Here is a 576,716-nt window from a genome sequence, read left to right on the forward strand (position 1 = left end):
TTCCCCAAAGTATCAAAGAATAGACAACTAATATTTATAAATAAAAATAAAAGATGATTTCAAAAAACGGATCATGCCAAATCTTATAGACAATAGAAAAAGAAGAAACATTTCAAAATCATTCTACTTAAATTTTCTATATAAAAATCATTCTACTATAAACTTTTTATAATAGATTTGTGTCTATTTTATGGAAACTGATAAAATAGACTAATATCTACATATATTTATATATCATAGCATCCCTAAATTTTTCTTAATTATTTTGATATTTCTAGGCTATCGGTTTTGTCTATGGGTTTTTTCAAATTGTGGCAAATCAGGGAAAAATGTTCCAATGTATTGATTGAAAAAGATACACATGTAAGTGGATCTGCAGAGTTCAAATCCCTTCTGTTCAAGGATCAATGGCATTGCTTGTGGCTCAAGGAGTAGGGCGCCGGTCCCATATGCCGGAGGTGGCGGGTTCAAACCCAGCCCCAGCCAAAAATCACACACACACACACACACAAAAAAAAATAATAATAATATATTTTATCAAACACCTTCTTTCTGTGCTCCATGTTACCACGCATTTTGATATAATGCACATGTATGTGCAAAATTGTCTAGATTTTTATTTTTATTTTTATTTATTAGGAAAGAGATTGAAATAATTTTTTTTTTATTGAATCATGAACACATAGATTATGTATATGTATATTTATGGGCTACAATGTGCTGATTTCATATAGAATTAGGAATGCTTACATAACACTGGTTAATATATACCTCATATCATTTACTTAATTATTGTGTTAAGACATTTATATATAATGTCTTAACTTAATAGATCTGACATGTACCCTTGCATTATGCATCATAGGTGTGATCCCATCATTCACCTTCCTTTGATATGACCTCCCGTACCCCCCTCCTCCCTCCTTTATCCTGGCCCATAGTTGTGATCTATTTTCATATGAAGTGTGAGTTATTGAAAATTGGTTTCATAATAGTACTGAGTATATTGAATATTTTTTTTTTATTCTTGAGATGCTTTACTAAGTAGGGTATGTTCCAGCTCTATCCATGTAAACATAAAAGAGGTAAAGTCTCCATCTTTTTTAAAGCTGCATAACATTCCATGGTGTACACATACCACAATTTATTAATCCATTCATAGGTTGATGGGCACTTGGGCTTCTTCCATGACTTAGCTATTATGAATTGAGTTGCAATGAACATATAGCCGAGCATTGTGGCGGGCGCCTGTAGTCCCAGCTACTCGGGAGGCTGAGGCAAGAGAATCGCTTAAGCCCAGGAGTTGGAGGTTGCTGTGAGCTGTGTGAGGCCACCACACTCTACCGAGGGCCATAAAGTGAGACTCTGTCTCTACAAAAAAAAAAAAAAAAGAAGAGTTGCAATGAACAATCTGGTGCAAATATCTTTGTTATAAAGTGATTTTTGGTCTTTTGGATATACATCTAGTAGAGTAATTGCAGGATCAAACGGCAGGTCTACTTTTAGATCCCTGAGTATTCTCCGTACTTCTTTTCAAAGGGGACATATTAGCTTGCACTCCCACCAGCAGTGCAGAAGCGTTCGCTTTTCTCCACATCCATGCCAACATCTGTAGTTTTGAGATTTTGTTCTGTGAGCCACTCTTACTAGAGTTAGATGATATTGCCCATGGCTAATATATATTTTTTTTTTTTTGTAGAGACAGAGTCTCACTTTATGGCCCTCGGTAGAGTACCGTGGCCTCACACAGCTCGCAGCAACCTCCAACTCCTGGGTCTAAGCGATTCTCTTGCCTCACCCTCCCAAGTAGCTGGGACCATAGGCGCCCGCCACAATGCCCAGCTATTTTTTGGTTGCCAGGTTTGAACCCGCCACCCTCGGTATATGGGGCCGGCACCTTACCGACTGAGCCACAGGCGCTGCCCGGCTAATATTTTTAAAGAGAATTTTTTTCTCAGCTAGAACCTCTTTCTCCTTGGAGTTTAAACCATCATTTTCCTCAGTGTCTTTGAAGTTTTTCAGCTTTTCTTTGTGAAGCTCTCATAGCATTTTAAAGTTTGATTTGGGAGTCTTTAATTAATGGCTAGATTAGGTCTACCCATTGCTATAAAAGCTACATAAATTTTTAAAAAATTCCTTAAATGACATATGAGAAGAAGAAAGCTTGAATTAACCATAAAGAAAATGTAGGTAATTTTATTCTTGCATTAATTGCAAGCATCTGACTACAGCTACCTGACAAAGGTAATCCATCCACACTGCCAGACATTCTCCTAAATAGTCTAAATGTACTTGGTTTTTTTAAAAAAAGCAGTATTGAAAATCATCAAGCTAAACAGACAGCAAAATGAATCTGCAACTTAATGGATTCCATAATTGAACAAAACTATTTTCTAAGAGACAAAAAGAGAAAATCATTTAACCAGATTGACATTGTGCATACAGAACAATGTTAGGAATTTAGTTTTAAAAATTAACTTCTAGTGTAGGTGGATTTTTTTTGTGCAATGGAAACTCTTCAAAGCAATCACACAACTTTATTTTATTGCCTCCTTGACATTATCCTAGTACATTACAAAATTCATGGAAGAAACTCTTTTTCTGGACTGATAAAATACTTAGTTAAGAAAAGTGATCCCCAGATTTGTTATTTGTATCATTATTGTTATCAATAAAAAATGCCCATCTATACTTTGCTATAATTTATTCATAATACATTTTAAATATTAGCCAACCACCATCATCTTTATCATAGAAAGCAACTCATCAGTAGACTCAAAGATGTTCACCTAATAACAAAAAGTTATAAATACAAATTTGTAACTTATAAATAAACATAACTTAAAAAGTTATAAATAAAATTTTAACAGAAGGACAAGGTAAAAATAACTGATGCACTAGAATATTATAAAACCATTCAATTCAATTATGCAACTTTAATGACAGTGGGAAAAAGTTTATCATACAATAGTGACAGTAAAATGCAGAGGGAAGGAATTGACATTATAAAACCAAACTTATAGGAGGTGATGAGAAAAAATAATGTCAAGAATTAACATTAGGAAATATTTTATTAAGAGAAATCTAATCACTATTAGATTCTGAAATTTACATTCAGTGTTAGGCTTTATCAAGGGAGGCTCTTCTTGATAGTTTCACATAGGCTTCAGATATCAAAAAATGAAATATTACATATAAATTTTATTTTTCTTTTCTTTCTTTCTTTTTTTTTTTTTTTTTTTTTTTAGAGACAGAGTCTCACACTATCACCCTTAGTAGAGTGCCGTGGTATCACACCTCACAGCCTCCTCCAACTCCTGGGCTTAGGCAATTCTCTTGCCTCAGCCTCCCAGGTAGCTGGGAATACAGGCACCTGCTACCACACCTGGCTATTTTTTTGTTTCAATTTGGCCCAGGGCTGGGTTTGAACCCACCACCCTCGGTATATGGGGCTGGCACCCCACCCACTTGGCCACAGGCACCACCCATAAATTTTATTTTTCAATGGTTTGAAAGAGGTGTCTACTTTGTGAAACAAACCAAATTCTAAGTAGAAAAAAATCTCATATTAGGGACCTAATTATTAAGGAATTGGAAACCCATGGTGGTCATGTTCCAGGCAAGAATACTCTTCCTACGTTATCCTGTCTAAATCAGGAGTGCCAGAGCCCTATGTTTCTTTCTCTGTGCACGTGGTGACATTTGCTCTTTAAGGGCACTGGGGAGGGGAGAGTCTGAAAATCTGAACATGTGAAAATGAGGTGGTCACAATGTTGGAAAAGGGAGTACAAAATTGACCAGAAGTTAATGTGCTTAAGCTTTTGTTGCACTGTCTGTCATCTCTCCCATAATTTCACCAAAGAAATTTCTGTTTTCTTTCTTAGTAATTATCACTGACATGCATCTGGCAACCTAATCCGTGAGAATCTTCCTGTAGTTCCGCAAGGAAGTCAAATTCACCTTGCGGTAGGTTGGTGCACTGAAGCAGCCATAAACTCTAAGGTTTAAATGTCTTTAGGCTGCTAGACTGATTTCCACAGACACTTATTTGCAGGGTCTGCATTCTCTATGACTGAAAGACAACCTAACAGTGTCATGTTGATAAAAGAGATAATCTCTCAGTGAGACACACTGCTTCCTGCTGTATGGCCTCCTTTCAACAGATGCAGTCTACTGGGTACTATAATCACAGAATCAAGCTTATTTCTATCACTATTCATCAGAAATTTAGAATTTCAGAAGTTGTTAACACCCAGGCTTCTAGCTTCCTTTATTTAGTACATCACTGATTCATAACTTGGATCAAAAAGCTCTTTGAGGATGTTAGAATAATACCCATTCGTCCATGGCACAATGTTTATATACAACATCATGAAGTTCACAGATAGTTTCAAGTACATCGATGGGCCTCAGTCTAAGAGCCCTTGCTCTAGGTACTAAAATACATAAACAGATTTCTGTAGTAGAATTGTAGAATAGGGAAACACTCCACTTGAAAACTAAGCTTTCAGAATCCAGTTTTGTTACTGATTTCCATTGTGATTGCTAAGATTCATATCTAAAAAACTTCCTTCATGGAAGGATATAATACAGTGATACTCAGACACAAGAACCCCCCAAAAAACCAGTCACTTTCCAACAGTACATTATCAATAATCAAAATTTTAAATCTGAAGGAAATACTAAACAAATCTGTTGAGATAGAAGATGGGGGAAATTTATTTTAATGAAAAAGTCCTCTATGATTGTTTTCCCAAAGCCAAAATTGAATTTATTCTTCACTTTTATGGTAACTTCGGAATCTGCCTCAAAATACATCTCCTCAAAATACGTCTCTGGCAGCTGACTTGGCAATAAGGCTGAATTAGCTTGCAATTTAAACAGCAAGAGATTAAACAGATTACTCTGAAAAGTACATTTATAGAAAGAATGACAGCAGGCCAGGTACCCAGAAACCCAGGTGAGAGCATCTTCTTGACTAAAATGTCTGTATATGAGTACACCGAATATGGGCAATGGACAAAATGTGGGTTGGGATGGTGAAGGATTGTAAGACACATTTGTATGACTATGACAAAAATGAGGACAATGAGACTGAGGAGAAGAGCACGGAAATGCAGGAATATCCTCTCTCAAAGGAGGCAAAAAGAAGGAATGTATTTGCATAAAGAAAAATTGATAATAACACTTTATAATCCACACACAATGTCCTGTTGGGTAGATGTCCTCTGATCTCTGCTTTAGGCAGGAGCAATGTGAGACATCCAAAGAGATTAGTGAGTGGCCAGAGGTCATGTGGTCAGTGCCAGAACTGAGAGCTGACTCCAAAGCTCCTGCAAAACAGAACAAAGTACCTGCTGTACAAGGCAACCTATGACATATAGCCTTAGGAACATTAAAAAAATGTGACAGCATTGCAAAGGAAGTGACATCTGAGCTGGGTCTGGAAGGATACATGGGTTTCTACAGTACAAGAAAAGGGGAAGGCATTGAAGGCAGAATAAACAGAACCTCTGAAGCGGTGGGGCAGAAGTAATTCGTGGTGATGACATGACCCAGGCGCAGGTTTAGTAAAGTGTGACGATCCAGAGAGAGCTTTCCTACTGCATGTGTGATCTAGTGGATTTTGAGGAAGGGAGGGATCTGTATTCTACATGAATTTTTGCAGCAGTAGATAGTCTTTTGTGTGTTTGGTGGGAGAAAAGTACTCCAGAGGGGAAAGAGGCAGTGCAGGGAGAGTAATCATGGGCAAGAAGAAAGATCATTTAAGAAATGAGGCTGGGTGCCCATAGCACAATGGTTATGGCATCAGCCACATACACCGAAGCTGGTGGGTTTGAACCCAGCCAGGGCCAGCTAAACAACAATGATAACTGCAACAAAAAACAGCCAGGCGTTGTGGCAAGTGCCTGTAGTCCCAGCTACATGGGAGGCTGAGGCAAGAGAATCGCTTAAGTCCAAGAGTAGGCAGTGGCTGGGAGCTGTGATGCCATGGCACTCTACCAAGGGTGACAAAGTGAGACTCTGTCTCAAAAAAAAAAAAAAGAAAAGAAAAGAAAGAAAGCAAGCAAAAGAAAAGAAAAGAGAAAAAGGAAATGTAATCGATGACCTGAGGTGAAGCAAAGGAAGTGGGTAAAAAAAAGGGCCAATTCAACAGTGACATTGACACTGGTAGGTGGTTGACCAGATGCACCAGGGGAAGAGAAGGAGATATTTTCGAGTGCTTTCCAAGTTGATAAGTAGGAGACAAGGTGAACACCAGTAACTCAGTACCCGGACAGGAGCAGGTACGAAAAAGGGAATGAGTAAGCAAGAACTCGAGAGAACATTCAGGTATTGGTTCCAGTGAAGTGAGCTGGAGCTCAAAAGCAAGAGCCACAGTGGGGTACAGAGGATGAAATGGCCAGCGTACGGCTGGTAGATGAAGTCATGGGAGGGCAGGGAGTGAGTCAGCACATAGAGAAGCCGGGGTGAATAGATGGTGGTCAGCACTAGAGACCTAACTGCAGTGGCCTAGATAGGAAAAAGAACCACAAATCCTGATTTACTAGGAAACAAGAAAAGAGTGTTTCTAGAAAGGGGGTGGTTCATAGTATCACATATATTACTGACAGTCTTAGGGCTGTGCTCAGAGCAGGCAGCTAGAGAATGGTTCCTTTGTTTATAACACACCCATCAAGTGTCTGGGGTCACTGTGATGAGGCACATAAAACTTGTGGTCTCCTTATGAACAAATTCCGTCCACATGAAGAAGAAAAAAATTATAAAACGTATGTGGTGGGTATATGGGTGGTCGCTGTATGATTCTTTTAACTGTACTGGCATATTTGAAAAATTGCCTAATAAAATATCATAAAATTAAAAAGGATATTCCTGAAAGCCTTACCATATAAAATCATATATTTCTGGTTTAGAAATCAGTTTTATCAACATAGGATTTAAGAGTTCTAACTTGTAAAACAAGTGGTGGTTGTCATCAACTACAAGCTCAAAGAATACCAATATTTTGATAGCTCTATGAGATCAGTGCTTCTCAAACTTCAATGTAGATGTAAATCATTGGAGGGCTTGTTAAAATTTCAATTTACTACATCTGTATTGGGGTTCAAAATTCTGCATTTTGGACAAACTCTGGGTAGTGTTGACACTACTCACTCTTGAACTCCACTTTTAGTAATGGAGTGCTAGATCAGCTAATGCAAACAGAGACTACTTTAATGGGCACACCACATCCCCAAAGTTCTAGTAATTTGCAATACAATTTTAAGACAAGTGGTGAAGTCACAAAACACAATAATCAAGGCAAGATGTACAAAGTTTGGTTATGAGCACCAGTCAGCTCTGCTTGTAGGAAGAATGTGGAAGCTGTTTATTTGAAGGAAATAGTCTTAACTGTTAGAAAAGTTAGAACCTGGACTAATTCATAAAAGTTCCTGGAAGGCAGCTATGTTATTTGAATCTCCAACATACTTCTGACACAATGAGCAGTATCTTCCCTCTCCACAAACAAAGCCTTAAATTTAAGTGCTGGATGAAATCTTGTAGATTATCTAGTTCAAACTACTCATGATCTTACAGATGAAGAATAGAGCTAGAAGGAGAACTATGTAGCCCTCAGATTATGTTGTAAAACTAGTTACTACGTTGAAAGGCTGAAGACCTCAAAGCCACTTAAATGCTTTCTCTGACATTTTAGAGCAATTATGTACATTTCTTCATACCACAGACCAATCCTATGGTTAACTCATTAAGCAGGCAAAAAAGAAAATTTTAGTGATTTTTGGGAAAAGGGGACTGAATTTCTGAGAAATATCAGGAATTGGCCTCCATAATGATATCAGGATGTTATTCAGGTATTTAACTATGGGTTACACATGATTAAACAGCTATAAATTACATCATTGTCCAACTAAGAGATCTGAGAAAAGTAATCTGGATATTGATTTCTTCATTTTCTTATTCAAAATTAACTGAGCAGTTACTAGATGTGAAAACTTAGGTTGTTTTGGGGGGTAGTGTGATGATTTTATGTCTGTGGAATGATTATGGGACTGAGGACTGCCCAGGCTGGTTGGGAGAGGAGCTGGGCTGGAAGGGTCAAGCCAGTCCTCTTCAAAGTAGTTAAGTGTCTGAACCAACAGGTGGTCAGCTGTAACTGCAGGATTACGAGGTGGCATGTTAGTAACTTCATGCCTCTCCCATTATGCCTGATGAAAATAGCAATAGTGTGTGGAGAGAGAGTGGAGGGTTTCATGACCTGTTTTGATCTCAGGATTTGGCTGGGCACCTAGGGTATAGGTTTTCCTAAATGGATATTGGGAAACACCTTTGATGCAGCTAAAAACTAAAAATACAGCTTGCTTTATGTTTATGGAAAAGAGAGCATGGGCTTTGTTTAATCAGGAATTTTTATAGCTAAATTTAAAAGCAGATGCATGTACATGCAAAATAGCTTGCTTTCGCTCATGAATGGAAACCAAATATGAACTTGTAATTTTCTCCAAATGTTTTTACACGTCTGTGATGTGGAGCACTTATGCAGTCCTGTCACACTTTCACTTCCTGATTTCACTTCCAGCTGCAAAAATTAAGACGAAAAACTTTCCACACAAGTAATCATTACAAGTATTTAGGTATCTTTGGATAAAAGACAGTTTAAAAACAAATCACAATGATTTATCACTATGCCGGTTAAGATGGCAACAAGGTTTATGTCTTGTTAACAATAATTTGCATGCCTTTGTTCTACAATGATGACAAAACATAGTGTCAGAACAGATAAGCTTTATGGAATAGAGAAGATTTTGATTTAGCAAATCATTCATATTAAGCCACCAAAATATAAGATTATAATCAAAATTCATTGGTTGAATAATCATGTCTTCCGGTAAACTACTAAAGACACTCTACATGAAAGTGGTCAATTTAAATCTCGTCCTTTTGTATTTTTTGTTTAAGGTCAGTTCCTTACTTGTCACAGTGGTAGTCCTTGGGCTGTGATGAGCTAAGCTAGATGAAGCACATTCGACTCCTTCTCTTATACTTCTGTTCAAATTCTGGCAAAGCCAAGTTTTCAGATTATACTTTAGGACTGAAAACAAAGCAAATCAAGCTGTAGTCAATGAATTATTCATATAATTTCTACTCTCCTTATAATAAATTGTTTTCCCTCTACATATGTGTTAGACAGTTGCTGATCTATGAACACATTTGAAATTAAGATTGCTAATCTAGAAATTTGAAAGATAACAACTACCATAGTTATTGTCTTTTAAAAAGTTAGTATCCTCGGTGGCGCCTGTGGCTCAGTTGGTAGGGCGCCGGCCCCATATGCCGAGGGTGGCGGGGTCAAACCCAGCCCCAGCTGAACTGCAAACCAAAAAATAGCTGGGCGTTGTGGCGAGTGCCTGTAGTCCCAGCTACTCGGGAGAGGCTGAAGCGATTCTCTTGCTTCAGCCCAGGAGTTGGAGGTTGCTGTGAGCTGTGTGATGCCATGGCACTCTATAGAGGGCGATAAAGTGAGAACTCTGTCTCTACAAAAAAAAAAAGTTAGTGTCTAGATTAGGATATAATAATTATATTCTTTGCTAAATTACTCATAAGAAAATAGGAATTCATCTTCTTTTCCTGATTTAAAGGGATTCCTTGTCGAAATTTGTCTATTTCTTACTATTATTAAATGTATAGATATTTTAGTTATGCTAGAAATAAGGTAATTTTTATACAAAAATTATTTCATATAAATGTCTCTTTCTTGTAGCTGGTCCATCAGTAATTCCAGCAGGATATTTCTTTGAATAACTGCATGAAAACTGATTTCCCCCCAGCCCCAGGATCTTTTGAGTCTCAGGAAGTGTACTTACTGGGCTGTCATGAAGTTGACTATTTCACAGATGTCACTTAATAATACATACTAAGCTCCTTAATTAGAGTTGAAATTTGAACCTCTCAGTAAAATAGTCACTAATAAAGTGGATTTAAGATTATTACAAAATTTATGTTAATGTTATTTTTTTCTTAGATGATGAAAAACACGTATAGAGAATTGTTTTAAATTAGACTAGAAAATTATCATACTTTCTATCTAAGTTCTATTGGAAGACCTTACCTCACAAAGGAGATTAGGGTGGGATGTCAGTGGGCAAACTGCTCATAGCCCTCCTACTACTAAAAAAATTAATCAAATCATTAATTTAATCTGTAACAAGATTGAAGTAGAGAATACATATGCTTTGTAGGACCATGTACTGTTTAGTTTGTAAGAATAAAATGGCAATACTGAAATTAGCTATTTCCAACAGAAAGTCAATTTACTGATAGCACTCAATGAAAGAGAGAGACTTCATGCGATAAACTTCAGAGCATGAGAGTTTAGAAATGAAAGGGTAGTTTACAGTAAGGCTCTTTCCAAAAGTGGTTCTGACTTAAAATTCTAAGCACATTCATTAATACAACTAACTTTGAAGAGAGCAACCAAGGAGGTAGCATCACCTTCTCTGTATTGTGACTATAAGAAAAGGGAAAATGATTTCTGGGGAGATTCAGATGAAACATGGAAATTGAGAAATTAGGATTGATGCCCTCAGATGAAAGTACTGCCCCAAGGTCTTCACACCGAGTTATGAATAAAATGTGAAACTTCTGTTGTCTGCCCCCTGGGTCTACTCTATGAGTAGAGTACAAGCCTCCTCCAGAGTTAATCATAGGGAAACTACTGGACAAAGGGTGCTGAGCAGAATTCCTTCATGAACCTTGTATGTTCCTCCAATTGTTCCCAAGCTCCTTCCTCCTAAAGAAGTAAGACACTAAGTAAAATATTTTCAATCATTAAATTATAGTTCAATTTGGCAAATTTTGGAAAAGTAAAAATAAAATCAAGCATTCATCTTTCCCCTATGAGAGTAGATAACAGTCTGGACATAGACTATGGACTATACACATGATAAGGAAAAACAATTTAAGGCGTGAAAATTAAGCAAACATGTTTTTAAAAAGGAGGAAGGAAAAGGGAGGTAGGAGAAAGAGGAAGGAAGAGGAGAGAGAGACAGACAGACATACACATGTACAGAGACAAAATCATGTTCAGAAAGAAATGTAACCCAAAGAACCGAGGAAATTTTCTCAAAGAGCTTCAAATTATAAGATTGTTTATTAAAAACATAACCATTAAAACATTTTTATTAAATGGTTACTAAATGTTTTTACTTTTTTCAAGAAACTAAATGTATATTAACTGTTATTCAATGTTTATTAAATCTTAAAGTAAGCAATATAATTAAAAAATGCAGATGTGTTGCAGAGATGGGTTGACAGAGAGCTGATACTATCTTTGTAAAAGTGAATGTCAGATACAGCAAATGATTCCATGCTTTTAGTCTATCAGTCTTTTCAAAAACATTTTATCTCATCGTTAATGGGATTGTTTTGAAATTTATATCTTTGGTTTATAAGCGCCAGGTGAAGATACATGTATATGTCTATATACACACACACATAATAGTTTCACTAAAAACAGTATGTAAGATATGACTCCATTTGAAATAAAATAATATCTATCTATTTGTCAATCATTACCTGATCATGTTACGTTACACCTTCAACATTTAGTAACTTCCAATAAGAGGCATTAATTTCTTAACCAAGAATCTGTGGATTGCCCGATGTCAGTTGTATTTGACTCCATGGCATGGACTGGATTCAAATCTGCCCAGGAGCCTTCTGGGACCAGTAAGCTCTTGGGAACATATTCTTCTCATGGTGATGACAGGGTCAAAGAGAGCAAGCAACCCCCCCCCCCCCACCCGCCCCGTGCAAGCACGTTTGTAGCCTTAGCTCACATTACAGAGACACAGACACATCACTTGGCACACAGCACTTTTCCACCTTTGGTTAAAAAACAAGACACACAGCAAAGACCAAAGTCAACAAGAGGGGGATAGAGCCCATATCCATTAGGCCATGGCACAGTGTAGATGTCAAATAATACTACAGGGGACAGAATTAAGAATGGTAATTCTGTTCTCCATCATCTATTTATTCATCTATATGCATAGAGAGTAGAGAGGGATGATCTACACTAGGGTGATAGGATTTTATATGATTTTCTTTTACTTTATTCCTTGCTTGGGGAGGAGGAGGAAGAAGAGGTTTGATTTCTTAAAAATTGCATTATATACAACTATTACTTTTTTAAAGCTTTATTGAGGCACAATTTATATACCAAAAAATTCATCCTTTCAATGAGAATGTTTCATTGTCCTTCAGTATTCAGTTTTGCAAACATCACCTTTATTTAATTTCATAATATTTTCATGACTCCAGAAAGAAAACTACTAATAGTAATTACCCATTTATCCCCTTCCCCAAGTCCCTGGTAAACAATTTAGATTGTGTGTTTATTGTTTTGTTTATCCTGAATATTTCATATAAATGAAATCATACACTGTGTGAGATATTTTTTTAGACAGGATCTCGCTCTATCACCCAGACAGGGTATGATTTCATTTATATGAAATATTCACTAGAAAGATAATAAACATCATTAGTCATTAGTGAAAAAAAAATGAAAATTACAGTGAGATACACACTCACTGAAATGGCTAATTAAAAATGCTAGTGAGGATATGAAGAGACAGGGACCCATACAGTGAGTTAAAATGTAGAGTTAAACAGGACTCAGTGATTTCATTCCCAGATACACGTTGGGTTACACACACACATACACACACACACACACACAGAAAACCCTCCACACATATGTTCTTAACTACATTTTTCACAATAACAAAAAAAATGAAAACCACTCAAATGTTTTTCAACTGATAAATAGATAAACACTATGGCATATCTATACAACGGAATGTTTTTAGGCAGTAAAAAGCAATGAAGTACGGATGCATGCTGCAGCATGGATGACCCCAAGAAACATTATGCTAGGTGAAAGAAGACATTCGAAAAAAGCCACATATTTCCCAAGAACTTTGACAGGTTGAGGTGGAGGGATTACCTGAGGCCTGGAGCTCAAGAATAGACTGGGCAACATGATGAGACCTCATTTTTACAAAAGAATTAGCCAGGCATGGTGACATACACCTGGAGTCCCAGCGACTTGGGAGGATCACTTGAGCCCAGGAGTTCAAGGTTGCTATGAGCTATGACTGGGCCACTGTACTCACTAATGACTAATGATGTTGATTATCTTTTTATGTGATTATTGACCATTGTATGCCTTTCTTGAAAAATGTCTAGTCAGCCCTTTGCTCCTTTTTCAATTATTGTCCTTTTCATTGTGGAGTTGTAAGAGTTCTTCATATATTCTGATACAAGACTCTAACCTGACATATGATCTGCATACCGTGGGTTATTATTTCATTTTATTATGGTGTCTTTTGAAGTATAAACATTTTTATTTTCGATGATATCCAGTTTACTTTTTTTTATTTTGTAGCTTATGCTTTTGGCATCATATCTAAGCACCACTGCTTAATCCAAACTTATGAAAAGTTTCTATGCATTTTGTTTATAATTTTATAAATTTATCTCTTACATTTAGGTCTTTGATTCATTTTGGGTTACTCTTTGAATATGATATGAAGAAGGAATCCAAGCTCATTTATTCCTCATGTAGATAGCCAGTTGTTTTACCACCATTTGTCTGAAAGGCTGTTCTTTCACCCTGGGGTTTTCTTGTAACCCTTGTCAAACATCAATTGACTGTAAAATTTAATTGTTTATTTTTGGACTCTCAAATCTATTCCACTGATCATATGTCTAACATTATTGACCCTCCCACACTACTTCTGCAAGTGCATAGTAAGTTTTGAAATTAAAGTATGAGTTTTCTAAATTTTTACTTTAAGATTTTCTATGTGGAGTCTCTTGAATTTCCATATGAATATTAAGATCAACTTATCAGCTTATGTAATAAAGTCAGATGGGATTGCATACATCATTTTTAAAATGACAGTTATTAACCTTAAACACATACATTCCAAAAATATTATATTTCTTCTTTAAATTTTATAAATATTTAAATTGGATAAGATTGACTATAATGACTTACCAACTACAAAAGAAAATGTATCTGGCACAGATGATGTGCAAATACTTTCTGAGGCAAAGTACAAAAGACGTAATTAACCTTTTAGTAAACTCAAGAGGAACTTGAGCTAGATGAGTGCTGGAAAGTGCTTTAAAAGAAGAACACAATGCGTGCTACCAAAGACAGGTGGGGAGATATGGGTGTTTTCAGGTAACTATGGGTATTCAGTGGAACCATCTGAAAGGACTAATGATGGGAAATTACTCAAAAAAAGTAAACAAAGACATTATGAATAATCAATCATACATATGTTTATATGTTCACATTTTAAAGAGCTTTTAAAATTACGACAAAAAAGTAATCATACAGTAGGATAAGTATCAAAGATATGAATAACACACAAATGTGATCAGCATATTCTAACTCTGAAAAGAAGTGATACCTGAGATAGGGTTGGCAGGAAAATCATTAATTGGAAAGTCAAATATATAGTCTTAAAGCATTGTTCAGGAAAAAATTTATCTCATCACCTTGCACCATAAGGAATAGAAATGTTTGTCAACATGCTCTAGTCATTTGGGCAGATGCCCAACAGAACTAGTGGACTGGATTGCTTAGAACTAAGAAGTACTCTGCTCCTGTCTGCTAACTCCTTCATTTTATAGATTAGGTAGCTGCAGTTCAGAGATATTTGGAAACTTCAGTGTTCCTGTCATATTCAGTTCTGTATTTTTTTTTAAACGTATTCATTTGTATATTCCCCTCATTTACTCATTGATACAAATTGTTACTAACCCCCAACTGGGCGCTCAGGAAAGAATAGTGAGATAATTCCCACTAGCAGTCCTGTTAGACTGGGAGTCTAATGATAAATCAAAATGAAGACAGCTAGTTATGACAGAATATGACAATATTTATAATTGAAATATTCCTGAGAGCATATGATGAGTGGTGCCCCTGGGAAAGAATGAAGAGCAAGTGAGACTTCAGACGGAAGTTGCTGAGGTAGAGGAGTGTAGGGCTGGAGCTCCAAAGAGAGCACAACATGTGCCAGCACAGAAATTTGAGACAATTTTGGTATTTTCAAGAAGCCACAGGTACACACTTTTTGTCTGATGGTACAAAAAGTGCAGAAAGTGGTAAAATATGAAATTATGAAGAATTGTTGTCTGCTAAACAAATATTAAACTGTGATCTTGTGGCGTTCCATTAGAAAATTCCTGCACAAATGACATAATCCAATTGGTCTGAAAGATCCTTCTGCTGGTGGTGTGGAGGATGGTCTGAGTGACAGCAGAGGCAAGGAGACTGGGAAAGTGGCGGCCGTTGCCAACACAATGGTTGATGAACCTGCCGAGGGGCCACACTGGAGCAGCAGCTGCAGAAACGGAAGGTAGACACAACTGTGAGAGACACGGGCTCAGTGAATCTTGCTGATGGTGTACATACGCAGCACACAGAGAAAACGATGCAAAGCAATTAACATATGGTAACGGACTGCACGCTGCCAAAAGTCCTATGTTGAAACCCTTAGTCCCAAACGTGATATTGGAAGGTGGAACCTTTAGGAGAGGTCCTGAGAATAACGTCATCATGATGGGATGGTGTCCTTACAAATGGGTTCCTGAAAATTCTCTCACCCTTTTTTCCACCATGTGTGGATGTAATGAGAAGTTGGCATCCTGCAACCTCGAAGGTTCCTCATCACAATTGCACCTTGCTAGCACCCTGACCTCAGACTTCCAGCCTTCAGAATAGTGAAAAATAAATGTGTAGTTTTTAAGCTTCCCAGCCTATAATATTTTAATAAAGCAGCCTGAACTGCTAAAACACTAAGACGTCTACTATATTTTTAATTTTTCTACTCCTTCCTATTAAAGTAAAGGGTGATGGTACCTATAATTTTTAACCATATTTATAATATGTGTACGTAATTAAAGCCGACTAAAGTATCAGAGGGGATATGAATATTACACTTTGGTTTTGGAAATAAGGACATTACATTAAGTATAAAACTTGTATTTTCTGCCTTTCCTTAAACCAAATCATAAGCAGAAGCTCAGGAACCTGCAGGGAGTGACATACTGGGGCTGACCAATTTGTGCCAGGAGGTTTCTCACAGTGCATTCTTATTATTCTGCTCTTTGTACTTTTCAAAGTGCATACAAGGATTATTATGTGAAGAAGGGGGTACAGAAATGAGATGTAGAAATGAAACATGTAGTCAGGAACATCTGCATTATGACAATTAAGACTGCTTCTTTTATTTCAATACATATTACTAAGCAAAACAGTCCATTGCTCAGGAACAAAGGCATGACACACAGATCCCATATACAAACAGTGTGTGGTCAATAGTCAATATTTTCTGGACTTCTGAGAAATCAGGGTCACGTGTACTTTTACTGCATGAATTTTTGTAGTGTAATATACACTACGATCTATGAGTGAGTGGTTGTAGAGGTTAGTCCTCATGCTGTTTCCATGAATGGACTGGCAACAGTGTGGAGACTGTTACCTTTATAGAATAATTTCTTCTGGCTGTCAACATTTTATAAGTAAACAAAAAAATAAATATTAAAAGATAAAAGGGAAAGGAAGTATTCTATTCAAAAAATGAAACTGCTAGATTAAATATATTTAAACAGGTCATTTACTGTAAGACTTAATAGTGTCTTTACTAATGGATGTTGTAAATTGCCAACTGCTTTGCATTTTCCATGCAGCTATATCTAATAGGTAACTAGGAAAAGACAAAAAAATGAAATAGAACACATATGCCCATGTTGTTTTTCATGTGGTTGGGGGCAAAGTAGGTGAACTGCAAAATATAAAAGCATGGTAAAAAGTACTGTGTGGAAGAGTAGTCAGTGACAAATGGCTCTGGGCACTAATTGTCTTCCAACAAGTCAAAAGGCTGAGGAAATGAAAGCGTATTGAAGATCCTAATTCTGATTAGAAATCTATGTGGGGAATTTTGGAAGCACACCTCAAAGTGTGCTATTTTAGTAAAATACTTCAATCCACACACAAAAACAATTTATGCTCACCTCCTTTAGCAATTCTCACTGAAAACAAAGACATGGGTAAAAAATTCTGAGGTTTTTTTTTTCTCCAGTTTCACACTATCATATCATCTATCACTAAGCATTTCATCCATCACACAACAACTCTCAAGTCAGGTGAAATTTACTTTACCAGAAACCAGCATTAAGACTAGTGAGAAAAAGAAAACCATTGCTCAAAGGCCTTGGAAATAAGAGGCAGGGAACAAAACTGTTCCCTTTTCTGTCTTTTGTACTGACTTATACTTTTGCATAGTGAGAAAATCATGGTAACACAGACCTTACCATTTTCATTTTCTCTGAGTCCAAGGGAGAAATCTTGGACACACACCACACACACATACACACACTGAGTGTCTCCCGAAAATAGCTGCATTCTTTTATTTGATGATTCAATACATTTTTAATTCAAATAGTCACCACATAACCTACGCAAAATATTAAGCATTTTACAAGCAAAGAATTTTACTGATTTCCTTTTCAATTGCCAAAGAGTACAATGAGTGAACTGGTTCAAAGATATACTTCTGTACATAAAAATATCCATGTATTTATACAAGCGTATGGAACAGAGTTTAAAGATAATAAAACCATAACATTGCAATAAATAGGATGTGTTCCTACAGCACAGCGTAGCACGCTTTGTCAGGAAGCTGCCAAGTCTCTTTTTTCAAGGTGCTTTATGAACTTCTGAGCTAGGCTCATATTTCCCCAAAAGAGAATTAGTTAGTAATGACTGGATCTGAACGTCTCCTTTACTATGTTGCTTTTTATTTGCTTCTCCAATAACAGAGGTGGAAGATATAATTTAATTAGTTTCAAAAAGTCCTTGCAACTTACCAATTTTATTGATTTCCCATTTCAGTATTTTAAAATTCAGATTAGTCTAAGCTCTAGCACCATACGAGAATAAAATACATGTATTTTTGTCAGAGCAACAATATTTTATGTCAACCCTTGTTCCTCTGGCTATAGCAATTCTGTTTAGAAAAATTTACCAAGCTAAAAATAGTTGATCTAGGTTGGCATAAAAAAGAATATTAAATACCTTTGGTAAAAATAGATATATTTAACAGGATTAGAAAAGCCAATAGTTATAATGTCAGAAGGAGAATATAAAAATGTACACAATAAAACAAATAAACCAACTTATAAAGTGAAGATAAGGCCACTCTTCTTTTCAGGTCTGTCTCTTCTAAAACATGAATGTGGTTTTCTTCTTCTCAATAGCAGAACTTTTAACAAGAAATATGGAAAATCCAGTCTTTCCTATCAGTATGACGCAAGTTTAATTCATAGCAACATAGTTCCTTTTTCAAAACCAAGTTTGCAGAACATAGGACATTCTGGCTTATATATGGGAATATAAGGGAAAAATTCCAGATTTTCTGTGATTTTAGACCCAGAACATGGAGCTTTTTTTAGTTAAGCAAAGCAACAGAATCGGGTGCTCACTTGCACAAGGTTTTGTTCCTGTACTGACACTAATCCAAGCCACAGTAAGACAACTGAAATACAGAACGCAGCTAGTGGCACAGGTACACAAAACGTCGTACTAGATAGTGATTCACCAGATTTTCTTTTCTTGCCACGACTGAAGGCCTTTTCTCCTGTCCTTTGGGCCCCTCTCCAAAGAGCAGTTGCATGTCTTCCGCCTCTGCTGGGTGTCTCCTCTTTTAGAACGCACTGTGAATCTTGAAGGTGAAAAATCCTCGAAGCAACGACCGAGAGTAAGGCTGCAGATAATGCATAAGTCCTCTAACAGAATCAGCTGCTGTGCTGTGTGCAGCCCTGAGCTGGGGCTGCTGGTGGTGATTACCCTCCTGTGTTCCCTCTGCACACACAGTCACACTCCTCGTGGTGCTCCAGGGCTACGTCTGTGAGGGATTTGTGCAATCCCCGGACACCATTCTTTGGTCTCAACTGAAGGACCTGAAAGGGAACAAAGGAAGCCACCTTTAAAATTCAACCAACATCTGTAACTTTTGATTTCCTGGGCAAGTAACATTTCAGGAACAAATCTTAAGGCCCACGAAAGATCGACAGGTTTGACATTTCTCCTAGGGGAGGGCATTAGAAAAACATCCCCCTCACCAAAAATTACTTACAGAATATCATTCTCATTTCATGAAAGACGGGACCCTTCAAATACCAACAATTTGGAAGCATCTGCCACAGAATAAAGAACAGTCCTCCACTGAAAGTCTCACCATGCTCTTCTTACTCCACTACCTCTCTGTCTACAGAAGACAATGTCACCTTCAGTGTTTTGGAACCACTGATGCACAATTCGTTTTTCTGTTTGTTGGTTTCTTTCATTCATTCATTTATTCACACATTTAACGCATATTTATACTTGAAGCAGTACACCCAAGGACAGTAATAGTGGAAAGAAACATGATCAGTCCACAGCTGAGTTCGCTTAATTATGCCACTCATTAATTTTCTTGGCTACACTTCAAGTCCTCTATAAACTTGATGAGATGGATTAGATGTACTTCATAGACATCAGCCTAAGTCACAGCTAACTTTCTACAGCTGGATCCTACTGTGCAGTGTAAGGAGGTTTGGCAATAATAACAATAACGCCTTTATTAAATGAAGTTATTTGCAGTTTAGACTGTTGGGATTTTTAATTAAAAACCAGCAAAATTGACACCAATACTAAACATTATATCCCTCTAATGTTGTGACAATGAGCGATAGCTTTGTATTCTATAAAAGGTCATCTGAAATACTCGGTGGTAGCTACCTATTCAAGAGTATTACATTTTATTTCTTCTAATACAAAAGATGATAAAGTTTCAGAAGTTGTATTCTGGTTGGATTATGAACAAAAACCAGAGCACAAAATAAAATGAAGCCGTCTAGCTTCTCTGCTTTCTCGGTATGACACAGATAATTTTGTAGAACAATTTCTAAATGCTGCCATTCTTTGGAAATTCTCATTAATCCAAAAAGGCACAATTAAGTCTTATGATTGCTCTGTTTGAAGATGTAAAAAGAAAAATTGAGAATGCATACCTCATTGGAGTATGTGGTTATATCAGAGGTTAATTATCTAACATTTTTTGAATACTTACTGCCAGGCAGAATAATAATGTTTTACATACCTTAACTCACAAGAATTCTATGAAGTAATTTACCTTTATTACCCTTATTTTACACAAGAGTGAACAGAGGTTTGGAATAAGGACACAGTCTTTATTAATACATAGGCCAAAGATGAATTAATTACAGTGATAGATAACGATTTTATAAAGATTCAGAATATTACTTCTCATACATACTATTATTAAGTAACTTTCTTCCTAGGGAGATAAACATTAAAGGCTTGTAACCTGTACTAAAAGTAGTAAACTCTTTAAAGTTTTCCTATCTATTCCATTTCATAATTCTAAAATAAAATTTCCTCAGACTGGTTTGGCACCCGTGGCACAGTGGTTACGGCGCCAGCCACATACGCTGAGGCTGGCAGGTTCAAACCTGGCCCAGGATGAGTGAACAACAAAGACAACTGCAACAACAACCAAAAAATAGTCAGGCACTGTGGCCGGCGCCTGTAGTCCCAGATACTTGGGAGGCTGAGGCAAGAGAATCGCTTGAGCCCAAGAGCTCGAAGTTGCTGTGAGCTGTGACGCCACAGCACTCTACCAAGGGCAGCAAAGTGAGACTCTGTCTCAAAAAAAAAAAAAAATTTACTCAGACTGTAATATTGTCTTAATAATTTAAAATGTGTCATTAGTAATAAATAATGTGAAAATTAGTCCAGTGGCTGCTGAATATTACTTTACTCAACACTGACTGGCTGTTTTTGAATGAGTTAGAATGGCATCAGAACTAAATACTTTTAAGATACCGTCACTGTTCCTTATCAGACTCCTGCTATGAACTGATTCTGGAATGAGGATGGATGGGTAAGACAAGCTTCAACACTGGCATAGCTGAGGTCTTCAACTTTTATCTTCACTTGTGTTCATTTTCCCATTCAAAAAGGAAAGAAAAGTAGTAGGAAAAGTAAAAGTTGGAGAGGCCACCACATCCAATCTGAACAGGCCAGGCTACACCCCACGCTGCCTCTCGCATGCTTATGCCAAGATGCAGTTGCAGAGTAAAGGCCCTGTGTCTTCATCTGCCAATGCTCACGGAGATTTACAAATAGCAGAAGAATGTCATCATGTTTGAGTAATTTTAAAATTTTGGCGAAGAAAACCTCGTATACGATAAGAAATAATTAATGTTTTCCTTTTTAATTCCTTTTGAAAGTTTGAATTTTGTTTTTTTTTTTTTTTTTTTTGGCCGGGGCTAGGTTTGAACCCGCCACCTCCGGCATATGGGACCGGCGCCCTACTCCTTGAGCCACAGGTGCCGCCGAAAGTTTGAATTTTGGAACAGAAAAGTAGACTTGGAAAATGGTCAGCGGGCCTCAGATAATATTAAACAAACAAAAAAAATTTGGTTTTTAGGACATCTATTATGACAGCAGAAAAGAAACTAAGCAGCAATACTTCTCGCCAGAAAAGCGGCCTGCAGGACAGAGTGTGAGACGCTAAGCAGCAGGTCTGACCCTGTCTGTTCAGCCATCTTTCCACACCTTCCACGATTATCTAATTAAGGTTTCTCCATGACTGTGAGGATGTTTACCTCAGGAGACTTGAGGAAGGAGTCGCAAGAATTAGCAAGAAACAAATGCTCCCATACCACAGCTCAACAAGGACAAACAACATGATCATTTGACAATAGCAGTGTTGAAAGAAGGGATTCGTTACTAGAATGAGGCAACTTAATGGTATATTCTTTTCCCAATCAAACAGATCTCATGTAAGAAAATTAAGACTATGTGTTATGAAGAAAGAAATTAAATATATAAAGATATAAACAAGATGAAAATCATTAAGCTCATTAAGAACAGAGAAAAAGGAGAAAAATATGTGAATATTGTCAGAGAATCCCACATAGATCTCTCATCTAGAAGAACAGCCTTCCTTCCTCTGGTCAAAGTTCACTGAATCTTTTCTGATTATTTACTATAATTGAAGAATAAGGCTAGGTATAAGGACATAAAATAAAAATTAGTAAGAGAACAGCTAAGCTATGATGAGGGTCTGAAGTGTGCCAGCTCTTGCTCTAAGTGTTTTGAAAATATCAACTCCCTGAATCCACACTGGTGAGTTTGTAAACTTACTTTATAGATGAGGAAATTGAGGCACAGGGGTTATGCGATTTGCTCAAAATCACATAGCTAACAAATGTTAGATTAAAACTTGAGACATCAGGCTTTGAAGTCTGTATTCTCAACTGTAATGTGACCTTTGCTGTTCCCTTAGCTCTCAATTTGGTAAAGTGAAGAAAAACAATGCATAATTTTTAAATAGCAAAAGTTCTCTAGTAGAGTTATCTGTAAAGGTTCACACATGCATTGAGAATATACATAATGATAGTCGGGCGCTGTGGCGGGCACCTGTTGTCCCAGCTACTTGGGAGGCTGAGGCAAGAGAATCGCTTAAGCCCAAAGTTTGAGGTTCCTGAGTTGTGACTCTCCAGCACTCTACCTACGGTGACATAGTAAGCCTCTGTCTAAAAAAAAAAAAAAAAAGAATGTACAAAATTAGTTATGCTGGGACTGGTAGATACTAACAAGTGTTTCAAGAAAAGGGGACATCTATGTTTATATAATTCATATACAAAGTTTCTGACCTGATTCTATGAAGATTCCTGTTTGGGGTACAGAAAAATTAAAAAAAAAAAAAGAAAAAAAAATATTTCTTTGGCTAAAATGTCTTCCTACTAGGACATCCCGTGATTGATGGATAAACAGTAAGAATCTTATTAATAACATTATTAGCTTATAGTATCTTTTAGTTTTCTAACCTTACTTTTGATACACACAATGGATGAACAAAACCCAATAAAAATGCTACAGGACACCAAAAAATAATTCAGTTTATATTTGTAGTAACACATTAACATGATTTAAACCTAATATTTATGGAAGCAGGTATAGAAATAAGATGAAGGGGAGAAAAGGGAGAACTTCTAAGCTCTCTGTCTGTGCTTCTGCCTCTGAGGTAGAATAATCCTCAAATTGAAAACTGGACAATTGTCGTCCAGAAGAATTAAAGTCCAAGATAAGCTTCTCTTTGAATGAGACAGTCTCTGGGTCCACATTAATGGTATTCAATTCTTTAATGCTTTTAGAATAATCTTCAGTTATGTTTAGAAAACAATTTCATATATTTTGGAGTAGTAATAGACTTATCACTGATTTCCAAAATATAAGAATGAGAAACATTTATTTTCAGTAATTATAAACTCTGTTCTTAGAAATGATGCCTTATGCCACATCAACAGTCCCCTTCCCAGACAGGAAGTTAATAAAAATGTTACTAAACAATTACTAATGATTCCTACAAGGCATTTAAAAAGTTAGGACATTGGGCGGCACCTGTGGCTCAGTGAGTAGGGCGCCGGCCCCATATGCCGAGGGTGGCGGGTTCAAACCCAGCCCCGGCCAAACTGCAACAACAACAACAAAAAAAAATAGTCGGGCGTTGTGGCGGGCGCCTGTAGTCCCAGCTGCTTGGGAGGCTGAGGCAAGAGAATCGCGTAAGCCCAAGAGATAGAGGTTGCTGTGAGCCGTGTGACGCCACGGCTCTCTACCGGAGGGCGATACAGTGAGACTCTGTCTCTACAAAAAAAAAAAAAAAAAAAAAAAAAAAAAGTTAGGACATTATTGTTATTAGAAATACTTGTGGAAATATTTGTGAATAATGGGAGACTAGGCAACTGTACAATTACATTTCTAGATACCTATGCCTTACAGATAATTGTGAGAAACAAATGAATGTAATCATCATAAAATTAGATCAACATCCAGAATTGTGTGTGTAGGTTTCCATAGTGTAGTGGTTATCACATTCGCCTGACAAAATTGTGTGTGTGTGTCTGCAATGTTTATATAATTAAGCCCACCTCAACTGGAAAATAATGGGTTAATGTCATTGTGCTAGAAGGGCGCTGGATCTGTAGGTGCTGCACCAAGCCTTCCCCCAAACAAGCCTTAGATGCGTATTGCATAATCTGAGGCAAACTTTCTGGATAACCCCAAAACTACTACTATTTGAAAAGAAATTTGCAGGTGTAGGATGGAGGAGCATGTGGCTTGATGTCCAGACTGATTTAGGAGACCACTGCACGATAACCAACTCGGCATCTAACCAACTTATTTTTAAAAATGAACACAGTAAGTCTGGCTTGTATAGTTCTTAGAGTAGTAGTTTTAAATGGAAGACTTGTTGGCTAAATCATTTCCCCAACTGCACCGAGTTTGCTAAGTGTGGGCTTTACAGACTTCATAACTGAGTGGTTTTAGGTGGGAAAAGATCCCTGCAGTTCTAAAAACCTTTTATGGAATGCTGGATGACTCTAATATCTGCCTAGCCTTTAAGGCGTTTTCATTCTAATGCTGTTGCTCTTAACTAGTTTCCTAGTTCATGGAGGAACAGTGGGGCACAGCCTGCCCGGGGTTCTGTGAGCTGCCTCGTCATCACTACATACTTCTTGAAATAGAAGAGAGGACTCTATTCCCAGCACGGGGATCTTTAAAGCAGATGGGGTGTGGAAATGAAAGTAGAATGTGAGTACTGGCATTCCTGTTTTCTGTATGACAGACTGCTGGTTTGGGATGCAACCTTATAAAGGACTACTAGCCGTAACTGTCATGAAATAACACAGCTAGGAGGAGAAATCTGAGTGATCATCGTACTTCACACTCACTTCCCAGAGGTCACAGATCTGGCTGGCGGTCGGCTGCTGAGTTGTGCACTCAACAATTTTGCCAGTGATGGAGCATCCTCAATTTCCTCACCTTCTCCTGCAGCATTGCTTGGCGTACATCAGCAAGCAGTCCTTCAAGACGAATCGACTTTAATTTCTACAGAACCTTTACATTAGACCAAGGCCAAATTTGGCCTTCTGATTTCCCGTCAGTATAAATTCATTTCATGATCTGTACATTTTTTTCTACTGCACAAAGCAATAATATGGACTAAATAGCTATTAATAACCAATATGATCTTTCCTATGCAAAAAAGACTTCAGTGAAACCCTCATCTTTTAGGTAATCTAAAAACGAATGGTTTCATTCATGTCCTTCACATGACATATTTTCCTGCCTTTCTCTAATATTGTGTTGACAGCTGATAGACTGGGAGGAGAAAAAGCACAGCCTTCAGAAGACAAGGGACTCTATATATAGTCTACATCCGTGTGCTTTAATGAATATGAAAAACCACCCTACTTATTAAGTAGATATTTATGCTGTATTAGTATTAAATTTAGTGGAAAAAATTAAAAGTAATGAAAGGGAGTAAAACTGAACCGAAGTCAGAAGAACAGATATCGTTTTGATCTAATCCAAATGTAACGATCAAAGTTGAATCATCAAGAAGGGATTCTTCTTACTACACACGTTACATGATGCTGCTAGAGGAAAAGGTGGGATACAACTAAGGATAACTCCAGTGTTATAAAGACGTGGTGTACAAGTGTACAAGATCTAAGGTTCCCAGGCTCTCAAAAGACAGTAACACTAACATTTCAGTTCATACAGGATGTCCATAAAGTTTGTGTGCAATTTATTACGTTAAACTATTTTAAATTGCAGATGAACTGTATGTCTATCCTGTAGCTACCTTCATGCCTTTTTATGGTTAAAAAAATGCATACAAAGTTAAACATGATGATTTGGAGCAGCATGAATAAAGATTGATATAATTATGAATATGTTCCTTGGGAGTTATGTGTCCATATTGGCCTAAATGGAAAAATAAATACCAAAGATTTCCTTTCTCCAAAGTAGACAATGATTTATCTCCAAGCTTTGTCTTTAAAATATTTTCCCTTCCTAATTTGGAGAGCTGGAAATCTTCACTCATTTTTGTTTTTTCCCTCTCGGAGAACACATTTTCTTTTTTGTATAAGAGGCACAAACCTTCATCGACCACCCAGGATGGACTATCAGAGAATAAGCCGTCTAAATTCCCAATATCCAGTTTTTCAATTAAAGATAATAACTTAAAAAATGAAAACATAAACTGTTTGTAAACCTTATCTTTTTTCCATTAATGCTACATCTCTTTTCCAAACATATTCATTTTGGATTCACTGTTTTGCTGTAAGAAACAAAATACTCAAAGGAAACTGAAAATAAAATGGTGTACCTACCTCGTGGTATTTTTTAGTTACTTTGCTTGGGACACACTGACATTCATTGCAATTGTGGAGACAACAGGCACAGTTTCCACCACAGCGTTTAACCAGGAGACAACCTGGCCAGAAAATGGTATCGGTTCTCCTTAGTTCTTCCCTTATGGACACCGAGAAGTTACGAGGTGTGCAGCTGTATAATCTTACCTCCTCTTTTAGAAGGTTCAGATCCACCACTACATGTCATAAAAGAAAGCAAAGAAAAATAGATGTTCATGCTTTGAGCTTGAATGTTTCATTAAGCTCTTTTAGTAAAGCAATCTTATGCTATTTCATGAACAATACCCCTAACAATACCCCGTCTAATTTTAACTAGCTTTTAGGGCTATATAACTCACAGATTGGACATTCCATTTCTTAGTAAACAAAGCTTCATTATGACTTAGTGTCCAGTAAAGGGCAGCCATTGTGCAATATAAGAACAGAGCCAACGAAACAGTTGAGAGCTATAAATGGGAAACTATAGAGAAAAAAAGGTCTACACTTTTTGACCTTAGTTAAAAAAAAAAAAAAAAAAGACAAGGAGAACATGGGGGGGTGGAGAGAACAGAATGCAAAATGATGAAGGTTTAAACTAAAAAAAACCCTGCAATTCCTCAAAGGATTATAGGCTCGTACAGTTAATGAAGGACACCTTATTGAAATTTGTCAGTAGAACTTTCTCTAATCTGTATGGCAATAAGAATCACAAAATACAAAAAGAGAATAAAGATAATATATTTCTGAAAACAGCTTGATTGCTGTGAGAGAAAAAATGGATATATTTCATTAAGAACAGAAGTTGTTGGAAAACACTGCTTCAAATGCACTGAATAATTTATCATCCTGGAAATTTAAAATAACTAGGCTCCTTCAGATTTCTACCCTTCCTCTCCTAAAAGACAGAAGAAATGTCTAACATATAACTATTGTCTCTCTTCTTTTAGCAAGTTGTTTAACTATGTTGTGCTTTATTCTTTGAAAGAATATGTTCTTGTGAAGACCAAACAAAATATTCTTTCATCAGATTATTGCTGCAAATCCTCAAAGAACCATTGTTTTCTCACTACAAAATGATACTGCCTCCGAAAAACTATATCAAAATGTATGTCAGTTCTGTATGAATTTATACATAACACACTATTGGGACAAGCACTTCTAATATAATTGTAATTTATGATTATAAGCTTTACCTATTCAAATAATGCAATTCCAATACAACTGAACACTTCCTGGTATATATGTTCCTTTAGGGTTTTGTTTTTTTCAGAAATATAAGTGCTTTTTTAAAACTTAGGAATGTTAGAAAAAATACAATAAGTATAGTTAAATACTTTTTCACTAACACTGAAGACACTATAAACATGAATTAGAAGAAAAGAAATTATTTTCTGGTTAAAGCTGGCTTCAAATAGCAATAATCACTATACATGTATAATTCTGTTTTAAAAATAAGTGCTAATTGTTAAAATAAGTTTAAAATGACAAGGTAATTAATTAAATGCTTAGTATCTTGAATTTATTTTACTTATATATGTGATCAAGTTTTTCTAATTGTCGAAGGGAGCTTATTTTAATAAAGTTATATATAAGCAGTTTTAAACTGAAACATAAAAATAAGATGATTGACTTAGGTCACATGTAGTAAAGCATCAAGAAACACTAATTCTATGGGTCCATTTCAATAACTTATTCGGCTAAAAAATATTTTTAGAAATCAACTGAAAATCATTGTTTTATTTGAGTATTTAAAGTTTTTTAATCTGAAAATTATGCTATTTAAGAATATATGTGTCCATTCTTTTACTTTTTGAAAAGATCAACTTATCACTAATCAAGTTAATGAGATCGTTGGGTTAAAGGATGTCTCATATTAGACCTGAATTCATTTGGCTGATCTAATAGTATAGGTACACATTTCTCTTTTGTTGTTAAAGCTTTATATGAATTTATTTGTATCTTTTCTTTATGACTGCATATATGGCAAGGAAGGAGAATACTTAGAAATAGGTACAAACACAAAAGCTAGTTGCCAAAATTCAATGCTTATGTTAAGATTTGTACTACATTAGAATGGAAATAATATGTTCTTAGCTGTCAAAACATATTGATCTACTTCAAATAGTTTTAAACACACTATTTTATGATAGTAGTAATGAGACTGTATATGTTCCTTTTAAAATATTTCCTTGACCAGAATACAAGCTTAGACAGATTTCCCAAGTGAACTAAGTTATGATACCTGCTACAATGTGAAAATTTAAACATTCTTTCAACTTTGCTGCTACTCATTTATCATGTTTGGCACAAAAGGCAAAAGTCCTTTATAAGTACCAGCTAAATCTGACTTGGAAAATACAGTGTGCTTTGTTTTGTTTTTTTGCAGAAACAAGGAATGAATGAAAATCCTGAACCAAAGGAAGAAAGGAAAAGAAAATAAACAGAAAAACATTAATGCAGTGAAAGGTGGGCAAAAAATATAATTAAGGATTTTAAATTTGGCATGTCGTATTTGAGATTTATGCTTCCTACTCCTAAAGCTTCAAACTCACACAAGCTTCATTAAAATAAGTCATGGGACTACATATCTTGTGACATATATTCTCCACACACTGCAGAACTTTTAGGCAGGGAAAGCAAAGAAAATAAAGAAGAGGAAAAAAGAAGAAGAAGAAGAAGAAGAAAGGCCCCAAAGCATATTTTTTTTATAGCTTTACTATAATATTAAAGATGTTTCCCTGTGCAAAATAACTGTAAAGTAAAACCTGGCCTTCAGATTATTTTCCTTGTCATAGTTACCAACTAAGACATTACATGCACTACTTTGTTTTTCTAAGGAATGGAGATTTTGAGCACATTACCAAACAAAAATCATTATTTCTAAATGTAAATTTCGTCAATATTTTAGTTTTACTAAAAAGGATAATATTGACAAAAAAAATTACAGTCACATTTAACTTTGTTAGTTGTTCACTCTTTTAAGATATTCAGTCTAAAGATATCATATTACCATAATGCAATCTGGGGGTGGTCTTTCTAAGATGAATGTGGCAACACTGTGATATGTTTATTCTGTGGAAAAATCTATTTAGGGGTCTAATTAGAAGCTTTTAAAAGTTTTATTCCTGGCTCTTTTGTGGAGAGACCCTGAGAAAGAATTTGGTTTGTCTATATAGATGTTATCCCACGCCTGCATTTTAGTTTATGTAAAGTTCCAAAAATATACACTGCTTTTTTCACACTTTCTGTATGCTTAAAAAGTTAATAGCTTTGGCAAACTGTGAAGGGCTTCAATTTTGAAAGTGTTAAACGAATATTTGAAAAGTCCTGTTCAGGGTTGGATGTTTTTAAATACATGCTAGTCTCTGGCCAAACCTTTGAGCACAAGGCATGGAGATTCAGGCAGAAAGGCACGGCGGGATGGGAGGTTTCGGCTTACATCCAGAAACCAGCTGTCAAAAAACTAGATCTGAACTTAGAACCTGTTTGGCTCCTCCTGCCCCTTACAGATCGACATGATAATCTACTTGGAACTCACTAACAAGGGCTCTATTCATGGTGTTTCGGCTATTCTTGCAGATCTTCATCTTCCTTCCTAATGGGAGGGGAGGGAAGTGTTGTTTGTAAGTTATTCATCAAGATCAAATCTTATAAATATGTAACAGTTTTCAGCATCTGGACAGGATTTGGCTGCCCATGCATTTGAGCACTGATTTCAAATGCCACCGAAAGGAAACCACGTCTCTTGGCACAGCACAGCACTAGGGTGGGACAGATCCGAACATGACCTGCGGAGACGAAAGCTCAGACCCAAAAAGGCTGCAACTCTCGGCGTGGGAAAGGGCAGGAATCAGGTTTCTTTCTGACAAGATGAGAAGAACACGGCTGGTGCAATCTGCCCTGTGAGTGGCTCAAATTAACCAAACGTCGTTCCTTCTACATAAATTCTCTAGACTGTTATTCCATTCTCTAAAGTGACCCTAGTAGATTTCAATGTTTCTGACAGATCGAACACATTTTTCAATGAATTATACTTATTCAGTAATTTCTGTTACATCTTCATTTGTGTCTGATAGAAACATTTTACAATTCTAATGTTACTCAAGATAACTATCTCAACTAACACGTAATTTTCAATTTCTTGACTAGGTGAAATTAGGTTTAATTATCATCACTTTACTCTTGAAGGGAGATGTGCCCATGTGATCAACAGTAATCATTTCAAAAGCAAATCTATACTGAGGAAACTTACTACACGTTAGGTTCCTTCAGCTCACTGTTTCCTTGCCATGAATCCTACCTTCGAAACCATTAATTCTATTTTACGTTGGTTCATTGCTATTTGTCATCTTATTTAGAAACTTCTAGACTTAGAAAATGAAAGTTAATATAGCCCTAACTTATGGAGACATTAAAGATAAGGCTTTTTATATAGGGTTCCCCTTTTGTAGCCCAAGTCTGGTTTTGTAGCTACAATGCTTTCTCTTGAATCTCAAAATGAGTATACTCCAAATATAGGTTTGAATAAGCAAAGGTTCTTGTAAAATGCAGTAGAGGACTTCATCCCTCCTGAGTTATAATAATTAGGTGCCTGCTTTTGTATATATTCTGACCGAATATGTGAATATGCCCAAATAGTAAGGAAAGCTATTATTTAGATGTGTCACTAAAGAATTTTAAACTCTCCCTTTTGGAAGCTGTGGTATAAGAATCTGGAATACTAGCTGGAAATAAAATTAAATGAGGTTCTAATCTAAGGAGGAAGCTTACCTCTGGATTTTCTCCCAAAAACAAAAGCCTTGCCAAGAAGTTGCCAAGTCGGCCTATATAGATCTTCTAAGTCCAACTGCCATCTATCTGGTTCAAGATACCGAATAAGATCTTCCAAGGTACTGAAGGCGGTCACAGCATTATTAAGCAGGTCCAGTGGCAAAGCTGAAGGGGGTAACACTGAGGGACTCACAGCTTCTGTGAATTGCTGAAAGTAAAAGGAACCCTACATTAACTGTTGTAAAAATGACAATGTAGTCCTTTTGGACTTATGCAGGAAGTTACAAAGACAAGGATGAAATAAAGGTAAGTGGCACTGTACTCAACCCAATTAGAAGTAGTTACCTTGCCAAGACTTCATGTGGACCCAGGGGTGTCCAACCTGCAGCCCCAGGGCGACATGCAGATTACTTGAGGACTGCTTTGCTTATCTGTGGTGTTGGATATGCAAAAGCATGCAAAGACCTTTCTCTTGCTTATCAGCTTTCATTAATGTTTGTGTATTTACTACGTGTCTTAAGACAACTTTTATTCTTTTAATGTGCAAAAGAAAAGAAAAATAGTTGGACCCTCCCTCCAAGAACGCTGGTAGATTTTCACCAAAATCACGGGAAAGACACTATTTTTCATGACCATAATCATGGCGGATATGGAAAGCTTTTTCTCAAATATACAGCTGGAAATACTTTCAATTATAGACTTACAACGAAAATTATAATACAATTTACCAAATTTTTCTATTTGTTTCCCAATTTTCATTTTCTTCAATCTGGAAAATCACTTGACTTACGTGAGTTAATGTGACACGACTTAAAAATTTATAAGAAATAAGATCTAGAACAAAACATAAGTTAAAAATCCTTTGATGCTGGGGAAGAACTTGTTAATCTAGATAGAAAATACTTAAACCATAAAACGTCAAATTGATGAATTTGCCTATAATATATTTTTAATATAAACTACCTATTAAGAGTAAGAGGGAGGGAGGACACTTTGACCAACTATAGAACTATCAGAAAATTAGTATCTAGAACAGGCATCCTCAAACTTTTTCAACAGGGGGCCAATTCACTGTCCCTCATACCATTGGAGGGCCAGACTATAGTTTAAAAAAAAAACAACTATGAACAAATTCCTGTGCACACTGCACATATCTTATTTTGAAGTAAAAAACAAAACGGGAACAAATACAATTCACACCACTTCATGTGGCCCGCGGGCTGCAATTTGAGGACACCTGATCTAGAATATACGGGGAAAATAAAAAAGACAACACGATAGAAAAAAATGGGCAAATTTCAGTCAAGAAGTTTGAATGGTTAATAACATATGATCATAAGTTAAAATTTGTCATTATTAGAAAACTGTAAAAGATAATGAGAAATTATTTCCCATCTAAAAAAGGAGCTACTATATTTCATATAGATGGGATTGACAGGAATGGAAAAAAGGATTCTGGAGGGTGTGAGTAAATGGGAACTCCTCTTCTCCCCTTCTGGGGTGTGTGTACATGGGCAAAGCCACTTTAAGGATGTAACTCATGTGTATTGGCATTAGAGAGCAACACGTTCTTATATCCCTTTGAAGTCTTCATCATTTAACTGTGCACTTGCGAATACATCCAATGCTATTCATTGCACCATTGTTTTCAATAGAGAAAGACTAGAAGCAACTTAAATACTCATGTAGTGAGGAACAGATTAAAATACATGATAAACTTGAATGGCAAGCAACAAAATAAGATGGTAATTTTAATGAAACTGAAAGCGTTAATACATATAAAGAAGTCTTTTTAAACTCGGTAAGAATCTCTCTTCCCGGACATTTCTTAAATGGATAGAGGCCATCTACAGCAAACCCACAGCCAATATCATATTGAATGAAGTTAAATGGAAATCATTTCTACTCAGATCAGGAACCAGGCAAGTTTACCTTTGTCTCCACTGCTTTTCAGAAGTTTTAGCCATTGCTATTAAGCAAGAAAAGGAGATCAAGGGTATCCATATAGGGTCAGAGGAGATCAAACTTTCACTCTTTGCAGATGATATGATTGTATACCTGGAAAACACCAGGGATTCTACTACAAAACTCTTAAAAGTGATCAAGGAATACAGCAGCATCTCAGGTTACAAAATCAACATCCATAAATCAGTAGCACATATATATATATATATATATATATGTATGTATTTATACCAACAATAGTCAAGCTGAGAAAACAGCCAAGACCAAGAACTCTATTCCATTCACAGTAGTGCCAAAGAAGATGAAATATTTGGGAGTTTACCTAATAAAGGACATGAAAGATCCTATAAAGAGAACTATGAAACTCTAAGAAAAGAAATAGCTGAAGATGTTAACAAATGGAAAAACATGCCGTGCTCATGGCTGGGAAGAGTCAACATAGTTAAAATGTCCATATTACCCAAAGCAATATATAATTTTAATGTAATCCCTATTAAAGTCCACTGTCATACTTTAAAGATCTCATAAAAATAATACTTCATTTTATATGGAATCAGAAAAAAACGTTGAATAGCCAAGACATTACTCAGAAATAAAACAAAGCAGGAGGAATCACGCTACCCAGACCTCAGATTATACTATAAATCGATAGTGATCAAAACTGCATGGTACTGGCACAAAAACAGAGAGGTAGATGTCTGGAACAGAATAGACAACCAAGAGATGAACCCAGCTACTTACCATTATTTGATCTTCGATAAGCCAATTAAAAACATTCAGTGAGGAAAAGATTCCCTATTTAACAAATGGCGCTGAATAAACGGGCTGGCAACCTATAGAAGACTAAAACTGGACCCACAACTTTTACCATTAACTAAGATAGACTCTCACTGGATTAAAGATTTAAACTTAAGACATGAAACTATAAAAATACTAGAAGAAAGTACAGGAAAAACACTTGAAGAATTTGCTCTGGGGGAATATTTTATGAGGAAGATCCCCCGGGCTATTGAAGCAACACCAAAAATACATTACTGGGATCTGATCAAACTAAAAAGCTTTTGCACAGCCAAAAACACAGTAAGTAAAGCAACCGGACAGTCCTCAGAATGGGACAAGATATTATGTTTTCAACAAAGGTTTAATAACCAGAACCCACAGAGAGCTCAAACATATTAGCAAGGCAAGAACTAGTGATCCCATCTCAGGGTGGGAAGGGACTTGACAGGAAACTTCTGTGAAGAAGACAGGTGCACAGCCTACAGACACATGAAAAAAATGCTCATCATCTTTCATCATCAGAGAAATGCAAATCAAAACTGCTTTGAGATATCATCTAACTCCAGTAAGATTAGCCCACATAACAAAATCCTCAAACTGGAGATATTGGCGTGGATGTGGAGAAAAGGGAACACTTCTGCACTGCTGTGGGAATGCAAACTAATACGTTCCTTTTGGAAAGATGTTTGGAGATCACTTAGGGTTCTAAAAATAGACCTGCCATTCGATCCTTCAATTCCTCTACTAGGTAGATAGCCAGAAGACCAAAAATCACTTTATAACAAAGATATATATACCAGAATGTTTATTGCAGCCCAATTCATAATTGCTAAGTCTTGGAAGAAGCCCAAGTGCCCACTGACCCATGAATGGATTAATAAATTGTGGTATATGTACACCATGGAATATTATACAGCCTTAAAAAAGATGGAGACTTTATCTCTTTCGTGTTTACATGGATGGAGCTGGAACATATTCTTAGCAAAGTATCTCAAGAATGGAAGAAAAAGTATCCAATGTACTCAAATTTCCTACTATGAAACCAATTTATACCTTTCATGTGAAAGCTATACCCCAACTACAGCCCAAGAAGGGAAAAGAGAAGAGGGAGGGGAGGGGAAGGTAGAAGATGGGTGAAAGGAGGGTAATTGGTGGGACCACATCTACGGCAGATTTTACAAGGGTCCATGTTACATTTATTAAGTGTAGACTATAAATGTCTTAACACAATAACTAAGAAAATGCAGTGAAGGCTAAGTTAACCAGATAGATGAAAATATTTCAAATGGTATATAAAACCAGCACACTGTACCCCATGATTGCATTAATGTACAGAGCTATGATTTAATTAGGAAAAAAAGAATCTTCCTTCCCCAGTTTGAAATGTGGACTCAGGGTAGGGAATGGCAGATCAGAGGTGAAAGTGACATAAGCAAAATAAATACATGAATAGATGTATATATTTAAATAAAAAACATTTATTCAAATAAGAAAAGGAAGAGTACAAAAGAAAAGAGTTACATTATTTGATGTTCCTTACAGCAATGTTTTAATAACAAAAAGCTGGGGGAAAATCTAAATTTACAATGGTGGAACAGTTAACTATATTGTACTAAAAAATGAAGTAGTATATAGTCATTAAACATGAAGTCCTCCAGGAGCCTTTATTAACAAGAGAAATGACAGACAACAAGCTATATAAATAAAGCTTTATTGTACCACCATTCCCATATGCATATGTTGAAACAAAGCAAAAAATTCAAAAGTGCTTAAAATGTCCAGAGTTGCTTATCTATGGTTTAAATGAGAATGAGTGATTTTTAATAGTCCCCCTTACATGTATTCATATTTTCAACATTTTCTGTAATAAACATGGATCCCCTTTGAAAATGAGATAAAAACATATACTTTTATTTAAATGATGACACTGTCATACCTCTCTCCCTTTCATTCTCATTACTTGGATCCTGGACTGGATACTAAAACTACACACTATATATAGCAGCTTCTAACCTTATCTCCTTGCCTTCAATCACTCCGTTCTTTTTTACTGTATGCTGCATAACCCTGGGTTAATCTACCTAAAATAAGATATCATTGATGCTGTGATGAATTTGGACAAATGCCTATGTGGTTTCTCATCTGGAGGATAAAATCTAAATGCCTTACCCAGTATTCAGTCCCTTTGCAATTTGACCTCTGTTCACCTTTCCATCTGATCCCCTTCTCATCAAAGACATACACATTTTGTTCCAATCAATCTAGTCTCTTCACTAACCACAGCACAAGTCATCCTCATCTCAGACTTTGCGTCTTTACCCATGTTAAAAGTGACCCCCACCCCAATATGAAAAACTTCCTCCCTAAATCTATACTACTTATAACAACCTTAAAAAAAAAATCAGTTCATTCACAAAAACTTGCGCAAAACAGAACCATGTTTGCTTCACATATTCCAGTTGTGCCAATTTGAAAAAAACTTTGTGGGTACCTGTCTCGAGGAGCAGAAGCTGCCCTTTTTTATAGGCAGGCACCGCTTTTTGGGGGGGTTCAGAGCTTTGTGGGTGCACAGCCCCCTTGCCTATGGGGAGTATTGGTACAGACCATAACCAGCAAAGATGAATGTGTCAGTCATGAGCCAAAAATAATTTCATCTTTTAAAATATACCAAAAATGTATGAAGTAATTACACTGTTCTGGGGTGTGTGTGGGCATCATGAGAGAAAGTCCATAGAATGACCAGGTCAGGCCGTCAGGTCACTTATGTGCTCTTCCAGAACTTCCACTCAGCTGCTCTTCCCTTTATCTTTTTATTTTTAAAGTAAATTTTTTTGTGGATATTTGAAGTTTACAACATGATGGTATGGGATAGATAGACACATATGGAGTACAATGGTTACTCTTAAAGGCTTCATTCAGTAATGTCAAAGATCTGACTAAAATACTAGGACTAACATGTTTCCCAATTATCTTATGATGCTTTTGCTCTACCAATTAAATTGTTAATGTTTGCAAGTAGAAACTAAATATTTTTACTTACTCTGTGTTTTTACTTACTTCTACTTGCAAGTAGAAACTAAATATTTTTACTTACTCCTGATTGTCCAAGAAACACAAAATTGCTGCAATGGAGGATGTAATTATGGTTCATAACTCCATTATAAGTATAACTAAACCTTGGTCTAATAAAGATGTTCATATTTAATTTAACCTATTTGATTAATAATGATTAAATTTATAATGTGAAAAGTTTAATGCAAATATTTGCAAACTTTAAAAACATAAGCCTATATAGTGAAACCTCAGTCAGGTATTGTTATAATCTGGTCAACTTACGGCGGTGGTCAACATAAGGAACGCAGCCTACATACTGATACGCACATGCGGTGCAGATCTGGTCTGTGAAAATTAGGTCGACATAAGGAGGTAGTCAATGTAGGGAGCTGGTCAACTATAGAGGCTCCAGTGTATTTAGATAGATTGTATAAAGTAAAAATTAAGGGGTCTTACACTTATAAAATAACTGAACGTTACCAATAAATATGATGATATAAAACAAATTAGAAGTTTCGAAATCCACATACAGAAAAATACATGATTGCTAGAACATTAATATGGAAGTATAAATTATTTATTAAAATGTCATAGTGCAGATGAATATTTTGGGCATGATATAAAAATTATTAATTAGGGTATTTTTAATTAGACCATAATCCAAGAATGAGTTGGTTTATTTTGCTTCTATGGAGTCTCATGGAGACTCCCTGAATAAAGCATTCCTTTTAAAGGAATAAAAAGTTCCAACTGAAACTAATATAGCTGAGATAAAGTACAAAATATTAATACAAAAGAAAGCAAAACAAATTCAGCTTGTAATATTGGACAAACAATGTATGTACACCTTGGGCCCAGGGAAAAACTTGCATATCAATCCTCTCAAAAGATTGGAAGCCATACATCCTGCCATGTTACTTCACGTATAGATTGGTAGATGTTACAAAACTCCTTACTTTTAAGTATTTAAATTAAATTAAGATAAATTTAAAAATAAACAAACCAAAAAAGATAACTGCATACACATGCCAGTCTCCACCCAGGCAACAGGAAGGGAGAATCAACACACTCTCTGTTCCTTGGATTCAAAGAATCAATCCCTGGACAGAACAGAGGAAGTGGTGGTTCTATTTAAGGGCCTTGTCATGACTGTTACCCACCCACTAGTTCAAGGAACAGCCCAGTTGTTCACTTCAAAGTTCTGCTTTTCTAAGTTGGCTAAAGGGATTCTCAGAGAGCAAGGGGGGAGCAATGGAAAAAAGAAGTTAGAGGAAACAAAAGTTCTCTAATTTTTTCACTTTTTTTTTTTTTGGCCGGGGCTGGGTTTGAACCCACCACCTCAGGCATATGGGACCGGCGCCCTACTCCTTGAGCCACAGGCACCACCCAAATTTTTTCACTTTTAATTTTGTTCCAACAAAATACTACTGTTCGGTACAGACTAACAGCATTTTCTCCTATATTTAGTACCTAGAAAATTCTAACAATATCTTTGATATGTAAAAATACATAATGATTGGACTGTTATACTAAGCAGAATATGCAAAACGTGCCTCGATTTGAATTGGATTTTCATATTCCCAACTTCGTAATTCTTTCATTTTTCATAAAATATATATAGTCGAACCTCTGTAAGTTGACCACCAAAGGGACTGTTACAAACTGGTCAACACACAGAGGTGGTCAACATAAGGAACTAAGCCTATGGTATTTATGGGTACATGAGGGGCATGCCCAGTCTATGAAAATCAGGTCAACTTAAGGAAGGGATCAATATAAGGAGGTGGCCAGCTTTGACGGTTCTACTGTGTATGTACTTTTAAAAATATCCCCCCCTTTGTATGTAGTTTAAAGTTATGGGCTACCCTACAATAATTTAGTGGATGATGATGGGCAGTTATGGAAGGCAAAGTTCTTATTAGTGTTCTGTGATGTAAACTACTAAAGCAAAAGCCTAACTTCAGGAACTCAGAGAAAAGCTTTGCTGAGAATCACCTGTTGGCTAGGAGTGACAACCTAGTGATGGTCTAGCTCCAGCCTAGACCCATTTCAGGTATATCACCTGTAAGGAATGATTGTGAAAGAGCACAAAAAAAAACAATTAGTTCCCTTGAGAGCTTCAAAAATATAGCTCCTGATAAGTCTACAATGGGGCTGCTTTCTTTGCCCCCTTTGAAATATTCCCTGTTGCTTTAGATTATCAATGAGTTTTGGGAAACACTTTCTTATGGTACAGCTAACATAATTCTACATTGACATGTATATTTTTGAAGCTAGAAAAGCAGCCTGCAAGATAATCTGAGAAGCTAAGCTGAAGCAGGACAGTGAACCTAGTCTGCCGTGGTCACGTTTCTCTCTACAGCCCCATTCCCCATGATTATCCAGTTCGAGTTTCTCCATGACTGTGAAGATGTTTACCCCAGGAGACTCGGGGAAGTGGTCACACATAGACAATACGTGTCGTGGCATCGGTAAAGGTTACTTTGATTATATAACGTTTTCTTTAAGAATTCTTTTAGATATTTTGTTAAGTGAAAATTACCTCTCTGTTGTTTAAACATTTTACATTGTCAGAATGACTCTGATGTTACTTCCCAGCAAATAAAGGAAGTAAAATTTTCTAGGTTTGTTTCTTTGTTTTTCATTATAAAAATTATTCAAATTATACCTGATGCAGAACAGAATGGAGAGGTCACTCTCACTGTTCTCCAGAATTGCTGGCCTTCTGATAATAAAGCTAGTTGGAGCCAATCCCTGTGTCTGCATTTTGGCTGCCAGTGACAGGTGGCCGGATCCTTTTTGTCCCATAACATATTTTTTTTGTTTGTTTTTTTGTTCTGAGAGTACATAAAACTTTAGTCTGCCCTATAAGAAAGCAAATATCCTAGAAAAGCCTATCTAGCTTATGAATAGAAGCTGTAACTTCCTAAAAATCAGAAGAAACCAGCTCCTTGATTAGAAAAGTGATATTAAGAATGTTCAAATAAAGGGAGGGCAAGGTTAGGTTTATGCCTGTAATCCTAGTACTCTGGGAGGCTGAGGTAGGTAGATCGCCTGAGCTCAAGAGTTTGAAATTAGCTTGAGCAAGAGCAAGACCCCATCTCTAAAATAAGCCAGGCATTGCGGTGGGAGCCTATAGTTCCAGCTATTTGGGAGGCTGAGCAAGAGGATCACTTGAGCCCAAGAGTTTGAGGTTGCTGTGAGGCTATGACGCCACCACACTCTACCAAGGGTAACAAAGTGAGATTCTGTCTCAAAAAAATAAAAAAAAAAAAAAAGAAAGGAAAAAAAAAGAAAAGAAAAAAATGTTTAAATAAATGGAGATACATGCTGTGTTATGGGCTGAACTGTGTGTACCCCCAATTCTAAGTGTAAGTCCTACCCCCTGCACTTTAGAATGTGCCTGAATTTGGAGATAGGTCTTCCAAGAAATAGTTAAAATACTGTCAGTAAGATGCATTGTAATCCAGTGTGACTGGAGTCCGTAATGAGAAGGGGACATTTAGACACAGGCACAGTACAGTGGGAAGACCCTATGAAGACTCAGGAAGAGGACGGCCACTTACAAGCCAAGGAGACAGGTCAAAAAGAGGCCTATGCAGCTAACACCTTGACTTTCCACAACAGTGAGAAAGCAAGTTTTCCTTATTTAATCCACCCAGCCTGTGGTACTTTGTTACAAATAGTTTTCTAGGCAGCCCTACAAAACTAATACATGTACATGACACCATCAACTTCTCAACTCATTATCTACTATAGAAGCAAACCAAGGATAATATTATATATGCCCCTTAGATAATTTAGCAAACATTTACTTAAAAACCTGTGAGGTGGGCACTGCAAACAGGACAGACCAAAATTCTTGCCCTTCGTGAAGCTCCTCCATGATAATCCAAGTATCCTACATCATAGGAGAGAATTTTCTTTGGCCAAGACAAAGCCCAACTGAGAATGGGCTATTACTAATCACGTAAGTAACCAAACAAGTATCACATAAATCCGGGTGAATGCAGACCATAAAAAGTGGACTTAGTATGAAATAATAACTGAAAAACAAATATTTTCCTGTTTTTGTTGTTGAAAAATAACTGAGTGAACTGAGTTCAATCAAAATAATATGCGTAGGAATCAGAGTTACAAGCTCAAGACAGGAAGTCTGACTGTAAAAGTTATTTCCTTTTTGACTTCTTGAGTGTAACTTTTGAAAATCAGTATTTTACTTTTTTATTTTATTATGGCTGCCTTAAATATTTTATGCATTTATGACATCTTGTTTTTCTTTTCCAAAAAAGAAAAGCTGGCTTCCTGTTTGGAATAGTATTCTCTGATCTGCTTATAATATCACAATAAATAGTTACTTATCTCTAAAAAAAAAAAAAAAAAAAAAAAGCTTTTCATTTTATTAGGATTTTTGTGGGCAGTTAAATTTTAAAAATGTAACATTTACCATGAATGGTCCTTGGACAAATACACACATACAAATGTTTACCTTCAGTATCATAGCAACTGTTGCAAAACTTTTAGAGACTACAAAGACTTATGTTGCAGCGTTCTTAATAAACTACATAGAGTACATTTCAAACAGATAAGAAGGCCTTTGCTTCATTCATACCTAACAGATGATTAGAATGCAAATGAAGTTTTATTGTTGTAGTTAAAAAGAAAACAAGGGACAAAATTATCAGGTGTTGTCGGAGAAAGAAGAAACAAACGACCTGTCTGATGTGACATCACTTTTTAAAGGCATCATCCATCTCATTCATATAATCTCAAACTGATATACTGTACATAGGTCTGACTTTTAAAGAGCTTAAGAAGCAGACAGAGCCTGCAGATGAAAATGCCTGCCAGGAACAACTGACGGCAGATTCTGTAAAGACACAGGAATGCCCTGGAACAATTTACTTAAACATGCTTCTTCGTCTTTCCCTCTGTTCTAATCTGAATTCATCCAAAACGTTATCTGGGTTATGTTTTTAAATTATTTTTAAGCCAGCAAAGAAAAGCAAATACTTGCATTCCTGCTCAAGAACAGATGTTTTAATCCTGTGTGGGTTATGCAGATTATATGTTGAAGTGAGAAATCCCAGGGAAGGTGGCCAACTGCATTCACACCAAGTCTGAACATTGAGAGCCTCTTAGTAAAAGAGCGTGGCAAGGGAAGCAAACTTGACCTACCTGTAGAACCAATCACAGTGACAGTCCAGTGTGAAATGGGAACCTAGTGTATTAGCCCTCACTTAAAAGCAATGATTTCAAGGCTCAAAGATGAAACTGACTTTTGAAGGCCATGGGTTTCACGGATTCAGAAAAATCCTGAAGAGCTGTAGTATTTTGCCCAGGCAGGATCAATATGGAAAAAGATGAATAGTTTTAGTAAAGCTGCTGTCTTAAAGAAAAGTGATGTGATGTCCCTAAGTATAGCTTGACACCAACCTGACGCATGAAATAACTACTAGTGACTCCGTTTTCCTCTCTTCATGAAACTTGAGAACTACCACAACGTAATCAAATGCACAAACTAAGGCCTTGTTTCCCTCAAATCCTCCTCACCTAAAGCGTTAGTGGTCTCCACGCTAAGAAAGAATTTCACCCTGGTGCCAGCGCCCTAGGTTTGAAGCTCTCCATCGAAGTCAACTCTACCACACGGCAGCTCATTGTTGGCCAATGAGTCAGGATCAACTCACAGACTTTTCCGCTTCTTAGGTAGAACTGTGGATTTTAAGTAATAATCTATATTGAAAACTAGAAATCCATCCCATGACTTAAATAACAGAGTCCCGAGAACATTTTCCACAATGGCATTTGTGGGAAGCCAAAATTAAGGGTTTTTTTCCTCTAAGATTTTAAAAATTATTTCTCTGAATCAAAAAATATGACAGGCCATAAAAAGCTGAAATAACACGCAGCAGCTGCAAAGCGTTTGACAACAAAGTATCACATGACCGTCTTCCTAATCTTATTACAGGGGAGGGCTGGGGGATTTGCTTTGTGAGAGAGAATAGTCAAGAAGTGACCGGTAGCAAGCAACTTCAAAGGAAAGGAATGTAAACTAAAAACCGTTCGAAGAAAAACACACCATCTCTCTAAAACTTGAGATGTGTGTTCACACACCAGAATCCCCGAAGACACTTCCTTGTAGAAAATTCTCCTATAGGTAAATATTTACTCCATGTGTCTCTCAACAGTCATAGAGGGAAGTCTGTGCAGTATTATTGAGAGAATTTATCACAGAAATGGTGCCCATACTAGTAGAAATTTTCAATTACACGTTGGGTAAAATTAACAGTGAGATGAGACACTAAACTTTGATCTAATTTTGTACAGGGCTTGGGTGGAAGACCTTATTTGGGGTAACAAACAAACAAACAACCACCCCCCCCACCCCCAGAAATAATAGTTCAGAGTTATAAGTGGCTAGACAATATAAAAAGAGTGAAACAGATGGGTCTTGAAAAATCCCTCAGGGAACTGCGGTGAGGGGAAAATGAGACAGTCAGCAGAAGCAGCCTGGGTGCATGTAAAGGTCGCCCATGACCCCACAGGGTGAATGCGGTGGTCTGTTTGTTTAGTGGTTCCTAGCTGACCTATCCACAGCGAGTGGCTTTCAACACAGTGAGCTGTGCAGTTTCCTCCCCCCTGGCTCCACGCTTCTCCTTAGCTCAGCTCACTAGTTCCTCCTGACTCCCTTCTATCTACATGCTGGAGTGGCCCAGGACTTTCTGCTTGGACCTCTTCTGGTTTCCGTCTGTGTTCTTTCCTTGGGCAATCGCCTATAGTTTCAAAGCAAGGCATGTGATTTGTACGCTGACCACCCGCAAACTCCTTTTTCTAACCTGCATGTTTTCACGATTTCAGTCAACGGCAACTCTATGATTTGCAGTGGTTCTTTGCTCCTCTCCTTTGCTTACACCTCCGCGTCCCACAGTCAGGGTACCTTGGCTCTACCTTTCAGACGACATCTAGAACCTGACCACTTGCCAGCACTTCCAGTGCTAGCAGGGGCACTTCCTAATCCAAGCCACCGTCTGAGATAGTCTTGCACGGGGTCTGTTTTTGCCTATGCTGTTGTTGCCTGAATTAATTAACAGAACTTTATACTATATATTCTACCACAAATGGTAGTTGGGGTATTGGTAAAAATATCAGTTACATTAAGTTTCCTAGATATATGTATCTGCTTTTAAACAGTAAGCTTTTAAAAAATGGTGTTTATTTTAAATAGTCTATGGATTCTTCACAGTGAACCTCATGGAAGGGGTTACTATAAACCTCAGTCAGTCCAGCATGCCTTCTGAAACGTCTCATCCGTCCTCCTCTGGGGTACGTGTTATGTGGTCAGAACATGCTCACCGGCCCTCTTACAGATGCTGGTGATGTGAGCAAGACTGTCTTCTTGGCTCTGTGCTTGTAGCACAGTGGTTACAGCGCCAGCCACATACACAAAGGATAACGGTTTCGAACCTGGCCCGGGCCAGGTAAACAACAATAGCAACTGCAACAAAAAATAGCTTGGCATTATGGCAGGTGCCTGTAGTCCCAGCTACTTGGGAGGCTGAGCAAGAGAATCACTTAAGCCCAAAAGTTTGAGGTTGCTGTGAGCTGTGACGTCACCGCACTCTACAGAGGGCAACATAGTGAGATTCTGTCTCAAAAACAACAACAAAAAGAAAAGGCTGTCTTCTTCAGGGCAGATGAGCCGTGCCAGCAGCCCTAGAAAATGGGATGTCTTCCACAGCACATGGTGACACCATGCCTAGGACAACTGCTGTAAAGATTAAGAAAAATAGCCTAACTGAAAAACTTAATAAACAATTAAGTATCATAGATACTTAGGAATTGTCATACACATTATTGTTATTGCACATTTATTTATTCAAATTGTACCAATTTTAGCCAAGATAAACAATTACTCTTAAAAATTTAGTTCCTGGTTGAGGTTCCTTTGGTTCAGAATGGCGTTACCTATTTAGTCAGTGCTCCAGGATAACTCCGCCCAGCATTCTTAACACACCGACATGGCAAATCGGAGCTTGTTCTGCCCTACAGGGCTAATCCTTGAACAAACTTCTTTCTCCATTAAAACAGATTTATATTCAGTAGCTGCTGTGGAGGGAGAAATGAGCATTTCACAACCACAAGTTCAGTAAATGTAAGTCGATGTATGCTATGGCTGTGAATAGCTCTATGCTGAGGAACTTGAAAAATATAACAATATCCTTAGTTCATTATCTCCTATGTCCATGTTCTGAAGTCAAATTCTTTGTCTATAAAGTTTTTATATGAAATGAGATAAGCAAGGAAATGCCACCAAAAATGCAGGATTTCACTGGTCAGGCCTACTCTGTAACTATCACAGTGAGCTGCATTGTATTAAAATCAGCTTCTACAAATTAACTAGGCAACATGTCATTCTTATTTCAACCATGGAGAAAAATAACTGTAACAAGTGTTTCATCAAATGCTGAGTCGTTGCTTTTCACAATTTAAAATCACTTCATGACACTCTTAATATCCTACTATGTGTAAAGTCTTTAATGCTCATCCACAGATCTGAACAGCTCCAAAAAAAAAAAAAAAAAGTGTAAACAATTACATGTCCCCATAGTGTAGTTGGTCACTACGTTAAAATTAAATCATGTCATACGTTCAGAATTCTCAGTAGGTCAAAAATGATCAACAAGGAAACAAAGAACCTAGAATATTTTAGTGAAAACCTGTTGTCATCATCATCCCAAGAACACCTGAGAAGTCTTCGCCTTCAATTGATGTTAATAAGATAGCACTTGGAAAGCAGAGTCAGATAAAACTTTAATTATTCAAGAGGCTACGTTAGACCCTAACATGTGTTCACACTGAGGTGACAGTGGTGAAGAATCTAGCCACTGTGTTGTTCTTATCTCTTGATAGAGACACTTGTATCCCTTAGGTCACAACTACCACAGAGTGAAACCCTAAGTGCTGAGATGATTAATTCTCTCTGAAGAATTAAGGAGGGGAAAGCTGACCTAGAGCTTAGAGCAGGGGTCCTCAAACTGTGGCCCGCGGGCCACATGAGGCTGTGTGATTGTATTTGTTCCTGTTTTGTTTTTTTACTTCAAAATAAGATATGCGCAGTGTGCATAGGAATTTGTTCATAGTTTTTTTCCTTTTTTTTAAAACTATAGTCCAACCCTCAAATGGTCTGAATTGGCCCCCTGTTTAAAAAGTTTGGGGACGCCTGGCTTAGAGAGTAAGTGCACAGATCAGAAGGGAGAAGCACTTCAGATACTTACAAAGAAGTTGAGTTGGGAAGGAAAATGGTGTTGGGCGAAGAGTAGGACTAAGGGTGTGACAAAAGCCTGGCTATTTGGGGGATAGCAGAGGATGGCAGGTGAGGCGATAGGAATGAACTGGGGTCTCCCTGGGAAGTCTTTGCATGTGCCAAGCTATAGTATTTGGACTTAATCACAGCATGGCAGGTAAGCCAAAAGAGTTTAAGCAAAGTGGGTTGCATGTAAGTTTATTTATTGGCTTTCCACTTCTATTTGATGTGAGGAGGTGTTCTAGCGCAGGGAAAAGCAGGTGTGTAGACTCTGGGGAGAGCTCATAGACAAGGTTTGGGAATTTGAACCTTTGCTCCTGCTGTTGCCCATGATCAGTAATTACCTTTCTCTTCTGTATATGGCCAATTACCAGGCACCACAGAGACTCAAGTCCTCCTCGTGCGACCTCCTTCTCCCTCCAGGCCACTATCTCTAAGCTAGTTACTCTTTCTGAGCCTGTTTTATTCTGTCCATCTCTCTAGTGCTACACTCAGTTGAAATCATTACGCATCTCTGTCCTGCTTTCATGCAAATTATTTCATGGCAGAAGCCAAATCTTACGTCTTCTGGATAAGTTTAGATCCCTCATAGTTTTTGCAATCTGGCAGAAAAATATTAATGGAATGCTGAAAAAAAGTCTTCTTGGTAAACTGGCTAATTGTCATCATTGAGAAAAAAATGGAAAGAAGGTTGTTCATATCCTTGACTGTGGTAGAGTCCATCAAGAGGGATTGGCAGGTAATGGGATGGGGGATTAAGGGAGGGAAGAGATATGCTTGATATTAAATGATTTCAGCTTGAGAGAATAGGTTGACAGTGACATAGGTATCAGCAGATACAAAATTGGTAAGAAATAAGGATGAAGTTCAGGTCGGGTCATTGTGCAGTGAAGGTATGTTGACAGTGACACATCCAATGCACCCCTGCAAACATCTCTGTGGCATTAAAGACAGATGACTGGCTCAGGATAGAGATTGTCATTAACATACACAATTTTTTATTTTTTGAGAGAAAGTCTCAACTGTGTCACTCTCAGTAGAGTGCTGTGGCTGCACAACTCACAGTAACCTCAAACTCTTAGGCATAAGCGATTCTCTTGCCTCAGCATCCCAAGTAGCTGGGACTACAGGTGCCCACCACAGTGCTCGGCTATTTTTTGTAGCCGTTGTCATTGTTGTTTAGGTGGCCTGGGCTGGGTTCGAGCCTTGGTGCATGTGGCTGGTGCCGACCACTGTGCTACAGGCACCAAGCCAGCATATACCAATGTTAAATGTTCAAGTCACGGGGCAACATTACAAATGAAATGAAAAAAAGAAGATAATCAAGGATAGGAAACAGGGTTTTCTCCATCTGGATTGTAGGTCATGGCAGAGGAACCATCAGTACTGGTGCCTGAAACTGATCACTCTAATGGGCTGGAAGAGAAGAGGAAGGTGATGGTGACTTTGCAGACAAAGGAGAAGAGAGTTTTAAGGAGTAGAGACAGAGGACTACATCAAAGTGGGGGAGAGAACAAGGAGGAGGAGGAGGAACAGGTCACTGTAGCCATTCAGCAGAAGGTCTTCCGAGACTTTAGGGATAGCCAAGTGTCATCAAAGCAAGAAAGAAAGAGGCTTGTTCAGAAAAAGGAGTGTAAAAGGAGACGATAAGTAACACTTTTTCATTAATATTGACAGAAACAAGAAAGAATAATGGATTTATCAGAAGAAGGATTACAAAAAAGATTAGTATAATAAAGTTATCTGTGCAAATTTATAATCAGAAAAGAAGGGGCCCAGTGAAGAAAAGAAATTTGAAGACAGAGGAGAGTTAATATCCACTGTAGGGAAAGATAGCACAAGACTAACTTTCTCATCGACTGTAAAGAAGGGCAAAATGTCACAGCATTTCTATAGGATAATTCAACAATATTTCCCACAAACTTTAAAAATGTACATTTTTTTTTAGAACTTATAATTCCATATTCAGAATTTTTGTCCTAAGGAGATAATCAGGGATATAATCTGAGGATATTCATCGAAGCATTATTAATAGAGATGCGTAAAAATAAAACAAAAAGCTTCAATGTTCGTAATTGGAAGGTTACTAAATAAATGACCATGCTGTGTGCAAGTACAACGGTGCATTATACTCTCAGGAGAACAATGTGGAAATGGGCCCCCCAGACCTCAGGAAACTGAGTGCCTCTGTGGGCCAGATTAGAAAGCGCACAAGATGGTTTATAGTGAGCACAGCGGAGAATAAAAAATAACCAGGCTGAGATCTTGTTCTACGTCAACAGACTTCTAAAAATAGAGACCATTGGTCCTCAATCCAATCCGCAGGGCATCTTCGGGACGCATGGAAGTCTTGAAGCAGTTGGCATCAGATAAAAGAGTGACTGGATGGATTTGACAGCACAAGGGACAGGCTCTGAGCAACTACTCTAAAAAGTGTAACACTCAGTATTTATAGAAGTTAGGATTCTATCAATCAGAATCAACTATTTGGATTATTAAAATAATGAGTCTTCTGATGTAAAAGTTAATGCTTAGCTTCGGAGGGGCTAGAACACTCGGGAGAGGCAAAGTCTTAATAACGTTCAAGGTCAATTGATAAGTATCTCCCCAAATTCCTTTCTTGCTCTTTACCCTGTCCCTCTGTTCTGTCACACTTTCTCTCAGTGTCCAGTGCTCTGGGATTATCTTTATTTCTCTTCCCTGCTTTGATTTCTGAAAGTCTTCTTCCTGCTTCAGCTGATTTCAGATAGCGTGTTGTGAAACTATTAAATGTTCCCCTATAGAGAAGTAGGTACCTTCATAACTACACTAATAGACTCTTGATTAGCCAAGGGCCATGAACAACAGGATATGTATTCATTTTATTACTCAACAAATACATCCTGGGCGTCTACTATGGGCCAGACACGGTTCTAGGTGCTGAGGATGAAGCAGTGATCTGCAGAAATAAGGATTTGTGCCTTTGTGGAACACACAGCCTCATGGGGAGAAATGCATCCTAAGCAAAATAAATACAACACACAAAGTGTTAGATGGTGACACGTATCAGAATATACACACAAAAAGGAAAGCAGGGAGGGGAAAAGAAAGGCAGGAATGGCCTGATTCAGAAGCTAACATTCAAGGCAAGTTAAACAAGCTGAAGATGCATGTCATAAGATTCACTAAGGAAGAACTTCCCAGGTGTTCAGGACAGCAGCAAAAATAATCTGAGACAGGATGTACGTTTGGTGAATTAAATTCAAGTTATAGCAAGAATGACACACTTTCTGGATTGCAGTCGGAGCCAGCAGTATCCCAGATTACGTGGAGGCACTGGAGGCCACTGGAAAGATTCAGAACTTAACTCTAGGTGACTTGGGAGTGCAGTTACCCTATAAAATACAGTTTATGCCCAGTTTCCTTTGAATTTCTCATAAATAGGAATGATCTTTTAGTGTGCATATGGTCCCAAATTTATAAAATCACTCAGGGTTTAACTGAAATTCACACATAAACCTGGATGACCTGTATTTCTGATCACTCTGGCAATACTAGTTGGGAGCTACCAGAGAGGTCCAAGGTGGGAAATCACCAGCCTCATGTCTGAAGAGGACGTCACTCACTGCTGTGCTGAACACATATGACAGGAAGGCAAAGGCAGACACAGGGAGACCACTGAGGAAGTAGTTCCGATAATCCAAATGGGAAGACTGAAGAGGGGGGTTGCTATTCAAGAGAGAGGATTGTACCTTCGATGTATGGGCTGGATGCATAAATATGGGAGCCAGGGGCTTATGATACTGCAAAAGGCCGTGAGGTTGGGGGAGGCTGCCCAGTGAGCTTTCATCTGGGAAGGTGAGGGGCTGGGTTACAAACAATCTTGATTAAAGGAGCAACAGGCTTTGGAAATACCCTCATAATTCCAGGTCAGAGAAAGGAAGAGGGAGTAGAAAGGGAACTGAGAAGGAGCAGCCCGAGAGGTAGGGGGAAGGCGAGGAGAGTCTGAAGATCCGGGAGCCAAGGGAAAAGTGTTCAGCGGGAAGAAATGGTGGGTTGGTGTTGCCAACTGCAGCTGACAGGCCCCATCAGAGGAGAATTGAGAACTTTCCTCTGGATTTAGCATTATGCGGTCACGGGAGGCCTCAGCAAGTGCGATTATGGTGGGGCCCACGGGTGAGTAAGTCCAGTTTGAGTTGAGGAGAGAGTGAGGAAGGTGACTGGTGCCAGCCACACAGCAACTCTCCTGGGCAGCTGCTGACAAGCTGGGTAAGATGTGGGCTCAAGACAAGCACATTGTTCTTAAAATGGGAAAATATAATAGCTTTGTGTATATCTTGAGGGCAAGGATCCAATACAATAACCAACAATAAAAAAGAAGGTGGTGGTGCAGGACAGAGGAGCGAGTTAGGGGAGCTCCCCTGAGTACACAGAGCTGGAGGAGGAGGAGTGAGGAAGGCCCCGGAGCCGACCAGCCACGCGGGACAGGCAGCTGCCCAGGTACCCGCGAGGCAGGAGGTCCAGAGCACGGCCAGAGCTGGTTGAAGGCTCTTCCCTCACTGCTTGTGTTCTCCCTGTGCCACAGAAAGCAACATTATCATTGAAGAGTGAGGAGGGGGAGAAATGATACCAGATATTTGAAGAAAGAGGAGAAAATGTAAAATAATAGTCTCCACAAGAAGACAGGATACACACTACCGATGGGTGCCTGCCCAGCAGTGCAGCAGAGCGTCTGAATCTAAAGCAAATCTCCTTTCACAGAATGACAACAGATTTCATTCACAGACACCACTCATAGTGGTGGTGGTGGGGAAGGGGGTGGGGGGGCAGACCGGTTGAATATTTCCAGAACTTTCTTAAATCAAGTATGCTAGCCAATAATCTCAGACAAGGAGTCTCACAGACAAGGGGTCAAAGTAGGCAAACGCATTCATGATGGGAGCAAAGAAAAAGGAACACTTAACAAATCCAGGGAAGAGCTGAGGGAAGAAGGCCCAGGGTCCACCCAGAACCTCTCAGAATGGTGTTGCTCAGGCCCTTTACACACTTGACAAAGAGATTTAAATAATAGACTATGCCAAGTTGTATTAGAAATCTTTGAAGATAAGTTGATACAAAAAGTTTGTTATAATTAAATAGTTAAAATTCAACCACAGGAAACTCGGCAGGGCCAAAGTCTTTACCTGAATTGAGCGCGATCCTAACTATCTTCATAGTGTATTCAATGTTACTTCTTCCTAATTCAGTGTGAAAAACTGCTGATACTAAAATCTTAACCAATTACCCTCAAAAAGAGAATATCATTAAAAGTCCTACCTTCAGGAAGAATGTGTAACTCTCCTTATAGCAGAGTAGTTTCAGAGAAATCACAGTTTTTCAGAAGACTATTTATGTTTGACAATATTAATGTTCACATAATAAATATAATGCCATCTTTCAAACCATTTTCCAGAAATGGTTATGTTAAAATAATTTATCAATCTCACATATTTCTTTTTCACTGATGCAAAAATACTTTCTGATATATGTTATGCAGAATATTATTTCCATCTAACATATAGATGATTTTATGATGATTCTGATGATTTTATGCAGAATATTATGGAAATAATTATATACCAGTACCAGGAAAAGTGTGGTTTTACATGTGCTGATCAATTGTGGTTTCATCTTTTGCTACTGCTCTTGATAGTTTAGGAAGTGGTTAGTTTTTCTCTTGAGTTTAGGGTATAGAATTATATAATTGTTGACACTGGGTTAACCTCTATTTTGATATTCAGGGCATGGCATAATCTCGTATCCACAAGGCAAAGCAGTTCTAAGCAAACTTTGGAAATAGTTTAGTGTTACTGAATTCTCTTCTACATCCCAAAAGCATTTATTGCTTGTGCTAGCCAGACTGAATGAAATTGGTAAGCTGTGAGATTTTCCTTTAACCAAATACAGAGTGCAGACAGAAAAATTTATGATTCTCCAACAACTGTCTAGAAAAAAGTACATTTATCTTATGTCATTAAACAGTTATGTACGAAAATAAGGGTAAAGCCTATAATTCTTGGCTTGAAAACTCTGTACTCTGAAATGGTAAATGCTATACATATTTTTTTGAACATGTTTACATAAAATTTTATATAAGACCCAAATAAACCAAAACTATGTCTACAGGGAGTTGTGGATTCAAAGATGGGCTCTAAGTACAAAATGTTTTATGAATATCAGGCTAGAGGATTATGAACTTTGTCTAAGACCTGAATGTGGATGTATGTAGTATACGCTCACACATATACACAAACCATCTATCATCACCAAGAAAGCTAAAAATTAGGTCACTTGAGGAATGCCTGACAGAGCTGAAGGAGCTAGGGGCATAAAGTTTGAGGAAGTCAAGAATTCATGGTCCATTACTAAAGATCAGAAAGGATGTTCTGAGACAATCCTGTATTATATAGAAAGAACATGGAATTAAGTGTCCGAAGACCTGTGCATGGATTCACTATATATCATTTGTGGGTGTGACCACTGACAAACTACATATTTCTCTCTATTTTACAGTATTAATCTGTAAGACAAAAATAATAATGCACAAGCTATCTAATTTACTGGATTGTTTTAAAACTCAAATAAGATAAGGTGCGTATATTTATCTTGTAAGGTAATAAGCAAGTTTGCATTATTCCTAATGGGGAAGGTTGTAATATTACTACTGCATGTTTCAAATGAAAATGAAAAGTTTCAAATGAAAGAATAGCATCAGTAAGAGGGAATTAAGAGAAGAGAGATGTTTGCTTAACAGAGGAAAGAAATTTCTAAAAAATAATGCTGGTTAAAAATCAACTGGTCTCAGGAGCTAAGAAACAAGGAATGAATTCACAAATTTTGCCATAGTGGCAAAGTCATTCTGTTTGTGAAAAAAAGAGAATGTAAATCATATAAAAGATATGCAAAAATAATTTCAAGGTTTCTTCCTACTTTGAAACTTTATACATTTGGACATAATAATAATATTTCAATATTAAAAAAGAAAGACAACTTCCCTCTAAATTAGCCACCAAAACCCATTGCTATGCCTATTGCAAATTATATCTACCTTAGATTTACTAAATAAAAATATTAACTTCAAGATGTAGATACCAATTTATACCAATTATTTATCGAAAAATTTTCATCATAAGTATCCAGTATATGTTAATGCATGTGAAAATATGCTGTAATTGGACGGCGCCTGTGGCTCAGTCGGTAAGGCACCAGCCCCATATACCGAGGGTGGCGGGTTCAAACCCGACCCCGGCTGAACTGCAACTAAAAAAAAAAAAAATAGCCGGGCGTTGTTACGGGCGCCTGTAGTCCCAGCTACTCGGGAGGCTGAGGCAAGAGAATCGCTTAAGTCCAGGAGTTGGAGGTTGCTGTGAGCTGTATGATGCCATGGCACTCTACCAAGGGCTATAAAGTGAAACTCTGTCTCTACAAAAAAAAAAAAAAAGAAAATATGCTGTAATTTGAAAGGCATGATATAAACTTAGATGTAGCTATTTTGATGCCATACTGAAAATTGGGTAATCCAATAAATTAACTTCCTCCTGAGGCACAGGGTGGGAAGTTGGACATTTTTTTATTACTTCATATGAACTAAATCTTTTTTGGTGTCTCACTTTAAAATTTTACATCCTATATAAGCAACACTTGTGCATCTTGAAAGTGCCAATGGTTTTTCAGACAAACCACCAAGCATTTTTCCTAGGATCAACACAGACTGATCTCAGGGCTGCTGCTCACAGGCTTTGGGCTTTAAAAGGAATTTAGTTTTACCACAATGTAATGCAAAGGCTGGCATTTTCCCAGCCAGGGCTATTTAAGGACCGTATGCTGCTGGCAGTTGGAGCAACATCTGTCTCCGCAACCAGAGTACCCATAAAAGATGGGTCTAGCACTCATTCATTCCCCCAAAATTTTGGCGTACTTCCTGTGTACTAGGTACTCTGCTATGAAGTGAAAATACAAGACTGAGTAAAACAGTCTCTGAACTCAAGACATTTTATTTATTTATTTTTTTATTGTTAAATCATAGCTGTGTACATTTGTGCAATCAAGGGGTACAATGTGCTGTTTTCATATATAATGGGAAATATTCTCATCAAACTGTTCAACGTAGCCTTCATGGCATTTTCTTTGTATTCTGCATTTAGTAGGTTTCGCCTGTACCCATTCTAAGATGCACCGTAGGCGTGGCCCCACCCGTTCGTTACCCTCCCTCCACGCTGACTCCCCCCCTCCCTTCCCATCCCTTGGCCCTTTTCCCATATTCTTGTGTTATAGTTGGGTTATAGCCTTCATGTGAAAGCTATAAATTAGCTTCATAGTAGGGCTGAGTACATTGGATACTTTTTCTTCCATTCTTGAGATACTTTGCTAAGAAGAATATGTTCCAGCTCCATCCATGTAAGCATGAAAGAGGTAAAGTCTTCATCTTTCTTTAAGGCTGCATAATATTCCATGGTATACATGTACCACAATTTGCTAGGCCATTCATGGGTCGATGGGCACTTGGGCTTCTTCCATGACTTAGCAATTACGAATTGGGCTGCAATAAACATTCTGGTACAGATGTCTTTGTTATATTGTGATTTTTGGTCTTCCAGATATATACCTAATAAAGGAATTATAAGATCGAATGGCAAGTCTATTTTTAGATCTCTAAGTATTCTCCAAACATCCTTCTAAAAGGAACATATTAGTGTGCATTCCCACCATCAGTGTAGAATCCACGCATCCACGCCAACATCTCTGGTTTGGGGATTTTGTTATGTGGCCTACTCTTACTGGGGTTAGGTGATATCTCGAAGTAGTTTTGATTTGCATTTCTCTGATGATTAAGGATGATGAGCTTTTTTTCATGTGTCTGTAGATCATGCATCTGTCTTATTTAGAGAAGTTTCTCTTCAAGTCCTTTGCCCACCTTGAGATGGGATCACTTGTTCTTTTCTTGCTAATACGTTTGAGTTCTCTGTGGATTCTGGTTATGAAACCTTTATCGGAGGTATAACCTGCAAATATTTTCTCCCATTCTGAGGGCTGTCTGCTTGTTTTACTTACTATGTTCTTGGCTGTGCAGAAGCTTTTTAGTTTGATTGGTCTCCCAGTAATGTATTTCTGATACTGCTTCAATTGCCTGGGGCTCCCCAGGCAATTGATCTCAAGACATTCAGATGGATTGCCATCATTCTCGCAGGAGTACAATTCCTATTACTTACATTCAATTTATCATGCATTTATTAGCAAAGCTGGAAATTCAGAAATGACTGGCTTGAGTTTTAACACATGCCTTCAAGCATTCAGGCAAAGAGGCCTCACAAATTAATTATCTTTTAGTCCAGCATACAGTCATAACAGCTTTAGGAAATGAAGAGGCAAAACAGAGGAAATACTGTAAAGAACGTACCAAAATGACCTAATAATGAATGGCTATTTAAAATAAAGCTTGGATTCCAAAGAATTGATTCACAATTTAACTGGGGGAAAATCAGATAGATGCAAAGCAGAGCAAACACAGATTTTATACAGGGTATAAACAAAAGTCTTAAAGCAAAATTCCACATATGCGTTTAGCTTTTTAGATGGAAATTATTGAGCGTTAATTAGTTAGCATTATGTATATTCCAAGGGAATTACTGTAAAAGGAATAAAATATGTTAGTAGTTGTAGCCTTACACAGATGCAATACTAGTTAAGTTTTAAAGCATATTAATGACATGACTTTACTGAGTAACACACAAGGGTGTGATAGCAATGATGTAAACACCCTACTTCGAATGGGTCTGGAAGCCTAATCTCTATTTGGCCATGAACTTTCAAATATATTTTGGGGAAACCTGGAAACTTTGATAAACCTAATGAAATCTTCCTGTTTATTATTCATAGAGATCAAAAGAGGTATATGAAATGCACTGTCACCATGGTTAACATGTATAAAAATTTTCTCTCAGTCCCTAGGGTCCAAGGAAAAGGCCTTGAATCTTTGTGCTTAAAACAAATATGACCAAGAAACTAAAATTCTTAATGTTCCCCAAAGTACATCTTTCAGATGGGTAAGTAGGCAAATATTAGATAGATACTCATATCTTTATGATTCACAAGTCAGATAAAAGATTAAAAATATAGGTATCACAGGAGCTACCATCCAAATATAGGAAGGCAAATACAACGGTATCAACATTCCTCATGCATAGCATGAATCCAACCAGCAATGCATTCGTGGCACGTGGGAGCCAAATTGAGATTGAGTTGAAATCTAAAAGTCACATTCCATGAAAAATCAGAGGGCATGTTTTTAAAAACAAAAACAAACGTGTCAAGACTGGAAAAGAAAAGAGCAGGGATACAGGTGAACACACATGAGCAGAAAAATGTTTGAAACTCCAGCATCTCACAGGCAAAATATTTCAAATGTTAGTTCCACCAAGAATGCATTATCTTCAGGCTGAAATGCCTTTAATACACAAAGAGTAAATACCGCTAAAGGCCAAACCCACGTAGTGTGCATAGTTCAGGATTTCTACAGACCTGCCTAAACAATGAGTAACTGTCGTTTCCAAAACCTTTAATTTGCGTTTCCATTTATAGTAGGTGAGAGCACAGAAGACAAATGTCAAATTCCCCCATTTTATAAGCACTTCCATGTGACAGCTCTCCAGAAGTCACAGCTCTCACCTTTTCTTTGGTTTCCCTGAAAACTTAAAGATAGCCAGAAGGCACGCAGGGAACCCTCTCTTTCATCTCTGCTTATCACCACTGGCACCCAACAGTTATGGGGGACAGATGGACCATCTGGATTGTTGACTCAGAAACCACTAATTGAACCCTAAGTTATTGTACTTGAAATGGTAAGTGGTAAAGCAGCCCAAACCCACAGTGTATCACAGTGACAAGCTATTTTCATATCATAGTGTACAAGCAAACATTCAGTAAATAGCTCCTATCATCACAGAAGCAACAGTGCAATGCAGAAGAGCAATCATTGAAGAAAAGTTCTCCAAAGGAAGGTAAGTTTGAAAAGGTGTTAATGGAAGTTTGTGAATCTAGATTTTCTAAAATCCATGTTAGGTTTAGCAGGTTATAATGGAAAGTATTTTTTAATATAAATTTTGAGGACTGTAAAAATAAATCTTTACATATTTTAATATAATGTGATATTTTTCTAGAAAGGCAAGTAAAGCAGCCAAGAGCATACTCTTTCACATAAAAAATGATACATCTTTTACGATCTAAGTCAGACTTTTGAAACTCAAGTTGTGACATATTAAGTGGGGCTGTGAAATTAAACAATGTAAAAAAAACCCACAATGATTTCATATATTAAATAATACTATCACATTTAAAATGTTATCATATGTGTGTGTAAACATGATCATACTTTAAAATATTTCCTTATGGTAGGGTTTTGGTCAAAAAAAAAAATAAAATTTAAATACTAATAAAAGGGGTATAGTGGGTTGGAATCAGAACATGTTAGTAAGCCTGATTTTAAAATAAAGGTAACACATACTTGTTGACTATTGCATGCCAAACACTGAGCTCAGCATTTGATATTTAATCCTCATAATAATGTATGGAAGATATTTTTGTTCTGCACATTTTGTGGGTAGGAAAGTTCGCCCAGGGTTATACAGGCAGGTTTGTGGTAGGGTGGGAATTCAAGCCAGATCTTGAAGCACTCAAGGCCACTCAATACACAACCCCTTTGCAGTGAGGACTCAGTAAAGAATCTTAGTCAAGGTCAGTAACTGTGTAACCAGCACCCAAGGACTTAGAGGAGTAAATACTATTGTTAGTATGGATGATATAATTTGTACATAAAACTGTTTTATCCAAGCAGCCATTACTGTGCCTTATGTGAGGATTACGGTAGCTTGTAAGGAAAATAATGCTGAGCTTACTTTAAATTGTGTTTCTTCAGCTTGATCTGTTCATAGCCCTGGGGTTGCTGACACATGGGGAAGGCTGGAGCAGCTCAGCTGCTCTCAGCTTCCACACCCAGCGCCCTTCCTCCTTACCTCAGAGCTTACCCTGCATTAAAAGAGCTGGTGCAAACCTGCCTATCGGAAAGCAGAACATGTGATTTGAGCTGAGGAGTTGTTTTAACTTAGAGAAGAGCTAAAAAACAAGATAGCTTCACTGCTTCCTAAAGAGCACTCAAGGTCATGAAGTATAGACAACATTTTGAAATGCTAATTTTCAGAATAATACAAGCCAGAAGTAGCTTAAGACAAAGGAGCATTTTGGGAAAGGAAAGAAAAGGAAGAAAGGAAAAAAGGGAGGGAGGGAAGGCGGGAAAGATGGGGGGGGAAGGCGGGAAAGATAGGGGGGGAAGGCGGGAAAGAGGAAAGGAAAGTCTGCTTCTTCTTTACTTTGGTGAATATCTAGTATTTTTCATAAGCTCTTTGCCTTTTATTAATAATATAAAAATATCTATACATCTTCATCTGGAATTCTATATATAGGGTATCACAATAGTAGAAAACTCATTCCGTCAAGCTTCAAATAGCCTCCAGTACTCACCCATGCTATAATCTGCAGCTTGAAAAATAATGAAGCTTAATCACACAAAAAATTACGGAAAAGAGCAAAACTATACTAAATCTTTATATTTTGCCAGGCATATTATTATACATGCCATCACACAGTTACCGTCACAGAGTTACCAATTACTTTTCTATTGACAACATGCGTTTATAATTTTCCAAAGATACATCATGCAGTTATCTGGATGGAAAATGAACCAAGGACAAAGGGCAGCAGTCCTTATCTTAACTTTCTTGGCTTAACCACCTTCCCTGCTCTCAAAGAATCCTGATGGATGATGCCCATAACTCACGGAGTGCTACCAGCTATCAACAGCCCCTCCGCTCCCACCAGATGAATGTTAGCATACCAAGAGACAGTTGTATTTGCTCCCCCAAGTATTTAAATCAGTAGTACTTGTTATTGTAATCGTTATTTAATTATTATGTAACCCGATCAAATATGAGTTGCTGCCTCTTAGAAAATTTAAGATGAATGCTTTGGAAAGACTCATGTAAAATGCAAGGTTATAAAAAATTACTGTTAAATCAGGTGTAAGAGAGATAACTTTGAAATACAGAAGCGAAAACCTCACAAAATCTCAGCTGAATTCTGCACTTATACTGCTCTAAAAATATCTTTGAATTCTCATTTTTATCTAAAGAAACCCAAACTGAAAGTCACAATAAAGATATTATGGCTATGATTTTTTGGAAGAGATACAACAAAACTCCAGGCAGAAAAACCCCATGTAGAAGAAAAAAAAAATGTTTTGGTCCTAAATAAAAAGTGGTGAAATCAATATTAAATGTTTACAAATGTGTACATCATTTTTGTGCTTCTGCAACTTAACTGTTCAAGTTAACTATTGGAACAGCAACAAACCCTAGAAGTACTCATGAACAGGTTTCCACTCAACACCAAAATTAAGAAATTATTTGAAAATATCACACATTGGGTGGTGCCTGTGGCTCAAGGAGTAGGGCGCCGGTCCCATATGCCGGAGGTGGCGGGTTCAAACCTAGCCCCGGCCAAAAGCCACAAAAAAAAAAAAAAGAAAATATCACACATTACTGTACTTTATTTTGAAAATAGTTTAACATTTATATATTGCAAAGCTAAATTTAATCTATAATTACTACCACATAAGATACCTGTTGGAGCTGAATCATATAAATTTTGCAGGAGAAAGGATTTAGTGGCACTAAAATTCTTAATCTCTCCTACAGATATGAAGGTCTTTTTAAGCCATCAGTTCTGAATCTTGATGTTGGTTTAAAACTAAAGGTTATTATCTTTAGCTCTTAGTATACTAAAACTTCATTAATCTTTGTCTTGGAGGCAGCAAAGCCTTATTCATGGATTTATTTATAGTGACTATTTATGTTTCACACATTTACTTTGAATCCCACATCAAGATGAGTGGTTTGTGGCAGGATTTTTGATTTTGTAATCTTTAATCTCTAGTAGATGTTTTACTCTAAGCTGCAATAACGGTTCTGCACCACACTACAATTTTATTTTTTAATTGGGGATTCATTGAGGGTACAATAAACCAGGTTACACTGATAGCATTTGTTAGGCTAAGTCCCTTTTGCAATTGTGTCTAGCCCCCAAAAGGTGTGGCACACACCAAGGCCCCACCTCCCTCCCTCCTTCCCTCTCTCTGCTCTTCCTTTCTCCACCCCTCCCAAAATTTTAGATGAAGATTATGAGATCACCTACCTCAGAATCGACCTTTCTCCTGACCTAAGTGAGTATTCTAAAGCTATTGTGTCATACAAAAACATACTCTCACTTGGTTATTCTTGATTTAGCCCTTTACAAAACCATGCACTAATCAAACTTCTTTTAAACTCCTATTGATGAAAATATTTTATATAATACTTTTACTTAATACTTCTTGTGGTGTCTTTTTATTTTTATTCATTCCACATTTCTTATGGAGATAGAAACTGACTTTGATGCAATCCACCTAAGTGGTGGTAATACACTGTATACACTGATTCAAGATGTCAGCATTGGGAACAATTTGGTAAAGAGTAGACAGGATCTCTCTGTATCATTTCTTAGAAATGTGAGTCAACATACAATTATCTCAAAATAGAACGTTTAAAAAGTTCTTTCTTGTTGAGCACAGATATTAGGAGGTATTATACTATGGTGAAAAGATGGGTTTTGATATAATGTTTCCATCTATGTGGTGTGAACCTTTGTCCAGCCACATTGCCTTCTCTGAGCATGCTGACTTCTTCCTACCTAAAATGGGGGTGATTGTTTACGGAGTTATTGTAAAGATCAAACATGGCTTGGTGTATGCTGTATACTGTCATTATTTTTATGGATATCCTGTTTTTTTTTAATCAGTTTAATGCAATCTTATAAAATTACTGTTAAAAATACAGTATCTCTGTGTCAAAAATCACATCTTACCATAGCCTCACAAGATAAGTAAGGAAGTATTAAGATAAAAACTTCCAGGCAGGGTGCAGTGGTGTAAGCTTATAAATCGTAGCACACTGGGAGGCCCAGGTGGGAGGATCCCTTGAGCTTAGGAGTCCCCAGACCAGCCTAAGCAAGAGGGAGACCCATCTTTACTAAAAATAGAAAAATTAGCCAGGTGTCATGGTAGGTGCCTATAGTCGCACCTGCTTAGGAGGCTGAGGCAGGAGGATCACTTGCACCCAGGAGTTCAAGGTTGCAGTGAGTTAGGCTGAGAACATCGTACTCCAGCCTAGGCTCTAAAATGAGACTCTGTCTTAAGTAAACAAACAAACGAATACTTTCAACAAATTAAATTTAACAGAGTTTAATCAAGCAAAGAACAATTCCCAAGTTGGACAGCCTGTCAAAGCAGAATAGGTTTAGAGCAGCTCTGGAGAAACTCATGGTCAAAGGGGATTTATAGACAGAAAAAGTGAAGCGACAAACAGAAAGTGTAAATGAGGTACAGAAATAGCCGGACTGGCTACAGCTCCACGCTTGCCTTATTTGAACACAGTCTGAACAGGTGGCCACCAGTGAGTGACTGAAGTGCAGCCGCGAGACTCCACTACTTGCTATTTTATAAACGTAGGTTACAACAGTTCACTATGTAAGTAGAACCCTTTAGGCTAAACTTAAAATATTTAAGAAGGCGGGTTTAGGCTAAACTTATTTTAACAGGCATGAAAATCAGGTACACAACAAAAAGGTCTAAGATCACATCAAAAGGTCCTAACCTGTTCAGTGATATGAAATTATGGCATCATGTATGACATCATGTAAAGAAGGACTGTGGCAAGCCAGAGGAAAGAGTGAATGGTAAGTGAACCCTTTTTATGAAATTCAGAATTCTATCAGAAGGGAAAGCATACGCTGGGTGTAAAGGAAAAGCACGATACTGAGATTGGTAACCAACTTAAATATACGTTTATAATGGGCTGTGTCCCAAATAGTGTTGTTACAACTGCAAACTTGAGTTGAATGTATCCCTCTTGACCTTTAGTCATAAAACATTAAACTTTAATTGGAGTTCCAAAAGGGACTAAGTGACATGTAAACACAACACTCAGATGAGCCAGTAACCTGCAGAAGATGGGGTCTGAAAGGCATCCCCCCCGGACTTCAAAAGAGAACACCACACTGTATGCCTGGATAAACTTGGGAGTTTTTTCTATTACCTTTATCAGTAATGGGATTAGGATACCACAAAACATCCCTCATCCTATTCCAAAAGGAAAGGAAAATATTTGCGTCAGATATTTGCGATGACTTCTAAAGAATCTCATCCAAAGCATGTGTCTTACGCTTTCGTACTTCCTCACTCAGGCATCGAAGTCAAGTTTTGGCATGCAGTGTCTGCCCGCCTCTCTCACACTTGAGTATCTTGCATATTTCTTTCTCTAAAACAATTCTTACACTCAATGCTATTTTATTAACTTATACCCAGCAGAAAAGTGTCCTAAATTTAACTCTATCAGAATGTTTTTCCACTGAGAAAGGCATTTACTCGTTAGCAATGTTATAAACATTTTAAAGCCCAATTTAGAGGAGGTGTTAGAGGCTTCACAAGCTGATTTGGAACCTTCTGCATTTATTTCTAATTCCTATCTCAGATTTTATTTTAGAATCCTTCAATAATAGTCGGTTCAATGCTTTCCTACTTATTCTTCCACTAAAAAGAAGTTTTTAAGTATAAACCTTGGCTTTCTTAAGCAACCTACCTTGGAAGTACTTAAGATAATTCTTGAATAAAGACTTACAGTGAGGAAGGGAAGGTCCAAGCCAGGTATTTCCATAATGGCTTTTATTCACCCTTAAACAAAACCTGACTTAACTAGAGAGGTAACACCTAGGCAGAGACAGGACCTTTGCCCTGGGGCCAAGACTCAAAGACAACCTGGAATTTCCCCTTTAGTTTTCTGAGGCTTTGGGTTTCCTACAGGTAGCTCCCAGCCCCCACCCAACAGCTGCAAAATGGGATTTCACACATACATTAGTCCTCACATTGTTGTTTCTCTTCCATTCATTCTAAATATTTATTGAGAACCTATTCTGTTTCAAACACTGCAGCACAGCCAGCCTAATTTCAAAGTAAAAAAGCAGAGTCTTTTGCATTCCAGAGTGACAGGCACATTCAGTAGGTGTTTAATAAGAGACTCTCTATTCACTAGGTCTACTTGCTTTCCAATTCCACTTTCCTATTTCTTTGTACAAATTCTAACATTCCATGTTTCCTTAATAACACAATTCCGAAAAATAGGCACTGTATTAGATGCAAATAAGATTGCTAGGATGTATCAAGGAACTGGGCAATTTTTTTTTAAAGTGATAACATTTGACTGATAAGGAAAATATTGACTGCATCTGCACATTTTGTCTTTTTTGCACTAAAGGGAACCTAAAAAAAAAAAAGCTTATGTTTCCTTTGCATTTTAAAGGTGATTTTTTGGAGAAAGTACAATGTAACTCTCAATATTTATCACCACTGTCATTTTCTAAACAAACAAAAAAACTTTTGATAAATTCCAATTTAGTTCACAATCTTAAAGTTTTCTTTTTTTTTTTTTTTTTTTTTTTTTTATTTTTGGCCGGGGCTGGGCTTGAACCCGCCACCTCCGGCATATGGGACCGGCGCCCTACCCGTTGAGCCACAGGCACCGCCCTCTTAAAGTTTTCAATGTTGAAACTTGATTACATAATAATCAATAGAAATAGTAGGTCAGTGTTTTAACAGGAAAATAAAGGTAGTGAATTGGGGAGGGGGTCTTAAATTTGCTATTCTTCTTTCAATGATCTTTCTTGTATTTCTCAAACCCATCTAGAGGCAGCCTGGCTTTCAAGGGATTAGGAAACCCCAATTAATACCTTCCTCAGTATTAATCTACAAGGTGGTATCAATATTGCATCGTGGAGATTAAATGAAATAAAAACACCCATTATAAGGCTCAACACTTATTTCAATCTATGTTCATTCTCTCTGTATGACTCAACTATTTTCAAATGAATACCATTAAACACTTCCTTTCCAAGAGCTTAGAATAAACATGCCTTTCAAAATTATCCCCTTCAAAAGTATACAACACTATCACATTTATTTTTTAGTTTTGTTCTCTAAGCCTACCAGAAGATGTACAAATGGTCAGTTACGATCAGATTTGTGTATTTCAAAGTAATCCTAAATAAATAACAGGTATGTCATCCTAATTAAAGAGCCAGGTAAAATGTTAATAGCTCCAGTTTTATTGTTAAAAGCATTGAAATACACTAAAAGCATGACTCTAATATAGTGATCCCTAACCTTTCTTGGTCCCAGGGATTGGTTTATGGAAGACAATTTTTCCAGGGCTGGGGTGGGGGTGGAATTAGATTCTCACACAACCCAGCTCCCTGGCATGCACGCACTGTTTAGGGAGGGGTTCACACTCCTATGAATGTCTAATTCATCCGCTATCTGACAGGAGGCGGAGCTTAGGCAGTGATCACAGCAATGAGGAGTGACTGTAAATGTAGAAGGTTAGCTTGATTGCTGCAGCTCACCTTCTGCTGTGGGGCCTGGCTGCTAAGGGGCCACTGACTTGTACGAGTCCAAATATAAATCATATTCTGCTTCCTTTGGTGACACCTACCGCATATTATGAATGAATCCTGGCTTGTATTCACTAGACTTGATACTTAGGCTAAAACAGAGTTCAAGATATGTGAAACAGCTAATTCGTATCAATCTTTATCTATGCTTTCTAACAATAAAAAAGTAAACATAATATAGTATAATCATGTAAACATCTTCTCTGGGGGTTTTATAGGCATGGGAGGCAAATGCAGTCCTGGTGTGTACTTCTCGGCTCACCTGTAAGCAATGAGCGTGGCGGCCATACGGTGCACCCTGCATTTGTATCTGACATAATTAGGATACAGTAGAGGATGTGGTGACGGGACCCCTGTGTGTGTGTGTGTGTGTGTGTGTGTGTGTGTGTGTGTTTCAAAGGCAGGATGGTGAAAGAAAGTAGTGACAGGTTCATCTTCCAAAGTAGATAATCCCTAAGCACTGGATATTTCTGAAACCAAAGAATCAAGAAATAGCAACCAAAGCATATTATATATACTTGTGGAAGTAAATCCTAACAATTAGTTAAAAGATTTGGAAGTGTTTGCCTATAGGAGTAGGGAAAGGGCACGTGGTGTGGCAGGGGAAGTGGTGTGAACTGATATTTTTGCACCAAGTGTGTATGTGCATAATTAATGCTGACAAAAGTTAGTAGTTTTTTTTGGCCAGGGCTGGGTTTGAACCCACCACCTCTGGCATATGGGGCTGGTGCCCTACTCCTTGAGCCACAGGTGCCACCCACATCACTGGAATTCTATGGGAAAGTTTCATTCTTGTTTTTTTTTTTGGCTGGGTCTGGGTTTGAACCCGCCACCTCCGGCCTATGGGGCCGGTGCGTTATCCCCTTGAGCCACAGGTGCCACCCTAGTTTCACCTTTTTTGCAACCCAGAAAAATAAACAAGAGAACATAGGTAACATAGGTTATATTAGTTATTAAGTATCTATCTAGAGTTATCAATCTGCTTCATAAAATATTCATGTTTTAATATAAAAAATGATTCCCCCAAATCGTGTAGCAATAATGACTGCATTCTGATCAAATTATAGTTTAGAACAATTTCCACTTCAAAATTCAATGTAGCTAACTTCTTGTATTAGAATCTCCATGCCTGAAAATGCAGGTAACCGGGCATTGCCTCAGACGAAGAGGATCAAGATCTCTGATATGTGATAACAAGCATTCTTAATAAGCTCTTGAAAAATTTTTATAGTATATTGAAGATCAAATTTATACTAGATAACTCCTACGATTTTTTTTTTTCTTCTGTAAGAGTTATGACTTGTCTCTGCTCTGACAAGCCGGTCTTTCTTCTCAACATCCTTCCAAACTAGTCATATGATACTTATATAGGTGCATATACATTTTTTCACCCAAATAACATAAGTTATCCGAGACCAAGGACAATATTACAGTCATCTTTCAATTTTCTCTCATCAGATATCCCTTAATAAGAGTTTATTGGAAGAATTATAGAAAAAGTGGATGGAGATACTGAAGAAAAATCATTTAACTTATAATTTTAACTTGCACCAAACTTACTTCTAGAGAACATTCTCTTCATCGGCCACATTAACTCATAGCTTTTTCATTTTTTTTTTTTTTATTGTTGGGGATTCATTGAGGGTACAAGAAACCAGGTTACACTGATTGCATTTGTTAGGTAAAGTCCCTCTTACAATTGCGTCTTGCCCCCATTGTTTGTGGATTTTCAATTAGTCTAAATTTTTATTTACAGCCCCCTTATAAAACAACTTAACAATGGTCTGTCTGCCTTTTACCATCCTTACAGACGTGCTTTTTCATTCTTTCCTTTCTCTTCCTTCCTTCCCTTCCTTTCCTTTCTTTTCTTTCTCAGTGAATTTATTTCTTAGCAAAGGATCAATTGAAACAAAAGGAATCAGCAGAAATGGAACAGTGACACTTGATGTTCATATGAAAGAGAGCACTGTGCCCATGGGGTAGAAATTGGACTGAAAAATATATTAAACAGCTCTTAGCCAAGTAAGAGTTTAGTCTCTGTAGCAATTGCATAATTTCCTTGATGCAAAACAATACTGTCAGCACAGGACTCCTTGCATAAATACACAAGTACATTGTATATTTTATTAAAAATCTAATCATTCAACAAGTGCTTCAGACTACAGTAGAGATACACAGTGCTTGAAATAAAAAAAAAAATCTAAGAGCAAAATTTTCTCTTAATTCTTTCTTGATATACAAAAACTTATTTTGAAATAAGTTTTCAAATGAATGTGTTTGCTTATTAACATAAGTTTAATATAATACTAGGGGAATGCAGCACATTACATGAAGATTTAACACTTCTAAAAATCTTGAGTACTTTCTACCTTTAATGTGATTTTTATTTTTTTCCTGTAGGATTGGTGTTATGATACTGCTCTAAGTATTTTTATTCTAGGCATGCTGCTTTTATTTCTAAGAAAATGAACCAACCAATTTGAAGCCTCACTTGAAAGTTGGTTGGAATTTTTCTTAACCCGAATATAAAAGTAAATTTGGCCTTCACTTAAGGATTTTCTTCACATGATATTAACAGTGAAATAACCTACTGGCATATGTCAAAAGGGATAAAAAAAAAAATCCTCTCTCCTGCTTTCTCCGTCTCTCTCCAATATTCACTGGTCTCTCTCCAATATTCACTGAGCCTCTTTGTTCTCCATATCCTGCATAATTAATAACTACTTTGGCAAACAGTCATGCATTCCTTAATAGAACCCCAGGCATCAAGAGTCCTTCTAACCCCTCCCTTGAGAAACCCTACACCCTTCCAGGGGCACACTGGCCCATACACTGACTGAACTCCGGGTAAGTCATTTACAAAATCACTATTAAGGAAAACAGATTTGGGGTGATAATGTGGCTACAATAGTTACATGCAATCTACATTATTACCTAATCTATGAATGTCATTTTACTAACAAAAACAACAAAAAAAAAATCGATATCCAAAAACGTGTTGTGGACTATATTTTTTAAAATCATAAAAACAACAGAAGAAATGTAGAAGCAACTTAAAATATGACATATAAATTTCACTGGGTGGTTATGAATTAAAGTGCTTTTCATTTAATTCATCACTCCTCACCTGCCCATCTTTTCAGGTAGTAAAAAGGAAAAAAATTAAAAATAGGAAGTCAATTGGTATGGTAGTTACAATATCTATGTCTCTTAAACTGAACTTACACATTCATTAAGTGGAAAAAGAGCAAATAAATTAATGTACATATTAATTATTCCTTTGATTACAAATCTTAGTTAAAACACTCTTAAAATATAATATTCAACAAAACCATGTAAGAAAAATCAACGGGAATTTAGACATTTTTCATAATGTCAACCAGAGTAGAAGAAAATCTTCAAATCTTGTAATCAAATAATTTACAAAAAGTATTATATTCAAGAAAAATAGTTCCATATATTAAGACTAAAATCAACTAAAAAAATCTAAAAAAATCAGATCTTGATTTATTTATTTGATTTTAAAGCGTAGTTTTTAAAACAATCTTCTGACAAAAACATGGCATTTTTATATTTTTTACTGAGAAATAAAACTAGCAATCAGGTCTTTTGGTACTGGAGGAAAAGATTATTATTTTCAGCCTTTGCAGTTTTCTCAACATTTTAAATAATGGTGATTATGCTACGGTACACAGAGAAAAACATTATATAATCTATTATAAATTACCAAAATTAAACAAGAAATTTTCCTTTCTTTCTCAGAGGGCTGAAATGTGTTCTGGGCTCTCACTGTGTGTGGCCTCCGAATGAAACAAGCTTGCACTGTTTTATTTCAGTTTTGCTTCATTTCTTCCCAAACAATCTCTCACTGCCAATCTACCAGGTCTTTTTTTTCTCCTCTCTTATCCATGAGAAAAAAAAAAAAAATCAAAGACATTATTAACTCCTTAGCCACAGTCATAAAAGCCAAATACTGTATCTACATTTGGCATCAATCAATCTGCATGAATTTGTTTTTTGTTATTTATTAATGGGGCAAGACTGGGAAATAATGTTTCCAGAAATAATTCTCTGCAACATTATTAACATGGTAAAATTTTAAATCTTTGTAGCAAATCTGCTATCATCTTTTTAAGAAACTAAAAATAGCTATAGCTCTAGATCATATAGCTCCAGCTTATGCTAAAGTTATTTTTTAAACTAAACCTACCTATAACACCAACTTAAAATAGTAAAATGGAGAGAAAACTTTTAGTTGTGTATTTATGTCTTATTGTAAGGGACTGGAGAATAGAGAAAACGGAGGTGATATCGTAACACAGTAGAACCTCTGTAAGTTGACCACCCTAAGGACAATAAACTGGTCAATATGCAGAGGTGGTCAACATAAGGAACTAGGCCTTCTACATGTGGTATATGTCTGGTCTGTGAATATTAGGTCAACTTGATGTGGTCAGCTATGGTGATTCTACTCTATAACAAAGGAAAACTATACATATATTTACAAAACACATATAAAATCTAAATTAGATCAGCATCAGTATGTTCAAAGTAAGAAGTCATCTTTTATTTAACTATATGCTCTATTATTCATAAGAGAGCTGGTAAATCATGTCACAAAAGTGAACATCATTTTTAACTGTAACCTATGTGGCAAAACTGTTTATGAGAAGATTAGCTACTGTATCATCTATCAAAACATTACCTCTAAGAGACATCAAGAATTTTTTTCTTTTTTTTTTTGAGACAGAGTCCCACTATGTCAACCTCGGGAGGGTGCTGGGGCGTCACAGCTCACAGCAACTTCAAACTTTTGAGCTTAAGCAATACTCTTGCCTCAGCCTCCCAAGTAGCTGGGACCACAGGTGCCCACCACAACGCCCATCTATTTTTTTTGTGCAGTTGTCATTGCTGTTTTAGCCGGGCTGGGCCAGGTTCGAACCCTCCAACTTCAGTGTATGTGGCTGGTGCCGTAACCTCTGTGCTATGGGTGACAAGCCCAGAATCAAGGGATCTTAAAGGATGACCAGAATCCAATAACCATCTGTGCTCCCCCCAAAAGCTGCAGTGTTACATCTCTACTTGTAAAATACGAAGCATCTCAAAATAAATTTTCTCTATATTCTGTGCTAGAGGAAACGTTATTTAACTCTTTGAAATTTTTTTTCTGGGTATGAATAATAAAAATATTCATTGGATTGACTATAAAAAGCAGGAAAGACTGTTTATACATGCAAATGTTTATGAAATCACTATTATGCACTGATTTCTTTAATTTCAGGGAATGTTCTAGTACAGCCAAAAAAAAAAAAAAACAGAGTAACCAGGGCAACTCTTTAAGTAAGACAAGAATGTATCTTTGGCGGCTGGGCACAGTAGCTCATGCCTGTAATTCTTTTTTTTTTTTTTTATTGTTGGGGATTCATTGAGGGTACAATAAGCCAGGTTACACTGATTGCAATTTTTGGGTAAGGTCCGTCTTGCAATCATGTCTTGCCCCCATAAAGTGTGACACACACCAAGGCCCCACCCCCCTCCCTCCTTCCCTCTTTCTGTTTCCCCCCCATAACCATAATTGTCATTAATTGTCCTCATATCAAAATTGAGTACATAGGATTCATGCTTCTCTATTCTCGTGATGCTTTACTAAGAATAATGTCTTCCACGTCCATCCAGGTTAATACGAAGGATGTAAAGTCTCCATTTTTTTTAATGGCTGAATAGTATTCCATGGTATACATATACCACAGCTTGTTAATCCATTCCTGGGTTGGTGGCGTGGATGTGGAGAGAAGGGAACACTTTTACACTGCTGGTGGGACTGCAAATTAGTACAACTTTTCTGGAAGGAAGTATGGAGAAACCTCAAAGCACTCAAGCTAGACCTCCCATTTGATCCTGCAATCCCATTACTGGGCATCTACCCAGAAGGAAAGAAATCCTTTTATCATAAGGACACTTGTACTAGACTGTTTATTGCAGCTCAATTTACAATCGCCAAAATGTGGAAACAGCCTAAATGCCCACCAACTCATGCCTGTAATTCTAACACTCTGGGAGGCCCAGGCGAGTGGATCGCCTGAGGTCAGGTGTTTAAGACTAGCCCGAGCAAGAGCAAGACCTCAGCTCTACTAAAAATAGAAATCTAGCCTGGCATTGTGGTGGGTGCCTTTAGTCCCAGCTACTCAGGAGGCTGAGGCAGGACGACTGCTCTTTGAGGTTGCTGTGAGCTATGACACCATGCACTCTACCCAGGATGACAGAGTGTAATTCTGTTCAAAAAAAAAAAAAAAGAGGAAATGGCTGAATTTCTACAAACTCTTACTGAGGAGCTGTGATGTGTTTGGCACTGTGCTGGGCAATCCTAACAAATCTCAGTGCAGGAAGATAACAGTCTAGTGAGAACTAGTGGTTAACACTATTTTCATCATTAGAAAGTTAAGAAATCATTGTGACCAAGTGGCTCCTGAGGTCTTATTTTGCCGTAGTACATTTGCCTTCAGCTAAGACCACTCACTACCTTTGGGGAACTGGGTATGCTGACATGAAGTTTATCCAGGGCAAAAAGAAAAAAAAAGAAGGATCAGAGATGATGCAAGGGCTCCGAAGAGCACTTGCACCTCAGCAAATGCCACTTTTGCATCTGCAGTCCAGGAGCACACTTTCTTCCTTACGGCTTTTATTCATCCGATGTGCAGATAAGATTGATGGATTGCTGCCCTGCCAGTAAGTGTTGGAGGCGAGAGGGGAGCATGAAGGAAGGGATGCCATTTGGCAGCATGCAATGATAATTCAAAACATTCTGCAAGGCTTAGAAGCATAATCGCTTGTCAAATTTTCACTCTTCAAATCCTGCCCTTCAGCAGGTAGTTATTAAGAGTAGGGTGAATGTGGCTGTAAGGAGTGATGGTTACGTGGAACTGAGACCGAAGACGGGTGAAGAAATGACAGGCAAATTGTCATAGAAAATTGAAACACAGAAGAACCAGGGTATGGGAGATGGTAAAATTCATATATCAATAATTTCCCCAGAAAGCAATATTAAAAATTAAAGCCACCGATTTGTACTTAGGCAAAGCAGGAGCCTACCTTCATGTTCTCTCGGTTCTCCCAGCCCAAGCCTTACTGCTTTCCTAAACAGAGCCATTTCCTCTGCCTTTCTGCCACAGATCTTTGTTATCCACAGCCCAGCACAGGCCAATTTTAGTGGCCACACAAAACATGGCTCAGCAGAGGCCGGGAGAGTAAATAACAACCATTAATGCCCATATTTACAACGTATCAAATGATGTCCATACCCATTTGAAAATGAACTGAATTTAATTTCAATGACAAAACCAGTGATATGCACTTGCCTTCAAGTCTCTCAGATGTAGCCTCTGGTCTCAGACACAGTAAGCGTCCGAAAAAAGGTCAAACGCAGGTGGCAGGGCCTTTCTCAGCCAAGAGGATGGGTGTCACTTTCAATAAATGTTGCAGTTTACCTCATCACAAGACTTGTGAATCTGACACACATTCACAGGTATAAGTGTCCCTATAGATTTCATTTAATCCACATAAGTCCTTGGGTACACAACCAGATAATCCATGTGGTCATAAAATCAGAAAAAGACCATCTTTAGTGGTGGCAAGTACATACTTTAGCTGTCACGTTTTATTCTGTGGGAAGATAGAAGATTGCTCCTCTATTGAAATTGATATGATATGAGCAGAGTGGTTCATTTAAAATACAAATACCCTCCTTAGTTTAAAGTTTATTATCAACATGAGTTTGGGATGAATAAAACCTTTCTTCTCAGAAGGACCTACTACTATGTTTTGTTCTGTATTTAAATATTTAAGAACCTTAGATGTATTAAAAACCCCAAAATGAGAGTATGGATTGCATCACTATGAATTAAGTGTGCCTACTAACTTAGCACATCTTATGTCAGAATCATCAAAATATCAACTTTTTATAGCTTTAAAATTTGTAATTTTGATCATATTTAAAAGCTGTATTTTAAAATATGACATATTTGTGTAAGAACTTCTGAAGTCCTACTATAAGAAGAACATGATATAATAACAAAAATGTAATCCTAGCACTCTGGGAGGCCGAGGTGGGGTGGAGGGATCTCTTGAGCTCAGGATTTTGAGACCAGCCTGAGCACAAGTGTGATCCAGTCCGTATAGCTGCTTGCCAGGTGTTGTTGCTGGTGTCTACAATCCCAGCTACTTGGGAGGCTAAGGCAGGAAGATCCCTTCAACTGGGAGTTTGAGGTTGCTGTGAGCTAAGCTGATCCCAAGTCACTCTACCCCAGGGCAACAGAGTGAGGCTCTGTCTCAAAAAGGAAAAAAATAACAAAAGGATTCCCAATGTTTTTGTTGTAGTTCAACACGTTTGGAATAACGCACAAAATACAACTCACAATTATAATTAAAGTAGATTTCTTAAATTCCAGTGTGGATTTCAAAAAAATCTCCTTTTCGGGGGGGGGGGGCACAAAGAGCCATTAATATTGAAACAGGAGAAATATTAAGATAAGTAGGAAAATAGAGATAATTAAATTCACCAATATATTGATTTGAAAAGAATTAATACTTAATACATTTTCTTTACTTCAAGCAAGGAAAAAAAGAAAAATGTTAGCAACATTTTTAAACCATACAAAAAAAATCATTGGTGGGTGGGTACAGAAAGGAATGATGCCACATTAATGGGAAAAAAATAGAAAAAGATAAGACTAAGGACATTGACATAGAATGTGGACTTTTAAGGCAATGCAAACATGAATTTAGTTAAAATGGTATTAATCGCAAATAGTATTGGCTTTCTAGGTCTGCAATGTATTCATTAAAAAAAATCTATATGTGAATTTGAAAATAAGAACAACAAAGGCTCCGAAACATTCAAAATTTACATCTTTAAGAGTAATATTTAATGAAATGCAAAACAGCATCCTATAAGAAAGGGTCACCAAATCCATTTGAAAAATAAAATGGTATTTTATTGAATATAGTTCAAACCAGACATTAATTCAGAAAGACATTATAGAATCCATATTTTGGAGGTGATCCCCAAATGATTAAAGAGTAATAATGGTTTATTTTGAAAGCTGTAACATTACTGCATTTTATTACAAAGTTCTATTAAACACAGCCTCAAAAGAAAAGTCATAAATAATGCAAATTTTCTGATTTTTCTCAAGAAAAATCCCTATATAATTTCTCATAATTACTGAAACATAAATCAGTGAGTTGGTGGTAGGAAACATAACCTTATAAATGGTGATTGATTTCATTCCACTGATAAGGTATTTAATATTGCTAATAGTCTACAGGGAGGACACAGTTACTTGTGATAAATACAGTGACATTTATGGTGGAAAACACCATTCAAGCTAGGAAAATGTTTTGCTTTGTTTTCTGATTCTCTTGTTTACAAAAGAAGAAAAACAGCTGACTCAATTAGACAAGGGGATGTCAAAGCAGTACTTACTGGCATGACAATGTCGTAGTGGATGCAGAACCCTGGTTCAGAAGGGAAATATTCATCAGAGACAAATCTTATTCTTATTTGATTTCCTTTGGAAATCTGTTTTCCTGGAACAGCACCAGAACCACACCAGCGCCCTAATATCGCTCCATCATTGGGGTCCTCAACTTCTACAAAATCATACCTGTAGAAAAGGCAAAGGGAAAAGAGATACCAGGTCATGTTCCAATTATTTCGATAATTCTAAATTCTATGTCTCCATGTGTTACCAATCCATGAACAGCAGCAATGCGTTAATGACCAATTTAACTGGGTACATATGATGAAATTGTCCAGAGGAGAGACCCAACTGAAGATGAACTCCCAGCTGAGGAAACATGAGTATTCTATTTGCAGCCCTCCAGTTTTGCTGTTTACAAATTCTACACTCAGTAAATAGCCATATTAAAACTCAAATATTTTGTAAGGAGCAACCATATTTGACTTTCAATTCATGAATAATTCAATTTAATTTCTGCTTGGAAGAGAAAGTCTCAGTGCACTCTTAATTGCTGTCATTACTGTCCCCCATCCCCCCCCCCATGTTCTGAGAGTTACGCTCTCATGCTTCCCAGGCTCTCTCTGCTCACTCCTGAGGCAGCTTTCCTAGAGCCACACCCTGCACCCCCTCAGGTCCTACTCTTCTGCCTCTGTGGGGCTTTCCTGGGTGTCCTGGCTCACTGTCATCTTTGGGAATAAATACATACATGTTTTTAGCATTAACCGAATATACACCTATGTAAGTGACTCCTCTTCATAGCTAGGTTGTCAGTCTTTGAAAAAAGGAATCAGTTATTATATATAGTAAAACCTCCGTACGTTGGCCACCCCAGGGACTGTAACAAACTAGTCAACACATGGAGCTGGTCAACATGAGGAATGAGCCTGCTATACTGATACGTACATGGTGCATGTCTGGTCTAGGAAAATTAGGTCAACTTAAGCAGGTGGTCAGTGCAGGGAGGTGGTCGACTGTGGACGTTCTACTGTATTTCTGTTTTGCATTTCACTACACACTATGTCTTTCATATAAGGAATAAATCATGATTTGTTTTAAACAAATGCCAACTTTTGTTTGGAAGGTTTAGACGAGAGGTGCTCATGGAGAGCAGCAGTGCCTCGTGAGAGAATGTTTCCAGAAATCTGTAGAAACAATTTTGGGTTGTCTCAATGACTGATGTGGGTGGGTACTACTGAAATGCCCAGGAGTGCTCAACATTGAAAAGTCCTGAAAATGAGTATTTGCCTCCTGTCCATTATACCTTTCAAACAGTCCAGCGGATATTTCATGGAGGTGAAATTTATGTTCTCATTTATCAGAGTCTAGATCCTAACATTATCTCATGTGGAAGCACGTAACACCAAGTTCTACATTGTTTTAGTTTGAGGTAAATTTTCAAGAAATTCAACTATCAAATGAAGCCGAGTTTCTGTATCTTGTTTAGAACTTTGCTAAGAGCTACTCTTCTGGAGAAACATGTCGCCAACACAGGCATACTAGTTATACTATTGGCAGCAATAAAACAATTAAACACATTCATATTAGTCTATATTTATAGCTGTCACAATCACAATGAATCTACCTAAAAGACGCAAACATCTGACTTCCTTTTATTTTTCTGGCATATTTGCTATTTATTTATACATTGAAATACATCATTTTCATCTAAATTGGTCTGCTATTATTTCATCTTCAAATAATATACAGGCCATCATCTTTATTTCCTAAATAATTTCACATATAAATAGAAGATCGTGTCCATGACCTGCACTTCAGCACACTAAACAGGGCACTGCAAAACTTCTGTTAAAAGGCAAGTCTCAAGTGGTCGAAAACTACTGATAGAAAAATACGTAGTCTAATCTCAGTAGCTACTAGACAAACAAATAAAATACATTTTTATGTAGTATTTAATTTATAGAAGAAAAAATTGTTGAAAAGGGCTGGGCACAGTTGCTCATACCTGTAATCCTAGCACTATGGGAGGCCAAGGTGGGTGGATCACCTGAGCTCAGAATTCCAGACCAACCCTAGCAAAGTGAGATACCTGTCTCTACCAAAAACAGAAAAACTAGCCGGAAGTTGAGACAGGCTCCTGTAATCCCGGCTACTCGGATGGCTGAAACAAGAGGATCACTTGAGCCTGTCAGTTTGAGGTTGCTGTTAGCTATGACGCCATGGGTGGACGGAGTGAGGTTCTGTCTCAAAAAAAAAAAAAAAATTGTTGAAAAAAAGATAAAATACATAATGAAACAATTAAACTTAAAAATCCTCCTCCTAAGTTAGTATCCAAGTATCTCTCCAAGAGATATCCAAGTATCTCTCTTATGCCACGTAACTTAAATTGTTTTAGCCTCATTTTCCTCATTGGTAAATGGAGGAGAATGCTACCTAACTCACAGAGATATTTTAAGGAAGGTGGGATCGCCCATCATGTGCAGGGCCTGAAATACTGCCAGCACAGAGCTGCCACTCCAGTCTGTCCCCCACCTCTGCCCTGCATACCTCCCCCGCTACACACACCTAACTTTGAGCATGACCGTGGGAGTTTCAAAGCAATAAATAAGAAAAGCTAAATACAAAGCGGAAATGAGATATTTTTGCTATACCATATGACAAGTTCAGGGTTATGAGTTACAAGGGCATCAGCCCACTGTATAACCTTGCCAGGAGTTTTAGTGTATGTGTGTGTTGGGGTAAGAGATGGGGGGTGTGAGGGAGGAGTTGAGTAGAGCAGACCGAAGTGGGTATTTCAGCCATATCTGGTATAAAAGTTGATAATGAACATTTTTGTCAAGTAGTCATTTTTCTGTCAAGATTGTCTACATGTGAAACAAAGCTTCCATTCATGAAGTACCTGTTTGTCTTCTGCTTGAGAGGGAAGTTTTACCTGATGTGAGTTACCACCCTGATTTCTGCAAGTGTTTGTGAAGCACTGACTTGGTGCAAACTCCTGGGCCAAAAACTCAACGGACAAATATTAAACTAATGTTTCTTTGGGTTCTGGGTTCATAAAACACACTGGTAAGTGCTCTAAAAAAAGTATGTAAGAAATCACTGTGGCATACTGGAAAATAAAGAGTAATTCTGCACAGTAAGATAAAGGCTGGCTTCCGAGGCTTGACATTGGGATGTCAGTGAGTATTGACTGGCCCAGGGGGAAAGGAGGGGGAGTGGAAATGCGTTCCGGCCAGATGCACAAAGTGCCTGATGTAACAGAACGGAAGGGGCCTGGGCATGCTGAATTGTGAATAGATGGGAGAAACCACAAGAAAAGATAGAGTGCAGGTGGAAAACCTGACCCAGGAGAGAAGGTATCGGCATTTCCAAGTAAGAAGTTAGACTATTATTTTCTAGGCCAGCATTGCACCTAAGTGGGCATAGTTTTAATGGGCTCTATGTCTCTTGAAAAATTTTAAGTCAACATTTTAAAAAATGACATTTCATAGGAAACCTGGGTTTATGGCTTAAAAAACAAAAACAAAAACAAAACTAAAGACCGGTAAATACGAAACATCATTAGCTTTAGTGTGACTTCCTGAGGGCTCATCTCCAAAACTGGTCTCAGCTCCGGGAGGCAAGGTGTCTTCGGTAAATTTACTGTTTTATCCTTAGCACAAACAAACATCCCAGACATATAGTAAAATTCAGCATCGGTGCTGGATGAGTGAAGGGATGAACACTTGGTCTTAATACCAGCTGAGGCTGGGGCGAAGTGGAAATCATGTTAGATGAGATATGTTCTTTCTCGTCTTTTAAAAAATCCCTGTTACCCTCTGTGCTTTTAAAGGTACCCAGGTCTCTTCATTTATTTACATTCTTTGCTCCAGAAAGCAGCTGAGGCTGCCATCCTCGTGCTTAGGAAGCAGAGCTTCTGGAGGTTTCATTGAGGGGAGCGACACATCCATAGAATCATCTCATATCGAGAAATGCCAGGAAACAATAATATTTCAAGTGTAGGTCAAAAGAAAAGAGCCTTTAATAACAAAAGCACACTGAGAAGTATCAGTCAGAGGAACTGGAAAGCCATTGGGAGTGAAGACACAGAAGCTAAGGTAAGAGGGAAGGGAAGATTTCCAGCAGAGACAACAGTGCCCAACAGTACCACATGCTTAAGAAGGATCCAAAGACGTACCCACTGGATCCGGCCATTATGAAGTCATTTTCAATAAGCTGACTAGGCAGTTAAAATTTTTCTTGCAATATTTCAAAATAACTATTAACATCTTTCTAATATAACAGCATCCTAAGAGAAAAAAATATTCTATTCGGTAAGCCTAAAATTAACAATGCATATAACTATTTTATCCTAGATAATTTTTTTTTTTTTAGTTTCTGTTGAAAAAGAAATTCCAATATGGGTTTATCTAATCTCCAAGTTCTTTAAAGGTATTTCAAGAGGATTTTGAACCACATATAGAAATATGTGGATTATAAATGCTGAGTGCATTAAGGAATAAGTCGGTTTTAACTTTGGGCTTATCTAATTTATATCCTGATACAAAAATCACTGTCCTGTAAATAGGAGAAGGGTGATGACTGCGTTATTATGTATTTCATGAATATTTCCTACAGAATTTGATGCCATTTATGAACTAAACTTAATCTCTATAATATTTTTCTTTATTTGCAGCCAGACAGCTGGCAATTCATCCTACATGCTCATGCAAGTCTGGTGCACACATTTATCATAGTGCTTAAAAAAAATCTATAGTTTTTGCATTCCTTGAAGGTTAAATAAAATGAACATCTAAAAAATTCCCATGCTGTTTGCCTATAAAGCAGGAGAACTTAGTATATACTACTAATTGTTTCACAGTCAATTAGTCATTTCAAGATGTTCTTCAGAACAGGTGTCATAAAAGAATATAATTCAACAATTCATCCAGTTATTCTACTATTATTTTAAAGGTCATACCCAGTAACCATTAAGATGTCTATGGAACTTAAAGGCATTAATGAATTTCTTCTTAATCAAAACAGCAAATCCCATTAGTTAAAAAACCTGGTTACATGAATAGTATTTTTTTTTTTTTTTTTTACTTAAAGAATATTCAAGTTCTTGTAAAACAGACCAACTGAAAATCGACCTGTAAAGTATGCCCAGGTCTCATCTTCAAATAGCAAAACAAAAACAAAAATAAACAAAAAAACCCCCAAACCCACATATAGCTATATATCTATATAGTCACTCGATTCCATGTTTTCTTTCAACTTGTTTGAGAAGGTAGGGTAAGACTGGGAAAATAATAACGCATTCCATCCAGCCATTTTCTCTAATAATTTGAGATTTCCTGACACAAAGCCATTTGCAGAATACGGGATTCATGGCAGAAGTTTATGGGCTGATATAGTTTAACGTAGCTCAAACACCAAAAAGAAAATGAAGGGAGAAAACAATGATGAAAAACGTATCTATAGTTCATAGCCAAATAAAAGGGAGAAAATAAAAATAAGCAATACCGACACATAAAAATGAAATTACAAAACACAACCATCCCTAAAATTCAAAAATCTATACACGCCCAGGTGACGGCTCTGGAGACACGGTAATCCTTCCACTATGCTCTTAGGTATTAATTTCCATCATGCACAATTGCCCACATCAGTATTTAAAGGATTTGCTAAGCCTATTTTATGAGCCAATCGAACATCACTTTCTCATGGCAACATGATACAGAACACACAGCCACTAAGTGGTTTATAATGATCACTCCCTTTCTCCACCGTACCCCCGGGGACCCGGGGAGGATTTATGTTCTTTTATGGTTAACAAACAAGTCTGGTGTTGTAGACAAAATTTTCAGTCTCATGTGAGAATTTAAAAACGCTGAGGACAAGAGGTCTTCTTTCTTACTCCTAAGGACTGTAAGGAGTACACCGAAGAAATAAATTCACCGTAATTGTCAGACACCCGGCTTCTTTCAACAGAAATAAACCAACCCTGCAAAACAGGCTGTTTCTAGTTCCTACTGACTAAAACCCTGTCAATTAAATCTGCCCCATGAATTCTCAAAGTTGACGGTACTGTGAAAGCCTGCCAACAAATGAACGTGGACTTTAAAAAGGCCCAGTTCTGCAAGTGTCAACTGGAGTCTGAGCTCGTTGGGAAAGGTAATAAAATTAAAAAATGACAACTATTCTACAGTGCTTATGGGCTGATACTTTAGCAAAATGCGATTCATACACTAAAATAGAAATTTTAGGCTCCTATTTGGAGACAAAAATATTTATCTGTGTTTTAACTTACATATCATTTTAAAATAATAAAAATTACATTTATTAAGCGAATCCTAAATGCCATGCACTTTTCTTAGGTGATTTTTATACATTAACTCATTTACTCTTCAGAACAATCATAAAAAGTTAACACTGTCACTGTGCCCATTTTATAGGCTACAAAAAAAGGAAAAGCTAAGTAATTTGGCCAAGGTCACACAGTGACTAAATATAAAGCCAAGGCTTCAATTATAGCAGCCAAATTCCAGAGCTCATGCTCTTAAGTGCTAAAGCCACACTGTTTACTATTTAAAAATGTCTACGTAATTACATTTGCTTTATTCTGAGCCTAATTGCAGATAATTTGTGTATCTTTATCCAAATTGGCCAACTGGCCTGGGCTAGAGAAATATTATGACCATTACAAATAAAACTAATCAATCAGCTTGATAATTTGGTCATATACATTCTACAGATATTTATTTCAAGTAATTTGGCAATATTTATTAGTAGCCACTTTAAATTCTTCATGCGGAGTTTTAAATCTACCTGGGAAATGTGTAAATCAAACCAATAAGCATGGTTTACAGAACTAACTGCACATGAGGGAGTAATTCTCATAAAAACATGAGCGTTCTATCAGGGAGAAATGGTTAAAATTGTGCATGGTGGGAAACTAATAGTTTAAAATTATCTTATTACTAAATAAAAATAATCCCAATACATACATCATGAGTTCAACTTACAAAGCTTGTGACATTAAGCAAATCAAAAGAAATGTAAGTTGAAAACTAATGGTGATAAAAGCTGTAAGAGATATAATCAAAACAAAATGAAAATTCAAAATTCAAATCAAAAGCTGGTTCTTGATAAGGAGATGGAGGGCTAGAGTCCGAGGGGAGAGTTGGAGGCGGGGGAGGGAGGGAGGGTGAGCAAATGAATCAAGAATTTTCAAAGTTACCAATGAGCAAAAAGATAAAATCACAGATAAGAACATACTGAAAATTTATAAGTGGGTTTTATGTAACTTTTTATGTAACCTGAAAACTAGATGAGATGGATAACTAGGAAAATGTAAATTATCAGTATTTCCTGAAAAAGTAGGAAAAGTTAAAAGACTAAAAACTAAAAGACATTGAAGAGACAACGCCGCGACCCTTTAATACAGTTCCTCATGTTGTGTTGACCCCTAACCATAAAATTATTTTCGTTGCTACTTCATAACTGTAATTTTGCTACTGTTATGAATCGTAATGTAAATATCTGATATGCAGGATGTATTTTCATAGTTACAAAGGGGTCGCGAACCACAGGTTGAGAACTGTTGCTCTAAAAGAATTTATAATTGGAAAAATAATTGAAGATGGCAGATAACTTCTTAAACAAAAATTTAAAAAGCTGGCCTAAATCTGGCATGAAAGTTCTGTGAAATGGCATTACTAAACATTAAAATGAAGACTAATTTTAGGAAAAAACAGAAGGAAATGCAAACTTTCCCAAGTAAAAGTTAATCCAGTATCATTCATCTGTGGCTTAAAGAATATACAAGCATACCTTGTTTTACTGTACTCTGCTTTAATGCTTATTCCATTTTTTATATATTGAAGTCCAGTAAGTCTATCTGGGCCAGTTTCTAACAGCATGTATGTGTGTGTGAGAGAGAGAGAGAAAGAGTCACGTTCAAGTAATTCTTGCAATATTTCAAACTTTTCCATTACTATTAGGCCTGTCATGGTGATCTGTGATGAGTGATGTTTTATGTTACTATTGTTATTAATTTGGGCCACTATGAACCTCACCCAAATAAGACGGCAAAGTTAATTGGTAAATGTGGTGTGTGTTCTGACTGCTCCACATTCCTGAAGCTCCTCTGTCTCTCTTCCTCTTCTCGAGCTTCCCTGTACTCTGAGACATAGAATATTGAAGTTAGGCCAATTAATAACCCCACGATGGCCTCTAAGTGTTCAAGTAAAAAGAAGAGTTGTATGTCTCTCACTTTAAATCCAAAGCTAGAAATGAGTAAGTTTAGTAAGGAAGGCATGTGGAAAGATTTTCATAGCTAAAGAGGGGAGGTCATTACCTGGCTTTGAAGCTTCAAGGGACAGTCTAAGTCTCCTTTAAGGCTAATGGAGCTGGTGACTTTAAGTTGAAAACAGTGTTCAGTTATCATTCTGAAAATTCTAGGGCTTTAAAAAGCTATGGTAAATCTATTCTTTCTATACTCCATAAGTGGGACAACAAAGCCCATAGCTTATCTGTTTACATCATGATTTACTTGAATATTTTAAGCCCATCACTGAGACCTTCTGCTCCGAAAAAAAATATTCCTTTCAAATTACCACTGCTCACTGACAATGGTCACCTCGATGCTCTAAAGAAGATTTCTGTACAAGGAGATTCATGTTGTTACCATGCCTGATAATACAACATCCATTTTGCAACCCATGAATCAAGGAGGAATTTAAACTTCCAAGTCTTATTATTCAAGAAATAATTGTATGGGCAGCGCCTGTGGCTCAAGGAGTAGGGCGCCGGTCCCATATGCCGGAGGTGGCAGGTTCAAACCCAGCCCCGGCCAAAAACCAAAAAAAAGAAAGAATTGTATAAGGAATTAGTTGCCATAGATAGTAAGTCTTCCAATGGATCTAAGCCAAGTGAATTAAAAACCTTCTGAGAAGGATTCCCCAGGATAGAAACCATGAAATACATTCATAATTCCTTGAGGAAGTCAATATACCAACGTAGGTAGGAGTATAGAAGAACTTGATTCCACCCACATGGATAAAAACATCCATGGAGGAAGTAACTACAGATGTGATAGAAACTGCAAGACAACTAGAATTAGAAGGAAAGCCTGAAGATGTGACTTCATTGCTGCAATCTCTTGACGAAACTTGAATGGGTAAGAAGTTGCATTTTATGGAAGAGCAAAGCAAATAGTTTCTTGAGATGGAATCTACACTTGATGAAGCGTGAAAGCTGTTGAAATGACAACAGAGGATTTAGAATATCACATAAAAACTTCGTTAATAAAGCAGCAATAGGGTCTGAGAGGACTAATTTCAATTTGGAAAGAAGTTGTACAATGAATAAAATGCTATCCAATAGAATCACAAGCCACAGAGAAATTGCTTGTAAAAGGAACAGTTAACCAATAATGTTGTCTTATTTTTAAAAATTGTCACAGCACCTCAACCTTCAGCAACCACCACCTTGATCAGTCAGCAATCATCAACATCAAGGTAAGAGTCTCTACCAGAAAAAAGATTATGACTTGCTGAAGACTTCATGACTGTTTGCATTTTTTAGTAGCAAAGTATTTTTAATAAAAGCATATACATTTTTTAGAGGTAATGCTATCTCATGGTTTAAAAGACCATGGTATAGTGTAAACATAAGTATTATGAGCACTGGGAAATCAAATATTCATGTGACGTTGCACTGGTGTGAGACCTAACCAGCAATACCTTTGAAGTTTGCTTGTAATAATTTATGACCAAGTAAGTATGCATCTAGTTCATCAATATGAAGATTATAAGAATAACTCTTTGGAGTGCTAAAAGGACAAAACTGTATGATCATACTAAAAAATGATGAAACAATAAAAATGCAAATATGTAGATAAAAAACTATGAATAGCATAACATTTTCAAATTAAAGTAAAAAATTATTCAACAGAAAGTAACTGCAAACATATTACATAATTAAAGTCCTTCTCATTAAACTTAGAACAAAGCTAGGGATGGCTATTTACACCACTAATTTTCAATATTTTGCAGAAAGACTATAGTTGATTTAGTAATAGAAGCAAGAAAAAAAGTGGTAATAGAAATAGAGGAGACAAATGATTCTTAGTCGGTAATAGATTCTCTGGAGAACAGATTGTGGTTTGCTAAGCAAAGAGGCTAAATGAGCTTGACAATTCATGTGTGGCATGAGACGGCTTGGAGCATGGTATGGAACGTTGGACATACCCCCAAAGAATGGTTACAGGCTATATATATTTTTAAGGAATTGGTATTAGTCAGAAGTCAAAAATGATCCCAAAGCTTCTAGCTTTTAAAACCACTCAGATATTAATAAGATAATTCAATAACATAAGTAAATATAAGTAAGATCAATATAAATATCAGTAATTTTTCTTTTCCACGGGGGGGAGGGAGGGGGAGGGCAAAGAGAAACTAAATAGGAAAAAATACCTTTCACGAAATTTTTAAAATGCATTGCAAAAAAGTATAGTAATAAAATTAACCAATAAAATATGAATACTATATGAGTAATACACACAATATTACTGAATGACAAAAAGCATGAATTAATTAATTTCAGAATATTATAGGGGCACAGACACTTTGGTTACATGAGTTGCCTTTATATAGTGTGAGTCAAAGTTATGAACGTGCCTATCACCTAAATAGTGTGCCTTGTAACTGCTTGGTGTGAACTAAACATCCCCTCCTACCCCCTCCACCTGTTTGATTTCCATTGATTTTTGCTACCCTATGAATACACATAAGTGTCGATTGATTAGTTCCAATTTAATAGTGAATACATGTACTGTTTGTTTTTCCATTCTTGGCATACTTCCCTTACAAGAATGGTCTCCAATTCCATCCAAGTTGTTATAAACATTATCAGTTCACCATTTATTTTTACAGCCGAGTAGTACTCCATGGTGTACATATACCACATTTTATTAGTCCACTCATGCATTGCTGGGCATTTGGGTTGATTCCACATGTTTGTGATTGTGAACTCTGCTACAGTAAACATTTGAGTGCAAGTGTCTTTTTTGATAAAATGACTTTTTTCTTTTGGGTAAATACCCACTAGTGGGATTGTTCTGTCAAATGGTAGGTCTACTTTTAGTTCTCTGAGGATCTCCATAGGACGTTTTTCTTTTTTTAATTATTATTTTTTATTAAATAATAACTTTGTACATTGATGCATTTATGGCATTCAGGGTACTGCTTCAATATACAATGTGAAATGTTTACATTGAACTAACACATCCATCACAATTATACTCCTTTCTTAATAGTTTTGAAATGTACCATTGCATCATGCACATTAGGTGAGGTCCCCCAAATACCCTCCCTCCTCCCATATCCCCTCTCCCCTCCCCTCTCTGTCCTCTTCCCTTCTACTTTCTGGACTATAGTTAGTTTTGCCGTTCATATGAGTGTGTAGGTGATTGTATATTGATTTCATAGTAGTATTGAGTACACTGGATACTTTTTGCTCCATTCTTGAGATACTTTACTAAGAATAATATGTTCCAGCTCCATCCAGGTAAACATAAAAGATGTGAAGTCTCCATCTTTTTATGGCTGCATAGTATTCCACAGTGTACATGTACCACAATTTGTTAATCCATTCATGGGTTGATGGGCACTTGGGCTGTTTCCATGTCTTGGCTATTATGAATTGGGCTGCAATAAACATTCTGGTGCAAATGTCTTTGTTGTAAAATAATTTTTGATCAACTGGGTATATACCTAGTAGAGGAATTGCAGGATCAAACAGTATGTCTACTATTAGTTCCTTGAGTGTTCTCCAAACTTTTTTCCAAAAAGGTCCTATTAGCTTGCATTCCCACCAGCAGTGTAGAAGCGTTCCCTTCTATCCGCATCCATGCCAACATCTGTAGTTTTGGGATTTTGTGATGTGGGCTAATCTGACTGGAGTTAGATGATATCTCAAAGTGGTTTTGATTTTTATTTCTCCGATGATTAAGGATGATAAGCATTTTTTCATGTGTTTGTAGGCCATGCGCCTGTCTTCATCAGAGAAGTTTCTGTTTAAGTCTCTTGCCTACATAGAAATGGGGTCATTTATTCTTTTCTTATTGATTAGTTTGAGTTATCTGTAGATTCTAGTTATCAGACCTTTGTCAGAAACATAACCTGCAAAAATATTCTCCCATTCTGATGGTTGTCTACTTGCTTTACTTACTGTGTTCTTGGCTGTGCAAAAACTTTTTAGTTTGATCAGATCCCAGTAATGTATTTTTGGTGTTGCTTCAATTGCCTGGGAAGTCTTCCTCACAAAATATTCTCCCAGGCCAATTTCTTCAAGTGTTTTCCCTGTACTTTCTTTTCGTACTATTATAGTCTCGTGTCTTAAGTTTAAATCTTTTATCCAGTGAGAATCAATTTTTGTTAATGGTGAAAGGTAGAGGTCCAGTTTCAGTCTTCTACAGGTCACCAGTCAGTTCACCCAGCATCATTTTTTAAATAGGAAGTCCTTCCCCCACTGAATATTTTTGACAGGCTTATTGAACATCAAATGATGATAAGTAGCTGGGTTCATCACTTGGTTCTCTATTCTGTTCCATAAATCTACCGCTCTGTTTTTGTGTCGGTACCATGCTGTTTTGATCACTATAGATTTATAGTATAGCCTGAAGTCTGGTAATGTGATACCTCCTGATTTGTTCTTATTTCTGAGTAGTTTATTTGCTATTCAAGGTTTTTTTTTTTTTTTTCTGATTCCATATAAAACAAATTTTTTCAAGTTCTTTAAAATATGACAATGTGCTTTAATAGGGATTGCATTAAATCTGTAGATTGCTTTGGGTAGTATGGACATTTTAACAATGTTGATTCTTCCCAGCCATGAGCATGTTTTTCCATTTGTTAACATCTTCAGCTATTACTTTTCTCAGAGTGTCATAGTTCTCTTTATAGAGATCTTTCATGTCCTTTGTTAGCTAAATTCCCAGATATTTCATTTTCTTTGGCACTATTGTAAAAGGAATAGAGTCCTTGACTATATTTTCACCTTGACTATTGTTGGCATATATAAAAGCTACTGACTTGTAAGCATTGATTTTGTATCCTGAGACACTGCTGTATTCCTTGATCACTTTAAAGAGTTTTGAAGTTGAGTCCCTGGGATTTTCCAGGGATAAGATGATATCATCAGTGAAGAGTGAGAGTTTGATCTCCTCTGACCCTATTTGGATACTCTTGTTTGCCTTCTCTTGCCTGATTGTGATGGCTAAGACTTCCATTACTATGTTGAATAGCAGTGAAGACAGTGGGCATCCTTGCCTCATTCCTGATCTGAGTGGAAATGTTTTCAATTTTATACCATTCAATATGATATTGGCTGTGGGTTTACTGTAGATGGCCTCTATCAGTTTAAGAATGTCCCTTCTGTGCCTATTTTCTTAAGTGTTCTGATCATGCTGGGCATTATCAAAGGCTTTTTCTGTGTCAATTGAGAGAATCATATGGTCTTTATTTTTTATTTTATTGATGTGATGTATTATATTTATAGATTTGCACATGTTGAACCAACCCTGTAACCCAGGAATAAAACCAACTTGATCATGGTGTATAATTTTTTTTGATGTGTTGTTGAATTCTGTTTGCTAAGATCTTATTGAATATTTTTGCATTGATATTCATTTATGATATTGGTCTATAATTTTCTTTCTTTATTGAATCCTTTCTTAATTTAAGTATCAGGGTGATATTTGCTTCATAGAATGTTGGGAAGTATTCCTTCTTTTTCTTTTTTTTTTTTGTAGAGACAGAGTTTCACTTTATGGCCCTCGGTAGAGTGCCATGGCATCACACAGCTCACAGCAACCTCCAACTCCTGGGCTTAAGCGATTCTCTTGCCTCAGCCTCCTGAGTAGCTGGGACTACAGGCGCCCGCCACAACACCTGGCTATTTTTTTGTTGTTGTTGTTGCAGTTAGGCCGGGGCCGGGTTTGAACCCGCCACCCTCAGTATATGGGGCCGGTGCCCTACCGACTGAGCCACAGGTGCCGCCCTATTCCTTCTTTTTCTATGATTTGGAAAAGGTTGTATAATATAAGTACTAGTTCTTCTTGAAAGGTTTGATAGAATTCAGATGTGAAGCCATCAGGTCCCGGACTTTTCTTTTTTGGGAGATTTCATATTGTTGATGCTATTTCAGTGGTTGATATAGGTCTATTCAAGATTTCTAATTCTTTCTGGTTGAATCTAGGAAGGTGGTGTGCTTTTGGGTATTGGTCCATTTCCTTCAGATTTTCATATTTCTGGGAACAGAGATTTTTATAGTAATCATTGAGGATTTTTTGAATTTCTGAAGTGGCTGTTGTTATTTCTCCTTTATCGTTTCTGATAGACAACATTAGAGATTTTACTTTTCTATTTCTGGTTAGGTTGGCCAAAGGTTTATCAATTTTGTTAATTTTTTCAAAAAACCAACTTTTTACTGCATTGATCTTCTGAATGATTCTTTTGTTTTCACTTTCATTTAATTCTGCCCTAATTTTGATTATTTCTTTTCTTCTGCTGAGTTTGGGGTTGGAATGTTCTTCCTTTTCCAGTTGCCTGAGATGATCCATTAAGTTGTTGGCTTCCTCTCTTTCTGTTTTCTTGATGAAGGCTTCCAATGCTATAAATTTCCCTCTTAGGACTGCCTTTGCAGTATCCCACAGGTTTTGATACTTTATATCTTCATTGTCATTTTGTTCCAAAAATTTGGTGATTTCCTTCTGAATCTTGTTTTTGACCCAGTTATCATTCAGGCTAAGGTTAGTTTCCATGATTTTGTTTAAGTATGAAGATTCCTGTTGCTGTTGAGTTCAACTTTTATTCCATGGTGGTCCGAGAAGATACAAGGAATAATTTCTACACTTTTAAATTTGCTGAGGTTAGATTTCTGTCCTAGAATATGATCTGTTTTGTAGCATGACCCATGGGCTGATGAGAAGCATGTATATTTAGTTTTATTTGGGTGAAATGTTCTGTAGAGGCCTATAAAGTCCATTTGTTCTAGGGTCAGGTTTAAGTCTAGTATTTCTTTGTTTAGTTTCTTCTTGGAATATCTATCCAACACTGTCAAAGGGGTGTTAAAATCTCCAACTATTATAGTGCAGGAAGTTATCAAGTTGTTCGTATCCATTAGGGTCTGTTTTATGAATTGAGGAGCATTCCGGTAGGGTGCATAAATGTTAATTATCAAAATCTCTTCATTTTGGGTGTTTCCCTTAACAAATATGTAGTGACCTTCCTTATCTTTCTTTATCTTTGTTGGTTTAGAGCTAATTGTATCTGCTACTAAAATTGCAACCCCTGCTTTTTTCTGGTTTCCATTTGCCTGTATTATACAAGTCCATTCCTTCACCCTGAGTCTATTTTTATCCTTTAAGGTAAGGTGAGATTCTTGTATACAGCAGATCTCCAGTCTACGTTTATGTATCCAGTTAGCCAGCCTGTGCCTCTTTAGGGGACAATTTAAAACATTCACATTAATTGAGAGAATTGAAAAGTCTGGTAGTATTTTGGGTGTCATGATTTTTGGACGCCAGTGGACATTGTTAATCCTTTCACCACTGTGGAAGTTGGGTTTTGTTCAAAAGTTTCTGGCTGAGTTTACTTTGGAGGTAGAGCACTGCACTGGTTATTATGGAGGATGGTTCTGAGAATATCTTGGAGAGTTGGTTTAATTATGAAAAATTTCTTCAACATGTCTATGTCATTAAAGTATTTGATTTTTCCATCACAAATGAAACTCTGTTTAGCTGGATACAGGATCCTAGGCTGGAAGTTGTTTTGTTTTAGGAGATTGAAGGTCAATGACCATCTTCTTTTGGCTTGAAACATTTCAACTAAGAGATCTGCAGTCATTCTGATACTTCTCCCTTTTTAGGTGATGCTTTTCTTAAATCTGGCAGCTTACAGAATTTTCTCCTTCGTCTTAACTTTGGCAATGTTAATCAAAATGTGTATAGGAGATGCTTTATTTGGATTGATTCTTGCTGGGGTTCTGAAACTGTCTGCTATCTGAAGTTCTGTATCTTTTACAATGCTTGGGAAATTCTCCTCCAAAATCTCTTGGAGTAGAGCATCTGTACCTTTAGGACCATCCTCTTCTCCTTTGGGAATTCCTATAAGACGAATGTCTGGATCTTCTGGAGTGATCCCACAGCTCTCTCAAAGAATGATCAGTTTTTGCTCTTCATTTGTCTGCCTCTTTGAGTGTTTGGGAATGTTCAAAAGATTTGTCTTCAGTTTCAGAGCTCCTTTCTTCTGCCTGGTCAACTCTGTTACTGTATTTTGGAGCTCCTCAACTAACTTTTTTGTTTCCTTGAGTTCTGCTGTCTCTTTTCTCATGTCCATATTTGGTGACTTGGGCTTTGAATTCATTAATTTATTGAGACAACTTTAGAACTACTCTTTGGAATTCAATTTCTATCTTTCCTTCCATTCTATTTATCTTATTTGCTATCCATTCTGAATTCAGTTTCTAACATTGCTGCCATTTGTCTATGCATGGCATCTTCAGTTGTATCTCCTTTGTCATTTTTTGTGGCGGGGGGTTGATCTAGTCTGGTTACTCATGTTTTCAGAGTTCTTCTGTTGGGTCCACACCATGTTTATTTTCCACCGTTTGGTTATTAGAACTGGTAGGGTGAGATTGAATTGGGGTTCTCAGGTAATAGAGATAGCCCCTTACCAAAGTGCTAGGCTTTGTAATTGTGACTTATCTCCTACAACCTTACAAAGGCCCCTTTCAGAGTTTTGGCTGGAGACTCTGAGGACCTACTTGGTAAGATAGCATAAGCTAGCTCTGTTTTGATATTAGCCAACTTCTACCCTATCCTAAGAAACCACAGTTTTAGGTTTAAATCTCAACTGTGAAGAGACACAAACAGCTGTGGTGCCCAGCCCCCAACCTTCAGTTCTTTTCTGCTAGAGAACTTAGAAGGTCAACCTCAGAATGTCCCCGAGTGGACAGCCCCAGACACAGGTTCCAATTAAATTGTCTCAGGCAGTGCAAACCCTGCTCAACAAAGAGGGATTCAAGGGTCTCCAACAGCACAATTGGAGCCAAGGATAAACACTCCCAGCCATTAGACTCAATTCACATTGTTGTCTGGTTCTCTACTCACAGGCCCATTTGGAGCCAGGGGCCACACCCCCACCCACTGGTCTCAGTCCACACCCAGCTAGCCTCTGCTTGCTAGACCAGTTGGAGTCAGGGGATCATGTCCCCGCCTGCTAGTCTCAGTCCACTGCCTAGTAAGCCTCTGTTTGCAGACTCTGTTGGAATCAGGGTACTGGGCCCTACGCTCCGTTCTCAGTTCACACCCACCTAGCCTCTGCTTGCCAGACCACTTGCAGTTAGAAGACCACACCCCTGCCTGCCAATCTTAGTCCACTGCCTGGAAAGCCTCTGTTCACAAGCTCTGTTAGAGTCAGGCACTGCACTCTGCCTGTAGGTCTCAGTCCTCACCTGGTAAGCCTCTGCTAAGCCCTGCTGGAGACAGGGGACCAGGCCCTAGCCCTCAGGTCTTGGTTCACACCCAGTAAGCCACTGCTCAAGGATTCTATTGGAATCAGGAGACCACACCCTTGCTCTCTGGTCTCAGTCTATGCCTAGCAAGCCTCAGCCCTGTCTACTGAATTCAGTCCACAAAGGGCAACCACTGTTCCGCTGTAGGTGCCATCAGAGCTGGTGGTTCTGCACCCTGTCCCACCAGACACAGCCCAAACTGAGGGTCAATACCACCACTGGCTGGGCATAGTCATAACCAGGGAACTTGCTCCTCCTCCTCCCGAGTTTCCCTTTCTTCCCACACCCACTTTCTTCCTTGTTAGTCACAGATTCCATCCTGATGATTGGCAGTCCACACTATGCCCAGATCTCACAGGAGAAGACCAAACACTCTGTGCTCTGCAGGGGGCAGAACTTCATACTGCCATGCGAGGGGGAAATGGTGGACTGGGAGTTTGGACTTCTGGGGGAAAGTATCTGTTCAATTTTTATGCTTGGCAGGGTGGTGTCTAGGTTTAGAAGTAGGACCTCCCTGGAGAAAGAGACCTGGAGTTTAGCAGCAATCTCCAGCGAGGTAAAATGAGAGTTCTTTTGTTCCCTGCTTGTTCGCAGATAGCCTGTGGCAGGCCTCCTGCTCTGGGAAGGGTCTCCTGTCCTCTAGTCAATAGGTTTTGAACCCGTAATTTGTTTTCTTAAATGCTCTTCCTTGGAGTTACTTCTTTTTTTGGCTCAGCTCCCCACCTTTGGCTTCATAGAGTCCGATTCCATCCAGTTTTTCTTCCTCTGCTCAGAAGCCTCTGCCTAGGGTTGCTACCAGTTGGCCATCTTCCCAGAGTTCCCCTGGACATTTTTCATAGAGGTTATACTAGTTTGCAGTCCTACTTAGAGTGTATAGGTGTCCCTTTGTCTCCACATTCATGCCAGCATCTGTTGTTTGGGACTTTTTGATAAAAGTCATTTTTACTGGAGTTTGGTAATGTCTTATTGTAGCTTTGAATGAATTTATTTTTATCAGTCCCAAAAGGCCTCTAAAATATTCGCATAAAATAATAATCATAATAAAGTAAAAGTAATGTAATGCATAATGAGAGCCAGATGCTTCGTAAATATCAACTCACCCAATCTTCAAACACAACCCCATCTGGCAACTATGATATGCATTTTAGAAATCCAGAGAGGTTACAAAACAAGGCAAAGGTTGTACAGGTAAGATTAACAGAATGGGGCAGAAAGCTAGCTGTAGGCTTTAAAGCTCACATTTTTAACCATCATGTTACTGGCTCTGGTTAAACAGGACACAACAATCATTCAGCCTAAATGTCACTATTCATAACCCATTTGTTGAGAATTCTAAACTCTCTAGATTCTCTTTAACAGAATGGGGTAATGTTCATTAACTCTCAAAGATGTGAGGAATAAATGAGAGACATGATGTATGCAGAAGTCTTCAGCATTGTGGCTAACAATAGTTGCTCAGTAAGTGGAAGTTTCGTATTATTTTTACAATTGCTATTCCTGCAACAATATATGTGAACCATGGAAAACTTCACTCCATGGAAAAGTAGACCTCAAAGCTCCTCATCTAGTGACAAACTTCCCAGATCACCACTTTTTTAACAATTAAATTTTTTATTTGACTAATAATGATTATATGAATTTATGGGATGAAATGTGATGTTTTGAACATTGTTGGTAAAAATGTCAATTAGTACAGCTATTCTGGAAAACAGTATGAAATTTCCTCCAAACACTAAAAACAGAACTACCATCTGGCCCAGTGGTGCCACTGAAATCAGTATGTCAAGGAGGTGTGTGCAGTCACAGTTTCATCCCAGCAATGCACACAGTAGCCACACTGTGGAAGCCACCTATGTTTACTAATAAATGAACAGATAAGGACAATATGGTAGATATACATAAGGAAGTACCATGTAGACTTTTTTAAAAAAGGAAGTTTTATCATTTGCAAAAAGCACAGATGGTACTGGAAGATGTTTTGCAGAATGAAATAAGCCAGGCACAAAAAGACAATATTGCATGAGCTCACATGTGGAATCTAAAAAAAGTCAACCTCATAAAAACAGAGATTAGAAACGTAGTTAGCCAGAGGCGGGGTGGTGGGGTGCGGGATGGGAAAAGGGAAGAAGTGGATCAAAGGGGACACTGTTTCAGTTACCCTGAGGAGTAAGTTTTTGTGGTGTGTCGTACTGCACAGCAAGTGATGATTATTACTTTTGACTCAAGACAGACCTGAGAACAAGCCCCTTTGGCCTTCTTACTTGTGGGAGTAACTGTCAGCTGTCTTGAATCTCACCTGCCTAGAACAACGTAAGCGTGTATGTGTGTGTTTGTTTGTGTGTGCGTGTGTATAGAAATACACACATATACAGAGTTTGCAAAAAATATATACACATTTTAAGAAAAAAAAACTGTATTACAATTGTAATACTCGCTTTATTCTGATAACAAAAGATGAATGCAAGTCACATAGGGACACCTCTTATAATTGCAGAAGTAAAACACGACACGTTTATAAGAGGTGCTCAATGGCAATCTGTATTCATCTTTTGTTATCAGATTATTTCATTACAATTTTAATACATTTTTTTCCTTTCTTAAAATGTGTATACATTTCTTGCATCCTCTGTATACATGTTCATTAGTACTAACACTGCTTCTTTCACTTCAGTAGAACTATCCATAAATCAATTCCAAAAGCATGGAGTATTAAATTTTTGTGCCTGCACTTTGTAACTTATAAAACAGGCAAAGTAACAGTGCCATGGGGATTCAATCTATGAATGTATGAAATGCACCCCACTACCTGCTCAGCATTTCTCTCCTATGACCCATCAGTTCCTGAAATGCATGACCGCCCATCCTCAGTGAGCTACGCTATCTGGGTAAGTATGGACAACTTACAGAACCATCACCTCATACGATTGTACTATGCCTGAAAGAATGCCAAGGTTTAGGCAGCTAATATTACTATGTCAACGGAGAGACTGTTTCCCATGACAAGGCACGGTATTTATGTTGCTCTCTAGACCACTTGTTATCCTCTTTTTTATCATCTATCTTGTAATTAGTTTTATATATAAAAAAATCTCGTTAACATTTAGGCCACCCAGGTGTGATACTTTAAATGTCCCAGGTGAATGTTTGTAAAATGTGTATTGAGTAGATTGCTATTAAATAACTGTTCATGGGCAGCGCCTATGGCTCGGTGGGTAGGGCGCTGGCCCCATATACCAAGGGTGGAAGGTTCAAACCCGGCCTTGGCCAAACTGCAACAAAAAATAGCCGAGCATTGTGGCGGGTGCCTGTAGTCCCAGCTACTCGGGAGGCTGAGGCAAGAGAATCGCCTAAGCCCAGGGGTTGGAGGTTGCTGTGAGCTGTGAGGCCACGGCACTCTATTGAGGGCAACAAAGTGAAACTCTGTCTCAAAAAATAAAAATAAATAAAATAAAATAAAATAACAGTTCATATAAATGATAAAATTCCTTCATTACATGTGCCAATAACAGAGTCACTGCATTCAAGCAATCTGAGAAACTAGATTTAAGAAATAAAATTAATATTATGCAGGTTAAAGCAACATTTTTCTCTCATGGATGAGCATCTCCTCTTCTACTTTCAACAATACACACAAAGAGTGTGAATGAATGGACAGCATTCTAGCAGAGGTAGGAAAAGAAAGGGAAAAGGTAGGCCCTCCCTCAGTGCACTCCAGCTACTCATTTTGGGACATCTAGGAATATTGAAGTGGGAATGTACAACTTAAAGAGAATAAAATTTAAGATAAGGAGGCAGGCCTGGAATGTACTCTCACTTGCCCAACATCACGACCGTTCTAGGCATAGGAAACCCACACTTCACCACCTGCTGGAAGACACCTTCCAGGCTGCTGCTTCTGCGCACTGTCTCCGTACTGAAAATTATGTCCTTTGAATAGCTGAATTCTGTAACCTAAACATGTCTATAAAAGGCCAGGGTCATGCTGTTCATTAAGCAATTGTCGGTGACTATAAAGGAAATTATTTTCTGTTTAAGGTGAAGATGAATCAAAATTTTATCACTTTATCATTAATCAAGAAATTTTTAAAGGATTTACTGTCAGGTTCTTACACTTTTCTTATCTACACTATAAAAGTTGCTACATTTGCAAAAGGCAAGGTACTTGAGACATGGATTTATATGAAGCTGAGGGAAATATTTAAGTTAGCATGATTATAAAATTTGGACACAATGCATGTAATGCTTATCAAAGCCTTGTCATGACTTTAAGCCAGATTTCAAAGGAAAACATTTAAATAAGCTGATAAGCAGCATAAGATATTTAAAAAGGCACCAGACACAAAAATTTACCATTTGGTGATGTCTGTGAAAATTATAAAATGAATTTGTTTTAAACACCAAAGTGAGATCAAAACATTTCTCCCTTTTAAGATTATACAGAATTTCATGTATGGTTCCTGAATATGAGCATTAAAAAAAAAAATAAAACTCTTTAGAATCCATTATGAGCATTTACAATTTGTGACTATGTATTTCATAATAAAATGATTTCTCATACATGCATCTGAAAAAATACTCTGAGGTTTCAAAAAAATTACAGATCTTCCAGCATAATTCATTAGTCAAAATTGGAATTCAGTCCAGAGCAGATCCATAAGCTTGTACTTTGACAACTGTAAACATGAGCATTTGAATCCTAATTGATGACTGATTATTTTTTAAAAAATAAGTGTTCAAGATAAAATGGCTCTTGGCTTCAGGTTCCTCTTTGGTAAAACAAATAGTTGAATTCAATGGTCTATCAATTTTTAAATCTTAGCCTTTTTTTTTTTTTTTACCCTGATTTAAGAACCAGGTCATACTACCTTTGATGTATGTTAGCTATGTCAAAAATACATGCAACTAGGCCCAGTGTGGTGGGTCACGCCTGTAATCTTACCACTTTGAGAGGCCAAGGTGGGAGGATCTCTTGAGTTCAGGAGTTCAAGACCAGCCTCAGCAAGAGCAAGACCCTGTTTCTACTACAAATAGAAACAGTAGGCAGGCAGTGTGGCAGACAACTGCAGGCTTGGCTACTCTGGAGGCTGAGGCAGGAGGATTGCTTGAATCCAGGAATTAGAGGTGATGATACCACTGCACTCTAACCCATAGAGAAACCCAGTCTCAAAAAACCCTGCAACTTAGACTACACGCTTGCATGATACCCACATATGCACACCAATTACTCTATTTTTCAGAAAAATTCATTATTTTCCAAGGTCTATATTGCAGCACTTTATCAGCAAATACCATGATTTTCTACATGTAATATCCACGGACAGCAACTTTATAAGTGCAAGTGTATTACGAGGACCTTAAAGATTGGTTACTACAGAGTGAGAGCCCACACACTCAGGGCAGTGCTGAGATGCACAGCAGAGTCACCACACAGCCGAGTCCCTTGCTTTGCAGTCTGCCTCGTGAACATGCAGGCCCACGACCAGAAGTACCGAGTCCTTCCAGGCACGCAAAGCTGCCTCCACTGGAAACACTACAATATCTTTTCCTTACTCTGTTACTTTCACTGAAGTCTGCCCAACTGCTGACTGCCAAAGGGAGGAGATCTCTGGTTTACCACAGACCACACGTGCCCCTCACAGGACAAAATCCCTTTTCTTATATATTGTGTAGCACAAATCATACTTCAAAAGGTCATCCTTTAGAACATAAAAGAACACTTTGGAATATATATGCTCCATCTCACTGTTCTGACAAGAAGTATATCCCTTTCCCCTTACCAGACATAAGGTAAATCAGAGAAGTTCTAAGAAGTAACGGGGGGAAGGGGTCTGGTATAAAGATGATGTTTAGTAAATGGAGGACGTTTTTATAATCTAAGGAAAATTCTATTACTTTTATAGATTTCTTTTTCTTTTTTTTTTTTTTTTTATTGTTGGGGATTCATTGAGGGTACAATAAGCCAGTTACACTGATTGCAATTGTTAGGTAAAGTCCCTCTTGCAATCGTGTCTTGCCCCCATAAAGTGTGACACACACTAAAGCCCCATCCCCCTCCCTCCATCCCTCTTTCTGCTTCCCCCCCCATAACCTTAATTGTCATTAATTGTCCTCATATCAAGATTGAGTACATAGGATTCAGTATGGAGAAACCTCAAAGCACTCAAGCTAGACCTCCCATTTGATCCTGCAATCCCATTATTTTTATAGATTTCTAAAAAGAAAACTTCTCCTCTGCTGTTTACTTTCTATGGTAAAAATGTTCAAAGAGCTAATAGGATTTTGATGGCTTATTTGATTTTCCTACCTTTTCTTTAGTGATCACTATAAAAATATGTGTATATACGTATGTGTTTACATGTGAGTACATATGTACAGACATATGTACACATATATGCACTTGTGAAGGCCTAGATATTTAGGGTACAGGTAGAATAGGTAACATTCTGCATCACTGTCATTTTTATATCCCAAGTAAGCCAGTATCTACTTTAACATGTCCATCATCAAGCTATGAATTTAAGCTCTCAGAATACTTTAAACAACATACAAAATATGCAGACTCTAGTGGTGGAATCAGATAAATCTGGTATGAAAAAGCTTTTTAATGTAATTTACTTAGCAGTTTTAAGATACTCAATTTTCACCAGGAAATGAGATTCTATGGAGACTAAAATAAACTAGTGAATGAAAATTTGCTGAAGTACGGACATTAACAACATGTTCGGAGACTTCAAATCTTGACAAGAGAGAAGTAATTTAACCTCCTTAGGGGGAAATTAAGAATTTGTGAATTTAGAGAAACAACTCGTCCTATTTGTACCACATTTTGAAATAGAAGAGCAATTTTTACACTTATACTTTTTCCAGGATCACCGTTTACTTGTATTTCCAACAACAAAGGATTTATGGGATATGTGGGATTATATTTTCTACAGAAATCGATTACTGAATTAGGAAATAAAAAAAAAAGACTACCATTTATTAAGAAACAAAACAAAAATCTTCACATAAAGGGAAAACAATTGAGATTGTTAGGTGATTGGATCACTGTAATAAGTCTTATTAATGCGATTACTTCATATTTCGCGGCATGAAAAGGGAAATAAGAAATACTAGGCTTAGCGCCACTTGGCTAAATCCACCTTCCTGGGCTATATCCCTAGGCAGAGATTATTTGGCCTTAGGTTTATTTTATTTTCCCCTTCTCACTTTTAAAATTTTCCTTTTATTCTCTATTCCTTTCATTCTTATCCTGATAAAATTGCCCCTTCAAGGTGCTTTAATATCCAGTATTTCTCCCATATCTTTTAATAGATTCCTGTGTTACCAGAAAATTGTAGTTTTTAACACTTTCAAATATATCATAACTCACTTCATTTCCTGATTTGCTCCAGATGTTTTCTCTTAGATTTCTAGCTCCTTGACAGAAGAGGAAGACAGGTTTTAAATACAAGCTAGTACTACAAATTATCTCTTTACTTGTATTCATATATTCAGAAATTTGCAGCTACCCACTGATTCCACAGAGGCTCCTTGTCCCTGTCTGCAAATACCAACAATCATGTATTTCACTTCCAAATTTCTCTGATGGCCAAGAAAATAATAAAAAAAAAAAGTTTCAAAACTTTGGGTAGTGTGAGAACCTTCCCATTAGTGTAACCTTCGGCCCTTTGGGCAAATTTTCTGAACAGCCCTGTTAATGATCACAGAGATTGGAGAAATCAAGATCCAACAACAAGTGGTCATTTGTACCAATGTACATACTCTAATCTCAATTACTAAGCAATATACATTTAAATGTGCTAAAGTATACAGCAAAGGCAATTCTAAAAATCAACTTAGAACGTAATCTCCCTGAGGGCAAGACCTGCATTTTTCTTCTCATCCTCAAGTCTCTACACCCCACCAACCATGTGGCACTCTGGCTAGATGACCCTTCCGACTTTATGACCCTGAACTCCAAGCTGCTCCAGCTGATTGCTATGAGAACTGAAGTACTTCAGACTACAAAGGATAATAAAGATAGAGCAACAGGCGTCCTCTCCCTGCCCTCACCACAGACTTTACTTAGGGGATCTGATGAAACCCAGACAACTTTCCATTCTACTTGTGGGCCTCTGGGCAACTGAGTAATTGTGGGCTACTAAGAGGTTTAGTCATTTGACAACCTCAACCTGGGCGAGACAGCAAATTGCACCAGATGGCAAATATGATCACATTTTTTGGTACAGCAACTGTAGCAGTAATAGTCCTGTCATAGGTCAAGAACGCACTTTATATCACCAAGTTATGACTAATGGGCTCCAAGCACATACAGGGGTACGTTTCATCCGGTATACTTAGAAACTGGCTAATGGCAACTTTTAAAACTTTGAGTATGCAGTTCTTTAAGATAAAGGATTTCATGCTCAATATTTAAAAAGTTGACCAATTAAATCTCTTATTACCCATAGTATTACCTTCACCACTTCACTTGGCACAATTTCACTTCTTCAGATTTCAATGAAATATGACTTGCTTAGAGATGTCATCTGTGAGCCCCACAGGCGGAGATCGCAATGTCTTTGCAGCATGGTCCTGACCACATCCATGACTATTTTGAACTATATATTTTGCAAGGCTGTCTCTTTAGTAGTCAGTGCTTTCTGGTGAAGAGAAGGCCATCTAACAATCTTTGTATCCTCAATATTTAGCATGGTCTTTGGTGCACATATAGCAGGAACTAAAAAAATGTTGAGTGATGATGAGTGGATGAATGGAGTGAATTCACACATATGTCATATGGCAACATATTATTTATGTGCAAGTAGATGTAGACAGAGTTAACCAAACGGTCATGAAATATCCCTATCTAACCAATATTTGCAATCTTGAACATTTTGTCCTTTTTCCTCTAATTCTGGGCATTCATATCAATAGAAGAATAACTAATTTTCTCAAAAATAATTACAAGTGGCTTTTTAAAAACAAAGACACTAGACTTTATTGGGAGTAATCAACTAGACACAATGTTTTAGAAATTTATTACAATGTTAATTATCCTTCATTTCCTCACATGCTTACCATTCCCATGGTGAGCACTTTAATTTGTTGTATGCATTTAATACTGGTTAAGCCACTTGCTGTGTTTTAATTCTATGGTCGAGGTAGCACACTGTTTCTCTTTCAAACCTATCTCCAACTATGGACATTATCAGATCCCGCTGGAAACTCAGCTAATTGAGGACACATTTCTCATCCTCAGTAGTGGTTACCGTACCAAATAAAGAAATGAAAAGGCAGTATTTAATTACATAGGCCCAAGGAAATTCAAACCTTATGTTTCTTATGAATTATTCTCTTCGACTAAATATTTTACCCTTTTCAAGGAAGTAACAAGAAGAAATGAAGAAGTTCTCCTGACTCTTCTCATCTGGTTTCTCAGCAGGAGATTAAGGAATTCTGATGTAGTAGAATCCTTCTCCTGCATCACATATATTCCATCCTATAAATTACTACTTCACGTGTTTTTGTCTATTTGAAAATATGTTTATTTATTCTCTGTATACTTAAATTCCATTATTCTTGGCCCTCGTTAACTTAATACTACCGTACAGTCTATACCAATCGCCTCCCACAACACATCTATGCACATATAATTCCTGCTTCCTCCGGCTCCCTCTGTGAGCCATTTCTCTACACCACCTCCATGCTCACGTTCCTTAAAAACAGGCCCTGACTTTACTATGCTGCTTTCTTAAAACACAGACTGGTATACAAACCACATATACCATATACAAAATCATCAAAAGTTACTTATTTTTTCCTCTGTCACATCAGGACTTGTAATAGTATACAGTTGACTCTCGGGCAATATGGGTTTGAATTGGGTAGTCCACTTATACGTGGATTTTTTTTCCCGAAAAAACTGCAGGTGGAAAATGTAATAATCCAGGATCCGAAACCAGCCCAGGAGGAGGACACACTTCTCCTACAAGCAGTATTGGCAGGGCCCATTGTGCGACTTGACTATGAGAATTTGTGTGTATGCAGCTGGTTGTGTAACTGAGGCTGGTCGTGTAACCACTCCCCAGAGTTCACATACTTCTCATTCAAATTTAATTCTGGTTTATAGGTTAGTATTTTGAGACTTCGGTTCCCATCAACCTGTAATCGAGTAACTGATCACAGTTTAACGTGCTGTTCAAATCAGATTCCAAGTCATCTCAGCTAAAGGCCGTATTCTAGTGGTGAATTCATGAAGGTAAATAGCAACTTTGGAAGTCTCTTGGCAGCCAGCCTCCTAATGCCCTTCTATAAGGCTGAGCACTTCTGTTTAGACTTCTATACTTCTGCAAGTATATTCTATTCTCCACAACAGAATTTCATTTCATAGGATTTTGTTTCTTTTTTTTGTTTCACAAGCATAGGTATCTCTGCTGGTTAAGAAGTTCCCTGGCAAGGATTATGTCCGTGCTTCTCTGTAACTCAGGCTTTATAATGCTGACTGGATGTTCAACAAGCACATATTAAGTCTCTAATTACGGGAAAGTGAACTCTTATTAACCTAACCACAGCAAGTAAACCAGAGGACAATTGAACCTTCTTTGCACCCATTTTAAGAGATTTGGGGATCATAAATTCTTATTAGCAAACAGTGTGGGATGAGGTTATATGCCATATAGTAGTGACTTCTCCAGTGTCAAAATCATCAGATTAAGGATGAAACTGTTCATGTGATTGTGACCACTCACATTCCGTAACAATTTACCCTATTTAACAAGGTGTTAATTTGATTTAGGTTTATGATGAACAGGAAAGCCAATGATGTTTTTTTTTCTTTCTTTCTTTCTTTTTTTTTTTTTTTTTGCCCAGTAAATAATATAACTGCTAACAGGAACAGTGATAATTCTATTCTTATATAATACTATACCCTAGAACAAAGGTGTGAATACCATCTCTACTATTTATTGGGTCTTTAAACTTAAGATAATCTTTAAATCCTCTTTCAGACCGCATGTTTCTTTATAAATAGGGAACATGCCTCTTAGTACCTTGAAGGACCACTGAAAGATGAGAGTTACCATGGGTACCCAAACTAGTTCAAGGCTTAGCAAGTAGTAGGAGCTTGGTAAGTGGTGACATTTGTGACATGGCACCTGTTTGCTTGTCTTGTTTACCCAGATCTTGATAGCTCGAGAGCATTGTTAAGTGAATGCAGGCTGCAAATGGCCTGAAACACGTGGAGGTCACCTTCTTCGCTCCCTTCTTTCTTCCTCCCTCACTCCTTCCTCTCTTCCTTTCTAATCTTCTCTTTTACTTTCTTTGCATGCTTGCTTTCCATGCTATAAAACACAGAATATATTTTTGGACCTTCCTTTTTATCTCCCAGGAAATGCCTCATATTACAGATCTTGAGATACACAAACAAGTTTCTGAATTTCACCAAGCTTAAAAGAAGGAGTGTCAGAATTTGCAGCATGATGTCAAACTATTATAGTCACTTTTTTGGATGTTCTTAATCCAGATGAATAGGAGGCAAACCATGATTACAGAGATTTTTTTCTTTCTCAAAATACGCCAGGATAACATAACAGGGCAGGCCTCATTTCCACTGAGATTAACCTAAGTGCCTCAGACAAAACAGTGCCTACCACAATCCCATGAAATAATTTTAGAAGCAATAAATTATGACCGGTTCCATTTACACAAATATTTTGATATCATGAACTGGCTTGCTTATTCTAACTGACAGACTGAGATGGGGAGCTACAGATAGAAAGGTCAAGAAGTAGATGATGTTTTTGAAGTTAGCGTGTGGGGTTTCTGGTGAGAAAGGAGTAGGGGGTTAAATCAGCTGCCGTACGGGAACGCGATCCACGTCTCTCAGCACACAGGGAGTAAAGCTTGCTTCTGATTTGAAAATTTATTCAAACATTTCCAAGTGTTTGAATCATCTAAGAAGAATAATTTGGGGGGAGAAAAAAAGTCTTTAGGTACTGAAGTTTCAAAATGTATTATGGGTAATAGATTTGTCCTTCATTACTTCATAACCACAAAGCAGGCATGTTGAATCAAAAGAATTCTTGGTTCCATTCAATTTGGAACTTTTCATGGTTTCCAGTCAAATGGTTAAGAGTTTGAAAATGACAAAGGAAAGAGCTAAGCACCTTGATATATTTTTCTAAGCAGTAAAATTTTTATCGTATTCTAAAAGAAGATGGTTCTCAAAGATCAAAATCTGTCAAGAAGGAATGAGCTTGGGTAAAATGTCCCAAGGCTCACTTTGAAATGGTGTGAGTCGACCAAAGAAGGGGGGGGGGAAGGATGGGAAGTGGCACTTCCAGAAAATTGTTTTTATTGAACTGATTACAATTTGGGGTTTGTTATGGCTTTAAGCAATTAGCATTTAAAACTAATGTCAAATTAAACAGGGATCTAAGGGATCGTGTATAAGTCAACACTTTAATAAATCTGAGTAATATTACTTTAAACTTTAATATTTCCAAAATTATAAAGCATCATCTGTTTAGGTGGATGAAGGCAAAAAATAATGTTAATGTCCCTGTATTTTGTTAACATTCCAGGGAAACAGATCTTCAAGTGTTGGAAGGAATTCGGATCTTCATCTGGAACCCAGTCCCCTTATTTTATTTTAAGACTGTAATGATAAAACAGGTAAAGTAGTTTAACCAAGCTCAAATTGCTGCCTGTAAAAGATAGAACTGAACATGAAACAAGTCAAAAGCCAGTGTTTTTGCTATTAAGTTAAACTAGCATGTAAATAAGTTGCTGAGTCATCTTACCAACAAATCCAAGTAATCAATATGGTACCTGGAACAAATTTCTTTATTTTTCAAACCAGTCATCCCAGCACTTTGTGCACTAAAAAATGCATTCAGAATTTTACTTTGATTCGTGAGGAACAACCTCCTGTCTTCAGGAAATCCTCTGGGGTTTTAATAGCTGGAAGCAGGAATGTAAATCTCTGAGTACGGATAACTCAAACAACTTCAAAAATTAAAGGTATATTCTGGTCAAGAGCATATTTTGATATCTACCTAAGAAGGAGCTTAATACCAGATCACATACTACTATCTTAATGCTCTAAATCAGAGCTCAGGAAAGTTTAACCCACTGGGTAGGGACCTGTGGGGTCTCGCCCTTCTTCGAGGCCCACCCCTGAGTAAATAAATACCTGTGAATACGAGGAAGTCTTGCTAATTTTTCCTAAGCAAGGGGATGGCTTATATAAGCATACACCATTACCCTCACTCAATTTCAGTGAATTTGTAACAAGTGTTACCCTAGACCCTTGCTTTCAGCAGAAGTATCTAACTTTATTTTTTCCTCTATTGCACATTGGAAGAATAAGAGCTGTCTTGGGCCTCGTGTTAAATATACAAACACTAAGGAAAGCTGACTGGTAAAAAAAAAAAAAGAAAAAAGTCCGCGGATAATTTTTGTGAGTACCATAGATAAGCAGAACAATTCTTACAAAATCAGCCTATAGCCCTAGGTGGCAGGGTGGACCCCGCTGCTTTAGAGCACTGCATTACACTAGGGCTCTCCCCTTGAACTGACTTAATGAAATTCTACATTTAAATGATAGTCTTCCCATGATATTTTTCTTTTTGTATTTTAACCTAATAAAGAACTTTCGCTTTGATTTTTATGAGATAGTTGATAGACAAGAGAATCAATTCTGTCTCCCAGAATCAGTCGATTGGGACTTACAAACACACTTGCTGCCTTGCCAGCAGCCAACGCTGGCTCAGAGATCATATTTATACCGTTTCTTCTGCTGAAAATGGAAGTGTAAATAGGACCTACATTGTTAATGAAGTAGGGAAGGTGGCCATTACCTCCGTTCTTTTCCTTCACAAGTGGATCAAATGTACTGAAATCACATTATGCTTAATTTGGAAGGGTTCCCTTAAATGTGACTTCAACCCGCATTCATTACATAGAGAAACAATAATTTTTTTTGTACAATTATATTTGTTTTTAGTCATTCTAGAAAAAAAAAACCTTATAGAGTAAAGAAAGCAAGTATTAATTAGATAAAAAAATCATAAATTAGAAATAAATTCTAAGTCAGCATCTGCCTGTATTAAAAAAGCCAGAGGTGGCAACCTATTTAAAGACTGGTTTCTTTAGGAGATGGCTATTCCATAAAGAGAGCTGGGACCTGAACAAATCTGTCCTCCAAGTGACAGGAATTAATGTGGTCAAGTGAATTCAAGAAAGTGTGTTATCTGAAAGCTTACCTAGCAAAATTAGATTAGTATTTTAATATTGGAAATATAATTACACAAGAAAGTGAGGAAATGGAGATAGGAAAGGCTAACAGAGTTATGACAGTGTATTTTAAAATTTGTCCCTTAAAAGTCCTTTATTCTTAATGATTAGTGTTCGATTGCCACTGCTTGTTTCTGGCGGTATTGTGCGTGTGTGTGGTCAATGGTATAAACAGACAACTATCTAGCAAGCCAGATAGACAGTAATAGGAGTATTTCTTTGGTCCCTAAAGTTGTACGTATTTAAGCCATTGTGCCAGTTAGGCAACCCAAACTAGAGACCCCATCATTATCCCAGAGACAGCAAGGCAACTATGGAGAGGAGGGGCATGGCACAAAGAAGGCCCTCTCGGTATCCCCAAGGTCTTCATGACATGCAGACTGTCAACCCTGGAACGGACACAGGGAAGTGATCCTTGTGCAATAATCAAACAGAGAAGGTGGAGAAAGAAAGGCAGAGAAGAGAGGGGGCTGCTGGGAGCAGGAGAGGAGAGGCTAAGATGTAGGGGCAAAGGCAGAGGGCCGGTGAGGGAGCCAGATAGGAGTTAGGGAAGTCACAGGACACATTTTTTTCTCTGCTTAGAATGTTGATTTTGAACATTTCAAAACATAAGGCCAGAACATCTCATTAGCCAAGAGCAAAGTCCCTTGATCTCAGACTTCGTCAGATCCCCACCCTTCATTTTAAATCCTCTTGGGATTTTTTTTTTTTAAGTTACAAAAGTAATTGCTACAGAGGTCAAAGGATAACAAAACTACAAATTATGCCATTGCGTTAACTACACTCTAAAGAGTTGCTGGAAAGGACATTGGCAAAATCTGCACTCTATCGTGAATTTTATTCCTTGGCCTGAAGTGCAGGTAGGAAAAACAGTAACTGTAAATTTGAAAGCTGCTCTTAAAGACCTATCAGTCATAAGCACCAACAATAAAAGATGGTTATTTTTGCACTACCAACACCTTCTTCTCCTTCTCATAGAAAAAAAAAGTTCTTCTTTCAGAGGCTATTTTTCCACTAATCACGGGACATCACTTGGCTCCTTGGATGGGGATATAATCGGAATCTTGCCAATCACAGGGACACAAGTTCCTAGTTCCCACTATAGCAATGGCATTAGGTATGAGTACGTCGTTCAAACCAAGACAATCAAAATTCTTCCCAGACCTTTCGCCAGAAAATTTCCATTCTCCCTCAAAGGTTGCAGGTGCTAAAATCCTGGCACTTCCATTGCTTTCTCTGCCATCTAATGAGGACAGCCTGGTAGAGAATGAAGTTGAGTTAGCAGGAAGCAAACCTGCAGAGGCCGGAGGAGGCAGCAGGCTTCACGGCATCACTGCAGAAACTGGAGAGTCTGCCCCCGAAACTTTAAATCTCATAATACAAACATTTCCTTTTAAACTAGTTAGAGCCAACAGCTAGCTAACTATTCCTTCTATGACTCCTTCTAGCTTAAGTTGAAAGCCTATACCTAGTGGGGAAACCCACTTTGTTGTGGCCCATCTCGAGCAGAACTGTAAGATTAGGGGTGACTCAGGGGACTGTCACTCTCTCCTCTTCTCGCCGCCCAGGTAAAATGGCCTTACTAACTTTAGGAAAAAAGACTCTAGGAAGAAAGAGGAAGGCCTATTTTTCTCCATGGTAACAGATAGAATGCGTATTTCACATGCTAAGTTATTCCTTGATTACACTTTAATATAAATGTTTCTAACGTAAGAAATGCTTAAATTGATGATTTTGTTCCTCCCCAAACGTGTATGCTGGGGAAAAAGAGAATTTAGCTTTGGAATAAAAAGCATTAGGACTATCCTATAGGTTTTCTTGCCAGCACCCCGCACCCCCTGGCTCACCCCACCACCACCACTACCACCACAAAGAAGGGAGTAGTGATAAGAGAGCTTTCTGTTACTGCATTAATCACAAAAGAATTAAACAATGTGTAAGTCTGAAGTCCGAGTGAGCGGGTTCCTGTAAAGTTTTGTGTTTCAGCTCTTCACCCCGGGGGCATGCTGAACAGCTCTACTACAACTTGAACTTTACCTTGGAAGTGAGAACTTAATGTAACCTAAAAAATGGTACACTCATATTAATTTGAAATTAAAAAACAAAAACAAAAACTTCTGTGTTTCAGAATAACAAAATTCCTTCAGCAAGTCCAATTGTCTTCAATGGCTCCTCTAACCGATTCTGTTTGCTTCTGCCAGAATTCTTTCCCTGCATTACAGACTAGCAGAGGACCCTATTCTGCAACAAAACTCTTAGCTTCTCACAGCATAAGAAAGGAAGTTCAAATTTATCGCCTTCGTCTTCAGTTCCTACAGTTTGATTCTATCCACCATTATAAACTCACCACTTTACTGGGCCGAAAGGCATCTCCTGTGCCAAAGAAACTCACTTTGCAATTATTCCCCACATCCTCTATTTCCAGTTTAACTCTGTTGGTTATTCTCATTCCTCTATAATCCAATGGTTATTTTATTTTAACTAATCTTCCTTGAGTATCTTATTAGGTAGCAATCAGCTATGGAAGTCTCACGTTATTCTTCAAGGCCCAACACACAGTGCATTTCCATAGTTCTCTTCATTATAGTCTGATTTGTCTATAATTCAATACTCACATCACTCTGCCAAGTGTGGTGGCTCACACCTGTAATCCCAGCACTCCAGGAGGCTCAGGCGGGTGGATTGCTTGAACTCAGGAGTTTGAGACCAGCCTGAGTAAGAGTGAGACCCCATCTCTACTAAAAATAGAAAAAAAATAAAAAATAAAACTAGCCAGGCATTGTGGTGGGGGCCTGTAGCACCAGCTCCTTGGGAGGCTAAGGTAATAGGATCATTTGAGCCTCAGGGTTCTAGGTTATTATGAGGTATGACACCATGTCACTCTATCCAGGGCAACAGAGTGAGACTCTGTGTCAAAAAAAAAGAAAAGAAAGAAAAAAGAAAAAGAAATCACTTCTTTTTTTTTTTTTTTTTTTACGGTTTTTCTTAGTTTTTAATAATAATAATCACTTCTTATTTATGCCACAGCACTGCAGCAGAAACCGCTTTTTGCCTACGCAACTACAATGTACTATCTCCTCTTCCTTAAAACAGCAGTAATGTGTTTAGGTGTTTGCTGTGGTATGAATATTTGTATCCCTTAAAGTTCATATGATTAATCCTAACACCCAAGGTGATGATATTTACAAGTAGGGCCTTTGGGAAGTGATTGGGTCATGAAGAGGATTAGTGCCCTTATGAGAGAGGCCCAAGAGAGATCCCTGGGCTCTTCACCAAGTGAGGACACAGCTGGAAGGCAGCCGTCTATGAATCAGGAGGCCATCTTCCACATCTGTTGGCACCGTCACTGACTGATCTTGGACTTCCCAGCCTCCAGAGAATGATGAGAAATAAAATTTTGTCGTTTTTCCACCCAGATGAGGGTATCTTGGGCTGCAGCATCTGGTTCCCCGCCCCCTTGCTGTGTGTGAGGGAGGTAAACCATAGAAAGTGGCCGTCATCCACAACAACATTCTTCTCTGGTGTACAGCAGGGTTCCCACAGCATACCTTAAGGAGGTGTTGATATCTTTGTACATTGAACCTATCTTCTTCTTGCCATCATGAATGAGACTAAAATCTGGGTGATATTTCAAAACCCATTAACTTATTCTCAGATCCAGTTTTGCAGGTTCAGGATGGGGAGAGAGGGTGGAAATTATGTACATAAAGGGCTTCAGGAGATGCCTTTGGATCTCTCAATGTTAAAATTTAAGAACACTTATGCCAAATGTGGACTAGTAACTACTTTTCTTTCCCTCAGTCCTTTAGGGGACCCAGAAAAACATTTTATTAGGCAAATAAATTCTTATGATGTCTTCATGAGTCTCTATGGTTATTATTAGCTAAATAAACAACAATATTGCCTTTCTTTTCATTGTATGACCATACAACTAAAGAGTATTTTTAATTGTTACATAAAATAATGCTTACTTAAAATTTTGTCAGGCACAGCTTGTAAAGTTTATATGCAAAATCTATACTATCCTTGGAAGATGTATCTACCAGAGCAAAATAAACAAAAGGAGTATTTGAGTTTTTGAGGTCTACATGGCAGCATTAATCTGTCTACCTCCCTTTCTTCATAATAAATTAATAACAATTATTTAAAGACAGTTGATGGTTAAAAATACACAGTTATGGTATAAATTAGAAATTGGGGCACTATTTAACAATAGCCAGCTGCAGTCATAAGTACACTCGTATTCTAGGTTGGTGGTATTTTATTTTAATGTCTATTTATTTATCTGCCTGTTGACCCAGAATATGAGCTACTTGAAGTCATGAGCTATCTCTTATCCACTGACGTCTTTTCTGACCTACCGCAGTGTTCTATAAATGTTTGAATGTAAGAGTAAATAAACGAGTAAATAATAAGTCTGCAATAATTCTATTATAAACAGGAAGAAGGAAGAAAAGGTCTAAAAAGGGTTTTTATTTTAAAGAAAAATCAAATTTTTTTTGATCATCTTAAATGCTAAATACTAAAAAATTCTATTTATTTCACTTAGCAGAGTTAGCATTCTTATAACCCATTAAACTTCTTCCTCATTGGGCCAGTGATAGTAATTCCAACAAAGACACTCAGGTGTTTTGATGAGGACACGGCACTGTTTTTAAATGGACAGATGGATTAACCCTTCCTTTTCCAAATGCTCTCAAAACATACCATGTTTCTCAATGTAAAAATCTTATATATAATGTCCAGATTATTTACTTTAGAAGAGAGAAAAACAGGGAAAAATAAAAAAAAAAATAGGCTTTATACTGTCAATGTGTCCTCCTAGGGATACCACATCTCACTAATATCAGAAGCCTCGAAAGAGACACAATTAATTAATAATAAAAGTATGACGGGGTAAAGCAGAGGACTAGAAGCCCACTGATAACTCGTTCCTGCCAACGTTCTATGTTTGTTCACCTGTTCCGCCCCACCCCCACCCCCATTACACGCATGATTGAAAAGCAAGACAAATTTTGGTACTTCTTACACCAACGTGGTGCTGGCAATGTGCATATACACACGTAACATTCACCTCTCCCCTTCTTCTCTGTCTAAAACCTAACTTGCATCCAACTGTTTTACTTTTATATAACATACGTTTTAAATGCATAAACACACAACTCATTTTCTATCTTTTTCTGTACAAGAGACTATTTAGGAAGGACATTAGGGCAATGGGGAAATAAGTCCAACATCTCCCCCTAAGTCTATCCTCTCTTAAAGACAAAGCTCAAATACAAATTCAGCCTTTCAGTTTAGGGCTTGAAAAACTGTGGCAATGTAAATTATTACAATACGTTTTAGGAGGACACATTTATATTTTAGTCCCATATCACTATGATGGAAAAGGGTGGAAGTTACAATTTTGTTTTTGATGTTACAATTTTTTATAAACCAACTTTAAACTTGAACTTAATTATACTAGGCCTTGTCAGGAAAAACTTTATTTTGCTTGACAATAATTTACATTCTGGTCATATAATGGACAAAGTTAAACAGAATATCTTCTTGGTACATTACAACTAAAATGATAGGATGAGGGACCAAAAGAAAAATCAATGTTTTTTAATGCCATATTGGATTATTAGGAAAATTATGGAATTCTTTAGAGGACAAATAAGCACCGGAAATCAATATTAAATGAGGAAAATATATTCTGGAACACCGAGCCCCACCTGGTGTAGAAGAGGCAGAGTTTAATGAACCACAGGTGGGAGCCTGGGTTGGCTGTAACCCTGTCCCTTCCCGTCCCCCTACACATCACCCTCTGTAAAGGTACCACTCAGAGGGAGACTTTAGGGATATGGCAAGAATTAATCTGATGATTAAATTCTCAATAGTCATATGATAGTAGAATAGTATCTGAGAGACACTGAGAAAAAATAAACAAGCAACCTAAATTTTTACATTCATTCTAACTTCTGAGAATAAAGGTGAAATGAAATTTCCAAATACACAATAACTGAGTCATTTATTACCAATAGGCTCTCACTCAATAAACTTTCAAAGACTATATTTAAGGAAGAAAGAAGGAAGGAAGAAGTAAAATAAACTTATAAAAAAATTCTAAAGGGCAGCACGAAATAATTAGCACTAAAAGTAGACACAGCAATAAAATGAATTACACAAAATAATTTTTGAACAAAAAAAGTTCATCTGAAGAAAATGAATTACACAAAATAATTTTAAAATGTCTAATTTGTGACATTTTGTGTTTATGAAAACACAAAACTAAAATCCTTAGTACCCACCGCATACGACTCAGTGGTAGGGGTAACAGTCATGAGAACCCAAACCTGAACAACAAGGACTCAAATCCCCCACCCTCCCCACTTCACTGTTCACAGAAATAGGATTTAACTATTTTGTGTTCAGTAGTGTCCAGGAGACTCTTGCCAAGGAAAAAAAAAACTTCCCTGTTTACTACAGAAACTGCCGAAAGAACTCCTTCAACTGAAAATACTAACAGTTCACTCCCTAATGGTCCCGAACTCTTATACTCAAAATCTTTGCTTTGCTATTTCCACCAATTCTAAACTAGTATATCCTGATTCTTACCTAATCCCAATCAAATCAAAAACCCATTCAGCCAACTTCAAGTTAACAACATCTGGTTTTGCTCTTTTCTCTGATAAACTACTGCAGTTGTCAAAGGGGAATGCTGCTCGACACCACGGTGGGCAGTAAACACAGCCCTGTTCTGTCCAGGGTGAGGCTTTCTGGGAAGCCAGCATTTGGGCTGTTGTTACAATGTTCTCGGGCAATTTTACATTTGGGGAAAGGACAAACACTGATTAGCTTTAGATATTGTTAAGTCAAATATGCTTTTCTAAGGTAGTCATCAAAAGCACAAATAGACATTTACTTTTTACATTAGTAGAAAAGAAAAATGAAATGAGAAGATCTATTGAATGCAAGGAATGAAACTGAAGAAAACAGGAAAATGAGTAGAAATAAAAGGTAAAAAATAAATAGTAGAGCAGAACTCAAAATACTCATTAAAACAATGAGTATTTTATGACTTTAATTCACTGAAAGTCTTCTTTAATTGAAATTTTCTTTCTCATCCAGTCTGAGTGACAGTCGTAACACACACACACATACTAACACGAAAGCACACACATAACACAAACGTAAGAAAGCTGAAAAGGAAAAAAAAAATGGAAGGTATGCCAGGCAAACAATAACCAAAATCATTGGATATAGCTATATCAATATTAGGTATGATAAACTCTGCGGCAAAATAAAGCACTACTAAAGAAAGAGAATCTTTGGGTGGCGCCTGTGGCTCAAAGGAGTAGGGCACTGGCCCCATATACCGGAGGTAGTGGGTTCGAACCTGGCACCGGCTGGGGGCGAAAAAAAAGAGAGAATGTCACACCATCAATTTGTTTGCATCAACTAACATAATTTAAAAAGATTTAAGCAAAAATTGACAGACCTACAAGGTGAAAGTGAATCTATTTATTCTCAATTAGGAGAATTTAAAACAACTCTTTCGGTAATTGATATAGTGAGGAAAAAAATCAGGAAAAATACAGATGCTGTGATCAACACAATGGCTAAAATCGATGGAATGGACATAAACAGACTACTGTGCCCCACAACTCAAGAGTGCACATTCATTTTCAGCACATTTCAGCAAATAAATATCTGAATCAAATGAAGCACTTCTTTAATTCCAAACAATTACAGACAGGCAACATTCTTTAAAACACGATTAATTTAAAAATCCATAATAATGTGTATTTTTAAAACTCACACATGCAGGTTCGGTGCCTGTGGCTCAAGCGGCTAAGGCACCAGCCACATACACTGGAGCTGGCGGGTTCGAATACATCGGGCCAGCCAGACAACAATGACATCTGCAACCAAAAAATAGCCGGGCATTGTGGCGGGCACCTGTAGTCCCAGCTACTTGGGAGGCGGAGGCAGGAGAATCGCTTAACCCCAGGAGTTGGAGGATGCTTTGTTAAATTGGACAAAAAATTAAAATACCACATTATCAAAATTGGCAGAGTGCATCTAAAATAGAATATCTACGAAAAGTTAATTTGTTCATATTAGTATTTTTGGAACATTCAACTTCAGAAGTTAGAAAGTAATCCATAAGAGAGGAAAATAAGAGATAATAAATATAAGGAAATACATTTTAAAAATTTATATAGAGGCTAGCTATGTAGAGAAAAACTGCTTTGTGGAAAATTATTCCTAATTTATCCTATAAACAATTTCCTGCAGGGCTATTTAATTCCAATTTGGGGGGATTTGCACCTTTCATTGACTTTGAACTATTTTGCAACTCAGCAAGGTACAGGTGACCTAGTCATCTAAAAAATAATTCTTGTCTATAGACATAAACTAGGTCCAATGGAGGTTTAATCAAATTCCCTTCCCTGCTGCAGAAGCAGCCAGTTTTGCCTTCATTTCAACATTTATTTCAATATTTCAGATCTGTAAATGTGTCTGTTCCTCAAACTGTTATAATATCAGACTGACTCCCTCATTAATAAGTAAAATAGGATCTTTAATACATGTTCATTTAGTATCTATATGCATGTCATGATTCTGCCTGTTAAAGACATTATTCTTCACCACAATAAAAGAGCTAAAATTTGTTTCTTTGAAAAAACAATGAATAAATCAAACCATAGGCAAGACTAACAAAACAAAGAAGAGGGAGCACTAAGCCAATACTAAGAACAGAACACAGGACATAATTAGAAATGTAGCAGAAATTAAAATATATTAAGGACATATTGTGAAAGCGCTAATGCACTAAAATCTGAAAACTTACAATGGAATGGAAAAACGCCGAAAAGATATAAATGCATAACTTACTTTAAAGGCAGGAATCATAAATGGATACTAAAACAATTGGTTGACAGGCTGTCACACACCAAGATTCACAGGCTTTTAAAGTACATTACAACTAAATGCAATGAGTTTATCCTGGAAAAGATGCTGAAACAGAAAAAGGTCATAATGTGGAAAAACTGCTTATATCCAAATAACATCTGTAGGTGAATTGACGAACAGCATGTGAATGTTAATTTCCTAGTTATGGACATTTACCATAGTTATATGGCATGTTAATACTGGAGGACCCTGAGTGAAGAGTATACAGATATTTCTGTACTATGTTTTTAACATTCTGTAAATCTAAAGGATACTAAATCTTAAACTTTATTTACAAAAAGCAAACCCTCCCACATACTAACAATATAATATTAGGAAAGGTAATTTCCCAAAGAGATTTTAGCAGCCGTATATGAGAAATAGAGAAATAAATCCAAATAATTGACCAGCAACATATTTATGAAGAAAACTTTAAAACTGTGTAGACATTAAAGAGGACCCTAATAAAAAAGAGAAAGTTTTCAAGGACAGGAAGAGGCACTATTAAAATGAGGTCAATTTTCTTCAAAATGATCTATACACTAAGCACTAAAAATGACAGCAGCGGTTTTCAAGGAACCTTTTGGCCTAAAGAATATATTTAAAGAGTAAAATAGCTAGGATGCTCCCAAAAGAGAAGAAAATAAAGTGAGACTTCCTATGACAAAGCTTCTATGGTGCTACAGTAATTAAGACAGTGCCGTTCAATTAAGATAGACAAAATTGACCAAAGTAACAGAAAAGGATCCAGAAACACAGCAGAGTATATAAGGAAACCTGATCTTCAAGTTAGTTGGAAAAGGGAGTGGCTCTACAATAAAAGATGTTGGAACACTGTTGGACGCCTGAAAAACCTCACACCACAGGGCGGCGCCTGTGGCTCAAAGGAGTAGGGTGCCGGCCCCATATGCCGGAGGTGGCGGGTTCAAACCCAGCCCCAGCCAAACATTGCCAAAAAACAAACAAACAAAAAAAAAACCTCACACCACAGACACAAATAAATTCCAGAAGAATCAAGGAAAATGAGAGGTGAAATTCAAATAGCTATATAGATCAATAAAAAGGAGGCAAAAATGATGACACCTCTGCATTTTATCTGCATTTTAACAGATGGAGACTATGCCCCCCCAAATAAAAACAAAAACATAGGCAAAAAAATAACAGCATGCCGGGGGCAAAGGAAAAGCAGAGAGAGGGAAGGAGGGAGGGGGTGGGGCCTTGGTGTGTGTCATACTTTATGGGAGCAAGACATAATTGCAAGAGGGACTTTACCTAACAAAAGCAATCAGTGTAACCTGGCTTATTGTACCCTCAATGAATCCCAACAATAAAAAAAAAAAAAAGAGGGCGGCGCCTGTGGCTCAGTGAGTAGGGCACCGACCCCATATGCCGAGGGTGGTGGGTTCAAACCCAGCCCTGGCCAAACTGCAACAGAAAAATAGCCGGGCATTGTGGTGGGTGCCTGTAGTCCCAGCTGCTCAGGAGGCTGAGGCAAGAGAATCACTGAAGCCCAAGAGCTGGAGGTTGCTGTGAGCTGTGTGATGCCACGGCACTCTACCCAAGGGCCATAAAGTGAGACTCTGTCTCTACAAAAAAAAAAAGAAAAAAAAAAAGAAGAGCAATCATTGCACAGGAAGGGAAGTATCAATGACCAATAATAAACATGATACTCAATTCAACCTCATTAGTAATGAGAAAAAAAGAATTAGAATAATAATAAGGTACAATTTCATAGTTACCATATCACCAAAAAATATTTTTTAAAAGACAAAAGTGAACGAGAACTCTGTACAATGGAAATTCTTATAGATTTTTGTGAGAAGTATAAACTAATCATTTTTAAAAACAATTTGATTCTGCCCAGTAAAGTTGAAAATATAAATATTTAAAAACATGAAAGACATTCTTAGATATATACTCCAAGTGTTCTTGCATTTTTTTGCACAAAGAGAACTGGAAAAGAGCCAAATGCTCATCAAAGGAGAAGAGACAAAATTGATTATTTATAAAATGAAATACTATATATCAAGGAAAACAAATGATCGAATAAGCTATCTGCCTCAACATAAACTAATTTTAAAAATATATTTTTTAGTTTGGTTTGTTTTGAAATGTATCATCAGAGCAAAAAAGATATTTCAAGTCAGGCAAAAAGTAAACTTTTTGTAAGACAGTTTATACGGAAATATGTACATGCTATAAAGTTATAAAGAAAACCAGGCTTTAGTGCAACAATTATATTTGAGGGATAAGTAAAAGGTTTAATCAGAGAGAAATATGGTAGGGGAATTCACAACTAATAGTAGTTATCACTTTTCTTGAGTTGCATACTGGGTATATTTATGTTACATGCTGAACGAGGCATGTAGAATTATTTAACTAATACATTATATGCACACACATAAACATGTACATATATATATATATATATATACAGGTGTAACACTTCCTCTTCGTTAGCACAACCCTCTGGGTGTTCATGTGTCTTGCTGTTGATCTGTGGAAAATGGAAGTGCCGAACAAGGCACAAGAAAGCACTAATCCTCTAGCTACTGTTACTGTTATTACAAAGTTCTTTGTCTCTGACCCCGGAGTCTCTTTTCCTCTATTAGCAACCATGAAACTGTGATGAGCTAATTTACTACTTTGAAAATAGAGCAAATTCTTAGACTCTGTAATTTTTTTTTTTTTGAGACAGTCTCACTCTGTCACCTTTGGTAGAGTGCTGTGGCATCGCAGCTCACAGCAACCTCCAATTCTTGGGCTTAAGCAATTCTCTTGCCTCAGACTCCTGAGTAGCTGGGACAACACACACCCACCACAATACCTGGCTATTTTTGTTGCAGTTGCCATGGCTGTTTTAGCTGTCCGGGGCTGGATTCAAACCTGCCACCCTCGGTATATGGGGCCTGTGCCCTACCAACTGAGCCACAGGTGCCACCTGACTCTTTGCAATTTTTGAAAAGATTATGAATTCTTCTTTTGGGCTGCGCCTGTAGTCCCAGCTACTCGGAGGCTGAGACAAGAGAATTGCTTTAGCCCAAGAGTTAGAGAATGCTGTGAGCTGTGACACCACAGTACTCTATGGAGGGTGACAGCGTTACCCTCCAAGGGAAGGGAAGGGAAGGGGAAGAGGGAGGGGAAGGGTGATGGTGAGGGAAGGGAAGGGAAAGAAAGGGAGAAAACTTCTTATACATATATGAAAGAGTCAATAGGTGCAACAGAGCCTGGCAAAAAACTACCCTACATAGGTGTTAGGAAAAATGGGTCTTACCATTTGCCTATAATATGAATGAGACCTAGGGCAACTACTGTACTTCAGTATCTGTTTATCTATAAAATGAAGGGTTAAACCATATAATTTCTAAAGACAGTTCGGATAGCTTCTAGTTCTCAAACTCTAAAATTATAAATATGAAGAGAAAAACAATCTGAAATACATAGTCACAGACATAGCAAATGCAAAAAAAAGTGACTATGTAAATACTAAAGATAGAAATTGTGATGACAGCAAGTACAGAGTTTATTTCATCTGCATTGAAATATTTATCTGCAACACACCATGAAATGAAAATTCTCTTTTAACTTGTATATCAAAGAGAAAATAAAAAACCCAGGAAAGAAGTTCAAGTAAAATATTTTCATGTTATACAAATGCCACTGAAGTGAGAAATCTTCAGTAAGACCACCCAACCTTGACAAGTGTATTCATACGGGATTTAAAGTGTAATATTTGTGTGACATACAGTAGGTGGTCTTTTGCGTGGGTGAAATATTCCAGCTGACTTTGTTTCATGAATGCCTCTAGTAGAATGATGATGAATTCCTACCTGGCAAGGCAAAATGTCAGCATAAATTTCTACTTCTGCTTTCAGAGCTGTATTTTTCTTTGTGATGAAGAACTTTCAAGCTTCTTAGTCTTGTGTGTGTGTATGCATCTACATGTGTTTTTAGGTATAATAATAAGTACTCACGGGATAGTTTTTTCTTTTCACAGCTTATTGTTTATTTTATTGATGAGGCTATCTTAATCAAATATAAGATTTTTAGCACTAAAGGCAAATTGGCACAACTAGACTCTTTTACGTAACTTTTTATTCTCTATTCCTTATTTTAAATGGTTTTGCACTATATATGCATTTTACCATGAATTATCTGAAATCACTTTAGAAGGAAGTAGAAAGTAATGACTATGTGCATGTATGTGTCTTATTTTAAATGAAGACTTCAAGTGAAACATGACTTATAAAAGGTTGAAAATTTCTTAGATCATCAGAAAAATAAAACAGATTCCGTTTAAAATCAGATCATCAGAATGAAACAAGATTTTAACAGTTGTTATACTCTGTTGGAATTTCATGTGTTACAACTTACTTGCATATGTCATCTTCTGGGTCTTCAAGCCCAAATCGTTCATCAAACGTAAGTTGTATCCATACATTTTCCTCTACTGCTACAAGTCTCCATACCAAGACCATATTTCTTGGATAAGTATGAGGAAACCTCGGGCTGTGAATGCTGCCATTACTAGACACCGTAATAACTCTCTCATGCTGAGGATCTTGTACTCCTAAAGCAAAAACATAAACACAGAAATATATTTAGAACAAACATTTCAAAATCAGAGGTTTCAAAATAAGTGTATCCTTACTGTTCCCATTTCACCTCTGACAAGTGTTGAGTATGTCTTACATCACTCAAGCCAAATACCACTCGTTTCCAGAATTCATCTAGAAAAATGATTAACATTGTTGAATAAAAATCCGTGTATATATGTACTTGAAGGAACACAGAAAATTAGTCTTTTAAAATGTCATTACTGAAATGTCAACTACCAACTCTTTTGGATTCCTCAAATCAATAAAGTTGAGTTAAGATGCTAATTTCTGAGAAGTTATCAAATATGTCATGGTCAAATAAAAATAAACTTAATTTTATTTATATATGTATATATCTATATCTATATATCTTTTTGTAGATATATGGATATACAGTTACACATATATATATAATGATTCAAATTCCCTAATTTTAAATGGCAGAGCCATAGTCAACCAATCATTTAAAAATTTCCATTAAAAAGTCACATAGCAATGATGGGGGTTCAGGGATGGTTTGTTTTTGCACATCCCTGACCCACCCCACCCCCACCAGTTCATGATTTTATATACAGCAAAATATGATAGTCTTATGGCAGTTCAGGAAAAAGAATTGTGAGGATAAAAGAGGCAGAGGTGGATCAATACAAAAGGAATCGGCTTTTCTCATTGATCTTTGAAGTGCCAATTTGCAGACTGCACCACACATCATTTATAGCTATTTAGCTGTTCTAATGCTTTATCAGGGGTTCTCAACCTGTGGGTCGCTACCCAAACGACCCTTTCACATGGATCGCCTAATATCAGATATTTACATTAGGATTCATAACAGTAGCAAAATCACAGTTATGAAATATCAACGAAAATAATTTTATGGTTGGGGGTCACCACAACATAAGGAACTATATTGAGGGGTCACGGCATTAGGAAGGTTGAGAACCACTGCTTTAGAGACAGAGCTGACAAAATGATCTTAATAACTGCTCAGTATTTGGGCCTCTAACTTCTAAAAAAAATAAAATAAAAAAAACCCCTGATATCTAACTTAAGCCCAAAGTTTCACATAAAGTGGATGGCCTCAACTCTTACTTATAAAAAAGTAAAATGGGGTCAAAATAATTGTCTCAGTTCTAAGTGAACAATTAAAACTAATAGAAAATCTTAAAATAAAAAAAAACATAGGGCTTTTCAGTGACTGAGTATGTCAATGTGAATATGGAATTCTAAAGCGAGGGTATAGCACAGAATGGGATCCAAGTATATTTGGCATGGAATTCTTTTACATTTATGAAATGCTAAAGTACATCAATACTCTCTTTTTATTAGAATTCTGGGGAGATAATAGAGGTGAAGGGCAAACAGGCTATGCTGAGAAAATGTTCTTTTACTCATCCACTTGAGAGTGAACAAGGAGATGTAACGTACAACTAACATTTATAAAATGAGTGATCATTCAACCACTCAAAAGAATCTAAGAACTAAGATAATTACGGTCTTCAGGCTATGAAAATCCATTTACGTATGCAAATTCAAATAATGAAAAAAAAACTTTGAAAAAATCCCCTATTCAATTTCTATTACAACGTTATTAAAAATACTTTCAAAGGCCTAAAGTGGACCCTGAACACATGCAGTGATGTGCACATATCTCGTCTCTCCAACTCGGAGCTCAGCCTCCCAGAGTTCTAGATTACAGGTCTGAGCCACCACAGCCAGGATACATCTATCTGACAATTTTATGGTGCAACTTTCATGTACTCTTAATATCAGGACCACAGTTTAAACTATAGCAATGCCTCTTTTACTATCATAATTTAGAGACACGCTATGCAACACTGAACTTTGTATTTGCAGTAGGATCGTGGAGACATTAATGCTATTACTTTGCAAGCACTATCATTCATTCATTCACCAGCCCCTTCTGAACATCCAATCTCTTACTCCTTTGTATGTATCCCATAGAATTGTGAAACATAGTTTACTACAGCCTGTGATATCATGACATTTTAGATTAAACTCTACACTTTTATTTTCTCTCTTCCTTTCTCTTTCAGTTATAGTGTTCTATTTTCCTCTTCTCCATGTCTGTCATTTCCCATATTCTAAGTCCCTCATAATTGACCAATTCCCTAGTCTTCGTTGTCCTTATTCAATATGTTAAACTCTGGTACTCTTCCTGATTTCACACCAGTGATCTCACTTCCTCTATAGTAGAGAAGAACAGTAAAATGATCCCCAATGTCCCTCACCTTAGTATAATCCCTTGAGTGTGTGGGACCCAATAAGCATTAACTCTCACGATTGGGTTAATTAATATGGAGTAAACACAAAGGCAAATTATTTGGGTGGGCCTAACCTAATCAAGTGAGCCCATTTAAAAACATGAACCCTTCTAAACTCAGAGAAATTCAAAGTGTGAGAGGAATTCAACAAGAGGGAAAGTCTTTGTGGTTGGCTTTGAAAATGGAGGAGACCACGTTCCAGTGAACGTAGGGAGCTTCTAGAAGGTAAGGGCAGTCTATGGCCAACACGCCAGAAAGGAAAGGGGGTTCAGTTCTAAAACATCAAGGAACCTGAAAGAGCTTGAAAGCAGTTTCTTCTCCACAGCTTCCAGAAAGAAATCAAATCTAGTTGGTACCTTGATTTTAGGCTTAGAAGACCCTGAGCAAGAAGCCAGTCACAGTGCCTAGATTCTGACCTACAGAATTGAGAGTTAACAAAAAGTGTTTTAAGATACTACATTTGTGGTAATTTCTTACATAATATTAGAGAACTATTAAATAATACATCTATTCTCCACAAAGCTATTTGGATTATGAGTATTTTTTTTTTTTAACTCTCAATTACGGCAACTTTTCATTTAGTATTTATGCCAGTCACATGTTAGTTAGAACACTACTAACGTTAAATAAACAGCAGTATGTTTTGTCCTGAACTACCCAAATAATGTTAACAAGTTTTATTTACAATTTTTAAATTAAATAATTCAATGCCTCCATTCTTTCCAGTGCCTAAACTTTTCCTCAGCAGTAAGCATTCTATACAGAAACATGTTCACTCTGGATACTAAGATTGGACACTACCTTTTCTATTCACAGGATGTGGCACCAGTGTAGATCCTGAGACTACAAAAGGATCTATCAAGTTAGATGAATTCTTCCTATGGACAAATTTTATTAAGATAATGATGATCACTAATTATAAATATTAAATTCATAAACTTTTTTTAAATATTTTTTTCTAAAAAATGAGTATTTTCTTACTCTCTAGATTTTCTGTCAATAATCTACATGTTTCAGAGAGATTTATAGCAATAGTTTATATCAACAATCTTTCTCATTTTGGCAACAAATATTTTTAAGGAATTAATTTTTCCAATTAGACTCATTAAAATGTAATATTTTCTCCATTGTGTTTCAAAATAAATGCCTTACAGTCAAGGTACTCTTTTAAAATAGAGCAGGATTTACTCTTTCATATATGTGTATAATATAGAACACTACATAAATGTTAAAAGATCTGAATTCTATTTTTATATTTTCAGTTGAAAAAGCTCATGTCTAAAATGAATGTACTTCAGTTTGTGTTTACATCCTTTTTTCCCCCTTTATAATTCACAATTCCAATAGACTATAATTAAACATAATTTAAAGACTGAAAATCTGGGCCTTATTTGTGGTAAGAAGGACTGTAAATTTTCTTTTAAGTTAAATTGCTGCTCCCCCCAAATTCACCTTGAAATGCAATGAGGTTTGCCACCAAATATATATGATTTTCAGATGACTTTCAAAGTTTTATGTAAATCTCAAGCAACTAGACCTATAATCAAAAGAAAAAAAGAAGCAACAAACACTTAAGTAATACCAAATTAAGACTCTGAGCTTATAGTTCTCGTGTTTTAAAAATCATTTTTAAAAACATATAACTTTATTCGTATTTTAGGGATGAGAGAAGTAACAAGCATGACAATTTTATCACATATTCACTTTTCCTATATTCAACCAACAGTATACTCAAGGTATCAATGAAATAAATGTTTATAGTCAAATCACTACAATACTTACTCACTGCATTGTGCTTGGAATGTATAATGAAAAAGGAGTATGTTTTCTATATGTTAGAAAAGAGTTAGCATGAAAAATGAAAATATAGTCTTGGTGCCTGTATTTGAGTGGCTAGGGTGCCGGCCACATGCACCAGGGCTGGAGAGTTTGAACCCAGCAGGGCCCTGCTAAACAAAAATGACAACAATAACAAAAAAATAGCCAGGCATTGCGGCGCCTGTAGTCCCAGCTACTTGGGAGGGTGAGGCAAGAGAATCACTTAAGCCTAAGAGTTTAAATTTTGAGTTTGCTGTGAGCTGTGACGCCATGGAACTCTACTGAGAGGAATATAGTGAGACTCTGTCTCAAAAAAAAAAAAAAAAAGGAAAAGAAAAGAAAATATATGTAAGCACTAAATGTTTAAAATTATAACTATATACAAATTTATATTATTCTGTCCAACCCCTCTTAAGGGAGGGAAGGATTGAAAACTCAAATGAAGCAAAAATAGAAAAAGAGAGACTACTCATGCAAATACTGTAAAATTGTTGAGTACCTGTATACACCTATGGTTCAGTTATAAAGAATCACTATATACCTGTATTTAATCAGCCTAGCATTAAAATCAAAGCAATTTCAGAATGTCTACCATTCATTATATACTATTGCTCCCTTTAAAGAAATATAGTAGAAACTCTGTAAATCCACCCACGTGACAAACCTATAGGGTGGCCAACGTAAGGAAATAGGCCTACCATACTGAATCGCAGATGCGGTGCACATCCAGTCTATGAAAATTAGGATAACTTAAGGAGATGGTAAGTGTAGAGAGATGGTCAACTGTGGAGGTTCTACTGTAGTTATTTATTATGAATGAAAGATGTAATAACAGTAAAAGAATGATAAAAACTAGCTCAAGTTGTAACACTTCAAAAGGCTACATTAACAAAGACTGGTTTCTGGATAACACGTAAATCATAAAGAGAGATGGGCTGTCTATTTCATTCTCCACACTAATGTTCTAAGTTGACTTTAGCAGAAAAGAAATACAGAAATGAGAATTAGGTTGAGAGTAATAAGTGCAATCAATCTTAGTTTAGTTTGGAAGTTCTGAATTTTCTTCCTCATTGCACATAGACAAGACTGTATCCACGTGTCACCAGTAAAATGACAGGCTTCAGATACGTCCTGTGAGATTTCTGATATATTCATTTACCAATGTGTTATTTTCAAACTATGTAAAAAGCATTTCTTTACAAGAGAGTTGAATCTGTTTCCCATTGTTACTCAATAAATACACATATTCACTGGACTACCTGGTGCTGGATTCTCGCTTTTTCTCTCCTGTGAAGCCTTTCTGTATTCTAGAATAATCTTCCTAGTGTGTTAACATCACTGTTTCTGCTTCTGCTTTCTTCTCATTAACTCTGAATTAATGAATGTGGCTTTTAGCAAATGCTATTTAAAATCATATGACACATTTATTCAGTTTCACTGGTTCCATGAGCTGGTTCCTTTTTGCCTAGAATATTGAGAGTAAGGCCATCCTAATCTTATTTTATTCTGTAGAGAGAGGGTATATTTAAGATCCAATTCAAAACTATATACAATTATTCCAATTGTATGCTTAATATTTTAAATTTGGCTATTAATACAAAAGCATGGCAATGTACCAAAGATAAAAATCTTAGCCTTTGTTTTATCACTAGTTCAATTTAAAATTTCCCGCATCTTTAAAACAACACCCAAAATGAAACAGTCAACAAAGCTAGTGCTGCCTATCTCAAACTATTTACAGATTATAAGATTAAATGCTCATTGAGGAAAAATAAAAGGGGCTGCTAAATTCGGGAAGCCACAAGGACAACTATAAAATATGCCCAATTGAGATTCTTGAACTTATCCCAGAAGATTATTGATCATTTTATTCCCTGAGGGAAGGAATGCCAAAAATTATATATCGACAACCTATTATGTTTCAGGCACTGTTCCCAGTGCTTGGGAGAAACAAAACAAAAGCCCTATCTTCTTAATGTGACAATTGCTAGGATTATAATTTAGTATCATTCCTATACCAGGTATACTAGTAAACTACAGTAGTTTAGTTTCAGACATTACCTCTTTTAGAACACAATGGTTGATCTGTTTTACATTTCTGTAGGACTGCATTTTTTTTTTTTTTTTGAGAGAAGAGTCTCACTATGTTGCCCTCAGTAGAGTGCTGTAGCATCATGGCTCACAGCAATCACAAACTCTTAAGCCTAAGCATCTCTTGCCTCAGCATCCCAAGTAGCTGGGACTACAGGTGCCTGACAATGCCCGGCTATATTTTGTTGCAGTTGTCATTTTTGGTTAGCTGTCCTGGGCTGGGTTCAAACCCGCTACCCTCAGTGTATGTGGCTGGCGTCCTCACCACAGTGCTACGGGTGCCAAGCCAGGACTGCATATTTTAATCATAATATGTGGTTTCGCTTTTTTTTTCTTCTCTATAACATTATGACCATGGAAGACAAAGCAGTTACTACTAATGTTCATGACCAGATTCTAGCTCTGAGCCTGGCCATGGTACATGACCCCATCTAATACATATTGATAGTATAAAGCACTTTGATACTTTATCCCAGAACATGGCAGAAAACAATTTTATATATTGTTTCAAAATTTCAACCTTCACTCCTAAGCTTCCAGAAACTGCTCATGATAAGAATAATATTTTACAATTTCTAGCCACCTCTAAGTTCCCTTTATTCACATTTGATATCTTAGCTCATCTATTACTGCCTACATATCTATTTCAACTAAAAGTCAAGAGTATTTAGAGTACTCATTATTGAGATTTGCCTTTGTCTTAATATGCCTATTATTTTAAAACCAACACATGTCATATAATTTCACTGCATTTTGAGAATGTCTCAGTGTAGTCATTTAAACAGTGAACTGTGATTCCATGGATAATAAAATCTGTTATTTTAGGCAAGCCACCTTATATCTTAGTTTAATTTTTATAAAGTGAAGATAATTCCCATGTTGTTTTATAGTTCAAATAGAATAATATTTGTGTGAAATAAAATAATAACACATTAGTAAATAAGTGAAGGAAAAACATTTTCCATTATATTCTGTTTAATGCAAATAGAGACAAAATTTACTAACAAGTATCAAGTTTTTGATATGTTCAAATGGGAGGCATTATGTGAGACATAATATACAATTGTTCAGAGTATAGGGATTCTAATTTCACAAAGATTAAACTGATTAAGCAAGAAGCAGTGATTTTTAAGGAAGAATTGCAAATTTCTGATTTCTTTCTATAGCATGATTAAAATGGAAGGAAAAGAAGCAAGTTTGTAGAAATTATACCATTCCTTTGATCTGACACGATTTCTTAAAAAAGGTTTGAAGTTCTCGTGAATCTAGTGAGAAGTACAAGATGTTAGCAGTTAGCCTCTTCTCTATCTACAGGCAGTGGTAGAAATGGGGGCCTGTGTTCAAGAAATTTCCCGGCAAAGCCTCCACATGCAATGAAGTAAAGTTAACTTAGTGAGCATCTTCTCAGCATTGCCCATCACCACTACAAAGCAGCCCCTGGATAAGGATGGACCGACCCCACCCACAAGTATGCCTGAAAAATCAGTGCAAGCCAATTTCCCTCACGACGTGGATTACTCCCAGGGGCCAGTCAGAACAAATCCAGTGGCTTTTTTTCGGTAGTTGACAGTGAGACAGTTTGGGGTGTAATGTGAGATACAGAACTGCTGCCTTCCTTTAGCTGTCACAACGGAATACGGTCTAATGAAACAGACAGTGCACAAAAGGGGACAGGTGCCTGGTAGAGAAGAAAAATGGACCTAGATCTCAGGTCAAATCACACAATAAAGCTACCTCAACTGTGGGTTTCTCGGTTAAATGAATCATTAAATCACTTTGCCAATTAGAGTTAGAACTTGTTATACTTGCAACTAAAATCATTATGTAGTGAACATGTTTGAGTTTGTCTGAGATGGCCTCGGTTTTAGTCTGTTATCTGAGTGTGATTATTATTATTATTAGTGCCACCTCTTTGGCCCTCAAAAACACCCCAATTTACATCATGAAAGACTCAGTAAGGATGATCCGTGAAATTCTTCTGGGACTGTGGCATGTGATGTGGAAGTGGTAAAGATTTGACAGCATGGTATATCAGCTTTAAGGTAATGGTAAAAGTAATCTATTTCGGTTTTACACACAATGGGACATAATGTTTTGAAATGAAGGCTCAATTATGGAAGACAAACTAACCTTATTTAATACAACACAGGAAAAATAAGTATATAAACAGAGAATATCCTCAAGCCTTTATCTCATATGAATTAGTAAAAACACAATTGCATGCACACATAATTACACGCTGCACTCTCGTGAAATTCATTTGGACAACGCTATTACTTTCTTATTGTTAAGTTGCACATTACTTTAGACCCCACAAAGAAGTTAAAACCAGAATGTAGAAGAGAGAAAAATTAGGAGTAATTCACATTATAAAAGAAAAATTCACCTTTACTGTTGATTTTTTCAATATAAGTCAATTCTTTTATTGAATTAGGACTATTATCCAATGTACAAAGTTTACATAAAATATTAGGAGCTCTAAAATATTTTAAGAAGTAAAATACATTTGTACCAAATTATATTGTTACATCAAAAACTGGCTAATGTGATTAGGCCGAAATGTACAGTATATACTCTTTAAACAAACAAGTTAAAAAGAAAATATGTTCAATAAAAAACTTCATATGTTTGGAGACTCAGGGTTTATCAATATGTATCTGCATGCATATAAATATATATAATTTATAATATTCAGATTAATTTACTAGCTACTGATTACTTTGTGAGTATAAGATGTCTAGACAAAATACCAACTTTTTTTTTTTTTTTTTGAGACAGAGTCTTACTATGCTGCCCTGGGTAGAGCGCCACGGCATCACAGCTCACAGCAACCTCAAACTCTTGGGCTTAAGCGATTCTCTTGCCTCAGCCTCCCAACTAGCTGGGACTACAGGCACCTGCCACATGCCTGGCTATTTTTTATTGTAGTTGTCATTGTTGTTTAGCTGGCCTGGGCCGGGTTCCAACCTGCCAACCTTGGTGCATGGGCCAGCGCAGTAACTACTATACCATAGGTGCCGAGCCAAAATACCAACATTTTGATAGGAAAATGTTTCAAATTTGTCAATGAAAGTAAAGTGATAAATTTGATAAAGAAATCTGACAAAGAAAATTTTCTTGATAAAAAAAAGGTAAGCAATACAAACGTACTCTCATAGAAAAAATGCAATTAAGTCCATCCGTTTCTGCCTGTAATGAATATGCTTAGAATTCTCATTTAAGTAAATCTCTGAATTAGGCAAAATAAATGAAATCTAAGAAACAATAAAACGAATATATTTATTTCAGTCTTTAGTGTCTTCGGCCTAATGTATCAATGCTGAAAAGTTAGACTTTACTGTTTCCTTATGTATTTAGCATCTTCTGTTGAATGGTGAACGCACACAAGGTATATGCAATGATCTAATGACTGGCTCACGAATGCTGCCCAAAGATAAGAAAAATAATAAATTCATTCACTCCTACACAAATCATGTCCTACCCTATGTTTCATGTAATTAAATGAGATCAATAAGTGATGAAGATTTGCATTGCCATAAGCAATATTTGAGATTGATCTTACTACTGGTTTCTGTAGTAATTCCATATAATTATTTCAGGATTGAATAAAGAGCAGTTATCCTGGGACATGACTGCCTCTCATAGGCTCAGTATAAATAAAATATGCTCATGAATGCCCTAACAGTTCTTCCCTGCTGGAAAACACTACCTCTTCACCCCAAACTCCCTTCTAAACAATTCTTGTCAATCTTAAAAGTGATATAAAAATATGAATATTAGGTGTTTAAAGAAATGAAAATCATAATTTAATAACAAAACTCACATCATTTTATGAATGATAGGTTAAATTTTATTTCTCAGGTTATACCATCTGAGCTTAAATTATTTTTATCATTTAGCTGGTCTATAATAAAAGAGTAAATAGGCATAAACATGATGATTTTAGGTATTCTTAACTCTGGAATTGTCTTGAATGTAAGCATTAGCAAAATTCTTTGGCAATAGCTAGCTTAAGGACAATAGCTTTAAAATCAATCCAAAGATCAAAGAACAATGGTACTAAAAAATAAAAAAAAAAAAATGAAGCTATGAAGCTGAAGCAGAGGATGACATAGATTGAAGAAATATATACTTTCATTCAAAATACACACTGAATTGACTTTATGAAGTCCCTCAGAAGTTGCACTTGCAAAATGAGATTATTCTCTTATACCCTATCACCAGTTCCTTCAAAATTCAAAAACACCTACTTCCTTGTCTTCTGATTTCAAGACAGACTTTGAGGATATATTTGTCAGACTGGACATTGTCAGATGCCACAAGAATATTTGAAAAGCCCTATTTATGGCATTGGTACTGTTTATATGAGTGTAATCCCCAGTCGCCAAATGGACCAGCTGCATTCATGACCTCCCAGCACGTGAATGAACCTGTTTGAACACGGTATTTCTCCTTGAAAATTCTTGCCCATGACATCTAATTTTGAAGTTGAAAACTCTCCACTCATGTTCCTTATAAATCCAACCATTCCAAAATTAGATTTCTTCAAAAAATCGTAAGATTGTCCAAGAAAATGAAACAAACGTATGGACAAATGGTGGTAGAAGAAAAACGTTAAATGTTTCAAAATAAAATACAAAGCATACTTTATTCAGTTGCAGCAATTGTAATGATACTAATTAGCTTGAAAAATGTCTATTAGTTCTAGTTCAAGTAGATAAATTTGATAAAGAAATTTGATAAAGTTCAAGTTCAAGTTGAGGTAGTGTTTTTGAATGAAATATTTTCATAACATAAAACTTAAGAATGACTGTACTCATCATAGAAAATACATGATTTGAAATTACAGAGATCATTTATTGCACAACCACACAAACCATCAGGATATTTATTTCCCAGCAGTTATCACACTACAAAGTGTAATCACAGTGTTATAATTTTGCGAAAATAAATCTAAACAATTTCAAGCTTTCTGATGAGAAAGCAAAATACCAAATTAAAACGAAGCTGATATCAATATGTACTAAGACTTTTACTCATCAATTAACAGGAAGTTTAATTCATCCCTTTCTACCTAACTAAATAAAATACTTATAAATGAGGGAGAAAAAAAGAACCTAAGAAATGCAAGAATAATAAATTACACCTTAAGAAACATACTTCTACTATCTCTAAGTCATAACATTCAAAATCATTTGCCAGGCAAAATTATCTTAGATGTGTAGAAAATAAACTACAGTTTACAGGTTATTGAGAAATAAGAGAAGCACGGGAGTATTGAAATGTCTAGATATAAATTTAGAAGTATGTTGGCAATAAATGGACGTTAGACACTATTTAAAAACAGATGTGCAAATAACACAAGACTCCCTTTTATAAAAGGATCTTCATGTTGAAGAATCAGATGAGAGTATTAAAGCACATAAACAAATTCTCACAGTTTCAGATGGTTCATGGTATCAACCTTAACTATGTGACAGTACAAGATATTGTATGATAAGGAAAGTTTTAAAATTCAGAGTAAATAAAAATATACAATTTGCTTACCTTTTAAATGTTCTTTCTCCTCTTTTCTATGCCAGTCCAGATGCTTGGGTATAGTTCCTCCCTGCCAGTAGATGGAGATAGTAAAATTGAGTCTTTTTGGTGACCTCAAATCTTAATCTAGGTGGTTCAGAATCTTCAATTTCAGATTTTGGAATTAAAAAAAAAATTTTGAATGATTGAAAAGACACATAAAGCTTGTAAAAATGATTATGTGAGTCAGTCAAATGAACTTTTATTCACGGTCATTTGCACTAATCTTTAAGGGAGAGGGTCTTGGCTGGCATAGAAAAAAATAAAAGAAAGAGCATTATTTGGTAGGCTACATCTCCTGACTCTTGATGCTTCCCAGATCTTGCTTCTTCACTTAACTAGTATCTATTGAATGCCTACTCAAAATGACAGGTTACTGGCCAGATGCTTTCATATATATTATCTAATGCTTTTAATAACCCTGCAAGGTAGCAATTAATATCCCTTATCATTTTGTCCCAGAAACTACATTATTAAATAAAGTTCCACATGGTGAGCTGACACTTGCTTCCCAAGTTTCTGCAGTCCTCCTGATGGTCAGTTAGAGGCTCGTCAGATTTAGGCAGAATTAATTTCTTCTTCCTATTGATAAAGGGACCTTGAAGCTGGAAAGTCATCTGCTAGTGGTAGAAATCTGTTTTGCTTTCTTCTGTTACAAATTAGTACAAGTCCTCCAATAGCTTTCCAGAAAGAAATTTTAAAAGCTAAGGTACAGTCGCCTTGCAGAGATTAAACGGATCATCTGAAATAATACACGATTCAGGAATACAACCACATGAACATGTTTTGTTTGAAAATTTCACATTTAAAATAAAATTATAAGGGAAAGCATTTTAAAATCCATGAATTCTAATAATGACTTACAGAAAATTAATATTATTATCATTTTCAAAAGCTGATAGAAAACATGTATTTCTTAAAGATGATAAAGAGGCAAACTGAAGAACATTGAGAATTAATGAAATTAAACAACAGTTGGCTCCATTTATTAAACATTCAGTTTAGAAAACCCACTAATTTTTTAATTAAATGGAACATAAGTCATTATCCTATCACCAGCAAAGTCAAGGTTTCAATATTCCTTGTTCGTCATGGCCTGTGATTTGATGTCAACATAACACAGTTTGGGGAAATGGGCATTTTACATCTAATCAAGCAAGAGTAATACCAAATTATCCAACAATGACATGATTAAAATAGAACTACTCTCACCTGAATCACTTTGCCCAAATGACTCCACAATATTTATGTATCTTCCTATGGCTCTTATAATGATAATCAGATTACAAAACACTTTCTCACAATAAATTTTCCAGCCATCTCAACTTTAAAAACCAAATGTATCATGCATACTTTATTCCTATGAAAACAATTCGTTGTCAAAATAAACAGGGGTGACCATACAATTTCCTGTCCAAACCAACACATTTTTAAGAATGAAAAGAGTGATACTATTGTGTCAAGCCAATAAACATCAATTGTTGCTGTTTCCAGAAAACTCAGTTTCCTAATGACAGTGCCAACAATAACTCTCAGTCCAGATCTTTTGAGTCTAAATATTACTCTCTTGTCCACTCCAGGACATCTTTCAACATGGACATCTCTGTGATTAATTCATAAGTGTATGTTTTCCTCGTTCAACGTTTGTTTTCATAAATTTGGCTCTATACATTAATTTATACTAATTTATTTTAAGATAGGTTAAAATAACAACAATGACCCTAATAATTTTAATAATGAACAAGATCCTAATAAATGTTCAACTATTTCTAATGGGCTGTTGGTTGGGTATTTCTAGTACTAGCCATTACTTAGGAGATAATTTTACTAATTATAAATGATTTGCTGGATTCTGGCCCCATTCCACTGCTTAGATCAATACAGTTGACATTGTAGCTACTGCTAATTACAGACATACTCCTAGAATCTGGTACTCCTTAAAATGGCAGTAAATTCCATATTAATTTGGAGACAATTTAAAACATGTTTAATGACTTAGTGTCAAACATATGGGAAAATGAATCCATACTAAAAGTAAAAATTTCACATCCCTCCCAGTGAATGGAAGTCATATGTACTGTGTATACATATGTGTAGGTATATATATATTTAGGTACCTATACAAGTGTAGGGATATATATATATACTTATATATTCATTTCCTTATTTGTTTAGTGTTTACAGTACCTGTGTGTGATTTAATCCATACATGTAAACTCAAATAGATCACAGATTTTGCCCAAGCTTTTGTTTTGTTTCATTTCCACCATTTCCTCGTTTGTTTTCACTACTGTAACTCCCTCAAGCAAAGCACAGTGCCTCACACGTTACAGGCACAAATATTTGTGTACTGGCTGAATTGCCTAAGAAAAACATCCTTAGTACACTGACAGACATATCTAGAAAGAAAATTTGGTTGATAAAAAAAGATGACACGTGGGTTGTTTCTGCACGAAGGTCTCTGTCCGAAGAACGGACTGTGATCCTCCATGTGTAGCCACCAGCTGCTACATCACAAAATCTGTTTCTGTGGAATAGAGTTCTATTAAATTCATGTCTGGAGTTACTTCACCGTGATCTTTGAGAGCACTAAAATAAAACTTACAGTTTCAAACTTTCGATGGATCAAAAGTCAAGTACTTGTTTTAACAATAAAATCTCATTCTCTTGCCCAGATTTACGAAACACATCAAAGTACGAACGAAAGGCAACTTTTGAGATTTTAGCTTCACAATTCCCTTCCTTGCCACAATTCCAAGATCAAAACACATATAGGTAGTCTTGATTTTCCATGCCAGATGTGAGGTACAAAAGGTAATGTTTGGAACTGATTGTGAGCGCTGTGGTACGGAGACATAACACAGTAGCACGCTTATAATAAAGAGCATGCCAGTCGGATGATCTAGGCTTAAGAATATAATGATGGAGGAAAATTCTGAGACAAAAATAAACTCTAACCTGATTTGTTAAACAATATCTATAAACCTCTGTTCCTTAGTTGTATAATTGCTCCAATTATGCAGCTTGCCTTCAAAATTCCTTCAGGATGTTAAACTTCTGACCCAATTATTTAAAAACGAAAGCTATTTTAAAGCTGGTGGGAGTTCTGAAAATCAGATGAAAGATACGGAATCTCCAAGAGGAAAATTATTTAGCTAAATACATAATCTCATAGTTTTCATACAATAGCATATGATTTCAGAATATTCCCCTGGTCCCCAGAAGCCACCTATAAAATTTTATCTATCAAATTGAGCTTAAGAACTCTTCCCCCTAAAATAAGTTTTCCATTATAAAGCAAAACAAATGATGAGTTTTTCACTTCAAGATCAGAAGGGCGAAGTGGTATTTGAAAACATACACATAAGTGCACACACAAATCAGGTTTGCCGTGTTTTTTATATTAAAGTGGTGACAACATTTCACACACTTCCAATGCAACTCTATAAAAGTATTTAATAACTGCCTGGACAAATGCATCTCCAATGTGGAATATGTAGAACCATCTAATAATTATTTACACAAAAAATGAACTTTTCTGGAGAAATGTTAAAGATTTCTTACCATAAAAAGTACATCTAAAAGAATAAATAATTCAATTGTACTTCTATAGTTTAACAAGAAAGATTTATTTACTCCAGTAGTTTTTAAGTACAAATGACAATGGCAGTTATCCATTTTCGAGTATTTACAGAGAGCTGGAAATTGGTCAGCTCTCACGAGAGCTATCTGACAGTAACCCTTAGAAGGAACCTTCACCATCACTGCTCTCATCAGTGAGAAGACTTAGACTTCTAACCAGATAAACACATCCTGAACAGAAGAGTAGTAACAATCACGACTGGCACCAGGGACATGTTCTAAACTGCAGGCATGGATTGGTGACGAAGCTGCTTCCTTCTCTGACAACTATAAACAGAACCCGTAGGGTGAGCTGTAGCAGTTCATATATATTTATTTTTATTTTTATTTTTTTATTGTTGGGGATTCATTGAGGGTACAATAAGCCAGGTTACGCTGATTGCAATTGTTAGGTAAAGTCCCTCTTGCAATCATGTCTAGCCCCCATAAAGTGTGACACACACCAAGGCCCCACCCCCCTCCCTCCGTCCCTCTTTCTGCTTCCCCCCCCATAACCTTAATTGTCATTAATTGTCCTCATATCAAAATTGAGTACATAGGATTCATGCTTCTCCATTCTTGTGATGCTTTACTAAGAATAATGTCTTCACAGTGGTGCTCTGACAGCGTAAAGTAGATTTAATTTTACCCTAGTTTTGTTTTTTTTCAGGGTTTTTCTGAATTGATAGTGCTTCATTTATAAACGATACTTTAATAATTAGAAGTTTTCCTCTAGTCTTTTTTTTTTTTGGTAAACAACAAAATGGCTAATTTGGTCAGGGTGGAAAGTAGCAAACATGAGGACTGCATATTTTGCTGGGGTTTTTTTGGGGGGGTTGGGGAGAGGGTAGTTCTTAAATAATTTTTGACTGGCTATGGTGGTGGTTCATGCCTATATCCCTATCCTAGCACACTGAGAAGCCAAGGTCGGAGGATTATTGAGGTCAGGATTTGAGAACAGCCTGAGCAAGAGTGAGACCCTGTCTCAACAAAAGTAGAAAACTTAGCAAGGCGTGGGGCACTGCCTGTTGTCCTATCTGTTCTGGAGGCTGAGGCAAGGAGTTTGAGGTTGCAATGAGCTGTGATGACACCCCTGCACTCTAGCCCAGGTGACAGGGTAAGATCTCATCTCAAAAAAATTATAATTAAACCTTTTCATTAGGCTTTCTTTTTAATTAGCATATATATCACCCCTATATAGTTGCCCATTGCATATCTGTGTTAAGAAGGTTTAAGATGTAAACCTCTTCACTGCTGCTGGGACTGCAAACTAATACAACTTTTTTGAAAGAAAGTATGGAGAATCCTTAAATAACTCAAACTAGAGCTCCCATTTGATCCTGCAATCCCATTACTGGGCATCTACTAAGAAGAAAAAAAATCCTTTTATCATAAGGACATTTACACTAGACTGTTTATTGCAGCTCAATTTACAGTTGCCCAAATTGTGGAAACAACCTAAATGCCTGACCCAGGAATAGATTAATAAGCTGTGGTATATGTACACCATGGTATACTATTCAGCCACTAAAAAAGGTAGAGACTTTACATCTTTTGTATTAACATGGATGGAGTTGAAACACATTCTTTTTAGTAAAGCATCACAAAAATGGAGAAGCAAGAATCCAATATATTCTATTCTAATAGGAAGGCAGTAGAGGGGCTAATACAAGGAAGGGAGGTAGGGGCACGGGCAAGTGGGGAGGGGGAAGAAAGGAGGGAGTGGGGGGTCATGGTATGTGACGTACCTCTTGGAGGCGGGACACAATTATAAAAGGGACTTTACCTAACAAATGCAATCAGAGTAACCTGATTGCATTCACCTCAATGAATCCCCAACCATTAAAAAAAAAATGTATCCTCTTAACAAATGTATCCTAAAAAGTATCCTATTTTGAGTAAAATATTTTATTTCAACTAAAAGATATTATTTCAAATACTGCCCCATGGGTTGCATTGAACTTCCAGCACTTTCTTTTTCATATTGCATAACTGAAACTCTGTGCCCTCTAACCAAGATCACCAGGCTTTCTGTTTCTTAAAGGAGATTAAAGAAGGTTTAAAAAGATAACAAGTATTACATAGATATGGAAATATTTCACTGAGTATTAATTTAAACGTTTTTTCTTGACAATGGGATAATAAGTAGTCCATTCGTGAGCACAGTACAGTAAATTTATAGTTAAATGATATATAGTGAGTACATTTTTAATCTTCATTGAATTCAGGCTATATTATGCTCTAAAGTCATCATCCCTTCTCTGTTATTGAAGGGCATAAGAAAGATAGAGAAGGCAGTTAACAACTGGGGTTGCTTCATTATTTTTCAGTTTTACCCCTCCATAGAAAGTGTAACAGTAGAATACTGCATCAACAGTCTAGTATACTAAAAGCCTTATGAAGGGGTTAAATGATAACTTTAAATAAATATTTTACATTTGGTCTTTTAATCAAGAATAAAATATTTTAACATACGTATGTGTATTGAGCTGAAATGTTTAGGAAATTACATATGGAACATATTCTACGTAGAAACAGATTTCAGAATGATGGGTAAACGATACAGTCAACAATTGCTCATGACTGCCTTAGTTAAGGGCACACAACCTGGAGTCAGGCTGCTGCACTCCAGGACTGGTCCATTGTTCCATACCCAGCTGCACTATCTTCTTGAATGACAGAACTCCAAGCTAAGTGACCCATCTTCCTCTTTAACTAAGTAATTTTAAAAGCATATAATGTCTCCACATTCACAGTTTTTATGATTTCTTTTCGGCTGGGTGTAGTGGCTTGCACCTGTAATCCCAGTACTCTGGGAGGCCAAGGCAGGTGGATTGCCTGAACTCACAGGTTCAAGACCAGCCTGAGCAAAAGCGAGTTGGGCTCGCCCTGAGCTGGGCGTTGTGGCAGGCACTTGTAGTCCCAGCTACTCAGGAGGCCGAGGTAAGAGAATCACTTGAAATCAAGAGTTTGAGGTTGCTGTGAGCAACGACACTAGGGCACTCAACTGAGGGTGACAAAGTGAAACTCTGTCTCAAAAAAAAAAAGGATTTCCTTTTGCTCCAGGACATTGTAGTGATTGGTGATGATCTTAGTGGTGAACAGGGAGCCCACAGATTTTCTGTGTTAACACCACAGCCAAGGTCAAGTGCACTTATCTGTCAATTCAAAAGCATTCATCTATCAATTCTTCCACATCCTGCTATATTCTTAAGAGCAGCAAATCATCTAAAGAAAGATAAAACATAAACTCATGAGGCTATAATTTTAAGTTATTTATTGCTTGCTTTTAACAAACTTGTGATGAGACTTTTTGTATTTTTATACTAAACAGAATTCATAAACCTAAAACTAAAGCCCAAATACAAAGGAATTGAAGAAAGTGCTAAGAATCTACACTAGTGTAAAAGAAAAATGTCAAAGTTAGATTCAAGTAAAAAAAGACCAAATCATTTGATTCACTAACAAAAATAACGTGATGTTAGGGAAATAAATGAATAAATATTAAAAGGCAGTTATATTAAATACCAGGAATGTCACACATCTAAAAGTTTTCTTTACAATCATATCTGTCACTAAAAAGAAAAGGAAGTGTTTTGGGACTTCAAATAAAGTATTTATCTGATACGAAACTAATGTTGAGTTGAAACTGAATCTTTCACAGATCACCTTAAAGTCCAATAAAATTTTAGTACTGAGAAAATAAATTGTTCTGAAAACGAGTCCTGTGCAAACATTGCCATTTAAGGATTATCTGTCACCAGATTGGAAACAGCAAGGGGACACTCAGTACATCCGGTAGAAGATCAACCTCCTGACACTTAACTATGAGCAAAACCTTAAGACAAACAAGAGGATAGGAAGGGCAACTCTCCCAAAATTCAGACAACATTATTTTCTTATTACATGTATAACTTAAAAGTAAGCAATACACACCTTTTCAGAGTCATACTTTATAACTGCTTCATGTTAATGAACCACTAACCAACAATGAGAACATACAACAGTTCCGGGTTCAAGTCTTAATGGTTCTACTCTATTGTTTAATATGGTGCCACTTTCTACTTTTTTCCTTACATTTGATATTCTACAGAACTGTACCTTTTTATACCTGGAGGTGGTTCTTCTCCCAAGATTCTATCCTCAGGCTTCTTTCTATCTAAGGGTAACCGCACATCCTTGGTGATCTCAAGTACCTTCTGAATGTAAATAAATATCTTTCTAAAACATGCACTCTTTAAATCTATAGAAATATTTCAGAACTCACATATGAGTCACAAAATCACATTCCCAAGTGTCTCAAGTTCAATATACTCCAAGCTCACAACCAGCTTATGAACTCGAGTTTCTCCACTACTTTAGTTTCTAGTTTCTATTCATGGAATTACCACTGCACTGGCCAGGTAGCCTCAAAAATGTTGCCATTTTTAATGAGAACTTCTGTCTATGAAAGTATCTTCATTTAATACGATCAAGTTTTAAATGAAAAGTGGTGCAGCACACGGCATGTGCTCGAGACGTATTATTTATTGTTGTCTTCAACCTGGATGCTTCAACTTGTCATATACATAGATGTCTTTCTTTTCTTTTATAAAACTTCAGTTTTCCAGCCCTTCAACCAAATAGAATTTTGTTAATCAACACTATATTTGTGTTCCCACTTAAGATGTATCTACAAGTGAAACAAAGCTTCCATATTAAAATGAATGTTGAGAATCTCACATTTTATTAAAGAATCAGCCAAGAAAACTAACATATTTCACCAAATATACTTATTCATGTCCTTTTTTATTTAAATAAATTTTTAAACAAACAAAATTGGGAGTAAAGCTGGTTCTGAGTTGATTTTTATTCTTTTAAGTTTTGTTACTTTTTTAAATTCATACATACACAAAGGTTTAATTTTAATGTAATCAAATTGTGACTTTTTAATGTCTGATTTAGGAAATATGCCTTGCATAATGTCAAAAGGACATTCTTGCATATTTTACCACTTTCATCTATGGTATATTTATTTTCCCCTATGAGTAGACAATGTTCTAAATATTATTAATGTATAGTTCAGACTTTCCCCATTCTCCGCCTCATCTATCACAATGCCAGGAATACACAAATCAATTTCTGGCCTTTGTTCCTTCTCACTGTGGTATTTGCCTATTCTTGCCTAAAAACAAGCCTTATGGGTTTCTAATGACCAATTTACAGATTAGCTGATCAATTTATTTCAGTGAAATTATGTTTACTATACAAAACTATTTTGGGAGACTTATTATATAATACTAAATTCTCCCAACAGTGTATATGGAATTCTATTTATTTACATTTTATGTGTTATTTGCCTTTTAAGATAACTTTATTAACACCAAAGACAACTAATTTCTCAAAATAAAAGGATTCAGCCTAAAACTGCCCATAATAATCCCTGAGCAATGGAGATCCCTCCCCCCAGGCTCTTGTCAACTGGGAAATGCCAGTGTCAGATTTGGGTCAATATCCTAAAGCCTAATCCAAATGGAATAAAAACATATGGAAGTGGGAAAAAGTAACCACTGCTATATCTGCCCAAAATGTCAAATATTAAAATTTTCTAAATCTTATTGGGGTTAGGTGATATTTTAGGATGGTTTTGACTTGTATTTCTCTGATGATTAAGGATGATGAGCATTTTTTCATATGTTTTTTGGCCATTCATCTGTCTTCCTCGGCGAAGGTTCTGTTCATGTCTCTTGGCCATTGATAGGATTGTTTGTGGGTTTTTTTGTTGATTAATTTGAGTTTTCTATAGGTTCTAGTTATCAAGCCTTTGTCAGATTCATAACATGCAAATATCTTTTCCCATTCTGAAGATCGTCTCTTTGCATTGATAATGGTATCCTTAGCTGTGCAGAAGCTTTTCAGTTTAATTAAGTCCCATTTGTTTATTTTTGCATTGTTGTGATTGCCACGGAAATCTTCATGAAACGTTTCTCCAGGCTGACATCCATATCACAAAGTCCCAATATTACAGATGCTGGTGTGGATGTGGAGAAAGGGGAATACTGCTGATAGGACTGCAAACTAATTCAGACTCTCTTTGTAAAAAAGTATGGAGAATCCTCAAAGAACTCAAATTACTCCTCCCATTTGATCCTGCAATCTCACTACTAGGAATCTACCCAGAAGAAAAAAAAAATCATTTTATGATAAAGACATTTGCACTAGATTATTTATAGCAGCTCAATTTACAATCGCCAAGATGTGGAAACAACCTTAATGTCCATCAACTCAGGAATAGATCAACAAACTGTAGTATATGTATACCATGGAATACTACTCATCCATAAAAAGATGGGGATTTTATATCTTTTATATTAACCTGGATGGAGTTGAAACACATTCTTTTCAGTAAAGTATCACAAGAATGGAAAAGCAAATATCCAATGTACTTAATACTAATATGAAACCAGTAGATGATCTAATTCATGCCCACATAGAAGAAAAACTCATTTCAATTCAAGTTGAAGGGAAGGGAAAGGATGGAGGGGGAAGAGGAGAGGGAGGCTTGGGGTGCTCCCACTTAGTGGGCACAATGTACGGGTATATGGTACACATTTTTGGTGCAAGATACAACTACAAGTGGCACTCTACCTAACAAATTCAAGTAGTGTGACCTGGTTGTTTGGACCGTCACATTAACAGGAAATAATTTTTAAAAGCTTTAAATATGGAAAAACATCTTTTCTAAATCTTAGTTCCCTTATCTATCACAAAAGAGACAATACCCTAAGTTTAAATAATTTTCACAGACTTAAACATTTCTCCAGCTACCATTTCATTAAGTTTTGATCATCTTCACAAAGCCTCTGTACCTTCTTTTAGATTAATTAAAAAGTAGGAATTTTGTAGTTATTATGAATGAAATCTTTTTTTCATTTTATTTACCATGAGCTCTTTATCATATTGCTTTAAAATTTTCCTTAGTACTTAAAACTCTGAAATTAGGTAAGGGAAGATTGCTTTATTATCCGACTTTCTCTTCCAAAAGGTAAATTCACTGAAAGCGAGGATCTGTCTTGCTATGTCTACATCCTCAGCAACTGGAATACTACATTTTCTGCAGGAGGTACATAATACATATTTATTATTTATTATTATATTAATATTAGTAAGTTATAATTAATATTATATCCATCTAATTATTGTCTTAAATGTAGCTACCCAGATATTCAGACTTTGACTTACCTGCTTTGTGATTTCCATGTTACAAGAATACCTAAGGCACCAGGAATAAATTAGGAGAATTTACTTAACAAAAGTAATTCACTTTCTCCCCTCTTTCATGCCTCTACCTATTTCTTCTTTCCTTCATTTCTTCTTACTTACTCATTACCCCTTAACAAGTCTTTTTTTTCCTTTTATTTACCTTCAGATTTTCTTTTTCCTCTCCTCCCACCTCTAGCCATGTGTCTCACCCAAATGAATTCCTTTAGAAATAAACATTAAAGTGCTTCAAAACAGACTATAATGCATAGTGTTATAAAACCACAAAGCTGAACTGAACTTAAGGAAATATTTTTGCCTTAAATCTTGACTGTGCTTAAAGCACATAATATGTTGTTATTTTCTCCTTCTAAGGAAGTTTACTTTCAAGCATTCCGTTTCTCTGAAATTAACTCTATAATCGTGAACAAGATATTATTGCTGCTGTATTTAAATCACTCTTATCCTCCTCATCTACAAATAAAATGACATTACAAAGGTTGCTTCCACAGGCCTACGAATCTAAACCTTTTTTAAAGTAAAATCTAGGATGAGTGCTTCAAAAGAACACTCAACCCTAAGCACTTGATAAGTAAACACCACGAAGATTAAGAATCCTTTCAACACAAAGCTATTTCCTAAGGGAAAGTAAGTACCTTTCTCACCAGTAGCCCTGCACACAGTTTTCCAATGTTTAGCCCAATTGTAATGTAATATTGATCTATTTTCCTTGCTACACTGAATATGACAAAAAAAAAGGCTTTATGCTTTAGAAAATGGGTGGAAAATTTCATTGAAGATGCTTTACTTAGGAAAAGTTAAAGGTTAAAGGAGAGTAGAAAACACTGAATGCTAAGGAATTCAAGACACTAAAAGTTAATGTGGAGGGAAAATCCTATAGGTAAACAAAATGTACACAAGCAGGAGATTTTGTGTGCGTATATAGTCCGGTGCGGAAAAACAAAAATGTGGGAGGGAAAAAACATATCCTCAATATTCCTTCCTATGAAGGGCTCAGTTTGTAGTAACAGCTGCAACTTCTCTTAAGTAGATGCCGACATGGGGGTTTTAACCAGTTTATAATGGGAAGTACCCGAGAAACTCCTTGCACTCAAACAGAAATGAATGGCAGAAACTGGAACGAATCTAGGGAATGTGTAGATGAACATGTCTAAAAAGGATCAGATTTAAAAGTGTTTTTTTTTTCTGGAAAATACTGCTGATCAAGAAAACAAGTTCTCACAAGGACCGAGTGAATTTAACCAAAAAATTAATGTGTTACTCTTTTCTTGATTATTTAATTTCATTAAAGAAATGGTTCAGGTATAACCAAAAGTTCAAATGAATGAAGAAATTTGGCATGTATAGATGATCATGCGTAAGAGACTTCATCTGTTACTATTCTCAGGTATTTTGAAGCATTTTTGCTCAATCTGTACATATTTATTTTTATACATGGACTAAACAGAGTATGCTTAAAATATTTTAATTCAAACGCAAATTAGTTAAGAGGGACTCAAGAACAAATCATTTAATTTAGGAGAATATACTGTTTAGAATATATTGCTTAATTATTTCAGGCTTGAACTTAAAATTATTTTTAAAAGATTATACATGTTAAATTCAGTCAATGGATGATTCATAAGCATTATAGGATAGCCTGTTACAGTTAAGTATTCTTGAAAACAAACAGTCATGTTTTGTATATAGAAAGAAAAAGGTGTAACCTTAGGGATGTCATACTTACAGTTTTGTACGGCCACCTATTATATAACTCTGAATGCTACTTCTCAAATGGTTTTTCTAATAAATTTAGATTTCTTTCTTAGTTCCAAATAATCCAGTGGAAATATTTTTTTTAAAAAAAAATCTATAAATTAAGAATGCACAGGCAAAAAAAACTAACCTAAAGTTATCAAAATAAACCTCTTAGGAAAAGGCCACACAAAATGCAAGATGACTATAACTTGCATTTCCCGTTATGGATTCAAAATAATATCTCTGTCCACTATGTTTAAACAGTAGTCGCTCACAGTGGCTGTCATTTACTGTGGCTATCATTTTATAGATGACTCTATCATAATTTATTGAAATGTATATGTGTATGTGTTTATACACATACACACATATATACACATACCTCAATAAGCCCCAATTTCAAACAATATAGAAAATGTGGTATTCTGAGGCGTTACAGCAGTAAGGCTGTGGCACAGAAGAATTACACACAAAACTAGATCTTCAAATCCAACAACCTGAGTAAAGTTTTGTTTGTTTTCTAGCACATACATAAGCAAATATTATTGGTGGTATTGCTTTGACAGACTGATTAGAATACCCTGTTGACTCAAGGCTTTGAGGAATCAGACTCCAACTGCACAAAGCCCCTGGAGCCACCCAACATGCTATTCCCAGCCCATCTGAATGCCTGGGCAGAGCTTTCAGCCATGCACAGCGTGCACGTGAAGCTTATGGGCCCTCCCTGTTCTTTAACTGCAAGTTATCTCTTTAACTAGACTGGAAATTATTTAAAGCCACAAAACATATCTTGTTCTACAGGGCATCCCAAAAGTCACACCTAAGGTTACCATACATAGGGAAATTATTGCTAAATGTACCTTTATTACAAAATACTCTTTGCAAAATTTTACAAAGTGGTGATCAACATGTAGAGAATGTTTAGTGAATATTTTATACAATTTTGTAATGAATATTTTGTAGACAAAGGTATTTACTATTTATTTTGAATCCCACCTCTACGACTAGTGTTTTTCAACTCCTTCTACTCATCAGTATTAGAAGCTTACTAGAGATACGGTTAGAAAGAAAAGTGTGCGGGTCTCTCACCCCCCAAATGCCTAAAGTGATGACAGCCACTCTTCTTCTAGACTATTTGGTTCAGAATTGTTCAGAACCACTGGTTTTGAAGGTTTAGTAATTTTACCACTACTGTTTCTTAATATGATTTCAGGTAGTATATATAAAAAAGTGCTCTTTAACAGCTGATAATTAATTTTTTTTTATTGTTGGGGATTCATTGAGGGTACAATAAACCACTGATTGCATTTGTAAAATACTAAACATACAGAGATCATATTTTCCCCCCGGACATTTTGTACACTTTTCTTTTAAAATTAATTTCTTTGAGAAAAAATAGTTCCTCAATGTAAGGAAAAATATTTTGCAAATACCAGTACAAGTGGATATAATTTTGGTAACAGTTGTGTTAAGTTTTAGGGATACTGGCCCCAAAATCCATGAGCATGGAACCAAAGCTCATGTGTTCACTGTCTTAATCCCAAGGGTGCCTCGCACAGTCTTTAGGCTTATTATACTTTTCATAATATTTGCTGAAAGAAAATAAATGACAGGTGGTGTCACTTAAAAGAAATGAAAAATAGCAACTTTGAGCAAAGGAATCCCCAGTGCAGAGTAATCCAAAGAACACCCCTGTTCCAGTGCTCCAGAACATCAGCCTCTTCCTCACTAAATCATCTGAAATGATCATGTCATTCCCAGTCAAAACACTGAAGGCCCAACCAGGCTAATCTGTGAATTACAAATAGGCAACAAATTGTGACATATGCATATATCATCATTTCTTTATAAAACAGATGACGATGTGGCACGGCCAAACACTAGACAGGAAATGCTCTCTACACCAAAATGAAAATAAACAGCTGAATGGCCCAGTGAAGATCAGCTCTGCTTTGTGACATTGAATTTTGAGATGTTCACAAAATGTGATGCGTGACAACAAAGTACAGCTGTATATTAAAAAGTTAATAAATTGTCTCAGTATAATAAACAAGGAGGGAAAATTAATATATACCATAAAGATGACTTTTTTCAAAGAGTCAAGAAAATATTATAGATCATCAATCGATATGTAGTTGAATATTTAATCATTTTTGAAATAGCTAGCATGGAGGATTCAAACATAAGACAAACCTGGGAAATGATGAAAATTCAAATATAATTGAAATCTGTTACTAGCAAAATAACTGTTCCACATTCTAGCAAGAATTTCTACAAATGACAAAGTCATGCAGCTGAAATGAAAATAATAAACCAGTATCCTACTTATGACTTAGTTCAAGAAACAAAAAAGAATATACCTGAAAAAGGGAAGGATGATACTTAACATCTTCCCTTCAACTAACTTTTTTTTTTATTAAATCATAAACACATAGATCATGTATACATTAACGCATTTATGGGGTACAATGTGCTGATTTCATATACAATTTGGAATGCTTACATCACACTAGCTAATATATCCCTCACCTCATTTACTTAATTATTGTGTTAAGACATTTATACTCTATACTTAGTAGATCCCACATGTACCCTTGCATTATGCACCATAGGCGTGGCCTCACCATTCACCCTCCCTCCATCTGACCTCCTCCCCTCCCAACTCCCACCCCCCCTCCTTCATCCTGGGCCATAATTGTGATCTATTCTTCATATGAAAGTGTGAGTGATTGTAAATTGGTTTCATAATAGTACTGAGTACACTGGATATTTTCCGTCCATTCTTGAGATAACTTTACTAAGTAGGATAAGTTCCAGCTCCATGCATGTAAACATAAAAGAGGTAAAGTCTCCATCTTTTTTTAAGACTGCATAATATTCCATGGTGTACAACATATACCACAATTTGTTAATCCATTCATGGGTCGATGGGCACTTGGGAAGGCAAGCTAATATGTTCCTTTTGGAAAGAAGTTTGGAGAATACACTGGGATCTAAAAGTAGACCTGCCGTTCGATCCTGCAATTCCTCCACTAAGTATATTTCCAAAAGACCAAAAATCAACAACTGCCTCTTAATCAAAAACACTGAATTTACACCAGACAAAATAAATACCTCTCTATTTTAAATGCATTGTTTTTAAATGGCCAGAGTATTATTCACAATCTCTTGTATGTGTGACCATTCAGATTGTGTAACTGTCAGAAAACAAAGCAAAAAAAATTTATGAGCACAAGAAGAAAGGTGTGAAAACTAGACTGCAAAACGTATGTGGGTCACTATGAAAGCTTTGAAACAGACTGTGTTATGGTTCATTATTTCACTTCCAAGTAACACAGCTGACAGCGTCCTTTCTGATTCACCTGTGCAAGTTCCACGTTGCTCAGCTGATCGGTGTTGCTGATTTGTTTCTGACCACACGGATTTTAGGTTTCTTGGTTATTATGTATCTCAAAACATTTGTAATGGCCCATGTGTACCCACAAGCTAATTGTCATGAACACGGTACAGGCAAGAATCCCCCAGGTAACTGTACATGGCGGGATTGGCCGGTGTCTGTGATGTCCTTCTTTAGGTCGGAATAACAAAGAAGCAGAGGCAACAGAGATTTAGGACGTCTGACTTAATCTCCTATGATGCCAGTCCCTGGAAATTGGGCTGAATCTACACTCATCAACTTCCACTCTAGGTACAAGACACAAAGGGAAGGTGACTATTGTTCAGGTGGGTGCTCAGCCATTCATTAGAAGCGTTCTCACACCCCGTCTACCAGTAGAAAGCAAGTCTCACCAGATGTCTCTTCACTGGAGCAGGGAAAATAAGTAAAATAAATATATGGAGACTGAAAAAAATAAATACGGTAACACAAACAAAAGGTAATTTTGGTCCTGACAAATCAGAGGGAAAAAGAATCTATCTTAAAAGTGATTTAGCACAAAAACCTAAAGTAGTAATTTTTAAAACTGTTTTTTATTTTTTTATTATTTATTGTTGGGGATTCATTGAGGGTACAAGATGTGTCACACTGAGACCCCACCTCCTCTTTCTTCCCTCTCTCTACTCTTCATTTTCCCCCATCCTCCTCCCTCCTTCTTTCCCTCTCTGCTCTCCCCTTCCCCCATCCCCACTGTGTCATTAATTGCCATTAATTAATTGTCCTTATATCAAAATTAAATAAATAGGATTCATGCTTGTCCATTCTTGTGATGCTTTACTGAGAATAATGTCTTCCACTTCCATCCAGTTAATACAAATGCTGTAAAGTCTCCATTCTTTTTAATGGCTAAATAGTATTCCATGATGTGCATATACCACAGCTTGTTAATCCATTTCTGGGTTGGGGGCATTTAGGCTGTTTCCACATTTTGTAATTGAGCTATGATAAATAGTCTAGTACAAGTGTTTTTATAATAGAAGTTTTTTTTCTTTTTTTTCCTCCTGGATAGATGCCCTATTGGGATTGCAGGATCCAATGGGAGGTCTAGTTTGAGTTCTTTGAGATTTCTCCATACTTCCTTCCAAAAAAGGTTGTACTAGTTTGCAGTCCTACCAGCAGTGGAAAAGTGTTCCCTTCTCTCCACATCCACGCCAGCATCTGCAGTTTTGAGATTTTGTGATGTGGGCCATTCTCTCTGGGTTTAAGTGATATCTCAGGGTGGTTTTGATTTGCATTCTCTAATAATTAAGGAGGATGAGCATTTTTTCATATGTTTGCTTAGCCATTCTTCTGTCTTCTTGAGGGAAGGTTCTGTTCATCTCTCTTCCCTATTGATATACGGGCTTGTTGGCTTTTTTCATGTGGATTAATTTGAGTTCTTTATAGATCTTAGTTATCAAGCTTTTATCTGATTCAAAATATGCAAATGTCCTTTCCCATTGTGTAGGTTGTCTATTTGCTTTGGTTGTTGTCTCCTTAGCTGACAAAAGCTTTTCAGTTTAATTAAGTCCCATTTGTTTATTTTGGTTGCTATTGCAATTGCCATGGCAGTCTTCTTCATAAAGTCTTTCCCCAAACCAATATCTTCCAGTGTTTTTCCAATTCTTTCTTTGAGGATTTTTATCGTTTCATGCCTTAAATTTAAGTCTTTTATCCAACTTGAATCAATTTTTGTGAGTGGAGAGATGTGTGGGTCCAGTTTCACTTTTTGGATATCCAGTTAGATATTTTGGATATCACTATGTGGATATCCAGTTCTCCTAGAACCATTTATTGAATAGGGAGTCTTACCCCCAAGGTGTGTTGTTGTTTGGTTTATCAAAGATTAGGTGGTTGTAGGTTGTTAGTTTCATTTCAATTTTTCTATTTCTATCTGGTTTTCTATTCAATTCCAAGTGTCTATGTCTCTATTTTTGTGCCAATACCGTGCTGTCTTGACTACTACGGCCTTGTAGTACAGCCTAAAATCTGGTATGCAAATGCCCCGTGCTTTATTCTTATTACTAAGAACTGCCTTAGCTTTTTGTTTTTTTTTTTTTTTTTTCTGCTTCCATACAAAACGCAGAATCCTGTTTTCCTAGTCTTGAAAGTACAATGTTGGTATTGTAATAGGGATGATGTTGAATCGGTAGATTGCTTTGGGAATATAGACAGTTTAACAATGTTGATTCTTCCCAACCATGAGCATGGTATGTTCTTAGAGAAGCCCTCAACCACAAGACTCCTGGAAGTCATTAAAAAATACAGTAATGTCTCCGGATATAAAATCAATGTTCATATGTCAGTAGCCTTTGTATACGCCAATAACAGCCAAGGTGAGAAGCTAATTAAGGACACGACTCCCTTCACCATAGTTTCAAAGAAAATGAAATACCTAGGAATATACCTAACAAAAGAAATAAAGGACCTCTCTAAATTATGAAACCCTTAAGAAAGGAAATAGCAGACTTTTAAAACTGTTTTATATCATCAATAAAAGGCTGAGATACCAATTACCTTGAGATGTAAGAAAAAGTTAATAGGGAACACAAGAAAAGGAGATTCCAACTAAGAAAGGTAGCTGCTCTGGAAGAAAAATTATATGAGTTGAAAGAGAAACAATCGAAGACTAATACTTTCTTTTAGTGAAAAAACACAAATAAAATCATACAATGAGCGGAGCATGCAGATGAAGGTTCTCTGTGTCTTGTACAAACTTGAAGAAAGAAGATGTATTCCTAGTCACTTCCTTACAACATTGTAAATTATAAAAATACTGGGGAGGGTGGGATCCTTGAAGGTTCTACTTAAGGAAATAAAACTAACTCTAGTAAGATTTCTTTTTTAATTTACTTTAATCATGTAAAAACAAGAGAAGAACATTCTTTTTATGAAAGCTTTCGGAAAGGGTTTTCCTTCTTGGAAGAAGTCACTTGATTATTTATTTGCTCTAGTAAACAAGAAGAAATACTATCTCCAACAAAATTAGCTAATACTTATTAAGTGCTCATTAAGTACTCAGCTTCTAAACTTCAGATTATTTTATATGCATGACCTTTCCAATATATCCATGAAACGGGTACAACTTAATCCCCCACTTACCTATCAGAAAATAGAACCATGGAGAAATGCACACGAACATAGAGTTAGTATTTAGATAGAGCATATGAAAATTTCAGTTACTGTGTACGTTACACAGGATTTTGGTTACTGGGATTTCTCCTTAATTTTCCACTTAACTCTTCTTTAAATATAACATGTATTTATTTTAACAACAGTCTCTTCTTCACAATATAGAATTTTTGGTGAGAACTTTGAAATGTTAAATGCTTGAAATAGTAAAGAAAAACTGTATAATTCATATGACCTGGTGAGATAAGAGATACCTTGATTAAAGTTATGAAATTTTGGAGTTTTTCTAGTTTTTCTAGTTTTAATAGGCTATTTTTACTTGTTCAAATACCATCAAAGCAAATAAAAAAATAAAGTCGATACAATTAATTTTACAACACACAAAATGCTGGTGTCTTTCAAGAACATAAAATAAGGACTCTATCGTCAGTGAACTAACAAAATCTATCCACATTCTGCTTCTACAGGCACAGACAACACAAAATCTAAAAAGAAAAGTGGTCCATTTATCTCAACATCTCAAAGTAAAAATTTCAATATCACTATGGCATGGCTTCTACACACTTTTCTAAATATACAAGAAATAGTTTTGTTTTCAACACTGCACTTTTTCAATCTAAAAATTCTTCTGGACAAATTTTAAGCAGCATATTCAAAAGACCAAAACTAAAAAACTGTAAGACAATTGTGAAATTATAAAAGCATAAGTCATTCCTGTGCAAATTATTTTTATAAAAACTCTTTCTTCCTTCTTGACTCCATTCCAAACCTATCAAAAACTATTCATATACTACATCAAGCATCAGTTGAGCAAATACTATATACAAAGCATTTGTTTGAGGCACTGTGGTAGTTAAAACATACAATCTAATATTCTAGGAATGTACAATCAGGAAGTGAGGCAAAGCATAATATACTACTATATAATTCTATTTAAAAAAAAACTAAATGACTTCTACAGACACTAAAGTGCTAGAAAATTCAGAAGGGGAATAAAACAAAATGTGTTTCCTCTTCTGCGATCCTTTTGGCGAGATCCTTTAATCTGTTTATAAATTCCATGTACAATATTCCATACTACACCAACAAAACTCCAGCCAACCCCCAACTCCTGCCCTAACCTGCATCCCACATTTTTTTTTCTTTTTTTTTTGTCTTGTTTAACTCCATGCACCTTTAGGTCTCATAACAAATGCCATCTCAATCATCTACCACACTAAGACACCTCTTCTCCACCTCACCTCCGGTACGCTTGTCTCCCAGAGTGATTAACAAATAAACTTACATCATCCGTTGTTGTTTGTTGTCTGTCTCCTCTGTCTAGGTAAGGGGCTAGGCTTGCCTTATTTTACCACCATACCCTGGGGCTTCAGGCCGTTGCACATGGGATGCACTTAACAAATATGTCTGAAACCAGTAAACAAGCACGTGTGTGGCAGGACAGACAGACGGCTACGTGTAATTTAGATGCAGGATTTAGAATGTTGAGAGAAGGGGAGGTAAACCCGAGACTTGTTGAGGGAGTGTGAGCCAGAGGAGGAAAGTCCTGGCTGACCTGATTATTTTGTGCTCAGGAAGAACAAAATGGTGGAGTAAAGTAGGATGCAACCAACATCTGGGAGACGACATCCTGCTAGAGATAAAATTCACCAGAAAATCATGAAACATTATGATTCAAAATTACAATTAACAACTCAGTTTAAAATAACATCATTCTCTCATTCAAAAACATGTATGGCTTCTCAGGGCAAAATAAAGCACAGACTGAGTATCCCTTGTCCAAAATGCTTATGATGGGAAATATTTCAGATTTTCAGTTTTTTTTTTCCAGATTTTGGAATAGTTGTATTACATATACTTCCTGGATAAGCATCGCTAATCAAAAACTCTAAAATCCAAAGTGCTCCAATGAGCATTTCTTTTTGAGTTTCACGTTGGTGCTCAAAATGTTTTGGGTTTTGAACCATTTTGGATTCCCAAAGTTTGAATCAGGAATACTCAGTCTGCAATATACAATCAAGGTCTAACATTCAAAAACTTTTCTGCTTCCATTTTCTCTGTTTTAGATCCTTTAATCTGTTTATAAATTCCATCTACAACATTCTATACTACACCAACAGAACTAGAGCTATATAATTAGAAAACAATAACATTCACCTAGAAGGAACTCTTATAAGGTAGCCCTCTGTCTTATCTTTATACACCAAAGATTAATGTGTGCTTGACAAATTACAGGTCCTAAATAATTGAAATTTGTCTGATTTTAATCTTCCCCAATTATCTCCCAGATACGTGATCATGACTCATTTAGATACTGTCTCTATGATTCAGATAGGCAAATACAGACAATATCAATTGTCTTATGGAGTGTTTATGTACAGCATACGATCAAAAATGAGTTCCCTCTTTTTCACCATTGTTTTTCCTGGAAATATCTATTGCCCTTTGAAAAATAGGACAAAATATAACCTTTAAATCAATCCCTCTTTAGAAATCACAAAAACAGGAAAGTTTTGTCCTTGTCAGTTAATGAGAATAACCAATTAGTGTATGTTATGGATACAAAGGGGATTTTGAAAGACTTACTTTCACATTTATAGATAATGAAAATGACAAAAAGCCAACATCCCATCCCACAAAGCAAAGACAGGAGCAGCAGAGCCAAGTTGAGAACACAAATTATTATAGATTTCAATCCCCGTTACTTCTCCTGAGTCGCTTGCTTCCTTGAATCTCTCCCATTAGTAAGAAGCCTAACAGTGGACAAGACAAAATAAATTCTACGTGGGCACCAAAAAAAAAGCCAAATAACTGGGTTTTACTAACAAGCATTGGACATTGATGATTAAGTTGCTGAGCAGAGTCTACCCTTCATGCTAACAGAGGGGCAAGGACTCCAAAGTCTAGCACTCTAGCATAGACTTAATGAAACGTAACTTACTAATATTTTCTAGCTACCAAGGAAAACATAAAAAATTTCACTGTTTTATTTTAAATAATCACACGCTATTGTTCCTTTCCTGAAATAAATAATAGTTCTTTCAAAATCTCCAGTAATCTGCAAGGTAAAATTATCAACGACTTTCATGATCATAAACTACCAGCTGACTTTCAGGGCTCCACCTTTCCATATCTGAGTTGGAGAAAGTTTTAGTGCTCTGGGCAGAAAATGAGATCAGCCACAATGTTTCCTTAAGCTATAGCTGTTTAATTCAGAGCAAGGCTCTAACGCTCTTCTCTTCTGTGAAGGCTGAGAAAGGTGAGGAATAAAAACTTAGAAGCTAGCAGAGTTTGGCTCATGGGGCTTAATGAAGGAAGCCATTTTCATAACAAAAAAAAAAAATAGCAAGGTGAAGCTCAAGTGCAGATGTGGAAGCTGCACCAGGTTACCCAGAAGATCTGGCTAAGACAGCAGATGAAGGTGGCTACACTAAACAAGAGATTTTCAATGTAGATGAAACAGCCTTCAATTGGAAGAAGATGCCACCTATGACTTTCTTAGCTGTAGAGAAGTTCATGCCTAGCTTCAAAATTTCAAAGGATAGGTTGATTCTCTTGTTAGGGACTAATGCAGCTGCTGACTTCAAGCTGAAGCCAAGGACCATTACCTCCTGGAAAATCCTAAAGCCCATAAGAATTATTCTAAATCTCTGCTTGTGCTCTATAAATAAATAAATAAATAAAGACTGAGTTGAATCCCTGCTGACTGAGACCTACCACTCAGAAAAAAGGATTCCTTTCAAATACTGTTGCTCATTGGCAATGCACTATGTCACCCAAGAGCTCAGACGGAGATGTATGTTCAAGAGAGATCAATGTTGTTTTCTTCCTGCTAATACAACTTCAATTCTGAAGCCCATCCACCAAGGAGGCATTTCAGTGTTCAAGTCTTATTACTTAAGAAATACATTTTATAAGGCCAAAGCTTCCATAGATAGCAATTCCTCTGATGAATCTGGGAAAAGTAAATTGCAAATCTCTGGGAAACAAAAAATTACTATTCTAGATGACGCCAAGCATATTCACAGTTGATGGGAGAAGGTCAGAATGTCAGCATTGGGCGGTACCTGTGGCTCAGTGAGTAGGGCGCCGGCCCCATATGCCAAGGGTGGCGGGTTCAAACCCAGCCCCGGCCAAACTGCAACAAAAAAAAATAGCCGGGTGTTGTGGCAGGCGCCTGTAGTCCCAGCTACTCGGGAGGCTGAGGCAAGAGAATTGCTTAAGCCCAGGAGCTGGAGGTTGCTGTGAACTGTGTGATGCCACAGCACTCTACCGAGGGCCATAAAGTGAAACTCTGTCTCTACAAAAAAAAAACAAACAAACAAAAAAAAGAATGTCAGCATTAACAGTAGTTTGGAAGAAGTTGATTCCAACCCTTGGGGAAGACTTTGAGGGATTCAAGACTTCAGTGGAAGAATGAACTGCCAAGGTGGTGCAAAGTGCACAAGAAGCAGAATTAGAAGTGGAGCTGAAGATGTGACTGAATTGCTGCAATCTTGGAACTTGAATGAACGAGGAGCTGCTTTTTAGGAAAAAGCAAAGAAGGGGCGGCACCTGTGGCTCAGTCGGTAGGGCGCTGGCCCCATATACCGAGGGTGGCGGGTTCAAACCCGGCCCCGGCCAAACTGCAACAAAAAAATAGCCGGCGTTGTGGCGGGCGCCTGTAGTCCCAGCTACTCGGGAGGCAAGAGAATCACTGAAGCCCAGGAGTTGGAGGTTGCTGTGAGCTGTGTGTGGCCACGGCACTCTACCGAGGGCTATAAAGTGAGACTCTGTCTCTACAAAAAAAAAAAGAAAAAAGGAAAAAGCAAAGAAGTGGCTCCTTGAGATGGAATCTACTCTCAGTAAAGTAGCTGCAAACACTGTTGAAATGACAAAAGAGGGTTTAGAGCACCACATAAATTTACCTGATTAAGCAGCAGCAGGGTCAGAGAGGGCTGATCCAATTGCAAGTTCTACTGTGGGTAAAATGTTATCAAACAATGTAGCATGCGACAGAGACATATTTCCTAAAAAGAAGAGCCAACCAACACAGCAGTCTACACTGCTGAATTAATTTAAGATACAGCCACAACCAGCTCAGCCTCCAGCAACCACTCCCCTAAGCAGTCAGCAGACCTTGGCAAGGAGGTCAGACCCTGCACCAGAAAACAGATGACAACTCCCTGAAGCCTCTGATGATGGTTAGCATTTTTCGGCAAAGCACATTTTTTACTTAAGGTATGTGCATTGTTATTTACAGATACTGCTAACGCACGCTTATCAGATTACGGCATAGTATAAACATAACTTTCACATGTACTATGAAATCAAACAATTTGGGTAACTCGTGGAACCAAATACACAATATATTTGAGGTATGTCCATGTATCTTAATAAAGTAGAAAGTCTCCCAAGTCTTAACTACCCTGCTATTTCATTAGTCCACAGCTGAAACAAGGCATTGTTAAGAAAATACATTAATCTGAAAGTTGAATCTTCTAAGCTTGGCATTCATTATCTACCTTTTAATTTCTTTTTATTTAATTCTGGTCAAGGAATTTCCTGACCAAAATATTTTAAGGAAAGCCAATTTCATTGAGACTTAAAAGCCTGGCTGGGCACAATGGCTCATGCCTGTAACCCTAGAACTCGGGGAGGCCAAGACAGGTGGATTGCTTGAGCTCTGGAGTTCCAGACCACCCTAAGGAAGAATGAGACCCCATCTCTACTAAAAACAGAAAAAAATTAACTGAGCATTGTGATGGGCACCTGTGCTTCCCAGCTTCTTGGGAGGCTGAGGGAGGAGGTTAGCTTGAACCCAAGAGTTTGAGGTTGCTGTGAGCTTACAGCAACGCCACAGCACTCTTACCAGGTCAACAGAGTGAGAATCTGTCTCAAAACCAACCAAACAACAACAACAAAAAGACTTAAAAGCCTTAAACTTTAACATTATTTTCTTCCTATCACCAAGATATCAAAATGACATAAAATATAGCTAATCACACCATCCATGTAATGAGAAAAAAACAGTAAAACAATATTGAGGGAATGATCCTTATATTTCTATCCAATGCCATAAACGTAAGACAATCTAAGAAAGACATCAAAAACATTGTGAAAATGTTAAAATTACTATGTTCAATATACAGAGGGTGTCGAAAAACTTATACACATTTTAAGAAAGGAAAAACTTGTATTAAAATTGTAATATTCAATATATAACAATATCACAGTGGTTCTCAACCTTCCTAATGCCACAGCCCTTTAATACAGTTCCTGTGGGTGGCGACCCACAGGTTGAGAACCGCTGAAATAACAAAAGATGAATACAAGGCAGTTTGCCTTCTGAAGTTACAAGAGATGATCAAGTGGTCACCATGGGCATCAGAACAGAGAACTATTGCCTGAGTAACATTGATCAAAGTGCCCACTGGTATCGCTGCCCTGATGTTGAAGTTTCTTCCCTATGTACTGCCAGGGGAGCAGGTTTTCTACGGTACTCCACATCCTTGAAGGTCCCCATACCCACACCTCCATGTCATTGTACTTCCACAATGTTCTTGAACTTCAAAACGATCTTGCTCTCTGCGCTCCTCAAATAACACCTTCTGCCCTTTGACTGTCTCTCCTGCTGCATGGTTGACACGCCCATTCATTTGATTAAGGCCATCTTTCAAGCAAAGGTCTCACTGCACATTGCTACTGTAACTCAATTCAACTTTGAAAAGTAGTATGTTGATAATGTCTCTTAAAATGTGTATACATTTTTGGCACATGCCGTATAAACACATAGGATACAGAAAGCTAATATGCACCACCCATAGCACTCATAAAGTAACTGCAGGAAATTGTATGTTAATAAGAATGACTCTCTGTTCTTTACAGTGTTTACATCATATTCAATGTCAATCTTTTCACTAAATATAACAAACAACTCTAGAACCATGTAAAGCACATATTTAAGTGAATTATTACTGTATGATTAGCTACCCACACCTTTGGAGGTCCACAGTGTAACCTAGAAACACTCATTCAACAACTCTGGCTTGGGCGGCGCCTGTGGCTCAGTGAGTAGGGCGCCGGCCCCATATACCGAGGGTGGCGGGTTCAAACCCAGCCCCGGCCAAACTGCAACAAAAAAATAGCCGGGCGTTGTGGCAGGCGCCTGTGGTCCCAGCTGCTCGGGAGGCTGAGGCAAGAGAATCGCGTAAGCCCAAGACTGTGAGGTTGCTGTGAGCCGTGTGACGCCACGGCACTCTACCAAGGGCGGTACAGTGAGACTCTGTCTCTACAAAAAAATAAAAAAAATTAAAAAAAAAAAAAAACAACTCTGGCTTATAGTCAATCTTTTTCTAACCCCAATATAATTTTTAATCACTCTTCCAGATCTGTCTTTGTATAGATCATGCTTTTGTAAATCTTTATATTTTACATTATTTCATAACATGTTATAGTTGACGAAGGCTTTAGAAATCATCAGCTCCACCTCTGTTACTGTATTACATGTAAAGAATATCTGACTATGCTTAATAGACCAACTTAGATCAAAGTCATGGAATAAAAGTCATTTGGGGTTTTGGATACTAAAAATGAAAATGCACCCAGACCATCTTTAGACTCTGAGTCTCAGCCCAGCCTGCTACCTTACACTCTCTTTCATGATTACTTTAGTCTGTCTCAAGAATGATAAATTTGAGGCTTATGGTAGATGTTTTTGGAAGTACCTAAAAAATACAAATTATTTAACATGGATTGATTGCCTAGATTCATCATGCTACCCATGTACAATACAGAGAAGAAGACAAATTAGCTAGAGTATTTCCAGTGATCGTTTATTGCTTTGTATCACTGACATTCAGTAGACTTAACTCTTTTCTTGTTGAAGATGCCCTTGTTGTAAGCTTAGGACATCTTTGAAAATCAGGGACTTCCTTATTCCTGAGCATCTTAAAGAGAACCCATGTTGGTGCTTGTCTAAACTGATTATTTTTTAAACTATTATGTTATTTAATTGAAAATGTAATAACAGCCTCATCCTACCTGAAGAAAGTCCTATCCAGAGTCAGCGCTGCTTCTTAACTGGTTTTCCCTTTTGCTAAAAAGACCTGTCTTGGATCCATAAAAATGCATCTTCAAGGTTACTGCTCACACGGTTCTTGGGAAGGACATTAAGGCTCTCCATCTGTGCGGGCCAGTTAGAATTAACCCACTCTGATTTTCAGCAGCAAAGTGAAAGCAAGTATTCTACTACTGGGTATCCCCCCGGAACCTCCCCTTCCTTAAATCCAGTCCTACTGAAAGAATATCAGCAAGGAAGAAAGGCAAATAAGACCAGGAGGAAACTTAGGGACTGCAAACCCAGAAAGGACAGAACGCACCTTCTTTGTTTATGTGGAAGACCACTTCCTAATTTCTTACCTGACTTCCTTCTTTCTCAGCTAGTATAGTAAAAATGTGTAAGGCTAAGCCCGGGCTGATTCCAAGATAAAAGAGACATGAAACAGACCCCGCAGCCAGACACCAGTCTGGGCGGGTGGGAATGGTTTTCTATGGTTGCCAAGGTCATCATTCAGAAATTCAGCGGGCTGGCAAGAAAGAACAAGCCTTTTTCCTGGAGTGTCCTAACAGATCCCTACATTTTACCAGATTAGAGGAAAATATGACTCACCAATAAGGTTCCCCAGCCATTTTTCTTTCTAATCATTAATACCTTCAACATCTGAGTACCTAGTTTCCAAGAAGTAAAATAACCACTGGACACTGCCTCTTCATACTTCCTATGCAAAAAATGCAGAAGCAAAAATACTGAGAAATGTCAATATTCTTGTATTTTTATTGTCCACATTAAGTATCTGTAGGTATTTTACTCTATATGTTTCTATACTGATTTGTTAATTATTTTTAAAAGTAAAAAGAAGAATTTAAATATTTAATTTAAAACATCAAGAAATTCAATTAGCTAATAACCCCATACACTCATACCATATATCCCCACACACACACCAGGAACCCAGCCCAGTAGAAAGCACGTTACTGAATATACAAACAGATTCATTAATTTGTCATCATCTCATAATGGGTCAAATGTTTAACTCTCTTTACAAACAGGTTTTAACAATGATACATACATAACATTGTATCCAGTCTATTATTGACCTCATTTCTACTCCACCAGATATACTGGTAAACTCCATTATTACACTTATAAATTTCTCACTTTCACCCTTCAGTTTCTTTTACTTTTTATTTTATAACATGCCACAAAATAAACATAACAGTTCATACTAACAGAGTTGTTTGATTTTAACTGTCTCTCCCCCCATTTTTAGTACCATCTTGTCAACTTTTAAGTTCTTAGTAATAGTCAAAATTCAGTTTTGGCATAAAGAAATACAGATCAAAACTCTTTACTTATATCAAGAGCTGCAATGTAATTTTTGTAAGATTTGAAGAATTCTTATTATTTTTCCACTTTTCCTTATGATAGTGGAGGTTATGAAACAGAAGACACATTTAAAAATATATGAACACAATATACTATATATTACAGGGTACAAGTATTAATATTTGTTCCTATGGCTGTCACATGAGTAGATATATATATGTAATTTTTAATTTCAGATGTCTGTCATCTACACAAAGGAAGTTTGAATTTGTATTTAGAAAACAACTATTGCATATGACTTTGTTTTGCCTGTACAGCTGTGTAAACTAACATCGCCTTCCATTTAATTTAATAGTTCCACATCTCTCAAAAAAGAATGACTGAACTGGTTTTACTCTGAGAAATCATGCCGGGTCTGACAGGCAGTTTCATGTAGCCCTTAGTGGCTAACGAGATGCTTATCTAATCCAGACCTCAAGTAAAGGCATGCCAAGACTTACAAAACATAGACCCTAAATTCTCTGCAGCAAATATTTTATGGAAAGTGATTTTACATAGGTTCTTGTACAATATTATTACCTTGCTATCATAAAATGCACTAAATCACCTAATGGATTCTACAAACACAGAGTCTTAACAATGTCTTCTTAGAAAAGAGGCTCTATAAGCCTTAACTTGTTGAGATTTAAAACCTGGCTTAGGCAAACCTCTCAAACAAGGAATCTTTCCAGTCTAGCTAGGTGTATTACAAACTTTTAGATGAAAGACATTTTCATACGATTACTGGCACTGTTGCTTCAGACGCTCATATTGAGAGAGACCATACTAATAACATTTCTGTGTTAGATGTTTCATACTAAATATCCGAATCTAAGGAGAAATATAATATGGGGAGAAAAAAGGACCTGTCCACTATGTGCGTCTGCACACAGATACACACATGTACTTCCTGCTTGGTAACATCTAAACACGAAATGTTTAGCATGAGATCTGCTCTACAATAGAAAATATATGGGGGCAAGACATGATTGCAAGAGGGACTTTACCTAACAATTGCAATCAGTGTAACCTGGCTTATTGTACCCTCAATGAATCCCCAACAATAAAAAATTAAAAAAAAATAATGAAAGAATAAAAGTTATTACAAAACGAAAAAAAAAGAAAATATATGTTTGCTTATGTTATCTTATCTTTTCCATTTTACTAGCATCCAATGAAATCTTCCATCACTTAAAAGGCCTAACACAAATAACTGGCATTACATTTAACATACAGATCAATGAAAATGATAGTTTGAAATTATTTAGCATATAATAATTATTTACAATGAGGCCCAAAATACTTGTGTAACCTTTAAAAGGAGCATATGCGGCTTTTGGACTTTTACTTTCTAACAAAATGATTTCCCCGATTGTTAAGTATCCTGGTACTTAAACTAATATTTAATCTTGCATTACATTATACAACTTTCTTGTTGATAGGTATCACATAAAATATTTGTTAAATTATTTAAAACCTTGTATTTAAAAAATATATAGAAAGCCAAAATATAGAAAGTTTAGCAGAAATGAGACTTGAGGATGACTGGAAATGGAATAGGCACCATTTTATTAATAGGATTAATAAAAGATCAGTTGTGAAAATAAAACAAGAGAAACTTCCACCAAAATCTTTTACGTGACACAATAATTACTGATGTAATATTGCCATGGGGGGTGGGTGTTTAGATACATCACTTGTCTATCAGTCACTATAAACTGTCTTAACACAATATCTAAGAAGATGCCAGGAAGGCTATGTTAACCAGTTTGATGAAAATATTTCAAATTGTCTATAAAACCAGTGTATGGTGCCCCATGATTGCATTAATGTACATAGCTGTGATTAAATTTAAAAAAAAAAAAAAAATCTGCCTTAGACATGATGACCAGGGGAGGGGAGAGACACCTTGTGAACATTTCCTCCAGGGAAGACAGGAATTACAATCTAAAAGATTAGTTCACCCAGAGGTCCAGTGGTGCAATCGTTTAGTGCGTGGTACTTATATAACAGTGCGAGTGGAGGAAAGATCAGTAGATAACTAATATTTTAACATTTTAATGTATTTTCCTGTTATCTATAAATAAATATATATAATTAAATATATATTAAATTTGTCAAGAAAAAATAAACTCTTACAATGAGTATTCACAGACATAACAATCAAAATATTATTACTTCATCCTAAAAGATCATTCCCACAAGACTTGTACTTCTAGTTGAGACTTCCATTTCTTAACTATCTGTTTAAAACTAATTAAATGGTTCTCAGTGTTTAGCAGATTTTATAACACATTGTGAATTGATATTTGGCAGATATAGTTTTGTTACCAACCAGACATTCATGCTGCAGTTATGATACTCTGTTAGCAGAATCTTGATTTTAATCAGACTTATCGAAGTGACCATGACCTTTCATGAGAGAATGAACATCTCCCAAGCTGTGAATCACAACTGAACTAATATAATTAACAGTGGTCTCCATGCCACTCTCCCATAGTGACTATTTTAGGCAGGGTCATGATATCCACGTCTGACAAATAAAGGGGAAGTTGCTCTTTCACAGAGATGTTTGTGGAGAAGCCTCCCTTTTTTATGTCTGGGGACAATTACGTGAGGGGGCGATGCTGGGAAAAGCCTGAAGTCTACAGTCCACAAGCTGAGGGGGGAAAAAAAAAATCAAAGTGCCTGGTGTTGCTGTCACTGAGCCCATGAATTAACCCCAAAGCTACACTAACTACTATGTACACTAACTAGACTTCTTACTATGCAAGACAATAAATACCTAATCTGGGTTTTTTATTACTGTGGCTAGAAGTATCCTAACTAATGATATGTGTACTATTATTAGAATTTGTATATGTATCTCCACATAGTATGTATACTTAAAAGAACATGTAACCTACTATCAAAAACTAATTTCTAAAATAAAAACGAATTGTTTCTGTATTCCAATACTCGAAGAAGCACCATACTTCACTAGGAAGTAAGAAAAGAGACACTCATGGATGGCACAGAACATCACAGTTGAATGCAGGTATAAAAATCTCATTTCGATTTATACATCATTTATAATGATTATTTATATAGCCCTATTTATTTAAAACCTGACAACCTGATCAGGAAGGAACTTCCTCTAACTATACAATTTAGTGTCAAGAAAGAAAACGCTGGGACCTGCCAGGCCATTCCCCATTCATAATCATTTCTTTTTCAAGAATAACAATAGGTTATTTATGTTACTATTAAATGCAAATATTAATGTTCTGCCCGAGGTCACACATGCCATTTTAACTCTGGGTCTCAGCAATGAGTTAACTGACAATGTCACGGAAGTGATAACATCTTTCAAAAAAAGAAATAAATCATGGTTCAAGAACATTTAGGAATCTGTGTTGACCACTGCTGGGAGAAGAATAGACACATTTCTGTTCAAGATTTTGATCTAGTAGAGGAAAATCAGAAATCTGACATCTTGTCCCATATTCGTTCAAAAAGCTTTCTCATAGAAATCTCCCTTCTGAATAATTCACTCTGTGAAAATCTTTTCTTGATAATTATCAATAGGAAGTCCAAACATGGTTATAATGAGTATATGTACACTAATTCAAACAAATCGAAAAAGTTAGAACAGTTGATATTTACATCAACATATGTCAGAATCCACAGAGAAATTCCTGAGTCAGTCAACAGTATTATTTACTTTTACTACTGGGGGTGGGTAAGTAATAAAAACTCAGGATTGCCCTGTGCCCCAAGGTGTATCTTCTTGCCTTCTGTATGGACCTATCAGATACATCATGGTCATCCCAGTATTTAGAGAACAATATAAAGCAAAGGAAAACTTAGCATTGCTGTAAATCATTTAGGGCGATAATAAGCCAATTGGCCACTATGCTAACCTTGTTTTAGACTTCAACTCTCTACAAATATTCATGCCATCTAACCAATTATGATTTTATTTAGTTTAACAGATCTTTTAAAGAAACAAGATCTTTTCCGATTATAAATTCAGGCATATAATCAAATCTGAGATTAAAATATTCTCCAAAGAACACCCCTATCCCATGATCTTTTTCTGTTCTTGCTTCATCATCCAGAAACTTATCCCTTACTCTAAAAAGTACCTAACTTTTTAAAATCAATTTCTTTTACCTTGATTTCCTCCCACAGCCATGAATCTTGCTTAATTTGAGGAGTTTCTATTTCTGTTTGTTTTTTGCAATTCACATCATTTTTTCTTAGTCTTTCATTCATTTTTCATCCAATGCCCCTGCCCTCTAGACACACAGTATTGTATACTAGGTCAGACAACAAAGTTCACAAACTCATCCTAGAAAAAGTGCTACATCCCTACCTCATTGCTGAGTATCACGACAGTCACCAGATGACCACGTGAAGAACTTAGAGGTGACAGTAGTGATATTCAGCAGTGAGGTAAGATACGGAGCACTTTTTCTAGGACGAGTTTGTGAACTTCATTATCTCACCTCGTATCTATTATTGGCCCCTTTTGCATGATTTTTACCAAATTCTTAACCTTTTTTTGTATGTGAGCATTTTGGAACTACCTATAGTAAGCATTTGTAATATTTTGAGAGAAAAAAGAGTAAATATTCACAAAATTAAAGAGGGGGACTGTTCACCCAGGAACTACATACTGGAGAAAACCAAAGTAAGTTTTTCCAAAGTCTGTTCAGTGTTTTGAGTCCCTCAGTCACTTGAGGTATTCTAATGTTACATAAGGATTCCTGGTGCATAATGATGCCTTTGTAACCCGTTCTACGCGTCTACTACCCTGTGAAGAGCTAAAACTCCATTGTTCCGGATGATGACAAACCTCTCATTTCTCACTCAAAACTAATTATCTCCAGAAATCCCGTTTTCTTGCCCAGACAGAGACCATGATTTCTTAACATTTCACAGTTTATTATTTTTTCTCTGTTTTTCGTCTCCTCAAATACCCATCTGAGACTACGAAATCTCACATAGCGGTCCGGTACTCTCCCTAAACATTATACCTTGTTAAAGCCAACTTAATTTGTACTGCATTTTATACCTATCAAGATGCATACCCAAACACAGGGTAAGACGTCCTCTGATCCTCATAACCTCCCAAGGCTACTGAGAAGGAACAGGCATTTTTGTCCGGATACATGCAAGAAAACTTCAGCTGAGTGGAGTTCAGTAACTTGCCTAAGTGCTAAAACTGGGATTCCAGCTTTGATCACCTTTAAGACCAATGCTCAAAAATGCTATACGGTCTCTTAACATTCCTCATGCCCGTGACAACAATACTGCAACTGGAAGTCCACATCCAAAACCTGAGCCTTTCGTTTACTGGTATTAAGCTCTGGGGCCACAACTACTTCACACAACTCCACAAAGTGCAGTGACCCAACTTAATATGCCAAACTCTAAAACCAAAGGAGATCTGAAGCCTACAGATATTGTTTTGGTTTTTTTCTAATCTTGGATGTTGCCCAATTTTCAACAGCAGCCAACTGCTCCTCTATGAATGGAATCTAGGGCGCTGTACCCCTTGCAAGTTTTATTTTTAAAGGTTTAATCATAGCTATGGCTATTTTTTAAACGTGTTGGTTTATCCAGGGAAAAGGTAAGTGCTGCCTAGAAGTAGGTGTGTGGGTTTCTTTGATTATCTGATCGATTCATTAATTTATTTTTTTATTTAGTTATTTTCACCTGAACAACTTGCCCTTGTTAATACATGCGGTTCCTCTGAGTTAATACATGCCGTCATTTGAGTTATCACATACCAAATGCCCAACTTTTGTTAGCTCATGGAGTCAGAGCAAGGGTGGGCACTGGTGTGGAACCCACATGGGTCAAGTGCAGTGATGGAATCATATGGGAAAGGGAGCATCAATCAGAAGTAGTGCTCCATGAGTGGCAAAGACAAGCAGCTGGAAATGGCTACAAGGGAAGGGATGCCCAAGCATTCATGCAGAGAGTGAGAGACCAGGCTGCCAGGGGCTGTCCACCAGAAGACACTGCCCACTCCTCCTCGAACTTTGACCATCTGCTAGTCTGAAAGTGATGACCTGCCTCCTGCACACCTCAGCACTACACGCCTCCTACCCTCAGGCTGCACTGCTTCCACATTTGGCACACACTGATGCTCCATTGGGACTGCTCCTTCCATCTAGTGAATTCCTCTCTGCCTTCCACATTGGGAAAGTCTACATTTTTCTGACGAGTGTCCCCTGTCCCATCACCACCTTCACTTACTGAGAGCTAAGGCTGTTCCCTCCCATCGTGCTAAAGCACATGGGTCCCCTTTGGATGGTTTATGTGTCTACCACTAAACTGAGTTGGTTTGAAACAGGTGCAAGATCTTTCAGCTCCCCTTACCTAGCCTGCAAAGAGTAAATAGATGCTCAATGAACGTGTTGACTAAAAGGCTAACATTTAAAAATCCCCTAATACAACTTTAACAATGTTGCATGTAAATATTGCTAAGGCAGCACAATTCTAAACAGACATTTAAAGAGCACCTTTTATACACCTAATATTGCTGAAGTGTATTATTTCAAAGTTTAAATTTTTCTGTATACATCCCCACATGCGTTCATTTGATTGTGTGTGCTGTGTGTACAGTCCTGCATCCGTTCAGGACAGAGATCCTGTTCTAATAAATGTATCCACAGGTAACTTCATCATGTGACTATTACAGAGTGGTACTGACGCAAAGCTGAACACCGTAGCCTACCACACACCTACATTATGTGGTGTGGCTTAGTCCTTAGGCCAAAAACATGCACAGCGTGTTACTGTTCTGACTACTACAGGCACCATTAACACAATGGTAGGTATTAGTGTATCTCACCAGAAGAGGAACAGTAAAAAACACAGCACTGTAACCCTATGCGCCACCATAGTATGTGCAGTCCACCCTGAAACTTTGCTGTGCCCTATGTAATTCCACTCTGCCTGCACAGATTTATTGGCAAAAATATGTGCTAAATGTAATACGTCAAGTGTTCCAGGAGATTACAAGGACTAGTTAAGTGTTCTTAAAACTATTATCAGTTTGTACTCAAGTTTATATTCAAATCATTTTCAGTAAAGGCTAGCAAAGCTGAGGACATTATCCTCAGTTTAATAAAGCACTTTGAGAAACAGTGATTTCCATCCTGGGAGTAATAGGAGACAAATGGAAACAACTTCTGATGAAAGATTCAGCAAAATTTAATAGCATTCAGATTAATAACTTAAGCTCCAAATCAGCTAAACAATGTAAACCTTTCCCCTCTCTTTAAAATGTGTCCTAAGACAGCCGGCTTTATGACTGAATAATTTACATTCATACCAAAGGGAAAGCTTTTAAAGTGATCATTTCCATCAATGGGTGCAAAAATATAGTTAGAATGAACAAGATCTAACATTCCACAGCACAATAGGGTGACAACGGTCAACATTAAGTTATTCTGTACTTTAAAACAACTCAAACAGTGGAACTGGAATGTTCCCACCACAAAGAAACGATAAATACTTAAGGTGATGGAGGGAAAAACAGATTGTTTCCTACTAAAAGTGAACTTTCCATTGATGTCAATGGACATTAAAGAGTTTTATAATTGATAACTTGAACACAAACTGCTACTCTTATTCTAAATGCAGCAACAATGCATTGTTTTACATAGACATAAAGTACTTGCTAGTACTGTGTCAAAACGGCACCACCTGAGCCCTCCAGTGTGGTTTAGGAGAAGTCTTGTGCAAGCTCTGAACACAGTCATGACTAGGCTCAAATGTTAGCTCTATCTGCTATGTAATCATAATCTGGAGCATTTAAGACACCTGACCTTGGAGTGCTTTATCTATAAAATGGGCTAAAAATCCCTACCACGTAAGAGGAGTGTATGTAAAATATAAATGAAGGCTGTAAACAATAGGGGCAGATATTGTTACAATAATGACAGTCATTTTCCTTAAGTAGGTCATATCATAATTGAGACATAATTAACAACAGTGATATATGTTTCTCAACTCAGCTTTGAAATCCTGTTAACTAAAACCAAACACAACTACGACAGAATTCACGGTTTCTTCCTTAGAAACAGTCCTCAGACAAGGTTTGTTTTTTATTTACATTGCTGTAACTTTTAAATAATTTCCTCAGATGGCACCACCATTTCTCTTGCCATAACTCTCAAATAAAAATGAGACATCAAAATAGAACACTCATCTCAACCTTTGATGAATAGTGAGATGGAAATTTTAAAAAAAGTGATAAAAATCCTAACTGATTATTATGATAGAAGAAGTTAGAGGAAACTATTAACACTTAAGTTTAAAAATAAATAGAAATAGAAATGTGCTTTTATTGCAGGAATTCCAAAAATGATGTATTCAGACAAAGGATTTTATCTGAATTTATATCGTGCCCACAGATGAACTGCACACCCTGTCGGGCCACAGTGGAAGTACTTAATAGCTATCACTCCAGCTATTTACTAACTGTGTCAGATTTCTAAGGCAAGGTTCTGAGTTTTCACATCTAGGAACTTTCTAGCGTTTTAGAGGATTTCACCTTCCTACCTACTCCCTTAGAGAGAAATCACGTCGATATCTGGAATACGCTTGACCAGGTCCTCATTACTCAATACTACCACACAAATTTATCAGGTAACACCAGAAAAGTCATATATAGGACCTTATAGCACCCTTTCTCAACGATCTGCTCTTCAGATTTTGTATTGCAATACTGTCTATTTAGAAACACAATAATAGTATTTGCCAGAATTCATTTTAAATTTTGCTGGTCACCAAAAGAATTTTAGTTTAAAAAAAAAAAAAAAAAAAGGTTATGCTATGAACAGGGCCTAGTTTTCTTAGGGTGAAAAGAGATATTCCATTCATTACATATAGCAGTAACAATACATGTTTTCAACATCAGCCCTTTGCTTCATTGTAAGAGGTACCCCACAGGTACAATAAATAAAAAGAGTTCCATTAGTTCTATTTTTTAAATCATTCACCACCATTAAAAAAATTCTCGCTAAGGCAATAGTGCGGACAATTACAGCTGTCACTGGTCTGTCAGTTTCTATGACTGGTTGACCAGCAATGAGCAAACTAAGATATTCAAGGGGTAATTAAATACAATATAGAAACTCAAAATGTTTTGACATCTTACACAGAAAATATAAATAATACTTATACATATAACATGCTAAAGTCATCCATAAAAAACATGCCGGAAGTTACATATTTTTTCATCTCACAAAACTAGAGTTTGAAGCTTCTTCTTAGGTACCATGTTCCCTGTAATTTACAACCATGTATCATTCATGTCCCATTCCTGATATCTTCCAAGGTACCTGATATGTAGCAGGACCTCAAAACAATTGTTGAACAAGTTTATCATATATTTATAGTAATAATAATTCTGTGGCTAAAAAGACATCCATGCCTAAACTTACTACTTCACCATCATAAGTGTATTGGCAACAATTTGGGTGTATTAACTTCTTCTTTATGATATTGATCAACTAAATTTTATTGTAATAATATTAACTTTTTTATTAGACTGTAAAAAAATCTTTTGAGAAATAGTTTAATAATAGTCTAATACATGATGTAGGATTTTATAAACTATATTATCAATCTATTAACTTCCTACCTGGATAACTTAATTATCCAGTTCTTCCCCCCCCCCCCAATTCATGCTAAAGGCTAGTATTTAAACTGTTCTATAAGCAGAACATAGACCTTTCAGCTTTAGATCCCAGCCCTGTTTTTATGAATAATGCACTAAAGCAGGTATTATAGGTATTTATACTTCATTTTTTTAAAATTCAGTGATTTATCAAACTGAACTGAAAAAAACATACAGCAATATTTTGATCTCCAAAATCATGTATTCGAAATAAATGAATCTTCCAGTTCAGAGGCAGGTGTATAACAGGAAATCTGCTAAATAGAAGATAAAATTGATAGCATGAGGTTTGATATCAATTGATAGCAAGAATCATTGGGATTCTACCACATGGGAAATTAAAGAAAACTCACAGAATTTTTTGGTAAAAGTTAACAGGAAAATGAACAAAAACAAAGCAATAGGCTCTTTACTCATCTTTGTTCCTTTAATTCACATTTAGATTCTATTCATTTTTATAGATTGGATGCTTTCCCATATTCTTCAAAGAACCTTTTCTAGTTACTACTATCCCCAGGATTTTCACAGCAACTTAGAAAGGTTATTTTAATAATTTGGCACACAGGCAACTCTACAATATACATGTACAATTATATCCAATTATGAAATGCCTGTTTTGTATTTGTTATCTCCAAGTTTGTAAGTAAAGTAGAAGTTCGTTGAACTCAGACACTACATTTTTCCTGGACCTCTCACAAAATCTATGACTATATACGTCCCCTACGGGGTTCATCACGGGCTGACCATGTACATTATCATCCAGAGAGCCTTCTGGTAGTAAATGGGACTCTGTTGTTAATAACCAAATCAGCATGGTCCGTTCACTTAGTTCATAAAACCTTCTATTTCTAAATAAAGTTAACACACAAGTACTATCAAATATATACAAAAACGTAAATGATGTTGTATGTAACTTGGGAGAGCAAATCAACAGGAAAAAACCTAGGCATCCTCTGGAACTTCAGAAAATAATAAATTATGCCTTTGTTCCTCGAAGAGATTGAAGAAAACAACATGTATGTATGTATGTCTGCTGTATACAGTATGACATTTGTGTATGTGTAAAATGCATAGGCAGTTTTAAACAAGAACATGAAACTAAAACAGGTCACACAGAAAAGCAGAAGAGAGTAAGTGAACAGGAAAGACTGAAATCTAGAAACAGAAGCATCAGTGAAGGAACAAAAGATCTGAGAGCTAGAAAAGCAAACATGACCAATGTATTAAACATTAATGTTGTCACCGTAATAATTACTCCACTTTCATTTCAACAAATCAAAAGAAGGTCTTTTAGTCAAAGTTCCACAAAATTAAGATTAATACATTATTATAGGATTGAAATGAATAATAATGAAAGCAATATCAAGATTAACAAATTCTGGTTAATTAAGTATTAATGAAAGCAAACATAATGAACCCCTTTCCCCAAAACAATTTAGAAATCTACAGGAGTTAATTTAATCTTTATTAGAATAATTCAAAATTCCGTAATTATCTATGTGTCTAAAGGTTAAATATAAAAAATCGTTATTGTCTTCATGAAGTTTCTGGGGATCAAAACATCTCCACCAATGTTTACGAATCTAATTTATCACCAGAAGAGCACAAGATCTGCCCTTGATACATTCTCGTTTACTCTCCAAAGTAACGCTGAGAGGTATGTGATATCTTCATTTTGTACTTGAAAAAACCTAGGGATCGAGGATTTGTATGCGATCCTGGTCACACACACAGCTCGTATAGGTCAGACTTCAAAGAGCAACGGCACCTGGCCAAGATTCCTCAGCCCGACATCAGAGCTATTAGTTCCAACACAATCAGACCAAACTTTTATCACAATTTAAGGCTGTCAAATTTAAATGAATAGATTGATACAATATTTACAAACACTCTAAATTTCAGTTACAACATATTTGGAAAAGTCAGGCATAACACACTAAATGTGCTTTAAGAGGTGAAAATACAGAAATAAACTGTGCAGATACCACTTGGGCTCTCTGCACATGAAGTTACTATAGTAACCGAAGCAGATACAAGGGACAAAGGTATTCAGCCGCTCAGGCATGTGAACCTCATGAAAACACACATCTACGAAAGAGGCTTCATGAGAAAACTGCGAGCTAAAGTATCACCAAGCAGCACATCTGGAAATAGATTTCTTTTTTCCAGAAGAAAACATTCTTCTAAATACTTGAAGATTTGAAAATAATCCAAAGAACAGACAAATAGTGTGCCTATCAATTATCTGCTAAAATGGTGGCATCACTTTTGCCTTTAGAAATGATGTCATTGACTTTAAGAGAGGAATAATTTAATACCAAATTAAAGAAGCTCAGTTGATACTCCTCTGTGTAATAAAGAAATATAAAAATGTACAGACCTTTATGTAAAATATAAGGTAGGAGAAATCTTATTTGGGTGCTGAGATGCGGTAAGATTAAGTTCTTAGGTTTTATAGAGGTAAACAGAAAGGTTTTTGACTCACAGATAAACAAGTCTTACTTTTAAAGTAATTTTAAAGCTATGTTTTCTTTAATAATTCAGCAAGGGAAATACACACAGAGATATATATGTAGTGGGGGGGGTGGTGAGAGAAAGGGAGAGAGAGACATTCTTTCAAACTCAAAACACTTCAGCTTAGCCTTCTTCAAATTTTCGTTCTGTCTTCTCCCCCTGAACAGAAACACACTTTCTAGTCATAAAATCATGTGATTTTTGCCTACACTAAACTGACTGGCTGCACCCAGCTTACCTTATCAAGAGAGAGGTCAGCTAAGGTAATAAATTACATACCTTTTCTGTACGTCTAATATGAGTTGAAATGTTAGAAAATATGCAAAAACTAAAACTTACCTCACGTATTTCTAGAAACCTAAAAATGAATATTTATTTAATAGGCAGCCATTTTGTAGATACATGATGTGAAAAATTGAAGTTATTTCCATTTTTTGAGATACCCAGGAGTAACTCTATTACTATACGTAAGAAATCAAACACATAATAAGTGACATTCCAAAGAGAACCCCTCTACCCCGTCCTTGTGATGAAGACCTCAAGTAATTATTTTGATAAACAGACTAATAGAGATAGGTAAGTGGAACTGGGGGAATAACAGGGAGGTCTTTGAGATGAGGTGCTGCCGTACGTAGTGTGAAAAGATGAACAAGGATGAACCAGCTAAAGAAGAGGGCAGAGAAGTGAGTGTAGACTGGGCAGTGAAGAACAGGCCTTCCAGACCCAGCCGAAGAGCCTGTAAGTTCTCTAATAGATTGATGGTTCTCAAACTATATTATGCACACGAATCATTTGGGTTTCTCTTAAACACGGTGATCTTGGACTGATCTCTAATTCATCAGTTGAGCCAATATCAGGGAAGCCACATTTTTAACGAGGTCACAATTGGCTTCCATATCTGGACATTAATGAATTCTACAAAGTGCTCCCTAGAAATAGCTGGGAATCACCAAAAGGTTCTCAAAAGGGTCAAGCACATGCCAGGTCAAGTATGCTTTTAGTAGATCTCTCTAGAAACCCCTAAAGGATTTATATGAAGAGGGTGAGCCCAGAGATATGTTGGCAAGGGCACTGAGGCAATAAAGTACATGACATAAATCCATGGAAATGAAATAGGTGAACAACTTCTAAGTCTTTCATTAGACATCGGTGGTGAGACAGACAGACAGAGAGAGAGAGACAAGGCCAAGTGTCTAGGTTAAGGTGAAAGAGGTATAGCTGCATTCACACTAATACCAGGATAAGGGAAGTAGGACATAGAAATCTAAAATTAAGAAAAGCAAAATGGGTTGGGTTGAACTAAATGATTTTTGGTGACCTCAACATAAAAATAAGTAAAAAAGACCCAGAATTGTGGACACGCTTATATGGGAAATGCTCGTATCCTCATATCCTAAAATTTAGCGTGCTTCATATCATCTGACCCCTTACTATTTCTTGAACTTAATTTTTAACTACTGTCTACAACACATCTTGTTATAGAATATATTTGTGATTTCTGTCATAAAATTCTTCAAACAGAAGTTCAGAAAACATTATGATAAACACTTCACATCAACTGCTCAGCTTTAAGAAATCTTAATAGTTGACCAAATTTGCTTCAGACTTTTCATAGGAAACTAATCTCCAGAGATACAGTTGAAGACCTGTTCCCTTTACAAACCTACGTCTAGCCCTCCGTGCTTCTTCAGAGGTAACGTGTACCTGAAATTTAATTTTCATCATTTCCTGCATGTTTTTATATCAAACTTCAATATGTTTATTAAGCAATGTATCATCCTGCTTTGCATGTTTCCATACTTTACATAAATTCCACCAAACTGTAAAGATATCTACAATTTATTATTTTTCAACTTAAATATTATGTTTTAGAGGTCTGTCCATGTAAAAAGTAGCTGAAATATTTCCGTACAGCATACTGTATAAATTTACCATGGTTTGTTCACATAATTTCCTATTGATGAACTGCTGGTTAACAGCCCATTGAAATGCAGGTACTTGTGTAACTTGAATATTCAGGAACTATGGACATCTAGACTCCGTTCATTTCGACGCTCTGCCTGCAGAATTCTTCCCAGTATTAGCATATTAGCACTCAGTATTTCTTCCTTTGGGGGGTCCCTGAAAAATTCTTAATCTTATGCAGAGCAAGACATAGTCACTTGATAATTATTTTTTAGATAAAGAAAATATCTGGTGTCTACAATCAATTTAAGAAGCTGCTGGTTTTTTTCGGTTGTTAGAGTGACATGGTTTCAAATACTTCCTACCTTCATGGCATTACTCTTATTAATGAAAAAAAGAGAACATCAAAAACAACAAAGACACACAAAAAAAGAGTTATTTGTGTGTGTGTGTGTGTGTGTATACTGTATCTTATATACTTAGAGGGTGACAAAAGTATGTACACATTTTAAGAAAAAACTATTAAAATTGTAATATTCGATATATCCTGATAAATAATGAAAACAATTCACATTTAGCACCTTGTAACTACAAAAGTCAAATGAGGCTTCAGTATTAATGTTAATACAGATTTTTCCTTTTTTAAAACATGTCTATATTTTTGGCACCTGTGTGTGTAAGTATGATACAGTGTGCAAAGGATAATGACTTAAAAAAAAAACTTTAATTCCATAAACAGGTAAAATATTAAACCTGCTTACCATTCAGGGAATATAACTATAAAATAAATTCATTTATAGAACAAGTTAAGCATTACCTTTGTATAATAAAAGGATGCATTCATGAGCTACATTACACATGTGTAATCATTTTGTGTAAGTAAACATTTAAGTCTTAATGGGGAAACATGCTCTTAATGAAAAAAATTAGAAGACCACACCAAATGAAGCAAAGATGACCAAAGAGCGAGCTAACAGCAGGACGTACAACGTTCCCGGATGATAAAATTAAATATTTCTACTTAGAGTAGAAATAGTACATGCTAGCATACAACACGGCTGATCTTTTCCCTCATAAAAAGTAGAAAAATACATTTAATATTTTCAGCTAAAAATAAAATACATCATTAGGAAACAGATATTAAGAATAAAATGACCCAATAATTAAAGGATGACTTTTGAATGATGAAACAAGTAAGATAAATGTGGCAATTCAAGACAGTACACCCGCCAGTGAAATGATCAGAAACAGAAATAAATTGGTGTGCAAACAGCGCGACTTACCAAATGCCAGGCAGCAGACTGCATGATGCGTTTTTGCAAACAACTCAGTAGAATCTCTTCACAAAACTTTAAGATTAATTTAAAAATATAGCAAAGGATAAAGAAACAATTACAGAGGTTTGACAGGAAAAGGAAAGGAAGACTCTAAACCAGTGATTTTTCACCAACATGCTATGAGAGGATCATACATGTGCCCTGAAAAATTTTATAGATCATTTATTAAGTTATTTTTTTAAAAAGTTCAAAGCACAGTAAGTATCTTCTTTTTGATTTATTTTTTGATCAACATGATTTAAGTGTGTCATGGAAGTTTAACTATAGGTTCGAGTGTGCTGTAAGATTTTTAAAAAATGTTAAAAAACAATGCTCTAGACCCAAAGATCATGAGAGTTATTTCAGAAGCCTGTTTTGTTTTGTTCTGTGACTGTGTCTTCACTCTGAGGCCCTAGGTAGAGTGCCCCAGCACCATGATAGCACACAGCAACTTCAAACTCTTGGGCTTGAGCAATCCTCTTGTCTCAGCCTCCCAAGTAGCCTCCCAACCACAAGGCCTGACTAGTTTTTCTATTTTTAGTAACTCCTGAACTCAAGCAATCCATCTGCCTCAACTCAGAGCGCTGGGACTGCAGGCATGAGCCACTGCGCCCAGCCTATTTTAATCTCACTAGTGTGATTTAAGGTTCAAAGTGATACCTGTCTTTAAGAATGCTGAATCAACAATGCCACATCCGTGGTCTAATTTAAAGCAACTACAAAAATGTAATAATTGAGTTTTAAAAAAAAGTAGACTTAATTGTCATATTGGGTTCATTTGGTATTAAAATGGATGGGGAAGCCTAGGAGGGGATCATCATTGAGTCCTGGATGGAGAACAGAATTCCTTATCAACTGACTTGGATTTTCACCCCTTTGGTGTTCTACTTTGCATGCAAAGTCGTGGATAAAAGCTTCTATAAAGAAAGGAGGTCATGGCTGGAATCCTTTTCCCATCAGGAATGAATAGTGACTTCAGCCAAATTACTTAATTTTATTGACCTCCTAACACCTCTAAAACAGGGCTAATTGTACCTTCTTAGACCATTGTGAACATTAAATAAAATAATATGCAGAAGTGCCCAGCACTTATTTCCCTTGCCTATAAAAACCCCTCATTTACTTAGTAAAAGTAGCCTCTGTCGCTCAGAACACTAGTTCCCTCATTTATAAGATCCAGATAAGACTGAATGATCTCTTAAGATTTTTGTGTAGCCTAAACCTTAAGAACATATAAACAAATTGAAAGAAAATGTTACCAATGTGTGTATTTGTGTGCATTTGTTATACTCATATTCCAACTAGCTACTCTCATCCGAAGCTCCAATGTCCCTCGTCAGTGAAGTATCACCCCAGCTGGTAATACGCACTTACAGCAGCAATTACGTACAGGTACCTATTATGAGTCTCTAACCCTCTATTCTTGCTTTATTTTTGTTCTTGCCACTCATCACCAACTGATATATCTACATTTAAATGTTTGCTGGTTGCTCGATGACAGCAGAGAATCTATGTGTTATTTACTGATGAACTGCTGCCTTATAATATTTGCCCAATAAATCTATGTTGAATAAAAGCATGAATTAAAAAGAAAATTACCCAGAGACCTACTCTTAAAAAGAACATCATCTTTATAACAAAGGGAACCCTAGACGAGGAAAATCACACACTCTTAAAATTCCCAATCTTGGCAGTACACTGCACCTCTTTTGTATATAAGTAGGATACAAAAGGATCAAGATGCTGGGTTGTGTTTTTCTCTCCTGTGGGCATGTGGATTTTCATTCATTAGTTTCATATTAATATTGGGCACAATGTAGGCGTATATGGGACACCTCCTGGGTGAAGGGCTCAAATACAAATTGAACTTTACCTAACGAATGCCAACAATCTAACCTAATTGTTATGTGCTCTTATATTAATCTGAAATTTAAAAAACAAAGACACTAGAGCTGGCAAAAATCTTGGAATAGGCTTAGAATCGGAAATAAACACCGATTTATTGACCGCGTTAGGAGGTCAAAATGTTATCTTCAAGCTTTACTGAATGAAGTAATCATAGTTTCTTACAAATTAAAGCATGACAATCTGAGAACACTTGCTGAATAAGAATACCATATTCGGAGTGCCTACTATGTGACATTGTTTTATTTTATATGTTTTATATTTATGACTTCATCGAAACTTCTGGAAGAGCTTATGTGTGACTACAGTACCATTCTTGAATTTTATGCACCAGACACCTTGCTAAGGTATTTCACATAATCATTTATGCCTATTTTTTCCCTCAAAGATGAGTTTGTTTCCCACAGTATGCAATATGCAAACTGAAATTGTGACTTAAAGAAATTAATACAATTTGCTCAAGTAACACAGAGATTTAAACACAGAGATACATACCTGAGCCTGTGACTTCAAAAGTTCATGTTCTAAAAAATATTTCTGATCGAGATTTTCTTACCTATCAAGTGGAATAAAAAACCTTTCAACCTATCAACCTAGAGTAAAAAATATGTATCTAATTATCTTCAGTGGCAACACTTTAGAATATCTGCATCCAAACTCTGATTTATCCTTAAGGAACTACTATGCTGAACTTTTGAAATTCTTTGAATCAGAAATAAACACCAATCTCAAATTCTTTGAATTTCAAAAGTTCAGCATTTTTTCTTTTCTTTTTTTTTTTTTTTTGAGGCAAAGTCTTGCTTTGTCACCCTAGGTAGAGTGCCATGGCATCATACCTTATAGCAACCTCAAACTCTTGGGCTTGAGCAATCTTCTTGCTTCAGCCTCCTGAGTAGCTGGGACTAGTTAGCTAGTTATTTCCAGCTAACTTTTCTATTTTAAGTTGAGACAGGGTCTCAAGTCTTGCTTAGGCTGGTCTTAAAATCCTGAGCTCCAGGAGTCCACCTGCCTCAGCCTCCCAGAGTGCTAGGATTACAGGCATAAGACACCACACCAGCCTCAGCTTTAAGTCCATTAGAATGGCCGTTCTGTATTATCCAAAGGGCATTCGAGGCCTACTTTCTACATCTGAAACAGAATAAAGGAACATAATGGCTATATCCTACATCACATTTAATGCACTACACATAGAACACCTCAAACATACCTTAGCGCTGCTTATGAGCCTGTTATGTAAAGTATCAGTGACCAAAAACATGACAAATTTAAGATTTCTTTGCCCTTCTTTTCATTAAAATTGTATCCATTGTTAAGTAAATTTCATTTCTATCTCCTTGCTTAAAACTCAAAAATGTTTATGGGTCACAGAGAGGGCTGGCTTGGCTTACTCTTTTATGTAACATAAAATAGGAATAATCACTTTTTCCCTTTGATTTACTGTATTTTTTTATAATCACTTGTAAAACATGTGATACAATGGAATGTAAAGCTATAATTTTAAGAGCAGACAGATGAGTAACGGGAGTTGACTTCCTGGTTTTTCACTACATTGTAATTAAGAATTCTTGGAAGGTACCTTAGGGGGACAATTTTAAAAAAGATTTATGATGTACTTTTAAAAAATCCTGAGCATGGACAAAGGTCTACCTTTGAAGTCTTGGTATATGATTTGAGTGTAAATAGACTTCTGATTCATAAAACTCTTATAAGAGCATTTCCTCTTTGCACACAGGTCTAGCTATTTTTCTGGCATTGTTCTGAAGGGAGTCTGGAGGCAAGAAAAGAAAAATGCACAATGGACTCCACTCATAGCTCATTATATTTGGCATTTGGAATTTTTTTCCTCAATTACATACAATTACATATAATTTTACATAAACATCTTATTTTAGAAAAGTTTTAAATTTATAGGAAATTGTGAACATAGTAACAAGTATTCACATATCCTGTAGGTTAGTTTCTCCCATCATTTATATCTTAACATTCCGAGGCATATTTGTCCTGATTCATGAACCAATGCCGGTGCATTATTACTAAATAACGTCAACATTTTATGCAGATTTCCTTAGTTTTTGCCTATAGTTCTTTATCTGTTCCAGGATACAACATTTACACAGTCATTCCATGACCTCTGGCTTCTCTTGACTAGCGGTTTCTGAAAAATTTCTTTTCATTATGATGACCTTGACAGTTTTGAGTCATATTGGTGAGGAACGTCTGTAGAATACCCCTCAGTGAAGATTTCTTTGATGTTTTTCTCACGATTAAACTTAAGTTATGCGCTTTAGGAACAAGACCACAGAAGAATATGCAATTCTCCTCACAGTATGCCAACGGTATCTATTATCAGCGTAACTTGCCACTGTTGATGTTAACCTTCACCACCTGGCTAAGGTGGTAGTCTCTGTCAGAGTTTCCCACTGTAAATGCTCCCCCTCCTCTTACTCATCTGCACTTTAGAAGAAAGCTACAGTGGTGGGATGCCCACACCCATGTGTGGGAAGTTATGCTCCACCTCTTGAAGGAGCATCTAAGATTACTCAGACTTCTTTTGCACAAGAAATTCGCCTCTTCTCCCCCATTTATTTCTTTCATCATTTATTTACATCAGTATATGTTAGTTTGAATGTTGGATTTAATATGCACTTTTTAAAGTCACTGTTATCACTATGATTTTAAACTATAAGACTGTCATTTTCCAATCAAAAGTGAGTAGCAAAGCCTTTCAATGTTGTTCACTCTTTAATCTATATTCAAAAGACATGGTAGAAAGCTTCATTTTAAAAGAAAAATCACTTGTAATAGAAATTTTTTTTTAAAGATGGTTTATCTTGTGTAATTCAAGTACATTCCTTCTTATTCCAAATATTCCATAATGAAAATAAAATAATAAATATCGGCCAGGCACAGTGGCTCATGCCTGCAATCCTAGCACTCTGGGAGGCCAAGGTAGGTGGATTACTCAAGCTCAGGAGTTTGAGACCAGTCTGAACAACAATGAGGCGCCGTCTCTACCAAAAATAGAAAAACTAGCCGAGCATTGTGGCACACACCTGTACTCCAAGCTTAGTCTCAGCTAATGGGGAGGCTGAGCCCAGGAGTTTGAGGTTACTATGAGCTATGATGATGCCGTGGCACTCAAGCCAGGGCAACAGAGTAAGACTCTGTCCCAAAAAACTAAAAAATAAAAATAAAAAATAAATAACTATATTCAAGTTTCTTAACATTTCTAGCATCAAGCTCAGCACTATAGTTCAGTGGTTAGGGTGCCGGCCACATGCCTGGGGCTAGTGAGTTCGAACCCAGCCAGGGCCTGCTAAACAACAATGACAACAATAACAAAAAAAAAAAAAAAATAGACAGGCATTGTGGTGGGCGACTGTAGTCCCAGCTACTGGGAGACTGAGGCAAGAAAATCGTTTAAGCCCAAGAGTTTGAGGTTGCTGTGAGCTGTGATGCCACGCACTCTACTGAGGGCCACATAGTGAGTCTCTGTCTCAAAAAAAAAAAAAAAAGTATAGCCTCAATGACTTTTAATTTAATCAGTGAAGTTGATATCCACCAAATTAAAAAGCAAATACTAAAAGAGATACAAATATACTTTCAGAAAAACACTAAATTTCTGTAATTTCAAAATTCTTATCAAATGTAATACAGAAAAAAGAAAAAAATAAGAAAATACTTACTATGCTAATAGTAGAGCAATAAAAACCTCCCAATCTCATGAAATAAGTAACAAAAAAGAAAATCTATTGGTGAGTATATTTATATAACTCCTGCATGATTACTTTTGCATGTACACAAATATGTCCACTTTATTGAAGGAGGCTTTTGAATATATTAGTGATTAAGTCTGAATCAATAACTGCAAAGCTGAAGCTTATTAAAAGATACTTTATGGACATACAGAAGTGGATTAATATTGTGTTTCCATTTGTGGAAAGTTCACGAAAATGTGAAAAGAATAAGGCGACAGAAGTCAAAAAAAGTAGTTTCAGTGGGGAAAATTACCGACTGGGTGTAGACATGTAAAAACTCACTAAGCTGTAGATTTAATTTATGCATTTGCACACTTAAGTACATATATGTTGTGATAGTTAATTTTGTGTAGCAACTTGACAGGGCTAAAGGGATGTTCAGATAGCTGCTAAAACATTTGTGGGCGTGTCTGTGAGGTTATATCCGCAGGAGTTTAGCATTTGCATTACAAGACTGAGCAAAGATCACTTTCCCCAGTGTGGGAAGGCACCATCCTTTACCCCATGAGGGCTGGAATAGAACAAAGGGCAGAGAAAGGGTGAATTCACTCTTTCTATTCCAGCTGGAACATTCATTTCTCTCGCTCAAGGACAATAAGTGTTGCTGGTTCTCCAGCTTTTGAATTCAGATTAAATTCACCACCAGCTTGATATTTATTTTAGGTAGCTGGAGTATTACTAAAAAATCAAAGGTAAATTGGACTTTTAAAAGTTAGTCATATTTTCTCCTTAATTTGTAGTATAATTTCTGATATGCTTTTATTTTTCATTTACTTCCAAAGAGAATCTTACTGGTAACAGCAGACCTGGGTTCTGGTGGGGCCTCAATTCTGTTTCCTGTATTCCACTGTGCATTGATAACCTGACAAACTAATGAGGATGGAGCCAAAACAAATGCAATCAGTGTAACCTGGCTTATTGTACCCTCAATGAATCCCCAACAATAAAAAGAAAAGTCTTTACTGTAGGAGAAAATGCACTTTTGCCTAATGGACAAAAATCATACTGTGAATTAACTGTATTTTTTTTCTCAGAACATGTACATATTTACAGCCCAGTATTGTAATATGAGCATTTACTACAACAAAGACAAACTTAGAAATACACTCAAAAGAGATTAATTAATACTGACTATTGTAATGGGTTGAATAGTATCTCCCTACAATGTATGTCCAAGTCCTCATTCCCTAAACCTGTAAGTATGAACTTACATGTTACGTGACCATAGTGTATTGAAACCAGGAGAATGAACAAGGGAACATTGTTGGCTACAGCCCTTGCTCAGTTTTCTGCAGGCCTTCCACCACAAGTGTGTGTGTGTGTGTGTACTTCTGTGCAATTTGATCCCATGTACAGATTCTTGTACCCATCACCATAGTCAGGGGGTTCCACCTCCACAAAGGATGCTGTCATGTGACTCAGTTATGGGCACCCCGTCCACCTTGTGCCTGCCCTCTGGAACCAAAAATTTGTTTTCTGTCACTATAGTTGGTCGTTAAGAGGATAGTGTATAAACGGGACTACCATACACTCTTTTGTAATTGGCTTTTTTCAGTAAACATAAAGACCTTAAGATCTATCCAAATTGTTACATTTATCAAAACTTGTTCTTCATTATCGTTGAGTAATAGTTCATTATATGTATCTCCCAGAGTTTGTTTAACTATTCAGTCCCTAAAAGCCATGTAAGTTGTCTTCCAGTTTGTGGCCATTGCAAATAAAGCTACTATGAAAAATACAGATTTTGTGAGACCACAGCTTTCATTTACCTCAATAAAATACCTAAGAGTGCAATTTCTGAAGCATATGGTAAATGTATGCTTAATTTTATAAGAAATTGCCTAATTACTTCTCAGAATGGACATAACATTTATATTCCCACCAGAATTATGAAGATCCAGTTTCTCCACTTCCTCACCAGTATTTGGCATAATCACTATTTTTTTAGCCATTCCAATAGGTGTGAAGTGTTATCTACTGTGCTTTTAATTCGCATTTACCTAATGGCTATAATGCTAACCATTTTTTCATGTGTTTATTTGATTTTTGTATATCTCTTTTCAGTGTAATGTCTGTTCATGCCTTTTGTCCATTTTCTATTGAATTATTCATGTTTGTATGTTGAGTTTTGAGAATTCCTTGTATATTATGGATGCAAATCCTTTGCCAGATATGTGCTTTATAAACATTTTCTCTGAATCTATGTCATATCTTTCCATCCTCTTAACAGGGTCTTTTGCAGAGCAGAACTTTTTTTTAATGTTTTGATGTAGTCAAATGTATTAGTTATTCCTCTTGTGGGTTACGTTTTTGAGGTCGTATCTAAGAACTCTTTGTGTCACAGAAGTAAAGGTCTAAAAAAGGGCAAAATGTATTACAAGTTTTCTCTTTAAAGTCCCGGATCTTTTTGAAAATTAAAACCTGCATTCCTGATCAAAGCGACTCATCAAAGAGGCAGAAAAATGTTCTTTGTTTTCTAGTATCTTAAAGCATAAGAGACAGCTCAACAGAATTGTCCAGAGGTCATGAGACTGTCTTCACCAGAGACAAGGTTGACCAAAACCACCAACTACAATTAAACAACAGCCCACAACATGTGACACTGGTCACACAAAACCGAGCCCAACCTCTGAAAATCCCCCTTTTAAAAAGCCCTCTATTTCTGCTTAAAGGTGAGACAATGCTTTTTCAAGATGCTAGTCTTTCACCCTCCTCATTTGCTAACAAATTAACAAATGTATTTTTCTTTTTCCACGAACCACTTGTCTTTGTTTTGTTCTCACTGATTTGGCCTCAGAGACAAGTACTGAATTCTTGGTAACAATATCTGGCATTCCTGGGTGGACCCATCACTGCTCCAGTGGAATGGCGCCCCACAACCGCTGCCATGGCTGAAAGAGGCAGGGAGCTGGGCCAGGTCAAGCTGTGGGTCTTTGCCAGTAGAAGCACCCTCTTTTCCATGTGAGAGGGTAAGGGACTGCCCCAGCCACTGCCAGAGCCTATTCAGCTCTGGGGAACTCCCATGTCTCCCTCCCCAATTTGGATGCAATTCCTCACAGCCTGAACCTCACTGAGGAAAAAGAAAACGGGTTTGGGAAGAGTAGTGACACATCGGACCTTTTGGTATGTTCCCCAGGATACACAGACCCTTGAATCCAGCCACTGGGGAAATGCTGTGAGCCGTCTAGCCCTGGAAGCTGGGCATCTGTGGCTTCCACATGTGTGCAAGTCATGATTGACTGGAACTAGGAAATCTGGGGCAGTCATCCCACTTTAGGTTTAATTTGCTTCTCTTTTGTACGGTTCCCCATTCACTCAGTAAGGCTTTGGCATCAAGATAGAGATTATTTGTGCTGGGAATTTCCTGTGCTGTCCACCTATCACCTTGGGTTTATTATTGTTTATGGGTTTTGCTTCAATGTAGGAGGATGTGTTTCTATGACATCTCAAAGTCCCTTGGGAAGAATCTTGGCTGAACAATTAAATTATAGCTATAAACCTATGTCCAAAAAGAAAATGGTGTTTTATTATAATACCACTTGGCCAACAAATGTTGCGGGAGTGTGAGAGAAGTGGCTGTTGAATGGAACCTCAAATTACTACAGGTAGTCTCAGGGATATGAACAAAATGAGTTCTGTATGTTTGTGCTGAAGTTAAATTTACATGTAAGTTGGAACAAGTATATTTACATATTACCTGTAATAGTCTCTGTTTGTGTGAGTCATATATGTCAGTCAGAGGCTTGTAACTCCAGGGTTCACTGTAATAGCCTCCATTCATAACGGTGAGTTGCAGGTAAGGCAGATATTTGTAACTTGGGGACTGCCTGTGTACTATCTTGCAATAGGAATTATGTTGTCAAAGGTCAGGCGAATGGATGACATCCCATATGTATAATCTTTCATCCAATTACATAATAAAGAGGCTGAAAGGCCTAGGACAAAGTTAATGGTCCAAAGAAAACCTCCACCAACAGTGTGTGAGGTTAATCAGATGCCAGGGGAAAAAGTCAGGAGGAATTAACCAGGTTGGATCTCGTAAGTCCTTTCGATCCAAAGCCCACAGAACCTGCTCCCCACACCCAGCTCTCCTATTCCCACCAGTGCCAGTGAAGAGACCCCTGGTCAGAAGAAGCACAACTGGAACTGATTCTTCAGCCCCGTGCCCACTGAGTTATGACTCGGTGGTCTGTTCTTCCAAGTAGAGAACTCAGTATGCACAGGGGGCATCCCTTGCTGGGGCAGGGCAATTTCCATGAGGGCAATATCTGGCATGGGGTTAAATGCCCAAGGATGGCCTGTAGAGTGTTACTGGTCTTACATCGCATTTCCCATCTCTGACTTACTGAATTGAAAAAACTCAAACCCAATGTATAGAAAAGGACCCTCAGAGAATAACAGAATAGTTCAGAATCATCTTTGTGACCCACTTCCCCACTTGGGAAGATGTACAGACCCTCCAGAATGTATTACTTGCTGCAGATAAAAAGACTGGTGGTGAACAAGGCCCAGGGGAAGCCCAGCATCTCCACGGGAGCATCCTAACCATACCCCAGATGCCAGTGCTGCCATTCCAACGTTGGAACCCAACTGGGAACCTAATGTGGACACACACGGTGTGGGAATGAATGTTCCTGAAAGTGGACCCTGGCAGGATTCCAGAGGGGAATGCCTAGACCAGTGATTCTCAACCTGTGGGTCGCGACTCCTTTGGACTGTATTAAAGGGTTGCAGCATTAGGAAGGTTGAGAACCACTGGCCTAGATAGAAGAGTGTAAACAAGTTTCAAGAACTATATAACCTGAAGCTAATGAAGAGCCCTCTTAATTTTTGGAATGCATCTATCAGGCATATCAGAAATACAGAGAAGAAGATTCAGAGGCTCCTGAAAATATGAGCATGGTTAATATGACTTTTATAAAGCAAAGTGCTCCAGCTATAAGGAGAAGGGGCAACTGGTGTGAATCACAGCCTGTAGAAGGGGCAACTGGTGTGAATCACTTGCAGCTTGCTGCTGTCACCTTTAAAATACTTAACACTAGAGAAGAACAGAAACTGTAACCTATGACTGTTCAAGGATCCTTGGAGACAGTCAAAAGGAAAGGGTGGGAAAAGCTGCCCTAGGTCGAAGTGTACTTTTTGTAAAGAGGAAGGACATTGGAAAGAACTCTGTCCAAAACTGCAACGGGGTCCAGGTAAGAAGGAACCTCCAGGAGAGCAAATGGTTTCTCACGACCAGGACTCAGATGACAAATGAGGGGGCCCAGATGGCCTCACTGGTGACTCTAACCCAAATATTCCCCCAGAGGCCCCAGATACAATTGACAGTGGGGACTCAACTAATAGACTTTAATTGACACCAGAGCTAGCTGTTCTCTTCTAATCTCTAGATTAACTTCCTTTAGGACACAGTGGCAGCAGTTGGGGTAACTGATCAGAACTAAAAGCCACCCACGCTCCAACTTCTTGAGTGCCAACTTGGAGAACAGAGGCTGAGACACACTTTGTTATATACGCTGGACTGCGCAATACCTGTGTTAGATTGCGATTTGTTGTGCAAGATGAAAGCCCAATAACTTCTTTTCCAGAGAAGAAATAACTCCACCTGCAGGTCCCACCCGAAAATGCTCTCTGGTTTCAATGTCGACACACTGACGAAGAAGAAGAAACTCACTCTATTCCTCCACTTCTCCACCAAAAGTGAGTAAGGCCCTCTGGGCTGATGGGACTCCGGGACAGGTCACAACAGCCACATCAATTACCATTCTGTTTAAAGAAGGGGTCTCATGCCCTTCTAAGAAACAATATACCCTGAAAAAAGTAAGCACTGGGAGGAATTAAATCTATATCAAATAGATTTCTAGAGTGTGGACTACATTGTCTCTGTTGGTTCCCATATAATATTATAATATTCCAACTGTCAAGAAGCCCCATACCACGGAATATTGATCCGTAGATGATCTACGAGCCATTAACAGTATTGCACGACATACACCCTACGGTGCCAAACCCATGTACTCTTGATAGAAGGACCAGGTGACCAAGAATGGTACTGAGTACTAGATTTAAAGATGCTTTCTTTTCCATTCCTTTGGAAAAAGTCACCCAACTCCTGTTTGGACTTGAATGGCAAGATCCTGAGAGTAGGATGACATCATATGTTACTGTACTGTGTTGCCTCGGGGGGTTAAGTAAGAGTTTAGTAAGAGTTTAGCAAGAGACCTACAGAATCTACTATTGAACGAAGGGTTCCACTTACAGCACGCAGATGATTTTTTTATGCCCAGCCCCAATTATGATAACTGTCTCCCCAGTGCAGTGGCTGTGCTAAATCATCTGACTTCTGTGGCTAATAAAGTCACCCAAAGAGGCACAGATTTCAAAGAGCAGGTTACTTACTTGGAGTTCCAAATTAGCAAGGGGACCCCCAGCCTAATGTCAGACAGAAAGCAGGTCATCCTGAATCTTAAGGTGTCGCAAACTAAAAGACAACTGTGTGGGTTCCTAGGAATGGCAGGGTTCTGTTGCCTCTGGATCTGGGCTAATAGCAAAGCTCTTGTACAAGGCTCATAAAGAGGTGAATGCAGAATCCCATTTTGGACCACAGGCTGTCAAAATTCCTTTGAAAAACTAAAGCGGAGTCACATGACTGCCCTCTCTTAGGGGTTGCCTGACTTGCAGAAAGAATGTAAACTGTACATTCATGAAAAACAAGAAGGAGTGGGAGACATCCCAGGGCCAGCAACACACTCGTCAAAGCAACCGGACAACACTCTGGGAGGATGGCCTCCTTGCCTCCGAGCAGGAGGTACCTTAGGACAACCTACTGCAATACATGCCCTCACGAGGTTCTGACTTTATCAGAACAAAAAGGGGGTTACTGGCTGATTGCAGGAAGGCTAGGAAAATGCCAGGCCATCCTTTTAGATAATGCAAACATTAAATTTAAGGTCCATGTGTACTCTCTTTTTTTTGTTTGTTTTTGTTTGTATTTATTTATTGTTGCAGATTCATTGAAAGTACAAGAAACCAGGTTACACTGCATTCATTTGCTAGGTGATGTCCCTCTTATACTTGTGTCTTGACCCCCAAAGGTGTGTCACACACCGAGACCACCATCCTCTTCCTCCTTCCCTCTCTTTGGTCTCCCTTTTCTCCCCTCCTTCATTCTTTTTTTTTTTTATTGTTGGGGATTCATTGAGGGTACAATAAGCCAGGTTACACTGATTGCAATTGTTAGGTAAAGTCCCTCTTGCAATCATGTCTTGCCCCCATAAAGTGTGACACACACCTGTTATCAGCTGAAGAGAAGGAGCTTTGCAGCACAGCTGTTCAGAGGTACTGAAGGCTGTCTATTCCAGAAGGATGGATCTGTCAGATCAGCCAGGCCAGAGCCAGACTGGGATGCTTTCACTGATGAGAGCAGCTTTGTGGACAATGGACACCAAAGGGCTGAATCTGCCATGGTCATGGAATGACAGGTACTGGAGCAGTGGCGATGCAGCTTGGGACTGCAGCCTGGAAGACTGGACTTAATGCTTTAACACAGGCTCTTCAGTCATCCAGAAGAAAAAGGTAAATGTTCACATGGACTCTAAATATGCTTTCAGGGTTGTGCCTAGAAGGAAAGGGGGCTCCTGATGACAGCAAGTAAGGATATCAAGTATGCCACTGAAATAACAACCCTGATACAGGCTGTGGCTGAACTCAGAAAGAGGGTGACCGTGCACTGCCCTGGTCACCAAAAAAGGAAAATCTTATGTTGCAAAAAGATGTCAGCTAGCTGACAAGTCTCCTAACTGTGATCTGTTCCTCGGGGCCTGGTACACCAGCGAGATTTAACTCCAATACGTTGATGGGATGAGAAGAGAGCAAAGACTGGGGCTCCAACACAGCTGGTGAAGACAGAGTTCTCACGGGCTCATTCTCCTACCTACCCGAAGCCCTGGTCTGGCCCCTCCTAAGGCACCCACATGAACGCTCACACTATAGCTGTCATGTCTTAACAGATTGGTGGGACAGCGTTTAAGAGAACCCCATGTGGGACCCCACCATTTCAAGGATTACCAAATTATTTCACTCGGATGTTTAAAACTCAAATACCTGCTTCTATTAGTAGACACCTTTTCAGGCCAGGCAGAGGCTTACACTACCCGAACAGAGAGAGCATCCGAAGTTACCCAAATCCTTCCGAAGGAACTCATTCTGAGGTTTGGACTCCCTTCCTCCATACAGAGTGATCATGGACCCTCCCTTATATGGAAGGCAACTCTACAAGTAAACTTCTGCAGCTAGAGTGGAAATTAAATGCATTCTGCAGACTCCAATCTATGGGGAAAAATGGAGAAAGTGAATCTTACTTTTAAAAAAACTATAGCAAAGTTGATGCAGGGACCCGACCTAAACTGGGGTAGGGTATTGCTGTTTGCCCTTCCCTGGATAAGAGTATCCACTGGAAGCAGACTTACCTTAAGCCCTAATTAAACAGTTTATCTCCAAGCATGCTGAGATAAGTATGATAATACAGGGTGTCCATAAAGTTCATGTGCAATTTAAAATAGGCAACTATTAAGTGCTTCTAGCAACTTACACCACTGAAATCATCAGGAGTAAAACCTGGTGTCCATGATACCAGAGTAAAAAGATATCCTGTGGAAGACAAGGACACAAGCCCTAGGGGATGAGCCAGCCTGGAGGTGACCTAAGGGAACTGTTTAAGAAGAGAAGGCCGGGCACGATGGCTCATCCCTGTGATCCTAGCATTCTAGGAGGTCAAGGTGGGTGGATTGCCTGAGCTCAACCCAAGGCGGGTGGATTGCCTGAGCTCAACCCAAAGCTGGTGCATTGCTTGAGCTCAAGAGTTCAAGACCAGCCTGAGCAAGCAGGAGATCCAGTCTTTACTAAAAATAAAAAAGGAGCTGAGAGTCCTGATAGGTGCCTGTTGTCCCAGCTATTACAGAGGCTGAGGCAGGAGGATCTTTTGAGCCCAGGAGTTTGAGATTGTTGTGAGCTATCACACCACAGCACTCTACCCAGAGTGATAGAGTCTGTTTCAAAAAAAGGAAGGGAAAACGAAAATGTTGATATTTTTGCTAATCTTTTCTCAGTTACTTATTCATTCTATAGGAAAAGACAACTCCTTAGGGAAAATCTCCCATACTCTAACCTCTTCTGATCCAACTCACTGATGAATTCATTATTATGACAAATAGCTCTGAACTCAGAGGTCTCATGTTCTTTCCCACCCAGCTCCATATCAGACATAAGGCGACAGTCAGGACCCACAGTCCTGCCCAATCTCAGATACCAAGTGGGATAAAATCTCTCTTAGCAGGTATCCTCGCTTTCACCTTGTCGATCTTGGTGGTTGTAGTGGCTGCTTACACCCCTGTTCACCTGCTAATGTGTTGTATTCTTTATTTTTTGCAAATATATTACCAAACTTTTGATAAACCAGAAACAGCAGAGGTGTAAATAAATACAAACCTTTCATCTAAAACATCATCCCAATTCGGGAGGAAGTAGCTTAAAGACTACCTTGCCTCTTCTCCTGTAGATGGGAGATGATAACCTTGACAGTGGGGAACATGCAACAGAGGTAAAAGTCAGAGAAAGGGTACAATGTATTATAGGTCTCTTTAAAACCCCCACCCTTTGGGGAATTAAAACCTGCATTCCTGATCAAAGCCCATGATCAAAGGGGCAGAAAAATATTCTTTGCTCTTTGTTTTCTAGTATCATAAACCACAGAAGATGGAGCAACAGAATTGTCCAGAGGTGACCAGATCATCTTCGCCAGGGATAAGGTCCACCAAAACCACCAACTACAGTTAAATAACAACAGCCTAAAGCTGTGACATGTGACGCTGGTCATATAGGCCTGAGCCCAATCTCTGAAAAAAACCCTTTAAAAGCCCTAAATGTCTGCTTAAAGGTGAGATGTTGGATTTTTTTGGATGCTAGCTGGCTGCCTTCATCATTTGCCAGCAAATTAACAAACTTTTCTTTCATTTTCCTCAAACCACTGTCCCCATTCTTTGTTCTCACTGATTTAGCCTTGGGAACAAGTACCTAACTTTCAGTAACATTTGCATATTCTGAGGTATTTTCTCAATTTTTATGAGAAAAGGGTTATTTTTGTTATTTTTATTCTCAGAGTCAAAGCATTCTATAATAGACATACTCCTATTTGACAATGTGAATGTTACTTTCTTTGCATTGTTATCATTGCTTAATAGTTCGATGGCAATTGTCTGATTCCTTTTTTGAATGTATTTATATTCGTTCATTCTTTACAAGGTTTTTGTTTCTAATCCTTATCTTAAACATTGTTATTGTTATTAAATTTTAAGTCTTTTTAATTTTGTGAAGGCAAAAAAAATGGAAATCTAATTAACACATGTATATGTAAAAATAAAAATTATTTTTGTAATTTACATAAAGTTCCACTGAATTCACGTGTCTATGGCATTCAAGGAGAAAGTGCGTTTTGAAAGTAGCCCATATTTAAAATACTTTTGCCTTACTTACAAAACTTTTTATGTATTACGTACATAAAAATTTCCTATAGAAGATATCATAAGCTTAGGGTTGGTCTTTTTTTGTAAAACAGAAACAAATTCCCCATATTCCTTGACTATACACAACTATTTATTATCTCTTTCCAGAAGAAATAAGGTCATAAAACTAAAAATTTATTTAGAAGCATTATGACAAGTGTTACTGATAACAATACTAGTATTAATAATAAGGGTAATAATAGTTAAAGTTTATTAAGAGCTTACTATGTACTATACACACAAGATCTTATTTTATGCACATTATCTGTTCATGAAATCTTAAGGGAGATAAAAACTTCTAATTGTTCTATTATTATTCTAACTTTAGAGGTGAGACTTCTGAAGGATACAGAAGTTAAGTAACTCGGTCAAGTCACAGAGCTGGTAAGTGGTAAAGAAGAGACATAAATCCACTTCTGTCTAATTCCAGAATTAATCCCTTAAGCACAACAATAATTATCCTAAAAGGACATTGAAATAGTGGAGTGGTAAGGCAGAGGAAATATTTAAAAATAAGACTACATAGACAGTGGACCATGTATGAGTAAGGAAAAGTTGTATTTCCTCTGAGTAGATATGTTTACGATTTATATGTGATAGTATTATGACTGGAGAATTGACTCATTATTATTAAGTCATAAACACCTATATTCTTTGGCAGAAACTATATGGCTTTGGTCAAAGTTTTGATTCAAAAGAAAAGAGGGACTAGAGTCTCAAGAGACTAGGAAAGTTTTGTTGGAATCTAGAACAAGCATATAAGAAACCAAGAGGGAATTTAGTTAATAACATTCCAACTAATTTTTTCTGAGGTCAGGAAAAGGGATCCCAGTACAACTGGGATAATTTCCCCTATGAACTGGAGAGAGTATCCAGTTCATTGGGTGGGAAGAAAGTCATGATCAAAAAAGGGAAACCCTAACAATTACATTCAAAATTATTAAGTAGCTGGACTCTATATACATTTCTTTTAGCTGAGATCATCATCTAGAAATAAGCTGGCAAGCTGAAGGTTAGGAATCCTACCTTTTTTTAACAGTGAATCTACTATATTTAAAACTCAGTTCCCATCATTTCCCTAGTAACTTTAGACCCTGCCGGTGAGCACTCTGATTCCCCAAAATTCCTGCCTCAAATAAGTTTCAGGTCTTCATTAGATTTTCTTCTATGCCGGTGATTGACAAATGGACTTTTCTCTTTTCTATGAATACTCACGGAGATTTCAATAGTACATGCTCAAAATCTCATGTTTGTTAATAACAGCCTGCTGTTATTTTGACATGGTTTAGGGTACTTGTGGCAAACGCTCCCTCTATCTCCTCCCATTCTTTCCTTCATTCCGTTCTTTCTAACACGTGAGAAAGTAACATGGGGAAATAAATGTCTAGAGCAAAGCCATGATAGTTCTGGTTATGACAGCATTCTTAAAGTCCACAATGAATTAGCTGTCTCCTTGAGATTATGCAATTTTAATAAAATGAATAAATCAAAATCTCAAAGAAGAAAAAGAAATATATACACTTATACCACATTTTATTAACCCGCTCATGTACTACGTATTCTTGGGCATTTGGGTTGTTTCTACATCTTTACAATTGTGAATTTGCTGCTATGAATATTCAAGTGCAAGTGTCTTTATGATAAAATGACATTTTTTCTCCCTTTGGGTAAATCCCTAATAGTGGAATTGCTGGATCAAATGGTAGGTCTACTTTTTGTTCTTGGAGGTATCTTCATACTACTTTCCATAGAGCTAGCACTACTCTGCAGTCCCACCAAGGGTCTGAGTATGTTCCTGTCTCTCTGCAGCCATGCCAACACTTGTTGTTTGGGGACTTTTAGTCAAAGCCATTCTCACTGGAGGTAGGTGATATCTCATTATGGCTTTGATTTGCACTTGTCTAATGGTTGGAGACATTGAGCATTTCTTTTTTATGTTTGTTGGACATTAGTACATCTTCAATTGAAGAATTTCTTTTCTCTATTGCCCACTTTTTAAAGACATTGTTTCATTTTTTTTTTTTCTGCTGATTTGCTTGAGTTCTTGGTAGATTCTGGTTACCAGCCTTTTATCAGATGTATGGCATGCAAATATATTCTCCCATTCTATCAGGTGTCTACTTACTATATTGATTGTGTCGTTGGCTCTGCAGAAACTTTTTAATTTGATCAGGTCCCATTTATTTATTTTTGTTGTTGCAGTGATTGCTTTGGGGATCTTCTTACTAATTCTTTCTCCAGGTCAACATCTGTAAGAGTTTTTCCAACATCTTCTTCTAGAATACTTATAGTTTCAGACCTCAGGTTTAAGTCTGAAATCTATTGTGAATTAATTTTTGCAAGTGGTGAGAGGTGGACCCTGTTTTCGTCTTCCACGTGCAGCTATACAGTTTTCCTGATACCATTTATTGAACAGAGATTCTTTTCCCCAGTTCGTGTTGTCAAAAATCAGATGGAAATATGAAGATGGTTTCATCTCTGGGTTCTCTGTTCTGATCCATAGGTCTACATCTCTGTTTTGTGCCAGTACCATACTGTTTGGGTAACTATAGCCTTGTAGGACAGCTGGAATCCTGATAAGGTGATGCTTCTCATTTTGTTCTTATTATGTAAGGGTGCAAGGGCTATTCAAGATCTTTTCTGGTTCCACACAAAGTACAGAAGTATGTATTTTCTAGATCTGAGAAAAATGTCATTTGTATTTTAATGGAGATTGCACTGAATCTGTAGCTCATTTTATGTAGTATAGATATTTTAACAGTGTTGAACCTGCCAATCCATGAATATGATATGTTTTTCCATCCATTTACGTTCTCTGGAATTTCTTTCCTCAGAATTTCATAGTTTTCCCCACAAAGGCCTTTCACTTCCTTAAATACATTCCTATTTATATTATTTTCTTTGTTGCTACTTAGAAAGGTATTGAAACTTTGATTTATTCTCAGCTTGACTGTTGTTGGCATATCTGGAAGCTACAGATTTTTGTACATTGATTTTGTAACCCTGGACTTGGCTGAATTTATTTGTCAATTTCAGGAGTCTCTTCATTTAATCTCTGAGGTTTTTTCAACGTAAATCCTCAGCAAAGAACAATCCTCAACAAAGAATAATCCTCAACAAAGAACATCCTCAGCAAAGAACAATCAGGCAGTGAGTAACACTGCCTGATTCCAGTTCTCAATGAGAGTGCTTTCAATTTTTCCCCATTAAATATGATGCTGACTGTGGATTGTCTTCATCATTCTGAGGTATGTCCCATCTATGCCTATTTTGTTAAATTTAATTATCATAAAAGGGTGATGCATTTTGTCAAATGCTTTTTCTGCATCTATTGAAAGAATCACATGGTCTTTGTTTGTGTGGTATATGTATACCACAGACATAAAAAAGTGGTGATCTAGTATCTTTTATAACAACCTGGATAGAACAGGAGACCCTTCTTCTAAGTGACATATAGCAAGATGCACATGTATTTTTATTAAGCTCAACACTTAAATAAACATAAAGAGGGAAAATTCAATAGGAACCAAGTTGATAGGAGGGGGCAGCGGTGTTGGGTTAAATCACACCTGACAGTTATAATGCACACTATCTGGGTGAAGGGCACACTTATAACTTTTAACCAGAAACGTAAAACAACAAATTGTGTAACCAAAATGTGTGTACTCCTATAATATTATGAAATAAATACAAAAATTCAAATAAAATGAATATTCAAATAAATAATCTCTTTGGGAAAAAAATAGAAAACACGGAAATGATAATTTAGTAACAAAAATATGTTTAAGACATTCTATGGCCTCCATTCAACTAAGTTTTGCTATTTTCACATAATTATAGACCTTTCACTACCAAATGCAAAGAAGGGGCCAATGATACTAGTAACTAGAAAACAAATCATCTGTAGGTCTTATTTTCCTTTGAAAGAGGAATATAGTTTTACTCAACTAAATTTTAAAACATTGGGAATGCTCCTATATCAAAACTTACTTTTATTATTGGTTAATATATATTAAGAAAAAATTAATTATGTGCTCAAAAAGAGAAATGTGTAAGTATGCTTTCAATATTATATAAATATTTTAATTTTTCTCTACCTTCAGAAGTAGTCAGATTCTGAATGTACTACACAGTAGGATGCAACATAGTCTACAAAGAATTTTTTAAAATTATAGACTATGAAATAAAGGAATGCTACTAAAACAGCTGAAGGGGTAAAAATATTTTAAGATGCATCTTTCCCTTCATTTTGATGATTATAGTCTTTTGAGACTTAACCCACATCCATTCTTATGAATTCTGGACACTGCCTTCTAGTTGGTAGGATGTCTCCCAGGACATTCTGACAGAAAAACTCAAATGTAATGTTTAGGTTAAAAATACCTACCTCTGGAAAGCTGGTCTCCTCTGTACCAGCTTCTTCTACATAAAGCAACTCTGATTCGTAAAGATTTCATGGGTGGTGCCTGTGGCTCAGTGAGTAGGGCGCCAGCCCCATATAACAAGGGTGGCGGGTTCGAACCCAGCCCCAGCCAAACTGCAACAACATAAAAACAGCCAGCTGGGTGTTGTGGTGGGCACCTGTAGTCCTGGCTATTCGGGAGGCTGAGGCAAGAGAATCACCTAAGCCCAGGAGTTGGAAGCTGCTGTGAGCTCTGACACCACAGCACTCTACTGAGGGCAACAAAGTGAAACTCTGTCTCTAAAAAAAAAAAAAAAAAAAGATTTCATACATAACTTGGCCATCAACCACTACTTACATATCAAAATGTTTCTCAGTTCCAGTTCCTATGTTCATTTCTTCAGCTAAGCAGCAGGCCATGTCTAACAGAAATGTGTAGGTCATATGAACATAATATACACACACACACAAAAAAAAATCACTATGGTTCAGAGCTCTAAGATGGATTTGGGAATCCATTCTAAGAAGGTCTGCTGCCTGGCCTGTATGCTAGCCAAAAAAAAAAAAAAACACCAAATAGGACCTTGCCTTGAACTTTTTTTGAACTTGGCCAAACTGTAATGACCACAACATCCTGGCAAATAGCTGAATTTTGCCAGTGCTCAACAGTGACAGCAATAAACGGTGAACTAATGCACTGTGCCCTCTATTTCCACCAATGATAATTCTCTCAAAGCAACTTACATACTCACCTGTAGCTTCCTTTTACAAGCCCCTAGGCCACTCTCTCTCTTTAGAAGATAATTTGGCTTCTAGTTGAATTTATGTATTCCAAATTGCAGTTCCTACAAAGCCAATAAACACCCTGTCATACTGCTTTGCAATGTGGTCTTTTACCTCTTCTCAGCTAGCATTGAATGGTGTCAGAAGTGGGATATGAAGTGACTCTCCTTATGTTTTCCAGTGCCACCATGAATGTGAACACAGTACTATCACCTCCCTGGTGGCCCTGGACCCTGTTGGTAAGTGTTCTCATTACCCCAAATGCCTGCTTTGATCCAGGTTCAAGGTCTTCATCAGATTTCCTTTTTTTGCTGGCTGTCCTGAAATGGATTTTCCCCTTTTCAGTTCTCTGGAGATTTCTATTTGTAATGGCATTAAGTGCTGAGTCATCCTCCTCTGGACCCCCTGCCGGATTCATATACAAAAATCATTGTCCACTGTCTTGGAAATTTCTTTCTCAAAGGGCCAACATCACTTAAAATGATATGGAATTACAATGGCCAACCTGGAGATCTTTTGATCTCCTTACACTTGTTTTCCTCTGTGGATAATTAGAAGGACTAAAAGGAAAGATTAAATAGCCCAAGTGGATACTCCAGGACTCTAAATTAACATCTCTGAGAGACAACAATGCCAAATTAGAGCAAAGACTCTCTAAATTTGTATAAACAAAAACACAGGCAGAAGCTTCTGAACAGAAACAAATCCAGTACCAAAGGTGCCCGTTTGTCCTGCCCTATATCACCTCCCCCTGATAGCCCTATGCCTTCCATCCCACAGCTGCCCTCTGCACCCTCATGGGTCCTGCCTATCTTTCTTCCCTATTGGGACATCTCCTTTTCAATGAACCTCTTATTGAATCTCCTCCAATCATTCAAGCCCCTTTTAAAGTTAAATCAAATGAAGGAGGCTCTGGAAATTCAGTTACTTATGTGCATACTCCCTGGACTAAAGCAGAATTTGGGAATAATGCCAAATATTTCCCTGATCCCTGCCAGATTCCAAAAAATTCAACCTTCTTACTAAAACTTTCTAGCCAGGTTACTCTGATCTTTACCAGTTCATCCACATGCTAGTAGGCAAAAACCACACTCAAACAGGGTTCAGTAAAGCACATAGGCACATCTTTCCGACGACCCACATAAAAGAAAACATGAAGACTTCCTAAATGCTGAAAAACTAGCCAGAAAATTACATACTGATTGCTGGAATATTTCCAAAAACTGTAGGCTGGAAAAAGATTCACCAGTGCACTCAAGAATCTAAAGAATCAGTGTATAAATAACTATGATAGACTGAAGCCAGTCGTTTTTACAGCACACAGACACAGGGAAAATTGACCGTCAACACTTCCTGTTTACTTCCACCTCTGTAAATGAGTTAGACTCCCAAGAAAAACTTGGCACCTCAATAAGACATTAAGCAATTCAATTAGGCCACTAAGAAAACCATCAACCTACTTCATTTGGCTTAACAACTCTCCACAATCATAAAAAAGAAAAAAAAAAGTAGCTAAACAAAAAGCTGCTAAAGTCCTAAATTTTACATCCAGACTGTAAAAGTTATGAACTAACAAATGCAACAACTAGGATTAAACAAATCCTAAATATCTTCAGATCTAACCACACTTTCTGTTCCATTTCCTCTGAGTAAAAACAAAATATAAATCAATCGATTGCAATTTATCAATATCTACTCACTTAGCTGGGAGAATTCCAGGACTCTCCATCAATTTCTAGTAATCCCTCCAGCTCCATTCACTTAAAAGGCTGTGATTTTCCTGAAGTCCACAAAGCTCCCATTTCTTTCTCCCCAAAGGGAGAAATGCAATTAGCATTGGAAAATCTACTAAAGAGAGAACCCATAAAGAACTCACTGAACCCTTGGTCTCTATATTTTCAGTTCTTGTTAACAAGGAGAAATGATCTCCTAATGAAACATTTCAGGACCTAGTGGCCTCTATTCCCAAAAACTTAATGATCTGAATGCACCACTGACATCCGCTGCAATCACTCAGTTCCACCAATCAAACTACAAATAGATGAAACAAACAAACAAAAAAAAAAAAACGTTCAGATAGTAAATAATCCTTTATGGCAGGGCCCATTCAGGGAATCAAACCAATTACTGAGGGTTACTTCAAGCAGGAGGCTGATTATTCCATGCACTAGCTGGCCCTGTGATGGCTTCATCCTACTAGTACAAAAACCTAGGACCCAGGAATGGAGACTCATCCAAGACTCAAACACAATTAATAACATCATAATACCCCATCATCCTGTCATACCTAACCCACCAGTTTCACTGTGACTGGCTCTGCAGCTCTTTTTCTTTAGCATCTTGGTGGATCTAGATAGCCAGTATATTTTTGCCTTCATGTGGGGAGGAAAGCAACACCTGGATGGCAACACATCAATTTTATTTAAATAAAGCGTCCACATATTTCTCCCAATAAAAGCAGATACAGTACATCTGGAATGTCCTTCACATTCTTTCTCATCAACTATGTGGATCATTTATTACTTTGTTCCTCTACCCTAGAGGCCTCCATAGAAGACAGCCTCCATCTATTAAAGAAATTAATAGACAATTAATTAGGGTGTATGGTCCAAAGACTGCGAAGTTTCAAAAGAAAGGCTACACCTCTCTCTCCGACAAGTAAAATATTCAAGATATCCAATTTCAGGTCAAAGACTTTCCCTTAATTTGAAAAAAATAAAAAATGATCTTGGGTTTTCCTGCCCCTACAACAACCACCAAACTCTATGGATTTCTGGATGTAGGAGGACACTGCAGAGAGTGGACCCCAAATTTCTCTGCAGACATTTCTAGCCTCTGTATTACCTCCTAAAAACCTGACCTCCCAGAACCTGTGCAAGAGCAGAAGACTATTCCTCTTTTAAGAACATGGAGAGTCTTCTCCAGTCCCTTGCATTGTGACATCCTAATTATAAACTCCTTTCTCCCTTTTTGGGAAAGGACGGAAAGGGAAGGGGAAGGGAAGGGAAGAAGAAAAAGAAAGAAATGACTCAAGGTTCTTACCAATTGGCATGGAGACCATCAAGGGCCCCTCAGATTAAATACAACTAAAACTGAGACCCTGGGAGCCATCGTAGCCACTGTAAATTTATTAAAGGATACTGAATTAGGGTCTCTCCATTCATTTTCTATGTGCCTCACTCTAGTGAGGCCTTACTCAGCTCTCACCATATTCAGTATCTCTCTGCCAGCAGGCTCACATCTGAAAAGATCCTACTGCTGTCACTCTCTCTGTCTAATGTAACTGTCCCTCAATGCAACTCTCTAAATGCTGCCACCTTACTTGCTCTTCCTTTGGGTGGAACCCCACACATACTTAACCCTGACAGATACCTTAAACCCCTACAGGAAACCCCTATTCTAAAAACTGAACTGGCCTGGTTTACTGGTGGATCCTAGCTTTGAAATAAGTCAGGCAAATATCAAGCTGGCATTGCCATTGTCTGAACCAACTGAAAGTAGTGCCTTGCCCCAAGTCACTTCTGCACAACAGGCAAACTTTTTGTTCTCTCTGAGCATGTATTCTGGCAATAATAGAACTGTAAATATCTATACTATAGCCACTCTGCCTTTGGGGTGACAGGTGATTTTGATAACTCTGGAAACAAAGAGGTTTTCTACTTTCTTCTGCCCAACACATTGTAACAAAACAAAACAAAACAGCCAGCAGCTACGACCTGGGATTACTAGAAGCTATCCAAAACCCATAATTAAAATCTCAGGGCACTAAAACACTGATACTAAAGAAAAAAGAAATTATGTGGCTGACTGAGTCACAGCTTCTGGAGGCCAGTTTGACACAGTCAAAAACTGCATCCTCAAAGCACAACAGATAAAACTCCAAATTAAAAACAAAAAAAGAAAAGAAAGAAAAACTCAAGGATGTTTCATGGCCCTAAAACTAACTGATGAAATGGGCCCCAAAAGAGACAAGTCTTGGTAGATGGTCGCCAAGATCAAATTTTAGATTATACTCATCACTTTACTCACAGGGGAACTGATAAAGTAATTCTATGGGGAAAAGTATTCCTGGAAATCTTCCCAAAGGTTGCGTCTCGCATTTATCAGAGATGCCAAGTCTGTACCAAACCCAACCCCGGAAATTCTATTCACATTTCCTTTGCCTTCAGGACCTTCTGAGATATGGAAAATGGATTTTATTCAGCTACAATCACTTTAAGGATATAGGCTTGTCTCGGTTGTGATTTATATGTTTTCCCAGTGGGTTAAAGCCTTTCCCTGTCACAGAGCAACAGCTTCAGCAGGAAGTTAAGTCTTATTAGGAAAAAAAAAAAAAAAAAAACCCTCACATGGGGCTTATTCTCAGCACTGCATAGTGATTGAGCACTCATTTGACTGACAGTTTATATAAGAAACATGTGAGATTTGGCCTCCTCTCCAACACTGCTCCTGGGCCCACTGCCCACAGTCCTGTGGGTCAGTGAAATGTACTAATGAAACAATTAATACCCAACTGGTAAAATTAGTCAAATCCCTTAGTTTGCCTTGGCCAAAAGCTCTGCCTCCACCCCCTAGAAAACACAGGCTATCCCCATTTGAAATAATTACTGGAGATCCGTGTGATCAGACCAAAGACTTTATGAATCAAAGCCAATCAAAGGTGACATACTCACCTACTGTAAGTAACTGATCTAAGTATTACAAAGCTGAAAACAAAGTGGCAGGGCAGTCTCTCTACGGGGCATTCCCTACAGATGAAACCAACATTAACATGATTACAACCTGGAAACTTTGTCGGCCAGAAACGGCATCTACATAAAAATGCCTTACAGTCCAAATGAAGAAAACCTTCTCATGTTCTTCAATGTTGTGCCACTAAGCTTAAAAGCTTATAGATGCATGTTTCTCATTTTGTGAAGGCTAAATCTCCCGAATGAACCTCTCAGTCCAATGGTGCTGTGACATGAACCTTAAGGAGGAAACACTCTGTTCAGTTTTTTTTTTTTTTTTTTTATGGGGGTGGAGGAATAAGACTATAGCAACAATTGGTCACTGGACCAGGCCTTTATACAAATCTGGAATGTAACTCATTCTTCATTACTCTTACATTCATCTTTATCCTCATCATTGAACTACTTTGTTGTCAATGAAGGTCTACAAGGACCACGACACTACCGGTCACCTTTATTCTTCTACCTTTGCCAAAAATAATTCATTTTCTAATGGCATATTCAGAGCCAAGATTTTAAAATAACAGCTAGAATGTACTCTATTGCCAAGGTCTTCGGCCAACGCTTTTTGATTGCTGCTTTTTTAAAGTTATTAATCCTTTACATCAAGCCAATTTCATTTAGATCCTGCTCTTAACTACTTTGAAAACTTTATGCATCGTTTTGGGCTCTTACTAATGCTCATTGCTACAGAATTCATTATCAAACCACTTGACCTTCCAGAATTTCTGTCTCAATTGTGAAAATCTTTTGTGGCTATCTCTGACGACACTCGTCATCATCCTGACCTTTCACGACCAAGACGTCTAATCTCCTCTTGCTCTGTTTCTCCCTCAATATCAACTATAACATACCTGGTAAAATAATGCCACAGTCTAATATTCACAACCTTTGGACTGTCTTGCCCGTGTGGTTATGGATGACTGCATCATTTTAGATTATTTACCGGATACCCAGGGAAGAGTCTGTGCTCTTGCTACACATGGTTAACAATGCCATCAAGTTGAATTAGAAATTTCTGAAATACTAAAATTAGCTAACTCTTCCTTATACTTTAACTTGGATTTTTCTGATATTTTCACTTGGCCAGCTTCCCTAAATAGGTGGACAGTATCCTGAGAACCAGAATACGACCACTGCATCTTGTCATGCCTCTGCTTCTTCTTATCATAATTCTTCATAAGACTTGTGGAGTCTGTATTTTCCTTGCTGTCAGACTATCCAAGATGTTAAGTTCATGATGCAACAACCTTTAGATACAATTAATCTAATGTTGTCTCTCCTCCTAATACATCATCAATTGCCACGGGCCTCCTTATTAGAACAGCTCCCTTCTTACTCAGAATTGACTGATCTCTGGATGTTGGTCAAAATTGACTAATCTAAGTCCTGGGTGCACCAGGACTTTTCACCACGGCCTTGTGGGGGACATCACACTCAAGACAGGTGTCTGTACCTCCCAAGGAAATGGATGACAAAGCTTTGACAGACCAATGATGAGGACTGATCACCAATGCTTTCCATGTCAGATCTGACCAAACAGGGCATCCACAAAGAGCCATCACTCTCTAAAACGGAGCCACGACACTCCTGTATGCTTCTCCCCCCTCTTCAGAACATAATTTACTTCTATGCAAACCTGTGTCTCCCAAATTATAACTCCTAAGTCCTCAAAAAACACTTTGCATCTTTTAAAATTGTCATTTATTATTATTATTATTTTTTTTTTTTCAGACAGAGTCCCACTCTATTGCCCAGGCTAGAGTGCAGTGGCATCATTATAGCTCAATACAGCCTGGGCTAAGTGATCCTTCGGCTGTAGTTGGTAGTACAGGCATATGACATCTAATTTTTGTAGAGACACAGTCTCATACGTTACTCAGGCTGGTCTCAATCTCCTGTCCTCCCACCATACTCTCTCCTCAGCCTCCCAAAGTGCTAAGATTACTGTCATGAACCACCACATCCAGGCTAAAACTGGCCATTTAGTCTTGTGATCACTTCATAAAAGATTCATCAAGATGCTCTCAAAATATCGTCCTTCCTATGAAGGCACTTAAACATTGGCCAGTTTCTATATACATCAACATAAAAACTACCTCTCCTTTTTTTTTTTTCATTTAATCTGAACATATAAACATCATCAAGATAAATTGAGTGGAAAAATGGAGTGCAGAGCAATCTCCTCTCCTATATTTCATCTGGGCTTCCATAAAATCCCGGCATTCAAAAACCTTCATACTTACTAATCAGTATAATAATAAACACCAAAGAAAATGGTCAAACTCTTTCTGTAAAAGAAATTCCAATAAGTATAATTTAAAAAGCACTTTTAAATTATCTCAGTGTTGTCATAATTGTATACTAACTATGCTAAAATGTATAGATAAAAAACTTTTATTTAAAAATAGAATAAAATAAATGGATTATGAAATAGGAGCTTCCAAATATTATTTCACAAAATTGAATAAATCAACTTAAATCCACTTTTAACTTACCTAATTTACATTCAGTAAGACAATTTGCTTATATTTGGTTTTTACCTTCCAAACTTCCAGAATGTTAACACGATGTACAAACTATAAATAATAGTCTTTTGTTTTCATTGGTCATTCAAGTAGATGTACACTCCAAATTTACTTGTCTGTTCCAACATTCAGAAGAGTTTTAATTTATTTCAGATCAAATTAAATTTCATTAATGAGAAGAAAACACTTTCTAAATTTTAGAGGCACAATTAAGTGCATTTTGTTTTACATCTTGTCCTACTTTAAAAAGCTCACATTTCTCAAAATAAATCTTTGCACATCAGCCATAAATCATATTTAAATACGTTACATTATTGGGTCGGCACTTTCTGTATTTGGTTGTTCTTGAACTTATTTATCTCTTTAAAAATACCTATTCTTGAGAGATTTACTCTAAGAAGTCATAACTATTCAAGTAGTAAAGATGTTCAACAAATAGCGAATTAAAGAATTCATAAAATCCATTTAGGAGAAATAAAGGAGAAAAGAGAATTATAAAGATTGTATAGACTATGTGCCTTAAATGGTTATTAAGCACTTTACACAAAACTATCATATTGAACATCCTTAAAAGCAAAATCTATGAAGTCAGAAAAAATCTATTACCCAATTTCCTAATAGAGCTTGCTTTGAACATAAAGATTCCATTGGCCTCTGGTACTGTATTAAGTTATACAACAACAAAGACAAGGCCAAGAAGTGATTTTCCAACACGAGTAACCAAGCACAAGTACACTTCCAACACTATTTATTATCTAAACACCTTCTTTTCAGAGCTATTAAAACATTTTAAACCATTAGGTCACAGGTTTCCAAACACATATTCTATTCGATATAGGCAATACAAGTTTATAAATGAAGAATGTAATACAACGAGTTTAAAAGTTGTTTATACCAGGCTAGCTAAGAAAACAGAAATTGAGTGTTATCTTTTATAGCAGGGTACCTTTACAAATAATATTTTCTCATGAAGCTCATTACAAATAAAAAAAGTGAGTGATTCAGTATAAGAAAACACATGTTTTATACATGAGTGATCTCCAACTTTCCTAAATGACTAGCAAATTCAATAATCCTAATCTGAGTAGAGCATTTGTTGGCACAGAAAAGGAAGCAGTCCAAATAACTTATTTAAAAGTCTTCTGATGTTCCCAACTGAAGAGGGAGTTTTATTCCAGCGAAAGAAACAAGAGAGCCCAAGTGCCAGTCTAGTTCAATTCCCTCACATGCACTACGTTCTGTCCCTCTTCCTCTTCCTCCTCCTTCCCCAGGACCCTCTTCATCAGACTTTACGTCCAAGTCAGCAACTGCCTGCTGGGCTTTGTCCTCTAGGAGGAAGCACAGAGGATGAGAAGAGAAGGCCCAAGGGCCTTGAGCTTCTCTGTGGATAAGAACACAGAGAAGCTGCTTGCACCTGACGTTACAGTCCGCTGTGACTCCCTGTAGCCATCTGAATAACAATAAGACAAGTATTAATTTAGACAGAGTAACTGGTATGAAACGTAATTTCAAAATATTTTAGCTCTGGCTAGATGTGGTGTCTCACTGCTGTAATCCTAACAATCTGGGAGCCCGAGGCAGGTGGATTGCTTAAGTTCAGGAGTTCAAGACCAGCCTGAGCAAAAGTGAGACCCCGTTTCTACTAAAAATAGAAAAACTACCTGTAGTCCCAGGTACTAGTGAGGCTGAGGCAAGGGGATGGCCTGAGCCCAAGAGTTTGAGGTTGCTGTGAGCTATGACGCCATGACACTCTATGTATGATACAGCCTGAGACTCTGTCTCAAAACAAAACATTTTAGCTCTCTAAAAAAAGAACTATTCTTATTAACACACAAGCCCATCATCAACTTCCCTATTTTGAAATGTTCATCTACCTAATAAGTGCATTACATAGAAAAAACAGCTACTGCTGCCTGTTAAAAGAACAATGTGAGGCAGCTGTTATCACCACACTTCATACAGGCAGAAACCACTGAATATAGAGCAAACGCTACAAATGCTCTCCAATTCCTGCGTTACCTCAACAAAAATGTCTTTAGTCTCCAGATAATTTTTTAAAATAACTTAAACCAACTGATGTCCCCAATTTGAAGAAAAATCAAATGATCAGAGCAAGTGCAGTCTGAGAATATACAAATTCTGTTTTAGAAAAGCTTAGCAGGAAGAGACACACACATCTGCAGTTTATCCTGTGGGTAGGGAAGAGTTCTAAGAATTTGCTCAGGCCCAACCTCAATGAAAACTGTAATTGCCAACTTTTTCCTGCTTTCCCCTGGTTCTAAAAGTGCATGGGTTAGTAGATGGCTCTTTTGGTTTGGAAAATATAAGGAACCCTTTTGAATATGCCAAGGCAGGTCACAGCCTGTATGTTACAGATTTAAAGTTAAATTTCTCTGCATGATATAGTAAGAAAAAATCCAACTTTGAGGGACAGCAGAAATAGTAATTAAATAAATGGGCTGCAAATGATAATGAACCTTCAAACACAAAGAGCATGACTAGAAGCAGGCCTTAAAGATAAGACAATTAATAATGATCTTTATTAGAGGGGCAGTTAAGACATTTTAAGATTAATTCCAAAGAAATCTTAAACCGCTTTTTTTTTCCCCATGCTATGCTGAGTCCCCTTCCTTACTTATCCCCAAGTCTGCAATTAACTTTCTATATGGAGAACAAAGCCACAGAACTCAGGATAGCAGGGAAAGACGGAGTGGTGGTCAGTCTATAACCAGGTATTCAGAACAAGAGGTAATTTAAGAAAAAGTATCTACATCCTAGCCCCCAAAATACTGAGAATGATTTTTTATGAAGTTCTCACAAAAAATGGATGGATGGATCATGCAGTCATCCATATTAAGAGGGAGATTGGTTCCAAGACTACTGCAAATATGAAAACCCACTCACTAAGTCCCAAGGTCCACCCTGTGTAACCTGTATACAGAAGAAGCTGGCCCTCCATGTGTGCGTTCTGAGAATGTTCTGCATGCTCAAAATACTGTATTTTGGATCCATGTTGGGTTGAAAAGATTCAGAATGCAAGTAGACCTGGGCAGTTTCAACCTGTATTGTTCAAGGGTCAATTGTGTTTTGTTATTGAGAGAATGCGCTTCCACAAGGCCAGAGAACTTGTTGGGTATGAATTGACTAAAAAGAGAGGAAGAAGGTCGAAAAGGGAAACACAAGTACTGAATGGGGTTCTCCCCCTCCCCTTTTGTGATAAAGCCAAAAGACAGAAAGACATTTTCAGGGTGAAGCCTGAATTTTAAAATTTACAATAAAGATCTTAGCTGAGTAGTAGTATCACTGTCAGCAAAAGTCATGACACATTAGAACTTAAAGAGTCTCAACAGAGTTCACTTAGTTGACTCCTCTCCATCGTAAAGAATTGCAAAGTGATGTATAAAGAAACACAGACACTTATTTCTACTGATTTGTGTTTTCTTGGTTGCTAATTCTGATTTGTCCCCCCCCAACACATAAGCTGCCCGTCAATATTCTTCCCTTCCCAGCAACTCCCCCTTACCCATTTGTGTGCACACACATCAGTATTTCTTAATATTCCCAGCACAGTGATTACTGATGCAATGAGGTGCTTAATTGTGCTAATACTAGCTAGAGCATGGCCCAGCCCAAGCCTAGTGGGAAGCTAAAAAGTAAAAATCAGTGCAATGAAAGATATAAAAACTGTATTGTTAAGGGGCGCACAGGACAGTCATAATGCTGTGCCTGTCTCACTGGGATTCAAACTCGGTATGTTCCTAGTTCTCCATTCACTTCCTCCACAAAATAAGTGTTTGGATGTATGCAGTGAAATACTTTCTCAGCTCTACTAAATTCTGAAGGACAAAATCTCTTGTTTCATAACCTTCTCTTCCCAAATCTGGACAATTCTTTCATTTATTCTTTCACTGCTTAACAAGGATATGTAAAATGGCAGGCATTGAGAATACGGAATACTGAATAACGCTTACCCAGCTCAATCCTAGACATTTCCACATACTAGAAACATAAAGGGCGGAGTAGAGGCTTGTGTGACAGAAGGCATGGACTTCGAAAGATTAGTGGTTTACAAGAAGGTGGGACATTGTATCCTCCGGCACTGGCGACTGTGGGTCTATGTTTACATGCAGAGACGTGGGCTAATCGGCTGCTACAGAAGAGAGCCAATTAATACGAGCAGGTGGAGGGAATCTTCACAGAAGATGGTGACGTAAAGGGCTTACATCCTGGTCAAATGGTGTTGGACTGGGGGTGGGAGGGGTGTTCCACGTGACCCAGTGAAAGGAGCTAGGAAGTAGAGGAGCAATGGGAAGTTGGAGCAAGAGAGAAGAATGGATGAGATTGTGAATAAAGGTTATTTTTTTCCAACAGTGAGGAGGACAGTGGCTAACAATTCCATTCGCCGTGACAACTACTGCCCTGGTACAAGCTACCACCTTCTCTTTCCTAAATTAGTGCATCGTAACTTCTGAACTGATCCTTTTACTTTAGAGGTTTGCTCTTGTCCACACATCATCTAGTTTCTACACAAAAACAAGATTATCTTTTAAAAAATTAATCAGATTGCTTTATTTTCCTGTAAAACCTCCCAGAGGCTTTTCAGCATACAGTCCAAACTGCTCATTGTGACCTGCAAAGCCAGGCTGCAGGATGCCCCCTGCCGGCCTCTCCCATTCATCCGCTCACCGCTCACGGCAGCCCCTGCACCTGACCACCCAGGCCTTCCTGCTGCTCTGTAACAGCCCAGCCCGGTCGGCACTCAGGGCCTTTCTACTCTCTGTCCCCTTTGCCTGGACCTTCTTGTCTTTGGTCTTGGCACGGCTGCTTATTTTTTGTCATTCGTGACTCCAGCCAACGTGACCTCCTTACAGGGGCCTCCCTGGCTCACTGTGCCAAGTGCATCCTCCTCGCCTCTCTGTTCCCTTCCTCTTGTCCTCTATTCCTTTTATCTTGTTTTATGTCATTCACAGCAGTTACCATTATCAGGTATATTTTTCTTTCAGAAGAGGAGGGTCATTTGGTTTATTATCTTTCTCCACACTGGCACATGAGCAATAGAAAGGGTTTTGACTCTGTAATTTGCCTTTCTCTTCCCAGGATCTAGAGCCACGCCTGGCACACAGTAGACACGCAAAAAAAATGTTGAAGGATAAAATACATTAAAGATTAGATCAGAGAGAAGATTCGAAAGGTGTAAGGCCAGGGAACGGTGACCTAAAATGATTCAGGCAAGTCAGAAAGGCTGAAATAGTGACACATTAGACCAAACCTGAAGGACAACGTGAGATGATACTTTGAATAAAAGTTCAAAGGGTAGATAGAGTATTCGAACTCAAGGGGAAAAATCTGTACTAGCCTCTGATTGAAATGAAAGCCCAGGAGATACCTTGCACGTATCCCGTAATGAGGGTCTCAAGCAAATGAGGACGGAAACCTTCATTACAGGTGCCACCTGAGACTATGAAAGAAAAGACAGTGGTATCAGTCCCAGCATTGTTCAAATAATCACCTGGGTAGCCAAAAATGATTAAGTCCTTCATACCTAAGACACAATCCAAAATTCAGTAGGAGTTTGAGAAATTGCTACTAAATGGACTAGCAAACTAATTTATCATCACAACAGACATGGCTTAGGTAAAAAAATCATATAACATCAACACTGAGAGAGCCATTATAAGTCATCTAATTTTTCTTTCTCTCTGATCATTCTTTCCTATCTTTTACCATATTTCAAACATTTAATGATCACCTATGATAAGCTGAGCAAAACACAAAATATAGTTAATACTACCATCGTGCTTTATTCTCCCTGAGTAATTGCTATAGCCTGCTAGCTCTTCTTCCCACTCTTGGAACAAATGTGAAATGCAACCTTCTGGAAACTGTGCCCTTTGATTATGGCAGGTCTTAGAAATTTCAGCCCCCTCAGGAATGAATAGCAAGAGCTGGCCAAACCTGTGAAAGCAGGATCTTGCAGGCTTCCCCAGAACGTATCTTCTGAAATTAAAAGTGTATATGAAAGAAGGGGGGGGGAAGGAAGGAGGGAGGGGGATTGGTGGGATTACACCTGCGGTGCATCTTACAAGGGTACATGTGAAATTTAGTAAATGTAGAATATAAATGTCTTAACACAATAACTAAGAAAATGCCAGGAAGGCTATGTTAACCAGTGTGATGAAAATGTGTCAAACGATCTATAAAACCAGTGTATGGTGCCCCATGATCGCATTAATATACACAGCTATGATTTAATAAAAAAAAGAAAAGAAAAATGCCCAGGTATGATCAGTGGTATAATTGGCGTTGAAAGTGATTTCTCCACTTACATTTGTAATAAGAATAAGAAACAGGCTCACTGCCCATAGCACAATTATTACGGCGTCAGCCACATACACCACGAGCTGTGGGTTTGAATCCGACCCGAACTGCAACAAAAATAGTTGGGCATTGTGGCAGGCACCTGTAGTCTCAGCGACTTGGGAGGCTGATGCAAGAGAATTGCTTAAGCCCAAGAGTTTGAGGTTGCTATGAGCTGTGATGCCACGTCACTCTATCCAAGGTAACATAGTGAGACTCTGCCCCCCCCAAAAAAAAAGGATATAAAAGAATAAAAATGACTAATAAAAGAAACAATACACCACAATTGAAAAATCCATTTTAGAGACCTTGCTAGATGTTAGAAAGACTTTGCTACCAAAACAGCATGGTACTGGCACAAAAACAGAGAGGTAGATGTATGGAACAGAATAGAGAACCAAGAGATGAACCCAGCTACCTACGGTTATTTGATCTTTGACAAGCCAATTAAAAAATTTCAATGGGGAAAAGATCCCCTATTCAATAAATGGTGCTGGGTGAACTGGCTGGTGACCTGTAGAAGACTGAAACTGGACCCACACCTTTCACCATTAACTAAGACAGACTCTCACTGGATCAAAGATTTAAACTTAAGACATAAAACTATAAAAATTCTAGAAAAAGTGCAGGGAAAACTCTTGAAGAAATTGGCCTGGGTGAATATTTTATGAGGAGGACTTCCCGAGCAATTGAAGCAGCATCAAAAATACACTACTGGGACCTGATCAAAATAAAAAGCTTCTGCACAGCCAAGAACACAGTAAGTAAAGCAAGCAGACAGCCCTCAGAATGGGAGAAGATATTTGCAGGTTATGCTTCCCACAAAGGTTTAATAACCAGAATCCACAGAGAACTCAAATGTATTATCAAGAAAAGAACAAGTGATCCCATCTCAGGCTGGGCAAGGGACTTCTCTGGAAAATACAGGTGCACGGCCTACAGACACGTGAAAAAATGCTCATTATCCTTAACCATCAGAGAAATACAAATCAAAACTACTTTGAGATATCATCTAACTCCAGTAAGATCAGCCCATATCACAAAATCCCAAAACCAGAGATGTTGGCGTGGATGTGGAGAAAACAGAACACTTCTACACTGCTGCTGGGAATGCAAATTAATACATTCCTTTTGGAAAGATGCTTGGAGAACACTTAGAGAACTAAAAATAGACCTGCCATTTGATCCTACAATTCCCCTACTAGGTATATATCCAGAAGGCCAAAAATCACACTATAACAAAGATATTTGTACTAGAATGTTTATTGCAGCCCAACTCATAATTGCTAAGTCATTGAAGAAGCTCAAGTGCCTGACTCATGAATGGATCAATAAATTGTGGTATATGTACACCATGGAATGTTATGCAGCCTTAAAGAAAGATGGAGACTTTACCTCTTTCATGTTTACATGGATGGAGCTGGAACATATTCTTAGCAAAGTATCTCAAGAATGGAAGAAAAAGTATCCAATGTACTCAGCCCTACTATGAAACCAAGCTTTCATATGAAAGCTATAACCCAAGTACAGCACAAGAATATGGGGAAAGGGAAAAGGGAGGGGAGGGGAAGGGGGGAGAATGGGTGGAGGGAGGGTACTTGGTGGGACCACACTTCTGGTGCATCTTACAAGGGTACACGTGGAACTTACTAAGTGTATAATATAAATGTCTTAACACAATAACTAAGAAAATGCCATGAAGGCTATGTTAACCAGTTTGATGAAAATATTTCAAATTATATATAAAACCAGCACATTGTACCCCATGACTGCATTAATATACAAGGCTATGATTTAATAAAAAAATAATAATAAAGAAGCAAAGCCAGGTTTCCCAGAGTATAGATACAGACTCTTTCACATTAGGTTTTAATAAAACTTACCCATCTTTGATGGCTTTAGGCTTCAAAAGCGATTACCTAAAGGTGTCACCCCAATGTGGCTTTGTCGTCAGTGAACCAACACTGTCCCACAGAACTTTCTGGGAAATATTGTAAATCTGCACTATCCAGGACCACAGCCACTAGCAGTATGTAGCTACTGAACACTTGAAAGTGACAACAGCAAATGAGAAAGTAAATTTTAAATTTAATTTTAATTCATTTAAATTTACAAAGCCACCTGTTGCTCATGGCTACCATGTGGGACAGTACAAGTCGAGGCTGGTACGTTAGAAATGATATTGACGTTGCCTTTCTCCCACCAAAGCACAGATTAGAATTTCCTTCACCTCAGAATGACAGGTACACTAGTAGATTAGTAGATTATTTCTAAAGGATCAGCACTTTGCCTCATTGCTGCCTTATTACTAAACAACCCTTATTCCATTCATGAATATAATGGGTATGTGACTTACAATAATTCTTTTAATTTCTCATTATCTCAGCTGCGTCATCAGTAAGGCAACTAGTAGTGCAGAAGTGAAGCAATGAATGTTTTGTGGTCTTTTCCAAGTCTAATAAATATGATTTAAATCCTTATACTTCACTATTCAAAAGGATTACCTTTCATATATTAATTAACATGCCTAAGATGGCACTGATGCATCACTGATTTAATAACAGCCTTTGAAGGAGAAAGAATACACTAAATACATTCCAACTATAAGGTATATTACAATTTATGAAATTTTGAGACAGTCTCACTCCGTTGCCCAGGCTAGAGCACCAAGGTATTATCATAACTCACAACAACATACATAATACCTTTTGCCTGGCCTCCCGAGTAGCAGGGACTACAGGTCCCAGCCACAACACCTGGCTAGTTTTTCTATATTTAGTAGAGACAGGGTCTTGTTCTTGCTCAGACTGTTCTCAAACACCTGAGCTCAAGCCATCCACCTGCTTCAGCCTCCCAGAGTGCTAGGATAACACGCGTGAACCATCACGCCCAGCCTGTAATACAATTTTTTCAGTGGGCATCATAGAATCAAGGAAATACAAAATGTTCAACAGAAGTGTAATAAATTACTATAATACTATCAAATATAATTTATTTTTATTAACTAAATCAAGATATGATTTACTCTTATAAGTTAAAGTATGAAAGTATCGTATTTATGCCAATAATGTCTCATGAAAGTAACAAATAATGTATAAATAAATGTATATAAAGGATCACTGACAATATTTCCCACAGCAAGTCCTATCCATTTTATTTTTCTGCATCATGCCTTGGGTGAAAGCCAGACCTTAAACAAAGGCATTTATAATGATGAAGTATCAAACTCAGCTTTGCATTTTGTATATTTTTACTTAAAAAGCCCCAAAGAGTGGCTTCCGGATTGCAGTAATATTGTACACTAGAAATAAAAACAGCCATTAATGCCTATTCAAAAGTGCCCCCAAATATGTTTACTGCCTTGTCTTTTTACAAATGATTGGTGTGACCAAAGAATTACAGAGTAATTAAGCTCTTCTGTGTGTAAAATTTCAAATTCATAAGGGAAATTAACATAGATTCATAAATGAATATAATTATTCATATTATAAATTTATATATCCAGATTACATGTCTTTCATAATAATCGTATACTAATGAAAAGACTAGGCTTAGCTATATGCCAGCTGGATTTAAATGAAGATTATTTTAAATCTCCGAATCAAACTCAATGTTCTTTGAGCCTTAAAAGAAAAAACACCTAAGAGAAGTAATTCAAAAACAATACAAAAAAAAAAAAACCACACTATTCCACTTTGTTCCATGAATAGACACAGAAAACCAGGAGTGGATGTGGTTACTAATTATTTCAAAATACTTTTAATTACCAGCACTAAAGGGAAGTGCTGCAGAAAGCAATTAATTTGTAAATAAACAAAGAAGCAGTTTCAAAGAAAACTCAAAAGCCATTTATTTTCTTCAAGCCATCTTTTTAAATGAAATATAAAAGGAAAGACTCTTTTTCTAACTTCCACTCTGTCATTAGAATGACCAACATTTGCTACTAGTTGCTTGTAAAATAACCTATAAAATTCCCAAAATTGGATTGCGCACCACATAATAAACCCACACTCCAAGAGACATACCATATCAGTCAGCAAATATTTATTCACCATCTTCGAATGCATGCAAGGAACTATGCGGGAAAGATGGAAAAAAAAATCAGTTTATGCACAAATGCAGCTCTAAGTCCTGAGAAGAATACAGGGCAGAAACTCAACAAACAGGAACATATAGGGTGGAGGGGATCAGAGATGCCAATGGGAAGACACACAGCTGTGTGGTAGGAGAAAGAAACAGAAGATTGTACGGCTGGGAACTGCTAATATCTATTTCTAAAAACAAATGCCACCCCTATGCCTAGCTACAGTCATTCAAATACTATTCTTTCAAAGGCCTGCTTAATGTGCCACCCAGCCCAGTAGCCTCCTAAAATGCACAGAAGGGCCACTCAATAAATGTTGGCCAAATGAATAACTAAAACTTTGTGTTCTCTGCAAAGTTAGTCCCTATAAAAGTTCAAAACTTCATTAGCACACAGTCAAGTGTTTATTCAAGAGCAGCTGAGCTGTTTCAACCTACAATCTGCATTCCTGAAATTGGGTCCTTTTTTCCCGTGTAAAATCATTTACCCACTTATTCATCCGTGATTTGTGGAGTATCTGTAATATACATATAAGGCCCTCTTTTAGTCTCTGGGCATACTAAAGTGAGAAAAATACCCTGCTTTTCTACTTCTTAAAATCCAGTGGGAAGAAAAACAGGTTTTAAATAAATTGCACCTAAAGTAACAAAGAAAAAGTCACACATTGTGATAAAAGTTATGCAGAGAACTAAAATGGTGTAATGTGAAAGAGACAACATAGCTCCTTTGATGGGCACAGAAGGTGTCTTAATTTTGATGCCCCTAGAAGTAGACCCTGGGACAAGATTCAGGTGCAAATTTTATACGGGGCATGAAAGAAACATCAGTCAGGGAAACTAAGATAATTAAACGAAGGCTTCCTCATCAAGACAACCACCACTCTGAGCTACTTCAGTTAATACACTGGGCAAACTCTGAGACACGTTCTGAGTCATGTACTAAGAAGGAGGGGAACTATGTGGTATTTATAGATGGAGTTCTACAGATCCCTGCTTGACTGCTGACTGGGGACAGAGAATGCTTTAGTAATTCTAGTCTGCAGGAAAGCAAAAGGAGGCTCCAGAAGGAACAAAGGCAGCAAGGTGACAAAGTGCTGGTGTTTGTCCTCAGACAGTGAAGTTTGGAGTCAGAGAGAAACATCAGAACTAGAGATAGATATATGAGAATCACCTGCATATTTATATGGACTGACAATTAAGTTCCAGTACTTAACATTGTGCACTTAATGTTGACAGCATGGTACAAACAACTTGATAAGTTTTCGTAACCTTGGTATATCAGTGTCTCACAGTTGTGTTTGTGTTAATGTACGGCAGTCTTTTCCTGAGTGGCATGCATTATTGCTATTGCATTTTTTTGTGTGCCATGGCAAGAATGTCACAGCTTGAATTAGAGCATCAAACAAACATTAAATTTCTTATTAAACTTCACAAGAGTAGAAGTATTATCAGGGACATGTTAGTCCAAGTTTAAGGGGATAACACCATGAAGAAAACAGCAGTGTACAAATGGATAAAACGTTTTTTCTGAGGGGAGAGAAAGTGTCACTGATGAAAAGAGATCAGGGCAGCCAGTAAGGAGCAGAACTGACAAAACATTACAAAAACGTATCGAATTGTGAGTCATCAGTTGACTGTGAGAAGCACAGTAGACCAAGTAAACATTGATAGAGAAACAGTTAGGAAAATCTTAACTGAAAATCTTGGCCAACAACTCATGGCTCTTGCATCACAACAATGCACCAGCTCACACGGCACTATCTTGGAGGGAGTTTTTAGCCAGTAAACAAATAACTGTATTGGAGCACCCTCCCTACTCACTTATCTGGCCCCCAGTGACATTTTATTTTACCTGAAGATAAAGGAAGTATTGAAAGGAAGATATTTTGATGACAATCATGACATCAAGGGTAATACAACAACAGCTCTGATGGTCAAAAGAGTTCCACACTTGCTTTGAAGGATGGACTAGGCACTGGCATCAGTACATAGCTTCCCAAAAGGAGTACTTAAAAGGTGATCATCGTGATATGCAGCAATAAGATATGTAGCATTTTTTCTAGGAAGGTGTGATCTTAATTGTCAGACCTCATATAGATCTCTTGAAGGCAAGAGATTAGATGAAGTGTCCTGGGGCAATAATATATATAAAGAAGAGAAGGGACTCAAAAAATAAATGTATGTTAATAATCTTTTACTGTATCACAATGATACCTCAACCAATTCATTCATGTAATAGATATTTATTCAATATCAAATAAATTTATGGCATTAAACTGAAAACTGTGGGAAATTAATAATACAGGATTTATGAACCTTCATTCTCATTTTTCAGTGCTTAGGATTTTAAAGACCTTTAAAAATTAAAGATTGACCATGATAATTTTCCTAAGAGAGATACAAATAAAGGGCTGTTAAAAAGTCAGGAAGGGGCAGTGCCTGTGGCCAAAGGAGTAGGGCACCAGCCCCATATGCTGGAGGTGGCGGGTTCAAAACCCAGCCCCGACCAAAAACTGCAAAAAAAAAAAAAAAACTCAGGAAGAAGAGGTTATTTTCCAACCTCCAACAATCGCTTCAGCGATTCTCTCGCCTCAGCCTCCCGAGTAGCTAGGACTACAGGTGCCTGCCACAACACCAGCTATTTTTTGGCTGAAGTTGTCATTGATGTTTAGCTGGCCCGGGACATGTGTATGTGGCTGGCAACGTAACCACTGTGCTACAGGCACCAAGCCAAGAATGAGAGTCTTAAGAATAAAACCACAGACAGATATAGCACAGTGATGGAAAGAGGATGCTGTAGTTCATTGATAGTTCAACCTGCTTGATGATAAAACACACAAATGGGATTTGTGGTAAGTATTTCTAGAATACTAGAAGCATTAAATGCATCTCTAAAGAAAATAATTTTCTTTCTACAGTACCAAATACATATTAGGTTAGCCTTAAGAAAAAAAATTTAAAGCTGTAATTCCACTTCACATCCATTGTCCAGAGTATTATTTTCTATTGTACTAATGTAATATGAACAATCGTTATCCACCTAGAAATTCACTTCCCACTTATATCACCCATTTTGTTCATATGTTGCCTAGATTTTAAATGTAGGTCATTAATAGCACTTTTTCATCTATCCATTTGTCTGATTTTAAAGATTGAAAACTCATGCATTACACTTGGTTCCATAACATGGGATTACGAGTGAGTGGATCAGGGTAAAACAAAAGGAAAAGACCTGGTGTGGCTAAGAAGATGATGAAACAGAAACTCCGAGTAAATAGCTGGCTGCACAGTAAAGTACCAGGGGACATCCTGGTGGGAAGCATGGCTTGGGCCCAGATGACCAACAGAGGGGGTCGGCAGATACACAGACTCAAAGAGACATTACATCCCACCCACACTCCATACCTGTCACTTTAGATGGTCTTCAATTTCAATTCGTTGCTTCAGGGTTTTTTTGTGTGTTTATTAGTTTGTTTTATTAGGAGCGGGGTTGGCTTTTTAGAAACCATTCTTTAAGTGTCTAAGAGACACATCCTTTTATGGTAGTCTTTAAAGAAGTTTTGGTGCACAGCCCCCTGGAGAGCAGAATTTAGCCATAATAGACCTTCTGAAAAACACTGCTTGTAAGAGATTCCACTTTTTCTCATTTTGGTTATCCTAAGAATAAAGTTTATAGTTACTGAAGGACTAAGTGTTTATCTCCATGGTGGTTCTTAAGAGGACTGTCCTGCTAACTGTACATGATTACATGGACAAAAGAGCCAAGCAAAATAATAAAAGAAACACCATGAGCAAACAAATTATAAACTCAAAAGAATGTGCCTGGACTGCCACAAAAGGGAGAATTGTGTAGAAACACTTGCTCTACACAAATCCATGAAGGGCAGCTTAGGAGGGTGAGCTGAACAAGGAAGCAATAAAATCCTTGCTGCTTACTCTGAAATAGACCGAGCATTATAGATCCTCAATTTAGAAACCTTAAAAAACAATTGTGTGGAATCATAACCAGCAAGAAGACACAGCGTACAAATCCATCAGTTCTTTGGAAAATGGCTGAATAATAATAATAATAAACATACTACTATCAAACACATATCTAATAAACATTACCTATCTACAAAACTTGGAAGTTACAAAGAACAAATCCATTCTGTCCTAAGCTATTTCTCATATTCTCATAACAGTTTTACTGTTCTTAAAATCAACTTTCATATTGTAGTCCCAGCTGCTCGGGAGGCTGAGGCAAGAGAATCGCTTAAGCCCAGGAGTTGGAGGTTGCTGTGAGCTGTGTGAGGCCACGGCACTCTACCGAGGGCCATAAAGTGAGACTCTGTCTCTACAAAAAAAAAAATAGAAAAAAGGACAATAAAATATCATAACTATTTAGAAAAACAAAACTGATTTTGTGTTATGGCATCTGCACATGAAATCTCTATTCTTCCAGCCTTCTGGAATGCATCAAAATACAAAAGAATTATCCAAAGAAACACAATCTTCCCTCTTCCCCCTCTTCCTCCTTCAGTGAATGATTTACTGTTCAATAAGGGTTAACTCAGGTCAACTAATAAGAAAAGAAGGAGCCAGTGTTAAATCTGCACGCAGAGTAGAATGGAAAATATCCCCTGGATATTTATCCTGTAGTGACTTATGAATGCTAGGAATAGTTGATAAGATTTTTAAATATTTGATTTCACAAGTTACCTCTCCTACTTTCAAACGGTCCTTTCAAGATATATGTGTTGACAGGCCAGAACGTGTAGTGTCCTGAGAAGTGCACAGCCCTGCTCAAAGGCCCACACAAGTAGAAATGTTGAAAAAATTCCTCGGGTCACACATGGTGATATGCCAGATGTTAGAACGCCCAATGGGCTGCCATTTAATTTCAGATTGAAACTAAATTAACTGGTTTGTGAACTGGATAAATTTATCAGTAGACTCACTTGTTTCTAACTTCTTAAAAGTACACTTTTAATTTTTGCCTCGCCTCTATGCTATTTGTGTGAACGCGGGGTAACTCACATATATTGTATGCAGATATTTCTTTACATTTTAAGAAATAATCTTATTCAAAAATAGATTTAATTCAACAAATTCTATACAGTTCACCCTTTATGGCTATGTGTATTTTCCAGGTAGTCTGGCGGAAAAAGAATTTCAGGCAGGGGGAAGAATGCATTTAAAATTTTATAAAAATTATCAATTGTGGGGAACTGAAAGATTCCAGAAGAACACCAGCTTAAGATACCAGTGGGGGACAGATGAAGCAACAAGACTTTTGAGCTTAATCAATGAAAGACCAGTTGGACAACAAATTCTAGTATTATATTAGGGGAGTAAGTAATGTGAAGATACTATCCAAAAAGACCTTTTATTAAATAAGGCACTGGCATAATACCTACATAACTGTAAACAGAAATGACATCACATATTATAGTTGACACCCCTTACAATAAAGACTATTACTAAGAATCCAGGCTTGTAATTTTATTATACATGATATTTAACCTCACTTGGTGCCTTTATCATCTTACAGTTGCTTGAATTTCTGTGCCCAGTGATCCCATAACTGCATAGCATAGCGTAACTGGTATCTATTGCTGGGGATGGAAGGGTGACACGGGGGAACAGCCAGCAAAGGGGTGGAATGCAGCAAGATTGTTCTGAACAGACAAAATTGACAAAAATTGTGAAACTGAAGGACGTGACAGCCTCAGAATTCTGACCTTTAGAACTCAAAACCAATAAACATGAATTCTTTTGTATTATGGGTAAAATGGCAAGAATTTCCTGTTATTAAAACTTTTTTGGCTTACCTTCCGAGGACTAATGTAGCACTTCTGAAAAGATAACCGAACAGTGACAATAAAAAGATTGTTAAGAGTGCCTCAAAGGTACAGGACAAAGAGTATCATATATCTACTGGGAAGGAAACTTAAATTATAGGCAAAGATCCATGAAGGCTTAAATTGCCCAGGCCTGCATTCACCTCTTGGGTAACTTGCATATACTTCAGAACACTGGCAACCTTAGAGCCGGCCTGCTGTGGGGGAGGTGAGTGCAGTGATTCGCTTTCATAACTATCCAAGAAAAACGACCCACAGTTATCTTGAAGTGCATCACACCTTAACTGTTTATGAGAGCTGGGACATCTAAGGCTAAGACAATAGACAAATGAGAAGCTGTTAATATTAGAAACCAAGCTTAGTGGCCCTTACTCCCTAGAACGCTCAAGTTCCCTGAAACCTTGGACCACCCAGACATTCACTATGCTAACCATCCTCTTCAACTAAAGTGGAGATATTTATTCAGAATTATGATTTATATAATACTTAGAGTGGAACCTATGTTTGTATGGATTTTAAACATTACATTGAAAGGAGGATTTTTTTTTTCCCTTCTTTTTTAACTACATATGCTGAACATAAAATTCAGGTAGTAAAGTAGGCTTTAATGTTTTTCTTTTAGAATCTTCTTACTCTGGGAAATTGTTCCATTCCTCATAAAAAATGAGAGCAATATTTAAAAAGCATCTACAATACTTGGCCATCATATTTATAGTAGTATATTACTTGGTTTTAAAATAGCTCAATATTTTAGAATATGTGTACATAAAAAGGGGGGATATTTACTTATTAATGTAATGTAAATTGAATCCATTAGGAACACTAATCTGCTCTATTTTGATCAGGAGTCCAACTGCATTAACTTCATCTTCACAGTTCCCACAACTGACATGTTTAAGGTATTGTTTTTAATTTTATGAATGAATACACTTGAATTTACTTTTCAGAAATCAAAGCAGGTACAATATTTAGTTTATCTAGCTTAAGGAAGTAAACCTAGAAAAACACACTATATTTGGTCTCAAAGAATGAAGAAAAAAGTACGAAATGAGAAGTAATAATCCTTACAGGGTATTGAGATGGGCCTGCTGCAAATCCAGACTCTGCCACTTTGCACCTGACTTGGATGAGTTTCCTTCCCTTGCTCTCAACTGCCTCACCTGTACAAGAAACTCAGCAAATCCACAGGATTTTTTAAAGCCTTCAATGAAATAAAAGTATTGAAATACTGTTCCAAAGTAGGAATCTAAATATCAGCTCTATATTCTTCTCATAAAATAAAATGCTGCTTGCATATTAATAAAATGTCCCTACCTGAGTAGGTCCTCATATTTGTGGATTCCATATTTGTGAATTCACCTAACGCCTAAAATTTATTTGTAACACCGAAATCAAAATGCAGCACCTTTGTGGTCATGGGCCCAAGTGCACATACACTGAGCAGCAGAAAACTCTGCATCCTCCAGGGCGATGTCCCTCACAGCTGATGTGGAACAAAGAAGCTCTATGCCTTCTTGTTTCAACTCTCATCCTGTAAACAAGTATTCTTTCTGCAGTATATATAATGTTAGATCTTCCCCCATTTTTATGCTTTTTGTTGGCAATTTCACTATTTAAAACTGTCCAAAGCATAGAGCTGATATACTGTCTAATGGCCCTAGCACAGAGGCTGTGAAGTGCCCTACAAGACAGAATACGTGTGTGAGATAAGCCTCATTCAGGAATGAGTTAAGAGTGCTGTTGCCCTAAGTGTGATGTTAATGAATCAACAATATACAATCACCTGTCAGTTATTGGCAGATATACATCCTGAGAAATGCCTCATTAGCAACCTCGCCATCCTGGAAACAGCACAGAGCACACTTACAGTGCTCACACACACCCAAATGGTACAGTCTACCCACACCTAGGCTATGTGGGATAGCCTGTAGCTCCAAGGCTCCAAACTGTACAGCATAGAACCATCCTAAACACCAAGGCAACTATAACGCAATGGAAAGTGTTGCATACTTAAATAAAGAGCAGCAACACTGAAAATATAAAAGATTGAAAAATATCACATTTGTGCAGGGCACTTAATGTGAATGGAGCCAACAGGCCTGGGAATAGTTCTCTGTGAGTCAGTGTGTCGTGACTGAATATGGAACCCTGTAGACACTGTATGCTTAAGCTACATGAAACTATGTTTTTTAGTATTTTTCTTTCTTCTATAATAAACTAGCCTTAGTTGACTGTAACTATTTTACTTTATAAACTTTTTAAATGTTTGGTACTTTTTGACTCTTTGGTAGTAAGACTTTGCTTAAAACACAAACACATTGTACAGCTATACGAAATTATTTTCTTTCTTTACGTCCTTATTCTATTAAGCCTCTTCATCATTTTAAACAGGGATTTTTTAACTTTTAAATTTTTTTGTTAAAAACAAAGACACAAATACACAGGTTCGCCTGAGCCTGCTGCACAGGGCCTGCTCCTGAAGGATCTGTGTCAGGCTGTTTCACAGTTAAAACTACTTTGAGATATCATCTAACTCCAGTAAGATTAGACAATATCACAAAATCCCAAGACCAGAGATGTTGACGTGGATGTGGAGAAAAGGGAACACTTCTACACTGCTGGTGGGAATGCAAATTAATACGTTCCTTTTGGAAAGATGTTTGGAGAACACTTAGAGATCTAAAAATAGATCTGCCATTCAATCCTATAATTCCTCTACTAGGTATATACCCAGTGACCAAAAATTACATTATAACAAAGATATTTGTACCAGAATGTTTATTGCAGCCCAATGCATAATTGCTAACTCATGGAAAAAGCCCAAGTGCCCATCGATCCACGAATGGATTAATAAATTGTGGTATATGTACACCATAGAATATTATGCAGCCTTAAAGAAAGCCTTAAAGAAGCCTTAAATGGACTTTACCTCTTTCATGTTTACATGGATGGAGCTGGAACATATTCTGCTTAGTAAAGTATCTCAAGAATGGAAGAAAAAGTATCCAATGTACTCAGCCCTACTATGAAACTAACTTATGGCTTTCATATGAAAGCTATAAACCAGTTATAACCTAAGAATATGGGGAAAGAGGAGAGGGAGCGGGGAGGATGGGGAGAGGGAGGGTGATTGGTGGGATTACACCTGCGGTGCATCTTACAAGGGTACATGTGAAACTTAGTAAATGTAGAATATAAATGTCTTAACACAATAACTAAGAAAATGCCAGGAAGGCTGTGTTAACCAGTGTGATGAAAATGTGTCAAACGGTCTATAAAACCAATGTATGGTGGCCCATGATCGCATTAATGTACAGAGCTATGATTTAATAATAATAAATTTTTTTTATGTAAGTACAAGGAGTAAACTCCACTGTTATAGATATTATAACTATAAAATCTATAAGATAGTAAATACATAAATCATCATCATAGTCACTTATTATCAAGTATTATACACAACTGCATATGTACACTTTTAAACCACTAGGAGAACTGGCAGTGGAGGAGGCTGTTTACTCCAGTATCAACATAAATGCGTTGAGTAACGTATTACACTACATTGTAACTGCTACATCACTAGGCAAGAGGCATCTTTCAACTCCATTACAATCTTACTGGCCATCTTTATATACACAGTCATTAACCAAAAACATCACTGAGCAGCACATGGTTGTATTAAATAATGTCTTTCAGCAGAAGCACACATAAAACAAAGTTATGTAGTAATGAGTTGACAAAAATGTTGTGACCAAGAGGCTCATAGAGCACCACAGGAGTGATAATTCATGTTCAGTAATGCAGTGTTTGTGATGACTTGATAGAACATAGTTAACCATGAAAACGAGCATATACCATATATAATAGATCTTCCATTAAACAATTATGAATACTATATTTTAAAAGATTCTTGTCTCAAGGAAATTAAAATGTCAAGTACACACACTGTAAAACAGTAAAATGCAAACTGACAATTGCCAGATTGGAAATATAAAACATCAAAAGTATAATCACAAATCAGTATCTTTCCTTTTCCTATTATGGTCATTGGAGATCAATAGTAAAATGTAAATTGCCACTCTCTCTGGCTGGTGTCAGATAATACTAAAAATAAATTTCCCTGCTACTTGCTTGCTATATGACTTCCTATCACAGTCTGATTTCAGTGAAATCTATATCTGCTCAACATCTTCATAGGCTGAGTTTCCAAATATATCTGTCTTTATTTGTCTGGGATGGAAATTACTTCCCTTGAGAATATTTAACATCAAGCCTTGACTTCATCTAAAGAATGGATCAGAATTTTAGGAAATAGGAACCCTCAGAAGAGAATTTCCACACTTCAGGTGTCCCTTTTCCGAACAATCTCCATCCTCCAACTCACTCCTGTCTAAGGGAGGGGTGGAACGAATACAATTAATTTGTCCAATAAATAAAATAAATAAATTTAGTCTTAAAAAATACAAAAATAGTTTGCACTCTTTCTCTTTGACTCACTAATGCCAGCCCTGGGCTTTTTGTCCCTTTCTATGTAGTATCTTACATCATGAGGTAAATGAAGGGTGAAGGATGGAAGTAAGAATAAAGAGAATTCTGGAAAAATGCACTTTGGAAAAACAGATTTTAAAGGCGTCTAATGGAAGTTGGATTTTATCCAAAAGACAAAGCAAAGCTATGCAGATATTTTTAGAGACTGACATTTCTGACTGCCCTGTTGATGTACGGGATGGACTACGGGAACAGAAGAAGAACGACAAATTACAGGTTACTGCAGTAATCTGGAAATACTGTAACACTGACTTAAACCTAAGCAGCAGCGGGGACTGGAAGGAATGCTTCAGATATACCTAGGAAGTAGAAACCACAGATCTTGGAAAACATTTAAAAACAGGGATGGAGATATGCAGATTTCTAAAGTGAACAATTTGGCCAAAAATATTAGGCCCTGTGCAATGGAACTCACAAAAGGAACTAAATTTGAGAGTTGAAAAATGAGATCAGTTTTGAACATATAAAACTTGAGGTATAGGGTTCGGCGTCCATCACTCGTTAGGGTGCCGACCACATACATCGAGGTTGGAGGGTTAGAACCTGGCCCAGGCCTGCTAAACAACAATGACAACTACAACAAGAAAACAGCCGGGCACTGTGGCGGGCACCTGTATTCCCAGCTACTTGGGAGGCTGAGGCAAGAGAATCGCTTAAGCCCAAGAGTTGGAGGTTGCTGTGAATGTGACCCCACAGCACTCTACTGAGGGTGACATAGTGGTACTCTGTCTCAAAAAAAAAAAAAAATTGAGGTAATAAGGGAATATCCACATAGCTAAGCCCAGCAAGCATGTGGATATATGAGTCTAAACAACAAAAAGCAAAGTATTTAATGGAAATAGAGATTTGGAAATTATCAATAAATGTATGGTTACTGAAGTCACAGTCGTAGAGGCACTTCCAAAAATAAAAAAAAAAAAAGATTGTAATAAGAAAAGAGAGTCAAATATGCAATCTTAGAAACATCATCATTTAAAGCATTTGAATCTTATTCCTCCGGACTTAGAGTGTAGTAAGTTCTGTGTAGAACTACATAAAGCCCTTCTGCCTTTCCACTGCAAATTGAATAGCAAGTATCTCTTCTGCATACGACCACAATGAAACCGAAAGTGACGAATCCAAAACATTATGTAAATAGTTAAAAATAAGAAATGTTTAATCACCTTTCTGAGCATGGTAGAAAAAGTACTTTTAAAATGTCTGAAATCTCTAATTTCCTGAGTTTACTACTATCATGCTATTGCTAATATTTTGTCGAAAAGCAAATCTGTTTCATTAGCAATTTTACTCCTCAAGAAGAAAAACTTACCTTAAGATAAAGTTCTTTAGAGAATAATGAAGAAATGAAAGAGACAATAAAAACAGGGAATAAAAATCCTTCTCCATTTCAATAATAAACAATATACTCCCTTTTTTGTTGTTGTTGAGACAAATTCTCACTCTGTAGCTATCAGTAGAGTGCTGTGATATCATAGCTCACAGAAACCTCAAATTCCTGGGCTCAAGTGATCCTATTGCCTCAGTTTTTCTATTTTTAGTAGAGATGGAGTCTCGTTCTTGCTCAGGCTGGTCTTAAACTCCTGAGTTCAAGCAATCCAAACGCCTCGGCCAGGGTGTTACAGGTATATACCACCATGCCTGGCCCCAATATACTACTTTTTTTAATATGTGAAATTTGCATAGTATTGGGTTTGCACATATTAGAAGCATAATACCATATAAGGTAAAATGGTTATTTCCAAGTGAATGTTAGGTATTCTCATTCAAAAGAAAAAAAATCTAAAAATTACCTATGACTTATATATTTAACGCTTTTTTAAATGAATGTACTAGTTACATAATGGCATGCAAAATTATAAGTAAATTATTAATAATGGCAATAGTTTATCTCATGTTTTTCAATATTTAAAAAAACCCAGATTCTGTAATAGGTACAATAATTTTAAATTTTTAATCAATTTATTTGGAAGTAAAAACTGTATTCCTATCAAATATTAGAATTCCTATGAAGTCGATGTCAAAACCAATACAAAATACTTGGGGTCTGGGATTTTTGACTCAGTATTGCTCACAAATTTGCCCACACAATGTAATGCCTTCTCTCACAGCATCTGGATGAATAAGGTCTAGGCCTACATTATTAATTAATTCATGAAAAAGCTTCGGACATTTAATTTACAGGCAGTTATGCCAAGCCACACCCTCACCATGCCCCAAGACCTATTATCGGTACATCACCCACTTTAATGTTGTTTTTTTCTGGTTCCAAATATGATATTAAATTGCATTATACAATAATATGCGCATAGACTTCTAATGCTCACATCATGAACAACATGAATTCGCTAGAAAAATAACTCAGTGAGTCAGATATAAAAACAAGAAATAACAAGCAAGTTGAACCCTACATGAAAGAAAATCCTGTAATCAGCAAGGCCTCGTTTTCACCTCCTGGCCTTTCTCCCATAAACCTAAAAAACATAAATAAGCTCATAAAAGAGAGAACCTGAAGTGGAGTCCTACACACATTTTATACACATATAAAAACACACACACCTTTTTCTTTAACTGGCAATGGGGAATTCACGTCAGACTTGTACTATGAGCCAAATGGAATATATGCAGGAAATATTTTACCATTGTATATTTAAGTTATGGCTTGTTTAAATAAAATGCCTTTCAAAACATGTTATGACATGAATATGTCCTGAGAAAAAATAAAAGTAGCACATCCTTTAAAGAAATATTGATTCCTTACTCAGACCCTGGCTTTACAGGCTTTGCTCCTTAAATACAACCCATGTAATGCAAAACTGTTAACAATGATACCAACCTCATGTTGACAGAATGCAGAATAAAAATGGAAATGTGACTACTTGAGTCTCTAGCATATAATTAATAGGGACTGGAAAGGAAGTCATGGAACTGGTAAACAGCTGCAGTTGTTCTGGAATGCTGCTTTCTAAAATGACTATTCCCTACCTACAATTACATGTAAAAACAAATTTAAAAAAAAAATTGTTTTTCTCATTCCCTCACCATACCTGAAGTAATTGCAATACTTCAAATAGATTACTCACATATAAAAGGCCTTTCTATTGCTACATAATGTGAATTACTAAAATACCATATTTAAAGAATTAAACTCCTTACAATCAAGGAACCATAAAGAAAATCATCTAATTATCACACCAAAGCAATTGTTTTTCAATTTCCAAATCGCTTTTCCTTCCTAAATTCTTTAGTATGTATTTCCAAGTCTCCTGATATAGGTCAAAAATTGTAGCACTTAATCCAGACAGACTTAAATCAAACTTCTCTAAAATTTTAGAATCTTATCTATGCTAGTAAATACCCTAAACAAAGGATTTGAAAATATACATTCAACATTCTGAATGATTGATTTTATCCATTTACTTAGTAATTTTTTTTTTTTTTGAGACAGTCTCACTCCTTGCCCCAGGCTAGAGTGTGATGTCATCAGAGCTCACAGCAACCTCAAACTACTGAGCTCTAGAGATCCTCTTGTCTCAGCCTCCCGAGTAGCTGAGACTACAGGCAAGTGCCACCAAGCCAGGCTAATTTTTTCCATTTTTAGCAGAGAGAGGGTCTCACTCTTGCTCAGGCTGGTCTCCAACTCCTGAGCTCAAACAATCCACAGGCCTTGGCCTCCCAGAGTACTAGGATTACAGGTGTGAACCAACACACCAGCCATTCACTCAATAAATTTTTAATAATGTAAACCAGGAAAAAAAAAAAGTGAAATTCAAAAACAAGACCCTGCCTTTTTTGGAAACTACTTTGCAATGGCAGAATTAGTGTTAAAAGGGAAAATAGCCTAATGGTGTTAGAATAAACACCTAAACACCGGTCTGCAAAGGTAGAGACTGTGTCTCTTTGTGCTTTGAGATATAGCCACAGCCTAAGGTTCTCAAAGTGCAGTCAGGGAACCTCTGAGTGTCTGTCCAGAAGATCCTTTTGGAGGTCTGTGAGGTCAAAAGTATTTTCATAATAATACTAAGGATAGTGTTTTGTTCTTCTGTGGTTTTTATCTTGTACACTCCCATTTTCCTTTCAGTCAAGTTTTCCTGAGGTCATCTAATGAGTGACATCACTGAATGCAGACGCCTAGGTGAGCGTTCCGCTGTCTTCCAGAAAGCCAGACATTAAAAAGATTTCCCAAAACTATAAAACAGTATCTCCCTCCTCACTAATTATTTTTTGCTTTGGAAAATATAACTATTTTTTTAAATATGTTAATGTAAATGTTGATCACGGCTATCTGTAAATGAACTTACAAATATGTTTACACTACCTCAGATTTAATTTCTAATATGGTAACTATCAATAAATATAATCCAGGCAAACAAACTCCTAGGCAATCTCAATAGTCTTCACAAATTTAAGGGAGCCTTGAAACTAAGGGGACTGAGGATCAACGGCTCAGTCCACAGGTGATGCCCAACAAGTATTTGTAGACTGACTGCAAATTAATAACATAGGTGATTGAGTAATTTTTGAACTGAGACCTGAAGAGATGGTTAGAAATCAACCTGGTGAGTGCAAGATTATGAGGGACGCTTTTCTTTAATAAAGTACACATTTATATGTAATAGTATTTAAATTTTTTCCAAGCAGGCTGGGCCTGGTAAATCATGCCTATAATCCTAACACTTTGGGAGGCCAAGGAGGATCATTTGAGTTTAGGAGTTGGAGACCAGCCTGAGCAAAAGGAGACCCCATCTCTAGTAAAAATAGCTGCAGTCCCAACTACTTAAGAGGCTCGGGGCCGGCGCCCTACTCACTGAGCCACAGGTGCCACTGAGGGTGGCGGGTTCAAACCCAGCCCCAGCTGAACTGCAACCAAAAAATAGCCGGGCATTGTGGCGGGCGCCTGTAGTCCCAGCTACTCGGGAGGCTGAGGCAGAAGAATCACGGAAGCCCAAGAGCTGGAGGTTGCTGTGAGTCCTGTGACATCATGGCACTCTACCAAGGGTGGTAAAGTGAGACTCTTTCTCTAAAAAAAAAAAAAAAAAGAGGCTCGGGCAGGAAAACAGCTTGACGCTGGGAGTTCGAAGTTGCTATAAGCTAGGCTGAGGCGAGGGTGCTCTAGCCTGCCTGGATAACTGAGTGAAACTTTGTCTCAAAAAAAAAAAACAAAACAATTCCAGTGGAGCAACTTGTAGAAAATAATTAAAAATGAAGCATTCCCTTACAAGTAAGAAACCTCAAAAAATGAGGGGACAGGGCGGTGCCTGTGGCTCAAAGGAGTAGGGCGCCGGCCCCATCTGCCGGAGGTGACGGGTTCAAACCCAGCCCGGCCAGAAACTGCAAAAAAAAAAGAAAATGAGGGGACAAAAGCTATAAAATGTTAATGCTCCTCAGTAGACTCTATTGTGTAGTTCCAGAAAAAACTTTGACTTTAGAGCTGAACATACAGCCACCCTTCACAGGAAGACTGCGCTGAGAGCCAGAAAGTGGTTTACCATTAAACTCATCATTTTCTAGAATCTATTAGTTTTAAAATAATGTCATTATAGTCAATATTATAAAATTTAAATTTTATAATATTGTTTTAAAAATTATGTCGAAGCAAAAGGAAACACCAAATAATGTGTCTGCTCAATGCTGTTTCCTAAAACTACCTAGCCATTCTCCTTTTTTTCAACTTTCAAGCTGATGAATAATTCCTTTGGGTGTACGAATGCAAACAGGCTCTTTTCAAAGACAAAATTTGAAGTTACTTAACTGATAAAATAAGATACCATGTATTCCTTGAAGAGACACTAATGATTCTGAATACATCGGGATCTATGATCAAAGGAGTAAGGTGACATTACTTTGCAAGACAAGCCTATTAATAATTTAAAAACTGAACTGGAATAGTGGTGAGCTAAAAATGAAAGTGACTTTTTACATAAAATCCTTCTCCTGGATGACCCATGAGTGAATAAAAGCAAGTATTAAAAAAAAACATCTCTAAGAGTTTATAAAAGGGAGCCAGAGTGTGAAACCACTCCTACGGATGGTATCAAAAAAATACTCTTGAGCACATAGCCCTGTGGTCTTCCTAAAGGCCAAAGGAGAACCCCTTGCTGACCATAAAAGGGCCGCCTGCATGTCCTCAGTGGAAAGTATACAGGCTCTTATTTACACAAGTATAAATACATACCATTCCTCTGTGCTCACGGGCACTCCTGCAGGCTGGCCTGAACAGGAGGGCCCAAGAGCTCAATGCAAACAGGATTCAAAATGTCTATGACATTTTCCCAACATCGAATGCACTTTATTTTTCTAGCTTATCTTCTTTCATGATAAAAAAAAAGAAAAACCTACAAAGCATAGAATCACTATAACTTAACAGGTGGCAGCCCTAAAAAATACTTGAAAAAAAGCCTTAAAGGTTCAACAGCAGGCAAAACACAACCTCGTAAATAGACACATTTTTCTAGTAACATTACAGTTATGTGAAATTTGAGGTGAAAAAGAGACTGGATTAGTGGTGAACAGCAACACTTTACCATTTACACTTAGCAACTTAGAAGGCTGAATTTTGAAAACTTCTGAGAAACAGGAAGCGCACAATTCATTATGACCTAAAATAGACAAAAACAAACAAACAAAAAACCTTGCTAGCAATAAATTAAAGGAGCTGCATAATGGAGGTGTGCATTATTTGATGTGGACGCGTGTGTGTATGAAAATACGGTGATCAGAGAGCAAATACACAAGCACATATGAGAGGTCATGAATATAATGAATAACTCTGTAAAACTCCTGGGGAATTCTGAGCTATTCTGACACCAAACAGCTTATCACTTTCAGCTAGACTTTGTTTGACTTAAAGACCTATCACCAGGTAAAAATGAACATCAGAAATTATCTAATCTGATTATCTTTTCACCGAATGAATTCCCTCTAAAACATTTGTGCATGGTGGTCTCACAGTCCAGGATCCTATGAATCAATAATGCTTAAATGCGCTACCCACTTTTTTTTTTTTTTGAGACAAAGTCTCACTTTGTTGCCCTCCGTAGAGTGCTGTCGTGTCATAGCTCACAGCAACCTCAAACTCTTGGGTTCGAGTGATCCGCTTGCCTCAGCCTCCCAAGTAGCTGCGACTATAGGTGCCAAGCACAAAAACCTGCTTATTTTTAGCAGTCTTGCTCAGGCTGTGGTTCCCCAACTCCTGAGCTCAAGCAATCCATGGGCCTTGGCCCCTCAGAGTGCTAGGCTTACAGGCATGAGCCACCACACCTGGCCTTCTACTCAGTTCTATTTAAGGTTAACGCCTACTAATGAATAAGAGAATTGCAAGTCTGGCTTAGTCCCCCAAGTATCTGATGTATCAATAACTGCAGATCAGAAATGGCTCATATATAGCTTTAGGGAGAAAATTAATACCTAGAACGCATTTCATCTCTGAGAAGCTTTCTCAAAATGTTTTACTGATATGAACCCCAGTATTATGCACCCTAACATCCCTCAGTACAGCTTTATCACAAATCTGTCTGGGTAAGTCCTTGCCAGCCACAGTGTGGTCCCCAGACCAGCAATGCAGAACCCCAGGCCTCACCCCAGGCCTGTAATGCAGAACCTGGGTTTTAACAAGATCCAGGAGGATTCTAATGAACGTTCTCACCTGACGAGCACCAATCTAAGGAAATGCACGCAAATTCTCTTTTTCCTGTGGAGAACGGAATGGTCTGTTAGCCTCTTTGCATCAAAAATCTTTTTCATCCAGTCTATCCAATTTGTTTTAGAAACCTGTATTTTGGGTCTATCTAGTCAAGAAGATGGGCAGAGAAACTAAAATTTATTAAGCAGACCAGGCATTTTGCTAAGACTCACTTTGAGGTAGTTTTTAATGTTTAGATTTTACAAACTAGGGAACTATGCATTCAGAAAAGTTAAGTAATTAAGTCAAGATCATGTAACTAATCCAGTTGCAGGCTTTACTAAGCCATATTTTCACACTCCGCCTTTTCTTCCATTCTGGATTCTTTTTATCCCAAATGCCCAGGCTTTCCCTTAAAACCAATATGTAGTGTTAGTAAGAATAAACACCAGTGTATCCAAGAACCTTCGCTCATTTGTCTACGTTTAAGAAATGAAATAATAAACCAAGTATATCTGCTTAGGCACCTAACTAAATCGGAGTTTTAGGTCTAACAAATTAAAGTGGCTGTAAGAGGCGCTATTGTAATTATGAAGGGCATGAGCCCTGGAACCAGACTGCCTTTGTTGAAACCCCTGCTCAGGCACTTGACCTTGGCCGAATGCCTTACATTCTCCCTAGACTGGGGATAACGCTGCTGGTAATTTCCTTCAAAGGCTTTTTTTGTGTGTGTGTGTATGAGCATTAAGGGGATTAATATATGTAAAGTGCTTAAATGCATGTCTAGTAGATAGTAAGTACTTGGTAAGTGTTAGCTAGGTCTATTACCAAATGGAATTCTTCATTCCGTAACAAGTTGCCTCCATTAAAAGAAAAATTAAAAGGCCCCGCTTCCAGTTAGCTAAGTAGTTGGTAATATTCTTCCAAATCAATACATCATTGGCTTCCTTCTCCTCAACTGATCTTCTACTCACATGCATTGATAGCTTATCATGATTAGAGATGAAAAATAAAATACATCACCAACTTGTATCTCTTACCCACTTTCACCATCACAATCAATTCAAGCATCCATTATAACCGAGTTAGGACCATTAACAAGTAGCCTGAAGACTTTCAAGACTGAGACAGCATGCCAAAGACAGAGATGCCTGTCAAGACCCACGGCTGGCAGCTCCAGGCTTGCCCGTTAACAATCCATTCTCAACTCCTAATCTCCAGTCTGTCAGCAAATGGCAACAGCTCCCATTTCAGAATATATTCCAAAACTGGCCACTCTACCTGCTTCATTCTCTTCTAAGTCACAATTACAGAATTTGCTCACTTCCCCATCCAGTGTTATTGTCAACCCAGCAGAAATAATAATTCCTAAAATAAAAGCCATCTCATCTGCCCACCCCTGTCCAGCCTACTGCCCGTTCCTGCTCCTCAGTCAGGCCAGGCTCCTCTCCCAGGTCTCTTGCCTCTCCCACGGGGACTGCCTGTAAAGGTCCCATCTGCCATCTCTGCAGATCTACACTCAATGTCACCTGCTGAGGAAGCATTCTGTGACCTCCTTCAAACTGTAATAATGCCTCCTAACCCCAATACAAAGCCCTGATCATTTCTACCACACCGACAGTTCACGTTGTTAATCATTTTCTCCCCTCACTAGAATGTAATCTCCAGGAGCCCATATATTATATCCATTCCATTCACTGCTGTGTCACCTGTGCCCAGAGTCTTTCTGTGTATACCATAAATGCTCAATAAATAGCTGTGGGAAGAATAATGAATAATAAATTTTTAGCCGGGCATTGTAGCGGGCGCCTGTGGTCCCAGCTACTCGGGAGGCTGAGGCAGGAGAATCGCCTAAGCCCAGGGGTTGGAGGTTGCTGTGAGCTGTGTGAGGCCACGGCACTCTACCGAGGGCCATAAAGTGAGACTCTGTCTCTACAAAAAAAAAAATAAATAAATTTTATAGACATCTGTTAATATTTCAAATTAGAAACACAGAGAGAGACAGACTTATCTATGTATATATATAATCAGTAGGGAAAACTTAGAACAGCAACTATGCTTTCTTCTGGACAAAATCTAAATCAGAAACCAAAGATTTATAAGAAAAACAATTCCAGTTAACAGATGCTAAACAACTACTGTCTCTTTTCCCAAAGCAGGGGTGGGAAGTTAATTAAAGAGATTACTCTCTCTCAGTCAAAGAGGCCACTTATTGTGGCAGTTTATCTCAGGAAGTGGATGCAGTGACCTTGTACAAATGCAACTGCAGGAGCGATTGGCAGAGCAATTACTCATTTGGTCAGGACGCTAGCTAAAAACTCATAATCTTGCAAAAAGCACCTTGGGAATTTTAATGACTATACATACTCAGCATTTCAGTTTCAATCCTCTGAAAAAACATCCAACACTGTACCACTCACTCTCTCTGTGACGATATTCACTCAGGAGCTCAGTCTCACTCCTGAATCACTCACTTGGCTCACTGTCAGGGGATTTTAGGTCTTTGCTGCCAGGCGCTGATACATCTTGTCCACATCAACAACTGAAAACTAATACATTAAAATTCATATTCAGCCTTCTTCCCATATTCACGTGGCAGTAGTTATCATTCCAACTACAGGAATGATACTGCTTCTCGTAAACTATGTAACATTTATTATATTTACGATAAATAATGAATAAAAGTAGGTTATGGCCTAGCTATTAAAAACAGCCTACAGATTATACAAAAAAAGACACCGTGAGTCCTGCAGAAGTACTACTTAATATTATTCACATCTGGCAGAGAAGATATAGAGGAAATGATTTTAAAAATCAAGAAATACATGGTAAAATGCTGAACTAGTTCCTTATCTACCACTAGACTATGGAATATGTGATAGGATGGACGGAAAAATACCAGCTCTGTTTTCACAGCCCTTGGTAGAGAAACTACTTAGAAATACAAAATGCATAATGCAGGGCAAAAGAGACCAACCCATTTTAACGCATACTATGTAATATTGCACCTAAGATGATTTCATTTATTTATCCATGAAAATTATTATCAAGTACATTATAGCAAGGTTTTTTTACCTCTGTGATGAAAAACGGCCTTGGTATTATTCTTCATTTAATGAGCATGGCATTAGAAATTATATTTGTTTTTAAACAACAATACCCTTTTCTGAGGCAACAGTGAGCTCAAATTTGCCAAGGCCCCTTCTGAAGGAAGAGTTCTCAAACGTTCACCTGTTTACCATCAAGAGCACAGGACTGAAAGGCACGTTGTGATGAGGCAGACAAAGACCAGGACTAAGTCACAGGCGGGTAACAGTCGTGGACAGTCATCATCCTGCTGCCAACAACAAACGTGACTCAGAAAATGACCTCACCTCCTAGAAAACGACCTGACTGAGACAAGAAGGGGTGGCGGGGCCAGGCGCTACCTAACTCACTCCTACTGCATGTTTTCATATTTTTTTGAAGACTTTGTTAAGCCTGAAAATTTCCAGAACAATAGCCACACAAAGGCATCTCTGAGTTTATTTAAGAATGCTTGAAATAAGTTTTGAGTGTTACTTCAGTGAAGAAGATAAAGGGAAGAACCACAGCTTCCGTGAGGGGGAGGCGGGAAGCAGCCCCTCGGCACCTCTCCCCTCAGCCACCTCCGTGGAGGAGGGTGATGAGTCAACAGTACAAACCTTAAATGATGTAAGAGATTGCCCGCAGGCCTCTTGAGATCCTAGACACTAGTAAGCAAACAGGATGAAAGACCACAGTGGGAAAAATAACAGCAGGACAGCTCCCAGCCCCTGACTGGAGGTCCCACACTAAGGATCTCTAAGGCCACAGCTGTGTCTCTGCACCCACCGGCCATGATGCACCTGCCGGAGGTAACACAGAAGCACGCTTGGGCACCTATTTCCCTACACAGAACTTCACATGCATTCCCACCTCCAAACTCTCTTTTAATGTCCTCCCAGATACGGTTCAGTCACTGGGTTCTAGACTCTGCAGACAGCAGTTTTCATTCAAAGCATGGAATTGTCATAAGCAAACACCAAAACTAAGGCCTGACAGTGAAAGACAAGGGTCCACATGAAAAAGTGAGATTCATGGGCGGTGCCTGTGGCTCAGCGGGTAGGGCGCCGGCCCCATATGCCGAGGGTGGCGGGTTCAAACCCAGCCCCGGCCAAACTGAAACAAAAAAATAGCCGGGCGTTATGGCGGGCGCCTGTAGTCCTAGCTGCTTGGGAGGCTGAGTCAAGAGAATCGCCTAAACCCAAGGATTTGGAGGTTGCTGTGAGCTGTGTGACTCCACGGCACTCTACCGAGGGCGATAAGGTGAGACTCTGTCTCTACAAAAAAAGAAAAAAAAAAAAAAAAAGTGAGATTCATGAAATAAAACACTTGTGTATTTGTGCTTCGTTTATTCACTTGTTGTTTATTCCTTAACTTATGTGTAGGCATAATGAGGTCATCCCCATCGGCCTCTTCTTCCTCTCCCTCAAACTGAAACTTTAATTCAGTTCCGTGGCATAAACACACCAACGGTAATGTTCATCTAAAGACAATTTTTCTTTGGGCACAATCGTCGACAGGCATTATATGTAGAGTTTAAAGCAACTTTGATTCTTGACTTCACCAGACATGCACATAGGGCATAGACTGGGAGTGTGTGAAGTCACAGCCATTCGTTCGAAACAAAGTAGCAGTGAAATCAGCAAGGGGCTGATTCCAGGAAGGGACAGGTGCTGGGATATCTGACAAATACACTGTACTTAAGAGGCAAATTAACGTAAGGCTTCTCAATCTGCAAGTCCCAATCAGTGTGACCACTGGGAACCCAAACGGACCCCACAGACCTTGGCTTGTGTGTGCTCAGAGAAGCAGCTGCACGGGCAGGTAGTTTTTGTTGTTTTTGTTTGTTTATTTTTTTCCATCTTTTCTTTTTTCTCACACACTTTAACGATGACGAAACCCCTGGAGTCCAACCTAATGGCATGTTACAAATATCTCCAACAAGTATAAGCCCCCTCAAAAAAAAAAAAAGCCAACAATATTTTCTTGATCTTTAAGGCTTAAGAGCAGATGTATAGACTACACAGTAAGCTTTAAAATTAAAAAAAAAAAAAAAAGGAAAAAGGAGAAAACCCCATATGGTGTCAAATGTTGGCAGCTATCTTCTTTCTTCCCAGACAAAACTCTTAGGTCTTGTGAAAACAACATTTGTAAAGTGCCAAAAACAACACAGATAATTGTTGTGATGGCTTTCCTGCCCCAGGACTTCAACCCTTCAAGCGCTTTATTGCTTTGACTGTATCCACATCTAGCCTCTGGGATAAAATTAAGAGCCAACTTTAACTTTTAACCCTGAAGGAACGAATGCCATCTCCTCGGCTTCTAAAAACAAGTCTTTGTATTTTAGATGCTTTCTTCAAGAATAGAAGAAAAATGCTATTTGTATTACATTTGCTCCCCACCCCAAATACCAACCCTGTTTAAGTTACTCTTAGGAATCTAGCACAGCATTGCTTCCAATGCAGTAGTGATATAAACTTCCTATAGAAAATTTAGAAAAAATACTAAATGTCTTTTAGAAAGCACAATATCAACCACTACTTCCCTGTAGCCCTGTAGATTGAATACTAACAATATTTTAGCATATGATGATCTAAATAGGCATAGAAATATTTATGGAGACATATATAAAAAATACCTAAAATCCTGTTCGCACCTTGTTTGTTCATGTAACATTGGAGTATGTTTTCCCCTGGGGAGGTGGCATTTTGATCACTGCCCCGCGTCCCCTGAGTAATGCTAGCTCTGTGTGACTCCCAGCATTTCTCCTGGGAGGTTTACTGCTCTACTGGCCAGCCAAGGAACCTGTGTCAAATTCACTGATGACATGTATTGCTGAAACATGAGAAAGGTGAGAAAGGATTACATTGTGGAAGAGTAGAAGCTCCATCATCCATCTCTGAACACATCCAATTCCTTGGTGATCATCTTCAAGGAAAGAGAGCGTCCCCAAAAAAGGAGATACATTGGCTCGCTGGTCTCCTAAAGTTGAGAAGCCTTTGGAAGATTCACGATTATTCCTTTAAATACTCAAACCATTTAAATATGTGCACAATATGGGAAAGGAGCCATTTAATTTGAACAATAGGCCAAAGTAAAAAAGCATTTATTACCTTCTGCCTAAGGGTGACATCTCTTTGATTAACTTGCAATGGGAAAAAACCTAGTGCTCACTTACTTTTTTCCTTCAGAGCATCAATACCACTCCAGTTGGTCATTAAAGAGTAATCACATACACACACTCTCTCTTTCTCCCTCTCTCTCTCTGTCTATCTCTTTCTCCCCTCCCCCCCCTTTCTCACAGGGTGCTGCACTGTTTCTTTATAACAAACTGGCTTCAGGAAATTATTAATGAGGGGTTAGGAGGTTACGCAGCAGCTAAGCCCAAAGAATGTCTGTGCAAAGAGAGAACTACCTATTCAGAGGGAGGAGAATTGTTTGCGGAGGACTGGCAGTTTGAAAAGGAATTCCTAGCCAAGAAACCTTTCTATATCGTGCAAAGCCAAAATAAAATGAGTCATAACATTTCACGTTTCCTAACCGTGTATTACTAGAATGACCTTGGACTTTTTACGGAAATCAAAGACTGCACAAGTGAGAAAACAGAACCGCTTCCCTTTGCCTCTTTGCCTCGTCTCACCTACACTCCCCTGTTTGAGGACATTTCTGAGATGTGGTAGGGTCAGTCCTGGCAGAAGCTGGATGACATAATATTTGTAACCTTCAGCTTTAACTTCAGGAAGAGACATAAAAAGTGTGAAAGAAAAGTAGCTTTACTTAGAGGTACCCAAGTCCAAGCATGCCCAGCCACCACCAGCACCACCTATATTCCTTTTTCTAGGTCACATACACTATTAGAAAAAGTTAAAACTCTTAACCAAGAGTGATGAAGAGTCCAGAATATGACACCTTAACATGTGCCACTTTGGCATAAGTATTATTTTGAGCTGAAAATAATTGATAATCAACAGATACAAGTAAAGTTCTCTGTTCTTTGTTTATCTGCCTGCAGGTGGGGCATAAATTTCACTTCGTGGAGGAGATATAAATTCTCCTTTCTCATACTGGATGAGGAAAGAACCCTATCATCAGAGACAAACAGCTGCCAGAGAGATAAGTCTGTATAAACAGACTTTACTAAAATAACCCCATTTAACATTAGTTTCCCCCATATTTGTCGTTGCTTTCCCAAAATTTATTGGCCCTAGAAGCCCAAACCCCCTTTCCCTTGTCTAGTCACTTCTCCACAATTTATTGCCCTTTGTTAAAATAGCATATAAAATCCCAGGTGTAACTGCTTTTTTTTTTTCAGTTTTCATTTCCTTTCTGTGAAGCCCTATCATGTAAAATTTCAAATTATTAATAGAATTCTGATGATTTTTCTCCTATTAATCTGTCTTTTCTCACTTTAATTTTTAGGCTCCCACCATTAAATCTAAGAAGAAAATGAACAGTCTTTTTTTTTTTCCTTCCCTACACTTCACTAAGCAATTTGAAAAAAGTGTCAAGTTAGAAAAAAAATCTTTTTTCACTCACAGACACACAGATCTTTAAAATGTTTACATGTGTTGAATTGCTAGATGACTATAAATTTGTAAAATAAATGATGGAAATTGGCAAAAATATTAAAATAAAATGCCAATTGTTATGTTATAACAAATAAAATTAACAACTCACAATTTTACAGTTGTAAAAATTACTTATTCTTTCAATTTCTGAGTGTTTACCAAGCCCTGTTCTATGCACTATGGATACAAATTGTTAATATTTTAAACAAGGAAAAAGTATACACCTCTCTTCTTTCATCTGACTGTATTTCATCTCTAGAAGGTGAAGTTTCTAACAACATTTTTTTTTCATTAAACAAACAACATCTGAGTACTTACTGCCGGCCAAATGGAAGTTCTAGGTACTGAAGGTAAAACAGTGAAAATGGAAACATAAATAAACTTCCAATAGCAACAGCAATGAAAATCTCAGGCTTCATCCAGCAACTTCAAATGACAAGGTTTTATTCCATAAAGTATGAAGCAACATAGCTTATTGCTAAACTTTTTTAATCAAATTTCACTGTGAGTTTCATTCTCACTATAATCAATATAGGCAAATACTTTTAAAAGAATGCACAAAGACATGTTTCTATATTAACATATGGTTGCTTATGAATATATCAACACCAAAAATGTTTTTAATTTTGAAATTACTATTAACTATGCAAGTTGTAATTAACAGACTTGGGGGTTATTAGTAGTTTTTCTTCTAAACAGTCTACTGGCAGGGCAGTTTTACCCTATGAGACTTCCACATATGGGTCAGAAAGTAACCAGGACTCCTGAGTGGTTTCAAGTTCAAGGTCATAATACTAATCTATCAAATAAAATTCAAATTGTATATAACATTGAAATGAATTTACCTCCAACCTCTATTGCAGAGCCAGTCTTAGTTTTGTGATACTAATCTAGTCAGAGAAAGATCCTTCTTTTTTTTTTTTTTTTTTTTGTTGAGACAGGGTCCCACCCTATGCCCCTGAGCAGAGTGCAGTGGGCGTGGTAGCTCACCACAACCTCAGACTCGGGCTGCAGGTACCCCGCTGCCTCAGCCTCCGGAAGCTGCTGGGATTACAGGCGCTCGCCGCGGCGCCCGGCTGGGTTTTTCCATTTTTTTCACGAGTCGGGGTCTCACTGTCGCTCAGGCGAGTCTCGAACTCCTGAGCTCAAGCGATTCTCCCTCCTCAGCCTCCCACAGTGCTGGGATTACAGGCGTGAGCCACCGCGCCCGGCAAGATCCTTCTTAATTTAACCCAATTCTGAGCCTGGATGTCCAATCTATATGGAAGGAAGAGTTGAAATCCCCACTTTTTATTGAATACTCATTCCACAAGTGGTCAAATTAAGTCTTTCCTAAGTCCACAGATACAATCAGCCTTCAAAATGCTCCACATTAAAAACTCTAGGTCATTTCAAGCATAAATTTTAGAGGCAAAGAAACTGACAGTGAATGCCTAAACAGATTAAAAAAAAGAAGAAGAAGAAATTCTTCCCCCAGGAATATTCTTCTCCTTTAGATTTCCTTCCTAAAAATTAATACAGTGAAAGTGTTGGTCTTAGTCATATTATCTTATTTGGGGTAAAACCTGTTATCATAAAAGTATACTGAAATGAAACAAAATATGGTCTGTTTGTAGCATAAGACACCATATATTCAGGCAAAGAGATGAATCTGCTGCATTTAAAATAACTGGCTGTTTGAAAGAAACAAATCTTTACTAGAGCTTTTGCTAAGTATCTGATACTACCAACACATTCTCTATACTTAAACAGAGAAATTATGAAAGTCAGAAAAAAAAGATTACAAGTCACAAAAAAAATAATAGAGTTAGCCTAAATTACAGGTTACAACAATATCACTAAGTTTCTTAAGAAACATTATGCTTGTTGGTTGTCATTAAGTCATTATGGTAGAAATTAATATTTATTATTAGATAAGAAATCAAACAGGCTCGGAGTCCATAGCTCAGTGGTTAAGGCACCAGCCACATACACGGGGCCTAGTGGGTTCAAAACCCACCCAGGCCTGCTGAACAATGACAACTACAACAAAAAACAGCTGGGCATTGTGGCAGGCGCCTGTAGTCCCAGCTACTTGGGAAACTGAGGCAAGAGAATCACTTGAGCCCAAGAGTTTGAGGTTGCTGTGAACTTTGATGTCACAGCACTCAACCAAGGGCGACATAATGAGACTCGGTCTCAAAAAAAAAAGAAAAGAAATCAAACAAATTCTTACAAATATATTAATGAAAGTGTACTTTTTTTGTTGGCAGTATTAAAACAAAATCTATTAATGTTTTAAGATATGAATTATTCTTTAACCTGGTCTCTTTTTCAGTACAAAGACCTAAGTTACATACACAATGTAAAAATCAATTTTAGATTAGAATGTCAGTAGAACAGGCCAACTCTCCCCAATATGTAAGACATTTCCTAATAAATGAGATTCCTAGCACTAAATAGTCAACAAATTGATCTGTCAATGAACTACAACTTTCTGATAACCACCAAGGAAATTTCTTGGTATCGTTTATTAGTCTGTATAGGGTTTAACCATCCAGAGTACATTATACAGTGTTGTTTTCATTTCCAGTACCAGGATTAGACATAAAAAGATGAGTGAAAAATCTGTGATCACTTTCAAATTCATGGACATAAAAAACACTGAATATTTTCCATTAAAAAAAAAATGGTACCAGAAAGGGTTTTTTCTTTTTATTATTTTTAATCTATGTTTCAGACAATTACTTACAAAGAAAATATAATGAATTTTGCCCTTTTTGGGGAAAGCCAGGAGAAATCTTAATAATACAATGTTTGGAGTACCAACAAAAAGCTTAAGCACAATGTTTAAATTACTGAACTCCAAAAAGTAAAATGACTTCTCAAATACCTTGGATTCTATTCCTTAAGTAAAAGGATTTACATAGTCAAGCTTCATTTGTTCACGGAGGAGTTACTCTTCAGAAATTTCTTTTATCCTGTAAATGAGAAAGGCTGCTTCCTGGCACAAAAGATCCTCACTTTCAGTCACCAATTGTTTTGAAAAACTTTCACTTGACACTGAATTATAGGACCATGAGTTAAAGAACTAAATCAAATACCCAAACTCCTAAAGAAACCCAGCAATCTGGTTACTGTCCAAATTGTTTTCTAGACAAGAAAGTCAACTAACGGTAGTATCAGGAGGAATCCTGGAAGAACTCAGGCTCTTTAAAAAGATTATTAAGAATGCATTCTGCATTCACATTCAAACGTTATATACACCAGCAAAGGTGATATGCAACTTAAACAAAACCAATTTCCAGTAATATCAATGTGTTTTTTCTATTATCTTTGTCACCTACATTGTGTACATGTGCGTATTTGTCTTGTACAAGCAAAAAAAAAAAAGATGTACTCCTAACAATGCTTCTGCAATTTTATTGTTTTTAAAAATTTACCAGATGGTGATGCTTTAAAAGTTTCCATAAAAAGACTAAAATATGTCTTCTTAACAAAACTCTTAACAAAACATGTTTTTTTCCAAACTAGTAAAATTCAGGTTCTCTAAAAGTATGAGTAAGACACAAGAGATAAAAGAATGAGATTTAACCATTTAGATCTCTGAGTGTTCTCCAAACATCTTTCCAAAAGGAATGTATTAATTTGCATTCCCACCAGCAGTGCAGAAGTGTTCCCTTTCTCCACATCCACACCAACATCTCTGGTCGTGGGATTTTGTGATATGGGATAGTCTCACTGGAGTTAGATGGTAACTCAAAGTAGTTTTGATTTGCATTTCTCTGATGATTAAGGATGATGAGCATTTTTCATATGTCTGTAGGCCGTGCGACTGTCTTCTTCAGAGAAGTTTCTCTTCAAGTCCCTTGCCCAGCCTGCCATGGGATCACTTGTTCTTTTCTTGCTTATACGTCTGAGTTCTCTGTGGATTCTGGTTATTAAACCTTTGTCGGAGACATAACCTGCAAATATCTTCTCCCATTCTGAGGGCCGTTTGCTTGCTTTACTTACTATGCAGAAGCTTTTTAGTTTGATCAGGTCCCAGTAGTGTATTTTTGAAGCTGCTTCAATTCCCTGGGGAATCCTCCTCATAAAATACTCGCCCAGACCAATTTCTTCAAGGGTTTTCCCTGTACTCTCTTCTAGTATTTTTATACTTTCATGTCTTAAGTTTAAATCTTTAATCCAGTGAGAGTCTATCTTAGTTAGTGGTGAAAGGTGTGGGTCCAGTTTCAGTCTTCTACAGGTTGCCAGCCAGTTCCCCCAGCACCATTTGTTAAATAGGGAATCTTTTCCCCACTGAATGTTTTTAATTGGCTTGTCAAAGATCAAATAACCATAAGTAGCTGGGTTATCTGCCATTCAATCCTATAATTCCTCTACTAGGTATATACCCAGAAGACCAAAAATCACATTATAACAAAGATATTTGTACCAGAATGTTTATTGCAGCCCAATTCATAATTACTAAGTCATGGAGATTTAACCATTTATATAAGAAGCAATCCATGTTCACTTTCAAAATTCTATATAGTGATTTTTTTTTTTTTTTTTGAGACAGTCTTATTCTGTCACCCTCATTGACTGCCAAGGTGTCAACCTCAAACTCTTGGACACAAGTTATCTTCTTGCCTCAGCCTCCCAAGTAGCTGGGACTACAGGTGCCCAACACAACATCCAGCTATTTTTAGAGACGGGGTCTCGCTCTTGCTCAGGTTGGTCTGGAATTCCTGAGCTCAGTCGATCCACCTGCCTCGGGCTGCCAAGGTGATCAGTGACCAGTGATTTTTCAACCAATGTGCCACAGCAACCCACTGGTGGGCCTTGAGAGGATCTTTGGTGTGCTGCGAAAATTTTTAAAGATCATCAATTAAATAATTTTCAAAAGAAGTTCAAAACACAGTAAGTATATTCTTTTTTATATGCTATTTTTTTTTTTTTTTTGTAGAGACAGAATGTCACTTTATGGCCCTCAGTAGAGTGCCGTGGTGTCACACAGCTCACAGCAACCTCCAACTCCTGGGCTTAAGCGATTCTCTTGCCTCAGCCTCCCTAGTAGCTGGGACAACAGGCGCCCGTCACTATATGCTATTTTTTATCAACATAATTTAAGTGTGCTGCAGGAGTTTAACTATAAATTCAAGTGTGCTGTGAGACAAAAAAGGTTGAAAACCACTGTTCTATACATTTAACTGCCCCAAGTTCAGGGACTAAGAATACCAAGATGCAACTGCCTGAATACATTACCCATAAAAGCACAAAGCCAGTCTTCCTGCTAAATGCCATTCCTTTTAATTCTGGCTGACTTCAAAAATGAATGTGAAGTAAAGACAATTCACTCTCCCTCGTAGAAATAAAATGAATGTGAAAATAATCACTCTGGTCTCTAGGGGTACTAAACATTTGTGCTGTCTTAAACTTAGTGGAAAACTTGCACATAAACTTGTGCAGTCTGGGCACCATACTTAGGTAAATAGCAGAGGGTTATGGTTTTAATTTGGTTGTTACACCGTAAATATTGGCATACTGAACGTGTGTTCACTGCCACGAATTTTGAATTCTCTCTCCAGGGTCTGCTTCTGTTTTGTCTGCATGCCAGAACTAAGGACTACTTGCCCATAATCTCATATGATCGGAGCTGAGAAAATCAACTTAAGTTCCAAGAAAAAAATATATATATCCTTTGAGTGATTTTTTTTTAAATAATTTTTTCAAGATTTTTGCCTTCTAGGGGATAATTCACCATCACCCATCTGAAAACTCCAAAGCATAAAAAGAAAAACAAACTAAAAATAAGAAAGCACATGGGTTATTGTTAACTAGAATGAACAGAAAAGGGAGTTAATTCAAAATAAAAAAAAATAAGTTTAAATTACTGAAAATAAATTTTTGATAGTCACGCTCCACGGAGTGATTGCAAGAAAACTTTATCCTAAAGTTCCCTCTTCAAAAATAATTTTCCTGAAAATGATACATTGCTTTTTCTTATTGAGGAAATAACATTTAAGCAGTCATCATTATAATTTTGCCAATCAGGTTCTTTGTACATTCATTTTACTCGGTCTAAGCAAAAAGATTGAAGCTGTCCAGTATGTCCCCTTTTAGTTCCTCAAAATGAAGCCAGACATTAGCCGCATCTCTCAGCTGTGAAATAAGGCATATGACTCACTTAGAGCCCACCAATGATAATTTATGACACCAGATGCCAGGACAGCAGAACAGGCTGTGTTGGGTCCAAGTGGGCTGCTTTCACTTCACTTAAAAGATCTACCCTCCCATGGGGAACTCCACTAAAGATTATTCAACATTTAATTCTCTGACCTTTTAAAATTTGGACAGATAAGACAGATATATACCCACAGTCCAGCGCAGAAAGTGGTAGTTCTGCACCATTCTGAGAGTTTAAAGAAGCAGGCATGCCATACTGAAAGAAACAAGGCTTCATGGAATGAGCACCAGTCAGGTAGGGCTTAAATCCACATGGCCTTTGAACATGCAGAGTGAAGGAGAGGGGATGGGGCCCCTACCACTGCACAGCACAGGCACTAATTGGCCATCTGCCAATCATATGACATCTGAACTCTTGCAATGCCTTCAAATGGCTATCACAGCCTCTAGCTTTTCTGTCCTTTATAATCATCGTAAGGTATCTTTTATTCCCTCTTTGAAAAGAAAAAAAAAAGTATCTCTTTGAAACTTATTAAAAGAGGAGACCTTCAACGTTTTCACCACTAGAAAATAAACAAAAATAAAAACAACTATATGAGATGATGAATTGATGAGTTAGCTGGTTTGTGTAATAATTTCACAATGTATATGTATATCAAAACATTCCACTGGACCTGGTAGATATGTTCAGTTTTTATTTACCAGTTATACTCAATAAAGTTTGGAAAAAATGCTACTTACTAATAAAATAATAATATGAAAATACAGTGGGACCTCTGTAAGTTTACCACCCAAGGCTCTGTGACAAACCAGGCATCATACGAAGGTGGTCAACACGAGGAACTAGGCCTGCTGTACCGACGTGTATGAAAATTAGATCAACCGAAAGCAGTGGTCAATGTGGGGAGGTGGTCAACTATGGAGGCTCTACCATATGTTAAAAAGGAAAAAGAAAACTTGATTATCCCATGATTATTAACTGATCTGATTTTTATAAGTATAAAAATATGAAAATTTTAGAAAAGATGGCCTTTATCATTAGTAACTAATGTGGAAGACTGTACACATTACTCATCAGCCAAAATTCTTCAGTGGTACCCTAAGATCTTGAGTCAATGTCTAAACATGATTAGGACATGTTCCCTTCACAATCAATCAATAATTTTTTCAGTCTTATTACCCACAAAAAATAGTTGATTTTAATAGACTATATTTTCTCTATGCTTTCCGCTTAGAACTCTATCTTCCTTTTCTGGTGAATGCTTTGTTCTTCAGGACTCAACTTAAGTGGGCTTATCATAAATCTTTCCTGACCCAGAAAGCGAACATTCTTGGGTTCCTTTAGCATTTTAAGTGTATGTCTAATGTATCACAGACTATTGATTATGGACATCAAATACACAAAGAACCACATTTTTCTTTACCTGTTTTCAGGCTATGACAGTTATTAGAACAAAAGGAACTTGGTGTTTATTGGGGTGAACGGATTTCTTGGTTAAAAGAGATGCAAATGCGTGGCATGGAGTCAGAAAAGTGACCTTGAAAACACCAAAGGAGACCCTGCTTACTCAAAAATTTGACCCTTAGTCCAGTAGCATCAGCACTGCCTGTGAGTTTGTTAAAATGCAAATTCTTGGGCCACAACCCAGACCATCTAAATCAGAATTAGAATCTACATTTAATAAGGTGATTTACATGTTCATTACAGCTGAGGAGCACCTATCCAAGAGTGACTACAGTGGACACACCACCAGACTCTGACATTCATTCACCTCCTTTAAATGATGGGTGCGTGTAAGGGGAATGGGAAAAGCCTGGATCTTAAAAGGAATAAGAACACTTTGCCACAATTCGGGCAACCAGCAACCAACCTGAGATAACAACAGTGAGAATGCAAAAATCATGAATGTAAATCTAATTATTTTGCCTTAAAATAAAAATGGTTTTTACTCATTAGCTTGGCAATAATTCTGTGCTTGTTACTGGATGGAACTGGAGAAAGTTATCTTAAGTGGACAGGAACAGGAAAATAAATACCATGCCTGACTCGTGCCCCTCATAAATCCTTCCTTTTCCCTGTTAGGCCTGGCAGAGGATAAACAAGTGACAAGGAAATGGCTAAAGGAAAAGAGTGAGAACCGAATTGTAGCTAGGAACCAAACTGCAGCTAGGAACTGTTCTCTGGTGGGAAAATACACAGTAGGGGTTCCTAGTGACCTTTAACTGACCTGGGGCTCATTACCATCTCATTACCATAGCCTGGGTGGAGCTTTCTTGAAGGATTCTGGGGGAAGATGCATTATAGAAAGGAAAATTATAGAACCAATCTGTTGTGTAATCTGTTATACAACCCCAACCTGTCAATCACCCCAAAGGTGGGAAACCAATCCTGCCAGGAGCAAGGCGGGATAAATTAATGAGCCCATAATGGGCAGCCTGTGCATGGAGTCCTGGGTCTTCCCGCTGTTAAGGAGACTGATGCCTTCCTCTCCTTAGGAAGGTTCCCATCTTTCTAGAAAGTATTTTTACTTTGTGTCATTTTGTGTAGCTTCCTTCTTTACTTTGACGTAGGATAGCTTCTTTCCTTTTCCTGTAATAAACTGCTTGTGTTAGACTGTTCTGTACCTGTGAACACTCCTTCACCAGCTCCACTTGGTACCAGGACTCATTCTATGGGCCCAGGTAACATGCTGGCACAGCTAATCTGTTCTCTCCTCTAAGGGAAAGCTAAACTATGTCTCCACAAGGACACACGGAGTAATATAATGGAAGCTGGTTACTCAAAAGGTGGAGAGGGGATGAAAATCACCTTATGGAGTACAATGTACACTATTTGGATGACTTGCACTATAATAAAATCCAGATTGCAGCACTATGCATTCAGTGTAATGGAATTCAACTTGTACCCCCTAAATCTATTAAAATTAATTTTAAAAAAATCTGTGTTTGTTTACTGCACTATTATTCATTTTGAATTGCTGTGAAGTAATAATAGTTGAGCAGAATAAACTATTAGTTTTAATTTGCATTTCCAGACCCAGAGAGTTAAGAGAAACCAAATTATGAGAAATAGTTCTAAGTCCTCTAAATCTATGTGTAACTGGATGTTCCAATGAAACTGAGGTGCCAGCAAGGTAGGTACCAGAACATCAAAGTGATGGAAAGACAACAGTCTTCCATTTGCAGATTTTCAAGGAAATGTGCAGAAGCTGTCATGTGAATGCTGAATCCCTTGGACACACAAGTGAGCATACCCCCTGTACCCCACCACCTCTCCCACTCCAGGATCCAGACAGAAGTGGGCTAGGGTAGAGAGTAAAGAAGTCCAAGGCTATCACACTTTGGGTTCTAAGGGTATTTATTTTAAAAGTTCTCTAGAACTCTGTATCACTTAAAGATGAGCTGAAAATCAAGATTCATCCTAGATTGGGGAAAATTTCCTCTGATCAAAAAAATTTAGGAGCAATAAAAATAAACTTGTGTTTTAACCATGACCCAAGAGGTCATAGTTATTCAACAGACCAGTGCCACGCACATGTTACCCACGATTACAGGAACATAAAGTAGGCTTCCACGGGACAGGAGCACAGATAATCCTTATTACGCAAATGTACACAGAAAACAGCCCTCTTTATAAAATGTGGAATATGCATAACAAGGTATGTTCTTTCCAGCAGACAACTGCTACAACAAGGACCTGCCCCTACCAATTTCTATGTGGCTTAACAGCTGTTAAAACAACAATAAGAAATCTGTATAATGCTTCCAACGGACACTACAGCTTCCATAGCAGGGCCTCAAGAGGCCCCTACCCTGTTGGGTTTCTGAGAGCATATTTTATAAGGGTATCAAAGCCAGAAAGATAAAGTAAGGGTCATTGAAGTGATCATTGAATTTCCATGGTTCATTTTTTAATCTCAGAAGTTTTTATTGGTTAATAGTCCTTGATAATTCAGGTTTAGATGTAGCTTTTTAACATGCATGTTTTCATGGTACTCCCCTCCAGATACATTGCTCATTATTACACTTGGTTTCAACTTCTGCTACTCCATTTATGAATCTTCTTTGTGTATCAGCCCTACTCTTGAAGCTCTACGTCTCCATATCCCAAATGTATCATCTCATTATCCTTCTCAATGGACTAGAAAGCAAAAACACGTAATTTTCTTCTCTTTCCTGTCCTAGTAATTATTTCTCTCCTTCAGTCATTAGGCTGGACCAAAATGTCACTACAAGGGCTTATCCCAGTCCACTACTAGGGAACCACTGCCCTTGACATCTCTTCTTGCTCCCTCCTCGATGGGTCAAAAAATGGTCAAGGCTTACTTCCTCCAAAACTTAATTCCCACTTCTCTTCCAGGTAGGCTCAATCCTTACTGCAATAATTTGTTATGATGCTTAATGCTCTGCAGTTATTTGACCTATGTTCCAACAGTAACTCTATAAGAACTTTCTAGGCTAGAAGTCTTACTTGCCTCTTGCTACATATTCAGTCTTTTCCTCTCCTGTTGCTCTCTCCCTAACCCCAGAAACAAGAAAACAAGGGAACCAAACATGTTTTCCCCTTTTGTTCCCTCCATTCTGGAAAAATGTCAGTATCTTCTTCCCTTATAAAAACCTGTCTCATTTTACTCCATAGCAATTCTTTTACACCCCTAATACACTGAGGGGTTTTCTGTTTATCAACATTGAAAACTCCTAGGCTGTTTGTCAGCCTTCATTTTCTTGAATCTCTGTTAGATTTTATACTGTGGAGCAATTTCTGTGACTTTTCTCCCTCTCTTTGGCACCCTCCATTACCCACCTTAATTTTTTTTTTTTTTTTTTTTTTGGCTTTCACTGCCTTCTCTTCATGGGGATTTCTTCATGTAGGATTTCCTCTTCCTTCCTAACTTTATTCTTCACTGGTTCACAACCTTCATTCTGTCACTATCCTCTATGTGTCATCAGAAATCAGATTTGATTCATAATTTGGCTGCCTGAATAACCAGGATACAAGGGCTGATAAAGGAGTTTACAGCAAGTCATGAACAATTCATTTTCTTATTTACTCAAGCCTACCTAATACATAAGTTTTCCTCCCTATGTGCCTCCTCTTTCCAATAATCTTTCCACCAGACCTGTTTCTGAGGTCTCCATCAGAGCAAACTACACTGTAGACTTCATGAATTTCCAATACATCCTTATTCTGCATACCCACCCGCCAGGGTCTCCACTCCTAAAATCCTACCCTGCCTTTGATTCCACACATACAGGTTCTGCTCATCATTCCACGACCCTTTGTTCGAAACACCCCTTTTCCTTAACAACTTTTCTCAGCCTTTTCTAAAGACTCAGATGTAAATAGTCTTGCCTTTCTTTGTATTCCCACAAACCAAGAGGCTATACCTTTCAGTCTACACTGTAGCTAGCTGCAGACCTTATCTCCCCCATTTGACTATAAATGACTTGAGGGCAGCAACTTAGTCTAATTTGACTTGCATCTTCCACAATGCCTCACAGTTTCCTGGTGGTACTAGAGTCACTTCAAACACTTCCTTTTTAGATAGTATAAAACTACATATCATATAAGAGTTCAATGGGTATCCAAGGCACAGAGATGTGAATTGTTGTTTGCAAGATCATAGAGAATCCAATTTAGATGCACATTTTTAGGTTTCTTCATAGACTTCAGGCCATCTTGCTCTAAGTTATTCATTGGGAAAAAAAAAAAGGAAATAGTAAGTCACACATTAAACAGAAACTATAGTGTCCATCATTGTCTGTTGTTTTTATGCCTGTGGAGCTGGAGAAGTTATTTCCGCTGCCAAACTTCCAGCAGTAACACTTCCAAATTGCCAGTGTTGTATGATGCCATCAGTTTTTAAAACTTAGAAAGGCTCATTGATTTTTACTAAGGGTTTCTTACACAATCACTTCCTTTAAGGCCAAATGAGCCAACCAGGATTGAGAGAAGTTACAGAATGAATAAATGTTACGGTATCAACATAAAAATTATTTAGTTTCCCTTACTTCCTTTAATCCCCAAATTTATTTCTGACTTCCACTGCCACTAGTCATCATCACAACACATTTTTATGTTCCCGTCCACCCAACTCCCCTTTACTGAGCCATTCTGGCACAACCTTCATGCCCAATTTTAGCAAAGTTAAATTAATTTCCTAATGCAATAAAATGGCTCTCCTAAAAGCAAGTCAACTTGGGATAGGACTTATTACCTACTTCTAAAGTAAGACAAATGAATGTCACACTAGGTTGGTTATAATAGTGGTTTTATTACAAGACTGGAAGACTTACAATAACTGTAAATCAAACTGTTGTTAGATTTTTTTTTACTTTACATAGTTGTAGTTATGAGTCTACTCTTATGAGCCAAAATGATTATTTTACAATTAGTTTAGACATGTCTGAGCCCAGAAGGAAAATTTCAATTTCAATCATCTTATTTTCCTTGAACAAAATCTAGTGCTACCAAAAATCAGGTCAATTCAACTTCTCCAACATGAGTTTCTAGCCATTTTCCAAAGTTGAACAGGTTTATAAATGTAAATGCTCCAAATTTTAGGTTTGGTTTCAAGCTGTAGTACCAAAATGGGGATAGTTGAGTTTCCATACACTAGTTAAAAACAAATAAGTAAGAAATAATCTTGTAACCCCATTCTCAAGGTAGAACATGGTCACCATCCTATAAAACATAATACACACCCCTAAATTTAGACTGCAAATCTATCACTTAAACATCTAGTAAATGACCCAATTTGTTTACATGGCCCTGTAGCTTTTTATGGCCTTTCCATAAAGAAGTTATTACATCCATTCCCTTTATTTTGTTTAAGAGTGTTTGAGTGAGCACCAGAACCACAAGCTAGTTAAACAAGCCTTCCTTAGATGGGCATGGTCTCATATAATTCACCACTACCGGGGAAGTTCTCAGAACAATGTTTGTAGTTTTGAAACACCACACATTCCCACACACCAAAAGTATTTCCTGTGCTTTATGCACTTTTAAATATTCGGCAGATACATTCAATAAAGTCTTATTTTTCCATTTTTTCCAAGTAAACTTGTGGCATTTGCACTTCTTCCGGAAGATTTGCACCTCTTAGTGTTTGGCTATGGTAGGTTGGCCATTCAGAAAATGACTGCAAACACAGACTGCAAGGGAAATGTAAAATCCAGGCACTCTAATTGATTGCCTTGGATGTAAATGTTAGTTCTAAAAGAAAACCATTTTAAAGCAGTTAGTTTAATAGGGTGCCCAAGTGATGGCTATTAAAACTTACCAGTACAGATTAAAGATAAATTTTCTACCATGTTGGAAAAAGTGTAGTTTAAATAAGCATAGAGATGATCTAATTCCTTATTTTACATTCCTTGTCATGGCTTTAAACCTCAAGACTGCTAATATTCTCAATTAAACACTGATGAAAACCACTTTTTATTTTGTTTATCTTTTCTTTATTGTTAAATCATAGCTGTGTACATTAGTGCAATCAAGGGGTACAATGTGCTGGTTGCATATACAATCTGAAATATTCTCATCAAACTGTTCAATGTAGCCTTCATGGCATTTTCTCACTTATTGTATGTAGACATTTGTATTCTGCCTTTAGTAAGTTTCGCCTGTACCCATTCTAAGATGCACGTAGGTGTGGCCCCACCCATTACCCTCCCTCCACCCTAACCTCCCCCTCCCTTCTTTATCAAGACTCAGCCTCTCTCAATATCCTGGTCAAATGTTGACCTGGGAAACACCACTATTTTTAGATGGCTGCTTTTTATAGAAACAGTCACGTAGTTTTGACTACAGTGACAAGCACAAAGCAAAGGTACAATTAAACTCCATGTCTATCTCTGATATATATTAAATTGCATCTGAAATTATAAAAACATTAATGTGCTATGAAGTCTGGTTTCTTATGTGGTAGAGACAATTCATTTTCATTTAGAACTTCAGAAATAGTGTACTTTTGTTCACAAATAAGTAAAGTCAGGAATAAAATGCACAGTTACAGCCTCATTGCTGTAACTAAGGAAGCATTGCCTAATACCTTTAACTTCCTACATCAACACATTTCCAGCAGAGATGTGCCTCCAGGACTCCCTACTTCTGGCTGTAGATGGACTAAATGAATTTTTTTCATACTAGTATCCAACTTTTTTCCTTGATTTTTACAAGAAACTCAGCTAAATTTTTTCTGGCCTTTGGATGGGTAATCCAATCGCAAATCACACTCTAGTGAGAAACAATCTTGAGTGTGTTTCCATACAGCAGTTTGAAAACACTAGGACTTACTAGTGTTACTAGTTACCAGGAGAGATTTTCCTGTGTCCTCAATTTGCACCCTACTTATTATCACATTTCAGGTTTAAAGCACAAAAAATCAGAAATGCATGTTGCTTTTTTTTTTTTTTACCCCAAACCCAGTAAAAAATTTCTGGTTAAGACAAATGAATACTTCTGTCTTTTAATCTGTACCCATCTTACATTTTAAGCAAATCTTCCTTCTTAGTATACTGATTCTAAAGGTCACCTAGTGCTATAGACAAATACATTGTAAACCTTTAACGACTTCCAATTTGCAATTCTAATCACCTTAGACTATGAGTATATGTAGCAGAAAGGGAAATAAGCTGTGATTTATTCCTCAGTAGGAAAAAAAAAAAAAGGGCAGCGCCTGTGGCTCAGTCGGTAAGGCTCCGGCCCCATATAGCGAGGGCGGGGGGTTCAAACCCGGCCCCGGCTGAACTGCAAACCAAAAGATAGCTGGGCGTTGTGGCGGGCGCCTGTAGTCCCAGCTACTCGGGAGGCTGAGGCAAGAGAATCGCTGAGGCCCAGGAGTTGGAGGTTGCTGTGAGCTGTGTTTGGCCACGGCACTCTACCGAGGGCGATAAAGTGAGACTCTGTCTCTAAAAAAAAAAAAAAAGATAAATAATACAACTGCAAGACAGATGTCCTTGTACATACCCAGCAAAAGTAAGTGCCAAAACCAACATGCAGTAAGTGCCACCTAAGTCCAACTTCTGTTTGTTAATGGTTTCTGATCTCTGTAGTAACGCAAAAGGCAGGTGCAATGGCCAACTGGGCATATTTAAACACAGAAGCATTATCTCTATTGTGCAAAGACTGAAATGCTTAAAATAGTATCCACTCATGAACAAGGATTTCCTAGAACACAAATAGCATAGCCTAAAAAACTGGCACAGCATCAAGACAGCACATTCACCAAGAGAATTCAGTCATTTCAAATCCTTACACAATATTTCTTGCATTGTATACAAAGGACCACAATGAACTTCACAAGAGAAATAAATGATGCAATTACTCAACGCAGAGTAACCTTACAGGATTTAATGTCCACAAAACTTGAAATCCTTTCTTTTCGAAGTGTGAAGGCCATTTCCTTTGCTGGCGATGTAACAGCTTCATTAAACTGACTCAGTGTCCTGGAAGCCACCTCCCTTTTATCACACTCTTCCCCAGGCCTCACCCAGACTCATTCTACATGCCTTCCTTCTTGTGAATGAAGTGCGAAAATAGCTCTTTGTTTACCTAAAGAAGGCAATCTAGAGTAGTGTGGATGCTGTTTTAGCTTATGGGAGGGGAAGTGAGGCTGTGCAGCCTGCCCTTCGGACCAGTTCAGAATTTCCCCACTGCTTAATGACTGAAAACCATTCCAGCAAAACAGTGCAAACTACACACACCACAGCAGAACTCTGCTGCTGCATGCCTGCTTGGAAAAGAGCTGAAAATACAGGGTTTGGACTGAATCTTATACATGAGGACTTTCTCCTTGTTGTGTTAGTTAACTGCCAACCCTACAGCAGGCACACACCGCAAACAGCATCAGCACCCAGGAATTCGTCAGGCCAGAGCACCTACCCGCTTCTTCCAGCCTCTATTCATTCTCCATCGCGACCCACAGGAACGGTATTAAAGGGTTGCGGCATTAGGAAAGTCGAGAACCATACACGGTGTGGCTTCTTTCATTCAGACTGTCCCCTCTGCCTAGGATGCTTTCCTTGTTTTTCCTCTTACACCCACTTCAGAACAGGTCACCTTCTCCGTGGGAAGTTTCCTTCTTGAACTTCCTTTCTGGGCAAAATTAACCATTTAGTAAATCAATAGAGGATTTCTGAAGTGAAATAAAGCACTCTGTGTTCCCATAGCACTTGTGAGCACAAAACTAATAGACCCTGAGGTTTTAAAGGAAGGATCTTCCATCCTCCTCAGACAGTTTCTCAAGGGCAGAAACCTCATCTTCTTTTTTATGTACCCAGCACCTAGGGCAAAGCTTAGCAAAGAGCAGATGCTCATAAATATTTGCTGAATGAAAACAATGTTCTAATAAAACATTAGACCATTTAACTTATGAAGGAACAGGCACGTGGCTCTGAGTCCTGGCTTGGAGTCAGACCAAGGTCCAAACATTTACCAGCTGTGAGACCTTAGCTAAGCTACTTAGCCAGTGAAGCTTGGGTGTTTTTCCTAATATCTCATGGGGAGTTTATAAACTGTATACCATATGCAAACATTAACCACAACTGTGGCACCTAACAGGTACTCCTGCAGTGGCATGATTAAGCATCACAAAACTAGAAGCTCACTCAGAGCCCTTTAGACCCATCCAGCTACCTCCAGAAAAATGCATCTAAATACTCTCACTCCTGGGTGATTCCCAGTAGCTCTCACCAGTTTACCAGTCCATAGTGTACACAGCAAACTCTACATCCTGGCACTTACCCACTAACAGGCCTTTTGCAGTTTGAGGATGTTAATTTCTCCCCAGGAAACAGACTTCCACTTTGTATCTGCTCCCCAAGCCCCAGGGACATCCCATCTACTTAGAAATGACTTAACTACAACAGCAGAACCTCCACAGGTGACCACCTCCCTACGTTGACTACCTCCGTAAGTTGACCTAATTTTCACAGAATGGACATGCACTACACGGATCTATCAGCCACCTGCCACAACGTCCACATTGTATGGTTTTTCTATTTTTACTGGAGACAGAGGTGGCGCCCTCTGGCCCAGGCTGGGCTGGAACTCTTGAACTCAGAAGATCCACCTGCCTCAGCTTCCCAGTGCCAGGCCCCACATTTTGCTGTTTTAATACTGAATCACTCAGGCATGACCTGATGAATCAAGTCCCTTCCACTCTGTAGTCCTCAAATTGAACATCAGTGAGGATAAACTTTTGGTATCTTTCCACCTCTAACATTCTGGCACTATATCTGTTTCTGAGCTCCAGCCTGTACAAGTTATCCATGTGCCACAAGCAAAAGATGGAAAGATTCTGGAAACCTGTTATTACAGGAATTTCTTTCTTCAGTAGCTCCATGGTCATGGGGATTCTAATAATGAACCCACAAACCACAAGTTAGTGGTACGATAGGCTTTATTAGACAGAAAGGAATACGGAAGGAATAAAAAGCACCAGAGCTTCTGGCAGAGGGAAAGACTCAAGGTAGGAAGTCTCTGAAAGGTATAAGGCTCTAAGGCAGTGACAGTTCCTGTCGCAACCCACAGGAACTGTATTAAAGGGCTGCAGCATTAGGAAGGTTGAGAACCATTAATCTAAGTGGTATAAGGTCTTGAGAATTATATTTGGCCAGGACCAAGTAGTGGAAAAACACCTTTACAATGTTAATGAGTGAATAAATGCAGTCGCTCCAGCTGGGGGAAAAATGGCAGGGCGTTCCCTTCACGAAACTGCCAAGGCCTAGGAAACTGGGATCCCCTGTGCGGCCTTGAATGGGGGAACCCTGTATCATCTGTTCACCATTCTCAAGAGTCCCTGGTTCATATCATACAACAATCCCCATCTTCAGAAAATAGGACGTGCACAAAAATGGCACTTAGAAAGAGTAACTAGCACCAGTTCTAGAAAACCTACCTGTCTGCTTAGTACATGCTCACTTGGTAACATGTTTACCCGCTGAGATTTACATTAGTACTCTAGCACATCCCATCACTGCCAATACATAAACAAGTCTATGTTTCTATGACAAAAAGATGAACTATGGAATTTCCAAGGCCAAAAAGGCATCATAAAAGGTGACCTGTTACTATAGTTAATATTATAGTCTTACTCTAATAAGGCACTACAACCAGAACTCTCAGCCATGTGTCAGGCACACATTATACGCCATACCCTGCTCCGGGTGCTGGAAGTCCTCCAGAGAGCAAGTCAGACAAGGCCCACGCCTTCAAGGGACTTAGAGTCTATGGTAGAGGTTGGGGGTGTGAATAAAAAATTAATTAATAAGAAGAATATCAAAGAACAATAAGTACTATGCAGTTAGTTAACATTGATTGGATAGTGACAGGTGGTTTATTTATTAAGTGGTCAAAACAAAACACCTCTCTGAAGAAGGGACCCATTTAATCCAGATGATAAGAAGGGACCACCTGTGGTGCAAAGACAGCCCATGTCCACCTTCCCATCTCTCCCCAGAATCTAACCCTTGAGGAGCTAAAACCAAAAGAACTGAAGAAAGGGGGCTTAAAATAAGCCACATTCCTTTCCTTTCTCTAGATGATTGAGTTGCCAAGCAAAGAGGAAAAGAGGTCTTAACATCAATATGAACTAAATTACTAAAGTGTACCCAGCTAAAAGTGCCAAAAATGCTTAACAATTACTACGACAGGAATACTGATCAATCTGAACAGAGCCAGCAGGGTTGCAGGAGTGTCTGAGAGGCCTTGAACTGTGCCACCCAATGCAGTTGCTGGATCATTTGATGGAAGGCCCATTTGTTTTGGAGCAATAGCACTAGCTCCTTCCCAACACATTAGAAGTACAGTAGAACCTCCACAGTTGACCACTTCCCTACACTGACCACCCCAAGTTGACCTAATAGTCATAGACTGGATATGCACCACATGTATGAATCAGTACAGCGGGCCTAGTTCCTATGTTGGCCACCTCTGTATGTTGACCAGTTTGTTACAGTCTCTTGGGTCTGAAAGACCCTAACTTTCAGAGGGTCTACTGCATTTCAATGTTTTAACAATTCCTGTATTAGTATACCAACTGAAAATCAACCACCAGATGTGTCCTTAAGAGATAAAAAGGAGATTTGGGAAAAAAAAAAATTACAATTGGAGGCAGTGCTGGAGAAAAATAGTACAACACAGAGATTGTTTCCACTTGATTTTAGCCAAAAGGATGAGAAGAAATAGCAATTGCTTATAAATTAGTTATATAGATATTACATAGATTTATATAGAAATATCCTGGCCATATACAAGGCTTCCAAATAAACAACTGGAAACATTAAAATTACAGTAAATAAATGAAGGGACTTTGATGATGACTTATACCATTTCAGTTGATACAAATAGAAACCTACGGGGGAAATTTTTGCAGTCTCAGAGTATTATTTTGGACATTATGAATATCTTGATTCATTATTACTTATTTAATACACCACACTATCATTATAATTTTGTTTCTAAGTTTGTAAATAAAACATAGGAATCTTGCTACTATAAAAGTTAAAAAAATGGAGTGGAGGCAAATATTAAAATAAATATGTAAGAAATCAGTTTCAGTAAGAATGAAGTAAGATTAGACAAACAATGCCTGAGATAGAGCTCTACAAGACGGCACCAACGGCGAAAGTTTAGTGTTGGAGTCTACCACCTATTTAACAGATGATATATAATCTCTGAAGCTTCCTATGGAACTTTGTACTTTCTGAACATTTTTAGAGGTGCATTCAAAGTATGTCATCTACCCAAAGTCAAAGATAACAGTTAGTAAGAAAGAAAAAGTTACCATGCAATAGAATGGGCCTTTTTATCACCCATTATGGAAAACAAAATTCATCATTACATAATGACACATTATTTATTCAACTTCCTCAATTGTCTCAAACATAGCAGAGAACCAAGAGGAAGTTTAAAAAAAAAAAAGCCTCTAAACAACAAAAATAAATGTCACAAAGGTCATGCACTAAAACTTAATAGAGACTTGCAGGAAAGTCTCTTTAGCTCTCAGTCAGAGCCTATTTGCCACTGGACATTATGCTAAATATTGTGATTATTTGGTTTTTTAGTAAAATAGAGCTTTGAAACTGCCACCTAAAAAGAATGGGGGCAGGGAGAGGTCGGGTACAGTTTGTTACATACAGACATTTCAGCAGTAGTAGGAAGAGATAGCTGACATTGACAAAAAAAGACAGAAAATCCACAAACACAAGATACAGGCAAGAAGACATTATCACCAGACCTTTTCCCCCTAAAGTAAATTGTCCCATAGGCCACAAAAGCCCTGGAGGAAAAGAGCACATACAATACCTGGTGTTGAAAAGATCAGCCCTGACTGATGGTGTTATATTCCACTTCTAAATTCAGAATAGTTAAAGCCGATGAGAACAGTAAGAAATACATTTCAGGTCTATGAGTAAACTAAAATCATTCATCAGCAATGTCCCATAGAAGAGCCATTACTTCACTGACAACTTGGTGGGTTTGCCCTCTGTTTAGGCTATTGGCAACAGACAAAGCAAGCTTTGTTTTGTTTTGTTTCTGAATGTGTATGACTACTGCTACAACTCAGAAGCACCATCTCAGAACTTAATCCTTCTTTGATAGGTGTTCTTATCTAAAATCAGATATTAGTAAAATCAGATACTAGTTGCTTTTTCCCCCTCATGGTCACACAGTAAACCAGCCAGATACCCTCCAAGCAATTCACTGTTGTCTCTTCTCTCTTTCCTTAAGTTAAATCTGGAGACCCTTGTTTTATAGGTGAGATTTCAAGGTTAGAAGTAAGGTTAAAAATGAAATACATCTGGGCGGCTCCTGTTGCTCAGTGGGTAAGGCGCCAGCCCCATATACCGAGGGTGGCGGGTTCAAACCTGGCCCCATATACCGAGGGTGGCGGGTTCAAACCTGGCCCCAGCTGAACTGCAACCAAAAAAAAAAAAAGAATGAAATACAGAACATGAAGGCAATTGACAATACTGGAGAATAAAGCCATTTTTATAGTAAAGTGACAAAAATTACAATGCAATAGTAAGTTTAAAAACAGGTAACTAATAATCTAGTAAATGCCACTGACCCCTCAAAATGAATTTAAATCACACCTACAAGTTCTAGTCTAAACCGTGCATTTAGTAGTGGTTACAGCAATCAGTTTCCATTTCTAATACCTCTTGGGATACAAAGCAGGCATTGGGAATTGATTTAGTAAACACCATTTGAGAACATTAAATAGTTATGAAGAGAGAGTACCATTGGTAGGAATCCCTGAAAGTGGGAATTAGCTCCTATAATCATAATATTAACGGATCAATTTGGACATGTTCTATTTAGCACATAGAAGAGCTTTCAAGAATGATGCAATGCATGAATTGTGCCAAAGGCACTATCTGTGTGGTAACATCAGGGAGAGTGTGCATGTACATAACTGGACAATTGTCAAAATGGAGATAGGAATAGGGTTTCAAAAAGCAATCATAATTCAACACAAGGACAAAGAAATGCCCACGGAAGAGAATGAAAAATTGGCAACTCAAAAAGAAGAAGAAATAGTAGTAGTGGTGTAATAGTGGTGTTAGTCGTAGTTCCAGCATATTTGGTCACATTCCAGGGGACTTTCCAGCACCCACCTGTTATCCTCAACTCTTGGAACTTTGATGTATAAAACTCAAGCTGAGCATGTGCAGGAAAATAGCTCTATAGTGCCCCCTAGTGCTGACCAGTTCCTCTAATCCTTAGGCTAAGAACTATGCTGAGTGGTTCCTCTACTTCTCTTTCCTTCCTGCTGCCAACTCTAACATAGACCAACCCCCAAACATGGCCCAATCCTCTGCCCACAGATTAGGAAACAAGCAGGCTATTTTTAGCATCATGCATCTTAGGAATGGAAATGGTCCAGCCTCAGATGGCAACAGAATATGTGGCCTGACTTAAATGAACTCATCTGTCCTGAGGGTGCGAAGCTACTTGGGTAAAGTGGCCGATGACCACACGCTTTATGAAAGCTCCAGGAACACAAGACTGAACTATAAGGAAAGGACTGTAAGGAGAAACTCAGATCAGCAAAGGGAAACTGGGAGATGCCAAGACAGGTTTGACAAGATAGGCAACAGGAGAAATAGTACGGGGCAGAAACAATAAAAAATAGAAGATAGACACCAGAAATACTGCACCATGTTGTCATTATGGAGAAGCTTGTCTTATAAGAAGCAATATTTTGAACTGGGCATTTATTTAACATGAGAAAGAACAAAGGTCGTTCTGATCTGTTTTCTGGCTGGGTACAGCTGGTGCTGAGACTCCTTTGATCACTCCCCCCCGCCCACCCCCGTCCTCTGCAGCTTCTGTGATTAGAGATAGATCCCTAGGCTGCCCTTTGATCAGAAGCTCAAGCAGCCTGCAGGTGCCATGTGCCATCACATTAACAAGTTGTAAGAAGCAACTATACTGATATTGGCTGATAAATGTGATACAATGTCTTGCTGAACAAGCAATAAAGACAAACAATGTTTACAACAGTACCAAGAAACCTTATTTTATCTATTTTGACTCTCTAGAACTTTCTGTGCTTTCTTAAAGATGAACCCTTCATAGAGTTTAAATTTAAAGTTAAAGCTTTGAATTTTCCCAATATGGAAAGAAAAAGTCACGGTGACTTAAAAATACAGCACACCAGATTCTGACTTCCTAGCTGTACCCCTTGTGTTCATATCGCCTGATTAATGAAGTGACAGCATGCTTGCATTCGGAGTAGATGACATAGAAAGCAGTAAAAACATGTACATTTCTTTTCAAATACAGTAAGAGTCACCGCTTGTAAACAGGGTGTTAAATATTCCAATTTTAGACAGCCTACATTAACATCGTGGTTTCATGCGCAGTATAAAATTTCTATTTACAAAGTACTCTCAAAAATGACTTCATAATGGTAGATCAAGAGAAAAAGAGTTTTGAAATTGAATGATGTAAATCATATGGGTTCAGAGGCTAAGCAAATTACACACCCTGAAGCTGCCCTGGCTTTATGAAAGGAGCCTTTCTCCAGCTCTGTGAAATCCCAGCCCAAGGGAACTTGCATCTGAGAGTTTTCTAAACATTTCAGGTACACTTGAAAGCTAAAAGTAATTCTCATTTCCTATGCAGGATTAAGTCGTTTCCAGCGCACACAAAATAGCAGTCTTTCACCAACACATACAAAAACACACCACCAGAAAGGTAAAGAACTTCAGAGTACAAAGGCACATTAAAAAAAAAAAATACAGAGAAATACAGTTTTTAATTCCTCTAAAAGTATCCAACCTGCCTCTTGACCTCTATTATCTCCTATCTACTTACAGATTAATGCCTTCCACCTAGAGTGCTTCGGTGTATGCAGCTGACACATTTCCTGAATACCCCCCTCTCCCCAAATCTGAGTAAAGTCAAACTTCCCAAGACTCATTCATTTAGGATTCGTTTTCAGAGGCAGTTCTTGAACTTCTGACTCTGGCAAGAGCGACCCTGCAGTGTGCGTCTGCACTGACGTTCACAGTCGCTCCCAGAAGGTCCTCACCCTAGCTGAGGCTGCAGTAGCACGCGCGCTGCCCTGTAGAGCTTTGGGGCAGCTCCCGAACTTGTAAACTACCAATAGTCCACGCCAACGAACCCAGCGCGCGTTTGCACGGAGAGACCGTGATACCCTCGCAGGCTGGTGAACGTCACACACCAATACACAATGCCCACGTTAACACACACAGCGAGAAACAAGCAGAGGGCGAATGGGGAAGACTCACCGTTCTGCTCCTTGTTGCTGGAGAACTGGAATTTACTGCTCAGGTTGGACTCAGCCCGAGTCCCCAGTCTCTGGCCGGCCAGGGCAGATATCAGCAGGAGAAGCGCGGAGAGGAGCATTTGGCTGACTGGGGCGAGAGCTCACTCGCGGCGGGCACTTGGGAAGCAGCGACTCCGGAGTCTCTTTCACCACCGCCAGGGGAAGGCTGCACTGGGGTGGAAGCGCTCTGGCAGCAGAGAATCGCAGGGTAGTTTCCACATAATCCCATCCAAAACTTTTTCCTAGAGCCCTCTTCTGTGTCTCCAGTTTTTGAAAAGGATCAAAGCAAAACCTGGACCTGAACCAGTTTCCCAAGGTTTAAACAAATCCTGAGCTGTGCCGAAGTGGTGGGGGTGGGGGTAGAGGCGAGAGAGGAAAGGGGGGTGGGGACGCGGGGGAGCCGGGGGAGCTGCGAGCAGTCACCAGCAAGTTGCTGGAAGCACCTGTCAGTTTGGGGCACAGGACAGAGGCGAAAACTTAAAGGTCGCGCGAAGCCAGCCTCAAAGCCGAATCGGCGGCGAGCAGTTTCTGATCAATAACAAAGCTGCCAATAGATGCGGCCCTCCCGGTGCCCCTCTCCCCCGCCCCACCCCCCACCCCCGAAGGGGGAGGGGGAAGACACAGGGCGAGGGCGCCGCGGCGGGTCCCCTGGGCCGCTGCGCCGGAGCAGGGCCGGGGGGCTCCGGGCCGAGGTCGGCCCGCGCGCGGTTGTGGGGAGGCCGCGGGGCTCCTGCTCCCCAGCCCTGTGCCGGGTCCCGATAGCAGCAGCACGGATCTCAGCACCTGGCTTGAGTTCTCCACGACCAAAGTTCACCTTGTTCGGGCGCGTCCCCTGCTCCTCGAAGCAGAGGGAAAATTGGCAGCTCGGGGTCACCGCGGGGCTCTGGTAGATCCCCGTCCCCTCCCCCCACGCTTCGAGTTCCGCGCTAACCTCGGTGCTCCGCGCCGCGTCTCCGCACCGGGTGGAGAGGGAAGGCCGGGGCGCGGGAGGATCCGGCTTGTCCCCTCCCCTTCTCTATCTCCCCCCGCCACCAGCCCGCTGCAGGCGGGAGGTGGGGGCCGCGGGCCGAGCGGGGCGGAGTGCGCGCCCGCGAGCCGGGGAGGCCGACCCGCGCTCCGCGGGCGGCCGAGGGGGCGGGCGGGCGTCGGCGCCTCCGGGAGGGGCAGCCCGGGGCCGCGTCCGTTCGCGGGCTGGGGCCGCCAGCTGGCTGGCCAACAGGTGCTGGCACTGACAGGGGGTGCTGCGAGGCTAGCTGCGGGCAGGACCCAAACGGCCTAGGCGAGGAGCGCCTCGGGGGTAGCCCCTGCTCTCCTGTCCACCAGACACCCCTAACCCCAGAAAGAGAGCGTGACGGGTGGCGAAGACTGCTCCAGAAGCAAAAAGAAGTGGGGAAGAGCTTCCTTTAACTCCCCTCCTCTTGCGGCCAGTAGCTGGCTTGTCACTAATTTCCAAGGGGATCCCTACTCCCGAGGACTTTGCCAGGACCCCTTGGCCAAACTGAAGGAATAGGAGAATTCAAAGATTTCCCTCCAACTTCCAGCTCTCTAAAGTAAAATGGATAAAGCAAAAGTAAAAACTACTGGCCAAAATAGTAACAACACTTGTTCATTTAACCAATCTGCATTTATGGACAGCCTACTAAATCAGGCACTAGTCCAGGACCTGGGGCTAAGGCAGTGGAAACAGACAGACGTCCCTGCCCTGGAGAAGCAGACAGACTAGTTGGGCGGCATTAAGTTAATATCAAGCTCTCTGGGGATGACCCAACATTCGACATACCTCCTTAGGCTTTGCTAGAATGCAGACTCTAAACAGTCTAGGCTGTTTTTTTTTTTTTTTAGAACACACCCCTCCTCCCACTAGAACTGTTTGCCTTTGCACCAAGATTTGAGAAAGCACCAAAATCTGTCTGTGTCATGTGCCCAGGCCGACTTCAAGAGGTTGGGACTGTGAGCCTTATATTCTTATGAGGTTATCAAAAATGAAAAAAAAAAAAAAAGCATATCAGCAAGGCCCATGGTGATTCCATGTGTGCTAAATGTGTCCTTGACAGCATCAAGCTTGTTTTCCTTATGGAGGAGCAAAAAGCCAGTGTGAGAATGTTGAAGACAGGACCAGCTGGGTGGCTCACATCTGTAATCCTGTACTTTGGGAGATCCAGGAGTGCTCAGGAGTTAGAGACCAGCCTGAGCAAGAGTGAAACCCATCTCTACTAAAAATAGAAAACTAGCAGGAGTGGTGGGCACCTGAAGTCCCAGCTACTGGGGAGGCTGAGGCAGGAGGATCCCTTGAACCCAGGAGTTTGAGATTGCTGTGAGGTATGATGACACCATAGCACACTGTCTCAAAAAAAAAAAAAAAAAAAGAAAAGAAAATGTTGAAGACAGAAGCAGAATTAGAAAGCTAAATTGAAAGACAGGGCTTTTTTGAGTTATAACACTAATTGAAATGAAAAACTAATAATATCAAGCAAGTGCCAAGGCAGGCGAATCAGAAATACCACTCAACTTCGTGTTAAAGGAGTCAGTTTGCACAATTCAACACCAGGGACACTTGAACTGGGATAGATAAGGAAGATAACAATATCCCTAAAACCAAGAAGTGGCATTTGGACATGGACACAGTTCTACTGAACCACCGTTCCTCAGGTCATGCTGAAAACACCAACTCTGTTCCCATCCTTGGACACCAACTTGGCCCAAAGGACAAGAGCCCTCTACTTAGAATAGCCTACTCTTTTCTTCCCTTTTAAAATGCTGGGCTAAGCTCCCCTTTGGAAGCTGACCCATTCATTCATTCATTCTTATTCATAGGTAGCCACATCTACCTTTAGAGTGCTCACATACATCAAAGACAAAGAAGGCCCAGTCTTTGACTTTAAGGAACGTACAGCTTAGTGGGCACAAGCCTGGCTACTGTATTCATGCCAGCAGTTTCTCACCACTAGTGGGAATCCATATCTGTGTGACGTATATGTTCCAAGAGTGTTTTGTAAATTTATGGGTGGGGTTCTGAATTTTAACAGCATAATGAATATATGACTAAATAAAAGACAGGCCTTATGGATCCATTTTAATCTATTTTCAATAAAATTCACTACTCCCAAGTTTTTCTAATTTTGTGAGTTTTCTAATCAAGATTTTTCTAAATCATGCTGTTATATGTTCATATAGTTGAGTTTCTTGACCACCCACAAAGAGGGCGTGTGTGTGTGTGTGTGTGTGTGTGTGTCTGCAAATGTAATCCATTTGCTCTCAGGAGATTGTAAGGGTGATGACTACTCTTTATTTTGTATCATTTCATATTGGCTAGAACAGTGCCTGGCACAGAGGGATAATAAATAAACACTCCTGACTGACTGATGGATTTCTTTATTGGAGTCATTTACATTCTCCCTGGAATTTCAGCAGGAAGGTTGTATTTGAAAAGTTACAGATGATACCCTACCTCTGCGTTTCACCTCATCTGTATTCTATAGATTGATTTGACAATCGCCTTAGAAATAAAACCAACCAGGTGTTCCTGAATGACCCTTCGACAAAATCACATCCACATTGGCTGATTTCCTTTCAGTATACTTACACTGTTATTTCTTGAACTGCTCTTGCTCTTAACGTACGTAGTTGATTCTTTTAACACTTTATCCTCCGCCTGTCTTCCTGCTCTACTTTGCTTTAAACCTTTCCTAAAAAGGTGAAATCCGTGCATTGAAAGTAAATTTTATATAATCCATAGTCCATGCGGTTACTAAACAATATATTTTAAATGAATATTGGCTTGGTTTTGGCCTAAGGAAGTTTCCTTAAGGAAAGGCATCTCATCTGTTCTACCAACCAGGAGGAATAAGTTCCAAACATTTTTTGTGGTTTTTGTGTTTTCTTAAACCTTAAAAGAAGAGTGACCATTCTTGCTGAATATGTGAGGACGGCTACCTATGAGCTCCTGTTAAAGAACTTACTTGGTTGTTAACAATGATAACTGGTTCTGTTCCCTCCCCCCAAAAAAGTGATAATTAGAGGGAGGAAGTGTCACTACTAAATTTTTTAATGTAAAATAGGTTTTTAAAAAAACTACAGGCAGCCCCCTAATTATAAACATCCAACTAAAGTATGACTTACACTTAATGAATGGGAGGGCTATTACAGGTAATAGGTAAACATACCTGTTTCAACATATATACAAATTCAACTTGAGAAAAAACCTACAGAACCTATCTGGTTTGTAACCCAGGGACTGCCTGGACTCTTTCAGCCAGTCGCTTCACAGAAACATGGGAACATATTTTGCCTCAGAAAATTATAATACAAGTTTTCTTACTCTTTCTTCTTCTGTTCCCATGCTAAGGCACACGTGAAGTTATTTAAAGACCTTTCCCAGAACTTTTCAGTGTTTTAGTGACAGATAATTGAACATGAGTTCCTGGAGTTCAGAAAGCTTTAGTCTACCTAAAAGCCCATCGTGTTTCCTGAATGGCTAACAAGCAACAATTATATATACATATGTAAAAGGCCAGGACTGGAGAAATTATTAGTAGGCAAAGTAAATGCCTAGAGATCGCAGCAGGAATAAAGATTTTACTAGGAGAAAAAGAAAATCATAAGTAAATGAAATAATTTTCTGTGTCAGGGTCATCCACTTCTCTCTCCACTTTCTCCAACTAGCCCATCTTAATAAATATGACCCTGCCATCTCTAGGTATCTAGGATATATCCATATCCTGTTTTCCAACCAAGGCATAATAAGGCATACTTTTTCTTTATTTTATTCTTCTAGGGTCAGGGACTCTTTGCCTGCCAGTGTAACAGCTGCTAATCTGAGAAAAGATTACCTGCTGGGGCAGATGGTAAGGAGTTTTGCTAAGGCCTTCCTCTCAGAAGAAAAGATACACTTTTAAATTCTGTCTTTCTTGGAGAAAAGAGTTGGTTGAGGGATAAGGAGTTAGAGATATATGGTCTGGAGACATGGGTGACAAGGACTGGTCTTTCAGTGGCCTCTGTGGCCTTTCCCCTTGAAGTAAATCTGCTGTTTCCTTTTTGAAATCACGCTCAGTATCTAGAAATTTTTCCAAAATCTCAGAAGTGCTTCGCTGACTCAAAACTCAGAGGGAGTAACTAGCCAGAAATAGCCCTAAAGAAAGAGGAGCCTGGTAACCTTTGAACCACCACAACAAAAGATCATTTCACTGGGAGAGAGGAGACCAAGAACGTAATCTGGCCTTAGGAGTGACAAAGGGCACAACCTTGATCTAGAAATCCTCTCTGTCCCCCGGTTTCTTTTTCCTTACATGAGAAATTTGCACTGGGCTCTGTTTTGATCTCCTTACTGCTTTAGAATTCGTAAACTCTCTGGGCTATTATAGATAATGATGGCAAGATTTTTTTTAACGTCAGTGCACTTTTGTGATAATAAATTAGTAGAATAACCATTTCCTAGCCTGAAGCCAAAGGTATTTTGCTGGCTGGCAAGAGAGATGCTCAACAGATGCTTCCCTAAACTTGCCCCATCATAATCCTGTTTTATCTGTTTATCTGTCCTGATTTATCTATTGTTATCATAGTTTGGAAAAATAAGTTCTACAGATAACCAAAATGTAAAGGGGAAAAAAAGTTTGGAAATCTAGCTAGAGCAACTATCAGGAATTTAATTGAATTCAAGGAAACCACGTGCAGGTATCCACATCTAAATTGTTACTATTTGGTTGGTAGCATGGTAACCACCCCGAGAGAGACCAAGTGTGGTCCCAAGTGGATCATCAAAGTAAAGAGAAAGGGCCATGGTCTGTAACTATGTATGACGTGTGGGTTGTAAATAATAAGGAAATAATATTGTTGTTAGCCAAGAACAGATGGCCAGTCTCATACTGGTCTATTGAGTCACACTGGTGGAATGTGTAACAATTTGGAGAGCAAGGGGCATCCCCTAAAAATGTGGACAGCAATGAAACACTATGTTTGGCCATATCCTAGAGTCAATGAGATGTCATTTTTCTCTCCTTGAAATCATTTGTAGCATATGAAGGCTGTTGTCTGCTTTGTGACAAATCATAGTAAAGAGGTCAAGACACAGCTACAGATCCTCCTTTTTCAGATAGTGACCCTCTTATTTCAGAGGTCATGGGAGAAGGACCCTTTTTTACTTTGTGATCATTGTTTCAAATGCAGCCCTTTCCTGGGCTACTAGCCTTTGTAGAAGAGGTGGACAGTCCACTCCTTGGTGGTAAACATTAAAAAAAAATAGTGAAATAGTATGGGCTAACAGACCAGAAAATATGGCTTAACTATTTTAATATTAAAAGTGTCCTCAATTGTTTTTGAAATTCAAGATAGAGACCCCCTTTATCATGATTATTTCTATTTGCTTTCTTTATTATCTTTATAGTAACAAAAAGCATCTGCACTCTTCTATCTTAAAAGACTTGAAACATTTTCAGGGCATCATTTTTCTTTACCCACAATTTATTTTATTATTTTATTTTTTTATTTTTTGTAGAGACAGAGTCTCACTTTATGGCCCTCAGTAGAGTGCCGTGGCATCACACGGCTCACAGCAACCTCCAACTCCTGGGCTTAGGCGATTCTCTTGCCTCAGCCTCCCGAGTAGCTGGGACTACAGGCACCTGCCACAATGCCGGGCTATTTTTTGTTGCAGTTTGGCAGGGACTGGGTTAGAACCCTCCATGTTCGGTTTATGGGGCCGGCGCCCTACCCACTGAGCCACAGGCACTGCCCACCCACAATTTATTTGTATTGGCACAGTTTGCATTTATGTTCCCTTCATCCCCCTATACCACCTTCTCTCCTTCCTCATCACCTCAAGCTTCTTTCAGTTGTCCTCCCTGGGATTAGATGAGGGGAATATCACGTTTTCTTCTTTCACATTGCTCAGAAAGATTGACAGTTACAGCAAAGCAAACCAAGGAAAATAAATAAAATGAAAGAAGAATACTTTACATTTAAATTAATTTTTTTGAGGCTCAGCACAGTGGCTCATGCCTGTAATCCTGGCACTCTGGGAGGCCAAGGCAAGTGGATAGCCTGAGGTCACAAGTTCCAGACCAGCCTGAGCCAGAGCAAGATCTCATCTCTAAAAAAAATAGCCGGGCGTTGTGGCAGTCCCCTGTAGTTCCAGCTACTTGGGAGGCTGAGGCAAGAGAATTGCTTAAGTCCAAGAGTTTGAGGTTGCTGTGAGCTGTTACACAGCACTTGACCCCAGAGGACAAAGTGAGACTCTGTCTCAAAAAAAAAAAAAAAAAAAAAAAAGATCTATTTTTTGGAGCACCTATTATGTCTTAGGAACTATAGATTTGAACTATAGATTTATTATCGGATATTTTCTCATTTAATCTTCCCAGCAATCCTTTGAGGAAGGTCATAGCTTCCCCACCTCACTGCAGAGAAACAGAAGCTTGAAGATGATGTTCATTTTCTGAGAGCAACACTGCTAGTGACAGGTAGAGTGAATGAGGGATTCCAGGTCTTCCCCCTTTATCCCCGTGCTTTGTATTTGACACCTTTGGGCTTTGACTTCATACAAAAACATCCTTACTTGAAGTCTTATGTTTCACTTCTAAGTTTTCTTCACAATGTCTAAATATCTTCACCTAGGTTTAATTCCAGGTGTTCTACTGGACTATGTGTAGATGAACTTTCCCACATGTTCAAGAACACCAATAGGACACTAGACAGCTGTCTTTCTGGGACAAAAGTTTGATCCAAAATGAATATGGGTTACTTGAGGCAGTGTTGGTGACTAAGGCCTTCAGCAGTTGGCCTTGGGGTTGAAGCCCACCCAAAGCGTGGGCTCGCCTGAGTATCCTGTTTATGCTGGCCAACGTTAGTCATCCAGCTAATGCCTTAGCCCAGACATCTGTGGGCAGTTATTTCAAAGACTTTACCTCCTTGTCTTTGAGGACAAAGGGAATGAATTATCATTCCTCTTTTCCTACTCATGGTTGCTACTGAATGGAAGCATCATGGTTGGGAATAAATACACTGTTTCCCAGTTACCCCCTTTGAAGAATCAATTTATGATTAACTATACATGTCAGACTCTAGGCCTCTCTTATTTAGACAATTCCTATAGTCATCTTGCCACATGTTTCTAATTTAAAATTCTTGGTCCCAGAGTTTTTTAAGCTGTATGGTGAGGCAAATTTGCATCTCCATTGATAATTTTACAAAGGTATTTTTAGATTAGTTGGAATTACTCAAAGCACAAAGGCTGCTGCGTGAACTGACTAGTGACTTGTTAAGCCCTCAGGCAAGCAAGTCTTCAATTGAAATTCTAATTACGCAGATAAATTCCAGTTGTATCTGAAGGCAGGCATATACCATTGGAAAAGACCCTACTAGTGTCATTTTTGTCCCACAGGACAAGTGGAAAAAAATTCTTTAATCTTCTTTCCTTCATAAATTGCTTTTAAAATTCACAGAAAACTAAATAGAACAATGTGAGAACAGCTAACTACTATTACTACTATTATTCATATTTTTGAGACACATGATTATATATTATGCATTGATTAAAAAAATAGTATAGGAAGTCAAAGCACTTCCTAATAGTCTTTCTTTCTTCCTATCTAGATTTTTTCTTTCTGCTTATCTAAATCTCTACCTGAAGATTATTATTACTATGTACACTGCATTCAGCATTCTCAACCCTGGTAATGAAACCAATTTTTCATTCTGTATTTATTTAGTCCAGTAGACAAATTAACTATTGCCTGATCTAGGGGTATAGCAGCTGGCCTGCTTTCATTTTCTATCTTGTGGAGCTAATAACACTTTTTTTTTTTTTTTTTTACTTTTTCATTGTAATATTCTCAAGGAAGTACTCTCAGAAGGGATCCATTACTGCTTATTAAACACCTGATAAATTAACCCTATGAACTCTATGAGCAGGTATTAATAGAATCCCCCATTTTAGGATGGCAAATTAAGCCATAGTAAGGTTTTATAACTTGCCCAAGGTCTACAAGTATTGAAACCAGAACTGGAATTCAGGGAATTGGCTCCAGAGCAGGCACTTTTAAGCCTTATGTTCTCTTTGCCTCTATCGCAGTGATAAACACACAGTACCTCAAAAGATACACTTCAACCTTATTAAGCATATGTTTATATTAAGCATTTTGTGTTTATTTCATAACTCCACGCAATTCTATTCATAAATACATAACTTGAAATTCCATTGCCAGGAACAAAAAGTAAATCATCTTGATTCCATCAAAAGAATGATGTCCAGGCATAAAAGAAACAGGCATGTGGTCAATGAAAACATCACAGTGCTGTACCTTGATTAAATGCTCTTTTTTAGTGAGTCTAGAAATGAAAAATTAATCTTCTGGAACCATATAAAGGGGAAAGGATCTAGTGCCCTTTTCTTAGCAATAAAACCTTCTCATAAAATCACCATGGCAGTGTTGCTGGGTGTGACAACTTATGATGAAAGAAACACATAAGAACATGTAGGGTGTATTCAAATACATTTCTGACAGACAAGAGTAGGCTGTTGTGAAGCAAGGTTGTTGTGAAGACTGACTGTTTTCTTGGTGAAGGTGGGAATTATAAGTGGGAGACAGTTCCTCTCTGAGTAACCTTGAGAGTATCATGGACTTTATCGAAATAGCCATATGTCAGGAGCATTAACGGAAGATGTTGGGCCCAAGAGGTTATAATGGAGCTAAAAATACATAATTGCTGCCCCCAAAGAGTTCCCTTCTATTTTATGCATTCAGTCAAACTTCTTTTGCTTTTGTTCCCATGTCAGATATGACTGGTCTTCTCCCAATCCCTACTCCCTGCCCAGAGACCTGGAATTACTCTTGGCGAAGTGTATTCTTATGTTCTTTTAAATTGTCCTCGACTTGATGTAGTTAAAAAACGAATCAGATTAAGATCCTTTATTTAGCCTTTCTTTGCCTGCATAAAAACTCTACTCCCAGCAGTGTTCCTTGTAGGCCCAAGTCTCATGTCCTCAGCAAATGTCTTAGAGTTTCCTGATGCTACAGTCTATGTACTTACCCGGAAAAAGTTTTTGTTTCTTTTCTTATGCTCCCCCACAATTATGCATAAGCCAATATAGAGTGCATTCTGTCCTATTTTGCTATTATTTTCCTTTTCTTTTTCCTAGCCACGATATGGCATTTACGACAATAGCTAAGTCTTCCTATGTGCTAGGCACCGTGCCAAGGACATCTGTATACTCCTTCACTCTCCCGACAAAATGTGTGAGATAGATACTACCAAATCATAACAGAATTCATAGGGGAGGAAAGTAAGATGCAGAGTGCTAAGCTGTTTACCCAAGATCACGTAGGTGGTAAATGACAGAGCTGGGTTATCAGCTCCAGTGGTCTAACGCTGGAGTTCACACACTTGACCATTAATTATATCACTCTGCCCCATTAAATAGAGATTGTCCAACCAATATCTGGAAGCAGTTTAGACTCCCAGTCAAGATTCACTCACTGGATTCAGAGATAACAAGCTACCACCTCGGCCCCTTCCCCGCTGAGGAAGTGTGCAGCAGCAGTCGCATAGACCTGGCGTTAGATTCACCATCACTGTAAATAGATAATGATAGATTGGCTCAGGGCCCGTAGCTCAGTGGGTAGGGCACTGGCCACATACACCAGGGCTGGCAGGTTCCAACAGGCCCAGGCCTGCTAAACAACAAAGACTACTACAATAAAAAAATAGCCAGGTGTTGTGGCAGGTCACTGTAGTCCCAGCTACTTGGGAGTCTGAGGCAACAGAATCGCTTAGGCCCAAGAGTTGGAAGTTGCTGTGAGCTGTGATGCAACAGCACTGTACCAAGGGGGACATAGTGAGACTCTTGTCTCAAAAAAAAAAAAAAAAAGATAATGATAGAATTGGCTTCAGAAATCTGTGGGAATTAAATTAGACAGATTATAATAACTTTGGCACAATGCTTTGCATGTTTTAAACACACAAAACATGTAATTTATTGTGCAATTACATTTTCTCAATTAGGAGATAAAATTCTTCTCCTCTTTTAACATTTCTGAAATTAAGATGGCTTACATTCAATGTCACTAGAAACTCAGCAACTATTTCTTTGTTTTTCCTCCCCAAAGGCCATTATTAATTCAACGAGAAATTTTATAATCATTGGTGTCATAAAATCAAGATAATACTAAATAAGAGGTTTTTTGTTTTGTTTACTAAATGCAGAAAACTTTTCCTATTCTTGTTTTTTTTTTTTTTGGCAATCCCTTATTACAATAGCAGGATGAGTCACTCTCATCCTTCTAAAAACTTTATATGACAAATCCTTAAACTCACCACCCAACATTAATGATTATATTTAATTGTTTGTTTAGATTTTATTGTTTTGTTGATGTGCCCCTCCTTCAATAAACTATTAGCTGAAAAAAAATTTGCTTACTATTTCTTCTTTAATCTGTTAACAGTCCTGCTTTGCCTCCTCACTTTGATGTCTAACGCTGTGCCTGTGGTATTCCACGTTTATACATGCTTTAATACTTATTGAGTGAAATTAACAAAAATGTGAAGTCACTATATGCAGACACATCTATGATAAATCTTCATGGAAAAAGGAATAGGAGGCATCATTTCAGAGTGACGGGAGCCATGTGGAGTTCATTTTCTTCCTTGGCCATCAGTCAAAGTTAGGAATGTTGTAAAAGAAAGCACCAAATTATGGAAAACAGCAGCAATGGAGACATAGTGAACCTCTAAGCTCGCACCTAAGTCAAAATTATACATATAATTCTACTTATTTGATTCGCTGGAAAGAAAACGAGGTGGGCACTTTCCAAAAGGGAAGCAGTGCTGTATTTGTCTTTTAACAAATACTGTGTTATCATTATTCCAATGTTATAAGATTATCTCTGAGGACTGGCAGACAGCCCATAATCAAAATTGTCCCACTGGTTTAAACAGAGTTAATTCGTTTTGATAGAGAAATCTTATGTAACAGATGGTTCAAAGTCTCTGTCTATTTAATGACCAATCTGCTATATCCAAGATGTCATCATTTTGGAAAGTAACTTCTATGAAAGTATCTTCTTCATGTTTTAAGATTTTGATGTCAAATGTAATTCTTTTTTCTTAGATTTTGAAGTTTGCATGTTAGAGTTTATACACACACACACACATATATGTATGTATAGATACAGGGTGGTCATAAAGTTTGTGTGCAACTTAAAATAATTGTTCATCTTAAATTGCCCTGTATTTCTGTACGAATAGAAATTTTAAAAGCCACCAAGCTAAAATGTGGGATGGGTGTTGTGGTTTTATGAGGATCTAAAGTAAATTAATTAAACAGCAATTTATTTTACATTTCATGTGCTTTGGGAAATAACCTTTACCATGAAATTTTAGACTTCAGTTCTGAGTTACTATCTTAAAAAATAATTAGAAACTGCTATGGAATGAAACAAACATGCCACCTTTTTCTTCCCTATCTGATACCAACCTTTAAAAGCATATGTGCTGAGATTTTATTCTAAGATATAAATTAATGAATTCATAGCACAGTGACAATAAACTACCTTAATGAGCTCAGATAAAATATAACCACTTCAATGACTTTTCAAGCATGTAAACATTGCTTCTATTTAGTTTGAATAAAATGTGGTTTATGATGATATTTTTCTTAACCCTAAGTCTCATCTGATACATTGAATATGCATAAAAGACAGATTTGCAGCTGACATAGTATGAAGTTTTCTACCTTTATGTTATCTAAATATACCTCATGGGGCCGGTACTGTGGCTCACGCGTAATCCTCTGGGAGGCCAAGGCAGGTGGATTGTTTGTGCTCAGAAGTTCAAGACTAGCCTGAGCAAGAGTGGGATCCTATCTCTACTGAAAAGAGAAAAATTAGCCAGGCATCATGGGGGACGCCTATAGTCCCAGCTACTCAGAAGGCTGAGGCAGGAGGATCTCTTGAGCCCAGGAATCCGAGGTTGTTATGAGCTAGGCTGAGGCCACTGCACTCTAACCAGGGCAATTGAGTGAGACTCGGTGCCTTTAATTTTTAAAAAAATTAAGTTTTTCTGGTCTTCTCTTTCCCTAACTGCAAAAAAGAAATTTGTCTTGGTTGATTTCAAGATACTTTCTGTATCCAACATTTTCTGATTCAATATCCAATTACTGCACATTTGTTTTCTGTGGAAATATTATCTCATATTCTTTCTTGTTGAGAGAGAATTTCTAACAACATCCTACCTGAACTTAAAGACACTTCTGGCCAGAGGCAGAGTATAGATAAGTCTAAAAAGATCAATAATTGTTTAAAACAAAGAAACAGGGCGGCGCCTATGGCTCAAGGAGTAGGGCGCCGGTCCCATATGCCGGAGGTGGCGGGTTCAAACCCAGCCCCGGCCAAAAACCACAAAAAAAAATAAATAAATAAATAAAAATAAAAATAAAACAAAGAAACAAACCATGAACAAAAACATATACAGAGGATGAGTAGGGAGATGAGAATGTGGAGTTGAAGAAAGATGGCGAAGGGAACTCTCAGTGGAAGAAAATAAAGACCTCATCAAAGTATCCATTTTTAAGAAAACTCTATTATCACAATTATTCTTAAAGTGTTTAGATTTAGGATTTTTTTGTTGTTTTTAGTCATTGTCTTTTCATATAAACACGAGTTACAAAATATCAGTGGCCTATTCCTGTTTTGGCGTGTGCACTGGTGGTCCTGAAGGAAAGACCAGGCTTTTGAAGTCCACAGAATAGTGTAAAAGGATATTGATTGATAGCTCTGTCTATTCTTCTATACATATGCAAATTATATTTGCATTCATATTCATATTTTCTAGATACATAAGGAAATGTTCTTTAGGGTTATATGATAATATAATCATGAATATTAATATTTTCTAGATTTAAATATAAATTTAAAACAGTACAGTTATTAAACTTACCTTGTGATGTGATGCTATGCATTTGGTCTTTGCCTTTCTGTGACTCTAATACTGTGCTGTTATTCACATTGATAACACCAGGAGGCACATTGAGGAAACCGGGCATCTGTTACCATGGTGACTGTTAGGCATATTTTTAAAAGCAAGCAACCATCGTGTAAGCACACATTTAAAATAGTATTACATGGTTTCTTTAGAATTGTTGATAATTTGATACCACATTCTAAAAATGACCTACAGTCATATGATTCCTATTTTTCTTTTCAAAGAACTAATTTCAGCAATATAGACAAATAAACTGAGTTTTTAAGGCTAGTAAAACCACCCCTTCTGTTTTCTTCTAAAAATACTCAACTAATTATTAAACATATAGGCTCTGAAGAAAGCTGAATCTTATTCAAATCATTAGCTTTGCCACTTATCCAATGTGTATGATCTGTAATATACGAGAACCATTAAGAGGAGTTTGAATACATAATGAATATATTTAATTTGAATGTGCTCACCAAAATTATTTTTAGTATGAAGAGACAGAGAAATAAATTCACTTAGTAGTAATTACTTGATTTACAATGTCATTATTAACTTTTTAGAAAGGTATTTCAGACAGTGAATCATAATACTGAATGATACAGATATATTCTGAGCTTGCATTATATTATTTATTTATTTTTTTTGTAGATCTCACAAGCCATTGGTTATGGCTTGGTAATAGACATTATTTAATTTAAAAAATTCATTGAATCGGCTTGGCTCCTGTAGCTCAGTGGCTAGGGTGCCAGCCACATACACGGGGGCTGGTAGGTTCAAACCCAGCACTGGCCCACAAAACTACAATGACAACTACAACGAAACAATAGCCAGGTGTTGTGGCAGGCACCTGTATTCCCAGCTACTTGGGAAGCTGAGGCAAGAGAATTGCTTAAGCCCAAGAGTATGAGGTAGCTGTAAGCTGTGATGCCATGGCCCTCTACCAAGGGTAACATAGTGAGACTCTTCTCAAAAAAAAAAAATTATTGAATCATAATTTATATATAATTTCAAACTCCTGGGCTCAAGTGATCCTTCTTGCCTCCTCAGCCTCCTGAATGGCTGAGACTCCAGGTACCTGCCACCATGCCCCACTAGTTTTTCTAAATTTTTTTGTAGAGATGGGGTCTTGCTCTTGCTCAGGCTGGTCTCCAACTCCTGAGCTCAGGTGATCCACCCACCTTGGCCTCCCGGAGTGTTAGGATCACAGGTGTGAGTGACCATGCCCATCCCTATTTTATGTATTCTTATTATCAACAAATATCAACTCTAAATATAAAGCCCTATGCTAGGTCCTGGGAGACTAGAGAGAGAGAGGAGATGGAAAAAAGAAAAGGAGCCTAGGCTTGAGAATGCGTGTCCTCCTGCTTGTGATTTCCCGCACGCTGCAGGATGATTCCGAGATTCACCCATGTTTCTGTGCATAACAATTTGTGATTTCTTTTTACTGACAAGTATCCCATTTTGTTATGATGGAACTTGTGTTTATTTATTCACCTTGACAACATTTTGGTAATTTCCAGTTTCTTTTTTTTTTGTAAATAAATAAAGCTGCTATGAGCATTCATGTAAAACTCCGCTAGAGAATGTATGTGTTCACTTTGGAATTTCTAGGTTGTGCGGTAGATGTACTTTTAACTTTTTAAGAAATTGCTGGGTTTTCAAAGTGGCTTACCATTTTATAATTACACTAGCAGTGTACGAATATTCCAATTGCTCCACAATTTTTATTGTCAACATTTTTAATTTTGAGGATTCTAATAATGTTTAGTGATATTTTACCGTGGTTTCAATGTGTATATACCTAATCACTGATAGTTTTGATAGTCTTTTCATGTTTTTATTAGTCTTTTCATGTTCTTTTGTGAAGTGTCTTTATAAGCCTTCTACATTGAATAATATAACCCCAAATTCATAAATTGAAGTCCTAATTCCCATGCAGCACCTCATAATGTAGCTTTATTTGGATATTTGGAGATAAGACCTTTTTTTTTTTTTTTTAACACAGTTTCATTCTGTCACCCTGGGGAGAGTGCAGTGGTGTTATCATAGCAGACAACAACCTCAAACTCCTGGGCTCAAGTGATCCTCTTGCATCATTCCCCCCCAGCTGGGACTATAGGCACCCACTGCAATGTCTAGCTAGTTTTTCTATTTTTAGTAGAGACTTGGTCTTGCTCAAGCTGGTCTTGAGCTCCTGAGCTGAAGTGATCCACCCGCCCAGGCCTCCCAAAGTGCTAGGATTACAGTTGTGAGCCACCTGTTCTCAGCCCTAAAACTAGCTTTACTGACAGATGAATATTCACTTTCTGGGATTTCCACAACAAAGTGCCAAAAATGGGTACCCTCAAAACAACAGAAAATGTTCTGGAAGCTAGAAATCAAAAATCGAGGACCGTAATCCAGGATCAAGGGGCATTTGTTCCAGGAACTCCCACGGATACCAAAATGCCCAGATGTTCAAGTCCCTGATATAACACGGTGTTGTTCTGCATTGAATCTATGCAAATCCTCCTGTACACTTTATATCATCTCTAGATGACTTATAATACCTAACACAATGTAAATGCTGTATAAATAGCTGTAATGATATATTGTTTAGGAAATAAAAACAAGGGAAAAAGTCTGTACATGTTCAGTACAGATGCAAGTTTTTTTCTAAATACTTCAATATGTGGTTGATTGAATCCATGAATGCAAGACCAATGAATAAGGAGGGCTGACTGTGGTTTTTCTCTTCTATTCCTTTAAGATGCTATGTTTTTGTGTTGAACCAATTTGGATTGTAAGAATAAATCTGACTTGTTAGAATATATTATTATTTTTATATATTGTTTTATTCAGATGGAAACTACTGAATTTATTAAAGTCTTTGTGCCTGTGGTCTGTAGGATTCTTTATTTGAAATGTCCTTTTCTGTATCTATCAATAGAATTAACCCAACATTGTCCTCATAAAATGGCCTATCTGGGTGAATGCTTGATATATAATAAGGATTTGTGTTCCCAAATGTCTCAAGATGGAGTCACTTAGGACAGTAACTCAGCTTGTAGTGACATTGCTGTTCCTGCAGAGTACAAAGCACCCGAGTGGAGACCTGAGGTGATAAAATGACAGAGTGCAAAGCACCTGAGTGGAGAACTGAGGTGTGGTATATGTATACTATGGAATACTATGGAGCCATAAAAAAGATGGAGACTATATGTCTTTTATGTTTATTTGGATGGAGTTGGAACATAGTCTTCTTAATAAAGTATCTCAAGACTGAAAAAAAGTATCCAATGTACTCAATATGATTTTGAAACCAATATATAATCACTTACATGTTCATACGAATGATAAAACACAAATATAGTCCAGCAAGAAAGAGGGGAGAGGAAGGGGAGGGGAGGGTGAGTGGAGGGAGAAGGGAAGGCATTTGGGGGGACCCCACCTAATGGGCACAATGCAAGGGTACTTTCAAAACAACTAATAGTAAATTCTAAATGTCTTACCACAAAAACTAAGTAAGTGAGGTGATGCTTATGTTAATCAGTTTGATTTAAGCATTACACATTGTATATCAAATTATCACATTGTATCCCATAAATGTGTACAGTTATGATTTAATAAAAAATTAAATTACAAAAAAAGGAAAAAAATTACACGTGCCAAAAGGTACCTTAGATATTTCCATAACAAAGTACTGAAGTGGATGGCTAAACTGTAAAGAAAACTGGTGAAGGCTGAGAGGCCTGCAGAGACTCTGCCCATGAGAACACTGAGGCCTCTTTTCCTTTGGCTGCTGGGAAAGGAGCAGTGACCCCCTGAGAACTGGCATTTGAAAGAAACCTGACCTGCTGGTTCATAAGTCAGGGTGCTGTGGTTCCGTTCCATCTCTCCGTGATTGTTGTCTATGTGTGTTGAATATATTTGCATGATTATTGATGTGTGAGAAGCTCACAATAAACCATGAATTCTTAAGCATTTAATTAACCACTGAGTCATAGTGAAACCTCCAACCCACCCCACTTCCTCCCTGCCATCACTCAGAGTTAGCACAACTCGACTCATTCAAACTATTGTCAAAAACACAAGGAGATTTCAGTTTAGGTTCAGCTGTTTGTTGTACCAAGATTAAATTATTGAGACAACAAGGATTGTCAGGCAAGAAAAAAATGTTTAATGCAACAGAAATCTTGCTGGGGGAATAGGAGAAGTTGCTTCAAATGCATCCCTCGGATTAAACTGAGATTATGCCCACATGCCTTGGGGCAGATCATGGGTAAACAATGAGAGGCTGCTCACTTCAGAGGCAAATTGTGGGGGATGATGAATTTTGGTGCAGGAAGCCTGAGGTGAGGAGGCTTCAGAATCTCTCAGCTCCTTTGTTTTGGAGAAAACCCACCATTTCTAGGAAATAACTCAAAAGGTCAAGTAACTAGTTAAGGGAGAAGATTATAAAATACATATACATATATCATTGAAATTTGTTGATGAGGCTAGTTACAAAATCTGATGAGGGATGCTCAAATGTGATTAGTATATATATATTTTGCCGTTATTAGTTAAGTTGGTTGATAGCGTTATCCAGATCTTCTGTAGTTTTGCTGATTCCTTCACCTAGTTGTTTTGTTATGAATAACTATGCCTAGTTTAGTAACATCCTACAAAACAGCCTCTCACTTCAAGAGACCCTTTTCACAGTAAAGGAGGTGAGACAATGGGCATTTGATAATGGAATTCACTGATCTTATACACAGAATCACCTGGAAGCTGTTGATCTGATTGAATGTTGGAAGTGCCTCCTCTTGATGAGAACATCGTGTAGGGTTAAGGTGCTGACCTTCAAATGCAATGTATACTTTAAACCATGACCATCTTTTGGAACTATATTATATCTAACATATATGGTTTCAGAATCCAGGGCGAAAGGGCTCTACAATATTCAAGGCCCTGGTTCCTGGGTATTGAGGTTGGAGAAATCATCTACCAGAGGCAATATGAAGAGTTCTACTAAGGTAGTGATTTTCAGCTGGTGTATTGCAGCACACTGGTGTGCAGCAAAAGACCATTAATTAAATTATTTCAAAAGAAGTTCAAAGCACAGTAGGTATATTCTTTTTTTTTACTCTTTTTTTTTAATCAACAAAATATAAATGTGCTACTAAGTTGAACTATAGGTTTAAGTGTGCTGTGAGATAAAAAAAAAAAAAGGTTGAAAAACACTGTACTAATGTATAACTGCCTCCTGGTCACTGTGGACTCATCACATCTACGTAACAAAACTGCCTTTGCAGACTGATGAAGGGGTACAGGTGAGAGCTAGAATAAGTGATGCAAAATACAAAGAAAAGGGCTCGGCTAAAATAATGGTAATAACCAGCCACTATCCTCTCGTTTCCTTGACAATAATTACTGTCCCCTTGTTTACTTCTCTTTAATTGCAGCTCTAGAGGTACAGGTGGTAGCCGTAAAGATTTTAACTTTTCTCCAGTTTTTTGTGATATCTTCCAGGTCCCTCATTCCAGTGGATTGACTATCCCACCCAGGCCCAGAACTGACTCAAATTTTCTTGGACGCCCGTACCCAGGGAACTGCATTTCAGTGAATTGGCTGACCAACCAAGACAGTGGCCCACACCAAAAGACTGATAGCTTTGCTCCAAAACCAGCCCATTGGTAGACCCTGATTGCTTAACCTTCTGCTTATCAAACAGACTTTAAAAACTCTATCTCTCCAATTCTCAGGAAGGTGGATTTGGGAAATTTCTCCCATTCCCTTGCTTAGGGCTATGTAGAATAAATCCTTTCTCTGCTGTAAACCCTGCTATCTCTAGGTTCCTCTTGGGCAACTGAGCCTTGCTGGGTGGCAACACAAACAAGAATAAAAGAAAGGAATTTCTTATACTAACTGGAGTAATTGACACTAATTAGCACAAGGAGATAGGATTGGTGCTCCCTAATGCAGCAGGAAAGATTCCATCTGGAACAAGAAAGATGCGCTAGTCAGTGCCTTTTGATGCTTCCATGTCTCATGTTAGTGAATGTGCAATTACAGCAACTACTGTCTGACAAAGACACAGCATCCAGAAGCTCTGAGGGCCTTAAGAATGACATCTGTGTCATGCTACTGAAAAAGCAAACCGGATTACCAGAAGAAAGTAAAAGAAGTAGTTGGAAGATATTAGTTAAATTATTAAATCCAACAGATGCAGCAGGGACTGTATCTGGTCCCACAAATCCCATTGCTCTAATTCTTTAAGTCATGAACTATGATCAGATACCCCCTTGAGGAGGCAGTGACAGGACCGAATTAACAGGGCATGACTGGATCTGAATGCTTCCCCCAGACACATCTCTGGTGAACTAACTTCTAACTGCCAACATATCCAACCTTTTGACTGTCTCAATGGTCAGAACCATAGGCAGGCCAGAAGTGCTAGGAAATCGACGACCGTCAGGAGTAGTTCTTAGCCAGTGACTCACGGGAGTTGGTGTATAAACATCCTGTTCCCCTTGTTTCTCAAGGGGAACAGCACTTAGGCTTGACACTTGAACTCCAGCCTCACTGGCTGTTAGAGTTCCCACGGGATAAAGCTCTACTTACACGGAATCGCAATCTGCTTGGAAAATATCCTTATTAGGTTTAACTTCCCTATTCCCCTATTGGTGTTCTTTAGTATCACTTTCTAAATGAACTTGTCCTTCAAGCCTTGTCTCAGGATTTTCTTATAGGGGAACATAAACTATGATACTATATCCTCCAGAATGGACATCATGTTATAACCTGCTTCAGATCACCAGATCCCTAAAATTTTACCAACAGGCCTCTGAATCTTTAGGCTTTATGTGCTGATACACTAGTATCTTCGAACAGCATTCTTAGTGCTTGCTAATTCATGCTCACCAAATCCTGTTAATCAGACTCATCATCTCATATAACAAAGTTATCTTAATTACCTTCACCTAACACAAAGTGAACATGTGCTATGATTCCTATATCCAATGGGGTCTATTTAAAAATATTTAACAACTTGCACAGCCCATAACTATCAGCCATAGTGCTGGAGCAAATTGGTGAAGGTCCCATGCTGGGCCTTAAGTAAATCTTTATTCCCATATCATGAAAAGGCCCAGGGCTCCTGGACAAGCGGTGGGTTGGCCAGGGCAGCAGCAGAGCATGGGATGGTGGGGGTGAATATGGGAGGGCAGAGAGACCACAGATACTTGTGTTTTTATACTCCAGGCAAGAACTACTTTGTGAGTGTAATTTTTTAAATTAAATCATAACTGTATACATTAATGCATTTATAGGGTACAATGAGCTGATTTTATATACAATTTGAAATGCTTACATCAAACTGGTTAACGTAGCCTTCACCTCACTTACTTAATTATAATGTTAAGACATTTATACTCTACACTGAATAGATTTGACATGTACCCTTGCAATATACACATTAGGTGAGGTCCCACCGATTACCCTCCCTCCATCCAACCTCTCACCTCCCTTCTTCTCCCCCTCCTCTCCCCTCCTTCGTCCTGGGCTATAGTTGTGTTTTATCTTTCATATGAAAGTGTAGGTGATTATATATTGGTTTTATAATAGTACTGAGTACATTGAATACTTTTTCTTCCATTCTTGAGATACTTTACTAAGAAGAATATGTTCTAGCTCCATCCATGTAAACATAAAAGAGGTTAAGTCTCCATCTTTTTAAGGCTGCATAATATTCCAAGGCATACATATAACCACAATTTATTAATCCATTCATGGGTTGATGAGCACTTGTGAGTGTAATTTTTAAAAGCCACTTTGAAATTGGTTTTCTGTCATTTATAAAATAAATTATTGTGGCTGATTAGTCACTCAAGCTGGAGCCTAAAAGATAATCCTCACTTCCTTCTCTCTCACAGCCCAGATAACTGTCAATTTTCTCTCTTAATGTTTCTTCAATTCACTCTCTCCCTTCTAGTCCTACCAATATTGTGCTATTTAAAGCCTTCATTTTCTTTGCCTGAGTTATTTTAGCTGCCTCTTCATTGGTCTTGCTGATTCTGCTCTATCTTTCTCAAATTCACACTTCTTCTATCCAAATTTGACTATGTCATTCTTCCTTAAATTCTTTGACTGCTCTCCATCACCACAAAATACTTGGCACAATATCATGATTGGATGGCTGTCCACTTCCCTTCATCTCTGCACACTGCTGCTTTGTCTTTAGATTTCAGTATATCAAACTGCCTGCATTGCCTCCCATATATCATGTACTTTCTTGCTTTCATGCTTTTAATTATACCTTTCTCCTCCCTGGCTAATGCCCATTTATATATTAAATCATATCCAAGGCATCCTCTCCCTCTGGAAACCTTCCATATACCCCCCAGTTGAGTTAGATGACCCTGCTTTCTGATCCCATAAGATTCTGTGAACATCTCCATCTTTTCACTGACCACACCGTGCTGCTGTAATATCTGTTTCTAGGTCTTTACCATCTACCCCACTCCCCAGGCTCTTGAGATAGGAGTTGTGCCCCAAAGTCAGGCCTCTGGTAGATATCCATTAAATAGTTGCTAAATGAATAAATGCATATACATGTGATAATAATACACAAATAAAATATTGTTTAAATATAGGAATCCCCAAATATATTTTGAACAATGTCAGTCCTATTGATATAAATGCCTAATATCACAAAGATCTTTTGTGTTTAATAAATTTCTTTGGGATGGATGTTTGCCAAAAACAATATTAGTCATATTAGTTTATGGTTATAATTGTAGTGGAAGCATAAATTAAAAAGTAAATAATTATTATTACATTTTGAAACTACCAGACAAGCCATTCTTAAAAGTACAACATGTAACAAAAGCAATGCAAATTGGATCGCTAATGTTTCATTCATCCCTCCATCCCATGTAGCCAATATGAAAATTGCTTAGAGTCTTTGATCAAATAGCAATGAACTTTTCTCCAACTATTAAGCTATGTTCATGTGGATAGGGCCAGATCAGAAACATGTTTTCTTGGAAGCTCGTGACGTCTAGTCAAATGTTAACAAGCTCAATTCTATGAATTCATCCAGAATTTAGTAAATTCTATATAGGAAATGTGTATCCTTGAGACATCTTTATGTTCCCTTTTACTAGATGAACAGTAATTATAAGGAAAAGAGTAATATTATTTAACTTTTTGACGATAAGCATATTTTACTTTAATATATATACCAATGTATCCACAAAAACCTGAAAACACTTTCTTAAGTATATATTAAAGAATTATTATTGCTCAAAGGCATACATTAGGAGATCAATAAATTTTAGAATACAGTGAATTAATATTTTAAAATATTTTAAAAGTATCATTACTAAATTATTTTCAACATTTTTCCCTCTCATCAATGTAAAAGTATAAAAACTGCAATTTTTATTGCTAATATTATATAATAAGATTAATAGACCAAACTTAATTCCCCACTTTATACATTTCCCTGAAGTTCCCAACTTAAGTGTTACTAAAATTTAAAGTAAGTATTGATCTAGATTAGCCACTAGAGGGATCATTTTTCTGAAAGGACTATTTTTATCCAAGTGTATTCTTTAAACATTAGCAACCACTTGTTAAATACCTGTTATATGGATAACCCAATACCAAACTGAAGAAATATGTTAAGTTTCTTACGTGCTGACAGTCTGGTGAGGAGCAAGATTTATAATTAAATTTTTATTTAAAAAGGTAGAAGCTTTATAAAAGATGGGAAGACATCTGAAGATCCTTGCATAAATCTGATCAAATAAAGACTGAGGTCAAACTCTAGGATTGTAGAAGAGGTGTTGGAAATCAATCTGGTTTTGTTTCTGTTACCAGAAGTACCAGAAGGCCAGAACCTCAAATCTTGATTTTAGTTTTGACAAGGTACTGTGTGCTTCAGTAAACCTTAATATTCAGCCATTTATTATAGTTTGTGGAGTGTCTGATGGGTGCCAGGTATGTGCTAAGTAGTGAAGATCAGTGGGTGAAAAGATGTTCTCTGCACTTACAAAGCCACCTTGCAGCGGAAGGGACAGGCACACAGACAGATTACTCTAGCACAGGGCACCAAGAGTTATGAAAGAAAAACCACAGGCATCTGTAGAACATTAGAAAGGAGACAACCCAGATTGGAAAGAAGAAATGGCTTTCCTAGAAAGACATACTTCTAAGCAGAAATATTGAGAATTTACGGGAAATATTCAGGTAAATATAGATTGAGAGAAACTTCCAGTAAAAAAAAAAAAAAATGTATATATATATATATATATATATGTATCATGTGTTAAGCCCTAGAGACAAGAAGGCATATGGCTTATTGCAGGGATTGAAACAAAGATATGCCATATCACTGGCTCTTGATGGCTAAGAAAGGGGAGGAATTAGCACTCAGGCTGGGGAAGTAAACAGGGTGTGCAAACTTAGTCTAGAGTTGGGACTTTGGCCCAGGGCAAGGAGCAAGAAGTTAGGGAAGAATGCCTTGATTTGAATGATGTATGAAAGATACTCCATTTGCAGCATGCAGACTGAATTAGAAATCAGCCAAGAAGGGAAGCAGATGAATATTTTGGATTTGGGGGCGGCTCCAGTTTCTTCCCACATTGTCCCTAGCTCAGTTTCTAGATATAAGGGCTTCATTTCACACATGGAACTTGTAGCAATTCCTTCCATAACCATCTCTTTCAATCTCTTTTCTCAGCTCTCCCAACCTTTAGCCCATTTAAAAATAACTAATATCCAAATTTATTAAATTTTCCATTTCAAAGGCAAAAACTAACAGTGAAAATTAGAAATCTGTGGTAACTTACTAGGCCATGGAAAGAAAAAAGAATTTTTTTTTTTTGTAGAGACAGTCTCACTTTATGGCCCTCGGTAGAGTGCCGTGGCATCACACAGCTCACAGCAACCTCCAACTCCTGGGCTTAAGCGATTCTCTTGCCTCAGCCTCCCGAGTAGCTGGGACTACAGGTGCCCGCCACAACGCCCAGCTATTTTTTGGTTGCAGTTCAGCCGGGGCCGGGTTTGAACCCACCACCCTCAGTATATGGGGCCAGCACCTTACCGACTGAGCCACAGAAAAAAGAATTTTTAACAATTTAAATCTGAGAATTCTTTGTTCACTGAACAATTATTAAATTCAAAACATAAAATGGGGTATCGTAGTACCAGATCGAGGAGTGACCAACAAAGGAACGTTTTCCATGACAACTTCATAAAATTAGGAGCAGGTTCATTAAATTAACTGGACTTGGTAGAATACAAGCGGAACATAATTTTTTTCTCCTCTTCAGCTCTACACACTGGTCTTTGGGGCTCTTCTTCCCTGCTTCTGCCTAACACACTGGACAGAAGCCACAGACTTACACTGCCTCTTGGATATTGGCACACTCTCATTTTGTGTTATTAAAATGTTGCTCCAATCTAAGGTCACAATTCTGATCTCTCCACATTTCTCCCTATCCAAGCTCTGGCCCAGCCCATGAATTTCTGCAATTCAGCCCAAGAGTCAGTAGGTTGCCTCACTGGTCCCCCATTTGCTCCTCCACAATCCTTCTCCTGGCCTCAACTGCCACTGGCTCCTGTATGCTGAGGACAGGGTAGGGGAATGAGAGGGAAAGGACACGTTCTTAAGGGACCACTGCTCTTGCAATATGGAATATGGGCCGTCTGTCATGGCAAATGTCCAAACAATGTTTCCCTCATACTGGATTTGGGAACTCCTCACTCTCATTTTTGCCTCCCTCCCTCCCCCTTCTTCTCCAGCACAGTGCTGTTTCCTAACTCAAGCAATAGTTTTTTGGCTAACTTTTTTTTCTTACAATTGTCCCTTGCCCCCATGGTATTCACAATTCACAGAAGAGCGTTCTTTTCTGATGACTCACATCTGGCTGTCTTCCAGGCACTGGCTTCCGCCTTTAGGAAACATGACACTTCTTTTGCCCACCGGTTTCTTTAAGGACTGGCCTCAGCCCTGACAGCTGTAATGTTTGCTTTGAGTTTTCACAACTTCAATCCTAGACTTTGACTTTTCTAGGAAAGAATCAATTGCGACTGTCTGAACCAATCAGTCCCCTGCAAACCCAGGGAATCACAAGCTCCCAGGTACTTTGTCAGAAAAAAGAGCTGAGGTTCTGCAGCTTAACAAGCACCCAGCAGGGTATGGGGAAATAATTTTATGATTCTGCCAAGCTGAAAGGCACCCCCTTTTCTATGAGTAACTATCTTACATCACCCACTTCAAAGATTGTTAACGTGCCTTGTTCTCAGCTTTGGAATCTGAGCCAAAATTCCTAGACAATAGGGAAAGCCTCACTTAACATCCTGCTATACAGTGTACGAGTTATAGTAACTTCAGGGGAACACATTCAGTCTGGTGCAAATGCTTCTGGAGCTCCTGTTCACACACACACACAAATATTAAGATATAATTTAGTCACAAAATTGGTAACTATTGATTGAAATTCTCCACATAGAATCTGGTCCAATTCTATAGCTAATAATTCAATCAGTAGTAAAAGAACCCTGGTAAGGTTTTGTCTAAATTCAGCTTGACTACCCCTAGAGTCAAAGAAATCTCTCTGTCTCAAAGCAGACCAAACTATTTCTGTATATGCTAATCGTGGAAAGTTTGAATTTACATAGGGTTAACATTTATGTGTAAATTTTACATGATTTTTTCAATTTAGTACCTGAAAACTCATAAAAGTTGAACTAAGCTTAGTTTGACTCCCTGGAAAAGTTGAAGCCTAGGAATTACTTGAAAGACAGAGCAAAAACTGTAGTCATACAAACACACAGCCAACATCATACTGAATATAGAAAACCAGAAAGCCTTCTTCTAAGAAACAGAACAAGGCCAAGATACCCACTTCCATCATTCTTTCTTAAGGTAGTGCTGGAAGTCCTAGCCAGTCAAGCAAGAGAAAGAAATGAAAGAGATTCCAATTGGAAAAGAGGAAGTCAAACTGTTCTTCCTTGTAGGAGACATGATCTTATTTCAGTAGAAACTTAAAGACTTCAGGAAAAACGCTTAGGTCTAATAAATAAGTTTAGTAAAGTTGCAGGAACAAAAAACAAAGAAAAATCAATAGCATTTCTACATATCAAGAATGAACTAAGAAAGAAATCAAGAAAGGAATTCTATTTTTAAGAGCTACAAAAATATAAAATATGGGGCGGCGCCTGTGGGTCGGTGAGTAGGGCGCCGGCCCCATATGCAGAGGGTGGCGGGTTCAAACCCAGCCCCAGCCAAACTGCAACAAAAAAATAGCCGGGTGTTGTGGCGGGCGCCTGTAGTCCCAGCTGCTCGGGAGGCTGAGGCAAGAGAATCGCGTAAGCCCAAGAGTTAGAAGTTGCTGTGAGCCATGTGACACCACGGCACTCTACCCAAAGGCAGTACAGTGAGACTCTGTCTCTACAAAAAAAACTATATATATAAAATATGAATAAATTTAAACAAGGAGGTGAAAGACCTCTGCAGGGATAACTACCAAATACTAATCACTAAAAGATGTATCATACTAATGGATCAGAAGCATTTATATCATTAAAATGACCATATTGCCCAACATAATGTACAGATTCAACACAATCCCCATCAAATACTAATTTCTTTTTTTCACAGAACTAGTAAAAGCAATCCTGAACTTTGTATGGCGCAAAAACAAGAGCCAAGATAGACAAAGAAATCCCAAGAAAAAGAATGGTCTTTTTTTTGCTTATTTATTTATTTTTAACTGATTACCTGATTTTAAAATATATTACAAAGCTATAGTTATCAAAAGAGCATAGTGTCAGTATAGAAACAGACACACAGTCCAATGAAACAGAACAAGGAGCTGAAAAATAAATCCACTTATTACACCCAATAACTTTGAACAAAAATGCCAAGAATATACAATGGGGACAGAACACCCATTTCAATAAGTAGTGCTGAGAAAATGGAATACACATATGCACAGGAATGAACATGGACCACTATTTCTCACTATGTTAAAAAAAATAAACTCATGATAGATTACAGATTTAAGTGTAAGACATGAAACAGTAAAACTGCTAAAAGAAAACATAGAGGAAACACTTTAAAACTTTGGTCTAGGACCGGATTTTATGGCTACGACCTCGAAAGCACAGGCAATAAAAACAAAAATAGACAAATGAGACCATATTAAACTAATGAGTTTCTTCACAGCAAGGAAAACAATAGAGTGAAGAGACAATCTATATAATGGAAGAAATTTTGCAACTTATTCTTCTGTTAAGGGACTCATATACAAAATATACAATAAACTCAAACAGCTCAACAGTAAAAGATATTTACTACTCTTAAGTAAAAGAACATGGATGGAATTTCTCAAAGGATGAAATACAAAATAGCAAAAGGTATATGAGAAAATGCTCAACATCTCTAATCATCAGGGAAATATAAATCAAAATTATGAGATTATCATATTATCCCTCTTAGAATAGCTATTATTCGAAAGTCAAAAAAATAACAGATGTTTGTGAAAATGTGGAGGAAAGGGGACTTTTATACGCTGTTGGTGAGAATGTAAATTATACAACCACTATGGGACACAGTGTGGAGAATTCTCAAAAAACTAAAAATAGAACAATTGTAAAATTGAGCAGTCCCACTATTGCTGTATTTATCCAAAGGAAAAGACATCAACATATCAAAGGGATACTTGCACTCCCTGTTGATTGCAACATTATTGTTAATAGCAACGGTATGGAATCAACTTAAGTGTCCATCAATAGATTAATGGAAAAAGAAAGTGTGTTAAATATACACTATGGAAAACTATTTGGCCATAAAAAAGAATGCATTTGTTTCGTTGGTAGCAACACAGATGGAACTAGAAGTCACTATGTTAAGAGAAATAAGCCCAGAAAGACAAATGTCATGTGAGAGTTGAAAAAGCTCATCTCCTGGAGGTAGAGAACAGAATGGCAGGTACCAGAGAATAGCAAGCATGTTTGGGGCTGGGAGGAATGAAAGGAGGTTGGTTAATGGGTACAAACATACAGTTCAATGGATGAAATAAATTGTGATACTAAATGGTAGAGGAGGACCACTACAGTTAACAACAATGTATTACACACGTGTAAGTCAAAATAGTTATAAGAGCGAATGATGCAGTTTGGATGTTTGTTCCCTCCAAATCGCCAATGTGGGAGGTGGGGCCTGGTCCGAGGGGGTTAGGTTATGGGGGCCACTCCTTCATGAATGGCGTAGTGCCTTCCCCACCTAAAAGAAGAAAATCTGTTCACACAGGAGCAGAGCTGCTTGTTCGAAAGACCCCAGCACCCTCTTCTCTTTCTGTTGCTCTCTTTCTTTCCATCGTATTCTGCCTTGAGGTGAAGGTGGGGCCAGGCCCCTGGAGACTTTAAAATCCCAGCATTTTTAGTGACTGCTGTAACGTAAATACTGACCAGGCCGTTGTGTTCTGTGCACCTGATGACTGCTCGCTTCCTGCCCAGTATCCCTCATTTTCACAATAATCATGAACTACTGGTATGTATATATTTTTCCAAACAGGAGGAGATAAGTCCAGGGTCACGAGAAAAAATTATGAGTTTGTCATGTGGAAGGAATGAATGAACGCCTTTGAAGAAGTCAGGCTGACACTCAGCGGTCTGGTTGCTCAAGATGTTATCTGGGACAAAAGAAACACAGACGCTGCCATTAGTCACCTGAGACCCTCTAGGCCATATCAAGCCTCCCCACTTCTTCTCTTTGGGAAGATGGATTGGAGAGGTTTTGCTCTCCTGCCTTCTTGCTTTAGCAAAACTGAATAAAACTGTCTCTGTCTTCAGGCACCAGTGTTGCGATGTTTAGCTTTAGCCACGTGTTGAATTAAAGGAACCTGAATCTGAGGATCTACAACTGAGGTTCCCCGGGACCCTTACCAGAGGCAGATGTTGGCACTAGCTTCTTGTCCATCCTGCAGAACCATTGGTCTAATAAACTTCTTTTATTTATAAATTACCCAGGCTCTGATATGCCTTTAAAACAACTTTAACACAGAGGATGGAAATGTACCCAGCACAAAGAAATTACAAATAATCAACATGATGGATACCCCAGTACTCTGACTTGATCATTACACATTCTACGCATGTAACCAAGTACCATGCGCACCCCCTAAAATGCACAAATATTATACATCAATTAAAACTTGATTTCTTTTTATTTATGTATGAGGTTAATTTATTTATTGAAGGTCATAGATCTGGTAGAAACAGCAGAATTATCAATCTTTAAGCACATTTAACTTCCTCCATAGACTTTTTTTTGATTTTTTGTTTTTATTAAATCATAACCGTGTACACTGATGCATTTATGGGGTTAAGTGTACTGATTTGATGGAAAATGTGAAATCTTTTGGAGAAAGAATGTCATTCTTTTGCCCAGGTTAGAGTCCCCTGGTGTCATCATAGCTCACCACAACCTCAAACTCTTGGGCTCAAGGATCCTCTTGCTTCAGCCACCCCAGTTGCTGGGACAATAGTTGCCCAACACAATGCCCAGCTAGTTTTTCTATTTTTGGTAGAGATGTCATCTGGCTCCTGCTCACACTGATTTGGTACCCCTGGGCTCAAGCAACCCACCCACATTGGCCTGGCTTCCCAGAGGGCTAGGATTACCTGTATGAGCCCTGGACCTGGCTGGCCAGGGATATTTCAATGAATGTATAAAAGAAGGCATAAATTTTTTCCATAATAGATGAGGAATTGTCAATTGAACCTTTTTGGACAGAATAGAATTTGCTTATGTGCACACAAGAGTAATTTTGCATTGCTATCTGTTATTTGCAGTTTTCAAAGCTGTAAAATAGCTTTCATAATTTCCTAAAATCAGAATCAGATGACCAGGAGGTTGTCTTTACAGTCTAGACCAATGTTTTTCAATCTTTTTGTTGTTGTTGTTGTTGCAGTTTTTGGCCGGGCTGGGTTTGAACCCGCCACCTCTGATATATGGGGCTGGTGCCCTACTCCTTGAGCCACAGGCACCACCCGTTTTTCAATCTTTTTTCTGACAGGGCGTACAGGAACCTATAGTTGAACTTCCATGGCAGACTGAAATTATGTTAACCAAAACAAAAGAATGAAAGCAGGAAGGTGTTTACTATGCTTTGAACTTCTCTCAAAAATAATTTAATTTAATGATCTTTAAAAATTTTCGTGGAACACCTAGGATCCTCTCCTGACACACCGGTTGATAATCACTGGTCTAGATAATGAAAAAGTTTTCCACTGAAGCACAGAGTTTTCCTTGCTTTGGATACTACTTTTTTTTAAATTCAGCAAAATAATGATCAATACAGAACCCAGCACTTGTAGAGTCAGAAAATTGCCACACAGCTTTAAGAAGAGTGTCTTGATATCACAAGGATTAACAGGCTATCTCAACAAACACTAGGGTTAGCCCTAAGTTACCAAAGGAAAAAAAATAAGCATTGAAAGTTTGCCCTTCTGGTGTATCTTAAATAAGGTTGATGTCAGCAAGTTTGCTAATCGTGTCCCTCCACTCCAATTTCCAACATGTCATCATTTCTGCATTTATCAGTTCCAAATTAGTTAACAAATGCCAGTTAGTTTAAAAAATGCTAACATAGTTCACAAGTTTGCTGTATGCATAACAAACAGGAGTAAGTATAGTTTTTTTTGCCAGATAAATCATAGTCTAGTCTAACAGAACCAAGGGAGGACAGGTATAAAAATATTACACGGCATAATATAACTCATTCCAAAGCAAATGAGAAGCTTTTGGATTTTTAAAAATAAGCTAATATATTAGGTTGGAAGAATTAGAAACAACTTAATGGGAAGGTTGCACTTCCAAAAATTATAAAAGGGTATAGAATACATGTACTCATGACAAAGGAAACAAAAAGAATGAATCCTAGGTTAGAATAATTGGAAATAGTGCTGGGTCATTCAAGGGTCTTGGTCCTCATGATGAAGAGTTTGTGTTTAATTCATACACTAAGGCCAATTATTGAAAGTTTAAAAAAATTTTACTTACGTACTAAGAGCAATATTATGATTTAATCTAACAGAGCTGTGAAAGTTAGATTGAAAAAGGCAGAAGACGGAGGTAAGGAGACCACCAAGAAGTAAAATTTATGTAACTTGGCAGCAATTGTTTTTCCCAAAGAGCAAGAGGAGATGGAAGTGGACAAGGGAGAGAAAGAAATGAAAAATGGTTCCAATTTTCTAGGTTAGGTAAAAATCTCTATTCATTTCTTCAGGTTTCTGTTACAGAATACTACCACTTGTTGAGCTAAAACAACAGAAACGTATTCTCTTGCTGTTTTGAAGGGGAGAAATCCTAAGTCAAGGTGTCAGCTGGGACACCCTGTCCCTGAAGGCTCTGGGGAGGCGTCTGTATGGCTTCGTCCTGGCCTTTGGTGGCTGCTGCAAACCCTCGATTCCTGTTACTCCAGTCTCCGCCTCCATCTTCACAGGATCTTCTCTGTGTTTCTCTTCAGTGCCTCTGTGTGGCCTCTTTTCATAAGGACACCAGTCTTTGTATTTTAGGACCCACCAAATCCAGTACGAGTTCCTCTTAATCCTTAACTGCCTGCAAAAATCCTATTTCCAAGGATCCTATTTCCATTCTGTGGTTCTGGGTGCATGAATTTTTAACAGAGGTTATCCAGGCATGTCCAACCTTTTTTCTTTTCTGCTGCACACTGGAGAAGAGTTGTCTTTGGGCCACATAGTAAATACACAAACACTAACAAAAGCTAATGAGTAGGGGAAAAAAAAGTTCTGTGCATACTTTTCATGATATCTGACACTACAGTTAAGCTAAACAATCCTCAAATAATCAGTATATGGCCCATAGACTGCAGGTTGGACACCCCATATTTCATCCACAATGGGTAACATTGAGAAAAGTGAGGCCATTACTACAAATAAATGTTTTACTCTGCCCCCTTGGAAAGGCATTTAGTAGAGAAAGTAGGTTCAGGTTAAGGTACTTTCCTTGTGACCAGAAAAGGTTGGGGTAGACCAATCATTGGCCACAAAATGTAGAGGTAAAGATAATAATAATGAGTTGGAGCCAGTAGTGAAATATAAATCATGAATCATTTTACCATAAGCCCATTTGTACTCGAATGTTTATGGCAGCTCAAATCACAAAAATCTGGAAACCACCAACGTGCCTATCGACACATGAAAGGATTAATAAACTGTGATATTATATTAATATATAATATATTGTATTAATTAATATAATATAATTAATATTCTATAATTAATATGTTGATTAATATTATATAATTAATATATTATATTATATTAATATATAATTACTACACTCAATCAATATATTAATTATAATACTACAATTAATTAATACTACAATCAATATATTAATTATGATATATTATATAGTAATACATAATTTATAATATATTATATAATTATAATTATATGATTATAATTATATAATATATTATATTATATCACAGTTTATTAATCCTTTCATGCGTCGATGGGCACTTTGGTATACGATAGAATATTATTCAGCCCTAAAAAAGACAGAGACTGAATCTTTTATATTTACCTGGATGGATTTGGAGAACATTCTCCTGATTAAAGTATCTTAAGAAGGTAAAAGCAAGTGTCCCATGTACTCAGTAATAATCTGAAAAAAAGTAGATCAACTACAGGCCCACATGAGAGAAAAACATAATTAAATTAAGGAAGAGGGGCGGGGGTGGGTGGGAGGCGCTGGATTAGTTCCTGTCTAGAGGGTACAATGTTGGGGTATACAGCACACTTCCCGGGAGAAGGACTCAACTACATCTCAGACTTTGGACTTGATTTTACAAATGCAAATAATGTAACCTAATTGTATGTACCCTCATATTACCCCATTAAAAAAAAAAAACAACTAAAAAACAAATATGAAAAAAGAAGACATTTTAAACAAAGCTTTAATCTAAGATAGTGAAGCAAAGAGGGAGAAACCAGGTACGAAATAATCATGTTGTGGCTCCCTAAATGTTATCAGCACCATGTATTGCTAAGGCAAAGCTGCTTACCACATGAGGTAGAACATGACCTCCACAGAGCTTTAACAGTTTCTCACAGCATAAAAAGATAAGGCCAGACATTGTTGAAATTTGGTTTAAGGTGGATGTCTTAGTACAGGGGTTTGATTAGGACTAAGTAATAATCACATATGACAGTCTAGGACTGCTGGAAACAGCAACATGAAGATTTTGAGAAAATGAGTTTAAAGAATCCTAGGGCTCAATTATTGATGTTTCCTTTGAAAACCTGAAAGTTCTTGGAATAAACGTACAGATCATTTTACCATGCCAGAGTCCCCAATGAAAGTAAGATAATGGTAATGAAGATAATGTAATAGTGATCTCCTCTTAATTGGAACAGTGAAGTGTGGTTTCTGTGCTCAGCTCCCTTTCTGAGCGTGAGGGTAGATAGCTTCATTCCTCCGCAGGAAACAGAGACTCCAAGTCACAGCTAGTTGGTTCGGAATCAGAGACCAGGAAGAAAATCTAAATGAATTCATTGAGGTGCAAACCATACACACCCAGGTAAATTTTTGTTTTTGGTTTTTAAAAAGATGCCTGTAAACTTGGCCATGGGTTACAAAGATATTGTGAGTACATATCAACTTTAGAATAGTAATAATAAATCCAAGAAGGAAAATATAGTGAAAATAATAAATAAATTTAAGAAATACTGCACTGTCATACTTAGAAGTAAACAGATTGGTTTCCATTGAGCATTATGGTAGACGTTACTAAAGGGTCCTGATAGCCAATTCCATTCTTGGTGGATTTGCAGAACACTATACTTAGCAGTATGCTCCCAAGTACACAGCCCAGCTCTGTGATTAATTATGACAACAACTTAGAAGTGGAAATAATTTCTATGTGTCACTTTGGACTGAGGCAATGAAAATCTGTTACATGATCCTCCAGTTCATTGTTTTCCAACCTCTGACAGTAGTGCCTATAAATGGAGATTCTGCAGCCACAGGACAGAATCAGTCTAGACCCCTAACTTGTTTGGAAGGGAGCTGCCCTGAGGGCCAGTGGACTTGCTCCGACTTTCTGTAGGCAAGAAATAGACTCATTTTGTGTGAGTGTGTGTGATACAACGTAGGTTTGGGATTTATCCCTCTAGTTATTGGATATCTTAGCCTGGCTGGTCCTAGGGTAGTACTATATGACAAATTTTAAGAGTGTTGGAAATGAACAAATAAGAACAAGGTGGATGAAAAAAGTGTAGATAATTGTTTGAAGGGTTGGATGATAAAGGAAAAAAGGGAAATTTTCAGGATCCTAAAACATAAAGTGCATGTCTGATGTTCTAGCTCATTTAATAGATTCCAAACTATTTAGATTTTTAGATCATAAAATTAAGTGCCTTTCATCAGAGAATGCCACTCTTTACCTTCTGGTCCCCATATTGGTTGGAAACATGTCAGAATTCACACATTTTGTTCGAACAATATCAGAATTTACATAATAGGTGATTTGCCAGAAATTTAACCTTATTGTGAAGAATAGAAACTAAGGGTCTACATGAAGTCCCTGAATTCTTTCCAAAAATATGCTCTGTCACTGTATCCTCTAGACATTGGTGATTTTCAACCAGTGTGGCATGAGAGGATCTTAGCTGTGCTGTGAAAATTTTTAGATTATTAATTAAATCATTGTTGAAGGACATTCAAACATACATAGCAAGCAGATGTCCAAGGAAGCAGATGTCCAAGGAATCATAAAGCATTCTCTTCTGAAACAGAAAAAAATCAGGGTAAGGCAGTGGAGTAGAAACCAGGAAAGAAACTATATATATATATATATATATTTACTATGAAAGTGTATATATACATATACATATATATATATAGAGAGAGAGAGAGAGTCAGAGTCTCACTATTGTCACCCTTGGTATAGTGCAGTTGCAGCACAGTTTGTAGCAACCTCTTCTAACTCTTGGTCTTAAGTGATTCTCTTGCCTCAGCCTCCCAAGTAGCTGGGACTATAGGCACCTTCCACCTTTTTTGTTGCAGTTATTGTTGTTTAGCTGGCCTGGGCTGGGTTCAAACCCACTAGCCATGGTGTATGTGGCTGGTGCTATAACTACTGTGGTTCGGGTGCCGAGCCAGTATATTCTTCATTTTTAGACTTTTTTAATCAAAATAACTTAAGTGTGCCATGGAATTTTAACTATAGGTTCAAGTATGTCGTGAGATTAAAAAGGTTGAAAAACGGTGCTCTAGATTATTGAAATATGTTTAGATAATATTTAATATATGAAGTGCTTTGAAGTGTTTTTAATTTCTCATAGACTATTTTCTTGGGAAATTGCTTTTATATTTCTTCCATCAATTGCCAGTTAAGTACAATGTGTGCTCACAATTCCAGGAAGTAGTGTTATGGCTGTCAAAAATGATGTGTTACATAATCAGTAACAGTAAATAGGCTGATTCTTTGAAGCCATTCCTGCTGGAAGGTGTGTAAGAATATCTACTAGAAAGTGCCAAAGTATACCTGCCAACAACTGAAACCTAGAGTTGAAAGAGTTAGGGAGATAAATAAGGAAATGTGCTATAACTGTCTTGAAATATTGAAATATTAGACTGGGAGGGCATTGTGAAAGTACACAGTGATCCCTTGTTTTATGTGGCAAAGTGTTCTGTTGAGAAAAGAAAGTTATCTGTGATTAACCCACTTTTACTGCTAGGTCTTAGGAATGTGTTTTGTAGAAATGTGTCAGTATGAAGAAAAAAGAATTCTCTGCTATTCAAAGTCTGGGGAATGGTAGGTACTCAATAATTTCGGGTAAAAAGAGAATGAATAAATGAAATAATATAGTCAGAGCACAATGAGTCTAGAAAATGAAAATTCATCTTTTGGTAAAATTTAGAAAAGATTTTTCCCTAAAGTTTTTTTCTGTATTGTAAAAGTTTAGGCTGTTAGTGGATAATCTCTCCTTCTCGAAAAAAGTTGAAAAAGGAGCCAGAGCGTTAGATTCAGCCTCACGTAGTAACTGAGTTGGACTTGGGGATTGAGGGCTGGGGGATGGGGGTGTCACGTGACAGGGGCTGTAAGTGGCTGACCCAAGTTGGGGCTATGATTTGAGCAGTAGTCTTGAGAAGAAGCCAAGTCAGAAGGCAAGCAGATGTCCAAGGAATCATCAAGCATTCTTTTCTGAAACAGAAAAAAATCAGGGTAAGGCAGTGGAGTAGAAACAAAGAGGGGAGGGAAGGGAAGGGAAGAGAAGGAGACTAGGACCGAAATAAAGTCTTTGAAAATGAAGGGAAATAATTGCAGCAACTTCAGATGAGGTCACCGTGCTATGGCAGGACTGCCCAGCAGTTCCCAATGCCCATGCTCCTTTACCATCTTGGTAATAACAACCTTAAAGTTTGCTGGACATACTGCAGTCCAGGAAAAAGTGAGGACATTCCCCATCCTTTCTTTTAACTAGTTAAGGCCAAATGACAACATTTTAACCAATAAATTTTATTTATTTATTTAAGTGGTTAAGAGAATTTTATTCAAATGCTGTCTTTTATTATTATTATTAAATCATAGCTGTGCACATTAATGTGATCATGGGGCACCATACACTGGTTTTATAGACCGTTTGACACATTTTCATCACACTGGTTAACACAGCCTTCCTGGCATTTTCTTAGTTATTGTGTTAAGACATTTATATTCTACATTTACTAAGTTTGACATGTACCCTTGTAAGATGCACCATAGGTGTAATCCCACCAATCTCCATCCCTCCGCCTATCCTCCCCCCCCTTCCCTCTCCCCCTTCCCCGTATTCTTAGGTTGTAACTGGGTTATAACTTTCATATGAAAGCCATAAATTAGTTTCATAGTAGGGCCGAGTGCATTGGATACTTTTTCTTCCATTCTTGAGATACTTTACTAAGAATATGTTCCAGCTCCATCCATGTAAACATGAAAGAGGTGAAGTCTCCATCTTTCTTTAAGGCTGCATAATATTCCATGGTGTACATATACCACAATTTATTAATCCATTCGTGGATCGATGGGCACTTGGGCTTTTTCCATGACTTAGCAATTATGAATTGGGGCACAATAAACATTCTGGTACAAATATCTTTGTTATAATGTGATTTTTGGTCTTCTGGGTATATACCTAGTAGAGGAATTATAGGATTGAATGGCAGATCTATTTTTAGATCTCTAAGTGTTCTCCAAACATCTTTCCAAAAGGAATGTATTAATTTGCATTCCCACCAGCAATGCAGAAGTGTTCCCTTTTCTCCACATCCACGCCAACATCTCTGGTCTTGGGATTTTGTGATATGGGCTGATCTTACTAGAATTAGATGATATCTCAAATTTGCATTTCTCTGATGATTAAAGATGATGAGCATTTTTTCATGTGTCTGAAGGCCGCACACCTGTCATCTTCAGAGAAATTTCTGTTCAAGTCCCTTGCCCAGCCTGCGATGGGATCACTTGTTCTTTTCTTGCTTATACGTTTGAGTTCTCTGTGGATTCTGGTTTTTAAACCTTTGTCGGAGACATAAGCTGCAAATATCTTCTCCCATTCTGAGGGCTGTTTGCTTGTTTACTTACTGTGTTCTTGGCCGTGCAGAAGCTTTTTAGTTTGATCAGGTCCCAGTAGTGTATTTTTGAAGCTGCTTCAATTGCCCGGGGGGTCCTCATCATAAAATACTCACCCAAACTGATTTCTTCAAGGGTTTTCCCTGCACTCTCTTCTAGTATTTTTATAGTTTCATGTCTTAAGTTTAAATCTTTAATCCCGTGAGAGTCTATCTTAGTTAATGGTGAAAGGTGTGCGTCCAGTTTCAGTCTTCTACAGGTTCACCCAGCACCATTTGTTAGATAGGGAATCTTTTCCCCACTGAATGTTTTTAATTTAGCCAATGAATTTTAGCAACATTGTTGTGTGCTACATCTGGGAAGTACACATTTCCAAAAGCTGCATCCAAAAACACACTTAAAAGGAAATATACCTTAAAAATATATGTGTGTGTATGTATACCTATTCATGTAAATGTATGTATTCCGTATGGGCCTGTGTGTATTCCTTCCCTTAATTCAAATTAACCTTGAGTTGCTTATCTCTGGATTTGTTTCAATTGAAAAAAACATTCTGTTTTATTCAAGTGACTGCTATTTGAGTTGATATTACAGCTGATGTAAAGTCCAGTTGGCCTGCACCTTTACAACTATTCTGCAATATCGCTCTAAAAAATGAGGTGACTTGAATATAACAGAAAAATTTTTAAGACATCTCTAAATGGGAGTTTGACAAACATTGATACCGACTGATAATACTAAACATTCACCAAGCCATAATAATATTTGAAACTTTTAAAAAATTGTATGTGTTATAGTGCAAAAGAGAAAGTATATTGTAATGGTGTTTTGTTTTTTTTTTAATATTCTGGTGAACCAATGATAATCATCCTATAATTTTAGAACAGCAAGAAACTTTTTCTAAACCTCTAATTTTTCAGATAAAGAGACTGAGTAAGGTCTTGACCTAAATAAGAAAAAAACTAATTTACAGTAGGATTGAGACCAGCAAAAAGCCACACTGATTTTGAGTCTGGCATTTTTCTCAATGCCAGTTTTTCAAAAGGGACAAATATTTTGAAAAGAAGACAAATAGGGTGGTGCCTGTAGCTCAAGTGGCTAACACACCAGCTACATACACCAGAGCTATTGGGCTGGAATCCAGCCTGGGCCTGTCCAACAATGACCACTACAACCAAAAATAGCCGGGCGTTGTGGCAGGCACCTGTAGTCCCAGATACTTGGGAAGCTAAGGCAAGAGAATCACTTAAGCCCAGGAGTTGGAGGTTGCTGTGAGCTGTGATGCCACAGCACTCTAGCCTGGGCAATAGCTTGAGGTTCTGTCTCAAAAAAAGAAAAGAAAAAAAAGTAAAATAAAGAAAGAAAAGAAAAGAAATCAAACAAAATTTCAAAAATGAAATTAAATACTTGCCTTGAATTCTGTATAGCATATAAACTTTGAAAGAATAACAAATTTTGCAAACCACGCATTTTTTTAATTTATTTTTTATTAAATCATAGCTGTGTACATTGATATGATCATAGGGCACCATACACTAGCTTCATAGACCGTTTGACACATTTTCATCAGAATGGTTAACATAGCCTTCCTGGTATTATCTCAGTTACTGTGCCAAGACATTTACATTCCACATTTACCAAGTTTCACATATACCCCTGTAAGATGCACTGCAGGTGTAATCCCATCAATCCCCCTCCCTCTACTCACCACTCCCCTCCCTTTCCCCCTTCCCCCTATTCTTCGGTTGTAACTGGGTTATAGCTTTCATGTGAAAGCCCTAAATTAGTTTCATAGTAGGGCTGAGTACATTGGGGAGATACTTTACTAAGAAGAATATGTTCCAGCTCCATCCATGTAAACATGAAAAAGGTAAAGTCTCCATCTTTTTTTAAGGCTGCATAATATTCCATGGTGTACATATACCACAATTTATTAATCCATTTGTGGATCGATGGGCACTTGGGCTTTTTCCATGACTTAGCAATTATGAATAGGGCTGCAGTAAACATTCTGGTACAAATATCTTTGTTGTGATGTGATTTTTGGTCTTCTGGGTATATGCCCAGCAGAGGAATTACAGGATTGAATGGCAGATCTATTTTTAGATCTCTAAGTGTTCTCCATATATCTTTCCAAAAGGAATGTATTAATTTGCATTCCCACCAGCAATGCAGAAGTTTTCCCTTTTCTCCACATCCACGCCAACATCTCTGGTCTTGAGATTTTGTGATATAGGCTAGTCTCATTGGAGTTAGATGACATCTCAAATTTTGATTTGCATTTCTCTGATGATTAAAGATGATGAGCATTTTTTCATATGTCTGAAGGCCGCACACCTGTCTTCTTCAGAGAAGTTTCTCTTCAAATCCTTTGCCCAGCCTGTGATGGGATCCCTTGTTTTTTTTCTTGCTAATGCGTTTGAGTTCTCTGTGGATTCTGGTTATTAAACCTTTGTCGGAGACATAAGCTGCAAATATCTTCTCCCATTCTGAGGGCTGTTTGCTTGTTTACTTACTGTGTTCTTGGCTGTGCAGAAACTTTTTAGTTTGATCAGGTCCCAGTAGTGTATTTTTGAAGCTGCTTCAATTGCCCGGGGGGTCCTCCTCATAAAATACTTGCCCAGACCGATTTCTTCAAGGGTTTTCCCTGCACTCTCCTCTAGTATTTTTATACTTTCATGTCTTAAGTTTAAATCTTTAATCCAATGAGAGTCTATCTTAGTTAATGGTGAAAGGTGTGGGTCCAATTTCAGTCTTCTGCAGGTTACCAGCCAGTTCACCCAGAACCATTTGTTAAATAGGGAATGTTTTCCCCACTGAATGTTTTTAATTGGCTTGTCAAAGATCAAATAACGGTAAGTAGCTGGATTCATCTCTTGGTTCTCTATTTTGTTCCAGACATCTACTTCTCTGTTTTTGTGCCAAACCATGCTGTTTTGATCACTATCGATTTGTAGTAAAGTCTGAGGTCTGGTAGCGTGATTCCTCCTGTTTTGTTTTTATTTCTGAGTAATGTTTTGGCTATTCGAGTTTTTTTCTGATTCCATATAAAACGAAGTATTATTTTTTCAAGATCTTTAAAGTATGACAGTGGAACTTTAATAGGGATTGCGTTGAAATTATATATTGCTTTGGGTAGTATAGACATTTTAACAATGTTGATTCTTCCCAGCCATGAGCATGGTATGTTTTTCCATCTGTTAACATTTTCAGCTATTTCTTTTCTTAGAGTTTCATAGTTCACATTATAGAGATCTTTCACATCTTTTGTTAGGTAAATTCCCAAATATTTCATCTTCTTTGGCACTACTGTGAATGGCATAGAGTCCTTAACTGCTTTTTCAACTTGACTATTGTTAGTGTATATAAAGGCTACCGATTTATGAATGTTGATTTTGTAGCCTGAGACGCTGCTGCATTCCTTGATCACTTCTAGGAGTTTTGTAGTAGAGTCCCTAGTGTTTTCCAGATACACAATCATATCTATCATCTGCAAAGAGCAAAAGTTTGATCTCTTCTGACCCTATATGGATACCCTTGATCGCCTTTTCTTCCCTAATTGCGGTGGCTAAAACTTCCATTACAATGTTAAAAAGCAATGGAGACAATGGGCAGCCTTGTCTGGTTCCTGATCTGAGTGGAAATGATTCCAATTTAACTCCATTCAATATGATATTGGCTGCGGGTTTGCTCTAGATAGCCTCTATCAGTTTAAGAAATGTCCCTTCTATACCAATTTTCTTAAGTGTTCTGATCATGAAGGAATGCTGGATATTGTCAAAAGCTTTTTCTGCATTGATTGAGAGAATCATATGGTCTTTGTTTTTTAATTTGTTTATGTGCTGAATTACATTTATAGATTTATGTATATTGAACCAGCCTTGAGACCCTGGGATAAAACCGACTTGGTCATGATGTATGATTTGTTTGATGTGTTGCTGGATTCTGTTTGTTAGGATCTTGTTGAGTATTTTTGCATCTATATTCATTAGTGATATTGTTCTATAATTTTCTTTTCTTGTTGGGTCTTTTCCTGGTTTGGGGATCAGGGTGATGTTTGCTTCATAGAACATGTTGGGTAGTCTTCCTTCTTTTTCTACCTTTTGGAACAGGTTGAGTAATATAGGTACTAATTCCTCTGTAAAGGTTTGGTAGAATTCTGACATGAAACCATCTGGTCCCGGGCTTTTCTTTTTAGGGAGGTTTTGTATAGTTGATTCTATTTCCGAACTTGATATGGGCCTGTTCAGTATTTCCACTCGATGCTGGCTAAGACTTGGACGGTGACATGCTTCCAAGTATCGGTCAATTTCCTTCAGATTTTCATATTTCTGAGAATAAAGTTTCTTGTAATATTCATTAAGGATTTTTTGGATTTCTGATGAGTCTGTTGTTATTTCATCTTTGTCATTTCTGATTGATGATATTAGAGATTTTACTCTTTTTTTTCTGATTAGGTTGGCCAGAGGTTTATCTATTTTATTGACCTTTTCAAAAAACCAGCTTTTTGATTTATTGATCTGTTGTATTATTCTTTTGTTTTCAATTTCATTTAATTCTGCTGTAATTTTGGTTATTTCTTTTCTTCTACTGGGTTTAGGGTTGCTTGAGATGTCCCATTAAGTTGTTAACTTCCTCTCTTTCCGTTCTCTTGAGGAAGGCTCACAGTGCTATAAATTTCCGTCTTAGAACTATCTTTGTGGTGTCCCAGAGGTTCTGATAGTTTGTGTCTTCATTGTCGTTTTGTTCCAAAAAATTGGCAATTTCTTTCTTAATCTTGTCTCTGATCCAGCTATCATTCAGCATAAAGTTATTTAACTTCCATGTTTTTGTATGAGTATGCAGATTCCTGCTGTTACTCATCTCAAGTTTTATTCCATGGTGGTCCGAGAAGATGCAAGGAATAATTTCTATTCCTTTAAATTTACTGAGGTTAGACTTGTGACCTAAAATGTGGTCGATTTTGGAGTAAGTTCCGTGGGCTGATGAGAAGTATGTGTATTCAGTTTTGTTGGGATGAAATGTTCTGTAGATGTCTGCTAAATCTAAATATTGGATGGTTAGGTTTAAATCTAAAATTTCTTTGCTCAACTTCTTTTTGGAGGATCGATCCAACACTGCCAAAGGAGTGTTGAAATCTCCGACGATTATGGAGCTGGTGGAAATCAAGTTGCTCATGTCTGTTAGAGTTTCTCGTATAAATTGAGGTGCATTCTGGTTGGGTGCATAGATATTAATAATTGAGATCTCATCATATTGAGTATTACCCTTAACAAATATGAAGTGACCATTCTTCTCCTTCCTAACTTTTGTTGGTTTAAAGCCTATTGTATCTGCAAATAAAATTGCAACACCTGCTTTTTTCTGATTACCATTTGCCTGAAATATGGATGACCATCCTTTTACCCTGAGTCTGTATTTGTCTTTTAAGTTAAGATGTGACTTTTGTATGCAACAAATATCTGGCTTGAGTTTTTGTATCCAGTCAGCTAACCTATGCCTCTTTAGACGACAGTTTAAGCCGTTCACATTAATGGGGAATATTGATAAGTCTGGTGGAATTTTGGGTATTGAGTTTTTCAAAGGTCCAGTGGACATTTTTAATCCTTTTGCCAGTGTGGAAGTTGGAGTTTGATCCGAAGTTTCTGAGTGAGTTTATTTTTGTGTTATAGGATTGGGTTTGGTCATTATGGAGGATAGGTCTGAGAATATCCTGAAGAGCTGGTTTGGTTATGGAAAATTTCTTCAACATATGAATGTCCTTAAAGTATTTAATTTCTCCATCATAAATGAAACTCAGTTTAGCTGGATACAAAATCCTGGGTTGAACGTTACTTTGCTGTAGAAGATTAAAAGTCGATGACCACCCTCTTTTGGCTTGAAAAGTTTCAGCAGTGAGATCTGAAGTTATTCTATTATTCTTTCCTTTGTACGTAATGGTTTTCTTTCGCCAGGATGCTTTGAGAATCTTCTCCTTCATATTAACTTCAGTGAAGCTAATTATGATATGCCTGGGGGATGACTTATTGGGGTTGAATCGTGCTGGGGTTCTGAAGCTGTCTGCTATCTGAATTTCAGAATCTCTAGACATGTCTGGAAAATTTTCTTTCATAATTTCATGCAGAAGGGCCTCTGTGCCCATTGAGGCCACTACATCATTTTCAGAAATTCCAATTATTCGTATATTGATCTTCTTAGAATTATCCCAGAGTTCTCTGAGAGAATGATCCATTTTTGCTCTCCATTTCTCTTCCTCTTTGAGAGTTTGGGAGAGTTCAAAGGCTTTATCTTCCATGTCAGAAATCCTTTCTTCTGCTTGTTCCATTCTGTTGCTGAGGGATTCTACTGTATTTTTCATATCTTGAGAGCTGTAAATTCTTGCTTCAGTGTGTCTAATTCTTTGGTGGTTTTGTCTTTAAATTCGTTTAATTCTTGAGACAGCTTTTGAATTTCTCCTCGAATTCCTAATTCCATTTTATTAATCTTGTCTGCAATCCAAATTCTGAATTCGATTTCTGACATCTCAGCCAGTTGTTTATGAATGGGATCTTCAATTACATCTGCTGTATGTTTTCTTGATCTATTCTGGTTATCATGTTACCAGAGTTTTTCCGTTGATTCCGCCCCATGGTTATTTTACTCCCTTTGATTTTCCCTTGGGGCTTTATCGAGGGCCTGTACAGTGTTGTGGCTTGAGAAACTGGGGCCCTGTCTTGTGTGGTGGGGCTAAGTGATTCTGTCTTGTTTTCAACTGGTTTCTGTTCGACCCTAGTGTAACATTTACTCTGGGTTGAAGTCTCAGCTGTGTGGAAAAACCAGCAATTAAGTCACCGCACCCACCTACCTCTGGCACCAATTGGAAAAAGAAAACAAACCTTCCTACAACCACACACCCAGGGCAGCGCCTGAAAAGTCCTCAGTCTATTGGTTCAGTTCAAAAGGTCCAAATTGATTGTCTCAATCGGCAGGCACCTGTCTCGGGTGGGAGAGTTCAAGAGGTCTCTGGGAACTGGATCACAGGGGTCCGGTGACTCCTCTGATATGGCTTACTCCAGTGCTGCATGGAGTCAAGAGGAGCCACCTAGCAAATAGATCAGTCTGGGAAGGTTGATGTCTCCTTCCCCACTTTGCCCCTCCGTCAGACTCAGTCACTGGTATCTCTACAAATGGCTGACCCAGTTGCCTGTAGTGAACAGATACTCCAGGGGTTTGCACCTGCCTGAATCCCAAGGAAATCTGTCAGGCCTCTGCATTCTGCCACTATCTAGCAGGAGGAGGTGAGGCCTGACATTCTTGGGTGATTGATGCAGGTGGCGGGGGTGGGGGGAGGTGTTCACTCAGGCTTAGCCCTGCCCCTGATTGATGTTGCTAACAGAACAGAACAGAACAGACAACTTTGTGGGATTATGTCTCTGTTTCTGCTAAAATCGCCTACAGAAGACAGGCTGTTCTGAGTTCAAATGTCTTTGCTGCTGGAGGTTTGTGTCCGATTACCTCTCTGAGTTGGCCCTGCCCTGGAAGCTTCCTGGGTCTGTGAGCAGCGTCAGGCAAATCCTTTACTCACTGGCGGCCTCCTCTGGTTGCCCAGGGAGACAGGGGGTGTGGCTTCAGAATATCTAGAAGTGAGCCATTTTGCTGTTTAAAAAAAACAGCTGTTGATCCACCTCCAGGAACTGCCGCTCTGGTGTGGGCACCCAGGCAACCCTTTTCTCCTCGGTCTCACACCCCAGAGGCAGCACTGACCAGCCGCAGTTTATGCTCTGTCCACACCCCTTGAGAGATCACCCAAAAATCCGGACTCTTGGGGGGCAGGCCTCCAGGTCTGAGAGTGGGGGTGAAGGAGAGTGCTGGGGCCCAGAGCTGTAGGTATGGAGAACACAGAGTTCCAAACAGTCGTATGCCTGGCCACATGACTGCCGGAAGACAGCCGCAGCTCCGCGGTCTCAGGGAACCGCAGGTCTGGAGCAGTTCCCTTCTAGCCGACCATCCTCTCCTCGCTTCAGCGCCCCAGAGACAGCACAGCTCAGGGACTGTCCATACCCCACAAGAAATCACCCAAGAATCCGGACTTCTGGGGGACAGGCCCCCAGACCCCCAAGTGAGAGTGGAGGAGAGTGCTGGGAGCTCAGCACTGCAACCGGGAACCTGCAGTTTCACTCAGTTTTATGCCTGGCCGTATTGTTGCCCAAGGAGGGCTGGTGCACCGCGCCACAGGGAAGTGCCGCCAAGGTGTGACTCCCCCTCAGCTGAGAGCCCTCTCCTCGTTCGTATGCCTCAGAGTCAGCGCTGACCAGTTGCAGCTCGGGCACTGTCCATACCCCTCGAGAAATCACCCAAGAATCCGAACTCCTGGGGGACAGGCCCCCAGACCCCCGAGTGAGAGTCGGGGGGAGTGCTGGGAGCTCAGTGCTGCAAACGGGGAAGCTACAGTTTCACTCAGTTTTATGCCTGGCCATATTGTTGCCCAAGGAGGGCTGCTGCACCGTGCTGCAGGGAAGTGCCGCTGAAGGGTGACTCCCCCTCAGCCAGGTGCCCTCTCCTCACTCGCGTGCCTCAGAGTCAGCGCTGACCAGTTGCAGCTCGGGCACTGTCCACTCCCCTCAAGAAATCACCCAAGAACCCGAACTCCTGGGGGACAGGCCTCCAGACCTCAGTGTGAGTGGTGGAGAGTGTTGGGAGTTCAGGTTTGCCGGCAAAGGATATTTAAAGTTTTATACAGTTTTATGCCTGGCAGGAGAACGCCATGGCACCCTAGTAGGGGAGGTAGGTCCAGTTTTTAGAAGGTCTCTCCCGTGGAGTGTAGTGGGAAGGCCTTTAATTTCTGCCCATTTGTTTGTTTGTGGGGCTCTTGAGCCAGTCTCATGGGGGAGGGGGGACTCCCGTCCACTTGGTGATGGATTTTGTACCTTTTGTTTGCATCCTTGTGGTCGCAGCTTGCCTCAGCAGTGTTGATGTGTGTTCTTCAAACTTCTCTCTTGGTGTAGCTCAAATCCACCAGGTTACTTACTAAATTTTTGTCCCTTAACTCTCCTTTTGGAAGGGAGCCTCTGTGGAAAGCTGGCTTCAGTCCACCATCTTGTCTCCCCTCTCAACATCATGCATTTGAAAAAACGAATGTACTATTTTAGTAACTTTGTTGTCTAATACACATCCCTACATTAAGTGTCCCTTCTATTGCTTTGATGTATAATTTAGTCCACTTCTTCCTGTGATTTTAATTTTGCAACATCATCTGCTAGAATAGAGAAATAGTTATGGATAATAAAGAAATAGTTCATTTTTTCCTATAGCCCAGCGGATAGAAGTTTGTTACTATTGATGGTTTAGAAATAATCATTTCAGATTTTCAAGTTTTTATCGATAATATGTTGTAGATTTTTAGGACTGTGATTGTATCTACAACAACCTCCATCCAGTTCATGTCGAATGTGAGCTGTGTAATTTGAAGTTTTCTGATGCCACAACTCATCTTCACCTGAACGTCAGTGTCACTCACTATAATGACTGTGCCCTCATCAGAGTTGCACAATGTGAACTGCATATTATTTTTTATTGATATCAGTGTTTCGTGTTAAATCAGAATAAATGAATAAGATCCTGAATCATTGCAACTTGGACAAGTCTTTTTTAGGCCCAGGAAGGAGTGTGAACAAAGGCATGGTCTGGCATCTGTTAAGCCATTCAGTTAGCAAAGAATGTTGCCTAGATAGGGCCCCACTGGGTGGTGTGATCAGAAGAGTGTGTTGGAGCCAGAAAGGGAGGTAGGACTTAGTGTCAAGTGCTGGTAAGTAGTTGTGGCTAGACTGTATTGCATGAAAGTTAAATAATTACGGGCCTGTTAGTAGATCGCACAGATGACAGAAGGTAATATAATGTACTGTTACGATTAGGAGAAAGTGAAAAATGGCCCTGCTGGCAGGCAGTCTGTGGTGTTCCTAACTCCTATAAACAATGCTCAGATGACAAAAGTTCACTCTGCGACCATAAAAGGGACTAAATACCTGCCTCTTCTGATGACCATGAGAGATTGCTGTTTCATTACACAGGCAGTGCTAGTTCCTCTTTAATCCTTAGGCTTTCTAGATAAAAATATTAAGATACCCGGAATTTATCACAGTGTTCACACCAAAGTCACAGTTCCCCCCTCCCCCCGACAATGACTGAATGTGGTACAGGTCTTGGAGTTGGGCATTTCTATCTGTTGTGTAACTCTTCTGAGAGATGATTTGCTTTCTCCACTAGGCTGCCTGGCCAGGATTTTCTCCCAGCAGCCCTGCAGTCAGAGGCTCTTCCTACACTGTCCTCCTACCAATCCCTCTCACAAGTTTCAGCCAATAGAGCAGGCAGAGGGCTCTCCCTGCCTAGTCCTGCCTCCCTTTATTCTTCACGGATGTTTCTTCTAATAAGTCTCTTGCACTTCCAATTCCAATTTAGTGTCTGTTTTCTGGAGAAGCTAATCTGGCATAGGGGGCATTCCAAGGGGACTGAGAAAACGGGAAGAAGGACAGGGTCTGCAGACAGGATCACTCTCACACCGCACTAGGTGGTGTAAAGCTGGGCCTCCACGTTTGTGGAAAGAGAAGTATCCCAGGGACATAAGGTATACAAACTTTTAGGCAGTAACTAATGTCTTGGCCAGTTAGTTTCCTGGAAAGAAAATTACTAAAAAATCAGAGACAGAGAAATGAGAGGTAGTGGCACATAGGTGGACACAGAGGGGTGAGCAGGAAGGGTGTGTTCATGCCCACCAGAAAGCCTCCACCCTGGGAAAGGCACTGAGCAATTATGTTGGCAAGATAACTTGGCCACATTTCATTGTTAGGAATCCGAGAACTGGCACAGTGGACCTGTAGACAGGGCAATCATCACGGCAGAGTCAGAGAATATGCACGTGCCCAGCTGTAGAGATTACCCTCACCATAACTGATCTAGCTACTGCTGCCTCCAAGTATCTAACTTTCCAGCAATCGTGACCAATGCTGAGGCCCCCAATGACATTATTTCTCAAGGAGAGCACTGTACACATGGTGGAAAGTCCTCTATATTTGGCCTCATCATCTCCTAAAGAGCCAGAATTCATCCTTACAGGAATAGGTACCTATTTGGGGTAAGGATTTATTGTTCCTACCCTCAAAGCCTTAGCCAACACCACTCTCAGAGGGCTCACAGAGTTGCTGATCCACAGAACATATCATCTGACCAGAGAAGGGAGGTGGGGCGAGGCCATCTGCACAGAATCTGTGGGTGTCTCACAGAGCACGCTGTCCAGAAGCAGCTGGCCAGGAAGCCAGCTAGGATGGGCTTTTGATGTGTCCCTGAGATGTCAGCTTAGAGACACCATTCTGCTAGGAAGGAGTGTCACCCTCTAGGACATGAGATGGTTTCAAAAGAGACTTTTTGCTATGGTTTGAATGGCTCTCTGAAGTACATGTTGGAACTTAATCCCCAATATATCAGTATAAGAGGTGGAACCTTTAAGAGGTGATTGGTGACATAGCTTTGTTTTCATGAATGAATTGATCCATTCATGGCTTAACGGATCAGTGGTTAATGGGTTATCTGGAGAATGAGTCTGTTAGGAACCCCAACCCGGCTCTCAGTGCCCCCTTCACCCTGTGATGACTTCTGCAAAGTAACAACGCAGCAGAAGCCCTTGCCAGAAACCCACCAGCTGTGAAGGCCCAGTCTTGACCTTCTCTGCTAATCCTAACAAATAAACCTCTTCTCTTCATAAGTTTCTCCATCTCAAATATTCTGTTATAGCAATAGAAAATAGATGAAAACACTTGTACATATGGTTCTGAATCCTTAACAGGAATAATACATTGTTTGGAAAACCAAATGGTGGAAGCAAATGTGGCCTGACTTACTAGCACTAGTAATGCTTCCTGAGAGACTTCGTGCTTCCCATTCCTGCAGCTATGGGCTCTGCAGGGCTGGAAATCCTGGTCACCAAAGGACATGTAGTCTCACAATAGGGAACTACAAGCTGTAGCTCCTGTATCCAGGGTTCTGCAGGCCAAAAGCAGTAGTAGCCATGGACATTGATGAGCAGGGTGATGGGGGCTGCTTTGAGACAAATGAGGCAGTGAGGATTGGAATCAGGTGATCCACATGGCCATGTCTTGGCACTCGCATTTTTTATGATAATAGTGAATGGACACACACAGTAGTTCTGGCCTGAGAAGGATATGATTTCTCTGCAGGAACGAGGATCTGGATCACATGAATGGCCAGATGGGCCACCACGCCTTGCAGAAGTGACAGCTGAGTGTGAGGTGACTATAGAATGGAAGATGGAGGAGGGAAAGGGTGAGAACCAGCTGTAGCTCTGAACTGAATACAGTCAGTGGGGGTCATCAACTCCCCCTTCTAAGTTTCTTCTCAGATACAAAGACCAATGGGGACTCTAGAGGCACGTCTTCCTGAATATTTGTCTGTTGTGCAATGCAAGGAGAAGATGGTGGGAGCCAGGAAAGTGTAGCACTCAGACTCCCACTGTGAGGAAGGCAGGTGGCTGATGGCCTCCAGCTGTGTCTGCATCGGGATCCCTGCAGCATTTACACTGAGAATATGCTCGCCCTGCACAGTCGCAGCAAATAACTGAGCATGGTGGTGCTGCCAGAGCTGGGTCATCACCTAGTGCTGTGATCCCCACCCTCTGGGCCACGATTAGGGACAAGGCAGGAGAGGAGCAGGCAGCTGAGCCAGCAAAGCTTCATCTGCATTTACAGCCGCTCCCCATCCCCTGCCTCACTGCCTGAGCGCCTCCTGTCAGACCAGCGGTGGCATCAGATTCTTACGGGCGTGTGAACCCTGCTGTAAATTGTGTATGCAAGGGATCTAGGTTGTGTGCTTATTATGAAAATCCAATCCCCACTGCACCACAGAAAAAATGGTCTTCTGTGAAACTGGTCCCTGGTGCCAAAATGGTCAGGAGCTCTGCCCCAGCGGACAGGCTCGTCTGACCTAGTTGTCCTTTCTTCCCTCCCTCCTTTCACAGGTGTCAGGCCAGCATCTAGAAAGGAAGGCTCTCCTTGCCCACTCCTGCTCTCTCTTTGTTTTATCCATCCAAAGCCTTTCTCCAAACCACTCTCTTGAACTTAAAATCTGTCTTATCTGCTCCCCAGAGGACTGGGAATGACCTAATAGACAAACAGCAAAATGTCCCACAGGTGACAGCATTCAATCTAGAAACAGCTTGTTTCTTACTCCAGCACAGGTCCAGCAACTTTGTGAAGCAGGTCTTCACTCCTCTGAGTTGCTCTGTGATTCTGCTGAGTTGCATTTCCTTTCTGCCATCAGCTCAAACAAAAACAAAAATTAACAGCAACCAAAAACCCATCACTAACTTTTTGACCACCACTGCTTCTGGTAGTCTTTAGTCAGTGAACTTAAAAAACTATTAAGATGAAACAAATTTTTGTTTGAGTCCCAACTTTTCCACTTACTATGTAGTTTCCCTGGAATTAATTTATCTTCACATAGTGGTTATCAAGAGTCTCATAGAAGATATTATTAAAACCAAACCTAAGCTAAATGTATCTATTTCACTTTAGATGGATCTCAAAAATATTTGCGGCCACTTTGGCTTCCCACCTGCCACTCCTCATAGAAGAGAATACGTGTCAGAGCATGGTCAGATGGAAAGAGAGAATACTGTTAAATGGTTGCAATGAAAATATTCTAACATTTGAGAATTTATTATACAAAATTTATGACCACCCGTATATACTTCTTGAGCTCTTCCTAAAGGCCCTGAAGATTAAGATCTATTATCTGTAATGTTACACTATTAAACTTATTAAAGTTTCTATATAAAAGAATGGATTATTTTACCCACCACAATCTTTTTCAAGAAAAAGAGACTCTATTTCCTAGGTATTTAGACTTTGGATGATAGATGCAAAGGGCAATTTGGCTTTCAGGCTAAGGGAATTAAAAGAATGGGGGAGATTGAGACAAGGACATTAATAAATTTTTGAACATCAATTTTACACAGGAACTATCTACATTACCAGCTAACTCATGACCAGTGATCAACGTGTTAACACAGAGAGACAGATATTGACAGAGAAACTGACACAGCACCTGCTTGCAACCTGGGAAGAGACACCTGAAGAGTATTTTTAGAAAGCTTTTTTACATGATGTGTGGCCACTCTCTCAGTAAGATCTACACTAATATTAGAACTTTTGGAATTTGATCTATTTTTATTTGTTTATTAGTATCGCAGTTGTATTCAGGTTGGACGTGTATGCATATATGGGAGAGGAATGGAAATAATGACAAGAATCAAGAATATATTGCCTGCTTCTCTGTGCAGCCACCATTAAAAACAGCTTCGCTTATATTATCTCCTGTAATTCCTGCAACTGTTAGAATTGGCACTATTATCAACACCATTTTGCAAATGAGGAATTGAGATAAAGAGTTTTCCTAATGCTCCCAGTGTCGCACAGTTATTAAATAGTAGTGGCCAGTATTCAAATCTAGCCTGACTCTGGAGTCTGCATTACCTAGATATTACTGTCAAGAAGACATATAACTATCTCCTTCTTTCAGAGAACCATGTTACAGGCTACCATACTAATCTACCCTAGTACAAGGATACATATCCCAAATTTAAATGAAGCAGGGCAGATTATATTATTTCTTATACTTATTAGTTTAGGCTTTCTCTTCCCTATACCTAAATCTCAGCACTATGTGCCGAGAATTCATGGGAGCTTTGGAGGAAGACAAGACCTGAGTTTGAATTTTAGTTATGTCATTGTTTTTATTTTTTTGTTTGTTTGTTTGTTTCGGCCGGGGCTGGGTTTGAACCCACCACCTCTGGTATATGGGGCTGGTGCCCTACTCCTTGAGCCACAGGCACTGCCCCTATGTCATTGCTTTTAAAGCTAGGTATAACAGTGCTTATTTTATAGGTTGTATCTATATTAAGATAATATATGAAACTTCTTAGTATTTATACACACACACATACATATGTATATATGAAATAGGCTTAGTATGTTATAATTTATTTAACTTCTTTACCAGGAAATTAGCTAACATCACTTTCCTAAGATACTTTTGTATAAAGATATAGGTTTGTTTATATCAATATTTGTATGTCCTTAAGCAATGAATAGGCCTGAACAATAATACGTTGGATCTTTTTGAGAAATAAATTTTCATGCGGAGGTGATAAAGTATTGTGTAAGAGAAAATAATTTGTGCAATAATTGGGAGTATATTTAATATAGAATTTTTCTTCTTGTGATTTCTGTGGAATTATGAATAGTTTATTTATTTCCTAAGAATGAGCAATTTGATTTGTAGGTCTTTTCTAGTCCTTAATTCGAGACCTATTGCTTTTATGTGCTGTTGCATAAAAATCATAAATAATTGTCTTCTCAGTGGTTATATGCATAGAATAATATTATCCCTTAACTCAAATATACTTGGCATAAAGTCTTTCTGTATTAATTTTTATTAGTTCAGTCCCTTTTATGAATGAGATTATAAAATTTTGTGTCACCATCCTAAATTGACATTTTAACATGAATAATATACATAATTTGAGTTAGAAGTTTAATTTTAAGAATCTCACAGCTATGAAAATGGTATAAACAATTTGTTATTGATGAAATAGCTATATATACAGCAAAATGTTATTATGAACCAATGAAATAATTATTTATTGACATTTTACAAAATAAGACATCATTGCATAAAAAGCCAACAAATTTAGTTTGCATCAAATTAGAAGTGCAACTATTCTTATGGTATAATACTGTCTAAATACTAAAACATTATTAAATATTGGTCTTATTTATTTTAATAAATTGCTACAAAATCCAGAAAAATCCTAGGATAAAAACAAACTGCAAACACAAATTCATGTAACACATTAGTTAACAGATATTCATTAGAAGAATATTTTAAATTGTCCAAGATTTCAGTGCAAGTTTGTGTTTTCTATTGATAAACAAACTAATATTTCATGTCAAGAGAGTCAGGCTGTTATTATAACTTATTACCAGTTTTAGAAGGAACACGTGAGCCATGCCAACTACCACCAATAAAAAAAAAAAAACCTGTTTGATTACATAAATTATGAAGGTAAATGATAATTTCTCTTTGGGTACAAAGGAGTTATCTACTGATATAAAAAAAATTTCTTTCTTGGTCACACATGTTTCTGAGTATCTTACAAGTAGAGGCACTGATGAGTTTTCTTTTGAATCTTTTCAGAGACATTTGTCAAATAGCAAATAACCTTGGAAGGTAGAGATAGTATCTTTCTCTGGGACAGAGAACAGTTCTGTTTTTAGTCCACTATAATAATAAAGATAATACCTCTCTACCAAGCAAAAGTTATGTGCAGATTTGTGAAAGATTTGAGAGTCCTAATCCCGATAATTCTGTTTTATAATATAACCCACTCTGTGTCCTAGTCCCATTGACCTGTGGTAACTGAAGCTTGTAGAACTGATGGAAAGAAATGAAGATACTCAGGCCATTGCCATTGTTGTGAGTAATAAACTTTCCTGTTCTCTGACCAAGGAGTATTGTGCCTTCTGCACATCCATCCATGCCACAGAGTAGTACAACACTTTTATAAACCCCCCAAACAACCAGGAAGAAATAATTGTGGTAAACCGTTAACATGCAAAAAGGCTCATGACTGCCTATGTTATGAGAAATCATCTTCCATTGGTTTGTGATAAGCCAGTAGTCCTAGAAAAAGTTTCCAGCAGGAACCAAAGAAAAGATGACTTTCGGCAGCTGAAACACAGGCTGGATGTGAAAACTTCCCATGCTGTAGCCGAGTGTGAAAAAATAAGCTGGGCCAATCCTGGTCTTTCTTGCAAGATTTCGAATGGAAACCAGAATCAGACAGCAGTAGCTGAAAAGATGGAGAGAGACCTGCCATGGGCATCCAGTCAAAACCATGATGATCTCAGGCAAGTCAGCCTTGTGGGGAAGAGGGATGTGAGTAAATAGGAAGGAAAGAGAGCTACTCACTGAAGTTGAAAAGTTGGCCAAGGGGAAAAAAGTACGAATGGACAGAGAGCAAGAGAGACGTTAAGGAAGCCGTGTGGCTTGGGAGACGTAAGATGCTGCATCCTGGGAGCCCCTCGACCTGATTTTCAGCTTCAGATGTTCCTGCCCACAATGACACCAATATTCCCACAACGACACCTACTTCTCTTTATATAGTTTCAGTGCCTTGCAACAACAAACCTGTGAGGAGAACATACACCAATCATTTAGGTACCGCCCTTTTTTTTTCAAATTAATTCTAAATCCTAAATAGGAAAAAAAGTAACTGACTTGGTCATGAAAGAACTTACATACCTACCAAAAATCAAATCCCAGGCTTACAATTGGTAACTCCCAGATAGAATGCATTTCCCCTAGATCTTAAATATTTAAAATACATTATTAAGTTGAATCTCCTACATATTTAGAAATTTCATAAAACATTTCCTCCACGTATATAAAAGCAGTTTCCAGAAATCTCCTTTTTGATATGATAACACCAAACAAATTACACAAAAATCTATGATTAAAAGGCATTTTCATGGCTGACTTGCTTGCTAGATTCACTTCTTCAACAAACCTCACTTCTCCTCTTCTCTCTCTTTCCTTCCTTCCTTCCTTCCTTCCTTCCTTCCTTCCTTCCTTCCTTCCTTCCTTCCTTCCTTCCTTCCTTCCTTCCTTTCTTTCTTTCGAGACAGAGTCTCATTCTGTGGCTCTGGGTAGAGTTCTGTGGCATTATCATAGCTCACAGCAACCTTGGTCTCTTGGGTTCAAGCAATCCTCTGGCTTCAGTCTCTCCAGTAGCTGGGACTACCGGCGCCTGCCACAAAGCCTAGCAAGCTTTTCTGTTTTTAGTAGAAATGAGGTCTTGCTCTTGCTCAGGCTGGTCTCCAATTCCCAAGCTCAGGCAATCCACCTGCCTCAGCCTTCCACATTGCTAGGATTACAGGTGTGAGCCACCATGCCCGGCCAGCAAAGATTTCTTATACAAACATGCCTCTTACACACCAGGGTATGAGAAAAAGAAAAGAGGAATATACACATAAGAATAAGATACAGGCTCTGCTTTCTGAAAGTACTCAGTCCAGTGAGATCTGCAGGGAGCAAACCATCACAGGACAATTATGCTTGTGGAAGCAGAGAAGGTCAGACTTAGGGTTGGGCTAGAATGGCAAACAATTTCTGGGAGCACCATTCACTCATACTGTATGGTTTTTTTTTTTTTTTTATGCAGTACCTTCTATGTGAAAGGTATTACCAGGAATTGGCCAATGTTGTCATCCTGACTTATAGCCGGAGAAATCATCCCATACACATAACTAGTAGAGCTGTATGTGAAAAGTGGGTATTACATGCAGTAGGCAAAGAACAGGGGAGAAAAGCAATCCGGGCACCAAGAGTGGACTGTGTCCTGGACAGGACTCAGCTTCATTCTTACTTTCCTCTCTGTGCATTCTAGAACTATGGGGGACAGAAAGCTCAAACTTAACGTTTCCTAGACTTTCTGGCAGTCAAAGTCTAGATGCAAATTAGGTTATGCTAATTAGATACATAGGTGTGAAATTTGGCATGTGGCTTTGTGTTGGGAGTCTTTTTCTTTATACTATTTTAACTGACAAATGATGCCACAGAGATGCTGGAGTTTAAAGGTAGTCATAGCAGGTCAGCGCCTGTGGCTCAGTGGGTAGGGTGCTGGCGCCATATACCGAGGGTGGCGGGCTTGAACCTGGACCCAGCCAAACTGCAACAAAAAATATACTGGGCACTGTGGTTCAGTGGGTAGGGCGCCAGCCCCATATACCCAGGATGGAGGGTTCGAACCCAGACCCAGTCAATCTGCAACAAAAAGTAGCCAGGCATTTCGGCAGGTGCCTATAGTCCCAGCTACTCAGGAGGCTGAGGCAGGAGAATCGCCTAAGCCCAAGAGCTGGAGGTTGCTGTGAGCTGTGATGCCATGGCACTCTACCGAGGGCAACAAAGTGAGACTCTGTCTCTAAAAAAAAAATAAAAAATAAAGGTAGTCATAGAAGCCAGACTTAATACTCCAATGTCTAGAGCAGTGGTTCTCAACTTTCCTAATGCTGTGAGCCTTTAATACACTTCCTGTGGGTTGTGATCCACAGGTTGAGAACTGCTGGTCTAGAGTATCTAAAGGCAGTCACAGTCATTGTAGGAGCCAGAGTCAGTGTTCTTGGGTCTAGTTTTCAACTTTAAGTGTGTCCTTGAGCTTGATGGTCCAGCAGCAGTCCCGTGACCCCCTCTGCTCCAACTCTTCCAATCCTTTTGCAAGCATTTCATTTCCCATGATAGATCCCTTTCTGCTTGCAGAACCTGTTTGCTATACTCAAATCTGGCTGATACAGTGTGCTCAAAGGCAAGAAAATAAAACAAAAAATCTCGTGGTCAGAGAATGCCTAGTTGCTAATTAAGTTAGAACCAAAGATGGATAGTGGTAGCAAATAGCAAATAGGGATGGAAGAGTAAGGTTTGCAAAGATTTACACAGATTGTGGACTTTGTCAGCTATGTTTCTTCCAAACATTTGGCATCAAGTAGAGTTTCCTTAAATGTTTGTTATATGGAACTGCATTAAAAATCTTTAGAGTCTGGACTTTTTTCCTATTGGTAGTGGGGCAAAGAAGTAGTAAAGGTTTTGATTTAAAGGAGTAACAGGATAAAATTTGTGCTTCTCCTTATAATTCTCTTTGGATCACATGGGGATGGGGGTAGAAGTGGCTAAGAATTGAGACTCTATCAGATTGGTCTGTAGCTTATCAGGCTACTAAAAAAGCAGTGTAGAGATCTGATAACATTCTATGCAAAGTTTATTTTGTGATTTTAAATAGTATAAATTATAACATTTTAATGTCATGCTTTATGATATTAACAATCGGACAAAATTTAAGAATATTCATCAAAATTACATACTTTTTTAAATTGAGACAGAGTTTTACTCTGTCATCTTGGGTAGAGTCCATGGTGTCATAGCTCACAGCACTTTCAAACTCTTGGGCTCAGCTGACCCTCCTGCCTTGACCTCCCAAGTAGCTGGGACTAATAGGTGTTGGCTATAACACCTGGATAGTTTTTTCTATTTTTTTTTTTTTTTAAAGTAGAGATGGGATCGCAGGCTGATTTTGAACTCCTGAGTTCAAGCAATCTATTGGCGTTGGCCTCCCAGAGTGCTAGGATTACAAGGGTGAGCCACCATTCCTGGCCTAAAATTACATACCTTTAAAACTACGAAGCAGTGGAAATTGTAAACTGTGTTGGCTTTACTGCCACACAGGGCTCCAATTTGGCTAAACAGACCTGGCTTTCCCTCATGTTTGGTCAGTATTGTGTGAATTTTCTTATGAGTCTCAGATTGTCTGTGGGTAATTTGGGGATGTTAGGCTGTAATTCATCACATAATACTATTATAACTTAGCATATTTTTGTGATCCTGTGACAGAGTCATCTGGAGGTCTTTTATAGTGGTCGCATTATTGCAGTTACTGCTAAATGTACCTTAAACTTTGAAATTGAAGTTAGAGTTAAGGAACTGGCAAGAAGGTGGTCAAATGCTGCATAACATACTGGGCTAACTCATTTGGAAGAGCCAACTTTAAAATACATTGGTTGAGAAATGGAAGAGGAAAGCAAAAACCGTGCTAATAAGGGGTAGTGAGTTGTAACACGCCTCCTCTGGCTTACATTTGTCTTTATGGGAAAATAGTTGAATTATATGAGCTTTAACAAAAAGTCTTTGGAACCTCCCTCCTTGAATAAATCTGCTCTGTCACTTGCCACATTGTATTGGAGATATTTCCTCATATGCCTGTGTGAAAACACTGTGTTCTTGAGTCACCCATTTAATTTCCTCCTGGAGGCATAGCAAGATTCTATCTCCCACCTTTCTTTATAGATAGGACAGGGTCATGTGATATACACGGTTACCAGGCCTGTATCTACAGGTAGAATCCTCTATTCAGTGTTCCGCATTTTATCTCTTTTTTATCTTTTTATTTTTAAAGACCACGTGTTGAAGTTGGAGCCCCTGTGTGGAAAGAAAGAGGCTGAGTCACTGCAGGGAGCATTCCTGCCCTCAACAACTGCCGTCCTAACCACATACACACATTTACATCAGACTGTGATATAAATTGGAAATTGGCCTTTATTTTGTTAGGCTGCTGAGATCTTGACATTGTTACAGAAGTAAACTTACTTGGATTTAAACAATGTATCACTCTGTTTCACTGGGTTCGTGTACACCTTCAGGTTGGACATATCCTTTATTTATCTCTATCTCTTTTTCTACCGTATTATCTGGAACAATGCACAGCGTGTAATAAGTACTCAATGTATGTTGAGCAAATGAATAAATAAATACTTTAGACAAGAGATAAAAGGCACTCTTAACTAAGGCCATGGCAGAAGGAAGCATAAATGTGACTATTTAATGATATTTTTCAATTAAAAATTATTTTATGAGAACATTTACTTTTTACAATATCTAAAATTATAAACTTTAAAACTATTTACTTAAAATATAATATTTAACAGAATTTCTTTCAAGAAGAAATTATATTTTCCAAATATAAAGCTTTAGAATATGTACTCAATATTGTGTCATTATTCATATGTTTTTTAATGAACATATCTAGATTTTTTTTTATGAAATGAAAAGTAATATGTGATGAAGTTTATTTTTATTTATTTATTTTTTAAGAGACAGAGTCTCACTTTATCACCCTTGGTAGAGTGCTGTGGTGTCAAAGCTCACAGCAACCTTCAACTCCTGCGGTTAGGTGATTTTCTTGCCTCAGACTCCCAAGTAGCTGGGACTACAGGTGCCTGTCACAATGCCCGGCCATTTTTTTGTTGCAGTTTGGCGGGGGCTGGGTTCGAACCCACCACCCTCGGTATATGAGACCGGCACCTAAATGCCCACCAACCCAGGAATGGATTAACAAGCTGTGGTATATGTATACCATGGAATACTATTCAGCCATTAAAAAAAATGGAGACTTTACATCCTTCCTATTAACCTGGATGGACGTGGAAGACATTATTCTTAGTAAAGCATCACAAGAATGGAGAAGCATGAATCCTATGTACTCAATTTTGATATGAGGACAATTAATGACAATTATGGTTATGGGGGGGAACAGAAAGAGGGAAGGAGGGAGGGGGGTGGGGCCTTGGTGTGTGCCACACTTTATGGGGGCAAGACATGATTGCTAGAGGGACTTTACCTAACAATTGCAATCAGTGTAACCTGGCTTATTGTACCCTCAATGAATCCCCAACAATCAAAAAAAAAAAAAAAAAAAAGAATTATCTCATGATGCCATACATTGTAATCAATTATCTTTACAGCTCTCTATTGTTAAAAATTCTTTTTCTTACATTAACACGCCTTTTTGGGGGATCAATTTTAAATGTACAGAATACAAACTTAGTTTACTTTTAAGCAGAAATCCAAAAAATCCCCATTTCCCTCCCCATTTCCCAGGTTCCTCTCTTGTTAACACCTTCCATTGGTGTGGTACGTTTGTTATAACTGATGAGCCGTTACCGACACATTATTATTAAAGTTGATAGTTTATATTGAGGTTTGCTCTTTGTGTTGTACATTGTATTGTGTTATAAATGTATAAGGACGTGGTTCCACTATTACAGTCTTATACAGAATAGTTTCACTGCCCTAAAAATTCCTCCCTCTCTATTTGTTCCTCCTTCCCTGTCCCTGGCAACCACTGTCTCCATCATGCTGGGATTACCCAGTATGTCGCCTTTCAGATTGGTTTCTTTCACTTAGTGATGTGTAGATAAAATTCCTCCAGCTCCTTTCTTGGCTTCATATCTCACTTCTTTTTATTTTTGAGTAACATGCCATTGGATGGATGGGTCACTGTTTATCCATTCACCTATGTGTAGGATGTTTTGGTTATTTCCATGTGTTATCAGTTATGAATAAAGCATCTGCAAATATTTATGTGCAGGATTTCACGTAGACATTGATTCATTAGGTAAACACCAAGAACTGCAATGGTTGGGTCATATAATAAGAGCGTGTTTAGTTTTGTAAGAAACTGCTAAACTATTTCCAAGTGGCTGTACCATTTTGCATTCCCACACACGTGAATGAGCGTTCCTGGTGCTGCACGTCCTCCTGGCACCTGGTATTGTCATTGCTTCGGATTTCAGCTATTATGAAGTGAAGGTGTGTAGTGATTCTTCTTAAACTATTATGTCACTGCACTTTATTTTGTCATTTGTTTTTAAACAAAAGTCTTCCATATTACACATGAAAATTGGAAGAAAATAGTTGAGAATTGGGGTTCACATCTGAGAACACAAGATTAATGTATTTGAGTCTTCGATCACCTTTGGGTCTTTGACTCGATTTTGATTTATGTTCCAAGAAGAGAACTCAAGAGAAAAACGTGCTTCCAAGAATTAGAATTTTACATAATTTCTTTCATCCTTCACTGACTTCAGCATTTTCTGGCTGACATCCCAGGGCAGCTCAAATTGCTGTGATGATCAAATAAAATGACATGTGTCCCTGGAGAAATGAGGGACAGTCCCAACCTTGGAACTAAGGGCCTCAGTCTTGTCTTGAAAGTGGTTATACCCCTTCTCATGAATTTAAGCTTGTTATAGAATGAACAGGTGGAAAACTGACATGAGCGGCTGGTATAAAAGTCCTGTGGAAACACTGGGTATTTTACTCTTGTCTGAACAGTTATAAATTCTGACAGACAGATAACGTAATAGTCGCAGAATGGATGAATAATAGGACCCACGTAGAAAGCGGATGGCACTCTCCAGTTGCTTATTGTGGAGTGCCGGAGATCTGGTAATGTTCTGAAATGACTATCAGGTGCTGAGTGAAATTTGTAAAGGTGCTGAGAGGGGATAAGCCAAATTCCTCATCAGAGAAGCACATTCTGCCATTGTTCACACTTCCCTTTCAGCAGTCGGCTTCAGGATGACTGCTTCCACTTGGACTGTTGTATGTAAATATTATCTAAAGGATAAAAGCAAAAAAAAAAATAATTTAAAAGAATTCCAAACTCCCATCAAGGATGTTGGGAGGCAGGTAGGGAGGGTTGATAGCAGACAAGGTTTTACACTTTACCTGGTTCATGCTGTAGAAAAACTTATTTTTCAGATGTAAAGCCAAGGGAATCCTGGCTGACAGTCAGACTGACAATATTAGGGTCATATTAAAAGGCAATTTATTTGCCCATGTACAATGGTGTAGCATAATGGCAACTGAATTAAGTTTGAAATTTATCTAAGGGGGTGATAAGTTTCCTTTAATATTATAGATAAAGAAATGATTGTCTTTTCTCACTGCTGTTCTAATCCTAAATTACACGTAACTTGTGTAGTTCCGACCTAACGTCATTACCGCATGCTTATTTATGTCCTGTACTAACAGTAGAAAAGTCAGAACAGTATTTTAATAAATGCATTTACACAGAGCAAGGAGTAGGTAGGTTTCCTCTTTTATATCAAACTGATAAAACTATTTTATTATTAAAACTATTTTTATTAAATAATGGTTAATGAAACTATTATTTAAACAATTTTGTAGACACCAGAAACTTAGATTTATTAGCATCTGATCATTAGTGATATAACATGGATACTCACATGTCATCATTTCCCCTTATCGATTCACATCAGAGTCAGATCAATAAAGGTGGAGCAACTGTGGTGAACTGAATTATCCTTCCTTTAACAAGAATTCAATCCTCTCTTGCTACTGAGATAAAGGTACATTCCTATCCCATTAATATTGGGCTTCTCCATATGACTTGTTTTAGACAATGGAATGTAAGCAGAAGTGGCACTTTGACAATTCTGGACACTAAAAGTCAAAAAGCATTACCAGTTCCCAGCAACTTGTGGAGCACACCTGAATCCAGGTCCCATCCTGAGCATACTATGGCGGGTAGCCATCAGTGGGAAGAAGATGTAAGTATTTGTAATATAAGCCACTGAGATTTAGAGAGGGTTGTTTGTCTATGTAGAAAATTATTCTACATAAAGAAACAAACTGAAGCTGCCAAATTGTGATATTGATACCTAGAAGTAAAGTGTTTTTCATAATAACAACAACAAAGAAACGGGATGTTCTAACACTAGCTTGGGGCTGATTAATGTAAGGTAAGAAAACGTATAGGAATCCGGAAAGATGACAAACTATGTTATTAAAAAGAAAATATTTGGCTATAAACAAATTTATTATTTATGTATTTATTTATTTATTGAGACAGTTTCACTCTGTTGCCCTGGGTAGAGTGTCGTGGCATCATAGCTCACAGCTACCTCAAACTCTTGGGTTCAAGTGATTCTCTTGCCTCAGCCTCCCCAGTAGCTGGGACTACAGGTGCCCACCACAATGCCTGGCTACTTTTTCTATTTTTAGTAGGAACAGGGCTCAGCTCTTACTCAGGTTGCTTTTAGCAAGGCTAACATTTTAAATGCCTTTAAATACTTTTAAATACTCCAGAGTCTAAGGATGTATGTAATGTATTTGGTATTTAACGTTTGTTGTCATTTGCTGTTTTAGAAGCTAACTTACAAAAGAACAAGCTCAGATATGAGCTATCCTCTTGGCAAGGAGAATAGGAGGAAATATCAAGAACATGAAGAACTTGGAGGACTGGAAAATGAAGCAGTTCTCATTTCTACTGCGTCAAAGATAAACTGAAAAATCTCCTGAGCCATAGACAGTGATTAATAGTTAAGATAAAACTTCTGAGCATAAACAAATCAAGGCATGACAATCATACATTTTTTTAAGACTCCTGATTGTGGCCTCCAGTAATTTCTCTTAGTTGGATAAATTGGCTGAGGAAAAGTGGCAAAGTGCTTGTGTTTTAGGAGGGCTGATGAGTACAGGGCACGTATGATTAAGTCTAGTGAGAGAGACAAGGCTCAAAAAGTATTCTGGTATGAGTATAGCCTTAGAACAAAAAGCATAAGGCAGCAAAGTTTCTAAAAGCATTGTATTACTTAAGCTGTTGCCAGTCTGGATTAAGAAAAGAACGTGAGGGCGGCGCCTATGGCTCAGTTGGTAGGGCACCAGTCCCATATACCGAGAGTGCCGGGTTCAAACCTGGCCCCGGCCAAACTGCAACCCGCGGGTGCTGTGGCGGGCGCCTGTAGTCCCAGCTACTCGGAAGGCTGAGGCAAGAGAATTGCTTAAGCCCAGGAGTTGGAGGTTGCTGTGAGCTGTGTGAGGCCACGACACTCTACCGAGGGCCATAAAGTAAGACTCTGTCTCTACAAAAAAAAAAAAAAAAAAAAGAAAAGAACATGAGCACACAAAACATAAATCAACACCTATGTTGCCAATTCCATGGGCAGGAAGCAGGCGGAGAAAGCAGCTTGGTCACTCCAAAGGTTATAAACACCAACAGCCTTTTAAGATATGACCAAATAATTAAAGAGGGTAAAACATTTCCCAGAGGTGGTTCCAAGATCCATGGAGAAAATAGACTAGGGAGCTATTGTTTGGGAGCCAAAGTGGGGCCTAATTAAAAGAAAACAAAGTTCTTTTATTACCAAGATAGAGGATCTTTGCAACATTTGTCCAGAAGGGTTTCAGAATTGCTATAGACCAGTGACTACTTTGTGTTTCTCCAGTGAGAGTGTTTATTGTGCTTAACCTGCTTTGTCCCATAATTGCATTTTAGGGGTATGGGGAGGGTAGATAACTTGTCTTTGTATTTCCTGGGTCAAAAATATCAAATAGAGCCACAGTTAATCATACATAGAGACTATCATGAGATCTTGTACCTACATTGTGGTGCCAAGATTAGATGAGACTTCTCAGTGATTTCCTTTCTTGCAGAAGGGGTGAATAAATTGTGTATGTCAAAGGAACAAGAGGAATGACCACGATGGTACAATGGAGTTGATTGCATTATTGCTCATTCTTCTCTTCCTTCTTTCCTGCTTGAGAAAAGTATATTTTTCCATCTCGCTGATGTTGGGCACAATTTCCTCTTGCCAGTAGAGTGGGAAAAGAAGTGAAATTAAAACAGGTCTGAGAGGAGGCTCTATGGAGACTGAATTCCTTTTAGCTCTCTTGTTCTCTTGCCCCCCACCTCCATCATACAAACATCACATTCCAGATAGGGATACCCCACACTTGGTCTCTGGGAGGTAGGAGAGGTGAAGAGAATGCATGAACATGACCCACGGTCTAGGAGCAGATCCACCGGCATGCAATGTGAGACAAAAATAAATATAAATATGTGCTGTTAAAAGCTCCTGGGATATTGAGAATGGTTATTACTCAGGTAACCCTAGTGAGATCTGACTAATACAGTAATTTTCAAGACCATAGTTTTCTAAAGACAGAGGCCCAACAGAACCTGACTGTGTAATATACTGGTGAGTACTTTAGACAAATATCATGTTTAATAGTCTTAAAGAATAAATAAGATACATTGTATACATTTTCAAAACAAAGTATTAGAACCTATTGGTTAAAGGTGAGAACATCTTAATAAATAATGGAGCAAATTTTAATAAATAAACATTTCCCAGCTTTTCTTTACAGCTACTGAAAGGTAGAAATCTTTGTTCTCTCCACCAGTGATTGGCTAAGGGTAAAACCACTGCAAAAAAAGGAACTATTTGATAATGATAATAAGCTTTCATCTTTCAGAATGGAGGATGAATATTACCAGTGGAATCATTTTTATGGAAGAAAGGAAATGAGCCTGCATTTTCTCTGATTTTATGTGCCTGCCTTTTTTTTTTTTTTTTGTAGAGACAGAATCTCACTTTATGGCCCTCAGTAGAGTGCCGTGGCCTCACACAGCTCACAGCAACCTTCAACTCCTGGGCTTAAGCGATTCTCTTGCCTCAGCCTCCCGAGTAGCTGGGACTACAGGCACCCGCCACAACGCCCGGCTATATGTGCCTGCCTTTTATTTCTGAGTGATGATGATATACACACTGAAAAGAGTGAAAAAAAAAAAAAACAACGCAAAATTTCAATTTTTCTTTGACCATTATTGAAATCTATATACCATAAGTTGATTAGAAACAATCTTATAGTTTCCTTTTAAAAATTATGCGTCCTCAGTGTTCTAACAGTTTCTGTCTTTCTGCTGGATTCTCTGAAGCAATGATGACTGGGCAGGTGCAGAATGTATTAACAGGTAGTCAAAATACATTATTTAACTATTATGTGTGACATTTTTTCCGTTGAGATAGAAACAGTGAAACACTATTTGTTAAATTGATGAAGGAAAGAAACTGTGTTGGGAGTGAAGGAAGCTTTGATACTCCTGGGACCCTCAACCTGGTCTGAGAGATTATTCAAGTAGGTTGCTTATTTTATAAAACAAACCCAGTGGAGGAAATGGGGAGCTGGGATGTTGCAGAGCCTGGTGTACAAATTTCATTTGGTCCTGCATTGTTATTAAAAATAACACAGTGACAAGCTCAAAGTGTTTTAGGCCAATGACCTGCCCAATTTGATAGGTGTAGACTTCAGACCAACTTCTTGAGTACTTTCGAGTCATTTCTGTTATTGTCCTCAGGAACAGTATTGACGTTCTCCCTGTCAATTTGGAAATAAGATAGAGGAAGTTGCCCTCTGAGAGTTAAAAAGTAAAGAAAATCTCACAAGGTGTGTGGTCAACAGTAGAGACTAAAGGACTTTAAGTACTACCTACGATATATTAACATAACTAATGAAAGGATGGGTCATGTTCATGTAAGATTTGCCATTCAATATAGGTAAGTTCTCAGAAACAAGTGTTGACTGTGGCCTTTCCACACAGTGTCTAGCTCCCTCTCACAATAAATCCTCATTATAAATTAATACAGTAGCCTCTGTGTTATACATGTGCTCATCAATCTCAGGTCACTCCTGAGAGTCCATGGCTGGTGGGATGATAGATATTTCTGTGCTTAGAAGGCTGAGAATCATATTCTGGTCCACATCATTTTAATGTGATAATTATGCTATTCTGTGAGGCTTTTTGGAAGACAAGCTGACCTGCTCCGGGTGCTATGCCCCGCCCCCCTGCAACTGGCATCATTTTAGTAAAATCTGGAGCAGAGTGAGACTGGCTAGGTTCCTATTTCCCCCATCATGTACTAGCGTGACCTTGAGCCAATTGCTCAACCTCTCTGTACTTGGAGTTTTCTCACCTATAAAGTGGTGATAATAAAAATAATTGCTTTAGAGGTAGTTGTGAAGAGTAAATGAAATAATACATTTTATGTTCTTAAAACATGTCTAGCACATCCTAAACCCTAAATAAATGTTCTCCTTTTCACTTTTCTCCTTCTCAATATGACTATTTCCTTGGTTATATTTGCCTTATTTCTTTTACTTTTTAAGCTACTGCATTTTCATTAAATGCATGTATGTCCACATTTAACATGAAAGTCTAGGTTGGATGTTTCACCAGATTCCTGACTGCAGTCCAAGTCTGAGTGTGGAATTGTCAGTCATGTCAAAGACTCCACTGGCTCATATATATTTGCCGGGTCCTCTGCAGTTGGGGGAGATATACCACTAGTTCTGGCCAATTTAATGTGGTGAACATGAAAGTGCGAAGCTATGAAAGCTCATATGTGATTTTCCAGTCCTCTCATCCTCCCCGCCTCAGCAAAGAGAACTTGTGTTCCACAAAGTGTAGCTTTGAGGGAACGGTGCATGTGTTAACCTGAATCCTTTTGTAACTTGATGTAGCAGAGCTGCCTGCTGACTTATGTTGGATATCAAGAAATAAACTCAGGCTGTGTTAGGCCATGGAGATTTCCTGGATTCTGGTACCACACCATATACTAATAGTGAGTAGAAGTGAACTCCTGATGTTCAATTAATGTTTGAGGGAATAAAATTACATTTATAAATACTTGCTTAAAAAACTTAAAGTATACCACCTGCAAGTTCTACTGAACTGGATATCCAAGATGGCTGCAGGTTGATGTTGGCTTTTACGTGGGATCTCAGGTGAGGGTTTTGACCAAGGAACAAACGCATGGCAGCTCCATTTGACTTCAGTCTCTCATTGCATGTCAGGTGGGGTCTTAGAGAATATGCTCCCAAGAGTGAGCATTTCAAGAGAGTCCAGTATAAAGCTGGAAGTTATTTTATAGCCCAGACTTAGGAGTCTCATACTATTGCTGATAATGCATTCTGTTATGCCAATAAATCACTGCAGACAATCCAGATTCACTTCCTGCAGACAGTTCAGATTCACTTCTCAAAGGAAAGAGTGAAAAAGAATTTGCACTGGCAGCCGTCTTTATCACACTCTCCGTCCACAGCCCACATTTTCACTCACACACACTCTCATGTTAAACTTCTTACAAGCCACAGCAAGCTATGCCTTATTATAATTGGCCATTTGTACTAATTCCTATTTCTGAGATTTAGCCCCTTGTATGTGCTAGTGCTAGATAAATTCATGAATGACACGTTAATATATTTGATTTTTTCCCAGTGTCCCTTTCAATGCCTAGATTTTAAATAAATCTATTTTAAATCAATTAAGGAGGCATATACATGTGTGTGTATGTCTGGGAGAGAAAGTATATATATGTATTTTTTTCTGTACAAAAAGTCAGACTTAAAAGCTTACTAAATTAACATGTGAAATGTAAATACATTTTTTTTTTTTTTTTTTTTTGTGGTTTTTAGCCGGGTCTGGGTTTGAACCCGCCACCTCTGGCATATGGGACCAGCGCCCTACTCCTTGAGCCACAGGTGCCACCCGTAAATACATAATTTTTTAATGTGGGTAAAATATTTTCAATTGTGATGTAGTAATGAAGAAAATAGAAATTTCAAGGGTTATTTTCATTTGTATTGATTCATATAAATATAAAAATAACAAATATACTCTCCCCCAATATATATATATTGACAGGAGCCAATAGTCTTTCTAGCAAAGCATAAGAAGCACCAAACATCTTAATGTTGAGGAAAAACACCCTAAAGGAAAGATGGTCTACTAATAATTTTCTTTCTAGTATAATGAGCTGTAAAGATGACAAAAAGAAAGTCTCAAGAATTCTTTTAAAAAGTGTTACAATTAAAGTTATTGAGAATTTGGGCTTTTTTCCCCAAATTTTACTTGAGTTGTAAGTATAGCACCTTATTATTCCAAGTTTGAATCAGCTAAAAGCTCCGTAGATGGGAAACAGAATTGCCAATGTTATGTTTACATATTCCTGCAGAGCAAATGAAGTGCATGAGGTGCAATTTATAGCAGGACTAAAGGAGAATTGAACTTGCTTCTCCCCTCTCATTCATGCCACCATGACAAGGGCATCTACAGAGTGAGCAGAGAGACCTTTATTTGGCCTTTTAAGCTAAAATCTTAAATCATTTTAGAAATTCCTTGCCTCAGTATTAATTACATATTTAATTTGATGCTATGTTCTAAATGTGTCCTCATGCAAGATCTCAAAAAACTAATATTCAAAGTAATATACAGAGTTCTATCAAGAAGAGAAAAATCTGTTAGATGTAAGCATAAATAGCAAAGCATAGAAAAATATATTTTAAATTTTAAATAATGAAAACAAATTAAAATGCAGTTTATAAGACCAGATGTTTAATGTGTATCTTTTCAACACCTCTTTCAATGCTTTCCCAAAGCTAATCATGAGTTGTCTTATAAAATTCCTTAACTTCACTTTCATTAGTTTTACAAGTTTCTTCCCTGGACCTGTGTGAAAAATCACATACCTTTCTCTAGTGTTTTCCTGACTGTCATTTATTTTTATAGGAATTCCCCCCACCTTGGGTATTTACTTGTACAATTCTATTTAAATATAAATTAAAGATCAAAATGTTCCCAAGATAAGGAAAAATTATCTGCTTATTATGAAATACCTAAAATATATAAGTTTATCAGAATTAAGGGAAGCTCAACATTTCCTTTTAGACTACTCAGTCAGTGGAAATACTTTCAAAAGTTAAATAGAACCTTAATTTCAAATCCCCACCTTGAAAGCAGAAGAGAGAGAGATTTTTAGCATGAAGAGTTTTCTGACAGTACAATTACTTAAAATTGTACAATTTACTTAAAATTGTCCAATTACTTAAAATATTTTTCTCTGCAAGCTATCAAATTATAAAGTCACATCTAACTATAAAATACTAATCTACTTCAAAAACTTAATCATAAGTCATATCTAACTGTGTCTTAAAAGATCTAATTATGAAGCTGTTAAATGTTTTCAAGTGCTTTTGTTTTGAAAAAGAGTAAATCACATTTGCTAACTAATTGATATAGTGAAAATAATAATACCAATTTGTATCTCCATAAGTAGAAGGACGATGAAAAGGAGACACAAGCGTGGGAAATACGTAAGGTGGCAGAAGTCATTTTTGATGCTCTGTGGCGTGTGGGTACATGTAAGTGAAAGAAATTAGCCTTGTGAGAGTGGAAATGTGCAAGAATAATTCTCTAGTATTTTCAGGAAGGTCTGCAGGCAAGATCTTCTGCTGCATAACTCATCCATATTTTTTAGTTGCTCATTGCAGTTGACATTCTTCTATAGGTCTGATTCAAACTTTGTAAAATGGTAAGTGCCGTGATTTAGAGAAGAGGACCATAATGTCTCCTAGATTTTAAAAGTCTCAAAGGAAAATATCATAAACTTCACACCAATGAATCCATCAAAGTATATAATATGTAAAACATTAACTAGATAAAAATGTACATTTTAACTTATATCATCTTAGAAGTTTTATTAATATTGTATAATTAGCTTTTTAAAGCAGCATCTAGGAAATGGCCTCTGATGGGGCTCTCATCTAGTTATCAGTTTCTGACTTTTTTACCACTAGAAAAATATCAAGATTATCAATACTGCTTAAAGTTGAATAATAAATAGAATGGCACAATTCCACCTAGCCAAAAGGCTGACCGTATACAAAGGCTACACATTTTTAATAATGACAAGGTTCTTCTCCCTCTAAATTATCTTTCTAATACCTCTTCTTCCATATCCAGGCATCATCTTTAGGCAGCAAATCTCATGATATTGTATTATGATATTGCTGTTCTTTCTGAAGAACGACTTGACTATCTCCTGAGAACACGTTAAGGGATAGACTGCCATTACTGATCCGTAGAGCTTTGTGGTATAACAGACATTAGTCACACTGCGACACCCAGCATTTGCTGGTGATCTGTCTTTACTTTTGGATGTGGTCCCACGTTACGACTGCAGTGTTTCAGATGTGATTCCCTGTGTATTTAGATGTTACAATCAAGAATACTCTGCTCCCCCAAGCCACTCCCTGTTTCTCTAGAGAAACAATGTCCTTCTAGTGCTATTTATTCATACAAATCTAAAAATAAAGAATATACTTTTCCACCCAAAATAGGACACAGGAATGAATAGTGTTTCTCTCTCTCACACACACACGCACACATCCCTGGTCATGACAGGAAAACATTATCAGATATTAATATTAAAATGTACAACTTTTAATCTATTTTTCTAGCATTGTCCAGAAGATGTAAAATAAAATCTGTTGAGCAGAACAGCATTATCAATAAAAAAGATTTCACCACTTATTAGATGTATTTTTTCCTTTATCCAGTAGCATGGTGCTTGATAATGGGGGTAAAAGCAATGATTTTAATAAGGCCAATATAAAACAATTTTTCTTAAAATGCCTCATATACTTATCAACTATTAAACCAGATTAAATTAAATCCCCACTTTGATTCATTTAACACATACCCATTACTTTCTGATGTTGGGAAAGTCGCAACTGCATTGAAAAGGGGTGACATGCGTTCTCTGACACAGCAGGTCAGTCTGTGGACCACGCGCAATGGAAACACCCAGAATACACATCGCAGACCTATTAAATCACAATCTCCAGAGTGTGGAGCCCAGAGATTTTCCTTTTTCTTTTCTTTTTGGAAACAGAGTCTCACTCTGTTGCCCCAGGATAGAGTGTAGTAGTGGTAGCCTGGCTCACAGCAACCTCTAATGCCTGGGCTCAAGCAATCCTTCTGCCTCAGCCCCCTTGAGTAGCTGAGACTACAGGTGCCTGCCACAGTTTTTCTAATCTTTAGTAGAGACAGGGTCTTTATCTTGCTCAGGCTGGTCTTGAACTTGGGAGCTCAAGGGCTCCTCCTGCCTCAGGCTCCCAGAGTGCTAGGATTACAGGCACGAGCCACCGAGCCTGACTGAGATTTTCATTATTAATGTTTATTCTTTTGAGGCACATTAGTGAAAATTTATGAATAAAAGTTAAATCCTCCTCAAGGAAAACTTTACTCTCAGAATGAAAATGAGGAATTACTCTCTTTGGATGGCTTTGAGCCATTTTTGATGCGTTCAAGAATTTCAGGTTTTAATTGCATGTTTTTAATGTGTAGTTTCTATAGTTTCTAGGTACCAACATTCTCCTCAGGCCACCATGAAGAAAACTGCAACAAATGTAAATCATGTCATAACCTTCTAAAATAAGAGTCCTTGGATTAGGATTAGAATCCAATGCTCCTAAAATTCTGGTTGTGTACACAATTTAATTCAAGAACATTCAGATTTATAAAGCTTCCTTTCTCATCAAGCTTCCATAGTGAGGTAGAGAAATTGGGTCGAGTAGATTTATCAGAGTAATTTAGGCTATAACCACAAAGTGTCTCAATGCTCTATTCAATTTGACTATGACAACCAACCCAGCTATAAAATTTCAGGAGGATATGAAGAGCCACCCAGAACCACATTTGGGTATCTCAACTCAACCACAGGGTGGACTAAAGTCTAAGGAGTATAGTTTTTGCTTATCAGTTAGTGAGAGCTCCCTAACAGCTCTGTCTTTTGCTTCACTGTTCCCTGCCCCAAGCTGGCAATCCTAGTTCCTGGTATTGAGCCCTACTGATCTTATTGCTAGAACCCTAGGAAATACCCACATTTCTAGTTTCTTACCTCACTGCGGAGTAGGTAGACTAACTTAAATTTATAAGTATATGTTTTATAATATGTTCCTTTTGGCTGGTGCTTGTTAGAATAATTGTGAACTTTGTATGCATAGTCATAACAACTGAATTAAATAGGCATTAGAAGGCTCTAAAAATCCAATGGCTTTGGGTGTCAAGTGCTACAGATTAGGGAGAATCCTCCATTGTACCTTGGGGATATGCTCACCGGGATGGTGTCCAAATCTATACTCAGAAAAGGGAATTGCAGTACCAACGCTCAACTCATGTTTTGTTTATTTAAGAGGTTGACAGTTGACATCCTTCAGAATAGCCACACGATGCACTAACATCATTGAACACACTCATTCTTTTGCTTACTTATTCCTTTGCTTATTGGATGTAGATTGACTACATCCAATCTTTGATGCTGGTCATTTTTGTTGGCTCATTAATTCTATTTTCCTTTGTTCAATAAAATCCCCAAATGCTGATGTCAAATTGCCAGGAATAACAATGCTGATGATAGAAATGGCATCAGAGAAATCATTGCTATTCTTGGCCACAGACATTTCTAGCCCGAACAATAGCTGTTTTCTTCATAGCTTTCACCAATGTCATATTTTAAGCAGGGATTTTTGTGAGCTCAACAAATGAATGGAAAGGGGTAGCAAAATGTGTTGCAGGAATCTCTTGCAGGTAGGCAGGAAATTTGGGATAGATTATCAAGACAGAAGGCTATAGAGAGATGTCTAGGTCAAAAGACAAAACAAAACTGCTGAAATATGCTTTAAAATGCAGTGTGATTCAGTCAGCAGCTTAGCCATTATTTTCCCAGCTGACTTTGAATCTTTTTTTATATACAGGGAATAAAAGAGGGGAGGTCAGAGGATTGGGCTATTTGAAGGTTAAAATAATGTTAAGAATGCAAGTTTCCTAAGAAAAGAAATAGTTAAAAGTATTTTATAACTCAAAGTAAAAAAGGTCTTACCCCTTTTAATGCTAATTATTTAAATCCAAATTTTCACGGATTTCAAATGTCCATGGGGAGAACCAGTTCTAGAGTGCGATGGACATGAGTGACAGAGAATTAGGAAGAGGACAGGTAATCTACTTGTGCTGGAGCTGACTGCCTTTCCTGGATTTTCCATCAAAGTTGAGCAAGAGGTATCACATCCAAAAAGGAAACCAAATCCAGTTTCCCACCCACTAGCTTCCAAAAAATTAGAGTAATGATGAGTTTTACTGAAAAATATCTAAGATCTAGGTAAACTTTCTAAACGTATTCTTCTTTATTTTTCTATCTGTGAAATGTTCCCCAAAGTGATGGCTGCCCCTCCAATACTTCCTTCCAACGTTCAAAGTTCTAAACTTTTCTCCTTTTCTCTTGCCATTCTATGCTATTTTTAGTCTTTCTTACTCTTTAGCAGTCTCTTTATTGGGTGAATCGAAATATTATAGACTTTTTTTTTCTGATCTCCATCATTGTTCCTAGTGACCAAAGGTAAAAGAAAAAATCTTCATTATTGTATAACAATAATAGTGGTGGTTGGTGCTGGGGAAACAGGCAACTATACACTTATTGTCTTTTTATTTTTGCCTCAATATATAGTAAGAACTTTCCAGCCTAGAATTTCTAACACTTAAAGCTCTTGAAAAGTAGATCAAAGTATCATAATATACTAAATGATTAAGATGACAAAACAGTTCATGCTCCTCATTTTCAATTTAACACGACATATTTTCTTATACATGGTAAATGTTGAATAAGCATGTAGTAACATGAATTTCACACTATGAGACAAAAACAAAAAATGAACCAAAAATGTGTTTAAATTAAAATTTATCTGAATGGAATATCTAGCATATACTAGTAAGTTATGGACATTATAAATTGTAAAATATCACATAAGACTCATGTATTATTATGATTCCATGAATTCTTTCTGTATGCTATGTATACCAAATCTTCTACTCTGGATATAATTATCACTAATAATAGATTTGAGTATACAGAGAAGAGTTAGAGGCACTTTCCTATAAAATAATTTTGTGGCCTAGAGAAACATACGTAGAATGTACATAAGCTAAAATACACAATAAATAAAATATAATAGCACATTTTTCTGCTCTAATAAATAAAATAGTAAGGGAAATGGGTCATATTTATAAAGCCAACCTAATGGGTTCATGGGTCAATAAGGCTACTAATCTATGAGACTTGTAAGTGGTCATTTCCATGAAAAAACAAAGTCCAAGAGGCACATAGGTCTTATAGACGTCATAGAGTGACTATCTTCAACACACTGCCTGTTGTTGTTTTTGCAGGCAGTGCTGGAGCCCACTACTACCTGCTCTTGAGAGCTGATTGTCAAATCTTGTTAGCTATTCTAGACAGGTGTACTGGCATGTCCCAGCTACTTGGGAGGCTGAGGAAGGAGGATTGCTTGAGCCCAGGAGTTCAAGGATGTAGTGTTTAGTGATTAAACCTGTCAATAGTCACTACATTCCAGCCTGGGCAACATAGTGAGACTCTGTCTTTAAATCATTTGGTCAGTCAATCAATCTTGTTGGATATTCTTTAAGCCACTGTTTAGAAGAGCTATTAGCAAAAATTAACTTATGTGAACTTATAATTAGACAGACTATATTAAATTAAAGGTAATAAATAATGAAACCCATTGCTTTTCATTATTTTACTATATTTCATTATTCTTTTCAAACAAATTTTTTATATTTAATTATTATGGGTACATAATAGCTGAATATGTTTGTTTATGGGGTACATGTGATGTTTTGATATACATACAGACATACATTATAATGTATAATAATCAAATTAGGATAACTGGGTATCTATCACATCAAATTTTTATCATTTCTTTGTGCTAGAAACATTCCAGTTCTATTCTTTCAGTTATTTTAATGTACACAATAACTTGTTGTTGCCTACAGCAACCCTGTTATGCTGTTAACTATTACATCTAGTTAACTGTGTGTTTGCACACATAAGCCACCCAATTACCATTCCCAGGCTCAAGTAACCATCATTCTGCTCTCTGTCTCCATGAGATCAATTGTTTTAATATTTAGCTCCCATATATAAGAGAACGTGAAAGATTTTTCTTTCTTTGCTTGCTTGGTTTATTTTACTTAACACAATGTTCTCCAGTTCCATCCATGTTGTTGAAAATGAAAGGAATTCATTCATTTTTATGGCTTAATATATTTCATTGTGAATATGTACCACAATTAATCCACTTGTTGATGGACATTTAGGTTGATTCCAAATCTTGGCTATTGTGAATAGAGCTAAAATAGCATATGTTGGTTTGTATAATGTGCACCTTTTGCCCAAATGTTTAGGGAAAATAAGAATGTACATTATATATGGGAGGTATTAATTTTGTATCTATATAAATGTTTTTAATTCTTTTATGTATGCTAATGTGTTGAAAATGTAACTCTAGAAAGCAAAAATGACATCTATATGCAAAATAATACCCTAGAATGTGGTAATTGTGCCTTCTCCATGTTACCTTCCTCTGTGGTCAACCCCTCCCTGGGTAGAAACTACAGTGGCAGGAGCCCCTAGTCCGCTTGGCCAATCGCACTGGGTACCACCACCTCCACCATCTTGGAAGTGAGCATGAGGCCAATGGCAACACAGCAGTTAGTGTCAGGACCTCGGCTAATGAAGGGCAGAAGCTGTAGTGGCACCTCCTTCTTTTGCCAGAGGCATGAGGCATCATGGAGCCTACTACTTTGGAGAAGCTGGGAGCGAGTCCAGGTGGCAAGTGAGAGAGTTCTGAATGACCTGAGTGCCCTGGACGACCTGAATGCCCCATCTCTCTCAACTGTCTTCTCCTGATCCACCCTTACCTCTAAATCCTCTCTTGGTTTCTTTTTCACATTGTTTGCTATTGGCATATAGAGAAGTTACTGATTTTGTGTGTTTGTTTTATATCCTCCAACTTCACTCAATTAATTTATCGATTATAGTAGTTTGGGGGGTCCTTAGATTTCTCTAAATATAAGTTCATATCATCTGCAAACAAGTATAATTTGGATTTTTTTCTAGTTAGGATATCCTTTATTTCTTTATCTTGTCAGACTGCTAAAGCTAGAACTTTCAGTACTATACTGAACAACACTGGTGAAAGTGGATATCCATGTCTTGTTCCAGATCTTAGAGTTCAGGCTTTCAATTTTTCCCCACTCAGTATGATGCTAGCTCTGAGTCTGCCATACATGGCCTTTAACATGTTGAGGTATGTTCCTTCAATAGCCAGGTTTTGGGGAGTTTTTAATCATGTAGGGATGTTGAATTTTGTCAAATGCTTTTTCAATGTCAATTGAAATTATAATTTTTTCCCTTCATTTTGTTGATATAATGATTAGTCATTCATTGATAGATTTAGATTCATTTCTGTTGAACCATCCTTGCATTCTGGGATAAATCTTACTGACTTCATGGAATGAATTTGGGAATATTCTTGATTTTGGGGGGGAATAGTTTAAGTAGGATTGCTATCAGCTGTTCTTTAAACATTTGGTAGATTTGGACATTGAAGCCATCTGATCCTGGGCTTTTCCTTAATGGGAAACTTTTTATTACTGTTTCCGGTCTCAGTACTTATTATTGGTCTTATTCAGGTTTTGGATTTTTCATGATTCAATCTTGGTAGGTTATATGTGTGTAAGAATTTATCCATTTTTTCTCAGGTTTTCTAATTTCTTGGCATATAGTTGCTCCTAGTAGTATTTAATTTCTAGTATTGAATTTCTGTGGTGTTAGTAGTCAAGTATCCTTTTTGCTTTTCATTTTATTTATTTGGGTCTTCTCTCTTTTCCTTGTCAATTTTTTTATTTTAAAAAAATACACTTTTCATTTTGTTGATCTTGTGTATGTTTTTGTGTAAGGTCATTTTTTTCTGTTCTGATTTTATTATTTCTTTTCTTTCACTAATTTTAAGTTTAATTTGCTCTTGTTTTTCTTGTTCTTTAAGATGCTTTGTTTACTTGTATATTTGAAGTTTCTCTACTTTTTTTGATGTAGGCACCAATTGCTACAAACTTTCCTCTTAGAACTGCTTTCACTGTATCCCATAGGTTTTGATATGTTGTGTTTCCTCTTTTATTTGTTTCAAGTAAGTTTTTGTCACCCTGGGTAGAGGGCTGTGGCATCCTAGCTCATAGCACCTCAGTCTTTTGGGCTGGAATGATCCTCTTGCCTCAGCCTCCCCCATAGCTGGGACTATAGGCACCCACCACAAGGCCTAGCTAGGTTTTCTATTTTTAGTAGAGATGGGGTCTGGATCTTGCTCAGGCTGGTCTCAAACTCCTGAGCTCAACGATCCACCCACCTTGGCCTCCCGGAGTGCTAGGATTACAAGTGTGAGCCACTGCACCTAGCAAGTTTCAAGTAATTTTTAATTTTCTTATTAATTTCTTTATTGGTCCACTTGTCATTCAGAAGGATATTATTTAATTTCCATGTGTTTGCATAGTTTTCAAACATCCTCTTGTTATTAATTTTTAGTCTTATTCCACTCTGGTCAGAGAAAATACTTGATATGATTTGAGTTTATTGTAATTTTTAAGATTTTTTTTTCAGCTTAAACATGTGGTATATCCTTGAGAATGATCCATGTGCTGAGGAGAAGAATGTGTATTCTGAGACTGTGGGGTTAAATGTTCTATAAATATCTATTAGATCCTATTGATCTATAGCACACATTAAGTCCTTTTTTGTTGTTCTTGATTTTGTGTCTGACTTATCTGTCTAATGCTGAAAGTCTGGTGTTGTGGTTTCCAAATATCATTAGAATCTATCTCTCCTTAATTTTTTTTTCCACTTACTTAGATTTTTAATTTCTTTCTTTTTTTTTTCTATTTTTTATTACTATTAAATCATAGCTGTGTACATTAATGCGATCATGGGGCACCATACACTGGTTTTATAGACTATTTGACATATTTTAATCACACTGTTTAACATAGCCTTCCTGGCATTTTCTTAGTTACTGTGTTAAGATATTTATATGTAGAATAAATTTATATTCTACATATATATATCTCTTTAGTTTTATTAATATTTGCTCTCTACTTCTGGGTGCTCCAGTGTTAGGTGCATATATATTTCTAATTGTTGTGTCCTCTTGCTGAATAGACTCCTTTATCATTATATAGTGAATTTCTTTTCTCTTTATACAAATTTTGTATTGAAATGTATTTTATCTGATAGAAATATAGCTGCTCTGTTGTGGTTTGTATTTGCATGAAATATCTTTATCCATCCCTTTGAGTCTACAGAAGGTGCCAAAAAAAAAAGTATGCACATTTTAAGAAAGAAAAACACTGTATTAATATTGCAATACTCAATGTATTACCAACATTATTTGTCCCCTTATATATGTATCTTGTATCTTTTGTAATTACATATAATTATACATGTAATTATATATATTTTGCTGCCCTGTGTATTTGAATCTTCATAGGTGAATTGAGTTTCATGTAGGCAGCATATATGTGGGTCTTAACATTTTTATCCATTCAGCCACTCTGTCTTTTAATTAGAGAATTTAGTCCATTTATATTCAATGCTATTACTGATATGTAAGGACTTAACGACTGTCATGTTTTTATTTGATTTCTGGTTGTTTTGTGGTCCTCCCTTACTTCCTGTTTTCCATTGTGTAAAAGTGATTTTCAGTGGTAGTGTAGTTTAATTTCTTGCTTTTTTAGTGTATATGTTATAGGTTTTTGAACTTGAGGTTATCATGAGGCTTGCAAAATATAACCAATTATTTGAAACTGATGATAATTCTGATTACAAAAAGCAAACAATCAAGCAAAGAGAAAGCTAAAGAAGCATCTTTATACTTTAACTTCACCCCCTCCACTTTTTGTTGTTTTGATTTATATATTTTTTTACTATGTATCTCTTTAAAAGATTTTGTAGTTATTATTTTTAATAGATTTGTTTTTAGTCTTTCTATTCAGGATAATGAGTGGTTTACACACCACAATTACAATGATAGAGTATTCTGTATTTGTCTGTGTGCTTATATTTACCAGTGAGGTGGGAATTTTTTAACCTCCAGATATTTTCTTAGTGTTTATTAACATCTTTTCTTTGGGATTGAAGATCTCCTTTTGCATTTATTGTAGGGCAGATTTGGTGTTTACAAAATACTTTAGCTCTGTTTGTTTGAGAAATGTTTATTTTTCCTTCATGTTTGAAGCATATTTTTGTAGACTATAATATTCTAGAATTAAAGGTTTTTCCTTTAGCACTTTAAATATGCTTTTCCACTCCCCTGGAATATTGGGTTTCCACTGAGATGTCTACTATCAATATAGAAGTTCCTTTATGTGTTATTTGTTTATTTTCCCTTGCTGCTTTAAGGATCCTTTCTTTATCTCTGACATTTGGATGTTTGACTATTAAATGCCTTGAGGTAACCTTATTTGAGTAAAATCTGCTTGGTGTTCTATGATCTTCTTTTTCTTGTACCTGAATATTGATATCTTTCTCTAGATTTGAAAGTTCTCTGTCATTATTTCTTTGAATAAACTTCCTACCCCAATTTTTCTCTCTACCTCCTCTTTAAGGCCAACAACTACTAGATTTGCCCTTCTGAGGTTATTTTTTTTAGATCTTGTAGGCATGTTTATTCTTTTTTCTATTTTCTCTTCTGTGTATTTTCCTCACAGCCTGTCTTCAAGTTCATTAATTTTTTCTTCTGCTTCATCAATTCTGCTTTTGAGAGATTCTGGGCCATTTTTCAGCTTGTCAGTTGAATTTTTTTGCTCCAGAATTTCTTTTTCTCTTTTTATTTCAATGTTTTTGTTAAATTTCTCTAAGATTCTAAATTGCTTTTTGGTGTTGTCTTAAATTTTGTTGCATTTCCTAAAAATAGCTATTTTGAATTATTTGTCTGAAAGTTCTTATATCCTTATCACTCTGGGATTGGTCACTGGTGCCTTATCTAGTTTGATGAGGTCATGTTTTCCTGGACATTCTTGATGCTTGTGGGTATTTGTTAGTGTCTGAGCATTGAAGAGGTTGTTATTAATTCTAATCTTCATAATCTGGACTTGTTTGTACCCATCCTTCTTGGGAAGGCTTTCCAGATATTCAAAAGAAATCAAATGTTATGATCTAAGTCTTTAGTCATTGCAGCCATATCAGCACTGGCAGTGCCCCAAGCCCAATAATTCTGTGACTCTTGAAAACTCCTCATGGTAAGGCCTTGATGGGATTGGGTAAGATATGGGAGATTTACCTTGAGTACCAGTAAATAGTCTCTCACTCTCTTCCCTTGCTTTTCCCCAAACAAAAGGAGTCTCTTTTGTTGCTGGGGTTCTTGGGCTTAGGAGAAGGGTTATGTGAGCACTGTCTCATAGCAACCATAGCTGGGACTGTCCTAGGTCACACTAAAGCCAGCACAGTGTCACCCAAGGCTGGTGACAAGTACTGCCTGGCTATGGCTGATGTCTATTTAAGGCCCAAGGCCTCTTTCATCAGGAGCTAGTGAATCCTGCTAGAACTGGATTCTTTCCTTCATGGCAATAGGTTTCCTTCTGGCCTAAGGTGGGCCTAAAAATGCCACCAGGGACTGAGGCATGTTTAACAGCCAGCTCTTTAGAGATAGAAAATTCATGATTTACAGCATTTACCAATTTCCATAAAATATTCCCACTACGTTTGACATGACATTACTGAATATGGAATTGGAAAGAGATATGGGAACTTTTTGTAAGACAACATCTTCTGAGTCTTCCTTTGCCTTTCCTCAAGCAGAAAGAGCCTCCCATGAGCTGTATTGCCTAGAATTTGAGGAGGAATGACATAGCCAATCCCTTGGCTCCAGAATTAGTGTCTTTCTGGGTCATGTGCACCCCAAAACCCACTGGCTCCAAACCTAGCACCCTAGTAGGACTTGCCCTGGGATTTCAGTTTTTGTGGTTATTCTAGGACCTCAGCCACTTTTGTCAGTTGGTGTTGGAGTTAGCAGGAACTAAGGTTCCTATGACTGGGCTAGAAAATTCCTTTCTGGCCATGGCTGGTCTCAGTGCTTCTCCTGTGGGTGCCAGTAAAATTGTGCCCTGTGTTGTGTTCCCCTGTGGCTGGTTGGTCTGAATTCCAATACAAAATCCCACAATATCCCTTCCCCTCCAAACACACAGAGTTTCCTCCAGCCATTGCTGAAAAGGCATTGCCAAGGGATACAGCAGGGTGGCTTAGGCAAAGCAAGACTATCTTTCCTATCCTGTTCATGATTCTTTCTTTGATATGATGCTAAAACCAGGTACTGTGATCACTCTCCTGATGTTTGGTTCTTATAAAGGTAATTTCTTGTCAAGATGGTTGTTCAATTTCATATTCCTGCAAGGGGACAATTGTTGGAGGGTTCTATTTGGTTATTTTGCTCTGCAGCCTCCTGGTACTATTCTTACTATTCTTTTGAATTGATTTATGTTTATTGTATCTGTGTGGTAGAAATATTATAGGATTGAGTGATGCCACACATCTCTTTCCAGTTCCATATTTAGTGATGTCATGTCAGACATAGTGGGAATATGTTATGGAAATTGATAAATGCTGTAAATCATGAATTTTCTATCTCTAAAGAGCTGGTTGTCTAGCATTTGTTAGCACACAACTAACTGTAAGTCATGCTTCTATCATGACTTCTATCATACACGTTGCATAGAACATGTGTAAAATAAATCACCCCTCCTCTGGTACTAGAAATTATTATTTCTTAAGGTCAAGGTTAGGATAATGTTATCATTCAACAAACTAGCCAATAGCAATGAGAGAATGGAGATGTCAACACCTGCCTTCATAATGAATGAAATCTTTTGCTCCTTGCCATAGCACTGACCTTCCCAACTACCTCAAATTCTAGTTCATTGTTATTTTACCCTTGGGTTTTTGCTGCATAGGAATATTATCAGTAAAAGTGCTTTAGCTTGCACAGGCAGAACATACAGACTTCCTAACCTAATTGTATAAAGTCCAAGTCTCCAGTAAGGAGGCAAGCATCTTGATAAGTAGGTAATGATCTCAATGTTTCTCAAGTACATTAACTGTTGAAAAATTGCAACTGACTTTTAATTTTATCACTAATATTACCTTGTGACATTTTTCACGAAGTCACATTAATTGAATTTCTTTTCTTTCTTCCTTATCTTCTTGTTTCTTCAAAAGAAAATGAGAAACTCCTTGCAAGACTTCTTGAAGAAATCAAGTATACTCGGGATGTGGAAGGACGTGTCAAACTATAAACTGCTTGTGATTGTGGATGACTTTGTTCTTTGCTTCTTGTGTTTTTCAGTTCCCTATACTGCATATATTAACTTTAAAAAAATAAAGGTTATTGTAAAAAAAAAAAAAAGAAATCAAGTCTCACTCAGAGAAAGTTGCACCCTAAAACTGTCACATTTGTGATACCTTCTAACAGTTAAACTGTGAAATTATATTATTTTGTGAGTGACTCGGGGGGAATGTCATATAAATTAACTGATTCAAATTCAGCAACAATTTACCACGATGCTTAGACTAGTGCTTCTTAACCTTCTTTGCTTTACAACATCAGCCACACAAAGAGAAAAATTAAATTAAAAGTAAATTCTTCCTAATGAAAGAAACTAAATTCTAAGGAATAATACTTTCCTAAAATGAAATGTGGAGCTTTGGAAGGCCACAAAACCTTCTAACATCTAAATATTAATCCCTCCCATTCCCAAGAATTACTTTTTGTCCTATTGTTGGCAATATACTCTCTTTTGAGAATGTATGCCTTTCACTGGAAGTGCTATTTGGGACTAACCGGGTACTACATTATTCATCTTTACCTCAATGCATCAATTGGTTTCCCTTGTTTAGAAGATACAACTCTTATAAGGAAAAGCTGATTACACAGAGACATTATATATATGTATAGAACTAGATTCTTTGAGTCTTCCAACTCTATATTCAAAATAATTTAAATTAACTAAAATTAAAATTTTAACCACTAGCCACATTTTTAGGCCTAATAGTCTGTCTATCATATTGGAAAGTATAGCTATCAATATTTCATCATTGAAGAAAGTTCTACCAGATAGTACTACTGTAAAGACTTGTTACTCAAAGTATGTTCTGTGCACCTGCAATACAATATCATGTAAGAGTTTGGTAGAGAAATTGATACATGGAGTTCATCCCAGACCTACTGAATCACGATTTGCACTTTTTACAAGATACCTAGGATTTCATATAAACTCTTATCAATATCACAAAGAGGTCAGTTTTGAATACAAAGTTATGCTTGATCTTAACCAAAAGACCAAGAAGCAATTGTTTTGAGTCTGTCTTTAAATACTAAATTTCTAGCAATTGCATAATGTTAAAATGTGTCTAGTTTTGAGATGTAAACTCTTAAACATCAGTGCTCTATCTCAGCTTTTCTATTTTATTTAATGCCAGAAGAACAATTAATTTCTTATTAATTTATTTTAATGATAACAATAGTTATTATATATTTATAATTTTCCAAGTTGTCTTGGATGATTAAACAAGTTAATCGTTTGCTGTAATTGTTTGAACACAGACTTTACTTAACCTCTGAAACATGCTTAGTTCATTGGAATCCTCAGAAAAAAACAAATGCAAAACGTGAGCAAAATGCTCTCATCACGAGGTATTACAATTTTGAATCATGACAAACTTTGCTCAGCATGAAGAGGCCAACACTTTACAAAGGTAGTTTTCTGGATGAATATAAAGACATATCCAGATGCCTAACAAAATGTATGGGGCAATCCAATTTTAAGAGCAAAGATAAAAAATAATTTGCACCTACATCATTATCTTTACCAACCCAAAGATATTTAATGTTATTATATTAATTATGAAAAACAATTCAGTTCCCAAAGTTGCAAAACCATGCACAGTGAAAAGTTTTGAAACTAAGAAAATCTTGTTCCTCATACATTATATGGTATCTTCTGACTTATTCCATTAACAGTAAATTGCTTTTATGGCAATGAAAATTAGTAGCATGTCAACTATCAGCGTGAACACTCTGAGTCTTCCCAGGGACATTATTTGACTGTGCACATATTTTACATGTTTTTTCTTGAAGATAAATATTCATTTTGACTCCAGGATAATCAATTCCTGTAAAGATGTATAGAGCTTAGTTCAGGCTCTAAGGATAATTAGAAAGTTTCATAGAAGGGCTGGCCCTGAATTCCAGCTCTTGAGATAAATTAGGGATCAAAATAAAATAAGAGAATGTGGCTCAGGTTGTATAACATCATGCCAAAATTCCTTCTTTAACTATTAAAAACAAAATAAAACAATATACTTTGTGGTGACCAAACAGAAAATAATCACATTACTTCACATTGAAGACTATGGTTTGTGTCTTTCTCTAAAAGTGAGATTAATTTTATTTTCCTTTTGGTTCAGCTTCTTCAGTTCAAAGATTACACTTTATAAATCTAATGATCAAGGGAATTGTTCACAATGAAATTAAACTCTTTTCAAACTTCTAAGTTCATGGACTCTAATAAAAATCTTTCCCCTCCCTCACTTACCCTCATTCTTCTCTTGTTGTATTTGATACTGCTTTTAAGAGCTGAAAGGCAAGATATTAAAAAGCATACGTGGTAGGAACAAAAACTCCTCAGTTGGTTCCCAGAAGGTCTGCTGCGCTGCTGTTTTGCCACCAGGAATGTATTAGTTTATCTCCAATCATGTCATCTGCAAATATCAATTTTTAAGTGTGAGGTCCTGGGGTAATTTTTGTATATATTCTACTGTATGAATTCTTTTGTCAGATTACTTACTTCCAGCTGTGACAGGTTGAGCAGTTTTTGATCAGTCCCACTGGGAATGAAAAGCAGAGGATAACGCTAGGGCCCAGAGCACCACCTATAGATAACAGACTTGGCCAGGTGCTGAGAGGAGAGGCTGAGCTGCCTGTAGCTCTAAAATGCACTGGCATGATAGAGAAAATTGAACACAGAGAAAAGAGAGAAAAGAACAGACTCAATTTCATCTACTTCCCCCTTTGCCCAGAACTATTAGTTGTACTAGAGCTTCCTAATTCCAACATGAACTCTCTATTTAAAGTCTAAAGCTTAGTGAATTTTAAGGACTAAGCTTATTGATTCAGTAGGTGATGTTTTAATTTGAAAATTGTACCAAGAAAAGCACACAGAGCAACAAAGACTTTCTACATACCAAAGAAGATAATTTAAACAACTATGCTATATTTTGCCATTTTTGATATCTGTCAGAAAATACTTCTTGGTCTAAATTATCTGTTTGCAATTTTCTCAATCTGCACTTCACTATCATGCAGCTCATGGCCAAGGTAATAGTCGCATTATAATTTGCATATTCATAATTGTCTTAATCATCTTATATAATTTAATGGGTTAATCATTTGTCATGATTGCTTATTCTATTGGCTCAGTGAAATTGATTTTCTAAAATCGTAGAGAAGGTAAATGCCTAAAGAATAACATAAATGAATAAACATATGGAAAATTGAATTGATAGTGATGTAAATTCTATAAGAAAAGAAAACTGACAATACAATAAGTCATTAATATGGGGGCATTTACAGGTTTCATAAGAATACACCTGGGTAAAAATTAACTACAAAAAATTAATTTAAAACTATACAGAAAAATTCCTATCTATAAAACCTGACATTAAAAACAATCCTTTTTCTGTATATTTATAATATACTAAATCAATATGATGAGAACTATCTTTTGTAAAAAGTTAATATAAACAGCTGTAAAAATAGGTAGATTTTTAAAATTTTTTTAGAGCAATATTATACACTATTTAGAAATTAATATAAAATTATAAACATTTATTTTAATCTCAAATTCATGGTATTTACTAAATCCTCCCCAGAATCCCTATAAAATAGAAGTACTCTCGAAGCACATAAAATAATTTCTAATTAGCATAGTAATTATATGTTTATATTAGCATTTTTTTTAAGGTCTTATATTTCTAGACAACTAAAATTTGGCTAGCTGACATTTTGTTTCTTGGATTCCAAAACTATATCTTAGAGAACAAATAATATTTTAATTTCTACAGCTCTACAAATATCTGACTTGGTTGCACAATTAGTAATGCAGAAAATTACATAAATCCACTTTTAAATTTGAACTATAAAATTTTATCCACAAATGTTCAAACACAAAAATGGAGAATGATGTTAAATCTGATCCTTTAAATTATATTTTGCATAGGTACTATTTAAAATATATGTTGTTTTTATATATACTATGTATATTGTATATATATTTTGTATAAATATTTAATATAGTATTTTACTCAAAACTATATGTACTGTATATAGTGAACTATTATGCTATAATCTGATGGAATAACTGGAGGGGGCCCTATTTGTATTTTGCACGGTGACTTTAGAATCTACTGTTGGTGTAAGACATGTTATTTCTCATGACTGATTATTTTTAGAAAGCTTTTTTCTTAGGAAGGGAAGAAATTTTAGAAATTTAGCCTTCCAATTCTGTTTCTCTTTCTCAGATGATAAAGAATTCTGAATTTAATAGTACAAAGAGAAACAAAAAGTCGAGTCTTCTTGATTTGGGCATTCTTATCTATCAGTGATCAAATGTTTTTAAACCTGGAACATTTAACATAGGATATTTGCTCATCAGGTGTTGGAGAGTTTAGGGGGAAAGGAAAGCACTAAAGCAAATCACAGGCTGTAAGAGCAGGAAGTAGCTGCTTCCATCCACTGCTGCTCTGGAGTGAAGGGAATTGTGTGTATCCAGAACCCAAGAGCAAACCTTTGAGTAGAGGGCACGGCCTGACTGCAGCTGAGATCTCTGAGCAGGAACAAGGAAATGGGAAAGACTGGGTGCTAAAGCCCACTGCCATGGCCAGGGGGCTGGTGGTAGGCAGCACAAGCACATGGGGGTAAAGAAATCTCTCCTTCTCTCCTCCTATCTCCTAATCTTCCTTAGTTCCTCCTACCAGAACCTGATGGGAAGCCCTGGTAAAGAATTTAGTGAGATGTAACCTGCAGAGATCTAGCTACAGAGCACGCTGTGGAAGGAAAGGTTGGGAGCTGAGAGACAGGGATAAAAAGCAGCACAATTATTATGCAGTTGTTGGCCAGGCCTACTCATTACATTGCATGCATTTGAATATGCATGCCAAAGTTCGCTTCCATCTCATTATAGATAATATTTACATCAGATACTTGATACTGATAAAATACTTTTCTGCAATAAAGCTACAACTCCTTAGTACTAAAGTTCGTAGTCTTAAAACTTCTATGTATTATATATACTTCACTCTACATTTTGTTAAAAGTTCCTGAAATGGAATATTTGGGAAATGGTATTGTGTAAAAAAAAGAACATTCGATTTTGGGGTGGTGCCTGTGGCTCAGTGAGTAGGGCCCAGCCCCGTATGCTGAGGGTGGCGGGTTCAAACCCAGCCCCCACCAAACTGCAACAAAAAAATAGCCGGGTGTTGTGGTGGGCGCCTGTAGTCCCAGCTGCTTGGGAGGCTGAGGCAAGAGAATCGCGTAAGCACAAGAGTTAGAGGTTGCTGTGAGCCCAGAGGTTGCTGTGAGCCGTGTGACGTCATGGCACTCTACCCAAGGATGGTACAGTAAGACTCTGTCTCTATAAAAAAAAAAAACAAAAAACAAAAAAACCCCATTAGATTTTGCCTTGAATAAGTACTTTTCAGTTTTGATAACTAATTGATTTCAGAAAAATCTTTCAAAAATTGCCCAAACCTCATCTATAGCCATATCACCCTGAATGTGCCTGATCTTGTCTGATCTCAGTAGCTAAGCAGGGTCAGGCCTGATTAGCTGGGGAAAATTTCCTGAACCACATATGTATTTTTTTTCTTTCTCTTTTTTTTTATTGTTGGGGATTCATTGAGGGTACAATAAGCCAGGTTACACTGATTGCATTTGTTAGGTAAAGTCCCTCTTGCAATCATGTCTTGCCCCCAGAAGGTGTGGCACACACCAAGGCCCCACCCCTCTCCCTCCGTCCCTCTCTCTGCTTTTCCTTCCCCCCCCATGACCTTAACTGTCATTAATTGTCCTCATATCAAAATTGAGTACATAGGATTCATGCTTCTCCATTCTTGTGATGCTTTACTAAGAATAATGTCCTCCACTTCCATCCAGGTTAATATGAAGGATGTAAAGTCTCCATTTTTTTTTAATAGCTGAATAGTATTCCATGGTATACATATACCACAGCTTGTTAATCCATTCCTGGGTTGGTGGGCATTTAGGCTGTTTCCACATTTTGGTGATTGTAAATTGAGCTTCAATAAACAGTCTAGCAAAAATTCTGAACCACATATTTTTTATTATAGGGCTTTATTTGATGATTTCTAATGCCATTTCAAGATTCATGGATTGGAAAGTATTCTATTCAATGAATTGTAAGAGAGCCATCTGATACATTTTTGTGGCTTTCAGCACAGTGTGCTATGTGAATTATATAGCATAGCACCCAGAATGACACTGTAATCTATTTTCTTCTAGATATGTGGCTGCATTAGTATAAAATACTAAAAGAAATGAGTCTCTTTAGTAATAGCACTTTGTCAAAAGAAGTACTTAATTATAACAGAACTAGGTTTTGTTTGTACAAAATTGCTGCATTGTTGCTAAAATGGGAGAAAATACAATTAGATTTGCCCAGAATTAGAAGGACATTATGAATTGTTTTCTTAATTGTGCTTTTCTTCATAAATGTTATCATATGGAAGGGAACTATAAAGTTCTACAGTTATTTTAAAACTTGATAAATTAAGTGATAAATTAACTCTAGCATATATAAAAAGGTTGAGAAGTGGAATAATTTGACATATAGAAATCTTGCCATTATTCTGAAATGTTAAGAAAAAAATCAGAGTGACATTAGGAAAAATCTCGGTTTTTGAAACAGGATACAATTTAATAGAAGAAACAGAAAATATTGAATAGACAAACATGGAAAACTTGGGAGTCTTGATGCTAACTCCAAGCCACTACGATTCTGGAATTTATTAAAAGGAACAATTCACGGAGCATTTGGAAGTAATCTTTCTACTGCATTATGCATTCATGAGCTATTTATTAGTTTAGTGTGGCTACTTTTGGTCACTACACTTTTAAAAAGATGTGGACAAACTAGAAAAGATCAGGGAAAAATGAATAAAGGGTTAGAAAATAGTGACCCCAGGGAAGGTTTAAAGAATTGGGTTGTTTGTAATAGAGAAGAAAAGTCCACAGGGAAGTCTGATTGTAGTTATTATACACATGAAATATTTTCATAAGATCATGACTAATATTTTTCTGTATACCATTGTCACCTAGAACAAAAGGGTATTTAATTAAAGAACATTTTATTGTGCATATACCCCCCAAATTAAGCTTGTGTTTGTTTTTCCCTTTCCTTGTTCTAGTGATAGAACTGCTAGAAAGTTGCCTTGGTAATTCTTCGTAGGATGAATCTCTTTTGTGATCTGAAAATACATCCTGCTCTCTTTCTGAACAGAGTGGTTTCTTTAGTTGAAGAAAAGGCTATAAAGGTAGCCTCTGTTTTGGTGGTGAAGGCCCGGGATATTTAGTCAAGCAACCTTTACAAGACGTACTTAGAGCTATTTGAGTTGTGAGAGTTACGAAGGTAAGACAACTAGGCATGTAGATACTGGTTCCAAGAAGCAAAGACAATTACTGGTGAAATTTGAAACAGTACTCACAGAGACTGAGCGATGGCTGAATGTGGCTCATAGAGGTCAGCACAATAGCTGGATTGTATGAATCCCAGCAGTGGAAAGTCTTGTTCCGTATTTAAAAAAATTTTTTTTTATGATTTTCATGATTTATTATAAAAAGAGGACTGATTTTATTGATATTCTAATAAAATAAATCTGCCTGTCTTACAAGATCTAGGAGTAGCACAAAAGAGGAAGTCTGCCATTTCTTCCCCAAATGATGGATCTTATTAAATTAATATGAAATATTCCCTGAAGATGTCAGAGAGACCTTGAAGAAACATAAGCATAATAATTCTACGGGAGAATCAAGTTCTCAAAAATCATCATGACCTTTCAAAGTCATCTTACCACAAACGAGGGAGAGGCTATAAAAATCAACTGCCACTTTGAAGCTTGATAAGGAGGTTGAGATTGATCAAAACCTTGTTCCATATAAAGAATCCTCTGGAGACCATGGACTCTAATACTTAGAGGACTCTGGAGGACTGGTTGTCAACAGAGACACCATGTGGCGGGGAGAAGCAATGGCAGTAGAGAGTAGGGACAAGTAGAAGCTCACAAAGAATTCATAATCCTTTGAATATGAATATTTGAAATTGTAATGGAGACATGATTGCACTTCTGGCTCAAGATGGAAGAATAGCGATGTATAGGAACAGCTCTATCAAGAGAATATTTTTAAAGATGAAAGGAATAATTAAAAAATTTTAACTAAAGAGAAGTTGAAAACATTTATTTATTTACAAATACCATTTCCTCCTGAGACTCATTTCTAATATTCCTAAATGAGATTAATTTATCCCATTTTCAACCCTTATGGCTCCTCTCCTTGGAACTCATCACAACTGAAGTGTTGTATTGATCATTGTATTGTGGACAAATATGACTCCGTTTCTGGAATATACATTCACAGGAGCAGACACATGTATTTCATCTTTGCATCTTTGACATAACATGCGTTCAGTACATCACGTGGTATGTGGTACATGTTGGATGAATATTTGTGGATTGGATGTCATTCTTTAATAGTATAAACATTAAAGTAAACTCAGGATTTAAAGACTATCTCACAATGATGAAAAACCCAGGCCCAGATTCCAAGCATTTAAGAAAGAAATTTAAATGAGAAATAACCAATTAGATGTAAATTCTTCCAGAAAAAAATCAGAAAAGATGGAATAATTTCTACTTCTGTTTATGAGGTGAACATATAAGAAAGGAAAATTACAGACCAATCAGTAACATAGATGCAAACATCCTTAATAAAATATTATATTATTTTGAATTCAGAATACGTTCATATACAAAATACCAGATGGGACTGGTTAGTACGACATTGAAAAATAAGTCACTATAATTTACCACACAAAAGAAAAAAGGGGAGAAAAATTGCCTGATCATTTTCATACATTTAGAAAAGTTATTTGACAAAGTTCAACACTTACCCATGACAAAAACTGCAAGAACAAGGACTAGAAGGAAAACATATTAATATTTAAGTAATCTATAGATTATTTATGAAAAGCCAAGAGCAAACATTTTACACAATGGTGAAATAGTGAAACAAATTCACTTGAAATTAAGAATTTAACTAAGATGTTCATATCAATAGTGCATTCAACAGTGTACTATAACCTACCCAGGAAAATAAGGCAAGAAAAAATATGTGATAATTAGAAAGAAAACTAGCATTACTCACAGACATAATCATTGTGTGCCTAGAAAATACAAAGACCTTACAATTAGAATTAAGAAGTGAATTAGCAAAGTTATTTGAAGTATATTTAATTTACAAAAATTGCATTACAGCAACAAAACAAGAACCACAAAAAGTAAAATGAAAAAAAATATATAGCATGATATTGATATCAACAAATGTCAAACATCTAGGAATAAATAAAGTTGTTCAAAGCCTTGACGCTAGAAACTAACATTCTTATCAAGGTTAAGGCATATTTTAAAAATGGAGGGATAATTTATGTTTTGTGGAAGGGATAGTATAAGAATGTCTGTTTTCTCCAGAGTATGTGTAGATTCAATGCAAATTCCAGCTGGTTTTATTTTTTTTAAATAAAAATTGATAAACTTACTCTAAAACATATATAGAAAAGACAAATATTAATGAGGCAATACCAAAGAAGAAACTCAATGCTAGACTCTATCAGTTATCAATAAAGCTATAGAAATTAAAACAAAATGATATTTATACAAGGGTAGACAATTTCAACAATGGCACACATAGAAAGCCTAGATGTAGCCCCCACGTAGTGTCATCTGATGATGGTGATGCTCTGAGATATGTATAGTCCATAATTCCCTTAATAGAGAAAGAGACTTACTTTCTCAGCTGCTGGAGATGCTACTGGAAGATGGTTTTCAACTGCCTATCCTCTATGGGAATTCTCCTGGCTGAGGAAAAAGGGCTTGCTTAAGATCAGACCTCTTTCTAGAATTAGCTTGCATCCAACACCCTCTCCCCAGCTCAGGACAACTTTGAAAGGTCATCCCAGTTTCAGATCTCTCCATGAAGTCCACAGAAGCTTTTTTTCTAGGGGCAGCTCAGCTTCTCTCTGCAGTTCTGTTTCTCTCTATTCTGTAGTTGTGGAATCCCAGGAGCACTCTTTAATCAATGTCTGGCAAACTAGTCTTCATCTCAGAGCCTGCTTCATATTGAAGCCAAATTGCAGTGGTCAGTGCCAGGAGTGTTCAAAAAAGCAGATCTAAAATGTGATTTCAGAGCTGGAGCATGTGCTGCTTGGCAAGAGGATGACAGCTGACTTCTGCAAAGTCAACTAAGTAGTAGTCTCAGTTGCAGCTGCTGGGCCAGACGCGATTATCCTTGCTCGACTAGAATAGCAGGTGCATGGTATATGGCCACTGCATTGATGAATTGTTCTTTCCCATTCTTATCAGAAAGGAGGTTCATAGACGGTTTACATTTACTAAGTAAATGTGCGCAGGACGTTTGTAGGCACTTACAGTTTTGGTCCAGGCCTATGTCAACTCTCCTGCACTGTGTCATGATATGTAGTATAGTCAAGGCTGTCAGTACTGCCAGATGTCCCACAGATCACACTGTCCACTACATTGATGCCATTATCTTAATTGAACTGGATGAGCAAGAAGTGACTAGTGGCTTGAAAGGCCTGACAAACAGTGGAAAGTAAAACCCACAACCATTCCAGGAACCGTTATTATCAGTGAAACTTTTAAGGATTCAGTAGCCCTTTATTCCCCAAAGTAAAAGATAAACTACTGCATCCCACATCTCCTATTGCAAGGAAAGAAGGATGATACTAGGTTGGCTATTTGTGTAAAGAAAGGACTACATGTCACATCTAGAAATACAGCTCTGATTTTTACACCAGGTAAAACAGGAATCTGTCACCTCTGGGTATGGTGCAGAGCAGAGAAGGGCTCTGCAGTGGATCCTGTGTTCTCCAGCAAACTTTATAACCTCTCAATAGTGAGGGTTTAATGGACAGTCCATATGGGAAAACCATTAACATGGACCCTTCCCTTAGGGTTTTGTAGCAAGGCCATGCCAGTTTAAGTGGATAATTAAATACCTTTGGAGAATAAGCCTCTGGTGTATTGCTGTGCTCTAGTACAAATGGAGTGCCTGATCAGAGCAAATGACCATGTGGCCAGAACTATTTATCATAAGCCGAGTCTGTCAGATCTCTCACCTGAGCCTCGTGACAACCCACTGTAATAGGAAAGGTACGTTTTGGGGATCCAGCATGAACAGGCTGACGGGTACCTTCTATTAACTGGGGATGCAGTTCAGATCCCTGTGTGACCTACGGCTGCACAGCGCCTCCGTCTCAGCTCACACAGCCAAATGGGAGATCCACAAGAGGAGAAAGAGGGAAGCTTCATTCCAGAATGGCTCAGCCTGGTATGTGAGGGAAGACCTTTCCAATGGGTAGAGCTTTTGTAAGTATCTGGCCATGAACTTTGTGTAAAAGTTCTCTAAGTGGTAACTATATGGATTCGTGGTCAGTGGCAAATGGCTTGTCTAGCTAGCCAAAAGTTGGGAGAGGAGAAATTTGAAACTTGGCATAAAGAATTCTTGAGCAGAAGCATTTGGATGGATATGTGGGAGTGGGCACAGTGTTTGAAAATCTCTGCATCACATGTTAATGACCACTAGACAGCATTCATCAAGAAAGAGTCACTAGTTAGGGTAGATAAATTACTTAGCCAGTTGATGTCAGCCAACCCCTATTATCAGCCAACCCAGTGCTGTCACACACACACACATGACTATATATGAATGAAATAGTCCTGGGGGCAGAGATAGGGAATATCCATGGGCTAAAAAGAATGGGCTCCCACTTAACAAGGCCAAACTGTCTACTTTTACCACCAAATTGCCAGTCTGTTAGAATAGAAAATAACACTCATACCTCTGTATCTTTCTATAAAGAGATCAGTCTCTGGGTGAAAAGTTGACTACACGAGGCTCCTTCCACACTGGAAAGGGCAGTGAATAATCTTGTCAGAAAAAAAGACATACTTCCAATCAGTGATTGCACACAGGACCTTAGCCAACACCATTAAGGAGGGCTTACAAAACACTTGGCCACACCAGTATGGGATCCTTTATAACATGGCATCAGATCGACTGATCCTACTTTACAGCAGGGGAGCTGTAGCTGTGGGCTTACGATCACAGGCTCCCAGGTCATATCACTGAGGTTGCCCAAACTGTATGCCAGTTATTAAAGGAGAAAAATAATACAACAAGAAATACCAGCTGCAGACTGAGGCTAGCTGCAGAATCTGGGCCTATAATTTGTCTCACAAAAATTTCTCTTCTGCTTCTCTCAGAGGAGAAGCCCCTTACAATCTTGGAGGAGTTACCTCCAGAATCTATATGAAGAAGTAGATCTGAGTGGTAAAGAGGTGTACTAGTGTTGACATCACTCTTCGGAAATAAAGGACTTACTTTCCCTCACCTGAGGAAAGCATTGCTAGAAAATGACTCTCAGTAGTTATTTCTCTTTGGAAGTTGCATCAGCAGAAGAAAAATTCCACAGACCGGTTATGTTACCTTTTATGAACGGCCTGAGTCCAGTGATTGATAAACATAGGGATATGAAGTTATCCTATTGCAAAACAACTCTGAGCAGCTGTCTTAGCTCCAAAGCTCCCTGCGACGTTTTGATACTTCATTACTTATGCCTCTGCCTAATCACATTCCTTTCCCTTCTCTTTCACAGATATTGAACCTAGGGGTATCCCCCAATAAGCATTTGGCATGTTAAATTCTGCCTCATGGTCTGCTTCCCATGCAAACCATCCTACACTGATGATAAAGGTGACACTGCATTGTTGCAAAGATTGACATTTTCAATGAATGATACTGGCTCAGTTGCTTATCCAGCTAGGAACAAGTATTTTGACCCCTACCTCAGCAATAGAGGAAAATAAATTTCAGGTCATCAGATCAGAATGTCAAGGCTAAATCAAAAAATAAATTAGAAAACATAAGAGTAGGCAAATTTTTGTTAAATAAGACACAGAAGGTATTAATCATAGTGGAAGGAAATTTAGAACATGAATCATACAGACTTAAGAATGTCTAATCATTAAACAATACTTTTAGATGAGTTGAAAGACAAGCCATAGAGTGGTTCAAGATACGAGTGCTGTTAAATCATGTCTCTGATAGTGGACTCTACAACTCGGTAAGAAAAGATTAGCAGTCCAACAGAAAAATAAGGAAAAGGCACTTCCCAATGGAGGATATCCAGAGGTGGTCAAGGGTTATAAGTAATCAGAGAAATCTAAATTGGAACCAAAATGAATTACTATTGCACACCTGCTGGAATGGCTAAAATAAAAGCCATAGAAAACATCAAATATAATGACAGTGTTCAGCAATTGAAACCCTCATACATTTTGGTAGTTGTGTCAATTTGTCAATAATTTGGAAAATTGGTACCCAGGTTCCCCGAAAATGAGACATCCTCCGAAAATAAGACCTACTTACAGGAAAGATAAGACGTCCCCTGAAAATAAGACCTAGCGCATCTTTGGGAGCACACCTTAAAATAAGACACTGTCTTATTTTCGGGGAAACAGGGTAGTATTTACTATAGTAGGATGCATGTCCAAAATCAATAGCATGTGTAATTCACCAAATAGATGCACTACATGGCCAGTTCTATTTATAGAATTCCAAAATACAAACTGCCTAGTTGCCCATCAACATGTAGACTGAGTAAATACCTCGTGATATATTCAGGCAAAGAGTATAATCACCACTTAGAATCAATAGATACAATAATTATAATTAATTCCACAAGCAAATATTGAAGTAGCTAAATACAAGTGTATAGACCTTCTAATTCCATTTAGATTAAGAATACATACTATATACCTGTGGTCCCCAACCTTCCTCGGCCAAGGACCAATATTGGTCTGTGGCCTAAGAACTGATCACAGAACAGGAAGTGAGCAGTGGGTGAGCTCCCTCATCATGGCCTGAGCTCCGATGCTGTCAAACCCTGGGCAGCATTAGATTCTCAGGGGAGAAAGAACGCTACTGTAAACTGCACATGCGAAGGATCTAGGATGATGCCAGTTTCTTATAAGAATCTAATGCCTAATGATCTCAGGTGCAGCTGAGGACATAAGCAATACACTTGCAGGAAAACAAGCCCAGGGCTCCCCTCACTGATTCTACATTATGGTAAAAAGGTTGGAGACCATTGTTATATACTAAGTGATTCCATTTATGTGAGTATCCTTAATAAAGTATAATTATATTTTGCATAAATTGTAAAATAAATCAGTGGCTTTGCATGTGAGAAAAGAGATTTCTTTGAGGGTGAACTGTGTCTGGAAGGGTGTACGAGGAGGGCTGCTGCTGACCTGATTGCTGGTATAGGGCTAAGTCCAGGGTGTGTTCATTTTGCAAAGCTTCATCTAACTATTCAAAACAGATGACCTTTTTGTATGTATATTAAACTTTCAACAAAAAATTTAAAATCCTCCAAAATCCACTCTTAGTAGCACAGTGTAGTACTGGTGAGAAAACTGACAGTGTGATCAATGAACAGAATAAAAATAAATCCAAAATGTTCTTCCCTGGCAAAACACCAACCATGGATTCATTCAACTACATTCATTTCCTATGTCTTCACCCAGCCAAAAACTGTAGGAGAAGATTTCATTTATTTAAAATGGAAACACAAGAAATTTGGGCTTACTAAACCTGATTTTATACACTAAATTGCTGGGGCAAAAATTTACCATTACAGAGACAAAGAACTGGCATTTGAAGTAGGATTGTCTTCAACTCCTGGCCATTTTACATACTCCTTGTATGACTGTGAGTGCTTCTTTCACCATTTATAAATGGGGATAATAATGGTACCCATCTCAAATCATTGTTGTACGTTAAATAAAATTAAAAATATAGAGCCCATAGTTCACTGCTGGACACATCCTAAATTTTTATTATGATAATTATTATTATTTCCACTGTTAACATCATCTACATTTGAAAACTTCTGCACACATAAATTTAGATATTGCTTCCTTTGGGAGCACATCCCTGTGTCAGGGTTTTTCAAAGAAAGGGAATCCAAATGAATGTGGTTCATTATAAGAACTGGCACACATAATTATAGAGGCTGAAAAGTCCCGCAGTCTGCCATCTGCCAGCTGAAGAACCAGGAAAGCTGGTGGTGGATTCCAGTCTGAGTTTAAAATCCTGAGAACTAGGAACTCCGACATCTGAGGACGGGAGGAGGTGGATGACAGCATATTCACTCTTCCTTCACTTTTTCATCCCTTTCTAGTCCTTAAGGGATTGAATGGTGCCTACCTAAACTGGTGAGCGGGATCTTCTTTACCCAGCCTACACAATCAATGCTAATCTCTTCCAGAAACACCCTTGAAGGTATAACCAGAAACATTTAACCAGCTATCTGACACCTCTTAACCCAATAAAATTGACACACAAAATTTACAACCTTTAATTTACAAGTTTCCTTTAGATGTCACTTATACACTGTTAGCCTCCGATTTCTTGTCTATAGTACAAGTCCAGTTGTATATATCACTATGTATGTACATATATGTATATACTGTATATAAATATTCATTATAGGTGTGTATTATCTATAGTCTGAACTTATCAATCCTTACGCTGGATCAGCAGTCTATTCTCAGTTCTTGGTACACTGTTGGCCAAAGAACGACTAGAAACAGCAATAGTAAGGAAAGCAAGAAGTGAAGTTGTTTATTATTATTATTTTAGACAGTCACCCTGTCACCCTGGGTAGAGTGCTGTGGTATCATAGTTCACAGCAACCTCAATCTCTTGGACTCCAGAGATGCTCTTGCTCCAGCCTCCTCGGTGGCTGGGACTATAGGTGCCCACCACAACTACTGGCTAGTTCTTCTATTTTTAATACAGAAAGGATTGCTGTTGCTCAGGCTGGTCTCCAACTCCTAAACTCAAGGGATCCACCTCTGCCTCCTAGAGCTCTAGAATTACAGGTGTGAGCCACCGTGCTGGAGGGCCTGAAGTGCAGTTTATTAATCGAAGTAAAATACTTCCACCCCACACAGTGAGTGAGACCTCTGACCTAACAGGAGGCCTCAATTATGGTCCAGGGTCCTGTTTTACTGGGTCTAGGCCGGGCCCTCCTTGCTATGTGGGCTTCACACGTCACCTTGGAACCACTCTGATGGGCAGTTGGGAGTAATATAACCTGAGTCTTTCTGTACCTGTGAGTTTCCCATGAGCCTCCCTGAATGAAACCAATGTAGATTTAAGCTAATGGTGCGATAATTAGCCTTACATTACCAGAGCTCCCCTTCCGTTAGTGTGCTTGGAATCCCTTGCATTCTTTTCCAGTTGGGTGCTAAATTCTGCTTGTCAGATTAGCAGGGCATTCCTTCTTTCCCAAGTTGTAGTGATTGCTCCAGGTGGCACCAAGGCAGAATGCCCACCTTTGTCCTCCGAGGAGCCGGAGTTTTCTCACTATCCACCTACCATTTAGACTACAGGTAACTGTTGTTATTATCTTTTTCATCACATCATAATTTAGTACTCACTAGGTCTGTAACCTGGCCACATTAATTAACTTCCTCATGCCTCATTATTCTCATCTGTAAAATGGGACTAAAAATAGTATCTAATTGTCCATAGGAAATTTATGTGCTAAGAATTATAACTTTCTAGCCAAAGAAATCTTCAGTAATATAGGCTACTTTGTAGAAAATATTACTTTGAGGTAGGTACTTACTCTCCCTGTGCCTCAGTTTCTTCATCTATAAAATTAAAATAGCCATAGCACACCCTTAAGTGTTTTGTGAAGATGGAGCTTGTTGCTGTTTGAAAAGTGCCAATATAATGCTCAGAATAGTTCTTCTGTAAATGTTTGATATTATTATTTTATAGCGACTCTAGCCAACTAATGAATCTACAGTGACTACTTCATGTGTTTCCTCTGTTCTCAAAACTCTCATGGACCTTCTCCCATCCTCCTACCTTAGTAAATAAGGCACCTAAAGGGTAAAATAGAACTTTCTTTTCTCTGTTCGACCTGTATATAAGCCATGCTCTCTTCCTTTCCTTTTAGAATACTTATCTTCCTCTGGTAAAGGCTTTTCCCTCCCTATAAGCACTAGGGGGCATCTATCTGGCATGTAACAGTCTGTCCTTCTGGTCACCAAAGATGCCCTGCTCTTCTCATACACAGAATACACTAACCTTACGTATCAGGGTTTAATCAGAGCAGCAGAACCATGGTGGATGATACAAAATATGGGATTTATCATAGGCAATTCACTTTAAGTAATAAACAGCTAATATACAGCCATGACTTTGGCATCTGATGGTGAACCTGACGTCAGCAGGGCAAAAAGGGGAGAAAGAAGTGTGGACATAAAGTGGGAGAGCAAGACGAAGTTGGACCCTGCGTCAATCTCTCACTACCACCAAGCCACCAATTTTGATAACACGTGTAATTGTCACAGGAACAGAGACCTTTGTCATGGAGCCACACAATACACTTGCCCCAGGGATGGAAGTGGCAGAAGGCAGCGAGGAAGCTGCTGCCTCACTCGATCAGGTGAGTGTGTGTGAGCTGCGAGGATGAGAATGTCCCGAGTCGCCCATCTGAGCATGGAAAGGACAAGGCTGTTGCTTTCTGTTCTCTCCCAAATCTCACACTAAAAGCCTCTTGTGGCACAAGCTAATCTAAATCTTTGCAGAGAAGGGAATTCTCAGATTTTTGTGATTTGCTAAACTGCCATAGTACAAAGTTACCACATCTCTGCCCCAAAAGAGTCAAAGAAATTCCAAGTTCAACATGCAGGGATGTCTGGGTCATGTTCCTCTGTGTGGAAGGCAGATGTGGCTCCATGTGCTCTACTTCCTCAGGAACATAAAACACAAGTGATCTGCACTTCCCTACCCACCCCTATCTCATGCACGTATCTACAGTACATAGGTATAGTCTCACAATGAGCACTCCCATTTGAACAAAGGAAAAGTTAGAAAATACATTGCCAATGCCAGTTTCTAGCAGTGTTGAAATCCTACTGGGGTATGTTGCCAGATCTGTCTTTTCTGACTTTGGGAGAACTTTGTTGATTAATCCCTGAATCTGCTTTCTGGATATACTTTCTTGTCCACGGACTCTGTGGCTCCAGGCTGGGACTTCTTAAAAGTTGTCTGTTATTCTTTGTCCATTATTTTCCATGATTGCCCCTAAATTGAGAATTGACAATTGTCCCTCCCTAAGGACAGATCACCTTCACGGCACACAACATCTGCTTCTGCAAGTTTGGGGGCCCAAAGTTTGTTGTATTTTTTAACATTTAGGTCTTAATCTATCGAGAGTTCTTTTTGGTGCTGGTGTGACTAGTAGCCTAACTTTTTTTTCTAATTGTAGACTTGATTTTTCCAAGCTCCTTTATCGATTAGTCCATCTTTTCTATGCTAATTTGACATGCCAACTTTATCAGAAGCTAAATTCTGATAAATTTATACGTGAAACCATTTCTAGACCCTTTATCTTGTTTCACTGATTTTTTTTTTATATATATATCATGTAGTAACTTCATCCAGGGTTGAGTTCCTCCCATCCCACCCCAGAAGAATTAGAAATAACTGGAGTCATTTTTGGTTGTCACAAGTGGGGCAGAGGGTCCTATAGTCATTTAGTTGGTAGATGTAAGAAAAATATTGTCCTTGCAATACTCAGGACAGCCTTCCACAACAATTATCTGGCCCCTATGTCAATAGTGCTGAGGGTGAGAAATCCCAAAATAATGGTGTCAAAAATATGCCATTTTAGGCATTATTTTATTTATTTATTTATTTTTTGAGACAGAGAGTCTGTCTCTGTTGCACAGGCTAGAGTGCTGTGGCATCATCATAGCTCACTGTACCCTCAGAGCAATTCTCTTGGGCTCAAGCAATTCTCTTGCCTCAGCCTCCAGAATACCTGGGACTATAGGCTTTTGACACCATGCCTAGATAAATTTTTTATTTGTTGTAGAGACAGGTTTTCACTATCGGGCAGGCTGGTCTCAAACTCTCGGCCTCAAGTGATTCTCCTACCTCAGCCTTTTAATGCATGTTTTACGCCATTCCCCCCCAGGGTTTTTAAAGAATAAATTTGAATTTCATAAAAAATGTCTTGTTTGAGGCTGAGGATTTCATCAACTTTACATATTAAATAGAAGAAATGTTATCTTTATAATACGTCCTATTTAGGATTACAGCGTGACCATTCATTTATTTTTCTTTCTTCACATTCTTGAATAGAGTTTTAAAGTTTTGTTGATGTAAATCTTAGGTAATCTAGATCTAAATTTTTAATTATTCTTGTGCCTTTATAAATTGAATTTTTAAAATTAATTTTTCTCATTTTATATGCACTGAAAACTTCCTGCCTTTTAAAATATGGCACTTATTTTTAAAATACTTATATTAAAGACGGCATTCTCGTATGTTCAGTTTATCATAAGTATTGCCTTTTATCAACAGTTCAAAAAAACCAACTTGTTAGTATTTGAGGTGCTCCTCTAAATGGCACTATGGTTCTTTCCCTGGGTTCTAAACAAATCAATAAAGAAAATAAATAAACGGAAGGCACAGGCCAAAATATCTATTTTTATTGGAAACGTGAGAAATGTGAAATACAGAGTGTAGTTTGATGGGACAGCCAAATGGGCTTCCTAAGTGAACCCCAGGATTTGGCAAACAGTCTATTATTCTCAAACACTAGCGGACTGCCAGCATTTACTCAAAATAATTGTGGCTTTTCCTATGCTTTACTGTTTATACCACATGTGAGTTTCTCTCATTGATGGACTCTACTAACTCACACCCATTCTGGTAAATGGATTCTGGAAAATGGATTCTAAAAATGTTATTCCAAGGTTCTCTTCTGAAATGGGGGAGGAGACCTGTGAAAAGAGTGTTAAGGACCTGAGTTGACGTTAAACAGGGGAAGGCAACCTGGGGCCTTTGGGCCAGTTCCAGCCGGCCACTTGCTTTTGGAAGGCAGTTACACCATGAATTGCCCCTGGCTGCTTTTATGCTACAAAGCCATAGTTAAGTTTTGCAACAGAAATAGTATTGCCAGTAGTGACTCAATATTCACTATCTGGTGCTTGTAAGTAAAAAATTTGTCAAGCAGTAGACAAATTTAGAATGGAAATAGAAAATCCAGTAGACTTTTCAATATGGTCTATGGGTATTGATCTTCTTGTGTTTTTTATGTCTTCTTATGTAACTTTTGGTCATTTCCACATCTCCTTGAATGTTATCCTACTGCATGTGAATTTATTATTTATCTTTATTGTTTGGTTTATTTTCTCTCACTAATAAAATATTTCTAATATTTTTTGTTTTTATTAGATTTGACCAGAAGTTGTTTTACTTGACGTGTAAAAGTTATGTTGTTTATTTTAATTATTATAATTTTTGCTTTTGATTTTCTTGTTGTTCTTTATGTTTAAAAGGAAATAGCTTTGTTCTTTTTGTAATTTCCTGTATTAAATGCTTAATTTGTTTATGCAAAACATTATTGTGTTATAGTAAATGCGTTTATACTTGTAATTTTTTTCTCTCAATATTGCTTTGGTTTAAATCTACTACTTTTGAAATACAGAGATTAATGATTAATTTCTAAAGTTTATGTTTCTAGTTTTGATTTCCTCCTTAACTCAGGTTTTATTCAGAACTGTGCTTTAATTTTGTAAATGGAGGGTGTTATGTGGCTATGTATGTTTCCACTTACTGATAGTTTATTACTTTGTGGATTAAAAATTAGGGCTATATGGATTACTTTTCATGAAATCAGTTGAGTTGTTTATTGTGGCCTTATAAATAACTGTTATGTATAATAGTGAAGGAAAAAAATTGGGATTTTGATGGGATTTTCTGTGCATTTAAAAACATTTTTTTGTTTTTTTCTTCCTTTATTGGTAATAAATTTTGTTTATATTAGATCAAATATATTACTTATGTTATTCAAATTCTATATCTTTCACTTTTTATTTTCTGCTTGATTTGAGAAAAACATGTTAAAATCTTCCACCATGTTTTGTAAAATTGTATACTTCTCTTGTCATTAGTAGAACTTTTTGTTAGAATACTTTATAGTGTGTGATGCATGAAAGTATGTCCTTTATGTAATCTATTTTACTAGTCTACTAATGAGCTCATCAAAGACGTTCGTCTTTCCTACTGTAATCTTTTTTTGATTTCTGACATTCTCTTTTTATTCCTTCTTAGAATTTCCATCTCTCGCTTATGTTACTTGTTGGGTCTTGCATGTTGCCACTTTTGCCATTAGAGCCCTTATTGTAGGTGTATTAATCACACTTATTTTAAATTTCCTATTTGATGATTCTGAAATATGTATCCTATTTGAGGCTATAGGTTTTTGGATGTGCTTTGCATTTTTTTGTAGAAAGCTGGACATCGTTTATTGGGTAATAGAAGCAGAAGTAAATAGGTCTTGTATTAACATACTGGTCCTATGTTCATCTGGTTAGAAGTTAGGCTTTATTTAATGTTTGCTGTAGATATAGGTGCAAACAACCTTCAGATTCTTCTAGTGCTCTTGTTTGCTTTTCTTCCTTCTTGACTTTGGGCTTATAGGGGCTCTCCTTATCTGTGGTTTTGCTTTTTGCAGTTTTAATTACCTGCTATCACCTGTGGTCTGCAGACAAGTGAGCATGGTGCCATAAGATATTTTTAGAGAGAGACCACATACCAATAAATTTTATTACATTTATATTGCTATAATTCATTTTATTTTATTATTGTTGTCATCAATATCTTACTGTGCCTAACATATATTAAACCTTATTATAGGTATCTAGAAACAGGAGAAAACAGAGTGTATTCAGGGTTCAGTACTATTCACATTTCAAACATAGGCTAGGGGTCTTAGAATATCCTAGAACATCCTATCCACACCTGTGGATAAGGAGCAACTGCAGAGGTTAAGTGCTCCTCCTGAGAGAGAGTCTGTATTTCTCCACGGAAATTCAGTACAATGCAAGAGCTATTTTGGTGTGGTAGGAAGGTGTAGGTGAAGAAGAACATTCTAGTATTTTCCAATTAATTTTTACTTTTAAAAAATCTCAGGTTAATGTGAGGGTACAAACAAGTAGGTCACAATATTTGAATTTATTAGATAGACTCCTTCTTGTAGTTGGGTCCTACACCTAAAATGTGTGTCACACACCCCCTACATTGTGCATATTAAGGGGAGCACCCCCAACCACCTCTCTCCCCCCATCTCTCATTCCTTTATCCCCCAATTTGAATTTAAATGAATTTTACTCTCATGTGGGTATGAATTAGATTGTCTACTGACTTCATGTTAGTATTGAGTATATTGGATATTTCCTTTTCTATTCTGGGGATACTTTGCTAAAAAGAATGTTTTTCAACTCCATCCAGGAAAATACAAAAGCTGTAAAGTCTCTGTCTTTTTTAATGGCAGAATAGTATTCCATGGTATACAAATACCACGGTTTATTAATCCATTCCTGGGGTGGTGGTTGTTTCCACATATTAGCTATTGTAAATTGAACTGTGACAAATAGTCTGGTGCAAATGTCCTTATGATAAAATGATTTTTTTTTCTTGTGGGTAGATGACTGGTAGTGAGATTGTTGGGCCGAATGGGAGGTCTAATTTGAGTTCTTTGAGGATTCTCCATACTTTTTTCCAAAATGGTTGTATTAGTTTGCAGCCCCACCAACACTGTAAAGTGTTCCCCTCTCTCCACATTCATTCCAGCATGTGAAACTTTGGGACTTTGGGGTGTGGGCTAATCTACTGGGGTTAGGTGATATATCTCAAGGTGGTTTTGATTAGGAGTTCTCTGATGAATAGGGACAATGGGTTCTTTTTCATTTGTTTGTTAGCCATTTGTCTGTCTTCCTCAGAGAGGTTTTTCTTCGTGTCTCTTGTCCAGTGATAGATGGAATTGTTTGCTCTTTCTTTACTGATTAATTTGAGTTCTCTATAGATACTAGTTATCAAGTCTCTGTCAGATTCATAACATACAAATATTTTTCCCATTCTGAAGGTTACCTATTTGCTTTAATGTTTTAATTGTTATGTCCTTAGCTGTGCAGAAGCTTTTCAGTTTGATTAATCCATTTGTTAATTTTTGTTATTGTTGCAATTGCCACTGAAGTCTTTCTTCATAAAATCTTTCCCCAGGCTGACATCTTCAAGAGTTGTTCCCATACTTTATTCTTGGATTTTTTGTCATTTCATGCCTTAGATTTAAATCTTTTATCCATCTTGAATGAATTTTTGTAAGTAAGTGGTGAAAGGTGCGGTTCCAGTTTCAGTCTTTTATATATGGCCATCCAAATACTTCCAGCACCATTTATTCTTTCCTTTCAGTAGATACTTTAGTTTCGTTTATCAAAGATCAGATGACTATAAGACACTGGTTTCATCTCTTGGTTTTCCATTCGGTTCCAAATGTCTATGTCTCTATTTTTGTGGCAATACCATGGTATTTTGATCACTATGGACTTTGCAATATAGCTTAAAGACTCTTAGGGTGATGCCTCTAGATTTGTTATTATTACTAAAAATCATATTTTACAGATCTTCAAAGTATGCTGTTGATATTTTAATGGGGATTGCTTTGGGAATTATAGATATTTTAATAAAATTGATTCTTCCCATCCAAGAGCGTGTTATATGCTTCCATTTATTAATGTCTTCTGCTATTTCCTTTCTTAAAGTTTCATAATTCTCTTTCACCTATAGAGGTTCTTCACCTATTTTGTTAGGTACATTCCTTGGTATTTCATTGTCTTTGAAGCTACTATGAAGGGAATTGTGTCTTTGATTAGCTTCTGAACTTGGCTATTATTGGCATATACAAAAGCTACTGATTTGTGGACATTGATTTTATACCCTGAGATGGTGCTGTATTTCTTGACCACTTCCAGGAGTCTTGTGGTTGAGTCTCTGGGGTTCTCTAAGCGTAAGATCATATCACTGGCATAGAGTGAGAGTTTGACCTCCTCTGCCTCCATTTGGATGCTCTTTATATTTTCCTCTTGGCTGATTGAATTGGCTAGAATTTCCAGCACTATGTTGAATAGTAGTGGCAATAGTGGACATCCTTGTCTGGTTCCAGTTCCAAGTGGAAAAGGTTTCAGTTTTACTCCATTCATTAGCTGTCAATTTGTCATGGATGGCTTTAATCTGTTTAAGAAGTGTGCCATATGCCTGTATTCTTAAGTGTTCTTATTAGAAAAAGATGCTAAATTTTGTTGAATGCTTTTTCTATATCTATTGAGAGGATCCTATGGTCTTTGTTTTTGCTTCTATTGATATGTGAATTACATTTATGTATTTGTGTATGTTAAACCAGCTTTGCATCCTAGGGATAAACCTACTTGATTTTGATGTGTAATTTTTTTTAATGTGTAGCTCTAATACATTGGCTAAGATTTTACTGAGAATTTTTACATCTATTTTCATTATTAAAATTGGTCTGTAGTTCTCCTTTTTAGTTTAGTTTTTTACTGGTTTTGGACTTAGGATGATGTTTGCTTTAGAAATTAGGTTGTGGAAGGTTCCTTCGTTCTCAATGTTGGAATAGTTTCTGCAATATAGTTAGAAGCTCTTCTTTGAAAGTTTGATAGAATTCGCATTTGAAGCCATCTGTTCCAGGGCTTTTTGGAAGATATTTTTTATTGTTTCTTCAATCTCAGTGCTTAATATTGTTCTATTCAAGAGATCTATTTATTTCTGATTAAGTCTAGGGAGATGGTATGATTTCAGGTATTGGTCCATTTCCTCCACATTGTCAAATTTCTGGGCATAAAATTTGTTGTATTTATTGGAGACAATCTCTTGTATCTCTGTGATATCTTGTTCTTTCCCCTTTTTAATTTCTGATTGAGGTTACTAGAGATTTTACTTTTCTGTTTTAAATTAATCTGGCAAAAAGTTTATCGATTTTACTTTTTTTTCTTTTTTTTTTTTTTTTGACTGGTTGCCACGTGCTAAGTATTTCTTTTTATTTTTTATTTTTTATTTTTTTTAATTTTTTTTATTAAATCATAACTGTATACAATGATATGATTATGGGGCATCATACACTCACTTCATAAACCATTTGACACATTTTTATCACAGTGGTTAACATAGCCTTTCCGGCGTTATCTCAGTTACTGTGCCAAAACATTTACATTCTACATTTACCAAGTTTCGCAAATACCCCTATAATATGCACCACAGGTGTGATCCCACCGATTCCCCTCCCTCTACCCACCCCCCCCTTTCCCACTTCCCCCTATTGTTAAGTTGTAGCTGGGTTATAGCTTTCATGTGAGAGTCCCAAATTAGTTTCATAGTAGGGCTGTGTACATTGGGTATTTTTTCTTCCATTCTTGGGATACTTTACTAAGAAGAATATGTTCCAGCTCCATCCATGTAAACATGAAAGAGGTAAAGTCTCCATCTTTCTTTAAGGCTGCATAGTATTCCATGGTATACATATACCACAATTTATTAATCCATTCGTGGATCGATGGGCACTTGGGCTTTTTCCATGACTTAGCTATTATGAATTGGGCTGCAATAAACATTCTGGTACAAATATCTTTGTTATGTTGTGATTTTTGGTCTTCTGGGTATATGCCCAGCAGAGGAATTACAGGATTGAATGGCAGATCTATTTTTAGATCTCTGAGTGTTCTCCATATATCTTTCCAAAAGGAATGTATTAATTTGCATTCCCACCAGCAGTGCAGAAGTGTTCCCTTTTCTCCGCATCCACGCCAACATCTCTGGTCTTGAGATTTTGTGATATAGGCTAGTCTCATTGGAGTTAGATGATATCTCAAAGTAGTTTTGATTTGCATTTCTCTGATGATTAAAGATGATGAGCATTTTTTCATATGTCTGAAGGCCGTGCGCCTGTCTTCTTCAGAGAAGTTTCTCTTCAAATCCCTTGCCCAGCCTGCGATGGGATCCCTTGTTTTTTTCTTGCTGATGTGTTTGAGTTCTCTGTGGATTCTGGTTATTAAACCTTTGTCAGAGTTATACCCTGCAAATATCTTCTCCCATTCTGAGGGCTGTCTGCTTGCTCTGCTTACTGTGTTCTTAGCTGTGCAGAAGCTTTTTAGTTTGATCAAGTCCCAGTAGTGTATTTTTGAAGCTGCTTCAATTGCCCGGGGGGTTCTCCTCATGAAATACTCACCCAGACCAATTTCTTCAAGGGTTTTCCCTGCATTCTCCTCTAGTATTTTTATAGTTTCATGTTTTAAGTTTAAATCTTTAATCCAATGAGAGTCTATCTTAGTTAATGGTGAAAGGTGTGGGTCCAATTTCAGTCTTCTGCAGGTTGCCAGCCAGTTCACCCAGCACCATTTGTTAAATAGGGTATCTTTTCCCCACTGAATGTTTTTAATTGGCTTGTCAAAAATCAAATAGCGGTAAGTAGCTGGATTCATCTCTTGGTTCTCTATTCTATTCCAGATATCTACTTCTCTGTTTTTGTGCCAATACCATGCTGTTTTGATCACTATCGATTTGTAGTAAAGTCTGAAGTCTGGTAGTGTGATTCCTCCTGTTTTGTTTTTATTTCTGAGTAATGTCTTGGCTATTCGAGGTTTTTTCTGATTCCATATAAAACGAAGTAATGTTTTTTCAAGATCTTTAAAATATGACAGTGGAGCTTTAATAGGGAGTGCGTTGAAATTATATATTGCTTTGGGTAGTATGGACATTTTGATAATGTTGATTCTTCCTAGCCATGAGCATGGTATGTTTTTCCATTTGTTAACATTTTCAGCTATTTCTTTTCTTAGAGTTTCATAGTTCTCTTTATAGAGATCTTTCACGTCTTTTGTTAGGTAAATTCCCAAATATTTCATCTTCTTTGGCACTACTGTGAATGGGATAGAGTCCTTAACTGCTTTTTCAATTTGACTGTTGTTGGTGTATATAAAGGCTACCGATTTATGAATGTTGATTTTGTAACCTGAGACGCTGCTGTATTCCTTGATCACTTCTAGGAGTTTTGTAGTAGAGTCCCTAGTGTTTTCCAGATACACAATCATATCATCTGCGAAGAGCGAGAGTTTGATCTCTTCTGACCCTATATGGATACCCTTGATCGCCTTTTCTTCCCTAATTGCGGTGGCTAAAACTTCCATTACAATATTGAAAAGCAATGGAGACAATGGGCAGCCTTGTCTGGTTCCTGATCTGAGTGGAAATGATTCCAATTTAACTCCATTCAATATGATATTGGCTGTGGGTTTGCTGTAGATAGCCTCTATCAGTTTAAGAAAAGTCCCTTCTAGACCAATTTTCTTGAGTGTTCTGATCATGAAGGGATGCTGGATATTATCAAAAGCTTTTTCTGCATCAATTGAGAGAATCATATGGTCTTTGTTTTTTAATTTGTTTATGTGCTGAATTACATTTATAGATTTACGTATATTAAACCAGCCTTGAGACCCTGGGATAAAACCAACTTGGTCATGATGTATAATTTGTTTGATGTGTTGTTGGATTCTGTTTGTTAGGATCTTGTTGAATATTTTTGCATCTATATTCATTAGTGATATTGGTCTATAATTTTCTTTTCTTGTTGGGTCTTTTCCTTGTTTGGGGATCAGGGTGATGTTTGCTTCATAGAACGTGTTGGGTAGTCTTCCTTCTTTTTCTACATTTTGGAACAGGTTGAGTAATATAGGTACTAATTCCTCTTTAAAGGTTTGGTAGAATTCTGACGTGAAACCATCTGGTCCCGGGCTTTTCTTTTTAGGGAGGTTTTGTATAGTTGATGCTATTTCTGAACTTGATATGGGTCTGTTCAACATTTCCACTTGATTCTGGTTAAGTCTTGGAAGGTGGCGTGCTTCCAAGTATTGGTCCTTCAGATTTTCATATTTCTGAGAATAAAGTTTCTTGTAATATTCATTAAGGATTTTTTGGATTTCTGATGAGTCTGTGGTTATTTCGTCTTTGTTGTTTCTGATTGATGATATTAGAGATTTTACTCTTTTTTTCCTGATTAGGTTGGCCAGAGGTTTATCTATTTTATTGACCTTTTCAAAAAACCAGCTTTTTGATTTATTGATCTGTTGTATTATTCTTTTGTTTTCAATTTCATTTAATTCTGCTCTAATTTTGGTTATTTCTTTTCTTCTACTGGGTTTGGGGTTGGAATGTTCTTCCTTTTCCAGTTGCGTGAGATGTCCCATTAAGTTGTTAACTTCCTCTCTTTCCGTTCTCTTGAGGAAGGCTTGCAGTGCTATAAATTTCCCTCTTAGAACTGCCTTTGCAGTGTCCCAGAGGTTCTGATAGTTTGTGTCTTCATTGTCATTTTGTTCCAAAAAATTGGTGATTTCTTTCTTAATCTCATCTCTGACCCAGCTATCATTCAGCATAAGGTTATTTAACTTCCATGTTTTTGTATGGGTATGCAGATTCCTGTTGTTACTCAATTCAAGTTTTATTCCATGATGGTCCGAGAAGATGCATGGAATAATTTCTATTCCTTTAAATTTACTGAGGTTAGACTTGTGACCTAAAATGTGATCAATTTTGGAGTAAGTTCCGTGGGCTGATGAGAAGAATGTGTATTCAGTTTTGTTGGGATGAAATGTTCTGTAGATGTCTGCTAAATCTAAATATTGGATGGTTAGGTTTAAATCTAAGATTTCTTTGCTCAGCTTCTTTCTGGAGGATCGATCCAACACTGCCAAGGGAGTGTTGAAATCTCCAACGATTATGGAGCTGGAGGAAATCAAGTTACTCATGTCTGTTAGAGTTTCTCTTATAAATTGAGGTGCCTTCTGGTTGGGTGCATAGCTATTAATAATTGAGATCTCGTCATATTGAGTATTACCCTTAACAAATATGAAGTGACCATTCTTGTCCTTCCTTACTTTTGATGGTTTAAAGCCTACTGTATCTGCAAATAAAATTGCAACACCTGCTTTTTTCTGATTACCATTTGCCTGAAATATGGATGACCATCCTTTCACCCTGAGTCTGTATTTGTCTTTTAAGTTGAGATGTGACTCTTGTATGCAACAAATATCTGGCTTGAGTTTTTGTATCCAGTCAGCTAACCTATGCCTCTTTAGAGGACAGTTTAAGCCATTCACATTGATGGAGAGTATTGATAAGTCTGGTGGAATTTTGGGTATCGAGTTTTTCAAAGGTCCAGTGGACATTTTTAATCCTTTCGCCAGTGTGGAAGTTGGAGTTTGATCCGAAGTTTCTGAGTGAGTTTACTTTTGTGGTATAGGATTGGGTTGGTCATTGTGGAGGATAGGTCTGAGAACATCCTGAAGAGCTGGTTTACTTATGGCAAATTTTTTCAACATATGAATGTCATTGAAGTATTTAATTTCTCCATCATAGATGAAACTCAGTTTAGCTGGATACAAGATCCTGGGTTGAAAGTTTTTTTGCTTTAGGAGATTAAAAGTTGATGACCAGCCTCTTCTTGCTTGAAAAGTTTCAGCAGAGAGATCTGCAGTTATTCTAATATTCTTACCTTTGTACGGTATAGTTTTCTTTCGCCGGGCTGCTTTGAGAATCTTCTCTTTCATGTTAACTTTAGTGAAGCTAATTATGATATGTCTGGGAGATGGCTTATTGGGGTTGAATCGTGCTGGGGTTCTGAAGCTGTCTGCTATCTGAATTTCAGATTCTCTAGGCATGTCTGGAAAATTTTCTTTCATAATTTCATGTAGAAGGGCCTCTGTGTCCTTGGCAGCTACTTCATCAGTCTCCGAAATTCCTATAACCCTTATGTTGTTTTTTTTCGAATTATCTGAGAGCTCTCTGAGTGAGTGATCCGTTTTTGCTCTCCATTTCTCTTCCTCTTTGAGAGATTGGGAGCGTTCGAAGACTTTATCTTCAATGTCAGAAATCCTTTCTTCTGCTTGCTCCATTCTGTTACTGAGGGATTCTACTGTATTTTTCATATCTTTGAGGGCTGTAAGTTCTTGTTTCAGTGTGTCTAAGTCTTTGGTGGTTTTGTCTTTAAATTCGTTAAATTCTTGAGACAATTTTTGAATTTCTCCTCGAATTCCTAATTCCATTTTATTAATCTTGTCTGCAAACCAAATTCTGAATTCGACTTCTGACATCTCAGCCAGTTGTTTATGAATGGGATCTTCAATCACATCTGCCGTATCTTTTCTTGGGGGGGTTGATCTATTCTGGTTATTCATGTTACCAGAGTTTTTCCGCTGATTCCGCCCCATGGTTTACTCCCTTTGGTTTTTCCCCTGGGGTTTTATCGAGGGCCCGTACAGTGTTGTGGCCTGAGAAACTGGGGCCCTGTCTGGTGTGGTGGAGCAAAGTGGTTCTGTCTTGTTTTCAGCTGGTTTCTGTTCGATCCTATTGCAACTTCTACTCTGGCTTGAAGTCTCAGCTGTGTGGAAAAATCAGCAATTAAGTCACCCCGCCTGCCCACCTCTGGCCCCAGTTGGAAAAGGAGAATCAAACCTTCCTACAATCGCACACCCAGGGCACCGCCTGAAGAGTCCTCAGTCTATTAGCCCAGTTCAAAAGGTCCAAATCAACTGTCTCAATCGGCACTTGTCTCGGGTGGAAGGGTTCAAGAGGTCTCTGGGAACTGGATCACAGGGGCCTGGTGACTCCTCTGACACGGCTCACCCCAGTGCAGCGTGGAGTCAGGAGGAGCCACCCAGCAAACAGAGTAGTCTGGGAAGGTTGACGTCTCCTTCCCCACTTTGCCCCTCCGTCGGACCCAGTCACTGGTATCTCTGCAGATGGCTAACCCAGTTGCCTGCAGTGAACAGACACTCCAGGGGTTTGCACCTGCCTGAATCGCAAGGAAGTCTGCCAGGCCCCCGCAGACTGCCGCTATCTAGCAGGAGGAGATGGGGCCTGACATCTTTGAGTGTTTGATGCAGGTGATGGGAAGGAGGTGTTCACTCAGGCTTAGCCCCATCCCTGATGCATGCTGCTAACAGAACAGAACAGAATAGACAACTTTGTGAGGTTCTGTCTCTGTTCCTGTCGTCACCTACAGGAGACGGGCTGTTTTGAGTTCAAACGTCTTTGCTGCTGGAGAATTGCGTCTGAACACCTCTCTGGGTCGGCCCCGCCCTGGAGGCTTCCGGGTTTGTGAGCCGTGTCACCGGTGGCCTCCTCTGGTTGCCCAGGGAGACAGGGGGTGTGGCCTCAGAATATCCAGAAGTGAGCGTTCTGCCGTTAAAGAAAAAACGGCTGTTGATCTACCTCCAGGGAACTGCTGCTCTGGTGTGGGCACTCAGGCGACCCTTTTCTCCTCTGTCCCACGCCCCAGAGTCAGCACTGAGCGGCCACAGTTTGTGCTGGGTCCACACCCCTTAAGAGATCCCCCAAGAAACAGAACTCTTGGGGGATGGGCCCCCAGACCCCGATTGGGAGTGGGGCGGGGGGAAGCTAGAGTTTCATTCAGTTTCACGCAATACTACGGTCTGGGGAGGGCTCCTGCACTGCACCGCAGGGAAGTGCCGCCAAGGCTTGATTTCCCCTCAGCAGAGTGCCCTCTCCTCACTCACGTGACCCAGAGTCAGCGCTGACCTGACGCAGCTCAGGCACTGTGCACTCCCCTCGAGAAATCACCCAAGGAGCCGAACTCCTGTGGGATAGGCCCTCAGACCCCGAGTGAGAGTAGGGGTTCTCAGCTCTCAGCGGGGAGGCCAGAGTCTGATTCAGTCTTGGGCCCCGTATGCCTGGGGAGGGTTGCTGCACTGCACCGCAGGGAAGTGCCGCGAGTCGTGACTCAGCCCGGTGCCCTCTCTTCACTTGCGCGCCTCAGAGTCAATGCTGACCAGTTGCAACTCGGGGACTGTCCACTCCCCTTGAGAAATCACCCAAGGATCCGAACTCCTGGGGGATAGGCCCTCAGACCCCGAGTGAGAGTAGGGGCTCTCAGCTCTCAGCGGGGAGGCCAGAGTCTGATTCAGTCTTGGGCCCCGTATGCCCGGGGAGGGTTGCTGCACTGCACCGCAGGGAAGTGCCGTGAGGCGTGACTCCCCCTCAGCCCGGTGCCCTCTCCTCACTCGGCGCGCCTCAGAGTCAATGCTGACCAGTCGCACTCAAGGGGACTGTCCACTCCCCTTGAGAAATCACCCAAGGATCCGAAGTCCTGGGGGACAGGCCTCCAGACCTCAGTGGGCGGGAGGGGAGCGCCGGGGATTCAGGGTTGCCGGCAGAGGATTCCCAAAGTTTTATTCAGCCCTATGTCCGGCAGGAGAACGCCACGGCACCCCAGTAGGGGAGGTAGGTCCAGTTTTTAGAAGGTCTCTCCCGTGGAGAGACCGTGGAAATTAAAGGGCTCTAATTTCTGCCCGCTTGTTCAATTTCTGCCCGCTTGTTCAATTATGGGGCTCTAGAGCCGGTCTCATGGGGGAGGGGGACTCCCGTCCGCTTGGTGGTGGATTTTGTACCTTTTGTTTGCGTCCTTGTGATCACAACTTGCCTCAGCGGTGTTGATGTGCGTTCTTCAGCCTTCTCTCTTGGTGAGGCTCAAGTCCACCAGGATACTTACTAAATTCCTGTCCCTTAACTCTCCTTCTGGACGGGAGCCTTTGTTGAAAGCTGGCTTCAGTCCGCCATCTTGTCTCCCCCTCCGATTTTACTTTTTTTTCAAAGAACCAACTTTTTGTTTCATTAATTTTCTGACCAATTCTTTTCTTTTCATTTCATTTATTTCTCATTTAATTTTGGTTATTTCTTTTCTTCTTCTGGGTTTGGGATTGATTGTTCTTCTTTTTCCATTTCCTTAAGATGATTCTTTAGGTTATTGATGTGCTCTCATTCTGTTTTTTGGTAGTACACATCTAATGTGATAAATTTCCCTCTTAGGACAGTTTTTGTGGTATCCTACAGGTTTTGGTAAGTTGTAACTTCCTTTTTTTTATGTTTGAGGAATTTAACAATTAGCTGCTTTGTCTCTTCCTTGATGCAACTGTCATTCGGCTTAAGGTTAGTTTCCATGGCTTTGTGTGGGGATGAAAATTTTTGTGGCATTGACTTCCACCTTTATTGCCTTGTGGTATAAAAAGATATAAGGTATAATTTTAATTATTTTAATTTTGTTGAGGTTTGATTTGTATTTTAGGATAGGATCTATTTTGGAGTATGTCCCATGGGTTGACAATAAGAATGTATATTCCTTAGATTTGGGATGGTGTTTTTTGTATATGTCTAGTAAGGTCATTTGTTCTAGGGTCACATTTAATTCTCTTGTATCTTTGTTTATTTTCTTCTTAGAGAATCTGTCCTGTTATGCCAAAATGGTGTTAAGGTCCCCAGTATTATAGAGTTTTAGGGTATCATATTGCTCAAGCCAATGAAGGTCTATTTCATAAATCTGGGCGCATTTAAGTTAGGTGCATAAATATTTAAAATTGAAATATCCTCTTGTATTTTTTCTTTGACCTGAAGGAAGTCACCATTTTTGTCTTTCTTAACTTTAGTTGCTTGAAATCCACATGCATCTGAAAATAAGATTGTGACTTCTCCTTTCTTCCTGTTTTCATTTGCCTGAAATATTGTTTTCCATCCCTTTTCCCTGAATCTTGGTTTGTACTTCAAAGTTAGGTGTATGTCCTGTAGACAGCATATAATGACTTGTGCTTTATTATTCAGTTGGCCTGCCTGTGCCTCTTCAGTGGGGAATTCAAGCCATTAACATTTATTGAGAGAATTGATGAATGTGATGGAGTTTTATTCATCTTATTTTGTGAAAATACATTGCTTAGTTTTATCTTTTGGACCATTACATTTTGTCCTTAGTTTCTAGGAGTTTACTTTGCTGGTGGTCCATTGTCATGGTCAGTGTGGAGAATAGGTCTAAGTATTTCCTGTAGAACTAGTGTAATTGTGGTAAATTTTGCCAATGATTGAATATCAGTTTGATATTTGAAATCGTATTTGATTTCCCCATCAATTTTAAAGCTCAGTTTATCAAGACACAGAATTCTGGCCTGAAAACTGTTTTTATATAAGAAAGTTAAAGATAGATAACTACTCTCTTCTGGCTTGGAAAGTTTTACCTAAAAAGTCTGCTATTACCCTGATGAATCTGTCCCCGTAGGTCAGTTGGCACTTACTCCTGGCTGCTTGCAAAATTTTCTCCTTTGTCTTCACTTTGAAAAGGTTTATTACAATGTGTCTTGGGGATCCTGTATTTGTGTTGAAATGTCTCAGGGTTCGCTATCCTTCTAAAAGGAGGGTTTTTGAATCTTCAGTGAAACTTGGGAAATTTTCATTTATGATATTCTCCAATAGGGCTTCCATTCCCTCAGGACATTCTTCTTCCCTTTTAGGGATCCCTTTAATTCATATGTTTGAATGCTTTGTCAAGTTCAATAATTCTCTAACTGAATGTTATCCTTTCTCTTTCTTCTTTTTTGCCTCTTTAACTACCTGGATTAGCTCAAGAGCTTTATCCTCTAGCTCTGAGATTCCCCCCTTCATGGTCTAACAGATTTATTCCCCCTCAATCTGTTATTGAGACTTTCTACTGTATCTTTAAATTCCCTGACTGACTCCTTTATTTCTTTCAACTACACCATATCCTTTCTATATTCTTCATATCTTTCATCCATTTTTTAGTTCTGTTTTTCCACTTTCTCATTAATTCCCTTTATAGCCTTTGACATTCATATTTTAAATTCCCTTTCTGTCATTTCCATTAAGTCTTTATAGTGGAATCCTCTGTAGTAGCTCCCTCTTGTCTCTTGGGGAGAGGTGCTCTGTTTTGGTTTTTCATGTTGCCAGAATTTTTTGGTTGGTTCCTCCTCATGTGTGTTTTCTTATTGTTCATTTCCTTCCCCCTATTTTTCCTTCTCACTACCTCTTTCATTTTAAATTACCTTGTCTCAGAGCTTAGGTGTTGAAGTGGCCTTTTGGTATGAGGTCAAAAGGAAGAGAAGGGTTAAGAGCAAGAAGGGTGAAGGAAGAGAAAAGAAACAGAATAAAACAAAACAAGAAGAGGCTGAAAACGAGAAAGAGAGCAACAGGAGAAATGGTGTTGTTTGGCAGGTTGCTACAGCCAAACCCACAACTCTAGGACCTTCGGGGGCTGGGTTGGGCAAGTCCTTTAAAATCAAGGGCTCCTTACCTGCATAAGAAAAAGCAAGACCCCACCTAAGCCAAATATGGAAAGAGAAAGACATAAAAACCAAAACCAAAAAATAATTGAAAATTCAGCAGTATGTTGCAGTAGAGAAAGAGACCTGCATTACTCTCTTTTCAATAGCCAAAGCTTGAAGGATACCCTAGTCCATAAGCTCATGACCTCCTTGAGCCAGACCAATGCTGTGACACCCTCACACTCAGAGAAAAGAAAAGAAATAAAAATAGATAAAGAAAATTAATGATTCAATTGTAAAAGACAAAGGAGAAAAAAGTGGTATCTTGGCTTTTGTATGAGAAATTTATGTGGGAAATGTGAGAAAGCGACAAAATCTCTCCTAAAAAAGAGAACAAAGGATGTAAGACACCAGGTGGTGCTGTGGCTGTGGTATTAGCAGAGGTTATGTCCTGTCTTCCTAATTTAGTTGCCCTCTTTTGGGTCCTGGTTGCTTTGTTAGCGTGTAGTTTCTGGGATTGGGGTTCTAAACTCTTGTGAGAATCCTTAGGAGCCATGTCATACAACCATTCCTGGGGCCACTCAGCATTACTGCATTACTCTACCCTGAGGGTAGATATCCAAGCTCAGCAGGCATACCAGAATTGGCTATGCACTAGGACCCTGTGGACTGTTTCTCTCACATGCCCTTCCCACAATGGCAGCACCCACATAACAGCCAAACTGCTGGGAGATCCATCTGGTATTCAATCGTCGCTGCTGAACAGTTTGAGTCCACCCACTTGTTTAAACTCTCCAAGGCCATTCCAGTAAGTAGATTAGCCAAAAATAAAAAAGCTGCTGGATAACCCTTTCTTTTCCCCAGTCCTCTGTGGGTAGGCTGGCTGGTCCCTAACTGTTCCTAAGCATTTGACTTCTGTGTTGGTTTTCCCCAGCTCCAGATATCCTCACTGGCTCTGGTAGTCCACCACTGCTTCATTGTGCCCCTGGAGTGATGTCCCTGGGTGGGTAGCCTGAGCCAGAGTTGGTTGGAATTTTCTTTCCTCCACTTTGCTACAAGTCGCTAGTAAGGAGATGTTTCTGGTCTGCCATTTTTCCTCCACCCCCTGCTAATTTTCCCTCTTTTACAGGGGACTTATGTCTCTGGCCTGTAGCCCTCCCAAGTATTTGTTTTTTTACAGCTTACCCTTGTAGGTAAAACAGAAAGGCTGCCAGAGGCTGGAGTGAGAGAAAAATTCTTCCTCTATACCTCTGGGACTAGTTTCTGAGAAAGTCTTTTTCCATATAAAGTATATCTTTGTTATGGAAAAGGCTCTGGGCATATGTCACAAAGGTCACTCTTTCCCTCTCTTTGCCAAAGCCCTGAGGATTTTTCTCCAGTCTTCACTGTGAGACCTGTTGATGTTCAGGGAGGTGAAGCCCTGTGAAATTGGAGCCCCTGGGTGTGTGTTAGGTCATGTTAGTCCACATACAGACTTTAGTAATTTGTCAAAATTACCACTTACAGGTTTTTACTAGTTTATGGTTCCAGTAACGTCTGCTCCAGGTAAGGAGATCTCAGCTGTGAGACTCTGAATTTCCCTATCTCTACAGATTACAGTGGGGAGGATTGCACTGCAAAGTTAATTTTCTGATAGGTTTAAAAAACATCATTGATTTTCTTTTTGTCCAACTTTTGCATGATGTGAGAAAAGGAGTGATAACTTTAAGTAATTTATGCCTTGGAGGTGAAAGTGGAAGTCCCTAATCTAGTCTTTATCATTATAAATAAATGTTTTTGAGAGACTCATTTAATGCTTTTAGTATTATATCTTGCTTTATCCTGACTTTATAAATTATCATTTGTTTGAAACATCCTAAGTCATCTTTTTATTTTTTGCCTTCTATGTAATTATATTTGTTTTATTCCTCATAAAAAGCACTTAATTGGATTTTGCTTTTTAAAAAATACAACCTAGGGCAGTGCCTGTGGCTCAGTGAGTAGGGCGCCAGCCCCATATACCAAGGGTTGTGGGTTCAAACCCAGCCCCGGCCAAACTGCAACAAAAAAAAAAGCTGGGTGTTGTGGCAGGTGCCTGTAGTCCCAGCTACTCGGGAGGCTGAGGCAAGAGAATCACGTAAGCCCCAGAGCTGGAGGTTACTGTGAGCCGTGTGACGCCATGGCACTCTACCGAGGGCAGTAAAGTGAGATTCTGTCTCTACAAAAAAAAAAAAAATACAACCTAGTCTCTGTATATGATAATTCAACCTTTTACTGCCACACTGTCTCTATAATTTCCACCTATATCCTTTCTTTCTGTTTTGAGAATTCTGATGTTTGATTTTCCAAAATCATATATTTGTGTTTACATTTTAAAACTTATTCTTTGTTCTTTGATTATTTCTTTTAAATATATAGTATACTTGTATCATTTTTTTTTTCTTTTTTGAGACAGATTCTCATTTTGTCACCCTTTGTAGAGTACTCTGGCATCATAGCTCACATCAACCTCAAACTGTTGTACTTGAGCAATTCTCGTGCCTCAGCCTCCCAGTAGCTGGGACTATAAGCACCTGCCACAATGCCAGGCTTTTATTTTTATTTTTTTTGTTATTGTTGTCATTGTTGTTTAGCAGGCCCTGGCCGGGTTCCAACCCACAAGCCCTGGTGTATGTGGCTGGTGCCATAACCACTGAGCTAGGAGCGCCAAGCCTGCTTGTATCATCTTAAGAATTTTTTTTTTTCCTTACTCATGTCTGGGGAATGTCTAAACCAGGTTGTGAGAGGCTTAAAACAAATTCTGTCACCTGTTGGCTAATAAACAATGGTCTGGCAAGCTATGATCTTGAGTGTGTGGAAGCTTCCAAATTTAGAAGCTTTTCATGCAGTAGTGTAGTAAGTTGCATTCTTCTCCTTGCTTCCCATTATCCTGGCACAGTCCTTTCCATGAGAAGACAGGTAAGAGCATCGTGAACATACAGCAGATAGGAACTGCTCCTTCATGCAAGTCATGGCATGAGATGGTATCACCCTAATTTCTTCACACAGGTTCTCCTATTAGAATGCTTGGTCTTTTGTGATTGTACAGCACATTGTAGGAGAAGCTGCTTCTTGCAGGACCTCTTTGTAAAATGATTTAAATGATTGTGTGATTTCCCTACTTCTTCCTAAACTTCATCCTCCAGCATCAAATTCCTCTCCATTCTCTCCATTCAGCTTCAGATCCTGAACACAATGCGCGTGCACACACACACAAACACACACTACATACCAAAGAAGTATTTTTTAAGAAAGGATTCATTAATAACGTAGAAAGTCACCTTTATAGTATTTCCTAGTGGTTATTATTACCTTTTTCCCCAATTTCTCAAATAAAAAAATGCTTAAAAATAACTTTTATTTTAAGGTCTTTTTAAATAAGGCAATGGATTTAGAGACTAAAGAGTTTCTATTTTTTTAATAATTACACAAGATTCCCACATTTGAATTAGATAAAGAAATGTATTTATATCTGTGTATTAGAAGAGATTTTCAATTATTGTTTTGCATGTAGCCAACCCAATGACCTCAAGTCAATAATGCCCTATTTATTCATAAAATAACACTATCCTGATAAATTGTGGAAAGGAAAAATACTGTTTCTTGAAATGTATTTTTGTCTGCTTGTCAATGTTGAGCTAAAAAAGTACACTGCTTCAAAAACAATGGAAATAATATTGAATTCACTGAGTTTTATTCATATGCTAACTTTCCAGTTTCTTTGGACCTTCTAAAATGTTGGCTTACTTCCTCCTTTTTCTTGGCTTTTCTCATCTTCTTCTAGATCAATTCCCATTTTCTTGAAACTATAAATTTGTTAAATGCAGATATAAAAGTTCATAATGAAATCAGTGAAATTGTACCAGAGTGATCTATTAGGACTTTTAAAAGTTATTCTTCTACTAGCCTAGGAAAGCCACTACTGCTTTTAGCTCTGGCATTAACACTATACCTAATTTGGCATCTGTTTGGGGCACCCTGCTTTAGTTTTCAAATGGAAACAATTAAATCTGTAAATTGTACTTATTTTCCCTATGAATTACACAAACTAAAATGGATTGGAGATAAATTAAAAATTATTTCTGGAAATTCCTGTATTTCTTTTAATAACGTGCAAAAACAAAACAAAAATCAAAATCTATGACTTTATAAGGGGCATAGATTCAAGTTTCTTTTTATTTGTTTGTTTTACTAAATATGTATCATTATATTCTACATTAGAAAAAATGACAAATTTGATGTTGAAATGTATGATTTTTCTGAAAATGTCCCAAAATTCATGGATAGAAGTTTAAGTTAGATAGACAAGAATCCTGACATTGTTTCATAGATATCTTCTAAAATTAAGAAGATGAAATCTTGTTTGATTCATTAGTCTGTTATTAGTAGAAAAGATTTCCTATGATTGCTCCAAATTCCAAGCTTGGGATATAAATATCTCTTTCCCTACTCCTAACGGTATTCCTAATATAAGCCTGTTTATTGCATGCAAGTAAATTTGTAAACTTTCTCACAAATGTAAATGTCTACCTCCTGTAAGGCATCAAACTTGGTGTTCTAGGGATCCCATGTTGCAATCACAGCACTAGAGGCTGAAGTTCCTTCGATAACATTGATTTATGTAAGAGCAGCCATTTTTAGCAGTGCTATTTTTACTTACTTTTTTAGGTACAAATTTATTTAACAAATACCACTGAGATAAACCCAGTTATTAATTGAGGATATTGACTAATTGGCACCTAAGTTTTGTACAGTATTCATTAAGAGAGTGATTTAAAATCTTTAAAAATTTCATAAATAACTCCTTAAACTAGTTGTGCAACTATTTTAATAAAAATACCAAAAAGGACTTAATATAGCACAAAATTAAAATAACAATGATATGTTATTTTAAAATCATAACATTACTTTGTATGAGATTTACTCTATGCAAACGCATTACATTGTTTGCCTAATCTATTTTAATGAACTTCTTTAATATCCGTAAACAATTCAAAATCAATGTATTTGCTATTCATATATCTTAAAGGTAAACCTGTTTGTGTTTTATCTTCTATTTAAAATTCTTTGGCTTTCAAAGTCTTCAGAACAAAGATAAAGATAAATTCTTTATCAGGCTGTTCAATGTTCTTCTTTACCTGATCTTTCTTATCTAGCTTTATCTTTTCCTATGTCCAACAATGTTCCAACCACACTGATGTTCTGAATAATAACTATTTGGCTCATACTTGATTCAAATGTCTGTATACATTGTGAATTTTCTGTTTAGAATAAAAATCTCTGCAAAAACAAAAGACTTTGATTCAGCCAACCCTTAGTTATTTTTCAAGGTTCATCCCAGCCATTTCTTTTAAGAAACCTTCATGATGCCCCCAGAGGGGGCTATATGTTTCCAGAATGCTCTGTGCTCACCTATATAAAAATTCTTACCGCAGGGTTTCATAAGTATCTGCATATTTCCCCCACTTTGGGTCATTTTACTATAGGTTCCCTTTCCTCCCATTCTTTATATTACAGTTGTCTACATAGTGTTTAACCCATAGAAGATACTCCAAAAATGTTTTTATTAGAAGAAAAATAAAATAAAAATGAGCTCTGTGGTTTCCCTTTAATTTTAATGAACATTTTTCTTACTTTTTTTTCTTCTAAATACAGTTGTCTGATAACATTGTCTAAACTCAGTCCTGTTTCCATCTTCATCAACTTTCAATAACCAGATTCCATTAATTTAGAAAGGAAAGTATAGGATACTAAATTGAATTAATTGGAATGAATAAATAAAGTAAATGGAACAAAAGAATAAGAGACAAATCCCTTATCCAAAGTGCAAATAAATTTTATGTTGGGACAGAAAGTTTTCATTCAGGACTATTAATTTTGACTAATGATAAACTCCATGAATACTTATGGAAATCTCCACTCTTTGGCTCCTGATAACCTGTATGTGATAAAAAGTGCCAGACTTTGCTTCTTACTAGTGCTTTTAGAATAATGAATCCATTTATTTTCCTACTTATCTATCATTTTTATCAATTGTATTTTCTCTTCAGTGTTGTATTTTGGCTCTCATACATTTATTTTAAGTTCTATGTAAATAACTTTCTATATATTGTTTACATAGAGCAGGTTATGAAAATGAAGATGCCCATGTTCTAATAATTAATGGAATATGATTCCTACCTTCAGAGCTTGTAATTGGGGATTCTAACAAGATACAGTGATAGAGATGTCAGGGAATAGTTATTATAAAGCATTAGAACCCCCAGAGAATTTTGAGCTAGAAGAGATTTTTGAGTTCATGGACTTTTATGGACTGAATATTTGTATCCTCCTCAAATCCACATGTTGAAATCCTGAGCCCCAATGTGGTGATGTTAGGAGGCAGGTCTTGGAAGGTAGGTCATTGGCGGTAGATCATTTGTAAAAAGAATGCAACCTTTATGAATGGAATAAGTCACCTTATAAAAGAGACATTAGAGAAGACTTTTCTCTTAGTCATGTCTGGACACAATGAAAAGTCAGCTGTCTACTCGCCAGGAAGTGGGCACTCACCAGACACTGTATCTGCTGACATTTTGATCTTGGACTTCCCAGCCTCCAGAACAATGAGAAAAGAATGTTGTTTGAACCACTCAGTCTATGGTATTCTGTTATGGCAGCTTGTACTCAGACACTGGCGTATAGAGATAATACTTGAAGTGTTTGAAGTGGAGAAAATAACAGATTACACGGAGTGAGAAGAGCAGAGAGCCTAAGAAAGAAATCTAAGCATTAGTAGATCTTAAGAAATGGGTAGAGTAAGAAGAACCTAACAATAAGATGAAGAAGAAATAGCCAAAGGAGGCAGAGTAGAGAAAGCCAAAAAAAAAAGGAGAAATTTTTAAGTATGAGAGAGCCATTTACTGTATTAAGCAAGGAACAGAAGACAAACTAGGTAAAGACTCTAGAATGTGCAAATCATTGGTGATGCTGGTTTGAGCATTTTCCATGAAGTGGAAGATATTGGATTGCAATATAGTATTTGAGAGGTGGGTAGAAGGATAAAGACACACAGAGAAAATACTTGAAAGCTTGGTTGTTGAGTATCAGAAGTGGAGGTGGGGGCAGAACAAGGTGTTCCGTTTTTAAATGTTGGAAAGTTGTGCTATGCTGAATGTAGCAGAAGAATAAAGAGGGAGTATAGTTCAGGATATCAGTCAGAGAGTTATTTCTTGAAATTGTCTAACCACGATTTATTTTATTTTATTTTTTTATTTTTAATTTTAGATTAATATGAGGTACAGACGATTAGATTACGCTGTTTGCATTTGTTAGGAAAAATTTTAGTTGTACCTCTCCCCCAGGAGGTATAACATATACCCTTACATTGTGCCTAGTAGGTGAGAACTCACCAATCTCTCACCCTCCTCCTTCCCCCCTGCCCGCCCAACTTGAGTTTAATTGCGTTTTTCTTTTGTGTGAGCACGTATTTGTTTGTCTACTGGTTTCATACTAGTATTGATTACACTTGGTACTTGCTTTTCCATTTTTGTGATGCTTTACTAATATCCTCCAACTCCATCCAGTCTAACCACAATTTATATTGCCATCTGTGCCATCAGAGGCTGGGAAGTCAAAGATCAGGGTGTCCACAGATTTGGTGTCTAGGGGCCCTACTTCCTGGTTCATAGACAGCTGTCTGGCTGTGTCCTTCCAGGGTGGCAGGGGACTGGAGTGCTCTCTGAGATTCCTCTTATAAGGGCCCTAATCCCATTCATGAGGGGTTACCCTCATGACCTAATTACCACCCAAGAGGCCTACCTCCTTGTACCATCACATCGGGTGCTGGGTTTCAACATTTAAATTTTGAGGAAACACAAACATTTAGTCCATCGCATTGGGTTAAACAATGTTGACATATTTTTTATTTACGACATAATAAAAAAATTGATATGCTCAAATATTTTGTAACTCTCAGAAAGAAGCTATGATAGACAAAATTTTTCAATGACTTCTCTTTCTGGCTTTTTTTGTCATGTAGTATCCAGAAAGCCAAAGGTGAATAGAGCATGCTTTATAAAATGCTAACCTACAGAATTTTTTCCAGAAATTTTATTCTGGTCCCATTTTTTTCTAACCCAAACTAATACTTTATTAACTTTTCTCTTGGCATCTTCCCCAGCCATGCCAGCCTCAGACTATATTTTTACCTCTCTCTCTGTCTGCTGATGCAATTAGCCTAGAACAAATGTTCTTCTCTTTCTGCACCAGTACAATTTATAAATTCTATCCATGAAGAAAGATTTTAAAATTAGGTTAGAAAGATATAATCTTAAAATTCCCCAATGAACTTAAGTAGTTACTTCATGATGACATGATGATGGCTTGCTTGGTGATCCTAATTTTAAAACCCTAATAATCTGATAAATACCATAGGTTTCTTCTTGTAGCTTATTTTTTATATTTTCAGGAAGATTGCCCATTTACTTGCTTATTCTAAAAAACAATTACTAAGGTAGAGTACTGGTTTTTACACATCATATCTCATGCCATACACTTAAATTATAAATGAAGTTCACTGGTATAGTTAATATGAAACATTTCTCACAAAGACAGATTTAGAATTCACAATCTGCATGGTTGGAGCTTACAGTTGATGTATCTTGATAATAGAAAAGACAGAAACATAAATTCTTTACATGGTCCTTAGATAATACTTCTGCAGTATTAGTTATTTACCTAGGTCTTAAAAGACAGGGATAAGAAAATAAAGATTGACCTTACTGACAAGTTTCTAACAGGCAGATTTTGGGTTGCCTATTAAACTCAAAGTGCATGTCTGCTTTAGATTGCAGAGGAAGAAGTCATGTTGTCTCGAATAGTTAAGACCTAAATCCCAGCTGGTGGAGGGAAGAAAGATTTCTTCTAAGCTCTGCAGAAATGCTGCCAATGGGCAGATTCAAACACTGTTAGAAGAGGCAACTATAACTTTGCTTTGACTTGATAAAAACTGCTTTTGGAAGAGACTCTATTTGACTGGGAGCATTGTGGACCTAGTTACTAGTCATCTGCTCCTGCCACAATAACTGTCAACATTGCTTCAGAGGAATGTTTGGCTTGGAGCTGTCCTGAATGAGCTGTCACATGCTAACCACAAAATAGAAAGAATGAATAACTTGCACAAATTGATCTGTGGTTGACAGTTGCTTAGTAATATCTGTCTGGATGTAAAGAGTTTGGGCTAAAATGAATGATTTTGATAATACTGATGTTGGACTAGGCTTCATAACACTGAATACTGAATAGTTAATAGGTTTATTTGTTTCTAAGACATATTCTTGAAACACAGTAACAATACCATGTCATTTACAGGAAGGAGGGTGATAATATCTGCTTTTTGTTTTCACTAAGAACTTATGACATTTGTCCAATTTATCTAAAAGTTGTATTATAACAGTGAATATTCTGACAATGCATTACAACCTTGATGTTTATTTTAGGTCCCTATCCCTCAAACCACAGATAGTAGATAGCAATCTGATGGCAGATTGTTAGAGAGGAAGGTGAGCCATTGATGGCTCCAAATGGTTTCCTCAGTTCTTCTATCTTCTCAGACCATCATAATTAATGTGGTATTTGGTTGAATATTTTTATTATTTTGTGTATCATGAGATGTTATTGAGCATACACTTTTCATTCACATACAAATACATATGTAAATATATATATATATATATTTTTTTTTTTGAGACAGAGTCTCACTTTATCTCCCTATGTAGAGTGCTGTAGCATCCTAGCTCACAGCAGCCTCAAGCTCTTGGGCTCAAGTGATTCTCTTGCCTCAGCTTCCTAAGTAGCTGGAACTACAGGCTCCTGCCACAACACTGAGCTAGTTTTTCTATTTTTTAGTAGAGACGGAGTCTTGCTTTACTCAGGCTGATCTTCGAAACTCATGAGCTTAGGCAATCCACCTGCCTTGCCCTCCTAGAGTGCTAGGATTACAGGCATCAGCCATCATGCCTGGTCCACACAAAAACATCTTAAGAATATTTTTCAGGCTGAGCGCGGTAGCTCATGCCTGTAATCCTAGCACTTTGGGAGGCTGAGATAAGTGAATTGCTTGAGCTCAGAAGTTCAAGTCCAGCCTGAGCAAGAGCAAGACCCTATCTCTAAAAATAGTTGGCACTGTGGCGGGCACCTGTAGTCCCAGCTACTAGGGAGGCTGAGGTAAGAGAATAACTTGAGCCCAAGAGTTTGAGGTTGCTGTGAGCTATGATGCCATGGTACTCTACCAAAGGTGGTAGGGTGAGATTCTGTCTCAAGAAAAAAAAAAAAAAGACTATTTTTTTAGAATTGGACGTATTAGGTAAATATTTCTCATAACCATTTATTAGCAAAGTGACTTTGGAAAAGTTATGTAATGCTTGCAGATCTTCATCTATAAATTGCAACGAGAATGGTATTGACCTGATAAAGTTATTGTGGAGATAATATAAAATATTTTTCATAGTATATGAAAAATACCATACTATACCCTCAATCAATAATGATGATTATTATTTTTACTATCATTATTATTATTATGTTGAATAGAAAAAATTTTAAGTGAAAATGAATCACTTATTAATTAATCTTTAAGACCAATCTGGGGTTAAACTTAAGTAAGCCTAGATCCAGTACCAGAAATTCAATTTTATAATCTGCAGCAGGACTCTTATAAGCATTTTATATCTAAAAAAGCTGCTTTCACTTGCTTATGTGTAATTGAAACCATATCTTACGGTTGTTACAAAACATTGAAGAAGAAATAATTCTCTCTCTTCTCCTTCCAACTCTATTACCTTAAATAAGGTAATTTCCCTTTCTGAGCCTCTCTGGTTTCTCATCAAAAATGTGGGTCTGAGAATAACTTGCAAATCAATCTTGAATATTTTAAAGCATGATATAAAAAACATTTCTTGCAATCAATAAGTAATCGATAAATGAAGATTGTTGTTTAAAAGTTAGTTTAAAAATAATTAAGAAATTATAGACTATTTTAAGGATAACATGCTATATGAGCAAAACATGGAAGTTATCTAGGGTTATCAAATATTATTTTTATTCTAATAAGACTGGCTCTTCATTAATATCTCATAATGTAAGTTTTACTTTGTTTTAAAATGCATAAATAGTGCTTAACAGGTGTTGAATAATTGATCTGTTAGTCTCATCATCTCCTGAAGTAATCTCTTTATTTCTACTTATACTCTCATCATCTACTTTGAGGAACTTTTAAAGATGATAATTTGGAGGAAAACCACATCTAAAATAGCTGGTTATCCTTTTCTTGAAAATAACTGATGGTTACAATGACAGGTGGACTGAAGTCTTGATGAAAAATATCATGAATGGCTACTAAAACTCAGGTATCATTAAAGACGAGATATGACTCATGAATGGAGAAAATAGGAAAGAAATATTTTATATAATCAAAACTTAGGTTTTAAGGCTATTTAGGGAGTGGCAAGAGTGATAAAAAGATTTCATTTGAACAAATAACAAAATAGTCTCTCTCCTTCCAATATCTGATTTCTCTCTTTTTAAAAATTTTTAGACAGAATCTCAGTCTCTCATCCAGACTAGAGTGCTGTGGTGTCAGCCTAGGTCATAGCAACCTCAAACTCCTGGGTTTAAGCAATTTTCCTGCCTCATGCTCCTGAGTATTTGGGAGTATAGGTGCTTGCCACAAGGTCTGCCTAATATTTCCATTTTAGTAGAGACAGGGTCTTGCTTTTGTTCAGGCTGGTCTTGAATTCCTGAGCTCAAGCAATCTGCCCTTCCAGGCCTCCCAGAGTACTAGGATTACAAGCATAAGCCCCCAAATCTAGCCTGTTTTCTTAAAATAAGATATTTAGGGCTGCATTTATGTTTCAAAGTCAAAGGAAATTAATTTATTATAAACCAGGTGAAGATAGACGCAAATGAAATAGGGTTTCTATTGATTGTTTTGATATAGGCTTATAAAATGTCTTTGGCATAGATGTAAAGAAAGGAATAAAAAAGCAGAAATAAATGTGTAACTAGATCCCATTAATCAAAAATTGATCATTCTAGTAAGCAAGTAAAAACAAACAAAAATGAGAGGGTATATGTGAATCTTAGTAAATGTAGAATGTAAATGTCTTAACACAATTAACTAAGAAAATGCCAGGAAGGCTATGTTAACCAGTGTGATGAAAATGTGTCAAACGGTCTATAAACCAGTGTATGGTGCCCCATGATCGCATTAATGTACACAGCTATGATTTAATAAGAAAAAAAATGAGAGGGGTAATCAATTGTGGCCCTCTTTTCTGTACCAGATACTCAATGTCAATTAACCCATTCTGTTCTTTTTTTTTTTTTTTTTTTGACAGTCTCATTTTGTTGCCTTTGGTAAAGTGCCGTAGCATCACAGCTCACATCAACCTCCAACTCTTAGGCTTAAGCAATTCTCTTGCCTCAGCCTCCTGAGTAGCTGGGACTACAGGTACCCACCACAACGCCCTGGTTTTTGTTGTTGTTGTTGCAGTTGTCATTGCTGTTTTAGCTGGCCGGGCCCTCGGTATATGGGGCCGGCGCCCGAGCCACAGGGGCCTCCCTAACCCATTCTGTTCTTAGAACAATGCTGCAAATGCTGTCTTACCATTTTAATTTTGCTGGTAAGGAAACATGAAATTTGTAGTTAAATAACTAAGCCAAGAGTCACACAGTCACACAACACTATTCTAGGTGACTGGACAAACTCAATAGACAAAAGTGGACACAACCTCTGTCTTCATTGCGCTTACAGTTAGCAAAGAAATAAGTATATTGTATAATATATTGACATAGAGTAAGTACCATGAAAAGAAAACAAAAAACAGGTTAAAAGGGATCAGAAATCCTTGGATGGGGGCGAGTTTGCACTTTTAAATGATATTTGATATATCTCTGGGAAAGGGTGACATCTGAGAAAAGAAAAGTTGACAGTGTGAGGGAGTTAGATATGTGGCTGCCTGGGGGGAAGAGATTTTTTTTGACTGGGGAGCAGCTGGAGCCAATAACCTCAAGTGGGACCATCCCTGGCGTGCTGGAGCGCAAGCAAGGTCCGTGTGAGGTGTCGTGGGAACAGAGGGAGCAAGAATGGGAGAAGCGGACTCAGCAGCGGCAGGGGTGCATGACAACTGGGGGCTTGTAGACCCCTGGAAGCACTTTGATTTATAATCTGAGTGAAATGAGGACTAACTGCTGGATTTCGAGTTGAAGTGTGGCATTATATGGTACATTTTTTAAGGGCATTGCCCTGGCTGCCATGTGAGAATACTGTGGGATGGGGGAAGAGCCGTGGGAGAGGCAGGGAGAGCAGCCAAGATGCCATCATACCAACTGAGAGAGAGATGACAGCTCCAGTAGAAGTGGTAAGAAATAGCTGAATGCTGAAGAAAATTTGAGAGCAAACAGGATTTGCTCACAGATTGGATGTTAAGAACAAGAGAGGAATTAAGAACAACTTCACAGTTTTTGGCCTGATCCACCCAGAGAATGAGGCTGCCATATGAGGCTGCCATCAACTGAGAAGGCAGAAGGTGAGGACAATGTCAGGGAGAACAATAGTCCAATTCTAGACATGCTGAGTTTGACACGTTTGCTAAGTATGCAAGCTGAGCTGCTCAGGAGGCATTGGGATATACAGGTCTCCAGTTCTGGAGAGAGGTCTAGTCTGGAGAAGTGAAGTTGGGAGTCATTAGAATGGTTTTAAAACCTTGTGACTAGATGAAATTACTAAGATTGTGAATGTAGATTTTTTAAAAAGTAGGGAAAAGTAGATGAAACAGATTATTCCATGCTATTATTTAAAAGCTCCCCTTTCACAATATAATATAAAATGGCTATATAAATATACATAAGATTTATCTATCTTCATGGAAAAAATAATCAAAAGTCTGAACTCTGGCGATGCCTGTGGCTCAGTGAGTAGGGCGCTGGCCCCATAAATGGAGGGTGGTGGGTTTGAACCCAGCCCTGGTCAAACTGCAACAAAAAAAGTAGCTGGGCTTGTGGCGGGCACCTGTAGTCTCAGCTACTTGGGAGGCTGAGGTAAGAGAATCGCCTAATCCCAGGAGTTGGAGGTTGTTGTGAGCTGTGATGTCACAGCACTCTACTGAGGGTGATAAAGTGAGACTCATTCTGTAAAAAAAAAAAAAAAAAGAGGTGTGAACTTGACTGCTTTACATGCCCAGATGAGGTGCTTTTTGGTCATCAACACTATTTTCTATGCTTTGAGCAAAAGTCTTCACAAACCCATCCAAACTGTTTGACCCACTTTTCTTATGAATAACCTAATTTTCCAATATAAAATCCACAGAGGGCATAGTTAGAGACAGTACTAGGGAAGGAGAACAAATCAACTGTATTTTTAGCATAGAATTTCTTCCAACTGTATAAATAAGATTTTGTAAATAAAAGCTGTCTATTTTATTAGAGGAATCTGAACATCCTGTTATTCCTAAATAACATCCTATTATTTTTAATAATTACTGGATTATTGAACTATGTTTAAGGTTTTCTTCACCATCTAAAAGCCCGTGGTTGCATGAAAATGAATTCCTTTATCCTTCTTTATATGATCTATTTTATAACAGTTAGATCTTATAATTTTTTTTTTTTTTGACACAGGGCCTCACTTTGTGGTCCAGGCTAAAGTGCAATGGTGTCAGCACAGCTTGCTGCAACTTCAGACTCCTGGGCTCATACCATCCTCTTGCCTCAGTCTCCCAAGTATCAGGGATGACAGGTCTACACCACCGTACCTGGCTAGTTTTTCCAACTAGTACAGTTTTTTAAGTAATTGTCAATGTGTAATGTAAATAAAGTAATAATTATTTATAAGCTCTACTCTTAGGCATCAGAATATCTTGTGATGCTTATAAAACATAGTTATTTATGGGGAATATTCCTCTCCCCTACATGCTATGAGTTGAAAATTTTGTTAATGGACACATCTGTAGGTTCACAGTACAATGCTAAATGACTTTTACCTGAGACAGTGCTTTCTTAATCAAAAATCAATCAGGCATATACATTCAAGATGTAAAAAGAAAAAATTGTCCAGGAATAGATGTGGTGAGGATTAAATGAGATAAGGCATGGGAAAGGGGTTTCGAAACTGTCAAGATCTGTAAAAAGGTTAACCTTGTACCAAATGTTAAAAATAGTATTTTCTGCACGACTGTATTGTTTTAGTAATTTTGAATAATTTAAGGTTGCTTGGAGAAAGGTCAGGCTTTTAGAAATTAGAAGTAAACTTCTGAGATTAAGCTAGTTTGAGGCCAGTATTCGAGGCGAATGATGAATCACAGAAACTGTTATTTTGTCTGCTTTGGCCCAAGAAGGTCAGACGTTGTTCTGTAGTTTTTTTGCTGCAGGTGATCAAATGCTGACCTGAAGCAACCTCAGCTCCTGGGAAGGTTCCCCCCTTTTGTAACAACACAATCGCCCCAATTCCTCCCCATCCCTTTTAGCCCCCAAGGAGTGTGTGGGGGGTACATTTCTTCAGCGAGAACCCCCTGCTATGCCTCAGGGGAAGGTGTCGTGACGTCGCGCGGTCTGGATAACTCTTCCCTCCCCCGTCCTGGGTCCCCAGCTCCCCGCGCGGTCCCCGCAGCGGCCCCGACAGCGGCTCGCACGGCGCAGGCTCCGCGGCCCGAGCAGGCGCGTCAGCCGAGCTCGGCGGTCGCGCGGGCGGCGGGGACGCAGCTGCCCCCGCTCTGCGCCCGCTGCACCCCCGGCAGCCACCGCCACCTGGGCCCAGAGCTGCCACTACCTCACCCGGCAGCTGCGAGCAGGGGCGCCTCCGGGTAAGTGCCGGGGACTCCCCTTCGGAGGAGAGGCTGGTGGTCGGGCCGGCGGCGGCGGTCTGGGGACCGGGGTGGACACGTCTGCGGAGAGCGCGGGTCGAGCCGGGGTGGCGGTGGCGCGGGGCACTGCGGCGTGCAGGGGGAGGGGGCAGCGCCTCTCTGCCCGGGGAGGGGCGCGGGCGCCCGGCCGCTGCAGCCCGGTCACCGGTGCGGTGGCGTCCCCGAGACCCTCCGGGTGGAGAGACGCAGAGGGCCGGGGAGAATTAGGGGACGCAAGATTGGCTAGGAGGGCTCCTTGTGTTGTTTTGTTTATGAAGACCTGCCAGTCTTTGCGGCTGTCCCCTTTGAAAGCCTGGGGGTGGAGACGCAGCGGAGTGCGGAATTTCTCTCGCGCCCTTCCAGCCTGAGGGCGGCCCTCCTGGCTGCCCAGTGGGGATGTGAAAGTGGGAGAAGTACCTGCTGCTGTCGCCAAAGCTGTCTGCAAGCACCTGCCGCTGAGGGATGGGGGAAGGGGGCGTCCGATCTCTAAGTTGACAGAGGAGAGCCTTGGTGGCTGGAGTCTGATGAGCCCCCTCCGGGTCTTCGGTTTCCAGGACCCAGGCAGAAGTCCCCCTGGCTTGCCTTTAGTATGTAAAAGATAATATGGGGTGGGGTGAGGGAAATCCTGGGGGAAAGGGACTTGCAAAATTATGACATAGGAGAAGCAAATTTATAAAGGTGAGACAGGAATTAAGTTAGTGATGGTGAATGTGACAGGTCTCACTCTGCAGAAAACAATGAAAGAAAAACAAATTACTGTTTGGAAATGAAGGATGTAGAAGAGATTTAAACAGTCCAGTGTTAGTAGATGCTTAACCGCCCTCCCCCTTTTAGACTCTCTGGCAAGAATGTGATTCTCATTCGAGCATGAGAAATGTTATTAAAATACGGCTAAGAAGATTATTTGAAAGAGGGTAAGCACTCTTGCTGTTTTATTTCATATCGTGTCACTTAGAATTTCTGGAGTTATCTTTTTGATTATTTGTGTTCTTATCACATAAATGGGAAAACTCAAAAGCTAATTTATATGCACCTTTGGGGGATAAAAGGTAGCTTGCAATTTTAACGTGTATAGATAAAAAACATGATGAATGTAGAGCGTGGAACTCTTTGGTGCTAATCTTTTACTTCCGTCATTTTTTTATTACGTAGAGTTTTCTTTTTAAAATACTTTCTTTGTTTTTGAAAAAATACACGCATACGTTCAAAATTCAAGAAATACAGACATTGTAAGAGAAAATTTTTTTTTTCAAATGTACTGACCCAAGTTAAGTACTTTAATAGTGTTACACATCCTTCCAGCCATCTTTCTAAACAAATTTTGATATACTGTGCAATTCAATATCCGTTTACTATTTACTATAACCCTAGAATCAGAAATTTTGTCATCTATTATATCTCATTGGGATCTTGTTTTCAGTGTGCAGTTATTTAAACTGACTTTTCGTGCTACATAAAAAGACTTTACTATTACTTACTATTACTATATAGAAGACACTGCAAATAAAGAGTGACGTGTAGCCATGTAGGATTGAGCCATGAGGATGTGATGTTCAAGTGCAATTGCCCTCTGGGTTGTAAGAACTACTCCTTAAGGGGACAGTCCTACGGTTCTCTCTTCCTTCATAAATGTAAACGTTTTCTTGTTCTCTCTTGTAGATCGCTCTTCTGAAATTTAACTTTTCAAGATGAAGCTTTTATTGGCGATTGCTTTTTTTATTTTAATTTCCTTGTGGGTTGAAGAAGCCTGTTCCAAAGAAAAGTCTTCAAAGAAAGGAAAGGGGAAAAAGAAGCAGTATCTATGCCCATCGTATGTTCTTCATGTCTTATATTCTTATATGGAAAATGTTATTGCTTTTTTTATGAAAGTGAGGTGGTTTACTAAAATACATTTTAGCAAAGCTTGCAGATGAGAAAATAACACATTTGTTTCACAGGTAGATAATGACAGGGTGAAGAGAGGTGAAGAATGTTAATTCTCAGTGTTCCAGATAGAGTTTTATAAGGTTTTGTTCATACCATGGATTTATGTAATTCTTACACATCTTTACAAAAGTACAGAAGAAGTTACTGATATTTCGTACATTAAATGTGCCACTTTTATTAGATATTGAAATTCTATGTTTTGAACAAGTATCAGTTTAAAAGATTGTTTAGTCATGGAATATTCAAGGAAGATATATTCATGAAATACGAGATCGCTAAACTATGATCCTAAGGTCTATTTAGTTTACATGGATGAACGGCAGAAGAAAACACACATGACAGAATCAATTTTATCTTTCAATTTTTGTTTGTAAATTAGATATAGTAAGGGTATTATTAAAATAAATGTATTAAATTTGACACTTACAAAATTGTATTTAATATGCACCTTTTGGGGATAAAATGTAGCTTGCAAATTTAACGTGTATAGATAAAAAGAATGATGAATTTAGAGTGTGGAGCTCTTTGGTGGTAATCTTTTACTTGGGATTAAATTTATAAATATAAATTTAAATACACCTGCCCCCTCCCCCGCCAAGAGACAAAGTTTTGTGGCTTAGACTGCTTGTTTTTCATAGAAATGGTTAATATTATGGGTGAATAAAAGCAAACAATATTCAATAGTTAGATTACATATATACAATTGAATAGTATATATGTAATTAACTTTCAAACATGTAACGTGCTTTTAGGTAATAATGAAACATATGTGCCGATCTGGAAAAAAAATGAAATTGCCATTACTGGTCATTTTTCAAGTAAGATTTCTTAAAAGTTATATTGATCATAGATAACATTTTATTCCAGCATTATCATTACTCAAATGTAGGTTGTTCTTTTTTTACAAATGTCCTGTAAGAGATGTTAAGGTACATTTTTTAAAGTATATTTCATAAAGAAAGGACATTAGAATTGGTATTTTGCAGTGGCTGTTCATGAGAATATGTGAGACTAAATGTCTGGAGACTGTGTAAAGAGTAAAGATCCACCCAAAGTCCAGCATTAAGTAAAGCTCCATGGTAAAGAATATCTCCTAATTTTCAGTGTTAATAGTTTTGTGTATTCTAGTGCTACACAGTATGCTGTGATAGCAGGCTACATTTCTGGGCATGTGATGCAGTGGCCCTGAATTGTGTTCGTGTATTCTTCCTTGGGTATCTGCCCTGTTGGATATCAATTGAGGACAGTGTGGGCAGGTTCAGGAATAACCACAATCTACAACTATCGCTTCTCTTCACTGCTAACAGTTTCTGTGCCACCACCTGGGGATTAGCATTTCAGGAAAGTAGACATTGTCAAGGTCTTCCCAACTAAAAGGACACATTTCCATGTTTTAGATATAATTTATGTATCTGAACCTTTTCTTTGATGAATGTTGACATATTGACACAGATGTTCATATGTGTCTTATGGTCACGGGGATTCTATATGTGAAGTCAAGCCATCTTGGATCAGTCAGGTTCTTGGAATCTTCCCAACACCCCTCTCCTCCTGCCCTCATCAAATGTCATAATCAGATTGTTCTGAAGATGGCAACAGCAAATCCCCTAACTACTGTATATCTTACTGGAGTGTTTTAGAAGGCATTCTGTCTCTTCTCAGAACTACACACTTAAATTGCCTACACGTACACTGAATGCATATGCATATAATGTCTACAGTTATTTAAGATAGATTTGGAAAGTTAAATTTAGTAGGTAAAAAGTGAAACAATCTAAGTTCTCTTTGGTGAATATAGAAATCTTCATGTGGAAGGCCCAACAACGTATACCTGTTAAGTCAATGTCACAATATCTTAGATATGTTGAATAATTAATTGAAATTTTATATCATAATTAAAAATTTTTTATTATTTCATAATTATGAGACTAGATAAAGTCTTAGTGATGGTTGCAAAGGTGATGCTGGCAAATATCTAACTCATTAAAAAGAAGATGAACTTTGGAGAATTAGAGTTGAATATTTTTACTTGAGTATTTTACTAACATTCTGGCTTGATTATCACTGAATTAGGAACTTAGAAGACTAGAGTTGTCCCAGGCTGTGACTGGATCCATTACATCAAATTTCTTCTGATATCCAGGTTAAGAATCTCAGCTATACTAATGGTCTGTGAAAGAATATGCAAATTATTAGTATTAGAGAATAAGCTAGTTTTTTTTTTATCTCGTGTGAATTGAGTATATATAAAACATCTTGATTAAGAGGGGTATTTGAGTTTACAAGACCCAGGAGTATAGACCACCGAAATACTCCACGAGATTGTAAAATTTTTGCCCAGGTGATATTTTGATTTATTTAAACTTTGGGTTTTTTTTATCTGTAGCATTGGGAGGCAATGGGAGCATATAAACATGAGCAATCAGAAGTACAAGTTTCCCATTTGAGTGTTATAACAGCAATATTTTCCAAAGACTATAATAGAGGAATCATGTTTTAAAATGTAGGAGAAATAAAGGCGTTGGGTTCCATAACATTCTAGGCTATAATTTTGATTTTGAACTTGAGTCCTATCATAAACTTTTCCTGGCCTCTTTGCGGTTTCCTTTTTTTAACCCACATTGTTTTGAGATGCCACAAAATGATAAATTAATGCTATTATTTGTTATTTTTTGATGTGTAAGTAGAGCAGCAGTACCAGGTTGACAAAGTACCTGTTAAATTTGTGTCCAAAAATTTTAGAAATTTAATGTGTAGTCACGAATACGAAATAAACCTTAAATTAATGAAGATATTTTAGGTGAATCTTCAGACAGTGACCTTTTTATTTTACATCTTGAATTTGACTTGGCCTTTAGTCTGTTAGACTTCCCTCTGATTTTCCATTCTGCCTATGTGCTTTTTTCCAAGTCCGTGACTGTAACTACCACTTGTTCACTGCTAACTCCTAAGTCTCTATGTCCAGTTCAGACCACTCTAAAGAGTACCCCACCCTTACATCCAGCTTTTCAACCCGACTGTCTCACCCTGACCTCAGACTCAGCTCAAAATGATAAAACCTGAATTCAGAACCTGTCTTCACCACTTTCTCAGCAAAAGACATACTGCCTCCTTTACCATCCAGATTATTAATAAAATCCTGGGGATCACCTTAGACCTTCTCTTTATATCTTAGCCTTTTTAGTGGACTCCTGAGTCCCCCTGCTTCTTGTCTTCCTCCACCCATTCATATTCTACACTGGCCCTACAGTCAGGTAATTTCCATATTGAGAGATTTTCAGGACTCCATAGCTTTCTGGTAAGGTTGCAATTCCCTTCCCTCCCCTCCCCTCCCCTCCCCTCCCCTCCCTTCCCCTTCTCTTCCCCTCCCTTGCCCCTCGCCTCCCCTCTCCCTTACTCTCTTCCCTCCCCTTTTCTCTTCTCTTTTCTTTCTTAAGACAGAATCTCAGTCTGTTGCCCTGGGCAGAGTGCTGTGACATCATAACTCACAGCAACCTTAAACTCTTGGGCTCAAGCAATTCTCCTGCCTCAGCTTCCCAAGTAGCTGGGACTATAGGCGCCTGCCACAACACCCAGCTGGTTTTTCTGTTTTTGGTCGAGAAATGGTCTGGCTCTTGCTCAGGTTAGTCTCGAACTCCTGAGCTCAGGCAATCCACCTCCCTCAGCTACTCAGAGTGCTAGGATTACAGACAGGAGCCATCACTCTACTCTCAGCCAGGTTGCAGTTTCTTGGCCCCACACACAAGGCTCTAGATGGAACAGCCTCCGACGCCTCAGCAGTGTCTTCCCCATCCATTCCAGTCCCTGTCCCCGCCCAGCCCTCAGGAGTCAAGTCTACTACACACTTGCTCTTTCACATCTCTGCGCATATTCTTACCTTTTCCTAAAATGCCAGTAGTTTCTTTTTTCCTTAGTTATCTCCTGCTTCAGTGCTGTTGTCCAGATTTGTGCCTATAATTACCATTTATTCACTGTCGCTTATGTCCGGCCCAGATCTCCCTGAAGAACAAGAACCACATCCATAGATCCTACACTTTAATCTGACTGTTGCCAAATAACCTCAAACTTAACTCAGACTCAAATCCCTGCCAGTCCGATGTAGATAACTACATTCTGTGCCTTCACATTTCCATAATTGCCTCCAATGTTTATAGTACCATATGTCAGTCATAAACCATAATAGTCTGCCTTCCCTGATAGATCGTAAGCTCCTTGAGAGCAGTGTCTTATTTGACTCAATTATCAGAAAACAAATGTAGCACCGGGCACCAAAATATGCATATAATAAAAATTTGTTTAAACCGTGAATCCAAACTTTAAGGTCTTTCTTTGGTTATATCTTATTAAGTCATTAAGTCTTGATTTTGTCAAGTTACTTGAAAATAAGTTATATGATCTCTATTGTACAATATTTAGAAATACAGTGTCAATCAAAGGAAAACTGGGTGAGTTGCTTTAACTAAATACATGGAACATCTTATCTTCATTCTGGATTATGTTTCCTCTTGAAATTTGGGCCTCATCATTACCCAACATTTTTTCAATGATTAAAATCAAACTATACAAAAGAAATACTCGTCTAAACTGAGGATATGTGATATTGGGACAGGTAGTGAATATGGGCGACAGAACTAGGATCCAATATGATTTTAAAGGGACAGCGAGATAGGCTAAGTCTAAAAAGATGAAGTATAGAAATCATTTGTTTAAGACCTATACTTAGGACTTGTTTTAATAATAACTATTTAAAAATCTTCAACAGGGGAAAACATAGCTTGGCAGAGCACATTTTGAAAAAATGTTGCATGATATCATAGTTATGATACTAGTAAATATATATACACACATATGTACATACATATATAATTATCAAAAAGCAGTTAATGATTTTATTTTACTAATTTTATGTTAAGTATGTTAATTAATAGAATTATTTAAGATAAAGTTTAGAGAGATTTCCACATAGTAGTAATATTTTTAAAAGACAAATAATAGTAGAAGTAATTTATTATAGCTAAAAGCACTGAGATATTTGAAAGTTCTCACATATTTGAAAATCTTGGATGTAGATGAGAAAGTGGACTTTGTTGCTTGGCAGTGATGGTTAAAAACAGAAAAGCAGAACTAATGAACAGAAACACGGGGAGTAATATTTTTGGCTCCAAATTAAGAAGAACTTTCTACTAGAGTTCTGCCTAGGTATAATTGATTGGGAAGAGAGGCAGTGCAGCTCACTGTATTTGAAAGCACTCAGGCTTCCAATTATGCGGGATAATTACTTGGCAGGCATATTTCAGAGAAAGTTTGAGTGTTGGATAGGTGGTTAGACCAGATGGCCATGTTTAAGGTCATTTCAAATTGTAACAGTTTTAAAATTCTATGATTCTAATATATTGCATTTGATTATAGCTTTATCATTATCCAATAGTAGAATGACATAGAATTATGTTCTTAAAAAGTTTGTCTTGATCCATTTATTAAAATATGTCTTTACTTTTGGAGGATAGATGTGGAGAGCTACTATGTAAAATATACTTAGGTCTTTTTTTAATAATAACTATTTAAAAATTTTCAGTAGCAGAATTTCAAAAGATGAAAGGTTGATTAGAAAATAGTATGGATAATCTATACAGTGGATACTCTTGAATCAAAACTGCCTGTATTGTTATTCTATAATATATCTAGATATTATTATTATTTTTTTGTAGAGACAGAGTCTCACTGTACCGCCCTTGGTTAGAGTGCCGTGGCGTCACATGGCTCACAGCAACCTCTAACTCTTGGGCTTACGCAATTCTCTTGCCTCAGCCTCCCGAGTAGCTGGGACTACAGGCACCCGCCACAACACCTGGCTATTTTTTTTTTTGTTGCAGTTTGGCCGGGGCTGGGTTTGAACCTGCCACCCTCGGCATATGGGGCTCGCGCCCTACTCACTGAGCCACAGGCACCGCCCTAGATATTATTTTTACTGATTTTTAGTTTTGTATTTTCTTACTGTTTTTGAACAGTTCCACTTTAATGACATGCTAATCAAAGAAATTAATTATCTTCCATTTCCAAATAATTCCCCAGGTTTTGAAATTGGCATCCTCATTATTCTAGTTTCTCAGGCATGCAACTTAAACAGAACTTGCCTTTCCCTTAAAATGATCTGTATCTGCCATGGTCAAGTTTGTCTTCATTGCACCTCCTCTTACCATTGTTTTTTAACATAATATTATATAATATTTCTTACTTGTTTTTTTCTTTGCTCATTATTATTCATCTGAACATACTGTTTCCATTTTCATCTTGTGGTTCTTTTTTATTTTATTATTATATTTAAAATTTTTGATTAATATGAGGGTACATTAGGTTACAGTGTTTGTGTTTGTTAGGTAATGTCCCTATTGTAGTTGTGTCCCACCCCCGGAGGTGTGCCATTTACCCTTACATTGTGCCCATTAGGTGGGAGCCCACAAATCCGCTTCCCTCCTCCCTGCAACTTAAATTGAATTGAGTTTTTCTCCGGGGTGGGTGTGTATTAGTTCATCTACTGGTTTCATATTAGTATTGAGTATAGTGAATATTTGCTTTTCTGTTCTTATGATACTTTAGTAAGAAGAATGTGTTTTAGCTCTGTCCAGTTTAATACAAAACATGTAAATTCTCCATATTTTTTTAATGGCTGAATAGTTTTCCATGGTGTACATATACCATAAGTTTATTAATCCATACCTGGGTTGGTGGGCACTTAGGTTGTTTCCATATCTTGGTGATTATAAATTGAGCTGCAGTGAACAATCCAATGTAGACATCCTTGTGATAAAAGATTTATTTTTCTTCTGGGTAGATGGCTAGTAATGGGATTGCAGGGTTAAATGGATGGTCTGTTTTGAGTTCTTTGAGGATTCTCTATCCTTCTTTCCAAGGAGGCTGTATTAGTTTTCAATGCCACCAGCAATGCAAAAGTGTTCCTTTTTCTCCACATCTGCACTAGCATCTGCAGCTTGGGACTTTGTGATGTGGCTGTTCTCACTGGGGTTAGATATCTCACATCTTGTTATTCCTATGTCTGCAGTATCTTCTTATTACTTGATGGATCCAGTACAATTTACCTGCTTTTTATGGGTCTTCATAATCTATATTCCATACTTTATGTGCAACTACTCACTTTGAAAAGGCTGACTTGCCCTTGTTCCATACCTTCTTTAGCCATTATTTATGGTTAGGAATGTTTAACCTTGGAGATGCCAACTTTCTGCTTTATATTAATATATCCATATTTCACTAGTTCTTCAGCTCGTCTCAGATGTTACTTTATAAAATTCTAAATAATTAGAAGTTTTAATCAAGAACATGATTAACGTGAATTAATAACATGTAATGGCTGTTTAGTACTTTGATGTCTTAGACACTGAGAGAAATACAATTTTTAAAAAGAAAAAGTGTTGGTCTCATAGTGGTTATATCAACTGGTGCTGTGTTAAACCCTGGTTGCCCTGGTTTGTGGGAGTTAGAAATACTTAAGAGTCTGTTCAGAGAGTCATGATTGGCGTTTTCATGAAGATGAAAGTTTGTCATATGTTGTTTTGATTAATTGTTCTGTGGGTTGTTTTCTTTGAAGAATAGAAGAGTAATCCCCTGCTGTTTGAAGTTGTCATGCAAGATGAACTAGACTTTGTTTGTATGATTCCAAGGTATAGAACCAAGACCAAAGAGAAAAACACAAAGGAAGACAAGTTCAATTTAAAGGATACTATAGAACTATCCAAAGAGAAAATGGATTTCTTTAGGAGGTTCCTTACTGCCATAGTGATTGAACTTAGTTTGGATAGGAAGACAGCCCAAATCAAGCAATAGTGGGAAGTTAAGATTATTTAAAAGTTCTTTTCAGCCCTAAGATCTCATGGACCTAGAGTTAAACCTAATGTTAAACTCCTCCCTTCTGGTTCTCCCCAAATCCTCTTTGTCCATACTTGTATGTTTTATCTCTTGATTAGATTTAATTATTTTAGAAGATGATGTCTTTTATTTTGTAGTTGAACGGTGTATAGTGTTAATTATCTAACTAAATTATAAATGCTTGAGATGGTTATATATACTTCTATACTGACTACTTCAAAGTTCTTTGCGTATGTGCTCCACTGTGCATGCCAAATCAAAGGCAATTCAGTTAGTAAATGATTACATAGAAAAGTCATGTTAATCTTTTGATGGGTCAGTGGATCACTGGGACCATGTATAGAAATGGAATATGTATTGTTTAAGATTCACTGTGCATGTCTACCAAGTCATGATTGATAAGGCGTTATATTAATAATGTGGCAGAAAGAACACTGCTATATCTTAGCTCTGTTAACTCATTGGCTGTATCACTTTCAGTAAGTCATTTCATCTATTCGGGCCTCAGTTTTCCAATTTGTATAGTGACAAGTTTGCTCAGTAGTCTTCTAATTTCCTTCCTTCATTCATACAGCCTTGTCTTTTCTGATACAATAAATTTTTGTTTATGATTGTTTTGGCACCTTTATATTCAGAGTTAACTATTTTAGATGTTTGTCAGTATTTTTGTGTTTCCTAATTAGAACCTAACCCATGGAAAAATAATACACAAAATTGTATTTCTTAGCCAAGTTAAGTACAAAGGGGATTTAATTTCAGAGTTGACATATCGAAATATAGATATTTTACTGAACACCAAAGCAGAAGGATAATGTATATGGAAAGTGAATTCTCTGCATTCATAAGCTACCAAATTTTCACAGATTAAAGAATTTGACTTATGTAAATGTGTTATTTTCTATTCTTTTGGGTGTGAATAATTTCTATAATATGGTAAGGAATGGAATGTTGTATCTGCGGACGTGTCCTACATTTTCCAGTGCTACTCCCTAAACTAAGTGGGCATGCTTCTGTGCTGCAGACAGCTGAGGACGCTTTATTAAGGAGTTGCTTTACCATAGACGTTTCATGGAAATTTACATTGAGAGTTTATGAAGGAAATTATTCAGATTTAAATACCTACACATAGCTCCTCTGAGAAATGATATAAATATGAAGTATGAAATTATGTAAGTGTAAAAGAGTCTATCCTATTTATTTGGAAGACTGAAAACTGTGATCACAAGAGGTAGAATGGATTTCCTAAAGGCATGCCACTAGCTAGTGGCAGATCTGGCATTAGGTCTTCTGTCCCAGTCCAAGATTTTTCTTTAATGTTCTTCCCACTATTTATACACAGGGTGTCAAAAAATGTATAAACATTTTAAGAAAGTAAAAAAAACTTAAAATTATAGTACCAATAACAAAAGATGAATGCAAGTCATGTTTGAGTACATCTTGTAATTGTCGAGGTCAGACATGACTCGGATGTTGCAATTTTAATATAGATTTCTTTTTCTTTCTTAAAATGTGTATGAATTTTTTTGTCGCTGTCTACTTAGCTATAAATAACCTTCACCAGTGGGAACACTTCTTACCTCTTTATTTTCACTTAGCTTTTGTATATTTTTAATCATTTTAAAGTTACATATTGGGTTTATTGTATTATATAAATTTAAAGTTTATTAAAGTTTTTCAGGTGCCAGTAAGAAAACTAGCCACTGTAAAGCTTTAATAATTGCCTACTAGTTATGGAAAATTTGGTTACATAACTGCTCTCATCAAAGGACTCTTACTACAACAAACAGTGCAGTAAAGGGAGAGATGGGTCTTCTCATGTTTCATAAGATTTGGACAACAGTGGGCTGAGTACAGAGGAGAAGGCAGTCGAAAGAAATCAGTGTTATCTTCCCCACCACATGGTTAAAAGGCATGTGTATTCAACAACGTGTCTTTTAAAATAAAACAATCTTTTTGAAACAAGCAAATAGACAAGCCAAACCTTTCTAAATAATAGAATGTTGCTTTCTGAGCACATTGTTTTATGAATCTTTCTCCTCAGTAGACGTTTGTGTTTTGCCACATAAGAGAAGTAGTCAATGGTTTAATTAATAGTATTTGATATGGATGTTAGTTGCCAAGGGGAGTTTTGTAAATAAGAACTCATTCCTGAGCTACTGTTGTCAGAAAATAGTATATGACTTACTCCTCATTCATACTTGCGTATGTATAAGGTCTACAAAGGCATACCTAAAAAGGAAGGGACCTATGCTTGATTTCAAGGGATAAAAAGCACTAGACTAATTCTTTAGAGATAGAACGGGGGATATCTTTCCAACCACGATGAGAAATTTAGACACACGTGTTTATTCTCCCACATAGGATATTATGCAAAGACTTTGTTTGAACTGATTGAAGATTGCAATATCGTCCTTTAGTTGCTTCCTGTGGTCTCTCTGCTTTCTGCATGAATGTATGCCTGCATGCGTTTGTTCCCTCTGTGTGTGATACACAAACATAATAATTAAAAGCAAAACTTACTTTTTGTGTATTTTTAAAAACCTTTTTTATGCATAAGTAATGTGCACACAGAAAAGTGCACCAATCACAAGTATACAACTTAACAAAATGTTCACATGTAACCACTATCCAGAGCTAAAAGCAGAACATGTCCAAAACCTTAGAAGTCACTTCATGGTCTCTCCCAATTACTCACTGCCTTCTGCCTAGTTTTGAACTGTATATAAATGAAATAATCCAGCAGATATCTTTTATGACTGGTTCTTTTGCTTATTATATCTGTCAGATAATGTCAGATGTCATACTAGTTCATTTACTGTCATCGCTGCATAATATGCTTTATTCTTCTGCACTTTATTTTTCTTTTCTACTGTCATAAACATTTGGATTATTTTATAATACACACACTAATGCTCATTGAAACATGTAAAGAACTTTTAGAAATTGTTAAGAAAAATCACATAATCTAATTGAAAATTAACAAAAAAGGATAGCCCAAAGGCCAGTCATTGTATGTGAAGGTGGTCAACTTCATTTGCCCGCAAGCGCATGCAAGTTAAAGTTGTAATGAGATATGAATGCACATCTACCAGGTTGGCTAACTGAAACAAATAAAGAAAATACCAAGTGTTAGAATGTGAACAGCACCCGTATTCTGCTGGTGAAAGTTCAAATTGGCAGCAGCATTTGGCAGCCCATTTGGCAGTGTCCGCTATAACTGAAATCCATACACCTTATGACTCATCCATTCTACTGCTACCTAGACAGTACTTAACAGAAATATGTATTCTGTTTACCAAAAACTGTGGGCAAGAATGTTCACAGAAGCACCATTTGTAATTACCAAAAATATAATTCATTTTGTAAAATTAGCACTGCTTTTTTAACTCAGAGGAATCAAATTTTTTCAGATTTTAAAATAATATTTAACGTAGGTTGGAGAACTAGAATTTTGGTAACACTGATTGAGTTGACTAGAATATGATCCAATGAAAAAGAAAAATGTTATTTTGAGCTAGAATTAAAATATCCACTGAAAATTTTAACAATTCTGAAAATATTGTGCATCTCTTTGCTCATAAAGATTCAGGATACATACTCAATTCTGGATTATAAGTGGAATGAAAGGGAGTAGTCCTCTAGATATCTCTTAAGTAAAAACCACAGTGATTAGTATTTTGAGTTTAGTTCTAAAGTTATATTCTGGGAGTTCACAACTTTTAGGCATGATTTAGCATCAACTAGTTGCCAGGTTACATCCTAGGTTCTGGGGATGTAGCTCTGAACAAAACAAAGTCCTCAGGAAGTTTAATTCCAGTAAGACAGAAAATCAACATACAAATAGGAACTTTTAATATGTGAGAGGGTAAAAAGTGCTACAGGGAAAAATAGAGCTGGCTAAGGGGAAACAAGAGTGTAGAAGATTGCTGGTTTATCTATGGTGGTGAAGAAAATGTGCTTCTGATAGGCAGGATTTGGGTAGAGAGTTAAAAAAAAAAAAAAAGTAAAAATGAGGGCCATGGAAATTTCTAGAGGAATAGTTTCTCAGGGAAAGAGGCAGCAAATACAAAACTCCTTTGGCAAGCTTTATGTGTTCAAACAATGGTGTGGAGACCAGAAAGAGGGTGAATGATGGAAAGGAATTCCATGAACCCCAAGGCTCTGCAGTGTTTCTTGGTGATTTACTCAAAGGGCTATGAAAGTGAAATTGCTTCATTTCTCAATTTCCATTCTGGCTTCTCTTTGCTTAATTCCTGGTTTTTAAGTTTAGGTTTGTAGTAGCCAGGAAAACATTCCTCTTTATTAACTGGTGCCATAGATTTCTAGAGAGCATTAGAGTGAGGGCATGGATTTAGAAAATAAGATACATGAATTTGCAATAAGTATAAATGTAAGAAATCAAGATATTCTACATTTTTGCTTTAGCCAACAACATATTAATAATTCAGCCGGTTTGGACTCAATTAGGTTTTTTTCCTGACTTTTTGTCTTATTTATGTAGCATAGATTTCTTTTCCTTTGGTGAATATGACACAAAATAAGTTACTGTGAATTGGTTATACACAAAGTATTAGGTACTTTTCTAAGCTCTTTGTTTTTATTGCCTAATTTAATTCTGGAAAAAAGTCTTTTATGAAGAAAGGATTTTTCTAGAATTATTATCCTTGTTTATAAATTATCTCATTAAAGCACAGAGATTTAATGCCCAAAGCCACACTGCTAGTCAGTGGGAAACCAGCATTCAGATTCAGTCTGTCTCCAGAATTGGTGTGCTTAATCATTCACGATGCATCAGAATCTTTTCATTCTATTTGATGACAGGAACCTTTGGTATATGGTTTAGGGCAGGGGTCCTCAAACTTTTTAAACAGGGGGCCAGTTCACTGTCCCTCAGACCATTGGAGGGCTGGACTATAGTTTAAAAAAAAAAACAAAACTATGAACAAATTCCTATGCACACTGCACATATCTTATTTTGAAGTAAAAAAACAAAATGGGAACAAATACAATATTTAAAATGAAGAACAAGTAAAGTTAAATCAACAAACTTACCAGTATTTCAATGGGAACTATGGGCCTGCTTTTGGCTAATGAGTTCCATGTTTATCACTGCTAGTCATAACAAGTGATACAAGTGTGCATCAGTTAGTCTAGATCTGGTTGGAGATTTCAGAGGTTTCATTCTGGAAAAAGTCTGTTCACAGACATAAGTGCTGCCAAAGATGGTTACCATTTTGAGTGCATGGTTCCTGAGATTAGGATATGTCTCAGACAGGAGAGATGCGTAGAAATTAGGAAGGCTGCTTGACTTAAATGCGTCTTTCAGAGAGTCGCAATTCTGCAGTTCAGCCAGTTCCATTTGGTAAATCATATCCACATGTTCAATGTCAATAGAAAATGGGATATGGAAAAGCTATATGTCCTGTTCGTGGAGATGAAGCTCTTTAAATCTAAATTGGAACTCCTTTTGCAACTTTTCCAGTGAATCCACACATGTTTTATTTGGGAATGCAACCAATGGATTTTCTGCTAACAGATTTTGAGTTGTGGGGAGATGGCAGAAATTTTCCTCCTTCACTTGTTTGATGAGAAGGCCTAATTTTACTTCAAATGCTTTCACATGTGATTGCATATCACAGATGAGCTTCCCCTTTCCTTGAAGTTGCACATTGAAACTGTTGAATAGCTCTGTTACATCTGTCAGAAAGGCAAGGTGCCATTTCCATTCTGCATCATTGAGCTCTGGTACTTCTTTGTTTTTTGAAAGCAGAAAAGCTGTAATCTGTGGAAGTCATAGAAATGTTTCAAAACTCTCCCTCAACTCAGTCAATGGACTTCTGTGTGGTACAGAACATCTTCACAAGCAACATTTAGCTCAGACAGAAATTCCTGAAGTTGTCTGTGGTTTAGTGCATTAGCTTTAATGAAGTTAACACAAGATACCATTTTCATAATACTCATAATTTCAAGATACTCTGTTTTCATAACAGAGTCCCACTTCAGTGATTTACTACACAGTGCTTGTTGGTGGATGAGGCAGTGTATGGCTATTGGTTGAGAATGGTTATGTTTGTTCATCTCCTGGCTAATGCAAACAATTACTCCTTACTTAGACTCCACCATGCTAGGAGCACCATCAGTTGTCACACTGGCTAGTTTTGCCCAGTCCAGCTCCAAACTATTAACAGTTTGGCAAACCTTTTCATAGGTATCCTCTCCTGTAATTGTTCCTTTGATGCTTTGCAGTGCAGCAAGCTCTTCTGTGACTTCAAAATAGTCATTCGTCCCATGAATAAAAATTAGAAGTTGTGCAGAATCATGAACATCATTACTTTCGTTGAGTGCCAAGGAAAAATAGGAAAGTTTTTTTGCATAGTTTTGCAAATGCTGATGCAAATTGTCTCCCATTTCCTCAATCCTTCTTGTAATTGAGGGTCTTGAAAAAGTCACTGTACTAAATAAATCAGCCTTCTCTGGACACATCTCTTTGGAACAGAAAGATGTGTCTTTATGTGGAACAGAAAAAAGGCATTCTTTAACAAATTCTCCCTCCATGAACGGTCTGCCAGTGCACACTATTAGCTTGGCAACTTGAAAACTTACTCTCAGTGATGAGGTAGTTAGCTGTTTCTGCTTCACAAAAGTATTTTGCTGAGTTGTCAATGTATATTTCAGTTTTAGTATTTTTATCTTTTCTCACTTCTCTGACAAAACAATCATATTTATCTTTATGTTGAGTTTGATAGTGTCGACGCAAATTGTATTCTTTGAACACAGACACTATATTCTAGTATATCAAACACACAGCTCTTCCTTGTACTGCATGAAAAAGTAATCATAAGTCCACTGTTCTTTGAATATCCTACACTCCAAGTCAATTTTTCTCTTTCTTGATATCATTGTTTCCTAGGGATTCCAAGTTGCTATTAGTAAAATACCAACACATATATACAGCACTTCAAAAACAATATACCAGCAATAACTTTGCCCACACAAAGACATATAGACTGCATTGCCCATCAATGCCATCTGATCAGTGTCCATCAATGCAGCCTTGCCAGTCCACATCATTTCAGCCTCACCAGTGCCCATATGGTGGAACTCCACTTTTACCTCAGGCTCACACTGGTGCGGTGCAGGAACAGGCATGATTAGGGAGCCAGTTCCTCCACCACCTTTCCAGTTCACACTACCCTGTGCTAACTGTACTGTGATCTGTGAACTCACACAGGTGAGAAGACCCATGCTATCAGATTCCACTGCAGGAAAAAAGAAGGCATGTATGCCTTTTTTCTTCCGAATCTAATGCAAGTTCAGCCATACAAGCATATGACTGAACTCGCACTGCTCAGAGATCGCAACAGTGTGACCAGGGCTTACACAGCACACAGCATACAACATCATATACAACTGAATAGCAATCAGAGTATAAATGCACTTACTGTCAATTAAATTGGGTTTCCTACTCCTCAGCTGTCTGCAGAGCCGGATTAAGTTCCCATGGAGCCCTAGGCAGATTACCAGTTTGGGGCCCCCATGCGATAACACTGAGCACTGACCATTTGCATTAACACTGACTGCTGACCATTTGCATTAGTACTGAGCACTATTTGCATTACCTCTGAGCTCTGACCATTTGCATTACCTCTGATCACTGACAATTTGTATTAGCACTGAGTGCTGACTATTTGCGTTATCACTGTGATGCAACCCCCCTAGAAACCACCCCCAACCAACTAACCAACTTAAAAAAGAAAGGCTCTCCTAACTTCAAAAAAAGGCGCCCCCATCTGTAAAAAAAAAAAAAAAAAGACCTCCTAACTTCAGAAAAAAAAGGCCCCCATTAACTGCAAAAAAAGGCCCTACTAACTGCAAAATAATAATAATAATAAAAATAGACCTCCTAACTTCAAAAATAAATAAATAAATAAATAAATCCTAACTTGTTCTTACCTCGGTCCTTAGGCAGCAACAGGCTCTGCACAGGCAACCTGGTGACTCCTCTGATTACACCAGAGACTGAGAGGAGGAGTTGAGAGACAGAGAGAAGGAGGGGCGGGGAGAGACAGAGAGAAGGAGGGGAGTTGTTGAGTTGGTGCAAATTCCACACATGCGCACTGTGGCTCGGTGCAAGTCGGCTGCTAAGCATTGACAGGCAGGGTGGCAAAAACACCCAGCGGGCCGGATGAGTCAGCTGCTAAGTAAGACAGGCAGCTGTGGCAAAAACACCTGGCGGGCTGCGTAAATGTCCTCGGTTAGCTGCATGTGGCCCATGGGCCTTAGTTTGAGGACCCTTGGTTTAGGGAGTCTCAAAATTAATATGTTGACAATTTAAAATTTATTATAAAATCATGTAGAAAATGTTTCTGTAACAATGCCTTATAACAATTCAAAGAGTAAAATGAACACCTATGTTCTCATTACTATGCCTAAAAATCGGACCCTTTTTATCCCTGTAATTTTAACTGCACGAGATACAAGTGTGTGTATCTATAACAAATGTTTACCTTTCTTATCTTTTGCTTTTTTTAGTAGAAGATTTTGATGAGCTATGATCCATGACACCAAAATTTGTCCACCAGACTATTTCATTTATTTTTTAAAAAGTTGAGCTATGATATTTAGCAAAGTATATGAAGGTACTTTGTATAGCTAAATGACTTTTTACATATAGTTTATGAATCCATCACTCAAAGATACAGACCATTTCTAGTAGTTTTGCAATTCTGCACATGCCACGTCCTAGTTAATATCTCCTTCCCTCCATTCTGACTTTTATTACCTTAGGTGGCTTTGCCACTTCTTGACCTCCATATAAATGAAATGATAACAATATTTACTCTCTGATATCTGGTGTCCTTTGCCCCACATTGTATCAGTGAGATTTTGCCCAGCTTGTTGGTGTAGCAGCAGTTCCTTCTTTTTCACTGCAGTGTAGTACTTAATTGTTATGAATATATGGTAAGATATTTACCCATTTTAATGGCGAACGAAAAAACCAATTCAAACTAAAGTAAGGAGACTTTGTTTAAAAAGACTATTGCGAGAGGGAAGATGCTCTGAATTAAAGTCTTCAAGCGTCTCCAAGGTCAGGCAGAAAGGGCTTCTCTTCTGTAGGAATAAGAGGCTAGGAGGAGTCAGGTGCTGGGAAATGGGATGGGCGTCGTCTGTCTATGCTGTGACCCAGGCATCCTCAAACTATGGCCCGTGGGCCACATGAGGCCGTGTGATTGTATTTGTTCCCATTGTGTTTTTTTACTTCAAAATAAGATGTGTGCAGTGTGCATAGGAATTTGTTCATAGTTTTTTTTTTTAAACTATAGTCCTGCCGTTCAGTGGTATGAGGGACAGTGAACTGGCCCCCTGTTTAAAAAGTTTGAGGACCCCTGCATGCTGAGGAGGGTCCATTACGGAGAGTTTGTAAGCATGGATACTAATTCTAGAAATCACTTCTTTGTATCAGAAGGGTGCTTTCCGGTGACTGCTGAACCAGAGAGGCAAGAGAAATTTGATGGGCATGTGGGGAGGAGGGAAGCTGAACTAAAGCTTGGTAAAGTTAAGTTAGGGAGCATTTAGTTGAGATTGGTCAGTGAGGACAAATAGTTCAGCTATTCATTTATGGGATGAAGACAGGGAGTTTGATCTGTGTCTGTTATTGTCGTAGGCAAACAAGTGGGTCATTGATGAGTCCTGTCTCATCAATGGGGAAGGATGGTTCTTTGTAGTAAGACAAAAGAATGGGGTATGTCTTAATGGTTTGCGTTTCCAAGAGCTCAGGTAGAGTTCAGGTATTGCTATTACTACAATTGAAGAGTACACGTATTCATAATGTTTTCAGTATGGGCCATTATGATGTTTGACCATTTTTATACATGTGTTTTGCTGAACATAAGTGTTCATGCCTGTTGGACATACACTCGAGAGTAAAATTTTTGTATCTTAGGGTTTATGTATATTGAACTTTAGAAGATACAGATAATTTTTCAACTATTCTCCTATCATCTGTAAAAGTCTCAGTTGCCATACCACCTCAGCAAAACTTGATATTATTGGTAATCATTTTGGTTTTAGTCATTTGGTGCCAGTACAATGATCGTGGTTTTAATTTGCATTTCTTTGATGATTAGTGTTGGTGAACACCTTTTCATATGTATGTTGGATGTTAATCTATCTTCTTTTGCAAAATAAGTTTTTAAGTGTTTGCCCACTTTTAAAAAATTGTTGAATTTATTACTGTCTTTTGATGGACTGAAGAATTTATTTATTTATTTATTGGAGACAAAGTCTCACTTTGTCACACTTGATAGAGTGCTGTGGCGTCATAGCTTATAGCAACTTCAACATGTTGGGCTCAAGCGATTCTCTTGCCTCAATCTCCCAAGTAGCTGGGACTACAGGCGTCTGCCATCTGTACAGAGGGAGTACAGGTCTCCCTCTGGCTCAGGCTGGTCTCAAGCCTGTGAGCTGAAGCCTTGGCCTCCCAAGTGCTGGGATTACAGGCATGAGTCACTGCACCCAGCCACAGAAGAATTCATTTTTAATGAAGTTTTATTATTAATACTTTTGCATTTTGTTGAAGAAATATTTCTCTACTCCAAGGTCAGAAAATTGAATCTTTTTTGTTTTATTTTTTTGGAACGAGCTTTATTTTTTTGTATTTCACATTTAGATCTGTAGTCCAGTCCAATTTATTTTATTATTATTTTTTAGTTTTTTGCAATTTTTGTCTGGGGCTAGGTTTGAATGCGCCACCTCCGATATATGGGGCCAGTGCCCCACTTCTTTGAGCCACAGGCACTGCCCATTATTTTTGAGTATGATGTAGAATAATGTTAAAACTCATTTTTAAAATAAGGATGTCTCAGTTTTCCAGCACATTTGCTGAAAAAATCCTGATAGAGTACTACCAAATAGCACTTGAGCCTTTGTTGTAAGTCAGTTGCTTGCTTCTCTTTTCTGTCCCTGTGGTCTTTTACTGCTTACCCTTCTGCCAGTGACACACTCTCTTATTACCATCGCTGTGTGCCTTGCCGGGTATGTCCTGTCCAGCTTGTTCTTGCTCAGCATTACGTTGATAATTCCAGGTCCTTTGCATTTCCCTATAAATTTTAGAATTAGCTTTTCCTTTTTAATACAACAGACAAAGCTGGGATTTTTATGTCATAATGTGGACTAAATGTTATTTTTAATTTATACTGAAACATTAAATTAGAAGGTAAATATAAAAGAAGACACAAGAATAAAGGCCAAGTAAACATACACCGAATGGGAATGAAGTTATTGACTATATCATAGGAATAACCTACTCTTTTCGTAAATTTCAAATTAATATGAGAGTACAAATGTTCAGGTTACATTTTTTATTTTTCAATTCTAAAGGTAAATTCAAGTTGTAGTTGAGTCCTTCACCCAAGGGTTGTGCTGAACACCCTCATCTTGAGCGCATTAGGTGAGATCCCGCCAATTGCCTCCTCTCCTTTCTCCATTCTCCTCCCCTTTGCTAGATTATATTTGTGTTTTATCTTTTGTGTGGGTGTGTATTTGTTCATATATTGGTTTCGTATTAGTATTCAATATATTGGATACTTTTGTTTTCCATTCTTGAGATTCTTTACTAAGAAGAACATGTTTCAACTCCATCCAGATAAACACAGAAGTTGTAAAGTCTCCATCTTTTATGGCTGAATAGTAAGTACTCCATGGTATTCACATACCACAGTTTCTTAATTTATTCATGTGTTAATGGGCATTTGGGTTGCTTCCACAGGTTGGCAATTGTGAACTGAACTGCAGTCAACATTCTGGTGCTGATGTGCTTGTGGTAAAATGACTTTCGTTCTTTGGGGTAGATACCTAGTAATGAGATTGTGAGATTAAATGGAAAGTCACCTTTGAGTTCTTTGAGAATTCTTCATACTTCCTTCCGCAAAGATTGTATTAATTTGCAATCCCACCAGCAGTTCCAAAGTGTTCCCTTCTCTCCACATCCATGCCATCTACTCTACCATCTGCAGTTTTGGGACTTTGTGATATAGGCTAATCTCACTGGAGTGAGGTGATATCTCAGAGTAGTTCTGATTTGCATTTCTCTGATGATGAGAGACAATGAGCATTTTTTCACGTTTCTTGGCATGGAATAACCCCCTCTTCCATAAAGGTTTTTATACCTGGCATAATGATAGGTTAACCATACCAAAAACAAACCATAGCATTGAATAGTATTCTTTGAAGAATGAAAACTTAGGACTTTCTGTTTCTTACCTTGCGTGCAATTATCATTATTAATGAGGGGTGGAATTCCATGAGGGCAAGTGTTCGGTATGTTTTGTTTGCTGGTGTTTTTCAATGGTGTTTTCTCTATTTCTCAATAGAGAAATTCCTGCCTCTAGTAGGCACTCACTAAATATTTATTGGATGACTGGGTAAATCTACATGTAGCAATATTCAGAATGTGTAGTTCTATTTAAGTGTGTGTTTAAGAGTGGCAAATAGTTAGAATTCTTGAAAAATTTGCACTGAAAGAATATTTGTTCACCAAAAGCAGTGTTAAGAAAATACAGAAAGTTACAGCTGTTAATAATCATTTGGTAAAAGTACTGGATAATAGTTTTAAAACATAAATTTTAAAAGCAGTCACATTAATATATTTCTGGTTTCCTATAAGCTTCTAAATTGTTTATAATACAATGCAGTATATTCATTTTTTATCTACGAGTTACTCCTATAAGACCTCTTAATATCTGGTGGACACCTAAGAAAAGTTAGCTCGAAACTTTTAAGGAGGAAACTAAATCTGTCTGACCATTCTTCCACTAACAGGCAAATAGTCTCATCTGTATTATCATTTTCCTTCATTCCTCCCCCTCTTTACTGTGAAGGAGGTCTCCACTGTCCCATCTAAGGCTAATTCTATTGAGATTTAGATCTTATTGTATCCTGTTTTGTGGGTGCAATATGAAATTGAAATTAACTTTTGCAAATTTATCCTTCAACTGGATCTTTTTTAATATACTCAGGTTTTTCATTACCAACTAATGAAGAGAAAAATGTTGATACTTCTTAACCCTGTGCCCATCTCTAGTTGTCACTGTGTCTTTCTCATTGTTTAGAGTTTCTATAGTCAGACTTTTCTTTTGTAAGGGGGAGGAATAAAAAGACCAGATGTAGTTTATTAATCTCCAGGGTTTGAAATAGTTAGAGACCATATTCACTGATGTTTCATCCTGGTGATCTTTAGTTTTTATCATTTTATGTGCCGGGTTCTCCTTAGAAGAAACCCAAGAACTTATATTTTGTTTCCAAGTAAGAGCTATGCAAATAGTTCAAACAATAAGCCAAGTTAATTCAGTAAAATAATGTAAACTCATTTTGACTGACTTTTTTCTGCACTAAATCGAGTGATAGATAATTAAAAAGTCATTGTGCTATATGTATAACAGCATAGATTGTTTGGGGGAGAATTATCAAATAGTTTTTTTCGTGTTTTGAGTCAGAGTCTCACTATGTTGCCCTGCGTAGAGTGCTTTAGCATCACAGCTCACAGCAACCTCCAACTCTATGGGCTTAAGCGATTCTCCTGCCTCAGCCTCCCAGGTACCTGGGAGTACAGGTGCCCGCCATGATGCCTGGCTATTTTTTGACTGTAGTCGTCATTGCTGTTTGGCAGGCCCAGGGTGGGCTCGAACCTACCACCTCTGGTGTATGTATGTGTCCTAGCTGCTTGAGCTACAGGCGCCGGGCCAGTAGAGATTTTTAAAAATGTATTTTACTATGCAAAGAACACTTGACATAAGATCTACTTTCTTAACAGATTTTTAAATGTAAAACACTTAATCTATTTTACAATGTAAACCACAGGCACAGATCTAGAAGTTGTTCATCTTGTGTAAGTGAATCTTCATACCTTCTCCAGAGCGATTGTCCATTTCCCCCTCCTCAGCCTCTGGAAATGACCATTCTAATCTCTGTACCTGTGACTTTATTTTAGATACCTAATACAATTGGAATCATATGGTATTTCTCCTTTTGTAATGGGCTTATTTTACTCAGCATACTTTCCTCAAGGTTCATCCATCTTGTTGCAACTGTGGAATTTCCTTCATTTTTAAGGTTGAAAAATATTCTATTTTATGTACACACTTTTATGCATTCACTTTTTGACAATTATGCTACAATAAATATGGTAGTGCTAATATGTCTTGTTATGGTTTTGACTTGCATTTCCATGATTAGTAATATTGAACAATTGAACATTTTTTAAGAAACATGTTGGCTACTTGTGTACCTTCTTTAGAGAACTATCTGTTCAAATCATTTTAAAATCAGATTATTAGTTTTTTGCTACTGAGATGTAGGTGTTCCTTATATATTTTGAAAAATAACCCTTTTATATGATTTGAAATATTTTCTATTATTGCAAAGGATGATTTCTCACTCTGTTGATGTTTTTGTTGTTATTATTGCATAAAAACATTTCAGTTTAATGTACTTCCATTTGTCTATTTTGAATTTTGCTGCCTATGCATTTGATATTATATGCAGGAAATCATATCTAAGACCAGTGTTGTGAAGCTTTTCTCCTGTTTCCTTCTAGGAGCATTATAGATTAAGGCTTTAGGTTTCTGTCTTCAGTCCATATTAGTTGACTTTTGTGTATGATAGAAGATAAAAGTCCAGTTTTATTATTTTCCTTGCAGATATTCAGTTTTCCCAGCACCATTTGTTAAAGAGACTTTTTCCCATTGTATAGTTTTAGCATCCCTGTAGAAGATTGGTTGACCATGTAAACCGGGTTTATTTCTGGGCTGTTTATTTCATTGGTCTCTAGATCTGTCTTTATGCCAGTGCCATACTGTTTTAATTATAGTTACTTTGTAATATATTTTGAAATCAGGAAGTAGGCTGCCTTCAGCATTGTTTTTTCTGAACATTATTTTGGCTGTTTGTGTTTTTAGTAAGAATTCTACAATTGTTTTTCTGTTTCTATATTAAATTCCATTGAAATTTTGGTAGATTGCATTGAGTCTGTTGATCCCTTTGGGTAGTGCAGACATTATAACAATGTTAATCCTTCCAATTCATGAACACAGGAAGTCTTTCCATTTGTGTCTTTAATTTCTTTTATCAGTGTTTTATAATATTCAGTGTATGAGGTTTTTTATTTCCTTATTTAAGGTAATAAATATTTTCTTCTTTTTATGTTATTGCAAATGGGAATTGTATTCCTAATTTCATTTTCAGATATTTTGCTGTTGATATATAGAAAAGATATTGGCTTTTATATATTGATTTTGTATCCTGCAACTTTTCAGAACTTGATTATCAATTCTAAGTTTGTTAGGGAAGGATATGTGTATGTGTCTCTGTTTAGGAGATTATGTCATTAGCAAATAGAGACAATTCACTTCTCTCTTTCCAATTTGCATGCCTTCTTTTTTTTCTTATATAACTACTCTGCCTAGGACCTCTGGTACTATGTTAAATACAAATGGCAAGAGTGGGGATACCTGCTTTTGTCTTAGTGTAAGGGTAAAAGCTTTTAATTTTTCACTGTTGAGAATAATGTTAGCTATGAGATTTTCATATAGGGTCTTTATTATGTTGATTGATTTCAATCAATAGAAATATGTAATTTATTTCTATTCCTAGTTTTTAATTGAGTGTTTTTTTATCATGAATTAAATTTTGTTAAGTGAATTTTATGCATCTATTAATATAATCATGTGATTTTTATTTTTTATTCTATTGGTGTGGATGGTTTATCTCATTAATTGGGTTTTGTTTATTGAACTATCCTTACCTTCCAAAGATGAATCCCACTTAGTCACGATGTATAATCCTTTTAATATGCTGTTGAATTCTGCTTGCTAAGATTCTGTTGAGGATTTTTGCATCTGTGTTCATCAGGGGTATTGGCCTATAGTTTTCTTGTGATATCTTTGCCATCAGTCATCGGTGTGAGAGTAATGCTGGGCTCATAAAGACTTTGGAAGTGTTCTCTACTCTTCAATTTTTGAAAGATTTAGAGACATAGTGGGTCTTATATTTCTTTAAATATTTGGTAGAATTAATCAGTGAACCATCTGGTCCTGGGCTTTTCTTCATTGAGAGGTTTTAATTACTGATTGAGTGTCCTGACAAGACTGTTCAGTCTTGGTTGTGTCTGTCAAGAATTTTATCTGTTTCTTCTAGTAATCCAGTTTGTTGGTGTATAATTGTGTCTGCAATTTCTTTCTGCAGTGGGTCCTTGGTCTCAGAGATTTGAAAAATGAATCCATGGACTACACAGATCAGTGATAGGACAGAATTTATTAGGCAGAAAGAAATACAGAAGGAATGGAGGGCAACAGAACCTCTGGCAGTGGAGTTGGTCGGGGGAGGGCCCAAGTAGGAAACACCAGGTGGGTCTTTTGTTCAAGAATTCATATAGCACTTCATAAACAGGAAGTTCTTGGGAGTAAAAATCACACTTGGCCAGGATCTGGCAGACAGAAAATATTTTACCCTTGTTGATTAGGGAATGAGTGTATTAACAAATGACTACAGTCCTTCTAGATACAGGCAAAGAACCAGAGTCTATGCTTTCCACTTCAGGAAGGACCTGCCCATATTAAATACTTGCCAAACTGCTCTCTCATCTTGCTTGTATTCAGAGAGTGCAGTTTGGAAGAAAAACATCTGTTTATTCAGGCCTAGAAAATGGGGGTCCCTATCCAGCCCTGAATGGCGGAACCCTGTACCATAATTGTTCATAGTAGTCTCTTATAATCCTTTATGTTTCTGTGGTGTCTGTTTTAACCAACTATTTTATTGATTTTTTTCTCTTACTTTATTTCCTCTATTTCATTTTTTCTACTCTAGTTTTTAATTTGTTCTTTTTGCTAACTTTAAGCTTTTCCCCCCTTCATTTTCTAATTCTTTGAGGTGTAAAATTAGGCTACATATTTGAGAGTTTTCTTCTTTTCTAATATAAGCATTTATATTATATGCTTCCCTCTTACTGTGGCTTTTTCTTTGCATCCTTTATCTTATTATGTTGTGTTTTGGTTTTGTTTGTCTCAAGACATTTTTATATTTTCATTTATATTTTTTCTTTGATCTATTGGTTGCTCAAAAGCATGTTGTTCAAACTTTTCCATGCATTCTTCTGCTATTGATTTCTAGTTTTATCCCATTGTTTTTGAAAAGATATTTTATATCATTTCAATCTTTTTAAATTTGTTAGAACTTGTTTGGGGGCCTAACATATGATCTATTCTGTAGAATCTTCTATGTGCACTTGAGAAAAATGTGTATTTTGCTGCTGTTTGATGAAATGTTTTGTATCTATTATATACAAAATAGTTTGTACATAATACAAAATGGTTTATAATATTATTCAAATCCACTATTTATTTTCTCTTTTTTGTGTGTGTGTGTGGTTTTTGGCGGGGCTGGGTTTGAACCCACCACCTCCGGCAAATGGGACCGGCGCCCTACTCCTTGAGCCACAGGCGCCACCCCCAAATCCACTATTTATTTGTCAACTTTTTGTCTGGTTGTCATATTCATTATTGAAAGTGGGGTATTGAAGTCTCCTCCTATTATTAATTGCCGTCTATACTCCCTTAAATTCTATCAAAGAATTCTACTCCTGTGTTGAGTGCATGCATGTTTATTATTGCTACATTTTCCTGGTGGATTACCCTTCACCACATTACCCTGGTGGATACCCTCCGACAATATTTGACGTAAAGTCTATTTTGTCTGATATAAGTATAGCCACCTCATGCCATAATTTGTTTACCATTTGCATGGACTATCTTTTTCCATCTTTTTTTTTTCACTGTATCTGTGTCCTTAAATTGAAAGTAGACTTCTGCTTAAGAGCATCTGGTTGGATCTTTTTTTTTTAAATCAGCCATACTATGTCTTTGGATTGAGGAGTTTAATCTATTTTAAAGTACTTATCAATGGAAAAGGATTTACTATTATAATTTGTTAACTTACTTATCCATCTTTTTCTCTCATACTGTCATTGTGTGTGTATGTGTACTTTTTTGTGTTTATATGCTTAGAATCCTTTCTCTTTTTTTGTGTGTGTGTAACTTCTATATATGTATTTTTTGTGGTTACCATGGGACTTATAAAAATATTTTATAATTATAATGGTCTATCTTAAACTGATAATATCTTAATAATCACATACAAATATTCCATACTTTTACTTCCTTTCACTCTTACTTTGTTATTGATATCTAGTGACATATTTTAATTTATTTTTAAATAAATAGCTATTTTAATGATTTTTCTTAAGTTTTATGTTAGTGATATAAATTATAATAATTTATAATATTAAATTTACTGCACTGTCACCACCTCTGAGACTCTGAGCCTTCTTGTCAGAACTGTCACTTCCAGAGGCTGCTCCCCTTTTCCCTTTTCCAGAACCAGTTTTTCCTTTGGATGGCATCTTTGAAACTTGTCATCCCACTCACTACTCCTGTTAGCATTTTTTATCAACCTGTCTAGTGATGATAAGCCTCCTCAGCTTTTGTTTGTTTGGGAAAGTCTTTATATTTCCTTCATTTTTCATGGCCAGTTCTTATCAGATATAGTATTTTTGGTTGACATTTGTTTTCTTTTCAACTCTTTGAATGAATCATTCTACTGTCTCTGGCCTGCAGGGTTTCTGCTGAAAAGTCTACTGATAGTCTTATGGAGGTTCATATGTACATCACAAGTGGCTTATATCTTACTGCTTTCACAATTTCCTCTTTGCTTTTGACAAAGACCAGGAGGGGAGGATCTTCCTTTAATGTGGGTGAGCTTTCCTCAATCAGCTAGAAATCTGGATAGAACTAAAATGCAGAGGAAAGGTGAATTATTTCTTTCTTTCTATGTCTCTTGGAGCTGGGACAACTTTTTCCTCCTCTATGTGGATTTCAGAATGTAAGGATCTTTGGTCTTTGGAATGCAGGACATATATACCAGCAGCTCCCTAGGTTTCAGACATGCAACCTCAGACTGCTACACCATTGCCTTCCCTGGTTCTAAGGCTTTTGAAGTTGAATGCAGTCATGCTCCTAGCATCCCAGGGTCTCCTTTTTGCAGATAGGTCTGTAATTGCATAAGCCAATTTACCTAATAAAACCCCTCTCATATGTCTTCCTATATGCAGGCACATATTGTTTTACCATGCTTCACTTTATTGTGCATTTCAAATAGTACTTTTTTTTGCATTGAAAGTTTATGGTAACCCTTCATTGGGTTACCAATGGGCCTCATCTCTCCCTCTTCTCAGGCCTCCCTGTTCTCTGAGGCACAACAATATTGGAATTAGGCAAATTAATAACGCTTTAATGGCCTCTAAGTGTTCGAATAAAAAGTTGCTCATCTCTCACTTTAAATCAAAAGCTAGAAATGGGGCAGCACCTGTGGCTCAAAGGAGTAGGGCGCCGACTCCATATGTCGGAGGTGGCGGGTTCAAACCCAGCCTTGGCCAAAAACCACAAAAAAAGAAAAAGCTAGAAATGATTCAGCTTAGTGAAGAAGGCATGTCAAAAGCCAAAATACACTGAAAGTTACACCTGTTTGCCAAACAGTCAGGCAAGTTGTGAATGTGACGGAGAAATTTTTGAAGAAAATGAGTTGTGCTAATCCAGGGGACACACAAATGATCAGAAAGCGAAAGAGTCTTGTTGCTAATATGTTTTAGTAGTTTAGAGACAAAATCAAACCAGCTACAACATTTTCTTAAGCTAAAGCCTAACCGAGGGCAAGGTCCTAACTCTATAGTTCTGTGCAGCTTGGCAGAGGCGAGGAAGCTGCAGAAGAAAAGTTTAAAGCTAGCAGAGGTTGGTTTATTAGGTTTAAGGGAAAAAATTCATTTGCATAGCGTAAAAGTGGAAGGTGACTCAGTAAGTATTGATATAAAAGCTGCAGCAAGTTATCCAGATGATCTAGCTGTGATCATTGATAAATGTGACTACACTAAACAACAGATATTTGGTGTTGACAGAACATCCTTATACATATTTTATAGCTAGATAGGAGAAGTAACAGCCTAGCTTCAAAGAACAGAATGACCCTTTTATTAGAGGCAACTGCAGAGTTGGTGACTTTTTTTTTTTTCAACCTTTAAGTTGAAACCAATGCTCACTTACTATTTTGAAAATCCCAGGGCTCTTAAGAATTGTGCTACACCTGCTTTGTCTGTGGTCTATAAATGGAAGAACAAAGGCTGGGATGACAGAGTTTCTTTAAGTCCTACTAACTTTCTTTGAGACCTACTGCCAAGAAAAAAAAAAGTTTTTTTAAAAACTTGTTACTGCTTATTACAATTTACCTGGTCACCCAAGAGTGCTGATAGAGATCAGTGTTGCTTTGATGCTTGTTAACACAACAACTATTCTGCAGACTGTGCCTCAAAGGGTAATTTATGTTCAAATGTTTTAATTTAATAAATACACCGTGTAAGGTTATTGCTGCCATAGATAGCAATTCCCCTTGATGGATTTGAACAAAATAAACTGAAAATATTCTGGGAAAAATTAATTAATCATTCTAAATTCCATTAAGAACATTCACAATTCATAAGAAAAGGTCAATATATCAATATGAACAGGGGTTTGGAAGAAGTTGATTACAACTGTCTTGGATGACTTTGAGAGATTCAAGATTTCACTGAAGGAAATAATTGCAAAGGTAGTAGAAATAGTTAGAGAACTAGAAGTAGTCGTGTAGCTTGAAGGTGTGAATTAATTGCTGCAATCGTATGATAAAACTTGAATGGTTGAGAGTTGCTTCTTGTGGATGAACAAAAAAATGGGGGGGGGTTCTTTGAGATGGACTCTATTCCTGTTGCTGCTGCTGTGAACACTGTTGAAATGACAACATAAGATTTAGAATGTTACATAAAGCTGGTTGATAAAGCAGCATCAGGGTTTGGGAGGACTGATTCTGATTTTGAAATAAGTTCTACTCTGGGGTTGGGTGCCTGTTTCTTTCTTTTTTATTTTTTTACTGGGTTATTATTATATTCTTTTTTTATTTTTAATTTTTTTATTAAATCATAGCTGTGTGCATTAATGAGATCATGGGGCACCATACACTGGTTTTATAGACCGTTTGACACATTTCCATCACACTGGTTAACAAAGCCTTCCTGGCATTTTCTTAGTTACTGTGTTAAGACATTTACATTCTACAGTTACTAAGTTTCACATGTACCCTTGTAAGATGCACCGCTGGTGTAAACCCACCAATCACCTTCCCTCTACCCTCCCTTCCCCTCCTTCTCCTCCCTCTCCCCCTTCCCCCTATTCTTAGGTTATAACTGGATTATAGCTTTCATGTGAAAGCCATAAATTAGTTTCATATTAGGGCTGAGTACATTGGATACTTTTACTTCCATTCTTGAGATACTTTACTAAGAAGAATATGTTCCAGCTCCATCCATGTAAACATGGAAGAGGTAAAGTCTCCATCTTTCTTTAAGGCTGCATAATATTCCATGGTGTACATATACCACAATGTATTAATCCATTCGTGGATCGAGGGGCACTTGGGCTTCTCCCATGACTTAGCAATTATGAGTTGGGCTGCAATAAACATTCTGGTACTAATATCTTTGTTATGATGTGATTTTTGGTCTTCTGGGTATATGCCTAGTAAAGGAATTAAAGGATTGAATGGCAGTACACTCACTCAGAAACTTTTGGGTGCCTGTTTCTTAGTGGTTAGGCCACATGCTCTGAGGCTGGTGGGTTTGAATCTGGCTGGGGCCTGCTAAACAAACGAACAAAAAAAGATAGCTGAGAGTTGTGGCAGGCTCCTGTAGTCCCAGCTACCGGAGAGGCTGAGGCAAGAGAATCCCTTGAACCCAAGAGTGTGAGGTTGCTGTGAGCTGTGACACCATGGTACTCTACCAAGAGTGTCAAAGTGAGACTGTCTCAGTAAAAAAAAATTAAAAAAAAGAAGTTCTACTCTGGATAAAATGCTATCAAACAGCATTGCATGTTACAAAGACAACTTCCTTAAGGAATCAATTGATGCAGTGAACTTCATTGTTGTTTATAATAAATTGCCACAGTCACCCCAGTCTGTAAGCACCACCCCTATCAATCAGCAGCCCTCAGAATTTTGGCAAAACCCTCTACGAGCAAAACATTACAGCTTGCTGAAGGCTCAGATGATTGTCAGCATTCTTTTAGGAATTAAGGATTTTTAAAATAAAATTTGTACATTTTTAGACATAATGCTATTGTACATTTAATAGACTATAATATAGTAGCTATGTTTTTAGCTTTTATGTGCACTGGGAAACCAAAAAATTTGTGTGACTCGTTTTATGGTGATGATCATTGTACAGCAGTGGTCTGGAGCTGACCCCACACAATCTTTGAGGGATGGCTATGCATCGCATTGGTTCTCTCTCTCTGTGAACCCTGACCAAAGCAGTTTGTTTCAGTGTGCTTTGTTTTTTTTTTGGGGGGGGGGGTATGGGATTCCTTGGGTTTCCTGGATCTGCATGCTTATTTCCTTCTCCAGATTTGGGAAGATTTTAACCATCATTTCCTCAAATAAGCTTTCTGGTCATTTCTCTCTCTTCTTCTTCTGCAGTTCCCACAATACACACCTTGGTCTGCTTGATGGTATCTGTAGGAAAAATGAATTTGTTTCCCCTATTCTCTACTTTCCATTCAATACAGTATCTCTGATACTTAAAGTGTGTGTGGTTTTTCCTCAGATGAGTATCAGTAACTTCTTCAGTAAATACCAGTCGGCTGTCCTGTGATTCATTTTTAGCATTTTCTCCAGGTACTGTCAGATCCCACAGCTTGAAAGTCAGTCTCACAAGACGTCTCCTCACTTTAGATGCCAATAACAGATCTCAGGTTGTGTCCTGTACTTCTAACCAACTGGCTATCAATCTGTGCTTCCATACCCTGGTCCTGAGGGTTTATGAATTTGCTGGAGTAGCTCCTAGAGCTTAAGGAAACACTTTACTTATGTTCACCAGTTTATTATGAAGGAATACTACAAAGGATATAGATGAACAGCCAGATGGAAGAGCTGCATAGGGCAAGGAATGTGAAAAGGGCCCTGGGGCTCCCGTGCCCTCTCTAATTACCCTGCAGGACCCTTTATGTGTTTAGCTATCTAGAATGTGAAAAGGGCCCTGGGGCTCCCGTGCCCTCTCTAACTACCCTGCAGGACCCTTTATGTGTTTAGCTATCTAGAAGCTCTCCAAACCCAGTCATTCGGGGTTTTATGGAGTATTTATTGTATAGGCACCATTGATTATTGCCATTAATAATCAACTCAGCCGTAGCTACCAGTCATTTTATTAGCATACAAAAAGCCCCCATCACTTTAGCTTCCAAGGATTTTAGGAGGCCTATGCTAGGAAACAAGGATACAAACCAAAAAAATAAAAAAGTATATATATATATACATATAAACATGCGTACACACACACGTATATATATATATATATTTATTTAAAATAAATCACAAGATCACAATGTCTTATAAGTCCTTGTAAGACCCTTAAGCTTTGTTTGTTCTTATTCATTTATTTATTTTGCTATGACTGGATAATTTTAAATGATCTCTCTTTGCTTTGCTCATTCTTTCTTCTGCTTGTCCTAATGTACCACTGAATTTCTCTATTCAGCATTTTAGTTTGGTTATTGTATACTTCAACTCCAAGGTTTCTGTTTGTTTCCTTTAAAGTTTGCTGTCTCTTTGTTGAAATTTTCAGTTTGTACATTGTTCTCCCAAGCATGTTAAATATTTGTATGATGTTTATTCTGAATTCTCTGTAAAATAATTCATATATTTCCATTTTATTAGGATTTTTTTGAGTTTTATTTCTTTGTTTATTTTTTTAGTTTTATTTTATTTCTTTGTTTGGGTTATGCTTTCCTGTTTGATTGTCTTTCTTGAGTCTTTGTGTTGGTAGCTATGCAGTAGAAAAGCCCTCTTCTTTTCTCAGCCTTCAGATTGACATGTATGGGGAAAGAACTTCACCAGCTAACTGGGTTGGATTTTCTGTGGCTAACACAAATTTCTGCAGTAGTCTAAAACCACCGTCTCTTTTCTTAGTGGCCCCCAGGTGTCTACAGTATATGAGGTCCCGTCTGCCCACTGAAAAAGGGTGTAGAACTCATTTCCTCATTAACTTTGATAGAAACTGGAATCACAGATTGGCAAGAAATTTCCTGTCTTTCTTCAAGGAGAATCTGGGAGCTGGTGTTTTTCTCTTACTGACTCTATGTTGAACTGGGGTAGGATCTGTGGTGAGTCCTGCAAGGATGTTCAAACTGCTACTTTGATCTTGTAGCCTTCAGGGGTTTAGTGTATCCTGGGCCCTGTCAGTTCTTTGAGACAGATGATGGCAAAGCTAGTCCTTCAGGTAACACCAGAAGAAGCTGGGGGATTAGATATGTGGTCCAACTCTTACCCTCTTCCAAGAGAACTTGGGAGCTGGGGTTTACTTCCCATTTGCTCTGCAATGAGCCTGGGAGGGGAGGAGGTGTGTCGAGTGGCTCTGTGCTAAGTCAAATTGCTGCATTTTTCTTGGTAGTCCCCACAAGGACTAATGGATACTGGACCTCATCAGATTTCAAAAGATAGAAGAGATAGGAACCAGTCCCTCAGGTAGTAGTTATGGCAGGATTTCTTTCTGCAGTAGGTCCTTGGTCTCAGAAATTTAAAGAATGAACCCAGGGACCACAAATCAGTGGTAAGATAGGATTTCTTAGATAGAAAGGAACACAGAAAGATTAACAAGCACAGGAACTTCTGTCAGAGGGAAGTCTCCACATGGGTTTTTTGTCTAGGAGTATAAGGTCTTGAAAATTACACTTGGCCAGGGCTTGGCATATTTAAGTGTTGATGAGGTTATTAATAAATGAATGTGGTGCCTCCAGCTGGGGGGAAAATGGCAGGGAGTCCACTTCAGAAGAGGCCTGGCTTACATGAAATTACCCGGGCCTAGGAAATGGGCGTCCCTATTTAGCCCAAATGGGGAACCCCGTATCAGTAACTGGAAAAGCTGGGATGCTGGATGTATGTTCTGATTCCTTTGCTTCAGAGAGAGAATCTGGAAACTGGAGATTCTCTTATTATCTTACGGTGCTGTTCTGGGGGTGAGGATTCTACAGGGAGAGTATGTCCTCCTTTCTGTACAATATGGTTACAATATGGCTGACTTCACACTCACCTGGGGTGCAGGGGACTCTCAGCTAATCTTAGGATTTCTCACAAAAGAGATCCATCTGTTTGTTGTTGTTGAATTGGCATGTCCATGGGGAAAGGAGAGTCTCAGGCTTCCTATTTCATTTACTTGCTGACATCATTCTTAGTCAAGCGTTTTAGTAGAGTCAGATGTACTGTCTCACTCCGTTCTCACACCTATCACTCACTGTTCTAATCCCGCCTCATCCAGATCCTAACTCTTTCTCAACTGAAAAGAGTATTTTTTGCTAAAATCCATGGAGATTGGCACTTCTCATCTTAACCTCTCAGCCTCTTGGCCCTATGAAACCAGCCCTTTCATGAAATACTCTTTTTTCTTGAGTTCTGTTGATACATCACACTTTGGGATTTACTTGTTCTTCTTGGACATTTTACTTTTTGTCTCCATTGTACACTGTCTTCCCCATGTTCTCATTAAATCTTCCAATTCCTCATTGTTTTAACTTCTGTCTTTTTCTCACTATGAACTCTCTTTTCAAATAAGTGATGCTTCTAATCCTTAGAATTATCTAAGGAGCTTTGAAAAATCCTGATGCCTGGGCCACATGTAAAACTAATTAAATCTGGAGGTTGAGGATGGGGCTAGTCATCAGTAGTTTGTAGAGCTCCTAAGCTGAATTCCTTGGATAGCCACAACTGAGAATCTCAGTGGAACCCTTGGCTTTAAATATCATTTTTATATCAAAATAAAGAGCATGAGTTTGATTCTGAGGTGCATAACCAGCACATGGAGGCATGCACAGCACATAGTAAGTTCTCAGTAACTGGTAAATAAATTAAGGAATGACTAAAGTGAACAAGAAATTTAGCATATTGGTGGTTGTATAATTTGGTTAAGCTTTTGTTACTCCCTAAGGAACCTTAGTATTTTGTTGATGCTGTAGGTTGAGTTCTCTTAGAGACAGACTCTAAAAAGAAAATTTACATTCCAAAAGGGATTACTTTTGGGAACAGCATCTCTAAAGAGTGAGGACAGCAGGTTTAAAGGCGGAAACAACGCAGTTGCCAATGAGGCATCAGTTCATGCCCTAGGGAGCTCTGAAACTGGGCTGGGCTTCAGGAGTTGTTCGAATTAGTAGATAGGCACCTACTACCTATGTTTTTCTATATCTGTATCATTGGATGTGGGCTGCTTCAGAGCAAGACCTCTTTCTTCAGCTAAAGACTATTTCAGAAGAAACTATGCTCTTAACTCTAAGCTGCTAACATTCCTGGGGGCAGCTTCACTCCTGAGGGGGAAGTCGTGAAGTCTCTGGGATGGGGCAGCACAGCATCCCCGAGAGGTAGAATCGCATTATCAATTCAGTGGGGTCTTGGAGACTGTGGAATTTGAAACTTTTTTTTTTTCTGTTTGTTTATTTTCAGATTGATGTAAGGGTACAAATGATTAGTTTACAGAGTTTGTGTGTGTGTGTGTGTGTGTGTGTGTGTGTGTGTTAGGTAAAGATCAACTTGTACTTGAGCTCTTTAACCATGTGTGCCATACACCCTTGACACTGTGTCCCTTAGGTGAGAGATTACTGATCTCCTCATCCCCTCTTTCTCCCCCCATTTGAGTTTTAGTGTGTTTTTGTTTCCTGTGGGCATGTAATTATCTACTAACTTCATATTAGTATTGAATACATTGGATTCTTGCTTTTTCATTCTTGTGATACTTTATTTAGGAGAATGTTTTTCAACTCCATCCAGATAAATACAAAAGATGTAAAGTCTCCCTCTTTTTGTGGCTGAAAAATATTACACTGTACACATATACCACAGTTTATCTTTTCGTGAGTTGATAGGCATTTGGGTTGTTTCCACAATCTTGGTGATTGTGAATTGAGCTGTGATAAACATTTTAGTGGATTTATGGTAAAATGACTTTTTTTCTTCTGGTTAGATACCTAGCAATGAAAACTTTGATTTAAAGGTGAGTACGCTGAATTTCACAGAAGGCATGGGACTACCCAAGGTCACTTGGTAAGCTTGTCACTATCTGGGGTTAGAACACCAGTCTCATGACCCTTGGAGGGTTTTTAATTATACCAACACTTTAATCAATGTTAGCATGTGCATGTGTATATGTGATTTATCTTATAAACATTTTCATTGGGCCAGAAAGGATTATTATTATTATTTACATTTATGCTATATATTGAACATTGAGAAAAGAGAAATGCCATTGTCGTTGTTTGCAGAGTTAGGAGTATTATTATGGGTGCTTATTTTGCTGGGCCAGGATGTTTTGATTCTGCATGGTATGGAAAGTAATTGCACAATAAACACTTGGATTGAGGTTTAAGTTTAATTCCTTATGTCATGAAGCTTGGATCTCATTAGTAAACCAATTAGAAGTCGTTAAAATGTATATTGTTTTATACTGTTGAGAAACGTGCCATATAAATAGAAGACACTTCTCTCATGGTATGCATAGAATGAGTAATCTCACACGTGGTATAAAGTTAAAAGTGACCAACAGATAGTCTTGAGTGAGATTGGAACTTGCCAGTATTCAAAATCCAGCATTTCTACAAATAAATGCTGCTTTTTTATGCAAAGTATTTTTCCTTGAGCCATGGGTGATGTAACGCCATCATTGGAGACAGAAAATATTTGGAAATGTTTCCATGGGCTACAACAGTTTCCTAAGTCCAACGGAGGGGATAGATATCAGGACTGCTGCTATTTTTAATGATGATTTCTGGCCCATATTAACACAATAGATTTTGCCACACACATACACATCTTCCCACAAACACAATCTTTTCAAATAGGTGTCATTCACTATCTGTATTCATAAACCTGTTCACAGTTTAATCTGTGAAAACATAATGGGAAATACATACAGTAACTAGCTGTCAAGGGAAGTGACAGTATATTATAAGATATGTAGGAAAATTAAAAAAAAAACTACTATCTAATCACATAATTTTCTGCATTCATAAGTTAATTCATTTAATTTACTACCTGAACATATAAAGTATTTGTCTCTGTATGTTTATCTATCTGATTATCTAAAAATTATTCTATATAAACGGAAGCATAGTGCTAAACTTTGAAGTTAATATGTACAGACTTGTAGAAGTGGATTTTCTTTTTTTTTTTTTTCTTTTGGGAAAGGGTCTCACTCTGTTGCTTAGGCCGGAGTGCAGTGGTACGATCATAACTGTAACTTACTGCAGCCTTAAACGCCTGGGATCAAGAAATCCTCTTGCTTTGGCCTTGTGAATAGCTGAAACTATGGGCACACATCACCATGCCCAGCTAATTTTCAATTTTTTGTAGAGATAGGGTCTTACTATGTTGTTCAGGCTGACCTTAAGCTCCTGACCTCCAGCAATCCGCCTGCCTCACCCTCCCAAAGTGCTGGGATTACAGGTGTGAGACTATAATAAGTGTTTTTTCCCATATGCCCCAGCATTAGTATATATGATCAAGATGTCAGTTCTACATGATTGTAAATGTACAGAGTTTACTTCCAGTTGAGGTTGTGGCTTTTGGAAAAAGAGAATGTGATTAGCTCTCCTGAGGCATTCAGCCTCTTTCCTACTCCTTTTTGGTCTTTTCAAATAAGAAATTTAGAAGATATTTAGTTTGCCAAGATAGTCCAGAGAGTTCCCAATTTCTCTGTATCTAGTTTTCCCTGTTATTATTTTTCCCATCCAAGTACTAAACAGGCCCAACCCTGCTTAGTTTCTGAGATCAGATGAGATTGGGCATGTCAGGGTGGTAAGGCCATAGACTGTTATTTTTCATTAGTATGGTACATTTTTTACAATTAAAGAATCAATTGATACATTGCTATTAACCAAAGTACATAGTTTTTAACTGTATGCCTTTTTTCTGTACCAGAATCCAATACATGATACTATAATACATTTAGCCACTATGTCCCCTTAGATCCTTTTGGCTGGGACAATTACTCAGATTGTCCTTGTTTTTGATGCCCATGACAGTTTTCAAGCATACTAGTAGATATTTTGTACAAGATCCCTCAAATGGGATTTGCTTGATATTTTCCTCATGATTAGTCGAGGGTATATGTTTTTGTGAGGAAGACCATAGGATTAAAATATTCTCATCTCATCATCCCAAAAATACTTATCAACATAACTTATCACCATTGAGGTTAACCTTGATCACCTGCTGAGATAGCAGTTGTCAAGTGTCTGCCTGGTGAACTTATACTCTCCCCTCTCCCTTCTTATACTGAAATGTTTGAAAGGAAGCCATTATGCAAAGGAGAGGGAGTTAGGTTCCACCAATTTGAAAGCAGATGATGTATAGCAGTTATTTGGAATTCTTTATGGGGGATTTTTCTGTATTTTCCCATTTATTTATTCAAGTATTATTTGTATCTATATGATGCATGCATGTTTTTATTGTTGGATTATAATTTAATGCTACTTTATTACTCAAATCTTTATAGCTTTGGCTCCTGGAAACTTTCAGTTGGCTCCTATGTCCCTGCTTTAACATAATCTCATTGTTGTCTCTGTGTGTGTGTGTGTGTGTGTTGTGTGTGTGTGTGTGTTTTGAACCCTCCCTTTCTTAGTTGTTATGAGATACGTGCTCTTTTTTAATATCTTCTCTTTTCCTCTCACCTTTTATGAGGTTACTAGCTTAAAAATAATGACTAAAAACATCACTGTTACCACTGGTTATAGTTGTTTTGCTTTCTTTGAAGTAGTCACTTTCTGAATACTTTCCATGTAGTGTTCAGAAAGGGGATCTTCTATCTATAGCCTCACCCAACAGTGACCCTTTGTGTTTTCTTGTATCTTGCTCATCTGGAAAGGAAAATTGGCATTGTAATCAAAGCATCCCACAGAGTCACAATTCCTTGCAATAGGAGGGAGGAGGATTGCATTTGTTTCTTTCTATGAAGGAAGGTTAACTTGTGGTCCACAGGCCTAGGAACATGCAGAAAAGAAAACTCTGTGTACATTTTCAGAGAAGAACATAGCTTTTATCAAATTCTCAGAGGCATCTCCACTTAACAAAGAGATAAAGAAGTATCTTCATCTGCCTTGGAATAGAGAAATAATGCAACCAACACATTTCACATGCCTCATTCTTCCCTTATGCCTATGGCTTTGTATTTACTTAAGTTCACGTCCCAAAGTCGTACGGCCCCCACCCCTGTACTACATTCAGGTCTGGGAGGACACTTGACCTGTGTTGTTGCCTCTATACTCCATGGAAAAGTGAATGATCCCCTTGGGGTCAGATCTCCTGGTTCGAGGAAGAAGATCAAGACAATATGCTCAAACACCTGTTTTTAAATGAAATTGTGCACTGTGGTCACTAAAGAGTCATGTAAAAATTAGAATGTTCTACCGTTAATGGAAAACTGAGCTTCTTCATTTGGAAAGAAATTTCTGGATTTTTTCCTTAGTGCTGGAAAATATTACATCATATAACTATACAGCCTGACACATTCCATGCATAACTTTACATATTAGTAATGACATTGGTTCAAGTTTAGGCCAGGGAACAAAAGAGGACTGGTTGTAAAAAGGGCTTCAATATGAAACATTGTTTTTTCTAGTCATTTGATCGCTTTGCCTGAGAAAAGTAATTTATTTTCTTAGATTAATATCATATTTCTAAGAAATAAATTCTGCTTTATAATATATTAGAATTGTTGGTAGGTTTCATGGAATAAAACAAAATAGTGTAGTCAAATGGATAAAACATTGGACAGAGATTCAGAATATGAAAACCTTAATGAAGTAGGCATTAAATATGACTTAATTAAAATCATTTAACTCTACTTTTTCCTGATAACTTAGTATAAAAAATACTAACTTTTAAAATTATAAGGTTATTTATAGTAACATACAAAGGAAAATATGCAACATGCAAATTGTTTTAGCTTTGTGGAAGAAATGCTATATCCATCTAATCTCTTAAAATAAATATATTTTAGACTGTAGAGGTGATTTTAATGTTATTTTAGTATTCATAAGCTAAGAAAAATGATTTTTACCTTTTAAGATAGGAGAAAAAACCCTGAGTTTATGCACGTGAGTATAAACTACTTGGGATTTCATTTAAATTTTAAAATGACTTTGAATTTTGAATATAAGGAAAGGTGAACTGTTGAATATATTCATGTCATGTTACCTGCAGCAGAGATATGAGAATATATATTGATACAAATAAGAATAGAAGAAAAGGGGCCATATAATATTTGGTATATTCCTGGAGTTTCCTGTTTCTGTTATTTTCAAGGGATTTTTGTCAACTAACATTAGGTTTTTATTGTTAGCAAACAAGAATTACTTGTTTTTTATTGTAGGGAGAAGTAAAAACATTTGGAGATGGTAGAAGAGTGAAACTGATACATTATAGAAAGAGAAAATTCATATTTTCAGTGCTGATGGTTTTAAAAAATCCTTAGTAAGGCTAATGGAAATCAAGGCATAATGTTCATATACCATAAAGCAGTATGTGTCTGGATGGTAATAAGAAGGTACATAATATTTCACTTCCATTATGGTGGGTGTACCTTGGAATGAGAATTTAACTAGCAAGTGGGATTCCCAGCTTTTACTCTTGACTCTTCCCTTTTAGAGAAATCTCTTAACCTGCTGTCTCTGGGTTTGTTCCTACACCCCACACTGTGGAGTGCTACTTATTTACCTCTTTCTCACTCTTCTGTTTTTTTTTTTTTTTTTTGTCTCTCATTGAAAAACAGATTCTGTGGTTAATATCTTTTTAGATTAACCACATAGTGTGACTATCAAATGAAAGAATGTAATGGACATGATGGTTGATTCTCCAATATCCATTTCATACCAGAGTATTGATCTGAGCTAATCATGATTGTTTCTTTTTCCTTGCCAAAGATTGGTTCAGCAATGGTCAATGCTGGGAAAATTTGGAGGGGAGAAAGATAAGTCCTATTTCCCAAGAGAGAAACTCAGAAACAAATGCTCTTCTCCCTCATGAAACTGTTGGCACTACAGCGCAGACAACATGAGGCTGAAATCTCCTTAGAGGAGCTGGCACGCGGAAAGTGTTTGAACCAATGTGTATTTATTACTATAAAAGCAACACAGGGAACTACAAAAATAGAGAAGCCTTGAATCCCTCCATGTTCATACCATCTCCTTTTTATCTGGTTGGTAATATACACATAGATATGGGTGGGGGCGGGGGAAGCGACAAGATACTTGTCAAATGGTATCCTTATTACTCGTATTCATTAGAGTAAGGTGGCCTGATTGAGGCAAGAGTTTACAAAGGGGATGAGCTCCAAGTCAACTTAAAGACAGATTACGTTAAGATTAGTACCAGGAAGAGTGGAAGTTACAGCATTCAGGAAGAAAAAAAAGTCAGGGCGAAAAGTTCTAAACTACAAAAATTGTTGTTAATTATCTTAGTCATGTTTACTTTTTATTACTTAGCAGGAATATACTTGTAATGTCCTTATTAAGAGACACAATAGCAGCAGTACTTAATTAATCCTATACAAGGGTATTTTGTAATCAAGCAAGTTTTTTTTTTCTTTTGAATGAGAAAACTTGTAGATAGGTTTGAACACTAATTTACATGCTGATATCCAATTTCCTCACATGCATACCCTCATTCCCTTTAGAGTTTTCCATCTTTTGATAAGGGACGACAAGTGGCTCCAAGGAGGTTATAATTTCACCTGCAATGAAATGGAAAATCTAATTACCTGATTCCAATTCCCAAAGCTGTGATATTGGAGCTGAAGAGCCACAAGAAGCAATTTTAAAAATCTCTATACTCTCCTGCACCTTTGGAGATTTAACTAATGGATTTTCCTTTTCTTAAAATGTTGTACACTCTGATTTCTTTTTGAATGCATCGCGTCTATCACTTTATAGAATTTTTAGATTTTTTACTACACTTCTTACCATCCTATCTCACCTGTAGTGGTTGTCTCGGGTAATCAGATTATATGATAATCAACTCAAAACAGAATTTCTTCATGGGTAAGAACTTTAATTTCAATACGAAGCCCAGCCTGCAGCATCTAAATTTACTTTCTATAAATTAAACAGGTTTTATGAAATTAATGAAACTTCTTACCGTATCTGTTTAGAATTGGCAATGCTAGATGTTACAAGTATAGCTTGGATCTTCCTTATGACAGACAAGGACTTGTTTTATTTTTGCATTGAGGAAAATGACTACATGACAACACTTTATGGATGAGAAACCAAACCAAGCCAAACCAACTAACAAAAAACCTTTCCCTTGGCTTTTAAGGAAGTGCTCTATTTTTGTTTTTCTTTTTTTAGATAGAGTCTCACTCTGTTGCCCAGGCTAGAGTGCAGTGTCCTCAGCCTAGCTCACGGCAACCTCAAACTCCTGAGCTAAGCAATCCATCTGCTTCAGCCTTCTGTGTAGCTGGGACTACACAGAGCCCAGCTCATTTTCCTATTTTTAGTAGAGTTGAGGTCTTGATCTTGCTTAGGATGGTTTCAAACTCCTGAGCTCAAGAGACCCTCCTATGTCAATCTCCTGAGTAGCTGGGACTACAGGCATCAGCCACAGCATCCAGCTAATTTTTCTATGTTTAGCAGAGATGAAGTCTCACTCTTGCTCAGGCTGGTCTTGAACACTTGAGCTCAAGCAATCGTCCTTCTTCAGTCTCTCAGAGGGCTAGGATTACTGGGATGAGCCACAGTGCCCGGCTGTTTTTTGTTTGTTTGTTTTTTATAACAAGTATTCTGTTGGGCTTCTGACAATGTTCACTATTCTTTATTTATGTATATTTTGAAAAGCCATGCTATTATTATGCATTTGTCTCAACAAAACAGCTTTTTCTCCCAATGAATATTATGTCTTTCTGTTGCTTACTATTTCTAAATAGTTACCAGGTTTCATATTCCCTCTCTCTCTCTTTCTCCTCTCTCTCCCTCTCTCCTCTCTCTCTCCCTTATAGCCAGCAGTCAGCAGAGGACCTGGCTCGGGTACCTGCCAACTCCACTAGCAATATATTGAACAGATTATTGGTCAGTTATGATCCCAGGATAAGACCGAATTTCAAAGGTTTGTCTTCCCCTCCCCAAAACACCCCCTTCAGTTTTTACATTTTTTACATTTAGAGAACTAGTTTTAAAGGTATAAAATCATTTTTTGTGATATTCAAAATAACGGGACTCCAAGTTGACATATAACTTTCCTGTAATATGCTTAGGTTCAGAGCAATTTAGAGCCAAAAATATTAAAAGATAAGTAAAATATAAGTCTAATAATTTCATATGGTAACCACTTTTTAAAAAAATTCAAGAAAGGTATACTATGAATTTATAGGCTAACCTCTATAATGGGTTTTCTGTATTGAGTATTCTTAACCTTAGTGGTTTAAAATTTAGACTCTGGTAGTGGATGTGATTTCATTCACAGACACTAGAGTTATAATTTCTAAAGTGTCCATATACTCACTTAGAGAAGAATGAGTTCTTGTAAGAAAGATTCTGACCTTTTGTTAGTATTTCACATTGATAAAAATTTTTCTTCATTCTTTTGTTGAACAAGATGGCCATCTGATTTTTAAGAATATGTTAACTTTGTGAATAAAAGTGTGTGTTCTACAACATAATTTGTATTGCAACAAAATATTACCATTTATCATACCTTTCAAGAACCAAAACTATAAATGTCATGAGCAGATTGTACAATTGTATAGATCTTTTTTCTTTTTCTTTTTTTCCTCTTTGATGAATTAGAAAAAAGCAGCATAAAAAAAATCCCTTCTGGAAAACTGTAATCCTTGTTTCTAGTTAAAGACAGGTATTAATGTAGATCAGATTAACATTTTAAGGCTTGATTTTTTTTCCCCTTTTACAGAAAGAAAGGTTTGCAGCTGCTTCTAGTCAACTGAAGTTATATAGCTATGTTGTAAAAATGGGTTTCTGTTCATTACCAAGACCTATTCAGTTACTTTCAACAACAGCCATGGTCTGGGTTGTCACGAGTCTTCCGTATATTGATTCACCACCTGTTTTTCATCAGTGGTTATGTGGCTAAAAGGCTAAATTCACATTTTTCCTTTGTTAGCCCAAGCAGCAACCACAAGTTAAAAAGAAAAAAGGAAGAAATTTGCAGCAGTATGCCATAGTTTTGATTCCATGCACTTTCAAATTGTTTTCCAAAAAGTTAGGCAAGAATCTTCATAATGAGTCTATTATGTGTCTACCTTTGCATTTTCATGAATTAAAAATTAAAATGTAGTAATTATAGGTAAAATTTATTGAATACTATCTTACCAATTAAAGTAAAAATTTGAAATGATTAGGATTGGGAAAATGCAAAAAAAAACTAAATGCTCTTTTTAAAAATGTTTTTTCAAAAGAATAATTTTTGGTTTCCTAAAATAAATGTATTAGGCCAATTTTAAAATTGTTTAAAAGGTAAACTTATTTTCCAGAGTCTGTACAACTTAAGAGATAAATATTTCTAAATAAGGAATATTAAAAATATAACTTAACTCATTTTTGATTTGTATTATGACCCCTATTTAGAAATTGATAGCAACTGTGAACCTGTTAACCTGAGACCATGGATTTTGCATTCTATGCAAATTAGAAAAAATGTAAAAATTTAAATGCATAAGCCATAAGAACATGAAGATTCTTACCAAGACTTTTTTATAGCTAGTAAATGTATACTTAATTTTTATTCACAGGCATTCCTGTTGATGTAGTGGTCAACATTTTTATTAACAGCTTTGGATCCATTCAAGAAACAACGATGGTAAGATTACAATTAATTTAATATTTCTAAGTGTCAAAATTTTTTAACTAGAGGATAGTGAAAGTAACATAAAAATTGAAAAAGAAGGAGTAACTCATGCATGCTAGTATAAAATGTCAAAATTCCTGGGTTTTGTTAAATCACTGATTTTGATTACCCACGTAACTTTGTAATTCAAATTCAGCCTTAATGTTGCATTAAAACTTACAGACTTGGAAAAACTGAAAAACTGATTGGATGCAACCTGGGAAAAGGAATTATGGCATGGAACTCTTGGCATGGAACTCTTGAGCAACAGTTCTCCCCCTCCCTTAATATGCTTGTATGTATGAGCATTGAAGGTGTTTTAAGTATTCACAGATTTTTCCTTCCATTGTCAGAGGATGATCTTTGTTTTCTCTGTTGTTCATTTTGTGATGGGTGGAGCAGAGAATTATAAGAAGCAAGGAGGGAAAATGATTTTCTTACCGTAGGGCAATGGAGCTCCCTGAAATGATTGTGTGATACGAGGAGAGGGCAAAGGGAAGGCAGATGAGATTGGAAAGGAGTGGCAGGCAGACTCCTGTCTGGAAAGGAATAGGGAAAAAAGGTTTGAGGGAGTGGCTGCCATCCATGATAAGTTGTTCGTTAGTGACAAAGATGTTGATAAAGTATTATTAATAGATTTCCTTTGTGCCCCTTTTGAGAAACTACATTGCCAGCATGTACTTTAGGTGGAAAAAAGAAAACCCAAGTGTTTTTAAAAAAAAATGTGTTTTCAGAGATACTTCTTTTCCTTAAGTGATAAGACAAGCCTGGTAAGAATGGTTTGAGTGCAGTCTATTTTTTTCTAGGAATATCTCAGGCTAGTGAGGGAATGACTTAAAATATTTGCTCCATTATTCCTGTTGGCAGTGTAGAGTGTTAAAAAAGCAATTGTATATTGTATTCAATTTATGACTCCTATCTTTATATGTAATTGTAAAGAGAATGTTTTTTTTTATTTGCAGAAGCATGTATTTAAGCCCTTGTATAATAGATTTTCTTAGTGTATAAATGTTTTTAGAGGATAATTTAAAAGAATATTTAAGGATCAAATCCAAAGTTCACTTCCAGTGTCTTTTTAGTTTATTTAGTTAAATGACGTAGACATACATTATTGACAGTAGCAGAGCACTCTGAAGTAAGATGTAAACTACCATTTATCACCAAAGAGACAGTTATAGCACTCACTAGTTGAAAATGTGGTTCATCTGTCTATGCACTTCACTTTCAAGAGTAAGAGATGTCATTTTCTTAAGGCAAAACTTTATAAAGATCTATTTGGATCTAGTAAGGACTCCTCTCAGAACTCTAGTTTTCTAGCATGGCACCACTACAATGATCCTAACACACCACTCTCAAAATACTTCTTTGGGCAGCTAATGCAAAGGTCTTTTGTTCTCATTTCTGTTTATTCATAGGTCATAGCTTAGTAGGTGTCATGAAGGTGTCTAATTGTAGTAAAAATTCAATTGCTTCCAAATATCAGACACTTAAACTTTCTAGGTTCTGTTAATAGTGAATTGATTGTATTGAGTTGAAATATCTGAAAGAATGGGATATTGAATACTGTTTTACCAATTAAAGTAAGAATTTGAAATGATTAAGACTGGAAAAATGCAAAAAAAAATTAAACCCTTTTTAAGAAATGTCTTTTTAAAAGAATAATTTGTATGGGTGGCGCCTGTGGCTCAAGGAGTAGGGCATCGGTCCCATATGCCAGAGGTGGCGGGTTCAAACCCAGCCCCGGCCAAAAAAAAAAAAAAAAAAGAATAATTTGTGGTTTCTTAAAACAAATGTATTTAGCCAATTTAAAATTTTTTTAAAGGTAAACATTTTTCAGAGTCTTTACAATTTAAAAGATAAATAATTTTGAATCAGGAACATTAAAAAATTTAATTTAACTCATTTTCAATTTGTATTATGTCCCCTATTTAAAAATGGATAGCAATTGTGAACCTGTTATACTGAGACCATAAATTTTGCATTCTATGAAGATTAGAAAAAAATGTAAAAATGAGAAAAGGGAGAGGACTTTCTTACAGATTATTTGAAGTTATAATAAAAAATTTAATCATTTCTTACATTACCTCCTCTCTTTCTCTTGCACAGACTTATCATAGTACTTAACACGCAAAATACTTACTCTTGGGACCAAATTCAACCAATTCTCATGGGGAGTCTTTGTCTCTGTTTATCCCTGACCTTGACCTTCTCTCAGAGCCTTTCATGGCTACTCCCACTCACTATATGCCTCTTTTCAATCCAGGTCTTTCATCTCTGTTATTTGCTTATTACCTAAATCTAGTATCTTCTGTACTGAAAATTGAACTATTTTTGCATATATTCTTTTATTTTCTCATGGACTACTATTCTGCCTCTTCATTTTCTGTAAAAGACAGAAGACAGCAGGCAATTCAATAAATAGTGAACACATAAATAATTTCTTATATTAGCTAATATTAATGAACAAATGAATAAATAAATCCTGCTATTTGCTTAGTTAAGTGTTGGGTTTCAAGACAGCTTGAATCCCTCAGGGTTTCAGGTAGCTTCCGGGATCCTGGGTTCTTGGAGTGCTCTTGTTGGGAAATGAGCAGACACCCTAAAGCAGTGGTTCTCAACCTTCGTAATGCCGTGACCCTTTAATACAGCTGCTGTGGGTCACGACCCACAGGCTGAGTATCACTGCCCTAAAGGAAGGCGCGTGTGAAGCAAAGTGTATTGAGGAAGAGAAAGATAGGCTTACAGGTAAGCAAATTACAAAGCAGGATATGTTTACCATGGATAGCAAACCAGCCTCCACTGCCATGACAGGTAGGCAAAGAGGCAAATGTTATGTCTGGGGCTTCTTTTTTATATCTTCTGGGTCAGGCCTCCCCAGGGGTTCAGAGGTCACCTTGGAACCAGACTCTTACTGCACATGCTGAGCTTATGAGCCTTTCTGAGAACCCAGAGGGGTGGACTGCAGGATAACTAGTCTTAAGACTGTTCTAGGTCATGTTCAAGACTCTATTGTACCTGTTGGTCAGCTAGAGAATCTTCTATATCCTCTGGCAGTTGGCACACTAAGTTCTGAGTGGTAGGACATTCTCTACCCTCCAGGTGGGAGCAATCACATGGGACAGAATTAAGGTGAGGGGCACTGAAATAAGAGGCCTGGGGCCCTGCCTGCCTTCTCCTCCTTCCTAGAAGAGCCCTTCCTAACTAACTACTTAACAAAAGTATTTGCAGAGTAAATAAACTAACGTTGAACATTTCTTTGGTTAAATAAAAGCCTGAATAAAGTCATTGTTAAAGAGTTAATTTTAGAAAATTTGAAGGCCTTTATCTGGAAGAGTCAAATTATATTTGCTGTTTCTTTCAATCATACATCCTGGATGAGAACCAATTTGCTTTTCACTTAGTATTGGTCATACATACGGTAAGTGTTCGTAATCAGAACCACACTCATCAAATAGACTTAAATATTTTATTTAATCATAATTATTATTTTTTTATTTCTGAAAATTTTATTTCATATGCCTCTATAAAACAAAATTGTATGGACATATTATTTGAGGTTGTCATATTTAATATGTTTGCTCAGTCTTTTCAAAGGCAAATGCCCTAAAATAATAGGAAAGGTACAAGTTATTAGAGATGTATAGATAACATTAAAATATCTTCTAAAGAAAAAAAAATGATCTAGACAAAACTTGTTCTTCATTGCTTGTTATGAATACTGGCCAGAAATGGCAGTAACGACTCAGAAGAGGCTATTTGTGTAGGAGCAGGAGTTATGTTATGAGAGGATACTCCTAAAAACAAACAAAATAGTTCCCCCAAAGAAGAGGTTAGGAGGGCAGAGAGTATTAGATTTGTCTACCTACAGGATATGTGATATGATGGTGGGCAGTGTGTGGCAGGCTGTGCTCCAGTCTGTTGTGGTATTTACTATGTCACACTTAAAAAGCATGAAAAATTACAAAATTAAAACACAGTCTTTTGCTTGACAAAGTAACTACCTGACAAAGTAACAAAGTCAGTGGCAGTGACTCTTTGGTTGTCAGTACATTTGCAAATAAATGTAAAATCTCATAATGGAATGTCATCCTAAAGCAAGTGAACCATCTATAGGTGTAGTAACCATATTTTGTACATTTGTGACTTTGTCTATCAATAGCCCCCTAGAAAATTCTTCTACAAGGATCTGCTGAAATAAAGGAAGTCTCAAAGTTTGGAAAGCTCCGATAATGCCCAATACTTCACTCTTCAGTTCATCCCTTTCTACCTCCGTTGGCAGTTGGTCATTCAAGAAAACACAACGCAGAGCCTGCGGATGGTATAAGATGAGTAGTTGAGAATCAGGTGTCGCCAGATGTAGGGCAACTTCTGAAGGAAGAGGAGAGAGGAGGAAGCTATTTCTTCAATGTATACATTTGATTATCAAACAAAGAAGCAATCAACGTTGTCAGCGTTAACACTGCCAGGGAATTTTAGCCAATTCTATTTGGAAAAAAATGCCCATCAAATCCTGCTTATTTATTTTTGACTTTAAATGTAGATGCTAAATATTGCTGGCTAAATTAAAAATAATGTCATGTTATCCACCCACCATAACTGCAATGGAGGAAAGATTATAGGCATATGATTATTCCTACAGCTCTTCCACATCTCTGTGGCTAACTGCCTCTTCCACCTCTGAATGGTCTTATTTTGTAGCTTTATAGTTCCTATTTCTCATATCTGTGTGTTCATTTGCATTTGACTACCTTACATCAATTTTATAAAGTATCATTATTAATACCATAAGTGGTACTTACTGAAATTAATGGTAGCATAAACAAAGTTGTCAAATAAATGTTGTCTTCTCAATGTGAAGTTGCTGAAATAGTCACTTCTAATTTGATTGGCTTCTGCGCTGCTGCTTGTGACAATGGAAATAAGCTGAAATAAGACCATTCAAAACTTTGGCAGGAATGATCTGTGAGAGGCTAGTCGATCTCTGCTCTGTAGTTATGCTTAGAATATTTGTTGATTTTTCCATTCGATTTCTTAATTTGAGCTTATTCAGTGGGATTTTCATAATTAAAAATGTAAATTATTGCTCTCTTGGGAAAAAATTGGGTTTTATGGTTTATCGTAATAATCTATACACTAGCATTCTGTCTTATCAGAAATTCATTAGCGTTCTTTCATGAAAATAGAAGCCTCTTTATAGAGTCCATTTGCTGTTTTTAGTTTAGGCATGCTTTGTAATTATATTGATTTGTACGGCAACTCATGATCCTGTCGCACTTTCTATGCCTTCTGCTCCATGATTTTTTTGTTCGTTTTAATAATAGGTTTCAACTCTTTTGGGGCAACAGAGCTGTGCTCATCAAGGAAAAAAAAAATGATATTGGGGTCATCTAAAGGATCTGAATTCTAGTTCTTGGTAATTGCTCATTTTTTTTTAAACAATTTTATTTTACGTATTTCTATATGGAGATTTAAAATCCCTTCTTTAAAACTGGCATTAGTTTGGGTGGTGCCTGTGGCTCAAAGGAGTAGGGTGCTGGCCCCATATACGAGAGGTGGTGGGTTCAAACCCAGCCTGGCAAAAACAAAACAAAACTGGCATTAATTTATTAGTCTTTATATTTTGTTCCTTTTGTTATTAATTTTAAAATATGGTTTTATTTAGTGTATAATAGCATTAGACATATTTGGAGCATGTTTTTCTATTTTGCATCTTAATTTATTTTCCACCTTAGTAAAACCATAACTTAAAATGATCTTGAATTCTTTTTTAATATTGTTCATTTTCAGTTTGTACCATGGTATGATGAATAATGATCCCCTGAATATATCCATGTCTTTGTAATCTGTGAATAGGCCATTTTACATGGTAAAAGAGACTTTGCAGATGTAATTAAATCAAGGATCTCAAGATGGAAGAGATCATCCTAGTGTATGTAAGTCAGGCCAGAGTTGTTGTGAGGACTCATATGAGAGAGACAGGGAGATCAGAGTGAGTAGCTGCAATGATGGAAGCATGATGTTCGAGTGATGCAAAAAGAGACCATGAGTTAAGGAATGCAAGTGAAAAAAAAGATGATAAAAAGCAAGGAAACAGACCCCTTTCTCAGAGCTTCCAAAGAAACTAGGGCTTTGGACAGCAACCCTGACTTCAGCCCATTGAAAATGATTTTGGCCTTCAGAAATACAGAACTGTTAAGATAATAAATGTGTGGTGTTTTAAGCCTCTGCATTTTTGGCAGATTTCTTCCAGTAGCATTGGGAAATACTGATGAACACGTGTTACTTTTGTTCTCCAGAGTCCTGATAGAGGGTTCTCTGATTTCGTATGTTTTTCTCCCCAAACCTGCTTGTGGGTAATCTGATCATAACATAACTTTCTCCATATATGCAAACGCAAACCAATCAGTTGGTTCTATTAAGTAATTATCAAAAGCTCTTACTTGTTAAGGTTAATATGGATAAGGATATAATTTGAAAGATAATCTATGTTTTTAGTAGTTAAAATAAGTTTTATTTCTTTTCCTGTATCAAGATTACTTTTTAAGTGTATTTACCTGAAACCGCAAGATAATATAATTTATCATGGATACTTGTTACCTTTGGTCTCCTGCACATATTATTCAGAAACCTTAGTGGTTACACTTTGCAAGTAAGAGTAGGGTGTTAGGCAGGGAGGAGGGATGAGGACTGTCCAAGTTGTATTTGCTAGAAAAAACAGCAATTTGGTTCTTGTTATCAATGGACATAGAGAATTTAAACTAATGGCGTGAAGAATGCTAGACAAACTTCATAACCCATCAAAATATCACAGAAGTCATTTCCTAATTCTTGTAATTAATATAAATATATTGGACGCTTAAAGCTCTATTCCCAGCCTCCCCAGGATGCTACCCTTACGGTATTTATAGTTTCATGAGGCACCACGGCACCACCTAGCAGACATTCCTAACAAAAATGAACTGTAGATAGTTCTAGAAAAATTAATTATCCATAGAGTGTTATCAAATAATATTTAACTAAAACCTTTAGAAATTATATATTGATAAAAATCACTAAGCTATAACCTATGGGCATTTAGTGGCATTTTGCTTACTTGCAATTCTTACTTAAAACTTCTAACCTCACTAGAGGTGAAATTTTTAATCATTTTCAACCAAGCTGATCACAGCTCTGTTGACAGAACTTTAATTACAACACTGCCAGATGCTGTGAAAGCTGATCTCTTTTATTTTCTTGAATGCTAATTTTTTATCTTAATGTGGAGAAAACCAGGGAGTTAAAGATTGCATATGCGAGAGTGAAGGACAAAAGGCCAAGTAACCAGAAGAGCTATCCTAACAATAGTACAAAATATAAACAGTCCTTAATATTAAAATATCGTTAATGAACCTAACTGATTACAATGTGTTATTGTGAAATGTTTTATTGCCTGAAAGAAATAGTTTAATTTGGGTGTTAATTGGTACTGAAATATTTTGGAGAACATCCATTTTCAGACAAATGACTAGTGTACTATTTGGAATGAGCTATGAATATTATTTGTGACCAAGTACTTTAAAACAATTTTCCCATTGATACAAGAAGTCTGTTTTTGATGTGAATTTGTTCATTGCAAAATACATGATAGCGCTCTAATTATTGTGATTAAAATTTGACAATGAAAATAAATGGATTTCAATGATAGTCATTTTAATATAAAGCTTTTGAAATGCTAATAACTAGTAATTATTTGGAAATACTCATAAAATGTTAACCGAAGCATACTAACTAATGAACTTCTATCTTTTAATGAACATTGGAACCAAACTATTAATTTAAATTGTAAAAATGTTAAAATTTTAAATACTCTGAACAGCTATATAACCTTCCTGCAATTTTTGTTGTATCATAATATTATAATATATAGCTGCCTAAGAGAAAAGCATTGGGTTGCTTTTATAATGAATTAAGGTAATAAATAATCAGGAATGATACACTGAATAAGCCAATGAAGTAGGCATTTCCAGTTTTTTGGTGATCCTCATTAATACAACTCTGATAAGTAGTTGGGTTGCAGTAGAGACCCGACTGAACTCTATGTAGTGTATGTTTACATGGTGGATTGAGCTTACAGTGGTGCAAATTAAAGCAAGAAGAAGAATTTAGGAAATGCTAAAAATGTATTTTAGCACTGCATTGAGATTTGTGACCTGGAAATAAGAATGGGTGGGTCAGCTCAATACAGAGGAAATCAAATGAGTTACATTATACGCAGATTGTTTTCGAAGCAAAAAGGTATATTAATCATTATTCCTGACATGATAGAGGATTATGTGCACAACATAAAGGATATAGATGAATAAGATGAAAAATTTGCTTAGAGCTTAAAAATCTCTAGGTGCTGTTCGTGTACTTTGTATGTATCATCTCATTTAATCCCCACTAAAACCCTGTGTTGTAGCTGTGTTCTCATTATCCCCATCTTCTCTGTAAGGAAATTGTCCTCCAGTCTCTCCTGATTACTCTGTAATTTTGCTTTTGATGTGCCTTTTCACCAAAATTGTGCTTGCCATCAACTTCCGGGGCTGCCTCATTTGTGGAATGGACTCAGTTTTACCCTCCTTGGCCCTCTGTGGCTCTTGCTGCTATTGTCCATCTCATAGCTTTTGGTTTTTTGGTTTGGTGACATCATATTCTCAGGGATTTTTAAAATTTTTTTGGTCTCAGTCTTCTAGCCAGCCCTTTAAATGCTCGGCCTCTCCAGGATTTTTGGAGGTTATTTGTTTTTGTCTTTTTTCCTGCATTGCTACACTAAGAAATAACTTCAGACAAATTCTTCCTTAATCTTGGGTGTTTTGTAATGTAATCATGGTTCATTTGTGTTGTAACATATAGCAGAATTTCATTCTTTTTTATTGCTGAATAATATTCCATTGTGTATGTGTATACATGCACAAACACTGCTATTTGCTTATCTGTTCATCTTTTTTATTTAATTAAATCATAGCTGTGTACATTAATACAATCATGGGGCACCATACACTGGTTTTATGTGCAATTTGACATATTTTCATCACACTGGTTAGCATAGCCTTCCTGGCATTTTCTTAGTTATTGTGTTAAGACATTTATATTCTACATTTAGTAAGTTTCACTTGTACCCTTCTAAGATGCACCGTAGACACTTGTATTATGTTCAGCTTTTAGAGATTGAAAATACACTGCTATGGACATGAGTATGCGGTGTATCTGTTGGAGTCTCTGCTTTCTGGTCTTTTGAGGATATACTTAAGAGTAGAATTGCTAGATCATGTATTAATTCCGTGTTTAACTTTTTGAAGAATAAGTATAATTACTAAAAGGTTTAAAACATATTTCTGATGAAGTCATATTTGTGATTTATTTGGTTCAAGAATGAGAGAACCAGCTTTACAATAGTAAAGCTGACGTAATGGAGAATTTGAGAGACTAAAATGAAAGAACGATGCTGAAATTAGATCTCTAAATTTGATACAAAATTTGATAACGTTATACTGAACAATACTGGCATAATCTTTGGGAATATTTTTTCTACAAGAGAGAAATCATTAGTTAATATCAATCTTCTGTAAGCTAACTAATTTTATACAGTCCAAACCCTAATGAATAAAAATCGGCAAATCAAATAAGGCTACATTTTTCTGGAGAATCATCGGACCTTTAGGTGGGCTTGACAGACAGTGCTTTAGTATGATATCGAAAGGACAGTCTTTTTTGCCTTATCTCCAAACTTTGGATAATTACTTTGTGTTTATTGCCATTGATTTTATTTAGGGTATTTTTTGCATTTTAAAGTAGATTTTTGCAAGTCTACTTTAAAAAGTGTTTATGTTTCAGAGTAAATTTAGTTCACTGTAAAAATGGACCAAGTAATTCAGTTCCCATAGATCCAATTCCCCAACATGCACACAACCTACTATCATCCCACGTTAAAATCGTACATTAGTTACAATTGGTGAACCTACTTTGGCACATCATTGTCATCCAAAGATCATAGCTTATAGTAGGTTTTATTTTTGGTTTAGTATATTCATTGGGTTCTGACAAATGTATAATGACATATATCCACCATTTACTGCCATGCAGAAACTCAAGGTTTCAGGCAGAAGACTTTCACTGCCCTAAAATCTCTGTGCTTTGCCTGTTCATCCTCCCTTCTCCCTGCATCCTGGCAACCACTGATCTTTTTGTTGTCTTCATAGTTTGGCCTTTACAAGAACATCATGTAGTTGGAATCATACAGTATGTAGAACATTCAGATTGACTTTTTTTCACTTAGTAATATGCATTTACGTTTTTACTACGTCTTTTTGTGGCTTGATCATTTCTTTGAAGGACTGAATAGTATTCAATCTAGTCGTCTAGATGTGCCATAGTTTATCCATTCACCTACTAACAGACATCTTCGATCATAATCAATAAAGCTATTTGTGCTGACATTTCAACTCCTGGAGGTAAATATAAAGACACATGATTATTGTATCATACAGAGAGCATGTGTTTAGTTTTGTGTGAGAGCACCAAACTGTCTTCTACAATGGCTGACCAATTTTTCATTTCCATCAACAATAAATGAGAATTCCTCTTGCTCCACATCCTCCCTGACATTTCTTATTGGCAGTGTTCGGGATTTGAGCCATTCAAATAGGTGTGAATTAGTATCTTGTTGTTTTAATTCCCATTTCCCTATCTGTATTTCTTCTGTGAGGTACCTGTTCAAATTTTTTGCCCATTTTTTAATCAAGGAGTTTGTTTTCTGATTGTTGAGTTTCAAGAGTTCTCTGTATCTTTATTTTAACTGCTATCTTTCCATTTATTCTAACTGCTATCTTTCCATTGATCACTCCAAAACCTCTACTTCTTACTTGACTTCTTTGTAGGGATGATTTTTATTATTATTTCTGCAACACTCTCTATCTTGATAGTTAATGATTCTTTTGTGTTGTTGCTGGAACCACTTAAGAAACTGTGTCTTTTTGCCTGTGTCTTTAATCCTGCTTTTCCCTCCCATCACCATCTGTCAAAATTCTGCTTCCTCTTGAGGAAGCTCCTCAGACTCACGTTCTATTGCCTTTCCTGATAGTGGGTATCTGAGGTGATCATTTATTCTCTCAACAAGTATTGTTTTGTTCTTACCTCCCTTGGCATCCTTACCAATTGTTTCGTTACTTGTTTAATTGTAACCTCCTGAAGGTATGAACATCAAGTTTTTATCCTTCACAGACCGGAAGCTCACAAAGTTTTGCACATGGAAAACTGTTACTGGAAAACTGTGGAATGAATGAACAAATGAGGGAAGGAGGGATACTTTAACATAGCACAGCAAAGCCAATTGCTAAAAGAACCTCTTTAGTCAGTAAATTTAAGCTGCAACATATCAAGTGGATGTTTTATTCTATCTCCATAAATCAAGTTTGACATTAGTAAAGTAACTTAAGTCAGTAAAATCTGAAGTATAGAAATCTCAGATTTTAGTTGATGGACACTTAGGTTGATCTTTATTGTGATAAGGATACGTGAATTGTACTGGGATAAACATAGGAGTAAAGGTTTCTTTTTGATGTAATAACTTCATTTCCTTTGGGTAGACACTCAGTAGTGAGAATACTGGATCAAATGGCAGGTCTACTTTTAGTTCTTTGATAAATCTCCATGCTGTATTTCATAGAGATTTTCACTAATTTGCATTCTTACCATGTCAAGGTTTTCATAATGGCCATTCTCACTGGAGTAAGATGGTATCTCACTGGTTTTAATTTGCATTTTTCTGATGACTAATGATGTTGTGCATTTTTGGTATTTTTTTTGCCATTAGTGTATCTTCTTTTGAAAAATGTTTGTTTGTGTTATTTGCTCGCTGCTTTAAGAGGGTTTGGGGGGGATGTCTTTTGGCCGAGTTGTTTGAGTTCTTGTTTGAGTAGATTCTGGACATGGGTCCTTTGCTGGATGCTTGGTTTGTGAATATTTTCTCCCATTCTTTAGGTTTTCTGTTTATTCTGTTATTAACATTATTATTATTATTTTGCTGTGCTGTAACATTTTGGTTTAAGTAAGTTCCATTTGTTTATTTTTGTTGCATTAGGTTTTAGGGTGTAATTCATAAATCCTTTTCCTAGAAGAGTTTTTCCAGAACACATTTTCTTCCAGAATTTTTATGATTTCAGGGCTTATATTTGAGTCTTTAATCCACCTTGAGTTAACTTTTATGTAAGGTAACAATTAGGAATTCAATTCCTCTTTTGCATGTGGCTATCTGATTTTCTTACCACCATCTATTGAATAAGATGTCCTTTCTCTAGTATATGTTTTCTTTCAAAAAAAAATTTTTTTTGAGACAAAATCTCACTCCATCTTGCCGGGTAGAGTGCGATGTTGTAATCATAGCTCAAAGCAACCTCATACTCCTGGGCTCAAGTGATTCTCTTGCCTCAGACTCCCACATAGCTGGGACTACAGGCACCCACCTCTATTTTTAGTAGAGAGAAGTGTCTCCTGCTTTGCGAGGCTCATCTTAAACCCTTAAGCTCAAGCAATCCACCTGCCTCAGCCTCCCAGAGTGCTAGGACTACAGGGATGAGCCACTATGCTCATCCCAGTGTTCATTTTTGTCTACTTTATTGAAGATCAGTTGGTTGTAGACACACAGCTTTATCCTGAGTTGTCTGTTCTGTTTCCTTTATCTGTGTGTGTGCTTTTATACCAGTCCATGATTTTTTGGTTCCTTTAGCCTTGTAGTGTAATTTGAGGTCAGCTAATGTGATCCTTTCAACTTTGTTCTTTGGATTTCTTTACCTATTTGGGCTCTTTTTGGTACCATATGAATTTTAGAAAAATTTTTAATTCTGTGAGAAATGATGTTGGCTTTTTGAGAAAAATTGCATCGCAACTATAGAGTATTTTGAGCAATATTGTCATTTTAACAATATTGATTTTTCCAATCCATGAGAAGATATTTATTCATTTGTTTGTGTCATCTAAATTTTCATCATATTTTGTAGTTTTTCTTATAGAGATCTTTCACTTCTTTGGTTAAATATATTTCTTGACATTATACATCTTTTTGTAGCCATTGTAAATGGGATTGAGTTTTTGATTTTGTTCTCAGCAAGGTCATTATGACTGTATAGAAATGCTACTTATTTTTATACATTGGCTTTGTAATCTAAGACTATACTGAATTTACTTATCAAATTTAGGAGTGTTTGGGGAAAATGTTTAGAGTTTTCTAGGTTTAAGCTCATATCATCAGAAAACACAGATAATTTGATTTTCTGTTCCACTATGGATGCCCTTAATTTCTTTCTCTCATTAGTTAGTTTTAACTGATCCCCAGAGTCCCAATTAGATATCCAATTTTAAATTCTTATTTTTTTGCATAGCAAAAGCAACAAGTTTTGTCAAGTTGTTTAATGTTTTACTTATAATCAATATCTCTTATATTTAGCTCTGAAAAGGCCAAGAGAGCTCACAGTTACAGCCTTAGTTCCCAGAACATGAAAATGAATTTATGGTTAATGAATAATTTTTGAGTAAGTGAATATACCCACCAGTGAATTACCTAGCAATTTAAGAGGAATTTAGATACATGTTTTCTGAAAGCACATGATGTAATCTGTGGCTAATTTCCCAAGAATGTAACATGGAAAGGAAACTAATGTATTTATATAGAAAGTTCTATGTTAATCTTTTACACTAAGTTCTTTATTTAATCCTCACATTGGGCTATTTCTATTCCGTTTTCTCCAATTAAGAAACTGAGGTTAGAAAGAAAGATTAAGAAACTTCTTCAAGGTCAAAGCTTCTTAGACTCAAAGTTGAGTTTGAATCAGCATTTTCCAAACTGATGCTGACTCCATTATAATAAGCTTTACAAATTAGATTAATATGATTTTTAAAAAATATTATTTATGGTTGTATATAGACTATAAAGGGATGTGTTGACATTAAGGTTAAATTAAAATGATCTTACATCATTTGTAACTCCTGGTTCTATGTAGGGCTTTTCACTATGATACACAGGTTTCTATTAATAGATTATATAAATATATGCTTGGATTATGTAGAAACATTGATTAGACTTCAAGAAGTATTTAGAAATATAAACTTCACATGAGAAACACTAACTTACCATAAAAATTTAAAAAGTAAAATAATTTTGACATATCATTTCAGATGAATTAACCTTACATTTTGGAAATAGGTAGAACATAGAATTGTGCTCCCCGCGGTATGTGTGTGTGAGTGGAAATTGCAAAGAGAACTTAGCATTAAGTAGGTTTAATTTGTGATCCTCCAGCTAAAACATTGTGAGATGACTTTTTATACATTATGCAAAACATGCTGAAGTAAATGTTAGCATTGCTTTAATTCCTGTCAGATAATATTTTGAATATTATAACATATTGATATTATGTCTTTAAAAATTAATACTGAAAATCATAACATACATTGTAAAAGGAATTTGTTTTGATATAAATAAAAAATGCCATTGAGGTCTCTTTTTTGCTGTTGTTTTGTTTTGTTTCCAATGAGTCTTAATGTGATATCCATATACATGTAACATTCCATTAAAATAAAAATGCCTAATATTAGGCTGACATAAATAATTCTGATTTTGGAAGCCACATTGGCAATCTTGTTTGGGAATGTCACCCAAATAATGATGAAAGACTCTCATCAAGTATAAGATGATCTTTCAACTGTTATTTCTTTTTCATTCATCCTTTTTTTAGGAAAAGATTTGAAGTATATTATAATAACAAAAATACAATGAAATAGACCAGGCACTCGCATCTGCAATCCTAACACAAGGAGGCCAAAGCAGGGGGGATCAACTTGAGCTCAGATGTTCAAGACCAGCCTGAGCAAGAGTGAGACCCTTCTCTACAAAAAATACAAAAATTGGGTGGACGTGGTGGTACTCACTTCTAGTCCCAGCTACTTGGGATAATGGGCAGAAGCACTGCTTGAGTCCAGGAGGTTGAGGTTGCTGTGAGTTATGATGATGCTACTGTACTTTAGCCCCATGCAGAACGAGAGTGTTAAAAAAAAAAAAAAAGAAAGAAAGAATCGAAATAGGACTAAATGTGCAAGAGCCATATAGTGATAATTACATCAAGATATGAGAAATAAATTGTTAATGAAATTGGGGTAAGATTAACTTTTAATGTCTTAGCCATCAGGCAAAGTGAAAAACATAAGATACTTAAGCCTTATTTTTCAGTAATAGGAGGCACATCAGCATGGAGAGAACAATTTGATAACGTAAACTGTGAGGATTAGATGTTGTGTAAAGCAAATAGTAAATACCTATACTATAATGATAGTATTATATGTGTAAACAAATGAAGCATTAAATAAATAAATAAATTACTCACCCTGTGCATTTTCACATAAGGATCACTGATGAAAAGAAAGGGCCATGGGTTTAATAACAAGTTTATAAAATATACACAGACAACTACATCTGGTTGTTTCTTATACCAACCCTTGATAACAAGGATATAGCATTGTATCATATATTATGAAAGTGTATTTTAAATATATGAATTTAAAGATAGTTTTCTAATGATTTACCTTTGTAAAAAACAGCACTTAAAGAGGGTGGTAAAATAATTTTTAGAGTAGCAGTAACTTTGACAGATGATTTCAAGAAAATTTTTTACCAAATAATTTGAAATTAAGTACTATGAGTGTTTCAAATGATGTCAAGTAGATGTCATGTTTTTTAGCTGAGTTAGTACTGATAATTTATAGAAAGTAATGGAATACAATATGTGATTCCCTCTTAAGAAGAAGACTGTGCATGTCTTCCTGGGAAGGATGAAAGTTTTTGCAACACTGTTACCTGTTGAAAGCTTCACTATACCTGGTAGATAGGTCTTAGTATTAAACATACTTGAGTTAATTTTTGTAGTTATCAAAATAAGATATTAAATAATCAATGAAATCCCATTATCCATTTTAAGATATGTGTATATTTTGATCAAAGTTTAAGTAGCTTTGTTAAGCAGGTCTTCCTAGGCCTCCTAGACTTTTTTCCCTCAATGATTCCACATTAATTTGGTTAGAAAAAAATGTTATCTTTTTTGGTGTTACTACTGAGATGGCAGATATGTTCCCTGTGAGTTTGTAAAATTCCTAATTTATTTGTCTGTAACACCCCAAATCTATCTGCATGTGATTTTTAAGAATCAATTTATAGTATATGTTGAAGTTCTTATAAACATTAAGTTTAGAGTGACCATAAGATACAGGTGCATGAAATCTTACTTCACTGCCTGTAGTTTAATAAATGCAGATAATTTTGGGGGGGCTTACCCTTCTCCAATTACTGTACAGACTCTGGATATAAGAACAAGGTCATATGAAAAAGAGTTAATTCCTCAAGCTTTTCTGACATCACTGCTCAATGCTTATGCTTTCTTCTATAGTTTATTCTTATAGAAAACAGTGTATTTATGTCTCATAGAAATGTAATAGGTCTTACTATTTAATGAAAGGTGGTCTATCATCTCTTCCTGTTATTTGGATTTGGAATGGACATTTATGATCTAATTCATCGTGATATCAAAAGGCTTTGAATGGATAGTATTATATGAATTTTAATTACTGAAAATTAGGAAGCTGAAACCCAATATCATTTACACCTTGGAACTTTGGTGCATATTCTAAGATCATTAGATAAAATTAAAATCCAAAGATCTTAGCATGATGTCTCAATACTTAATTGATATACATGGACAACTCAATTTTTGCCAAAACTCTGTGTTTACTGGCAAATATAAAATTTACTAAAGTATTAAACGTCTTCCTAAGTTGCTATATTTTTAGAATCTATATGTTTTAGTCTAATTTAATTTTTTTATCAAGTTTTAAAGTTCAAATTATTTGAGATAGGCAAATAACTGAAATAAAACAATGAGCTAGTGGATCTGAAACTATTTTTCATTTGATCATCTGTAATGTTTACAAATTTTGCATCACCTCTCATCTGTTTTGCATAAGCCAGATCTCATCTGACAACCTCAGACCCTCCCTGCATAGTCTATTACCTGTGTGTGGAGTCAAGGATAGTTTTTCTTTTACCTTCTCAAGAATATATATTTGTGTGTGTTTAATAACTTTTCTTGTAGTGGGCTACTTAATAAAAGATGAATAGAAATTGCTTCTAATCTATTCTAAACTAAATTTTATTCTTTTGTGGGGAGGAATGCTGGTAATATTTAATAGTACTCAGGCTTTGTGACACTGCCACCTAATCAATTGGAGTAATTGGTGTTTGTGTAAAGCTAAAGCAATTGTCCATTAGGTTATGTTCTGGCATTCGAGCTCACAAGTGCTATGAAATGACTGTAGGGAGTAATTAGATAAAGACAAGGCCTTTTTATGCTTTTAATAGAGCTCTCATTTAGTGATGGAGCTGTAGTAACCCTGGTTGATGCTGGAAAAGCAAAAAAAAAAAAAAATTGTGCTGCAAGTTATTAAAATTCTTTATTCTGGGGCTTAAGTTCTTAAAAATATGCAATGAACATGCATATGCACACATATCCTCTTTTTCCAGGACTATAGAGTTAACATCTTCCTAAGACAAAAATGGAACGATCCCAGGCTGAAGCTTCCTAGTGATTTTAGGGGTTCAGATGCCTTGACAGTGGATCCTACGATGTATAAATGTTTGTGGAAACCTGACTTATTTTTTGCAAATGAAAAAAGTGCCAATTTTCATGATGTAACCCAGGAAAATATCCTACTCTTTATTTTTCGGGATGGAGATGTTCTTGTCAGCATGAGGTACTCTTTTATATTTAATATTGGTGTATTCATGTTTTCCTTTTAAAGTCAGCAGATCACAGAAATGTTTTCCAAATGATTTCTAAGACCCCTGTTTCTACTTTCAGGTTATCGATTACTCTTTCATGCCCTTTGGACTTGACTTTGTTTCCCATGGATACACAACGTTGCAAGATGCAACTCGAGAGCTGTATGTAAATGAGAATATAAATTATTATGGAAATAAAGTGCTTAAAATTTCTAGGCAATACATTTTACTGATAGCTTAGGTAACAGTGGTAAAAATTATGCTTTTGAATACACATAGTCATTAGAATAACTATAAGGAAAATTAGAATTTTAAGTTAAATTATTAAGTTAAAATTTCCTTAAATTATAGTTATTCTTTTACTGTATTAATTTTTCTTGAGATAGAAAACTGCTTTGTAAATGAACAGCAATTTCTGTTCCCTCTGTGTGGGTATATATTTCTATTCTAATTGCCACCATCTTTGATTTAGTAATACATAGTATAGGCAAGGTAAAAGACAAAATGATTTCCTAATTTAAATAAATTTTCTAACATTAAAATCACATTTTCGTAAAAGAGAATTTAGAGAACTTTGAAAAATATTCTGTAAATCCAACCAAATGTAAATTTTCTATTAATGTAATGACATTAAACATTTATAAAATTGAATACTCTGTGTTTTTATGATCATATTTTTTTAGTTTATAAAAGATACACTAGAAGTATTAACTAATATTATTTATCTATAAAATAGATTAATTACTATGCTATGATACTTACGTTTTGAAGATAAAAGTAGGACATCAATCTTTAAAAATTCACACTAAAGTGTTGTAAGTAATGTTTAGAGCCAGAATGCCTATATCAGACAACCTATTTCTTGAGAGTCATGAGAAATATCCCTGTAAAATATCTTATGTATGCCTGCTAGATTATATGCTTAGTGTGACTCCATGGTAATTTAGTGTTTTTTAAAAAAATTAAAATGCACTGAAGTGGATCCTAATCTCAGCAATATTAATTGCTTTCTAACTGTACAATGATATTCCTCAATGTAAGTGTATGTATGTTTATGTTTTGCATTTGTTTTATATATATGTGTGTGTGTACCCGTGTGTCAGTATGTACTGGTATTCCAACTGTGTATTACATTTTAATTCCATTACTGGGTGTACTAAAGTATTGCTTTAGAAAATGCGTCGTACACCTTAGAATTCAATGGTAGGCTACTATACATCGTGTAACCTCTTGAAATGTAGCTGCCTTACCTAAGCAGCTGTACCTTAGGATGTTGAAATGATGGAGACTGAAGTCCATTCCAGGGATTATTTTGTAGCCCTTCTATGGTGATGCTACTTCTTCTTTAGGAAAGTTTGTAGTGATTTCTTTTAAAAAAAAAATATGGTATTTTAATGCCTACATTTATTTTTAAAAGTAACAGGTAACTATTTCATGGCTGTAAATGTTTACATTCAGAAAGTTTTGGACACTTCACATGTTCATTACATTTTCGTTGTTGACAGTAAAGAATTCTGACATAGAGAAGTGAGTTCACCATATGTGATAGTTGCAATATGCTGATTACTTTCACTTGTTCTTGAAGATGATTATCTGTACCTCTTGTACTAATATTTTAATTAGTGGCCATAGATTTCATCTTTTTATATTTTTAACTACAGTTTTATATATGGAGGTCCAAATTTTATTAACTCTGCTGTGTTTGATACGTAGATTATTAACATATTAAAGACCATCAAAAATCAACTATATTTTGAACTAATGTTTTTGTTTATTTTTGTTTGTAGTTGGTTATACAACTGATGATTTACGATTCATCTGGCAGTCAGGGGATCCTGTTCAGTTAGAAAAAATTGCCTTGCCTCAATTCGATATTAAAAAGGAGGATATTGAGTACGGCAATTGTACAAAATACTATAAAGGCACTGGTAAGTAACAGTCTTTAAGTTAAATAAAACTAAGCCCGATTTCAAAGATTCGTTTTAATTTACATATGCTAAGGGAAGAGTAGAAGCAAACTAGTTAGAAAAAGAAAGTTAGTATAAGTAGTTTATCTTTACATTCATATGTTTAAATCTTACATAGAATGCCATTGACTAATACTTTTTAGTAACTAAATAGATATGCTTTTCTTTATGTAATTCTGGTAGTTAGAAGTTTTCAATTTTTCATTTTAGAATCCAAACTATCCCAGGCAGTGGTTTTTCTTAGATGTTGCCAAAAATTTCTACTTCTGGCAAGATTCAATTTAGGGCTGAACTCTTTATATATGAAACAATTTAATCCACATATAGTCACCCATTGTCTTTTGAGTAGTTTTTAGATGGTAGTTGGCTCATATTCTTAATTTTATAAAGCATTGATCTTTATGTCATGCAGGAAGCAACAGCGGTGTGAAATTTTTGGACATCAGTAAATAGTCCCTGTAGAGTCTTGGAACAGCCAGTTACGAAAAGCACAACAAATGAACTTACTTCATTAAATTACATTGAGCTTTTGCAGAAAATACAGTACTCACTGTTCAATACTGTCATAATATTATTAGTGTTCAGTCTTTCAATCTCTCCTGGTAGATATTGGTGATTAAATGTTTTAGATATTGAATAGAGTGTTATTCCACTTGGTGAAATAAATAAGGAGATCATTTAATTTTGATCATTATATTAGTAGTAATAATAAGTTCAATTTCTAAATTATCACATAGTTCTAATTCTATCTCAAGTAAATCATGACAAAAGATATCTAAGAATAGATATAATTAAAGTTTAACTTTATTGCAACATTTATGTTGAGTTGCAATAATAAATATGTATATAGTACAATTGTGTAGAATTTAGAGAGATCAGATTGAGCTAGAATGCTGTCATTATTACACCCAGGGCAAAATATAATTCATAAAATTTCAGTTGTTAGTAAAATAAGAGGCAGAGTGATTGCACATTTACAGTGTTGTAATACAGAAAGACTAGGCAACTTGGGTATAAAATCAGTTTAAGCATCTTTTGTTGACGTTCAAATACATTCACCAATTATCTAACATTTGTATATAAGTAGTCCTTTCTGTTAGAGCTTATATACAATAGGACAAGAGAGATTATAATTAACTATATTGCTAAACAATTCTAAAGGGTTTTTTTGTAAGTAAAAACAAAATTAAAAATATTAATTTTTAATTTAAAAATTTTGGCTATCGAAGTAGTCACTGAAGAAGTATAATATGCATAGATTGTTAGATATGGAAATGATTTTATTGATAATTCTGAGCCAGTTCCTTTACTTAACACATAAAATAACTGAAATGCAGGGTGACTAAATGACTTACTGACTGTCGCCGGGCAAATTAGTGTCAGCAATGGGACTAGGGATGGTAAGTTTTCTCCCATCTGTATGCCTTCAAATTAAGAAAATTGCATGTTTAAGGATTTATATAATTTACCTATTAATGAAAAGAATAATCTTGAAAACCACAAAAATCCTTTTGGGACTGTTGTGTAAGAAGACATTTAATAAATACCTTTTTAAATTCTTACTATACTAGGCATTAAGTGCTTTGTAGAAATTATATGGTTTAATCCTCACAACAATCCTGTGAGGTAAGTACTTTTATTATCTCCATTTTATGCATTAGGCTAATGAAGTGAAGATATTTGCCTACAGTCAGACCATTCCTAAGTGATGTGCTGGGATAGTGAGTCTGATATTGTTATATTATCTGTGGACTCCTATTATCTTCAAAAATACAGTGGAGCCTCCATAGCTGACCACCTCCCTTCACTGACCACCTCCTTCAGTTGATCGATTTTCAGAGACCAGACATGCAGCATATGTATATACCAGTAGGGTGGCCCTTATGTTGACCACCTCCGTATGTTGGCCAGTTTGTTAGACCCTTTTGGGAAGTCATCTTACAGAGCTCTACTGTAGTTACCTGCATCCAGATTATAAGGTTAATCTGGCAAAGTGCATAGTGTCTAAATTGTTTTGAGAAATATGAAGGAGATCCCATTGAAGATATTAACTTCATCTAGAGAAGAAAATAAAATTAACAATTTTATTTGTAATTTTATATAATAACATAAAATGATGTAATAGCATTGAAAATCTTGTGTGGGGGGGTGTTCATTATTTTACTTGTAGCCCTACTTTTAAAAGTTCTCCATTTGGGGACTCAGTAGTAAATAAAAAAAAAAATAGGCCCTTCTCCTTCATAGAGCAGAGCATATTGCAGTGTGGTAGACACTTAAACAAAGGAAATGCAATTCATTTTAGTTCTTAGAAGGAAATAATGTGTACATGGCAGAGAGAATTTCGGGGATTACTCAGGAGTGATAAGATTTTTTGTGGTATTTTTTAGTCATAAATAAGTCATCGAAATCTCATTAGCTACAGAAAATGACAACAAAACTTTTGGCTAACAATGTTGTTTGGCTAACTTACATTGTTTCAGGTAGTTCATCAACATTCACATGAATCACGATATGAATATAAGTAAAAAGTATTTTAATGTTTGAATAATATTTAGAAATCTATGTAGAAAAATAGGACATTCAAAATATCTGGAATGTTTAACAATGTAGAATGGTGGAAAGAATATATATACACACACACATACCTCCTATGTATATGTAAAATGATAGCCAATATTTCCTTTAATTCATATAGAAATAATGACAGCCTTTATTAAAATTATGCTTTTTCATTATTGTAGAATTTGCAAAGGTGAACAAATATATAGAAAAATAAGTGTATAAAAAATACATAAATTGGACGCCTGAGAGAATAATGAAATAAAAGTTCACAGGAAATAGAAAGTAAATTGAATTTGCCCAATGAACATTCATATCAATTAGCTGCCCACCTGCCTCTCATAAATGTAACAGGACTAAGAAAAGATCAAAAAAGATCAAGAAATGTTTCTCATAAAGGTTTATGGAGCAAATCACTGTAATATCCAAGCATGTACTTTACTGCTGAATGCATCCAAGTCTTATGAAGCTCCCCCAGTAGGTGCCTGCATCAAAGGGACGTGGTGGGAACTTGCTTCAAAACACAGGACTTGTTATTTCGGTGTCTTTTAAACATGGCGGGATGAAATACAACATTGCCTTTTAACGTATTCTACTTTATAGTACATTATTATAAATTTGTGAAACCTGAGAAAACAAAAATATATAATTTGTTGAGAAATACATTTGTGAATACCATGTGAAGATAAAATTAACTTGAATAAGTGATGCTATTACTGCTATTACAGTGCGAGGGTCTTCAGAATCACATTTAGAAAATAGTGTGAACCTTCCTAATTATAGCAGTAATACTTAGGAAAGATTATATCTTCAAAATATTATTCACAATTGTTAGTTAGAAACATATGTTCTTGTTTGTTCTGGCAGGAAGTTAAGATGAATGGTGGGAAACAGAAAAGGGAGGGAAAGTTCTCATTGTTTTAGTTTTTGTATCTTTTTAAAACCTGTGAATGGTTTAATATGTTGCTTAATTTTGAGGAAATTAAAATTTAAAAAAAGAAGCAGTTGGCATTTTTTTTATTTTTGATACAATCTAGAAGCTTTTGACATAATTAGAACTACTTCAGTTCAAATCAACTAATCATTTTTGTTACATATTAGCTCTACTATTTGTCTAACCCCTCCAAAGTAGCAATGATTATAATTCACATTGGAAAAGGATGGATTTCTAATCTAAGTCATTTGCTAAGAGCGTGTGAGTAATCATTCTTTTATTCAACACTTGTTAAGACCCTATTGTGTGCAAGTACTGTGTTAGATAATATTAATGAATAAATATGATGATTATCTTAAAGTCTGAAGTATGTGTACAGTATTTCCGCTTCAGAAGACTAGATAAATATTATTTTAACTATAAAATAGTCAATAATAAAATTATTCTGCCCCCATAATTGCTTCATTTATTCATTGTTGATTTATCTGTTTCACCATTTTAAAACAAGTAAAGTTTGGATAAATTTTCATATAACCTTACTTTTGTTAAATGATAAATGACATTCTTCTCTAAATTATACATTTTAGGCATAAACTATTATATTTAAATTGCTAACTGAAAGGACCAAAACTTGTAACATATAATCTGGAACGTCTGGAAATCTATCATTCTATCAAGTGCAGTGCCATAAGAATATTTGTGCCACTTATTTTCTTTGTTAAAGTAGCAAAGGCTATTAGGAGGCTTCCCAGAATTTCTAATTAATTTGGAGGACTAGCTGATGTCATGAGCACTCTAGAGTCAGGGGTTAAAGCAATTTCTGCATTTGTGTTAGCGTGTGAAAATGAATCTGCGGGCTTGGAGTGGAGGGGCGGAGAACACTGAGAGGAGCATTAGATATTTACACTTTACAATCTTTTATATCCATGGACTGAAAGCACTTATTTCTTCTTCTTGCTGATGTTTACTTCCAATACTCTCTTAATTCTGTAATGTTTACCTATTCCTAAGCATCACAGAAGATTGCCATCCTTTCTAGATACGAAGTGATTCATGCAGCTAAAAAATTACAGTGACAACACGTAGTCCAGGAGTGTTTCCCTTTAGACGTGTTCTGCTTTGATTTTCTGCTCCCAGTAGGGCTCCTTTAAATCATCTACTTTGCAAGCGCTCATGGGCAAGGGAAAGTTTAACTCCTTTGCAAATTTTCTGAACAAAGATGGAAAAGCCTAGACACTGACAGAGGAGCAGCTTAAGGGATCTATTTCTCAATGACATAATGAAGTTGTGAAAGGTCAGGCGAAACTGGTTCCATAATGTCACCTTTTAGATCACATACATTATATACACTATTTAAAGAAAAAAACCTTTTTTTTTTTTTTTTTTGAGGCGTTTACTTTGTGAAGTTGCCTTGAATAGAGGTGACCGACTTCCCATGCAGAGGCACGCTGTGGATCATTGCAAATTGTGTGTGGGTAGGAGGCTGACAGCTTTCCTGTGTCTGTTTCTGAAAGGCTACTACACGTGTGTGGAAGTCATCTTCACCCTGAGGAGGCAGGTTGGCTTCTACATGATGGGCGTCTACGCCCCCACCCTGCTCATTGTGGTCCTCTCTTGGCTGTCCTTCTGGATCAACCCGGACGCCAGCGCAGCCAGAGTGCCCCTGGGTAAGGTGCTCCGTGTTCTCAGTCACGTCAGGAATATGTTGTCCTCTCTATCTAACTTAACTGTGCGATCGACTACTTTGAAAAATCACGTTTTGGAATTGATGGCAATCTATTTTATTTTGTTTTCTAGGCTTTCTTCAAAACTTGAACTAACAAGGGGAAGGTTGATTGGTGGGAGGCGGGAGGGCATTTGGTGGGATCTCACCTAATGTACACAATGCAAGGGTATATTTCAAAATAACTAATACTAAGTTTTAAATGTCCTACTACAGAAAACAAGTAAGTGACCTGCTGGATATATTAATCAGTTTGATTTAAGCATTCCACATTGCATATCAAATCATCACCTTGTACCCCATAAATGTATACAGTTATGATTTTATTTTACTTTATTTTATTTTTGAGACAGAGTGTCATTTTATCACCTTCAGTACAGTGCCGTGGCATCACAGCTCACAGCAACCTCCAACACCTGGGCTTAGGCGATTCTCTAACCTCAGCCTCCCGAGTAGCTGGGACTACAGGCGCCTGTCACAACACCAGGCTTTTCTTTTTTGGTTGTTGTTATAGTTTGGTCGAGGCTGGGTTCGAACCTTCCACCCTCGGTATATGGGGCCGGTGCCCTACCCACTGAGCCACAGGCACTGCCCTACAGTTATGATTTGAACTGAAAATAAAATAAAACCAAAGTAGAAACATACACATACAGAAAACAATCTTGAACTAGATTTTCGCAGTTTATACTCTCTATAATTATGCTAAGCTTTTGTGTTCATGTCTTCAGGACATTTTAAGCAGTTAACCTGTTCTATTTTCTGCCATAAAGTAATTATTAATAAGGGATTCTCACAGACAACTAAAGTTTAAAATATTCAGTAGTGTCAAAGTTGGAAAAAAATAACTTTTTGTGGAAATCTTTGTAAACAGTAGTGTATACTATCCCGTACTTTTGGTCAAGGAAGAGTAAAATAATTCATTTTTTAAAATATTATCCACTGTCATTTTCTTAGGCACCAAATCTTGTGTGCTGTGTCATAAGGTGGCTAGAGAGAGTTTGGGCTGGTTGTCTCCCTCGCATGTCCGGACTCTCCAGTTTGTTACTTGTAATCCTCTGGGACATATAAATGCCAAGAGCCAGTCCTTCTTTATAAATCCTCTCTGTAGATGTGCCTCCTGCCAGATTTAAGAAAGTAGACTCAAAGTTGACTTCAAAGTTTTTTTGGATGAAAAACTAGAAAGATGAAATTGGCAGTTAGGGATATGGGAAAAGCTGAAAGTAAAGTGGGTTTGAGAATGCAGCAAAGAGCTTTGTTTTAGACTTAAGTTTGAGGTGGCTGTGAGGTGGAGATGTCAGGCCGTTGGATGTGTCAGTTTGGAGTTTCATGGAGACTTAGGGCCAGAGTAAGAATCTAAGATTTATCAGAATATGGACAGCCTCTAGAGCAGGGAGACTGAGTGGAATCACGGGTGAGGGGGCGCAAGTAGAGAGGAAGTGGACTTCTGAGAAGACTGAGAAAAATGAGGAATGGCCACGATGGTGTTATCTCCCAGAAGCCAGGTGGAGAATGTGTTTCTAGGCGAAGGCAGTGATCAACCAACTGCTCATAGGTCAAGTAAGGTGAGGGCTAAAGATTCTTCAACTTAAACACTCTGAGGAAGTCACTGGTGCCCACGACGTGGACAGTTTCCACGCAGTGAGGAAAAGGGGAAAGCCTGGTTGGTGTGACTTCAAGAGAGAAGGGGAGAGATGAATTAGAAACACTCCATATAAATAACTGCTTGAAGATTATTAGCTATAAAAAGGAAAGGAATACTGGTGGCACCTGTGGCTCAAAGGAGTAGGGCGCCGGCCCCATATGCTAGAGGTGGTGGGTTCAAACTCAGCCCTGGCCAAAAACTGCAAAAATAAATCAATAAAAGAAAAGGAATGGGGAAATAGCTGGAGTTGGAATAGGAGTTGAGAAGGTTTTTCTTTTATCTATTTATTTATTTTTTAATTTTTCTTTTTCTTTTCTTTTTTTGTTAAATCATAGCTGTGTACATTAGTGCAATCGCCTTAAGACAAAATCATAGTATGTTTATTTTTGATGGGAGACAACTAACAGTGAAGGAACAACAGAGAGATGAAAAAAGTGAAGGAGCAGTGTTCTTGAGAAAGCGAGAGGGGATGGGGACAGGACAGTGGGAGACTAGCCTTTGCTAGGAACAAAATGTGTTTATCTCAGGGATCAGCAAAGTCCTATAAAAGGCCCAATAGTAAATATTTGAGGTTTGTGGGCCATGTACTTTCTGTCACATCATAAAACTCTGCTGTTGTAATGCGAAGCAACCATAAACAACATGTCACTAAATGTGTGTGGATGTGTTCCAACAAAACTTTATCTATAAAAGTATGTGGTGGGCCAGATTGGGTGATAGTTAGCTGATCCCTGGTCCACAGTATTAGGAGAGAAGCAGAATAAGTGTAAGGGCACAGAGAGAGGTGAGTGAGTAGAGTTTTAAACATCTAAGTGGTCTGCCTTCTCTTGTTTGGTGAATTACAGCAATTGATTTCTAGATATTAGATGAGTTTTGTGTATAGCATTCCCTTTTCCTTTTAACTATGGCTGTAGTGACGTTCCATTGTTCATTCCTGATATTGTTGAATTATAAATTCTTTTTTTTCCTAGATCACCACTCTTGCTAAAGTCTTTTTTATTTTATCGATATTTTCAAAGCACTAGCTTTTAGTGTTTATTTAATTAAATTTCTCTACTTGTTTATTTTCTTTTTCATTGATTTTAGCTCTTAAGTTTATTATTTCCTTTCTATTTACTTTGGTTTTAATTTGATCACTCTTTGAATGTTTAAAGTGGGACTCAGGCAATTGATTTTAGATCTTTCCGATACAAGCATTCGGAGTTATTACTTTCCCTATAAGCACAGCTTTTGCTTCCATGCACAAATATTGGTGTATTGTATTTTCATCTTTCAGTTAAAATATATTTTCTAATTTCCCTTGTGATTTCTTCTTTGGCCCATTGATTATTTAGAAATGTCTGTAGAGCTTTCCTAGCTACCTGAGTATGACTGCTTTCTAATTTAATTCCATTTTTGCTGGAGAATATGCTCTTTGATCTCAATTCTTTTATATTTGTTGAGACCTTTTTAAAAGTAGCTCAGCCCAGCATATGCCTCCTGGTGACCATATCATGAGTATTTACTATGTATATTTGTTGTTCTTGAGTGTTATGCTCTGTAAATATCATTGTAGTCCAGTTGGTTGATAGTGCAGTTGAAATCTTTCATCTCTTTTTGTGTAGTTATTATTATATCATTATTGGTGAGAGGTACTAAAATCTCCAACTACCATTATAGAATTTTGCTGCAGATATTTTGAAGATGTGTTATTGGACACAAACATTTATGATTTTACCTAAAAAAAGAAATTGTACTATTGACTCAGATTAAGTTTTCGGACATTGAGTTGATATAGGTGTTTTGATTAAGCATGTTTTCTTTTTCTAATTTTCTCCCTACATTTGGAAGGATGTGATAGCCCATATTTTCTATTTTTGAAAAGTTAGGAGAAAACATATCACATAAAGTGATTATTTATATTTACCCTCAAATTATTTTGCTTTATTAAAAATTTCATTCCCTAGTCTGCTTTTAAGTTTCTGCCAACCTTTTTTTAATTTAATTTTTCCATTATTAACAAGCATCAAAGTTCCCCTGTGAACTTTAGTTAAAGTATGGCGGTATCTCTGTAAGTAGTGATGGAAGTAACTTTTTGCAATACTCTTAAGTAAATTATCCTATAACACTTCTTTTTTTTTTCTGGCACATAGGCTATTTTAGTTATTGCAAAAAGGAATATACATTTTTGACAAATAAGTTTTAGTTATTTATATAAAAAGATCACTACCACGATTCCTTTTCCTTTTACCATCCTTTGACTATAAGAAGTTATGACATGACAATATGCTAAGATTAGTAGCTTCTGAATTAATTTTCTACTATCTCTACTCTCCATTTCCTTTGCTTTTCTTTTTTCACTCTCTTTTCCTTTATTCCTTTCTTTTGTTTTTCTAGGTTTTGATTTTTCTCTTTTCACCAGTATTTTGCTGTGTACATACTATTAAGGAATTATTCTGTAGATTCTTCTTCTGACATTAGCTGGGCAAGAATTCTCCAGACATTACATAGACAATCATAGAGGATACTCTATATATCCCGAATAATTGAGATGGTTGTATCACTATAAAATTCTAACTGCATGTTGATGAATGAAATAACCTTAACCTTGAATTATTTTCAATAACCTTGATTATTTCAAGATTTTTTAAATTCAGCCTTGATAAATAATCAATAACCTTGATTATTTCAAGATTTTTTAAAATTTAAAAATTTAAATTTTTAATACATAAAGATTGCTTATGTATTAAAAACTTAATTTATATGATTTGTTAACCTTAACTTTTCACAGACCTTTGAAAACTCTACATCTATTTGTAGGAGTTAATATCAATTTCATGACATTTTCCAGAATTGAAACCTAGGCTTTATTTATTTTCATACTATGTAGGAAACATTCTGACAAATGAGGTTTGTATAATTTAAACATGTTTTTGAAATATCATACCCAGAAGTCTTAGAATTTGTTAGAGAGGAGCATAGGTATAATTTATTGAGAATATAATATTAACATTATAAAAATCCATATGGATGATGAATTTGTATTTCTTTCTATAGGTTTATAATTTATTAAAATTTGGACAGAATTTTACTATGCACAATTTAACAGTGAATTAATTCCATTTGAAGGCTATATTGTGATAATGATAAAATATTTGTCCAAAGTAATGTTATTTGCTCAGATTTCTAATTTCAGGGTAAAAACAGCAAAAGGGTATTCCCTGTTAAAATATAATTTCCGGAAGACAAGGCGCACAGCACGTGTTCACAGTCTTCTCCTCCTAAACTTGATCCATTTCCAGTCTTCTTTCTTTGGAAGGATTAAAAACCTTGATAGAGGGCGGCGCCTGTGGCTCAGTCGGTAAGGCGCCGGCCCCATATACCGAGGGTGGCGGGTTCAAACCCGGCCCCGGCCAAACTGCAACCAAAAAATAGCTGGGCGTTGTGGCGGGCGCCTGTAGTCCCAGCTACTCGGGAGGCTGAGGCAAGAGAATCCTTAAGCCCAGGAGTTGGAGGTTGCTGTGAGCTGTGTGAGGCCATGGCACTTTACCGAGGGCCATAAAGTGAGACAAAAAAAAAAAAAAAAAAACCTCGATAGAAGTGACTACCGTTGTTTCTAACGTAATGCCTGGAATTTTAAATACCTCCCTTTCTCACTAAAAGATATGAGTGTTGTGATTCTGTTTTTAAAGATGGTCCACTCATCAGTTTTGCTGATGCTCCCTTTCTGACACCCAGTCCTTACAAAGTGCTCTCTCGTTTCAACATGACGTTCATCTGAATGATGTTGGCTCATTTTCCCTTTTCAGAAACTTCTTCCAAATTCCCAGGTGCACTGTGCTGTGCCAGGATCATCATCGTCAGCTCTTTGCTTTTTGGCCTTTGGCCTTTCAAAGTTTTCCTACCAATGTCGCCAGCTTTTCCTTGGACCCCTTTTCTCATCTATCATGAACATTTTTACAATCATCTTGGTCAAAACTTGGTCTCAGGGCGGCGCCTGTGGCTCAGTGAGTAGGGCGCCGGCCCCATATGCCGAGGGTGGCGGGTTCAAACCCGGCCCCGGCCAAACTGCAACAAAAAAATAGCCGGGCGTTGTGGCGGGCGCCTGTAGTCCCAGCTGCTCGGGAGGCTGAGGCAAGAGAATCGCGTAAGCCCAAGAGTTAGAGGTTGCTGTGAGCCGTGTGACGCCACGGCACTCTACCGAGGGCGGTACAGGGAGACTCTGTCTCTACAAAAAAAAAAAAAAAAAAAAACTTGGTCTCAATCTTTTCCTTCCATCTTGCATCATTAGCTAAGTCTTTCAAATGTTTTCTCTCAAATCATTTCACACTGGCCTATAATTTAGCCCTTCCTTTTCCTTACGCTTTGTTTCCTCAACTACTGTTTTTCCTTCTCAATCTCCTTTGTATATCCATACCAGAGTAATGTGATTTAAACATTTTTTTGATAATGTAATTTCTTTCCCCCAAATTCAGACTTCTTAATATTCTCTACCAAACGTGGTATAAAATCCATTGCAGGACTTTGAAGACCTTCTATAATCGGGTACTATCCTCAACTTCCCTGCAAAGTTTCTAATATGTCAGGATAAATATTCAGGTATACAACAACTAAGTTTACTAAAATTTTATACAATCTGGATCATTGGTTATTGTGAATAGTGTGGAAAGATAGTAGTATCAATATAATCTACCTCAAGGAATTAAGTAAAGCTTAATTCAATTGATGGATTGATTAATCGGATTTGACAAACAATAGAAAAATTGACTTGGAATGATGGTTTGTCTAATAATTGCCCATGGATGTGAATAACTATAGTTTAGGACAACAACTGTAAGATCTTTTATGTTACTTTTCATTTCCAGGTTAGAAAACTTTGAGATCTATACTAACTCTAAAAATACAGTTCTATGAATTAGTTCTTAGTTTTCCTCAGGACTGAGGTTAATTACGATATAGAAAACAAGGTGCTTATTGAGTCATACACATCTAATATTGTTTTCATCTGCAGAAGTCGCATTTTGTTGAAAGTCTTTCTAATAGAAAGTGTTGTGGGTTCTTGAACCCCCCAAAAAGTGACACCTTTCAGAAACTTCTGAAATGGTGCACTTGATAGATTTTTCACAGTTTTAACTGATTATTAATGCCTATATAGTGCTTATCCTTTCATGGAAAGAGAAAAGAGAGTCAAGTCCACCTTTCATTAATAAGATGATATATTTATTAATTCTCAGAGATGTTCACTTCTAAGATGAAAAACGTACATTCACCCCAGTTAGTGAGATGGACTCACAGAGGCAAATCAAACCTATTTCCTACTTGACTTAAAGGGATTCTCCCTGGACATGAGATGAAGGTTTTTCTGACTCTGGGTGTTCCTGGTAGCCTGTGGCAGGCTATGTTTTGTCATCCCTTTTCTTGAAGAGATGATGGAAGGGAGAAAAGAGAGAAAGGAAAATGGGAGGGAGGATAGCAAGTGGGAAGAGAGAGAGACAAATTATTCAAATTCTTTCTTGGAGATTTACAGTTACTTTACTCAAATTGAAAGATAATGCATTAGATTCTAGTATGTGGGTGACATTACATAGAGTAGAACTTTACCCCTGTCCTTGAAAAGCTGAAGTCAGGAAATAATCAGGACTGTTCTCCACTTTGCCTGCTCTATTAGATTTTTTTTTAATTGTGAAACTTATTAGAAAGTTGCTTTCTATGTTCTATGCTTGTTCTGATTTTCGTTATTCTTGGAGCTTTAATTTAGCTCTGTAAGCTGAAATCTATCTAAAACAAAGTTGAAAAATAAAATACATAATCATCTATAATTAGTGCTTTGTGTCTTCCTCCAAGATATGGTAGAAGAGTTTTAGGTGCCTTTGCTTTATAACAAATCCAAATTGTGTTTTCACATTTTGGTCTAATTTCTTCTTCTTTTTTTCAATGACTAAGCATTCATCAACATTCCCAATCTTAATCAATAATCCTTGGATAAAAATTATGTACTGATTCTTTCTTCTAAATGATAAATTGTCCATTGTCCATTGGAAGGTCCCTGGAGAGGGATTTAGCTAAAGAGTGATGATTGCAGAACATTTTATATAAGAGACTTTAATTCCTGTGTGTGTTTCTGTAGGCATCTTCTCAGTTCTCAGCTTGGCCTCTGAGTGCACCACCCTTGCTGCAGAGCTCCCCAAGGTGTCCTACGTGAAAGCTCTTGACGTGTGGCTCATCGCCTGCCTTCTCTTTGGGTTTGCTTCACTGGTGGAGTACGCTGTTGTCCAGGTGATGCTGAACAACCCCAAACGGGTGGAAGCAGAAAAAGCCAGAATTGCTAAGGCTGAGCAAGCTGATGGAAAAGGCGGAAATGTAGCCAAAAAGAATCCTGTGAATGGTACAGGGACCCCTGTTCATATTAGCACTTTGCAGGTAAGAATGAAACTATCCAACAAAATTATTTCCGGCATCTTCTCCACAGCCTCAGGAGAGGGACACTTTTCTGTGTGTGCAAAGGTTTGATGGAATTGGTATTCACCTATATTTTTATTGCATGTGAAAAGGAACTGAGCACCACGTACTTTTTGAAAAATGTGTTTTCTAGAAAACATTCAAAACACTTAGATGAAATATCTACAGGGGAAAATAATTAAAAGCTGGTTACATTTCTTGAGTTCTTGGCACTAAGTTTAAAGATACAGCTCTGCTTTGATGGTCACCACTGAATGTGCAGATCCTGCCAACCATTAACCTACCTCCCTGTGGTTTCCAGGGAACTGAGGGTATCACTGACCTTCTGCTGACACTGAAGACTTGAGGAACCCCAGGCCCTTGATTACAACTCCCAACATTCCCCATTAACTTAGAGTGCTTCCTATAGGTCATGTCTGGAAGTCCAAGTGTTTACTGCATGTTTGGTTCAGAGGGAAACTATACTCATAGGTAGAAATCTGTCCAGCCCTCTGGTGAGTGGCTGTGAAAGAACTGGATAAGATTTCACCCTTTAAGCTAGCCTTGCCAGTTGATCCTGGGTCTAAGAGTAAGGAGGAGTGATAAATCCTGGAGCACCGGGCTGCTTCATGGATTAAAGTTAGATGTCTATTTACCCTGGAGTGCCTCTGATTGTTGCCTCTGTTTGAGAACAGCTAACTATAAGACCTTTCCCATAGTAAATTCCACAAGAGACAGATAGGTCCATGCCATCCAACAACCCTGAAAGTCTTGCCTGCTTTGTTTCTGGCCAGGCCCCATCCCACACTGTGCTATCAGTTTGCTAATTGCTACTACTCCCCCTGCCTGGAGTCCTGGACAAGTACGTCACATATGTGTTTTCTAGATACAAAAACAATTGAACCATTTTTACATGGGGCTGCCTGTGGACTTTTTTTATATTTTTTTCCCCATTTAAGTTGTTTATACTCACATTTCTGGGCCTGAAGACAAGACACTCTGCTGCTACCCTCAGGGAGGCTTTTCAATCCTTATACTTCTTTATGCCCATAGCATCTCCTGGGCCATTTCAGACTTACTGTAATCCTGCACTGAGGAAACCCCCTTTCAGGGAAAGTATTCCCCTTTGTTCCCTTTTCCAACATCATACTTGCATTTCTATTATTACCAAATCTAAGAAGATAAACAGTACCTTCAAGAGGGAGGGGCTATCGAAGGGCATGCTTTAGCATTGGGGTTTCTAACCTGTGGCCTGCCACAGTCTGCATGTGGCCCAGGATGGCTGTGAATGCAGCCCAACACAACATTGTAAATTTACTAAAACATCTTGAGATTTGGGGGTTTGTGTGTGTGTGTGTGTGTGTGTATGGAATCAATCGTGCAGTTCTTGTGCGTGAATTTTATAGAAGACAGCATCCTATCACAGTGTCATGGGAAATAGACACTGTGTGCTCGCTCTCTGCACACATGTGGCTCCGGTTTCAGAGAGGGGCAGCTTCCAGTGTGTTGTCTTCCAAGTGCAGAGAGTCACATTGACACCATCGGATGTGACGTGTGCTCATGATGACATGGTGAGGCAGCAATTATCAGTAGTGTTTCACCCTGCCATTGCAATGGGAGGCCTTTAATGCTGTTTAGCAGTCATGTGAGCATCCTTATTTGATGATTAAGGGCACCTGCACACCTTGGCGGCGCCTCACACATCGCTGCCTCGCTTTACAATCGGCCCTCTGCCTTTCCTTGCATTGGTAGCTGAGATGTGGAAGGGCCCAGACCTTCCTTTCTATTTTCCCTTCAATTAATTTTCATAATAAAAGTAAATACGGTCCCTTATCTATTATTACTTTTTTAAGTCCCAGCACAACTTCTACAACATCTCATAAAAAAAGAACCCCCCAAAAGAAAAATTGTGGATGAAGAAGATTGTTCAGTAAAAAGTGAAGAGATGTCTATTTTTGTGTGGAGGCAAATAGTAAGGCACTGGGCTTAATTTGTAGGGAATTTGTACATGTTTTCAAAGACTATAACTTGAAAAGGCATTATATGCAAAAACATACTGTCCAATTCTATGTGTGTGAAGGATTGAGTCATAAGGACAAAATAGTGGAACTGAAAAAAATCAACTGTCTTCTCAACAAAATTTATTTTTTAAAGTTACATCTCAGATTTCATTATACAGGTTAGTTATGTGGTAGCATATTTAATAGAAAACAATCGTAACTATTTACCACTGCTGAGTTTATTAAGCAATGTATGGAAAGCATGGCAGAAATAATTTGCCCTGAAAAAAAAAAAAAGAAAGGCAAATATTTCTAAAATCAGTTTGTCTCACCAGATTAAAGCTAGGCAAATTGAGAAAACGGGAAATTCTACCAAAAGATGTTTGGAGATGAAGTTGCTAATTTTAAATTTTATGATTTGGCGATGGATGGCAGCACTGATGTTACAAATACCGCCCAGTTCCCATTTTTATCGGAGGTATTCATGATGAATATAACATCACTGAAGAAATGGTTTCTGTAGTGTCATTCAAAGACACAACTAATGGCAGAATAGGAAACAGTGAAAAAATAGTTAAATCAGTTTCCTTTGTCTGTTGTCAACATATCTGCTATAGTTACTGACGGTGCCCCAGTGATGGCAGGTAGAAGAGAAAAACTTGTAAAATTCATAGAAGATGATGCAATTACTGCCCCCAAACTCAACATTTGATGAAAAATCATTAGATAGTACATCAAGAAAATTTACACACAAAAACTTAAAATGAATAACACCATGCAAATCATCATCTAGACTGGGAATTTCATAAGGACCACGGGATCGGATCATCACCAATTCCAGGAATTCTTTAAAGGTATTGATGTTGACTGTGATGACATAATTTACTTTTTGGAAGTAAAATAGCTAAGTGGAGGCCAAATTTTGAAAAGGCTTTATGATTTGTGATACATTATCAAGTTGTTGAGAGTATCAAAAACAAAATTTGTGCCAGAACTTGAGCATGAAAACTGGCTTACAGATTTTGCATCTTTAGCAGATTTAATGGCTCATGTAAATAACTTACACAGGCATCCACAAGGTGAAACCAATGATGTCTCAAACCCTAGCAGTGTTCCAAATGAAACTGAAATCATGGCAAGCTCATGTTAAAGGGAGCAATGTTATGTGTTTTGACACATTGGCTAAACTCAGTCCTGTGAACAGCGAAGACTATGCAGCCTTGCTTTTTGATTGTATACAAAAATTTGAAACAGATTTCAAGATTTTCAGGAAAATAGTCGATATTCTTCTGCATTTGTGACCCCATTTTCAGTTGACATAAATATGTTACTTGCCATTTTCAAATGGAATACATAAAGCTGCAATCTGACATTAAATTTATGAAAAAATTAATCATGCCTCTTTATTGGACTTTATAGGTCCTCTCTTCCCAGAGACAAATACCCCTCATTTCACAGTCACACCTCATTCATGTCATCACTTTTGGCCACACCTACATTTCTGAGCAACTGTTTTCAAAAATGAAGCATATAAGAGCAAAATTAAAACCAATATTTTGTGTTGCCCATATTTATTTGTTTCTTTTACTTTTATGATTAAATAATCCAAAGACATTTTATTAATTGGATATGCATTTTTCTATATTAGTGATTGCAAATGCTCATTGATTTTTAAAAGACTCGCTGAACATCAGCTGCATAATTAGGATTATTAATTACGTGAGGACATAATTACATATCATGAAAAGTATGCATGGAATTTTTTTTTTTTTTTGCTCATCAGCTTCCATTAGTATTTGCGTATTTAATGTGTGGCCCGAGACAACTCTTCTTCTTCGAATATGGCCCAGAGAAGCCAAAAGGAAAGAACCTCTGGCTTTAGCACATCGAAGAACTGGTCTTAGAAGCATATTCTATGTCAGAAATTTGCTTCCTCTACTGAAACAAGTACTTATTTCTTCATACCAGAGAACTGAGATCTTACATTACATGAAGGAAGTCACTCTCTGTTTTTTGACCCTCTCTACCTACCCTTCTTTTTGTGTCTCCCATTTTTTTTTTTTTTACCACCATTTATTTTTCCAGCCCACTAATCTCCTCTAACTTGAACCCTGATTAGGAGACCTGGAGAAAGAAAGCAAAGAATTTCCATAGAAAAGGTGCTTGGTTTCAGTAATACCGGACCTACTTCACTCTCTGTTGTATAATGGAACTTCAATAACAAGAGAAATTTTCTTTGTGCGAATGATCTTGCTATCTTAATATATTCTATCAGGTGGAGTATTGATAGAAGGAGACTAATTAAACCAGCTTTTCAGAGCATTACAGAACATTCTAAGTTTTTTAATGAACATTAATATAAAGGATAGAAAGATCCATGACATATTTAGGCCAATTATGTTATTTTGAATTTGTCTTTCAAGTACTAACATGAATACTGGATGGATAAAATTTAAACTCACTTAAGGACTTCTATATTTAATTCTCTATGCTTTTAGTTGCTAATAGAAACACACTTGATTGAATTCTGAAATGAAAATATGATAACATTTTACCATAAAGAAGAAATGCTTAGCGAGTTAAGAATTGATACATTCACAAAATTCTTACATATTGACATGGAAGAAAATTTAATAGTAGAAATTTTTAAATTGTTGCCTTTTTAATTCAGTGGGTTTTGCAGTGAAAAGTTATAATTACAGTTTTGGCTTCAAAATGTGTTTGTTCTACCGCATTTTGCTTTTTCAAAATGCGAATTTTACTAAATAATTTTAGATGAGATGTCATTTACTTTTAGACAGAATACTAATAGTAATTACGGGAAGCAATGAAAAATGGACTGTAGAAAGCTTATTTATAATGTAACGTCACGCTTGGTAAGGGAAAGAATGATACAAAAGTGGGCCAGGCACAGTGGTTCACACCTGTTATCCTAGGAGTTTTGGAGGCCAGGGTGGGAGGATTGCTTGAACCTAGCAGGAACAACATGGAGAGACTCCATCTCTAAAAAGAAAGCCTTTAAAAATTAGCTGGGCATGGCGGCATGTGCCTACCATCCTAGTTGCTTGAGAAGCTGAGGCAGAAGGATCACTTAAACTTAGGACTTTGAGGTTACAGTGAGTAACGATAATGCCCCTGCACTCCAGCTTGGGTGACAGAAAAGATAATTTAATCTAATTTTGAGTGTAACCTCTTTATAATTTGTGGCCTGAATATAAGAATATGTTGTTATACATATACTACATATAAATATCTCTCCCCCTTAAAAGTAGGACTTTTTCTACCAATTATTGATCACTAATTTGTTTCTTAGTTCATATATTCCTTTTTTTATTTAACAAAACTGTGAGGACCTCATGTTATTAACATTGCCCTATTCCAAGCACCTAGTATGTGTCCTACACAAAGGATTTATGAATAAAGGACAAAACGCCCTTTGTCCATGCCCACAAATTTGAATAAATGAAAGAACAAAAACTGTTGCTTCTGTGTGAATGAGATTTTTTTATGCTAACATGTTTTTAAATAAGGATTGATTTAAATTTGGTAAAATAAATCAAAATCATTCCCTCTGTTCATATTTTTATTGTCTGCAGAAGTCACTATTACCGTCTTAAAACCATGGCTAGGTCTTCTGATAAGAACTATTGCACAAAGTTACTTACTTTTAAATGTGTGTGGCTTCAGACTTAAAAACCCATGAAGAAAACCTTAGAGGCTGGAGTCTGCACTGGGAAGTTTTTAACTGCAGCATGTTTTATTCTTGACAGCTTCATTATCACACTATCTCCTTTCTGTTATCAGTAATTTTCAGAAGTGACAGAAATTTATATGATGAAAGTAAGTGAGATGCATATTTATAATAATGAGCAAGTGCAAAATTATTCCTTGTAGGTTAATACAGCCAAATTTGCTTTTAAGAACGTGTGTTAACAGGGTTCCTGTCTTATTTATACGCCATTTGTTTCATTCTTTTCGTGTGATATTGTATCTGTTTGAAACAGTATTTATATTATAAACTATTTTGTACTTTTATGTGTATATTTGATATGATAAGAAGGTATAGCAAGTCTTAACTAAAAAAGAAAGCTATTTTTGTGTAAAATCTGTGATAAATGGGACAAGAAGAGTCTGGCCAACTAGTTTGTGAGTCATGATTTAAGAAACCCTGAGTATTTCTCAGTAGGGAACTTTACTCAGTTTTACTCAGTTGTGTCATATCATTAAAAATTACTTCTGCAACAGACCTCTCTCCACCTCCCAGACACACCTCTACTCATTTTGAATACAAGAATCCACAAAAACATCTCTGAGAGAGGTTTTAATAAATTAAATGGCTGAACACTTAATATAACCAACTTTTGCTGCTTTTTTATGTTATTGCTTTGACATTTCAGGAATTATCCTTCCCCTGCTGACACGTTCACTATTATTTCAACAATCTCTCTGAAAAAAATTATAACGTTCTATGTACACAGAACATAGAAACACAGAACATTTGAAAAACTGTGTAGATAGAACTGTGTAGATAAAACTCTAAATGTGTTAAAATTGCTGAAAATTTGAGAATATGTTTATGTAATAGGTTAGAAAATTTAAAATAGTTATGTGAGACTTCGGTTATGATAACATATAAATTTGGCCGCTCGTTTAGTTATTTACAGATACCAAAACCACACTTAAAGCCATGTAAGAATTAATTTGTAGTCAGTACATTTCTATAGTTAATACTTTTGATTTTGTTTGTGAAAACTCAATGTGAGTGATAGGAAGTGATGTTTGCTAAGTCTGTAGGCAAAAACTAGAGTGCTCCATCGTTCTGATAAGTAAATTCTAAAGCAAAGTTAGTGCGTGTAAAGCCTTTGGCGTGGGAATTCTAAAGGGAGAAAGAAAAAGCCCTGATCCCCACAGAGTCCCTAATTTTATAAGACTGCTCTGAAAGTCTGACGATAGTGCCGAGATGTGATATGTAGCGTCTGTTCTCAGCTTCTATTCCAGTGAAGATAGTGGTGTGCTCTTTACAAAAGTTCACTGATAACGGGCAGAGACTGACACATTCCTCAAACAGCACTGGGAAGCTCCGGCTTTCAGTGTGGTCTTCTGCCTGGAACAGGGTAGAGCAGGTGAGTGTGCACGTCTGGATGTGTGTGCACATCTGCACGCCTGCACATCTGGTGGTAGAGCTTAGGTGAAAGACTAATTGCTGACTGTACTCTTTAAAAAATCCAGTGTGGACATTTAAATGGGACAGGGAATAGAGGCTGGGAAATAACAGATTTAATAATATGGGTGTCATACGTATACATATGTGTGTGTGTGTTTTGCAAAGTTACATTTGAAGACTTTAGATTTAGTTGCTGCCTTTGTTTTCCCTCTCCCTTTAGAGATTAATCCCTATTTTTTTGACAGGACGTTTTGTTAGATGCAGAGTACAAATTGACAGGGACTGAAGCCTCGATCTGTTCTGACACCACCTGCACATGGTGTCAGAATTGGCTCAATTGAGCTCCATAATTTATGAATTATAATTACAAATTTAGGAAGTAGTGTGGATGTGTGGGTGGGAATCCTCTTTTTGTAAATTTCACTGCCTCAACTAAAACAAAGTCCCAACCAGGATGGGGCTACAAGGTCTGACAATTAAGTTGATGAACTATCGTAGGATAAGTGCTGCATACCTCAATGCTGAATATCACTATGTTCACCTTTGAAGTACTCCCCGTGGGAAGCTATGCACCAAAGCCAGTGTGTAGTCCACCCTTCAAAGCAATTTCGTAACTCTTTTGATGGAAGGACCATCAGAGCCTTGATGTCCTGTATGTTATCAAAATGTCTTCTTTTTAATATTTCCTTTATCTTTGGGTAAACAAAAAATTTCTTGGGGTCCAGATCAAGTGAGTAGGGAGGATGTTCCAATACAGTTGTTTACAGACTAAAAACTCCCTCATGGGGAGTGTGAGCTGGTGCATTGTTGTAATGCAAAAGCCATACGTTTCTCGTGCCATGATTTTTTGTTAAGATTTTTCTGTTTCTCCACTGAAGTTTATTTGATCTATTTACACTTTTCACAGTCAACTGATGATTTTGATGCACAATTTGGCAAATTTTTGCAATGTTTTTCATCACTTTTGCTCCTTACTGGCTGTCCTCTCCTCTCTTTTTTGTTATTAATGCTTTCTTTCACCTCAAAAAAAAATTTGTACATTGCCATTTTCTTCCTGGCATTATCCCCATAAACTTAGACTAAGATATCCTGGATTTCGCTTCCATTCTCACCAAGTTGAACAAGCAATTTAATGTCTGTTCATTTCTCTAATTCAAGCTCTGACATTCTCCTGATGACACACAAAAACACAACTGCAATGACGAATGCCCTCAGCAAGACACCACCACACATCAGCACGAGCACAGCTGTGAGTCACTGCTATACCAAGGTTATAGAACCTCACCGAGTTGTTTGTACAGTGCTGCCAATGGAAGTGCACCATGGCAAGTTCACAACTTAATTTTATAACATTTTAGCAGTTTTATAACGAGCAGTCCCTAAATAGGTCAGTATATTGGTGATTCACTTTGTTGTAAATATAAACTTTTCAGAAAGGTGAAGTTCTAGTTCCTTAATCCCCATTCCTCTTTCTCAACATTATTTGTGTATTTTTGTGCAATTATATTTACATAAACATCTTTAAGACATTTCTTAGCCAATAGCATTTTATAAATATATTATATATGTGCTATAAAGTGTATAATGATAAAGTCAATGCTGTATACTATCTTAAAAATATAACTTTAATGTATGTTCATAATTAGTGAAAAAAATGGAAACAATCTGAATGTATAATGAGAGAAGGGTGTGTAAATGCATTTTAATTTCTTTTTTCACTTAACGTGTCTGGAGTGGTTTTGTGGTCCACCTCTGAACACTGTCATCTAGCTCTTGTCCAGAAAATATACATCCATCAGTGTTTACTCAGGTAAAGGGTAGCCCCTGGTGCCCAAAGTGCTGCTGGGAAATAATTTGATTTACTTATTATATTAGGCATATATATATATATTTTTTAACCCGGCCATAATCTAACAAATGTAAATAGAATATACAGAATTAGTCGATGTATTTATTATACTAACAAAGCCAAAACTATAGTACCTATAATACACTAACAATGTACAATGACATGGTTTTCTTTTTCAGTAAAATCTTAGTAAATATCTGTAGTGAAGATTCCAAAGGTGAATCACATAACTCACTAGTAAAACACCAAGAAAATTAAGCAGGAGAGTCAAGAGCTCACCTCTCGGTATAAACTGTATTTATTAAAAAAAAAAAAAAAATCTGCATGTAAATGGGCCCCCACAGTTTAAACATGTGTTGAACAAGGGTTAACTAAAATTATTTTTTATATTACAGGCAATTTATTCAATTTAATAATTCAGAAATTAATAACTGAATAATTTCAGTAACACATAGTTTATTTGTTATAAATTATGAAGAATACATAATTTCTTTGTATTCTCTGAGTGTGTTTGGTTAATTCAACTTCAGCCAACAAGTTAAGAATGCCTCTCATGAGTAAATTTGTGGTTCATGACGACTGGGACCATCTTTTAATTATTTATGAATGTGGTTTAGAGACACAGTTTCCTCTCATTGGAGGGATAGGCATTTGCAAACCACCCCATCTGGAAATAGGAAATAGTGGCGTCAAAGGTTAGAAGTCCAAAAAATGTCTGTAATCCAAACATTTTAGTAATATTTTCTCTGTCATGATTAAATATTGAAGTAAAATTGAATTTTTATTTATTTTTAAGTAGTCTTATAACTGAGAACTCTCACAAACCTAATAGCACCTAAAATAAATGTTAATTTAAAATAACTAATCAAAAGTTTATTACATGAGATAAGCCTTGTTATTTAGACAACATTTTAGAGCCTTAAATATTCAGTTGACTGTTATCTCTGTTAGCCTTTCGTGGCATAAATAAACGTTCTCTTGGGGAAACTAGCAATTGTAAAAATACCTTTTTGAAGAGATTCATTTTAGGAAGATTCTAAGTATCTTTTGTCTTTAATTTTTATTCTCAGGTTGGTGAGACTAGATGCAAAAAGGTTTGTACTTCCAAGTCTGATCTGAGATCTAATGATTTCAGCATTGTTGGTAGCTTACCAAGAGATTTTGAATTATCCAATTATGACTGCTATGGAAAACCCATTGAAGTCAACAATGGACTTGGAAAATCTCAGGCAAAGAACAACAAGAAGCCACCCCCGGCCAAACCTGTTATTCCCACGGCAGCAAAGAGAATTGATCTTTATGCGAGAGCGTTATTTCCTTTCTGCTTTTTGTTCTTCAATGTTATATATTGGTCTATATATTTATGATACATCTTTTCCACTTGTATAAAATAAAATTCCATTTCCTGGTGACCACACCTACTCATACATGCCAATCTGTGAAAACTTTTGCATTTTCATAGCAATATGTTGCATTTTGGATGCCATTTGATTGTAATAAAAATGTGGCACCTTCATTTTGAATGGCAGCATGATTATATAATGTCTGTGCTCTAATAATGATGTTTATATGTATAGTGAACATACTGCTTTAGGGATAAATGAAAGATAGACATACTACATACTATAAATCCAAACACTTCTCTTCAGTTAGTGTAAACTCAAATACTTCAGATAATTCTGATAATAAAATGATGTGCACGCTGAATCCTGTTATGGTCACCATTCTGATGTTTGTAGTATTTCAAATTTCCTTCCTCATAACTTTCAAAGAAAGTCATCTTACTCTGGTATAATTTTAGAAGGTATTATCACAGATTATGCAAAGTTGTACTACATATTATTTAGACTTTGTAAGTAGAAATATATCAGTTATAATTATGCAGGCTCTATGGAGAAACAAAGTTCAAAAATTATGGATTTGTAAAATAAGCTCATTTTAAAGTGTGCTTGTGCTGTCAAAATGTCAGATCATGATTCACAACAAGCATTTTTGAAACAAAGGGAAGCCTGGACTTATGTAAAAACATACAGAATTCTGCCTTCTGACATAATAAAAATAAATAAAGGATAGATTCATTGATTAAATATTTAGGTTCTATTTCCATGGATTTCATTTGTTGATGCAGAGTACACAAAAACATTGTGCCTTAAAAACAGTCATATGTATTTTAAATTGGAATGTAGTAATAGACATGTGATTTTACATTTTTAAGAAACCAAAAAAACTATCTATATTCTATTACTAGAAGTAGCTTGAGTTGGGGGGAAAAATCATAATTAAAGGACTTTAACTTCTTTGTTAAAATGCTTACATATTTTTACCTAAATTAAAATGTTTTCTGAATTAATTTATTTTTTATTTATTTGGGATTTGTTACAAATTATTTAAAGATTAAGTAGATAATATCTGTGTTTATGTTAGACTTCCTTTCTACTTGTATTTTCTTTCTTGCTAAAAGTCTAGACGACTGAGATTTAGTTACTTTGATCTTGTTCCAACCTGAAGGGAGATGCCAAGCCTCAATTTATGAGACCTCCCATTTCCTAGTGATAGCACATCCAGTACACCTTTCTATGTCTGCCAGAACGGAAGTTGAGCATTTCATAGGACATAAACACAATTCAAAAGAAATATATTTACAATATTGGAAGTGTTTTGTGGCAGTTGAGAGCTTGTATGGCAAGCTCTCGATAATAAAATATGATTTATGCAAATTGCTTTAATTCAATGCTTTCAACTTACTGAAGACTTTAATTTCTCAAAAATTCTCACTGATCACAAAATTGTTTAAAAGTAATATAATCCAATTTGCAGTAGTCTTTCAAACCCCCTCTCGTTGCAAAAGCACAGCTGTCCGAATAATTTTAAAATGCTACAAAGAACTTTACTGATGGACTTGAATATTTAACTAAGAGCCAGGGCAGTAGAATTTTATTGGAATTGTGGTAGGAAAACTTGTCTTGACTAGACATGACTAAATTCATTAAAAATTTTTATTTGTAAGAAATGTATACATTTGCTTATAATCTATTTTTTCATTTTGAAAATTTCATTCATCTTAGGGAATTGGTTCTAGATATAATTTTGAGTGGAAGATATATAGATGATGGGTCTCATCACAAAGAAATTTATTTGTGAAAAATAAAGAGAATGAACTAATTTTCTGTAATATTGTAGCTTAAGATCAATTTTAATACCCAAATATATTTATATGGATAGCCACCCCACAGTTAAGTGTGTATCTATAACTATAAAAGAATTTTAGACAATAATCATAGCAAAGAGGTGTCCGCTGACAGTTGGTTTGTAACTCTTCTCTCAAAGGTTTAGTTACTTAATTCCAGCATATTTCTGATATGTGTACTTTCAATATTACGTATTTCTAAGAGATGGTTCGTAGATACCATGAATGCAACACAATGTTTTAAAAATAAAAATTATCACCTCCACACAAATCAGTAAGTTCTCTTATTTTCTATTTATGTTGGTCACTGCTATTCCAGTCACCCCTGTTAAATCTTCTTTCCTTTCCCACACTATCTGTTATTTCAAGTACCAAGTCTATAAATTCTCCCTCTTAACACTTACCGTCTCCTCTCCATTACTGCTAACACACACCACATGAATTCAGTTTCTTATTCGAAGTTAATCAGACTATTTGAGCAGTCTGCACTCTCACTCCATTGTAACTTAATTTTATTTTGAGCTAACTTTATAAAAAGCAAAAGACTTACACAATCCAAAGAGAAACCAGAGTACTGAACTAACTTTGCAATTTTTATTTTTTGACTGCAGAGTAATACCTAAATATGTTGATGTAATATAAAACAAACAGATGTATTTAGAGCGGGCAATGAAAGTTATTGTCATAACCTTGTCTCTTTAAACTATTCTCTCTTCCTTAGAGGTCACGGTTATTTCATATTTGTCCAGGTTTTATTCTGGGCATTTCCTTATTCTAGACATTTGCAACCTGTGTCTAGTTTTTAAATATGATAATTTAACAGATGAGGTATAACAAATGGGATTTCACCTTAGTTTTGTGACTTTTTTTTCTTTTAATATGCCTTAGAGTTCTTTTCAGGTGAGGACTTACTAGGTATTTATAAGTCTAACTTCTGCTACCTATTATTCTATAGGATGAATGCACCTTAATTTAACTTCTTTTCAAGTGGAAATTTAAGTTGCTTTTTCCCCTAATACCAAATGATATTGCAACAAATATCTGTATATGTGTATGTGTATATTTCATGATGCACATGCAAGAAATGGAATTGCTGAATTGAAAGATGTTTATGTTTATGTGGTAGGTTCTTTCAGTTTTCCTCTAAAAAGTTGCTAATGCTGATTTTCAGATGCCTGAGCTCTCATACCTAATCATCTTCTAACCTATTTTATGTTGTGGATACATTATTTAAAAAAAAAATTTTTTTTGACATTAAGACTTTCAAAAAAGTTGAAAAAAATATTGCAAAGAATTTCTCTGTATTCTTCATCCACATTCCCCAAATGACAATATTCTCTCATGCCTGTTTTTTTTCCATACTGTGTGTCTATGAGACTTTTTTTCTCAAATGTTTAAAATAAAGTTGCAGATTCGACAACCCTTTTCTTCTTTAGTGTGTGTTTCCTAGGAGAAAAGAACATTTTCCTTCATAACTACAGTAGTGCAGTGTATCAATAGCTGGAAATTAACACTGACAAATGGTAGACTCTAGAGACCTAATTCAAATTTGCCAACTGTCCCACTAATTTTGTTGTTGTTATTTAGGATTCAGTCCAGGATCACATGTCTCATTTAATGATCATGACGTTGGTTTCTTTAAAGTAGAGCCAGGATCGTGGTGTTCTCCCATGCAGACGACTTTAATGTCTTGTGTTGCCCAGTGAACTATGTCAAAATCTTTTCATGTAAAATTCATAGAAAACTATCTCTGTTAAATGCTTAACTTATCTTTGCAGTCCTTTCTCACCCTACTATGCTTCTCACATACTAAACTTCAACCAGATTGTGACCATTATATATAACATTTACCAGTGATCGGTGTACTGAGTTCAGCCAGTCCGTTTTGTTTTAGGTAAGTGGTTAATTTTATGTTTCACTATTTAAGTGGACCAGGCTTAGCTGTCAAATGTCTCAAGTACTCATTTTAACTCACATGTCTTTTATTCATATTAAGCCCTTTTTTGTCGATACATAATAAATACAAAGTATTTGGGGTGTACCCGTGATAATACGATACATTCATTTAATCATATTAAAATAATTGGGATATCCAGCACTTTCACTATTTATCTTTTCTTTTTACGAGAAACATTCAAATTGTTCAATAGATTCATGTTAACCACCCTGCTGACGTTGGAACATTGGGTCTTATTTCTTCTATTTAACAGTATATTTGTACTCGTTAATTAACTTTTCTTCATCCACTGCCCTCCCTCTTCCTGGCCTTGATAACCACCAACATATTCTCTATCTTCATTAGATCCACTTTTTCTAGCTCCCACATGTGAGTGAGAACATGTGATAATGGTTCAGTCATATGGTGTCATTGTTAGTGAATAGTGAAGTTATTTTCCATTACTGTGCAGCACGCAAGTTTCTCTAAAACAACTCAGTTATTACCTATACAACTGAAGTGGTTGGATATAAAATTTTAAATTACTAAGCCTAAAAGGAAAGATCGTTTGAAATCTTGTTTACTCAGTGCTGACTTGATAGGATATTATTATCTTGTTTTAGAACAGCAGATTTATTCACATGGTTTAAAACTGATTGCATATGCTTATGCTATACTTATATATCAATAATTTAGCATTCACTCTCATTATTCTAATGAAGGTGGTCTTTACAAGGTCAGGCCAGTGTCAAGTTCTTTCAAAGCATCAGCTACATCACTGAAGCAAGAATGCTTTACAGGGTCAGCACCTGTAGCTCAGCGGCTAGGGCGCCAGCCTCATGCACTGGGGCTGGTGGGTTTGAACCTGGCTTGAGCCTGCCAAACAGCAATGATAACTACAACTACAACAACAAAAACTAGCTGGGTGTTGTGGTGGGTGCTTGTAGTTCCAGCTACTTTGGAGGCTGAGGCAAGAGAACTGCTTAAGCCCAAGAATTTGAGCTGTGACGCCATAGCACTCTACGTAGGGCAACTTAGTGAGCCTCAAAAAAACAAACAAAAAAGAGAATGCTTTATAGACTTTCATGTGATTAATATTAATGGGAAATAGGGATGCCATCCTCAAGACTGGTTATATTCTTAGAGTGTTACATACTTTGATACTGATATTTTATACTTTAACACACTTTGGATTTTTATATATGCACATATATAATGTTATATAATGTATTTATATTATTTCACTGTGCCTTTTATCAGCAAAACAATGAGAAAGTTTATGAATTTTATTCTAGTTGGCTTTTCTGTAATCCAAACAATATGGGCATTTTCACTCCCGTATCACTCCACTTTCTCCAAACTCTCATATCACACTCAAAATAGTTCTTTCTAAACCTTGTAAGAGAATACTAAACCAATAATTGTAAATTAGCAAAGGTTTATTGGGTATTTAATATACTAAAGGTCCATGTTAGCCGAAAACTGTAAAGATTAACAAAACAGCTGCCATTCTTAAAGGATATATAGTTAATCATGTAAGAAAGAAAGATATGCTAAAAATACAAATCACTGTAATCGTGTAATGCGAATAAGAACATAATACATATTTTTATAACAAGGCACAAAGTCATTTTTCTGAAAGACCTGTCTTAAGAATAAGAAATACTAATGACTATTTTAGGATATTGACATTGTAAATAAAGGCAATTTTACATCTTAGAATCTTAAAGGCAGAAGTTTACTAAAAGTAAGAAAAATTATTAATTGTAAAATGCAGAAACATCACAATGAAAAGTCTTAAGGTACTTTTTGATTTTATTTCCTACTTAGCGTTGTGGAAATAATGAGCAGTACAGCAAGTTTTCTTTAGCTGATGAGGTAATGCACTTTAGCTCATGTTTGTTTCTTAACTAAAACCCACATCTGATCTTAATCCTATAACTTGAAACAATTATCAGTAAATCCCAATTTGCAGCCTAAGGCAATTGCACTTCAATTAATATCATGACAGTGACTTGGCCACAAGGAGGGTAGAGTCCCCAAGGTTTAGCAAGAATTGCAGTCAAACTACGGGTCCTTTAGCAATTACCTCACTGAATAGAGATTTTATTAGTCAATTAGCATTGCCTCGCCCTGTCCCATTGATGACACATAACAGAAACCGCCTTTTTTGAAATGGTAAACAAGATAAAGAGAGGCAAAGGATTTTAGCCTTTGAAAAGCTCAACTCAGTTTATAGTGTGTTCCCATGGGATTAAGTGTTAGAGCTGGAAAGGAAGCAGGAGGAAAATGCTATTTAACCATAGTAAATACCTGTCTGCTTCTCTTTGAAGACCACAACCTCACACTATATAGCTTCTGAAATCGCCTTGAAATATGAATTTGGCACACAAAGGCATCATACCTGGTTGCTTTAATAACAAACTTTGACATTTTTCACAAGTCTAAGTCAGAATCTGCAGGCTTGTCAGCTATAAAGATGATCTTTAGTTTATTAACTGAGAGAATATTATTTGGAACTCATTAAGAGGGAATGAGTAATAAATTCTGACTTAGACTATTATAAAGACTTTCTAAACACAGCTGCACTTTTCTAGTTCATTCATCTGTAGGCTCAAAGGCCCTTTCATTCAAAAATCAGTAGTTTCCAATCTGTGCACTGATGTCCTAGAAGCCTCCACATTTTAGATGATTTAATTTAAATGTCCAAATAAATCTGAGAGTTTTCCTAACAAATATATGTGGAACATGCACGATTGCAAGCCAAAAGCTGACATCATATCTAAGCATGTGGGAAGGTAGGAGAAGTCAGTAGAAAGGCCTTGGATTAGAAATAATAGAAATAATAGTAGCTGGGTCATAGTTCTGGGTTTGCCATTTAAACCCTGTCAACCTTGCTAGGCAATCTTTTCTTCAGTTACCTTATTTTCTCAAGCGGGAATAGACAATAATATAAAAATTATCGGGTACAAAGAGTCAATCTATTATAGTGATTGAAAGAGAACTTGGAAACCGTCTAGGGTAGAGTTTCATTTACCAGTTGTATAAATGTTGGTAAGTTATTTTACATCAGGGAGCTTCCATTTTCTCACTTAAAAAAATATAAGTAATAGTGACAACCTCATAACATTGTTGAGAGAATTGTATGTATTATTATGTATAAAGTACATAGCAGAGTTCCTAATATAGAATAAGTGTGCAATAAGTGATGATTATCTAGTTTTATCTCTTACTACTACTATTATTTCTAGTACTAAAACTGCTACTCTTGACATTTCATTTTAAAAAAATACATGGACATTTTGATACATGTTAATTTAGCTTTTAAGGTATTTTAGCATCCATTGTCATTGATATCATCTTAGAATGTAAAATAACTTTCAGATAGGTACATTACAGGGAGCCATAAAGTGCATATTAAGATTTTCTTGGAATGAGTAAAGGAGATTTTGGAATATTTATCAGGCACCCACAATTAAATACTGGGTGTGAGTAATGCAATATACTAATGCTAGAAATTCAGAATCTACATATTTAAGATTCATATTTTATATCTTTTATAAAAAGAAAAAGGCAAATAAATGAGAATACTTCTGAATATATGAATGAAAGTGTAAGGAGAATAACTTCTTGGATATGTTAATCATAATACAAATTGAGCTTCAGTTCTTATAATTTGTGTACATATGATACTAGGAAAAGATAATTAATGCTCATAAGGATTATCCTGGAAAACTGCATGATTCTGAATTTCTTTTGAAACAGAGGGAATATTAAATTATGTTAAATATAATTGTAATTTTGATGTATTTTATTATATACTAATTCTTGGGAGTTTGATCATGCAACTACTAAACATAATGGTTTTTCTCAATTAATCGTAATATCCAATTAGCCCCATTCTGTATAAATGATTATGTGTTGTATTCTGAACTCATAGTTAAAATGTTTGAGGCCAACCTCTACTAAAAACATATTTAATTCCCTTAAGGACAATATGTTATATATTATAGCACAATAATTATTCATTTGTTGAAGACCTATTTTTTTTTTGTTTTGTTTTCATATTGTTTGGCTTGTTTATTTAGCCAATAAAAGTAATAAGTTTTTTTTTTTTATTGTTGGGGATTCATTGAGGGTATAATAAGCCAGGTTACACTGATTGCAATTGTTAGGTAAAGACTCTCTTGTAATCATGTTTTGCCCCCATAAAGTGTGACACACACCGAAGCCCCACCCGCCTCCCTCCATAACCTTAATTGTCATTAATTGTCCTCATATCAAAATTGAGTACATAGGATTCATGCTTCTCCATTCTTGTGATGCTTTACTAAGAAAAATGTCTTCCACTTCCATCCAGGTTAATACGAAGGATGTAAAGTCTCCATTTTTTTTAATGGCTGAATAGTATTCCATGGTATACATATACCACAGCTTGTTAATCCATTCCTGGGTTGGTGAGCATTTAGGCTGTTTCCACATTTTGGCGATTGTAAATTGAGCCGCAATAAACAGTCTAGTACAAGTGTCCTTATGATAAAAGGATTGTTTTCCTTCTGGGTAGATGCCCAGTAATGGGATTGCAGGATCAAATGGGAGGTCTAGCTTGAGTGCTTTGAGGTTTCTCCATACTTCCTTCCAGAAAGGTTGTACTAGTTTGCAGTCCCACCAGCAGTGTAAAAGTGTTCCCTTCTCTCCACATCCACGCCAGCATCTGCAGTTTTGAGATTTTGTGATGTGGGCCATTCTCACTGGGGTTAGATGATATCTCAGGGTTGTTTTGATTTGCATTTCTCTAATATATAGAGATAATGAACATTTTTTCATGTGTTTGTTAAACGTTAGGAAAATAACAGGTATAATGCTGAGCAGAGACTACAGTAAAGTTAAATTACTAAGTAAGTTTCAACTTTTTTTTTGAGACAGAATCTCTTTGTCACCCTTGGTAGAGTGCTGTGGGTGTCATAGTTCACAGCAACCTCAAACTCTTGGGCTTAAATGATCCTCTTGCCTCAGCCTCCTGAATAGCTGGGACTACAGGCACCTGCCACAATGTTTTTAGAGACAGGATCTTGCTCTTGGTCAGGCTGGTCTCAAACTCCTGAGCTCAAGCAGTCCACCCACATCAGCCTCCCAGAGTGCTAGGATTACAGGTGTGAGCCACTGTGCCTGGCCTACTAAGTTTCAATTATGCATACACTTTGGTGGAGGAGATATGGGAAGAGGGTATCATAACTTCAAGTAGAGAAAATGAATGGGTAGTTTGAATATACTATGAAACTTTGTCTCATTACTTAAATACTTAGGGTCTTAAAAGGCTTTTTGAAGCCATCAGATTTTTCTTCTTCTCAAAGGGAAACTTAGTTGAACAAAGTTTAAGAAGCCCTATATGGGACAATTTTTAAAAAATAAGACAAGCTCCAAGAGATGTGGGAGAATTATTATTTTTATTTATTTATTTTTTTTTTTCACTCTTTTTTTTTTTTTTTATTGTTGGGGATTCATTGAGGGTACAATAAGCCAGGTTACACTGATTGCAATTGTTAGGTAAAGTCCCTCTTGCAATCATGTCTTGCCCCCATAAAGTGTGACACACACCAAGGCCCCGCCCACCTCCCTCCTTCCCTCTTTCTGTTCCCCCCCATAACCATAATTGTCATTAATGGGAGAATTATTAATGACAGATTTCATTAAAAATGTATTTTCTAGGTATAATTTAATTACTTTCAGTAAAGAGTGTCAAATAATAAGCAATTCAAGTCATGTTACTGGTACTATGGAAAATGTTTTTTGAAATTTGAGCTAAAATATGTTTTCGTTTGTTTGTTTTTTACCTGATATATGTTAGTCTCTTAATGTTTAATGTGTAGATAGACCACATTTATTTGCCTGCTTTATTTTGTATCCTATCTACAAAATCAGTTAGATTATGGTGGTTTTGATGAACATGTATGTATTTATATATGTATATACATTTGCATAGATATCTGTGTATATATATACATACACACAGTACAATAACATTAATTGCAACTATTTTCAACTAAGACATACTGTATTTTTGTCCTTTTTGAAGTTTCATAGGGTATCTATTTTACATATATATATGGAACAGTTGCACATTAAGGCTACATTAGGAGCTCTTTGAGAAATTGCCTAGTTAAAGATCAAATAAAATAAGAGTGTGCTAATTGATGTGAACCAGATGGCCCCGGAGAAAATCTTAGTCTCAACAGATTGCTCCATTTATTTATTTGTGTGTTTATTCATTTAAAAACACTCCCAATCTTGTATATATCCCAGGCTCATTCTTCCCCACCCCATAAAGTGCCCTACACCCTCCCCTCACCCCAACCCCTTCATTCCGCACACTAGGAACAACTTCTGCTTTCTATATGCCCAGCAGTTCTGCAAGGGAACATACCCGGTTGCCTTCTTATTCACCTCCTCTAGTTCTTTTAGATTTATAAGAAATTTGCTAAATCTAACTCCTTCCACACAGGCCCCTCCAGTTCTCCAGGGGATTTGGGGACCTGTAGAACACCCTATCCTGTTATAATGTCCTTGCTTGGTATATACTTATGAGCTGTCATCTTTGATTGCAACCCAAATCCTAACTCTTTCCCCACTTTTGTGGCCCCATCTTCGGCTAGTTTTTTCCTTTCCATGTGTTTTCCTCTGTATCCTCTGAAAGCTTATGTCAGGGCAAAGCTTTACATCTCTGAATTTTATGTATTCCATTCTCTCCTTTGCCTTTTCTGCCTGTATTTAATCAAGACACTCCAGATAACTGCTCAAGTTAGATATCCAACTGTGAAATAGATATTAAATTGTATATATTTCAAGCAGTTCCCATTTATTTTCCATCACCATATATAGGTTATAGGACTTGAATTCACATTTTCTTGCTACTTATTAATGCTCCCAATTTCTTTATCTATGCAAAACCCTTTCTTTTGAAGATTGATCTACCTTTCTTTATTATCCTTTAAACATGTGTATGTGTGTGTGTGTGTGCTTACACACACGTGTGTATGAAAGAGGTGAGGCGTGAGAGAGGAAAAAAGGTGAGAGCAGAAAAAAATCAGAAAAAATAGTAAAGATAATAATTACCTATTCCAGCATTAAGAATAGAATCACTTTAACTTGTGTCATATTTGGTTTAAATTTTATTTTTATTTTTAAAAGTAAGTAATATATGAGTACATTGCCTTACTTTTGAAATTTAGGACCTAAAGATAAACCTGATGTCATCCCCTGCAATTTTTGTTCATCTTGAGTCTCTGCCATCATACAGGGGGGCATCCATGATTATTTGTTTGCTCATATATTTCGACAAATATAATATTTTAGAGAAAAATATATATGAATATTAGTGTTTTAAAATTTGCATAAAAGATAAACCATATCTATTATTCAGAACATGAGGTTTTGTGAGAACTAGTCACATAAACATTCTAGACTATTTCATCATAGGCATGGATCATACTTTATTTAATTAAGAGTCTTTATACATGTATTGTTTCAAAATTTTTCATTGTTTCAAACATGGCTTCAATAAACATTCCTGTGTATTTTATCTCCTGGTGTTGATATTTATGTAAGAGTGGTTCTGTGTAGCAGGTAACAACAGATAGAATCCCTCTATTAAAAGATGCATACATCAGCAGTTCAAAAAAATTAATCAATACTGCAAAATGATTCTATGGGGTTATTGATTCATATTCCCCCCAAGACAGTATGAGAGAAATCGTTAAGTGAAATAGTTTTAACTATAATATTTAGAAATTTTGGTAATCTGTGATACTGAAAAACACTCACCATCTTCACTTGGAACTAATGAGATGATCATTTTGCTTTTCTCCTACAACCTAGTATTTAGTTACTGAGTTAAAAGAGTTCTAAAAATAGATCTGCCATTCAATCCTGTAATCTCTACTGGGCATATACCCAGAAGACCAAAAATCACATCATAACAAAGATATTTGTATCAGAATATTTATTGCAGCCCTATTCATAATTGCCAAGTCATAGAAAAAGCCCAAGTGCCCATCGATCCACGAATGGATTAATAAATTGTGGTATATGTACACCATGGAATATTATGCAGCCTTAAAGAAAGATGGAGACTTTACCTCTTTCATGTTTACATGGATGGAGCTGGAACATATTCTTCTTAGTAAAGTATCTCAAGAATGGAAGAAAAAGTACCCAATGTACTCACCCTTATTATGAAACTAATGTAGGACCTTCACATGAAAGCTATAACCCGGTTACAACCTAAGAATAGGGAGAAGGGGGATAGGGAGAGGAGGGAGGGGGGAGAGGGGTGGAGGGAGGGGGATTAATGAGATTACACCTGTGGTGCATCTTACAAGGGTATATGTGAATCTTAGTAAACATAGAATGTAAAGGTCTTAGCAAAATAACTAAGAAAATGCCAGGAAAGCTATGTTAACTAGTGTGATGAAAATGTGTCAAATGGTCTATGAACCAAGTGTATGGTGCCCCATGATCATACTAGTGTACACAGCTATGATTTAATAAAAAAATAAATAAAATAAATAAATAAAAAAGAGTTTCTAACTTGAAATAATACCTCTATTCCAGGGATAAGTTGTATTTTTCTGTGATTTTATTTTATTTTACTTTTTGCAGTTTGGCCATTGCTGGGTTTAAACCCACCACCATCAGGATATGGGGCTGGTGCCCTACCCACTGAGCCACAGGCACCACCCTGTGATCTATTTTTTTTTTTTTTAGAATACTAATTATATTTAGTATAGTCATTTAAACACAATAACTAAGAAAATGCCATGAAGGCTATGTTGACCAGTTTGATGAAAATATTTCAAATTGTGTATAAAACCAGCACATTGTACCCAATGATTACATTAATGAACACAGCTATGATTTAATAAAAATAAAATAAATAAAATATACAAATAAAATAATTATGTAAAATTGTTGTATCTGTATTTAGAAGTGATATTGGCCAATCCTGGCATTTCCTTACATCATCTATCTTCTGTTTAGGCATCAAGGTTACAGTGATCTCATAAAATGAGATGGGTAACTTCTTACGTCTTAGTAAATACTGGAAGAGAATAAAGAAGGCTGGAGTTATTTTTTCTTTGCGTTTTCTAGAACTTCCATAAAATAAATTAAGTCTTAGGCCATTGAAGGTAAATTGGGAGACATTTTTGATTCTGGGCCTGTTTTTTTTTTTTTTCAATATTGACCTATTCAGGTATTTTCCTTTTGGGGAAGATTTTGGTAGTTCGTATTTTCTTTAGAAAATTATACATTTCATTTTGATTTTCTTTTCTTTTCTTTTTTAGAGACAGAGTCTCACTTTGTGGCCCTTGGTAGAGTGCTATGGCATCACAGCTCACCTCAACCTCCAGCTCTTGGGCTTACACAATTCTCTTGCCTCAGCCCCCCAAGTAGGTGGGACCACAGGTGCCCACCACAATGCCTGGTTATTCATTTTGATTTTTAATGTACTGACATTGGCTGGGCTCCATGGCTCATGCCTGAGGCCGAGATGATTGGATTGCTTGAGCTCAGGAGTTTGAGACCAGCCTGAGCAACAGGGGGACCCCATCTCTACTGAAAATAGAAAAACTAGCTGGGTGTTGTGGGCGCCTGTCATCCCAGCTACTTGGGCAGATGAGGCAGAAGTCATTTGAGCCTAAGAGTTGGAGGTTGGTATGAACTATGTGACCATGGCACCCTACCCAGAGCAACGGAGTGAGATTCTATCTCAAAAAAAAAAAAATTAATATATTGACATTATTTCTGAAATAATGTCTCATGGCATCTAAAACAGTCATTATAATATGAGTCACTTTTTATCTTAGTGATACTCATGCTTTCTCTAAAGCACACTTAAGGAGGTTTTATATTACTCTTATCAAAGAATTAGCTCACTTGGTATTACTCAACTTTGATTTATTATATGTGTGAGTTCTACTTCATTCATTTCTCTTTTGATCTTCATTATTTCCTTTGGGTTTATTTTGTTATTCTCTCTTGAACTTTTTGACTTGAATACTTAATCCACATTTTTATAGCCATTCTTATTTTTGAATAAATACATTTAAGACTGTAAATTCCCCTTTCAGTATTCCTCTATGCCACACATATTACAGGTATTTTTGTTGAAGTTTAGTTATAAATACTTGGTAAATTTAATTTTTGTTTATTCTGTAAACCTGAAATTATTCAGAAGCATGGAATATGGTATCCAAACTTATGTGATGTTTGGCTATAATTTTGTTAGTGATAGATAATTTTTGAGTATCATTTTGTTACTGATTGCTTATTTTACTGTCTGTAATTGGTGAACATAATCTGTGAGAAAAATTCTTTAAAATTATAGGTTTGTTATTTTCTCATCGTAATTCTGTTATGATGATCAAGTTGAGTCTATGTATTTTGAGGCTCTCAGATAGTATTGCATACATATCAGTTTAATATTGACATCTTTGGAAACTAAAGAAATCAGAGTAAACTTTGAAATTCAGTTAATAATATTGTGCTGATGCTAATACCTTGGTTTTGATGGATATACCATGGTTATGTAAGTTGTTAACATTGTAGTATAATCTGGGTGACAGATATACAGGAATTCTATTTTCTTTGTGATTCTTTTGTAAATCTAAAATTATTTCAGAATAAAATGCTTACAGATGTAACATGAATGTCTTCATAAATAGCTATGCTTGACTCATTTATATGTATTGTTTTTAGTGATACATTGAACCTTTTTCCACCGTTTTATGTAGCGTGTTTTTATCATTCTCTCTTGTGTTCTCTGGTCTCATCCTCTCTCTCCCTATCCTGCTTTCTATTTCTCTATTATTTTGGTCAAGTTTTCTTGATTATACTGTTTTCTTTTTTTGTGAAATTTTAGCACATGTAAGTATTTCTACAAAGTCTAAATATATTTAATATATTTATTCTCTGAATTAAATAAAATATTAACAGGTGTTTCCCTATTTCATCATTTCTTTCTTAGCTCTGATATTATAGTGGGCTAAAATTTTAATTCTAGAATATTATTAAGTACATAAATTTTATTTTATTTTTTTAGAGACAGAGTCTCTCACTTTGTCACCCTCGGTAGAGTGCTGTGGCATCACAGCTCACAGCAACCTCCAACTCTTAGGCATAGGTGATTCTTTTGCCTCAGCCTCCTGAGTAGCTGGGACTACAGGTGCCCACCACAACACCTGGCTATTTTTTGTTGCAGTTTGGCTGGGGCTGGGTTTGAACCCACTGAGCCACAGGCACCACCCAGTATATACATTTTATTATTGAATTCAGTGCTTACTTACATTTGTCAATATATTTAACTGATTCATATAGTCTTTCCTTATGTTCTACCATTTCTTATTGAAATGTTATTTAGAAATTTTTTTTAATTAATTTTATTTTTTAATCGGCAAAAATTGGATATAGTTATTATGTACATTATGATGCCTGACTTACATATACATTGTGGGATGAAACAGTTGAGCTAATTAATATATGCACCTGTGGCTCAGTGGGTAGGGCGCTGGCCTCATATACCAAGGGTTGAAGGTTGCTGTGAGCTGTGTGAGGCCACGGCACTCTACCCAGGGCAATAAAGTGAGACTCTGTCTCTAAAAAAAATAAAAATAAAAAAGTATATATGCATTACTTCATACTATTGTTTTTGTGGTGAAAACAAAATCTACTCCTTGGGTGATTTTCAAATTACAATACATTGTTATTAAGTACAGTCACTTTGTGGTACAATAGATCTCGTGAACTTATTCTTCCTTTCTAAGTGAAATGTTCTACCCTTTGACCAACATCTCCATGCCCTTCACCACAGCCTCTGGTAACCGCCACTGTGCTCTCTGCTTCTGTAAGTTTAACTTTTTTAGATTTCACATATAGGTAGGATTATGTGATGTTTGTCTTTCTGTGCCTGGCTTATTTCTCTTAGCATAAGGTTCATCCATTTTGTCACACATGACAGGATTCCCGTCCGTTTTGAAGCTGAATAGTACTGCACTGTGTATATATGTCTGTCCCACATTTTATTCATTCATTCATTGAAGGATATTTAAGTTATTCCATCTTGGTTATTGTGAATAATGCTGCAATGAACATGGAGTACAGGAATTTCTTTGACATACAGGTTTTATTTCCTTAGGTTGTATATTCAGATCACACTTGGTTCTGTTTTAAAGCTTTTTGAGGAACTTCCATACTGTTTTCCATAGTGACTATACTAACTTACATTTCTATAAATAATATACAAAGATTCTCTTTTCCTTACATTCTCTTATCTTTCATCATTTGGAAAATAGCCATTCTACTAGATAGGAGGTTGTATCTCATTGCAGTTTTAATTTACATGCCTCCGATAATTAGTGAGGTTGAGCATTTTTTCATATATCTGTTGTCCATTTGTCTGTCTTCTTTTAAGAAATGTCTATTCAGGCCCTTTGCCCATTTGTTAATTGTGTTCTTTTCTTATATTGAGTTCTTAGATATTGAGCATATTAATCCCTTACCAGATATATTGTTTATAAACATTTTCTCCCATCCTATAGGTTCTCTCTTCACTCACTGTGGTTTCCTTTGCTGTGCAGAAGCTTTTAAGTGTGATGTAATCACATTTGTTTGCTTTCACTTCTGTTGCTTGTTCTTTTATGTTCATATCCACATAATCATCACCTAATCCATTCTCATGGAGATTTTCTCCCATGTTTTCCTCTCGTTGTTCCAGTTTCACTTTTATATTTACATTTTTAATCCATTTTGAGTTGATTTTTATGTCTGGTGTGAAATAAGGGTTTAATTACATTATTCTTTATGCAGGTATCCACTTTTTTCTAATACCATTTATTAAAGAGACTGTCCTTTTTCTGTTTTGTGTTCTTGGTACTGTTGTTAAACATCGATTTGCTTTAAATGTGTGGGTTTCTTTCTGGGTTCTAATCTGTTGCACTTGTCTGTGTTCCCAGAAATATTCCATTATCCTAGCCTTCTAGCACTTCTAGTACTAAATTTTAAATGCACAAAATTCCACACTGATTAGAATATCCAAAAATCTTTCCTGGGTAAATGTGTCAGCGCTGTGTCAGCATTGCTGAAAAGAACGGAGTTCTATTAGTGTACTTAGTCAATTACTTATTCTCTTACAGTTGAAAAACTATTAAAAAAGTAAGGGTTGGCGTTGACTGCAGGGAATTTGCATTGTCAGGATGTTCCATGTGATCTCTGTCGCCTTACTTTCCAGATGGCACTCATAGGCAGAGCTTATATATTACCAGGGGCCCAATTCCACTTCTCTAGAACAAGTAAGTTCAGTTTCCCCCCACCCCAATATCAGCCACTAGTCAGTGCCAGACTCAAGAGCATTTGGTAAGAATGTCGTTGCCTTACTCTCAGATAACTCTTGCAGAAGTAGCACGATTGCATTCCTTTCTGGGACTGTGAATCACTTACACATTACTATTCCGTTTGCTTCTATTTCACCTTGTTTTCATTTAGTATTTCTCCTTCCTGGTAGTTTTTCTGGCTCGAGTGTCCTTTTCACCTACAGGGCTGGCAATAGAAGCAGACTTGCTAATTTCTCATGAACTTTATTCATAAAATAAGTAGTAGAATATGAGAGATAAAGGCTCATGGGATTGAACCTGCCATTTGGTAATGGTGGTGTATTCACAACTAGCCCTAATTTGATGACATGGGGTAAAGTTACGACCCACTTTGATGAATCTTTTCCAATGATGTCAAACTTAAGAGTATGGATATTACATCCTTTCTCATCACATTTCCTTAGTAAAGTTGAGTTTCAATTCAAATATAAGAACATTGGAGCTGGCAAAAATTAAAAATAAAAATATTTAGTGTTGAAAGATACAGAGCTTTGCAATTGCATCTCCCCCACCACACACACTCCCAGCTCTTCATCCTGAAAGTCTCTCCCGAGGAGTCCCTGTCTTATTTCCCCTGATAGCCAATGACCATTTCTTTTTATTTTTGCTATTGGCAGCCGTAAAGTGCATACATTTTTATTTTTTTCAAAAGAAATAGTGCAGGTGGCCTGAAATGGTAGAAAATACACTTTTCCAAACTTTTCATTGTTTTTTTTCTCAGGTTGTTTTTGATATAGGATAAGAAAAGCCTAAAGTAGAATCTGCACCAGTCCCACTTAAAATCCATTTATTAGACCCTTGGGGCTGCTGGTTGAAGTCCAGTGTAATCAGCTTTGCAGGTATTGTTTCCTTTCCTATTGACCTTAGGCAGCTCCTTATCTCATTCGCTATTTCTCAGATACAAGAAGAGAGGCACATGGCATGTCCCAGGCCGTGAGTGCTTGCCCTGAACATGCATACGCCCACTTATTCATGAAATCATGACCTAGATAGGGATCTACCCTAATTTTCCATCCCCGTGTATTGTCTGGCAATGGTATTTTATTGGTGGGCATCTTTAATTCTCCCCTCTTAATTCCAGTAGACTTCCATATCTGAATGCCCCTTCAGCAGTATATATATATATATATATATATATATATATATATATTTTTTTTTTTTATCATGCAGTCATCTACAGCCCATTTGCCTGATTATATAGCCAGACCTTTGGCTGTAGCCCGAACCTATAAATATTCAAACAATGTCAGGGTCTGAGCCAAGTTCCTCTTCCACTTTCAGTTTGACGGCTTTTAGCTCTGTTCCCTGTGTGAACTTGCCTTTGCTTTCTTTCATTAAAGTTTTACTGTCAGCTGGGCAGGCTGTGGCTGATTTCCAAATATGGCCCTAAGACTAGAAACTCTCACTAGTGACCAGAAAGCCACCTTTCCCCAGCTGGGATAGAATGGAGATGGAAGCAAGGAGCTTATCAGAGGTTATAAGGTACATATGCTCTAAGGCCATCTACTCATGTATGTGGTGTCTGCCGCTGAACTCCCCCCACTCCCTACTTTCCTGCTGCTCTTCAATATACCACTTGGATTTTATGCGTGAACCTTGCCACACTGCCCTCTCTCTGTTGGGAGGCTTCTTTGATGTTTCTCAGGTCTTCACTGGTCTTTCTGGTGTTGGATTTCTCTGACTCCTTTGATAGTAGGTGGAATTTTGCTTGATATGTAATAGTAAGTCAACAATTATTTTTTAAGTAGTTGTCTCAGGCTGTTCTCAGATCCAAAACCTGAGAGCCTTCTACGGAGTAGCCTTATTCAAATATTCTGAAGTGTCCAGTCTGTGCATATTCTAGTTATAAACGTTTGTAATGTGATTCCAGCAGTTAGGTCCTATAGGCTTAGTGGAGTTGCCTGTGACACCATTTTCTGCAACTCTTTTAACACTTATTTCTGCTCCAAGCCCAATTCCAATTTTGATTTCTTTCTGGTGATTTTGTGATTAAGAGCCAATGGGATTTTTAGATGAGGAAGATTTTGCTAATATCTAAATAGCCCTGGTAATTGTTGAGCTCCTCATTTACTGGCAGAGCCTTGAGGAAAGAAATAACTGATTTTTCATGGTGTTAGAATTCCCAGGAATTCAGACCAGGCTGGACTTGAATTCATCAGCCATCCTTTATTAATTATATAGGTAATCACAGTCCTTAGTTTCTCGTGGGATTGCTCCTCTGGGGAGACAACTGTCATGATCTTATCAGTTTAGAGCTTTAACTTATGTTGAAGGTTTTCAAATCCTACTTCAACATGCTAATGTTCTGTTAAATTAAAATATTCTCGTGGCAAAACTAAACATGTATACTCCCTTACAAGAGAAAGCGAACTATCCCTAGATGGACTCCAAAATTGGCATCGAAAAAGGTCTGAGCCAGGTGCATTGGAGCACAGGAGGCCTATGCAGGCTTTGCACACTGAATGAATCAGAGGACTCGCCATATGTAACAGTCTGTGGTTAACCTTCAGGAACCGTCTGCTTAATATACTGGCTAGACAGGATCGTTAAAAAGGGAAGTAGTGGGAATCAAAGCTCTCACTTCTATCATTTCCTTAATCAGAACAGTGCTATCTTTCTGCCCTTCTGGATTTTTATATTGCTAATGTTTACTACTGGGGAGCGCTCAGGCAATTCCAAAGTTCCCATGTATCGTGGCCAATTTAAATTGGGCCAAAAGCAGGCTTAGTTTATGCCCTTTGTGAAAAGCATACCTAGGTCTCATTCACATATAGTATCTATTTCACAATACTATATGCGAATGAGACAAACTGTTACAGAGAATGAGGCCACAGAATAATCTATTCAGCCTCAATTTCTGGTTTGCAGTTTCATCCATATTTTGATTTCCTTCATTCAGCATCTCCATACTCTCCCAATTCTAACCTCGGGCCTTTGAGAACACCATTCTGGACCCCCTAAGTCTGACTGTGCTTTGAGCAACGGGCAGGAAGGCTTCAGCATGTGCTCTGAAGACTTATTCCAGAAAGTTTGCTCCATTCCTACCCATTCTTCCTCATTGCTGTGTATTGATCACCTGCTCACTTGTATGTTTCGAAGAATTTGGTAAGGGCTATTGCAGACCCTATTTGTGTAGTTCCCAGGTGCCTGCAGAATTTTTCCAAGTTCTTGGGTGTGTCCTTTCAAGCTCACATCTGAGCCCTTCTTCAGACAACAGCCATGGGCACCGGAGTGGCCCACAGAGGTGAAAATGCCTGGACTTCACATGTTCCTTCACAGCCAGGGTCGGACTGTGGAGGGCGACAGAAGCCCAGATCCCTCACTGTGAGGTGAAATATGTGTTCCTGAGCTCCACAGGGATGGGGCTGAATACAGCACTTCCTGTGAGGTCGCATCCTTCCCAGGCCCCATCCCTGCCTGGCTTGTGTCTGTCCGTAGCAATTGCTGTGGGCACTTTATAAATGACTTGCGTTTGAATCCTCAGCTCAGGTTCTGCTTCTAGGAGAATCTGACTTAAGGTACCTGGCAAGTAATTTCCAATGTCTTCGTCCTTCAGGGTAAGTTTGATGTCTGTAGAGAAAAATTTTGCTTCCCGTTTCCATTCTCACCCCTTGCACACATCTTGGCTCCTTTCCTGCTGAACTTAGCCATGGTCTCACAATTCTCTGCGACACACTCCAGATCACCTTCGTGTTAGCTACAATTGGACCTATGTGTTTGAATCGTTAAACCTTAATATGAAAACAGCAATGACAATAACTAATAGTAACAGCTCTTTTAATAATTCAATGCCCCAGCCCTACTTATCTAGATAATCTTATATATAAATCACGTGAAATCCATGCTGCATTTTCTGCTGTATGACTTTTCTGTAAGTGTGTGTACACTGACATCTTATACTCTATTTTCATGAAGGAGTTTGAAAGAGATTCTATGGCTGTGTAGTCAGAGACAAACAGCATGCTATTTTGTTGTAGGGCTCCTCATTGTGGTATCTAGGAATAATCATCAGTTTACTTGGAGTGTGTCTCTTGTTCTTTTGAATAATATGAACCCTTAAACTGAATTGGAAAGTAAGAATATTGAAAGCTGTGGCCCTTCCTTCTTGACTTCTTTAGATAACAGCTTCAAATGGGCTTCTCTCATAATTCTTGTTTAAAAGACAGCTCTCTCCTTTTTGTTATATTCAGTTCTTTTTTCTTATCACAAAACGTAACAGTTTTCTTAGCTTTTTACTTGTTGGTTTCTCTAGTTAGAAAAAGATATTAAGTGAGTTTCATAGAAATAAAGACCACCTCTGACTTGTTTCCCACTGTATCTTCCACAATCCATTGCCTTGCACAGAGGAGAAATTCCATAAATGTGTGATGAACAAATTAATGGCGAATGAGAGAGTGGGGAGAGCACGTGTGAGGGCTGCCCTCTGTGTGGGGTGCCACATACAATTCAGAACCTGAGAAACACACCTTAGTCATCACTGCTATGATTTTACTTTACTTTTGTATACTAGAGTGGTGGACACACATGGTATTAAAAGTTAGACACAATTTATGACTTTCACATCCTCATCTATCACTAGTGCAGAGTTGCTGAAAATTTCACGGCCTGGTTTGTTTCTCTGTTAGACAATGTCATGCCTATTTGTGTTTCTTTGAAGATAATATGAAGTGAAATATTTAAACATCTAGTGTCTAGCACATAGGAGGTACTTAATAAAGACAGATTTTTTTCAGAATTTTCAGCATGCATTATTCCTTTACATATGTGATGAGTATAAATGGAACAAATTAAGTATTACTCCCATCTGTAATACTCACTAATGTGAACACAGAATTTTATCTGAATAATGAAAACCTGGTTCTAAAATGAGACTTTAAAAAATTGGAGAGCATCTCATCTGTCACACTCCTGGATAATTTCAAGATTGATGATCAAGATTTGCTGTTTACACTCCTTTAACTCTTTACAAAATAATTTTGAAACATATTAGATTGGAAAAGTTGCTTTAAATTTTTAATGGTCAAAGGTAATCAATAATAAATGAAAAAAAATACCATTCAAAGAATGCCAGAGATGGGATGTCCTGTTGATATAAATAACTCTTTTAGAACCAAATGCTCTGGCTAATCTCTGCAGAAACTAAGATGCCTAAATGTTGGTTGAGCTAACCTTGGCTTTCGCCTAGTGCTGTCATACCTGGAAAGCATGTAGTTAAACTGGCTTCTTCACATGCCTGTATTTGTGGAAACTGCTCTTTGAGAAAGCTGGAAATCTTGGGGCTGATGGTTCCTTTGCCAGCCAGCCCCTATTGGTTCTTTCATTAATTCTAAAAGATGCTGAGAAGCCAACTGTTCTTACCAGGGTCTGTGATTATTTTCATTCTAATGTAATAATTTGTATTTTCCTCTCATTTATTTCTACATTAAAGAGGGTTTTAATGTCACATTTTAGCTAAGTAATTGTTCCTTTTTCTCTCTACTATTTATAAGTCAAAGACAAATTATTTTCATATTTGGAAATATGCCAACTGAAAGGGAATTTTCATTACTGGTACCTTTTGGGTTGTAGTAATGATCAAAGGGTATACTAATATAGGATATGATTTGCATTCACACTGGTAAGGGAAGTCACAGTACCCTTATTTTATTAAATTAAATTAAAATGGACTCTAGGGTCTCACTTTCACAGAGTGGTGAGAAATGCAATTTTGTCATGTTTTCCCTTCCTAGGGCTTCAAGACAAACCAGAGAACTTAGTAATGCCTAGAAAATGGGAGAGAGACGCCATCCTGCAGGGTGTCCAGGTGTTGCTCATTTTCTGAGCCATGCGATCCTTAAACGTGAGCAGCTCTATCCTTCCCTGACAGGCATGAGTGCAGAATCCTCTGCCCCAACCCCAAGACCATGGCTCTCAGGGCTCTGCTGCTCCTCTGATGTCCACATGTCACGTCATCCTAAGTTCTAATGGTTCTCAAGTCCTTCCTTCTTCCTCCATGTCTTTTTGAGAAACACATCCCTTTCTACTCTCATGAGAAAAATTAAAATGAAAACTTTGGTTAAAAGAAAGCAACATATCTCTATTCTTCACCTCAGAGAAATCTTCTCGAGGTTTAGGCACCTTTAGTTTTAATATTCTACTAACTTCAGAACCACACCCTTCTATTCACAGCAGTTTAATAATCCAAGCCTCTTATATCCGACCCTGGGGTGAGGCAATCCTGTTCCTAGGATTCAAAGCCCAGTGAAACATTGCAAAAGGGGTGAATGTCAGAGGAGAATAGTTCTCATTCTTTAAGATTCATTATAAGAGTGAGATCAAAACATAAACTATTTACATCTATAAATCATCTTGGCACTAATGGTACCAGGACTTCTTGTTACTAAAATATGCTCTGTAATGCCTTCCAGTGGAAAGGAATGTTAATGGTGCATCGAAATGAGGCGTGTGTATAGTCAGACGGGATTTTTTTTTTTTTAATTAATGAATTGTAAGATTGTATAAATTTATAATTAGCTTTTCAAAACCTTAGGAGGTTGGCAAGATTTATTTTAGGTTTCTTTTCCTTATTTCATTAGGTACCTTTGACCCCGTGCATACAATAGAATGCTCTCTAATTAGAATGTTTGCTTTAATGTCACCATCTGAAAAATCATTTCGTTGCAACTTCAGTGCTTTTGTCGTACATGATATAAGGTAGCAAAGATCTATTATTAGTAATGTACTGACCACACTGCTATTTTAATTCTGCAAAAAAAAAAGAATGAGAAAACGAAAACACAGCAGGACGACAGAAAGGAAAGCTTGTTGTCTTTTTTCATGAAGATATAATACAATTTTCTTATTTTAATTTTTTAAAACAGCTATTCAACCATGATGCATTTTAGCACAGTCACATAAAAAAAAAAAAAACTTAATTACCATTGCCAAAAGGAGAATGCTGAACAATGATATCTGTGGGCTAAAAATTCTTCTATGGAACTCATTAGCAGTATCAGACGCAAAAATATTTATGATGTTATAAAACTGCTGGGAAAAAGGAGACATTCAGTACAGATCAGGGTTTATGTGGGCCTCAAACTACTTTTATGGGCTTGAAATTCTCCCAGGTTGTATATGTAGAAGCAAATGATGCTATTTCATGTGCATTTACAGTGTTAGCAGAATTTATACAATGTTTAAGGAACAGCAGCCTTTGAAAAGGAGAATGAGTAGAATGCTGTATTCCTAGAAAATTATATGTAAGTGATCAACTCAATTTAATAGCTTCTATTATTAGAGAAAACATCTTTCTGTATAAAGTCAAAGAATTTCTTCTTATTAGAATTAGCTTTATCCCCTCCACCACCCCCCCGTCCCCCCGGCTTTTCTATCTGTCCTAGTGGGCATGCTCATTTCTCTGTTTTGCATTTGTTTCTCACTCCTTCTCATTTTTAAATAATGCCCACAAATTTCATTAACTCCTAGCTATAGTGGTAGGTCCCCAGTACATTCACTGCACTTCTCTAATAAAAGCCGAAGGACCTGCAGCTGGAATGCTGCCCACAAAGTGCTTTCTTTCCAGCTGGATAAAGCACCAATTGTTACATTGTAGGAATAATTAATTTTCTTTTTTTTGTTACTGGGAATTCATTGAGGGTACAAGATGTATTACACACTGAGACCCCACCCCACTCCCTCGTTCCCTCTCTCTGCTCTTCCTTTCCCCCACCCCTCCCTCCTTCTCTCTTTTCTCTTAATAATTAATCTTAACCTTACACTAAAATCAATTTGAAGAAAATAGGAATGATTGGGTTAACCAAACCTTGCTATAACTCTTGAACTCTAGTTATATCAGTCAATACATTTGTGTTATTTTTCAGGCAATTGAGACCACAGTTTTTGTTGTTATTTGCATAAAATTTTATGGTCTTAGTAACCACATTATCCTGTTGAGGCAAGGAAACTTGGATTCCTTCCTGTTTTAATTAGGTATAATATGTACTTCATTCTTGTCATATTAAAATCGACTAACTTTTTCTCTAGGCTGCAGTCTCCAATGGTTATACAATATGCTTTTTTACCACTTTGAAAACAGTTTTACTAAAATGTATGATGGGGATTTAGGCATTGCCCCGACTATCCAAAATCCAGGTAATAACTTCTGTCTCCTCTCTCCTAATGCAGAAGTAGAAACCAAACTCCACAACAAGTTACGGGAAAGGTTTGGGCAAGGAAGAGGTTACATTCTAGCAATACAACTTTCAATATCAGACCTCTATTTTTAAGTAGACAGTTTATATCCTCCTGGGAATCTCTAACTACTTTCTTTGCAGGATTCATTCTCTAAATGCTATGTTTATCTGCTTCTGTTTTCTGGGCCATTTGTATTAGATGTCTTCTGTAAATATAAGTCTCCATGTTTTTCCCTTTTTTTTTCTTTTTATTGTTGGGGATTCATTGAGGGTACAATAAGCCAGTTACACTGATTGCAATTGTTAGGTAAAGTCCCTCTTGCAATCATGTCTCGCCCCCATAAAGTGTGACACACACTAAGGCCCCACCCCCCTCCCTCCATCCCTCTTTCTGCTTCCCCCGCCCCATAACCTTGACTGTCATTAATTGTCCTCATATCAAGATTGAGTACATAGGATTCATGCTTCTCCATTCTTGTGATGCTTTACTAAGAATAATGTCTTCCACTTCCATCCAGGTTAATACGAAGGATGTAAAGTCTCCATTTTTTTAATAACTGAATAGTATTCCATAGTATACATATACCACAGCTTGTTAATCCATTCCTGGGTTGGTGAGCATTTAGGCTGTTTCCACATTTTGGTGATTGTAAATTGAGCTTCAATAAACAGTCTAGTAAAAGTGTCCTTATGATAAAAGGATTTTTTCCCTTCTGGGTAGATGCCCAGTAATGGGATTGCAGGATCAAATGGGAGGTCTAGCTTGAGTGCTTTGAGGTTTCTCCATACTTCCTTCCAGAAAGGTTGTACTAGTTTGCAGTCCCACCAGCAGTGTAAAAGTGTTCCCTTCTCTCCACATCCACGCCAGCATCTGCAGTATTGAGATTTTGTGATGTGGGCCATTCTCACTGGGGTTAGATGATATCTCAGGGTTGTTTTGATTTGCATTTCTCTAATATATAGAGATGATGAACATTTTTTTCATGTGTTTGTTAGCCATTCGTCTGTCATCTTTAGAGAAAGTTCTATTCATGTCTCTTGCCCATTGATATATGGGATTGTTGGCTTTTTTCATGTGGATTAATTTGAGTTCTCTATAGATACTAGTTATCAAGCTTTTGTCTGATTGAAAATATGCAAATATCCTTTCCCATTGTGTAGGTTGTCTCTTTGCTTTGGTTATTGTCTCCTTAGCTGTACAGAAGCTTTTCAGTTTAATGAAGTCCCATTTGTTTATTTTTGTTGTTGTTGCAATTGCCATGGCAGTCTTCTTCACGAAGTCTTCCCCCAGGCCAATATCTTCCAGTGTTTTTCCTATGCTTTCTTTGAGGATTTTTATTGTTTCATGCCTCAAATTTAAGTCCTTTATCCATCTTGAATCAATTTTTGTGAGTGGGGAAAGGTGTGGGTCCAGTTTCAGTCTTTTACATGTAGACATCCAGTTCTCCCAACACCATTTATTGAATAGGGAGTCTTTCCCCCAAGGTAAGTTCTTGTTTGGTTTATCAAAGATTAGGTGGTTGTAAGATTTTAGTTTCATTTCTTGGTTTTCAATTCGATTCCAAGTGTCTATGTCTCTGTTTTTGTGCCAGTACCATGCTGTTTTGACCACTATGGCTTTGCAGTACAGACTAAAATCTGGTATGCTGATGCCCCCAGCTTTATTTTTGTTACAGAGAACTGCCTTAGCTATACGGGGTTTTTTCCGGTTCCATACAAAACGCAGAATCATTTTTTCCAAATCTTGAAAGTACGATGTAGGTACTTTGATAGGAATGGCATTGAATAGGTAGATTGCTTTGGGAAGTATAGACATTTTAACAATGTTGATTCTTCCCATCCATGAGCATGGTATGTTCTTCCATTTGTTAATATCCTCTGCTATTTCCTTTCTGAGGATTTCATAGTTTTCTTTATAGAGGTCCTTCCTCTCCTTCGTTAGGTATATTCCTAGGTATTTCATTTTCTTTGAAACTATGGTGAAGGGAGTTGTGTCCTTAATTAGCTTCTCATCTTGACTGTTATTGGTGTATACAAAGGCTACTGACTTGTGGACATTGATTTTATATCCTGAAACATTACTGTATTTTTTGATGACTTCTAGGAGTTTTGTGGTTGAGTCTTTGGGGTTCTCTAAGTATAAGATCATGTCGTCAGCAAAGAGGGAGAGTTTGACCTCCTCTGCTCCCTTTTGGATTCCCTTTATTTCCTTGTCTTGCCTAATTGTATTGGCTAGAACTTCCAGCCCTACATTGAATAGTAAAGGTGACAGAGGACAACCTTGTCTGCTGCCAGTTCTAAGAGGAAAAGCTTTCAGTTTTACTCCATTCAGTAAAATATTGGCTGTGGGTTTGTCATAGATAGCTTCAATCAGTTTTAGAAATGTGCCACCTATGCCTATACTCTTCAGTGTTCTAATTAGAAAAGGATGCTGGATTTTATCAAATGCTTTTTCTGCATCTATTGAGAGGATCATGTGATCTTTATTTTTGCCTCTGTTAATATGGTGGATAACGTTTATGGACTTGCGTATGTTAAACCAGCCTTGCATCCCTGGGATGAAGCCTACTTGATCATGATGAATGACTTTTTTGATGATAAGCTGTAATCTATTGGCTAGGATTTTGTTGAGAATTTTTCCATCTATATTCATGAGTGAGATTGGTCTGAAATTCTCCTTTTAGTTTGGGTCTTTTCCTGGTTTTGGTATCAGGGTGATTTATGCTTCATAGAATGTGTTGGGGAAGATTCCTTCTTCCTCAGTGTTTTGGAATAATTTCTGCAGTACAGGAATAAGCTCTTCCTTGAAGGTTTGATAGAATTCTGGAGTGAAGCCATCTGGACCAGGGCATTTTTTGGTTGGAAGCTTTTTTATTATTTCTTTGATCTCAGTGCTTGAAATTGGTCTGTTCAGGAGCTCTATTTCTTCCTGGCTAAGTCTAGGGAGAGGGTGTGATTCCAAATATTGATCCATTTCCTTCACATTGTCAAATTTCTGGGCATAGAGTTTCTGGTAGTATTCAGAGATGATCTCTTGTATCTCTGTGGGATCAGTTGTTATTTCCCCTTTATCATTTCTGATTGAGGTTACTAGAGATTTTACTTTTTATTCCTCGTTAGTCTGGCCAATGGTTTATCTATTTTATTTATTTTTTTCAAAAAACCAACTCCCTGTTTCATTAATTTTCTGAATGATTCTTTTGTTTTCAAATTTCATTGATCTCTGATTTGATTTTGGATATTTCTTTTCTTCTACTGAGTTTAGGCTTAGATTGTTCTTCTTTTTCCAATTCCATAAGATCTCTTGTGAGATTGTTGATGTGCTCTCTTTCTGTTTTTCGAATGTAGGCATCTAAAGCGATGAATTTTCCTCTCAAAACTGCTTTTGCAGTATCCCACAGGTTTTGGTAGCTTGTGTCTTCATTGTTGTTATGCTCAAGGAAGTTAATGATTTCCTGTTTTATTTCTTCCTTCACCCATCTGTTATTCAACAGAAGATTGTTTAATTTCCATGCCTTTGGGTGGGGTGGAGCATTTTTGTTAGAGTTGAGTTCCACCTTTAGTGCCTTATGGTCTGAAAAGATACAAGGTAAAATTTCAATTCTTTTGATTCTGTTGATATTTGTTTTGTGTCCCAGGATATGATCAATTTTGGAGTATGTTCCATGGGGTGATGAGAAGAATGTATATTCTTTATCTTTGGGGTGGAGTGTTCTATATGCATCTATCAAGCATAGTTGTTCTAGGGTCTCATTTAAATCTCTTATATCTTTGTTTAATTTCTGTTTAGAGGATCTGTCCAGCTCTGTAAGAGGAGTGTTAAAGTCCCCTGTTATTATGGTATTATCAGATATCATATTGTTCAGACTAAGGTCTGCTTCAAGAATCTGGGAGCATTTAAATTGGGTGCATAAATATTTAGAATTGAAATGGCTTCTTGTTGTAGTTTTCCCTTGACCAATATAAAGTGACCATCTTTGTCCTTTTTGACTTTAGTTGCTTTAAATCCACATGTATCTGAAAATAAGATTGCAACTCCTCTTTTCTTCTGAATTCCATTTGCTTGAAAAATTGTTTTCCAACCCTTGACTCGGAGCTTTAATTTGTCTTTTGAAGCCAGGTGTGTTTCTTGCAGACAGCAAATGGATGGCTTGTGTTTTTTAATCCAGTCAGCCAATCTATGTCTCTTCAGTGGGGAATTCAAGCCATTAACATTTATGGAGATAATTGATAAGTGTGGTAGTATTCTATTGGTCTTATTTGGTGACAGTCCATTGCTTAGTCTTATCTTTTGCATCAGTGTGGAGGTTAGGTTCTGTCCTTTGATTTCTGAGTTCTTACTTTGCTGCTGATCCATTGTGGTGGTCAGTGTGCAGAACAGGTTGAAGTATTTCCTGTAGAGCTGGTCTTGTTGTGGCGAATTTCCTCAATGTTTGTATATCCATAAATGATTTGATTTCTCCATCAATTTTTAAGCTTAGCTTAGCAGGGTACAGAATTCTGGGCTGAAAATTGTTCTGTTTAAGTAGATTAAAAGTAGATGACCATTGTCTTCTTGCTTGGAAAGTTTCATTAGAGAAGTCTGAGTTCACTCTGATGGATTTGCCCCTGTAGGTCAACTGGCGCTTACTCCTGGCAGCTTGCAGAATCTTTTCTTTTGTCTTGACTTCGGACAGGTTCATCACAATGTGTCTTGGAGAAGCTCGGTTAGAGTTGAGGCGACCTGGGGTCCGATATCCCTCTGAAAGTAGTATGTCAGAATCTTTGGTGATGTTTGGGAAATTTTCTTTTATAATATTCTCTAGTATGGCTTCCATTCATCTGGGCATTCTTCTTCCCCTTCTGGAATTCCTATAACTCGTATGTTGGAACGCTTCATAAAGTCCCATAATTCTGACAGTGAACGTTCTGCTTTTTCTCTCTTCTTTTCTGCCTCTTTTACTGTCTGAGTTATCTCAAGAACTTTGTCTTCTACCTCTGAAATTCTTTCTTCTGCATGGTCTAACCTGCTGCTGATACTTTCCATTGCATCTTTAAGTTCCCTAATTGACTGTTTCAGTTCCTTCAGGTCTGCTATATCCTTTTTATATTCTTCATATCGTTCATCTCTTATTTGATTCTGTTTTCGGATTTCCTTTTGGTTATTTTCTACTTCATTAGCAATTTCCTTCATTGTTTCCATCATTTCTTTCATTGTTTTCAACATGTGTATTCTAAATTCCGTTTCTGTCATTCCTAACATTTCTTTACAGGTGGAATCATCTGCAGTAGCTACCTCATGGTCCCTTGGTGGTGTTGTTCTAGACTGGTTCTTCATGTTGCCTGGAGTTTTCTGCTGATTCTTCCTCATGAGTGATTTCTTTTATCTGTTTCCTTGCCCTAATTTTCCTTTCACTTCCTCTTGCTCTGTAAGTTCTTGTGCCTGTGGAAGTTGTCGGCGGGTTTAGACGGATTGAACACACGCAACCACTTGCCAGTTTTCCACTGTTTTAGTCCTCCTGTTGGGGTCCAGAAGTCTCTCGCTGACTCCCTGTATCCTCATAGGAGTGATGATAGGCCGATCCCACCAGCCAGAGATGCCTGGAGTCCTATATCCCCAGACTCACGGTGCCCAGATGCAAGGAAGCTGTTACTCGGCCGCCATCTTGCTCCGCCTCTCTTTTTTTTTTTTTTTTTGAGACAGAGTCTCACTCTGTTGCCAGAGACCATCATTCCCCAATCATGGTCATAATAGCCTACTGTGGGTAGAGTGCCGTAGGGTCATAGCTCACAGCAACCTCAAACTTTTGGACTCAAGTGATCCTCTTGCCTCAGCCTCCCAAGTAGATGGGACTATAGGTGCCTGCCATAATTCCCAGCTAGTTTTTTCTATTTTGGGTAGAGATAGGATCCTGCTCTTGATCAGGCTGGGCTCCTCAGCCTCTCAAAGTGCTAGGATTACAGGCCTGGCCACCATATTTTTGTTGTTAGTTTGTTCTATCAAAAGGCATAATTAGCTCTTTCTGCCTCTTTTTAGTTACAGATCCATCTTTGTACTTCCACAGGCCCATAAAAGTGCTGTTAAGTCATGTATTAACCAAACTGACTACCATTTTTTGCAACTCAAAACTGACAGAGGCTTTGAGATTGAAGTCTGTCTTGTTTTGTTCTTCCATTAGTTCCTGTGGAAAATTAAGTCATTTTCTCCCTCATTTGAATTATGCCTCTTTTCTTTAGGGGAGAACTAACTTTATATAAAACTTCAGCTATTCAATATAATGGTCTATCTCTCTCACTATTCTCAAAGAATGTGAGCTTTGTAAAGGCCGACTGTCATATTAAGCTTGATTTTCCCACTACACACCTTATACACGTTAAATAAATATTAGTAGAAGGAAAGAAAATGTAAAAAGAAAATAAGGATAAAAATTAAGGACATAGGGTGGCACCTGTGGCTCAAAAGAGTAGGGTGTCGGCCCCATATGCTGGAGGTGGTGGGTTCACACCAAGCCCCAGCCAAAAACTGCAAAAAAAAAAAATTAATAATATAATTTATTTAACCAAACATCATAGGCATTAGCACAATTTGATTCTAGTATTTTAGTCAGTGTCACATGACAGTGAAGATACCGTCTGAGAAATGCATTGTTAGGCAGCTTCCTCACTGTGCAAACCTCGTGGAGTGCCCCCATACAAACCCGATGGTGCAGCCCCCACACACAGCTTATGTGGCATAGGCTTTCGCTCCTGGAGGACGCACCCATGCAGCATGTTACTGTACTAAACACAGTAGGCTATTGTGACACAGTGGTAAGTATTTGCCAGTAAATGTATTGTATAAAAAATACGGAACTCCCGTGTAAATTCATTCATTTCCCATGATTGGAGCTTGTCAGAGCGGCAGTTGCTCTGGGTGAGTCAGTGAGTGAGGAGCGAGTGAATGTGAAGGCCGAGCATTACTGCGCATTACAGGAGACTCTGCAAATGCTACACACTCAGACTAAACTAAACCTATGAAAAATAATTTCTTTCTTTAATAATAGATGAACCTTAGCTTACTGTCACTTTTTACTTTATAAATTTTTTATTTTTAACTTTTTGACTCTTTAGCAATAACACTTAAAACACAAGTACACTGTACAGCTGTACAAAAATATCTTTTCTTTCTTTATATCTTTTGCTATAAACTTTTCTCTATTTTTAATTTTTTTTTAGCTTTTTCAACTCTGTTATTTAAAATGAAGACACACATTACTCCAGGTCCACAGGGTGTCAGGATTATCAGTATCACTGTCTTCCACCTCCGCATCTTGTCCCACTAGCAGGTTTTCAGAGCAATGACACACATGGAACTGTCATCTCCTATGATGACAATGCTTTCTTCTGGATACCTCCTGAAGGACTGGCCTGAGGCTGTTTTAACAATTGGCTTTTTTGTTAATAAGTAGAAGGAGTGCGCTCTAAAATAACAAATGAGAAGTATAGTGCAGCTCAATTCACAGTCACCAAGATGTGGAATCGACCCACATACCCATCAACCCAGGAATGGATTAATAGACTGTGGTACCAGTACCAGTACCAGTAACCACAGAGTACTATACAGCCATAAGAAAGATGGAGGCTTAATAGCCTTTGTATTAACGTGGATGGAGGTGAAGAACATTCTCCTTAATAAAGTATCACAAGAATGGAAAAGCAAATCTCCAATGTACTCAATACTAATATGAAGCCATTAGATGAACAACTACATCTCCACACAAGAAAACACACACACACGTACAGACACACACACATATACTCAAGAAGGAGAGGGAAAAGGAGGTGGGAAGGGGAGAAAGAGGAAGGAGGGAGATTAATTTGCTCTCACCTAACGTGCACAATATGAGGGTATATGACACACCCTGTGGATAAAGGGCTCTATTACAACTTTGACTTTACATAACAAGCACAAACAGTGTAACCTATTTGCTTATACCCTCATATTAACCTGAAACTGAAAAAAGAAGTATAGTACCCTCTCCCTCCTTCCCCTAATCCACCCCTTGTATTATCTTACCTACTGCCTTCGTATTAGAATTGAGTACATTGGATTCTTGCTCTTCCATTCTTGTGATGCTTTACTCAGAAGAACATGTTCCACCTCCTTCCAGATTAATACAAAAGATGTAAAGTCTCTGTTTTTTTTTTAATGGCTGAATACTATTCCATGATATACATATACCATAGTTTTTTAGTCCATTCCTGAGTTGGTGAGCATTTAGGCTGTTATCAAGTTTTGGCAATTGTAATTGAGCTGTGATAAACAGTCTAGGGGAAGATAAAAAGAAAGAAGATTTTTTTTTTCTCCTTCTGGGTAGATGCCTAGTCATGGGATTGCAGGATCAAATGGGAGATCTAGTTTGAGTTCTTTGAGGATTCTCCATACTTCCTTCCAAAAAGGTCATATTAGTTTGGAGTCCCACCAGCAGTGTAAATGTGTTCCCTTCTCTCCACATTCATGCCAGGCATCTGCAGCCTTGAGATTTTGTGATGTGGGCCATTCTCACTGGGATTGGATGATATCTCAGGATAGTTTTGATTTGCATTTCTCTGATGATGAGGAACGATGAGCATTTTTCCATATGTGTGTTGGCCATTTCTATTCATGTCTCTTGCCCAGTGATATGTGTGATTGTTTGGTCTATTTTTGTTGATAAATTAGAATTCTCTGTAGATCCTAGTTATCAAACTTTTGTCCAATTTATAATATGTAAATATCTTTTCCCATTCTGAAGGTTGTCTGTTTGCTTCTGTGGTTGTTTCCTTAGTTGTGCAGAAGATTTTCAGTTTAATTAATCCCCATTTGTTTATTTTTGTCATTGTTGCAATTGTCACAGAAGTCTTCTTCATAAAGTCTTTCCCTAGGCCAATATCTTCAAGTGTTTTCCCCATACTTTCTTCGAGGATTTTTATTGTTTCATGCCTTAGGTTTAAATCCTTTATCCAACTTGAATCATTTTTTGTAAGTGGTGAGAGATGCATGTCTAGTTTCAGTCTTTTATGTGTGGTTATTCAGTTCTCCCAACACCAGTTATTGAATAGGGATTCTTTCCCCCAGTGTATGTTCTTGTTTGGTTTATCAAAGATCAGGTGGTTGTAAGAGGTTAGTTACATCTTATGGTTTTCTATTCGGTACCAAATGTCAATGTCTCTATTTTTGTGCCAGTACCACACTGTTTTGGTCAATATGGCCTTGTAGTATAGCCTAAAGTCTGATAGGAAAATACCCCCAGCTTTGTTTTTAATTATTAAGAATTACCTTGGCTAAATGTTTTTTTCTTCTTGTTTTCTCAAAACAAAGAATTATTTTTGCCAAATTTTGAAAGTATGATGTTGGCATTTGAATGGGGATTTAATTAAATCTATAGATTGCTTTAGATTATCTATAGATTTAATTTATAGACATTTTAATCTATAGACATTTTGACAATGTTGATTCTTCTCAGGTATGAGCATGGTATGTTCTTCCTTTTGTTAATATCTTCTGTTATTTCTTTTCTTAAGGTTTCATAATTTTCTTTGTAGAGGTCCTTCACCTCTTTTGTTAGGTACAGTTCCAGGTATTTAATTTTTTTGAGGCTACTGTGAAGGAAATTGTTTTCTTGATTGGCTTCTTATCTTGGCTGTTACTAGCAGATACAAACAGTACTGATTTGTGGACATTGATTTTATATTCCAAGACATTACCTTATTTTTTTATTACTTCCAGGAGTCTTGAGTTTGAATCTTTGGGATTCTCTATGTATAGAATTATATCATCAGGAAAGAGCAAGAGTTTGACCTCCTCTGCACCCATTTGGGTGCCCTTTATTTCCTTCTCTTTCCTGATTATATTGGCTAGTACTTCCAGCACTAAGTCGAATAGTGGTGCTGACAGAGGACAACCTTGTCTGGGAAAACCCAGAAGAAAAAAAATTCTTTTATCATAGGGCTTCCATTCCTTTGGGACAATCTTCTTCCCCTTTTGGAATCCCTATTATTCATATGTTTGCTTCGTGGAATTTCATAGTTCATAGTCTCTAAGTGACTCCTCTGCTTTCTCTCTCTTCTTTTCTGCCTCTTTAACTACCTGAATTAACTTAAAAAATTTATCCTCTAGCACTGAGTTTCTTTATTCTGCCTGGTCTAACCTATTTTTGATACTTTCCACTGCATCTTTACATTCTCTGATTTCTCCTTCATTTCCTTAAAGTCCACCAAATCTGCTCTATATTCTACATATCTCTCATCCAACTTTTGGTTCTGTTTTTCAATTTTCTTGTCCATTCATTTTATTGTCTTTATTATCCATAGTTTAAATTTTCTTTCTGTCAAATCCATTAATTATTTGTAGGTAGTGTCTTCTGTAGTAGCTTCCTCATGGTCCCTTGGGAGAATTCCTCTGTTTTGGTTTTTCATGTTTCCCAAATTTTTCTGTTAATTCCTCCTCATGCATTCTTGCTTCTTATTCACCTCCTCATCCTCTTTTTCCCTTCTCACTTCATTCTTTGCTTCAAATTACCTTGTCTCAGAGCTTAGGTCAAAAGGAAGAGAATGGTAAAGTGCAAGCAGGGAAAAACAAGAGGAAAAGAAACAAAGAAGAAAAAAGAAGGAAAGAGAAAAAGGAAAAGAAAAAGGAAACAAGGGAAGGGGGATGCAAGAAAATAATTGAAGAACAGGAGAAAATGAAGACAGTGATGAAGAATGAGAGTAATCAAAGAAATGGTATTGGTTGGCATGGTTTTAAGGTCACTCTTATACTTCAAGGATTTTGAGGATCTGGGTTGGGATAGTTCCTTGAAATCAGGGGGTCCTTACCAGCCTAAGTACAGCTAAAGTCTTCCTCATGACCAAAAATACTAGAGTCCTTGCTCTTGATGAAAGTAAAAATGGAAGTAAAGAATAGAACCAACCAAACAAATAAGCAAAACACAACAAAACAAACAAAAAAGCTCAAATAGCCAAAATGTGCAGCTACCTCAGCAACATAGAAAAGAAGAGGAAAAAAATAAAGAAAAAATAAAAACTAAATACTATAAAAATATTTATACATAGCAAAATGGACCAAATTCAATAGGAATATATATGTTGCAATATGTCCCTGGGATACCAGGTGGTGCTATGTTTTTTTTAGGAGAGGAAGTACACAGCCAGCAACATCTATCATCTTTATTCCTAACTTAATTACTTTTGGTGATGACTTGATTCAGACCTTGTTGGGTTGGGATCTTAAAGCTCTCCAGAATCCTTCATGGACATGTCTCACAGTGCACCCTGACTCCAGTTTCTGTGGGGTGAAGGAGTCCCTCAGCCTGTCCCAAGAGTGGACTTCTGATCTCAGAAGGCAGAATTAAGACAGCCATGCTTTAGGCCTCTGCTGACCTTCTCACGACCTTCCCATAATGGCTAAGCCTTGGCTTCCAAGATCTTGTCAGTACAGCTGTCTCACCAGCCACCAACCCAATGGCAAATCCACTCCAACCAGTATTCAAATGTGATTGCTGTATACTGTTTGAGTCCATCCAGTCTTCCAAGCTTTCCACTCAATGAGCAGCTTCCCCTCAAAACTGAAAACTCCAGAAAGGTTTCCTCCTGTCCCAGACTGCCATGGGGTTGGCCACCCAATCCTGGCAGTTTGCAATCACTTGCCTAAAGTGTCAGATTTCCACTGCTCTGGCTCACACACTGTATCTAACTTACCACCTCCTTGCAATGCTCCTTGAGCTATGACTCTGGGAAAGGTCCCAGGACCAGGTATAGCTGGATTCTCTCTTTTTCCCCAGTCATACTAGGAGAGCTCAGATGAAAGATCTTTCTGGTCTGCTGTCTTGCTCTGCCTCCTCCAATGTCTGTAATGTCTCTTTTTAAACTTAGACTATGCTGTCTTCAATATTATTTGGTTTTGGTTAGCATTTTAGAAATCATTAAAGATAATTTGGTCTATTAAAATTTTTATATGAATTTTCTTTGCTATATTACAGAAAAAAATTACTAGCAAGTAAATTTTTATGCTTCTTATTTGTCAATGTTAAAAGCAATGTTGGATTTATGGCCTTTCTAGCTATTGAGTGAGAATTTCATTATTGTTAATGAAGTTCCATCACAGAAAATAAATTTAGGTCAGACAAATTCTAGTTTGGGTCATATAGAAAAGATAACTGTTCTTCTAAAAACTGACCCCAAACAATGGAAACTGTGTTCCCATAGTTCTTCTTAGTGTGGTCATTTTTAGGCTGGGTGGCTCACATCTGTAATCCTAGCACTCTAGGAGGCCAAGACAGGTGGATTGTTTGAGCTCAAGAGTTGGAGACCAGTCTGAGCAAGAGCAGGACCCCATCTCTACTAAAACAAGAAAAACTACCTGGGTATTGTGGCAGGTGCCTATCGGCCCAGCTACCGGGGAGGCTGAGGCAAGAGGATTGCTTAAGTCTAAGAGTTTGAGGTTGCTGTGAGCTATCATGATGCCATGGCACTCTACTGAAGGTAACAGAGTGAGACCCTGTGTCCAAAAACAAACAAACAAATGCAAACAAACAAACAAAAAAACCCAAATGGGTCATTTTTAATAAGAAGATTTAAAATTTCACTGGCTTTTGACACTTCTTGCAAAATGTAGTAGATTATCCCATTCAAAATTCATTTTCACACTACCATGAGTCATTGTAGTTGTTTCACAAGTGTTCACAGACATACCTATAAGATTCCTCAGTTCTGGTCCCCTCATCAATATCTGATACTTATACGGCATTACCTTCCCCACCTCCTGGTGCTTTTGTTACATGTGAGAATATCTATGTACCTGATAAGTTTTTCCCATGGTGGCAAAACCTCAGGATGCCAAAGTCACAAAAGGTCCTTGGATCTTCATGCTGCATAGACACGATCCAAGCAGATTTGGGGTAGTAGACTGGGAGTAGTATTCTAAGATAGCATGCTAGTTGTGCCATTCCGCCGTCCTTCCCTTCTCTGCCTTTCCTCTAGCTATTCTGGCAAAACAAAACCATCCACTAAGCAACCTACCCACAAACCACTGACAATGAAAACATCTTTTCCCTCCCAGATCTGTTATGCAATCCAGCTCTTATTTCTCTGCCTAGCAATTCGCCTCTGATTTTAACATTTATCTAAATGCTGATTAGTTAAATACACCCATGTGTATTGGGTGTGTTTCCTATTTCCTCTTCAAATCCATTCTCTCTCCTTTTCTACTGTATTTTCTGCCTCAGGGACTGACTTGTATAGATGTATCCATAGGCTTTCTTCTCTCTGATTTTCAGTTAACTTTAGCCAAGAGCCTGTGCATCTGATTTGAAGGAGGAAGCAGAGTGAGATCAAACTTGTCTTCCCTGGTTTCTCTCCTGATAGGTAAGGCTAGGGGAACTGAGTCTGTAAGCTAAAGGTCACTGCATCTTTCCAGGTGGCCTTCACTGCTTGACTCTTTCCTTCTGTATTTAGGAATCCAATTCCTTCCTCAGCTTAAGGATAGCAACAGCTCCACTAATACTAACCCTAAATTATTTTATCAAATTTTGTGGTTTCCTTTGTTCACATGTATTTTGTAAGTAATATATCCTTGGATCATACTTGAATGTGCCATCTGTTTTCTGCAGGGACACAGACATAGAGTGATTGGCAATGCAAGTGGCCTTAGGAAACAGAACCTCACAGTAGAATTTAAAAGGAGTATGTTGCTCATAGTTGAGGAACAAGAGATATGTTCCTTACAAAGAGAGAGGATGAGACATGGGTAATTTATGGCAGATGGAGGCATCATGATTACTGGCATTCATTTTCACTGATGGTAGCATAGGATAAAATGGAGCTCAAGGGAAATCAGGTTGCATTTAGTTGTTATGAAAACAGTTGTGATTTTAAATATGGAAGATATTCAGCTTTCTCTTCTGGTCCTAGAGAACAAACAAATGGAATATGAGAAATTAAAACCTATGAGTGTGCAATTAAGAATATGCATGACAGAACTAGAAAGATTCTTTGAAGTTTCTAACAGAGTCCCTTCTCTCTATAGTAGTGAAGAATTTATGGTGTGGAAAACCTAATTTTGCTTTTAAATAAACAGAGTCTGCAGTGCCAATTAAATGCTCTACCTCACATCTTTGATATAATGATACTGGTGGTCAAAGATTGGAACCTCGATGCATATAATATGGACATTTATGCAGATTTAGATGAAGTTGAAAGCTCTGTAAGTTCAAATTCCCTCAAATTCCTCTGCATCCAGAAGCAAATCTTTTGACTCTCTGTGGGAAACATTGTTTATCTGAAAAGAAAGAGAGAGAGAGAGAGAAAAAGGGAAAAATTGAATATATACAGGACAATTGCCTCCAACATAAAGCCACTTCTTTTCTAGCCAAACATCTCTTCTTGTCTCTGGGCTGGTACTAAGATTTAGATTTCCTCATATCAAGAACGGTACAAAGATTGTTCTGGATCTGATTGCTTCCACAATTATAACACAGGGTTAAATTGGTGTGTTATATTGATGATACCATGCTAATTGGATCTGATGAGCAAAAAGTGCCAAGTTTCTTAGATGCCTTAGCGAAACTATGTGTAATTGTGAGTAGGATATAAATCTCTCAAAAATTATGGGGTCTGACTCATAGGTGAAGTTCTTATAAAAGGCTATGGATCTGAGCCTAGCACTGTAAACCACCCACCATAATGTACAGTAGGCTCCTCCGCATTTTGCAGTCAATGTGTACCACGTTTGGCATGCTGTCCTGAAACACTTATTAGGATTAACCCGCAACAGCAGGTTCAGGCTGCAGTGCAAGCTGACACTTGAGCCTTGAGAGCCAGTAGACTATGGAATTTGAAATGGCTGGAGCAGTCAGAGATGTTAACATAAAGCCTTTGTCAAGCTCAAGTAAGAGAATCATAGCTCAGATGCCTGGTGTTTGAAGTTAGACCTTGCTTCCCTCTGCTGGTAACTCAAAGAGTTAAATGAAATTTGAAAAAGTGGATTCTAACTCGACAACTGAGTCCTGGTATATATTTGAACTTCAGTAAGGGGGATACTACATGATTCTGCAGCTTGACCTTTCCTTCTTGAAGAAATAGTCATTACCCAATTCATTTAGCCATAAAATTTGGCATGCTTAGCACTATGTAACTATAAAATAGAAATGGTATAGATACATACATACATGGGACTGGGCCTTTGCATGTCTAGGAGACACAAATTGCATGAGAAGATGGCTCAGACTTCTCTCATAACCTTTCCCACAGCCTTCCTAGCTCTCACATAACACATACACATGACCTATTGGAGAGGTCCTCCTAGTTAATTTAGGGAAGATGAGTGCAGGCTTGGTTTAGGGATGACTTTGTTTCTACTATGAACATCAGCTACAAGTGGATGGCTTCCATACAAAACCTCACCCAGGAATGGCCATGAGAGACATCAATAAATCAATAAACAGTACTTTAAATGGTATGTCATATTTGTCAATTTTATGGGAAATGAGAAACACCCTGAATCCAGAAACACACTGAATTATGGGCAATTGCTAGTGGGTTGGTCAACTGTCAAGGGTTAGAAAGAATGACAGGAAGATGTGAAAAAGTATGTGGATGGGAATAAAGTGTGAAGATACTTAAGTCCTTCATAGATACACATTAGAGGTGGGCAAACATCTTGGAAGAGATGAACAGTCATGAACAAGAATCCCATAATACAGATGTCATTTAAACTCTTTGCCAAGCTACACTGATTTTTCTTCAGAAATTCACAACTAAAATGGCTTTGCTGGTGGCAGACCTGAAAGTTAGGCCTGAGATTAACAGTAGGTTCTTCATATTGTTAAGATTCAACCAGCTAAGGCCATTGCTGAGCACCCAAACGGCTGATAGCAGAGATAAACCATTTCCTGTAGGAGAACAATCAACTACTTGGTCACATTGGAGAGTTTCAGTATACAGGGGACATGCTTTGTTTCACCAGGTAGACACATATTCTGGGTATGGCTTCACCTTTCCTATGCTCAATCCTTCATTCAGTGTTATAACAAATGGACTTGTAGAATGATTTATTCATTACTATGGAGTCCCTTGCAATATTGTTTCCCACCAAGACACAGACTTTGGGGCAAAGGAATGATTCTGATGGACTCAAAAACCTGCAATTCACTGTTCGTGCTATGTACTCTATCACTTTAAAGCAACTGGGTTTGTAGAAAGGTGGAAGAGCATGCTAATGGCTTGGTGTTGACACTGGATTAAAGACAATATCCTAAAAGGCTGAGATACCATTGTAAAGAAATAAAAGTATGCTTTCAATAATTGATCAATATATGAGATTGCCTTCCATAACCAGAATTTAACTGTTTTGAAACTAAGGGGAATAGATCCCACTTACCATTGCATCTAAGAACCTAATGAAAAATTTTTGCCTCATGACCCCCAAATCCTGATTTTGGTTGATTTAGTGACCAAGGAAGGAGTGTTCCTGCCACAAATATGGGGAAGGTTTAGGTAAATTGGAAGCTGATTTATCTCTTATCCATACTGGACTCCTTTGATGCTGAACCAACAAGTAAAGTAAGTCTCTATTGCCTGGGTGATTGACACTAATTATAAGGAAGAAATATAATGGAAGAGAGGAGGACTAAATCTGGAACCCAGAGGTTCACTATTCAATAGAATGCCTCTTGATATTCACTTGCCAAATAATCATGAAACACACACACACACTCCTTAGAAACACAGCAAAGATACAAAAATCAAGAACTTGAATCCTGCAAGAATGCGAGTTTGGGTTACATGCACCACTATCTTACAGAGGTATCAAAAAAGTAATAAGGATATGGAAGGAGTGATTGGATAAAGTGGTTACAAAATTCATTATTTATAACAAGAAGCTCTCTGCTTCTACAAGTTTGATGATTTTATATACCTCATAAAAGTGGAATAATGCAGTGCTTGTCCTTCTGTACTGAATTATTGGGCAATGTAATATTCTCAATATTTGTCTACTTTGTTGCATATGGCAAGATTTTTATTCCATTACATGTATGTATAACATTTTCTTTATCGATTTATATGTTGATGGATGTTTAGGTTGTTTCCACATCTTGGCTATTATGAATGGTGTTGCAAATGAATATGGGAGTTCTATTATCTTTTTGAGATTCTTATTTCAATTCTTTTGGATATAAGCCCAGAAGAGGAAATGCTGGATAATATGGTAGTTCTATTTTTGAGGAAGTGCCATCCCATTTTCCTTAGCAGCCACACTATTTTGTAATGCCACCAACCATGTATAAGGGTTATAATTTCTCCACATCCTCACCAACACTTGCCTTTTTTCCCTATATAATAGCCATCCTTATAGTTGTGAAGTGATATTGCATTTTTGATATGATTTTACCTGATAATTAGTGACATTGAACATCTTTTTACATTAGCTTTTAAATAAAGCTATTATTTGCTATAAATTTCTCACTTAATACTACTTGTACTGCATCTGTAAGTTTTGTTATGTCATGTTTTGGTTTGTCTCAATATTTTCTCATTACCCTTTTAATTTCTTCTTTGATCCACTAGCTGTTAAAATGTGTATTATTTAACTTCTACATGTTTGTAAATTTCAGTTTTTCTTGTGTTTTATAATTTGGATTATAGTTTCAATCCATTGTGCTTGAAAAAGATAATTTATATGATGTCAATCATTTTAAGTTTGTAAACACTTAATGTTGTGACCTAACATGACCTATCTAGAGAATGTTCTGTGGGCTGATGAGAAGTATGTGTATTCAGTTTTGTAGGCATGGAATGTTCTGTAAATGTCTGCTAAATCCAAATGTTGGATGGTTAGGTTTAAATCTAAAATTTCTTTGCTTAGCTTCTTGTTGGAGGATCAATCCAACACTGCCAAAGGAATGTTGAAATCTCCAACTATTATGGAGCTGGAGGAAATCAAGTTGCTCATATCTGTTAGAGTTTCTCTTATAAATTGAGGTGCATTCTGGTTGGGTGCATAGATATTAATAATTGAAATCTCATCGTATTGAGTATTACCCTTAACAAATATGAAGTGACCATGCTTGATCCTTCTTTACTTTTGCTGGTTTAAAGCCCATTGTATCTGCAAATAAAATTGCAACACCTGCTTTTTTCTGATTACCATTTGCCTGAAATATGGATGACCATCCTTTCACCCTAAGTCTACATTTGTCTTTTAAGGTAAGATGTGACTCTTGTATGCAGCAAATATCTGGCCTGAGTTTTTGTATCCAGTGAGCTAACCTGTGCCTTTTAGAGGACACTTTAAGCTGTTCACAGTAATGGAGAATATTGGTAAGTCTGGTAAAATTTGGGGTATCAAGTTTTTCAAAAGTCCGGTGGACATTTTTAATTATTTTGCCACTGTGGAAGTTGGAGTTTGATCAAAAGTTTCTGAGTGAGTTTACTTTTGTGGTAGAGGATTGGGCTTGTCATTATGGAGGATAGGTCTGAGAATGTCCTGAAGAGCTGGTTTGGTTATGGCAAGTTTCTTCAACATATGAATGTCATTAAAGTATTTAATTTCTCCATCATAAATGAAACTCAGTTTAGTAGGATACAGGATCTGGGGTTGAAAGTTATTTTGCTTTAGGAGATTAAAAGTCGATGACCACCCTATTCTGGCTTGAAAAGTTTCAGCAGAGAGATCTGCAGTCATTCTGATATTCTACCCTTTGTAGGTAATGGATTTCTTACATCTGGTTGCCTTCAGAATGTTCTCCTTCATGTTAACTTTAGTGAAGTTAATTATGATATGCCTGGGGGATGTCTTATTGGGCTTGAGTTATGCTGGAGTTCTGAAACTGTCTGCTATCTGAATCTCAGAATCTCTAGGCATGTCTGGAAAATTCTCTTTCATAATTTCATGGAGAAGGGCCTCTGTGCCTAGCGAGGCCACTTCATCACTTTCAGGGATTCCAATGAGGTGGATATTAGCCTTCTTGGAATTATCCCAGAGCTCTCTGAGAGAATGATCCGTTTTTGCTCTCCATTTCTCTTCCTCTTTGAGAGTTTGGGAGCATTCAAAGGCTTTGTCTTCAATGTCAGAAATCCTTTCTTCTGCTTGCTCCACTCTGTTACTGAGGGATTCTACTGTATTTTTCAGATCTTTGAGGGCTGCAAATTCTTGCTTCAGTACATCAAACTCTTTGGTGGTTTTGTCTTTAAATTCATTACATTTTTGAGAGAACTTTTGAATTTCTCCTCGAATTTCTAATTCCGACTTTTGAATTGCTGCTTGAATTTGTAATTCTATATTTTCCTCCATTTTATTAATCTTGTTTGCAATCCAAATTCTGAATTTGATTTCTGACAGCTTGGCCAGCTGTTTATGAATGGGATCTTCAGTTACATCTGCCATATCTTTCCTTGGGGGGGTTGATCTATTCTGGTTATTTATGTTACCAGAGTTTTTTTGCTGATTCCACCCCATGATTGTTTTACACTGTTTGATTTTTCCCCTGGAGCTTTGTCGAGGACCCGTACAGTGCTATGGCCTGAGAAACTGGGGACCTGTTTGGTGTGGTGGGGCTAAGTGGTTCTGTCTTGTTTTCAGTTGGTCTCTGTTCGACCCTAGTGAAACAGTTACTCTGGGTTGAAGTCTCAGCTGTAGAGAAATACCAGAAATTAAGTCACCCCGCCCCCTACAGGCAACAATTGGAAAAGAAAAATGAAACCTTCCTACAACTACACACCCAGGGCACCACCTGAATAGTTCTCAGGCGATTGTCTCAGTTCAAAAGGTCCAAATCAATTGTCTCAGTCAGCACCTGTCTCATGTGGGAGAGCTTAAAAGGTCTCTGGCAACTGGATCGCAGGGGTCTGGTGACAATTCAGGTATGGCTTGCTCCAGTGCTCCATGGAGTCAGGAGGACCTATACAGCAAATAGATCAGTCTGGGAATGTTGATGTCTCCTTCCCCACCTTGCACCTCTGTCACACCCAGTCACTGATAGCCCCACAGGGCTGTGACCCAGTTGTCTCTAGTGAACAGATACTCCAGGGGTTTGCACCTGCCTGAAATCTATTCCTCAGCCAGGCTGCTGCACTCTGCCTCTATCCAGCAGGGGGTGGTGAGGCCTGACAACCTCGGGTGCTTGATGGAGGCTGGGGGGTGTTCACTAAGTTCCAGCCCTGCCCCTGATTGATGTTACTGACAGAAAGAACAGAACAAATTTGTGGGAATTTGTTTCTGTCCCTGCTAAATTCCTCTGCAGAAAGAAGCTGTTTTGAGTTCCCAGAGGCTGTGCCTCAGGCCCTGTCTTTGCTCCTGCAGGTTTATATTTGGTTAGCTGTCAGTTCTAGCCTCCTGCCTTCCTTTGTCTATCGGCTGATGATCCCCTGAGGGCTGGGTGTATCTTAGGCTCAGTAAAGCGGTCCTCTGGGTCGCCCCACCCTGGGAACTTCCTGGCTCTGCGCGTGTGTTTCTAGTCCCCATGCTCCACCCAGGCTGGTACTGCCTCAGGCAAACCCTTTACTCATGGGGTCTGCATTTCCATCCCAGATCTGTTCCACAGTGGTTGCCACCTGAGAAGATGCCCGGCCTCCTCTGGTTGCCCAGTGAGACAGGGAGTGCGGCTTCAGAATATCCAGTAATGAGCCATATGTTGCCAAAAATGGCTGCTGCTCTGCGCCTTGGGGTACCGCCACTTCTGTGTGGTTCCCTCTCAGCCGACTGTCCTCTTCCCACTCCCATGCCGAAGAATCAGCACTGACCAGCTGCTGTCTAGGCCCTGTCCACACCTTTTGAGAAATCACCCAAGAATCTGGACTCCTGGGGGACAGGCCTCCAGACCTCAGAGTGAGAGTGGAGGGGAGTGCTGGGAGCTCAGAATTGCAGGTAAAGAATATATACAGTTTTATACAGTTTTATGCCTGGCAGAAGAATGCCGGGGCAACCTAGTAGGGGAGGTAGGTTCAGTTTTTAGATGGTCTGTCCTGTGGAGTGTAGTAGGAAGACCTTTGAACTCTGCTCATTTGTTTGTGGGGCACTCCGAGCCATTCTCATGGAGGAGGGGACTCCCATCTGCTTGGTGATGGATTTTGTACCTTTTGTTTGTATTCTTGGGGTTGCAGCTCACCTCAGTGGGGTCGATGTGCGTTCTTCAATCTTCTCTCTTGGTGCAGCTCAAATCTACCGGGTTACTTGCTAAATTTCTATCCTTTAACTCTCCTTTTGGATGTGAGCCTCTGTGGAAAGCTGACTTCAGTCAGCCATCTTTTCTCCGCCCCTAATTCCACATACCTTTCAAAGAACTTCTAGGAAAATGATTGCTCTTTTCCTCTGCTCCCCATAAGGCCAGGAATGTGACCGCCAATATCATATTGAATGGAGTTAAATTGAAATCATTTCCACTTAGATAAGGAATAGGGCAAGTTTGCCCATTGTCTCCAAACTTTTGCCCAAGTTTGCCCATTGCTCTTTAACATTGTAATGGAAGTTTTAGCCATTGCAATTAGGGAACAAAAGGCAATCAAGGGTATCCACATAGGGTCAGAAGAGATCAAACTTTCACTCTTCACAGATGATATGATTGTATATCTGGAAAACACTAGGGATTCTACTACAAAACTTTTAGAAGTCATCAAGGAACACAGCAGTGTCTCAGGCTACAAAATAAACACCTATAAATCTGTAGTCTTTATATATACCAACAATAGCCATGCCAAAAAAACATTCAAGGACTCTATTCCTTTCACAGTAGTGCCAAAGAAGATAAAATATTTGGGAGTATACCTAACAAAGGACGTGAAAGATCTCTACAAAGAGTTATGAAACTTTAAGAAAAGGAACAGCTGAATATGTTAACAAATGGAAAAATATACCATGCTCATGGCTGGGAAGAATCAGCATTAGCATTGTTAAAATGTCTATACTATCCAAAGCAATATATAATTTTAATGCAATTCCTATTAAAGCTCCATTGTCATATTTTAAAGATCTTGAAAAAATAATACTTAGTTTTATATGCAATCAGAAAAAACTTCGAATAGCCAAAACATTACCCATAAATAAAAACAAAGCAGGAGGAATCACACTACCAGACCTGAGACTGTACAATAAATTGATAGTGATCAAAACAGCATGGTACTGGCCCAAAAACAGAGAAGCAGATGTCTGGAACAGAGTAGAGAACCAAGCAATGAACCCAGCTACTTACCATTATTTGATCTTTGAAAAGCCAATTAAAAACATTCAGTGGGGGAAAGATTCCCTATTTAACAAATGGTGCTGGGTGAACTGGCTGGTGACCTGCAAAAGACTGAAACTGGACCCACACCTTTCACCATTAACTAAGATAGACTCTCACTGGATTAAAGATTTAAACTTAAGACATGAAAGTATAAAAATACTTGAAGAAAGGGCAGGGAAAACTCTTGACGGAATTGACCTGGGTGAATATTTTTGAGGAGGACTCCCCAGGCAATTGAAGCAGCATCAAAAATACATTACTGGAACCTCATCAAACTAAAAAGCTTCTGCACAGCCAAGAACATAGTGAGTAAAGCAAGCAGACAGCCTTCAGAATGGGAGAAAATATTTGTAGGTTATACCTCTGATGAAGGTTTAATAACCAGAATCCACAGAGAACTCAAACGTATTAGCAAGAAAGAACAAGTGATCCTATCTCAGGGTGGGCAAAGGACTTGAAGAGAAACTTTTCTAAAGAAGACAGATGCATGATCTATAGAAACATGAAAAAAAGCTCATCATCCTTAATCATCAGAGAAATACAAATCAAAACTACTTTGAGATATCACCTAACCCCAGTAAGAGTAGCCCACATAACAAAATCCCAAAACCAGAGATGTTGGCGTGGATGCGGAGAAAAGGGCACACTTCTACACTGCTGGTGGGAATGCACACTAATATATTCCTTCTGGAATGATGTTTGGAGAATACTTAGAGACCTAAAAATAGACCTGCCATTCCATCCTATAATTCCTTTACTAGGTATATACCCTGAAGACCAAAAATCACAATATAACAAAGACATCTGTACCAGAATGTTTATTGCCACCCAATTCATAATTGCTAAATCATGGAAAAAGCCCAAGTGCCCATGGACCAACGAATGGACTAGCAATTTGTGGTACATGTACACCATGGAATATTATGCAGCCTTAAAGAAAGATGGAGACTTTACCTCTTTCATGTTTACATGGATGGAGCTGGAACATATTCTTCTTAACAAAGTATCTCAAGAATGGAAGAAAAAGTATCCAATGTACTCAGTCCTACTATGAAGCTAATTTATAGCTTTCATATGAAGGCTATAACCCAACTATAGCACATGAATATGAGGAAAGGGCCAAGGGAGGGGAAGAGAGGGAGGAGGTTGGGGTAAAGGGAGGGTATATGGTGGGTTATGCACACCTACGGTGCATCTTAGAATGGGTACAGGCGAAACTTAACTAAATGCAGAATACAAATGTCTACATACAATAACTAAGAAAATGCCATGAAGGCTATGTTGAAATGTTTGATGAGAATATTTCAGATTGTATATGAAACTAGCACATTGTACCCTTTGATTGCACTAATGTACACAGCTATGATTTAACAATAAAAAAAGATGACATAATAGTTTATATATATATATATTGTGCATCCATTGACATATTTTTGTTGAACTTTTATACTAGAACAAAAAGTGATTACCCACCATGATTATGGTGACATAGTATTCTATATTTATTTATATATTTCCCTATGCTCTTTTATGCTATCATGTTTCTGTTTAGGGTCCATCTGTATCAAACCGAAGAATTCTTTATCTTATAAGGTAGTCAAATAGTAATGAACTCCTTTAGTTTTTGTTAGAGAACAGCTTTATCTTTTATTTTTGAAGCTTACTTTTGCTCCTACAGTATTTTTTTTTTTCAGTTTTTCTTTCAGCACTTTGAATTTATACTTTTCTTCTTGTCTTTGAGGTTCCATCTGGTAAATCCACTGATAGTCTTTGGAGGCTCCCTTCTATGTGCTCCTTTATCATGCTGCTTTCAAAATCCTCTCTTTGTCTTTGACTTTTGACAATTTCATTATAACATGTCTTGGTATGGATTTCTTTGTGTCCATTTTTATTTGCGATTCTTTGGACACTGTGGATCTGGGTCTCTATTTTCTTTTCCCAATTTGGTAAATTTTCAGTTATAATTTCTCAGCTGAAGCTTTCTGGTCCTTTCTTTCTTCTCACTGTGCGACCACCATAATGTGTGTGTTTTAATTCTTTTTCTTTTTGCTCCTCTGACTGAACTACCTTAAAAAAATCCTATCTTCAAGTTAGCTGACCTTTTCTTCTGCTTGACCTAGTTTAGAGTTCAACTCTTTTATTCAATTTTTCCAGAAAATTTATTATTTCTTCCATTCTAAGACTTCTGTTTGGCTCCTTAAGAGTTTTATGTTTGTTGAAATTCTCACTTTGTTCATTGGTTGTTCTCCAGGTCACTGAGGATATTTATGACATTTCATTTGCTTTGCAAGGTAATTTATAAATATTTTCATTTGAGGAGTCTACATTTTGAAATTTTATCTTATTCCTTTGTTCGGATTATATTTGCCTGTTTCTTTCTTTTCCTTGATGATGTTGGTATCTACACACTAGAAAACAATATGATCTCTCTCAGTCTCACTGATTGGTCCTATAGAATGTTTACTTCTATGAAGATTAGCCATACTGATCAGTGGGCTTTTCAATCCATTTTGTTAGTCTAAACAGTTATCTTTGTTCTTAGCAGTCCCAAGGCACCTAGGTTAGACTGTGTGTCCCCTCTATGCTCTGTTACAGGGGAGGCAGAAGACACTCTTTTGGGTAGCACCTGGAGAAGTTAGAATGTTGGATTCTCCTTCCCTCTCTAGGCAAGGGGTTAGTCTTCCCCTCCCAAGGGAGAATCTGGGAATTGAGGTTTTACCCATTAACTCTGTACTGCCCTAAGAGGAATAGCTGTGTTGAGTGCCTGTGCTAGTTCAGACTGTCATCTTTCTCTGTAGCTTCCAGGATTCTAGCATCTGCCAAGTCCTATCAGCACTCCAAGACAGAAGTCAGTCCCTTGGGTAGAATCTAAAAAATTGAAGCAATGAGTATACAATCTAACTCCTTCCTCAGGGAGAAGGTGAGAACTGGAGGTTTCCTTCTGATCATATGGTGCTGTGTGAGGATTTGGAGATTATAGTGAGAGGATGTTTCAAATTTTTCTACTGATTTCAAGGTGGCTGGTTCTGTGCTTGCCTGGAGCACAGAAGCCTCTCAACTAGTTTTTTGATTTATGACTAAGAAACTGATCTGTGTGCTCTTGAATCAGTGTGTCTAAGGGGATAAAGAGAGTCCAAGGTTTCTTGTTCCACTTTCATGCTAGTTTCTCTCCTCAAGATGAAAAACTTAAGTCTTGCAATATCTACAGTTGCAGAAACTATCGCAGCTATATTTTATGCTGTTTTAAAATTTCTTTTCTCCCTCCTGTTTTCCTTTTACATTTTATTAAAAACACAAACAGGGCCTGCTGAATACTTTTGACTGGCAACCTGACCTTCTAATTTCTGTTATCACAGCTTATGTGTACTAGCTAAAAGAAAAATGTTTCCTTGCAATTGAATAAGATATTTAATCATGTAATTTAGTTAAAATACTATGTAAATTGGTAACATGTGAAAGAAGAATTGTTGAAAACTATGTCAAATGCTCTGGAAAGGATCAGTACTACAAGAAGACAAAAATTGCATTTTGTTATGTGTGAGCAAGGCTGTTGTAAAATACTTAAACAAAATCCTTAAAAATTGAAAAGAATTTAGCATTCTGATTGCTTCACAAATATTCTTAAGTTCTTATTCCACTTTAATGAAACTAAAATGGGAAACTACTTAGTGTATACATACTCTAGGCAATGGCCTTTATCCTACTTTAAAAGAGTAAAAAGTGATCATATATTTATCAATATTAATCAAAACAGTATTTTATTTTATTTTTTTACTGTGTAGAAATTTTATTTATTAGAATTCATTTTTTTTAAATTAAGTCTTTTGTACATAGATCATAAATACATTTATGCCAATTTCAGTGTGTTGATTATTTGCACAAATTGGAGTGCTTACATCATACTAATCAATATAGCTTTCACCTCATTTACCCAATTATAGCATTAGGACATTTATGTTCTACACATGATAGATCCAACTTGTACTTAATATCAAAAATACATTACTGGGATCTGATCAAATTAAAAAGCTTCTGCAGTGCCAAGAACACACTAAGTAAAGCAAATACACAGCCCTCAGAATGGGAGAGGATTTTTGCAAGTTACACTACCCACAAAGGTCTAATAACCAGAATCCACAGAGAACTCAAACTTATTACTAAGCAAAAAACAAGTGATCCCATTTCATTGTGGGCAAGAGACATGAACAGAAGCGTCTCCAAAGAAGACAGGCGCATGGCCTACCGGCACATGAAAATATGCTCATCATCTTTAATCATCAGAGAAATGCAAACCAAAACTACTCTGAGATACCAACTAACTCTAGTAAGAGTAGCCCATATCACAAAATCCCCAAACTACAGATGTTGGTGTGGATGTGAAGAAAAGAGAACACTTCTGCACTGTTGGTGGGAATGCAAGCTAGTATGTTCCTTTTGGAAGGAAGTTTGGAGAACTCTCAGGAATCTAAATGTAGACCTGCCGTTTGATCAAAACAGGATTTTAAAGTTATGTATGTGTCTTCTTTTTTCAATTTTTTTGCTTTAAACTTTTTTTGCTTTAACTTTTTCAAGAAATAATAACTATCCTATGAAACTGGTGAGTATTGCATCTGGTGAACTCTCAGAACTTCCACATGAGGCCTCTCCCTAATTATCAGAATCAATGGCAAGTGCTAACGCAACAGCGTAAGTGACTATATTCCCAGAACCTGTAAGCCCAACACGTCCAGGGCTGAACTCATCACCTTGCCTGTGCATTTGCTTTCCAGTGTTTTCTCCTCTATTGGTGAGAACAACATCTTCCTGGTCACCCAGCATATATCCCTGGAAGTTAGCTTTGTTTCTCCATCTCCTTCACCTCCATGACATTTTCATCCTAAACATTTTTTGACGCCAACCTTTCTTCCTATCTGTACTATTACTCTCTTAATCCTGGCTCTTATAATATCTACCAGCTTCTTAACTTTTCCCCCAACTTTTAATATGTTTCTCTTTAAATATATTTCCACACAGACTCAAAAACATTTTACCTAAAATACAAATCTTAAGACCTTACCTCTCTACTTAAAATCCTCAAAATGGTTCTTTTTTTTTCTGGGCAGCGCCTGTGGCTCAAGGAGTATGGCGCCGGTCCCATATACCGGAGGTGGCGGGTTCAAACCCATCCCCAGCCAAAACAAACAAACAAACAAAAAAAAAATGGTTCTTTTTTCCCTACAGGATAAAGTACAGATTTCTTACTTTGGTCCTATGCATTTTTGCTCCTCCTTTCTTCTTTATTTTTCGTTCTAGAAACACTAAGCTACCTGAAATCCCTGGACCACATTCATGCTTTTGCTAAGGTCACTGCTTTCCTTGAAGTAGGAAGTGTACTCTTCTGCAAAATCCCAACACTTCACTTAGCTAACCTCAGGCATTAGCTTTCGGTGACCCTTTTTCCCCTGAGCTCCAAGACATTATGGGCATCACAAAACTTTTATTGCTGCCATCATATTGCCTTAATGATTCATCTATTTTTCTTATTCACTATTAGCCTTATCGCATGGGTCCTAATCATTAGCCTAAAGTTTGGGATCTTCATAAGAAAATCATCTGCTGGGTTCATCTTTTTATTCCCTGTATTAAGCACAGTGCTTGGGATACAGTAGCCCCTTAATAAATGTTTGGTGAGTGAAATAATAAATTGAAACACTGTGTTCTAATAAATATTTTTTATAGAATTGTTATCTATAGCTATACAATTAATTAAAATTAATATAATCAAAGCTTCTAAACAACCTGAAATGAAAACTCAATTATTTTTTTCATTTTTGTATGTTATTTTAAATTTATAAAAATAAATGATAAAAGCTTGGCTTTTGATATTTGTTTTAAGGTAATAAAATTGTTCTTATTAAGTTAGTGATTTTAAATTTCACTATACAAAAAAATACTATGTAAAATCAATATTGTCTCAATCTGAATAAGTATGTTAATATTACATTTTATCTTAATTAAGGAATGAAACCCCCTTAGAATAAATATCTTTTTCTATTTATAACCATGGTTAATTAAAATCCTCAGGTTTTCTCTTACACTTCTTTCTTTTCCTCTGTCTTAGCCCATAGGACCTCATATTTGAAACCTGGGTTTCCGTGAGAACTGCTATCTTTGTCATTTTCTGCTGAATATAGCACGGACTCTCATTTCTTCCTAATGCTCAGTTGCACCAAGTCTTTCAGATGTCCTTCATTTTCACAGTCCCAGAGGGTAAATAGGCAGGAATGTGGTGATTTCCACTTTGTTAAAACTCTGTGAGTAGGGTCTATGACAATGCCTTTTATAATTTAATTCTTATAATGAAGTCAGCTAAAAGTTTTCACTGCCACTAATTTCAAAATTTTAAAACTTTAAAAATTGCTAAACTCACCAGACATCTAATGATGAGGTAGATTTTTTTCTCTATTTTTTTTTACCTACCTTAACTATTATTGCAGGAGAAATAATACTTAAGTTTTAGATAATTGCCAAAATTGAACAGCAGAGGGCAGAAAATAGCAAACTCTGTTTCTCGTAAAACAGCATTAGATTCAATTGTACACTTAGCAGGTTGGAATTTTCAAAATTGATTTTATTGCTGATCAATTTGATGTAGATAGTCTGAAAACAGGAAGTTCATAAGCATTAAAACTAGAGCTCTGGACATTCAAAAAGTAAATTCCAGTATTTTTCCATTTATTAGTATAACCATTTATTTCAATCAATTTAATGTCTTACACCTATATTGACAGTATTCTGCACTTGAAATATATAATCTATTTAAACATTACGATGAATCTGGAGAAGTTTCATGTGTGATATATACAAAAGCTAATACAATTATGCTGATTTTGCAGGAAATAAGTTTTAAGATACGTGGAAGGTATATACACTTAACTACCTTGTGAACAAAGATAAATTGAACAGCCGATTAACTCACAGGAATGACTGCCTACAACTTTTATTATCATCTTATGTATGAATTATAATTGCCCATCATACCATAATAGTTGTCCTGAGCTCTTACATATTACTTACTATGCTCTATGATTCAGCAGATTCTTATTTTTATAGTCTTGTTTTTATATAGAATGTAGTTCAATTTTGAGTTCATATTTCCCTTTGACTTTGAAACAAGTTAAGATAAAAATCATTTAGAAGCATTCTTATCTTTTAAATTTAATTTACCTCAACCCACACTTTAAACATTACTGTTTATTCCTTATTCAAGCCACTCTCCCCCCATTCTCTCTCTATTTTGCTCCAAGTAACTTTGTATGAAATTGAAGTTTTTCTTGTGGAAAAAATTTAATCTAGAAAAAAAATAAAGGCTAGAAAGGCATTTAAAATTTTTTTTAAAGGTTTAAAAAAACTTGTTCTGTCATTCATTCTTTAGAATTTTAAAATTTCAAAAAAGAAATAATTTTAAATTATTTTGTGCCTTACATCATAGTTATTAAATATATATGTTTATTTAATTATCTTTATTTTGCTGTTTTGGATTTATATGTCATTTATTTTTATTTAATCAAATTAATTTATTTTAATTCTAATTTATCTTAGTTCTAATTTATTTTAATTTACTTAGTTTATTTTTACTATATTTATAATTTAATATTTAAAAGGCTAAATACATTTTCATTCAGAGAACCTGCTGCATATAGTGTGGAATATTTATTAACAGACTAAAATAATTTCTAAGTGATACAGTTAGGAGATATTTTTACCTATAGTATGTAAACATAGTCATAGATTATAGCTATTCTAATATTCTGAGGTAGAAATATCAAAAATAGGGGAAGGTGATGTAGTTGAAATCACAGAAAAATAGAATTAAGAGTCTTAAGTGTCCACATTGTTCATTTAAAAATGAAATTTTTAAAATGGAAAAATTGAGGCCCAGTGTCATTAAGAGTCAAGAATCAGATAATACAGTCAACACGGGGGCTGCGGGCATAACATTAATGTCAAAATTGCACAAGAAGACAGCATGATGGAGTCTCGTGGCATTTTGGAATATTAGCTCTTCTCCCTTTAATAACTTGAGCGCCAAACTTCCTCCTGCTGGAAACAGCTCCTTGCACTGATCTTCCTTTATCTGCTTACACTGCAAAAAATATACAACTTGGTGAGTAATTTATGAGGCAGCCAAGAGAATTGCGGGAGCATGTTTCCTGGGATAGGCTTGACAAGTAATAGGAAGAACATAAATTCCACAGGGGAAAATCCAGTCCTCAACCCTCCCCACCAACACTGTTTTCACAAACTTTTTATCTCCAACCTCTCTCTCCCCCAATGGTTCGAGCGTTCTACGCGGCGAGGGAGATTAACTTTCTTTAGTCAGTGATTTTTGCAAAGGTCAGGACCAAAACTGGGTATCTAAGTTCCTGGGAAAGATTCTGTAGCTCCACAGCCTTTCTAGACTAGCCTTCATCTTCTAAGCATTTCCTCCTATGAGCCTTTGCCTAAAACGGAGTCGCTTGCTTTCAATCCATGCAAAGAGAGGGCTTCTAAGAAGCCAAGTCAATTTGCCTCCACAGCGGGAGGGAGGCTGCGGTGAAGGTGTGAGAGTCCCGCACGCGCTGCAGCGAGGCCAGAGGGCGTCCCGGTCCGGTGGAATATACTCTGATGGGATTTCTATGCAAAGTGTTTCAAAGAGTCACTCTTGATCTCCTCTGAGACTTTAGCTTTTAAAGATAACATTTTGGGTTTTCCCTGGATCCTGACTACATCACGTGAAGCTAAAGTTCACAATTTTGGAAGATTTCTTAGATGGGTAATTTTATCTGCTTGTTTGCTTTCCGGCTGGGTCAGGTGAGGTGGATGGTAGCGTTTTCATACTGCTAAATGGGTTTTCTCAGGAGATGGAAGATAACCAAAATTACTTTTAATGTGAGACAGGAGGGCCTGGTGAGAGAACTCTCCACCGCCGACAACAATTAGCAATTCGGCTTCTCCTGTGCAGCATCCGGAAATCAGCTTTGCTGCATTGGGTCCAGGCTGGAGCGTTTCCATAGCAGCTGCAGCAGCTGCACAAAGGGAGCGCGCGACTGGGAGCGCAGCGCTGTCCTCGGTGCTGAAAGTCAGCAGCGCGCGGTGGGAGAGACAGCTCTGGAAACCTGAGGTTTTGCGGTGGGAGAGCGGCTATCGACTTGGAGCTGCGCTTTCCCAGAGCAGCTCACCCGACGCTGCCAAGGCTGTGCCGGGGTGCGGGGCGCCGCGCGGGGGAGGGGTGGCCGCTCGCGCCCGCCGCCTATCGCGAGTCGCGCACGCGCGTCCGGGACTGCCTGCCCCTCTCTGTGACTCGCCTGTGCGTGTGAGTGTATGTATGTGTGCGTGTATATGTGTGTGTGTGTGTGTGCGCGCGCGCGCGGGTGAGCGTGGAGAGAGCGAGAAGAGCGCGCGAGAGGGTGAGTGTGTGTGAGTGCATGGGAGGGTGCTGAATACTCCGAGACACGGGGACCACAGCGGCGGCTCTGCTGAAAACTGCATCCAGCCATCCTCCGGACTTCGCGAGCCGGCACAGGGTGCAGGGCATCGGCAGCCACCAGCAGAATCTGGGAAATAGGGATTCTTCTGCCTCCACTTCAGGTTTTTAGAAGCTTGGTGCTAAATTGCCGTCTCAAAATGCAGAGGATCTAATTTGCTGAGGAGAACAGCCAAAGAAGGAAGAGAGGAAAAGGAGAGAGAGAGAGAAAAAAAAGGGTATTTTGTGGATGCTCTACTTTTCTTGGAAATGCAAAAGATTATGCATATTTCTGTCCTCCTTTCTCCTGTTTTGTGGGGACTGATTTTTGGTGTCTCTTCTAACAGCATACAGATAGGTAGGTACCTTTTGTGCTATGCTTTTGAATTGTGCATAATTTTGTGGTAATCTTTGTTCACAGTGGACAAATTAATTCATGTCATGTAGACTTATGTCATACCTTGACTGCATTCCAGATTTAAACCACCTAGACTGTACATATTCTTCTTAGGATGAATCAAAGAGAAATGACTATGTCTTTGATACAATGGAAGAAAAGCTCTTCTCATTTATGATCCCCCGATTTTATTAATCCTACCTTAACATCATTTTCCAGTTTGTTCAGATTCTCTTGGGGTCTGAACGCAAAGCTGTGATTCAGAGGAAAGGCGAACGTTTCTGGCCCCCTCCCTCGCCCTCAGACTCTCTCATCTTGACCCCTTGGCTACCTTTTGGATGTTGGAACCCTGCTGCCCAAGTTCGTTGATGTGTCTGTTCGGCCTATTCGCGTGCATGGGAGACTCCCGGGGGATTGTGCAATAGCGAGCTTCCCTCCTTCCCCTCCCGGGCGCTGACACTGTTCTCTCGCTTGCTGTTTGTTCTTTGCAGGGGGGCTATTTCCTAGGGGCGCTGATCAAGAATACAGTGCATTTCGGGTAGGAATGGTTCAGTTTTCCACTTCGGAGTTCAGACTGACACCCCACATCGACAATTTGGAGGTGGCCAACAGCTTCGCAGTCACCAATGCTTGTGAGTAATGAATATTCATGTCTTTAGGGTGCTGGACACGGAAAGCTATGGAGTGTGACTGTGGTGTGTGTGTGTGTGTGTGTGTCAGTGTGTGGGGGTGAGTGACTGCACACGCGCGTGCGTGTGACGGCGTAAAGAGAAGGTGGCTGTAATCTTGGGGACCCCCGCTGGCTGGAGGGTGCTGAAAAGGGGGGGAAAGGAATTGAGGATTGAAGAGGGCGCGCATTAGGGAGCTGGGGGGGCCTTCCTTGGTTTAGGGGTTTTCGCTCAGCCGGAGTGCTCGGAGAGAAGCACTCCCCGCCGCCGCCTACCGCGCGCGCGCCTGTCGGCATGCTGCCGGCGGAGAGCACGTTGTTCCCCAGGGCGCGCTGTGGGGCTGCTGGACAGATCCCACCCGGACTGCCGGCGCCCCGCTGCCTTCCCGGGCAGATGCCGCCCGCGCCTGCGGCCCTGAGGTTGAGATCTGCAGCCCCAGCTGGAGCTCGCCCGGCGGCCTCCACGGGACTCGCGTTATTCTCTTCCGTGGGACAAGTTGTTGAAATGGCGCTGGAGTTCGGCTGGGTGTTGTTACATAACGCCCACCCGAGGGGCGAGGAGCTAGGCTGACGCAGGCCGGGACTCGGCGGGGTGGCTGGGGGTGGGGCTGGGAGGGGGCTGGGGGAGCGCTGTCAGTTTCTCGGGCTCAGCTGGGCTGCAGCCGAAGTTGAAGCGGACAGTTCCACCGGGGGCGCCGCGGTCAGCTGCCGGCCGGGCGCGCTTTGTTCTCAGGTAGCCCGGCTCCAGCAAAGGCCGCCAACTCTGAAGCAGTTGTATCTGGCCGACTTTGAAAATCTGGAGAAGTCCCCGATCAGCCATTTTAGTCTTTGCAGTTCTCCATATTATCCCTTCCACTGCGCTCAGTGCTCCGGGACTCGCTAGGAAGCTCCGAGAAGGCTTCGGATAAAATGCTAGAAACGGAACAATTGGCATCTAAAAGGTTCAATGGGAAAGGCTCGCGAGCCCTGGTCCCCGCGCTCCCTCCCCCGCGCGGGTGTGGGCAGGGCCGCGGCCGCCAATGGGCCTCCTGCCTTCTGCCCGGCCGCTGCCATCCTTTCCTGCCGGCTGGGCTGGAGTGATCCTTTCCTGCCTTGATGTTCGCAGTCTTTATTGCATAGATAACAATTTGGGGGGAGATTTGCAGATGGCTCACCTCCCACTTTGGCTACAGTGTAAAGGAGCTAACGGAAAATTACCACGGAAGAGCGCAACTGCAGCGTTCCCACGTTAGACAAACAACTGGTGGCCATTCCACTTCCCCATACTAGGCGTTAGTGAAATACTACATGATTTAGCTTGATTATAATTTCGGGAACAGAAACTCATTTTGCAACTCCTGTCACCTAGATGAATAAAGAAATGAAACACTTTTCTTCGACCGATTGAACGTGGGCGTTATTGTGGTCGTATTACATGCGTAGAACCCAATTGCTTATGATTTCAGAAGGTTTCAGTTCTAAGTATTTTCTTGAAATGTTGATGCCATTTGTTGATGCCAAGTGTGAAAAGAAAGGTAGGGCGGGAGAGAGAGAGACGGGAGAGAGAGAGAGCACTTAAAGTGGATTAGCAGCTATGAAAAATATCGGTAAAAGGGTATCTCGGAAATATCTTGGAAATTGTTAGTACATACACACAGACAAGAAACCCACATAAATTAAATTTTGAAAGCTTTTCGCTTGACCTATTACTTAGCAGATTTAGACAATTCATTTGATATAAAGAAGTTTCCATTTTTACATGTAACTGTGCTGAGTATCTGTGTATAATTGCATTGTAGTGTGAAAATGCTTTGATAAGTAATGAATCCCAAAGCAAGACTATGACTAGAGAGAGTGCACAGATTTTAAGGAGGACGTGAAAGTACTGGCAGCTATACTTCTTGAAAACCGTTAACGGTTCAGGGTCATTCACTAGAGAAAATAAGGAAAGGCACTTACTCTGTAAATAACAGATATGTCTCTGGAGCAAAATGAATATTCCTTGAGTCCATCAAATATGGAATTACTGTGTTGAGGCTTTGTAAAAATCATAGATTGTGTTAGGTTAAGCCAAATTTTGGTCTTCAGTCTATATATTTTGAATTTTTTTAATATAAATTTTTCTGAAATAAGACATACATCCAGAATATGTGCATATATTACCCCTATACATTCATGAATTTTTTAGGAAATGAATGTATTCATTTAATAAACACATGGATTTCATTTTGTAAAAAACACACAATTTAATTCCTAGTTCTGGGAGGCTGGGATAATCAAATCTTTATTTGCACAGATTTTTTGTTTTTCTTTTAAAGCGAAGCTTGAATAGATACGGGCCTGTCTCCAGATCCTAAAGGTATCCTCCATTGATTATTATCTGGGGAGAACAAATTATTTTGAGGAACTGGACATATTTTAAAGATGCTAACACGACAATTCTGAATCCCAGCATTTGCAGCTCCCATGTTATGAGTAATGGCACTGATTGTTAAAAGGAACTAGTGAAGCCCTGTTAGAGAAGAGAGGCTCCTTGGGTAGAATTTTCTGGAGTTGACACTGACCCATTGACTGAACAAATCAGTTAACATTTTTTTCTGGCTCAATGTCCTTATCTCTTTAGGAATTTCAAAATTTGGAGTATTTTTATCTTTCTTTTTTTGGTGCTAAGCCCAATAGAAAATGAAAAGTTAGTTTAACTCTTCAGGAGAAAGAGAGAGAAGGGAGGGGAGAGAGAGAAAGATGCTTATGTAAACTGCAACCACAAAGTCAATAAATGAATAGAAATCTCCAATGTCAAATTTGTCAAGATGGGTCTTGATCACTTAAATCCTGCTCAAGGTTTTTCTCCAGTGCTTCTCCTTCTGTCCTTTGATTTCTCGCCTTTTTAGTCAGAGGAATCCACACAATTGTTTTGTATATGAAGTGGAAGAAACAGCATTAAATACGTTGATAGCTAAGACCAATACATCTTTTTCTATTTCCTCCAGAAATCTCAGGAATTCTTCTTTTTAACTACAGTATTAAATAACATGGATCATCATTCAGTGATGACAAAGTAGCTTGTTCTTTTAACCATAAAAATCCCACAGGGTTAAATTCGTATATTAAGAAAGTTGAATTTTATGCCTTAATAATATAATTTCAAAAGAAAAAAATTGAATTTAATTTTGTTTTAAGAAACTTCTTTGAAAATATTGATGTCGACATTGATTTAAGGGCCCAGAGAGATCCACTGAATGGGTTAAGGTTACAAAAGAAATGAATTCCTTCTATTCTGAACTGAGTAAATTGACTGTGTGCATCTTACTGAGCCCTCACATCCTTGCATTTCACAGTCAGAGTGGGGTCATGAAAGTATTGCTTGTTCCCATTTGTTTCCATGGGTACCTGAGGAAATAAAGATGGATTTCCAATTTCTTTATATTTCTGTCTGTCTTTCCTTTTTTTCTTCACTCTCACCCTTTATTCCTTCTTTCCTTTCCTTCTTCCCTTTCTCCTCAGCTAGAGATAGTAGTAACACTTATGAAGAATTCTTCATGAAGGTTTTTCAAACACAAGACTCTTTTTGAGAAAATAAAAAGGCTAAAACTGGAAAAAAAAATTGAAACCAGCAATGGGCCTCAAGAATTCTTTTATTCATTCAATAAATATTAAATGAATGCCTTTGAGTTATCACTGATTAAGTGAATACTTTTCCCATGGTAACTCATTTTCTCTAGCCTTTTCCCTCTATGCTCTTTTGAGACATTGTCAAAAGCATCGTAGGCCTTGATGCATTTTGTGTGCATTGGCAGCTGTGGTCTTGTTCAGGAACTTTAATGACGATGTAAGGGTATTCCAATAGTTCTTAAATGCCAGCATTTTATTACAATAACTAAAAAATACCTAACTTTTTGCGAAAATAATAAATTTCATATTAGTATGTGTATATATACCACGTATAGTACATAGTTACCTAACAAAATCAATGGCAGATTTTTGGAAAATACTAAGAACTTTTTCATTCGAAACAATTTTAGTATATTTTACTGTTTGGCTAATTACTCAAATTTGTTCAAAATAAAACTTGTCTAAAGGGTTAAAACCGTAAGTATTTTATCCCATAGGACTTGGGTATTGAAAGTATTAAATATTGAATTTACTTTTCAAAATCTTCTCTAATTCTTTTGATGAATGACTTCAACAAATAGTTATCAGTATGGTTACAAATTATTTAATAACTTTATATTTCAATTACATAAAAGAAAATAAGTTATAAAACTATTAAAGAAATTGCAAATAAAAATCTACTTTTTCTCTAAACCAGCAGATGGAGATGTTGGAGAAAATATTGTTCTTTCATAAAACTGTTGCGCACACTAAAAACCTTTTAAAACATTATACACAAGTAAATTTAGAGAAACTGAAAATAAATGACATCTAATTTGAAAAGTCATTTAAAATTCTGTTTGAAAAATAACTTTCAACTTCTTTTATAAACTGATTGCTCTACATTTTATTATTAAAAAGATTATCTTATTCATATAAATTTGATTTACAACCTATAGAAACAGTTTACTATAAATACTCTTGGAAGAGAGAAAATTTTATTTATTTATTTATTTATATTTATTTATTTATTTTTTGCAGTTTTTCACCGGGGCTGGGTTTGAACCCACCATCTCCGGTATATGGGGCTGGTGGCCTACTCCTTTGAGCCATAGGTGTCACCCCTATTTTTTTAGTTTTTAAATCTTGATTCCTCAATATCATTTTTGAGAATGTATTCCTTATCATTGAATTTTAGTCAGAAATTATTGAGATTGTATATCTCTGTTAATCTAATTATTTATGTTTTCTAAGCCTTTATTACAGTCTAAAGCATGAAATTCCCTCTGTGTGTACGTGTGTGTGAAGATGTGTATTTATAATGGTAATTATAGGGTGTACGTAGTTATGGATTGGCTGAGTTACTGTGTTTTGTCATTTTTGTTGAGGTAGTCACAAATAGATGGAGGTACTGACTTAAATATATGCAAAAATTCTGTAGAACCAGGCTCAACTTAAACATCTTTAAGCAATAAGAGTTCATCCTATGAAGAAAATCATGAACACATACCAGGACAACCTGGTATTGTAAATACTCAGTTATATTCAACTGGAGACGGTAAAGAAAGAGATAGCTCTTCCTATAACAGATAATACTTCTATTCTTGAGAATTTCAGGATAATGACAGAGTTTACTAAACAAATCAAAGAATGGCATTGGTTCAGATTTTTTATTTTGAGATGAGATAAAGTATTTAAATAAACATCATTTGCGACTAGAGGAACTTAAGTTAGTAAGAATTTATCCCTACAGTATTAATGTTTAAAGTTTTGTAAGCTTTAATCTGCTAGCTCGAGAGGGATGGGGGTTTTCTGCTTCACATCAAGCCTTAAAAGTGCTAGGGTCATGGTACTGTGACATTATGACAAGCAGATGCTTAGATTTTCCTGTAATCTCTTCCAATAACATTTTACAAACTTTCAACCTTCTGAGAATCTAAAAATGTGAAAGCAAGCTGAAAAAGAGTGGTGGTTTCCTGATTATTTCAGTATGTGTGGCTGTTGAGTTTTCAGAAAATGTGATCTTTTTCCCTTGACTTTTTCTCCTTCCTACTCTTCCCTTGCCCTTAAAGAACACACACAAAAAGGTAGGTGGTTCCTGTGGCTCAAAGGAGTAGGGCGCTGTCCCCATACACTAGAGGTGGTGGGTTCAAACCTGGCCCTGGCCAAAAACTGCAAAAAAAAAAAAAAAAAGGCAACAGAGAAATTGCTATTACAGGAAATAATATCTAAATTGAATTGGGAACTATTCTTTAAATCTTTTTTGGTCAAGTACGCAGAGTATGTTATACTCAGAGCTAAAATCTTATATTTGATTTAAACATTTGATTGGGATGTTAATGGCCAGTGACTAGATTATACTTCCTTTTATTTTTTTTTGAGTAGATTGTACTGAAGAATTCCCAGATTTCATTAAATATTTACTCTTCTATTGTTGAAATTTCAGGCAAAATTTTTGATATTTTCTCTAATGACCTAAATACTAAATAATCTAAATACTTTTTAGAGTTAGAATTTAGTTTTTGTTATGCATTTGAATTTGAAAACAGTTCACTCTGTAACTGTCTCAAATTTTATTTCAATGGAGATATATTTTTTCATTTTCATCTATGAGCTAGATATGTTTATAGTTGTTATTTTTATCCCCAAAGTGACACTGATGTGTATTAAAATGATTTGCTGAATATATGCCCAGTGATCATCTTAAGCAGGATTTATAATGCTATTAGGAAGATACAGAAGTCATATTGCAAGTGGTTAGAACACAAGACTCCATTACAAGAGCCTTGACAGTTATGGACTGACTTAGCTTCCATTTTAGTTTTAGATATTCTAAAAATGTGAGTGTGCATATTCCATCAATGGCCACAAAATTGTTTTAGCGACCCCCTCTCTGACTCTAACTGGGGTATTATATACCACTATTTTCTGTATTAATTCCTTTAGTGCAAATTTTTAAACAATACAAAATTACAAAAATATTATTTTTTTCTTTTAGAGTGTATTTGGAAATGAGTTCATGGATACAGTTGTGGACTAGTTGCTGTATTTGCACTACTGTGTATGATTTTTTTTTTTCTTTTGGGCCTGAGGTCTATCATCACAGATTGTTTTCTAACAATTTTGCTTTCTCTTATTTTAATTCTATGGACAATTTGCTTGTGCAAAGTACCTTGTTATTATATGTTTATTTTTCTCACATAAACACATAATATTGGAAAAACTGTCCAAAGGGCTTACTACTACCTTATAGCTTAAGGTTAAAGACAGTTTTAAAATTTAGAGTCTTGAATTGTGTCTTCCCCTGAATCAAACAAATAGATTTGGGAGATACTGGGTTCATTATAGAAAGGGAATTTGTGAGTGGGCAGTTTTTCAGATTGTTTTGATTTTTATTTATTAATATTTTTAAAGCAACTGATATACTTTTAATAGTTTTACCATTTGGAATATTCTTCATAATTTCAGTTTATTGTTTTATATAGTTATTTATGTCTATGCTATGTCAGCACTTACATTTTTCCATGATTATTTCAGTATTTAAAATATGAGCACAAGTTGAGTTGAATGGAAAATGGCTTAAATTGTAGTTTGTCTAAAACACTCTGAATAGCGTATTCTATTTCTGTGAAGTTTGTTTGCTCTTCATGTAATTAATTTCAAAAAATAAATGTTCATTTATTTTAAGGTCCTCTGATACATTCTTTCTGATGAATTTAAGGGCACCTGAGAAGTTACCCCTGCAGTGTAAATATATTTAATTCAATCTTTCTAAATACTCAATTTATGGCTAGAAGTAACTGAAATATGTTTATATAAATGGTTACTAAAGTGTACCAGAGTATTACCTGATTCTTCATGTCTATAAGAGAAAATGACCTGAGTCAATCATTTCCAACTTCTGCTAAAATTTAATCAAAACTCAAGTTATATAATTAGATAAACGAAGAGTTTCCTCAACCATAAATCTTTGCAGCTAAAATTAAGTGTCTGCATTACAATACTGCTCAGAGCCAGGCGAAGTGGCTCATGTCTGTACTCCTAGCACTTTGGGAGGCCAAGATAGGAAGATCACTTGAGGCCGAGAGTTGGAGACTAGACTGGGCAACATAGTGAGATCCTGCCTCTAAACAAAACAAAACAAAACAAAACAAAACAAACAAAAGTGCAGTAGCCAGGTGTGGTGGTGAGTAGTTTGAGCCTGTATTTCCAGTCACTTTAGGGGCTAAGGTAGAAGACTTGGTTGAGCTCAGGAATTTGAGGAAAAAAAAAATACTGTTCTATTTCAGATTCAGCATTTGTTTTATAATTTCTCTAGTATCCCTGTATTCAGGCCACTGAAGTAAGTATATGTCAGTAATTTGATATATGTACTTTATATCTTATGCTCGAGTAAATAAATAGAATGGGTACATTGAAGTAAATATGTTCAGGGTAAGGGAAAAGTATTTCTTTTTTTATTATAGATTGAAATTGCCAGATTTATAGACGTGTGAGAGAGGAGGCTATGAAGAAAAAGGGAAACGCTCTAAGCGGCAGTATAACGTGGTGTACTAAGGAAGGCTGTAGGAATTTACAACTGGGGATCCATTTTTCCCTTCTTCTCTTCTTCCTTCTTCCTACACTTCCTACTTACCTTCCTTCCTTTGTTTAAGCTTCTCTTTTACTTAACAATTTGTTTAGTTTGCACATTTATGGACAATCTTCTGCACTAACACTGAACTACTAAAAGACTGAATTGTTAACATAATATGAATTGTGACAAATAGTAGGAACTATTTACTATTTTCAGAGAGAGACAAGAAGAAGGGGAGGCCATATGAATTTCTCTCAGGCAAAAACTCAAATTTTGGTGCTTTATCATCCTAGGCTGGCCAAAAAGTTATCCTGGAAAATTCTGAGGTCAAATATCGACTGAACAGTTTTGAAAAATATTACAAGTAAAAATATATAATGTAGAACACACTGTTTGACCACAAATTTTATGAGGAACACGAACCATGTCGTAATTAACCTTGTCTCCTGCTTCGGGAACCTGAAATGTTGTAGCTAGTCCAACTGAAGAGTTTCATCTCTGTAGAACACAGAAAAGTCTATTATTTAGTTTATCAGTGATGATATATGCGTCTGTTTCTTTTATTTCTCTAATGAGGTGTTAGAGGAATAACAATATTTTAAACAATCCTGCATATATTTTAAAAATAGTAGCATGTCTTGAAAGAATAGTTAACTAATTTAATGGTAATTCTCAAACCATGTGTAATTTTTTGATCATTGAAGCTTATTCAAAAATTATTCACAGGACAAATTAAGACTGAGATATAGAACACAATGAGTAGTTTCATACTGAAAATTAAAGATTATAGAATGTGGAGTGATTAGTTTGGTGATTACATTTGAAAATACTGTCATATGCTCTTTCGTGGTATTAATTTAGAACATTTCAAACATATTGGGCTTTATATAAGCTACTGTATATTACATATGTTTAATTAAAGGGATTGTCTGTATTCACTGATCCAGCTATGGCAGATACAGCTCTGAAAATCGTATAGTGTGGAAAAGGTTTTCAAAGAAAAAAAGGAAGAAAGAAAAAAAGGCAAGTTTGTTTTCTCATTACAAGTCTTTGCCAAGAAGGGCCGGGAAGTGGAGATCTCTAGTGGTGTGTGTGCTTGTGTGCTTTGCCAGTTTTCTTGAGAAATACATTCCAAATTATGTCATGATTTTTTTCTTTATTCATGTTTCATCTTCTGTTTGTGATGAATTGAAAAATTTTGATCTTGTTTTTAGTTTATGCTTGCAACAGAGTCTGTGGCATTATAATTTCTAAGCACTCTTTACAATTTATAGTTTTATTTGTTGTAGCAGTTTTTTAGTTTTTACTAGTAGACAGTGTTATTACTAATTTACATTTACAGAGGAAATTTTAGCAACACAGACAGTGCAGATGGGGGATATCAAGAGGGTACATACGTAGTTTCAGTACTTTGGAGGAATGGACCATAAAATCCTCATCTTCAAATTTAAGAACACAGAAAATTGTTGTCAGCTTAAAGATGAATGCACAAGGGTTTCATCTGTGAAGACAAAACGTTTACAGCCCCTATGTCCTGGAATCCAGAATAGCATTGCCTGAGTATCTATCTAGACTTGGGACTGAATTCCAGTCCTACTACTAGATGTGTGATGTTGAACCATGTCTGAGTCTAACACTCAGTTTTCAGCTGCGCCAAAGGGAATCTTACCTTACCTGATTGTTGTGAAGACACTCAATGGTTATAAAACGTGAGTTGTGTTTAGCGTGTGGGAGTGTCCAGACATTAGTGAACTTCTAGTATTATTTTCTGTGATAAAGGATGTTTGGATAGTGTTGCCTTGGAATCTTTGAGAAGCACAGCGTTCCCTGTCCCCACCCCAGCGCATTTCTACATTTTTGTTGGAATCTTTTTCTACTGCTTATATACCAAGGCTATTGGGGGCTAAAAAAAGAGGCTAACCAAATAAACCAAGTAAGCCACTGAAGTTCTGTTTAGTGCATTATAGGATAAGCATGGTTGTTGAGACCTAGGTGTTGAATCTAAAGTAGTATTACATCTTCCCCTTTACTGCCTTTCACTTACTGAATAAGATGTTGAACAATTTGAAACTCTTTTGTCCTTGCCAGATTTTTCAAGTCAACACTTTGTTGAACAGAATGCATTAAGGCTTCTTAATGTTTTATTTAATTATTTAATTAATTAAATCATATTTATTTAAATGGAAAAGCAGTCAATTTTCCATTGAAAATTGAGAACACAGACTATCAAATTAGTCAAAATCGGTTCAAATACAATTAGTAGCTCTATGATACAACATATTTTTACTCTTTGTAGGTAAGACTCAGTTTCCTTGTCATGGTAATATCATTGGGGGCATTGAATACAAAAATAAATATTTCAATTTGTTTTTCATAAAAGATCCCAATAGTCCCTTCTTCCTTATGTATTAGTCCCTTGTGGTGAACCAAATGGTATGTTCAGAGAAGTCGAGGAGAAGCTCTGTAGAGTTAAATTCCACTTATCCTATTAAATGGCATTATTATTATACCCATTTTCAGATGAGAAAAAATTAAATCACTTGTTCTAAGGTGCTATAGTTTTGTGGAGAAGCTTTTGTTTAGAAAACAAGCAGGCTGTTTCCAAAGCCAGCGTCTTTGTCAGTGTCAGTTGGCAGAGTGGCTAGAATACTTGAATCGGCAGCCAGGAATTAAAATTATGATTCCAATATTTACTAGTTCTGTGTTCTGTGACTTTATATAAATCAGTTAAACTTTCTAGTCTTGTTTCCTCCTCTATAAAATGAGGATTCATTGTAACACCTGCCTTGTAAGTTAGTTGTCAGGTTTAAAAGGGAGGAGAGTAGTTGCCTTATATAATACAGTGATTAATAATGCTAACTTTAGTGATTCCATTTCCTGTGAGCCTGCATATTAGTCACATATACTTAGTTCCATGCTTTGAGGGGCAGGGAACTAACAGTTATTTCTACATAATTTTCAAAATAGTTAGCTTCTTTTATATGATCATTCAAGCTAACATTAGAGATTAGGATTTTATTTTATCATCTTTTTTCCCCAAACTGATGAACATCCACATTTTACAAGAGCTTTGATATGTCCTTGATCCACAACCTTCTTCCTAAAATTTAACAAATGCAAGAACTGAAAATCATGCATAAACTAAAAAAGGTATATACTGGTCAGTGTGAGTATCTGACACTGTTCAGCTGCTAATTCCACTGTTAATACATCTGATCAATAAAAATGACAGTAGGTATTTCCCATTGATATGATGGCATCAAACATGGGATAGGTGCATTGTGACTTCTTTCCTGGGGATCAATTGTCTGCGTCTTGCTGCCGTTTGGCTAGTCCATTGCCTTCTCCTCCTAAGTTCCTTCCTCAGCATAGAACGGAGGCTCTCCTTGACTGTTTTTGGTCTGATGACAAAATCTGGAAGTTAAAAAAAAAATCAAATAATTGTACAGCCAGAGATTACTTCTTTGGAGAGCAGATGGGGTAGGGGGGTGTAGACACTGATAATAAGTAAAAACAAGGATATCCTACATGTGAGTTGAGTTTGTCTGTGTTATAGTTTATAAGCCATTCACTACCTCATTCTGTTCTAACTCTCTTTATTCTGATGGTGCCTAATATCACGGTGAAGAGCAGTCATCCGGACTCATTAATGTAAAATAGTAAGAACATGGGTCAAATTACTCTTCAAAGCTTATCTGTTTCTTTACAAAATAGCATTATATTGATGGTTTTGCGTTTAGGCCTGAGTTAGAATGTACTGGCTAAAAGTCAAATGTTTATCTTCAGTGTTTACTCCACATTGTATGCACCAAACGCTTCTCACAGTATTTTCTTCTTTCTTTTCTTATTTCCTTGAGCTTTTAATAGGTACTTGTCCTGTGCCAATCATTTTGGTAATGTCTGAGGTGACAAAGAACAAGATAAGGCTTCTCTACTGGAAGGATAGAATTATTCATGGGTGCAAAATCTTTTTCTTCATGTAAAAGTAGGAGTCATTAATCTAGGTCAGCTGGGTGATTTTCTTACTGCATGAGAATGTGTAATCATTATTTCTAGATCATTTAAAAGGTATTATTCCATGTCTCAGAACTAGATATGAATCAAATTATATTAAAAGCCGAAATGGTAATTTAAAAAATTGTATAGAAGATATAAAAAAGATTCTCTATGAAAGATGAAAAACTTTTGTACTAAATATGGACTTAGAATATATTGTTGAACATCTGGATGACCAAATGAGAAATAATACATGTTAGCTATAATACCCGTTGCACAGCTGTTAAAAACAATTTCAATTATTTCAGTCTTTTGAATCACATTAGGAAATGATAATTTTTATTTTATTTTGCATATGATTTTTTTTTCTTCCATTGCCAAAATCTCTTCAATTCAGTTTTCATTGGCATAGATTACATAAATTGCTGGGTGGTCTTTAAATAAATGAATTTATTTGGATTATACCATTTAATTATAGTAAATACTATTTCAGCTTATTATCATTGAAGCAAATTTCAAGTTTTAGCATAGTAGGTTTTACAAAATATTTTATAACATCGATGTGTATAGTTATTTTGAATAATCTCAGAGATAATAACACCTCACTACAGCGGATAATGCAACCTTACCACTCTTGTAACATTAACCCAGATTTTATACTATCTGCACTTTGATTATTATAGAAGTTTGAGAATTTCAGCTCAAAAATTGTGATTATCTAAAAAAAATTGATGCAGCTTTAACATGTGACAAAAATCATATAAAAGAATTAAAATATTTGCTCAAACAATAACATTTTGGTGTTGTGGATGATTTAAGACTTAAGTAAGACATGCAGAAATTTTGAATTTAGATTCTTAAGGTCTTTATATTTTGATGCTTACAAACAACGATGAAAATAATTACCAAAGAGGATGTAATAAATATTATTTTCCTTCCATACACGTATCAATTTCACTTCCCTGAGATAATCGCTATCAATGGTTTCTAAAATGGTAGGGTAATATATACTGTTTTGTATGTTGATTATATTCTATTCAACATAAACCAGAAGGCTGCCTTTATCTGCATAGATTTCATCTTTCTTTGTAGATTTTGCTTGGTAGCCTGTTGTTATTTAGCCTACCTTTGGTAAATGATTGTTTTCTTCTTTTCTTTTTTAATAACATATTCGAGTTTGTAGACTAGATTGCTGCAAGTGGGATACCTTGCAGTCAAAATGCATTTGCATTTAAAACTTCATTAGGGGCGGCACCTGTGGCTCAAAGGAGTAGGGGACCGGCCCCATATGTTGGAGGTGGAGGGTTCAATACTCCAAAAAAAAAAAAAAAGGGTAAAACTTTGTTAGGTATTCAAAAAAGGCATGTCAATTCACAGTCCTACCTAGAGTATATGAGCACGTCTGTTTCTGCCTCATATTACAGGTGGTGTACATGTTGAATCTTTAGAAATTTTGTTATTGGTGTCTCATCACTAAAATTTACAATGATAACATCATTTGTATTTCTGTGGATGTGTAGGGGGGTATAAATTGTTTGTTTTATTGCCTCTAGATCTTGAACCTTGTTCAGAAAAGCCTTTCTCATTTAAGATTATTTGAAAAGGTTTTTGAATACTTTACTTAATACCATCCTATTTTTCATTTAATGATTCACAATGAATCTTTGATTCATCTAGATTTATTTGGTTTAAAGCCTAAAAAGTAGAGAATCCAGCTTTATTTTTCCCCTCATATGGTTAGCCAATTGTCACAACAGCTATAAACAAATCTATTTTTCTTTCATAGATTTAAAATGTATCAGATTTTCTTCCTAAGGAAATGTTCCTCTAGGAGTTAAAAGCTAATAGTTTACCTGGAATATGAAATAAAGAAGATTAAAACTATTATAAGCAAAGGAAAGTACAGTTATGCAAGACATTTGTTTCCTGAGCAGCGCTGTTATAAATTGTGCTTTTGTGTTACTGGGGTCTCAGATCAATAAAAGGAGAAGTCAGGTTTTGAACATTAACTGAGCCCAGAGGGATAAATAAAGGATTTTATGATGTTTTTTGGCTTGTGTCATAGCACTAATATTACCTAAAGAGACTGCTCATTTTGCCTATTTCTTAACCTATATCAAGTCTAAGTAATGGGTTATGATTATGACTTAGTTTCTGAATATCACTTTGAAGTTAATTCAGTGTAACAATTCACATTTGTTCACAAATAGAATATTAAAACAAAGACCACAGTCTAAATATATGCAATAAAGAAAGGTGAAGGAACTCAGCTACTCAAGACTTTATTAACTAGTACTGTTATGTTTATGTAGCTTTATCCCCAGCTTGTCCTAAAAAACTAATTAGGTGCTCTATCTAAAGCCAAATATTAAGCTATTTATGCTATAAATCTGATTTAAACTGGATTACTAAATAAAATGCTAAAACGTTCCTTGCCTCAATACATACTTTCAGCCTGCCTTATGGTGCATGGCATGAACTGTAGATTTCTGGCCAAACATGGTGGAAATTTATGAATCTTTAACCACTTTATTTTGTGGAGCTATGAACTTAATGTGGGCTTATTGATGGGAGCAGGAGATGAACAAGAGCCTTTAGTACGTTTTCCAATACATTGTCTTTCTATGAGCATTAAAGTAGAAAGATTTTAGCTTTCCATAAAACTTAAAGGAATATTTTTGAATTTTTGTGAGACTCTAGACATATGTTGATATTTTAATGTATGTTTTGGTGGATAGAAAAAAACTGCCTCATTACAAAATAAATTTACGTCTTCAGAACTGCATTAAAGCCCTTTGTAAACTTCATTTTCACAGCTTCCTAATATTTATGCCCTAATTTAATTGACCATCTCCTAATTTTTGCAGTTTTTACAATATTTTTTATCCATTATAAAATATTGCTGCCAATGAAAATCCTTCTTCATATATGTTTTTCCTCATTTCTAATGACAGAAGTGTAATTACTGAACCACAGGCCATGAGTGTTTAGGTAAATGTTTCTGATATACCCTAAGTAACTCCATACCTAATTTGTAATCCTATCAGTAGTCTATGAAAAGTGTGGTCATTAGGACTTTCAACAATGTTTTTTTTTTGTTTTGTTTTGGTATTTTTGAGACAGAGTCTCACTTTGTCACTCTTGGCAGCCTCAGCCTCCCAAGTAGCTGGGACTTCAGGCACCCACCACAATGCCTGGCTATTTTTTAGAGATAGAGTCTCACTCTTGTGTAAGCTGGTCTTGAACTCCTCAGCTCAAGCAATCCACCCACCACAGCCTCACAAAGTGCTAGGATTACAAGTGTGAACTACCGTGCCTGGTCCAACAGTACTGTTGAAATTTACATTTTTTAACGTATTTGATAGCTAAAAAATGGTTTCTGTTATATAATATAGTTTTTTTATTACGTATTTGTTTCTTCTTTCATAACTATTTTATTACAGTGTTTTGACCAATTTTTATTATCATATTGGTATTTATTCCTATTAAACTGTATGGATTATTTATTCAAGATCACATGGCAGAGGAAGATGCGACCAGAGAGTCGCACATCTAGCAATTTAATATTTCTGCCAGACAAGGACTATGCCACTACAACTTATACGTCACTGGTCAGAAGTTTCCACATGTCATGTCTAACTTCAGGAGAGGGTAGATTAATCCTTCTTGGGTCCAGAATAGGAGAACTGTATATTGATGAATATTAATAATGTCCACAATGGCTAATACTTCTTTGACAATGAAAATGTATTTAATTATTTGCCCTACTTTTTTTTCTTTCATTATTTATGTAATCATTAAAAATTGTTTCAAAGATGTGCATTTTGTCATTTATTCTGGGAATTTTTCTTCTCTCCAATATGCACACATTTAACATTTTCAACAACCTATGAAGACTGAACAGAAAATATTTTGCCTCTGGCTATTCTTCTCATGGATAACTCTTTATTAATAACATCATTATATTGCCCTATTCCTGTCTATAATTTATAGAAGTATACTTGGAATCATATTTCTTATTTTGACCGAGATGTTATCTTTCAACTTCCTACTCTATGAGTTGAGTAGTATTGGTGAGTGAAGATTGAGAATCTTTATATTCCACTTTGTATTAATAAATATCTGACCTTTCCTAATATAATTTATATAGGTTTATTCGATACAACAAAACATTATTTAGTATAAGTAGGTGACTATTATACATGGCACAGCCAAATACTATATATTCAGTTTTACTGCTTTTTTTCCCTTTCTTAATAACTGAAATTTTCAAACATCCTCGGACATTTTGTGGCTATATATTTTTAAGTTCTTACTATTATACATTTTATTTGTGGATTCTAATGTTTCCAAAGACTCCTTTCCACTCTTCCTTGGGTAATCTCGATTGTTTGTTTTGAGTCTCTTTAACAATTGACATCCATGTAACTATTTCTTGACTTATTTCTCCATATGCTTTAAATCCATTTTTCTTTATCATTTATGGTAAATTATTTTAAAACAATTTTTTTCAAATAATAAAGCATAGATTTCCTAATGTAATCACTGATAGTCTTATTTTCCTGTTGAGATAAGGCATAAATTTCTTCTTCATGATATTTCTCAGGTTTTTTCTCTTACCAATTCTTTCTGTTCCACAGAATACATTTCAATTTTTCATCAAGACTAATTCTGTTCTTATTTGGCATCATTAATTTAGATTTAGATGTCATTTTTTTTCCACACAGTTTTTAAAACTATCTTTGAGTTTCTCACACCTTTATCATCTTCCTTGCACTGTGTGATTTTATCTTATTCTTAAATTAGTCTAGACTTTTACTAAAATATTTCATCCTCCAGTTTATGCCTGGCGAATACGCCATTTAAGATTTCTGTTTTTCTGCAATTTGAAATCAGTGATCACCAAGCTTACTGCTCTGATCTTAACTTGGAACTTTCCTTCATTCTTTTGATTTGAAGGCTTGGTTTGTGAGCTTGTTGATTTAAATTTCCTTGATACCCATTCTGATTTTTTGTAGAGGACATCATAAAGTGACTTCCTAAGAAAGGGTCCTCTGATGATCAATTTTCTGAGCTCTTGAATGTTTACAAATGTTTTAATTCTTCTCTGCTATGTGATGGAAAACTCTGCTGGATGTTGATTTCTAGGATGAAAATTGTATTTTCTTAGAACTCAAAAAGAATTACAAACTTACCTTTTATCATCAGATGTTGTTTTATATCTCTAATTCTTCTTCCTTTGTGTGTTTATTATTTTTTGGTAGATACTTTTAGGATCTTCTTTTTCATTAGTCTCCTAAAATTTCACAGTGATGTATTTAGATAGAATTTTTTCCTTTGTTTTTTTTCTGGCTGGGGCTGGGTTTAAACCCACCACCTCCAGGATATGGGGCTGGCGCCCTACTCCTTTGAGCCACAGGTATCGCTCTAGATGGAATTTTTTTAAACAATCCATTCTACTCAGTACTCAATTTGAAAACAGACTCCCCCCTTAATATCTGAGAAATTATTTATGATAATTACTAAGAAGACTTGCCCTCTTTTGTTTTCTTTATTTCTTTCTAGATAGTTGTTTAGTTGACTTTTGCCTCTTCGAACGTATTTAATTTAATGTGATCATTTGAATGTAGATCATACATCGATTTTTTATGATATTATAACTCTAAACATTAATTTTATTAATATATACAATTAAAATAGATTGCATAGCATTCATTTGTTCGCCTGTATAGAGCATTACCAGTTCTGAGGTTGCCTTTAATGGTCATACATAATTCTTAACCAAACATTTGATTTTTTCTTCTTAATCATTGCATGGATGTTTAAAAACACATCTTTCATAGAATTTTGTAAAGTACAAGGAATCATTATGAGAAGAGAAAAGGATTTATGATTAACGATGAAAATGATACGAAAAGCTATGTCTGAGCATTAGAATAGGGAAACAGATGAGCAGGAAATTTGAGCAATGACATACATTTGAGATATTTGTCTTATACAGCCCACATTACCAAATCTTATTTCATCTTTATAGCCCCCCTTTTATATTTAATTATAAGCTTTTCTTTTCTCTTTGCAACATTTCTGTGAAATTTCATATTCCCAGCCTTTATTTTTGCCACCTTGCTCTTTTGGTAGAGTATGAGGACAACATAGTTGAATGTTTTATAGCTTATGATTTTTCATTTTCAACATATGGCTTCTGAATTTTGAATGTGATGATCATAAGCTTCACTTCCAAGATTTCAACTCTAAGCCAATCAAGTTAAAGCTTCACCTGTTTCAACAGATACTTCAGTAACTATCAAATGAACATACTCAGCAGAAAATGTTATTAAGTAATTATAGTAATAAAAGAAACAAAGCCCTGAATATTTAGGTATTTTATTTTTTATTGTTAATATTTTCTTACCTTTATCTTGGCAATAACAGAGGTAATCTTTTGATTCAGAAAAGTAAATTACGTCAAAGCAATAACCACATGAATGACACAATATTGGCTGGGAGAAAGAATAGTTCATCGAATAATGTTTATTTCAATGAAATTCAGAGGGATTGATTTTATGCTTTCTGATGATAAAGGTTCTGGTGAGATTTCGAATCTCATATAACTGTTCAGAAGAGTTTAACACATCTTTCCTAAAAGGTGTCTATATAGTTGACTGTCATTATTCACAGTAGTTATGTTCTATAAAATCTCTTGTAATGCTGACTTAACTAATCCCAGCATTACCTAATCGTGAACCATTGCTCATCAAAACATTTTCATTGAGTGGTCAGCATATAACATTGTTTATGTACGCTTATGTACATTGTTTATAGACATCATGTTTAACATATACGGATTCATTAACAATGAACATTTACATGTTTACAAACACTTTATTTAATACGTATTGATGAATTTACAGTAACCCCCTGGTCAACAGCTCTGTAACTCATGACTGGAGGGAGCTGTTTTGACTCATGTATGTTCATAAAGCACACCACAGCCTTCTTATGCTTTGGAATGCTAGACAACGCTTCATCTCTGAGCTTGCGGACCATTTTAAACAGTGAAATTGCTAACAAAAAGTGCAAAAATGCAAAAAACTAAATAGACTGCCAAAAGAGCGCTTGTTTACAGTGTGAGAGCTAAAAGGAGAAGGCAGAGTGTTGCCTACTTCAGCCTCAGCTGAAGTACCCAAAGAATATCAAAGTACCTCAGTACCCAAAGAATATCAAAGAACAATCGCAGAGGTGCTGCAAGTATTGATTTGGGGGTTACAAATACATTTTAGTAAGTAGGCGAATTTGCAAATAATAAATCTGTAAAAAATGAAGATTGACTGTATTTATTTGATTTGAGACAGTTTGGCAGTTTAAACAGCTTCTTGCTTGTTTAGTAGTCTGATAGAGTTTAACAGATTTCACTTTGCTTTGAAATGTTTATAATTACCTATTCCCCCAAAGCACTTGTATTTGAGAGGATTTGGATCTGAATCTGACTTTAAACTGTATGGAAGAAATCAAAGGGAATTGAAAATGTTTTCACAAATTCAAATTCATGATGTTACAGCTGAAGGACAAAAGATTTTTCTCACTTTTTAAAATTGAATGTCCCTAAATGAGACAAGTCTAAAGCTGCGGTCCCCAACCCCTGAGCTGTGGACCCGTGTCCCTGGTCCACACAGCAGGAGGTGAGTGGCAGAGGCTTTCTGGCATTTATGGCTGCTGGTTCCCTATTGCTCCCACCACCCTGAGCTCCTCCTGTCGGTGGTGTTAGATTCCCATAGGAGCAAAAATCTTGCAATAAGCTGCGCATGCGAGGGAGCTAGGGCTCACCCTCCTGGTGAGAATCTAATGCCTAATGCTAGGAGTTCCTGCAGACACCGATTAGCGTCAGCAGAGAGGTTTGACTGCACAGAGACCATAAGAAATCAATCGCTTGAGCAAGGCTCTTATCAAAACCATCCTCTCCTGCCCCTGTCCATAAAAAAAATTATCTTCCATGAAACTGGCTGCTGGTGCCAAAGAGGTTGAGGACCCCTTGTCTAAAGCACTGAAAGGCATTAAGCTCTTTTGAGGTGTCTAAGCAACAATTCTTTTTGAATCCTGTGATCCTTGCCTTTTCCACTTTTGTTTGCCATTCTTCTGGCTGGGAAGGCTACAGTGCCTAAGAACATAAAGAAGAGAGAGGTGAGGATGACTGGCGTACATGTCCCTGGAGAGCTTGCACAATGTTTGGCTCTGAGTTGGGGTAAGCAGAGGCCTGGGCTTACCAGAATCTAGTTATCATTCTGTCTGCTGTGAAGGATCGTTCTAAACAGGGAGCTGTAAGAGGGCTAGGGGGTGGATGTCTTCCTGGAGCCCACGCTGGAACAAGGGAGCGACAATAAACAGGACACAGAAACAGGAAATCAATAGGGACATGGAATGGAGAAACTAGATGAAGACACTGTCGGGTGGGCTAGGTGAGCAAGGTCTTCCTGAGGAAGTGAGACCTGCGCCGAGACCAGGCAGGTGAGAACTAGTCAGACAAAGGGAGAGGTGGGGAAAGAGCATTCCTGGGAAAGGGAACTGGAAGTAGGAAGGGTCTGAATGGGGAAAGTATTGGTGGAGTTACTAAGAAAGCCAATCGTTGCAACAGAGTGAGACAGGAGAGTGGCTGAAGAAGCTAGGAGATCAGCGGGAAGCACAGCACACACTTTCTCTGCAAGGCTTGGTAAGCAGTATGTGTTCTGAGTTAAAGGAATTTAAAACCCATATATCTCAGATTGAAAGGGCCACGATAAAACAATGAAAAAGATCTTAGCCGTTTAACAACTTAGCTTTGTCAGAACAAAGGTCAGCAAAAAGATTCAATGGGAAGAAGCAACACACAATTTCCAGGCTCACAAATTCATTTCAGGATGACAAAATAGATTTGTTTGATTAGATTTTTTCTTTTTCTTTCTGGTTGGCGGGGGTGGGGGGGAACTTGCTCACAATGAACATCTGTCTACAAATGTCTTCAGCGATCTTTGCCAACAAATAGCTGTTATGCTTACAGGGAGGGATATGACGTCGGTTGTGTGATGAATTGCTCTGTATCGATGAGACTGCTGATACTAGAGGTAAATTATCGCTCAGGATCTTCAAAGTTTGTTTCTTACTTGGTGTTGAAACTGTTTTCAAAACAATTAACCTGTCTGCTTTAACTCCTGAACTCTTGATTGTGAGTTCTGTGGGAGATGCTGATGTGGCACAGCCACCACTTTCCTCTGGGGCTGAACAGGTCGAGCAGAGTTGCTAGAGCTTGCTCATCTTTTGTCTGTACTTAACTGCCTTGGCCAATTTTTCCGTGATTGAAAAAAATAGCTACATAAAGCAAAATAATGACAGAAAGATTGTCATCTTCTAAAAGTTTATATATTTTTCTCAATCCATTTATCCAATGGACAAAAACAGGTATCTGTGCAAAGCGAAGGGGTGAATTTCCATGCACAAAACAGGAGCAGGCTTACAGAGTGCAATTACTGCTCTGAGGACACAGGGCCCTTTAGCAAAGCTGTGCTCTTCCTGTGATCTCCAAACTTGAATATTGTTTCCATTTTCAGGAAATAATTAAGGTGGCATCATACATTTCAGGGTTTGTTTAGCTGTTGGGGTCTATCCGTGTCCATGCAATGAACTCTGCCTTCCTTGGGAACAAAAACACTCGGCTTGCCCTTTCTCCTTATTTGAGTGATAATAGGCCTGGAGTAACATGTCATTCCAAAGGAAGAGAATACTACCTAAAAGTAGGGCCCTGACATCTTCTCCTATCTGCCTCAGTATGATATTTATATTTTCTGAGGGGTTGGGAGCAGGGTCTTTGGGAGAAACTTTTTAAAGCCCAATAACTTTGCAAAATTGAAAGATCAGAGAAGGCTTCCTGGTATTGCTAGAAACAGGAGGAAAATTACGTCCAACCATGAAACATCAGGACCTCAAAACCCCAGAACCGATGTCATGCTAAGTTATAAAGGTAATAAATTATTAGGATTTGAGGGATGCTTTCTAGATGGAAAAAGTCCAAGAATTCTCTTGATAGTCTTTTTTATCACAAAATAACTATTCTTGTCAAGAAGTTTGGCCTTATTTTTGTCCTTCTGTGATTTAAACATCCTTTCTTTTAGACAACCTTCTGGGAAGGGGACAAATAGGTCGGTCTGTGCTTCCTTAGCAGGACAGGACCTCATCTACCTGACGGCAGTAAATTAACTATTTTACATGTACAGGAACTCAACCCTTGGGCTTCTCACAGCATACAAGTTTAGTCTCTGGTCTATTTTTCTCACAATATATGATCTCATTCCAATGCAATAGTAATAATTTCCAGTTAATTTTGTTGACAATAAAGATTTATATTTAAGATAGTTTGTGTCATCTCATAGTGAACACATTCCAATATTACATTTATTTTTGAAATGATTTTATGATATTGATGCCATGCATTTCATAGATAGTCTATTATGCTTGCTGGTTTTTTGTTTGGTTTCCTATTTTTCCTCTATTGTTCTTGTGTTTGACAAGGAATCCTAGCTCTGGTGATTGTTTTTGGTATCTGATATTGGCCAGGCTAGTCAACTTCTCTTGTCCTTAATTAAATGTGCGAAATTTGAATAATGTGATGCCTCTATGAAAACATTTAACAACATACTTGACATATAGAAAGACTGCATTGATTTCTCTGTGTATTTTATACATTAACACATATACTCAGGTATGAAAAACTGTATCTGCTAAACTTTGTCCTGTTTTTAGTGTGCGATTTTAATGACCTAATTAGGTTATCTTTATTTATCTTTATTTTTATGGTTACTTTAGTAGTAATAACACTGACTTCTGATGTATAGACTATAAAATGGATATTAAGTTCGTAGAATTTGGTTGACTTTTAATATATTGACTATGGAACCTACTCAGGGCTTATCTTTATAAGGGACAATATCATCTTTGAAATAAAGGGGAGGTTACCTATAGTTAATGTGCAATCTTTTTTATAGTTTTGGAGAGATATGCACTTCTGAGCTTGTGGGCTGATTTTTCTTCACAGAAATATTGAGTATTCACTATTTATTTGATCTTCACAGCTTCAGTGACTCAGAAAAATATGCTTTCATGTATAATTATGTTGACATTTTAATTTTTCATTTTCTCTCTACTTTCACTTTTTCTTATTCCTGTATTGTTATAAAGCTAGTGGTAAAAACCGAAGGCTACTTCTCTTTGCATTGGTACTTCCCGTGCTTTAATTCATTTTTTTCTTTTAGTCGTAGGTTGGAACATACCACTTGGCTATTTCACATTGTCTCATTGAGATAAAGATGAAAGTCTCAGGACTAAAAATGCACACTTGGGACCTCTTAGGCATGCTTCTGCCAGGCTGGTGCTTTCTGTAATTGGCAAGTACTTCCCAGGTGGATTCCCTGTGCCTGGCCTCGTGTCAGGCTTTTCAGGAAACAGCACCAGAGTCTCCCAGCATATTATAATATTAATATATCAGGAGAATAAGAAGACAAACACCCTAAGGTTGTAATGGAATATCATATTCCTGAGTATTTGTGACACATGAATTTAGAAAATTCGGAGATCATCTTGGTGGATAAAATTGGGAAATACCCTGTATTTTATGAAAATGTGGGAGTAGGAAAAGAGGTTATGGTCACAACTTGTGACTCTGCAAGGTGCCCAGACACCTAGTGTGCAGAACGTAGTCCATGCAAGATGTGAGGTGAGGTCCAAGGAATGGTTGTGTGGGCACATACGTAACACACAGTTGGACTGGTCATCATTGTCCAGGACTGAGACAGGGGCCAGGAAGGGGACGGTCAACTGGAGCGCTGCTAGTTCTTTGCGGGAGGAGGGCACTGGCAGTTTCTGTGAGCCCTGGGGAGAAAGCTGAGGTCAGAAATGTCCAGCACAGTGAAGACCCAGCCCAGTTCTGGTTGGCAGGGTATATCAGAGTTGCACACCAGAGTGGGCATGGCCGAGGCTTGTGCAGGAGGAGGGGTTCAGAGAGCAGTTAGCAAGGCAGGAGTGGCACCAGTGGGTCACTGCAGACAAGTCTCCTCTTTTCGAGATGAAATGCTCAGTATTGTGCTCTCTGGATAACAAACTCTCTGTCACGGTCAGTACCATTCTTTTATTCCCTTTCATCCACAAATAACTCTCATGTGTTAGACACTGTGCTAGGGGGCTAAGGTTCTGCCCTCGGGGTTTTGCAATCTAGGGAGAGACTTTATGAACCCTCAAAGCTGTCTTAAAGCTCCTGTGCACCCCCTACATCGAGGGCCCCCAAATCCCCTCTGACCATTCCAGAACTTAGATACTCTCTTCAACTCCAGACTCTAAGTTCTCATCTACTGGGAAGCTTTTCTAGAGCATTCTAATCCTCACTGTCCCAGTATTTTCAGAACTTCCAAATTGTTTTAGTCATAGTGTGGAATTACAGACTCATCAAAGTTGGAAGAGGTTTAGTGATCGTTTATCTAATGATTTTAACATATGGAGCAATGACTCTCAGAAAGATGCAGCGATTTAGTTAAGGGTGACAGACACCATTATTTATAGCAAGATCCAGGATTTGTACCTACAACCTAATACGGTCATATAACAAGCAGAGTTCCTGGGATACATAAGGTACTCACTGAATGATATTAATCTTATTCCTCACTAGGTTGCAGTTTCTTTAAGAGTAGCATTATTCTTGACTCTTCCATTGTCTGTCCTGGGGTTCCAGTGCTGAGCTGTGCCATGGCAGATGCTGAGAATATATTACCTGATGAATTGGTGATGCAACTCTCTTTCCGATCATCTTCAGACTGAGAAACTAGAAATCATGAAGGGGAACCAAGTTCGTGTTAAGCTCGATTTTCATTATGTCTATATTACAAAGAATATTTATGGTTCGTGAGCCTTGCAATTAAGCGATGGGCATGGGTTGAGGCCATGACTCTACTAAAAGTAATTACTGATTGTTTATATTTCAAAGAACTGACTGTAGTGATCTGCAAATATTTTTAAAGCTCCCATTACACAGCCACTCCTTAAATTGGAATTAGTGATTATGCATTAATGGGACTGCAAAGAATTGCTGCATTTCATAAATCAAAGGAAAATGGCTCCCTTTTTGTGGATAGATATTCAAAGCCCTCAGCATTTAAATTAAATACACAAATTTAACTGCTTTAATACTGTGCTGCTCAAGAAAAGGTATAGTTCCATGGAATCACTATCACTACTGAATAGAAACAGAAAGCCCTGTGATGTTGTGTTTAACTTGCTGGAAAGTTTGACCAAGTTAATATACATCTAAACTTGAAGTAAATTATTTTATCTTAGGAGACTGAGGATGTAGGAAGGAGAATTTCAGACTGATTTCTATGTTTTCACTGAAGCTCAAGCAGGTTAATGATTGCATCCTAGGGCTATCTGTGGAGGAGGGTCAATGTTCACAATGGAGGAAATAAAGTTATAATGACAGGTCCTTCCTTCTCACCTGAGTGATGCATGCATTAAATAAATGTCCAGAAATCCTTCCTTATTCGTTCCAAACAGGACCAGATACAGTTTTAAGAGTTTCGGTGGTTTCAGTCCCTTCTGCTGTTCACAAAATACAGATCTATGTAGAGTGAAAAGCTGATGAATATATGAAAACACATAAAAAATCCACTTGCATTTTAAAATACATTATTAAATCAATAGAGCCCTCTTGCTTCTCAGCAAAAATATTATAACAAATCAAGAAAAGGGTATGAGAACCATGATATATACTTAAAATGCCCTCCCCATATTGTTTTTAACATAAAATACAGTCATTTTAACTTATTTCCAAAGTAAAAATCCTCTTCCTCTCACACTGTGATCCCAGAGCACACTAACACAGTGACCGGAAGTAACAGGGGAGCGTGCTTCCTGTCTCCGGCTCCTTCTGCCTCTCTCTTCTTGGTCTCTGCCTTGGTGCCATCCTTGCTGTCCTTTCTTTCACCTTTCTAGGGGTTGAGGAGTATGAGTGAGGCCTGAAGGAGAAACAGAAATCTAATGACCTAAATTACTCGGATTTGATGCATTATGGAACCTATCACAAAACCTTACATAGCTTTAGGTATTTTACTTAAAAATTTCATTGGTCGTTTTAAATAAGTGTATGCAGTAACTCTAGGAGGGAAAGAGAGGGCTCAGCTCATGTCGTTGCACCAAGAGAGGAAACCATGAGAGATGTCATGGGGAACAACTTGAAGAGTATTTAAAGACTGGAAAATATTTCCTGACTGGGTGGCTCATTGCAGGAAAAATAATTTAATGGTCATATCCTGAGAGAGGAAGAACAAAAATGATATGCATTCCCAGCTAGTATTTTATTTTTTTCTAGAATATTTCTTTTAGCCCATTCATTTTCTCATTTGTTTACTTGCAGTATAAATTTTTTTCTCTGGACTCTGTTCAGTTAAAATTTTCACCATAAGGTTATTTAGTCCTGTGGTACTTTTCTTTGTTAATTTTATTTCATTTTTCTTGGTAGTGACAGCCTCTGATTGTTGTTAATGTTGACATTATGACTGGATTGCCAATGAGGAATGGATATCTTTCTAATAAAGAAGAACAAGCAGAGATGAATGTTGGTCTAATACTACCACCAGTGGCAATGACTACTACAATAATATGTCCATTTTCTAAGATTATTTGCTCCATGTCACTGTGGGGATGAAAATTCAGTAGAAAATTTATATTCATTTACTTTAATGTTAATACAATTAATAACACCATTAGGGCAGAAGCCTTATATACTTACTGGTCCCATGATTCTTATAGTATTGTGTGAGGATTCTGGGGACTCTGGAGACCCCATAAGGGAGTCCATGAAATCAAAACTATTTTCATAATAATTCAAGACATGGTTTGCCTTTTCCACTTTGTAGACATTTGCACTGATGATGCCAAAGCAACCATCACCATAAACAAAAGCATGGTACCTAACTGAACGGAGCAGTCATGGTATTCACCACTGTCATACACTCATGAGAAATTCCAACAAAATACAGGGTGGCCATGAAGTTTATGTGCAATTTCAAATAGAGTGCAATTTAAAATGGCATACGAACTTTATGGGCACCCTGTATGCTAAAAGAATTTTGCTTAAGAATGTATGTCACAAAAAAGTATAAACTGTTGATTTTATTGACTCTCCACCCTAAAGTGACATATTTTTGTATTCTGGGAAACTAAATGAAGTGTCTGCAGAAAGCACCCGTCACATGGAAGCCCTGATGGTCATATGGAACAGAAGGACTTGTGTGGATGTGCTAGCTGATGGGCCGTCCTTTCCCTCCAAGGAACAACTGACAAACTAGGATTATTAACATTTGCTTATTTAGCCGGCATGTTTTTGAAAACAAAAAAATTAAATCTGTTACTTTAAAGAAAACAACTGGCAGTTTTCAGATGCTGATTCTGAAATTCAAGCTTTTAAATAAAACATTGAATTTTGGAAAACTGGCGTCTGCCACTGTGAATTTGTCAGCTTCTCAATAACTAACGATTTCTCAGATAAGGTGAGTGGTAATACTAAGGAAAGCAAAATTTCAGTATTGTGTAATGCAGAGTCCTTAGCTTTGTCAACGTGCAAATAATTTGCCTAGCTCTACGAACTGTTATTTTCCAAATGATCAAACATTGGCTGACATATCGCAAATATGAAGGCTAATCTCAGAGGTGTGTAGAAAGGGAAATGATTTGTAAATCAGGAGAGTCAAGCATGGACTCTGCTCTGTAAATGGCTTGTTCACTCAGATTTTTTGCATTATCATCTATGAAACAGGATTCAAATTACAGGTCACTTTGAGTATCATGATAGTTTTATGAAAGCATTTCTTTTTTTTTTTTGTGGAAGAGTATCTAAAAATCTTATTATTCCAGCTTTAATAGGAACCATTAAAAAATGAATCCAAATTGAAAGAAATCATCAACACTACTAAAATAACCCAAGTGAAAACGAGACAAGAAATTTTCAGATAAAAACAAGTGTTAGGTAGATGCCAGACAAGAGGGACTACAGCAGGACAGATCAAAGCAAAAATTACACTGTGACTTAAGTTCCATGCATGGAAGTGTGGTCGCTTTTATGAATAATGCATAGAGGGAAATAGGAACTAGCCTGTTTATTGTGGAATTATGCAATGTATTTTGGTTAATATGCTTTAATGTAGTATGTAAACAAAATATTAAAGTATTGTATATTATTAGGAGGAAATGGATTTGAAAAATGCAGTTCATGGCATAAGGCAGTACATTAACTATCAAATAAGTTAAAGCCGGCAGGAACAACAAAATCAGAGAAAGAAAACATGGGGTAACCTGGAATATAGACGTGGGGGAGGAGAAAACTGAGCTGGATTTGGAAGAAAATTAGGATTTAGTTTAGAGAAAGATCTTGGAAGTCCTAGAATGAATTCCAGGAGTAAAGAAGTTATCAGCAAGTCTTCCATTGATTTATGAAACATGCTATCTCTGATGAATTAGAAGAAAAAGGTTGGTATACTGTTCCTGATAATGTTACCTTCAGAGTCCCTAAACATTTTCGCTTTAGGAATAAATGAATGAGTGAAAGCTTAAGCTGTTGTTTAAGGCAGGTGATTAGAATTAAGAGTCACACATTTTGGATCTCTTCTTAAAAAGTTTGTATGGTGACCTAAATCAGCTGCTATATTTTTTTATTCACATAGGAGCGCTGGTATAGATATTGTTACCTTCATTTTGTCAACCAAAATATTAGGACAGAAAGGTGAACTTTCCTAGTGCCACATGCTCTGGAAAGCTGGGGTTGAATTTATCACCCGTCCTAAGCCCTGTGGTCTTTTTTACTGTGCTGTGCTACTTTCAGATATATCTTCTGGCTTCTTCCTTCTAGTGTTTAATTGCTCTGGGAGGTTGTGATTTGTCCACGGAATTTATTTTACTCTTTTACACCACTGAAGGAAGGTTTTATCTTTATTGCTTTGGAGCCTGAAAAAAAATGAATGTGTCTTAAAAACGTAGGTCTAACTGCTTACAAAGATCAGAGTCCTTGAATATCTAAATAGTAAACGTAGATAGTACAGTAGATGATTGCAATATCTCCTTGACTTCAATGCAAGAAATAATGTTGTGGGGAAAGAATTGTGACAATCTGCAGGATTAATTTCAAAGGTATCATTCATCACGGTCCTTCATGTCACTCGTGGGACCAGAAGGGGGAGTTCTCTGTTATCATTGTGAAGCTTCCTTGGACCGATCACTTTACCTGTTTGTACATCATTTGCCTTAACGAAAACAAATTCGATTGTATGGATAACTCAAGCTTGATTTTGGCTCTGTGATCCTAGAGGTAGATTATTTCACAGACCATTTGATGTTCACAGATGATATGAGCCTTAGGTTATATTCATCCTGCATCCTGGAAAGAAGAACAAAAGACACGTAATTTAATATTTAAAAGAAGAGTATGACAAGATTTTGTTTTCTCTTTGATTTCCTTTCCCTTTTCTCTTTTTTTTTCTTTTTTTTTTTGAGACAGGGTCTTACGTTTGCTGGGCTGGCCTTGAACTCCTGAGTTCAATCATTGATCCTCCTGTCTCAGCCCCCTAAGTAGCCGGGACTACAGGCACACACGTACTACCTTTGCATGATTTAAAACATTTTACTAGGTGGATTTGTTTGAAATCTTCATCAGTAAGGGGACTTTGTATTATATTACTTAAATTTTCATATGGAAGCTTGGTGAATGCACTTACTTTTCACTTTAAACAGTTTTGCTTTAAGCTATTATTTATCAGCCCTTGACTTCTTTCTGCATCCATGGTCTTCTGAAATAGTGGTAACTTCTCATGTTGGATGGGTTCAGACTGCAAGCCCAGGCCCGTAGAAGTTTCTGGGGCAATCTTAACAAAGGGAAATTAGGAAGAAGATCATTACCTTCTGTAAAACGAGTGGCTAGATTTACACTGTCTTGGTAATCTCTGATACTTAGAGGGTGTCAAGGATGAAGCCTGAGTGCTTATATATAGGTTCTGAGCGTCTCTCTAAGCCCTGCCCACAGTTTCATCACAATTTATAGACAAGGATCTATTCTGACCACTATTTCATCAACTTCATTTTGTATTTCTTCCAAACAAATCTCTTGGTATATATTCAGATTTTAGTAACACA

The 576,716-nt window shown here is 37.2% G+C and overlaps 3 protein-coding genes and 1 non-coding gene across 10 annotated transcripts in view; 3 read left to right on the forward strand and 1 right to left on the reverse strand.

Moving 5' to 3' along the window:
- The first annotated feature begins 6,619 nt into the window (after nt 1-6,619).
- Nucleotides 6,620-6,747, forward strand: LOC128593391 (small nucleolar RNA SNORA11). Its single transcript, XR_008382349.1, has one exon. It is a non-coding gene; the product is annotated as a small nucleolar RNA SNORA11 (small nucleolar RNA).
- Nucleotides 6,748-17,462: 10,715 nt separating this feature from the next.
- On the reverse strand, nt 17,463-265,205 carry PDGFC (platelet derived growth factor C). 2 transcript variants are annotated; one of them, XM_053583442.1, is made up of 7 exons: nt 265,071-265,205; nt 264,102-264,326; nt 119,461-119,656; nt 74,310-74,490; nt 31,123-31,330; nt 26,332-26,549; nt 17,463-19,038 (listed from the first exon to the last, which is right to left on the reverse strand). In XM_053583442.1, exons 2-7 carry the CDS (start codon nt 264,217-264,219, stop codon nt 18,922-18,924), a joined length of 1,038 nt encoding a protein of 345 aa, XP_053439417.1. In that variant the 5' UTR covers nt 264,220-264,326; nt 265,071-265,205; the 3' UTR covers nt 17,463-18,921. The 2 variants fall into 2 exon arrangements, with proteins under 2 accessions (XP_053439417.1, XP_053439428.1); XM_053583453.1 differs by lacking the exon at nt 264,102-264,326 and adding an exon at nt 131,423-131,483 and having other exon boundaries at nt 265,071-265,080.
- A 133,590-nt stretch (nt 265,206-398,795) lies between these two features.
- Nucleotides 398,796-488,834, forward strand: GLRB (glycine receptor beta). 2 transcript variants are annotated; one of them, XM_053583461.1, is made up of 10 exons: nt 398,796-398,968; nt 400,667-400,817; nt 442,971-443,077; nt 444,717-444,784; nt 462,393-462,622; nt 462,730-462,812; nt 464,438-464,578; nt 469,625-469,777; nt 477,582-477,874; nt 487,976-488,834. In XM_053583461.1, exons 2-10 carry the CDS (start codon nt 400,696-400,698, stop codon nt 488,270-488,272), a joined length of 1,494 nt encoding a protein of 497 aa, XP_053439436.1. In that variant the 5' UTR covers nt 398,796-398,968; nt 400,667-400,695; the 3' UTR covers nt 488,273-488,834. The 2 variants fall into 2 exon arrangements, with proteins under 2 accessions (XP_053439436.1, XP_053439442.1); XM_053583467.1 differs by lacking the exon at nt 398,796-398,968 and adding an exon at nt 425,057-425,217 and having other exon boundaries at nt 400,720-400,817.
- A 56,111-nt stretch (nt 488,835-544,945) lies between these two features.
- Nucleotides 544,946-576,716, forward strand: part of GRIA2 (glutamate ionotropic receptor AMPA type subunit 2) — a 161,996-nt gene continuing 130,225 nt past the window's right edge. For 4 of the 5 annotated variants that reach the window (XR_008378766.1, XR_008378767.1, XM_053583474.1 and 1 more), the window contains exons 1-2: nt 545,090-545,679; nt 546,210-546,350. Coding sequence is in view for 3 of the 5 variants with exons in the window: in XM_053583474.1 (XP_053439449.1) it covers nt 545,592-545,679; nt 546,210-546,350 (229 nt within the window). In the remaining 2 variants the exon portion in view is untranslated. Of the gene's footprint in view, nt 545,063-545,089; nt 545,680-546,209; nt 546,351-576,716 lie in introns of those variants that run through there. The other variant, XM_053583479.1, reaches the window with a different exon arrangement.

This window comes from Nycticebus coucang, chromosome 1, assembly GCF_027406575.1.
Source record: "Nycticebus coucang isolate mNycCou1 chromosome 1, mNycCou1.pri, whole genome shotgun sequence".
Classification (NCBI taxonomy): domain Eukaryota; kingdom Metazoa; phylum Chordata; class Mammalia; order Primates; family Lorisidae; genus Nycticebus; species Nycticebus coucang.

Excerpts from the sequence above, each read along its gene's own strand:
- PDGFC (XM_053583442.1), bottom strand. The coding sequence starts at position 264,219 with ATGCTCCTCTCCGCGCTTCTCCTGCTGATATCTGCCCTGGCCGGCCAG. Across the intron at positions 119,657-264,101 it reads CAGCAACAAGGAGCAGAACG|GAGTACAAGATCCTCAGCAT; the intron begins GTGAGTCTTCCC and ends TTTTTGCTTTAG. Across the intron at positions 74,491-119,460 it reads CCAGAAGATGACATATGCAA|GTATGATTTTGTAGAAGTTG; the intron begins GTAAGTTGTAAC and ends CCTTTTCTACAG.
- GLRB (XM_053583461.1), top strand. The coding sequence starts at position 400,696 with ATGAAGCTTTTATTGGCGATTGCTTTTTTTATTTTAATTTCCTTGTGG. Across the intron at positions 444,785-462,392 it reads CCATTCAAGAAACAACGATG|GACTATAGAGTTAACATCTT; the intron begins GTAAGATTACAA and ends CTCTTTTTCCAG. Across the intron at positions 462,623-462,729 it reads GATGTTCTTGTCAGCATGAG|GTTATCGATTACTCTTTCAT; the intron begins GTACTCTTTTAT and ends TTCTACTTTCAG.